The sequence below is a fragment of the Bos taurus genome, chromosome 3 (assembly GCF_002263795.3).
Source record: "Bos taurus isolate L1 Dominette 01449 registration number 42190680 breed Hereford chromosome 3, ARS-UCD2.0, whole genome shotgun sequence".
NCBI classification, from domain to species: Eukaryota; Metazoa; Chordata; class Mammalia; order Artiodactyla; family Bovidae; genus Bos; species Bos taurus.
The window spans coordinates 101,899,520-102,413,118 of NC_037330.1; the positions used below are offsets into that span (position 1 = coordinate 101,899,520).

Consider the following 513,599-nt stretch of genomic DNA (forward strand, 5'->3'; position numbering starts at 1 on the left):
AGACACAACTGAACAACTCAAAAACAACAAGGGCTCCTTCTACCAAACGCAGCAACTGCTCTGATGAGAAGTCGAAGGATCGCTCTAAAGATAAATGGGCCCCCAACGAGTCAAGCGAGAAGGAAAGACGGTGGAAGAGGTTCAGTGCTTCTGGTGGTGGTAGCACCAGGCCCGGCTCCAGCCACTCCAGAAGTCCCAGCACCTCCCGTGGCTCCAGCTCCAGAGGCTCCTCAGGCTCTCCGAGTCCTTCTTGAGGCAGACAGGACAACAGACGGCATTCTTGTTACAAATCCCAAAAGGGATGAAAAGAGAAGGAAAAGGAAGAGCCCTTCCCCTAAATCCACCAAAGTCCACAGTGGGAGGCTCACCAGGAATGTGACCAAGGGTCACGTCATGGAGATATTCTCCAACTGTGGAAAAATTAAAATGACTTACATGTCTGCCAAAAAGATGCACCCCCGTCTGTCTAAAGGCTAGGCTTATGTGAAGTTTGAGAATCCGGATGAGGCTGGGAAGGTTCTGAAAGCACATGGACAGAGGAAAAATCAATGGCCAGAAGATCACTGCTACCACTGTGCTGGCTCCCTGGCCTCAGCCATCCCCCAGGCGAGTCAGCCCTCCCAGGAGAATGCTCCCACCGACTCCCATGGGGTGCAGGTCACCCATCACCCCCTCGGATGAAGGAGGTTACATTCCCCCCGCCCTCCACCTAAGCCCCTTGCCACTCCCTCCATATGAGCCATTCCATCTCCAACACCTCTGGATAAGCAGGGCCACCAAAGTTCTGCCCCTGTGACTTATATCTCATCCAGCTCACTTTTGCCTCTTTCGCAGCTGAAGGAGGATCCATAGGAAATAACTCCCTCCCTCCCTGTGAGGCAGGCTTCCAAGGTGAAGGCAGCAATTGAGATGTTTCCCAGGTGGCAGGGTTCCAGCTGCAGAAGTGTTGCTGGTTTGGGATAATGCTTGTAAAGATGCAAGGATGAGCAGAGGGTTTTAGGTGGTGGTACCGTCTCAACCTGGAAGCATGTTTCCCCATTCCACAGATGACCTGAGTCCTATCTGGTTATCTGTGTGGCGGAATCCCACAGGAAAGGGCATGCCCAGCTGTCCTTCCTGGTAGCCTGGCCCTGCTCCCCTGCCTGAGTCCTCTTCTGACCTCTGGATCAAAATACCCTGTTATCTGCCCCAAATGGTTCTTTTCACATGTATTCACATGCATGCATACACACGCACACACACACAAACACACACACACGTCTCTCTCTCTCTGAAATTGGTAAGTTGACAATGATAACTGCCTGGTCATCTCAGAACTCCTGTTGTGTTGGTATTCATGGTATTGGTGCAGGTTACCTTAGCAACATGCACATTGCTTTTTTGGCTTTTATTGTATAGTCAGTACTATGAATTTTGTTTTGAGTTTTGTAACTTTGCAGCATTTTAGATAATATTGTATTTTTACTTTGTTGGGCAGAGTAAAAGAGTTCTGTTGAATAAACGTATGATTAGAGAAGGCAATGGCAACCCACTCAAGTACTCTTGCCTGGGAAATCCCATGGATGGAGGAGCCTGGTAGGCTGCAGTCCATGGGGTCGCTAGGAGTTGGACACAACTGAGTGACTTCACTTTCACTTCCACTTTCATACATTGGAGAAGGAAATGGCAACCCACTCCATTGTTCTTGCCTGGAGAATCCAAGGGACGGGAGAGCCTGGTGGGCTGCTGTCTATGGGGTCTCACAGAGTCAGACACGACTGAAGTGACTTAGCAGCAGCAGTAGTATGCAAAAAAGAGAGAGGGGGCACCCTAGAAGACTGTAGTGTTTCCAGGAAGCTTAAGCAGATGATTAAAGAAGGAAGGAAATAGCTCAGAATAAAGATTCTACTTAGAGAAGATCTAAGAATCAGAGAAAACAATCAGAAATAAAAGTGCATGTACTAAAGAAATGGCTCTACATTGTGCAAACAAAAGAGGACAGTCTGGAACTGAAAATTACTTTTAATATCTAAATTTCCCCACCTCATACACCAGAAATTCCTTTCAAATAAATGGTCCAGAAAAACCCAATACATTCTAAACATAAACAAGAAAAATCAAACCTTGATACAGAGATATAATAATTGTTAAAAATGAGAAGCAATTATTTTTGTCAGACAAAAAAACAATTAAAAAGTCCCTCTCATGTGCTTAGTCTCTCAGTCATTTTCGACTCTTTTTGACCCCAGGGACCGTAATCTGCCAGGCTCCCCTGTCCATGGGATTCTCCAGGTAAGAATACTGGAGTGGGTTGCCATGCCCTCCTCCAGGGGATTTTCCCCACCCAGGGATCAAACCTAGGTCTCCTGCATTGCAGGTGGATTCTTTACTATCTGAGCCACCAAAGGAAGCCCCTCGAAAGTCCCTGGCAGAGGAAAGTTGCAAAAGAAGAACCCAACCTGAATCTCAAATACTTAAATAGGCAATTGTCAATATGGGGGAAGGGGATCACAAGAAACAAAGATGCAAAAATACAAAAATGGACCAAACTAAAGGATCATATTAAATGTGGCTTACTTAATAAAGCAGGAAATAGACTGAAAAAGACAAAGTGATCTCAGAAATGAAACTTAAATTACAGTGAGAATAAATAAGATGGAAATATAATAAAGGGTATAGAGAACAAAACGAAAGGAACTCTAGTTGTGCAGAGCCAGGGCTACTTCCTACTTGTGCTGTCTGGACTTCTCATTGCAGTTGCTTCCCTTGTTGCAGAGCACTGACTCTAGAGTGCTGGCTTAGTGGTTGAAAAACACCAATACAGTATACTAACACATATGTATGGAATTTAGAAAGATGGTAACGATAACCCTATATGCAAGACAGCAAAAGAGACACAGATATATAGAACAGTCTTTTGGACTCTGTAGGAGAAGGCAAGGGTGGGATGATCTGAAAGAATAGCATCGAAACATGTATATTATCATATGTGAAACAGATCACCAGTCCAGGTTCGATGCGTGAGACAGGGTGCTCAGGGCTGGTGCACAGGGGTGACCCAGAGGGATGGGATAGGGAGGGGGGTGGGAGGGGGATTCAGGATGGGGGACACATGTAAACACATGGCTGATTCATATCAATGTATGGCAAAAACCACTACAATATTTTAATTAGCTTCCAAATAAAATAAATAAATTAAGAAAAAAAAAAGTAGTTGTTGCCCCAAGGCATGTGGAATCTTGCCAGACCAGAGATCAAACTTGTGTCCCTCACATTGGCAGGCAGATTCTTAGCCACTGGACAACGAAAGAAGTCAAGGAACTAATTTTTTAAAATTCTAATTCAAGAAAACATTTGACGTTAAATAGGATTCATCTGCATATATTTAAAAGGCACCATCTTTACCTAGAGAAATCAACTTAGTACAGTTAACTCTGAGATGTATCCTCATAGAATTCTTAAACTTTAAAAGTAAAAAATAATTCTTCCATAAGAAGAATTTTTTTCTCCTTTTCTTCAAGCAGAAAGACTCAAGTGGAAGCAATCAGTTTGAAATCGTGTTCTTGATGTAAATAATCAGTAAAACAACAACAAAAACAGCAACAAACAAACAATGGAATAGCACCTACACAAGGAAAGAAATTGTGGAACGCTTTACCTATAATATCAAGGCTGTTGGAAAGCAATTTTAAACAGGCCAGAATTTAGGGAATATTGTTCCCATTAGCTCTTCCTGAAAGGAGGTGGAGATTGAGCTGCAGAGGAGCGAAATTTTCTTATGTTTTTGAAGTTAAGCTAGTATAATTTCAAATTAGAGTATAAAACTTTATAATGTGAAACATAGTCCCGGTGGTAGGCACAAGTTAATGGCTATACAATATATACAAAAGAAAGGAATTAAACATACCAAAGGTCAATTAAATATAAAAGAAGACAGTAATAGAGGAAGTGAGGGACAAAAAACACTAGGAAGCATATAGAAGAAAACAGGCAGCAAAGTGGTAGAAGTGAATGCCCTCTTGGCAGTAATTACTTTCACTGACTAAACACTCCAAAGACACAGGTTGGTAGAATGAAGTAAAAAAACATGATCCAACTAAATGCTGTCTACGAGAGAACCCATTTAGATCCAAGTACACAAACAGATTGAAAGTGAAAGAATAGAAAAGATAGTCCCCACAAATAGTAGCCCAAAGAGAAGTAACTATGCTGATAGTAGACTTTAAATCAAAACAGTTTACAAGAGACAAAGCACTTTATTACATATTTTTTAAAAAGGTTCAATACAACAAGAAGGTAATTATAATTACAAACATTTAAGTACATAATCGGAGAAGGCACTGGCACCCCACTCCAGTACTCTTGCCTGGGAAATCCCATGGGCAGAGGAGCCTGGAAGGCTGGAGTCCATGGGGTCGCACAGAGTTGGACACGACTGAAGTGACTTAGCAGCAGCAGCAGCAAGTACGTAATAACAGACCACCAAAATATATAAAGCAAAAACTGAAGGAAATGAAGGAAGAAATCGTCCTACAATAATATAGTTGGAGATGTCAATACCACACTGTCAATAATGGATAGAACCAGACAGAAGTTAAGTAAGAGAACTTAAACAACACATAAAACCAATGAGTATTAGCTAGAGAACCAACAACAGAATAGACATTCTTCCCACCTCCACATGGGACATTCTCTAATGCACACAATTTAGTAAACCACAAATCAATTCTCAATAGATCTTTTAAAAGATGGATAAAGTTACCAAGTATTTCCTCTGACTATAATAGAATGAAGTTAAAATCAATAACAAAAGGGAAACTGGAAAATTCCCCAAACTGTTTGAATTAAACAACCAACAGGTCAAGAAAGAAATCAAAACAGAAATAAATACCTAGAGATAAATGGAAATTAAAAAAAACTTTTTATTTCCATAATAATGAAAATACACAATGAAAATTTGCAAGATGTTATAAAAACAGTACTAAGAGGGAATGCTCACTTTAAAAAGGAAGAAACATATCAAATCAACAATCTAAATGTTTACCTCAAGGAATTAGAAAAGAGCAAACTAACCCAAAGACAGTTTAGGAATAAATAAATATTAGAGCAGAGATAAATGAAACAGAAAAAGAATATAAGAAATCAATGAAACCAAAAGCTGATTCTTCTAAAAGCTTCACAAAATGGACACACATTTAGCTAGAATGCTTAAGAAGACTATTTGAATTTTGACAGGTTTTCCACTATTGTTTTGTTTGTTTAAAATTCCAGTCCAGGATCCCATATTGCATTAATCAACGTGCTTCTTTGATCCTCTCCAATCTATGGTAGTTTCTCTATTTCCTTGTTTTTCCCCATCAGGACTTTTTTTTTTCCTTTTTCAGTTTTTTAAAAATATAAATTTATTTATTTTAATTGGAGGCTAATTAATTTACAATATTCTATTGGTTTTGCCATACATCAACATGAATCCACCACGGGTGTACACGTGTTCCCCATCCTGAACCCCCCTCCCACCTCCCTCCCTGTACCATCCCTCTGGGTGATCCCAGTGCACCAGCCCCAAGCATCCTGTATTATGCATTGAACTTGGACTGGCGATTCGTTTCATATATGATATTACACATGTTTCAATGCCATTCTCCCAAATCATCCCACCCTCTCCCTCTCCCACAGAGTCCAAAGGACTGTTCTAGACATCTGTATCTCTTTTGCTGTCTTGCACACAGGGTCATCATTACCATCTTTCTAAATTCCATATATATGCGTTAGTATACTGTACTTGTGTTTTTCTTTCTGGCTTACTTCACTCTGTATAATAGGCTCCAGTTTCATCCACCTCATTAGAACTGATTCAAATGTATTCTTTTTTAATGACTGAGTAATACTCCATTGTGTATATGTACCACAGCTTTCTGATCCATTCATCCGCTGATGGACATCTAGGTTGCTTCCACGTCCTGGCTATTATAAACAGTGCTGTGATGAACACTGGGGTACACGTGTCTCTTTCAATTCTGGTTTCCTCAGTGTGTATGCTCAGCAGTGAGATTGCTGGGTCATAAGGCACTTCTATTTCCAGTTTTTTAAGGAATCTCCACACTGTTTTCCATACTGGCTGTACTAGTTTGCATTCCCACCAACAGTGTAAGAGGGTTCCCTTTTCTCCACATCCTCTCCAGCATTTATTGCTTGTAGACTTTTGGATTGCAGACATTCTGACTGGCGTGAAATGGTACCTCACTGTGGTTTTGATTTGCATTTCTTTGATAATGAGTGATGTTGAGCATCTTTTCATGTGTTTGTTAGCCATCTGTATGTCTTCTTTGGAGAAACGTCTGTTTAATTCTTTGGCCCATTTTTTGACTGGGTTGTTTATTTTTCTGGAATTGAGCTGTAGGAATTGAGCTTGTATATTTTTGAGATTAGTTCTTTGTCAGTTGCTTCATTTGCTATTATTTTCTCCCATTCTGAAGGCTGTCTTTTCACCTTGCTTATAGTTTCCTTTGTTGTGCAGAAGCTTTTAATTTTAATTAGATCCCATTTGTTTATTTTTGCTTTTATTTCCAATATTCTGGGAGGTAGGTCATAGAGGATCCTGCTGTGATTTATGTCAGAAAGTGTTTTGCCTATGTTTTCCTCTAGGAGTTTTATAGTTTATGGTCTTACATTTAGATCTTTAATCCATTTTGAGTTTATTTTTGTGTATGGTGTTAGAAAGTGTTCTAGTTTCATTCTTTTACAAGTGGTTGACCAGTTTTCCCAGCACCACTTCTTAAAGAGATTGTCTTTTCTCCATTGTATATTCTTGTCTCCTTTGTCAAAGATAAGGTATTCATAGGTGTGTGGATTTATCTCTGGGCTTTCTGTTTTGTTCCATTGATCTATATTTCTGTCTTTGTGCCAGTACCATACTGTCTTGATGACTGTGGCTTTGTAGTAAGCCTAGAGTCAGGCTGGTTGATTCCTCCAGTTCCATTCTTCTTTCTCAAGATTGCTTTGGCTATTCAAGGTTTTTTGTATTTCCATACAAATTGTGAAATTATTTGTTTTAGCTCTGTGAAAAATACCGTTGGTAGTTTGATAGGGATTGCATTGAATCTATAGATTGCTTTGAGTAGTATACTGATTTTCACTATATTGATTCTTCTGATCCATGAACATGGTATATTTCTCCATCTATTAGTGTCCTCTTTGATTTCTTTCACCAGTGTTTTATAGTTTTCTATATATAGGTCTTTAGTTTCTTTAGGTAGATATATTCCTAAGTATTTTATTCTTTTTGTTGCAATGGTGAATGGAATTGTTTCCTTAATTTCTCTATTTTCTCATTGTTAGTGTATAGGAATGCAAGGGATTTCTGTGTGTTGATTTTATATCCTGCAACTTTACTATATTCATTGATTAGCTCTAGTAATTTTCTGGTGGAGTCTTTAGGGTTTTCTATGTAGAGGATCATGTCATCTGCAAACAGTGAGAGTTTTACTTCTTCTTTTCCAATCCGGACTCCTTTTATTTCTTTTTCTGCTCTGATTGCTGTGGCCAAAACTTCCAAAACTATGTTGAATAGTAGTGGTGAAAGTGGGCACCCTTGTCTTGTTCCTGACTATAGGGGAAATACTTTCAATTTTTCACCATTGAGGATAATGTTTGCTGTGGGTTTGTCATATATAGCTTTTATTATGTTGAGGTATGTTCCTTCTATTCCTGCTTTCTGGAGAGTTTTTTTTTAAATCATAAATGGATGTTGAATTTTGTCAAAGGCTTTCTCTGCATCTATTGAGATAATCATATGGCTTTTATTTTTCAATTTGTTAACGTGGTGTATTACATTGATTGATTTGCAGATATTGAAGAATCCTTGCATCCCTGGGATAAAGCCCACTTGGTCATGGTGTATGATCTTTTTAATGTGTTGTTGGATTCTGATTGCTAGAATTCTGTTAAGGATTTTTGCATCTATGTTCATCAGTGATATTGGCCTGTAGTTTTCTTTTTTTGTAGGATCTTTGTCAGGTTTTGGTATTAGGGTGATGGTGGCCTCATAGAATGAGTTTGGAAGTTTACCTTCCTCTGCAATTTTCTAGAAGAGTTTGAGCAGGATAGGTGTTAGCTCTTCTCTAAATTTTTGGTAGAATTCAGCTATGAAGCCATCTGGACCTGGGCTTTTGTTTGCTGGAAGATTTCTGATTACAGTTTCAATTCCCATGCTTGTGATGGATCTGTTAAGATTTTCTATTTCTTCCTGGTTCAGTTTTGGAAAGATGTACTTTTCTAAGAATTTGTCCATTTCTTCCACGTTGTCCATTTTATTGGCATATAATTGCTGATAGTAGTCTCTTATGATCCTTTGTATTTCTGTGTTGTCTGTTGTGATCTCTCCATTTTCATTTCTAATTTTATTGATTTGATTTTTCTCCTTTTGTTACTTGATGAGTCTGGCTAATGGTTTGTCAACTTTATTTATCCTCTCAAAGAACCAGCTTTTGGCTTTGTTGATTTTTGCTATGGTCTCTTTTGTTTCTTTTGCATTTATTTCTGCCCTAATTTTTAAGATTTCTTTCCTTCTACTAACCCTGGAGTTCTTCATTTCTTCCTTTTCTAGTTGCTTTAGGTGTAGAATTGGGTTATTTATTCGACTTTTTTCTTGTTTCTTGAGGTGTGCCTGATTGCTATGAACCTTCCCCTTAGTACTGCTTTTACAGTGTCCCACAGGTTTTGGGTTGTTGTGTTTTCATTTTCATTCATTTCTATGCATATTTTTTTATCTCTTTTTTGATTTCTTCTGTGATTTGTTGGTTATTCAGCAGCGTGTTGTTCAGCCTCCATATGTTGGAATTTTTAATAGTTTTTCTCCTGTAATTGAGATCTAATCTTACTGCATTGTGGTCAGAAAAGATGCTTGGAATGATTTCAGTTTTTTTGAATTTACCAAGGCTAGATTTATGGCCCAGGATGTGATCTATCCTGGAGAAGTTTCCATGTGTGCTTGAGAAAAAGGTGAAATTCATTGTTTTGGGGTGAAATGTCCTATAGATATCAATTAGGTCTAACTGGTCTATTGTATCATTTAAAGTTTGTGTCTCCTTGTTAATTTTCTGTTTAGTTGATCTATCCATAAGTGTGAGTGGGGTATTAAAGTCTCCCACTATTACTGTGTTATTGTTAATTTTCCCCTTTCATACTTGTTAGCATTTGTCTTACATATTGTGGTGCTCCTATGTTGGGTGCATCCCATCTGGACATTTTTGAAGGGCACTGGCCAGATATTTTATAGAATGTTCCTCAGTTAAAGTTTTTCAGAAGGTTTCTATGACTAGGTTGGATTTGTGCCCTTCTTAACCACAGAGGTGAAGTGTCCTGTTAGGGTATATGACATGAACATGACATTACTCCTGGGTAGAGACAACCTGATGGCAGCCCTGACATTTTTCTTTTTGTCTTAACAATCTTTTTCACACTGTGGGAATAACAAATCAAAGCAGTTTTTACCATACTGTTGAGCCACTCTGGAAGAATTAGGAGCCTCATAGTTTTTTTTTCTAAAATTCCTTTTGGGATGCATTGCCTCAGGATGCCCAAGCAGATGGGCAGCAAACCTTTGGTGATATTCAGTGTCTCTCTGGGCAGTCTCACAAGCAAAAATAAAAATAAGTTCAAAATAGTTGCCACAGAAATAATCTGGATGCAAAAGAGAGCAGGATCCAGCAGAAAGCTAAGATTAAGTCAAAAGTGCCAGAAAAACTGGTTAGTTCACAATCATAAGAGCAAAGGTGACTGAGAATGAGAAATGGCTATATCCTTGCCTATGTTACTAATTAGTTAGAATATTGTATTATATCTCACCCAAGATAGATGAATCATGGTGGAGAGTTCTGACAAAATGTGGTCCACTGGAGAAGGGAATGGCAAACTACTTCAACATTCTTGCCTTGAGAACCCCATGAACAATATGAAAAGGCAAAAAGATATAACACTGAAAGATGAACTCCCTAGGCCAGTAGGTGTCCAATATGCTACAGGATAAGAGCAGAGAAATAGCTCCAGAAGGAATGAAGAGGCTGAACCAAAGTGGAAACAATGCCCAGTTGTGGATGTGTCTGGTGGTGAAAGCAAAGTACAATGCTGTAAAGAACAATATTGCGTAGGAACCTGGAATGTTAGGTCCATGAATCAAGGTAAATTGCAAGTGGTCAAACAGGAGACAGCAAGAGTGACCATCGACATTTTAGGAATCAGTGAATTAAAATGGACTGGAATGGGTGAATTTAATTTAGATGACCATTATATCTACTACTGTGGGCAAGAATCCCCTAGAAGAAATGGAGTAGCCAGCATAGTAAACAAAAGAGTCTGACATACAGTACTTGGATGCAATCTCAAAAAGGACAGAATGATCTCTGTTCATTTCCAAGGCAAACCATTCAATATCACAGTAATCGAAGTCTATGCCCCAACCACTAATGCCGAAGAAGCTAAAGTTGAACAGTTCTGTGAAGACCTACAAGATCTTCTAGAACTAATACCAAAAAAAGATGTCCTTTTAATCATAGGGGACCAGAATATAAAAGAAGGAAGTCAAGAGATAATTGGAGTAACCGGCAAATTTGGCCTTGGAGTACAAAATGAAGCAGGGCAAAGGCTAACAAGAGAATGCATTCTGCCAAGAGAATGCATTGGTCATAGCAAACACCCTCTTCCAACAACACATGAGATGACTCTACACATGGACATCACCAGATGGTTAATAATGAAATCAGATTGATTATATTCTTTGCAGCTGACAATGAAGAAGCTCCATACAGTCAGCAAAAACACGCTGGAGCTGACTATGGTTCAGATTGAAAGTGAAAAGTGAAAGTGAAGTTACTCAGTCGAGACCGAATCTTTGCAACCCCATGGACACCAGACTCCTCCGTCCGTGGGATTTTCTAGGCAAGAGTACTGGAGTGGGTTGCCATTTCCTTCTCCAGGGATTCTTCCCAATCCAGGGATCAAACCCAGGTCTCCCACATTATAGACAGACACTTTACCGTCTGAGCCACCAGGGAAGTCCATGGTTCCTCTTGCCCTCCACTCACTCAGAGGCTACAGCTCTCTTGGGATCACCACTGTATAATCCTAAGGGATTTGATTTAGGTCATACCTGAATGACCTAGTGACCCTACTTTCTTCAATTTAAGTCTGAATCTTGCAATAAAGAAAGTAGGGTCACTAGGTCATTCAGGTATGACCTAAATCAAATCCCTTAGGATTATACAGTGGTGATCCCAGGAGAGCTGTAGCCTCTGAGTGAGCGGAGGGAAAGAGGACTGGAGATGCCCAGGAGGACAGGTCTTCCAGCAGCCTGAGCAGAAGCAAGGATCTAGATGTCGGCCCAAGAACCCAGGAAGGCTCCTTCTGCCTTTCGGCTCAGGTGAAGGGACGTGTGCTGCTTGCTTTTTAAATTTTAAAGACCGGAGGCTGGAGGGGCGCCCCTTGAGCAGGTCTATGAATGGTTAAAGCCTGGGTGCTTGTTATAGGCAGTGGGGACCAGACGCGGACCTGGAGCGGAGTTGCAAGAGGGTCAGAAGTCACGCAGTGATCCAGAAGTGGATCACTGCGCCGGGATGAAACAAGTTAAAGTGACACTTGGGGATGGGGGAGGGGAGATGGAAATTATTTCTGGGTGATCTCATCAAATCCAGGATTTCACCCTGGAGGTACTTCTGATTCTGTTTACAGCCAAGAGATGAAACTCAGAACTCAGTGGCTGATTGGATCCTGGGTTGACACCTCTGATGTGTTTAAGGACCTGGATTACAAACACTAAACCTTTTGAGTTCAAATCTAGAACATGTGACTGACTCTCGGTGTGACCTCGGGCAACCTGTTTAACCTCTCTGAGCCTCACTTTCTGCATCGTATGCTGACAGTTATAAATTCCACCTCATAGGACTATGGTAAGGATTAAATACGTGAATTGTGTAACTCATTTACCCCACACTGTTTGAACACCTGGCAAAGACTAAAAATGTCCCGAAGTGCCTTGTGGGTAACCTAATCAGGTAGGTACCCTAAGAGGTCGAGAATTCCCAAGTGATTGGTTTCTGAGGGTTGGGATCCACCCAGCGGGGCGTGGCCAACCAAAGAATGTTGGTCTGGGACCCCAGTACATCCCTCCCAGGCCCTATAAAAGGCCAGGTGCTCCAGCCAGCAGCCCAGTCCTGGCAACTCTCGACCCACCACACTGAGGTCCCTGAGCACATGATGGATGCATCAATGGTAAGTTTGAACCTGCCAAACAGAGGGGCCAAAGTCTGTGCACTGGGGTGGAAGGTCAGCAACTCCTAGGTGGACAGTCATGAGCCCTAGCAGGGGACTAGGACTTGGGGAAGAGGAACCCAAATATTCGAAATGGTTCATTTCTTTGGGGCCTTGTTGACTGGGCAACCCTGCATGCACGCACTGCCCAGGGGGTGCCCTGGTCCAGACAGTCCCATTCCTGCAGAGTGGACAGTGTTGAGACTTGTCCAGTTGGCTCTGGTTCCCAAACGCCCCTTGAAGGCAAGGCTGCCACCTGGATGGTCCCCAGAGTCCCCAGATCACTGCGTGGTACAGAGTGGCTGCAACCTCTGTGGGAAGGGTAGAAGGATGTGCAAAATACATAGCCATGTGTGGAGGGGCCTGGGTGAGTTCTGGTAGAAACTGGACAATCTAGAGAGGGAGTTATAATCCACGAGGGGGCATTGATTTCTCCTCTCCTTGAAAAAAGATTATTTTTTAGCCCAGATTTATTGAGGTATAACTACCACCCTTATGGCAGAAAGTGAAAAAGAACTAAAGAGCCTCTTGATGAAAGTGAAAGAGGAGAGTGAAAAAGTTGGCTTAAAGCTCAACATTCAGAAAACCAAGATCATGATATCCGGTCCCATCACTTCATGGCAAATAGATGGGGAAGCAGTGGAAACAGTGAGAGACTTTATTTTGGGGGGACTCCAAAATCACTGCAGATGGTGACAGCAGCCATAAAATTAAGACGCTTACTCTTTGGAAGGAAAGTTATGATCAACCTAGATAGCATATTCAAAATCAGAGACATTAGTTTGCCAACAAAGGTCCATATAGTCAAGGCTATGGTTTTTCCAGTAGTCATGTATGAATGTGAGAGTTGGACTATAAAGAAAGCTGAGCATTGAAGAATTGACGCTTTTGAACTGTGGTGTTGGAGAAGACTCTTGAGAGTCCCTTGGACTGCAAGGAGATCCAACCAGTCCATCCTAAAAGAGATCAGTCCTGGGTGTTCATGGGAAGGACTGATGTTAAAGCTGAAACTCCAATACTTTGGCCACCTAATGTGAAGAGCTGACTCATTTGAAAAGACCATGATGCTGGGAAAGATTGAGGGCAGGAGGAGAAGGGGCAACAGAGCATGATATGGTTGGATGACATCACTGACTCAATATCTATGAATTTGGGTAAACTCTGGGAGTTGGTGATGGACAAGGGAGGCTTGGCATGCTGTGGTTCATGGGGTTGCAAAGAGTTGGACATGACTGAGCGACTGGATTGAACTGAACTGAACTGACAAACTCCCATAGTTTTAAAGTGTACAACATGCTGATTTGATGTATGTATATGTTGTGAAATGATGACCACACTCAAAGTGGTTAACACAATCATCACCTGGTGTGGTTACCTTTCTGATTTGGGTGATAATGTTCCAGATTCACTGTCTTAGCAAATCTCTAGTATCCAATACAGCGTGATTAACTATCATCACTGGGCTGTACCTTAGATCCTCAGAACTTAACTTGTCTTATGACTTGTGTGCTCTTTGACCAGCATCTCCAATTTCCCCAACCCTTAGCCTCTAGCAACCACCACTCTTCTCTCCAATCCTATGCGTGTAAAGTTGTTGAAGTTGCATCTGATTTTTGGGACCCTAGAGAGCCTGCCAATGGCACCCCACTCCAGTACTCTTGCCTGGAAAATCCCATGGACGGAGGAGCCTGGTGGGCTGCAGTCCATGGGGTCGCTAAGAGTCGGATACGACTGAGTGACTTCCCTTTCACTTTTCACTTTCATGCACTGGAGAAGGAAATGGCAACCCACTCCAGTGTTCTTGCCTGGAGAATCCCAGGGACAGGGGAGCCTGATGGGCTGCCGGTCTATGGGGTCGCACAGAGTCGGACACGACTGAAGCGACTTAGCAGCAGCAGCAGCAGGGAGCCTGCCAGACTCCTCTGTCCATGGGATTCTCCAGGCAAGAATACTGGAGTGGGTTGCTATGCTCACCTCCAGGGAATCTTCTCTACCCAGGGATTGAAGCCGCATCTCTTATGTCTCCTACATTGGCAGGCTGGTTCTTTACCACAAGCACCACTTGGGACACCCTTTTCTTATTTTACCTATAAGTAATACCATGAAGTTCATGTTTTTCTCTGACATTTCATAGAATTATGCCTTCTAGGTTCATCCACGTTGTCACAAATGTCAGGCTTTCCTTCTTTTTGATGGCCGAATAATGTTCTGTAGTATATATACAGGCTTTCTCTGCTCTCAGAAAGTGGCACATTCCTATGAAAACGTGTGTGAGCTGAAATGGCATACAGCAATGAGGCAGTTAGTTTTGGACACTTCTTGCACAAGGATTAGCAAAACAAATGGAAATAAAGCACAGATGGTCATAGACAGAGTTCAATGCTGTGCTGCTAAGGAGATGCCGAGTGTACTTCCCCAGGGAGGGGCTGCCACTCTACTCAAGTTCACTGCAAAACAAATGATGAGCACTATTTTCATTTTCACCCCTTTTTGTAAAAGCAAAAATTCTTTCTTGGGTTTTTCTTTCTTTTTTTTTTAGATTATTGAAAACAGGTACTAATGTAGGTTTTCCACAAAAGCAAAATGGCATAAAATAAACTTTCCAAAAACTCTGGATACCTAAAGAACACATTTTCTTTATCATTCATCCTGTGGACAGACACTTGTTTCCGCATCTTGGCTACGATGACTAGGGCTGCAATGAACCTCTGAGCATAGATCTCTTTCCTGATATAAATTTCATTTCCTTTCAACATCCAGCAGTGGAATACTGGATCATATAGTAGTTCAGGACTTCCCTGGTGGCACAGATGGTAAAGCGTCTGCCTACAATGCAGGAGACCCAAGTTCAACCCCTGAGTTGGGAAGATCTCCTGGAGAAGGAAATGGCACCCCACTCCAGTATTCTTGCATGGAAAATCCCATGGACGGAGAAGCCTGGTAGGCTACAGTCTATGGGGTTGCAAAGAGTCAGACATGACTGAGAGACTTCACTTTCATAGTAGCTCTAGTATTAAATTTTTCAGAAAATTCCATAGTGTTTTCCACAACAGCTGCAAAAATCTGCAGTGTACAAGAACCCCTTTTTCTCCACATCCTGCCCCAAATTTATATCTTCTCTTTTTGTTAATATCGCTATTCTAACAGGTATGAGGTGCTATCTCATGGTGGTTTCTGTTTGCATTACTCTGATGATTAGTGATGATCAGCATCTTTTTATGTGCCTATTGACTGTCTGTATCTCTGCAAAAATGTCTATGAAGGTCCTTTGTCCATTTATAAAAGCAAGTCAGATTGTTGTTTTGCTATGGAGTGGTATGGTTTCCGTATGTATTTAGCTATGAACCCCTTCTCAGGTAAATGGTTTGCAAAGGTTTTCTCCCAGCCACAGGCTGTTTTTTCACTTTGTTCATTGTTTCCTTTACTGTGCAGAAGCTTTCAGTTTTATGGAGTCCTGAGTGTTTATTTTGGCTTTTGTTTCCCATGCTCCTAAGACCAATGTCAAGGAGATTTTTTCCCCATGTCTATTTCTAGAAACTTCATGGTTTCAAATTTTTTATATTTAATTCTTTGGTCTATTTCAAGTTAAATTTTTCTAAGTTCTATAAGATAGGTATCCAGTTTCATTCTTAAGCCTGTGTGAATCTAGTTTTGCCAAGACCCTTTATTTCAGTGACTATCTTTTTTGCATTGTGTCTTCTTGGTACCCTGGTCAAAGATGAGTCGACCGACATGCATAGGTTTATTTCTGACTCTCTATTCTGTTTCATTCATCTATGTGTCTGTTCTTCAGCCAGCACCATATTGTTTAAATTACTATAGCTATTTAAGTTTGAAATCAGGAAGTGCTATGCCTCCAGCTTTTTTATTTTCTTTTTCAAATTGCTTTTGTAATTCGTATCTTTGATGGGTTGAGTTGAACTTCTTGTTCAACTCAATTGTTCTTTTTCTATTTTGTGAAAAAGGCCATTGGAACTTTGATAGGAATCCCTTGATTGTAGATCAACTTGGGTAATGTGGACATTTTAACAATATTAAATTTTTTCAGTCTAAGAAGAGGGGATATTTTTCCACTTCTTTGTGTCTTCTTCAATTTCATCACCATCTTATAATTTTCACTGTACAGATTTTTCACCTCTAAGGCTAAGTTCATCCCTAAGTATCTTATTGTTTTGATGCCATTGTAAGGGGGGTTTTTTCAAAAAAAATTTCTCTTTCTGAGAGTTCCTTGTGTATAGAAACACTACTAATTCTTGTATCTTGACTTTGCATCCTGCGAGTTTTAATAAGGGCATTTATCAATGTACACTTCTCTTCTAGAACTGCTATTGCTGCTCTCCTAGGTGTTGGTATGTTATATATATTTCCATTTTCATTTGTCTCAAAATGTATTCTTTTCTGTTGATCTTTTCTTTGATACATTGGCTGCTCAGGAGTGTTAATTTCCACACATTTGTGGATTTTCCAATCTTTCTGTTTAATTGCTACTTTTTCACCATTTTGGTAAGAAAAGATACTGGGTATGATCTTAGTCTTAATAAATTTTTAAGTCTGTTTTTGTTCTGTGAAATTTCATCATGATCTATCTTGGAGATTGTTCTACGTGTAGCTGAGAAGAATGTGTATCAGGTGCTGCTGGACTGAATGTAGTGAGTATGACTGTTAGGTCCATAGGCGCTAACAGGCAGTTCAAGTCCAACATTTCTGTATTGATCTTCTGTCTGGATGATCTATCTGTTGTTGAAAGTGGAGAATGAAGTCCCTGACTACTTGTGTCATTGTCTATTTCTGGCTTCAGAACTGTAGTATTGTTTAACACATTTATGTGTTCTTAATGTTGAGTCCATTAATTTATAGTTGTTATATCTCTTGATTAATTGTTTCCCTTCATTACGTACTGACCTTCTTTGTCTCATGAAACAGCTTTGATTAGCAAAATTTTCTGAGGCAGTATAGCTACCCTGGTTTTTGGTTTCCATTGCCGTGGAATATATTTCGTCTTCATTTCATTTTCAGCCTATATGGGTCCTGAAACTTTAAACATCAAAATTATGTTACAATGTATTAAACTCTGTAAGGCAATATCTCTGCAGGGGATTGTAGGGTATTCATGCATTTATCGAGTTTCCCACCTCCACTGATGATAAAGGTAGCATAGGAAGAGTTTTCGTTTCAGAAATATTACTCTGACTGTCTTTGGAGGCTACACAAGATGAAGTCAACCTCTGATTCACAGAGGACAATTAAGAGGCAATTGCAGGCTTTTACTTTGGCCATCTGAGCAAAGAGCTGACTCATTTGAAAAGACCCTGATGCTGGGAAAGATTGAGGGCAGGAGGAGAAGGGGCTGACAGAGGATGAGATGGTTGGATGGCATCACCAACTCCATGGACATGAGTTTTGGTAGGCTCCGGGAGTTGGTGATGGACGGAGGCCTTGCGAGCTGCAATTCACGGGGACGCAAAGAGTCAGACACGACTGAGCAACTGAACTGAACTGAACTGAGGCAAGCAGTGATGGTGGGCTAGACTAGAATTAGGTCATCAGAGATGGAGACACATGGTGTGTGGAATTGGGATTTCAGCTAGGTAGAGAACATGAACTTCCAACTTTTTTTTGCAGGATTTCACAACTGAAGACCAAGTTTATTGGTCAGGCAATAGTGAAGAGGCTTACCTTGAAGCAATAGAAGAGCTTGAGGAATTTTTACAGAAACTCGATGAGACACATGGGACAAGAAGTCCAGCTGCACCTGAGGCAAAACCCGATGTACCTCCAACTGCCCATGAAGAGGACCGCCGAAATGAATCTGTGCAGAATGAGGTGATGGATCTTTTGACCCACAATGATGATTTACGCATGTTTGAACATCCCCGGGACACTTTTTCTGCAGAACTAACATCAACCCATGTTAAAGCCCTTGATTTGCCCCCTGGAAACGTAAGTGAGGCCTTTTTTTTTTTTTTTAACCCCAAAGTGAAATCTTTTGATAAGAGTAAACCCAAGTAACATCCTAGATGGCAGATGTCATTGACACCTCAAACACATTATGAGACTTTAGAGGCTGGATGGGGACCTAGAACTGGGAGGCGAAATCAGAAGTTCTTCATTGGATCCCTTTTCTCTGAAGACCACCCAGCTAGCTCTGTCAGATCCTTCTAAGGAAGAAGTAGAGCTCTCTAGTCTTGAGGAGATTTCAGTCCAGTGGTGCAGGAAGGGGAGTAGACAGGCAAAACACTATTTCAAGAAAGGAAATGAGAGAAGAGAAAGTGATCCCTTGCATTGGCAGGTGGAGTCTTAACCAGTGGCCCACCAGGCAAGTCCTGAATTCTTCTTTAACAGGGTCTAAGCATGGCTCCTGTTTCTGGGGTCATTGTGTGAATCAAATGAGATAATGTGTTTGGACTTCCATTGATTTAACCAAATCTCCAGTAGGATGTCTGGGAGATGGGGCATCTTTGGAAAAGTCTCTCTGGGGATTGGAGGGGAGGAAATACAGAGAGAGGGGATTAAGTGTTACAAACTCTTATGTGTTTAATAAGCTACAAGGATATATTGTATAAAACAGACAGCCAATATTTTATAATTACTAAAACTGGGTATAACTTTTTATCTGTGGGGCAAAGTCTCTGCAGGGGATGGTGGAGCACCTACACAATCATCCAGAGGCCGACCTCCACTGATAGATAAGTGTAGCATAGGAACAGTTCTCATTTTAGAAATATTAGTGTGTGTGGAGGGCGTATGAGCTAGAGTCAACTCCAAATTCACAGAGGCCAATTAAGATGCAATTATGGACTTTGGGCAACATATGTTGGTGGGCTTGACTAGGATTGTATCAGCAGGGATGGAGAAGAAGGGAGTGTGGAACTGGGATTAGATCTGGGTACGACCCATGAACTTCTTTTTCACAGGATCCTACAACTGAAGATGTAGTTCAGGTATCAGGCAACAGCAAAGAGGTGTCGAGGTACTCCTATCTTCAGACGGTTGAGGAAATTAAGGCATTTCTACAGGAAGCCAATGAGACACATAAGGCACGGACCCCAGCTGCCCTGGAGCCAGAGCTTTGTGTGCCTCCGACTGCCCGTGAGGCGGATGACCAAAAGGAGTCCATGCAGAGACAGGTAATGAATCCTTTGATGATTTGTGCATGCTTGAACATCCCTGGGACAGTTCTCAACCAGAACTAACAGCAACCCATGTTAAAACTCTTGATTTGCCCCTGTGAGACCTTTTTTTGACCCCACTGGGAACTGCTTTGATGAGAGTAAATCCAAGTAACATGCCAGATGACAAATGTCATTGACATACCAAATACATCCTGAGACTTTAGAGGCTGGATGCGGAGCGAGAGCTGGGAGGGGAAATCAGAAGTCCTTCATTTGGTCCCTTTACTCTGATGTACGTCCAGCTGGATCTGTCAGACCCTTATAAGGAAAAAGTAGAGTCCTCTAGCCTTGAGGAACTTTAAGTTCAGTGACGGGGGAAGAGGAGCAGACAGGCATGACACTATTTCAAGAGTAAAAATGGGAGGAAAGGAAATGCCAGAGTAAGACATTATTAGAAGTTGACTTTCAATGAGGCCTTCATCTCAGAGAATCTGTAGGTTTTGATGGTCCTGGTGGAGTGTCTCCACAATGACATTGGCCTCACGAAAGTATCCATTTCCACACCTCCAAGTGACATGGCCTCTGCTACACTGTGGCTTTGAAAATTCCACTTCTTTCAGAGTGTGATTGTAGATAACAAATGTAAGCCCGTCTATTTCTTCTATGGATTTTGTGTAGAAGAAGATTTCAGAGTGTCCTCAGTCTACCATATTCAATGGCTGCAGAGTCATAAGTTTTGAATATAACCTGGAAAGAATTGTGATATCTGTCTCTCTGTTCTGAGAGTCAGGACAAGGCAGGCTGTCCAGGCTTTGGTGGCAGAATGGGAATGGAGGTCGTATTTGATAAGACAGGTTATCGTCACCGAGACAGTTTGCTGAGAGAGGTAGGCTGAACTCGAGACAGGGCAGGGATGTGGCAAAACTGAGCAGACTTCTCTGCCTAGAGTATGACAAGCGCTACAAAGAGGCACACAGGGTGGAACCTGGGAGGCTACTGACATCATGGCTCTCGGCAGTCAACTGCAAACTCTACCGGATGTATAGGAATCTAGAAGCGTAAGGATGGCTACTGAGAAGAGAAGCATAGAGTCTGGGCATGTGCACATGAAGCCTCTGCCTGTAGAGTAGCTTCTTCCCGGATTGGTTTCCAGAAGCTGATGCTTTCCAGGATAGTTCTCAGGAAGCTGCCATGCCAGAGGGAATCCCAGGAAGATTCAGGGGGTATTTTCCATAGTGGTTCAGGTCAGTGAGCACCCAGAGCAAGATAGGTCCAATTCAAGTTAAGTCATTTCACCTCTTCAAACTTCTGTGAGTTCTTCTTTAATAGGGTTTTATCATGGCTCCTCTTTCTGGGGTAATAATGGCAATAAAGTGAGATAATGTGGTTGGAAGTTCATTAATTTAACCAAATGTCCAGTAGGATATCTGGGAGATGGGGCAGCTTTGGAAAAGTCTCTGCGTGGAAACAGGCACAATATAGAGTTTAAGAGATACAAACTAGTATGTATACAGTAAGCTACAAAGATGTATTGTACAAAACAAGGAATATAGTTGATATTTTATATAAACTAAAATTTGAGCTTCACCTTTAACTACTGTGAATCACTATAGTGTGCACCTGTGACATATAATACGGTACATCAAGGGTACATCAATTTTTAAGAAGGCTATACAGCAAGATCTCTGCAGGGAATAGTGGGGTGTTTGCATTCATCTAGATTCCCACCTCCACCAATAGATAGGAGATGCAAAGGAAGTGTTTTCATTTTAGAAAAATTACTCTGTGTGTGTGTGGGGCTGGGGGCACACAGGGTGGAGTCAACTCCAGATTCACAAAGGCCAATTAAGAGGCAATTGGAGGCTTTTAGCTAAGCAGTGATGGTGGGTGTATGGAATCAGGATTTGAACTGGATAGGGTATCTGAACGTTAACTTTTTTGCAGAAACCCACAACTGAAGATCTCGTTCAGTTATCAGGCACCAGCAAAGAGGCTTCCATGACTTCTTTCTTTGTGACACTTGAGGACATTGAGGAGTTTCTTCACAAGATCGATGAGATACATGAGGCAAAAACCCCACCTGCACCAGAGTCAGAGCTCTGTGCACCTCTGACTGCCCATGATGAGGTCAGCCAAATGGAGTCCATGAAGAACCAGGTAATGAATCCTTTGAGGCCCACAATGAAGATTTATGCATGTTCTCACATCTGGACAGTTCTTGTCCAGAACTAATCACAACCCTTGTTAAAACCTTGATTTGCCCCTTGAAAACCTAAAGTGACTTTCTTTTTGACCCCAAGGTGACCTCCTTTGATGAGAGAAACCCAACAGGAGCATCCCAGTTGATGGATGTCACTGACAACCCAATGACATTTATCACTGATTGTCAAGTAACAGTTGTTAATGCAAACAAGAGGACAATCTCCAATGAGGGTAGCAAGATGAAGACCCTCAATGATGACCAGAGCCTCTGTGGAGGCCAGATGACCATCAGTGGGGATCAGACCCTCTATGGGGGTCAGATGAAGAGCCCCACTGCATGCCAAAATCTCAATGGAACCCAGATGGCCTTCGCTGCAGACAAGACCATCTATGGGAATCAGATGAAGACCATAGATGAAGACCAGATCCTCAGTGTAGGACAGATGAACTTCAGTGGGGACCAGACTCTCTATGGGGGTCAGATGAAGACAGTCAATGATGACACTCTCCATGGAGTCCATTTAATGCCACAATCCTCATCATCATTGTCATATCCTAGAATTCTGTATGTTGCCAGTTCTCATTTGATCCAAGGACAACCTGTAGAAACGCAGAAGTGGAATCCCAAGATTCAGAGGTGTCCGTTGCAGAAGAGGCCTGACATTTTGAGGCCCTACATCTGCACCTATAAGAACTGTGGGAAAGCGTATGCCAAATCTTCCCACCTGCGGATCCATGAGCGTGTGCACACAGGTGAGTACAGACTGAAGGATGGGGGTGTCAGGAAAATAACTAAAGGCCTCTGCCTTTACAAAACGTTGGGATCATTTGAGATCATTGCCACCTCCCTCTAAGTCTGGGACCCAGAAGACTCTAGAAAAGTTGGCCGATCTGAAAGGGTATAAAAAGCAGTCCTTAGAACAGACTCTAGTTCTGCTCCAGAGGCAACCTGGCTGCAGTGTTTTGTGGTGTTGACTGCCTGGGATGATGGAAGAAATGGAGGGCTTTGTTTGAGCTCTTAGGATGGTCCTGACCCTGCCTCTTCTGGGACTGTCTCTTTATGGACTCCCGTAGTCCCAACAGATGACCCCCCACTCAACCTTCTCTACCCACCACTACCTTCCTGCTTTCCCTCCTACTTTTCTTTTTCTCTTCCTCTTCCTCCTTCAGCCCTCTAGCCTATCCTGCCCTCCTCCTCTTCCTTTCCTGTACACACCGTCCAGTCTTGTCTTCTGTCTCTCTCTGTCCCACCCCAACATGCCCAATGTTTTTCTTCTCCATTCTTTTCCAACTTCCCTGTCCCATGCTACCTTGAATCATGACGAGTCTCCCTTTCTTTCTTGGTTCCAGGAGAGAAGCCCTATAAATGTAACGTGAATGGATGCACATGGGCATTCTCCCGTTCGGATGAGCTCAACAGACACAAGAAAAGGCACACGAGGGAGCGGCCCTACCTGTGTACTATATGCGACAAAGCCTTTGCCCGATCTGATCACTTAAAGCAGCATCAGAGAGTCCACAGATGAATTTCTCCCATGATGACAAACCCAGCAGCCTTTGAGGAAAGGACTTGAACTGAAAGGATCTCCCTGCTAAGACTTTGCTTGGCACCTAGCACTGTGCCAGCACATAGTAGATGCTTAATATTAGTTGTAAATTTGTAAAGTTTTCATTTATTTTTTTCTGAAACATAAAGAATATGTGTATGCATTTCAGTAGAATCAGAAGCACTCTGCATTTACATTTCTGTACATAGTGAATGTTTTCATCAGTGTGCTATGAATCCTTGTAGATCACTGTGTATTTACTTCTATTTGTACATGTAAAAATGTTTATATGTAGAGAATTGTATTCATAGTTCAAATGTATAAAGAATGTAGCATTTTATCTCTGAGCTCATATTTTTTTTGAAAGTCCATTTCTATGGAGTTAAGAGGAGGGGGACACTTGGTCACTTCAGTGTCAAGCAGTCTCAGATTAAATGAAGATTATTTGGATGAATTTAATCTATTAAAAAATGGAACCTCCTCAACAGTTGTCTCAACTGTTTTTCTCTTAGGCAAAGTGTTTTCTTTTTCCCTTCTGCCTTCCCCAAATGCTGTCAGGACACAGCGGTGGTGGTGTTGGTGTCAAGTGCTGGCTGCCAGGGAAAGGATGTTTGCTTTCTTAATGTGGTCCAGTGGTTAAGCATTTGCCTTGCAGCACTGGGACACCAGTTCAATCCATGGTCTGGAAGATCCCACGTTCCACGAAGCAACTAAACGCACACGCCACAACTAGAGAGTCCATACGAAACAGCCAAAGACCCCATGTGACGAAATGAAGATTCCATGTGCTACTACCGAGATCCCATGCAGCCAAAGAAATATTTTCTAAAAAAACAAAGTAGGTAAACAGCAAGGACTTACTGTATAGCACAGGGAAGTATATTCAATACCTTGTAATAACCTACAATGGAAAATAATCTGAAAAGAAATACATACAGATAGATATACATATAGATATCTGAATCATTTTTCTGTACACCAGAAATGAACACATTGTAAGTCAACTTCAATTTTTAAAAAAGGTCAAGAAGTGCAGTTCTCCCCCACATCCCTGTTGAACCTTGATCTTGACCTAGGGTTTCGATCCCTTGTGGTGACAGAGGGACCTTAGCATGGCCCATAATCTTGTTAATTTAATTTAATTTTTTTTTAACGTCAAGAGGTCCAGGTAAGAGTGGCAATACTCTTCATCTCCCGGATCCACAGGAGCCCCCACATCAGGTGACCCACGGCCAGCACTTGGTCTGGGTTTCCTTGGCCTAGATCAGTCTCCTTTGAGACTGTCAGCAAAGAATCAAGTTTAGGGAGCTTTCTGAGGAGGGCTTAGCCCAGGTTGCCCAGGAGAGGGCGCCAGGTCATTACTCTAACACCTGCTCTCTCCATCAATCTTCGCTATTTTGGCAGTGGCAGCTTTTTCCACATCTAGGAATGTGTCAGATAAGACTTGAACTGTGTCTTGGACCAACTGCCCACGGCCAACTCAAGCAGCATCTACAAACCTGGAAATCTGAATCTGGCTAAGTCTTACCACCTACTGTCCTCAATCCCTTATTGTTGGTTCCCTTAGGACCACAGGGATGGCGGTAAGGAGGCTCTAGCCTCTGCAGGTGTAGTCCAGGAGGAACTTGTCACGAGTGGCTCAAACCTGAGGGAGCCAAATAGCAACTGGTAGAAGACGGAGGTCTCAGATGGTTGGGCCGTCTCCTCTTCATCTTCCTCATGCTTCCCAGCCAAAGCGAACACTGTCAGGGCACTTTGAAAGAGGGGTCTGTAGTAACGCACCCCAAAACAGACTCTCCACCACACAGCTTATTTATTTGTTTTGGCTGCAAGGCATGAGGGATTTTAATTCCCCCACCAGGAATCAAACCCGTACTCTCTATGGTGGAAGCAAGGAACCCTAACCACTGGACAGTCAGGGAGATCCCTCCAGCACAGTTTAACAAGATGATATTTGCCATGGTGATGGCAGACTAACCAAGTCTCCAGGTCTCTTTGAGCTGCTGAAGAAAGTGCCCCTGGAGGAGTCTATACTCTGACAGAAACCATGAATCTCAATTTTTGTTTTTTGGCAACCCACTCCAGTATTCTTGGCTGGAAAATCCCATGGACAGAGGAGCCTGGTGGTCCATGCAGTGGCAAAAGAGTCGGACGTGACTGAGCACACGCCCGCACATACTACTACTATATGAGAATCGATAACACACTGGGTTGCAAGGCTTATCTTGGCACCAGGGACCTGCATGGGTTCCACAACAGTTACTCCACAGAGGGAGGTGTCTCTGACAGTTGTTGGTCCCAGAACCATGAGCAGTGGCCAGGGAGCTGCTTCCCTAGCTTTCCCAGAGCCCCTCTGTCGGCTTGCTCATTTGACCTACAGGGAAACTCAGCCAAGGAGTTCAAGACCAACAGTTCCTCTCAGAACTAAAAGTTGCCACACCTCATTCACTAGTGCTCCCAAGGCCCATTTGCAGAGCTATGGAAATGCCCATGGAACCCTCAGGCTTTTTATTCTTCCAGAAAGCCTTAGGAATCAATGGAGCACCCTGCCGGCTGCATCAATGTGTTGAGTTGCCAGGTGCCAAGATGGTTAATTAAGACAACAAGTCAAACTGCAGGTAAAAGTCAAATATCTACTCACTTCCTGTGACGCTGCAAGAAGAGGTGAAACAGAGAGGTGCTGGCTCCCTGATGCTCCGTTTTCCAAAATGGAAAAGGTTTTCACCCATTGGAATGTGGGGAAAGCATTCTGGCGTATGCAACATTTGGCCTGAACTTTTTGTGGCTACAGCAGCCTGGCTTTTGGCCAAACATCCATTGTACATCTGCTTTAAGTCTAGAAGAGCAGCATGCATTGTCTAGAAGTGAAAAGAATGTCTTGAGAATAGGGATCACTGACACCCTTCCCATGACACCAATGCTAGTACTTCCTGGAAGATTCCCTTCTCAGGTGCCAAGGCCACTCTGACGCCACATGCTAGTTTCTTTCGAGACCTTGAAGGAATATACTCATGTCATGTTTGATGTATGCGCTTGTTCTGAGAACATATAAAACTGTGCTGAATGCCACCCACCCATCTCCAGAGCACTTTCTTTCTTGGTGGAGACTACACCCCCAGGCTAGTCCTCAATATGGCTAGAATCACACTCTCTTCTATTCCTTATTATAGACTGTTTATTGATTATTTGGGTTGACACCCTCTCAGAACAGCACCAGGCAAGGGTCAAATAATGCAGGCCGACTGGAATGGTCTCACTGCCAAAGATCCACAAACAAACACTTCCTGTCTTTTCATGCACTTGGGGAGTCTGGGGAGGAAGGGGAGGAAGGGCTAAGACTAGAAAAGTACTGGGTCATAGTGAAGAAGAATGTCTCACCAGGGCTCCGGTAAGAAGGCCTCTGGATGGAGGTGAGCAGGCAAGAAACACAACCATGCATCAGCTTGTCTGCTCCAAGGGACCCTGGGTCCTTCATTTCCCTTCAGAAACTGCAATGCCCTGCTGTGTACCATGTCTGGTGTGGGGAGGGCAGCTTCCCCCAGGAGACCAGCCAGGCACAGCCTTAATTAAGGTCAGCTCTGAAAAAAAATCATACATGGGGTTTGGACTATAGTTAGAATCCTCCCCCAATTTAAGAACTGGAATATTATTGACACTTCCCATCCAACTGTCTATCATCTAGGATTAACCACTACTCTGAATTTTGTATATATAAATTTCCTTGCTTTTCTTTATATCAGTTTATCACAAATGTATGTATTAAAAAAATGTATAGCTTTTCGGGGCACTTCCCTGGCTGTCCAGTGGTTAAGACTCGGTGCCTCCGCTGCAGGGGCCATGAATTCCGTCCCTGATCAAGGAACTAAGATTCTGAATGCCAAGAGGAAAGGCCCCGCCTCCTCCAAAAATCTTCAGTAACAACTGCCAAGAAAATTATCAACTCACTGGGGTGGGAAGGAGATCAAAGAGATATGAGAATGCATTTGGATCTTACGTCAGTTGCAACCACCACAAAGAGAAAAGATAATACAGCTATCCCTCATTATCCAGAATTAACCTGCTGGACAATGAATTCTAGACATTAACCTAAATATGAAAAATAGTAACACACTCCCACCCCATTAAATATCTCAGATACTTTCCTCACATTTCACTAAAACACTCGTATAATAACCCACTAAGAATTTCATATTATATGAAGCATTAAAACCACTAATTCCATATTTATTTCTAATGTAATAAACTAATTAGTAAACATAGTAGTATGCAGTAGGCAATGATACTGTCCAGCATGGGATACTAACTGCATTTTCCTTTCACAGCAAAAAAACATGCTCTGTGACTGCACCATTCTGAGTCCAATCAGGAGACAGTAAACACAGTGATTTACACAAAAGAAGTTTGATATACAGAAGGAATAAACTGTAATAAAAGAGAAACTCTGAGATAAAAGGGAACACTATATGGGACTCTGAGACTGAAAGAGGAGAAGCTTTCAGTTCAGTTCAGTCGCTCAGTTGTGTCTGATTCTTTGTGACCCCATGGACTGCAGCATGCCAGGCCTCCCTGTCCATCATCAACTCCCGGAGTTTACTCAAACTCAAGTCCATTGAGTCAGTGATACCATCCAACCATCTCATCCTCTATTGTCCCCTTCTCCTCCCGCCTTCAATCTTTCCCAGCATCAGGGTATTTTCAAATGAGTCAGTTCTTTGCATCAGGTGGTCAAAGTATTGGAGTTTCAGCTTCAACATCGGTCCTTCCAATGAATATTCAGGACTGATCTCCTTTAGGATGGACTGGTTGGATCTCCTTGCTGTCCAAGGGATTCTCAAGAGTCTTCTCCAACACCACAGTTCAAAAGCATCAATTCTTCGGCGCTCAGCTTTCTTTCTAGTCCAACTCTCACATCCATACATGACTACTGGAAAAACCATAGCCTTGACTAGATGAATCTTTGTTGGCAAAGTAATGTCTCTGCTTTTGAATATGCTATCTAGGTTAGTCATAACTTTCCTTCCAAGGAGCAAGCATATTTTAATTTCATGGTTGCAGTCACCATCTGCAGCAATTTAGGAGCCCCCCAAAATAAAGTCTGTCACTGTTTCCATTGTTTTCCCATCTATTTGCCATGAAGTGATGGGACCAGATGCCATGATCTTAGGTTTCTTAATGTTGAGCTTTAAGCCTACTTTTTCACTCTCCTCTTTCACTTTCATCAAGAGGTTTTTGAGTTCCTCTTCACTTTCTGCCATAAGGGTGGTGTCATCTGCATGTCTGAGGTTATTGATATTTCTCCCGGCAATCTTGATTCCAGCTTGTGCTTCTTCCAGTCCAGCGTTTCTCATGATGTACTCTGCATAGAAGTTAAGTAAGCAGGGTGACAATATACAGCCTTGACGTACTCCTTTTCCTATTTGGAACCAGTCTGTTGTTCTGTGTCCAGTTCTAACTGTTGCTTAGGACAAGCTTAAGAGTAAGGATAAGCTTGGCAGCTGAGCCCTCTCTCTGAGGTTGAGGTTCAGATCTCACTGAAGAAGGTATAGTTGCAGAAGGTGGATGGCAGATAAGTTTGCAGGTTTGTAGTCACTGCAGAAGCAGAGCTGGTCCACAGTCACTGATCAAGCAGGAAGGAACCCTCCAGGGTGCAGGTGAGCTGTAGACAGGGGCTGGGTGCCTGAGAGGGAATGGAAGTACTAGTGTGGGCTGAGGCACAGAATACAGTGTCCATGGTGGGAGGGCTGTGGTGTTGGGGGAGCCAGAGGAGACAACCGTGGGAGTGAGCAGAGGACCTGAGGGCGGTGGTGTGGGTGGGAGGCCTGCAGTGTGCAGCGTCTGCATTGACAGGGCTGCGGGAGGGTGATCACCGGGCTCTGCTCTGGCTGCAAGGTCAACAAATAGTAATGTGGAGCCAGTGGATGAGGATATGGATCAATGGGATAAAATAGAAAGCCTAAAAATAGACACAAGGATATTGGGGAAATAAGTATGAAAGTAACAAATCACTGGAAGAAAAATGAACTAAGAAGTTCTGGGAATGGAGGGAAGGGAGGTGCTAGTGTGGGTCTGAGGCACAGAATACACAGTGTCCACGGTGGGAGGGCTGTGGTGTTGGGGGAGTCAGAGGAAACAACCCTGGGAGTTAACAGAGGGCCTGAGGGTGTTCTGGTGACCCAGTGGTTAAGAATCTGCCTGCCAGTGCAGGGGACACACGTGCGATTCTGGGCCCGGGAAGATCCCACCTGCTGTGGGGTAACCAGCCTGTGTGTCACAAGTTCTGAGCCTGTGCTCTGCAACAAGAGAAGTCACTGCAGTGAGGAGCCCACACTGCAGCTAGAAGGTAGCCCCTGCTCAACGGAACTAGAGAAAGCCTGCGAAGCAATAAAGACCCAGAGCAGCCGAAAATCAATCAATCAGAATTTTTTTTTTTAAAGAGGGACTTCCCTGGCAGTCCAGGGGTTAAGACTCTGGACTTCCAATGCAGGGGGCATGGGTTCAATTCCTGGTCGGGGAACTAAGATCCCACATGCTGAGCAGTATGGCCAAAATAAATAAGAAGAAAGAAAAGAAACTGTTCTGGGATAGCTGCTTAGCCTACTAGCAAAAGTTGATATTCAATCTATAGCTGATTCCATAAGTAAAAGTAATCTCAAATGGATTGAGAATCTAAAAGTAAAATATTCAAGATAAGATTACTAGGAAAAAAAACAGGTGAATTCCTCTATAACCAGAATTTAGACAAAGGGTTCTAACTATGACTCAAATCCAGATGCGATAAAAGTAGGTGAGGAAAATTGATTGCATGAAAATAAAAATCTTTTACACGGCCATAAGTTTATAAATTGAGGGTAGATAAAATCAAAAGACAACTCAAAGTCTAAAAATGAGGGGAAAATACACCAAAACCAAGAGGAAAAAATGGACAAAATCATGAACAGATAATTCACATCAAAGAATAATAGACCATAAATGTGTTAGTTGCTCAGTCATGTCTGACTCATTGCGACCACATGGACTATAGCCCGCTAGAAACCTCTGCCCATGGGATTCTCCAGGCAAGAATACTGGAGTGGGTTGCCATTCCCTTCTCCACGGGATCTTCCAGATGCAGGAATCGAACCTAGGTCTCCTGCATTGCAGGCAGATTCTTTACCATCTGAGCCACCAGGGAAGCCAGCGAGGGTAAAATAAAAGGGTTCAATACTAAAGTAACTGAATGCTAAAATATATGAAATACATGAAAAGAAATCTAGTTGTCATTCATTATTTGAAAGTTAGAGTGGCAGATTTTATTTTCTTGGGCTCCAAAAATCACTGCAGATGGTGACTGCAGCCACAAAATTGGAAGACGCTTGCTCCTTGGCAGAAAAGTTACGAAGATGGCTGCATTACAAAGAATTGATGCTTTCGAACTGTGGTGCTGGAGAAATATTCTTGAGAGTCCCTTGGACTGCAAGGAGATCAAACCAGTTAGTCCTAAAGGAAATCAACCCTAAATAGTCATTGGAAGGACTGATGCTGAAGCTGAAGCTCCAATACTTTGGCCCCCTGATGAGAAGAACTGACTCACTGGAAAAGACCCTGAAGCTGAGAAAGATTGACAGCAGGAGAAGAGGGTGACGGAAGATGAGATGGTTGGATGGCATCACCGACCCAGTGAACATGAGTTTGAGCCAACTCCAGGAGATAGCGAAGGGCAGGGAAGCCTGGTGTGCTGCAGTCCACAGGGTTGTCAAAAGTCGGACACAACTGAGCGACTGAACGACAACAAAGGGAGAAAAATAGTAAGCCTCAAAGAGATCCAACTAATTCCAAGTAAAACTCATGCCAGAAATAAAAGCTAACACCACACTTACAGGAATAAAACAATCCAACAATCAACAGTGTAAATTCACAATTTTCTGACATCCAGAAAATAAACTGCCAGCCATTTGAAGACTGAAAAAAAAATTGAGTATTACTGATCTTTGGGGCAATGCTTCCCAGGTGGCACTAGTGATAAAGAACCCATGTGTCAATACGGGAGACACTAGAGACGCTGGTTCAGTCCTTGAGTTGGCAAGATCCCCTGGACAATGGCAAGGCACCCCACCCCAGTATTCTTGCCTGGAGAAACCTATGGACAGAGGAGCCTGGTGGGCTACCCTCCAGAGGGTCTCAAAGAGTCGGACACGACTACAATGTCCGCCTTTGTTGGACTGTGTGTCTGTGTGTCAGAAGGAGAGGAGGGGTGACAAAAATCGACAAAACAATGGCCAAATTTTTTCCAAATTTTATTAAGACAATAAAACTTTAAAGAAGCTTCAGTTCAGTTCAGTTCAGTTCAGTCTCTCAGTCGTGTCTGGCTGTTTGTCACCCCATGAATCGCAGCACGCCAGGCCTCCCTGTCCATCATCAACTCCCGGAATTCACTCAAACTCACGTCCATCGAGTCAGTAATGCCATCCAGACATCTCATCCTCTGTCGTCCCCTTCTCCTCCTGCCCCCAATCCCTCCCAGCATCACAGTCTTTTCCAATGAGTCAACTCTTCACGTGAGGTGGCCAAAGTACTGGAGTTTCAGCTTTAGCATCATTCCTTCCAAAGAACACCCAGGACTGATCTCCTTCAGAATGGACTGTTTGGATCTCCTTGCAGTCCAAGGGACTCTCAAGAGTCTTCTCCAACACCACAGTTCAAAAGCATCAATTCTTCAGCGCTCAGCTTTCTTTACAATCCAACTCTCACATCCATACATGACTACTGGAAAAACCATAGCCTTGACTAGATGGACCTTTGTTGGCAAAGTAATATCTCTGCTTTTCAATATGCTATCTAGGTTGGTCATAACTTTACTTCCAAGGAGTAAGCATCTTTTAGTTTCATGCTGCAGTCACCATCTGCAGTGATTTTAGAGCCCCAAAAAATAAAGTCTGACACTGTTTCCCCATCTATTTCCCATGAAGTGATGGGACCAGATGCCATGATCTTCGTTTTCTGAATGTTGAGCTTTAAGCCAACTTTTTCACTCTCTACTTTAACTTTCATCAAGAGGCTTTTGAGTTCCTCTTCACTTTCTGCCATAAGGGTGGTGTCATGTGCATATCTGAGATTATTGATCTTTCTCCCAGCAATCTTGATTCCAGCTTGTGTTTGTTCCAGTCCAGCGTTTCCAATGATGTACTCTGCACAAAAGTTAAATAAGCAGGGTGATAATATACAGCCTTGACGTACTCCTTTTCCTATTTGGAACCAGTCTGTTGTTCCATGTCCAGTTCTAACTATTGCTTCCTGACCTGCATAGAGGTTTCTCAAGAGGCAGGTCAGGTGGCCTGGTATTCTCAACTCTTGAAGAATTTTCCACAGTTTATTGTGATCCACACAGTCAAAGGCTTTGGCATAGTCAAAGCAGAAATAGATGTTTTCCTGGAACTCTCTTGCTTTTTCCATGATCCAGTGGATGTTGGCAATTTGATCTCTGGTTCCTCTGCCTTTTCTAAAACCAGCTTGAACATCTGGAAGTTCACAGTTCATGTATTGCTGAAGCCTGGCTTGGAGAATTTTGAGCATTACTTTACTAGCGTGTGAGATGAGTGCAATTGTGCGGTAGTTTAAGCATTCTTTGGCATTGCCTTTTTTGGGGACTGGAATGAAAACTGACCTTTTCCAGTCCTGTGGCCACTCCTGAGTTTTCCAAATTTGCTGGCATATTGAGTGCAGCACTTTGACAGCATCATCTTTCAGGATTTGAAATAGCTCAACTGGAATTCCATCACCTCCACTAGTTTTGTTCATAGTGATGCTTTCTAATGCCCGCTTGACTTCACATTCCAGGATGTCTAGCTCTAGGTAAGTGATCACACCATCGTGATCATCTGGGTGGTGAAGATCTATTTTGTACAGTTCTTCTGTGTATTCTTGACACCTCTTCTTAATATCTTCTGCTTCTGTTAGGTCCATACCATTTCTGTCCTTTATCAAGCCCATCTTTGCATGAAATGTTCCCTATGCATGAAATGTATCTATAATTTTCTTGAAGAGATCTCTAGTCTTTCCCATTCTGTTGTTTTCCTCTATTTCTTTACCCTGATCACTGAGGAAGGCTTTCTTATCTCTTCTTGCTATTCTTTGGAACTCTGCATTCAGATGTTTATATCTTTCCTTTTCTCCTTTGCTTTTTGCTTCTCTTCTTTTCACAGCTATTTGTAAGGCCTCCCCAGACAGCCATTTTGCTTTTTTGCATTTTTTCCCTGTGGGGGTGGTCTTGATCCCTGTCTCCTGTACAGTGTCACGAACCTCCGTCCATAGTTCATCAGGCACTCTATCTATCAGATCTAGTCCCTTAAATCTATTTCTCACTTCCACTGTATAATCATAAGGGATTTGATTTAGGTCATACCTGAATGGTATAGTGGTTTTCCCTACTTTCTTCAATTTCAGTCTGAATTTGGCAATAAGGAGTTCATGATCTGAGCCACAGTCAGCTCCCAGTCTTGTTTCTGCTGTATGTATAGAGCTTCTCCATCTCTGGTTGCAAAGAATATAATCAATCTGATTTCGGTGTTGGCCATCTGGTGATGTCCATGTGTAGAGTCTTCTCTTGTGTTGTTGGAAGAGGGTGTTTGCTATGACCAGTGCATTCTCTTGGCCAAACTCTATTAGCCTTTGCCCTGCTTCATTCTGTATTCCAAGGCCAAATTTGCCTGTTACTCCAGGTGTTTCTTGACTTCCTACTTTTGCATTCCAGTCCCCTATAATGAAAAGGACATCTTTTTTGGGTGTTAGTTCTAAAAGGTCTTGTAGGTCTTCATAGAACCGTTCAACTTTAGCTTCTTCAGCATTACTAGTTGGGGCATAGGCTTGGATTAGTGTGATATTGAATGGTTTGCCTTGGAAACGAACAGAGATCATTCTGTCATTTTTGAGATTGCATCCAAGTATTGCATTTCGGACTCTTTTGTTGACCATGATGGCTACTCCATTTCTTCTGAGGGATTCCTGCCCACAGTAGTAGATACAATGGTCATCTGAGTTAAATTCACCCATTCCAGTCCATTTTAGTTCGCTGATTCCTAGCAAACTAAATCACTCTTGCCATCTCCTGTTCAACCACTTCCAATTTGCCTTGATTCATGGACCTGACATTCCAGGTTCCTATGCAATATTGCTCTTTACAGCATTGGACCTTGCTTCTGTCACCAGTCACATCCACACCTGGGTATTGTTTTTGCTTTGGCTCCATCCCTTCATTCTTTCTGGAGTTATTTCTCCATTGGTCTCCAATAGCATATTGGGCACCTACCGACCTGGGGAGTTCCTCTTTCAGTGTCCTATCATTTTGCCTTTTCATACTGTTCATGGGGTTCTCAAGGGAAGAATACTTTGGCCTAGTATAGTCATCTTCAGATACTTGTCCTCACAGCATGCTGTACATTTCCCACCTCCCTCCTCTACGAGGCTGTGACCTCCAAGGGTGGAGGCCTGTTTTTCCCACCGTTGCAGCATACGTGGCACATTCTTGCCCACTCTGGTTCCTACCTGCTTCCATTCCTCAGTGAAAGTGATGGGTCACCAACAGATCTCTCTTGCACCTCAACAAGCAACCTGTCCTGCTGACCCTACCAGCAGGGATGCCAAGAGACCAGCCCTGGCCCACTAAGTCTGGGATGTTCCACTCCATGGAAGGGACCCAGTGCTCAGGTGGAAACCAAAGGGACTTCGGATACCTAAGACTCCTGTCCTTGGGGCCAGAAATTGGTCACAAAAGATTGCCCTCTGCCCCAATTTTTAAAAATCAGATCCATTACCATGGCTCACAATTGGGGTGGAAGCCACCAGGATGCCAGGCCCAAGTATGAGTGAGTCACTTAGGAAACAGACCAAGGTGTCCTGCAGGACAGGGTCAGGGTGGAAGGGAGAGAGGCAGGCACAACCAAGGCCATGAGAATGCCCCCAGATGCCCAGAAGAAATCTGAGTCCACAGAGGTTTGACTCTTCTCCTTGGCAGCATGGAGCACTTTCAGAACTTTTGTCCATGATCTTTCCGCCCTCCAGCAAGGCACTGTCATTCTCTAAGTCCTTACTGTCCAGCACAGAGCATAATCAAAGGCAGACATCCAGGAAATGGGAGACCCAACTAGCCCCCATAAACCCTTTAGGTCTGACTCAGGCACCTCTTTTGAGAAGTCTTTCTTCCTTGACTCATCCTTTCGTTTTCTCTGTGCCCCTCACTATGAGTTGTTCCTCACAGCCGTGGTGCTGTCTGTATTGTGGGTTCTTTCATGAACATGTGTTGAATGAAAGGAAGCTTGCAGGTTGACTGTCCTCAGAGCAGATTACCAGATCCAGCTTCCCTCTGCTTGGAATTCTCTTCTTTCATCTGATGGGTTTATTTCAACACTAGGGGGTTACTAGATGTTACGTACCCTTGCTTACTGAGCTCATGGGTCACCTCCTCCAGAAAGCCTTTGACCTTCCCCCTTCAGGTATTCCACCTCTCCATGGCCACTGCACCAAGATGGACCTCTCAGCTTCTAGATCAAGATGGTCCCTGGGCCACAAGAACCAGACCTGACTCATTTCACTGTGGCCATCTCCTGGAAGTGCTGGGCCTAGGAGATACCTGTAGAATATATCACCTCTAAGGTAAGAGATCCACCTCTGAAGTGGACAGCTCCTGATTGGGATCCCAGCTCTGCTACTTGAGGATTTAGGCCAGTTCCTATTAGTTTGCTGGTCAGTAAAACAGCCAGCTGAGGTACAGAAATGAGGTTCTGAACTAACTGTGGTTGAGTTGCCAGGGGAGTCATTATGCCCTTAACGCCACGGGAGGGCCAGGGCAGAACAGGCCCTGTGATAGCTGATATTTAGGAGTCCAAGTACCTGGGCTTGGTAGGGGGCAGAGGGGAAATTATAGTGGGGTTCATCCTTCTCTGTCCCAGTCTAATGTCCTCCACCCACGAGTCACCTAGAAAACAGAGCCTGGAACATGAACTAAGTATCAATGTTTTATTTGGGTGACAAAAACCCAGGGCATTGAGGATGAGAAAAGGGACACAAGGTAAGGAAGAATGGGAGGTAATGCAAGGTGATAGCACACAGTCTGCTTCATGACAAGCCTGGAAGAGCCACAGAAGCTGTGTGCACTGGCTTCCAGGGAGGTCTCCCCACTGGGAGAAATCCTGCACCAGTTCAGGGAAGGGAGGGAAGAAGAGGGAATTTATCCGCCTGGATTTCTCCCAACTCCCAATAGTCAAACACTACGCCTGGAGCATTAACTCTTCCACACTCCTGGGTTGCTAGTGGGCTACTTGAAATGTCAGATCCCATGTCCTGTGGGGAGCATTTCATCCAGGCTGGAAATGATGGGAGGAGACAAATTGGATATGTGGCTAACGAGTGCCAGAGAGCATTTGATATTGTACATAAGACGTGTTCACAACAGTCCAATACTGTTTTTCTCATTTATCAGAAGAGGAAACCTGGCACAATGGTCAAAAACCTTTCCCAAGGTCACATGGCTAGTAAGTGGTAATTCAGGATTTGAACATAGTCTGGCTCTGGAAACTGTCAAAGACCAAGATAAGGAACTTGGATTTTGTGTAGCAGGCAAAGGAGAGTCGCTAAAGGGTTTCAAGCTGGGAGTGACATAAGATAAAGAGCTTTTGACTAAAGCTCCCATTCTTTACTTTGCTCCATCTCCCCATGTGGCTGAACTTGGCACAAGGAGGTGGCCCCAGAGATGAGAGGACATCCAACAGTTTCTGAGGAGCGCTGACTGGGTCCAGAGCTCATACGGGCTTCACCATTGCCTCATAATCTTAGTGTCTTCATCAGAGCCTACACCCACCAAAGAGACGAGCTGGTCAGAGGCACGCAGGATCTGGGTGGAGAAGCCAAAATGAGGGGATGAGCAGATTGACCTAAAGACCAGGAGTAGGAGGAGGACCAGCCATACATCCATTGTCAGCAGGTGGGTCTGGAGATCTTGGCGTCCGCATATGAGTCCTTTGGTGTTGCCTGAGATGGTCAGATCTCATGAACTGTCGGCCGCACTGGTCACATTTATGTGGTCGATGTTTGGTGTGTATCCGAGTATGCCTTCCAAGTTCATCAGAACGGAAGAAGGACCAAGTACAGGCTGCCCACGTGCATTTATAGGGCCGTTCACCTGGGGAATGACAAGGGGGAGAAGGAATTTAGAGGAACAGGCTAGCAGGTAGGAAGAAAGGGGTCTGACTTGATGAAGCAGAGCTGTCAATGTTGAGGAGTCAGAAGGAAAAATGTAGGAAAGCAGTGAGGAGATGGCATAACTAGCAGTCTCCATCATCTCAGCACAGGCATACCAGACTGTGGGAAAGCAGGTCAGTGGGGCCACCAGAGCTTGATCCCAAGCTTTAAGGATGATGGGCTAATTCCAAACCATTACAAACCACAAATCTAAAACCAGAGATTTCTCCACCCACCCTACATGTCTGATATTTCATTTACCTGTGTGTTTGCGTTGGTGACTCACGAGGTGGGAGCGCTTAGTGTAAGCTTTTTCACAGTTCTCATAGTTGCAGCGGTAAGGCCTTAAAACTGGGGATCTCCGCTTGGGAGCCTTTTCCTGGGTCCTGGAGTACTGCTGCTCTGCTCTTTGTGGAGCAGGTATGGGCTGCTTAGGTAGGAAGGGGTCTTCTTGGGAGACTGGCTGGTTCACAAAAGAGCCCTGGGATTCCAAAGCCAGCAATAATGGAGGTCCACCTGGGGGCATCCCAAAGTTGTGGGGCTGTCTAGGAGGCAACATCTGAGCCACAGAAGGGAGCATTGCTTGGGCCTCAGTGGAAGGCACGGTTGGATTTAATAATGTTTTAGGTGGTAAAGGGTCTCTGTTAGAAGCTACTGTTGGGAGGCCAGGATAAGACATTGTTCGCATTCTGATGTGGGACATCATTGGGATTCCACTGGGAGGTGAGGCTGGTGGCCCATTAAGGGGCATCCTTAGATTCCCACCAAAGGTCATGGCCATCCCTGGAATATTGGGCTCTCCTAAGGGCATCATCTGGGGTTCCTTGAAAATCATCATTCCTGGCTGTGAAGGAGACATTCCTTGAGTGAAAGTCATCTGGGAAGGGGTGAAAGTCAGTTGGGGGCAGTAGCTCACACGGTGGTCAGGCAGTGCCATACTGAACTGTGGCCCCATTTCACTGGCATTCTGCCTGGGTGCCTCAGCAGAAGCCAAGGGGATCCTCTGCAGCTCTGTGCACTGAGGGATGTGTTGAATGTCTAATGGACTATGGTTCCAAGAGGTATGCATTCCACTGCTTCCGGGAGATGAAGACATGTTCAAGATGGACATTGACTTCTCAGCATCCTTGGAGAAAGAAAGTCAGGGGAGATTCACCATAGCTTAAACCACACTTCCACATGTCCCCATTTCCAGACCCCCCCTTAATCCAAGCCTTCATCATCTCTTGTCTGAATTATCACACCTTCAGGCCATTCTCCAGTTTGGGTTTTCTAAAATGCACGTCTCGGGGACTTCCCCGGTAGTCCAGTAGTTAAGACTCCTTGCTTCCACTGCACGGAGCTTGGGTTCGATCCCTGTTCAGGAAACTAAGATCCCATATGCCACACAGTGTGGCAAGTAAATAAATAAAATGCCAGTCTGGCTGACAGAAGCATGGTGGAAGCCCAGAAGTGACTCATGCCACTCTACCTGCTTGTCATGCTTTTAGTTTTATTTCATAAAAAGTATAGAGAGCAAATAAAATATTCCACAATCTGTACTTTCAGCTGAGACTCTTGAGAAACCTCTCAAATTCCAGATTATGTTTAAGTGTGAGGGTTAAAGATCATCCCAAACTATCAGAACAGGTTCAGAAAACCATAAAGTTAAGAAGAATGGAGGGTTCAGATAGGTCTCAGCTTTGGCAAAACTTAGAAACCATTCACAAATATTTACCTACAGAAGAGGCTCTCAGGAATTCCCTGATGGTCCAGTGGTTATGAATCCACCTGCCAATGCAGGGGACACAGGTTGGATCTCTGGTCCAGGAAGATCCCATATGCTGCAGAGCAAGTAAGCCTGTGTGCCACAGCTACTGAGCCCACTCTCCTAAAGCCTGTGCTCCAGCAGGGAAGTCATTGCAATGAGGAGCCCACTCACCACAACTAGAGAAAGGCTGTGGGCTGCAACAAAGACTCACCACAACCAAAAATAAATTTAAAAACTTTAGAAGTACTAATTTAGGGGGAAAAAAAAGAGGCTCTCATCTGAGTAGGAATGCAGTGGTTAAGTCTGAGATCAAGCATTGGAGGAAGTAAAGAAAAGGGGAAGACTTTTAAGAGCCCTTTTTAAAAGGGTGGGGGATTGTCTTGGAAGGCAAGGGCACTATTCCTTGACTGACTGATATTAAGGGAAAAGAGAAGAGATTGGTGGTAGAATTTCTTGAAACAGGACACAATCCAAGAATCATATTTTTTAAAGTTGTCAACTACTGTTGCAATAGAGAGAGCTCTTGATCTGAGAAACTGGGAACACAACCCCAGTATCTCTCCAGAAAAGACCAATCCATTCAAACATGAAAACCAAAACATGAGTAAAATACAGTATCCACAGAAGATGCTAAAACACCAAAACAGAAATTGAAGATTGTAATTTCTCAAAAGAGAAAGAAAATTCACCAGAAAGTGTTGTTGAAGATCAAGGGAAAATTAACAACATTCAAACATAAGTTAAAAAAAAAAAAGGAAAACAAAACTTAAGAAAGCAATTGCAGCTTTTACCAATTACAGGAACACCACAGGGTAGACAGAGGAATTCAAAGAAATTATGTCCAGACAATAGGCCATGAGTAATAATAGAGCGGAAGGAGACAAGGAGACAATGATAAGGGAAACCATAGGGTTTCTGTGGTGCTAACAGTGTTTCAAAGGTCCTTATTCTGTAATAATCTGTTAAACTGTGCACTTACATTCATACTTTTGTTTGAGTGCCTTTTACCACAATAAAAAGGTTTTAACATAATACTGTGAGAAATCTGGATTTTCAGCATAAGTGAAACTATAAAAATAAGACACAAAAATAATGCTTATTGAAATAGGAAATATTTTATACAACCACAAATCCCTCATGCTCAGATTTTTGCCTTCAATTCCATTCCTTACTGAAAGGAAGAGTCGGGAGAATTTCCTGACTCCAAGTCTGGAGCAAGGAATGAATAAATGAACCTGGGGCTTCTTATTGTGCCAGAAAATAAGGGAACTTGCCAAGATAATTAGGACTGTGTCAAATGGACACAGCTGAAGTGACACCAGGGAAGACAGTAGAGTAGGAAGCACTAGGAATTCACGTCTCTGACTGCAGAATTTGCCTGATATGATTACTTTGGAACAATGGAGTCTATTAAATGCTTGTGACTTCAAGGGAAGGTGTGAAAGGTAGGCTGCAGTTAATTTCAGTCAGTTTCAGCTCTTTAGGTAGTTAGTGGCTATCCCCAAACATCCTAGGTCCCATACAAGGAAGCTGTGCACACATTTCTGGAGCAGCCTGCCTCAACTTGTGGGAACCAGAGTGGGCAATGAAAACTTTGTGCTCCAAATAATGGGTATTCTGTGTTCTAATCACCAACTGCTGCTTCTGATCATGAGGTGCAGAAAGAGGTGGGAAGCCACTGTTCCAACTCCCACTGCAATCGTCACAAACCTCCTCCTCCAAATGGCAGAACCTACAGGGTATTTAAAAGGACTGGCACCTATTTCTCTCTCTCTCTCTCTGGCCATGTTGCATGGCTTGCGGGATCTTAGTTCCCAGACCAGATATGGAAACTGTGCCCCCTGCAGTGGAAGCACAGAGTCTTAACCAGTGGACTGCCAGGGAAGTCCCTGGCATCTGTTTTTTTCTCCCTTCATTCTTCCCTTTTTCACATTTTGGGAACCATATATTTAAGAACTAGTATAGTTAAAGTTTCCCGGGTGGTTCAGTGGGTAAAGAATCTGCCTGCAATGCAGGAGACACAGGAAAAGAGGGTTCAGTCCCTGGATCAGGAAGATACCCTAGAGGAGGAAATGGCAACTGCTCCAATACTCTTGCTTGGAGAATCCCATGGACAGAGGAGCCTGGTCTGCTACAGTCCTTGGGGTCGAAAAAAGTCAGACACAACTGAAGCGACTGAGCACGCGTGCACACACACACACACATACTCAAAAGTAACCACATATATGGAAAATTTAGAAAGTCACCACACATACCTAAGAAAAGATCCAGACTCATCAAATATCTGGGAAACTTTAAGCTTACCTCTCAGGCTGATGCTGTCACAGAGACAACAGACCCCAATTTAAATAAACTATAAACAAAATCAGTAAACCCCGAGGAAGAGGAAGAATTTTATTTCCAGAGTTCCTACATTATAAAATTCAAATGTCCTGTTTTCAACAACAAAAAAATCATGAGTCATAAAAGGACAGCAACATTATGACCCATTCAAAGGGGGAAAAAATAAACAGAAATGTCTAAGAAGACCAGATGGTGAACTTCCTACACAAAGAATTTAAAACAACTGTCTTAAAGACGCTCAAAGAGCTAAAAGAATATGTGGACAAAGTCACAAAACTGATGTATGAACAAAATGGTAATTTTGATAAAGAAGAAAACCTAAAAATAAACTAAAAAGAAATTCTGGAGCTTAAAAATATAATAACTAAAATAAAACTGACTAGAGGGATTCAAAAGCAGATTTGAGTAGGCAGAAGAATCAGCTAATTTGAAGATAGGACAATTGAAATTGTCAAGTTGAGGAACAAGAAGAAAAAAAGATTGAAGAAAACTGAAATGAGCACTGAAAGGACCTGTGGGACAACATCAAGCAGGTCAACATATGCATTGTGGGAATCCAATGAGAGAGAGAAAGGAGCAGAGAGACTGCCTGAAAAAATAATGGGTGAGAACATCTCAAATGTGATGAAAGGCATGCATATAGCCCTCCAAAGAGCTCAGTGAACTTCAAATAGGATAAAATCAATCAAGGAAATCCTCGCTGAGACACATTATAATCAAACTGTCTAAAGACAAAGAGAATCTTGAGAGCAGTAAGAAAGTAACTCATCACATATAAGGGATCTCAGATGAGATTATTAACAGATTTCTCATTAGAAACCTTGGATGCCAAAAGGCAGTGGGTTGATATATTCAAAATGCTGAAAAAAACTGTCTAACCAAAAATCTTATAACTGGCAAAACTGTCTTTCAAATATGAAGGAGATATTAAGTTATTTCCAGATAAATGCTGGAAGAGTTTATTACCATTAGAGCATCTTTTGTTCTAATGAGGTGACTCCTGGTGACCTTCTGGATAGGGGCTGGTCACCAAGAAAGACCAAGCCATCATTAGAAGCTTGGAATTTGGGCCGTATCCCTTATTCTCCAGAGACAAGAGAGGGCCTATAAAATGAATTAATAATTGATGATGTCTACATGATCAAGTCTCCATAAAAATCCCCAAAGTACAGAGCTCAGAGAGCTTCTGGGTTGTTGAACATCTGGAGGTGCTAGGAGGGTGGTGTACCTAAGAGAGGGAATGGAAGCTCTGTGCCCCTTTCCCATACCTCACCCTCTATGTAGCTCTTTATCTGGCTGTTCAATTGTATTCTTTAAGACATCATTTTGTAATAAATCAGCAATAGTAAATAAACTTTTCCTGGGTTCTGTGAGCTGCTCTAGAAAATTATCAGATCTCAGGAGGAGGTCGTAGAAACTGGTCCCAATTCACAGACAGTTGGTCAGAAGCCAAGGTGACAACCTGGACTTGTGACTGGTGTCTGAATCAGGGGGTGAGGACTTCCCTGGCTGTCCCTTGGCTAAGATTCAATGCTCCCATGCAGAGGGCCTGGGCTCCATCCCCAGTGAGGAAACCAGATGCCACATGCCACATGCCACAAGAGTTCCCATGCCACAACTCAAGGTCCCACATGCTGCAACTAGAGAGCTTGTATGCCTCAACTAAAAATCCTGCATGCCACAACTAAGACCCAGCACAGCCAAATAAATAAAAATAACGGGGTTTCCCTGGTGGCTCAGTGGTAAAAAAAATCCGCCTGCTAATGCAGGAGACATGGGATCTGTCTGTGGCTGAGAAGATCCCACATGCCATGCAGTAACTAAGCCTGTGCACCACAACTACTGAGCCTGTGTTCTAGAGTCCAGGAGCTGCAACTGCTGAGCCCACGTGTCACAACTACTGAAGCCTGAGCCCCATAGAGCCTGTGCTCCACAGAGTCCACTGCAATGAGAAGCCTTCAAACTGCAACTAGAGAAAAACCCACACAGCAACAAAGACCCAGCACAGCCAAAAATAAATAAGTAAATAAAATTATTTTTAAATTTAAAAATAAATATTAACGAAAAGAGGAAATAAGGGTAGCGGACCGTCTGTGGGATTAAGCCCTTAACCTGTAGGACTGGGCACTAATTCCAGGCAGTTAGTTTTTTGTTGCAGAAAACCCACATAGCTGATGTCATAAGTGTTGAGAATGAGAATGAAGGAAAACAGTTATCTTAGGTACCAATGCATAAAAAATGTACTAGTTTGTATTTTTGTACTCGTAATACATAAAGATGTAACTTTGTGACATTAATAACTGAACTGAAATGGGGACAGGACAGGATGGAGCTTTTATTTTAATCACATTAAGTGGTATAAATTCAAATTAGTATGTTATAATTATGGGATGTCAAATTTAATCCATATAGTGAACACAAAGAAAATAGTTGTATGATACATACAAAAGGAAATGAGAAGGGAATTAAAGTTTCACTACAAACAAAAATCAACTAAACACAAAAGATAATAAAGGAAACAAGGGGCAAGAAAGCTAAATGCATACTGAAAACAAAGAGTGAAATGACAGAAGTCCCTCCCTATCATTAATTACTTTAAATATAAACAGTTTAAACTCTCCAATCAAGACAGAGGTTGGAAGAATGGATTCAAATAAACATGGTCTAATTGTATGTTGTTTACAAAAGACTACTTTAGATCCAGAGACAAAAATAGGCTGAAAGTGAAAATATGGGAAAAGATATTCCATGGAAATAGTAAACAAAAGAGTTGGCATGGCTATACTAGTGGCTATCAAACATAATAGACTTTAAATTAAAAAAAGTTTCAAGAGACAAAGGATATTATATATCAGTATATTAATAAAGGTTCAACATAGCAAAAAGATGCATAATTATAAAGATTTACACCTATTAATAGGTCAAAGTATCTGAAACCAAAACTGACAGAGTTGAAAGGACAAATAAACAGTTCTAAGTAACAGCTGGAGATGCCAATATCTCACTCTAGATAATAAATAGAACAAGCAGACAGAAGATGAATAGGGAAACAGAAGTTGAACAAAACATAAACCAATTAGATACAACAAACATATACAGAACACTCTACTCAACAAGATACACGTTCTTCTCAAATGCACAAGGTACATTCTCAGAATAGATCATATGTCAGGTCACAAATTAAGGCTCAAGAGATTTTAAAAGACAGAAATCACTAATAACAACAATGCTGGAAAATATCCAAATTTATGGAATTAAACAACATGCTCTTAAAAAACCAACAGGTCAAAAAAGAAATCACAAGGGAAATTAGAAAATACTTAGACAAACAAAAATGAAAACAACACTAAAAAACTTTCAAGGTACAGCAAAAGCAATGGTAAGAGGGAATTTATAACCATAAATGCTTATAATTTAAAAAGATCTCAAACCTAGCTTCAGGCCTTAAGGAACTAGAAAGAGAACAAATTAACCCAAAGTTAGCAGGAAAGAAATATTAGAGAAATATTACTGAAACCAAAAGTTGGCTTTTGGGAAAGATTAACAAAATTCCAAACCTTTAGCTAGACTGATCAAGAAAAAGGGAAGACTCAAATTACTGATGGCAGAAATGAAAGTGAAGACATTACTACGAATTGTATAGAAATGAAAGTTTTAAGAATAGAGTACTATGAACAGCTGAATGCCAACAAATTGGATAATCTAAATGAAATGGATAAAATCATAGAAAAACAATACATACCAACACCAAATTATGAAAAAATAGAAAATTTGAATACACCCACACCTAGTAAATCAGTAACCAAAAGCTTCCAGGACAAAGAAAGATCCTGAACCTGACGGCTTCATGCCTACACTAAACATTTAAAGAAAAATGTCAATGCTTCTCAAATTCTAACAAAAAATCGCAAAGGGGACTTCCCTGGTGGTCCAGTGGCTAAGAATCCACCATACAAGGCTGGGGATCCGGGTTCAGTCCCTGGTTGGGGAATTAAGATTCTATACTCTGCAGGGCAACTAAGCCTCCGTGCTGCATCTCCTGAGCCCACGCTCCACAGAGATCCTGCATGATGCAAGGAAGATCCCAAGTACCGCCAAGACCCAATGCAGCTAAATACTTTTTTTTTTTAAACTGGAAAAAAGGAGACTACTTCTTAATCCAATCTATGAGCTAAGCATTGCCCTGATACCAAAGCTAGAGAAAGATATTACAAGTAAAAAAAAAAAAAACTATAAACCAACATTTTTATGAATATAGGTACAAAAATCCAAAAAACAGCAACAAAAAAAGCAAAACCTATTTTTGGCATTAAGAACAGACCAACAGAAAGGAAGAAAGCCAAGAAATAAATCCTTACATATATGGTCAAATGATTGTCAAAAGATGACAAGACCATTCAACAGGGGAAAGGACAATCTTTTCAATAAATGGTGCTGGTATAATTGGTTATCCACATGCAAAGAAATGAAGTTGGACCCTTACCTAACACCATATACCCGGATTTCCCTGGTGGTGAATGCAGTGGATAAGAATCTACCTGCCAAGGCAGGGGACTCGGTTTTGATCCCTGGTCTGGGAGGAGTCCACATGCCTCAGAACAACTAAGCCCATGCACCGAAACTGCTGAAGCCTCAGTCTGGAGTCCATAAGCCACAACTACTAAAGCTTGAACGCTCCAGGGTCCACAAGCCACAACTAATGAGCCCCTGGGCTCCAGCTATGGAAGTCAGAAGGCCTAGAGCCTGTGCTCCACTACCACAGAAGAGATCACAGCCAGAGAGTAGCCCCTGCTCTCTGCAACTAGAGAAAGCCTACATGCGGCAATGAAGACCCCACACAGCCCAAAATAAATAAATAATATATATAAATTAATAAATACAGCAGTGTGTACATGTTGATCTCAGGCAAGGGTTTAAAAAAAAAAAAACATACAAAATTAACTCAAAATGGATAAAAATCTAAATGTAAGAGCCAAACTATAAAACTCTTGCGGAAAAATCAGAAAAGTTTCATGATATTGGATTGGCAATAATTTCTAAGAGATGATACTGAAAGCACTGGTAACAAAAGAAAATATGGACAAAATTGACTTCATCAAAGTTTAAAACTTTTGTGCATCATAAGACACTATCAAAAGAGTCTAAAGGCAACCCATTTGAAAGCAAGGACTGGAATAGATATTTATACACATATTCAGAGCCGCATTATTCACAATAGCCAAAATGTGGAAGCAAGCCAAGTGTCCATCAACAGATAAACAAAATATATATGCTGCTGCTGCTGCTAAGTTGCTTCAGTCGTGTCCGACTCTGTGCGACCCCATAGATGGCAGCCCACCAGGCTCCACCGTCCCTGGGATTCTCCAGGCAAGAACATTGGAGTGGGTTGCCATTTCCTTCTCCAATGCAGGAAGAAAGTGAAAAGTGAAAGTGAAGTCGCTCAGTCGTGTCCGACTCTTCGAGACCTCATGGACTGCAGCCTACCAGGCTCCTCTGTCCATGGGATTTTCCAGGCAAGAGCACTGGAGTGCCATTGCCCTCTCCGAGATATATATATATATAGTAGAATATCATTCAGTCTTAAAATGGAAGGAAATTCTGACACAGGCTTCAACATTAAGACATTAAGCCAAGTGAAGTAAGCCAGTCAAAAAAACAATGTATGATTCCATTCATGAGATACTTCAGGAAAGTCAAATTCAAGGAGACAGAAGTAGTAATGAAAATGTGTTTAATTCCACTAAACTATATAAACATAACTACATATAATGATATTTTTATGTTATACAGATTTTACCATAATTTTTTAAATGCTTAAGAAGGGGCACAGAAGGGGTTCCCACTGGCCACATTTGTAACAATTTGAGAATCAAAAAGAACAATTGTTGATTTTAATAGATTAAATCTATGAAAATTCATGAATCAAAAGTGACAAGGAGTCAGCTATTATCCCAGTTCTGAACATTGTGAACTGAAGTGAAAAATTAAGCATTTATTATGTTTGATAGGAAACTATTACTTCAAATTCACCTAATGATTCCAGTTGTTTAAGAAAAATCCTCCTTTACAGAAGAGTACAAACTAATACAGAAGGAATGGTGGAACTGGAAAATCAATTTATATCCTCTAAGGGGACCTTTAGGTCTTCCTTGTAGCTCAAAGGGTTAGAGTTCTCCTGCAAAGCAGGAGACCAAGGTTTGATTCCTGGGTCAGGAAGATCCTCTGGAGAAGGGATTGGCAATCCACTCCAGTATTCTTGCCTGGAAAATCCCATGGACAGAGGAGACTGGTGGGCTACAGTCCGTGGGGTCGCACAGAGTCGGACAAGACTGAGCAACTAACACTAAGGGAACTTTTGGTTAAGGAAAAATTAGTATTTGTTTAAATGAAAGTGAATGATAAGTGGGGAGGGGGACATTGGATGGATCCAAGGTAAAATTACAAATTACTTTATGACAATAAAGCTGAAATATAAATTCAAATAGGTCAATGAGGCTTTTCTCTCCCCGAATTCAAGGGCCACAGCTAATGTCACCAAAGGTGGGAGCCAGATGTATCTCTGGATAGTACCTTTGAGACATCCTTACCCCAAATCAGGAATCCAATTAGTTTTAACATCTTTAGATGGAATATAGTATATAATAATTTAGATCAAGCTAAATCATAATGATGAAAGTGGAAGAGGAGCATGAAAAAGCTGGCTTAAAACTCAACATTCAGAAAACTAAAATCATGACATCCGGTTCCATCACTTCATGGCAAATAGATGGGAAAGCAGTGGAACAATGACAGACTTTATTTTGGGGGCTCCAAAATGACTGCAGATGATGACTGCAGCCATGAAATTAAAAGACGCTTACTCCTTGGAAGGAAAGTTATGACAAACCTAGACAGCATATTAAAAAGCAGAGACATTACTTTGCCAACAAAGGTCCATCTAGTCAAGGCTATGATTTTTCCAGTAGTCATGTATGGATGTGAGAGTTGGACTAGAAAGAAAGCTGAGTGCCAAAGAATTGATGCTTTTGAACTGTGGTGTTGGAGAAGACTCTTGAGAGTCCCTTGGACTGCAAGGAGATCCAACCAGTCCATCCTGAATATTCAGGACTAATATTGGAAGGACTGATGTCAAAGCTGAAACTCCAATACTTTGGACCACCTGATGTGAAAAACTGACTCATCTGAAAAGATCCTGATGCTGGGAAAGATTGAAGGTGGGAGGAGAAGGGAATGACAGAGGATGAGATGTTTGGATGGCATCACCGACTCAATGGACATGAGTTTGAATAAACTCCGGGAGTTGGTGATGGACAGGGAGGCCTGGTGTGCTGCAGTCCATGGGGTCGCAAAGAGTCGGACATGACTGAGTAACTGAACTGAACTGAAATCATATCACAAGAAAGCAATCTGATAAGTCCACAAGGAGGAATAGTCTACAAGGCAAAAGTTAATATGATGAAAAATGAAAGGTCAGTAAGGAAAAAAGAAAACTCTTCTAATTTCAAAGAGACTTAAAGTAGATTTTGGTTTGGACACACTAACTGGAAAGGACATTTTAGGAGCAACTAGGGAATGTGAATAAGAATTACATCTAAACAAACGAGTTGCTACTATATAGCACAGTGAACTATATATAATATCCTTTAATAAACCGTAACAGAAAAGAATATGAAAAAGAATACGTAAGTGTGTATGATTGAATCACTTTGCTGTACAGCAGAAATTAACATGACATTGTAGATCAACTGTATTTCAAAACAATTTTTTAAAAATTTTGAAAGAATTACATCTAAGATGATATTTAGAAATTATCGTTCATTAACTCTGAAGATGTGATAATGTGTTTTGACTATGGAAGAAAAGAAATTGCCATCCTATCCGTTTTATCAAAACTCCATCCATTTTATTCACCACTTACACTCAGTAACTAACATAAAGTAGGCACATAATAGGCGCCAGAGATCTATCTACTGGATGGGTATTTCTGGGGTACACAGCCACTTTTCCCTCCCTTTTCCTTTACTGATTCTTCTTAGGCAAACTTCTTTGGGGATGTCTACAACACTTTACCACTATCTCAATTTACTATTCCTCCAAGTTCGGTCTGGCTCCCATTTCTCCACAGAAACAGCGTTCATAAAGGTCACTGACAATCTCCATGTTATCAAGTCCAAACACTTGTCAGAGTCCTCCCCTGCTTGACCTTTCACGAGTTTCTGAGACTACTGGCCATTGATCTCTTTCTTTTTAAAAAAATTTATTGGAGTATAGTTGATTTACAATGTTGTGTTATTTTCTGCTGTATAGCAAAGTGAATCTGTTATGCCTGTATATATACATATACCTGGAGAAGGAAATGGCAACCCACTCCAGTATTCTTGCCTGGAGAATCCCAGGGACAGAGGAGCCTGGTGGGCTGCCATCTATGTGGTCGCACAGAGTTGGACATGACTGAAGCGACTTAGCAGCAGCAGCAGCACACATATACCCACTTTTTTTTAGATTCCTTTCGCATAAAAAGAATAATGGCCATTGTTTCCTTAAATGGTTTCTTCCCCTTGGCCTCTGGAACACAGGGACACACTCGCCAGGTTTTTCTTCTTCCCTTCATTCTGGCCTTCCTCCTCAGTCCCCTTTTTGCATTAAGCTACTCTCTGGGCAACCTTTCTCATGTTAATACATCCACTTCTGTTTATAGTCAATTATTCTTAAATCAATAGCTCCAGGGCAGACCTGTTCAGAATCTTCCAGATGCTTAATGCTCAGTCTATTTGGATAGCCCAAAGGCATTTAGTTTTTGGACTAAGTCCAAAACCCAGGATCAGCTTTATCTACTCACCCACCCCCCAACCTACCCCCAGGAGAAAAAAACTATTATTCCTGTTCGGTCTCATCCTTTGCTCCCAGAAAATGTCGCCAATCCAAGTTAATTACCAATTCTTGTGATGTCTACCTCCAAAACGACTCCAAGATCTATTCCATTTTCTCCACTCTCATCTTTCTAGTTCAGCCACCACTTTGATTGGATTATCATGATAGCTTTCTAATTATTGCCTTGAATTCTGCCCATACCCACCAGGACATAAATCACGTGTCATTTATTCAGTTAATAGTCTCAGCATTGGGTGCTGGAATTAAAGAGATTTCAGGTAACTTCTGATAGAGATTTTTGAGTATTCAGGGAAGAAGACAAAGTTGTAAAGTCAGCAGGAAGCAGATAGGGAGGAAAAGGTGACTAATTGGCAGGCCTTTGACAGATACTGGAAGTACAATGGTAAGTTTACCATCGTATATTTTACCATTTATTAATCAGTATTTTTTATTAAAAAAAAAAACAAATTTAATTGTGATTGATCATACTTAAACTCTTCAATGGCTTTCCCCTGCTTTTGGAACAACCAACTCAAGCCCAGCAGGACTTAGGTGGTTCCAGAGTCCCTGCCTCCCCTCCCCTTGACCACTCTCCCATCACTCTCTTGGCCTTGGTCTCTTCCTGCATCTTCACTGCCTCCAAAGTGGAGGCATTCTGTCTCTGGGCTCAGGACTTGCCAACCCTTCACCTAACCATTTCTCTGCGGTCCCAGAATGAATACTCAGCTGTCTTCTCCACATCCTAAATCAGATCAAACACCTCTACTCTATGTTACCGTGGCCCCTATATTTCTTCTTTACAGTTATTTCTACACTTCCAATCATCCGGCTATTTATTAATAAAACAATCGATGAAATATCTAATGGTAAACTCACTATCCTATTCCCAGGGTCTGTCAAAGGCCTGCCAGTTAGTAATTTTTTCCTCTCTGCTTCCGCCAACTTTCTTTGTCTTCTTCCCAGAGTACTCAAAAAAGTCTCTATCAGAAGTTATCTGAAATCTTTACTCCCAGTATCCAACCCTAAGACTACTAACGGAACAAACGACACATGATTAATGTTCTCTTCCTCGCATCCCTTCCCTTCCCAACCTATTCCTCGGACCCCTAATCCTCCCGATTTCTGCTTCCCTCGACTACCCCAACCTCCATGCCCTCAGCCCCCACGCGGTGTCCTGGGAAGGCCTGACTCACCTCTGTGAACTGGTGCGAAGCCACATGCCACTGATTCAGGCCCTCGGCCCCCTGCTCCATTTGAACTTGGGATGGGTTGCACATTGATCCTGCGCTAGGGTCCTGACCCACACCCGAGCAGAGCTGAGACCCACGGCGCGTCGCAGGTCTGGTACTACCACGCCACAATCACCGCGCTCAGCTTCTACTTCTCACCGCGCGGGGGGGCGGAGCCAAGGGCCACACCCACCGACCCACCCAGCAGCCGCTGCCCCACCCTGCCGCGCTTCAGCCTGGCGCTGCCTGCCCTAAGGCAGCAGGGTCACTAACAGGGGACCTCAAGACTTTCATTACTTGTGTCTCACGTCTTCACCACCCTACCTACCCCACCCGCCTTTCTGAGCATTTGTATTTGGCCTAAGTGAGGGTGGGGACCCCGAGGTTTTAGACTTCGGTCAGGCCATGTGGACTTTATGGATGCTGAAGAGAACAGCAGGTCAGGGTGTAGGGCGTCTGCAGACAGGAGAGCTTCCAGCACCACCCCACCAGCTCGGGGTTCTTGCCGTGGCCTCCGCTATAGGCCAGGTACCGATGTCCTTGAGTGTACCAGCTGAAGACTGGGAGCTCTGGGAAACAAAGCCTTTTTTTCTATGGTACTTCGGGACTACCCACTGTGTGTTGGGCGCTATCTTTTGGAAACTAGGGATACAATGACAAACGAGACAGAACCAAGTCCTTGCGCTCAGGGAATTTTCATCCTAAATGGGCAGACAGGAAAAAAATATAATAAAATCAGTAGTCAACATAATTTTAGATGGGGGTGAGCACTGTGGAGAAAACAAAGCAGGACCAGTGAGCTATTCTGTTTCAGGCACTAGGTTCTCAGGTGAGCTGAGAACCAAGTGCCTGAAAGGAACCAGACATAGGAAGACTGGAGGAAGATGGAACAAGAAAGAGCTTGGGAGGCCAGTTGGGCAAGGGAGGCCCAGGTGACCTCAGTGATGTGAATAAAGGGGGAGGATGGAATGACATGAGAACAGAGATGAGCAGGGTCTTGGAGACTGTGGAAAGTAGTTTGGATTTTATTCTAGGGGTGAAAAATCCACTGAAGGATTTTTAAGCAAGAAATTGGTATGATCTAAGTTTTTAAAATAATTATTTTAAAATTAATTTTAAAATAACAGACCTACTGTATAGCACAGGGAACTATATTCAGTATCTTGCAAAAACCTATCATGGGAAAGAATCTGAGTCACTTTGCTGTACACTTGAAACTAACATTGTAAATTAATTATACCTTGATAAAAAGGAAATAATCCTTCCATTCCTTTGAGGCTTATGGACAAGAGAGAAGCAGGGACACCAATTAAAAAGCTAAAGGAGGTCTCCAAGAAAGAGAAGTCACTGTTCAGTGGTCAGCAGGGGTGGGGGGGGGTGCTGATGATGGTCATTAAAGAATATTTTAGAATTTTAAAAGGTAGGACTTGGTAGTGGATTTGAATGGTAAAGGACTGGGAGGAAAAGAAGAATTAAAGGTGACCCTTAGATTACTGGGGAAGCGACCAAGTGCTGACTGCACCATTTGGTAACACTGAAAGGAATTTGGGAAGATATAGAGGCTGCTGAGACAAGAATTCCACTTTAGACATGTTGACTTCGAGATGACTTTCCTGGTGACTCAGAGGTAAACAACCCACCTGCCAATGCAGGAGACATGGGTTTGATCCCTGGGTCGAGAAGAGTCCCTGGAGAAGAATATGGCAACCCACTCCAGTATTCTTGCCTAGGAAATCCCATGGACTGAGGAGCCAGGTGGGGCTACAGCCCATGGGGCTGCAAAAGAGTCAGACATGACTTAGCAACTAAAACAAACAATAAACAAATATGTTCAGAGAGAGATCAGGGGTGTAAATGTAAATTTAGGTGTTGTCAGCATAGAAACGGTGGTTTTAAGGTCATAAGAATGGATGATATCAACTAGGAAGATAACAGGACAGAACCCAAATTCACCCTACATTTAAGATCAGGTATAACAGTGAGGTCATCCAAAGACATTGAGAAATAACCACCAGAGAGAAGAAAAGTCAGGAAATTATATTTCAAGCAGCCAAGAGAGGGAATTCCCTGGCAGTCCATTGGTTAGGACTCTGGGCTTCCATTGTAGGGGGTCCAGATTCCACAAGCCATGTGGTAGGAGGAAAAAAAAAAAAATCCAGAGAAACATGTATGTAAAAGAGGCAATGTTAAACTACATCGAATATTGCTAAGAACCAGGTAAGAGCCTATGAGATTTGACAAGGTTGGAGATCCTTGGTGACTTTGACTATGACTTTGGCAGTTACAGAGGAGACGGTAGCCAGACTGGAGTGGGTAAGAAGGGAACAGGTGCTGATAAGGTAGACACACTGTCTGGTAAACAGCTTTTTCCAAGGAGTCTGAAACTGACATTTAAGCAGAGAGAGGGTTTAATTATAGGAATGACAATAATAAGCAGAATAGACAGGACCCAAGGTACAAATAGACAAGAGAGCTTTTGGTGAGAGCAGGGACTTCTGCTCTATTGTAACAGGTGAGATAATAAGTCTTAAGAATCAGTGTCTTCACTAAGAAGGGTGTGACTGAGAGCAGGGACTTCTGCTCTATTGTAACAGGTGAGATAAGTCTTAAGAATCAGTGTCCTTGGAGAAGGAAATGGCAACCCACTCCAGTATTCTTGCCTGGAAATCCCATGGACAGAGGAACCTGGTGGGTTACAGTCCATGGGGTCGCAGAGAGTCGGACACGACTGAGCGACTTCACTTTCACTTTCAAGAAATAAATAAATGTATTTATATTGCCCTAAAAAAAAAAAAAAAAAGAATCAGTGTCTTCACTAAGAAGGGTGTGACCTTGAGAAGTAGTGCTCCAATGCTTCCATAACTAACACCTGCTCAGGTATCAGCTCTGGTATCACCTCTTTATGGGCCTTCTCTGACTCCCATGTGAGGCCTCTGCCAGTTACCATACACCTAGTGTTTCTTCTAACATGGCACTTAGAAAATATTTGTGGAATGAAGCATATTTGACAAACAGAGTCGGTCATTTTTTAACACCTCATTCCTCTATAGGACAAAATTATTTTCATAAATCAAATGTATTAATTAATTTCATGTCAATTTCACATCACTCTGGCTTTGAGATTTGTGATCTCTGACTTAATCTTCCTGATTCTCACTATTAGCAACCAGTACTTGAGAGGATTAGCTCTGTGATTCATGAACAATCTATTCATGTCTTTATTTCATCAGCCCCTCCTCCCCCAGGGCAAGGCATAACAGGACAGAGACAACCCACCCTTCAGTCTTTTAATATAGAACATATTTTTGTTGTGGACATCTGGAACACCAGGGACTGGAGAAGAAGAGATTATTCTGGGGTCCTGCCTCCTGCCCCCACCTAAAACTACACTCATGGTCTGCTGACTATCCTAGAGTAATATGCCTCAGGCCTGGGAATGACTCAGGGGCAGGCATGCCACCCTATTTCCCCTCAGCTTGGGTCATTCTGGACTCCGGTCTTGGGTCAGCGACCTGTCGCTTCACCCATTCTACCCCACATCCAAGGTAGCTCTGATTCGTGTTAAGTATTCCAAACACACAAAAAAGCATGGTACCAAGCACTGGGCACTGTTATATTGTTACATTTTCATCCTTATCTCTCTTAGGGCTTCTATGATGGCTTAGTCCACCTGCAATTCAGGAGATCCAGGTTCGATCCCTGGAGAAGGAAGATCCCCTGGAGAAGGAAATGGCAACCCACTGCAGTATTCTTGCCTGGGAAATCCCATGGACAGAGGAGCCTGGGGGGCTAGTCCATGAGGTTGCAAGAGTCAGACACGACTGAGCAACTGGACCACCACCACCGCTTCTTTCATCATTCAGAGAGGATTGTCACATCCATTTATACATATTGAGGCTCAGAGAAAAGCAGTCCATCAAATCATAGGAAGGTAATTCCAAAAGCCATATGCTACTTAATGTCTCCAGAACATGTTTCTCTGCCGAGAATATCCTTCCTGCTCGTCATTAGAGCATCTGCAATCTGACTAATTCCTACCTGTCTTGCACCTCCTATAAGGTAGGCTTCCCTGATACTTGGGCTGGGTTATGTGCCTTCTCTGTGCTCCCATTGCCTTGGGTTACCCACGTCTTGGCACAAATAACTAATTGCTTTTTTGTTGATGATGTGGTTATTATTTATTTGCTTAAGAGTCTTTCTTTTCTGCCTTCCCCCCTCTCACTGTGAGGCCCACATATACATACTCCATTCTGCTTGCTCTCTCTCCTCTGTTCTACTCAGAGTGTGGTCCATGGATGACACCAGTTTGCAAACTTAATCAGTCTGCAGTGAGATAGGTACAGGAATCGAGAGAAACATTTATAAACTTTTATAGTGATTTGGCAAGTAATTTCTGTTGATTGAATCTAGTAATGAAAAACTGGGACTGGCATTTTTAATGTCCTTTCTTTCACTTTATTTTTCTAGTAATTGATTTTCATTGTATTCTGTAAAAGAATCCATTCTTTTTAAAAAATATTCATTTATTTATTTGGCTGTATCAGGTCTTAGTTAGGGCACCCGGGATCTTTGTCACATCGTCACGGGGATCTTTCACTGTGGCTCACGGACTCTAGTTGTGCCATGTGGGCTCAGTAGTTGGGGCCTATGGGTTAGTTGCTCCGAGGCATGTGACATCTTAGTTCTCTAGGGATCAGACCGAGTCTCCTACATTGCAAGGTGGATTCTTAAGCACAGGACCACCAGGGAAGTCCCAAAAGAATCCATTCTTGATTGGTTGGAAAAAGAAAAAAAGAAATAGTCCTTCACTAGGATAGTTTGAGAAGCACTGGCTTTTGTTTCCCAGAAGCCAGGACAGGTTCCAGTATAAAAAGACACTGAATAAATGCAAAAGTGAATAAAAAGTGAATTCAGTTGACAAATGTGTCTATCCTAAGGTAATAAAATAGACAGAACTTAGTGCTGTGTTAGGTTAATGCTGGGGAAGAGAAGTAAGTCCAAAGAAACTCCCAGGTGTTTACCTTGAGTTCTGGGAGCTTGCTCATGCCATTCCCTAAGATATAGGGAGCATTGGAAGGGGAACAGATTCAGGGCATATTACAGATGATGAGTTCATTTTTGAATAGGATGACTTTGAGGTTACCTATAAGATCGCCAGGTTTCCCTCGTAGCTCAGCTGGTAAAGAATCTGCCTGTAATGCAGGAGGCCCTGGTTTGATTCCTGGGTCAAGGAAGATCCCCTGGAGAAAGAATAGGCTATCAATTCCAGTATTCTTGCTGAGAAATCCCATGGACAGAGGAACCTGGGGAGGTTCATGGGCTTCCCTGGTGGCTCAGACAGTAAAGAATCCACCTGCAATGCAGAAGACCTGGGTTCAATCCCTGGGTTGGGAAGATCCCCTGGAGGAGGGCATAGCAACTCACTCCAGTATTCTTGCCTGGAGAATCTCCATGGGCAGAGGAGCCTGGCAGCCTATAGTCCATGGGGTTGCAAAGAGTTGGACGCAACTGAGCAACTAAGCACAGTACAGCACATGAGATAGCAAAATAGGGATATTCCAGAGGCAGATAGATATATGGGTCAGGTGCTTAGGAAGTAAAGTCTAGGCTGGAGGTGTAGATAACAGAGTTGAAACCATTAGGATATATGAGACCACCTGGAACAGACTAGGTATCATACTTTCCTGCTGCCTCAACAGCCCCGAAGTCTGTGAGCCCCCTGCCCAGGAGAAAAGGCGCACGGTATGAGGAGGCTGGTCCCTGCCACAAGTTCCCCTTCTTGTCCTATCCTGACTGTGACCTAGTGAAATCAAGCACACCAGTGAAACCCCTTCATTCCTTTTGCTGTGTACATCACCCTGATCCTCAGGGAGGAACTTGCCCACCGTCTTCAGGCTCTCCCAGCTTGGTTGAGCTGGGTCCCTTAGTGATCCTCCCACATAGCCCCCTGTATGGCATGCCTGCCTCTCTCTTCTACAGCTTGTGAGTATGGTAAATCTCTTTCACTTTCATATGCCTCAATGTGGTGTTATTCCATATCCATACTGGTCCTTAAAAAAAAATTAAGAAGATAGTTATTTCTTAAACATACTTAAGAATCTCATTCTGCTCACTTTTTTTTCAAGCTTTAAACTTTTTATTTTGTATTGGCATGTAGCTAGTACAATACAATCGGTGTTGGAGAAGACTCTTGTGAGTCCCTTGGACTGCAAGGAGATCAAACCAGTCAATCCTAAAGGAAATCAATCCTGAATATTCATTGGAAGGACTGATGCTGAAGCTGAAGCTCCAGTACTTTGGCCACCTGATGCAGAAGAGCTGACTCATTAGAAAAGACCCTGATGCTGGGAAAGATTGAAGGCAGGAGGAGAAGGGAATGACGGAGGATGAGATGGTTGGATGGCATCACGGACTCAATGGACATGAGTTTGAGCAAGCTCTGGGAGATGGTAAAGGACAGGGAAGCCTGGCGTGCTGCAGTCCATGGGGTCCCAAAGAGTCGAACGTGACTGAGCAACTGAACAACAGCCAATTAACAATGTTGTGGTGGTTTCAGGTGAAGAGCGAAGGGACTCAGCCATACATATAATCCCATTCTGCTGTTAATGTGTACAGCATTCTAACTGATACTGCTGGAGCTTGTGGTGGGGTGAGGCAGATAACCAGCAAAGGCAAGTCTGGGAAACAGGAAAGCACTGGGCACAGTAGAAAACATTAGAGAGAGCTAGAGGAGTCAGTTGAACTTGGTTGTCTGGGAACTTGAAGGTTGTCTGTTTCTAGAACAGAAAATTAAAGCCAGAGTTTGAAGGTTATAGGCTGGCACTTCATCATAAATTACAGACAGATGCTGCAGATAGATGCTCTCTCTCTCTGTTTCCTGACAATGTAAAGAAGATAAGGATAAAGGCACTAGGATTGCACCAGTTTATAATAGTAAAGGACATTTGGAAGCAACTTAAATATGTGCCAATGGGAGAATGTATACCTTGGTTACAGTCAAAGAATGGAATTCTATCTTCAGTCAGAATGAATAAAAAAGAATGCCATATATCATTATAAACCTCAAACATAATCTGATAAATGTAATGTAGCATCTTGGGTTGGATCCTAGAACAGGAAAAGGACATGGAAATGGAAAAACTGGTGAGGAAGTTCCCTGGCAGTTCAGTGAGTAGGAATCCAAGCCTCCACTGCAGCGGGCATGGGTTCAATCCCTGGTTGGGGAACTAAGATACCAAAAGCCACAGGGCAGCACCAAAAAATAAACTATATACTATTATTAGGTTTACATAATTGATACTGTATCAGTTATATCCATAAAACTAGAAAAAAACTTGGAAGATAAATATATTGGTGATCACTGTTACTCTTTATATGTTTAATTTTTTTTTCTAAGAAAGGAGAAAATACCATAAGGACTTTCTGAATTGTCACATTATATAACTGTAGAGCAGAGCTTAATTTCTCAATAATGTCACCTCAGACCTCAGTCCCAGGCTCACAGTAACTCTGTCAAAGTAGAAATTTTTAAAGCTTAACTCAGAAGATTGGGAAAGCTGATTGAGAGAGCAGTTAAAGAACAGAGATTTACATAATTACATGGGAAGGGAATGTTTAAATAAGTTTGCTAAAGTAGAGGCTTATGGACTGACTGTTTGTGTTCCCCAAAATTCAGATGTTGAAATGTGATGGTAATAGGAAGTGGAGCTTTGGGGAAATAATTAGGTAAGGAGGCTGGAACCCTCATGAATGGGACTAGTGCCCTTATGAAAGGGACCCCAAAGAGCTCCGTCCCTCTCTTTCAGGCATGTAAGGATATAATGAGAAGACGGCAGTCTGCAGCACAGAAGAGGGCCCTCAGCAGAACGTGACCATGCTGGCACCCTGATTTTGGACTTTCATCCTTCAGAACTGTGAAAAATAAATTCCTATTGTTTAAATCCACCCAGTCTATGGTACTTTGTTATAGCAAAACAATGAACTGCACTACGTTTGGAGTTATCTTCTCTACTAGCCAAATATCATTTACACCTTTACGAGGCAAAAATCTACAAGTCAACTTGTAACTTCAGTGAATCTAGGCTGTAATTAGTAGTAATAGCAAGTCAAAGGTACATCCCCTAGAGAATTAACTAATAAATCCTATTGGGCTATAGTATAACATTGAAAAGACTCAAAAGAGTTATGTTATCATTATGGCAGAATAAGAGCTTTCTACCATCGTCCTCCCAAAGAGCAACAATTTAGGCAATTTGAGATTGAACAAAGATGATAAGAGGACCAGTTCTGCTTTGCTTCCCCCAGAGAGGCACAGCTCAGTGCTCAGAGGGACCGTTTTGGCCCATGATCCCTCCCATGGAGGAAAGTGAGCTTGTGAGTGAGTGCCCAGCATCCTCAGTTTGCAGGTCACTGCCAAAGACTCCCACTTCTTTGTTGCTCCATCCCAAAACCTGAGGTGTGCTGAACAACAGAAAGATAGGGAGCAGCAGTAGAGCCCTCAGAGGGCATCCAAGGGACACACATCCTAGTAACCGTGTCACAAACTCCATCAGGAGGTCTGCGCATGGGCCACTGGAGATGCTTCACCTTCAAATCTCCCCAACTGCCCCACGTCACCCCCAGAAGTCTACATGCCTCACCCCTACCTCAAGACTGGCTCCCTATCAGTGCTCCCAGCAGCGGTAAGAATGAGCTTTTGCAGTTGGTTAGCAAGCACACCAACTTCTAATTCATTGACTATGCTAAAGCCCTTGACTGTGTGGATCACAACAAACCCTGGAAAATTCTTAAAGAGATGGGAATACCAGAACACCTTACCTACCTCCTGTGAAACCTGTATGCACGTCAAGAAGCAACAGTTAGAACCAGACATGAAACAATGAACTGGTTCCAAACTGGTAAAGGACTATGTCAAGGCTGTATATTGTCACCTTGCTTTTTCAACTTATATGTAGAGTAAGTAAGTCAGTGAAGTCACTCGGTCGTGTTTGACTCTTTTCGACCCCATGGACTGTAGCCCACCAGGCTCCTCCATCCATGGAATTTTCTAGGCAAGAGTACTGGAGTGGGTTGCCATTTCCTTCTCCAAGGGCTCTTCCTGACCAGGGGATTGCCGGGTCTTCCGCATTGTGGGCAGACGCTGTCTGAGCCACCAGGGAATCCATATATATACATATATATATATACATATATATGTGTGTATATATATATACTGCTGCTGCTACTGCTAAGTCGCTTCAGTTGTGTCCAACTCTGCACGACCCCATAGACGGCAGCCCACCAGGCTCCCCGGTCCCTGGGATTCTCCAGGCAAGAACACTGGAGTGGGTTGCCATTTCCTTCTCCAATGCATGCAAGTGAAAAGTGAAAGTGAAGGCGCTCAGTTGTGTCCGACTCTTAGTGACCCCATGGACTGCAGCCCACCAGGCTCCTCCATCCATGGGATTTTCCAGGCAAGAGTACTGGAGTGGGGTGCCATTGCCTTCTAAATATATATATATATATATATGTAGAGTACATCATGCAAAATGCAGGGCTGGATGAAGCACAAGCTGGAATCAAGATTGCTGGGAGAAATATCAATAACCTCAGATATGCAGATGACACCACCCTTAGGGCAGTGAAGAGGAACTATCCTAAAGGAAATCAGTCCTGAATATTCGTTGGAAGGACTGATGCTGAAGCTGAAACTCCAGTACTTTGGCCACCTGATGCGAAGAACAGACTCATTGGAAAAGACTCTGTTGCTGAGAAAGATTGAAGGCAGGAAGAGAAGGGGCCAACAGAGGAGAAGATGGTTGAATGGCATCACTGACTCGATGGACATGAGTTTGAGCAAGCTCTGGGAGTTGGTGATGGACAAGGAAGCCTGGCCCACTGCAGTCCATGGGGTCGCAAAAAGTTGGACACAACTGAGCGACTGAACTGAACTGAAGAGGAACTACAGAGCCTCTTGATGAGAGTGAAAGAGGAGAGTGAAAAAGTTGGCTTAAAACTGAACATTCAGAAAATTAAGATCAGGGCATCTGGTCCCATCATTTCATGGCAAATAGATGGGGAAACAATGGAAACAGTGACAGACTTTATTTTCTTGTGCTCCAAAATCACTGGAGATGGTGACTGCAGCCATGAAATTAAAAGATGCTTATTCCTTGGAAGAAAAGCTATGGCAAACCTGACAGCTTATTAAAAAATAGAGACATTACTTTGCCAACAAAGGTCCATATAGCCAAAGCTCTGGTTTTTCCAATAGTCATGTATGAATGTGAGAATTGGACCATAAAGAAGGCTGAGCACCAAAGAATTGATGCTTTTGAGCTGTGGTGCTGGAGAAGAACATTGAGAGTCCCTTGGACAGCAAGGAGATCAAACCAGTTAGTCCTAAAGGAAATCAGTTCTGAATACTGGAAAGACTGATGCCAAAGCTGAAGCTCCAACACTTTGGCCACCTGATGGGAAGAGCTGACTCTTCCCAATGGAAAGGATCCTGATGCTGGGAAAGATTAAAGGCAGGCGGAGAGGGGGACAAGAGAGGATGAGATGGTTGGATGGCATCACCGACTCAATGGACATGAGTTTGAGCAAGCTCCGGGAGATGGTGAAGGACAGGAAAGCCTGGTGTGCTGCAGTCCATGGGGTGGCAAAGAGTCACACATGACTGAGCAACTGAGCAACAACAAAGCAAGCACACTGAGAAAGCCAGTCCAACTCTGTAGGCCTGGGAGAAATCACAAACTGAAGCATTCAGTACCATTACCGAGAAAGTATGCAAGCTAAGGATTCTACCACAAGAGGGGACAAGTATGGAGCAGTGTACGCTTAGAAAAGGTCTGAGAAAGCCCCAGAATGCCTAGCAGGGGTGACAGAAAATATTTCTACCCGGAAGCCAGTCACTAAGAATGAAATCAGTGATTGCCACTTCAAGTGGGAAGATAGCAATGCAAGGCTTCAAGTTATGCAAACAATCAAGGAAACATGACACCACAAAAGAAAAAATTTTTTTTAGTAACCAACCTCAGAGAAATGAATATCTGCAATTTGTCCAATAAGGAATTCAAAATAGCTGTTTTAAGGAAATTTGGTGAGCTATAAGTAAATATCAAAAAAGACAATTCAATGAAACCAGGAAACCAAGACATGAACAAAATAATCAGTAGAATCATTGAATATTGAAATATTGAAAAATAGTTCAATAGAGAGATAGGAACTTTAAAAAAAAAAGCACCAAACAAATTCAGGAGGTAAAGAACACAATAAATAAAATGGAAAATGCAATAAACAGAGAGCATAAACAGCAGACAGGATACAGCAAAAGGAAGAACATGTAAAGGACAGGACAGGATATTTGAAATTATCCAGCTAGAGGAGAACAAAGAACAGTCTTGAACATTCTTACCAAACAAAAAAAGACTGAAGAAAGCCTACATGAATTATATGATACAATATGTCATATATGCAAACAATACAGTAAGACTCATACACATGAACCTTCAAGTTGAAAACTTTCAACGATGCATATATGCGTTCTATCAACATCAGGCTTGAGTGAAATTGCAACTTGCCCTCTTTCTCCCATTGCTGACAGTCCTTTAGCTCTACCATCTCCTACTTCTCCTCCTCCTCCAATCAGCAACTTACCTGTTGACTCAATGCCAGCCCCTGATGCCAGCTGTTGTACTTACTGTACTTTTCAAGGTACTATACTGTAAGATTTAAAATATTTTCTTTATTTTTGTGTTTATTTTTATATATTACTTGTTTACTTTTATATATTACTGTATGTTATTTTTATATATTATTTTTGTATATTATTATTATTGTATGTTATATATATAATATTCTGAAGAGTATTATACATCTATTAAAATGCAGTACTATATGTCAGTTGTGTTAGCTGGATACCCAGGCTGACTTTGTTGGACTTACAAGCAAATTGAACTTATGAACATGCTCTCAGAGAGGAACTCATTCATATATAGGGGACTTACTATATTTGCATTATAAGAGTCCCAGAAAGAGAAGAGACTGAGAAAAGGGCTGAATGCTTATTTAAAGGAGCTGAAAAATTCCCAAATCTGGAAGGAGATATGGACATCTAGATACACGAAGCTCATAGGTCCCCATATAGATTCAACTCAGAGAAGACCTCACTGAGGCACATTATAATAAAACTGTCAAAAAAGAAAAACAGAGAATTTTGAAAGCAGAAAAAAAATTATTTAACTCATCTCATGCAAGTGAACCCCCATAAGGCTATCAGTGAAGTTCTCAGCAGAAACCTTGCAAAAAAGAAGATCATAGAGTGATATGTACAAAGTGCTAAAAGAAAAAAAAAAAAAAAAACAACTTTCCACCTAAGAACAATAATAATAAAAAACTGCTCAGCTAAGAATACTTTAGCGGGCAAACTCGTCCTTTAGAAATGAAAGGGTGATAAAGACTTTCCTAGACAAACAAAAGCTGTTCACACCACTAGACCTACTTGTTCTAAGAACTGGGAGTTCTTCAACCTGGAATGAAAGGACAGTAATTAGTAACATGAAAACATTGAAAAGTATAAAGTTCACTGATAAAAGTAAGTATATAATCAAATTCAGAATACTATTGTGATATGGTAAAGTGTTATCCATTTAACTCTAGTATAAATGTTAAAGGACAAAAGTGTTAAATATAACTATAGTTATAATAGTTTTAACACATATACAATATAAAAAGATGTAAATTGTGACATTAAAATCATAAAATGGGGGAGCAATAAAAAAGTAGAGGTTTTGTATTGATCAGTTATCAGCTTAAATAAAATTGCTATATTAATAACTATATGTTGTTTTATGTAAGCCTCATGGTAATCACAAAATAAAAACCCATAATAGTTAAAAAGAAAGGAATTCAGGCATACCACTATGGAAGATCATCAAACCACAAAGGAAGACAACAAGAAAAAAAGAAAGGAAAAATGGAACTGTAAAATATCCAGAAAACAATTAACAAGATGGCAATAGTAAGTTTTTATCTATCAATAATTACCTTGAATGTAAGTGTATTCAATTCTCCAAGCAAAAGACAGAGTGGCTGGATGGATAAAAAATAAGACCCAACTATAAGCTGCCTAATAGAGACTCACTTCAGCTTTACAGACACACATAGTCTGAAAGTAAAAAGATGAAAGAATACATCCCATGCAAATGGAAACCAGAAGGAGAGCAGGTGAGCTAAACTATATCAGAAAAATAGACTAAGTAAAAAATGTTATGAGACAAAGAGGTCGCTATATAATGATAAAAGGATCAATGAAGCAAGAGGGTAAAATGATTGTAAATAAATGCACCCAATAAGAGCACCTAAATATATTGGGCAAATTAACAGATATTAATTTAATAAAGGTAATATGCAACAATACAATAATAGTAGGAGGCAGTTCCCCATTTTTAACAATGGATAAATTACCAGACTGAAAATCAACAGGGAAACATTGGACTTGAACCACACTTTTGAACAAAAAGAACTGATATATTACATTCTATGCAACAAAACAGAATACACATTCTTCTTAAGCACACACTGAACCTCCTCCAGAATAGATCATATATCAAGTCACAAACAGGTCTTAGCAAAGTTAAATAGACTGAGATCATACCAAGTATCTTTTCCAACCATAATAGTCTGAAACTAGGAGTCAGTAACAGGAGGAAGACTGAAGATTTCACAAATATATGGAAATTAAACACACTTGTGAACAATCAGTGAGTCAAGGAAGAAATCAAAAGCCATGCCACCAAAAATCTGTTAGGATAAAATAATTCAATAATGTTGCAGAATACAAACTTGACATACAAAAATCAGTTGAGTTTCCATACACTAACAGCAAATTTTCAGAAAGAGAAATTAAGAAAACAACCCCATTTACAATAGCACCAAAAACAATAAATAATAAATTTAATTAAGGGGGGACAAAAGACTTGGATAATGAAAACTATAAGACATTGATGGAATAAATTGAAGACACAAAGAAAGAGAACAATATCCCGTGTTCATAGATTGGAAAAATTAATATTGTCAAAATGTTCATACTAGCTAAAGCCATCTATAAAGTCAGTGCAATCCCTACTAAAATTCCAATGATACTTTCCCCAGAAATAAAAAAAAAAATCCTAAAATTCATATGGAACCACAAAAGACCCCCAAATAAACAAGCAATCCTGAGAAAGAAGAACAAAGTTGGAGGCAAAATACTTTCCAATTTCAAACTATATTACAAAGCTATATTATCAGGATAGTATGGCACTAGCATAAAAATAGACACATAGACAAATAGAACTGAATCAAGAGCCCAGAAATAAACCTACACGTATAGGTCAATTGATCTTTGACAAGGGCAACAAGAACACACAATAGGCAGGGGGGAGTCTCTTTAATAGAGTGTTAAGAGAACTGAATATCTACATGTAAAAGAGTGAAACTGGACCCCTCTCTTACACCACTCACAAAAATTAACTGAGTGAATTCAAGACTTACATTCCTTACATGTAAGTAAGTAAGGAATTCCCTGGTGGTCCAGTGGTTAAGAATCTGCTTGTCAATGCAGGAGACACAGGTTCGATCGCTGGTCCGGGAAGATCCCACATGCCTCAGGGCAGCTAAGCCAGTGCTCCGCTACCAGGCTTGCACTCTAGAGTCCGTGCTCTGTAAGAAGAGAAGCCACTGCAATGAGAACCCCACACAGTCAGCTAGAGAGTAGCCCCCTCTTATCATAACTAGAGAAAAGCACACACAGCAACGAAGATCCAGTGTAGCTGAAAATAAATAAAATAAAAAACTTTATTGAAAAAGAAAAAAAGACTTAAAGTAAGACCTGAAATTGTCAAACACCTAGAAGAATACATAGGGGAAAACTCCTTGCCATTGGTCTACATAACATTTTTTTAAATATGACAACAAAATCAAAAATAAGCAGTTGAGCCTTTTTTAAAACTGAAAAGCTTCTACAAAATGAAAAGGCAACCTATGAAACAGGAGAAAATACTTGTAAATCATCTATGATCGATAAAGGATTAATATCCAAACATAAAGAATTCATACAACTCAACAGCAAAAAACCAAATAACCAATTGAAAAAAATGAGTGGAGGACTCAAATAGACATTTTTCCAAAGAATACATTAAAAAAGGGCAACAGATATATGAAAAGATGCTTCACATCACTAATCATCAGGGAAATGAAAATCAAAACCCCAACGAGACATCACTTCACACCTGTCAGAATGGCTGCCACCATCAAGACAAAGGTAACAGGTGTTGATGAGAATGTGGAGACAGAGGAATCCTTGTGCACTGTTGGAGAGACTGTAAATTGGTACAGCCTACTATGGAAAACAGTATGGAAGTTCCTAAAAAAAAAAAAAGAAATAGAGCTACCATATTACCAAAAGGTCCTTTCCTGGGTATATATCTGAAGGAAATGAATTCAGTTTCTTAAAGAGATACCTGCATTCCCATGTTCATGGCAACATTATTCACAATAACCAAGACATGGAAGCCACTTTATGGAAACCATAAAAACTAAGGCAATCCTGCCACTTGCAACAACACGGAAGGACCTTAGAGTATTTCTACTAATGAAATAAATCAGACAGAGAAAGACAAATACTATAAGATCTCACTTATGTGTGAAATCTAAAAAAGCTGAATTCATAGAAACAGAATGGTAGTTGAAGGCAAAAGGAGGAGGCAGCAGAGGATAAGATGGCTAGATAGCATCACCGTCTCAATGGGCAAGAATTTGAGTAAACTCTGGGAGATAGTCAATGCCAAAGAATGCTCAAACTACCGCACAATTGTACTCATCTCACACGCTGGTAAAGTAATGCTCAAAATTCTCCAAGCCAGGCTTCAGCAATACATGAACCGTGAACTTCCTGATGTTCAAGCTGGTTTTAGAAAAGGCAGAGGAACCAGAGATCAAATTGCCAACATCCTCTGGATCATGGGAAAAGCAAGAGAGTTCCAGGAAAACATCTATTTCTGCTTTATTGACTATGCCAAAGCCTTTGACTGTGTGGATCACAATAAACTGTGGAAAATTCTGAAAGAGTTGGGAATACCAGACCACCTGATCTGCCTCTTAAGAAACCTATATGCAGGTCAGGAAGCAACAGTTAGAACTGGACATGGAACAACAGACTGGTTCCAAATAGAAAAAGGAGTACATCAAGGCTGTATATTGTCACCCTGTTTGTTTAACTTATATGCAGAGTACATCATAAGAAACGCTGGACTGGAAGAAACACAAGCTGAAATCAAGATTGCCGGGAGAAATATCAGTAACCTCAGATATGCAGATGACACCACTCTGATGGCAGAAAGTGAAGAGGAACTAAAGAGCCTCTTGATGAAAGTCAAAGAGGAGAGTGAAAAAGTTGGCTTAAAACTCAACATTCAGAAAACAAAGATCATGGCATCTGGTCCCATTACTTCATGGGAAATAGATGGGGAAACAGTGGAAACAGTGTCAGACTTTATTTTTGGGGGCTCTAAAATCACTGCAGATGGTGATTGCAGCCATGAAATTAAAAGATGCTTGCTCCTTGGAGGAAAAACTATGACAAACCTAGACAGTGTATTAAAAAGCAGAGACATCACTTTGCCAACAAAGGTCCATCTAGTCAAGGTTTTTCCAGTAGTTATGCATGGATGTGAGAGTTGGACCATAAAGAAGCTGAACTCTGAAGAACTGATGCTTTTGAATTGTGATATTGGAGAAGACTCTTGAGAGTCCTTTGGACTGCAAGGAGATCAAACCAGTCAATCCTAAAGGAAATCAGTCCTGAATATTCACTGTAAGGACTAATGCTGAAGCTGAAGCTCCAATACTTTGGCTACCTGATGCAAAGAGCTGACTCATTAGAAAAGACCCTGATGGTGGGAAAGATTGAAGGCAAATGGAGAAGAAGGTGGCAGAGGATGAGATGGTTGAATGGCATCACTGACTCAACGGGCATGAGTTTGACAAGCTCCAGGAGATGGTGAAGGACAGGGACCTGGTGTGCTATAGTCCATGGGGTCCCAAAGAGTTGAACACAACTGAATATAAACATGCTGAACTATGTTGAACATATAAATATAAACTAATAGAAATTATTTCTTTGAAGAATCAAATAATCAGCATATGAAATAAAAGTTTAAGGAAGAACTGGGCTTTTTGACATTATATCTTAAATGAATAAAGTATTAACTTTCAAAAACTAAGAAAAGTAAAGCACATGGTTACATAAGATGTGAGATTCTGAGTGACAGGTATATATGGGAACACTCTGTATTATCATTGAAACTGTTCTGAAAATTGAGTTATTTCAACATAAGTTTTTTTAAAACTTCAAAAGAAGGAACATGTAGTGATCCTTTTGCCTTATTACCAGTTTTATACAATTTTTCTTAATAGTCCCCTGTTATGATCATAAGTATTCTACCAAAGATTATTCTTGATCACAAAGTAAGCCTGGCCTCACGTTGTTTGGCCTGATTCATGTACATCAAGCAGTAAGTCTTCTCATAGCCTGGTCAGCAGAGCTCGAGCGACATGGTGATGAGCAGGTACTAAAGCCAGATGTAACCTTTGTCCAGAGATTTCATAAGGAATCTAGGATTAAACTTTTAAAAACTTTCATTATTTGCCCTTCAATCTTATGGCTAGGAAACACACCCCCCATATTATTTCCACCATGTTTTACCTATAGTACTATAAAGACAGTGAGTCCTTTCTCTTTAAGATTTCCCAAATCAGCTGAGGTTTGGCTTACCAAACCATAGGAAGGGCCTTCCTTCCTATCTGAAGGGCTGCAATGCTGTAAACAGTAGAACATATAAGATGCCATTTCAGGATCCTGGGAGGGCTTTGTGGGATTTGATTCCACATGTGAATTGAAACCCTTGCTCCTTAATCCGGTTTGTAGGATTGAATGAGATATATTCTTGAAGATGATGTTCCAGGAATGGGTGTGACTGCACAACAGATTTTTCCAATTTTGTACTGGTGTAAAGAAGGACCGACACTCATTATTGAACTCATGCTGATATCACTTTCATATAATGCTTAAGATGAAGAAAAACAAGATTTGTACACCAACGTTCACAGCAGCAATATTCACAATATCCCAAAGATGGAACAACCCAAGTGTCCATCAACAGATAAATGGATAACCAATGAGATCTATCAAACAATGGAATATTATTCAGCCATAAAAAATGAAATCCTGACACGTGCTACAACATGAATAAACCTTGAAAACATTATAAACAGAAGAACCAGGGCACAAAAGGTCAAGTATTGCATAACGCTACTGACATGAAATATCTAGAATGGTCAAATTCAAACAGACAGAAAGTAGACTAAAGGTTACCTGAGCTGGAGCATGGGTTGGATGGGAGAGTTACTGTTTAGTGATCACAAAGATTCTATTTGGGGTCATGAAAAATTTTGGAAATAATTAATGCTGATAATCAAACAACATGGTGAATGCAATTAATGCCACTGAATTGTACATTTAAAAATGGCTAAAATGGCAATTTTTATGTTACATATATTGTATAATTTTTTCAGATCAGTCAAGGACATTTTTAAAATATTATTTTTTATTGAGGTAACTGGTTTATAACATACAAGCTTCATGTGTACAATATTATACTTCTATATACACTACATTATACTCACCACCAAAAATTTAGTTTTCATCAGTCACCATAGTTGATCCCCTTTACCCATTCCTCCCTCCCTCCTGTGCCTACCCCTGCTCCCTGTTGAAATCACTCTTCTGTTCTCTGTATCAGCATGTTTGTTTTTGCTTGCTTTGGTCTATTCATTCATTTGGAGCATGTTTGCTTTTTATATTTCACAAATGAGTGCAGTCTAATGGTATTTGTCATTCTCTGTCTGGCTTATTTCATTTAGAAAAATACCTTAAGGTCTATCCGTGTTGTCACAAATGGCAAAATTTCATCTTTTTATGACTGAGTAATATTCTACTGTATATAGTTACTGCATCTTTTTATCCATTCATCTGTTGATGGACACTCAGATTGTTTTCAGGTCTTGGTTTTTGTAAAAAATGTTGCAATGAACACAGGAGTGCATATATCTGTTCAAATTAGCATTTTTGTATTCTTTTTACTGCAATTTAAAAATTAATATTGCAATATACCAAAACCATAAACCATTAAATCATACGCATTAAATGTGTTAGTTGTATGGTATCAACAAAGCTGTTTTGAAAAAAGAAAGATTAAGACAAACATAAAATTTAATGTGTTTAATTAAACCGAAGTATAATTCTGACAAATTTTTTGATAGCAACAGTAATTAGGTTCTGTAATGTTTGTTGTTGTTTAGTCACTAAGTTGTATCTGACTCTTTGTGACCCTGTGGAATGCAGCACGCCAGGCTCCTCTGTCCTCCACTGTCTCCCAGTTTGCTCAAATTCATGTCCATTGAGTTGGTGATGCTCCCTTGGAATTTCTAAGTGACTGAGAGTAATAAATATGTTTTTCGTTATGTCAATGAAGTGACTTTTGGACTGTCTTTTTTAATGACCTAAAGATGGGAGCTGGTCACCAGAGGAACCAACCGTGTGGTTGGAGGGTTGGGAACTTTCAATCCCAATCTGATTTCTGGGAGAGAGTGAGGAGTTGGAGGTTGAATTGATTGGCAATGACCAATGATGTAATCAATCACGCATGCTAATTTGCTTCAGTCATGTCCGATCCTTTGTGACCACGTGGACTGTAGCTCACCGGGCTCCTCTGTCCATGGGATTCTCCAGGCCAGAATACGAGAGTGGGTTGCCATTTCCTCCTCCAAGGGATTTTCCCGACCCAGAGATCGCACCCGAGTCTCTTATGTCTCCTGCATTGGCAAGCGGGTTCTTTACCACTAGTGCCACCTGGGAATGGTGGTCTATGTAATGCCTATGTAATAAAGTGTCCATAAAAAGCCAACAGGATTTTGGGTTCAAAGAGCTTCTAGGCCCCACAGAGTTTCTGGGAAAGCAGAGCACCTGGAGAGGAAATGGCAGCTCCAAGCCCTTACCCCATGCGTTACCTTATGCGTCTGTTCCATCTGGCTGTCCCTGAGTTATAGCCTTTTGTAATAAACCAGTCATCTAGTGAGTAAAATGTCTCTCTCAATTCTGTGAGCCTCTCTAGCAAATTAATCAAACTCAAGGAAAGAGTGGATTGTAAGAACCTCCAAAATGTAGCCAGTTAGTCAGAAGCACAGATAACAGCCTTTAGAGAAGGGCAGGGTGGGGGAGGTTGTAGGTCTGAACCTTTCATCTGTGGGATCCCATGCTGTCTCCGAGTACATAGTGTCAGAATTGAGCTGAATTATGGGACACCCAGCATTACTCGTTATTGTGGGGAAATCTACACACACACACACACACACACACAATTGGGTCCAGGAACCTATAAGTTTTGATAAAATATTTGTTCGTGATAGACAGTTCTCAATGTTCTTGCTCTCTGAAGCAGAACCTAGTCACTTCAGTAAAAGTTATAATAAAGGTGATTGAAACTATACCAGGAGCGATAGTGTTAGAGGACTATATTGTGTATTGAATGTTTGTGCATGAGAAAATAAAAGCAAACTGAAAATATCAAATAAACTAAAATATGTGTTTGTATTTGGAAAATCTGGAAAACGACATGTTTGTATTTTAGACAAAATTTTCAGATCAGTCTGACTTGTCCAAGGATTAAAGCTTACTCGATTACGTGAACTTGGATTTTGTATAAAATTGCCTCTGAGTCAGTCATTTCTATGAGGAAGTGTTTTTTTTTTTTTTCTCTTTTTTTCTTTAACCCTTTTAAAGTATTAGAAGCTCAGTTTCTTTGTGTTCTGGGAATTTGGGCAATATTGGATTTATGTAAGCTCTTGTTAGTCCCTATAAACCAATCAGAACAAATCTCCTTTAATTTGAAAGTTTTTATAATCTAATTTGTTAACACCCTTAGGAGGTAGGAAAATATTCCAAGCTGGAATAATGAGATTTCAGGCTTTTCTCAAAGAAGTAAAAAAAAATAATAAAAAGAAAAAAAACCTCTAAAAACAAAACAAAAAGTCTTTTCTCATTTATAGGCCTACAGGTGGTCTTTCATTTTACAATTTGCAGCTTCAGTTTTACAACTTTAGCAGAACAGTAGTACAACTAGTCATTCGAATAGACATTGAATCACAAAACTGCTCAGTCCAGATCTCAAAGGGCTCTTCTTTCCATTAGGCACAAAATATTTTAAAGTGACTTATCTCACAAATAAACAATCAGACAAACAAAAAGCACTAACAAACCAAACAATCTTTATCATATCTCACCCAACAGAGAGACCTCATCATCCCCTGGCAGAGATTACCAAATATCAATCATAAAACTAGATTCCTGACCTTTGCTGCTAATCTTGGGAGAAACTCATCACCCCAGCACAATTAGATTCTTTTTTTGTTGTTGTTGGTTTTTTGTTTTTATTTTGCTGCTGTACGGCTTGTAGGATCTCGGTTCCCCCACCTCGGTAGTGATAGAACAGAGTCCTAACCACTGAATAGCCAGGGAATTTCCTGATTAACTTCTAGTATTAACAGATTATCAGGAATGCAATTCAGCCTGGCATAGATGGCCCTACGGAAAGGGGCCCAGCTCAAAAGACAAGTTAGACAAATCACAGACAGACTTGACCAGAAACCAAAACAAAGAATCAAAAGGAAAAACGGAGAAGCATTGTTAGCAAAAGTAATGTTCTAGGCTTCCCTCATAGCTCAGTTGGTAAAGAATCTGCCCGCAATGCAGGAGACCCGGTTCGATTCCTGGGTTGGGAAGATCCCCTGAAGAAAGAAATGGTAACCCACTTCAGTATTCTTGCCTGGAGAATCCCATGGACAGAGGAGCCTGGCGGGCTACAGTCCAAGGGGTTGAAAAGTCGGACATGACTGAGCAACTAACACTTACTTTCACTTTTTCTACTTTGAATTCCTTGTATCACAGCGTGACCTGTGGGAGAGCAGGGAAGGGAATGGGAAAGAGGTTCAGATTAAATTGCACTTGAGATCTCTTACTCCATACACATCTTTCTCTTTTGCCTCTTTTGTTCTCTGACATGTCTCTTTGTGTCTTCACATCTCTTTGAAGATGCCTTGCCTCTCCTCTACTCCCTCCAACTTCCTGTCCTGGTCCCTACCCTGCCCTAAACACACCATGAACAGTGCAGTTCTATCTGAAATCTAACTTGAGTGATTTCTTTTGAGGTTTCTCACCTGGAAACTGAGGAGGAAATTTTATATGGAGGGATCATCAACTCTCATAGTCCCCCAACATTCCATTGGACTTTTAGAACTTCTTAATGAATCTTCCTCAATTTGCATCTTAGAGGAAGAGATGATGGAAAGGAAATGTATAAGAATAGGGACAATGGACTTGCCTGGTGATACAGTGGATAAGAATCTGCCTGCCAATGCAGGGGACACAGATTTGATCCCTGATTGGGGAATACTACTCATGCTGTGGAACTAAACCTATGTGCCACGACTACTGAGCCCGTGCACCTAGAGCCTGGGCTCCACAACACTAGAAGCCACCACATTGTACTGCAATGAGGAGTTGCCCCTGCTCGCCGCAACTAGAGGAAGCCTGTGAGCAGCAACGAAGACCCAGCACAATCGAAACTAAGTAAATGCATTTATAAATTATTTTTTAAAAAAGAGTAAGGATGGGGTGCGTTGGAGATAAGATGGAGATGGCAATGAAGACAGATTCACCATCACCAGGGATGGGTAGTGGAAAAGGGTAGAAATATACCCTGGCAGAAGCGGGAACTGATGATAAAGATGAATGAAGCTGAAGACAAAAATGAAGATGGAGATGCTGATGGAATGGAGACCAGATAGAGATGGGGATGGGATAGAATCTGAGGATTGGATACAGATCGGAATGAGAATAAAGATGGAAATAAGGATCTGTAGGGATGGGGAATGGAGCTGAGGAGAGGAGTACAGAGATGGGGATGAGAGTGGAGGTAGAATGGGAGAGGAAACAGGAATCATGAAATGTCACTTGGTATCTCCAGCACCTTCAGTTTTCTGCGCCTTGTCGGTTTTGGCAGCTCCATTTTTTGCAGGGTTATTCCCATCCTGGCTGGCATCACTCCTTTTCCCTTTGGGTGCCTTCTCTCTCTTCTTTGCAAGTGCCTTTTTAGGCTTGGGCTCTGACTTTGGAGGAGCAGGTTTAGTGATTACCTCGTAGATCTTCTCTGTGGTTTGTCCTTCACCTCGGCTTTATTTCCTCCAGCATCCCCTTCAGTCTTTCTCTTGGGCAAAATGGCAGAGGGACTTAGGTGCTAGACACACAGGGATGCTGTTGTGCACGGGTTTTGTTTAGTCCACAGATCACTCCTCCCTCTTCTTCGTTGTTCCCGTCATTGGTAATTCCTATCCAATGACATTCCCACAAATGTTTTACAATATACTTGTCATGTTGGCATTTTCTTTGGGATTGCATTGAATCTATAAATTTATTTGAAGAGACTAAATACATTCTTCCAATCCATAAACAAACATGTCTTTCTATCTCTCTAGATCTTCTGTAGTGCCCACTTCGGCAGCACATAAACTATTTTGATCTTCTGTAATGTCTATCATTACAGTTTTACCATTTTTCCTGAAGAGGTCTTGTACATATTTTGGTAGACATATTCCTAGGACTTCTTTTTTTTTTTAAATACCATTGTGAGTTTTTTATTTCAATTTTTGTTTTCTTACAGGAATATAGAAATAAAATTGATTTTGTTAATGCTGATTTTATATCTAGCAACTGTGCTGTTTTATTTATTTAATCTTTACATTATTTAAGGTTTTTAAATACCTAAAATCATAGGGTCTTCAAATAATGCCAATTTTGTTTCTTCTGTTCCAGTCCTTTATCTTTTCATTTTTCCCTTTTCATACATCACAGACTATGACCTCAAGGACAGTGCTGAATAGAAGCGATGATTGCAGGCATTCATGTCTTGTTCCAATCTCAAAAGGAAAGCTTTGTTGCTTGCTACAGGGTTTTTGTAAACAGCTTTTATCAGGCTAAGGAAATGTCATTCTATTCTTAGTTTGTTAGGAGTGTTCATGAATAGATAGTAAATGTTATCAAGTGCTTTTTCTATGTCTATTGAAACTGTCATATGATTTTTCTTATAATTTGTGAATGTGGCGAATAAACATCAATATTTTGAATGTTCAAACTAAAGATATTTATTAGTTGGATTTACATATCTGAAATTCTGTCTTGGTTACTGTTGAAACAGCTTCCACAGATTTCAAATTAAATTTTTTTTTAATGTTCATGTTAGAGGAGGGACTCTCTTACATTCAACACCAAAATCTGTTTTCTGAAAACTCCAGCCAATCTTCTCCCACAGTTACCTGAACAAAAGGGTATAGGTCAACCCTCTAGTACTTTGACAATTAAATTCACTTTAGCTGTTCCCTTTAAAAGTATGTAAAATTGCAAATCAAAAGAGAAAACTGGAACTGTTTGCAGTTTGGATGGATATAGAGCTTATTTCACCTTGATTCAATACCTTTTAATACATACTTGGCAGAATTTCTATAAATCTCAGCAACTTAATTCCACTTAACTAAAATTTCACAGGAAAATCCAGTCTTTGAGCATAAAGGGTAATTTTACCTTTTCTTTATTGGTTAGCACTTTAAATTTTTCTAAAAGAATAATTATTCATAATTTCTAGCAAGTACCATAACTTTCCCCCTCTCTCATTAAAAATAAATCTCAGTTGCACATTGTTTCTTCAGTTTAAGTAAACAGAATTTTTGAAAGCAGAGATGAAACCTTCTGGCTATTTAGGTGAGTTGGCAGAGATCCTGACCCCTCTTTCTTCTATTCAGAAACCACACCCAGCAGCTGTCACATAGCCACTGAAACAGCCTGTATCTCTTCAGCCTTGGAAAGACTTTGTATATCTCAAAAGCTTTGAGTCTGTGAAGGGATAAAGAAAATGTGGTGTATAGCTGAACTATTGTTCAGCTTTAAAAAGGAAGGAAAAGGGTGGGGGAATTCAATGAAGGTGGTCAAAAGGTACAAATCCTAGTCCTAAGATAAATGAGTACTGGGCGTGTAGGGGCCAGCATGGTGACTGTAGCTAACGCTGCTGTGTGGTGTATTTGAAGGTTGCTAAGAGACTAGAACTTCTCAAGGGAAAAACAATTGTTTTTAACTGAGGCAGTGAAAGTTAACTTACTGTGGTAATCATTTCACAGTACATGTATGTGAAGTTACTATGCTGTATACCTTTAACTGATTCAGTGCTGTATGTCCATTATAGCTCAATAAAGGGGGAAAATTAAACTAAATTTTAAAACTAAATTTTGGGCTTCCTTCATAGCTCAGTTGGTAAAGAATCCACTTGCTATGCAGAAACCCTGGTTCAATTCCTGGGTCGGGAAGATCCACCGGAGAAGGGATAGGCGAGCCACTCCAGTATTCTTGGGCTTCCCTTGTGGCTCAGCTTAATGTTAAAGAATCCACCTGCAATGAGGGACACCTGGATTCGATCCCTGGGTTGGGAAGATCCCCTGAAGAAGGGAAATGCTACCCACTCCAGTATTCTGGCCTGGAGAATTCCATGGACTATATAGTCCACGGGGTCGCGAAGAATTGGACACAGCTGAACGACTTTCACTTCACAGAGTAGTCAAAACCATAGAAACAAAAAATAGAATGGTGGTTCTATTCAGGGGCTGGTTGGGAAGAGGAAACAGGGAGTTGCTTTATGAGTATAGAGTTTCGGTTTTGCAAGTTTTGAGATTGGTTGCATAACAATATGAATATACTTAACACTACTGAGCTGTACACTTAAAAATAATGAGACGGTAAACTTTATGTTATGCTTTATCCTAATTAAAAATTTTAAAAAGTGTAGAGTCTATATCTGTATCAATGTATCTGGCTGTTAACAAAACAGATTTCTTTTTTCCTTTGAGGCATCATCAGTATTTTGTTTTTAAAAGACGCTCATTAATTTTTAAATAATGCCAGCTACACTTACAGCTTAGCGCTGTAACAGCACAGGAAATCCATTAGGGATAGGAATTTCACTACTGAAGAGGAGGATCTGAGCTCTTTGCGGTGGGTAAGCTTGAAAAGATTTTTTGGAGCAGTTGGAGCTATGTTTCTTTAAGAGCTGAATTGGGAGGTCATGATCCATATTCAAAGTCCTTTCCTGTCTGTATCCACATCTCAGCTACCTCAGCCCGGAAAGCCCCTCTAATTATATTTGGGGTGAAATCCTTATGGCCTGGAGTGTCCACAATGTAATAATTTGATTTTCTACTTTGTAAAATGTCAATGTCCATCATGACTTTCTTTTCCTTATCTTTGCTTGTGCCATCGGAGACTGTATGTATGTGAATATGGATTTGCCAGTCTTTTTAGAGTGCTATCTATACCTATGCATAGTTCTTCTGTCTATATTACCCAAATGACCCATCAATGACATCACCAAACCAATGACCGCCAGGCTGAGCTGCTGATCCTCTACATTTTCTCCCTGTTCTGCAGTAACAAACAACACCCAGATCTTAGTGGTTTGAGTATGATTGTTGTGCTGTCCTTATGACTAATTAGGGCTTCTTAGGTGGTTCAAGTGGTAAAGAATACCTCCCAATGCAGGAAACACAGGTTCGATCCCTAGGTGAGGAAGATCCCCTGGAGGAGAAAATTGGCAATCCACTCCAGTATTCTTGCCTGGAAAATCCCATGGACAGAGGAGCCCCAGGGGCTACAGTCTATGAGGTTGCAGAGTGAGGTTACAGACACTTTGCAACTGAGTACATGTGCAGGAATTAACTAATTAAGGTTATGCACTTTGGGGCAGGAAAATCAGGTAAGTGATGTCCCCGTCTCAGTGCATCATGTGTGTTAGTTGCTCAGTCGTGTTTGACTCTTTACAATCCCACAGACTGTAGCCCCTACATTCCTCTGTTCGTGGAATTTTCCAGGCAAGAATACTGGAGTGGGTTGCCATTTCCTTCTCTAGGTCAGTGCATCATATCAGAAGACATATGACATCTGTTGTCCTTTTTTTTTTACTGATGATAGTAACTTTCACCACAAACCTCTTCACTGTAAAGTTAAAAAAATAAAAATATAATTTTGTTGGTATGCTAAAAATATTTTTATTGATATACTAAGAAAGGAGAGAAAATGAAATCATATTAAACACTCAAAAAACCAGAAAAGGCAGAGAAAGAGTGGAAGTCAAAAATAGGAACTAGGAACAAGGATAACAAATAGAAAATAGTCACAAGTATGGTAGAAATTAATCTAACTATATCAATAATCACTTTAAATTTCAGTGGTCTAAATATACCAATTAAGAGACAGAGATTGTCAACACAGATAAAAGAATGCAAATATGTGTTTCTACAAGAGACTCAGTTTAATTTTTCTTGGTATATAATACTTTCATTTTTGCAAGAGAGGAGTATGAAGACACTTGAAAGAGATTAGAAGTTGTGTTCTGTTCTCCCACTTGATGCTCCCCACTGGATGGGATTAAGAAAGCTACTCTACATCTAGGTTAAAGGTGTAGAGGAAGATATACCATGCTAATACTAATCAAAAGAAAGTTGGAGTAGGGATTCCTCTGGTGGTCCAGTGGTTAAGACTGCATTCTCCCAATGCAGAGAACTCAGGTTCAATCCCTGCTCAGGGAACTAAGTTCTCCCAGGCCTCATGGCACAACCAAACAAACAAACAAAAAAAGAAGTTAAAACAAAACAAGACAAAAAAGCTGAAGTAGCTGCATTAATTTACAACATAGCAGACTTTGGAGCAAGAAAATTATCAGGCATAAAGAAAGGCATTACATAATGATCAAAGGGTCAATTCTCCATAAAGTCATAATCCTTCATGTGTATTCACCGAACAACAGAGCATCAAAATACATGAGTCAAAACTGATAGAACTACAGTGCTTGAAATAAATGAATCTACTTTTCTCATTGGAGACTTCAATACTTCTCTATTAGAAATGGACAGATTCAGCAGATCTGTGAGTAAGGACATAGGTAAACTCTACAGCACCATCAATCAACTGCATATAATTGACATCTATATTTCACCCAACAATAACACAAAACACATTTTTCTTAAGTTCACACGGAACAAGACAGACCACACTCTGGACCATAAAACATACCTTAACAAATGCAAGAGACTGGAAACCATACAATATCTGTCTCAGACAGCAATGGATTTGAATTAGAAATCAATACAGAAGGATAGCTGGGAAATTCCAGAATACTTGCAGGCTAAAGTTACTATTTTTCCTTTCACAATCCACCAGTACTTTGTGGGGAGAATATTTGAGACTATGCTCATTTCCCTTGGTAGTTTTAGTGTTCTTTGAGGATTCTTCCCTGAATCGATTATTATTATTATGGTTGCCAGATATTAATTCCTAACTACCTCATCCTTCTACATTTATTAATTGGCATTCTACTGTAAGAAATCATTTTTTCTTCTTCTTTGTTTATTTATTTATGTATAACAGTGTCAACTCTTGGATTCTTATTTTACTCAATGCATTCTAATCCATACTCTCACTTATTCTGATGCTTGAATTGTCCCATTTTTGGCCGGATGGAGCCACTTTAATCTACGTCCTGTGTCCTTTTGACATACACCAACGTTCTTTAACTACTTTCTTAATTCCTGCCACGACAAGATTGTCCAAGTTCATGTGTATTTTCCCAAGTTCAACCTACAAGCATTTTTTTGTTTTGTTTTGTTTTGTTTTTATTGTGGATTTAAAAACCAAGATCTAGGCACTAGAAGAGCTCATTGTTACAGAAGTGTTACTGTTTTTATACCCTCTTAGTGGACCAAGCTAGGAAATGTGTATATACATATACACATACACACATATGTCCAAACTAAATTTATTTCAACACTTCCAACTTTAATTCAATAGCACAGGGTTCATTCTAACCTTTCCTCTTTTCACAATTTTAACTTCCTTCTTCAACAGTAAGAAACTTGGTATATGTATTCAATCCTGGAATACACAGAAAAAGAAGTTTGAAAATCTCTAGCCCATACCATTGCAAAAAACAAACCAGGTCTTAGTATTAAACAGAACTCCATATTTCTGTTTTTATTTGACTGAAGAATGTGTACACAAAATTCTGTGTTCAAAAGCTATCTGAACTAGCTCTTTTTTTCTTCTTCTGTGTGGTTTTGTTTTTCATTTTAAACACATTTGGTTTCATTTATTTCTTTGTATTCCATTGTAGGCTTCACCTCTCTTTTTGGCTTTTTATTTGTTTTTGTTTTTAGTATGTAAAACACTAGCATGATTCCAAAACTCAGAACTGTAACAACAGGTGTACTCAGCAAAGCATCTCTCCGCTTTCCCATTCTCTGTACCTTAATTCCATCCCCACATTCTTTCCACCCCATTCCTCCCACCCAGTGTGGGTCACCAGTCTCATTCATTTCTGCTGTCGCCATTCTATGCTTCTTTGCACAAATAAACAGAAACATGCATATTTTCTTATTTTCATTCTTTCTTACACAAAAGGTAGTATTACTGTAGACACCCTTTTACATGTTTTTTTTTTTTCATTTAACAATACATTCTGGAAATTATTCTGTATCTGTTCATCTAGATTCTTGCTCACAGTTGCCTAGTATTTGTGTGTGTCAGACACTGTCCTATGCATTTAGGTTGCTTCCAATATTTTGCAGTGTCAAGCATTGCGGCATGAATAACCTTGTCCATATTTTCATATTGTTAGACACATATCTTCTATAAGTGGGACAGATGAATCAGGAGATAAATACATATGCAGTTTCCATAGATATCAGTAAATTCTCCTCCATAGGGTTGTGCCAATTTGCATTCCCATCAGCAATGTATAAGACTATCTGTTTCCCCAGAGCCTCACCGATGGAAATGTTTCATGATTTTTAGTTTTTAACCAGTTTGATGAGTGAGAAATGGTATCTCAGAGTATATTTACTTTGCATTTTCTGTTATTATGAGTAAAGTTGAACATATTTTCATATGTTTAAGGGCATTTTAATATTTCTGTAAATTGTGTTTTTGGTCTTTTGCTCATATTTCTAACAGGTTTTGGTCTTATTTCCTTCAATTCTTTTTCAGAAAACAATGTATATACTTCTTTAAAGTATATTAATAATAACTATCATTTAAAGCAATAATACTTCTGTAGTTCATTTTCATTCCATTTTAGATGAAAGTATATATAAAATTTCAAATTTAGTTAATTGTTCTTATAAAATTAAAATAGCAATTTCCAAATTAAATCTATCGAACATTTCATTCTCTTTGTACTTTTCTTTTTTTTAACTTTCGGCCACGCCCTGCAGTTTGAAGGACCTTATTTCCCCAACCAGGGATCAAACCTGCACCCTTGGCAGTGAAAGTGAAGAGTCCTAACCATTGGACCACCAGAGAATTCCCTCAAATATTTCATTATTAAAAAACAGTTTTAAGATGGTTGGGGGAAAATGGTTGGAAAGGAGTGACCACTGAAAAACTCATTCAGTGCAGTGACAGTTCTTGAACACAAACTAGTCATTCCTTCAAATAACAGCATATATATACGTGTATATATAATATGCATGTATATATATTAGAGAGAAAGAAATGCCAAAAAAAAAAAACAAAAGAAAAAAGAAAACACATACATGCACACACACTGCCTTAAGAGCAATTTTCTGTTCTTCATTTAGATTATAAAAGGCTTCAAAAGAAAACATAAATTTAATCAATTTTGTTGGTTAACATCTTTTATGTCTTCTTTAAAACTTGACTGGCTAAATTATCCCAATAGTGTGAGTGCCCTACTGTCAATCTTGGGCAGGCTATGGTTTTAAGCATTTTGATACTTCAGCAAAGAATAGTACAAATGATTTAATACAAGGACTTGCACATGGCTGCTAAAGCAACTGGAAATTTTTTTTATTTTTTAATTGAAAGATAATTGCTTTACATGATAACATGATTTTTGCTTGTTTTTTTAAAGAATTATGTTTGGCACCCACAGGTAAAACTATGACTACCTCAATAATGTACTGGACTTGCTTGGTATTAATTTTATTTATATGTGGTACTTCAATACCACTAGATGCTCTGACATTTAATTTAAAACTTTGATTTAACTATCACAACTAAAATTCAGAAATGATTTGCTCAAGATACTCATTTATGCCTATATATTTTTTTAAGACAGCAAATAATTTCATTCTTCTTCAATAAGTTTAACTTCCTTCACTTTGTGATTGTTACAGGGAAGACTATTTTGAGATTTCTGAAAACAACTGCAGATTTATTAAGGAGTGTCAGCAAACATGCCAAGTATATGCCATCTTGCTGGAGACTAAAGAGGCTAATATTTCAATTTCATTCTTACCATCTCTACATTGATTTCTTATATCTGCCTAATTGTGTATCCTGTTATCTTATTTAATTCTTTTACTAAATGAATTAGTTTTATTTATTATCTAGGGATTTTCAGGAATACTATCATATCATCTAAAAATAAAATTAGTTCTACTTTTTTTTCTCAATTTTTATACCTTTAATTGATTTCTCTTGTCTTATTGCAAAGATTTATGCCTTTGGTGTTAGCCAATGTTAACAGTAATGAGGAAAAGGATCGTCTTTGCCTGTTCCTGAACTTAGTGGAAGTGTCTTTGGTGTTTCTGCCTTAAGTAAGATGCTGATTTTAGAATTAAGATACATACAATTTATCATGTTAAGAAAGCACTAGAAGCAGATCAAGATGGTGGAGTAGGAAGACATGGAGCTCACCTTCTCCCACAAACACATCAAAAATACATCTTCACATGAAACAAGTCTCTTAGAGAACTAGCCAGAAACTGGCAGAAGAACTCCTATACAACCAAAGCTGCAAGAAAGATTTCTATGCAACCAGGTAGGACAGGAAAAAGGCATAAGGTTGGGACCTCCAACTCTGAGAGAAATCAAAAGAAGGTCCACACAGGTGGACCCTCACCCTGGAAGCAGGGCACCCCAGTCCTGGTGTCCTATACAAAGAAGGCAAGCCCCCTTGGTTGTTGGGAGAACCACTGGGACAGATGGAAGGGTGGAGAATCCTATACTCTACCCACAAAGAGTGCACAGGTGCTGGCTTGCTAACAAACAGGGCAGAGAGAGTTTTACACTGGCAGCTGCCTCGCCACACTCCCCAATCTGAGTGGGGCAAAAACTCAGGCCCTATTCACTCCATACCACAGTTAAGTGCAAGATCTGGGCAGACTTGGCCCTGGGAAAATATTTGGTCTAGCTATACAGAGACCACCCCCGAGGGCCCTGGGATGTGGCCCAGACAGGAAAGCAGTAGCCATTGTCAGTACTTACTCAAGCAGTGCTAGGAACAAGCACACTAGGTCCCTGTTCCCAACACTGTTCCCAGCTAAACAAACAGCCTGCCCACGCCATGCCACAGTTTGGCACTGGACCTGGGGCAGACAGATCCTGGAAGAAGACTGCCACAGAGGCAGCCCAGATCTCTTGTAGCAAGACAGCAATGTAAATTCCTACAGCCACAATGCCCCAACCTAGCCCCAGCCACAGCCTAGTGAGTACTCTGACCCTACCCACTCCATGCCACAGCCTTCCACTAGATCTGGGACAACACAACAGGTGAAGAGACTCAAACTTGAGCTGTGTCTGAGAGAGCTTCAGACACTTACACAAGTAACACATCAGTTCTCTGTGAGCACACGAGCCTCATGTGTTTAATACTCCTCTCTTTGGGGGCAGAGCATGCCCTCAAGGAGAATGGAACCTTTTTGAGTTCAACCCTCAGGGCTTCTACTTCAACAACTGGGGAGTAGACTACACCCTTTTTAGTATGGCAGCAGCCATGGAGCAGAGAAGAAGTCCTGCCTCACACCCTTTACAGGCTTTAGATCCTCCAACACCAACCACAGCCCCTATCAAGGTGATGGTGGCCAGCCACCCTGAGAAAAGATGTGGCTGGTGTCCATATCAAAACCAACCCTAACACCGAAGACACGGGAAGCACGCAGCCTGCACAGGGATGCTCCCAAATAAAAACAGTCTTCAAGACCACAATAGATAATCCAGCAAGATTATCATTTAGAATGGGCAAGAGAAAGAATTTCTCAGACAAGAAAAAAATAATTTAGCAATACTAAAGAGCCTCTTGATGAAAGTGACAGTGGAGAGTGAAAAAGTTGGCTTAAAGCTCAACATTCAGAAAATGAAGATCATGGCATCTGGTCCTATCACTTCATGGAAAATAGATGGGGAAACAGTGGAAACGGTGTCAGACTTTATTTTGGGGGGCTCCAAAATCACTGCAGATGGTGACTGCAGCCATGAAATTAAAAGACGCTTACTCCTTGGAAGAAAAGTTATGTCCAACCTAGATAGCATATTCAAAAGCAGAGACATTACTTTGCCAACAAAGGTCTGTCTAGTCAAGGCTATGTGAAAGTTGGACTGTGAAGAAGGCTGAGCACAAAAGAATTAATGCTTTTGAACTGTAGTGTTGGAGAAGACTCTTGAGAGTCCCTTGGACTGCAAGGAGATCCAACTAGTCCATTCTGAAAGAGATCAGCCCTGGGAGTTCTTTGGAAGGAATGATGCTAAAGCTGGAACTCCAGTACTTTGGCCACCTCACGCGAAGAATTGACTCATTGGAAAAGACTCTGATGCTGGGAGGGATTGGGGGCAGGAGGAGAAGGGGACGACAGAGGATGAGATGGCTGGATGGCATCACTGACTCAATGGATGTGCGTCTCAGTGAGCTCCGGGAGTTGGTGATGAACAGGGAGGCCTGGCATGCTGTGATTCATGGGGTTGCAAAGAGTCGAACACGACTGAGTGACTGGACTGAACTGAACTGAAACCTACCCTAAAAGAAATACTGAAGGATCTTCTCTAAATGAAAAAGATGCAAGAATCTGTATGTTGCTTTTCGGATGTTGGGTCTGTGGCACTATGTGGCGCGTCTGTGCGCGACGGGCTCAAAATACACCAAGGACAGGATTCGGGGCTCAGTAGACTGCCTTGCAGGAGGAGCCGGGAGCTCCGTGCGTGACCCCGCAGGCTGGCTCGTCACAGCAGCAAGACCACAGGGTATGGCAGGGTCTCCGCACTGTGCGGCTGGAGCCCCATCTCTTGGGCCACACCATGGAATCGCGTCTTGCTGCAGCTCTAGGGATCACCTAGCCGCCGCTGGCATAGCCTACCCACGCATCAGAAGATTCCATTGCCTTCAGTTTTCCCTCCAATGCAGGCAGGCACCATAGCCCGCTGGGAAAAGAAGGAAGGAGAAAAAAATCAATGAGGGTGAACTAATTGCAGAGGTTGAAACTGATGAAGCTACTGTTGGATTTGAGAGCGTGGAGGAGTGTTATATGGCAAAGATCCTTGTTGCTGAAGGTACCAGAGATGTTCCAGTTGGAGCAATCATCTGTATCACAGTTGAAAAGCCTGAAGATATGGAAACCTTTAAAAATTACACACTTGATTCTTTGGCAGCACCTGCCCACAAGGAGCCCCGGCATCAACCCCTGCCGCCGCTGCTCCATCACCTGCACCTTCTGCTCAGGCTCCTGGTAGCTCATCTCCTACTCACATGCAGGTGGTTCTTCCTGCCCTCTCTCCCATCGTGACCATGGGCACAGTTCAGAGATGGGGGGAAAAAAAGTGGGTGAGGAGCCAAATGAAGGAGATTTATTGGCAGAGATAGAGACTGACAAGGCCTCTATAGGTTTCAAAGTGCAGGAAGAAGGCAAAAATCATGATCCCTGAAGGCACACGAGATGTCCCTGTAGAACTCCACTCTGTATCATTGTAGAAAAAGAGGCAGGTATACCAGCGTTTGCTGACTATTGGCCAACTGAAGTAACTGATTTAACACCACCAGCACACCAGCTAGCCCATCCATCTTCAGGCCACTGGCCAGCTGCTCCAGCTGGACTAAAGGGAAGAGCGCTCCTTAGCCCGCTTGCAAAGAAGTTAGCAGCAGAGAAAGGGATTGACCTTACCCAAGTAAAAAGGACAGGACCAGATGGCAGAATCATTAAGAAGGAGATCAACTCCTTTGTGCCTATGAAAACTGCTCTCACTCTAGCAGCCGCTGTGCCTCCCCTAAGTCGAGGACTGGCTCCAGTTCCTACAGGTGTCTTCACAGATATCCCAGTCACCAACATTCACCAAGTCATTGCACAGAAGTCAATGCAATCTAAGCAAACAATACCTCATTATTACCCTTCTATTGATGCAAATATGGGAGAAATTTTGTTGGTACGACAACAAAAAAGAAGATGCTACAAGGAAAAAGCAACATTTCCGTCAATGACTATATTATAAAAGTTACAGCTTTGGCATGTTTAAAAGTTCCTGAAGGAAATTCTTCATGGTTGGACACAGTTGTAAGACAGAATCATGTTGTTGATATCAGTGTTGCAGTCAGTACTCCTGGAGGACTCATCACACCTATTGTATTTAATGCACATATAAAAGGACTGGAAACCGTTAAAAAAAGAAAAAGAAAGAAAGGGAAAATCACAATAGGAAAGGTAAATAGATAAAAGAATTGAAGATCACTTAAACAAGTCAGTACACAGTTCAAAAAATAATCAAAAAATTTTAAAAGTGATTATAACTATAATAAACAGTAAAAACATAAACTTGAAGATGTGAAATAGGACATCAAAATTACAAAATGTGGGGAGGGGAATAAAAAGGTAGATCTTTTAGAATGTGTTTGAACTTGAACAGCTATCAGTTTAAAGCAAGTGGATAGTTACGGGTCAACATACTTGAAGTCCATGGTAGCCACAAAAAAAAAAACATACAAAAGTTTTACAAGAACCAAAAAGAAAAGAACTCAAGCATATTACAGAAGAAAATCATCAAACCACAAAAGGAAAAGACAAAATGAGGAAATTAACGAAGAACTAAAAAACAATGGAAAATAAGGATTAAAATGGTAAGAAGTACATACCTATCAATAATTACTTTTAAGTGTCAATTATCTAAACGCTCTGATCAAAAGACAGTGATTGAATACAAAAAAAAAAATAGATCAAGAACCTACAATATTCTGCTTACTCGAGACTCATTTTATGGCAAAACACACACACAGACTGAAAGTTAAAGAATGGAAAAGGTATTTCATGCAAATGGAAATGATAAGAAAGTAAGGATAGCATTAGCCATATGAGACAAAATCATCTTTAAAGCAAAGGCCACAAAGAAAGGATCATGTATATAAGGATAAAGGGATCAACACGAGAGGATATCACTGGTTAACATATACACACCCAACGTATGAGCACCTAAATACATAAAACAACACTAACAGACATAAATGGAGAAACGGATACTAAATCAATAATAGTAGGAGACTTTAACAAGCCACTGACATCAATGGATAGATCATCAGAACAGAATATCGATGAGACAACAAAGGTCCTAAATGATGCAATGGACTAGCTGGACTTAACTGTTATGTACAGGACACTATAACCAAAACCAAAAACATAGGGCACATTCTTTTCAAGTGCATATTAACATTCTCTAGGATAGATCATCACATACTAAGTCACAAAATAAGTATCAATAAATTTAAGAGGATAGAAAACATTTCAAGCATATTTTCTGACCACAATGGTTTGAAACTGGAAACCAAACACAGGGGGGAAAAATGGGGAAAGAACGAACACATGGAGACTAAATAACATGCTACTAAAAAAACAATGGGTCAATGATAAAATCAAAGAAGAAATAAAAATACCTCAAAGACAAAAATGAAAACACAAACTTACAAAATATATGGGATACAGCAAAAACAGTTCTAAGAGGTAAGGTCATAGCAATACAGCCCTTTCTCAAGAAACAAGAAAAATCTCAAATAAACAACCTAACTTACCACTTAAAGAATTAGAAAAAAAAGAAGCAAAAAGTCCAAAGCCAGATAAAGAAGGAAATTAGCAAGATCAGAGAGGAAATAATTAAAATAGAGATTAAAAAAAACAATAGAAAAGATCAATAAAACCAACAGTTGATTTTTTAAAAAGATAAAATTGACAAACCTCTAATCAGACTCACCAAGAAGAAAAGAGAGGACTCATATAAACAAATTAAGAAATGAGAGACTTCCCTGGCAGTCCAGTGGTTAAGATTCCCCATTCTCAATGCAGGGGACATGAGTTTGATCCCTGGTCAGGGAACTAAGATCCCACATGCCTCATTATGCAACCAAAACAGAAATGAAAGAAGAGAAATAAAAACTGATACCAGAGAATTAAAAAAACAAACAGACAAAAGAATACAGTGAACAGCTACTTGTCAACAAATTGGACAACCTAGAAGAAATAGACAAGTTTCTAGAAACATATAACCTGCCAAAAGTGAGTTAAGAAGAAACGGATAATTTGAACAGACCAATTACTAGAAGTGAAATATGATCTGTAATAAAAAAAAAAAGAAAGAAAGAAAAGTAAACAAACAAAAACAGCAAACAGAATCCCAGGACCAGACCATTTCGCTGAGGAAATTCTACCAAACATATAAAGAAAAACTTACAGCTATCCTTCTCAAACTATTCCCAAAAATTCAAGTGCAAACACTCTCAAATTCATTTTATGGAAGTCACCATTACCCTGATACTAAAATCAGACAAAGACATTATCCTAAAAAAGAAATCACAGGTCAATATCTTTGATGAACGTAGATACAAAAATCTTCAACAAAATATTAGCAAACCCAATCCAATAGTGCAAAAAAAGGACCATTTACCATGATCCAGTTGAATTCAGTCCAAGGTCACGAAGATGGCTCAGGATACACAAATCACTGTGATATGCCATATTAACAAAAGGAAAGACAAAAACCACATGATCATTCAATAGATACAGAAAAAGCATTTGACAAAATTCCATATACGTTCATGATAAAAACTTTCACCAAAGAGGGTTTGGGGGAATATATCTCAACATAACAAAGTTCATTTACAACAAACCCACAGCCAACATAATAGTGAAAAGCTGAAAGACTTCCTGCTAAAGTCAGGAACAAGACAATAATTTCTCTCTCCCCAGTTCATTTTAACACAGAATTGGAAATCCTAGCCACAGCAATCAGACAAGAAAAGGGAATAAAATATACCCAAATTGGACAGAAAGGGGTAAAACTGTCACTATTTGCAGATAACAATATACTAAATAGAGAATCCTAAAGTCTCTACACAAAAACCAGTAGGACTAATAAATGACTTCAGCAAGGTAACAGGATAGTTGATTAATGTACAGACATCTATTTCATTTCTATTCACTAATAACAAAATACCAGAAAAAAGTTAAAAAGCAATCCCATTTAAAACTGCATCTAAAAAAATACCTAGGAATAAGCTTATCCAAGGAGATGAAAGACCTATATGTTGAAAACTATAAAACATTGATAAAACTGAAGATGATTCAAAGAAAAAGAAATATATTCCATGCTCTTGAATAGGAGGAATTAATATTGTTAAAATGGCCATACTACCCAAAGCAATCTACAGATTTAATACAATCCTTATCAAAATACCCATAACATTTTCCAAAGAACTAGAACAAATAATCTTAAATTTTATATGGAACCGCAAAAGAAAAGAATGGCCAAGGAAATCCTGAGAAAAAAGAACAAAGGTGGAGGTATAACCCTCCCAGACTTCAGACTATACTACATATATACAATAATCAAACAGCATGTGTTGGTGTAAAAACAGACACATAAATCAACGAATCAGAATAGAGAGCTCGTGAATAAACCCATATGCCCATGGTCAATCAATCTACATATAAAACAGTAAAAATAGAACATTTCTGATCACTATATAAAAAATTAAACTGAAAATGATTTAAAGACCTAAATGTAAGACATACCATAAAATTTCTTGAAGAGAACATAGACAAAAACACTCTCTGACATAAATTGTTTCTTACATCAACCATTCTTAGCAATGGTTTCTTAGATCAGTCTCCCAAGGAAAAAGAAATAAAAGCAAAAATAAAGAAATGGCACTAATCAAATTTAAAAGATTTTGCACAGCAAAAGAAACCATTGACAAAACAAAAAGACAGGGACTTCCTGGCAGTCCAGTGACTAAGGCTTCACCTTCCAGTACAGGGGGTGCAGGTTCCATCCCTGGTTGAAGAGCAAAGATCCCACATGCCTTGTGGCCAAAAAACCAAAGCATAAAACAGAAGCAATATTGTAACAAATTCAATACAGACCGTAAAAATAGTCCACGTTAAAACACACACACACACACACACACACAAATACAGAATTAAAAAAATAAGAAAAAAATGAAAAAGACAAACTACAGAATGGGAGAAAATATTTGCAAACAACGCAACCAACAAAGTGTTAATATAAAAAATATAGAAACAGCTCATACAACTCAATATTGAGAAAACAAACAACTCAATCAGAAAAACGGGCAGAAAAACAGACACTTTTCCAAAGAAGACACACAAATGGCTAACAGGCATATGAAAAGATGCTCAAAATTTCTAATAACTAGAGAAATGAAAATTAAAATCACAATAAGGTATCACCTCACACTGGTCAAAATGGCTAGTATCAAAAAGTCTACAAATAATAAATGCTTGAGAAGGGGCAGAGCAAAGGGAACTCTCCTACACCACAGAGGGAACATAAAGTGGCACAGTCACAATGCAAAACAGTATGAAGCTTCCTTAAAAAACCAAAAATGGACTTCCCTGGTGGTCCAGGTCCTCAGAATCTTTCAGGTAGCTACAAAGTCAAAACTAGTTGCATTATAGTACAAATACGTTATTTGCCTCTTTCACTCTGATTATCTTACTAGTGTGTGGAGTTTTCTAGAAGCTATACGATGTGCTATTGCAACAGATTGAATGCAGATATACGTATAAGAGAATCAGTTGTCTTCTCTTAAGCCAGACATTAAAGAGATTTTTTTTAATGTAAAAATAATGTCACTCTTCACATGAACTTTTTGTTTTGAGAAATATAGTTGTTTTTCATAAAAATACTACATTGTTGCTTTTAAATTAATTTCTAAAATATTTTTAATTCTCAGTTTTAATATCAAATATAGTAAATAGTGGTAGATATAACCCACAAGTACAAAAGGTCTTCAAGGCACTCAAATTTTAAAAGTGTAACAAAGTCCTGAGACCAAAAAATCTGAGAACAGATACTTGAATGTGGATGGGTGTGTTTGATGGTAGTTTTTATTCTGCAATTTTTTTGGTTCTGTTTTGCGTTGCATGGCTCAACATTTTTCTCTTTTGATTATTTTCCTCTTTACCATCTAAACTCCAAAGGGTGCCTTCTCCCTTCCTTTTTTGCATTCTATTCCCCTGGAAGAATTGCTTTTCTGAGATTGCCTCCCTAGTCCTGAAATGCCTTTTTATATCCCTTCCCATGGTTGGTGCTCTGATCCACAAGGATTCTTTTTCAGTATTTTTCCCCACAGTAGCAATTTTAGATCAATCTTTGACCTGCTGTTAGCTGTCCCCTCTTCTTTTCTGCAGTTTTTCCTGCCCTTGCTCTCCACAAAGATTTGCAATAGAATCATGAAAGACCTCACTGGGACTTGGTTTTGCTTTTCTACTTACAGGTAATTTGAAGTTTGGGCATTCTCTGTCATCTAGCTATGCTAAAAGTATAGGTTTTGTCTTTTTTTTTTTTTTTTTTTCTTGCTCTATATCAGGAGTCAAGAAACTTTTTCTTAAAGTTCCAGATAATAAACATTTTAAGCTTGCAAGTTATACTATCTCTATAACTGCAACCCTGCCATTGTAGCATGATGGCAGCCATAAAGACAATGCCTAAATGAAAGGGTATAACTGTGTTCCAGTAAATATGTATTTACAAAGACAGTTGCCCATCCCTTAGGACATCATGTGTTGACTCCTCTTCTATACTGCTATTTGGAATGTAAAGATATTCATACTTGCTGCTGCATTTGGAATGTAAAGAGATTCATACTTAGGCAGCAGCTAATCCTTTGCAGGGCTTCCTCAGTGGCTCAGCAGTAAAGAATCTGCCTGCAGTGTAGGAGACACAGGAGAGGAGGGTTCAATCCCTGGGTCAGATAGATCCCCTGGAAGAGGGCATGGCTACCCACTCCAGTATTCTTACCTGGAGAATCTCATGGAGAAAGGAGTCTAGTGGGCTACAGTTGATAGAGTGGCAAAGAGTTGGGCACGACTGAAGTGACTGAGCATGCGTGCATGTATGCATTGTTCTTTGCATAGGGGTTCTTCATATATGCAAAATAAAATATGAGTCTCTTTGCGGTGGACACTGAGATGCACTACCTAGATGCCCCTTCAGACAGAACTTGTTTTCCAGCTATAGGGAGTGTATTAAGCAGACAACTTCCAGCTGTCAGCTGTTTCAGGATCTGCCACATTTGCAAGTGACTGCCCGCCCAAGGTCGGTCGCATAACAGTGCAGTCCGTCTCTGGTGACTGAGGCAGGCTGTGGGGTCTAAAGACCCAACTATTTTGACATAATATTGAACACTTTGACATGCAGTATTTGCTCCAGAGCTCCCTGAGCTCTGTAGGACCTGTATCATAGTTTAAGTTCTTCCTCTGCCCAATCCTCCTTCCTCCTACTTCCTTTCACAAGTGTTGATCTCTAAAAAATTTCTTGTACCTCAAATTCTATCTCAACATCTGCTTCTGGAAAACTCAATCTGTGACATCCTTGTTGGTTATATGGATTGCAAATATCTTTCTCTGTGACTTATGATTGGTTATGCTACATTTTCCCCCAATAAAGTCCCACTTTACTTCTATCATCTATTTACCTTGAGCTGTTCTCTCTCCTTCCGTAAAGGTTTAACCCCTGGCTTGCTGTCTCTCTCTACAATGCTGCTCCTGTGATAATCCTGATAATTTCAGTATGCACAAGATGGTCCTTCTAATGCCTTAGCCCCTCAGTTCCTTTGCATCCTTTCTACCTGTGGTCTTTTTACTCATCTGCCTCTACCTCAACCATTCATTCCCACTGTCACACCCTAGATCTTGTCATTACAAATGACTGCAGCTCCTCTATAATCCCTATTTCATACTCCCCTGTCCAATCAATTCCTCCTACACTTCCAGCTCATACCTTCTAATGCTTCAATTCCAGTTATCCATCATCTCACCATTACTTATAATCCATTAATCTTACCACCTTTTCACCATCCTAGATCCTCTCAAATCATTCCTTCTGTTATGGAGTAATTGCATTTCTCCAAAATCATAAGTTAGTGATTCCCTGGTGATCCAGTGATTAAGATAGGATGCTTTCACTGATGTAAGCCAGGGTTTGATCCCCCACTGGGGAACTGAGATCCCACAAGCCACCTGGTGTGGCAAAAAAAAAAAAAAAAACACCCAAAAAACAAAATTAAAATGTTTAAACCCCAACCTCCAATGTGACTGCATTTGGTGATAGGGCCTTTAAGGATCTCATTAAGATTAAATGATATCATAAGCCAATAAGGGCTTCCTTTCCAAAATATACAAATAGCTCTTATAGCTTGACAACAACAACAAAAACAGCCCAATCAAAAAATGGGCAGAAGATCTAAATAAATATTTCTCCAAAGAAGACACACAGATGGTTAATATGCACATGAAAAGATACTCAACATCACTAATTATTAGAGAAACATAAACCAAAACTACCATGATGTACCACCTCACACTGGTCAGAATGGCCATCATTAATGAGTCTACAAATAACAAACACAGGAGAGAGTGTGGAGAAAAAGGAACCCTCCTACACTGTTGGTAGGAATGTAAGTAGGTGCTGCTACTGTACAGAATAGTATGGAGGTTCCTCAAAAAACTAGAGTTGTCATATGATCCAGCAATCCCACTCCTGGGCATATATCTGGACAAAACTATAAGTAAAAAATATTTTTGCACATCTATGTTCATAGCAGCATTATTTACAATAGCAAAGACATGGAAGGTCTTCCCTTGTGGCTCAGCTGGTAATCATCTCACATGCTAGTAAAGTAATGCTCAAAATTCTCCAAGCCAGGCTTCAACAGAACCATGAACTTCCAGATGTTCAAGCTGGATTTAGAAAAGGCAGAGGAATCAGAGATCAAATAGCCAACATCCACTGCATCATCGAAAAAGCAAGAGAGTTTCAGAAAAATATCGCTTCTGCTTTATTGACTATGCCAAAGCCTTTGACTGTGTGGATCACAATAAACTGTGGAAAATTCTGAAAGAGTTGGGAATACCAGACCACCTGATCTGCCTCTTGAGAAATTTGTATGCAGGTCAGGAAGCAACAGTTAGAACTGGACATGGAACAACAGACTGGTTCCAAATAGGAAAAGGAGTACATCAAGGCTGTATATTGTCACCCTGATTATTTAACTTATATGCAGAGTACATCATGAGAAATGCTGAGCTGGATGAAGCACAAGCTGGAATCAAGATTGCCAGGAGAAATAGAAATAACCTCAGATATGCAGATAACACCACCCTTATGGCAGAAAGTGAAGAGGAACTAAAGAGCCTCTTGATGAAAGTGACAGTGGAGAGTGAAAAAGTTGGCTTAAAGCTCAACATTCAGAAAACTAAGATCATGGCATCTGGTCCCACCACTTCATGGGAAATAGATGGGGAAACAATGGAGACAGTGAGAGACTTTATTTTTGGGGTTCCAGAATCACTGCAGATGATGACTGCAGCCACGAATTAAAAGATGCTTGCTCCTTGGAAGAAAAGTTATGACCAAGCTAGACAGCATATTCAAAAGCAGAGACATTACTTTGCCAACAAAGGTCCATCTAGTCAAGGCTATGGTTTTTCTAGTAGTTGTGTATGGATGTGAGATTTGGACTATAAAGAAAACTGAGTGCCAAAGAATTGATGCTTTTGAACTGTGGTGTTGAAGAAGACTCTTGAGAGTCCCTTAGACAGCAAGGAGATCCAACCAGTCCATCCTAAAGGAAATCAGTCCCAAATATTCATTGGAAGGACTGATGCTGAAGCTGAAACTCCAGTACTTTGGCCACCTGATGCGAAGCACCGACTCATTTGAAAAGACCCTGATGCTGGGAAAGATTGAAGGTGGAAGGAGAAAGGGATTACAGAGGCTGAGATGGTTGGATGGCATCACTGATGCAATGGACATGAGTTTGAGTAAACTCCAGGAATTGGTGATGGGAAGGGAGGCCTGGTGTGCTGCAGTCCATGGGGTCGCAAAGAGTCAGACACAACTGAGTGACTGAACTGAACTAAACTGAACTGAAGACATGGAAACAAACTGATGTCCATAAATAAATGAATGGATAAGGAAGATATCATACATATATACAATGGAATATTACTCAGCCATAAAAAAGAATGAAATAATGCCATTTGGAGCTACATCATTGGACCTAGAGATTATCATACTAAGTGAAATAAGTCAGAAAAATAAAGGCAAATACCATATGATATTGCTTACATATGGAATCTAAAATACGGCACAAATGAACTTATTTATGAAACAGAAACAGACAGACAGACAGAACAGATCTGTGGTTGCCAAGTGGGGGATGGCGGAGGCTGGATTAGGAGTTTGGGACTTGCAGATGAAAACTATTATATATAGAATGAATGGATAAACAACAAGGTCCTGCTGTAGAGCACAGGGAAGTATATTCAACATCCTGTAATAAATCATGATGTTTCGAAAGGAACATGAAAATATATAAAACTGAATCACTTTGCTGTATGCTGAAGACTAACACAATATTGTGAAGCAACTGTACTTCAATTTTTAAAAAATGAAACCATGAGGTTGGTGTCTTTATCAGAAAAGTAAGAGACACCAGAGATCTCTTTCTCTGTCCACAAGCATAAGAAAATGTGAGGACACAGAAAGACGGCAACTGCCTAAAAGCCAAGAGGAGAGGCTTCACCAGAAACCAAACTTGCCCACACCTTGATCCTGACGTTTTAGCCTCCAAAACTGTGAGAAAATAAATGTCTGTTGCGTAAGCCACTCAGTCTGTGGTATCTTGTTATGGAACGTGAGCTAAGACACTTCGTTGTGCTGCGTGTTCAGTCACTCAGTTGTGTCCATCTCTTTGTGACACCATGGACTGTAGTCCACCTGGCTCCACTGTCCAAAGGATTTCCCAGGCAAGAATTCTGTAGTAGGTTGTCATTTCCTTCTCCAGGGAATCTTCCCTACCCAGGGATTGAACCCACATTCCCTGCATTGGCAGGTGGATTCTTTACCACTGAGCCACCAGGGCCAAGACATTTCCTTACCTGGTTTAAATTCCATGACCAATCAAAATCAATCATTGCAAACACCCTTAACTCCCTTGGTCAGATCTCAATTTGTATTCTTTTCTTCTTGTTGTTCAGATGCCCAGTGGAGTCCAACTCTTTGCAACCCCATGGACTGCAGCACACAAGGCCTCCCTGTCCCTCACCATCTCCCAGAGTTTGCCCAAGTTCATGTTCATTGCATCAGTGATGCCATACAGCCATTTCATCCTCTGATGCCCTCTTCTCCTTCTGCCTTCAATCTTTCCCAGCATCAGGGACTTTTCCAATGAGTCAATGTTTGCATCAGATGACCAAAATACTGGAGCTTTAGCTTCAGCATCAGTCCTTCCAGGGAATATTCAGGATTGATAGCCCTTAAAATTGACTGATTTGATCTCCTTGCTGTTCAAGGGACTCTCAAGAGTCTTCTTCAGCATCATAATTCAAAGGCCTCAATTCTTCAGCACTCCGCCTTCTTTATGGTCCAGCTCTCACAACCACACGTGACCACTGGGAAGACCAAAGCCTTGACTATACAGACCTTTGTCAGCAGAGTAATGTCTCTGCCAACATTACTGTCTAGATTTGTCATCGCTTTCCTGGCAAGAAGCAATTGTCGTCTGATTTCATGGCTGCAGTCACCATCGTCAGTGAATTTGGAGCCTAATAAGAGGAAATATGTCACTGCTTCAATCTTTTCCCCTTTATTTACCGTGCAGTGATGGGGCTGAATGCCATGATCTTAGTTTTTTAAATATTTAGTCTTAAGACAGCTTTTTCACTCTCCTTCTTCACTCTCATCAACAGGCTCTTTAGTTCCTCTTTGCTTCCTTCCATTAGAGCAGTATCATCCACATATCTGCATTCTTTGCTTAGCAAAACCCAAATATTGATGAAATCCAATTCTCCCAGCTACTCCATGTCTGCACCAGTGCTGCCAAATATGGCTGAAGAAAAGCAATTATGTTGACTAGACTATTTTAAATTCATGACCACTTACCTCCAGTGGGCACTTAACTTCCTAGCAATTATTCTACATTTTTCTAGTCCATTAACTCTCTGTTAATTATTTCACATCCTTTCCTCCCTCTCCATACAGGTTCATTCTCACTCCCTGCTGATGACCTTGCTTCTTATTTCACTAATAGAGGCCAGCTCGAGAGAATTTTGATAGCTCCCGCTACCAAATCCACCAATCACAGCATCTCTCCACAGGCCTCTGCCTTCTCTCCTAGGCTGTCCACACCCTCATTTTGCTCCCGCAATTTCCTTAGTTCTCTAACAACATAGATAGTTTCTCTCCAGTGCATAATCACCACCAGCATAGATCCATTAATATATGATCTCCCAACCCCCCAAAACCAGAAAACAAAAAGGCAAAGACTTTCCTTTACCTGTGTCCCCTTCCAGCTATTGTTCTTAAAACAAAATCCCTCACAGTAAGAATCTGCACTTGCCTTCTCCAGTTTCTCTCCATCTGAAGTCATTTCCATCGGGTTCTCACCCCTGTTGCTCCTCGAGAGCTGGCCCACCTCTGCCCTCATCTTACCCAACTGCCAGCAGCACTTGACAGATTCAGTCACCCTCTCATCCTTGAAAGCATTTTTTTTCCAGTGGGCTTCCAGAGCAACATAAATCTCCTGTTAATCCTTCTCCCTCAGTGAAATTTTTACTGGTTCCTCCTCATTTCCCAGATCTCCAGTAGCAAGAATGCACCCGAGCATGTCTCTCTTTTCAAGTGGAACTTAGGTATATAGTACTTACTACTCATAATCTTGGCGTGTCCATCCCTCAGACAGTCACATGGCTTGCTTTTACTTCCTTCTGGCTTTATTCAAAGGTCCCCTTCCAGGAAGCCTTGCCCTGGCCACCGTATCTAAGATTGCAGTCCTCTTATCACTGACCACATAGGTATTCTCTATCCCATTTCCTTGCCTTTTTTTTCTCATTAGCACTAAGTACTGTCTAACATAATATAATTTTACTTCTGTATCTTGTTTCTGTCTTCCCATTTGAATGTGATCTCTGTGAGGGAAGGAATCTTTGCATTCTTTGATCACCACTTTATCCCCAACACATAGAACAGTATCTGGGATATAGCAGGTACCCAATACACATTCACTGACTGAACAAAGAGTAACATCACTATGGCTTCACGCAGTGGAATATTTAGTTCAATTCACTTGCTCAGTCGTGTCCGACTCTTTGCAACCCCATGAATTGTAGCACGCCAGGCCTCCCAGTCCATCTGAGTCTACCCAAACTCATGTCCATCGAGTCAGTGACGCCATCCAACCATCTCATCCTCTGTCGTCCCCTTCTCCTCCTGCCCTCAATCTTTCCCAGCATCAGGGGCTTTTCAAATGAGTCAGATTTCTCATCAGGTGGCCAAAGTATTGGAAATTCAGCTTCAGGATCAGTCCTTCCAATGAACACCCAGGACTGATCTCCTTTGGATGGACTGGTTGGATCTCCTTGCAGTCTAAGGGACTCTCAAGAGTCTTCTCCAACACCACAGTTCAAAAGCATCAATTCTTCGGCACTCAGCTTTCTTTATAGTCCAACTCTCACATCCACACACAACTACTAGAAAAACCATAGCCTTGACTAGACGGACCTTTGTTGGCAAAGTAATGTCTCTGCTTTTTAATATGCTGTCTAGGTTGGTCATAACTTTCCTTCCAAGGAGCAAGCGTCTTTTAATTTCATGGCTGCAGTCACCATCTGTAGTAATTTTGGAGCCCCCCAAAATAAAGTCTCTCACTGTTTCCACTGTTTCCCTATCTATTTGCCATGAAGTGGTGGGACCAGATGCCATGATCTTAGTTTTCTGAATATTGAGCTTTAAGCCTACTTTTTCACTCTCCTCTTTCACTTTCATCAAGAGGCTCTTTAGTTTTTCTTCACTTTCTGCCATTACTTAGCCATAAAGAAGAATGAAATAATGTCATTTGCAGCAACATGGATAGACCTAGAGATTATCGTGCTCAGTGAAGTAAGTCAGAAATAGGTAAATATCATATTGTTTATATGTGGAATCTAAAATATGACACAAATCAACTCGTCTATGAACAGAAACAGACTCACAGACATAGAGAAGAAACTTGTGGTTGCCTAGGGAGGGGTGGGGAAGGGATGGATTGGGAATTTGAGATTCGAAGATGCAAACTATTATATAGAATGGATAGATAATAAAGTCCTACTATATAGCATAGGGAACTATATTCACTACCATTATTATTCAACAGTGGAAAAGAATATGAAAAAGAATATATATATATATATATATATATATATATATATATATATATATACACACACATAAATATATATAGAAGAAATTAGCACATTGTAAATCAAAGATACTTCAATAAAATAAAAACAAATTTTAGCTGCACTGGGTCTTCACTATGGATCATGGCCTTCTCATCGCAATGCAAGGGCTTAGTTGCCCTGTGGCATGCGAGATCCTAGTTCCCTGATGAGGGATCAAACCCAGGTCCCCTGCATTGGAAGGCAGACTCTTAACCACTAGACCACCAAGGAAGCCCCTAAAATAAAATTTAAAAAAAACAAACAGTAACAACAACTTCCCATAAATATGAGTGGCTCATCCTCTACCACAAAGACATGTGTAAATATTTAGATTTTTTTCTGCCCAGGCAGAGAAATGATGTTTATTTGATTATGAGCTTGGTAATTCATGTGTTTTTAGAACAGAGAGAAATTAGCAATGAGTGAAGGCTAACACAGTCACCATTCATCAAAGGCTCCTAAAGAGCTTCACTCTCAGGTTTAGGGAACGTTATCTCTCAATAGTGATCAGGGTCCTCAGATTGCAGGTCAAACAGTAAAGGAAATGTGTAAAGCCTATCAACACCAATGCTTTCACTGTTTACATCACCTGCAATTAGTTCAAATGGTAGAAAGCCAAAAGGAGATTTTATTTTATTTTTTTTTTCAAAAGGAGATTTTAAAAAGTAAATTGGCCAAGAAGTACAGACCCAAATGATTAGCTGTCCTGCCCATAATTTCCAAGACTATGAAATCTGTAGCCAACAGAAGGACTGGGTAGACTCAGGAAATTCCTGGCCATTCTCTTGGAAAATATTCAAGTGTTAAATGGTAGTTTGCTACTTAATTACAAAACATTATTGAAGTGTTTTGAAGCTTTCTAACCATAGCAACAACAAGCCTAAACAACCACCCTGCTAAAACTGAGCTACTAACTGAAGACTGAACATACGTTAAGATTAATCAGAAGAAAGAAGCATCATTTGAGCTTCCGTGGAGGGACGCAGGCAGCTTGTACTTACTACCTGTGTTCCCTGGGTTTTTTTAGCTTTCTACCTCAAGAAAATGTGTGCCCTGAGGGCATGGTAGCGTCTTGTACTAATTTCATTGACTTTTAACCTTAATGAATGATTTGGTGTATGTTTTATATTGGCTCATTAGCTGCCCTCTGGATGCTTAGCGATACTTAATCAATCACAAGAGGCTGGAAGTGGGCCAGTCTGTGAACAACATAAGAGGGTGCAACTTTAAAGAGAAGAACTCTGTCACTAACCTCTCTTCTACAAGGAAAAAACTTAGGAAAATTATCTAGCTGCTTTTATTAAACCAAAAAAAAAAAAAAAAAAGCCTTACTCTTACTTCAAAATTTAAAGATACAGTGAGTGTGCCGATCCCCTCTCCTTTGGCAAACAGACCGACTGGTGAGGTCAGCTCCACCATGCAGTCACCAAGGCAGTGGTCTCTTTCAAAAGTGTTGGTTCAGCCTGGGGTCTTGCCTTCGAGGTACAGAAAACTTGCCATTCCAAAGTGAAAAGGATCTTCTACTCTGGAGAGAAAAGAAACATATAAACGTTTGAAAAAAAAATCCAGAATGATTGATTTATTTGTCTGATTACTGTTGTATAACTTTTGAGTAGCAGATGAATGGATAAGAAAGCTATGGTACATATACACAATGGAGTATTACTCAGCCATTAAAAAGAATACATTGGAATCAGTTCTAATGAGGTGGATGAAACTGGAGCCTATCATACAGAGTGAAGTAAGCCAGAAGGAAAAACACCAATACAGTATACTAACGCATATATATGGAATTTAGAAAGATGGTAACAATAACCCTGTGTACAAGACAGCAAAAGAGACACTGATGTATAGAACAGTCTTATGGACTCTGTGGGAGAGGGAGAGGGTGGGAGGATTTGGGAGAATGGCATTGAAACATGTAAAATATCATGTAAGAAATGAGTTGCCAGTCCAGGTTCGATGCACGATACTGGATGCTTGGGGCTAGTGCACTGGGACGACCCAGAGGGATGGTACGGGGAGGTAAGAGGGTGGAGGGTTCAGGGGAACACATGTATACCTGTGGCAGATTCATTTTGATATTTGGCAAAACTAATACAATTATGTAAAGTTTAAAAATAAAATAAAATTAAAAAAAAAAAAATCCAGGGATAAAAATACAACTCTCCTCTTAAACTATTCCTTCTGTTCATGAAGAAACTTTATATCTTGAAGTGGTTGGATCAGTTCTCCTGGGACACCCACAATGCCTGTGTTCCTCCTCTAGGAAGACTTTTGAAGTCTGAGGATGCAAAAAAAAAAAAAAACTTGCTCTGGTTGCTGCTGGAATAGGACCAATAAAACTCTCCAAATACACCCTGTGCCCAGGGTAATTTCTGATACTCCCATACTCTTTCTACAAATAGCCATTACCACTAAAAGGTTTTAATGTTTCATTCAAAATGGATTCGTTCCTGTGAACCGGAGCCAATGTAAATTATAATAAATGCTGTATTAATCCTTATGATATTTCCTTGAATTCAATACATTTCTGCATCTTAACCTTCTGCTATCCAGCTGTTCAACTGCCCAATTAGATTGCTGGTGATCATTTCTTAGGACTTGTTCCACCTGTGGTACCTGAGCTTACTGTTGGCTCAGGAATTTGTCTGGACTATGTGATTATGGGAATATTATCCTGGTTATTCCCTACTTCCCATCTTTCCCCTAAGCACAATTATAAGATCTCAGAGAAATAATTGAAACAGAAAGACTTTGGATATGAACTTCCCCAATATATGGTGTTGCCAGGTCCATTAACAAAAATAATCTAACATTTTAGAATACGTTAGTAATGATACATATCCTAAAACACTAGAAGATACTGCAACAAAAAGACTTCTCCACCAGCAGTACGGCTCACTAGAAAAAGCCCTCCTGCTTAAAAATATATTGATACTGGATAAATTTCAACAAATATATACTCATACACTTTGTTGGGACTTCAAAACACTAGGGAAAATCTCCAGGGGCCTAAAATGAATACAACTTTCTGGAATTAGTGACATGCTAACATGAACACTAAGCTGTCCTCAGGGGGAAGTGCCAATACCAGAAACCTAGAACTCTGGAGGTAAATAGACATTATGGGAAATGGAAGGTAAGTACTGGGCCTACACAAGGAAAAACAAGAAAAACCTGTCTGTTTTTGATGCAACTTGAATGCAAATAATAATAATAATAGATTCACCAGAGAAATTTAAACTATGAACTTGCCCTCTCATGAGTCTGGGGTTCAATTTTATATAATCTTAATTTTATGGCTTGTTTAACCAAAGATAGCCAAGCAATAAAAAAGGAAGTCTGCCACATGAGGAAGTAAACCACTGTGAGCTAGAATCAGTAACAACAAGATTTAGTTCAACATTTAAAAAGCAATCAATGTGATTCACCATAGATGAAAGAAGAAAATGTAAAATCTATACGATCATCTCATAAAAAGTAGCGAAAAGCATTTGATTAAAATTAGAGATATTTTTGAAGAAAATGAAAATGGTGAAGGGAGGCATGCTTTACTAGATAATAAAATGTATTATGAAATATGATAATTGAGACATGGAGGTATATGTTGTAAGAGTTTTATAGTTTAGTTTTTACATTTAAGAATATAGTCCATTTTGAGTTAATTTTGTGTATGATGTGTGAAAAAAGGGCTTCCCTGGTGGTTCAACTGGTAAAGAATCCACCTGCAATGTGGGAGACCTGGGTTTGATCCCTGGGAAAAAAAGTTCAACTTCATTCTCTTGCTTATATTCAGCTTTCCTAGTACCATTTGTTAAGAAGATCTTTCCTGCACCGAATTGTCTTGACATTTTATCAAAATTCAATTGTATGTAAATGTAAGAGATTTCTCCTGAGATCTCATCTCTTCCTATGATCTATATGTCTATCCTTACTCCTGCATCATACTATCTTGATTATTGTCATTTTCTACTAAGTTTTGAAATTGCAACATATGAATCTTGGCACTGTCCTGTTCTTTCAAGATTGTTTTTGTTAGTCTGGATTCCTTAAATTTCCATATGTAGATTAAGATCAGCTTGTCAGTTTCTGCAAAGAAGCTAGCTGAGATTTTGGCAGGAATTATATTGAATATATAGATCAGTTTGGGTAGTCTTGCTATCTTAACAGTATTAAGTTTATTGAACCACAACTATTGAGCATGTGCTCTGTAGGTCAGGAGCCATGATACTGAGCACATGCATCCTAGACTCCATGCTTCCCAATAGGAGCGGCCACCGCAATGAGCCACCTAGGCACTGCAACTACAGAGTAGCTCCTACTCACTGCAACTAGATAAAAGCCCTTTCTACAAACAAGACCCAGCACAGCCAAAAATAAATAAATAAAATTATTTTAAAAATCGATTAACTTCATTAGTAATCAGTAAGATGTAAACTAAAAGCACAATGAGGGGCCTCCCTGGTGGCTCAGAGGTGAAGAATCTGCCTACTAATGCAGGAGACACGGATTGATCCCTGGTCGGGGAAGATACCACGTGCTGTAGAGTGGCTGAGCCCATGTGCCACAACTATTGAGCCTGTGCTCTAGAGCAGGAGAAGCTGTAAGCACTGAGTCCACATGCTGCAACTATTGAAGCCCAGCTCTGCATCAAGAGAAGCCACTGCAATGAGGAGCCGCACACAGCAACTGGAGAGTAGCCTCCACTCTCTGCAACTAGAGAAAAGTCCATGCAGCAATGAAGACCCAACACAGCCACACCTCCCCGCAAAAATTGTTTTTTTAATTCATAATAAAATAGTGTAAAAGGTGTCAATTTCAAGGATGTTCGTTAATATGGACCTTGAACAAGATAGGATTCTTGGAGGTGATTGTTAAATCAATGATGCTCACCCAAATGTTGCATAGAAGACAAAGTGACTTGGGCCAAGGTCTCTACATCCCTGGTCTCAATGATAATATATCCCCACTTGAGAAATCTTTATTAGATCCTGATTTAAATAAACATTTTTACAAGTCAAATTTATATACAACATGAACAGTAGCAAATTCAACCATGTTTTTTTTTTCCACAAACTCACATGTCTCTTAGCTTTATTCTAACCAAAAAAAAAAAAAAAAAGATTGTGCCCTCATTGGTAAAGAATACTATTATACATTCAGAAAATTCCAAAGAAAAGTTGTCAAACACCAGATTGAGCACTAAGCCCTATGATCTTTGGTTGGCATCTTACTAAGATAGCTAAGAATAAAATAAAATTACATAAGAATTCATAGTTACATTGGAAATAATAGTTTCATTAATATGTATCAGTAACTAATTATATATTAAGTATATGAAGATATAATTAGTATAATATCTATAAATTGTATAATTAATCCATTGATTAGAACATATATACATTTTTGTCTAGCCTTGACTAGAAGGGAATTCTAGGTCACAGATTGGTATGGGAGGAAAAATTTATAAAGAGAAGATAAAAATCTCAAGGGCATGAGAAATGTTTTACTTATTCAGGTCCTGGGCTGATAATTTCTCTTGAAGATAAGATAAAGAAAGATACAGAGTACTTATACCTCCCAAATCCTTGTTAGTTGACTAGTCAGTCTGGAACAAAAACTAAAGTTCCAAGTGAGATTCAGTTTGACTTGCTTCATCTTTTTTTAATCATAGCTTATAGATACTTTCCCAGGGTTTCCTGACACTGGAAATTAAGAAAAAAGAGCTCTCTGGGAAGGCAGATTATTTTACCACAGAGACTGTCTTCAGCTACAGGCTTGGAACCCCCAGGCCCAAGGCCTGTGATAATGCCAACATATGCAAAATATATTTTAGAAAATCTCAGGAAGTCATTTATTATGTCTATTGTAGGGAAAAGTGCTAGTTCATAAAATAAGCTTTTTAATATTTACTTAAGTCACTGAAAAAAAGCACTTCCATCTCTTTCTTCCCATAGCTGCTTGTATTAACCATGGCTCTGGCAATTTCTAACCAATACACAGTACAAAGCTATGTTTCTTCCCCATGATGCTGAGGCAGATTAGGTATGGCAAGAGGAAATGGGAAAGCGATGGTGATGGAGATGGAGACTGCATGTAGATGGCAAGAGAACAGAATGGGAGAGGAGCAGAACAGAGACCATGATGGCAATGACAAAAGGAGACTGTGATGACGCAATCAGGATGAGCAGACAGGATGTGGGTGGGGGTAGTGCTGAGACAGGTTAGCAGGGGAATTAAGCTGGGGGATGGAGGAGACAAGACATAGATGAGGGTGGCTACTCTCAGGATAAGGGTAGTACGGAGGGGAAGGGTGGTATGGGAATGATGGGGATGGCAGTCGAGATAGGTTAGAATGTTTCCTTGGGTGAATGGGGATGGAAAATGGGAGGAGATGTGGGTTATAGGAGAATGAAATAAAAATCAGAATGGAATGAGAATTGAGCATGTTGCCATGGGCATGAGGGAAAGATTCACTTCTTCCTTCATTCTCAAATATTTACTGGGCAACTTCTATGTGAGACACTAATACTGAGTATTGGCAATATAGGGTGAAGAAGACCAAGTCTCTCCCCTCGTGGAATTTATATTTTAATGACAAAGACAGACAATAAACATATTTATTCTGTAATATTATTATGACAAATGCTACAAATAGGGTTCCCCAGGTGACTTAGTCATAAAGACTCTGCCTGCCAATGCAGGAGACACAGATTTGATCCCTGAGTCTCAAAGATCCCCTGGAGGAGGAAATAGCAACCCACTCCAGTATTCTTGCCTGGAGAATCCCGTGGACAGAGGAGCCTGGTGGGCTATAGTCCACGGGGTCGCAAAGCGTTGGACACGACTGAACGACTGAGCACGTGCTAACAAATGAAAGTAAAGCAGGGGACTTCCCTGGTGGTCCAGCGTCCAAGACACCGTGCTCCTTATGCAGTGGGTCCGGGTTCAATCCCTGATCAGGAAACTAAATCCCACATGCTGCAACTAAAACCTTCTCATGCCACAGTGGTGCGACTAAGAAAGAGCACGGCCAAATAAATAAATATTTTTTTAAAAAAGGCAGGATAAAAGGATAGACAGTGATGACTGGACAGGAAAGATTTCTCAAAGAGCAGACACTGGAGCAGAGTAAAGGGAGAGAGGAAGCCGTGAAAATAGAAGAGTTTCTGTCTAAAGCCAACCTCCCTGTTCAGGGAGTAGGTCCTTTAGTCTCTCAATCTCTTGAGAGTTTTGTTCTTCTAATATTTCTTCCCTCTTGTTTCATCAGTATTTCCTCTCTGCTGGATCAATCCCATAAATATACAGAAATAATCTATCTGCTGTTATTTATCCCATATTTAAAAACAAATAAACAAAAACACTCTCATGATCTTAATTAAGCCTCTAGCAGACATCCACTTTACTGTACCCTTTCTACAGCAAAAAAAATTTTAACAACTTGTCTAACTCCAACCCCTCTCTCTTTTTTCTCTTAGATGTAATCCCACAAGCTTTTGCCACATCATTTCCTGAACTGTTCTTGTCTGCATCATCATTGACCTTCCTGTTATTAAATCTCATGGTCAATTCTCAGCCCTCAGCTTACTTAACCTTTGACACAATTGACCACTTCCTCCTCCAGCAAATCCTTTTGCCACTAGGCTTTCGGGGTGCTACATTTTCCTGTTTTTCCTCCTGATTTTTCTCTCCTGAGGCTCATCTCCGCAAACTTTTAATGCTGAAGGCTCCTAGGCCTCTTCGACTTTTTATGAAACCTATACCCTCAGTGCTCTCATTCAGTCTTGTGGCTTTAAGTTTCGCCTTTCCACTGATGACTCATAAATTTACAGCTCCAACTCAGATCAGTCCCCTGAACCAGATTCATATACCTAACTGGATTTCTAATAGCCATTTCCAGTGATGTATCCAAAACTGAACTCCTTCTCTTCCCATCCAAACCCGTTATTCCCAGTCTCCCCCCAATCTGTTAGCGGAATTCAGTTTTTCTAGCTACTCAGGCAAAAATAAATAAACAAATAACAAAACTGGAAAGTTATCCTTGACTCCTTTATCTTCCCACATTTTCAAATCCAACAAGTCCTATTGTATTTCCCTTCAAAATATGCCCAGAATCTCATCAATTTATTTTCTTTTTTTTTTTACATATATCCACTTGTTTTAAAAAAAAAAGATTTTTTCCCATATAGGTCATTATAGAGTGTTGGGTAGAGTTCCCTGTGCAATATAGAAAGTTCTTATTAGTTATCTATTTTATGGTGCTAGTGATAAAGAACCTGCCTGCCAATGCAAGAGACATAAGAGATGCAGGTTCCATCCCTGGGCCAGAAAGATCCCTTGGAGAAGGAAATGGCAAGCCACTCCAGTATTCTTGCCCGGAAAATCCCATGAACAGAGAAGCCTGGTGGGATAGAGTCCATGGGTCACAAGAGTCTGACATGACCGAAGCAACTTAGCACAGAGTGTATATGTCAGTCCCGATCTCCCTATTTACCCTCCCCCCATTCCCTAGTAACCATAAGTTTGTTTTTTACATCTGTGACTCTACTTCTAGTTTGTAAATAAGTTCGTGTGTAACTTGAACTTATCCCCTCCTCTTTTTTCCAGAATCTCATCAATTCTTACCACATCCATGTCACCACCCTAGTTCACATCTCCAATATCTCTTGCCTGGGTATTTTTGTCCCAAAAAATAATACAGGAGAGGAGAAAAGACAGCCCAAGCAGGAGGGGGAAAGCTCCAGGTAGCTACACATTGTTGGAGCGGAGAATGAGAGCCAAGGCTCTCCTAAGCACATGCACACCTGACATTGGGAACCAGGAGATGGAAAGTCTGAAAGGCCAGCCTGAGCCAATGAGAAATCACTAAAACCCCATCAGAATGACTTCGGTATGGAAAGTGGACTGAACAAGTAGAGACTGGGGAGACCACTTCAGAGGCTATTGCAAGCCAGAGATAATGGCAACTTGGACGAGGGTGGTAGCCAGGAAACAAAGAGAAATGAATAAGTCAAGATAGTTAAGAGACAGAGTCAGTAGGATAGACCTGGTAAATTGTAGAGGAGTTTAGGTGAGGGATGTCAGAGAGAAGGTTTTGAGCTTAGGGTTTGAATGGATGATAGCACCTCTCCCAGAGACAGAAGATGCTGGAAAAGGAATGTTTCGTCAGACACCTGAGAACTCTAGTTCAGATTTAGCGAATTTAGGCGCCTAAAAGAGTACACAATGGGATGCACAGATCTACAAGTCAGAAGCTATGGCTGAGCTAAGGAAAGCTGTTTGTTTAATTTTATTTATTTTTTTAGCCACAGCATGTGGCCTGTGGGGACCAGGGATTGAACTCAGGGCCTTGGCAGTGAGCCACAGAGTCTTAACCACTGGATCATATAGGAATTCCCAGGAAAGCTGTTTAGAAGTAATCTGAGTGCAGATGGTAACTAAAGCCACACAAGTGCAAGAACTATCCCAGGAAGAGACACGTAGAGAGACAAAGAAGACCAGCTCAGGACTCTGGGGAACACAAACATTCCGAGAGGAAGAACCATGAGGATGTCCGAAAGGGACAGGTTTAGGAAGTAGAAGGGAACCCCGGAGAGCAGTTGTCACTGAAGCCACAGGAGAGCTTTTCAAGGCTAGAGGTGACGTCTGCTGAGATGGCCACAGCTGAGAGGAAAAGACATCCATCAGATTTCTCAACGTGAAGGTCACTGGCGGCCTTGGCAGGAGCACTTGATGGTGTCTGAAGACACACAGGGTTGACGAGCTAGAGATGAGAAAGAGAGAATTAACACCTTTAAAAGGTGAGGGTTAACCACTGGACCGCCAGTGGTTAAGACTCTGAGCTTCCACTGCAAAGGGCAAGCTGGGGGGCCAGGAAAAAAGATGAGGGTTCCCATCCCTCCTATATGTGACACAAACTAATTTTTGATTTTCAAAATAATGTAAAATTTGTATGTGTGATGAAATTCAAGTAAGCCTTTTCTAAATTATCTTAAACACCACAACATTGATTTATTGCCACTTTTCGTTGAAATGCCCTTTCCTATTCCCATGGCACTTGTTCCTCTTGGCTGGCTCTTGATGTAAGTCCCTGGTTTGTCTGTTAGGTAACCCCACAGGGTCTGGAGACACACAAGAGGGGAGAACCAGGGGCAGGATGCGTGAAGAAGGGAGATTTGGGCTTTTTACTTATTTATTTATTTTTAATGAGGAAGGTTTTTGCAAGTTTATAGGTTACAGGTAGACACTCAAAGACTTGGAGACTAAAAATGGCAAGTGATAAGTGATAATCAATAAAACAACAGGGTGGAAGATGGAGGCGTCCAGAGCACAGGGGGAATAGCTGAGGGTGTGGAGTGACCTCCTGTGTGCTACAGAGACAGAGGTGCCCCCTCTGAATGCAGTGGCCGCAGCTGTGTGGGACGGTGGGGCACGAGGTCTGAAGGAAGAGACAGGCATTGACTGTAGGTGGGGCAGACGCTAAGGATGAACAAGAGGGAAAAGAGAAAGGGGGAAGCCGGCACCTTTGGGTTGAAGCTGAGGCCCCTGATTCAAGCAGCCGGGGGTGAAATTAGATACAGCCTTTCTCTCAGCATCTTCAAGACAGGACTAAGTGGAGGAGGACCACCAACTTGGGGGGATCCTGCTGAGCCTCATCTGGCCAAGGCCCCTCCCAGAAAGCTCCCACCCCCTGCTCAGGCCCCCACCCCACGCTGCTAAGATGCCCCCATCTGCCAGCCACCCGGAAGGATGGGAGAACTGGAATGTTGAAACAGCTCCTACCCAGGCCTGTCTCAGCCGCTGAACTTCCGGCACCAGCCTGTGGTGGCTCTGGCTTCCTGTGCGAGTATTCGGAAAGGTATAAATCTCTGCTGAAGGTGGGGGCTGACCCCTGGGAGTAGGTGGCAGGGGAAGGTGTGCAGAAGGCACAGGGCAGACAAAAGAGCAGAGGTGGCAACCTCTGTGTTGGAAAGGGGGGCAGGCCAGGGGACACTCCTTTTATTCAGATTGTTTCCTGGATGGCCTGGGTGAGAATGAGGAAGTATATGGAGTGCCCAAAGCCCTTCACAAGGCTCCCTTTGGTGCCACCCTGGAGAGAACAATTTCCAGAATCCTGGGTTCTAGCCCTAGAGAAACATGCTGGCAGAGCAGGGGTTAATGCCTCCTGGTCTGCCCTCCTGTGAGGCCAGAATGTTCCACTCCAGACTGAGTCAGGCAGCTTGGGGGAAAACTGCGTATCACCCAATGAATCAGCCATCACATTGAATCCAGCACCTTCAAAGCCTGAGATCAAGGCCAAGTCTGGGGCTGCAGAGAGCAGCGAGGAGGGAGGGGGAAGCAGGTTGCTAAGAGAAAAGCCTAGTTCTCTCTGCCTGAGTAACAGGAAGGATGACACTGATGACTGGGGTGGATGATGATGTGCTTGGCACTCTCTGGAATGAGAAGCTAAGGGGGAGGGCTTGGCCTGTCCTTCTGTGTCCCCATGGGGATGAGAGATCACTGCTTCTCAAGGCCAAGCCCCCAGGGTCTCAGGCTGCACTTCCAGGGTGCACAGACAGCCTCCTCTTCTGTTCTCCCCACCTCGCTGCCCTCCTCCACCCCTCACCTTGTCCCAGATCTCCCCTGCCCTTCCCAGTGAGGTCAGGTTGTTGCTGAGTCACTTCCAGGGCTCTGCCCTGCTCAGCGCACCCAACTCCAATCACTGTCTGAGCTGGTGGCCCCTTCCCAGTCACGTGGAAATCAACTCCCTTGGAGGCTAGGCACCCTCCCTCAGGTACAAAGGGCTAGCCTATCCCACTTGCCTGAAACGGGAGCCAGTTCTGTGGTACCATCATGCTCTGATGCTCCCCTGAGAACCAGGCTGAGGACAGTCTCCAGATGAGAACACTCCCAAATTCTTGCTTAACTTTTTTCCTCTTGTCCTGTCTGGTTCCTCTCACTCATCTTCTCCCAAGAGCACTCCTTAAATAAATATAATAAACAAAGAGGTAATCTCTTAATCAAGATTAATTAATTAATCTTAATTAAGTTAATTAATGTCTTGATTAATTTAAATTAAGATCTAAAATAAATCTCTTAAACAAGAATCTTAAGTAAGAACCTCTAGAGCTTCCCTGGTGGAACCAGTAGTTAAGAATCCACCTTGCAAAGCAAGGAACACCTCTTCAATCCCTGGTCCCAGAAGATCCCATATGCCTCAGGGCCACAACTATTGAGCCTATGCTCTGAAACCTGCAAGCCGCGCCAACTACTGAACCCACGTGCAGCAACAACTGAAGCCCACGCACCCAGGGGCCATTCTCCACAACAAGAGAAGCCACCGAAATGATAAGCCTGCAGACCGCAACTAGGGAGTGGCCCCCACTCTCTGCGACGACAGAAAGCTCACTCATAGCAACAAAGACCCAGCAAAAAATAGTAATAAAAAATACTTTTCAAAAATCTCCATTGCAGACTCTGTTCTAGGGACCCCACCCTATGAAAGCCTCATTATTCATAATTAGCATCAGCCACAATTTATTGCCTCTAAAAATTCAGCTTTACCCAGTACCTGAGTGAGTGAGTGAGTGAGTGAAAGTCGCTCATTTGGGTCCAACTCTTTTGTTACCCCATGGACTGTATAGTCCATGGAATTCTCTAGGCCAGAATACTGGAGTGAGTAGCCTTTCCCTTCTCCAGGGGATCTTCCCCAACCCAAGGATCCAACCCAGGTCTCCCACATTGCAAGCAGATTCTTTAACAGCTGAGCCACAAGGGAAGGCCAAGAATACTGGAGTGGGTAGTCTATCCCTTCTCCAGCAGATCTTCCCAATCCAGGAATTGAACCAGGGTCTCCTGTACTGCAGATGGATTCTTTACCAACTGAGCTATCAGGGAAGCCCACCCAGTACCTAGTACCTTGTAATACATTCCTTTCTTTTTAAACTGAGTATTAGAGTCTGTGGTTTGCATAAAGTACTTTGACCAATACAATGATTCACACCAAAAACAGTTGTAGCAATAAACACTTAAAGGAGTGGGAATCTGGCATCCTGAGGGGTGAGATTGGTCATCCTATCTGGTCAAGTTCAAAGGCAATGAAGATCCTATTAGTAGTAAAGGATGATATGGTGAGGACTATTCATTTCTTTATTTTATTTTTAAAAATAATATAATGAGAACCCACGAGTTTGGTACTCATTCCCAAGAGCTAAACTATTATCAGTAACTTAGGTTACCATGTACTCCTCTCCTATCCAATACTCATGCCTCCCGCAAGAGGTCACAATTATCTGAGGGTTTTATCACATATGTTGATGTCTAAATAAGATATTGTTTTGTTTTATTTGCTTTTGATCTTAGTGAAAAGAGTAGTCTTTTGACACTTGCTTTTCTACTCAAAATTATAATTATGAAGATTAGCCATGTTGTGGCACAAAAAGGAATATCATTTTCATTTTTACTGCTGTGTAGTATTCCATGTGCGAATACACCACAAACTATCCCTGTGGTCAATGGGCTTATGAATTGTTCCTTTTCTTCTTCTCTCTTACAGACAGTGTTACTGGCAACTAGTTTGTTCTCTGTATCTGTGAGTCTGTTTCTTTTCTGTTATATTCACTAGTCTGTTGTATTTTCTTAGATCCCACCTATAAGTGCTATCATACAATATTTGCCCTTCTCTGACTTATTTCACTGAGCATAATGCCTTCCAAGTCCATCTATGTCGTTGCAAAAGGCAAAATTTCATTCTTTTTATGGCTGAGATGTGGTATATATACCACATCTATAAAGTTCTATTTTCTTTACCCATTTATGTGTTGATAGATACTTATGTTGCTTCCACATCTTTGCAATAAATAATGCTGTTATGAACATTGGGAGGTATGTATCTTTTTAAATTAGTGTTGTTTTTTTTTGGGGGGGGGGATATATACCAAGGAGAGGGATTCCTGGTTCATGTGGTAGTTCTATTTTTAGTTTTTTAAGAAACCTTCATTCTGTGTTTCACAGTGACTGTACCAATTTACATTCTCATTAACAGTGTACAAGGATTCTCTTTTCTCCACATCTTCACCAACATTTTTTATTTATGTTCTTTTTTGATGATAGACATTCTAATAGATTTGAGATGATATCTCACTGTGGTTTTGATTTTCATTTCCCTGATTGATTAGCAATATTGAGCATCTCTTCATGTGCTTGTTGGCCATCTGCATTTCTTCTTTCGAAAAATGTCTATTCAGGTTTTCTGCCCATTTTTAAATTGGGTTGTTTGATTTTTGTTTTTGATGTCAGATTGTATGAGCTGTTTACATATGTTGAATATTAATCCCTTTTGATCAAATCATTTGCAAATATTTTCTCTTATTCAGTAGGTTGTCTTCATTTTGTCAGTGGTTTCTTTTGCTATGCAAAAGCTTTTATGTTTCATTAGGTCGCATTTGTTTATTTTTGCTTTTATTTCCTTTAGGAGGTGGATCCAAAAAAATATATTACTGCAATTTACATCAAAGGGTGCTCTGCCTATGTTTTCCTCTAGGAGTTTTATAGTATGCTGTCTTACATTTAGATGTTTAATCCATTTTGAGTGTATTTTGGTATATGGTGTTAGAGCATGTTCTGATTTCATTGTTTTATATGTAGCTGTCCAGTTTTCCTAGCACGGACTTATTGAATAGACTGTCTTTTCGCCATTGTATATTATCGCCTCCTTTGTTGTAGATTAATTGACCATTAGTGTGTGGGTTTATTTCTGGGCTCTCTATCCTGTTCTGTTTATCTATTGTGTCTGTTTTTGTGCCAGTACCATAACAGTTCTTGACTTTTAAACAGTATAAAGTTCTTTCTAAAGATACCTAGTTAGCATACCTTCTCTTAAATATTGCATTAACTATCAACCTATTTTCATATTAAATTATTTGAGAGTTCTTTGTCAGTGTTTTTGTACACAATCAACAGCTTTCAAATCATCAATTACTACAGCATTTTACTCATGAAGAATTACATATATATTTATACTTCAACTGACTGATAGAATTTCAACATATAAAGCAAGAGAAGTACATTTTCACTGAATTACATCTTAAATAACACATTTGAAATCGACTATTCAGACATTAGGGCTTCCCTGGTGGCTCAGACGGTAAAGCGTCTGCCTGCAATGCGGGAGACCCGGGTTCAATTCCTGGGTCGGGAAGATCCCCTGGAGAAGGAAATGGCAATCCACTCCAGCACTCTTGCCTGGAAAATCCCATGGTTGGAGGAGCCTGATAGGCTACAGTCCATGGGGTCCCAAAGAGTTGGACACGACTTCACTTTCACTTTCACTATTCAGACATTAATAATCAATTCAAGTAATGTGGCTACTATTATTATGTTGACAAGATGTGATAGAAATATACACAGTGGGTCACACACAAGTTGAAGGATGTCAGAAATGATATTGAAGTAGGTTGAAGATGATTGTTTTGGGGTAGTGGCATTTGGGGCAATTAAAAAAAACTTTTTTAGTACTTTCTGCATTAATTTTTATGAGGAACATATGTCTTTTTGTTTTGTTTTGTTTGTTTGTTTTTGTTTTTCTGGGTACCCCTCCCCCACCCCCGCCAGGAGCCGACCCCCGCCCCGCGCCGCCCGGGTTCGCCCCGCCCCTGCCGCGCTCGCGGTGCATTCCCAGCCGCAGTGGGGACCCTCGAGAGCACAACTGGGACCGACCACCACCCACAGCGATCGGAATCTCGACCCGCGCCGCCCGGGTTCACCCCGCCCCTGGTGCGCTCCTGGCGCTTTTCCAGCAGCAGTGGCCACCCCCGAGAGCACAACTGCGACCGACCCCCACCCACAGCGATCGGAATCTCGACCCGCGCCGCCAGGGTTCACCCCGCCCCAGGCGCGCTGCCGGCGCGTTTCCAGCAGCAGTGGCCACCCCGGAGAGCACAACTGGGACCCCCCCACCCCGCTCCGACCGGAACCCCGACCCGCGCCGCCCGGGTTCGCCCTGCCCCTCGGAACATATGTCTTTTAATGATTGTTTATTTAATAATCTTTCCACAATCATGATATCACGAATTATTCACTCTTAACCACAAAGAGTATTTTCATGTTACACTGCGATGTCAACAAAATGTAGCGTAAGACTAAAACTGCACTTGGCATAAAGCTCTGACTCAGTAACATCTTTCTTAACAGCAGGCAGTCACATGACTTTTTCATCTTATTGGCATATAATTTAGACACAGTAATGAGTACAATGTCAATTTTAAATACATATATCCCATATAATCTCCACTCAGATCAAGAATAGAATAAGTCCAGCCTTGCAGAAGACCCTCTCGTGGCTTCTGAAAATCAGTACCACTTCCGTGGGTGCCCTCTACCTGGCCTCTCCCACTGTACTGGTTGGTTGAGCCAGTTTTTAACTTCCTATAATTGGGATAATACAGTACAGCCTCTTGCATCTGATTTCTTTTGGTCAGAATTATGTGAGGGTCACCTCTGTGGTTATACTGCCCCTACATTGCTCCTTCTTTGCTGCTGTGTAATACTTCATCGAATGGACACATCACAGTGTATTTCCTCCTCCTACTGCTGCTGGACTTCTGACTTGTTTCCAGAGTGGGTTATCATGAGGACAGCTGCTGTGAACACATTCACCCGCGCCTTCTGGTGGACAGAAGCACTCATTTCCATTAGGCACATATTCAGGAGGAGAATTGCTTGGTCAGGGGTATATGTATGCTTAGTTTTAGGAAATGTTGGGGGAGATTCCCAAAGTCGTTGTACCAGTTAACACCTGCACCAACAACGTAAGGTTGTCCTGGCTTTTCCTCATCCTTGACATTATGATATATGGTTTTGGGACTTCCCTGGCAGTCCAGGGAGAAGGCAATGGCACCCCACTCCAGTACTTTTGCCTAGAAAATCCCATGGACAGAGGAGCCTGGTGGGCTGCAGTCCATGAGGTCGCTAGAGTCAGACACAACTGAGCAACTTCACTTTCACTTTTCACTTTCATGCATTGGAGAAGGAAATGGCAACCCACTCCAGTGTTCTTGCCTGGAGAATCCCAGGGACGGGGAGGCCTGGTGGGCTGCCGTCTATGGGGTTGCACAGAGTCGGACACGACTGAAGCGACGCAGCAGCAGCTGGCAGTCCAGTGGTTAAGAATCTGCATTCCCAATGCAGGGGGCATGGGGTTCAACCCCTGGCTGGGGAACGAAAATCCTGAATGCTGCAGAGCAAAAAAAAAAGCCTAGCTGAGTCAATAAAAGTTAAAATTTTCATAAAAATATATACGATTTTGAAAAGACTGAAGAATAAGTTTATCATTTTTAAATTTGAGGGATATGTGTGTATAGAAAGTAAAAGATATCTGATTGCTTGTATATTTGATCTTTTAAAAAAATTTATTAGAGAATAGTTGATTTACAATATTATATTAGTTTTTATCTTGATAAAATAAAAATAATACCTCTAAATTCTGTCTTATGGTAATGATAACCATATATTCAAGACAGCAGGAGACACAGATGTATAGAACAGTCTTTTGGACTCTGTGGGAAAGGGCGAGGGTCGGATGATTTGGGAGAATGGCATTGAAACATGTATATTATCATATGTGAAACGAATCACCAGTCCAGGTTCAATGCATGATACAGGGTGCTCGGGGCTGGTGCACTGGGATGACCCTGAGGGATGGGATGGGGAGGGAGGTGGGAAGGGGGTTCAGGATGGGGAACACATGTACACCCGTGGTGGATTCATGTCAATGTATGGCAAAACCACTACAATATTATAAAGTAATTAGCCTCCAATTAAAAGGAATAAATTTATATTTTAAAAAATAAATAAATAAATTCTGTCTTATATTAGAGTTAAATACATTCAATTAAAATTTTGAACTAAAAATTTTTTTATTATTTATTTTGAGGGGAAAAAAAGACTGATAATACCAAGAATTGAAAAACACAAAGTTTTTGTGACAGTGGGTGTTGGCAATTGTATGATGCTGCTGCTGCTGCTGCTAAGTCGCTTCAGTCGTGTCCGACTCTGTGCGACCCCATAGATGGCAGCCCACCAGGCTCCCCCGTCCCTGGGATTCTCCAGGCAAGAGCACTGGAGTGGGTTGCCATTTCCTTCTCCAATGCATGAAAGTGAAAAGTAAAAGTGAAGTTGCTCAGTCGTGTCCGCCCCTCAGCGACCCCATGGACTGCAGCCTACCAGGCTCCTCCGTCCATGAGATTTTCCAGGCAAGAGTACTGGAGTGGGGTGCCATTGCCTTCTCCATGGCAGTGGTATACTGGTAACTATTTAACAACTGGCTCATTAGGAAAGAAAGTGTGATTTGTAGAAGTTGCCAATTTCTATGGGATAAATACTTTTACCATGGCTGACTCTCACACATTGTTGGTAGGAGTGTAAATTGCTACAACCACTTTATAAAACCATTTATGATATCTGTTAAAGTTGAATGTATGCAAATGCTGGGAAACAGCAATCCCAACCCTAGGTATGTGTACCAAAATATTTATATTTTCAGGTCATCAAAAACTGAAAAACTAGAATGAATAAATAGTTGTGTATTCATGCAATGGAATACCATACAGCAATAGGAACGAATAAGCTGCTATTACACATAACAACATGAATGAATCTCACACATACAAAAGCACATATACTGTATAATTCTAACTATAAAAAGTTCAAAAACAAGCAAAACTACTGTGGAGGGTCAGAAGTCCGGGTAGTGGTTGCTTTGGGAAGGACAGAGAAGGTAGTGATCAGGAGCATCTTTCCTGGATGGTTACTGTATGGACTGAATGTTTGTCTTCCCCCAATTTATGTTCAGTTCAGTTCAGTGTTTATGTGTTAAAATTTATGTGTTGAAACCCTAACCCCTAATATGATGATATTGTTACCGAGTCCAAGCTCATACTGCTCACCACATGACAGAGACCCATCTTACCCGAGTTAGAATTCAGCCTTCTTTTATACTGAAAGGGTAGGGGATGTGGCTGGTTGTTGCAAACTTCTTGGTGCTGACCAGACCCCAGAGGGAATGTGATATCCTTTGGTCTTGTAGTTGTCTACTCTAGGTCTCGTCACCATATTCCTATAAATCTCCAAAAGAGAAAAATTATCTCTATCTGAGTGAAAATTGTTATATCTTTAATAGTCAAGCCCGGGAGTCAGAGCCCTGGAAAGGAGCTATGGTGTGTGTTTCAGGTTGTAGGCGGCATTCCTTTCCAGGGTGCAGAGCCAGCAGGAGTAAGCACAGGAAACAGAGCACACAGGTTAGAGCTAAAGCAAGAGCTCCAATATGGAGTCAGGTTTGTTCTCTGTTACAGTATGAGGCGGGGCTTGGGGGAGGCACATGTGTGGGTTTAGATGAGATCATGAGGTGAGGCCCCCATAGTGGGGTTAGTGTTTTATAAGAAGAAACCAAAAACTTTCTCTATGCATCGTTCTCTCCCCCTCTCTCTCTCCCTTCGTCCCTCCCCACCATGTGTACATACAGAAAAAAGGTGACTTTCTGCAAGCCAGGAAGCCAGGAAGAAGGCTCTCACCAAGAATTGAATCTGCCAGGACCTTGATCTTAGACATCCCAGCCTTCAGAGATGTGAGAAATAAATGCCTACAGTTTGAACCTCCCCATGTATGGTATTTTGTTACGACCAGAACAGACTAAAAAAGTTATGTTTGCACAGATGTGTTCAAGTTATAATGGTGTATTAACGAGAAATTTCAATTAAATTTTATTAAACTAATGGATTATTTGCACAAACAAAACCAAAAAATCTTAACATCATTATCAGAATAAATCAGCTTTTTCAATGTCTCTTAAATTCATAGATAAATCTTACTGTGTTCATAAATGAAACAAATTATACCTTGGCCAGTTAAACACATAAAGACAATTTTGCCAAGAGCAATTTAGGCTCATAATAGAGCAATTCATTTACATACTTAAGAGAAGCCATTCAAGCAAACAGAATATTTTCTAAATCCCCAGATACTAATTTTTAAACAACTAGCTCTAAATCCAATCGGATCAAAGACAATTTCTCACTGGAAACAAAGAGTGTGCTACCCTCTCAGAAGGAGAAAAAGTTAAACACATATTTAAAGACAAAAATATTCACCATTAAGATGAAATCTTTAACTCATCTCCTCTTACATGCCCTTCCCCCTAAACCCTTCTATTTTCCCATCCTGACAAAAATGTTCTTTTATTTACTGTGGGTATACTATCTCTTGGTCCTTCTCTTGTTTTGCTTTGTTTTGTTTTATTAAATAATGGCACAGCACTTTTTATTTCTTGTTCCGCATGAATCAAGGGAATCAGTGGAATTGGAATATTTCTCAGTTTAACTGACATCTAGAATCACCCAGGCAGACATCCAGTTCTGCTTGGAAAGTTACTGGCTGTGCCTTCCTATTTAAATCACCTTACTTAGTCCATGTCAAGCGGGGGGAAAAGTTCCTATCTCTACAGCCTTTGGTTTTCTCACATTTTAAATAAAATCCTTGGGTTATTGCCATCAACTACTCCCACGTCTTTCTTCTCTAACCATTTCCTGATTTCTGCATGGTGAAGTTAGGCGAAGCCGCATAGCTCCCAACACACACACACACACACACACACAGTGTTTCTTATGGGCCGGCTTCCCAAACACTCTGGAGACCAACCCCTTGGTTTAAAAAAAAACCAAAAACCAACTTGCCACATCGTCTGATATTGTGTAAATTCACAACATGTCCACTAGAGAGCAATATAACCCCACCTCTGATGCCGAATTCCCCAAGGGAAATTTCCTCTTCCTATTCAACCCACTCACATGCTTTCATCTGATTATTCCTTATACTAAGCACCTAAGAAGGATTAGGTGATATGAATAAGGATGTAAGTAGCACACCTGTCTATCTATGCCCCTCGTCTTGCACCCTTGGCTCTAGGGCAAGACAACTCTCATAATGCAGGCATTCTTTCCCTCAAGATGAGTGCAACTGACAGCAGATGTATTATTAGTAAATTATTGATTTGACTGTGTTGTATCCCTATCAATGCTTCAGGGAAAGTTGAAAGGTTTGGTCATCATCAAAACAAAGAATTTGTCAACCATGGCAGTCCTATCTCAGGACCGGCCAGATTCTATCTAGACTTTGTTCTGCTCATCACCAAGGTCCCTTCCTCCCTCCTACCCCACCCTTCACCCCAGGACCAGCTCTTATTGTTTTCTCTCACCAAGAAAATCACAACCATTCTCTCATGAGCCCACTCAAAAAACCAGATGACTACTGACGAATGCAATTGCTTTATCTTAGAAAAAGAAAAACGAGCTACTGTTTGTAATGTAAATGCTTCTGTGATTGCATCTTATGAACAAATACAATGTTGCTTCTTATTGCACATTTTAAAATAAAACCTGATATATCTAAATATAAACATTCAAGATGGTGACTGTGAAGGAAGGGTTCATCTTTTTAAACCAGACTGCCTTGATCCAATCTTGGGTTTGCAAGTTACTGAACCTCTGAGCATCAGTTTCCTTAGCTGTTAAAAGGGGAAAGTAAGAATTCTATCCCAGAGAATTGTCATGAAAAATTTGTTGCTGTTGTTTTTAGTTGCTAAGTTGTGTCTGACTGTTTGTGACCCTATGGACTATAGCCCTCCAGGCACCTCTGTCCATGGGATTTCACAGGCAACAGTACTGGAGTGGGTTGCCATTTCCTTCTCCAGGCAATCTTCCTGACCCAAGGATCGAACCTTGGTCTCCTGAATTGCAGGCAGATACTTTACTGCTGAGCCACCAGGGAAGTCCTCCTGGTGAACAGAAGACTTAATCTATTTACATGGTGTTCTGCAAAAAGTGAGTGGTCAGGTGACCCAGACTTAGCCTATCGGAGCCATTTCTTTGGGATTTATAGGTATTTGTCTCTTTTCCTCAGAAATAACTACACCTGCATGACATGAAGAGACCGTATGAGACCTGGGACCTGGGACCCTTTGCTGCAATACTTGCATCTAGACAAACATTCCTGGAGCAACAAAAATACAAAGAAACAAGGCATGAGAAATACCCATGCACATGCAGTTAGGGTAAATTATGGACAAGATAAAAAAGGGCTAGAAACCCAACTGCCACTTCTAAAGAGCTGGGAACGAAAGCCGGGATCAGGAGCAAAAGCAGGGTACTCCACATGCCGCCTGCACTCAACAGCACCTAGGGGTGGGCAAACCACCCAAGCCACGCCTCTGGCCCAACCCCTGACACACCCCTAACTTCACCCCACGTACAGAACCACCTTGCCCTCCTCGCTCAGGGAGCCAGCAAGGGAAACTTATTTATTTTCATTTCCCTTTGCTGCGGTAGGAGCCCCAGTAAAGCCCTTGCCTGAATTTCTTGTCTGGCCTTTTATTTTTTATTGAGTAAGGAAGGCCAGTACTTTGGCCAACTGATGCGAAGGGCCGACTCATTGGATAAGACTCTGATGAGGGCAGGAGATTGAGAGCAGGATAAGGGGACACCAGAGGATGAGATGGTTGGATGGTGTCACCAACTCAATGGATGTGAGTTTGAGCAAACTGCAGGAGATAGTGAAGGACAGGGAAGCCTGGCGTGCTGCAATCCATGGGGTTGCAGAGTCGGACATGATTTAGGGACTGACCCACAAGGAAGGTCAAGAACCCTGGTCGGTAACTATAAGACAGGAGGGCTTTTGGCCATGTGGTTTCCTGATGGAAGAAGCCTGTCTGAAGTAGACACTGTAACGAGAAAGGCAGAGAACGTTTGAGTCCCTGAATTTAAACCTACTCTTATTCTCTCCAGGCCTGAGTCAAAAAATACCACCTGCTCTGTGCCAGGCCCAATTCTAAACACTTGACAAGAGTCAGCTCAGCAATCCCAGCACTCCAGAAGGGTGCCGCCTGGGTACTCCACGTTAGACATAAGAAGATTCACCCAGAGTCGCAGAGGGCAGGAGCTAGGATTTCAGCCTGGCAGGAGCTAGGATTTCAGCCTGGCAGTCGGGTTTCAGAGTGGGCCCCCACATTTAGGTCTGCGTGCAGAACCAGCCTGTGCACGTGGCCTGGGGAGCAAGATCCTGGCTCTGCACACTATGGGCTAATAGCACACCTTCCCCTCAGATGAGATGACCAAACGCGTCTCTACACACAGCCAATGTCCTTTGGAGGGGAGGGACCAATTGCCCTAGTTAAGAACCACCACTGTCGCTCGGCTGCCCAAGATCTCATTTTGAATTGCTGCCTCTGAGTCACCAGATCCTGTGTTAGCCACAACTCAGTCACCCAATCTGTGTGTACAAACAACCCAACGTGCCTCAAACCTGGGCCACCCGCCACGCGTCGCCACCGAGACCCTGTGCTGTCTAAGACCTCACGTCACCTACCGGTCTGTGTCTCCAAAGGCTTCCTGTCACCCACGCCCTGTCACTGAGGTCTCTGTAGCCCATTTCCTAGTGGTATTCGTGCCCCTCTGTCAACCCACCAGAGTTTTAGGAAGTCAGGGCCACAGAGCTCTTCACAAAGACAAAGCACAAAATACACGTGGAGTCGGGGAGACCAAAACACAGAGGCACCACACAAGGCAAGGCGGGCAGGGGAGTCCCAGAAGCAGAGAGATTCAAAGAGACAGAGATGGAGAGAGGCCTGACCCACAGGGCCACAACTGGTTACGCTAAATGGGTCACTGGAGACCTATCAAGGCCTTCCCCCCACCGACCTCTGCATTAGACTTAGGGGTGCAGAGGCTAGAGTTCTGAGGGTAAGGAGCTTAGACCCAGCGTGACAGCTAATCGCCTGCACAAGGCCTCTGTCTAGGTCACTGAGCCCTGAGCAGCCCCCACCTCGCACAGTCACTCCTCTACTCCTCCCATCAGGTACAGTTGACAAGGTCGCATCCCTAATGCATCTCAGCCCAGAGGGGCAGAGGCAAGGGGTCAGCCCCTCCCTGCCTCTCTTCCAGCTCTGCCACCAGAACGCCCGCAGGAGACGTTCACCAGCATCCAAAGTGTTGGGGTGGGGCGGGCCTGGACAGAGAGCCTGAATTTCCTCTTGGATTGTGTTGGCAAGGACCTGGCTGAGACCACAGAAACTTCCTTCCCTGAGTTGAGAGACACGGTGGGGAGCGGATGGTCCCTGCTGGTCTGGATCTCCCAGTCCTCAGGGCCCCTGAACATGACCACGATGAGAGGAACAGGCCTATGTTTTGAAGCAATAAAAGACTTTAAAGCGCCCCACCCCACTCCCATCCTGTCTGGCCTGGTTGCTATGGTGATGCCCCAGTTGCTCCAGAGGCGGCTGCTGGTCCTTGAAGTGGGGTTGGTGGGGGCTGTGGATCCTGAGCTGAAGTGGGCTGGGGTGAGAGGTCAGCACTGTCTGGGAACATTCCTGGCTGTGGGTGGGGGCCTACAGCCCAAGGTTCCTCTCCATGCCTGCTTCTCTCGGCTCACATGCCATCTCTACCCACTCCCCTCACCCTCCAGCCCCGACTTCTTCTGCTGCTCCCTAAAAGTGCCATCCTGGAGTCTGAACCCACCCAGATCTCAACTCCAGGAGTTAGGTTCTGGTGTGATGGCGGATCGCAGGGCCCAGGTATAGGATGCGGTATATAGGAGGAGTTCAAGTGTGTTGCCCCAGGTAAGGGCTCATAGAGAACATTGGTGAGAATGTGGGTGTGAAGGCTAAAAGCTTCTGGAAACAGAACATAAAGCTTCTGGAAACAGTCCAGGCAAGACATCATCAGCAGGGCTCAGACATGCTCTCAGCATGGCGGCATCTCATGGGGCCAGGACCCAAACATCCTCAGGGCTTGGGTGCGGATTTGTGCTCATGTCTCCCTTCAGTGGTAGTTTATTACTAAGAACAATTGTTCAAGTACCAAAATTCAGCTGGGCAACTTTTTGAATGTGTGAATTAAAAGGGCTTTAAAGTCATTTCCATTCCTAGAGGCTTCTCCTAACCTTTCTGAGGTTGAGTTTTCTTACCTATAAAATGACAATCATAGTTTCTAGCCTGTAAAACCATTGTGAGGATTAAATGAGAAAATAAATAAAAAGTTAACACAGTACTCAACAAATAATCGCTTTTTTAAAAGGGTGTTTAGAAACAGGAGAGATGGGATGAGAAGGAGAGCCAGTAATTAGACAGTCCAGCTAGACAACTGGCCCATGTCATCGCTCCTAGAGGCAGGAGCTACTGAGGGATCAATTTTTCTTCTCATGAAGGAAGACCAAGTTGTACAGGGAGAAGATGACAAGGTGAACATTCCACAAGGGAAAGAAAATGCCAGCAGGCACACCGTGAATGTGCTGAAAATCTGTGACTTCTTTGCATTGTGATGGAAGCAGTAAAAGAAGCTTATTCTTTAATAGTACATTAATAATGACAAAGAAAAAATAGTCTCCTTTTTTTAAAAAAATGAGATAAAATTAACATATAACCCTGTGTACATTTAAAGGGACCACATATTAATTTGACACATCTATATATTGCAGTGTGATAGCCATTGTAGCATTAGCTAACACCTCTATCATTTTATATAATCATTATTATTATAGGGACAAATGAGATCTAGTTTCTTAGCAAGTTTTAAAATACAGTTTTGTCCTTTTTTAAGTAAAACTCTAATTCAGTGGTTCTCAAAGTTTTTCATCTTAGGACCCTTTACACTTAAAAGTAATTGAGGACCTTACTGTATAGCATCTTAAAGGTCCATGGCTAAAGATGGTAAAGAATCTGCCTGCAATGGAAGAAACCCAGGTTTAGTCCCCGGGTCTGGAAGATCCACTGGAGGACGGCATGGCAACCCACTTCAGTATTCTTGCCTAGAGAATCCCATGGACAGAGAAGCCTGGAGGGCTACAGTCCACTGGGTCGCAAAGAGTCAGACACGACTGAGTGATTAACACTTTCTTTCACTGTATAGCACAGGGAAATCTGCTTAATGTTATGTGGCAGCCTGGATGGGAGGGGAGTTTGGGGGAGAATGGATACATGTATATCTATGGTTGAGTCCCTTTGCTGTCCACCTGAAACTATCACAACATTGTTAACTGGCTATACTTCAATATAAAATAAAAAGCTTTTTTTTTTTTTTAATTGAGGACACAAAAATTTTTGTTTGAGTTTTATCTGTTGATATTCATGTTGATTCATACTGATTCTCATACCTGCTTTTGTATTCAATCTATTGCAGTAAATGGTTTTGGTTGCAAGATGTGAAGGAAACTAAGCTTCACAATATATGTAGTCGGAAAAGAGAGAAGTTAATAGTCTCTCGAGCCTCCCAGGTGGCTCGGCAGTGTAGAATCCACCTGCCGATGCGCGAGACCGGTTTGATCCCTGGGTTGGGCAGATCCCCTGGAGAAGGAAATGGCAATCCACTCCAGTATTCTTGCCTGGAGAATCCCACGGACAAAGGGAGCCTGGAGGGCTACAGTGGAAAAAGTTCGAAAAAGAGTCGGACGAGACTGAGCCACTCACTACACAACAACAACAACTATAGTCTTTTAGCTTGCTGTGGCTATTCCTCTCTGATTCTACACCAAAACTCAACAGGTGTCATTTCTTAAACTTTAGTGACAGTGTGGAATCTGAAACTATATCAACGAACCGATTATATTATATTAAAATCCACTGGTCTGTCTTGCATTGTGAATGGTTCTTTTATCTGTGCACGTTTCTGTAACTCGTATGCTGGTCATTTGGAAAATAGTGGTTCACTGAGTTAGTTATCAGATCTTCCAAATGTTGACACATCTCATTATACACAATAACCAATAAACAACCAACAAACAAAACAAAAATCCAAACAAACAAAAAACCCTGTACATTCATTAATGTCATTACCAATCTCATCAAACTTGGGATGCTTTCAAACTCACGGTAGCAGATGGAAGTTTTCCAAACTCTAATTTTCACTTGAAAGCTCTAATTGTATCACTGACCAAAACACTAATAGTTTTCTTCCCTTGAAGTAACAGGCTCACTTCATTCACTTTTGAGAAAATCATGCCAAAAACTCAAGTCTGAATAACTATTTTTGTCATGTGCTCTTTTAAGTGAAAGTAGCCAGTCAGTGAGAAAAGTGACTTTCAGCTCACAACTCAATCGTTTTGAGTGCTTTTCCTGGAGATAACTATCATACTTCTATACCACACTTCCCCTTTGTCACACAAATGTTGCAAAGATGTAGTCAAGAGTCGAGATTTAATAAAATTTTGTAATTTTGTTGCTTTATCAACAGCAAAATTGGCCTTTCCCTTTTCTTTTTCTGTACTGAGCTCGCACAGTGGCTGGAAAAAAAAAGAGAGAGACTGCTGGTACAGTTGGGAGCCACGCCTTGATTCCTATTTGGGTGCCAGCAGTTCTACCCGAGGCTGCTCTGTGTCATCAGTGCAAATATCAACCAAGTGAAAATGGCAAAGAACAATTTAGTAGTATTATGAACATCATTTTTGCCTTGTAGATCCCCTGGAAGGGTCTTGGAGACCCCCAGGGATCTGTGAACAAGACCTGGAGAATGGATAAGAACTGACAAGTGAATTCAAATGAAAGAATTAGAATAGCTCTATTTACTTTTCTTTTTTAAATGATTTGTTAACGGAGTTATCACTCAAAGGGTTATAAAACGCTCTCACAAATGTCCTATGGAAAAACTGAAAGCCAATTCCATTGGCAGAACTATTTGCTTTACTTCCTCCCAAAAAAGTGGGGGAGGGGAGGACTAAGACCTGGGAGGCCCAAGGGAGCGTATCAGGCATGTGGAGCCATCCGTCAAGCGTGTCATGGTGAGCACACACAGTCCTGGGACCACAAAGGCAAGGGGTGCTGGGAACTCAGGGCCCTCGGTCAGCTTCCCCCACAATCTCGCTAGCTAGCCACACACCCCTCCACGACAGTCACACACACACACACATACACGCACAGAGCTGCACTTTGCCATGGCTGATTTCACACAACATAAATGACCAGCCTAACTGTGGCTACACTCACACAATACAATCATACAGCCACGCAAAACACCTCCGTGGTCAAACACCCAACCTCACTGTGCTCAAAACCAAGTCACACGATTTTGTATTCAAAGTTGAAGAATTTCAGTGAGCACACACCCAAGCATCACTGCAATCCAGTTATCAGTATGGCACATAAAACTCTGGGTCACCACATGACCGCGTGTGTACATTGTTCACAAGAGCATAGGTTTTGGAGACTGGCCAACCTGGGTTCAAACTCAGGTTCTACCACTTAGATTAGTTCTTTCACCTCGGGCAAATTATTTAACCTGCCTGAGCCTCAGCTCTAGAAAATGGGGATAATTCCTACCTTGGAAACATGATGTGCGGAAGGCATAAAGACAGCACTTTGTCTGGACAGATGTATCCTAGGGATAGGCTCTAACTGCCATGGATGGATTTTGTCACCAGAGGGCACCAGGACTCCAAGATGTCAGTGTGGGCACTGGAAGAAATCCTGCCAGGAAGCCCAGGATTCCTGGGGAGTCTGAAGTCAAGCCCAGACTGGGATGGGGTGGGGATGGGGCTGCACAGACTCTGGAAACCCCAGCAAGGCTCAGGCCAGCCGGGGGCTGCTCCTGGGCCAGGTGGGCCCCTTATAGGATCCTGGCCTTTTCTAGGAAGGAGGATGAGCACTTACTAGGTACCAGGCCCTCTTCCTTGCCTACTTCACCCTGTTTAATCCCCACAACAGTACTGTGATTGGTAGCCAGTACTGAGAGTCTTCTGTTGAGGAATCCTGAGGAAAGCGAGGTTCCAGTTTACCTGGCTATCAAGTGGAAGTCCTGGGATAAGAATGCAGGCAGCCATGGCTGTCTTGGGGACCCCTCTCATCCCCTTTCTGGGGCTCTGCCATGTCTCCCTGACCCTGGCTGTCTGCCCTGGAGCTCAGCCAGCCCCAGCTGACCCTTTCCCCTCTTCCAGCCTACTCCCTGCCTGCTCCCTGAGCTAGCCCATGGGTAAGAGGCTTATCAGGCATGTGGGGAAGACTGATAAGGCAGGGCCCCCCAGTAAACCTTATCCAGCCTCACCATCCTCAGCTGTTGGGAGTTGTAGGGTGCTGCCAGCAGATTGAGATCCACCCACTCGGGCCGCCAGACACCACCCACTTGGGACCCAGTGTCACTCCCCATCATGTCACAGCTCCCTGTGATGTCATCACTGGTAGGCACATCATGGCTTAGTTCCTCCTCCCAGTCTGAAAGGGTTACTCAGACAGGACCCAGGGAAGCGGAGTCAGACAGGAGCCTTACCCAGGCTCCAGGTCAGCAAGCTGGGTTGGGCTGGACTGGGAGGAGGGGGTGGTGTCTCAGGATTCTCCCCAGGGTGGATGGCTATTTTTGGTGTTGGCTGCTCCACTTATAGCCACTCCTCCCAATCCAATGAGGCTCTGGGTTCAGCGGGGGCAGGGGCAGTGGGAGGAATCTCTCATCCCTCAACAGGACGGCTCTGGGTGTCAGCCTCTAGCCCAGAACTAGCCTCCTGCTCCTCACAGGGAGGCCCGATCTGGCGGAATAGGGACCTTGCCTCCAACCCCTAAGAAAGCAGCGAGGCAGAGACGGCCTGATGGAGAGACATAGACCCACTCTGACCATCAGACATGTCAACTTGCTGACCGTCTGTGCTCACAGCCTGACATCCACACTCTCGCAGGCCAGCAGCCATTCATTCTCTCAGCCAAGCCCTTGACTACACGTGGGCCTCAGAGACATGCTGTCTCACACTGGCACGTGACATACACACGGTCACGTTCCCATATGCAGGGAGTTCCTTTCCTCTCAGGGCTGAGTTCCTAGAAATCAGCACAGTTCCCAGCACAGAGGAGATGTACATTCATACGTGGTGAGTAAATGGACATTCACTTACACAGGTCATGTGACGTGGGGTGGGGAGGGACTGGAGGAAAAATCACCACTCTCCATCCTACTTCAGGACAGGATGAGAGCATCAAGGAAGCATCGCTGCTGCTTCCAGCACCACCCCTGGCCCAGCTTCCTTGATGGCCACTCCTCAGGCAGTGCCAGTCACTGAAGGGACCTGGGTCAACAGGGCCACCACTCCCCCTACTCCAGATTCCTTCCCAGTGAATTGGCACTCAGCGCTGGATGTTAGGAGCCCTAGAGGCCTAGACATGAGGCGCTCTGGGCATTTAAGGCCTCTGGGTGCTGGGAACTCTAGGTTTCGGGCTCACTGTGGTGTTCAGAGCTCTGGGACCCTTGGCGTTGGGAATCCTGGATTTTGAGAGCTCTAAGGTATTTAGAAATCTGAACACTGAATGCTCTGGACATCAGAGCTGTACCCTAGACAGGCCAAAGTCCATGTTTCCAATCTCTCTTTCTAATTTTACCTGCAGCTGCTGAGATCCACCCTGGGCCCCTGCTCTGATTCCTGTAGTTGGCTCATGCTGCCCACCCGGGCCAGAGAAAGCACAGCAGGGTGGCCTGAAGGGCACATGGAGCCCCAGAGGCAGCTCTTGGATCTGGAACCAACCTAGATCCCTCCCTTGCATTGGGACAGGATAGGGAAGGTGCTAGGCACTGACCACTAGGCATTCAAGGGAGGAAGAATCTGAGAGCAAAGCCCAGGTGGGTTTCTGCAGCTCCTGAGGCTGGGTCTTCAAGCCTGGTCAGTCCAGGCTATAACTCAAAGCAATGTCCACCCTCCCCCAACTTCTCCGCAGGGTATCCCGGCACCCTTCCACCAAATACCCAGTGCCACCAGCTCCTACAGTTCCTTCCAGAAGTGGCCCACGTCTGGCCTGATCCCTCATCCCACCAGACACACACCTAAGCACACTCTGTGCCACCCGACAGAGACCTTGCTTCTTCGGGCTGATGATGACAAGTGAAACCAGTCAGCACCAGGGGGATCTGACGTGGACCCAGCCCTCCAGGAAATAGCACTGCAGCGGGAGGCTCCTGAGACACGCCTTAGACCACAGTGGGTGGGGCCCAGCCGCTGCCTGTCCTCTTGCTGCCCTGCCCAGGAAGAAGCCAGCCAGAGAGATGTCTGACCCATCGGTCCTCCCCTCTGTCCTCTGGCCTGATCCCCCTCCTCTCCCCATGGTGGCTCAGGCTGGCCGTGCCCTTCCCATCCTGTGGGCCAGCGGTCTAGGGTGGGGAGCTCATGGTGGGAGTGAAGCCATCTCGGCTCTGACCTGGGCTAGGCCCAAACCTGCCTCCCTTGGGGCCTTATTCTGGTTGGAAGAAAAGAGCCGCTTTAGTCTCTGACTCGTGGAGACAGACAACCAGAATCTTTCTCCTAAGCTTTTCCTCAGGACTCACCTCATTGTGCATCTGCTTGAAGCCCTTTCTAGATAAAAATGAGTAAAATGCACAGATCTATAAGTCTCTGTATGTATGCAAATGTACTTTGTGTGGTGTCATCGGTCTAGCAAAACCCATGTGGGCAACATCGCCAACTTTCCCAAGTCCCCGGGGAAAATCTATTTCCTCCACCCCGTGGGCTAAAGTGTGAGACTGTCTCCCTGCCCCAACCCAAATGCACCTTCTCCTTGACTCAGGACTGAGCCCTGAGCTCTCCTCCCCTTCACTTCTTGGAATCCCAGCCCACTCCCCCCACCCCCCCGCCCCTGCTTCACGTGGAGTCCTTATAGTCGGGTGGCCCCATTGGTCCCAGAAGCTTCACTGACATTCAGTGCTCTCTTCTCAGGGGCCCCCAGTCCCAGTCTACTCCTTCAAGGGAAATGGAAGCCACTGTCCCACCCTCCTATTCTTCCTTGTCCCCACTCCACTCCATGGAGGCTCTTCCAGCAGCCTCCATCCTGTCTTCCCTGTGTCGTGGCCCTTTGTGACAAGCCCCAGCGAGAGGGAGGGAGAGACCAGTAAGAGAATTTATGTCCCAGCAGGAGAGACAGAGGGAGGGATGCTTGGATCACAGGGGCCCAGTTCCCAGAATTGGGCACACATGCACACTGAGACCCAGAGCTGCTTCGGTGCACACAGTCACTCCTCCACAAACACAGATCCATCTATACAAATCCACAAGGGCAGGGGGCATGGGAGCCACAGACTGCTCAGGAAGAGGACACACATACATAAGATACCTGTTCATAGAATACAAATCACAAACAAGCTATAGAATACAAATCACAAAACTGCAAGGCTGGAGACAAAGTAAAAACGAAAATAATCTTGCTGATGAGAGTGAAAGTGAAGTCGCTCAGTCGTGCCTGACTCTTTGTGACCCCATGGATAGTAGCTTGCACCAAGCTTCTCCGTCCATGGGATTTTCAAGGCAAGAGTACTGGAGTGGGTTGCCGTTTCCTTCTCCAGGGAATCTTCCCAACCCAGGGATTGAACCCAGGTCTCTCACATTGTAGACAGACGCTTTACCATCTGAGAGTAGTGTCTCCAAATCGTCCCTGTTCTGACCAAGCCTCTAACGTGAATAGGTTGTAAGTTCTGAGTGGTTGGGGCTTGGAGAAGCCTGGTGGAATGGACTGGCGTTCCTTGGCAGGAAGTGTCAGTGCCTGATACCTGCTATCTTGTTCAGAGCCTCTGTAAATTAATAAAGTGGAATCTCACTTGTCAACTGATCTTATTTGAGTTTGGCATGTGTGAATCAGCTTCTTGGAGGCTGACTATCCCCAGGGAACAAAGACTGGTTTCCTGGGCAGACAACAGTGAGGAAAGACTCAGGGTGCAGAGAAGAGACTGGTCCCCTTCCTGAGAAGATACTGGGACGGCAATAGTCCCCTGACAGCCAGTACTAACTGGCCCTTCTCCTTGAAAGCTGGTGGCCTCAAGACAAGCAAATGTGGGAGCCCCTTTCCACCAACTGCCAGGCTTTGCTGCTCAGAGGCAGCCTGGAGCAAGGTGTTTTTGTAGGACAGGAAACTGAGACTCAGCAAAGCTCCCTTTGGCAAAGTCTCCTTTAGCTAGGATTGGAACCTCCGCATGTCTCCCCAGGGTGAGAACACAGGGCCCAGGTTGGTGTCTGCAGCCCTTGTAATACAACCATCCCTGTGCATGCTAAGTCCTTTCAGTAGTGTCCAAGTCTTTGCCCACCTATAGTCTATTAGCCCATATATAGACTGTAGCCCACCAGGCTCCTCTGTCCATGGGATTCTCTAGGCAAGAATACTACAGCGGATTGCCATGACCTCTTCCAGGGGATCTTCCCAACACAAGGATAGAACCTGAGCCAGTGTAGGTCTGACCAAACCAATGAGAGGGTCCGTGGAGAAAGGACCCCCAAGCCCTCCAGTTCCAAGGAGGAGGACCCAGGCCTTACCCAGCTGTGCCCACAGTCCCCAGCAGCACCGCTCTAAAGGGGATGGAATTTGCTCAGACTTCTCTCTAGGGGGAACGCAGGCGCAGAAGGCCGGGGGCCTGGCAGGCTAACTCCAGCCCCAGTCCCCCAAGTGCCCCAGGCCTTTCTGGCTTCATTCCAACCTAGCCGAAGGGGACGACATCTACTTCCTCCAAGGGCCCCAGCGGGAGGGCAGCGAGGATGGGGCGGAGCAGGGGGCTCCTTTGCGGAGCCCACTCCCATGGGTTCGTGGGGTTCAATCGTCGGAAAGCTTGGAGCAACTTGTAATTTTATTCCCTGGGAGGAGGAGCCTGAGAAGTCGGCCGGGGGGTGGGGATGAGAATGGGGTGGGGGGGTGGCGTGGGTGGGCAGGGCGGCCAGGGGAGCTGCTCGGAGAGGGGAGGGACTTGGCTAGGTCTCCCAAGCCTTCTTCACTCTCCAAACTTTCACCAAACTCTTGGCCCCCGCCTCCCCGAAACCAAAACACAACAAGCTCTGGAGGAGCGACGAGCAGCTCCGCGGGGCGGGCAGACTCGCGGCGGCACATAGCCTCAAGAGGCTGATGCAACTTTCCCTTTAAGAAAGCCACCTGGGCGCACCGCGGCTCGGACCCAGCTCGCCTGGGCCGGGGGCTGCAGCATGGTAAGGGGTCTATGGGACGGAGGCGCTGCGGCCCGAGCCTCTTTCTGTCCTGCCGTCGGTCTGGGTGTTTGGTGGCTCCACGGGGCTGAGCCCCAGGAAGAGCGACCGAGAGAGCGAGCGAGCGAGCGAGCGAGTGTGTGTGTGTGATCGCGCATGCATGCGGGCATCTGTGGATAAGAGTGGGTGCACGCGTGGGGATGTCTGTCTCGCCGGAAAGGTCGGGTAGGTGCGTGCGTCTGGGTGTCACCGCTGTCACCAAGGAGCTGCAGCGGGCGGAACGGCGGCGCGGGGCGGCGGCGGGGTTGGGGGGTTGGGTGGCTGCTCCTGGAGGAGGGGGAGCTGCGTGCCGATGCCGGTTTGGTCCCGGGCGGCGGGCGCGTGAAAGTGCCGGCAGCTCCGGAACCAGAGCGTCTGTATGAGGCGCCAGAGGGTCTGCGCGCTGGGGCCTGCCGACGCCGGGAACCGGCAGCCCGGGTCTGCGCCCCTCATGCGGGCTCCTTCTCTCCATCTTCTCGCTGGCCGCCGGCCGGCCTGCCTGCCTATCTGGCCCCTCCAGCCGGCCTGCCTCCCTATCTGCTCGCTCACTCGCCGGCCGGGTGCGGGTTCCCGCGCGCCCAAAGGTCCTGCGAAGCCGTGTCAGGGAGTCTCGGTGCCCTCGGACCCTTGTCTGCGGCTCCCGGCTTTGGGAAGGGGTTACGGCCACGGTGTTCTCGGGCAGTTGCTCTCCTGGGAAGAATCCGCGCCCTCCCCACCCCAACCTTCATTCCGGGTGCGCGTAAGGCGGGCCCAGGCGGCTGCAGGTGAGGGTAGGGGCCTAGCAGCCCGGGGCGCCCACCCCGAACCGGTGCCCCGCACCCCGCAGACAACGGCCGAAGGGAGCAGACCGTGAGGCTGGGGCCGGGAGGGAGGGGGGCTTTCCCGGAGGGCCGGGAGGGGCCCGAGCCGGCCCGGGGGCGGGGCAAGGGGGCGGGGACCTGGGCGCCCCGGTACTTTTCCACCGCAGGGGCCGGGGGGCGGGGTCACCGCCCCCACACCAGCTGAGAGGCCCACACGTGGCGGCTGATGTAACGCCCGCTCCCGACACCTCGCACCGGGATTAAGGCGAGCGCGCCGGCTTCGAGGAATCCGGGCTCTCCAGGCGGTGCTACAGCTTTGAAAGCGACCTCGCCTTTTCCTGCCGCTCAGGGGCCTCTTCTCAGCAGACCCGCGGCTTCTTAAAGGAGCCGCGCCCCCCTTCGGGCTAGATCTCCGCAGGCCACGCCCCCTCGCTGGCCACTCTTAAAGGAGCCGCGTCCCCGTCTGTCTGACAGCTCTCTCATAATGCCTAGGTCTGTTTCTTTGCTGAAACAAGTCTGATGCTGCAGCCGCTAGAAGATAAAGGCTGAGGGGCCTAAGAGTGGAGAAGGAGAGAAGGGCCTGAGAGGTTAAAGAACCCCAAAGTGAGGGAGTGTCAGAAGATTGGAGGGTAGTGGGTGAGGGAGGACTGGTTCTAGGAAGGGACTAATGGGCGACACTGAGCATGCCCAAGTGTTTCCAAGCACCGCAGAGAAAACGCCCCCTTAACTCGGCCTACACTGCGACTGCGGCTCAGTGCCCAGCTCTGAGGATGCAGAAGAATCACCCCTCTGCCCTGGGATTTCTCCAGCTGGTGGGGAAGGCAGATTTGGACACAAGTAACCATGCTGCAACGGCTGCGTGTGAGGAACATGTTGATCAGATGTACACTGCTTGCATTGGGGGTAACCCGGGGCACAGTGGGAAGACTGACTGCAAGTGGAAGAGAAAGGAAGGGTTCTTGGTGGTAATGGCTTTGGAATGGCTTTGAAGAAGGGTGGGGTATATACAGATGGAAATGGGGACAAGGGTGCTCAAGGAAGAGGGAATTGCCTAAGCAAAGGCATGAAGGCAAGAACCCTCTGGGGATGCTGGAGAGTCCCACATGGCCCGCAGGTGGCCATAAGTGGCTGTAGATAGCTGATTTGGGCTCTAGGCAGAACTAAGGGCCGTTCCCCACTCCCACAGCGCCTCCCCTCCCTCCAACACAGTGAATGGGAAATTACGCTTCCTCTTCTTTCTCCTAAACTGTGAGGTTCTTGAAGGCAGGGAAAGAACCTGTCACCTTTCCATTCCCAGCAATGACTTCAAGGCTTGGCCCAGATGGACCCTTAAAATTGATTGACCCGACAGTCCTGTTTAGAGGAGAGGAAGACTGAGCAGTGAGACAGTAAAGATGGACCAGGTCCTATGACTGTCCTTTCCCTATCCTTCCTTGGGTGGCTCACAGGCAACTTGAACCCAGTTCACCCAACCTAGCTCATCCTCTCCCCACTCCAAACCTGCAGCATCTCCAGCATTTCTGTCCCTGGAATGGGCACTGGCTTCTTCCTATTATACCAATAGAAACCAGAGACCCCTCCTTATCCCTCACCCCCAAGTCCAATGCATCACCAAGTCCTACCAAAGTGACCTTCTATATTTTTCTCAAATCTGTGCACCTCTCCCCACCCCATCATCACCTTCCTGAGCCAAGCCCCCTCATTCCTGGCCTGGCCTATTCCTCATCAATTTCCTTTCTTCCCCTCTCCCCTCCCTCCAGTCCTTTCTCCATACTAATCTAGGTTGGCGTTTTCAAAATGCACACGCCACCAGTCGCTCCTGCTCACAGTTACAATTCTGATTTAAAGACTTCAGTCCTGTCATTGCCCTCAGGATAAAGATCAAAACAAGGCCCTGTAGACCCTGACCCTCCTTATGCATCTACCTTCATCTTTGGCCACTTTCTCCCTCACTCTGAGCCCCAGGCTCCTGGTCTTTGTATTATTTCATTTGCTTGAATCGCTCTTCCTCTTCTGTTGCTCACTGTTGCCTAATCATCCCACTCTGACTCTTAAACATCACTTCCTCAGGAAAGTCCTCTGTAACTCTCAGACAAGGCCAGGCCTCACTGGTGTAGACTCTGGTAAAGAGATCTTTCACTTTTGCACCCTTTATCGTAGACTCTAATTATATGCATTTGAGTCACCAGTTCCACTTGTTTCCACCCAACCTGTAAGCTCCAGGAGGCCAGAGACTGAAGAGTTCGTGGTGCCCAGCACAGGTGCCCAGAGCAAGTGTGAAATAAATATTTGTGGGATAAATGAATTGAACTGTGGCCAGCCCTAACTGCCTGCTGAACAATTTAGGCCATATCCTGTTGGCTGTGGAAGACTATTGGAAGGAATCAGGGTTTTAGGACTTTGGGAAGATTAATGGATTGGAGGGGAGGAGAAAGTGGAGGACGTGTAGAATCGAAAATTAAGCAGAAACTTCAGAAGGTACAAAGGAAGTATAATTAGCCCATCTTCCAGATTGAGAAAACCAAGGGTCAAAGAGGTTAAGTAACTTGCTTGAAGTCACATACCTAGTGAGTTGGCAGAGTCAGCTCCTCCTCCCAGGTCCCAGAGTCCAAGCACTTCATCACAAGCTAACCTGACTCTGACCCACATGGCACAGATAGAGAGCTTGTCAATAGTTGCCCATATATGGGTGAGGGGCAGACCTGGTGCCTGGGTAATGTGGATGCCCAACCCCTATCAGAGGGCCTGACCTATCATAAGCTTTCAGGTGGTACTTTTTGAATGGATGGATGGGGCCATTTAACAGAAATAGCAGAAGCAGGAGAAGTAGCAAAGCTTTGCACCCAACTCATTGTCCTGGGAGCCGCTGCCAAGCAGTCTTTTTCCCACTGAGAAAGAGAAGCGCCTTGAACACAAGGGCCATATTCGCATTGCTCAGGGATATCACCCTGTAGCCCAAGTTCCAGGACAGAGTGTCCTCAGTTTACTCATCTGACCAGAAGGCATGATGTCCAACCCATGAGGTGGCTCCGCTTCATTACTATCATCATTGTCATTATTATTTGATAGCCAAAGAGTGACAGCTTTGAAGACAATAAGTCTAGAGTTTATAGCTTGGAGGGATGTGGAGAGTGAGAACAAGAGTGTGATCACATTCCCTCTTCTTCTGACTGACCCCAGAAGACCAAAGCCGTGAGCAGGGACTTCTCTAGAGAGGCAGGAAACCTGGCCTGGGCAACTGAGGGAAATAGTCACAAGTCACACCCTTGCCTGGCCCTGAGGAGGTTGTGCAGGACAACTGGTGACCAGGGGAAGGGCCAAAGGTAACCTAGGGTGGATTTGCATAGGCAAAGAAAAGCTGGTTCCTCCTCTTTTCTAGCTTTCCAATGACTTCCTGGGTCTGCGGGTGAACTCTTAAAGTGGCTGTGGGTGGGGCCAAGTGTCACAGAATAGCCTTTGCGCTACAGTCCACTCCCTGAGAGTACCCAGAGAAGACCCCAGTCCTTCCTGTGACCAGGTCCTATGAAGGGTGAACGTCCCTGTCCATCTCACCATGGGTTTTCCTCCTGTGAGAGCATTCCTTGAGGCTCTCGAAGTTTGATTCCATTCCTGTGGCATGTCAAAAACTACCTCGTCTTGCATCTGCATCCATCCAACATCAAACCTTCAGACACCAGCAGCCGCATGGCCGTGCCTCCTGCCTGTCTGTCTGCTCCCCACCCCCCACCACCAGCCCCACTTGACTCTGAAAGATCTCTTGAGCTGACCTGGCTCCTGATTCCAAGGCCTCAGTGTTATCCATTTCCCTTCAACTCAATTCCACCAACACTTCCTGCAAGCCGAGCTGGGCACAGAGGGGTCAATGAAACACATCCAACCCCTCAGGGAACTGGCCAACCTACAGTTGACAGACATAAGCAAATATGTCTAGAGTGGGTTTATAAGGACACTGGTAGCACAAAACACAAAAGAGGAAGCAATTTGTTCATTCTGGAGTGGAGTGGGGGCCATGTCAGGCAAAGCTACAGAGAAGTGACACTGAAGCAGGGTCCCAAAGGGTTTGTAGAATTTCACCTGGGAGCAGGAGGCAAGGTGTTCGGCAGGCGCCCGCCTGAGCAAGGGCACGGAGGCGTGCCCGCACATGCTGTGTTTGCTGTGCCCAGAGCTTCTGGTCCAAGTTAGTGATGTAACAACAAGCCCAGATGCCTGGAGCCCAGGCTGAGCGGCACCAGGATAGGGAAGGCCCATCCTGGCTGCGTGGCCAGGGCGCGGTCGGGGAGCATGTGCTGATCCAAGCTGACTCCCCTTCAGGGGAAAGGTTGAGGCCATTCACACAGACAATGAAGGAATTGGACCCTGTCCCAGTTCTGTGTTCATTTTTTATCTTTTATAGAATTGGGCATCTGGAGAGTCAAAAATAGACCTTTGCCCATTGGGACAGGAAGCCTGGAGACCAAGGGATCCAGGGGAAGGGTTGGGAGAAGAGTGAGGTAGGAACTGGATTGAGGGTCATCCAGAAAGGAACAGGATGGGAGGGAAGAGCGGCAGGTGGTCTGAGCCCTGCACTACCTGTTCTGGAGAGCCACACATGTCCTGCCCTGCCTTCCCCGGGCCAGATCCTCACCTCATTCTCTGCTCTCTCCACAGCTCTGGAGGCCTGTACTCTGAAAGGTGCTAGAAACAGAGCCTGTGAGTGTGGTCTGGGAGTCCAGAGCCCCTAACCCACCACCACCATGGTAGGAAAAGGTGCCAAAGGGATGCTGGTGAGTACAGGGACTAGACTGCAGGGAGAGGGTGGGGGTCATGAGCACCGTCCATCCCTTCTGGGGCCTGCTGTCAGCTGCTGGCCTTGACAGGAGGGCCTAGGAGGCTCCATGGGGCCCCGAGTCTGGCACTGCCAGGACTCCTGAGTGGTAGGGCTGTCTCAGGCCCAGGCAGGCAGCCCCTCACCCAGCAGGTTAGATATTGCCGCTGTTTGGAGCCCACAGCAGGCAGATTCTGCTACAGAGCCCAAAAGTCATGCTGGGAGGCAGGAAGCACACTCCCCACCCTCATCACAAGATACCCTGGAAAGCAGGCTGCTGTTGATCCTGCCGGGAGGGCTGTCCTATGGCTGACACCCCAGCACCCCCATCCTGTGCTCTGCCTGCTGTGGAGAGCATTCAGTAGGTACTGATCGAGGAGTCCTCAGAGATGGATGTTTCTCGTCTTCCACTAGAGAAATAGCATAGAGCATTTCATGTTGAATCCTCTTGTGAGGTCTTTCAGGAAACATCCCTCTCCCCTTTCCCCAAGTCACGGCTCTTCACTGCCTGCTGCCTCAGAGCACAGAAGAGGTGGTACGAAGCAGCGGGCAAGAGCAGGGCCAGCTCATGGACGGATGGCTCATGGATGGGTGGAGCAGGCCAGCTCTGGAATCAGAAGCCAGGAAAATACCCCAAGGGCAGTCCTTGTATTCCTTCTCTGGGGATATTGCCTCAAGAACCAGTGAGACTGGGCAGCTGCCCTGAAGGAAGCCAGTGGCTAAACATGGCCCTTCCCTTGGCCCCTCCCTTCCCCACATGGATTCTCCTGTTGCTGTTCTCATTCACTGAAAGACTGATTGACCTAGGGTCTCTTGCTGAGCCCTCCCCAAACAAGCCCTGTCTCTCACCAGGGATTTCTGGGACTCTTAAGTCCCGGGTCCAGAGAAATGCTGTTGGGGAGGGAGTCAAACAGTTGTGCTCCAGGCTCAGGACCCTCTCTCCTGCCTGGTCCTGCACTTCCAGCATCCAGCCCCTCAGGCCCGCTCTGGTCTGGCCCACTCCTGATTGGAACAAGTCTGAATGAACTAGGCTTCTCAAAGTATTCCTGAGCCAGCCTGAACTCTTGAGTGCTCACACGTGGGCAGAGATGGAGGGCTCAAGACCCTCATACTTGCTAGGGGGGAGTAGATGCCATGATAGGATCAAGACGGGCTTCCTTCTTGCCAAACGTGTTGGAATCTCCATGGGCCTGTAGCAGAAAGTGGAGTGCGGCTCTGCCCCTCCCTCCATGGAGATTCTGAGTCCCGTGAAACTTAAGAAACCCTCTGAGTACTCCCTGGCTGCTCTGCTTTCTTTGGAGTGACCCTGAAAGGACTGGGGCAGGCAGGCAGGGGTGATGGGGGACCCACGTGGGCAGCACAGGGAGCCTGAATCCCAAGGTCCCAGAACCCCTGCTGGGGCTGAGCTTCCCAGACCCCAGGCTCTGCCGGCCAGCCTGTCTGTAGAAGGGAATGCTGCCTTGGGACGCCCGTTCCCAGCACCAGGATGTGCCTAAAGATAGCCAGAGCTTAGTTTCCTTCGTGCCCTTTGACCTTTGACATCTGCCCGCCGCTGCTGCGTCTGAGGCTCCATAGCAGGTCCCCTGGGCACCCCTAGTGGTTGCTCGAGATTCTATTCCTGCTTCTTTCTCAGTTCTGCTTATGACCCTGGGCTACACTATTCTCAGGACTCAGTTGGAACCAGTGCTGCCTCCGTGTAGCGCTTGTCTCTGAGGAGCGCCATCCCTCTTAGCTAACCTGGGCAGCTGTACCCGGACTTCATTAGCTGCCCATGGTCCCCTAAGGGCAGATCATGAAGGATGCTCCTTCTCTAGAGGCCACGGTGGGGCAGAACAGAGGGAGCTGAGGGCCATGCGTGTAAACCAGGGGCACTTGGACCCTCCCAGGTCCGTGACTTCTGTTGCCATTTGTGCCCTGGTATGAGGGAGTAGGCAGCTGGCCCCGGCCACGAGGTCCTCACTTCCATCACCCTTTGCCCCAGGCTTGGGTGTGAAGACATGGCCCCCTGTGTCTGCTCAGGGTCTACCCTATGTCATCCTTGGAGCCTCTGCTGGACTCTCCATGCGGCAGGTGCCCCGTGGAGGGCAAGCCACTTCTCAGCACGTGCCCAGGCCCACATGCCTGCTGCACGTGTGCCTCACCCCCACTCCCAGCCCAGATGGTCTCTGCCAGGCCAGCTCAGCTGCCTCCCTCACGCCTCAGCAGCTCCTAGGACAGGGCCATGCAGGAACCCAGCTGGCCGGGGTGCCTCCAAGCCTGGGAGCAGCTGGGATGCTTGGGGGCACCAGGGGTGGGGGTGGGGGTGGTTCCTTTCATGGAGACCTAGTGCCTCTATTTATACACATGTAGGGCCGGGTTGCCTGGGGCTCAGAGGACAGGAAGCTGGTAGTGAGGAGCCCAAGACAGGAGAGCCCCAGTGGCTCAGCTTTAATCCCACGGTCTCACACAAAGTCCCACTCAGTCCCTTCCCCTGTGCCTGCTCCCCACTCATATAGCATTGGGCAGATAGGCCTTGGTGAGCCTCACTGGTCTCTCCCCACATCTCTGCTGCATTGGGTGGCTCTGCTACTGGGAAGCCTCATGATGAATAAGAGCAGAGTCACCCAGGCTAGGGCTCCAGGTGCCAGAGCATCTAAATCATCCTAGAGGGCTTTGAAAGCTCCACAGGCCGCCTGGGGCTGCCCCACCCTGACCTGTTCTGTTGTGCTTTGACAAGAGTGTTTAGATACTTCTTGTCTGCAGCAGCCATCTCAGAGCCTGGTACACAGTGGATGCTTACCCAGCCCGGGTCCTGGCATGTGGCAAGTGCTCAACCAGTGTGGGCTTGACACATCCTGGGAGCTCAGCAAGCACAGGGTTTGGCATATACCGGGCCCTCCCTTGGTAGAAGGCTTGTCACTTACCAGGCATTCTCCTAGCATGAGTCTCGGCATGTGACAAGTGCTCAACCAGTATGACGTGGCACACATTGGGCACTCACCTAGCACAGTGCCAAGTGCACAATATATGCTCACCTTGCTCAGGGCTGACTATATCCCGGGTCCTCACCTGGCCCAGAATTTGGCGTACATGGGGCACTCATCTAGTGCAGGACCCAGCAGACCACCAGGGCTCCCGGGCATGGGGCTGGCACACAGCGGGTGCTCTCCCAGCACTGGACCTGGCACACGCTGGGTGCCTTCCTAGTGCGGTTTGACACACAGTAGGTCTTCTCCTATCTCAGGCACCAACACACAGTGTGCACTCTCTTTACATGACAAGGACTAGCACAGAGGAGGTGCTGTCCTAGCCAGGGCAGCCTGCACAATGACTGGTGATCCTAGATTCACAGCTGCAGCCTCCCCAGTGAAATGGACAACATCTAGATCCAGAGGAAAAGCCTCAACCTTCTCAGGCTTCCTCTCTGGACTGGGACCTGCCCTCCATTCCGCTTGGCCTCCCTCCCAACCCTGGCCCGCCTGGAGCCCGCCGACTTAGCTCTGTGGCCTCCCCTCCCCTCACACAGCTTCCCGGAGGCCCCAACACCCCAGCACTTTGCAGTCCTGCCTGAGCAGGACCTTCCCTCGGAGTCACAGGTCGCAAACAAAGCCCCTCAACTCCTTGACCCTCTGGAGGAATGCCCACTCTTATTAAGAAAAGTCAGAGGCGGGCTTGGGGGAGCCGGCCTCCCTGAGTGGGGCTAGAGCAGCTGGATCCCACTAATGAGGCCTCATTACGGCCAGGACCCAGCTGGGCTGCTGCCGCCTGCTGTCCCCATGGCCAGAGCCAGAGAAAGCTGTCCAGCCAGGGCTGCCTGTTCTGGGCACCCGGCCCAGGCCAGGGCAGCCAAAGCCCAGAGCCCACCCTGGGTGGAAGTGAGCATTTGGGCATCATGGATGACTGGGCCTTCCTGGAACCAGTGGCCTAGCCAGGGGCTTGGCCCTCAGTCTGGACTCGCAGGAAGTCAGCAGAAGTCAGCAGAGCGTGTCTGGGGACCCGGCTGCATGAGGCTGGCCTGGAAGCAGCTCAGTCGCTAGGGTCTGAGGCCGTTCTCTTGGGAGACTTGCTTGAGCCAAGGTTACTCCCCATCTTCTCTCCCAAAATGGGCATAGTAGCATACCCACCTCAAGGGGCTGTTGGGAGGATTAAATGAGTTAATATATATTCATATGAAGTGTTTAGGACAGCGTCTAGCTCACAGTAAGCACTTAATATATATCATCTATTGCTATTATTAATAATGCTCACTAGCTTCAAAGATGGGTAGATATGATCCCCATTTTAGAGATAAAGAAACTAAGACCAGACAAGTAAAGTAACTTGCCTAAGGAGATACATAGAGGGAGGTCCACCGGAGCTGGGGTTTGAACCCAGGCCTGTCTGACTAAAGACTTTGCCTTTTAAAAAATAATGATGTTGGGACTTCCCTGGTAGTCCAGGGGCTAGGAATCCACTTTGCAGTGCAGGGGACGTGGGTTCGATGCCACTGGTCAAAGAACTAAGATCCCACATGCCACGGAGCAACTAAACCGTCACACCACAACTGCTGACCCCGCACGCCACAACTAGAGAGCCCGTGCGCTGCAGCTTAGACCCAACGCAGCCCAATAAATATTTTTAAAATAATAATAACAACAAATTTTAAAATAGTGTCATCCTGCCATGTTCCCATTGGAGTCAGCACACTTACCAAACTCACGGGGAAGATGTCCTTTACATCAGAATTCATGCCTGATCTTAGGTTACTAAGATCCTACTTTGTACCAGACCCTTTGCCCCCCATCAGTTTCCAGAAACTGGAAGCTATGTCTCCCCAGCACCAGAACACTCGTGCCCACCTTCCTGGTTGCTGTTTTGTGGTGTCTCCGCACCCACTGGAGACTGACCAGTGAGTGTGGCCTCAGAGAAGAGGGATTGGAGGGTCTGAGTGACATTCTACCCAGACCACTCAGCACTCTTTTCCAGAGGGACCGCCTCAGGTTCTAAGTGACCCAGTGCTAATTGTCAAGGATCCGTGTTCTGCAGCCACCCTCTTGGGTAATACCATCTTTCTTCAGACAGGTGACAGTGCAGTTCACCAGGCCACAACTTTTTTGCAGAGTCAGTCACATTCTTCTGTGAGGACACACTCACAGAAGTGTAAGTGTCACAGAAGCTGATCCGTGTCTGGATCAGCAAAGCCATCTTGGCTGGCTGGGGATCCCCAAGTCCTGGGGGGGTTGCTCCAGGGCCTATCACCCCTCAGCCCACAGCACCCTGTGAAGTCTGAGATGCTCTGGTAGTGCCCTGTGGCCATGTCCTCTTCTCCCTGCCCCTTCACCATCTCTAGTGCCCAGTGGTACCCAACCTCATTACCAGGAGCCCACCAAGTGCCAGGTCCGTGTGCTCAGAAGCATCTGGGCCCCAGACCCCACTCTAGAACGCGAATGAGCTGCCTTCTCTCTCTCTGCTGCACCCGCTCTGCCTCACTCTGTGGTTGTGAGTGTGTGTATGTGTTTTTTGTTCCAATAACTTGCTGGGAACAAGGGAGAAACACAACAAGCCCCACGCCTCACTCTAGCTGTGGAGCATCCGCGCTGGGCTGCATGGGGACTGGCCGGAGGGGGAGGGCCAGGGGAGGGGGTAGGCAGAGCTTCGGGAGGAGATGAGGTGAAAGTAATTGATGCTGCCCAGCCGGCAGTGGAAGAGGCAGGGGATGCGTCAGTGTCGCCCGGAGCTGGCAGAGGTGTGAATGAGCGGAGGAGACACGCGCACTCCGCTCCAAGTGCTCACCCCGGGATGGCGGCGGCTCAGGGACCTGTGGCCCCCTCCTCCCCAGAACAGGTCAGTCACCTTCGAGGAGGTCGAGCCCCCTCTCTGGTGCCAGGCAGACTGGGAGGCAGGACTGGGGGTGGGGAGAGGGGCTGAGTGGTCTGTGCCAGGGAGGGGCAGGCGCAGCCAGCCAGAGAGACAGACACCAGCAAAAGTGACCCAAAAAGTTGCAACTGTGCAAAGGAGCAGGAAGAGTTAGCTGTGTGGCAGGGGCGCGGGGGAGGAGAATGGGGGTGTGAGGGCTCCCCCAGCCCAAGGACCTGCTGAGAATCTGCTCTGTGTATCAAAGCTGCATTGTCCTAGCTCCCGGGGAGACGGGCCGGAGGTGCCCAGGAATTGTACTAATCAATACAGCCCCATTGTCTGTGCCACGGCAGTTACTCCTATGGGGAGAGTGTGTGAGGGGGCAGGGGGATTTGGTACAGGGGCTGAGTGGTGAGGATGGGGGAAGGGGGTGGGCGAGCCTCTCAGCTGGGAGGCGACAACCCTGTGGAATGTTCGCCAGTGTCCACGACAAGGCCCCGGTGGGGTGGGCACCACTGGTATGCCCTCATCCCTGGAAGCCAGGGATGGGCGGGGATGGCAGGCACAGTGTGGTTGATGGCAGTGAGGGAAAGGGGACTGGGACAGCCACCTCTTTCTCTGCAGCGGATCCTGACTTGACCTCCAGCAGGCAAGAGAAGGCATGTCCTCTGGGGAGACCTGAGTTGGGTTTGGGAGTAGCATTATGCAGGGCTGCCCTTCACCCTCAGGACTGCCAGGATCAGCAACCAAAGCCACTTCCAAAATGCCAGCACGATGCCAGCCGACTGGGGCAGAGGCTGCTCACGGCTGCCACAGTGCGGGGCAGGACTGTTGGGCTTCAGGGCAGAGGCAGAGCCCACCCAGTGGTCCCGTCACTATCCCAAGGGTCTGGAGTGGAGCCCGACATGCCCAGGCTGCATCTCCTGTCTGCTGTCCACAATATTGGCAGGTCAGAATTGGCAGAGCCCTCTGCCAGTCCGGTCTCTGGGATGAAACAGCACCGGGCATGTCCTTGCCTCTCTCACCTCCCATGTGAGGGCCTGATCTCCTGAGAGGTGCCGTGAGGTTTTCCTTGAGGCAGGAGACACTAATAGTCCCTGCATACATACGCTCAAGTCTGGGGTAGATTTTCCCATGGTCCGGCTCCTCCAGCCCGGCGCTTAACTCTTTCCCGTGTCTGGATCAGCAAAGCCAGCTGAAGGATGGAAGGCTCTGTCATTGCAGGGCAGGTGCTGCCTCAGGAAGACAAGTCAGAGAACCAAGAACCAAGGGGTGTGAGGTCCCCGGGTCTCCCGAGGCAGCCACGGTTTACTGTCATGGCTGTTCTGCCTGAATTCCCCGACTGGAGCTCAGAGAAGGCTGCCAGGGATCTGGATTTGGCTCAGGGTCAGTCTGGGATGTAGGGTCTTGCCCGTTCTCCTCTGCAAAGTTTGTCTTGGAGAGGACTTCACCCTTGAGCAAACCCTGGGGCTTCAGAGTCCTGGACAAGAAGCCTGCGGCTCCCAGTGGGCCCGCCCCGCCCGGCCTGCTCCAGGAGTCCTCAGTGTCCACCGAGAGCAGAAGAGAGAGCTCTCGATTCACAGAAATAGCCAGTGGACACTGCTTTCGGAGGGCGGGAGTTGGCAGCCTGAGCGCAGCCATCGCCCAGAGTAGAAACCTGGGCTGCCTCTGAGTCTGGACACGAAGCAGGGAGGGGTGCCTCTGCGATGGGGGCTGGGGGCGGCCTCGGGAGCGGGCTCTGCAGTGTTGTTTCTTTACACTTTGCTGGAGTTTCCAATTTTTTTTTTTTTAATGATAAGCTCATAATCGGAAAGAAAGCAAATAACAACTTTTTTTTTTTTAAGTTGTTCAGAAAGCCAGTGGGAACTAATGGAAAATACAGGAGAGAGTCAGAAATAACAAATTCCAGGCAAGGCAGAGCTACAGAATATAAGGAGATCTATTGAGGTTGTCTGTCTGTCCCCTGATTTTATAGCTAAGGTCTCTCAATGCTGAGAGTGGAAGAGGTTCGGGCTCCTAGGGGTGCAGGTTCTGGAATGCTAGGATGCTAACCCCCAGTGCGGGATCCCCACCCTGCCAAGCCCAAGGTGTGGTGGGGAGCTCTGGTTTCTGCCCTCGGAGCTGAACTGCCTGAATTCCAGGAGTTCACCCAGAACAGTGAATAAACAGAGGGCAGAGGGCTAGGGAGAGGACTTACATAAGCAACTGCTCAGTGTGGCTCACCTTCCTGGGCAGGGATGGGGTGGGAGGTTGTGAACCCAAGACAGGTCACAAATCCTTGTGCAGGCATGGACACTGCTGCCTCAGTGGCTGCTTCTAAGGACGGGGCGCTGAGGGTCTTATGTGTGTATGTCTCTGCCTGGCGGACTTCATGAAGGATGACCAGCCAGCCCACCCACACAGCCGTGGAAGGCACGCCCCATAGCCTGCATCCTGCCGGGCCTGGGGAAGCTTGGGCACAGGGCAGGGCAATCCCCAATCTGGAGATCACCCATGAGGCCCATGAGGGCGAGTCAGAGGTGAGGGTGGGGGCTATCCAGGGAGCCCAAGGAGGAGGGACCAATCCAGAAGGGCACCAGGCCACTCTGGTTTAACTCACCACCCAGGTGTGAGCGAGGGAGGGAGGTTGGGAGGGCAGCGAGGGGCCGCAGACAGTGGGAGATGGGTGATGGGCAGCAGGAGCCTGGAGCCTGGCCAGTCGGCAGGGCTGAGCTGGGTTAGGCAGACGGGCCACCAGTCTGGGTCAAACCCACGAGCACAAAGACATTCTTTTGTGGGCACCTCAGAGCCAACAACCTCTGTAGGGACTGTTACTATCAGTGACAGGCCTTCCACCCAGCAGGTAAAAAAGAATGGAAGGCTTAGAATAAGGAAAATTATGCAAGGAGAAAAAAAGTTATGCAGCATTGGAAAAGTCTCGCTGGCCTTGGCATTGCTGTCCAGGAAGGAAGTGGAGGGGAGTCCCCAGAAGAAGGCTGGAAGGGAACTAGAGCCCCCAGGAACCTCCACAGAGGGACTCCTCCAGTGTCCTTGGAGGAAGGTGGGCTTCCTCTGTCCTTTGCCGGGCACTACGCCCTCACCAGCCAGACTGCCTGCACATAGCTTGCACTGGAATGAAAAGTCAGAGGCCTAGCTGTGGAGCAGGCCCCCACGGCAGCGTTCCCTCCACAGCTTCTGAATGGGGCACTGAAGGGCTGGGATACAGGGCCAGGGAGCAGCGGCTGGTGCTGCTTCTGCTGGGAGCTCCTCCCACCACTTGCAGGGCGTCAGCACACCTCGTCCTGCATAGCGGACCCCTCGGGTTTGTTACTTCCCGCCACAGTCCCATCCCCATCTCCAGTTTCAGGCCCCAGTCCCCCAGGCTTGGGCCTCCAAGGGGCACAGCCAGCAGGGCGGAACTGTTGAGCGCAAGGCTCAGTAGTGTGCTGCTCGTGAATGCGACCACTGACTCCTGAGGGCTCAGTCAGCCTGTGACTCGCTGCTGGCCACCCTCCCAGGGCCCTCCACGCCAGGGGAGGAGCAGAGACCTCAGAGGCCCAAGTCTGGTCCTGCTGCACTTGGTCAGGCCTTGAACATCAAACCTTAGGACCTTGGTCTCTGCAAGAGGCCTTGCCCTGGCTCCACCCGTGAGGCCACTCTGGACCCTCAGTTGTCTCTCTTACAGCTGTAACTGCTGCTTCGTGACCCCACCCATGTACTCTGCAGCTGCCACAATCCTCCATTGTGCCCCTAAGTAAACAAGCCTCTGACAGAATAAAACTGTTATTGTAGGATCAACATATAGGAGGCCTATTTGGCTGGGCTTTGTTTGGGAATGGATAAACTACCCCAGGCAGGGCTCACGCCCTCTGAAAAAATGCCCCCCGAAGCCCCAAGCTATTGCTAGGCCTGTCCCCAAAAAAGGCCCTAGGAGATGGAGACAGGCTTAGCCAGGATTCTGTAGGGACCTGTAGATCTGGGAGCTGCCCCCCCGCCCTGACCCAAGGTGGCCTTCAAGCCTCTTCGTCAGGGCAGCCTTCTGTGACCTCACCCTGCTCCCACCCCCACCCTAGTCATCCTTTCACGCTCTCGTGATTTGAGAAATTCCCCTTTGTGGTCACGTTGAAGTTGCATGTAAAAATTATGTGTTTATCTCATCAATGGCTTACTTCCCCCTGGACTTCTAGCTCTGAGTGAGTCGGGGTGTGTTTTGTTCACTTCTGAATTCCCTGAGCCTGAGGTAGGGCTTGGCACATAGTAGGTGCTTGTAAACTTCCGAGGCTGCAAATGAATGCACACAGGCTGTCCTCTGGGCAGTGCTGGGTGGGAGGTGACACCTTTGTGCAGAACAAGGGTGTCTGTGCAGTAGTGCTCATGTGCTGTGCAAGCCTGGAGCAGCCCCCCAGATGCGCCCACTGAGAGCAAAGGGTGCGTGGCTACGAGGGCCACCATCAGGTGCTGGGGCCTCTGGGCCTGCCTTCCGAAAGAGGCCTTCCTGGAAGGCGCAGGCCCGGTGAGACCATTCCCCCACTCTGCGCCTGTCGGTCAGTGTCGGAGTCCAGCAGCAGCAAGGGACCAGGCCCATTTGTTTAGTTGCCTATGTGCCTTGAATCTGTCTCTTTCAAACTGAGGGTCAGTGTCACGACAGTGCTGTCCCTCAGAGTCGTGCAGCTATGTCTCTGACCCTGGGTGTCCTCCCGGGACACCTGGCCATTTCTGGGAGACTGTCACTCAGGGACTCTCTGGGCTTCTCTGTTGGTGACTCTCAGGGTCCTCCCTTGCCTCTGAGACTCCTCTGACCCCTCAGGCTCTGGCTCAGGGTGGCTGACTCAGTGGGAGGGGTGGAAGGGAGATGACATGGGGGACGGGTCTGCTCACACTTATAAAGGGACTTACTGGGTTAGTCCCAACTGTGGGGTTGGGGTCCTCAGTGGGGCTTCAGGCCACCCAGTCCAGCCCCACAGCTCCCCAGGCAAGCCTGCAACCTTCCTTTGGGGCAACCCCTTCATCAGCCCTTCCTGACCAGCCCCCTCTTCTGCAGCCCACGCTCTCTCAGCTCAGAGACCCTTTTCCGGAGTCACTCCCTCTAGTTCCCCTAGCAGAGTCTGTCCTCCAAGTCTGGCATGGTGCCTACAGCTCTGGTCTCCTCCCCCAACTCATGGCCAGCAGACCCCCGCCCCAGCCCAGGACAGCTTCCCCAGGGCTCCCCTTCCCAGTCGTGGGCAATAATTAGAGATGGCTCCCCTGGACCTCCCATCCTGAGTCCCAGAATGCCTTCCTCAGGTCTGGCCCAGCTCAGTTGCTTGCCTCTTCTTGTACCCTACAGCCCTGACCACCATGTGCCCCCTAGAAAAAGCCTTCAGCTGGGGGAGGGGTCCAGCGTCGCCTCCCCCACAGCTGCCTGCCATGGGCAGCGTGCTCAGCCTGGCGATGTGGTGGTGGCGGGTGGGGGGGCTGTCTGGACACTGGCCCCTTTGTGCCCAGCCCAGCTTGGCTGCTTGGTATGAGGCTCAGCTGCTCCTAGATCCTCACCCAGAGGGGAGAGGGGAGGCTTTGGAGGGGTTGGGGCTGGGGGGCTCTCAACTTGAGCTCTCTGTCAATGTCCCACCTCTCAGATGTTGGCAGTAGCTCCTCAGGTGGGCTGGTGCCCCCGGCACAGGGTGCTGGGGGGCTGGTGAGGGAGGCCCCACTTGGCACCCTCTGGCAGCCGCTCTTCCCTCTGTGCTCCTCTGCCAGGCCTGCCTGCAGCTCCTGCCAGCAGAGGGGAAGCCCAGGGTCGGGGTGGGGGCCTGGAGGGTCCACGGTGTCCCCACTGGGGGAGGCCTGAAGGGTCAGGTACCTCATGCCAATGCCTTGCTGATGGTAGCTTTTCTCCTGTCCCCACAGAATGGTGCTGTGCCCAGCGAGGCCACCAAGAAGGACCAGAACCTCAAACGGGGCAACTGGGGCAACCAGATCGAGTTTGTACTGACGAGCGTGGGCTATGCCGTGGGCCTGGGCAATGTCTGGCGCTTCCCATACCTCTGCTATCGCAACGGGGGAGGTACCCAGTGGGCACAGGGCAGGGACCACCCACATGGATAGAGCCCAGCCACCAGGGCCCAGCCACCCCCTTCCAGCACAGACCCCACTCCAGACAGGCTGGCCTCTGGCTCTAATCTCCTTTGCCCCCATCCCTGGCTTAGGTACACTTTACCCCCTGACCTCAGCAGCCTGATCCCTCAAGGGGAGAAAAGGTAGAGAGGAAAGCAACCCAGCCTCCCAAGTCTCAGTTTTATACCCCATGCATTTCAACAGCCCCCACCCCCCACCAAATGATTTGGGGATATTTGAGGACCGCATCAGCTAACGTGTGTGAAACTGCTTGCTTAAGTCATCAATTCCCACCCAAACATGGCGGCTCTGAGTCCTGGGTTCAGCTCAGAGCAGACTTCCTGGGAACCTCTGTCAAGTTAAAAAACAGGCCATGAGCAGTGTGCCTCAGACTGAGGCTCCAGCCCAGGGCATGGCACACCCTCCTGGAAGCCCAGCCAATTGCAAAGGTTCTGCTGTCGGGTTCTGAGCAGGAAGAGGGTGGGATCCCCCAGAGCCGGCCCTGAGCCAGCCCTCTCCCTGCCCACCAGGAGCCTTCATGTTCCCCTACTTCATCATGCTCATCTTCTGTGGGATCCCACTCTTCTTCATGGAACTCTCCTTCGGCCAGTTTGCAAGTCAGGGCTGCCTGGGGGTCTGGAGGATCAGCCCCATGTTCAAAGGTGAGGCCCGGATGTGGTACACACACACACACACACACACACACACACACACACACACGGGCCTCTGGGGGCCGTGCTGACTCACCCATCTGTATAAACACTGCCAGCCGCTATGGAACCTGGGTGTTGACCGGAGGCCCACATCACCAGGCAAGGCCGGGGACACGTGCTGGGACCCATTGTTTACTTGGCCTCCACCCTCTCCTCCTACCCCGTGCATACACAAAAGCCCTTCACTGCCCCCCACCCCCAGCCCCAGCTCGCTCCTGCCAAGGCCTTGACCTGCCCCTTCTGTGGCCCTCCACGAAAGCCTGCCCCTTAGGCCCTTCAAAATGAGCTTCACGTCCTTCAGCTAGGTGTGTGAGGCTGCTCCTGCCCCTCCCCTCCCCCAGGTGTGGGCTACGGCATGATGGTGGTGTCCACATACATCGGCATCTACTACAACGTGGTCATCTGCATCGCCTTCTACTACTTCTTCTCGTCCATGACGCCCGTGCTGCCCTGGACCTACTGCAATAACCCTTGGAACACGCCCGACTGCATGAGTGTGCTGGATAACCCCAACATCACCAACGGCTCGCAGCCTCCTGCCCTGCCTGGCAACGTCTCTCAGGCGCTCAACCAGACCCTCAAGAGGACAAGCCCCAGCGAGGAGTACTGGAGGTGAGGCCCCGGTGGGACCTGGGCTTCTAGGGGTCACCCTGGGGGCCTGTCTTCAGCCCTCCCTCTTCGCCGTCGGGCACTGGTCTGCAGTCTAGGGAGGGTGCCCGGAATGGAGCAGGCCAGGGCTGTAGGCAGCCTCTCCAGTTCAGGAGAGGCTGACGCACAGGCTTTGTGAGTTTGTGAGAGTCCTTACACAGCGGCATGGAGGGAGGGAGGACTCCGGCAGGCAGGCAGGTCAGCCGAGGAGAGTCGGGGAATAGAAGGGGTGGCTTCCTGGCGAACAGAAGAGCCGAACAGAGGGCCTTAGTCCCGGATGAGCCTGAGGGAAACCTGTTGTGACGAAGGGTAACAGGTGTGTGGGGAACTCACCAGCCATGTGGTAGCCTACAGGGAGTACGTGCCTTCTTGGAGGACTTACAAGAATGAAGTGTAGAACTAACCCTGCAGAACCAAAGAAGAGCTGTGGAAGTTTCCTGAGCCCAGAGCTGTCCTTATCAAGCTGTGTTTGGGAAGGGCAGCCTGGCACCCCTGAGCTCTGTGGTGACAGAGAATGGAGTCCCGGGGCTGGCTTGAAGGGAAGCTGTTGCTGGGGGTGTTTGGAACATCTTGTCCCAGCTGGGTGGGTGTGAGGGCACAGCAGGACATCCTGGAGGAAATTCCCCACGTCCTGTTGGGGAGCTCTTGGGAAGAGGGCTTTGTGGGCCAGTGGGCAGGCCTCGTTCATTCATTCCACAAACATTTATGGCGTCCACTCTGCCGGGCTCTGTGTGCCCATGGGGTATGAACGGCCCTGAGACCGTGCCATGAGGAGGTCACAGTCCAGAAGGGAGCTGGGTAGTTAATGCTATTAGGGGCAGGGGCCTCAGTGCAGGTATATGCAGGGATGTGGTGAGGGCAAGAGCAGGTGATCAAGGAGGCTTCCCATGGACTTCCCTCGAGGTCCCGTGTCTAAGACTCCAAGCTTCAAGTGCCTCCACTGCAGGGGGCACAGGTTCAGTCCCTCCTCAGGGAACTAAGATCCCATTTGCCTTGCATGACAAGCTCAAAAAATAAATAATAAAAAAAACAAGACTTGGCAGAGGAGGGAGAAAAGGAGCTATGGAAGGATTGGGAGACGTGGGCAGATGAGCCACAGCCAGGGGGTGGCAGACTGGAGCTGGGGTTAGGAGCAGGTAGGACAGAGTATTGGGACAGAGGAGGCCAGGACATCAAAAGGCACAGGGCTCCCCTGCCGGTCAGAGGGTTCGAGGCCTTCTCCATGCTGTGATGGAGAGTCAGGGCTGAGCGGTTGAGGTCCCAGTGACACTTGAAGTCCTAGCAGGTCCACATCCTCTGAGGGCCAGCACTCAGAGCCTCAGGGCCCAGTGTCCCTGGGCTGCTGCTGCTGCATACCTGCTCAGTCGTGTCTGGCTCTTGGCAACCCCATGGACTGTAGCCTGCCAGGTGCCTCTGTCCATGGAATTTTCCAGGCAAGAATACTGGCATGAGTTGCCATTTCCTACTCCAGGGGATCTCCCTGACCCAGGGATTAAGCCAGTGTTTCCTGCACCTCCTACATTGGCAGGCAGATTCTTTACCACTGAGCCACCTGGGAAGGCCCTGTGCTGGGCTATAGATGTTCAAAGACGGGTAAGATGTGGTCACCGTCCTCAAGAATCATGGTGGAGGCGGGCCGGCGTCGGGGGTTAAAAAAAAAAAAAAAAAGAATCATGGTGGAGACCATAGAGCCATTGCCTCCCAGTGAGGTTTGGGCAGAATCACCTCTGGGCATATTTGGTCATTCAGTCATTGGACGGGTCATTTCCTGAGCACCAAGTAGATACGGAGAACTGCACTCAGAGCAGGGACAGAGCGGGGAGTAGAAGACTCCTCCCACTTAGGTATTCTGCTACATTTGAGGCATGGTGTGGACTGGGCAACTTGATCTAGATGAGGGAGAACCTTCTGGAAGCTTCCAGAAGCACAAAGCCAAGAGATGCTCCAGAAATTCTCACCCCAGGGACTGTCTTCCAGGATGGGGCTACTGCTTGGCAAAGCTCAGGAGATTTTATCCAGTGCAATTAGAGGGGAATTTCCCTCCAAGAAAACTAGCCATGGGTCAGGAGGTGCACAGGATGGCCTGCTGAACTCCACTCCTTGGCTGGGGCTGGAGCCAGGCCTCCCTAAGGAGCCCCAGTTCCAGGCAGGACTCCTTCCCTTCAGGATGGCTCCCTGCTGCCCCCTCCCGGAGAGCCTAGGGAAGTGACCTTTGAGAGGGCTGCCCAAGCTGGCTTCAGCAAGATGAGGTGAGCAAGCACCCCCATTTCTCGGCACCTACTATTTGCTTATTGTTGCTGTTTAGTCGCTCAGTCGTGTCCGACTCTTTTGCAACCCCATGGGCTGTAGCTCTCCAGGCTCGTCTGTCCATGGGATTCTCTAGGCAAGAATACTAGGGTGGGTTGCCATTTCCTTCTCCAGGGGATCTTCCCAACCCAGAAATCAAACCCAAGTCTCCTGCATTGCAAGGTGAGTTCTTTACCCCTGAGCCACCAGGGAACTATGTGTTAGGCATATTATATGATATCACCCCCATTTTCAGATTCAGAGACTGATTCCCCGATGTTAAGGAGCTAGGCTTCAATGCTGTGTCAGGATATACATGTCCCACTGTGCCTGATGCCTAATGTGAATTAGGCTGATGATACTCTGCAGGCATTCTGGGTCCACAGTTTCCAGCAACCCTTTGGAAAGCTGCACAATCTCATTTGAGTCCCACGGCAACCCTACTAGTGTGTGCTGGTTTTATAAAATATTCCCATTCTACAAGTGAACAAAGCAAATCAAGAGAAAGATTGACTCCTCTAAAGGGAGAAGAGCTCCCAGGGCAGATTTCTGAGCCCACATCTGCCTTTTGCCCACCCTTTGGCTTCCAGTCTTCCCTGCCCTCACCACCTCTTTACAGCATTATCTTACAGTCCTGTGAGAGCTGATCTGATACCTGCTCAGGACCATGCCCTCATCTCCCCAGCAGACACCTGGCACCCAATGGGACTTGGATCCCAGCACCCCCCTCTCGGTGTCTTCATGCCAGCTCTAGAGCCACACAGACCTCACTCAAATCCTGGCTGTGCTACATACCAGCTTGGCCTTCTGAGGTCACCAAACCTCTTTTAGTCTCAACTGTTCATCCATTAAGTGGGAGTGGTTACAACATCATTCTTGTTATTATAAAGAGGTAGCAGAAATCACTAAGAACAGTGACGGGTACTCAGTAAGCACAGGGATAGCCACTGCTGGAGATGCAGTGAAATAGATGAGAGTGTCCTGTTCTCATGGTGTTTACCATCTGGTTGGGGAAATTAAAAAATAATGCAGAATAAGTCCAGAGATGTTATGTGAAAGCCAACTTGTAAATATGTGGGGTTCCAAAAGTTTTTCAGTTAATTGTTTGGTCTCAAAAGCACATGGTCCCAAACCAAAACAAAACATTAAATATGGTGCCATGAAAAGAAAGTTAGAGTTCAGAAGTCTAGCCTTCCAAACTCTTTAAGCCCTTGTATTGCATGCTGAACTCTTGCAATAAAAAAATAATACAAAGCACTACCAGTTTAACATATGTAACTAGATAAAGTTTTTAGAGAGTCTTTCGAGCATGGAATGTGTTGTTTACTTTGAATGCTGGTGCTTAAAGTAAATCACCTCTCAGCTGTAGCAGTAAGACCCGGTGGCTATTCTGGAAGGCAGAGCCTCCCAACACAATGTGCCCTAAATAGTGTGCCAGTCCGGTCGGGCTTGGGCAGCCCAGAATCTCCAGCCCTGCTGCCTTCAGCCTTCAGCTTTGAGTGACCTGTCTATTTGCCCCATGGGCCCAAAGTATTTTTTTCTGCATGTCCCAAAGGGAAAAAGATTGGAAAGCACAGCCGCAAAGGTCCAGGAGCCTCTCCTGGGAGCAGGGGGTGGATCCTATTCATCCCTTTGTGTTTGGTTCCCCCATGGACTGAGAGCCTGGAAAATTGCTCATCCTGATGCCTGTTGAGTGAACCAGCACAGAGGCAGGAGTTTGGCAGGAGTGGGATGTGTTGGACAGCGCCCTCTGCAGGTAACAATGTGAAGGGCAGCCTAGGCAAAGATTTGAGGCAGAGGAGGCCTAACAAGGTGCTTGCAAGTCTGACAGTCCAGTGGGCTGACCAAACAAATCCCAGACCTGGCAATATTGTCCCATGAGGGACCATGCTGACCACCCATCACAAAGTATTAAACATGTTGTCATGAGGTTTGAGAACTGAGTTGGAAAAAAATAAAGTAAAAATAGCTAAGATTAGAGGACAGCCTAGGAGCTGTGCTGAGAAGTCCTCACTGAAAGAGGGGCAAGAAAGGAGCCTGTATTTTTCTAAATTTATCTACAGATTATCCTAGGTTGATGTTATGATGCCCATTTTAAAGATGAGGAGACTGAGGCTCAACATTTTGTCTCTTGCTCATCAGTTCTAGCCTGGACAGCTCCAGCAGCCAAGCCAGTCCCCCTCCAGATACTCCCCTTTATACTTCCCAGTCCATTTTCTATGATGTTAATTCATTCATTCATTCATCCATTCAGCAAGTGCTTATTGGGCATGGCTCTTTGCCAGGCACTTTGCGAACCACTGGAGGGATACGAGAGTGAACAAAACAGACAAAACCCCTTGCCTTCATAGAGGGCAGATAACAAACGGAATAGTGAAATGTGCAGTACGATGGAAGGAGACATACTCTGGAGGAAAGTACAGCCAGGAATGGGGTAAGGGGTGCCAGGCTGGGGCAGGGGTCACAGTTTTAATCTGGGTATCCAGAATAGGCCCCTTTGCAAAGAGGACACCCAAGTAAAGATTTGAAGGAAGCAAGGAGGGAGGGAGCCATGTTGACAAGCCAAGCTGCATAATTTGTGGGGCCCAGAGCAAAATGAAAAGATGGGGACTCTTGTTCAAATGTGTTCAGAATTTCAAGATGGTGATGGCAGGACATTAAAGCAAGCACAAGGCCCTTCTAAGCATGGGGCCCTATGTGCCTGCAGAAATCTCACACCCATGTGGACATGTGGAGGTCTGGGGAAAAAAACACGCCAGACAGGGAAGAGTACGTGTAAAGGCTTTGAGGTGGGAGTGGGCCTGGCACATTTAAGGAACAACGAGGAACCTGATGCAGCTGGAGCAGTGAGCGGGGAGGGAGCAGGAGGAGAGGAGATTTGGGAGATGGCAGTTAGGAGATAGTGGATCATGGAGGGCTTTGTAGCCACTGTATGGACTGGTTTTTCCATGGCCAGAGATGGGAACTGCTACAAGGTTTTGAGCCAAGGAGAGGCCCTGAGAGACCTAAAAACCCCCCCAGAAGCTTCTCATTGCTCTCAGAATAAAATCCAAACTTCTCTGCCTTGACTTCACAACTTCTCTTGATCTCGTTGCTTCCTATCTTCATCCTTCTCTATTCCCCTCCCCTTCTCCTCCAGCCTTCCTGAGCTACTGACATGCCCAGGCGGTTCCTGACCCTGTCCTGCTGGGTCATGACCTGACCCTGACCCAAGCCCTCAGCCTGGCGTGTGCTTTCATTTCTCTTCACCCACTTTCTCCCCATCCTTGAAACTTTGGCTCAAGCCTCCCCTCTTCCAGTAATACTTCCAGTGTGCTCCTCCCCATGGGGTTAAGACACTCCTGGAAGTGCCCACAATACCTGATTTAGGTCAATATGCCCAGCATCTAGCAAGGGCTTGGCACATCAATGTCCAGTTGATTGAAGAAACACAGCTGACATGGCATAGGGCTCCAGAGGGAGTCATGCACACTCAGGAGAGGAATTCAGGTTCAAGTCTAGGCCTGCATGCTCCAGTGTGTATGATAAGTCGCTTTAGTCATGTCCAACTCTTTGTGACTCCAGGGACTATAGCCCTGCATGCTCCTCTGTCCATGGGATTCTCCAGACAAGAATACTGGAATGGGTTGCCATTTCCTCCTCTAGGGGATCTCCCCAACCCTGAGATCAAACCCATCTCTCTTACGTCTGCTGCATTGACAGGCGGGTTCTTTACAACTAGTGCCACCTGGGAAGCCTCCGTCTTTCCTCAGTACTCCACTGCCTCCCTCTGCTCATCAGAGTTGGAGGACTAGTGTGGGTGAAAAGGTCACAGAAGGCTCCCTGGAGGAGGTGACACCAGATAGGGTATGTCCAGTCTGAAGGAGAGGGCCTTTCTAAAGGAAAGACCTGGGACAGGTCTGAGCAGGGACAGGGAGACCTCCACACCCCAGGGGCTGAGGAAGCTAGCCCAGGCCTGGGGTGTGGCCTCGAGGATCCTGGGAGAGGCAGCAGGCAGAGCGGGCTGAGCAGGCTGCGGCTGGGGCCTTGCCAAGGCTCCCATCTCAGACAAGCCAGCTGCCGGGATTCCGTGAGAAAGGAGGGAGCTGCCAGGCTGGGCCCTGGGCCTTAGGAATGTGTTGCTGGACGGCGGGGCTGGCCCTCAGTGACAGAGTATCCCCTTCCAGGCTCTACGTGCTGAAGCTGTCGGATGACATCGGAAACTTCGGGGAGGTGCGGTTGCCCCTCCTCGGCTGCCTTGGTGTCTCCTGGGTGGTCGTCTTCCTCTGCCTCATCCGAGGGGTCAAGTCTTCAGGGAAAGTAAGTCCCCCTCCTTCCAGGATCTGTGCCCACCCAGAAATATCCTGCCTCCCCTGCCTGGGTTTTGTGAGTGGGCGGGTTGGTGGGGGAGTGATGAAAGCATGTAGGATGGAAAGAGGGACCAGAGGACCCGTGCTGGTTGAGCGGGGTGGGAAGAGCCCAAAGGAGTCCAGTGAGGCCCCTCTCACCCCCAGGTGGTGTACTTTACTGCCACATTCCCCTACGTGGTGCTGACCATCCTGTTCATCCGTGGCGTGACCCTGGAAGGAGCCTTCACGGGCATCATGTACTACCTGACCCCACAGTGGGACAAGATCCTGGAGGCCAAGGTGGGCTGTGGGTGGAAGGTAACCTGGAGGGATGGGGAGGGGCAGAGAGACGCCAGCCTCTGAGCGCAGCTCCTCCTGCAGGTCTGGGGGGACGCCGCCTCCCAGATCTTCTACTCGCTGGGCTGCGCGTGGGGCGGCCTTGTCACCATGGCTTCCTACAACAAGTTCCACAACAACTGTTACCGGTGAGAGTCTCCCTGCCGGCGCTGGGGCTGCTCCCTTGCTCCTGCCCTCTCTGCAGCCTGACCCTGCTTCCCCCAGACCCACCAGATCCAGTGCAGCCTCCTGGCCTGCCAGGACCCTCCCTTCCGCTCACAGCCTGGAGATCCTGGCAGTGCTGGGTCTGGGTCCAGTCGTTGCAGAACAGAGAACACTTAGGCAGAAGAGAGAAGGGGTGCCGACAGTGATGCCCCAGGGGTCTGTAAGGACTCAGAGCCTCAAGCCCACTTAAGGAGGCCCAGAACAGACCAGAGATGAGAATGGGGGTGCTTTTGTTCCTAGAACTTTCCCCGTCTCCAAGTCTCCGGGCCTGGCCCACATTGGGCAGGAGGAACTAAGCTGCATGTCCTGACCACGTGCTTCCCTCCCCATTAGAGACAGTGTCATCATCAGCATCACTAACTGTGCCACCAGTGTCTATGCCGGCTTCGTCATCTTCTCCATCCTGGGCTTCATGGCCAATCACCTGGGTGTGGATGTGTCCCGCGTGGCAGACCACGGCCCGGGCCTGGCCTTCGTGGCATACCCAGAGGCCCTCACACTGCTGCCCATCTCCCCACTCTGGTCCCTGCTCTTCTTCTTCATGCTCATCTTGCTGGGGCTGGGCACTCAGGTACGAGGTGCGGGACTCGGGCCTGTGGCTGGGGGCGGGAGGAGGCGGGGCCAAGGGTAGGCCCCTGCTCTGATGGCCGAATCCTGCAGTTTTGCCTCCTAGAGACGTTGGTCACAGCCATTGTGGATGAGGTAGGGAATGAGTGGATCCTGCAGAAAAAGACTTACGTGACCTTGGGCGTGGCTGTGGCTGGCTTCCTTCTGGGCATCCCTCTTACCAGCCAAGTAAGAACCAAGGGAAAGGCTGGGTGGGAGTTGCCAGGGTATGGGGGGAAGACAGGGGAGAGACGGGGACCGTAGCCTCAGGCACCCCTGACTCAGCTGCCCACTGGCCCATAGGCAGGCATCTACTGGCTGCTGCTGATGGACAACTATGCGGCCAGCTTCTCCTTGGTCATCATCTCTTGTATCATGTGTGTGTCCATCATGTACATTTACGGTAAGTGCCCAAGCTTCCACGGCCTTCCATGTCCCATCCCTTGGCCTGCTTATGCTGTCCTGTGGGCTGCTGACCTCCCTCTCTTCAGGGCACCAGAACTACTTCCAGGACATCCAGATGATGCTGGGGTTCCCACCACCCCTCTTCTTCCAGATCTGCTGGCGCTTCGTCTCACCAGCTATCATCTTTGTAAGTTCCTCGCTGGTCCCTCCCCTGCTGCCCCCGTGGCGAGCGTCTTTCTGTTGGGAACCAGCCAAGGAAGAGCACGAGCTCTTCAGGCCAGAGCTCCCCCTGGGGGCTCCACACCCACAGCTCTGGTTATTGGAAGTCTGAGCAAAGCTGTATAGAGGCAGACAGGTGTGCAGACTCAGAACCACCCAAGCCCTGGCCTTGGGTTAGGAAGGGAGCACAGGGCCCTGTATTTGACAGAAGACAGTGCGCAGCTTCAGAAGGGGAAAATAGGCTGGCAGCAGCTGAGAGCCGACCCTCTCTCCCTGGTATTTCCACCTGGCATCCCCCCAGAGGAGTCTCAGGAACCATGACTGACATTGGCATTGGGCCTCTGACAGCCTCGCTGAGCTTTTGTATCTCTAGTCCCTTATAGCTGAGGTGCTTGGAGTGCTCAGGATATGTGGTGTGAATGCATGTTCCAGAAGCAGGCTGTGCAAGTCAGGTATCAGCTCAGGATCCGGGACACCCTCCTAAGCCACCCTGGAATGGGCTGGCTTGGGAGGGGGAGTTCTGGGTTTCCACCAGTATTCAACACCTGGAAGACAGACCCCCCAGCAGGGAGGTCTGGTGGAAAAAGCCCACCATGACCAAGAACAATATACTAAGTCTCATGATACAACTCTCCATGGTTTCGTTATTATCCCCACTTTACAGATGAGGAAACTGAGGCCCTGAGATGTTAAGTAGTTGACCCAACGTTATACAGCTTCTAAGAGTCAGAGCCCTCGTGCGAAGCAGGTGGTTTGATCTGGAGCCTGTGTGCTGGGCCCATGCTGCACTAGAAACAAGTTTAGGAGGAGGAGTGGTCTATGGACTACAAACCTGATTTGGTCCTTTACGATCAGGGTGAGAAGTCAGGGGCTGGGGGGAGGAATTTGCTAGTATAATGGTCCCTCCACAGAAAAGAGGTAGGGCCATCTCTGAGTGACAGAGGGGTCAGCCCGATGGTCCGGGCAGTGTCTGGAGTCGTGCCCCCTATCGTGCCAGCTCCTCTGTGCTGCAGAGAGGTCAGCACCAGATTTCCACTTTGGCTCATGTTTCTGGGAAAAAAAAAAAGGCCCCTGAGGGCTGAGGCCTCCATCACATGGGGTGTGGGATCTTCCCGAGCCTGGCACAGGCACCAGCTCTGGCCACTGGCCCAGCTTTGAAACAGGAGGAGCGGAAATGTCCTGTAAGCGGTGGGAGGCGGGGGAGGGCAGACGCCACGGCCGAGTGCTGTGCCCTCGGGGGTTGCGGCTTTGGCCCAGGACCTGCCCTGGGGGAGCTCATCCTCCAGGGCTCCCAGGAAGCTGCTGCCCTGTGGGGAGACCCAGGGCACTGCCCAGGCAAGGCAGGAGGCAGGAGGCAGCCTGGGTCCAGTGTCTCCAGGAAACTGAGGCAAAGCCCGCAGCATCCTCTCTGTGCTCAGAAAGCCAGGCTGGAATCACCTTCGGGTGAGGATGCCAGGCTCTGTGGATGCGTGCTTCTGGGCTGTTAGTTTTCTTTGGAGGCTTTACTTCTTCATAGTGCTAAAAAGATCTTTAAAAAAAATTTTTTTTACAAACTCCATCCTTTTATCAGCTCAAATAAAGAATTTGTCCACACATTAGATCAGGCTCTAGTTCCATTCAGGAAACTTGTTATAAGCTCCTCTAAGTGCAGCATTCCCCGAGTGGATACAGGTCTTGAGTTCTAGAATTTAGTCACTAAAAAGGCTGGAGGGGCCTGAGCTCCAGGATGCAGCTGAAGGCTTGGGAGGTGTATGCTGAGGCCTCCTGGCAAGCAGCACCCACTGCCCCAGGCCCTCCGGGTGGCCCATGAGCCACCTGCCCATCTTTCCACTTCCTGTAGTATTTTTGTTGCTGCAACCCTAGGCTTTATCTCTGGTGTCCCTCGGCTCTTTCCACAGAGGTTCCTGAGAGCACCCCCAACCTGACACGGTTTCTAGGCTCCGGAGCTCCCCCCGGCTGTCCATTGCTGTTTCTGCAGCCATAGACTGGAAGGATTTCTCCCTTTCCTTTCCCCCATTGCTCCCACCTCCCTGCATAAGTCAGTTCAGATCAGCACATAAGATTGTGCCAGGCGCTGTGTTGGGCACTGAAGACCTAGAGCTGATGCAATCCCAGGAGCTCCCAGGTCTGGAGGAAACATTCAAAAAACACTTAGTAGATGGAAAATACCATTGAAGCCTTAAAGGCCGTGGATTCGGCCTTACTTCAGCAGGCAGTTGGGGGCCACTGCAAATCTTTGAGTAGAACTGACTTCCAAGGGCCATGGCAGCTGAACAGTTTCTTGCTGCTTCAGGATTATCCAGAAGCCAGACCCCTCCCCTTCCACAGTGCCCACCTGCCCATCATACCCTGGACCCCTGGTGCCATCAGCTTCCACTACCCAAACGTTGATGTCAACCCTGCCCTCCCTGAGATGCCCCTTTCTATTCTGGGAAGCTGGAGAGGGAGGGGAGCAGTGCTGATAGGAGGCCTAAGGCCGGGGTGGGGCTGGGCAGGACTCACGCCCACTCCCAACCCCCACTCTTTGCAGTTCATTCTCATCTTCTCGGTGATCCAGTACCAGCCAATCACCTACAACCAATACCAGTATCCAAGCTGGGCCGTGGCCATTGGCTTCCTCATGGCTCTGTCCTCTGTCATTTGCATTCCACTCTACGCCCTGTTCCAGTTCTGCAGAACAGATGGGGACACCCTCCTCCAGGTGAGGGGTTGGGACAGGGGCAGCCAGGTGAATCAGAAGGGGGTGGATGGATGGATGGCGCTCCAGGGCTCCCTTCTGATGCACTCTGCCCGCCTGTCCCTCCCCCATGCCTACCTCTCCTGCAGCGTTTGAAAAATGCAACAAAGCCAAGCAGAGACTGGGGTCCCGCCCTCCTGGAGCACCGAACAGGGCGCTATGCCCCCACCATTGCACCCTCCCCTGAAGACGGGCTTGAGGTCCAGCCGCTGCACCCAGACAAGGCCCAGATTCCCATGGTGGGCAGTAATGGCTCCAGCCGTCTGCAGGACTCCCGGATATGAGCACAGCTGCTGGGGGGCATGCCCCACCCCCACCCCGTGCTCCCAACACAAAGACTGGGGAGATGGTGGATAGGTGTCCCCGCCTGCCCCCACCATGCCCTGGCCAGGGGTGGCCCCTGCCACCTTGGCCACCACTGCTAGCGCGGTCATTCGTGCTCGTGTCCCTAGTGTTTACAGGTCCTTTGGATGCTAAGATGGCAGCTGGGGGGTGTGGGTGATGGCGGGGTTGCTGGGGGGCCCAATTGCACTTTGGAGGGGTCTCAGGCCAGGTCCCCAGAGGCCTGCTGGGCTTCACGTGGCCTCTGATGCCCCCATACTTTGCCCTGAGCTGAGGTTCTGGGTGGGTCTCCTACCTGTCCCTTGCCCTGAGCCTTTGGCCTCCTGACCAGTGTTCCTGCCCTTGGGGTGGACCCCAGCCTCCGCCCAGGCTAATTCAGATCTTCCTACCTGGATGCAGGGTGAGGAGCCAGGGGGCTGTGCAGTGTTACGGGTCAGGCTGTGCGGCTCGGCCCTTTTGTCTGTGTGATTATTTTTGTAAAAATTGTATTATCTGTGGTTGCCACCCCCTCACCCTTGGCCTCAGGCCCAATCTGTCTTCCAGGCCCACCTGCACCTCACTTGGCGGCTCTGAGGTCTCTGCGCCTCCTTCCAGCACTGGCTGTCAGGGCCAGCCCAGCAGAGGCCCATGACCCAACAGCCCACCCAAAGAACTCGTTTCTGGGGGGTAGGGGTGGGGTGATGCTCAGCAGGAGGTTTGAGCCCAGAGCCCCAGGGAAGGGGACCCTACATGACACCCGCTTTCCTACCACCACCAGGCTACAGCCCAGTCTTCCCAAACTGGGCTACCCTTGTTCACGTGCCAAATTGCCCCAGCCCACGTGCCCCAGCCCCTCTCTGGAGCCAGAACTCCTTCCCCCAAGCCCTGGAGTGTCCATGTGTCCGTCCTCCGTGCCCCTCTGTGCAGTGACAGCCCCGGAAGAGCCGCCTCTAATCCTCTGTAGCAATAATGGTGTGCCTCCCACCCCCGACCATCCGCGCACCACTAGGATTTTAAAGTCCATAGGTTTTAATGAAATTTCTATTCCTGTCTCTGTGCTGCTGCTGTGCTTTGTCTGGGTCCTCCAGGGGGACATGAGTCAGGGCTGGGACAAGACCTTCTGCCAGGCCTTTGCGGGGGGGGTGTACCTGGGAGGAGAAATGCCAGAGGCTGTGACAGTCAGGACTGGACACCCAGGACCTGGTGAGAAGGTAGAGTGAGGGCCAGACAGACAGACAGCAGTGGAATCCTGAGGAGGGCTCATCCCAGACTAGATCTGAAGTAGGCTGGGCCCTGGAAGCTGAAAGGGGGCAGTAGCAGACAGGACAAGTGCCAACCGAAGCTGAAGCCTCCTTCCTGAGCAGCCCTTCAGGTTGGGGCCTGGGGAGCTGCACTGGACATCGGAGTAGAAGCTGGCCTTTTCCTGGGGCTGCACTGAATCTTCCGTCCCCAGCGGCAGGTGGAGGCCAGGCTGCGAGGTTTGGGGCAGTGCTCCAGAGGAGGAGCAGGCAGGCAGCACTGGAGAGGCCTGGCCCAAACTCCAGCAGCCCCGTGGAGGCAAGACAGGGGTCCAGGGCCCTGGCTGGAGGACCCTAAGGGCTGTGGCCTGAATGGGAGGGATTAGCTGTGAGGGGGCTGTGGCCTGCCTCTCAGCCTGCCCCATCCAGCTATCTGTCTGCTCTGGGTTACCTGTGGCTGGAGGAGACACAGGAAGGCCTCAGGGGTGACTGCAGCTCCTGTTGCATGGCTGCCTTCTGTTCCTTTAGCTCTGGAGGAGAGGTTCTACCTGAGACACAGCGCCCAGTCTTCCAGGGTGTGTTACAAGAGCGGGGGGCGGGGGGGCATGGGGGAGATGGGGGGTGGGAGTGGCACAGAGTGCTGGGTGCTCTGGGGCCTGCTAGGGTCCTCACCTGCGAGGGTGGGCTCTAGGCTTGGCTTAGAGGGCCGAGCGGCCCCTATATATTCTTCTTCCAGGCAGCGCTGCAGGGAGAGCTGGCTTAGTGCCTGGCCTTACGACAGGGGCAGGGCAGGTCTGGGCAGGGTGCCCAGGCCAGGATCCCCATGGTGGGGCGCAGGAACCAGCCCGTGCAGTCTCTTCATCCCAACCACATGGGGGCACTCCTGAGAGGAACACCAGCCTCTCCCTGAAAAGCTGAGCTTGGCAAGGGGGTGGCAGGCCTGAATCCAGACTTGGGGAAGAGAAGAAGGCAAAAGACCTGGGCAGACCCAGCAGTTGATCTAAAAGTGCTGACCTCGGACTTAGGGACTCAACTGGAATATGGGTTCACGTACTTAGGGATCACACACATAAGAAGTGTGCACACGGGAAAAACGGACCCAGGGTTCACACAACCTCTGCAGGCACAGACACACACAGACCCATGTGTGTGGATCTCATGCCCTGGGTGAGAGACAGGGGTGTCTACGCTCAGCAGAAGGGCTGGGGGCAGGGCGGCCCAGGACTGCAGCTCACCTGCAGGATGGGAATCTCCCTCTCCAGTGCGCGGCACTCTTCCTCCAGGAGGGCCCTGGGACATGGACAGTGCAGCACCGGAAGCAGTGTGGCAGACCCGTATCTCAGCAGAGCCCTCCAAGCGGTCCCCACCCCCGGCCTCCCCAGGAGCCTCCTCTGGGCCCTCCTATCACAGCCCACCTCTCCCTCTGCTGCCCTCATGCTGTTCCAGCACAGCCTTGCAGCCCCGCTAGCCTCTTCCTGGGCAGGGAGTGTCCTCTCTCCTTACCCGCCTCCCAGGGCCCACCCTGAGGAGCAGCATTCTCTCTTCTACACGATAGGACTAGACTTGCGGGTCCTCCTGCCTCCATTCTTTCCCGCATCACAGCCCTGCCCCTGCTTTAAAAACTCTGCTATGTGTCATCTTCTCCCACCTCCCAGGATAAGAGTCCTCAGGCCAAGGCCCATGTAGGCATCTGTACTTGACTGATTTCCTGGCAGCAACCTCATCAGCACCCTGCCCTTTCCACCTCTCAGCCCCACTCTCCTGGGTCTCCCAGCCAGGTGTGTTCCCTCCCCTCTCCTCCCAGTAGTCCCAGTACATCAGGGTCCATCCACAGTCCCACCCTGCCTGTCTCCACCCCCACTGCACACACTTGGGGGCCTCACCGCAGGTGTCCAGCAACCTGATCAATGTGGGACATGTTCAGCTGGTCCTTGATGACACTGAGGTCCCGGTAACAGCTGCTGGCAGATGAAGTCAACCTCACTCTCCCATGCTGCTTCACCCCAGGACTTCAGGACACAAATGCCATTTCTCCTAGACAATTTTGTGCTTTTTCACAAAGGCAATACAAGATGGTACTAAAAGGAGGAGATCTGGAGCCTGGGATTGCACATGGGTTCTGCCACCCTTTACTGTGTACGAGCCTGGGAAAGTCGATCATCCTTTCTGAGCATGATGTCCCCTTATGAAGGGGACATCATCCCCTTCATAAGGATGTGTGAGAAGTAAGTTGCTACCATTCACTGATGAACATGCTGCTGCTCATTTATCTCATTCAGTCCCCAGTCCTCACAGCCTGGTTGTCCCAGCCTGAGGCACAACTGGCCACTGGATGAAGTCTTTCCTTCCACTCATATCTGCGTGTAGTGCACCCTATTCCTGCAAAGTGCTTCTCTTTGTATCTGTCTGGAAGTCTGTTCCTCATATTCTAAAACCCAGATGGAACCAAGCTCCCAGGGTTGGCACGTGTCTCCTGAGCCTCTGCAGCCCTCATGGGCTGACTCCTACCACAGGTGGCTGTAGAAGTGTCAGTCCCAGACCAGGAGCTCCTCCATGCCCGCAGGTGGGACCTACCAGCTGGCCGGGGTCCGTTGCTCAGCAAGGACAGATCCCGCCTCTCCTATTACTATACCTGGGGTCACCAGCTCTCATCTGGAACATCTCCTGTTCTGGCAAATCACGCCTGGGCTCCTCCAAGGCAAAGCGCAGGACCCTGGGGCTATACTGGACCCAAGCCTGGGTTTGGTCCCTGCAGAAGATGCATAAAGGCAATTCAGGGGCTCCTTCCAGGGAACCACAGGAAAGGTAACCCTGGCCACTTGTCAGTTGCCAGGCTAGCCCATCTGAGTTCTGGACACAGGCCCCAGCCCCAGGTCTGGAGCTCCAACCTGCCCTCACAGATGGCCTTCCGGCGGAGACCTTGGAGCAGCTGCCGCAGTTCCTGGCGCACAAGATCTCTTACGAGGGGCGGTGGTGCCAGAAGGGAGGAGAGGTCAGAGGTGGGGCGTGATCCAGGGGCTTGGCTAGATCGAGCCTCTTGGAGCAATGATCGTAACATCACCACCTGCAAGGAGAGCTGGGACACCTCGGTGACTGCGGAGGGAAGTGAAGGGAGGCAGGGGAGCTGGGGGAATGAGGCGCAGGGCAGTTAAATTGGAGAGGGTTAGGCGGACAATGAGATCCGACAAGAGCTCGAGAGTTACTGGGCAGGGATAGGGACCCATAGAAGGTGAGCAAATCATCCAAGTCGTGGGACAGATCTGCCGTGGGGCCCACCTTCTTACGCCCCACCTCTGCCCGAAGCTCCAGGCTCAGATCCACCGTCGTCTCCCCTAGAATTCTCTTCACTTCGGGCCGCTCCGGGAGCGGAACGTGCTCTTCCACCAGTTCCCACAGCGACGGGGAGTCCCCAGGCATGGCCCGCCCGCGCCGCCGCCCCCCAGACTCGGGGCCGCACGCTTGGACCTGCGGGACCCCCAGTCCGAGCGCTGGGTTACTGGGATACCGCTAGTCGCCCAGGGCCGGGCACGCCCACTCACGCCTCGCCCGCTTCCGGGTCTCACAGGCCACGCCCCCAGCCTGTCACTCGGACCGGCCTCTCCCAAGCCCCATTCTATTCTGCCTCCCGTCCCCACGACTAGAGTTGCTCGGTCCAGAGCCGCTGGCCTCTGGCGCTCTTCTGCCCTACTACTGATCGACTCTCGGAGGCCACGGTTTCAGGTCGCGGCCCCGGGAGCCAGGCGGCGGGACTGGGGCCCTAGCTCCGCCTCTTCCGCATGGCCGTCACCCGGGAAACGGGGCCAGCTAGCCCCAAGCCCCGCCCCCAGAGAGTCCCGGGCCCGCCCATTCCAGGCGGTGCCGGCTAACAAAGCCCAACCCACAGCCGTGGTAGGTGGTTTCCAAGTCTCAACCATGCACATCAATCTGACCCCAAGCACCTTTCATCCCCGGGCACCTTTAGACGCCAGGGCAGGTGAAAGAACCGAGAAATTTGAGCCCGGTGGGTTTATTACTTCCTTGCCTTTTCCGGCCAGGAGGCAGCGGCAGGGTAAAATTTGTCCTTCCAGCCCGCGTAAGTCTAGTGAACCCCTGCGCTTCTAGGGATTTGGGGAACCAGGACAGTCCGGACCAGACAGATTGGGCCAGGCGCCCTTCCCCAAACACACCAGGATCCGAGATTAGGGATCCAGATCCCCATCCCCAAACAGACAAAGGGCTTATCCATTCACGTTTTTTACTAAAGCACCCACACAAGTTTCTGTGCAATGTACAAACACGAGCCGGTCCTGGGGCTACTGCCTTCTCTCTGAGAGGCGGGGTGGGACTGGAACCCAACTGATCCAAGCCCCATCCGCCCCCATGCAAAGCCCAACCCCAAGATCCCAGGCCGTGACACAGCACCCCCTCTGGTCCCCTCCTGGGGCTGCTCCTCAGCAGGGGGTACCCCAGAGTTTGCCCCCTACAATGTTGAGTGAAAAAGGTTTCCCCTCCCCTGGGAGTGTGGGGGATCCTCAGGTCTGAGAATTTCCCCTGGAAGCGACATTGCCCCCTAGTCATACCTCCCACTCTTCTAGGCCCTAGGGGACTCAAGGGGGGGAAACTGAGGCACAGAGAGGTGGAGTGACCTGGCCCAGGCCACTCGGCGAGGCAGTGCAGGGGCTGACCCAACCCTGACAGTGAGGGGGGCTGAACTGGGGAGGGAGGAGCAGGAAGGGTTGACCCCAGAGACGGCCACCCTTGAGGGGCCTGCCCAGGATGGAAGCTCCCCCAAAGTAGGTTCTGAAACTTCCAAGTGCAGCTGGGGGGTGCCTACTGAAGACCCTCAGAAAACAGAGCCCACAGTCTCAGTCCTGGGAGATCCACCCTAGAGCAGCTGCCAGCCAGGCTGTAGGTCAGTCCTCTGACAGGCAATCCTTGGCACTGGGAGCCTTTGTCCACTGGTGTCATCCCCGAGGAGGCCACGAAGGGGGCCGCCCAATGTCCACCGTGATATTGGTGAAGAGTGGTTGCCGAGACACCTCTAAGACCTGGTACCGCACTGACCCGATGCCGTCCCGCTTCATGGTCAGCTTCGTGTTTTGAATCTTGGTAAACCTAGACAGGATAGAAGTGGGTCTAGATCAGGGCTCACCACCAAACCCAGTAGGGATCACTGGGCCCAAGGCTCATGCCCTCCTGGCATCTTCCTGGGGTAACTCAGTTCTCCTCGCTACCCCCTCCACTTGCCTGGGGCCCTTTGGCTCTTGCAACAACCCTCAAAACAGAGATCTCACCCCCTTCAGTCCAGAATCATGACACACTCACCAATTTTTCTCTCACTGCAGACCCAGACACAGGGTACCCCACAGACACCTCAAATACAACGTGTCCTGTATCGTATGCATCATCTTTACTCCCCACACCCACCATCTCTGTGCCACCTTCTCTGTTCCTCATCCTTTAATCATGCCTTCACCATCTATTTATTGAGCAGTCCCCGTGTGCCAGGCCCTCTCTAAGCACCAAGGTCACAGCCATGAACAGAACTGCAAAGTCCTTCCTCTCATGGCAAGTCTTTACCACTAGGGCAAACAAGTAATAGACAAGGAAGACACCAGAATACTGAGGGAGACAGCAGAGGGAAACGGCAGACAGGATGACTGCCGTGGAAGGGGTGGGTGTGGGCCATCAAGCTGACAGCAGAGGTAAAAGCACACAGGCTGACCCTAAACTGAAAATGAGAATTTGCACAGCAGAGTGGCTAGAGCTTAATGGGCCAAGGAGAAAACCCAGAGTAAGATTAGCTGGGAGGTTAGAGCATGTATGGGCAAGCCTCTGTAAGTCAGAGGAAACAGCTTTTTATTCTGTGAGTTAAAAAACACTGAGGGATTTTTAGCCCAGTCTGGGAAAGGGAGGGCCAGGGAACATGAGCTACAAAGAGCCTGCACTAGTGCAGAAGTAAAGGGAAAAGTGGACCGGCTCAGGTACCTTGCAGGGGCGGCACTGATAAGACCTGCTGATGGTCCAGATACGTAGGGTGAGAGCAAGAAGAATCCAGGAGAACTCCTAGATCTGAGGCAAAAGCAACCAGCTAGATGAAACCAGCATCCACAGAGTTCCTTAAGCCAGAAATAACTTGCTATCTCGGCCATGCAGATACCACTAACCAAGGATGGCACCGAGGCATGGACTCTGGCCTGTGCTTCTAAAGCCCCACTGCCACCCTCATCCCAACTGTTTTGATCCTCTCCATCCTTCTTGGCTCACTTCAGATCCCTCTCTGGAGCCAGCCTAACACTGAGTGCCCCTCCTCAGATACCCCAAAGCCCCTCTTCTCCCAGCCTGTCGTCCCTTCCCTACTCACCATAGTTATTAACTTAACTGCTTTTTCATCAGCTCCCTGGATGCCCAGTACTTCATGCTTTTGCCAGATATCAACCCTACATCATTACGGCCACCTCCCTCCCCACTCTGACACCCTGGCTTCAGAGAAAAACTTCGTACTGGTCTGACGGGTGCATGCCAGTTTCACATGCAGCATACCCCCTGGGCTCCACTGATTCCTTTGAGCCTGGTCTACTTTCCTCCTGCTCCACTCAGCAGCCCTGCCAGTCCTTCACCTTCTTCAAACTCAAAGGGTGATCCTTCCAAAGCCAAATGTGGTCTCATCCCTTCCCCACATGAAAGCCCTTCTGTGACTCCCCAGCACCCCTGGGACAAAACTGAAACTCCCAACCTGGGATCAGCAGTGACCCCCCTCCTGTCACTCCCAGCCTTCAGAATGTAATAATGAAGAGTTTCAGGCTCTCAGCGTATACAATGGATGTACACAGTCCAGACTCCTACACATCTGATTCCTTTTATCCAGACTAGCCTCCTCCATCAGCCTGGTGAATACAGTACTGTACCCAAGGTAGGTGTGTGACAAATATTTGTAGAATGAATAACTCTTTTCAAACTCCAGTTTACCATCACCTCCTCCAGGAATACTCCACGCTCCAGTACTTTGGCCACCTGATGTGAACAGCTGACTCATTGGAAAAGACCCTGATGATGGGAAAGACTGAAGGCAGAAGTAGAAGAGGGTGACAGAGGATGAGATGGTTGGATGGCATCACTGATTCAATGGAATGAATTTGGGCAAACTCCAGGAGACGGTGAAGGACGGGGGAGCCTGGCATGCTGCAGTCTATGGGGTCATGAAGAGTCGGACACACAACTTGGCAACTGAACAACAGCCTTCCAGGAAGCCTCCCACCATCACTCCCTCTTCTGCCAGGACAGCACCTTGCCCAAATCACCTTGTGCTGTATCTGCTGGTCTCCCTCCCTAGACTGAATTTCACACAAGCTGCCCAGCAGGGATTAGGTCTGAGTGCTCTGGATCCCCTAACACGCCTCCTGCTCTCCACTACCCATCTCACATACCCTCAGGCATTTCTCCCAGCCAGCATTAAGACACCCATGTGGCTTCCTCCTCAGAGACCAGCCACCTATTCAATCTCAGAGGGCTCAGCAGTGTCTTTCCACTCCCGCCACCCCACACTGCTCGGGGCAATCTCTGTTGGGTCCCTAGGCCCTGGAGCTGTGCCCTGGGCCTGCTGTCTCTTGTCCTATCTGTTCAGGCTGGAGTGAGGTTTGTGAGGGCCCAAGAGAAATGCAAGTTACTCAGTGACAATTTGAGCCCCACCTTTAAATTTCAGTCACTTGCAGAATCAGGCCAGGGGTGAGAGTAGAGCTGGGGACTAAGGGCCAAGGGTGGGGGTGCTGGGAGTCATCAGGAGTCAAGGATCAGGGCCTTGGGATCACCTCTGGGGATTAGCAGCACTGGGACGTCACCTCTATGGGTAAGGGGCCAGGACGGCTGGGGTTGAGGGCGCTGGGGGGTCACCTTTGAGGGTTGGGCTCGTTATGCTTGTCCCGGTCGTGCTTAATCATTCGGTAGCGGCCTATGCGGATGTCTGGACGCGAGATCTTCATCCCAGCCAGGGAGATCCTGGGGTCAAGGACAGCTGGGCTGGAGTGGGCACCAGGATGGGCGAAGAGCCCCGCCCAGTCTGTGCCCACCATCCACACCCCATCGACTCCCCACCCCACCCCCGCTCACCGGTTGAAGATGTCATCATCCTCACCACCCCAACCCCAGTACTCGTTGGGGAAGCCATTGATTCTCAGGAACTGGGATTTATTCAGGCCCGACACACCTCCGAAGTAGCCAGCATAGGGCAGCCTGGGGCACGGAAGACATGCATCAATGAGGAACCTGAGGGGATTCCAGATAGAGGTCTGGCAACAAGCAGGGGAAGGGGCTGGGAGTGACAGCCGGGGCGGGACAGGGAGGCCTGGGTCCAGCAGAGAAGGGAGCCCTCACCGGAAGCCAAATTTGTCCATGGCAATGGCAAAGTGGCGGGGCTGGTCACCACAGCGGTACAGGTTGCGGTCATCCATGGGGACCAGGTCCACGTCACTGAAGATGAAGCAGTTGTAGGTGGAGTCCTCCTTGAGTGCCTCTAGGAAACCCACGTTGAGCAGCTTGGCCCGGTTGAAGGTGTCCTCACCGTGCTGGGGTTGGTGGAGGAGACAGGTCGGCTCTGGGCCTGAGACTTGGAAACATCTGCCACTTGACCACTGTCCAGAGTAGTCCCTGCAGACCTAGCACTACCCGTCAACTCATCCTCCACCGGGGCCTCCAGACTCTCGGGATCAAATCCAGCTCTTTATCTTAGACCTAGCTTTGCAAAGCCTTTTAGAATTTGGTTCCATCTCCTCTCTGGCCAATGACCTCAGACCCCTCAAGCCCAGCTATACTATATTTCTCCACAACCCCAGAACATGCCAGACTTTCCTGCCTCCAGGCCTCAGTGTTAGCAGTTGCCCCTGTCTGGAATGCTCTCCTTCTCCACTTTTCAAATTCATGTCTGGAAAGGCCTCTGTTAGCAAACCTCCCCGCCCCAGTATAATTACTCATTCCCTCCCCTGTGCTTCACTTATGCCAGGTCCATTCAAACGGTTGCAATTTAGGGCTGTCATTTCATTCATTCCTTCAATCGTGCCCCTTGGCCCTGTCCTTGGTGCCAGGCATCTTCTCTGTGCCAGTGAGGATCTTAAAGATGAGTGGCCCTGAGCACACTGCTTCCCTACTGAGCATGTCATGGAGTGAAATGAACAAAGAACGTCCCCAAATGGCCAGCATCTAAGATGAGCCACCTGTCCCCTCTGGCTCTTGTAGATCCACGTCCAACTCCCTGGGCAGCCTCTGGGACCAGGCTCAATTCACTTGTCTCCCCAATAAAATGAGAGGCATAGTGAGCCTGGAGTCCCCCAAGAAATGGGGCTGTGGGATCAGGTCTCCTTGAGGTTGGCCTCCTGGCCATGCAGCCCCAAACTCTGAATTCTGGCCAGAGGAAGGAGGGTTTCATGGAAGGAGCTGGCTGGCCCCTGAAGTCCCTGTGCCAACCCATGATCTCCAGGCTGGAGCCAGAGAGGCTCCTGGTCTTCAAGTAGGCTCTCTTGGAAGGAGAGGAGTAGTAGCCCCTCCTCCCTACCAGCCAACCTGGGCCCAAGAGAGCAAGAGCGGCTCCCCTGGACCCTGAACGGCCCGGCCCCACCTGCTCTCTTTCCTCCTTGCCCTGAACCTTCTTTCCCACCAGCCCTTGGAGCAATAGTCCGTTTTCTCCATCTGCACTCCTTCCTAACCTCTCTCACCACCCCGGAGCCCTAGGTTTCTCCCACAGGGCTCATAAACCTGCCCATTTCTCTCTCACCCAAAGAAAGCCCTTCCTTTAGACCCCACCCTACCTTTTGCGTTCCCTTCTCAGCAGAATTTTTTTTTTTTTAATAAAGAGTTGTCTCCAATTGGCTACTTGCATTTTGTCAGATCTGATTCCTTCTGCAACCCACTGCAATCTGCTTCCGCCCCCACCATGCCCCTGAAATGGCTCTCGCTGGGCCCACCTTGTTGCTAAATCCACTGGACGCTTCTCGGTCTACATCCTTCCTTACTCCCCCAGCAGCGCTCACGCAGCTGCCACGCTGCCTTCTTGACGCTTATTCCTGGGTGCTGGGACACCAAGTTCTCTTGGGTCTCCTCGAACCTTTCTGGCCAACCCTTGCAGCCTCTGTGGTCTTTCTCCACCCATTCCTTACATGCTGGCTTTCTCCTCTCAGGTCCCAGGCCCCACCCCAGGCAGGCTGAACATGGCTGGTTTTAGGGACCATCTATATACTGGTGGCTCCCAGATCCCTCTCCACCTCAGACTTCACTCCTAGGTCAGTTCATTTGTCCAAATGCCTGCTGACCGTTCCTCTTATACTTCCCCCAGGCACTCAAACTCATCACATGCAAAAAAGACACATTCTCCCCCAGACCCGGCCCAGATCCTGTGTTCCCATCTCACAGGCGCAACCATACATGGGGCCAGCAGTCAAGACAGAGAGCCTCAAGGTGTCCTGGCACCTCCCTTTCCTCTCAGCTACTTGTATCACATCTCTCCTCTCATCTGCACGACTCCTGCCCAACTCACAGGCACATTCACCACCTCCACCCTGAACACAGTAGCCTCTTCCCAACCAGGCGCCCTACCTCCCACTCCCCTTCCACCCCATTGTCCACATGTAGTCAGAGCAATCTTTCTAAGAAGCACACACACACATTACCCTCTCCCTAAAACCTCACTATGGGAACTCCCCTGGTGGTCCAGGGGTTAAGAATCTGCCTTCCAGTGTAAGGGACATGGGTTTGATCCCTGGTTGGGGAACTAAGATCCCACATGCCATGGGGATCCCAACTAAGCCTGTGCACTGCAGCTACCGAGCCCACACACTCTAGAGCCCACACCATAACTAGAGAGCCTGCGTTGCCCCCAGTGAAGACCCAGCATAGCCAAAAAAAGACAAAACGGTGCCCCATCACTTTCACGCTGGAATCCAGCTGCTTGAGATGCCTCCTGGGACCCTTGTGGCTGTGGCCTCCACTAGTTCTCCCAACCTCACCTCTGCTACCCACCCTGCATGTGGCATCTCTCACCTCAGCTGCCAGTTCCCAAACACAGGAGATCAGTTCTCTCACTGGGGCCTGGGGTCTCCTCTGTCCCTTGCCTAGAATGCTTGCCTTCCCCAGTCCCTGCACTGGCTGATGCCTATTTATCCCTCAAGACCCATCTCAATGGTTACTTTCCCACCCTGGGGCTAAACTGGGCCGCTTGGTCGCTTCACAGCTCCCTGCTCCTACTCCAGTGACACACCACTGTCCTGGAGTCAAAGGGATCCAAGTTCAAGTCTGGGGATTCTCTGTGGGGAGGAGGGCCTGTATCAGACCTTCTCCAGGCCCCAGAAGCCAGCCCCAGCCAGGCCCATGGCAGTGGGCTTGGAGCCTGAGCTGAATTCCTGGATCTCAGCTGTGCTCAGCACTTGGCCCTAAGGCAGTCTTGATCTCTCTTTCAGGTCTAACTCTCTCTCTGCTCAGGACCCTCAATATCTCATAGCCAGTGTACCCTAAGCTACCACCACCATGGGGTGGGGCCTACCAAAGGTAAACAATGGCACTCACCCACAACAGAGGCTACGCACACCTGGCCGTGTGTCCACCACCACTAACACGTATGCAATCCCCTGAAGGCACATGCAAACCCACATGTGCACGAAGTGACATGCACGGACCCCCACACGTACATCGCATGTCCACACAGCTATCCAGGCATCCAGGAATGCCCCCAACCGCACAGACGCACCAACAGGCACGTGGGCCCCTCCCCACAGGTGCTCGGGGGTTCCCTGGTGGCCGGTGACCAGCCTGGAGGCTGCGGCTGCGCACCTGGTTGATGACGTAGATGCCATAGCGTAGTCGCTGTCGCCTGAGGATGGGATGCAGGTAGTGGAGCCAGTAGCGTAGGTGGTGTTCCCGGTGTCGGAAGGGGATGATGACTGCCACCGTCTGGGCTGGGGTGCAGTCGGGAGGCGTATAGCGGCCACCGAGGAGGACACCTGGGTTCTCCCTCTGCACCCGCTCCAGGGGCATGGGTGAGGTGAACTCAATCAGCAGTCGGCCCACTGCAGGCAGGACAGGGGCAGGAATTAGGTCTTCATCGGAACCCAAGGACGCCAGCCCCCTCCCTCTACCTGGGGTGGGCCAGGGAATCCCAGGAATAGCCCTCTACCAACACACAACACCTGTGGCGCCCCCGGGGATCAAGACTCCACTCCCCCAGACCTTGGCCCACCCCTAGAGGCAAGCCCCACCCCGCAGGCTCACCAAGGCCAGGCGGCGAGTCAGGACAGGGTGGCAGGACAGGAGCCGTGGGGCCGGGCCGGGCGCTGGGAGCCTCGGGGAGCCCGGAGCTAGGGGCAGTGGCGTTTGGCCGAGAGCAGTTGGTGCTGCTGCTGGCAGCTGGGTGGAGGGCACGGGAGGGGCCCCGTGCACTGAAGCGGCTGAAGAAGGCCAAGTGCTGGGCGTAGACGTCAAAGTAGAGGATGACGGCCACGAGGAAGTGCAGCAGGCAGAGAAGGAGCACGGCCTTGCACACGCGCTCCAGCGTCCCCCCCAGCAGTCTGCTCATCCCGCAGGCGGCCGCCGGCCCGCCCAATGGGCCCGGGCATCCGGCTGCCGGCCTGAGCAGGGGTGGGAGAGAGACACACCCAGCAGGTCAGGGCCAGAGGGGCAAGGCCACCCACCCACCTTCTGTGCACTGCTCACATTCTTAGACGTGCATGCTCACACTTACCTGCTCACACCCCTTGACTTAAATTCTACCTGTAAATACACACACACGGTCCCTGGCAACTCACTACTCATGCATCTTCACACACTTGAGTACTAACCCACACGTGCTTTCCTTCCTCATCCTCACTGACACATAGACACATGGAGAGCCTCACCTACCCTCACACTTGGGTCAGTGTCCTTCTTACCCAACTTCACACCCTCCCCCCAACCATGGATCATGGGCACATGACCTCTGATCACACCAGCTCATATCTGAACACAGAAACACACTTATGTACAGAACCACACGGGTTCTCTGTGCCCCAGAGAACAAACGCCCACAGGGTAGCATCCTCAACCCAGGAGTCCTGGTCTGAGGAAAGAAGAGCATTTACTGAGTATTTACCATGCCAGAGCACTTGGTACTCAAGACTTCATTTAGTCCTTCTGGAACATGGGGGTGGGCAGTGATTTCTTTGGTCAGGTCCCAGTGGGGAGTAGGCCAGGCCATCTGGGAGAAGGCTGGGAAGTGGACCTCAGCATGCAGGTGGCCCAAGTTTGAACAAGATGTTTATGGGATCACTTCCCTCTGGAGCAAGAGGTGAAAAGACAGGATGGGGCCCAGGACATCCCTCCCATAAGACCTCAAGGATTGGTTCTGATTCCCAGAAAGGGAAACGCTTGGCCCCTGGAGGCAGCATGTCAGGAGAGGGTTTTGCCTGGGCCATGGCTCTAACTGGGGGTCCCACAGCAATAACACTTCTGGGGGCACTTCTGGCAGGCCTTCAGAGAGCAGGCTGAGTCTCCCTCAGATACACAGTATCTATCACACACAAACACCCTGGGTCCCAGCTACAGTCAGATACACTGTAGCTGCACTCAGATACACAGAGAACTACATTAAGAGTCACAGACACGCCTGGGTGACGGTAACAATAATGCCCCGAGTCACCCACTCACAAACAAAGCCGCGCTCCCGGGCTTACACAGTCACACAGACAGGCTCTCTGGCAGCTCACAGCACCCCGACCCACGTGCAAACACTCCCACCACTCCCTCCGGGTCAGGGGTTTTGGGTCAGGCTGCCGGTCAGGCTGCGAGGTGAGTTTGGGCGGGGCTGGAGGGCTGAGTGGCCTGAACACGTGGCACCCCTGGACAGGGAAGCAGCGAAGACCAGGTGGGTGTGGAGCCTGGGGGGGAGGGGGCTTGGAGAAGAGGATGTGGGTTGGGGGTCGAGGCAAAGGGGCGACGTAAGTGGAGCGCCTCCCCACGCCACGAGGCCGGGGTGGAGCGAGGACAATAAGGGAGGCTGGCTGGGGGCGGGCAGAGGAGTCCGAGGGGGACTGGGGGAGCCGAGGGATGGGGGTAGGGTGGGGTGACGGCAGGCCGGGGTCTGGCCGCCAGCGCCTCTCACCGGGTCCTGGGCGGGGATCTCGGGGCCGCGCTCGGGGCGCCCCTCGTGGGGCCGGGTCTGGAATCTCGGGGCCCCGAGCTGGGGGCCGCGAGCGCCCCCCTCTCACCCAGCGCTCGGGGCTCAGCAGGGGGCGCCGCTCCGGCTCCGGCTGGATTCCGGGCTCCGGCGGCTGCGGTCGGCTCCGTTCCCCATGGCCCGGCCCCGCCGCCTTCCTCCTCCCGGTCAGCGGCCCCCGCGGCCCCCAGGCCGCCTCCCGCCGCCGCCGCCGTCGCGGGCCATGGAGCCGAGCCGCCCCGGGGGGCAGGGCGGGGCCGGGCGGCCGGGCAGACCCACGGACCCGCCGACCGACGGACTACAGCGCCGCCGCCTCCCTCCCGCGCTACGGCGCCTCGGAGGGGCAGGCCCGGCCAGCGCGCCCGCGCGCGCGTCCCCGCGGCCCCCGCCTCCAGCGCGCCCGTACCCGCCGCGCGCCTCCGACGCCCGCCCCTGCTGGCCGCCGAGCGCGGCCGCGGAGCGAGGGTACCGAGGAACAGGGAGGGGCAGGAGAAATTGATCAGACTCATCCAAGGGCTCCGAACCGGAGGTGTGGATGGGTCAAACCCGTTTTGGAAGAATGGGGTCTGGTTGGAGCGCGAACTCAGCCAAACAAGGGCACCTGGAAGTTCGTCAGGGAGGTCAGGAATTTGTTGGCTCATCGATGGGAGCAGAATCAAAAGGCCCACCGGTGGAGATGGCTGCTAGTTGGGCAGGACGCTTAAAGGTGTGAATCGGTGTGTGTGGCAGGGGCTTCTAGGGGAACAGGAGGTTGGGTAAGAGGTTGGACAGGCGGGGGAGGAGCTGGGCACAGCCCTGGGAACATGAGGTCAAACTAGTTACGGGCATGGGATGCTGCAGGGATGAACACAGATGAATGAAAGGGTTCCAAGGCCCCAGAGGAAGAGATGGTTGGATGCCCGAGGGGAGAACCAGGTAATAAATGCAGTCAACTGGGGCTGAGCTGACCAGAGCCCTGAGGGAATGGGGTTGGTCACCTCCTCCCACAATCAAGCAAGGGGCCCACATCCCCAGACTCGCTCCTTCAATAAAGAGGGTTAGAGCTACAGAGGCCCCAGCCCAGCACCACTCCCTTCCCACCCAGGAGCCAGTGCTGTCCAGAACAGAGACAGCGTGTATGAACTGGAATGCTAGAGAGGCTGGCATGAAGTCGAGGCCTACAGGTCTCTTTACCCTTCTGTGAAAGGTGGTGGCGAAGGAATGCAAAAGAAGCAGCACTGACCCAGACCGATACCACCACATTTATTTCACAAACACTGGGAAGACGAGGTGGGGGAGGGACACAGGTGCGAAGCCACACAGCCACCTGCAGCCCCCTCCCCACACTGAGAATCCAGCCAGGCAGAGCCTCCAAGTCGGCAGGCAGCACGAAGTGAGTGTAGGGAGGGCCCTGAACACCAAGCCCCCTGAAAGTCTAAGGGGTACAGCTCCAGCCGTCCCAGGGAAAACCACAAATAAATAAGAGTGGGGCACGGCCCCACCCACACAGACCATCTAATCACCCATCTTCACTCTGGAGGTCTGCAAGAGAAGAAAAGCAGAAATCAGGCAGGGACAAAAAAATTGATTAGACAATGACATGTGACAGAAGATGAGACCCATGGCAGGATGGCCAGACCACAACCACGGATGACTGGACCACGATGGACATGCTGTGACAAACACAGTGAATGGGGACAGAGACAACTACGAGACTCGATGCAGAGAAGTGGCATGTGGACATGCCAGTCTCTTGAGAGTCAACTCAGTCAGATGCCCACAGTCACGCTCAAGATCCTCAGGCTGATCCTTAGCCACACTCACACACTGTCAGACAAACAAGATACACACATCTCAGACATGCTGTCCAACTGACAATACAGTCAAACACACCAAGACAGACCACAACAGACACGATCCCAACCTGGTCTAGACTGCAAAGACACAGAGGAACAGAAAAATAACAGAATCGGAAAAGAGAGCAAATCTTTCATACACAGAAACAATGTAACAAAAAAAGATGTTATCAGTGATACCATGTTAAAGACAGAAATAAATGGAAAGCTCAAAAGGGGAAAACCAGAAGATGAGAAGGAGGCAGCGAAAGCTGTTCAGGGGTTTTATGGTTACAGATGTAGAAGGGAGCACTGTGGCTCCTCCAGAAGAAGGGTGAGACTGCACTGGGGACAAGGACAGAGGCTCCCCAGGGGGATTCAGCACCTGAAGGATTGCAACGATGACCCCAAAAAGGCCGATGGCACTGCCAAAGATCTCCACGATGAGAATCTTTACAAAGAGGCTGGGGTTCTGTGCATCAGCCAAGGCGGCTCCACTGCCCACGATGCCCACGCAGACTCCACAGAAGAGGTTAGACAGGCCCACTGTGAGGCCAGCCCCAAACATGGAGTAACCTGGAGGGATGGAAAGGGAGCGCTGATATTGAACCAGACACAGGAAAATGAAGGCAAGGGTCCAACATGGACTAATGGGACCAGCCAGCACCCCAACTCTGCAAAGCAGGCCAAAGAATATCACAATGAAGAGTCTAAGCTGGGGTGTGCACTGGAGGGGGAATCATCTGTGAAGCCCCAATTTTCTGCCTTCACACACCCACCTACCTGCATGGTAATTTCGATGGCCAATAGCCTTGGGGTCAGTAGCACTGAAGGGCTGAGGGAGGCAGAGAAATAATCAGAAACCATTCCCTACTCCACTCCCCCTCCCCCACCAAGCAATATAAAACACACTGGAATTGAGACCCATCCCACCTAGTCTTCCATACCTCAGCCATGTTGCTAATGACAATTGCCATGATGATGCCGTAGATGGCCACAGCCTCACAGAAGATGATACTGGTAGTAGTAATGGGGGATTAGGGGGCGAAGAGGAGAAAGAGATGAGAAAGAAGCCAACCTTCCTCCCTGGAGAGTCTCCAACCACCTTCCTCCACTGACATCCCACCCCATCAGGAGGCCGGTGAGGAGCAGCATGTAACGTAGGTCAAATACACAGGCAGCTCCCACTTGGTTCTGACAACCTTACAAGGGTCCTACACTTACCTGACCAGGTTCTTAGTCTTGATCCTGGGGGCCTTCACCCCTCCTCCAATGATGGAAGAGCCAGTGATATAAATGCCCCTGATGGACAAATAAGAAACCAATGAGCAGAGCCCAAACTTGTCATTGCCCCCAAGATGACTAAGAACCCAAAGACACCCCCTGCTATGATTCAGCCCCCTTCCCTGTCCCATGACCCCAACACTCACCATGCTGCCCCAACCACAGACAAGGAGATAGCTAGGCCAATGCCCAGGTTTGACCACATGAAGGGGGAAGTCTCTGTCAGGAACCTGGTGCGCAGACAGGGAGAAAGACAATTCAGTCCTTATGGAGAAGTGGGCACAAAATCCACCCCGACCCTACTCCAACCCCTCCAGTCCTGGATGCTGAAACAAAACACTTCGTATTTCCCAATGGTCCACACCCCAGACAGCTGGGGAGCAGGAGCAGGTGGGGAGGGAAGGACTTCAGATCAGAGAGGGCAGGTGTCAAAGAAGCTCCTAGGGGAAACCTCTCCCTTACCATGCCACATCGAAGCGGAAGCCCAAGTCAAAAATGGTGTAGCAGATTCCTACAGCAATGAGAAAAACGGGGTTAGGGGCCTGCTCTCTAGACAGAAGTTCCACAACTTAGGCAAGAAGTTGCTGCCCAGCAGATGGGCCAGCTTCCCAAAGGTCTGCATACACCTAAGTCAAGACAGAGTCCTTTGGCTCTCCCCAAAATGAAAGCACAGCTGCCTATACAGATTCCTCTGCTCAGGCCTCCATTTTCTGCCATTCTCTCAAGAACCTATCTCCCTCTGTGACACCATATCCCAGACGGAGACCCGTCAAGGAGAGCAACCAGGAGGCCTGAATACCCTGGAGGAGGGGAGGGAGCAACAGCTCGGGCCAGGCCCCACCAGATGCAGCCAGCCCTGTCGGAGCGGCTGTTTACTCAACACGCTGTGGGTGCGGGGGGAGGGCAAAACGACCGGGAAAAAAGGAACTGGAGCAGCCGGCTCGCGACCCCGGCAGGCCCGTCAGGAGCAAGACAGGGAGAGCGCAGGAAGCCGGGGAACGGAGCCCAGTGACAGAAGGGTACCAGGGCTGCGATCGCTCGCGGTCCCCACAGAGCCCCGCCCGCGCCGCCCCCCCCCCCCGCCGCCCCCCCCCCCGCCCCGCCCAACCCCACTCCTCAAGCAGCTGAAGATACAAGCCTCCTCTGTCCGGGTTAGGGGCCCAGACAGACGCGAGGCAAATCCAGGAGCCTGAGGTATTAGAACCCGCGTCAGGACCTAATACTCCCAACACTCCAACCTCCCCGCTGGGCTCCAGCCGGGTCAGCTCGGCCCGAAGCCGTCCCCGCCCTCCAGGGCGCGGCCTCACCCACGACGAGCAGGCAGGCCCAGAAGGCCACGAAGACCCCGGAGTAGAGCAGCACTAGCCCCGTCATGGCGGCAAAGACGGCGGGACGCGGGTCGAGGGGAGCCTGAGCTCAAACCGCGTCCCTGCGTCCCCGTCCTCCCCGTAGACCGTCGGCCCGCCCCGCGGTGTCACCTGACTGATCCACGTGACCCGCAGGCGTCACGTGACCTCACATCGGGCCCGGCGCTCGGTCGCCGGCGGTCTAGGAAATTGGCGACGCCGGAATTGCAGGCGCAGAGGATTGTGGTGATCGTAGTCTCGCGGCCCGAAACTTTCTTGCCGAATACCTCGATCGTTGCCTGGCCGGTCCATCTAGGGTCGGGCCGCACCCGCCTGTTGTACTCCCGGACACTCCGCCCAGCTCCGGCCCACCAGCCCTGCTTTCCACCCGAGCCTGCTCACCGCTGCCCTAGCTTAGTCTCCAAGCCAGTGCTGATCCCGCGGGCCTCCTCCCTGACCGTCCCACCCAGCTCGCGAGGGTGTCTGACCCGTCCCTCACTGAGCTCATGCTGTTTCCTCTGCCTGAAGCACGTTTCTTCGTGCTCACCCCAAGGTCGGCCAACACCTAATGATCTTAAGATACGTTCTTCCAGGAAGCTTTCCCTAGCCAGAGGCAGGAGAGTGCGCCCGCTCTAGGGTCTCCCGCCACCCTGGCGATTCTTACATAACTTCAATAAGATCATGTCACTCTCTTTAAATACCTCGGTGGCTCCCCTTTCCCTCGCAATAAAAACCATGGTCCTTATAATGGTCTACCAGGCCTCTTACCCTGATTGCGTTGCCGAAGTTTCTTGCTAACTCCCTCCTCTGGCTGCCCTGTTGTTGTTAAGTCACTAAGTCATAACTCTTTGTAACCCCATGGACTACAGCACACCAGGCTTCCTTGTCCTTCACTATCTCCCAGAATTTGCTCAAACTCATATCCACTGAGTCGATGATGCCATCCAACCAGCTCATCCTCTGTCCTGCCCTTCTCCTTCTGCCCTCAATCTTTCCCAGCTTCAGGGTCTTTTCCAAAGGCTGCACTGGCCTCCTGGCTATTTCTTGAACACAATCGTACCCTCAATGCATTGCACTTGTTCCCTCAGCTTCTTCTAATTATTCACATGGTTCACTCAAAACTTCTTTCAGTCTTTGCTCAAAGTCTTCTCTGATCATCCTGTTTAATACTGTAGCCCTTTCTCTTACCCTCCTTCTCAGCGTTATATTGCTCCATAGCCCTTATTACCATTCTGCATACTGTTCTGATTGTCTTCTCCACCACAAAAATGTAAGCAACCATGGAAGGATTCCTAAACTGCTGATTTCCAGTGCTTGGCACACCCCAGGTGTTCAATCCATATTTATAGAATACATGACTGATGCTCACCTTGTCCCAATTACCACGATCAGTTTACAGAACTGCCTCTACCAGTAGACTGTGCAATCCTTGAGGGCAGAAATCACAACACCCTAACAGTGTTAGTCAGTCAGCTGTTTCTGATTCTTTGCGACCCCTGGACTGTAGCCCGCAAGGCTCCCCCCATGGAATTCTCCAGCCAAGAATACTGGTATGAGTAGCCATTACCTTCTCCAGGGGAATCTTCCCGACCCAGGGATCGAACCCAGGTTTCCTGAATTGAAGGCAGATTCTTTACCATCTGAGCCACCAGAGGGACAATGCCAATATGTCGAGATTTTCAGCAAATGAAGGGAACTAACTAAGGTGAGTCATTTTCACTTCACCCCTCTAAACCCTTAGGATCTAGCAACTCCACTTTGCTTTAAGTACCCACAATGATGGTCTATGCCTGTGTGTTTGAGCATGGTGTACCCTTTGTCCAAATGTCCTTTTCACTCCATTACTTCTGATTTGTTTTTTCCTTCAAGAGATCCAGCTGAGGTAACACCCTCTCTAAGAAGCCTCTTCTGGGCTCCAGCTGCCTCTGGGGACTTCCTTCCTCATAAAGAATACTGCTTCACCCTGTGGTAATTGCCTTTTTAGCTGCCTCTCTTCCCAGCTACACTGTGAGGGCAGGACTCCTCTCAAATATAATTCAGATCTCAACCCACAGGACCTGTGCAGGACTTGCAGTATTTGATGAATAAAAAGAAAACAAGGAGAAAAATTATCTGGTTTATTCAAGTTTCTGTGACCTCCCTGAAAAACAAATTGGAGTCAGTGTAGACCAGCAGTGCCCAACAGAACTTTCTGCAGCGATAGAAATGTCTTGGAGCTGTGCCGTCCTCTCATGTGGCTATCTGAGTACTGAAATATGATTAGTGTGACTGAGAAACTGAGCTTTTAATCTTAATTCAAATTTATGTTTGACAACCACATGTATTGTGTAGCTAAGTGTAGACCAGTGATTCTTAACTGGGGATGCTTTTGCCCCCATAGGGGACATTTGTCAACATATGGAGACATTTCTGTTTATCATAATTGGAGAGGGGTATGCTACTGGCACCTATTGGGCAGAAACCAGAGATGATGCTAAACATCCTATAATACACAAGACAGCCCATCACAAACACTTATCTGGCCCAAAACATCAACAGTGCCAAGGCTGGAAAACTGTGGTCTAAACATCTAGCACCTGCCTTTGAAAAAGACAGACCCTCAACTGCACAGCAGGAACCTGGATTGGCCAGAGGTCTTGGGTTGCTCCCAGGAGAACAGATGGCCCAGAGGCTTCAGGGAAGACCTAAAGCTGTTCCCTCGTCAAACAACAGACCTTTACCAAGCAAGTATGGGCTAAGCCTTGTGCCAGTGCCAGGACAGGACAAGACAAGACAGAGCTGGAGCCTGTCCTCAGTGAGGGGCTGCCTCAGTGAGAGGCTCCTTCAAGGATCCTGGCAGAACAGTGAGGTTGGTGCAGGGAGCACTAAAGGTCTTAAGTCCACCTGTGGCTCTGGTCCCACATGGTATCAGCTATTTCCCTCATCCTCATAGGCGATGGCAATTCCTCGTCTTCCGCTTACAGCTCCCGTCACCGGCGTCTGACCCAGGCTGGGTTGCAGTCCTTTCCAGCTCCGGGAACTAAGGAATGAGGCTGCAGAGGGAGGGGGTTGAGGCTGAATGAGCTGAACAGGGGGGAAGGGTTCAGATGGGAGTGGAGATCTGCCACACTCACCTGCAGGGCTGCTCTCAGCCAGCTCCAGCTGGGGCTTCGGGGTCAGGGCTGAGCACCCAGGATCATCTGATGGCTTCCAGGCAGGTGGGGGTCGGAGGTCCCCAGTAATGAGTGACACATCTGGGGCATCCCATAGCTCTGAGTCAGGTGGAGGGAGGGGCACGTGGAAGGGAGAGCCTGGAAGGGAGGGAAAAAAAAGATTCATAGTGGCCCCCCAGCTTCATGCCCCAAGTGTTTCTAGTTTAGGCAGTGCCCCCACCACTCACCAGGCAATAAGTCCGTATAATGTGTGAGGTGGGGAGCCAGGCCTGGAGGTGGCCATGCAGGGTTGCAGGCAGCCTCCAGCTCACATGGTGCTAATACAGGCCTGAAGAAGCTGCCAGAAGGCTGGGGGGCAAGGGTACCCAGAGGACAGGCCAACAGCACAAAGACATCCACCTCAGGGAAGTTGGCAAGCTTGGCAGGCGTGGGTCGCCCAAGGGCCAACACATAGCTACGCTTGCCAGCAGCCTGTGTCAAATTCCGCAAGTGTGCCAGGGCCTCCCGGTGTCGGGCCACACCCAGTGTGCCCGCCAGCAGCCCCACCACACGGGCATCTCTGGCCCTCTCTATCAGATAGCGTCTGCGTGCTCTTAGCCGCCCAGCCCGGACACCTTCATCCTGAGTCCGGCCTGTATCCGGGCAGCAGGAGGAGAAGGGCCGCCCTGGTGCCCAGCCCAAAAGCAGCCGGCTTAGGTCTGGGTCAAGATCAGGGTCAGAGATGGCCTCAGAGCCCCCCACATAGAAGGCACCATACTCTTCCAGACACCTCCCTGGAGCCAAAGGGAAGCGGCGCCCAAAACGCTCCAGGGGCTCAGGATTTGGATTGAAGGAGCCTGCTGGCAGGGGAAGAGCTGGGCTGGAGACAAGCAGGTCCAGGTACCGTGGGCGCAGAAGGGTGGCCAAGGCCTCTGGAAGAAGAAGGTGGTGTCAAGGTTGGGGCCTGGTAAAAAGGGATCCCCCTCATCCCCAGGAGACTGATTGGGACCCAAAAGGAGAGGGTGGGGCCCAGCCCATGTTGAGAACTCCACAGGAGTGTACTGAAAGGGAGGAATAAGGCACAAACTGGTCAGCCCACCCTACCCGCATGCACAAGCAAAACCCTCACCCAGGGCGTGGGCACAGGATGGCTCACTGAGCAGCACCACAGGCGCTGTGGGGTCTGGGTTCTGGGCCTCAAAGGCCTTAGCGCAGAGCTCCAAGGCTACAGATCGTTGACCGAGGACGAAGGCCACGGGCAGTGGGCGGGCAGGAGGGCTTAAGCAGGCAGGGCCAAAATGTACAAGGGCCTGAGCTCCAGCTTGCTCAGCACCCAGTACATCCACACAGCAGCTGCAGGGGAGATACCATCATGAGAGAGCTTCTCATTGGAAAAAGTATTGCTGTCATCAATGGAAAATGTGGTCAGTGAAGAAAACCATGTTATGAAAAGACGGGGTGGGAGCTGAGTGGGACATTCAAGAGGAAGGGGACGTATGTTAAGCTACGGCTGATACGTGTTGATGTATGGCAGAAATGAACACAACACTGTTAAGCAATTCAGTCAGTTCAGCTGCTCAGTCGTGTCCTACTCTTTGTGACCCCAAGAACCACAGCACACCAAGCCTCCCTGTCCATCACCAACTCCCAGAGTTTACCCACACTCATGTCCATTGAGTCGGTGATGCCATCTAACCATCTCATCCTCCATTTAAAAATAAAACGAAAAGACAGTGTCACTAAGAGCGAGTATCAGGAAAGGAATCATCATCATGAAGGAGAAACAAAGCTACTGAGGGGCAGACACTGTCATAAAGGAGAAACACCATCAGCCCTGGATCCCTACCTCACCCTCGATACTCAAGCTGAAGTTCACACCTGCCATAGGCTGTGTCTCCCAGAATGAACATCTTCGACCCGGTAGCCTCCTCCAGTAGTGCTGCCACGGCCCCAGCATCTCCCAATAGCTGGTCAGGGAACTGCAAGGCCACCTGTAAGCATGTACCATGGAGTCAGAACAGCCTCTCCTGCACCGAAGGTGTCTTCAAGGGAAACCTTTAAGGGAGTCCCTACCTAACCTTCCAAGCCTCTCCACCCTGCGAAGCATCTACCCCATTCCCAGCCTCACAAAACTACCCCAAGATCCCAATCCTCTGGCAGACCCCTCCGCTCCCCAACGTGCCCTCACCCGCTGACACCCCAGGTCGCGGACAAATCCAACGACTCGCTCCAGCTCGTACACTCGGTCCAGGTCTCCAAGAGAAGTGCGCAGCCCGGCAGAGCCTGCCTCTCGCTGCAGCGCCGCCTCCGCAGGGCTGCTGAAGGTAGACTCCATGAGGCACAGTTTGGGTGGCGGCAGGCAATGGGAACCTCCCTCCGTCAGCTTCAGGCCCCGCGTGCTCAAAAACAGCCCTCAAAGGGTCAGAATCGATTGGTGGGGATGGTGGGCGGGGAGGCGCTGGGGAGTTAATCTACCCTAAGCCCTTTAGCCAGCTCCTCTCCCACGACAACTCCTGTTTCTCCGCTTTACCACTACACATGGGCCTCCCCCGGAGACTACTTCCGGGTGTTTGAGGCGGGACTGACGGCAATTATACCCGTCTAAAACTGAACTGAACTGAAAACCTGCATGGCCAATCCCCGCCAAGCCATCCCGAGAACCAACGGTCAGCCTCTGAGCCTGAAGCCAATCGGAAGTGCCTCAGAGGAAGAGCGGAGGCTTGTGGGTGTTGTAGTTTTCCTGGCTCTCATCTCCTGGCGCTCGTCTTCCAGTTCAGCCTCTATGCCCCCTCAGACACACCGATTGCCTGAAAGTAACTACGCTGGTTTGAGCAGTTCCTATCCGCCTACACTGTTAAGGACTTCCCGTGCACTCTATCACCTTGGGAGGTGGCATTGCGTAATTTTTAAGTGAAATACCAAACTGCCTGGGTTTGAATATTGGGCTATGCCACGTAACTACTTACTCAAGTTATTCAACGTCTTTATGACTTGTTTCCTCAGAAGGAGGTTATAACAGTAGTACTTTTAATAGGATTGCGGGGGCAAATTAATTTCGATATAAAACTTCATAAAGCGGTCCTCTGCATAGCACATGCACTGAAATCATCCACTATTATCCTCACAGCAGTCTGTCCATTAGGCAAACATGGAGCACTTTTTGTTCGCCAGGGACTCACATTCTGAGTTTAGTCTTTGGAGTAAGAGTTGTCCCATACTACAGAATGATGAAACTGTGGTTCAAAGAGGCTAACTGCCTAATAAGACACAGCAAGTCAGTGACACAATCAGTACCAAACCCAGGTCTGATTTCAGAAACTCTTCTTTACACCCTACATTCTTCCAGGTTTTATATATATATACATATATAAAACATTTGGTAATGACCGGGAGGAAGAAGACACCTGGGTGTCATGTTACAGAAGAAAAGGACAAAATGTGAAACATCTCCACATACCCCAGGAGAAATGAAAAAATCAAAAGCTGTGAATGGGGTGGAGGAGGGGTAAGGGAAAGAGCACAGGGTAACTTCAGGGAATGCCATGAAAGGGAGGCTGATGCTGGCTGGTGTGGGAAGAGACTGAATGAGGATGAAGAATGTAGGGCACAGAACTTACAGAGATTGGGAAAACAGGAGAAAGACTGAGACAAACATGGGAGTAACCAGTTCTCCTATCACCTCCAGGGAGACTCATGGCTCAAGCCTGGGAGTGAGGAAAACCCAGTCCTCCTCTTGCAATTTTACTGAGAAGGCTGGGGTGCCTGAGAGGCAGCAGGGGTGGAACTATGGCTGAGACAGAAAGGGAGAGAACCCTGTTAAGGTACCAGAACAACAGCAGGCCAGGAGCTGTCCTTGGTCCTGACCAAGCTCTGCCCATCATGTCAGGTACCACAGAAGTGGGGAGCTATGGGTTTGCAGACAACAATAGGGCTTGCCTTCCTCTTCCTCTGGGGGCCACCATGCCCCCTCCCCCACACATTCAGCCCTGCTTTCTATACCTCTCCTGAACCAAGTGTAAGTTTGGGTGCCTCCATAACCCCACACAAGAAACCCACCTTGGAATTCAAGCCGCTCTCTATTTCTTCCCTTCCAAATGAGCCCAGCCTCACCTCACCTCCAGCCGAAGGCCCCAAGTCCTTTACCTAGGAAACCTCCCACTGCCCTCAGAAATGGAACTTCCTCCACGCAGCCTTCCTCACTGGTTCCATTCTCCCAGTTTAGTGAGTAGTATGGTTGCTATGGACTAGATCAGCCTTTGTTCAGACAGAACGAGGCATGACACAATTAGTGGTCTAGTATTCAGCGCCGTTGGTTAAATAAGTGTATGCATGCATAAACACTGGGACTAACTTAATTTGGGGGGCAGGTTGCTGACACTACTGCAGTCACCACCTACCCTGAGGGCAAGGGCAATATTTGGATGGCTCCAGTCTAGGCAGCTTGGCTGCAGTAGTGCCCCTTCCACTCTAAACCTAGAGGTTGGCTCCATCATGCCCTACCAAGGCCTGGGTCCAAGCCTCCTCCCATTCTTCCCCCAGGTTGTCTGAGATCACCCAGTCAGGTGGTAGTGGCAGTGGAAAGGAAGCAGAGACAGCAGTGCCGTGAGGGTTCAAGTTTACTCTTTGGGGATAAGGAGGGGTGAGGAGGTGTGGGTGGGACGGGGTGCCCCTCAGTAGTCAGCTGTGTAATCTGTGCCATGTAGCCCCCGGCACAGCAGTGTGAATTCTTTCACCATCTCCTTCACCCGCCTCTTGTTTACTCGCTCGCTGAAGGAGAGAAGGGAGAGCAAGTTAGCACCATCCACCACTGCCTCCGCCTCCCCGCGACCCGAGCCCAGGCCCTGCCAGCTCTGCTTACCGAAGGATCTGTTGGCTGAAGGTGTCCTTCTGTTCGGGGCTGAGGCGGGCAGAGGGAAAGCCAGGTGCCTGAAGCGCCTCCTTGATCCACACGCTCAGGAGGCTGAAGCAGTGTTTGTTCAGAGCAAATAGGATGTCGGCAAAGCAGTCCATGAGGCTGCGGGAGGCCTGGCCCCCAATGGCCTGAGGGAGATGGGTTCTTAGCACACCAGGGCCTTGGCCCATCTGCAGCAAGAAAGCCTAGGCACACCACCCACTCCTGGGCAGTTCCTCAGCCACAGTGCACATGACGAGTGAGTGCTACTTGACACAAGATAGCTGATCCTCACAGCGACCCAACAACTTCCAGCTATTTACTTGATGAAGAAACAGAGCTTAGGGAACCAAGGTGCAAGCTTCCCAGGAGGGCAGCTGCCTCAGCAGTGAGGGCCACCCCATCCCCAAACTCCGCGGCCCCACCCGCTCCATCTCACCTCCAGCACTGCTATGAGCAGCATCCGGCCATCCTCCTGTACCACCTTTCCCACAGGTTCTACTTCCCCACACCGAGGCAGCAGCTCTGTCTACAGAGGATGGAGAGGCCCGTCAGCCCCCCACCCCCATCTCCCTGGAGACAAGGCCTGCACACCACACCCCTACCCAACAGAGTCCTGAGCAGGGTGGGCGGGGTATAAGGATGGTGCAGGGCTTGGGGGTCAGCACAGGACTCACAAAGAAGCCACAAGAGGCCTTGACAGTAGGTGCTTCGGGGAACTTGAGGGCCAGCACAGCTGTGAGAGAGGCAGAGGCAGATCAGATGGGGCTCAGGGATCCTCCCGAGGGGGCCCCAGGCCCACCTGTCCACCTGGCACCCCACTTACCACACTGGAACACAGCTTTGACATCCAGTCGTTCACACAGGAACAAATCTGGCTTCCGCTTCAGAGCCTGCAGGAGGTGGAGCTGGTAAGCCCAGCCCTAGTCGACTCTAAGAATCATCCTCCCACTCACCTGCCACCCAGGCCCCAACCTCACACACCACAAGTGAAGGTTGCCAAAACCAGCCACCCAGCCATCTCTGGGGAATGAGACCACTCCAGAGTTCAGTATGTCAGGAGGGGAGCAGCCAAGGGATGCCATGTACATGTATGTGTACATGAATGCACATGTGCATGAGAGAGGTTGGGAGTCATAATGCCACAGCTTGGGCCCCAGTCACTCCCGAGCAAACACATCACCACACCCCACCCCCCACCACCAGGGCCAGACCTCCTGCAGGCTCCAGGTTGCCAGCAGTGACTTCACTTTGATTCACAGAGGCAGTTGAGGCCCCCCTTGATTTGTTAACAGGGCAGAGATGGCAGCTGTACAGGGAGCCCAGTTCACAGCGCCCCTCCTATGTCCTGCCTGCATTCCTCAGACACTCTCCAGCTTAGGAAGAGGAAAGGCAGGGCGGGAGCCTGGGAGCCACGGCCCCACCTCTCACCCAGGACAGCCTGTGTCCGGGCCCTTCTCATCCATACCCAGCCCAGGAGCCAGGGCTGCCATGTCAGGAGAAGCAGATGGAGTACAGGGGCTGAGAGCTCACCCCAAGAGGTACCAAGGCGCGAATGGCACATCCTCAGGTCATAGGAGATGCTCTGCACAGCTCCCACAGTCATCAAGCACTGCTGTCCCCCAGCAGCCCCCCAGTGCATTCCACATCAACCCCCAACCCTCCAGCCTTCATATACCTTCCACTCCCTCATTTTCACTCAAGCACAAACAGCCCCACAGGCCCCTCACTTAAAATGCCCTACTTACCCTCTATCACACCTCAATCACATCCCTTGTATACACCATTCTCCCCATTTGCAACACACCCTCGCTACACATTCACATCCCACCCCAACCCTATCCCCAAACTATGTCCACACACCCACGCCCTCACCCTCCCCAGTTCTCTAGCACGTGCACTCTCCCCACACACACCCACACTCAAATGTCCTCACCCCAAAGATACACCCTCACACACATATCCACCCAGGCCCAGAGCACACTGTCCATTCCCACTCCTCCTACACCCCCTCTACTAGGCTGTAAGTTCCAAGAGGGTAAGAACCGTGTGTGCTTTTGCTCACCATTACATTCTCAGCACCTACCACATGACCAAGCACATATAACACACTCAAAAAATATCTGTGGAGTGATTAAACAAAGAAACACATCATGGACCCCAACCCATAGGAGCCCCCAACTCACAGGAACTCCCTGACACACATACTAACCCCACATTCCCACAGCCTGACACATGTATCTTCCCAAACATACAACCCCTCATACAGACACACCACTACCGTATATACTCCTTCCCTCCATAACACGCACTCCCACAGCCCAAATCACACACCTCCAACAAACATCGACACTCAAACTCCATCCATGTCTAATGCACATCAGCACACAACACACATCAGTGCACAGGCTCACTACAGCTACACATTTATTCTGACACTCAGAACAATACACATACTACTCACAGCAGCCATGTGATTTCTGTTCCCTGCCCAAACTGGACTCGAAACACACGAGTCAGTTCTGAGACACTTAAACACACACCAGACACATCTCGCAATGGAGCCAGCACCCCACCTCCCAGCAGCAGCAGGACCTGTCTGGCAGCCCAGCGACAGCCGAGCTCTGGGCTTCACTGCAGCACATTCAGCTTGGCCCCTCCCTCGGAGCTCCTCCCAGCCTCCCTCTCAAGAGCAGGCTGGGGGCACTGAGGCAGGCAGTTCCCCGCAGGAGCACGGGGACAGTGAACCCCAGGCCCTTCAACTCCGGTCCTGCCCCTGAGCTCTTTGGTCACTTTGGGCCCACAGGAGCTGCTGGGCACGGTTACCACCCCCTCCCATGCCCACCCCTCAGGCCAGCCCAGCTCCCTCCCTTTGGGATCAGCCTCTCCCTGGTCTCTGTGGAAGACTGAGCTAGTTGAGGCAAAGGGGCACTAAAGGAGGATGTTGGGTTGTCAACTTCCACGGAAACAGATGAAGAAACTCTATTTAACTGAACAGAAAAAAAAAATTTGTCAACAGAAAGCTAAAAATAGGCTTAAATTGAATTTCAACATAAGAGAAAGAGAAAGAGAGAGAACAGAACGTGAATGAATAAAACTAAAACACACCTGTGCCAGGAGTTGCATAAATGAATCAACAATATCAGGATGATCCCTGGGCCCTAAAATATAATAAAGATGGAACTTAAGAAAAAATTATACAAACAGCAACTCAACCTCATATAGTTATGTGGGACTGAGAGCCTGCAGGGAGACAGCGTGGGGCACATGAGCAGCAGGAAGCAAGATAAAGAAACAAAACATACAAAAACCATGAACTGGGAGAAGCCCAACAGAAAGAGACGGCAAAGTGAAGGACGGTCTGCCCCAGCTCCCTCCCAAGGGGCCTTCCACCTACTCTTCACTCCTCCTCAGGTCAGTCCCCAAGGACCCTGCAGTGCTTGAGTGATGCTGGCCACCATGTAGCTGGGCTAACAGTCCCCACACTCTTGTTGTGGCCTCTGGCAGACTGCAGTGGCCCTACACTGCTTCTGCTCACATACCTCCCCATCACTCATCATCAAGAGGAGGGCAGGGCTGGTGGGAGATTGGTCCTTGGTACTGCCATGGGAGGCCTGGCTGAAAGCCCTTCCTGGGCATCATGGTCTGAGCAGGTGTCCTCTCCCTTCCTTGCCCTTAAGGCTCTTGGTCTAGACAAAGAAAAGAATCTACAGGGTTCTCTTAATCCAGAAGACTCCTTCTTGGGTTTGGCAGTGCCTGATATGCTGTGGGGCTGGCCAGTCAAGGCCCAGGGGAAGGAGCTGCATGATGAGGCAAAAATGAGAGCCCCGCCCACAATGCCCCTCCGCATGGACACAGACTCAGCAGAGAGCCGGGCTCAGGGCTAACGACCCCCTCCCACCATTGGGACGCACGAAGAAAGAGGGAAACCAGCCAGTGTGTCACCCCGCGGTGCAATGGGAGGGCAGAGCCCGAGGGAGGTATGGCAAGACCGGGACAGCGAAGCAGGTGAGGGGGGCATCCTGTCCTGTACGACAACCAACAGGCCCAACAGGTAGGACGTTGGACACTATCCTGCCTCCAGTTCTGATGACACTTTCAGCAAGGACGAGGCATGGCCTGGAGCTCCTGCCTGGCTGCTCCACTCTCAGGAGGAGATGCTGTGGAAACCCCTGCCTGAGATACCACTAAGCAGCTGTGTGATCTTGTGCAAGCCATCCACGTTCAGTTTCCCCGACTGTCAAGTCGATAATCATCTCTTCCCTACTTCCTTCAGGCTGTGAGAAGCCCTTGATAAAGCCTGTCCCTTCCACATCTGCCCCCTAAGTTACTCAAGTCCTGTAATCAAGTCCTGTAAAGTGAGGCCCAACGTACCCAAGCCTGGGGTCCCTGTAGATGGCAGGTTTGAGGTTCAGCAGCCGCCCTGCTAGAGGTGGGCTGGACAGTGAGGAAGAAAGGCTCCAAGAGCAAGGAGACCTTGCCTCCTTTCTTCAACAGTGTCTGGTGTCTGCTCTCTGCTGGCCTTGTTCCGAGGGATGCAGAAGGAAGAGACCCAAGCCTGCCCTTGAGGGGCTTAGTCCAGGGAGGGAGACAGTCATGGAAGCTGCTTACTGAGTGTGATCAACGCTGTATCAGTGGTGCGTGCCCATGCAGTTCTGGAGCAAGGTCAGAAGCAGCCAGCTCTGCCTCAGAGAAGCTTCTGAGGACTGATACAGGGGTAAGGCATGGAGGAGAGAGAGCCTACCCAGTGAAGGGCACAGGGCAATCCAGGCAGAGGAGCAGGGCACTGAGGTCAAAGGGGGCATGATGGGGGAGTATCAGGGTGGCTGAACTGCTGGAGCCATCAGGAATGACTGCTGAGAAGTATGCAGGTCTGTCACGCAGTGGCGGGCAGTGGAACCATGAGGGTGATGGTGAGGGTGATGGGGAGCAACGAAGGGCTTTAAGCCAGGGAGGGAAGAGTCCTCAGATCTGTGTCTTATAAGAAATATTACAGCTGCTGGGTGCAGAACGGGTTGGAGAAAGGCAGATGCCAGGGAAACCAGTCAGAAGATTGCTGAGGCGATCCAGATGGAGCAGTGGCCATGGAGGGTGGGGAGAGGTGAGGCTGAGGAGGACATCTGGTTTCTGGCTCAGATTTCTCCCCACTCTGGAAACAACCCATGGTCCACCAGAGCAGAGGTCAGCATCAGGGGACCAAATACTGAGGACAGAAGCAGAGAGCACTCTGGCTCCAGCTAAGACTCCTGGTGAGCCTCAAGCCTGTGAGCATGACTCTAGGCAAAACTCAGGAGGCTGACGGAACAACGTTGTTTCTTCTCCAAGTGAGAAGCCTGGGTTAGGCAGCAGGGGAAGCCTGGAGCCCCCTACTCCCAACTTCTCTCAGGCAGAGGGCCGTAGTGACTGGGGGGCTGGGATCACAGCCAAAGGCTTCTGGCCTAGAAAGGAATGAGTCTCAATGCAGGGAAAGGAACCAGCACTCTGTGAGAACATCATGTGCAAAACCCCCAAGCCAGGGGCCCAAAAGATGCTACATTAATACCTACTAACAGTCCTAGCAAGTATCTGACATCCCCATTTCACAGATATGGAAACAAAGGCTCTGAAAAGGTATGTGACTTGCCCAAGGTCACACAACTAGTTGGTGGTGATGAGCTTAGACTTTAGGTCTAGCTGACTTCGAAGCCCATGTTCTTGCCACCTTTCATTCTATGCCAAAGGAAATGGAGCCAAGCTGGTGCTCCGAGTCCCTCAGAGCTTCCAGCCCCACCTTCCCCCCACACCCGGCCTGGCCCTGAGCCCAGGAGAAGACATCAGTCACTCTCTTGTCCACTTCCACCTAAGGTGTCAACTATCTGTAAGGTGACAGCTGTGCTGGGCTTGATCCCGTTACTTTCCCGTCAAAACCCATGTGCAACTCAGGGGCGAGAGGAGAACAGAGTGGGCAGCTGTGGCTCCCCAATCAGGGAGGCAGAGGCAGTGGCAGTGGCGGCAGCAGCAGAGACCCTGGTCGGGACCTACCTTGCTGGAAGAGGGTGAGTGTGACGGAGGTGACGAGCAGGAAGAGGGCCTCGATGGGGGGAAAGTGGGCAGGCTCATGAGCAAAGATGTGGACCAGCTGCAACAAAGCAGGGGATGCTGGTCAGCGGAGGCCCTGGCCCACCAGGACAGGCCAGCGTCCCTGGAATGCAAGCGAGGACTCCTGCCAGAGCAACCATCCACCCTACTCCACCCACCCGTCCAATCCCTGGGTCAGATCTCTGCCTGGGATGAAGGCCCACCTGTCGAGTGAGGTCAAGAGCAGAGGCCTGGGGGATGGTGCTGTACATCCGCCCCAGCATCTCACACAGCTGTGGCACCATGGGGGCAAAGTCATCCAGCAGCGTCTTAACGGACTTCTCAAAGATAGCGCACACCGCCTGGGAAGAAAGCAAAGGGGGCCTGGTCAGCAGGTCACCGCTGGCTGCAGCAGAACGGAGGCCCTGCACAGAGGCCTAAAAAGGGGGCCCTACCCACCAGCCTGCCTGGCTCTGTGAACCCTGGAAGGTAGGCTAGTCTGACCCTCACCCTGGAAGGCAAGAGGCTGAAAGGCCCCTCTCAGAGGGGCTGAGGATGGAACTCTGTAACTTAACTCCAGCTCCTTACATCTCCACGGCCTCTCACGGAGCAACAACAGTGAGAACCGCCTGCACTGGAGGGAACCAAGGCAGGTGTCTGGACGCTAAAATGGATCCCGACTGGCACTCAGCCCCAGCATCACAGCCTTGGGTGGAGCACTTCTTGTGACACCAGGAAGTTTCTTCCCCAGAGATTCTGAGTGTCTATGGGGTAGGATTCGTCTCCTTCACTTCCTCCAGATCATAGCAAGCTGAGGTGGTGGAAGCTCCATCTCTGAGCAGAGTCACCATGGGGGCTGATGGCAAGGGTCAGCACTCACCTCTACCACCTGGGCATCATTCAGCCATTTGCTCAGCACCTTCTGGATAAGCTGGAAGACCTGCTGCAGTACCACCACCACCTGAAGACACGGGAAAAGTGAGGTGCCCCCACCAGCACTCTCGCCCACCCGAGAAGGACTACTTGGTAGTTGGAGGTAGGCCTGGAATTTCAAACCTATAACCCCAGACTGCATGCTGAAGACTTGGTACACAGGACCCCGGGGAAGGAAGTGCTTTGCTGAATCCCCATGAATCAAAGATACCCTGAATTCTAAGGATCATCTTAGAGGAAGCCTCAAACTGCAAGCTTCAGAAGACTATTAAAACTTTGTAATCTTTTTAAAAAGTCACTCCCTATCTACTTCTGCTCAGTAAAAGCATTTTAGTGCCAAAGGCCTATGGACCAGCCCCTGAAGAAGCAGAGATACTGTCTCACCCAGATAGGCTTAGGGTAGAGAGCCCCAAGGGATGTGTAGAAATGGGCAGCTTATGGTGGAGCAGAGCAGCCTGAGGTCCTGGGAGGTGAGGGAAGGAGGGATGATGACTACCATAGAAGAAGGAGGGGTTCTTTGGGAGGACAGTGGCTTTGGTTTGGTCTGGAGCCAAAAGGGTGACCGATACTGGAGTGGGGAGTTGAGCAGAAGGACCAGGATACCATGGCTAACCTTTTCTCCAGGAGGAAACACTGGAGGGGTACTTGGAACAATGACTAAAGCAGTCCCTCGCATCTGTACAGAGTTTTACAGTATGCAAAGTACTTTTAATCAAGACTATACGGGCTGTTCAGCACAGTTCTATAAGATGAGCATCAGATATCCTGATGTTCCTAGTTTTGAATGGGCAGCTGAGGCTATAAGTAGTCACCCCAACGTCCTGTGCCAAGCTTACCACAGCAGTTATCACAGTGCTTTGTGACAATCTGTTTACATGTATTTCCTCTAGACCAAAAGCCACTCAAAGGCAAGAACTATTACATGTGGAGTATGTAAGCATCCTTAGTGCCTGTAGAGGACAGTGAATGCTAAAGTAGAAGGCCCCACTGAGTTGGGGGTTATACAGGGTACCATAATTACATCACTTAAGATGTATAATGTCAGTGTCGCCCATGGGGAGAAGGAAACACTATAACACCACCCCAGTTAGGCTAGGAACAAAGACAACATCACCCACAGGACTGAGTGAGACAATGACATCACTCCCTACAGAGCAGGGGGCAGTGGGAGGGTCATTCACAGGGTCAAAGGACCAAATGCATCATGCCCCATGGGGCCAGGGAAACAATGACAATATTACCCATAGAGTTCAGGGGTGACTATGACATTCCCACAGGGTTGGGGGTGGGGGGGCAGTGGCAATGACAACATCACCCACGGGGTTGGGTCCCTGTGGCACTGGCAGCTTCCGGAGCTCAGAGCCTTCATGATCATCCTCATGATGACTGACGTCCAGTGTGGTGAAGAGGTTGGAGAGAAGCCCCAAGATGTGGACAATGGCCAGCTTGTTGGAAGGATTAGGCTACGGGGAGAAGGGAACCAAGCTCTGGATCTCCCAACCCTGACTGCCAGCCCACCCCTCAGCAGCTAAGCCACAGCCCACACAAAGGGCAGCCCCAGAGACCCACTGCTGCTTGCAGCCATATACGACACATACACACACACACGTGCACAAGGGTTCACTCACGATCTCTTCTGCCAGCTTCTCCAGCTGCTGGATATATGGTGAGATGAGCGAGTGCAGGTTTTTAAGGATCTCCTCCACTTGCAAGGCCGACAGCAAGAAGCCCAGTGCCTGCATCAGCCACATGCACTGGCTCGTCTGTGGGGCAGAGCACAGAGGGTCAGTCCCAGAGACGCCTAGCTGTGGGTGGGGAGAATGAGCCTCTTGGGGAAGGTTCCAAGAACGAGAATAAGGCACAAAGGCAGAAGACGGGATTTCTTTGGATCCCCTCAATACCTCAAAGAGCCGAGCCCCTTAGAAACTTATGAACTCACCTTATGGATCTGTTTCATCAGCACATCCTAGGGATAAAGAGAAGGAATATGGTGTCAGTGCAGGGCAGACTGTGCCCTGAGGCCTGGCTGCACCCAGGGCCCTGGGATACCTGGGAGACAGCCACGATGTTGGCAGCGTAGGGCGGCAGGTCATACTTGCACTCTCGGCAGATCTTCTTGAGGGTGGACACAGAAGAGATAGAGAGCTCGGGATTGCCTAAGGCGTGCAGCACAAGGGGTAGAACGCTGTTGATCATGACGGGGTGGTCAGCCAGCCACTCAGACAGAGCTCCTGGGGGAAGGAGGGAAGGCATCTGAGGCAGGCCAGGCTGCCTGTGTGCCAGGTCCCTGCAAGGCAGGCAGATGTGGCAGGGTGGAGCTGGAGCCCCTGAACAGAGAGCGCGCTGCGTGTTCAGAGCATGGGATGGGCAAATATGCACGTACAGGCTCAAACATGACCTTACCGCTGATAAGCGGGAAGGTGTTACTCGGCAGAGGCCCAGCGCCACTGTTTCAGCGGCAATGAACTAGCCTCACTGAACTGCAGCTCAGCGCACTGTAGCAAGGACCCCTAGACATGCCAGGACAGTCCACTGGCTGCAGTTTCTGATTGTGTGTGTGCGCACTTCTGTCTCCCACTTTGCACAGGACCCAGCAGGTCGGCTTGGGGCTGTGCGCTGTGGCTCTGGGGGTGTGCTCACGGGTGTGGGCCAGGGCTCACCAATGGTGAACATGACGGTGTCCGCCAGCTGCACGTTGCTGATGCTGATCCGCGGGATGAGGCCGATGAGCCCGGGCACCACGTCGGAGTAGTTGACATCAATGGTCTCTGCGATGGACTGGAAGCCATAGAGCAGGGCCTCTGTGTGCTGGGGAAAGAGGATGCCACTGGCTTGGCTGAGGAGGAGGAGGTGACAGATCTGGGAGGGCTGAGGGAATCAGGCTGGGGAGGTACCTGCCAGGAGTAGGGCTCCTCTGAGCTGGTGAGCAAACGACCCAGCTTGTCATAGAGGTTGCTGAGGAGCTCGGCCCCCAGCATCTCATAGACATACATGAGCGTGTCTGAGATGTCCACCCTAAGAAGCAGATGAAGGCCTTATACACTGCCTAGATGCCTCCCCCAAGCACAGGAGCCCACCCCGATTCCCTCACAGCCCTGCCAAAGCACCTAGAGAACAGAGAAGGGTGGCCCAGGATTCAGGGAACCTGGCCTTGGACCCCTCCCCTCATTGCCTTCATTATCTCAGGACTCCCTTCAGAGCTAGGATTGGCCTGCTACTGTCACCTGTAAATTCGGAACTGCTCCTTCTCATCTGAGGACCAGAATCCATATTCTTCATCAGAAGGGAACTGGGCCTTGTGCAGAAGCACATCCACCAGCTGGAAGTAGACTGGCCGGTACACCTGCTGGTACACAGCCTGTTTCTCTGCCTCAAAGGACAGAATGTCATCCTGAGAGAACCAGGGAGGAGAGTTAGCCACAGATGCCATCATTCCCCTTCTTCCACCACGGCCCAGGTCCACCGAAGGTCACGTGACACACCTGCAGTGTGTACCAGAAGGTGAGGGTCAGGGAGCTGGTGGTCTCGTTGACAGGGAAGTGGCCAGGGATGCCCGTGCAGAACATGATCATGTTGACGAGGGCCAGGAAGCTCTGCCAGTGCTCCACTTGGTCCAGCAAGGCCCTGGGAGGGAGAAGGCATGGGGAGGTCCTTCCACCTCCCTTATGTCTGTGAGGGCCCTGCCATCCCACCTGCAGTTGCCCCTGTCCTCACCGGGAGTGGTTCTCGCCCAGAGCCACAGCAATGCGACAGATGCCGTGGGAGGTCTCCATGTCCCCATTCTGTACTGCCTGTCGCAGTTGATCCTGCAGTCCCAGCACCAGTGGGATGAGTTTCAGGAGTGTGTTCACATACCTGGAGGCAGAGGGTGAGGAGATGCATCAGAACTGTCTGGCCATCCCCCACCGGCTTTGGGAGAAAGGCACAACATCTCTGTTGTCCATCAAAGCCCCCCTTTCCACATCAAACCCAAAGCAAGAAAGGGGTCAGGGGCTAGGCCTATGTGGCAGGTTTGACATTGCCCGATTTGGGAATAACTTTAGGTCAGAGACCTCCAGGAGAACTCTGGAAAGGATATACAAAAAGGTAAGTGTGGCTGGACCTGTGTCCTCCAGTTGGACTTAGAGTTGATGCTTGAATGGCTTAAGACTTTTAGGGAGGTTAGGATGAGGTGAATGTGTTTTGCATGTGGGGAGGACAAATAAATTTGGGGGGGCCAGAGAATAAGACAGCTATTGATTGAATTATGTTTCCCCAAAAAAGATGTGTTGAAGCCCTAACCTTAGTAGCTCAGAATGTGACCTGATTTGGAAACAGGGTCACTGCAGATTAGATCAGAGAGTAGGGGGTGGCCCTAATACAATATGACTGATGTTCTTAAAAGAAGACCTTCATGTAAAGACAGAGACCCACAGGGAGGATGACATGTGACAACAAAGGGAGAGGCTGGAATTATGCAGCAAGCCGAGAGAACACCAAAGACTGCCAGCAAAGCAACAGAAGCTGGGAGGCAGCAAGGAAGGGTGCTCCTACAGGTTTCAGAGGGAGCTGAGACCTTGATTTCAGACCTCCAGGCTCCACAACTGGGAGACAATAAATCTCTGTCGTGTGTGCCAGGGTGTGGTACCTTAGCATGGCAGCTGCAGGAAACTAATACCATCAGTATCAGGGGAGATTGAATGAGAATAGGAGACAGAAGAGGTAATACACGCTGAAGAGTCTTGTTAAAGACTTCAGGAGACAGCAACAGCTCCGGAGAGCATCAACCTCCACCCTCCACTCCGTCCCCTGCAACCAAATCCTAACTCCTAAGGAGTCTGGTGGCAGTAAGGACTCAGAGGGAACTCAGAGACAAAACAGGGGTAGGAGGATGGCGAAGAGTCAAGAACAACTCTCCCTGGTGGAAATACTTCCTGAGACCTGGAGGAGAGAATGGATGGGGACAGTAATAAATTTAACGGCAGGCCACAGGGTGTTAAGTTCAACGTTAGGCATATTGAATCAGAGGTACCCAGGGAAACAGGCAGGTAGAAGTGTCCAGAGAGAACTGGATATAGAAACCTGAAGCCCAATGGAGAGGTCAGAGCAAGAGACATAGATTTTGGAATCATCAGCAAACAGCTATGGGAATAGCTGGAAAGTGCCCAAGAATTAAGTGTCGAATGGGAGGAGGGCATGGCAACCCACTCCAGTATTCTTGCCTGGAGAATCCCATGGACAGAGGAGCCTGGTGGGCTATGGTCTGTAGGGTCACAAAGAGTCAGACATGACTGAAGCGACTTAGCATGCGTGCATGCGTAAGTGCTGAATGAGAAAAGAGGGTCTGAGCCAGGGCACTGAAGCACAGTGATCCCTAAGGAAGGAGCAGAGGAAGCAGAGTATACAAAGGAGACTGAGAGAAGGCTAGCTCCATCCCCAGCTGCCTGCTATGTGGAGAGACTAAGCAGAGGAAGTGATGCTCTCAGGGGGGGATCCCTCTATTGCCAATCATAGTGTCACCATAGCAAACCATGGAGGGAGGCGGTACTGAAGATCCAGAAGGAGTTCTATCTGGACTTGCCCCAAGCAGCTTGCTAGGAGGTAGCCCTGGCAAGGTAACCTTAGGCAAAGGATGAGAAGGACAAGGGGCAACCAGTCCGGGATGCTGGCTTCCACATCCCGGTTCTGGTGGGACAAGACATTCATACCAGATTACCCCCAGCCCAGAGACAGCTCCAGAGGGTGTGGCCTGGAGACAGCGGGGATGGCTTGTCTCATGGCCCTGACACGGGCTGCACCACAAGACAATGGGCACCTTCAGGCCAGACTCTGGCACAATGAGTAGGGGCAGGGCCAAGGCCACGGCCGTGAGCTGCCCAGTAGCTGAGATGGCAGCAGGAGGTAGTGCCCTACCCCCACAGCATCCTCACTGAATTCCAGGGCTCCCTCACATCTTCAAAATTCATGTACACAGTAGGTAATCAATGTTCTTAATTTGTCTCATCTCTGCCTCATAACAGGGTAAATCAAGGACAGTATAGCCCAGTAGAACTCAGAGCATTACTCAAGGTCACAGAGCACACAGTGACAGATTCCAGGTTAAGACAGCCCCGTGCACTGCTATAGGTCTGCTTCTGTTTCAGGGCCCAACTTGAATTTCCTCAAAGGATCTATGCAGATCTCAGCATATATCTCAAATTCTAACTGATGGGCGCTCCCATGAGCCTGTCTAATTCATCTTTTTTCCCTTCTCCAGCCCACCAGCAAAAAGCTTTCCCAGGATTAAAAACAAATCTCAGGAAACATTTTTTTTCCAAAGGAGAGAGAGCCAGGCAAAAAGCAGCAGCTGTGGATAGGGTGGGAAAATGGTGACTTGAGTGCAAGCTCAGCCAAGGAGAGAGCCAACGTCAGGACACCTGGGGAATGGCTGGATGACCCAAAATTTAAAGCCACTGAAGGTGACTTTCTCAAGCCAAAGTTAGGAAATGGACTAGACAGAGCAAAGCCCAAACACTGACTCCAGGCTGGATGCAGTCCACCCATAGGGGAAGCTCTTGCATTGATTTCCTACCACCCAGACACCTATGCCTGAGACCTGTGAGCAAACAGAATGTACCTGAGGCCTCAAGGTTTCTAGGTCTGGGGGAGGGAGATAGAGAGGATGCCTTTAGAACACCACAGCTGAGCCTGGGTTCAAAAGGCCTGGCTCCTGTTGGTCAGCTTGAGCTGCCGGGGCAGAGCTGCTGGGACTCCTTGGCTGCCACTCACACTGAGCTCAGCCCAGACCTGCAATTAGAGCTCTGGGAGTAGAGCTGAGAAAATGGGGAGAGTTGCTAAGCAACCAAGGGGGCTGCAGCCAATGGGCGCTCAGGAGGCTATAGGTTCCCTCACTGGCTCCTTGCTTGCTCATTCGTTCAGAGAAGCAGAGGCATCAATTACCTGCCAAAGCCCTCGAGACTGGCTAGGCGGGTAAACCTGGGTGTATCCAAGGACACCTCACATCACCCACACACTGGCCCTGCCAATTCCCCTTAGCCACCAATTGTCTGAGCCTAGCTAGCCAAGAAAGGCCTTGACCTAGGACTTGGTACCCACCTTAAGCTGGAAAAGCTGAGATGCCATGGGAAAGAGCTCATACTAACTGCCAAAGCAATCATGATACCAAATACTAGTAACCGCCATTAATGTGATGTCAAGGAACCATGCTAAAGCTCTCAGAAACATTCTGTTATTGAATCTTCATACCAAAATATTCCCAGAATACCAGGGTCAGGCCCTGGGAACATTATTCTATTTAAACTCTGTATAATGATCCATTTTACTGATAACAGAAACTGAGGCTTAAAAGTGGTTTATCCAAGGTCTCAGATCTAGGAAGTGAATTATTTGGGATTCAAACTCAAACATGACTAATGCCAAAGCTAGAGCCATCAACCACTTCCCCAGGCCATCCCTTTCAATGGTATTGCCCCTTCTGGCTTTGTTGAGCATTCTCAAAGCCTTTTCTCTGAAATGTGAAGTATCAGGCTTCCAGGCTTGCCCCAGCCAATCCAATTTATACCAAAAATCTCATCACGCCATTTTCTCTTATTATATCCTCTTGAGCACAAAGACCAAAATCTTAAGCCTGGTCAACAAGGCCTTGATGATCTGGGTCTAGATCTCCAATCACTGGCCCTTACTCTTTGCTATTTAATCATACCCAGTCATCAGGCTCTCTCACACCCTTTCCTTGCTTGGGCTCTTCCTTCGGTCTGAAATGTCCTCCCCATATCCATTACCTCCATCTGGCTAACTCTTACACAGCCTTCAAAGCACACCTCAGTTGGCACCTCCTCAGGGAAGCCCTTCATACCCTCACACTGGGTTAAATGCCTCCTCTTGGTTCTGACAGCAACCTGCTCCCTCTATTAGAGCACTCATCACATAGGCTGTACTTGCCCATCCATGTGTTTCCTGGATTCTGAGCGCTTGACTTGCAGAAATCAACCTATCCATCTTTAGTCTCCCTGTGGTCAGCCTAGACCCCCACACATAAACAGACGCTCAAGCAACATTTCCCGAGGAAACATCTCATTACACTCACCTTGTTTTGGCTCCTTGAGTGTATGGTGGGGCTGCCCACTACATGCCTTTGCCCCTGCTGTATCTCCCGAAGCCTGGAACACTCCCTCCCCTTCCACCCTCTCCCACCCCTACCCTCCCCAAGTAGGCAACTCCTACTTTTCCTCTGTTTAAAAAATAATGAATGCTACCAAGTGCTGCCAGGCACAATGTGACAAAATAAAATGACAGAGAGCCTGTCCTCACATTGCTGAGAGACTAATGGGGAGACATACATTAATTTATAATGAAACTGCGTTACAGACTAAGAAGGAAAAACACTGGGAGCGCTGAGATAAAATAGAGAAGACCAAACAGTCTTAAAAATCATGAGGACTTTCCCAAGGAAGTGAAGTTTCAGATCAGGCAACGATGATATGACAAGTACATGTGATGGCTTGGAGGCTGGAAGGAGCCTGGGACACTCAAGAAACTGAAAAGTTTGTGTGAGAATGAAGAAAGGAAGTAGCATGGCTTGAAACGAGGCTGGGGATGCCATGCTGTGCTTCGCCCTCGTGAATCACATTGAGAATTCTGAACTTTATCCTAAGAGCAGCGTGGGGCCACTGGGGATTTCTGAGCAGAAAGGAAAGATTAGGCTCCCATTTTAAAAAGATTTCTCTGGGTGCTGAGTTGGCAATGAAAGGTACAAGTGTGAAAACCAGGGGACTGGTGAGGAATCCCCTCAGTAATCAGGGGACAGAGATGAGGACACCTTACACTAGGGTGGGGGCAGTGGAAATGGAAAAGATATGCTGCAGAGTCAGGAGCAGAGCAGCCAGGACTTGGTGACTAAGAGAACGAGAAGGGAGAGTCAAATATTTTCATTGAATAATTCGTTGGATGGTTTGTTGTCTAATGTCTTGTCTCCCTCTCTGAACCACAAGGACAAGGACCATGTCTTGTTTGGTTCCTTGCTGTATATTCAGCATAGAGCCAGGCATGTAGTAGGTACTCAATTAGTGTTTACTGAACAGATGGATGGATGGATGTGTGGCTGGCCAAGCAGGCTGTCCATCTCCGGGATGGTTGGGACTGGCTCACCTCTGGGCATCAGGCTGTGAGATGGCATTGACAATGGCCTCCACACTGCTGTCAAAGAGCTCTGAGTCCTGCAGAGCCGCGAAGGCAGCCTGAATGAGCGCCTCGCAGTCTTGCAGCGGTACCTCCAGCTGCACCCAGCTGGAAAAGCACTTGAGCACCTTCTGACGCACACAGCTGGGTGAGCTGGGCTGCTGCAGCAGCTGCTCCAGCAGTGGGAAGACAGCCCCACACTCCACTGCCAGGCTGGTCCGCACCAGGCTTTTGCGATACTGGGGCAGGCGGCTGGTCTGGAACTCCTCGGGCAGCACTGTCAGCAGCTCCAGCAGGGCCAGGCAGCGGCCCTGGCTATCCACCGGTGAGTCCTCGGCCTGGAACAGCCGTACCATATCTGCCACAGCACATGGCCAAGCGTCGGGCATCATGCTGAGAGCCAGTGAGGCCAGTGCCACGCACAGCCGAGTCAGCACAATCTTGGAGCCACTGGCAAAGCGGGTGATCTGGGTGAAGAGCTGTGCCTTTAGGCTCTCATACTGGTCAGTAGGGATGTCACTCCAGTAGCGAGAGATCTTGATGTGTAGGGCACTGGCCCCAAAGTACTGGATCTCAGGCACCTTGTCCGGCTGCAGGAGCTGCCAGCTGAAGTGCCAGGCCTGAGGGGACGCCTGGGCCTGCATCAGCCACTTTTGAGCCAGGTTCTTGTTCTCAATGTTGGGGTCATAGTAGAGCTGGTGCAGCGCCTGCAGGACAGCACAAGACTGAGCAGGTGCTGGCCACTCTGGATCCTGCCAGAGCCCACAACATAGGCCATGACTTGGTCCTGCAAAACTGTCCTCTCTTTCTGACCAGGGGGCTGAGCGGGAAGGGAGAGCTCAGGCTCAGCAGTGCTTCATGGACCTGGGGTCCGGCCGGGATCTTGAGAGCCTGAACTTGCCCACACTCCACCATAGCCTCTTCTCTTTACAGCAAAACCTTAGGGGTTGGGAGCGTGAACTGCAGGGAAGCAGCAAAAGAGGAGGCCAAGTTCCCCAAAGGAAAAGCACCTGAGGTAAAGGGCAAGGCCCAGGTGGAAGGAGTGGCTCCATAAGGAAGAAGCTAAGCCTGAGAAGAGCATGGAACAGCCTGAGCCACCCCCCGCCTCCAACCCTCCCAGGCACAGCTGCTCTCATCTACTCCAACAGCTCCATTTAGCTCCCCCAGGATCATCCCTAGGTCACTCCAGAGGCTGGCACCAAAGCCACTGTGAAATCTGAGCAGGACTAAGACTTTGCCAGGCAGCCCTAGGGCACAGATAAACTGAAAGGAGAGTGAGAACACTCCTAAGAGAGCATACAAGAGGGTCCAAAAGCTGGTTCAGAGAAGTCTTGGCCTGCAGCCCTGGCAAATGCCTAGCCTGGAGTTCTCAACTAGCTAAATCCCCAGGGTCCCAATTCCATTAGGACTTCACACAGTAGGAAAACAGTGGTTTATTTCCCTGGAGGCACATGGAACAGTGCGCCACCATGCCAACACTGCCCAGCCCCAGCCCCAAGGGGTGGATGAGTGAGGCCAGGACTGTGAGAGTCCTAAGCAGGGTACTAAGCCCTAAGAGTCCTAAGCCCTAAGCAGACTCCATCCAAGTAGGTTGAGCCCTATCTGTACCCCTGACAGCCAATTATGGCCACTGTTCCTTGTCTGGACCCTTGGGATGCAGAGGCAGGCAGAGAACAGAAGCAGAAAGATGCATCCTTACCACTGGGTATGGTAAACGGGCCTCAAGAATAACAAATGAGTATCTGCAACCATTCCCTGTTTTCCACCACGATAGCCCTGTCTCCCCCATCCACCCCAGGGTGGAAAGCATTTCTACATTCCCAGCCTCTGGGGGCAGAACCCAGCAAAGAAATAGAGAAGCAGTTTGAAAAGACAGACTGAGCAGCGGGGGAGCCTGAGAGTGCCATGGCAGGAAGCCATGAGGGCAGGTGAGTAGGGAAGGACCCTGAAGCTGCCAGCAGGACCAGGCCCCTTGGATCCAGCACAAAACCAAGGGGCCAGCCCTACTTCCGCCTGCCCGGGAGTGGTCTGGCCTCCATCCAATAACCGAAGGACCCTTCTCAAAGGAAAAGTGAAAACACAACCCAGATTGTTTTAGTTTCAGATTATTTTCTGAGCCTCTGCTCAACAAAACAGGGCCAGGATGGCTCAGCATCACTCTGGTTTCTGGGGACTGAGCTGCAAGTCTCCCTCATTCCTGGCTTCTTACTGCACTGCTCATGCATTTCCCATGGAGCTGGAGACTAGCCAGTCTGGCTGGAGGGTCTAAACCATCAGCACCCTGGAGGGACCATCCCAAGACCCTAGCGTGTCCACAGAGGACCCGTGTCTATGGAAGGCCAAAAATAGCCTAAGACACCATTGCATTGCTGTTGGCTGGCCCAGAGAGACAGCAAATGCCAGGTGCTCTGGAGGCACCATCCCAACGGGCACCCAGCCCAGGCCTGGGCCCTGGCATTAGTGTCAGTCCCCAGAACTTCTGCTCTGTCACTGGAGTGCCCCTCCCCAGAGCCCTCATACCTTCTCCACGTTCTCCACCGTGAAGTCCAAGGCTGGTGCTGCTCCAGCCCCTGCAGCCCCCGGCTGCTCCTCCCGCCGCTCCATCTTTGCTCCCTCCCCAGCAGGGAGGTGGACCGTGGCCTGTCTCTTGCCCCAGCCTCTTGGCTGCTGGCCCCCTGCTAGACTCCGGCTTGGGTGCCCAGGAAGTGGTGGCGTGACAGGAGTCCCAGGGCAAGCATGGCTGCCGAGGCCGCCCCACCTCGGTTGAGGGTGGGGGGCTAGCCAGAGGCCAAAAGGGGTGCTCTTAGGAGGAGACCCGCTGAGGGGAACTCCTAGGAGAAAGCCGTCAGTGAGGAGTTTGCAGGAGGGGGTCCTGATGGTAGATCAGGGTTCTGTCCCCAGAATCTATGAAGAGGGAGTCATAGGGAAGCGAGGCCTGGGGAAAACCAAGGGGTCACAGGGTCGATGGCCTGTACCACAACACCCTAGTGAGATCTCGGGTTCTAGCAGGAGGTCACGGGGGTGGGAGGTTACGGGGGAGAGAGCCCTTCGCGGGTTAAGGAGGCGTCCAACGAAGCGCAGGGGTACAGCTTCGCAAATCTCGGGCGAAGAGTCCGTGGAATTAAGGGGCTGTGGCAGGTCCCCTCGGCTCGGCCAGGCCCGCGCTCTTCTCACCCTCGGTCTCCGGCCCTGCTACCGCCGCTGCCTCCGCCCCAGTGACTGACAGGCGAGCCGGCCCGGCCGGGACGGGGCGGGGACCTCAGCGAGGCACGGGCTGCCCCGAGCGCCTGTCCGCGGCACCGCCGACTCAGAAGCCGTCCCACCCGGACCCGCGCCTGCCCTGGCCCGACCCGGCCGGCACAGCCCGGCACGGCCCGGCGGAACTGCGCGGAAACTCATTCCGGGTCCCCTCTCGTATCCTCGCGCCTGCCCGCGCGCCCCTGAGCAGGCCGCGGAACGGCGCGCCGCTCGAGCCCCCCCGCCCCCCCCACCACCCGAGCCAAGGCCCCGCCGCTGCGCACCCTGGGAAATGTAGTCCGCATGGCGCCCAGCGGGAAGGCGGTGCCTTGCGGCGGAGGCCGGGAGCACGTGGTCTGGGGATCAGCCGAGCCCAGGCAGCCTTAGGCCTATTGCGGCCAAGTTCGACCGGCGAGAGGCGCAGCGGGGCAGCTTCCTAAGAGGACGTGAGTCTAGGGGCCGGTGGGATAGAGCTGGGAAGCCAGGCTGGAGGTTAAGGTGTGTGTTTGGGAGGGGACTGACCGGGTGGGGGGACACAGGTTAATCTGGTGCTCAAGACCTGGCGGCAAGACCTCGGTCCCAGGAAGGGTACTGTCTTGAGAAGAACACTGAAGAGGAAAGGGGCTTGGCGCGCCTCAGGAATAAAAAAGGATGGCTCTCAGGGCCACCCAGTGAGCAACCGGGAAACTACTTACCATGGACAGTGCTTGGAGAATTTCATTAGGTTCTCGGAAGCGACTTGTCTTTATGAGTAATTAAAATAGCTTATATTTAAGTGCAAGGAACAGCACATTGCATACCTTAAGTCCAGTTCTCGCAGCAACTCTGTGGTGGGTATTTTCATTCACTATTTTCAGATGAGGAAGCCGAAGTTGGGGAAAGTTGAGCTTATCTTTTCGCTGGACACACAGCGAGGATAGCAGAGATCAGCCACAGATCTGGTTGGCCCAAGTCGCCAGCAGTCTCTACCCCAAGTGGAAAAAATAAAAATAAAAAAGGAAAGGACCTCTGTTCTTGTGTTCAGTGGAGGAAGCTGGCATTGGCTATAGCCATTGAGGCCTGAGGTGGATGAAGGCTTCCTTGAGGAGGAGAAACTTGATCTTAGCTTGAATAGCAACAGCAAGAGACTGGGGAGGAGGGGGCTTGATTAGCTGGTAAGCAGAGTCCAGTGGGAATCTAGTCATTCAACAAATCTTTATCAAGAAAATGTTTGAAGTACAGTTAGTTAGCTGTGTTCACTTTAAGGGGGTTGTCTGTGAGGGGGAGGAAGGCGGAGGGGATGAGGAAGGCGATGAGCTTGGAAAGACAAATTGAGACATTATCCTAAGTGCGATGTGAAACCATGATGAGGTTGCAAGTGGGCATTGATGATTGAATTTACATTTTAGAAAAATATGTCTATAGTATTGTTAGGGGAAACGCTGACGGAAACTGCCCACCCTGGCCAGGCACCATAGTAACTATTTGCATGAGTTACCACAATGTGTGGTAAGGAATGTGAAACTAACAAGCTGCCACCACCAACCAGAAAAATTCGGAAAAGGTCAAAAGGAGACCCCACAGGTCCTACCACCTCCCTGAATCCTTCTCGCTGCCATCCATCTTGGCTGAGTAATGTGTGCGCCACCAGGAAGGACCATGAGTCAGAGTGATTGGCCAAAGACAACCCAGAAAGTTAATCCCATCACCGTAAAACTGAGACTGCCATCCCTGAGGCAGAGCAGTTCTCCAGGGTTCCCTTACTCTACTGCTCTCCGCCCAGGTGTCCCTTCCCAATAAAGTCTGCTTTGTCAGCACATGTGTCTCCAAGGACCATTCATCTCCTAGGGTTAGACAAGATCCCTCTTTTGGACCCTGGGAGGGGCGTCCCCCTTCCTGCAACAGTATAATACATTGAAGAAGGAAAGGGGGATTTGGAAGGAGGAAACAGGAAGCCACAATAAAGTACTGATTCCAGGTCTGTGCATAGGGGTGTGAAATGTCTTGGCCCTGATACTAATATATCATTATGGAAGGTGGAGGAATGGAGGGAGGGTTAAGACCACAAATTCTGTGTTCAAAATCTGTCTACCTCTTTCTAAAAAAAATGAGGGGGCGTCCCTGGTAGTCCAGTGGCTAAGAATCCACCTCCAATGCAGGGGACACAGGTTTGATCCCTGACCTGGAAGATCCCTCATGCCATGGAGCAACTGCTAAGCGTGTGTACCACAACTGTTGAGCCCGAGCTCTAAAGTCCACACACTGCAACACTGAAAGCTGTGCACCTAGAACCTATGCTCTGCAGCAAGAGAAACCATTGCAATGAAAAGCAATGCAACAAAGAGTAGCCCCTGCTTGCTGCATCTAGAGAAGAGTCTTCCCAAAGGCAACAAAGACCCAGCACAGCCAAAAATAAATAAAATTTTTAAATAATTAAAATTGTTTTTTTAAAAAAGAAGAGAACATATAGGGGCCAGAACCTGTGACAACCCTGGCTTGTTGTTGTTGTTTAGTCACTGAGTCATGCCAGACTCTTTTGTAACCCCATGGCCTGTAGCCCGCCTGCTCCCCTGTCCATGGGATTTCTCAGGCAAGAATACTAGAGTGGGCAGCCATTTCCTTCTCCAGGGGGTCGTCCCGACTCAGGGTTTGAACTTGGGTCTCCTGCTTTGCAGGCAGATTCTTTGCCACCTGAACCATACGACTGAGTCACTGGGAAGCCCCGACAACCCTGGGAGGGGTTCCCAAATTCAGGAGAGCATTCCAGAGCCCAGGAGAGGGGGAGAAAGAGCTTCTGTTGGTCACCTGGAACCACTAGCAATCCATGTCCATGACAGATTAACCAGTTTGAAGTTTTTCAGCCTTCTAAAACAGTGTGAATTTTGGTCTGCAAAACCAAATGAGGGCCCTGCCTATGGTTAAGAATTCTCAGGGGAGGTTTCTCCCCTTCCACTTAGCACTAAGGTTAATTGCACTAAGGAAGTTTATTTTCTTTGTAGTCCCCTGGTTTGAGAGAAAGAGGTTAGGGAAAGGAGGGGAAGGTTTATTTCTAGTTCACCTCTAGATGTGGGCATAGTCCTTTGGGGTTCTGGCCTTACTGAGAATGTTCCAGGTAGACTCCCTTTGCCCCCATAAGCTCTTTGCAAGGGAGCCCTTGCTACCAATGCCCAGGTTCCCCAGGTAAAGAAAATGCCCTCAAGGTGAATACCAGCTACTGAACTTTGTTTACCTTTGTGGTTTCCTGTATTTGTTTATTTTGGCCTGAATATTTCTTCTGTGTATACCAGCTCACAGGTGCATTAATTTTTAAAAGTATGTTTTGTCTAAGTATTTTTAGTTGTTTTCAGCAAGAAGCTTAGCCTGAGTCCCTAGGCCACCTTGTGGCCAGAGAACCCAGTGGACAGTTTCAGTCCTTATGTGACTTGATGGTTTTGCTGCATCTGGCCCCTTCGACTGCGCCTTCCGTTTGTTCTGCTTTGTTTTTCCCGCCACTCTGGTCAACCCTTTTGGTCTCCTTCACAGCCTTGTCCCTTCTCCTCTCCCTGTTTCTAAACTGCTGGGTCTCCAAGCCTTAGCCTCTGCTGCTCACCACCTCCTTGTCTTTGATTTATGACTCTTAGATCTCTCTGGCCCAGACTGTCCTGACTGCCAGACCCGGCCGCTGCCAGCCTCCTTGCCTTCTGAAACTGTCACGGGCACACCTGAAACTGAACAGGTACAAAATCAAACACGGCTTCCCCCACACCTTACTCCCATTATGGGCTAAAAATACTACATCCCCTAAATTTCTTACTGGTTGTCCAAGCCACCTGAACACTCTCCCTTCCATCAGGTCCTCACAAGCAGCTCATCACCAAGTCCCGTGGATCGTACCTCCTGTTTCTCTGTCCTTCCACACTGTTCTGCCTAGGTCAAGGCGCCAGCGTTTGTTGTCTGAGCAGCCCTAACTGCAGCATCTCTAACTGGTGTCCCCTGCCTTGCCCCTTCCAGTCCAAACTAGACACAGTGGCCAGTCATCTGTCTGGAACATGTCTCTAGACAATCCCACCTAAAACCCTCAGTGGCTCCACTCAGCACAAAGTCCAGGCTCCTTGGTATAACACTCGAGGACTGTTATGATCTCTCTAGACTCGTGTCTTGAGGAGGACCCTCCCCCAATTCTACATGAAATCCCTGGCTCTTCTGGCTGTTCCATGCTTCCTGCCTTTGTTCATGCAATTGCCTCTGCTGAGAAGGCTGTGTCAGGCTGGGGCCAGTCAGAAGAAACCACGCAATAAGCATACAGAAACAGTTTAATATAAAAATTTTATATTTTATATCCCTCATTTGGAAGGAATGAGGGACTGGCCAGCCAGTAAGAAGAGAAGATAACTCTGAAAAATATAGCCCAAGGAAGAGGCCCTCACCCATCCACCCCCTCCAACTCCTGCCCAAGGCTGAGCCCCAGACCTTGCTGGAGAGGGCATGGCTGGTGAAAAGGGGGTTTTAGAACTGAGAGGCAATGAAAGCAAGTATTTTATTTTTCAAGGCCCAGTTCAAGAGCCACCTCCTTCACAAAGACTTTCCTGGCTCTTCCCTGTCCGTCTAGGTAGAAATGATTCCTCTTCCTTTGTGAGTATAGAATCCTCCCCAAGCCTGACATACATCACTGTACCCTAATCATACTTCTGTTGGGGGACTTAGTTTTCTGTTCACTTGTTTACCCCCATCTAGGGTTGCCAGGAAAAAAGGGGGCACCCACTTCAATAGCAGATAAACAACATTTAAAATATATTTCTTTGTGTATTTGGCTGTGCCGGGTCTTAGTTGCAGCACACAGGATCTTTACTCTTCCTTGCAGCATGAGGGAGCTTTAGTTGCAGCATTCAAACTCTATTACAGCATGTAAGATCTAGTGCCCTGACTAGGGATTGAACCTTGGCCCTCTGCAATGAGAGTGTGGATTCTTAGCCACTGGACCACCAGGGAAGTACCTAAACAACATTTTTTTTTTTTTTTGTATAAGTATGTCCTAATTATTGCATGAGACATACTTACTTAAAAAAAAAAAAGTATTGCTTATCTGAAATTCCAGTTTAACTGGATGTCCTATTTTTATTTGCCAAACTGGTTAGCCCTTCCCTTAACTCCACCTCCAACTGTGGTCTCCCTGATGGCAGAACACGTTTCTGGCTGATCTTGGATTCCCCATAACTGGCCCAAGGCACTACTTTTAGTGCCTAATTAATGTTAAAAGGTCAGAGAGCTGAGAATGACTGGAGGGAGTTAAGACTGAAGACAGAGACCATTTAGAAGGATGAATAATAAACCATTCCACAAATTAGGAAGTCTCCACAGAATAGCTTTGGAAAGAGGGAAAGGAGGATGGACTTGCAAGATCTAAGGATCTGAGAACTAATGGAAAAGGGAAGTGGCAAAGTTCAGGGCATCTAGGCTGTTGCCCAAGTTTCTGGCTTGTATCCCTGGATGGAGATTGGTGCCATTCACCTGGGAGGAACCCTGGAGGGGGCTTGGAGGCTGAAGAGCAAGGAAACTCACTGACGTGGGGCTTAGAGCACGAGAATGGTGGAGAGGGCATCTGAAGGAATGAACAGAAGACATCCAGAACAGATAAGTTCAGTTGGAGGTTTCTGAGGCTATGCAGACGAAAGAATTGGAAATACAGGCTGAGCTTAGGAGAAAGATTAAACTGGAGATACAATGAGAGCATAATCAGCATGGAAGGTGGTAATGGAAATCATGGAAGTTGGTCATATTGCTCAGGGAGAGTAAAATGGGGAGAGAAGGCCTGTACCAGAGCTCTGATGTTCTTAAGGGGCTGAGAGAGGAAAAGGAACCCCCAAAGAGTCTTAAGAATGAGCAGGGGTGGGAGAAAATCCAGGAGAGTATGGGATGGAGAGTCAAGAGTAGACAAGTGTTCCAAGAGAGTGACAAAGTTGGGTACCTCTGAGAATCCAAAGGACTAAAGGCTGAGAAGCAGCCTTTGGGTTTAGCAATGATGAGGCCACTAGGGACCACAGCAAGAGCTCTTTTTGTGAAGGAGGAGCGGTGTAAGCAGGTTATATATTGATATTTATATATGTCTAATCACAGTGTCTTTGTGTGTGTGTGTGTGTGCCGTGATATATTCAAGCAAGTTTAAATGCAGAGGGAAAGAGGACATTCAATAGAAAAAGGTTGATGAATAGGGAGGCTTGTAAATAATGGATACAGAGAACCCTGTGAAGGAGGGCCTGTGCACAGATAGAGGAATTACTCTAGCTACAGGAGGACATTAATAATAGTATCTGGAACAGAGCAGGATACCTCGAGGGCCATGGACTCCTATAGAATCTCTGAATGAGCTTCAGAAAGTCTATGGGCTCCCTCAAACTCTTCACCAGATTTCCATATCAGTGGTTTTTTCAGCATTGAAGTGGGAGGTGGGGTAGGGAGGATCCTTGGCTTTCATGTAAGTTTCTGTAAGGACACTCCAGCTGCAAAACAGGTGAAGCACCGCCCCTGTGAACAAGAGACGTGATCTCACATGGCACAAATTCTAGATCTTTTCTCTGATTTCTCAGATTTCTACCCTACCTTCCTTTTCAAAATAGGTAGCCAGTCCACATGCACTCAGGCACAGGGCTCTCTAGCCAGGGGAAATGTGGCAATCCCTGGACAAGAGACGAGGAACACCACTGGCTGGGGCAGGGGGAGCACACGGATTTCCCCAAACCTTGATTCCTGGTTGAAACTAATCTAAAGGGATGTTTGGGTACCCCCGGAAATGGGGAAAACTGTCAAGTCAAAGCCATCTGTAGGGCTTCCCTGGTGACTCAGTGGTAAGGAATCTGCCTGCCAATGCAGGAGACAAGGGTTTGATCCCTGATCTGGGAAGATCTCACATGCCACAGGGTAACTAAGCCTGTGCACCACAACTGTTGAGCCCACACGCCTCACCTACTGAAGCCTGAGCACTCAAGAGCCCGTGCTCCGAAAAAAGAGAAGCCACCTTGATGAGAAGCTTGCGCACAGCAACTGGAGAGTAGTTCCTGCTCTCTACAACTAGAGAAAAGCCCGCACAGCAACCGAGACCCAGCACAGTCATAAATAAATAAAATTGTATCTTTAAAATAGCCATCTGTAGTTTTCTGTCTTGCAAGAGGTGATGACTTGATACGCCTTAGGAGGAGATCATACCTTAGTTCTGGGAATTTCATTCAAATGGGCAGTGTCATTTTGCAAATATGAAAGAGATGACAGTCAAAAATGGAGATTCTAGAGCCATCTGTGTGGAGGCCACGTGCCAGGTGACCTCTGCTAAATTGTAGGCAGAGAGGTGGAGCTCTGCAACGTGTTCCCTTTGGGAAAAATGCTTCATTTATTTTATTATTTTTGAAGAGGGATTTGGTTCATAGGGGCGTCCCAGGTGGCGCTAGTGGTAAAGAACCCGCCTGCTAATGCACGAAATGTAAGAGATGCGGGTTCAATCCCTGGGTCAGGAAGATCCCCTGGAGAAGGAAATGGCAACCCACTCCAGTATTCATAGTCCCATGGACAAAGGAGCCTGGCAGGCAACTATCTGTGGGGTCACAAAGAGTCGGACACGACTGAAGTGACTTAGCACAACACAATTGGTTCATTGTGAGCTGCAAACTGAGACTAGTTCTTGTGGGAATGTGTTCCTTTTGGAGAAGTTGTGGCTTGATCCACAATTTTGTACAGTGTTGGGCAGTCTCTCCAGGGCCCAGAATTCAGCCTTGGGTTGGTGGTGGTGGGGGCGGGGGTGGGGGGGCGAGGTGGGGGAAATTGCTCTCCCAAGGACTGACAATTTTTCGAGTGTTCAGAGCCAGCGCCTTTGGCTCAGGTTCTGACCTGGCTGTCTCTCTATGGGACTTGCCAGACATGGCTTCAACCCATCTCCTGTAAGTGGCTCTGAGAGCACAGATGTCCACTGAGGGCCAGAGCCTGGCCCTCAAACCCTCTACCGGGCCTTCAAGTCTTTTCATCAGGGGCTCCTTGGTCTCAGTGACTCTGAAATTCACAGGACCTTCTTCTTCACCCCCAGAGAAGGGAATGGCAACCCACTCCAGAGTTCTTGCCTGAAGAATTCCATGGACAGAGGAGCCTGGTGGGCTACAGTCCCCGGGGTTGCAAAGAGTCAGACAGTTGAGTGACTAACACTTCCACTTCTTCCTCTTCACCCCCAGCCAGGACCAGGCACGGCCTTCGTGAGATGTCTCCAAGCTGCCATTTTCTTTGGTTGGAGGTGGGGGTTGGTGACTGAAGATCCTGAATCAGTTTGGAAGCAGGGAGAGGGGCCAAGCAGGTGTTTGAGGGCAGCATGAGACACTAGAGTTTTGGGGGCACCTAGAACTGAGGCAGTGAAAACAGAAGAATGGAAACACGACTCCTTTCGCCTCTTTGACTCGGATGCACACAGCCTTCAAAGAGCTCTTGCCAGCTCCTCACTCCAGCCTGGGAGAAGGGGGCATCTGTGCCAAAGCAGGCAGGCATTGAGGCAGTTGGGAAGGAATTTTGGTTAATGGTGTCAAATGCCTGAGGGATCCCAGCCTCAGTCTGCCTCGCTCTTACAGAGTCTCATGCACCCCTGGCGGCAGCTACTGCCTTTGTGCTAACAGCTGCCCAGTCAACCTCCAGTACAGACCTGCCTCCTCAGCTCCAGACCAGCACCCCCACTGCCTCCTGACCACCCCTCGCATGTCCCACGGCTCCACAGACGCATCATGCATCCAAATACGTGTCCTGATCTTAATTTCAAAGGAAAAAAAAATCATATAGGACAAATTCATAGGGCCCGGGAAACAAGGGTGCACAGGACATACTCAAGCTCAGAGGCATTGTGCTGACTTTTGTGTTATGACTTGGGGACAGTGTGGAGGGACAGGGTCAGCATTTAACCTCTCCTTCTTTCCTTCCAGATGAGGGTGTGTATCTCTCAGCTTCTGGTCCTTTTTCATGCTGTTGGCCAAATTGAATTTAAATAATTATTTATGGAAATTATTTTTTTATTGTCTGTCTCTCCTGGTTTAAGCTTAATAGCAGAGATCATGGGGTCACTTCTGTAGCCCTGCTGTCTGCATAGCATCTGACATAAAATAGGTACTTCATAAATATTTGTTGAATGAATGAATGAATATCCTTGTTCATTACCCAGGATGCAGGTCCCTGTAGATACCCTCAGTCTTTTCCTGCTTTCTTATCTCCATGATGATTTGTGCTTCATCCCCCCCAAACCAGCCTCCCACTGCACCCTCTTCCCCATCCTCAGGCTTTTCAGCTGCTGTCTTGACGTGGGCTGCTTCACAGAGTGTGGTAGTGAGCTCCCCATGCTGGACTATCTGCAAGCACAGGCAGTATATGCACCTGTCAGGCTGTCCTGAAGGGCAGGACTCTGATCAGTGACAGTGAGGTGGTGCAATCTTTACCATCTAACAAGCCCCCAGCATGCCTGAGGTCTCAAGGCAATGGCTTTCTCCCCAGGCTCCAAGTGCTGGGGACTGTGCAGGGGGTTGTGAATTGGCCTGCTGGGACTAGCGATCACATCTTTGCCACCTCCTCTGCCTGTGTTCCATGCCCCTCAGGTCCCAGAGCTTCTGGGTGAGAGCAAGCAGTCCCAGGCCAGGCCTGTGATTGCTGAGTGAGCCCGAAGTTGTGAGCAGGATGGTCAGGGTGGGATCTCCATCCAGTTGCTTCTACCCATCCCCCATCCAGCCACCATAGCCCAGGAAAGGATCTGACAAACCACAGAAGTAAATAAATAACTTAGACGTAATAAATAGGGGTCCAGCTCCCACCAGAGAGTCCACGGCCCGCTCCAGCACAGGCACTTCGGCAACGAATTATAACACGTCTCCAAATCTGTCCCCCCAGGCCCGGGCTTAGGTTGAGACCTCACACTGCTGGGTTCTCTAGAGGAGTCCTGGGTTCCTGGCCAGGGCAGTGACAGAGTCTGTGAGCAGTGGGTGCTCGGCTCTCCACAGCTGAGGTCTCTGGTGTCTGCGGGCTTGAGGCCGGCAGGGTGGGAGCCCTGGGGCCACCGGGCAGTCGTGCCTCCATCTCCGCAGGGCTGATGTCCATCACTCACACGGCCGAAGCCTCCATCTCCGGCCGAGCCCCCAGTGATCCCAGGCAGTTAGATCCACGGGTCAGGGTCTGTCCGCACGCCCTCGGAGCGAGCCCTCAGCCCAGACAGCCGCAGGCAGTGGCCGAGAGGCGGTCCACGGTTCTCCAGGTGCTGTTGACGTCCATGAACGAAACGGCCTCGTAGCTCGTGGGTCGGCAGCAGGGCTGGCTGACGGGCCGTGAGCCCGGGGGCGGCTTCAGGGCCCCGGCGTGCAGCAGGTTGGCCAGGCTGAGGTCGTGCGGGGAGCGCGCGCGGCGGCAGGAGCCGCTGCAGAAGCGGAAGCGCACCAGCTCGTCGGAGCGGTGGCCCAGGCCGAGCGCGCGCACCGGCACGAGCTGCGAGCGCAGGCGGCAACCCCGCGCCCCCGCGGCCCGCGCGCGGCTTCCCCGGCTCTCTCGGCCGGCCCGGCCCCCTGCCCGCGCCGCGCGGGCCCCGCGAGGGGGTGCGGGCGAGGGCGAGGGCGCTGGCGGCGGGGGCGCGGGCCGGGGCGGCGGGGGCGCCGGGCGCCGGGCTCTTCCGCCGCATAGACGGGCCGCGCGGCCCCCTAGAACGAGATGCAGTTACGCTCGGGTCCCCTGCCAGCCCGCCCCGCCACGCGCCCTCGCCCTCTTGCCCTCTCACCTACCGGGCAGGGGGCCCGCGGGGGACGCCGGGGCGGGCGTGGGGCCTTCTCGGGGGACCGGGCTGCGGGGCGCGGGGCCCAGGGAGGCCTCACCCTCGGCGACGCTGCTCAGCAGGGCCAGAGCGGCCAGGGTGGGCCATAGCGCAGGCTGCTAGAAGAGACGATGGGGAGCCTCAGGGGGGAAGAGGACAGCTTGGTAGGGTCTGGAAGGGGCTGGGGCCCGACAGGATTGGAGGATAATGGGCCAGCAGCCCCAGGGAGCAGGGAGAAAGGATCTCTGGAGGGCACTGACCTTGCTCCCTCCTTCTGGCCCCTCCCTGACTATTTCCCCACCCACTTCTGATACCTGCACCCCGGAGCCATGCTCTCCCTCCCAGGTCAAGCCACCTTTCCTCAATACCCGGTAGAAGGCTCTGGGAGAACCACTCACCTGCCGCCTAGGCCCAGCCCGGAGGGGCAGCACAGAAAGGCCTCCACGTCCAGGCTCCATCTCTGTCAACACCAGGAGCTCCCATCAGCTGTAGCCGACCTGTTCCCCCACCCTCCTCTTGAGGCAGCTTGGAACATGGAGAGATGAGTTATCCTCAGAGCAGGTCATCCCTCTACTTCAGCTTCTCCAGGTGAGGGACAAGGGGCTTGGGCAGCTGGGCTCAACCCAAGAGAAGTGGCTGCATCGAGAACCTAACTATGTGGTGGTGCTTTGCACCTGTTTCCTTTCAGATCTCATAACTCCATGAGGTAAATAGTATGTATCATCCCCGTTTTCCAGACCAGCAAACAAGGCTGAGAGAAGCTCAGCAGTTATCTAAAGTCACAAGGGTAGACCCACAAGCTGTGCGGGGAAGGGAACTTCCTGCTCTGTGCTGCAGGGCTGGAGAAGGGAGCAGCTGGACACCCTGACCTCACAGAGAGCCTGCTGTCCATACTGCAGAGGAGGAAGTTGTGGCCTGGAGAAGAATTAGGGTGCTTGCGGGTTGCCCCGAGTTATTGGATGATAGTGAGGTCCAGGCTTCAGCCTGTGCTGCCCACCCAAGTGCTGCTGCACCTTGTTCCTCTGTGATTTCTGTCTGGATGCAGAGCCGCCTGACCACAGAAGTCTCTCCTGACCACAGACATCCTTCAAGAGTCAGCAGGTGGTAGAGGCTGAGGAGCCCTCTAGGAACAAGGGAGGGGGTCTGGGCCATGGCTCTCTATGGCCACCAGGGGGCAGCATCTGTCAAGCCTGTGGACTCAACGGTGGGTGGGCTTTCCCCCTACCCTCAGCCAGACTCAGGCCCCAGCAACTCCCAGGAGTTGCTTCCTACACCAGCCTGGTCTCTGAGAGCTGAGCCACTGTGAGAGCTGGTCCAGGACTGTCCGCCTGCAAGCTCCCTCTGGATCTGGCAGCCTGGCCCTGCTCCTAGAAGTTTCCCCTATGAACCATCCTTCATGAACCCAGTCGGCCTTTCAGAGTCCCACCAATATTTATGAGCCCGCACTGCCTGGCACTCCCAAACACCTCTCTGGAGCCCTGGAGCCTTCATGGGCCCTCACTAGCTGTCCTGCTCGTGGGTCCCAGCTGTCACTTCCTACCTCACTCCCAGCGCACAGAATGCCACGTGCCTGAGGGCCAGGTCTCCCTGGAGAGGCCCTCCAGCGCCACATGTGCTCTCCTAGCAGAATTTGGGCCTGAGGAGCCAGGGTAGTGACTTGTTCTCACTGATGGAAGGAAAGCCTAGCAAGGTAGGGTTAAAGGCCCCTGCAGTAGGGGGAGCCCAGGAGCAGGTCTCTTGCGGGCAGTTTAGGCCCTCCCACTCCCTCGGTGCCATCTGGGGCCACCTGGTCCTCCAGCCCTTGTCTGGCCGCCCCATCTACCAGCCCGATACTCACCAGGGGGGTTCTGTGTCCTGTTCTTCTAGGCACCTTTCCTGGAACCAGAGCCGGGCTTTCCCCTGCAGCCCAGAAACTTCATGCCCAGGGCTGTGCACCTGGCCGTGCCTCTCTTAGCCAAAAGCGAGGTCTTGGCAGCCAGTCTGAGCCCTGTAGCGGCAGTAGGAGCCTCGCATTACCGCGGCGGGCCGGCAGGGCTAGGCAGGGCTAGCATAGTCCGACAAGCAACTAGAGGGACTGAGGGGGGCTGGGAGGGGCGGAGAGCTGCACAGCGGGCCCAGGAGAGGGAGAATGTGAGAAAGGAGTGGAAGGGGAAAACCCTGGCTGCTCCCCCCTAGCCCCCGGGCTGGAACGAGAGGTGGGCGAAACAGGTCGGCTTACCGCGAGTGCAGGGCTCTGGGTCCGGGACACAGCGAGAGCTGGGACCCGAGGGACCTGCTGCTGGCGGAGCCCGTGGGCCGTGTCTGGGGGCAGAGCCCAACTCCATCCCTCAGCAGCCTCATGCCCGCCGCCGTCCGGTGTCAAATTCCAGCCCTGGCGTCACCGGATCCTGGGGTGGGGCCCAAGCGCTCCCCCACCCCGCCCTACCTTTCAGGGCTCACCTGGCCGCTCCACCCTCTGGAATTCGGTCCCCCTCGCTCCACTAAGGTCCCCCGAGGTAGCGGGGGAGGAGACACTGGGGAGGGCCCCAGGTCGGTGCAGAGGCGCAGACACTGGGTGTTCAGAGTTTGGAGACACTTGGAGTAGGGAGTTGGGAGGCCGGGCAGAGGGCGGGAGTGGGAGGGGATGGGCCTTGGGCCACTGGCGTTTGGGCTCCTGTCGTCGTGGCTGGCCACTCTGTGCTAGCTGCTCTCTCTGATCCACCACTAGTTTCTTCTCTCAACAGACTCATCGCACTCCTTAAGTTCGCAAGGCACCGAGCTGGGGCTTTCAAGGTCCGACCCGGCTCTAGCGGCCCCAGCCCCTCCGCTAGACCCACCACTTCCCCTCCGCTGCCGCCTGGGGCTTGGAATACAGACACACCTGCAAACACCGCTGCTCAGCCCGGCACAGCGAGGGCAGCGTGGTAGGAGGGGGTGCCAGGGGCTGAAGAAGAGGAGGGTCCCGGAGGAGGAAGGTTTGCACCGAGGGTTGAGGTAGGAGCTGGAGGGTCGTATTTAAGATGCCTAATTATGGCAGTTTGGCTGGTGGGATCGAGGTTGGGTGAGTAAGTAACAGGGGTAGAAGTAAAGAAAGGCCAGATGCTGTATGTCCTTATAGGCAGTTTGGACTTTATTCTGGGGACCACCGAACTTGTTTCAGGCAGGAGAATGGTGTGATCAAACGTGCGTTTCTGTGGCTAACTCTGGCTGAAGTGAGGATGGTTTGGAGGTATGTCAGGAGGCTTCTGGGGGAAGAGAGGAATCTGAAGCTGAATTGTGGGGAGAGTGTGGGGCTTCAGGGGCTCTTTCAGGGCTGCACCTTTTTGAAAACTCAGTTGGTGCCAGATTGGATGGGGTGGGGCAGTGGGACAGTCTGCCTTTGGTCTGGGTGACCAGGTGTAGGGGATTCATTCTCGCTGGGGCTCCTGGAGCAGAGGCAGGCTGTGGACAGGAGCTTGTGAGTTCAGTGTCGATCGTGCTGAGCTGAAGGGACCCGTGGATTATCCTAGTGGAAATGTTCAGGAAGTGACTGAATTTGTAGCCTGGAGAAAGTGAAGTGAGCTGGGCTGGAGATAGCAGTTTGGGAACTGTTGACCAACCGACCATTGGAAGCCGTGGGTGGGGATGAAAGTGCTCAGGGGACGCGCGTTTGGACCAGCTGTACTCTGGCTGTGTGTCAGAACCATCTGTGGATCTTTTAAAACTACCCAGATCTGGGCCCACCCCCAGACCTGAATCAGACGGGGCATGCGCAGTTTCCACATCTGCACAGGTGATTCTGGTGTGTGCAGGTGGAGAGCCACGCCTTTGGGGAGAGCAGTTCATGTGCAGCGGTGGGGACTAGAAGCCTGACTGTCCCCAGGCAGGGAGCAGCTCTGCTCGCCCCCGGCCAGCTGCCCAGTTGGGCAGGGGCTTCTTCCCCAGGGCTTTATGGTCACGGCTGCAGCTTGCTGGCATGCAGCCTATGCCTTGTACAACCGCAGGGGGCGCCATTCATGTAGCACACAAGTTCGCATTGGAGTTTGCATCAGAGTGGCCTTGTCTCCAGCAGAATGGAGGGAAGTTTCTGGGTCTCCCAGTCCCTCAGTCAGGGCTTCGCTTTCTCCTCCGCCCAGGAGGTTTCTGTCTGAGGACAAAGTGCCACAGTATAGGGGCATGTGGGGAGTCCGGAAGGGGATGGCACTCGGATTGGGATGTCAGGTGAGAGGTGAGGGGCCAGCCTGCCCCACCTGCTGCCACGCGGCAACTCTGGCAGGAAACTCACACCCAGGCCTGTGGCCTCAGGGGCAGGCTTGTGGCCGGCCTGCCAAGCGGGGGAAGGGACAGAGCAGATTCCAGGGCTCTGGGGGTGGGATGTCCTTTCCACTTGCCAGGGGTTCCTGAGGCTAGGCCCTGCCTTCCTGTTCTGTGCAGGAAGAGGGTGCTGAGAGAAGACTGTGTGCTAGGGGGAGGGTGGGGCTGCCAGGAGTGGGTGAGGTCAGTGGGCTGCTCTGTGTTGGGTACTTGGCAGTGCCACTTTCTTGTGCCTGCAGGAATCTCTGTCCCTGCAGAGCTCGGGCTGTGATGACCCAGTGGTGCTGTCCTAAGTGCTGTGGCCTTCAGTCCCTTGCCCTCTAGCTCCTTTAGTGGGGTACCAGCATAGATTCCAGGGCATGTCCTGATGCCCCTGGTTTGCCTCTCAAGGCAAAGGGGGTGCAGGACTGCTGGGAGACAGGGGAGGCTCCAGAAGGCCCCTAGGTGACCACGCAGGTCCTGCAGCTGGGAGAGGTGGAAAGAAGGCTGGAGAGATGGCCCTTGGGTTTAGGGTGGCTGCTGAAGCCCTGGGTTCCTGTTTCTTCCGGGAAAGTCAGAGAAAGCGAGAGGAGGCAGGCTCAGGGAAGAGCTTTATTGCTTCCATGATGGCTTCCCAGCAGGCCTCCCGCAGCCTGGGTGAAGTCCTGGTGCCTCACTTCCCTCTGGTCCAGGCTAAAGGCAGAACCCGAGGGCCTGGCAGTCTCGTTGCTGAAACCCAGAAGAGTTGCCGGGTAGGCTGCTCCAGGCCTGCAGCACTGTCCTGGGGGTCGGTTGCAGCTGGGGTGGGGGTGGCGGCCGTTCCCATCAGGCTGGGCCAGGCCATGCCTCCGGAACTCTGAAGTTCTTTCCGCTCAAACCCAGGGGCGTCTTGTTGGCTTAAAGGATGGCTCCAAGTTTCCCCTGTGAGGCAGCTGGGTGGGAATATCCCCTCTGTTCCCCAAGAAAGGCCAAACACTGTCATGAACTGGAGGGGGTTGGCCTGAGATCCCGCCCACCTCCCCTCGGCCATGGAGCAGGGCACAGGCTAGTCCTGGCACCCCCACTCTATGGGGAGCCTGTTGGGACCATTGCCTGAGGGGCCCTTTAGTGGGTCTCTTTCTGCACGGCCAGTGGACCAAACGTGACATCTCCAACCTGATTAAAAAATAAATTATCCCCCCCCCAAATTCACAAAGTGATAATACACCGAACACTGATTGGAGAAATGATTCTGGCAGCAGCTTTGCTGCCTAGCGTCCGCTTCCTGCATGCTGGGCCTGCTGGGCACAACCAGTGGCCTCCTGGCCTTCTGGCTTCAAGGGCCCAGGCTGAGCTGAAGGCCGAGTGCTGGGCTCTGAGGCTGGCCTCTGAGCAGACGTAGCTCTGGCTGCCCTGCCAGGGCCTCGCCACCCCTGGGGCCACGTGGCACGGTCCTTCTCCCGGTCTGAAGGCTCCCGCGCCTCTCAAGCAGAGCCAGGCCGAGGCCAGTGAAGTGGGCAGGGGGTGGTGGCTGGACCTCTGTGGCGGTGTGCTGGGTGCACCTCAGATACCACTGGTGAGGTCAGTGATGACACGCGCTTTCACCAGTTTCCGCAGAAATTCTTTCTCTCGCTGAATGTTGTGCGTCCAGGACTGAAAGGGAAGACGGAGTGGCAGTCAGTTGGACAGCCCAAGTGGCTGCAGGGATGGAGCCCTGCTAGAATGCTGCAGGCTCCCAGGGTTCTGTGCCCTCTTCTGAGACCACCACCCTCCGCCACTCCAGAAGCGCTGTGGCTCACCCTCCTCCTTTCTCAGGACCTGGAGAAAATAACCTTCTAACTCGTTTCCCTCATTCAGGAAGACTGTGCCTCTTAATTTCTTCCAAGCCTTAGAGATGGAGGCTTTCCAACCACGTTCCCATTCCTTCAACCCCTCCTTGCCCGGCGGCTTCTCCGGGCCCTTAGGCCCTCGGCACCCCAAGGTCAAGCCATGTGAGTCATTAGGTCTGGCCCAAGCCTGGGGGGTGGGCCCTGCTGGAAAGTGAACCACGTGGGGTGGCTTAGTCATTCTCTGACCTGACGCAATCCACTTTCCAGGCCTAGGGGCAGCTGATGAAATCCTGCCTCTTAGATTAGAGGAGCCGGAGGAGGGGGGTGGGGGTAGAGGCTCATTTTATTGTTACTGTGGAAATTGGAGGGAAGATGCTACCTTCCAGGGTTTTCCTAGGGAAGACTGCACCCAGGCTCAGGTTCTTTCCTTTCCCCAGTGCCAGGAAGCTGTGATGACTAAGTCTCTCAAAGAATGAAACAGGATTGAATGAATAAAGGAATGATGAAAGCCAATGGCTTTATCACAGTCTGGACACAGCTGACTGCTCTGTTGCATCCAACGGCATGCGGCTCACCCTAGGATGTTCACAGCCACTGTTTATTGGCGTGAAGAATTTATAGCTCTTGTCTGGTCCTTGTCTGTTCCAAGCAACCTCCTCCAACCTGCCAGATCTTTTCAGTTTGAAACTTGGGCAAAAATCCCCTATATTCCTCTTCTCTGAACACCCCCTTCAACTTCCTGTGCTAACCACGAACCTGGCTAAGGACAGCGTCCCCTAGACATGCTTTTTCTCCCCTCACATCCACACTCCACGGTGCTTGGAGGTGGCAGAGTCTTCCTCGTTTGTTGCCGCATCTACACAACTGTCCCTGTGGCCTCCCTCGGACCTCTGGCTCCTCTGGCTCCTGGCATTATTCTCAGCTGTCGGCAAACCACCCTCCTTGGTGCAGACCCCTGGGAGATTCACCCTTATTCCTTGAAGATCTATTTTTTTAAATTTACTTATTTATTTATTTGACTGCACCAGGTCTTAATTTTTTTGATCTTTATTTCGGCATGCGAGATGTTTAATCGCAGCCTGTGAACGCTTAGTGGCAGCATGTGGGATCTAGTTCCCTCACCGGGGATGGAACCTGACCCCCTTCACTGGGAGCACGGAGTCTTAGCCCCTGGACCACCAGGAAGGTCCCTTTCTTGAAGATTCAAACTTCTACATATATGTGTTGAATGAAATTAGATTTTCCAGGTAAGAAAATGAAGGCATGGAGGAACGGCAGGGCCAGGATCCAAGCAAGCATAGAGACCCGCACAGCTCTTTACTTCCCCCACGCCTGCGTCACTCCCCAAGAAGTAACCAGTCTGATGGGTCCGTTTCAAGAATATCTACTGGGAGTCTCTGAGGGTTGAAAGGTCAGCAGAGGACTGGATATCTGACGATACTCAGGAATTATTGTTGAGACCTCCCTGGTGGTCTAGTGGCTAAGACTCTGTGCTCCCAACGCAGGAACTAGATCCCACGTGCCACAACTAAGAGTTCACACGCAGCATATAAAACCCAGCACAACCAAACAAGCAAACCGATACTACAAGGCAATAGGGCGTTTTTAAAAAAGGAAGTATTGTTAAAATTCCAGGTGTGATAATCGTGTAATATTAAAAAAAGTCATCCTTATCTTTTAGAGAAAGTTGCTGAAATGTTCATGGCTGGAATGGTATGACGCCTGAGATCTGTGTCCCAGGAACCAGCGGGGAGGGGAGGCTTGAGAGGAAGAGCAGATTGAACAACACTGGCGTGTGTTGATTCCTGGGGGCGGGAGGCGACACTGCATGGGAGTTCATTAGTCTCTCCTCTACTGTGAATATGTTTGACAAGTTCATAATAAAAGAGTGAACAAAACCGTCTGCCAGGGTGCCTCTCTCTTGGACCAGGCAATGCCCTTTCCCTGGGGATCTTTTCTCCACCCCTCCCCCGTGCACACAGCACAGAGGCTCACAGCACTCTCCACAGGCCGGGGCAGGACTCTGGGACCCTCACCAGGACCCCTGACTCTGGATGCAGAAGGGCCGTCCTTCTCCCAACTCCCAACTTTATCTCTGTGCTCCCAAGGTTCTGCCCTGACCTTCGCACTTCCTCCTCTGACGTCTCCCTGAGACATCTCATCCATGCCTCCCTTGTGCTCACTGCTCACAAACCTCCATTTTCAGCCCAGATTTCCCTGTTGTGGGAGACTGCTGTGCGAGCCCACTTCACCCTCTGGCCACTGCTTAGTCCCCTTCCTCTTCCCTCCTCCAGGCTTCCCCAGAGAGTGTTCAGTGGGAGCCGCACTCACTGTTCAGCCACTGCACTCTGGCTCCGAAGTCCCTGCTCCTTTGAAACTGTGCTCAGCACAGCCCTCAAGGGCCCCCTAACTGGTACCTCCAATGGCCGCGTCTCAGCACCTCTCCTAGGACTTCCGTGCCACACTGGTGCCCTGTGCTGGTGATTGTAGGCACACCCTCCTTGGGTCTCCAGGATCCCGCATCTTCTGACCCTTCTCTACTCTCTCTCCTCCTTTATGAATGCCTCTGACATCCCTCAGCATCCCCCCCGCATTCAGCCCTTGCCTCACTGTCTTCACATCTCACATGTTCCCACTGGGCCTGGAAAATGGGCTGTGAAGCAGTGGTGGGGCCAGGGTGCTGAATGGTTCCCTTGCCCACTGAAGACACCCCGAGGGACAGCAGGGATCCTACACCCAGGCACCAGCATTTCAGGGACTCCTCTAGGATGCTGAGAGGCAATAGTAATAAGTAGGTGTAAAAACATTACCATTAATAATAATGGCAAACATGTGCGGGCACTTACTATGGCCAGGCCTTCTTTACACATTATCACACTGACTCTTTCCCAAACCTCTCATTACCCCATGTATTGATAAGGAAAGGAAGGTATACAGACAGGCTGTGAACCCAGGCCATCTGATTTCTTCGCCAGCACTGCTCAGCACTCCCATGGAGGTGGTGCAGCAGATGCCACGAGTCGGAGCCAGATGGTTCTGCAGGATAATGAAGGGGGTGGGGGTAAGACAACTGAGAGACACAGCAGGTGGAAGAGGGAACAGCCTCCACCAGTGCTTCAGGGAAGGCGGGTCCTTCCACCTCATTCCGAATGGAGGCCCTCTCCAGGCCTTGCTGATTTAAAATCCTAACCAGTTCTTGCCCCTGTCTTCCTGTCATCACTGAACAGTTCCGGTGAATTTTCATCTCTTGCCTAGACTGCTGAGACAGCATCCCAACTAGCTTCTGTTCCTGCCTGGACCCCTCTGTCATGTTGGAGCCACAGTGACCCTACTATGCACTCATCCACAGCTGAAAACTGGTCCACAGCTCCCTCCTGCCTTCAGAGCAAAGTCCACTCTCCTTCCTATGGCAGAGAAAGCCCTTCCTGATCCAGCTACTGCCTCTCACCCTCTCCCGAAAGCCATTACATAAAGTTTACATAAAAGGAATGTGTAAGAGACCCAGTAAAGGAGTAAACAGAAGCAGGAGGCACATAAAAGCAGTGAGAGCAATTTGGGGCGGGTGCTGGCAGGGGACGAGGCAGCAAGAAGGTACGTGAAGAGAGGTAGAGATGGAGAGACAGGGTCTCTCCACGGGGTCCTGGTGAACAGGAGGCAGGGCTGTAGCACCGCTGAGGGGTAAGACAGGTCGGGGGCTCTCCTGGACCCAGGAGGAGCTTACTACTCCTGAACCACATTCCAGTAAATAGGAGGCCCAGCTGAAAGGTTGTTTCCCAAGAGATTCTCAAGTCTCTCTTATATCCTTGAAATAACTCGCAACCACTCAAGGCCACCTGAATAAAGCCCCAAAGCCTAAAACAATATAGATGGGAACAGAGCCCTGGATGGGGGTGTGAATCTGCTGGGCAATGTGCGGAGTGAGAAGAAGGTTGTCTAGGGTGGAGCCCTAGTTAATGCTGACTCTTAGGGGTAGACTGAAATCCAGGACAAGGAGGAAGAGAATGAGAGAGCGTGGTGAGGGAACAGGAGGGGCACTGAGATGCCAGACTCAGAGGCTGAGCAGGAGAGCATTTCAGAGGAAGCACCGGTCAACACAGAAGGCGCTGCCAAGTGACCAGGAAGGACAAGACTGACACGTGTCCTTTGGACTTGGCGGCCTTGAGTCACTGGTGACCTTGGTGGGAGTCCTCTTAGGTGAAGGGGGAAGCTGGGCTGCGAGGGGCGAAGGGCTGAGTGGGAATAAGAGGGGCAGAGCCTGCCAGGCAACAGCAGTTTTCCTCCTTCCTCTGCATGGAGGAGGAGAGGGCGGGAGCTTTGGGGAGCATAAGACCTGAACAGTTCAGTGGGTTGGAGGCGGCCTGTAAGAGACTGCTGAGCAGGAACGAGGGCTGATGAGCTGTGAGTCTGCATGGACAAGAGGTTTCCTCTAACAACCCTCGCCACCCAGAGGCAGGAGTAGAGAAGCTGCTCAAAGCACAAGCCGCAGATGCCCAGGGTCCAGTCAGGGAGCAGCAGAAGGCGAGGGGAAGAAGAAAAGGGTGTTCGGGTTTTCCACAGGGGCTCTTGCTATGAAGGGAGAGGGGCCAGGAGAGACTGGCTGACTGGGAGAATTTCACATCCTCATCACCTGCGAAGCAACTCTGGATGCTAAAGAGCTTCAGTGCCCTGCCACGGGGAAGGGTGGAGGAGGCACTGGGGCATCCTGAGACTGAGAGGCAATGTCTGCAGGTTGTTGAGGGGGCGAGGCAGTTCTCTGGGGGGATGGAGGAACTGAAGTAGGGAGGATGGCCCTTAGCTTGCACCCAGATGGGCACGTGACGACCAGGGAGCAGCAAGGAGGAGGCAGGGGCTGGACCAGGACAAGGGGCAGGCGGAGGGGGCGGCGGGCAGAGGGGAAGCTCAAAGAGGAGACTGGGAGAGGGACATGCAGGATGCTGTGGTCAGAGACATGGTGGTCCAGGACACCTGGTGGCCCAGCTTAGCTGAGGCTGGGGCAGGGCCTCCCAGGGGTCCTCCGAGCAGCCAGACCCGCCACTGGCTCATCCCTTGACCATTCATTTGTGCACACACAGAGTCTCTCCTTGGTGCTGGCACTGCCCCCTCCCTCGACCAGCCCAGGGACTACCCCACGCCCAGCCCCGCACCTCTCTGATGGCTGCCATGCGCACGGCCTCATAGTAGTGCAGGGGGGCATTGGGTGTGCTCATGTCGTAGCCGAAGCCTGCAACTGCCACCTCGTCACAGCCGTGTAGTGCCATGGTCACTGCCACACTGCCGAGGGTCGGGATGTTCTGGAAAGCGAGGGAAGGTGGGCAGAGTGAGGCTGAGACCCTCAGCGAAGCTCCCCTGAGCTGAGCTCCGCTCGTGAGAACTGAGCCCTCTGTTCCCACCCTGTCCCCCATCCTTCCTTGCCAAGGCACCTCTGGCCAAGTCCCCTCCTCCCCCTCCCAGGGTCCAGATGTCTCACCCCGCGGCCCATGAGACCGTTGTTGAAAGGCAATCCGATGAGGGTGAAGGCGGCTTCCTGGATGAAATATGGGTTGAGGATGCGAATCTCGGGGGGTTCCTTGGGCACCCGAGTGGCCACAGATTTCCAGAAGCCATCCGAGGCACTCTGTAGACACAACACAAGTGGGCATGAGCAGGCACACAGCTTATGATGGGCCCGGGGGGGTGGTGGGGACCCAAAGTGTGTACAGGCAAGTGAGAAACCAGGTGGGGGGCATGACGTGTGTACAGGGAGCCTGGGGCTTGGAGAATAAACAGGCTGGAGCGGAGGACTCGGTGTGCGCTGGGGACGCAGGATGTGGGGCAGAGACAAGGAGACCACGTGAGCTGCAGGGAGGGCCCGGGGCTGTGCTGCTCTGGCCGGGGGCCTCTCAGGCCAAAAGGAAGAGCCAGCGGCCCAGCAGTACCCCTCCCCTTTGCCGGCTACGGAGGGCCCAGGAGGAGCCTGCCCTCTCTCTCCTATCTGCTCTGCTGGGCTCGCCTCCTTTCCCTTCTGCTGAATTTCCTCGCTCTCTCAGTCAACTGTTCTAAAGTGAACCTGAAAAATAAAGACAGAACGTGAGCTGGTACGGCACAGCAGAACAACACTCCAACCCCCGTTCTGCCACTGATGCAGTTGGGTCACTTTGGGCAAGTGACAAGCTCTCTGAGCTTCAGTTTCTTTATCCGCCAAATGGGATGATTCTTCCCTCAGGGGTCGCAGTACTGGACTGGAAAGATGGCAGCTCTGGACCCTGACACCCTGGGGTCCACTCCAGGGCCACACATTGCTCTCCTTCTTCCTCCCTCCCTTCCTCTAGTTCCCAGCCCTGCCTTTCCATTCAGTATACAAGCCCTCCCTGGTCTAGTCCCTCGAGTAGATTGCTTCAGCCATTCTTTCGTGATCACCTTCAACTCCCTGCCTTTTGCCACTCTATTGTCCTAGCCCGGGGGAACCACGAACTTGGATCAACCCATTCATCCATCTTTCCCGCCCTTATAACCAGGCTCCCGAGTACTGCTAGAGAAGGTCACAAACCAACCCTGCAGCCTGGAGGCACGTCCCCTGGACTATGCAGGGACTATGTCCCTCTGTTGTTGGACACCTCAGCTGTTTCTGGTCCCCCTGGATCTGCTCCTCCCGTGTTCCCCAAGCTCTGCTGTCCATCCAATCATCCAAATCAGAAACCTGGGCATCGATTTTCTACATCCCTCTTCATCTCTCCAGCCTGTTCTGTCCTATTGGTCATCTGGCTCTTTTGACTCTATTTTCTATAGGATCCCACAGATCCATCCTTTCCTCCCATGCCCACTGCTACCACCTAAAGTCCAGGTCTCACCGTCTTTCAAATGGATTATCATAAGGAGGCCATTTAGAGTGTCTGTTTTATTGACCACTAACCCTCCAGAGCCCAGCAGAAGGACTAGGATGTAAATGGTACACAGTAATTGTTGAGTTACATTCATTTCCTCAACAAACATGTAATGAGTGCCCAGAATGGGCCATCTTTGCCTCCCAAACCGCTTTCCACTCTCTGCTAGAATGATCTTTCTATATACAAACTGGATCACATCACCACTGCCCCACTAGAGGTCTGAGTTTTTCAGCCAGTAACCCCGCCTGCTGCTCCAGTTTCCATTTCTGCCCACCTGAAGTCCCCGCCTGCTGATTCACACCTTCACGCTTCCGCTGCTGCTGCTGCTGCTTCTGTCTATAACGGCCTGCCCACCTCCATCCACCTGATCCACCTCACTTGTTTCTTGAGACTCACGTCTCCTCTCTCCTTATGCCTTTTCTGAACGCCTTCATCTCAAGGTAGAAATGGTCTCTCACCTTTGGGAGGTGAGAAAACATGGAGTTAAGATCTGCTGTGGTTTGGAAGTTTGTTCCCCTCTCCTCATTCGTTTGCCTAACACCTAAGGTGGTGGTTAGGAGGTGGGCCTCTGGGAGGTGATTAGGTCAAGGGTAGAGGCCTCAAGAATCGGTTCAGTGCCCTTACAAAAGCGGTCCAGGAGAGATCTCCTGCTCCTTATGAGGACACCACGATCTATGAACCAGGAACCATCTCTGAATCCGGAAGCCCTGACCAAACACCAAGTCTGCCAGCACCATGATCCTGGACTTCCAGCCTCCTGAACTGTGAGAAACAAATGTCTGTTGTTTATAAGCCGCCCAGTTAGTGGTATTTTGTTATAGCAACACGAACTGACTAAGACAGAAGAATCCTGGGCCTGGATCCAAACTTGGCTCTGGTCCCTCAGCTGCGTGGAGGCCTTGGGCAAGAAACTTACCATTTCTTTATGGATAAACTAGGGATTCTAAGGGTATTTATCTTATGTTGCGTGAATTCAATGAGATAATTCAGGCTGAGTGCCCAGCTCACAGTTGCTGCTCAGCTGCTATCAACACCAACATCAGCCCCAGGGCAGGGGCTCATGATCTGATTCATTTCTGTGGCCCAGCAGTGACCTCAAGTGTGACAGGGGACGAGAACTCCATCCCCGCTCCTCCACCGCTCTCTGTACCTCTTCAGGCTCGTCTCCTGTGGCCTTCAATGGACTGTGTGCTCCAGCCACCCTCTCCCGTGTCCCCTACCTCTGTGGCAACGCCACTGTCTTGGGCAAATTCTATCTGTCCTCCAAGTGTCAGCACAATGGATCAGCCCTGGGGGCAAACTTCTCTGGGTCTCAGCTCTAAACAGATGAGAGAGCAGACCCCAGGCCGTCTTCCTCCTATGTCTGCCTCTGTGTCCAGGAGAAGTATATGTGTGTAAGCGGGTAAAGGTCAGGACAAGACCCAGCAAGAAAGGGGAAGGTGGAGAAGTGGCCAAGTTATTGTGCAAAACTGGGGAGAAGCCCCTCCGTGTGCTGAAGGAATGGCGGGTACCAGCCTGTGCCGAGCCAAGCACAGCCCCCATCCCTTCCCCAGAGCCAGGCAGGCCCCAGCATCGTCCCCCACCCCCACAGCCCCAGGTTCCTGCCCACACCTGCCCACACACACCCAAAGAGGAGGAAGCCCAGGGGCTGCTCAGGAGGGGTGGGGAGGGCAGGGACGGCACAGCTGGGGGCGTGGAGGCTACAGGCCGGTGTTCGCAGATATTATTTATGTCTCTACAACTTTCACCACTTCACAGGTGTGGGACCCAAGATGAAGCGATGTGCTCAAAGTCATGTAAGTGGCTGGGGCAGGATGCAAACCCGAGTGTTGTGATGCCAGGATAAGTGTTCCTCCTGCCACACCATTCCTTAGCATCACTGCTGCGCCCACTTCAGGAGGAAGGGGGCCTAGAAACAGGATGAACAGGGCCTCTCTTGGACCCACCCTGCTGGGAGCTCTGAGGGGAGTCGGGGTCGCTGTGCTTGGTGTCACGCACTCCATCTCACCGAGGGGACTGAGGCTCAGAGAAGCGCCCGGGGGCACACAGCTGGGGAGAATCTGAGTTGGATTCAGCTCAAGAGCCTTGGTCTTTCCGAGACCCGAGATTCCCTCTTGGAGACATCTCTTGGCTGTTCCCATGTGCTAAAGGGTTCCATATGGAACCAGTGTGTGAAATGGCAGGTAATCAACTTAGGATCTCAAGCCCCCTTTGAGAATCTGCCAAGAGCTCCAGGGTGGAGAGGGAAGGGAGGCTTCTGTGTCTCTTCCCACCTTTACTGTTTTCCAGGAGGAGCAATGACTGCTGGGACCGCTTGGATTCCAGGACACGTGCGTCACATTTGTCATACACGACTCAGACTGCACAACAACTGGAGTTGCCTTTAGTGGCAGGAGATGCAAAGTCACAGGCACACCTGCAGCTCCTTGGGACGTGGCGGGTGGGGGTGGGGGTGGAGGCAGGAACAAGCCCTGTGCTTGGGTCTCAAGTCCCAGAGAGCCCGCATCAGGGCGCTGGGACCCGGCACCGCTGTTTTATTTTCCCCACCTGTCACTGTCCTGGTGCAGCACCTCCTCAGGAATGCCAGGAAAAGGAGAAACAGCCAAGACCAGGATCTGGCTGGGGCATCGCCACCGTGTCCCCCCGGCAGACACATACTAAGTAAACACAACTACAGCCCATTTCCTCAAATAAAAGCTGCGGCTTCCCTCCTCAGAAGTCATACACAGGCACACACACAACACGCCGCACACCACTGCCGAAGGGCACGGGGTCCCTGAAGGCGAGGGGGTTTGATGACGTGAGACTGAGAATCTCTGCGTGGGGTGGGAAGAGAGGAAAGCCCTGTAGACACCAAGACTGAAGGGGTCGGTGGAGCAGAGGAGCCTGCCGAGACTGAGAACCAAGGGTAAGAGAGACGAGGAGGTGGGGAGAGTGTGATGCCCTGGGGGACCTCGGGCCCTGGAGTTGGGAAAACCCACGTCCACACCCAGACTCCACATGTGTGCAACCGGGGTGTGTCCTGGGATCTCTGCAGGTCTCCAGGTCCTCGTGCATAATGGGGATGTCAAGAGCACGTCTTTGACAGTCATGAAGATGAAGTGAGGTGCTGTGCGTTTTACAGCGTCTGGCACCACGTCTGGCGCGTGACAAGCACTCAATAAATCTTGTCTGTTATGGTTCTGAATGAGTGTCACAGAAGCCGAGAGTGAGGCAGAGGGTGTGGCTGGCAATGCTAGAGGCCACAGACGGGCCAGTTCATGGACTCATATCAAGCGGGGACCAGCTTCGCCCCTGGGTTCCTTGCAGGAGGGCACTGGGTGCTGGAGGCCTTCCTCCCGCTGGGTAACCCTGCCAGGCCTGCCCCCAGCACACAGCCCTGTTCAGAAGGCCTGTCCAAACACCCCAAGGCTTCTCACATCTCATTTCCCCGACCCACAGGACACAACACAGAGGCCTATAAAGCTGGCCTATGATGCTGGCCTGGAATGGTCAAAGCTCTCTTGCAAGGCCACCTGTGAGCCGAATGCTGGGTTGAATCCCTCTTCCAGGAATGTCCCTGCCTTACTCAAAGTCTGGACCCGGCTCGTGTGTGTGGAGCCGCAGTTCTCCTGTTGATGCAACTTGCTCTGCTCTTGCCAGAGCAGCCAGGAGCACCAGAGGAGAGCATCTGGGAAGAAGTTCTGGTCCAGCCGGGCTCTGCCATGTTTGCCGGCGCCCCTGCATGCTGCCTCTTCCTTCTTCCTGCTCCTCCGTCGGGAGGCGAGCAGTCTGCCTGCCAAGATGAGAGGTCTTGGATGGAGGGCCTGACCACAGGCTGGCTTTCTGCAGCTAGGAGCAGGGCAGGTGTGCTCACTCCCGCCTCGGGCTGCCACCCCCTGAGGACAGGTCACCAGCTCACTGGGGTCACTCCCAGGAGCCACCAGGCCTCCCTGCCTCCATCTTCAGTTCCACACAAATCTGCTCTTGACCCTCTCAAGGCTAAAATCTTTAGAGGGTTTCCACTGCCCCACTGAGGCAGCTTGTCAGGATAATTCAGAGCACAGGTCTAGTCTTTTTTTTCCTTACTTAAAAGGAGTTTATAACCCAGGACTATCTACAAATATCTCAATATACAGTATGATTATTATGATACGCACACTTAGTCTCTCAGTCGTGACCAACTCTTTGAGACCCTTTGGACTGTAGCCTACCACGCTCCTCTGTCCACGGAATTCTCCAGGCAAGAATACAGGAGTGGGTTGCCACTTCCTCTTCCAAGGGCTGACCCAAGGATCAGACTCGTGTCTCCCACAGCTCCTACACTGCGGGCGGATTGTTTACCACTGAACCATTGGGGCTTCCACCCACTATGATGCGAGAACGATCCCAAAAGAGGTTGAAAACATTTGCCATACTTATTTATACACACACACACACACACACACATACATCTAGTCAAGGCTATGGTTTTTCCAGTGGTCATGTATGGATGTGACAGTTGGACTGTGAAGAAAGCTGAGCGCCGAAGAATTGATGCTTTTGAACTGTGGTGCTGGAGAAGACTCTTGAGAGTCCCTTGGACTGCAAGGAGATCCAACCAGTCCATTCTAAAGGAAATCAGTCCTGGGTGTTCATTGGAAGGAATGATGCTAAAGCTGAAACTCCAGTACTTTGGCCACCTCATGCGAAGAGCTGACTCATTTGAAAAGACCCTGATGCTGGGAGGGATTGGGGGCAGGAGGAGAAGGGGACGACAGAGGATGAGATGGCTGGATGGCATCACTGACTCGATGGACATGAGTCTGGGTGAACTCTGGGAGTTGGTGATGGACAGGGAGGCCTGGCGTGCTGCAATTCATGGGATCGCAAAGAGTTGGACACGACTGAGTGACTGAACTGAACTGAACTGATACATACAAGACATATCTCCCAGATATTCACATGTATACAACTTAAGATGGGAGGAAGAGCAGGAATACTATAGAAACTACAAGTAAAATGAAGTAGAGCTTGAAAGAGGGCTATTCACAGGCGTACAAACTCTTTCAGAACTAACAATTAACCTGGATCAACCAATCAACAAATACAGAAGTCTCTGTTATGTATAAACCATTTAATTTTTTGTACAAATATAATATTTCAGGTGACAACCCTCAAAATATTGATTACCATCCTACAAAAGAGACCTTTAAGAACATCTGGTCTGGTCCCCTCCTATAGAAACCAAGGCCCTGAGAGGTTTGTTTTCTGACCCAATCCATTTCCCCTGAGGGTTCCAGCCACCACCATTCCTCCCCAACAACTCAGATTTGAATCCTCACTCGCCCTTGACCTCTCACTCTCCCCAACCAAGCAGCACCGGGTCTGTGGCTCCTGCACAGATCCACCCACAACTGCCTCCTTCCTTCCCTTGTCAGTCCACTCTGCCTGCGAAATGCCCTAATAATTCGGTAGGTCTGTTTTTGAATCCTAACCACTAACACTGTATTCCCTCGGAAAGTTCTTTACCCCTTCAAATTCTCATTACCATCATCTCCAAAATATGGGAAATAGGACTCAGTCCTTCTTCATCATGTTTCTGTGACTTGACAATGAAAAGCCACACACATAATACGCTTGGCACAAAGGCAGCTTGTTAGTTTCTGCTATTAATAGTCCACAGGATGAAGTCCCAGCTCCTTGATGTGACTTTGGCTAACAAGACCTTTCACCGTCTGGTCCCCTCTCCACCCAGGTCACCTCCAGCCACTGCCACCACATCCATGAAGGCTTATCCCTAAGATTTGTGAGACCAGGGACAAAATTACCAATGGATGTCCACACACCACATCTAAATTTTAGATTCTAAATATGTTACTAGTCAAGGTACCAAGCTGTTAAATAAAATGTATTCTACCCTCCTTTGAAAAACGACCTAGAAGGCCAGGTCTGAGTTGAGAATTCTGACTCCTGGAGACTGGTGCTGGTCTGGCGTGCAGGGGGAGCCTGACCCCACCTGCTCTCCCCTTCCCTTCTCACCCCAGTCCCATCTCACACCATGGGAAGTACTGTGCACACATGTGGGGACTGCCCAGTCTGCACACCCAAGTTCTACTCACAGCCTCTGCAAACATCGTCCTTGGACTTAGGAGTCTGCACAGGGAGATGTGTTCTACCCTCAAAAGCACGGAAGTGGACTTGGCACTGCTATGGTAAGAAATTCTGGGGTCTCCAGTACCGGGGAGGATGGGCCTGGGATGGGCATTTCCCTCCGGCCCTCAAGAGCAGCTCTGTAAGGCAAGGCCTGACCTTCTCAGAAGGTGATGCCACCTGCAGCGAGCACAGTGTGCCAGGGGTCCCGTGGCGCCTTACAGCTGTGCAACCGGATCCACACCGGGAAGCTTTCACTATCCCCATTGTGCAGAAGAGGAAAATGAAACTCAGAGGAGTGGGCGGAGGCAGAGGAAGAGGCTGGCTTTTGTTCCTTGTGCGGAATCCAGTGCTGTTCCAGTGACCCCCACACCAAAGGAGTGGGGGCAGGAGCAGCTGTGCGGGCTGGTCTAGGTGCCCGCAGCCTCTGCAGGGTCTTGGGCTACTCCTTTATCTGCCATCTGCTACTTGAACCGTACTTTTCACAATAAACTCCTTAGGTTATATTTGGGTTTGGCCATTATCAATAACACTATAATAAAAACCTTTGTAGGCAGATTTTTCCTTCCCTTGGGTGATGGCTCCTGGTGCCAAGTGTCACTTCCTTTCCAAAAAGCTTGTCCCCATTTGCACTCTGACTAGTCGCCTTTGACAGCACCTGTCATTGCACTCTTGCCAGAATTATGTATTATAATTCAAACACATTCTCTGAAGATGTGATAGGTGATAAGTGGCATCCTGTTGCTTTTACATGAATTTTCTGCCAGGAAGGTTAAACAGATTGCTGCTGTTCACTAGTTATATCTCCTTCCGTGTGATCAGTTCAGTCTCCTGCCCCTTAACTGCTGGGGTCCTAATGGTTTCTTGTCTACTTTCATGATAATAACCATTTGTCATATTTCCTAAATAAACTTTTCAAAGTTTTGTGGTATCCAGTGCTTTTTGGCTGTTGTTTACATTTAAATGCTCGTGTATTATCAAATATGATTTTTCCTAGCACTTCTGTCCTTCGAAAATTCTCTTTCCGCTAGAGATGTGATTTCTATTTTACTTTCTTCAAAATTTCCTTTGGTTGTATTTTTATATTTTACTTTTTAGTCCATTTGGAATTTATTTTGATGCATGCTATGAGGACACGGTCAGAAACCTTTTTGAAGGCTATATTTGGAAAAAGCAATGAACAAAAAGAGGAGCCGGCTTGGGGCTGGCTGTATGATGCCGACAGACAACTGGACGGGGCAGAGGCGAAGGGCTGTTTAGTTTTCTTTCTTCCTTTTTTTTTTTTATCAAGGAGAATGATCTTGGAACTGCAGAAAGAAGATCAAACATGGCTAAGAGGAGAGAGATTCCCAGAAGAGGCGAGAGGAGAACGCAACGGTCTGAATCTAAAAGAATGTTCTCTGGGGCCATGAGGAGGGAGGCAGCCCCACCAAGTCAGAAGACCTGGGTTGGAATCCTGCCTCTGCCACACGTTCCTGCCTCCCTCTGGGTTTCAGTTTCCACGTTGATTTATTTGTTTAATGCATGCCAGCTCTGTCTCAAACATCTCTGGAGGTGATGGGCCTAGAGATAAATAGGACACTCCTTGCTCCCTAGGAGCTTAAACAAGCCGACAGGTAAGAAAGCCCTTACGTATAATAGGGTGTTGTGGGGGCTCAGAAGAGGAGCGTCTAATATCGCCTCGGGAAGATGTGGAGGTGTGAAACTGGGCATACACTTTGGTATGGCCAAAGGAATGTGCAGTCCAAGAAGAAGTGGCCGGGACAAGGAAGGGGTTGGAAGGCCCAGATCATGGAGGCTTATGCTGTGGGTTAATTTTGGGGGCCACACCGCATGGCATGCAGGATCTTAGTACCCCAGCCAGGGACTGAACCCTCATCCCCTGCAGTGGAAGCATGGAGTCTTAACCACCAGACTGCCAGGGAAGTTCCTGGGGCTTTCATTTTTGAGGTGAGAAAATGAAAAAAAAAAAAAAAAAGGCTGAACAAATTTATAAATGTGAGAGGAAGATCCATTAGAGAGGTAAGAAAAGAAAATCAACAAAAAAGGACAGTTCTTGAGAAGGTAGGGGGAGATGCATCCAGAGACGGCAGTCAGAGCTGGGTCTGTGTTCACCTCTACCTCTTAACTAGATGTGTGATCTTAGCAAGTAACTCATCCTCGCTATGCCTCAGTTTCCTAAACCCCGAGATGGGGGTCATAATAGCACCCATTTAACAGGGTCACAGTGAGAACTGAATGAAGGAATTCAAAGAAAGCTGGCAAATGGAAGAGCTTAGTGATGGCCATGATGAGGATGATGGAAGGAGGAGGAGGAGGGAGACAACAATAACAACGATTGTGAGATGAGTCACCGAGAGGCCACGGATGACAGTGACGAGGAGCAGAGTGGGTGATGACGGAGCCCCAACCCCTGAGCACCTTTCCTGGGGGTGAAGGAGCAAGGGGCAGGATGCGGGGTGGGGCAAGTGCAGGGAACCTTCCTGGTATAATAGGGGATAACAGATCTGTGAGAAAGAGCTGTGTCCACTGGAGATGGCTTCAGAGGAAATGGCTCCCAGGAGAGCTTGTCTAGAGGTCTGGAAAGGAGACCGCGGGGGTGAGGACCACCGAGCTGGCTCAGCAGAGGACTCGCTGAGCAGTAGGAGGCCACGGTGTCTACCTGCCTCACCACGCTTTTCAGGTGCCCTGCACTGAGTCTCCCCAGAGGCAAGGTGGTGTCCACACTGAGCTGCTGCTAGGCAGGGCCTGGCCAGAGGCTCTGTGCTCCTCAGGCCTGGACTAGGGCACCGGTGCAGGTGCAGGTGCAGATGGTTTGGGTTTGGGTGCCTGGTCCCACAAGGCCTCACACATGCGGGGACCTGGGGGCCGTTTGCCTTGTGGACTCCTGGGTTGCCAGCCCACCCTGCGGCCTTTCACCAGGAGCCCCATGTCTCTCCCTCTTCTAGGCCTGGCCTCTGACCCCTGCTTTTAGATCATTTCCTAGGTTAGGCCCTACAATCTAGACAAAGATTCCACTCCCTAGTGCAACTGGGCTCCTCCAGTAGTACCACCACCAGTTATGATAAATATCCATAATCGCCGCAGACAGAACATAATTGTCACACACCGTGCCAGGTGCTTCTGTATTTCATCTTATATAACTTTTAAGCCCACCCTGAAGGATGGATAGTACTACTCTTGTTTTATAGATGAGAGGAGTCTCAGGGGCTTAGGTGATTTGCCTAAGGGAACCCAGCTCACAAGTGACAGGGTCTCAATTTAAACTCAAGTCTGTATGACTTCAAGGCCTAAGCTGCTTTCTCCTCTTCAACCACATTGTCTCTCAAATTCAGGGTCCAGTCCCCCTGTGCATGAATGTGGGGCCCTGGCTGGCCTCTCCGATCCCTCCTATCTCCCCCAAGGACTAAACAATAGCTGGAAGGTCAGGCCTGTGTTAAGGCTGTCCAGGGGCTAACCCCTAGCCAGTGTCCTCTCCTTTCCCCACTGCTGGGTGGGAACCACACCCACCAACTCAGCCCAGGTCTCAGGGCCTCTTGAATGGATGACCAGTCAGAGCTGCTCAGCAGTGAGGCCAGCTTTCTGGGTTGCCCAAGAACGAACGAAGAGGAGGAGGCCGCCGAGGGGACTGGGGAGCAGCTCCCGGGGCCTTGGGAGTGCTGGGTGACCAGTATCCTGGGGTGTGGTGGGGAGGCTGGCAGAGGCAGGGGACATAGCGTGGGATGCTCACATGTCCCGTCCAGTCCAGGTCCCAGAGCTCCATCCTCAGGACAACGGACAGGGCATCTCCAGCCTTCATCAAACACCAGGAGGAGGAAGCTCAGGGCACAGCACCCGCCACAGTGCTAGGACTCTAGTTTGGGGACAGTCTGTCCCATTAGACTGAGCGACTCTGCATTTCTAGCTCAGTGACAGTACCAAGAACGCCTGACCAATGAGTGACTGCGTGGAGGGGCGGAGCCAGATGTGCCTCCAGAATTCCACGAGAGCTGCTGGCTGCCCCGCTCCGTGGACCTACATACACCTGTGCCTCTGTGTCCCCAGTTCCTCCCTCCCTCCTGACCTCAGCTTCCCCACTCAGCGGCCCACGGGGGCGCCTCTGAGCTGCACTCAGCACACACGACCTGCTGGGAGCTCCTCTACCTGCTTGATGGCTTGGTCTCCCGAGATCTGAGAGATAAAGGGCCTCAAAAGGTAACTTGTTTGGAGTTATTTGTGCTGCTGCTGCTAAGTCACTTCAGTCGTGTCCAACTCTGTGAGACCCCATAGATGGCAGCCCACCAGGCTCCCCCATCCCTGGGATTCCCCAGTTAAGAAGACTGGAGTGGGTTGCCATTTCCTTCTCCAATGCAGGAAAGTGAAAAGTGAAAGTGAAGTTGCTCAGTTGTGAGCCCATGGACTGCAGCCCACCAGGCTCCTCCATCCATGGGATTTTCCAGGCAAGAGTACTGGAGTGGGGTGCCATTGCCTTCTCCGTACCTGTGCTACCACCCAGTGAATCAGGAAATCAAGTAGCCACAAAGAGGCGTGCTCCTGTGTGGATGGAGAAAGCATGGCTAGCTCTAGCACAGGCTAGGTTTTGGGTTGTACAGTCTTCCTTTCTTACATCTTTCCCACTCTCATACCCCATCAGGACTCCTGGGAATTAGGAGGTTACAAAGGCACTGAGCCACAGCTGAAGCCTAAGACCTGTTCCAGCCTTGCCCAGCCAGGCCTTGGCTCTGGAACACAGAGCTGCCTCCTGCCAGAATTCTGCATGTGAGGTGCCAGACAGGTGTAGCGAGCACTCCAGTAGCCCAGGGGCTGCACGGTTAGAAACATCACTGCAGGAGCAGGTCAAATCTGCGGCCAGACACCAGACAGGGCGGGCCTGAGAAGCTGCCTCCCCACATTTACCAGGTCTCAGCTGTCAGAGGAGGGAAGTCCAAGTGCCGCAGGCATAAAGAATCTGACTGCCAGTTCAGGAGACTCAAGAGATGGGGGTTCAATCCCTGGGTCGGGAAGACCCTGGAGCAGGAAATGGCAACCCACTCTAGTATTCTTGCCTAGAAAATTCCATGGGCAGAGGGGCCCGGTGGGCTACAGTGCATAGAGTCGCAAAGAGTCAGACATGACTGAGCACCATCCAGACACACAACTGCCAGAAGAGTCTGAAACAGTGCATGGGAGAGGTCCTGAGAAGGCATGAGCCCTGGGCCTGGGGTGGAGGAGGCGCCAAAGAAGCTTCCAGGGTAACCAGCAGGGCCTGGGCGGGCCCACTCTGGGTGCTGGGAGAGGAGAGGCCTTGGGTATCACTGGCTTTCCTCTGACCGCTCACTCTAAAGGCCCCATCTATCTCTGACTTTGGCGCCAGGAGCCTCATGAACTTCAGAGGACTCTCTCCCAGCTCCCCTCTCCCCTTTCCACTCACATCCCCCAACTCTGGGACGGAGTCCTCAGCAAGGACCACAGGGCTGGTCCTGAAGCCCTGGGCAAGGCCAGGACAGGACACAGACATCAGCGCAGTGAGCATGTGCTTGAGCACAGCCCACAGCTCTTCACCCCAGCTGCTCCAGTTAGGTCCCCGCACAGGCCTGCCACCAAGGTCAGGCCAGGCAGGGAGCTCCTGAGTCTTTGGGGAACAGTGAGGCCTTGCTGTCTGCTTCCCGAGTGGCCTGAGTGTACTGAGCCTTCCAAGTCTAGTTGGCTTCCTTTCTTTTCTTCTCTCTTTCCTTACCCCTTCTGGTGACTTGTAAGAGTCCTGAATTAATTGAATCTGGGAGGATCATGTGACAACACCCACCTGGCTGGACCGGCCCACCTGGGCCTGGCTTCCTGATTTGGGCTGCCTGTCCTATCCCAGTCTGCCCAGCAAGAAGCAGGATTTAGTGTCTGAGCCAAGACCAGGTCATCTGTGGTGGCTGGGCCCGGAGGGGTAAGACAAGCAAAGGGGATCAGGGCCCTGCCCTCCAGAAGCAGGTGAGCAGATGGGCAGAAGGCAGGGTGAGAAAGCAGCCCCCAGGCTTTCTGGGGTTCACCAGGGCAGACCCAATTTCCTCCCATTTCTCCCTTAGAAGTGCCTACCTATGATTCTAATTCTCTTGCCTTCAAGGTAAAGAGAAGGGCTCTGAGAACTAGGGTCTTGAAAACAGCAGGCTGCTTGCTCAGCCCCGACACTCTGCCTGCTATGCGTGGGCAGTGGGCCTGCTTGCCGCTCAGACTGGCTGAAGCCAAGCCCCTTTTTCCCCTCTGGGGAGCCATACCTGCCCCAGAGGACTGGGTTGCCACATTCAGCCTGGCTCTAGATGGGCTTCCCTTCCCCTCTGTCCCACCTACCTGAATTTCTGGACCTGACTTCTGTCTTCGCTCTCCTTGCTACCTACTTGACTCTGCCTGCCCTTGGCCTTGCTTGGGAAAAGGCTGTGGAGTTAAACCAAATTGCACTGAGACCTCCATAGGCAGGAGAAACTGTTCCAGCCATCCCCCCCAGCTCTCCTCTGAACCTCCAGAAAGAACAGCTAGCTTCTTATTGTGGGCAGAGGGCTTCTGTCATCATTCTCCTATGCTAAGAGGCTTGGGTATTGGAAGATGAATGGCCTGAACTCTGCAGTGCCCTTCTCCTGGGTTGGCTGGTGACAGCTGGTTGAGGGAGAGGTGGAAATGAGCCTGGACAAGTTGGCCCAGAGCTGAGAGACAGAGGGCTCAGGAGGGGACTCAGTGGGTGGTCCACAGAGGAGCAGTCTGACCCTACTTGGCCATAGAAGCTCTCTAAAGAAAGGGGCCCAGATCCTTGTCTGCCAAGAACAGTGAGTACAGAACCTGACCATTCCCAGAGTGTAGACAGACTCAGTGGCAGGTCGGGACCCAGCCACAAGTCAGTGGTAAAAGTACAACATGGAGAGAGGCCAGGATTTAGAGTTTGGGAACTGGCACCCTCGAGGTGAGGGGTCTGCTGTCCCTGTGCAACGATCACAGGGCCACCTGGCTGGGAACAGGGGGAGCCCCACATGACCAGAGTCAGAGAGACCTCACAGAGTGGGGGAGGAACTGGGGGGGAGGGAGGTGGGACAAGTACAAAGCTAAGGCAGGGAGTTGTGGAGATCAGCAGTAAGGCTGGGGCTAGCCAGGTGAGAGCTCTCAGTGAACGCCAGGGGAGGGCCCACAGGGGCTGCTGAGGCGGCGCCTGGGGTTTGGCTTAGAGAAGGCCGAGGAAGAACCAGAGCCTGAGTCTCTGCAGGCAGGCAGCAGACGGCAGGCACATCAGCTCCAGGAGTCTGGGCCGCGACCCTGGCATCTCCTGGCCTCTCTGCCCCTTGACTGCATCTGGTCCTTACCGCTTCTCCTGAAAGGTTCCTATTGTTCTTTGCCCGGGTCAGGGGAAGGGGCTGACGTGGAAGCTGGGCAGGGCCGGAGCTAGAAGGGGAGGAGCCTGGGCGCAGGGAGCTCACCACTCTCTCCTTGTAGACGATGTATTTCAACCACTTGAAGTCCTGCCACTTGAAGCCAGCGAGGACAAAGAGGGAATCGTGTTCGTACTGCTCAGGCCGTTGCATGGCGCCCTCGGGGTAGGTGATGCGTAGTGTGGTTTTGCTGCCCACGTCCTTCTCAAAGCCTTTCACTGGTGCTGAGTTCAGTCTATAGAGAGCAGGCCCAGTCAGACAGAGCCTGTCCTGGGCTCACTGCATGCGCTCTGCAGGCCTGTGTTTGGGGAGACACCATGACCCCAGAAGACCCCAGGGGCAGAGGATGGGGAGCCCAGGCCACGTGGAGCCTCCTAGCTTTCTGTCCCAAAGCCCTCCAACCTGGGTTATCCTTGAGGCTTCTACTGACCTCCAGTCCAATGGCCCAGATAGACAGTCTTTAATAGGCTCAGGGATCAGGGGGTTGGGCCAGGACACGAAGGTAACTGAGGCACTGCTTTGAGGAGGAGCTCACCTGACCACAATGTCATAGTCATCAATTCGCGACCCCAGAGACTTGTTGGCCAGGACACCTCCGTTGCCCACGATGATGCAGCGACGGCAGCTGAGGCTGAGGGGACAGAGGTGGAGACCTCTGGAGAGCTGGCCACGAGGTCTCCTCTCCCCCTGCTGCTTTGGCCCCTGACCCCATGCCCTTGGCCAGACACAGGCTGGGATGGACGAGGAAGAACAGTGAGCCTCTAGCAGCATTTTTGAGAGGCTGGAATCACACTGCGGAGAGCCGGGCAACTTGGGCTCTCAGATCTCCCTGACTCTTCTCCAGGGAAACGTGGGCGTGAAAGGTGCTTGGGCACTGACTCTGGTGTGGTGAGGAAGGAGGCTCTGGTAAGATGGCATTCTGGGTTAAAGACTCCCCAAGGGTTAGTGAGTTTGGGGGCAGCATTCCAGGGAGAGGGAAAAGTGGGCTGAGCTTGAGGGGTATGCTAGGGAAGCAAGGACAGAGGAATGAGCCTGGGGGCGCCAGGACTTAAGGCTGTACTCCTTTCTAACTCAGAAGCCCCCTTGCACCCAGCAGCCACCTGAGAGCCCTACTCATGTTGCTTCTCCCACCTCTGACCCTGGGGCTTCATCCATCCAGGGTCTATTGGCTTCTGAGCTGTCACTACCTCTTGGATTTAAGCCCTCTCAGCCGCCCCACCACCCAGCCCCTCAGTCCCACTGCTAAGTTGATCCCACCCAGTACATTCCATTCTGACTCTCAGACCTCTGCTGCCTGAGGACTGACATGTCTTGCCAAGTGCTTATAGCTCAACGGGGTGGCTAGCTCAGTGCAGTGGCCCTGCTTACCTGCTTATCCGCCCCAGTGTGTGTGTGGATGTGTGGGTGTGCTGCAGAATCTGCCCAGGACAAGGGAAAGGCCAGCTGGGCCTCGGTACTTCTGCAAGTGCCAGGCAGCTGAGGGGCAGGAAGCTGGGGAATGGCTTACCTGTCCAAGGCGGGGGTCAGGCGGTATTCTTTGGTGACAGACAAGATGGCTTTGATCAGATTGTCTGTGGAAGGGGAGGGAGGCAACTGTTAGAGGTCACTTAAGGGCTCCCAGGAGATGTTTCCTGATGAGCTGAAGGTACGTGGTCCTGGGGCTAAGATGTGGGAGGGAGCTCCGCACACAAGGCTGGGACACTGGCCTAACTTTCCCCTTGAGAAAGGAGATGCAGGCGGGAGAACAGGCGTGTGCACACGCCTCTGTCTGAAGCCTGATGGCACCCGCATGCAGTTCCTTCCTCAGGCTTCCCTGGCCCTTCCTTGGCAGTCTCAGCTGGCTTTTGGAAACTCTGCAGTCAGGCCCCAGAGACATGCACCCTCAGGTGTGGGCCTGGCCTGGGAGCTGGGGCATCAGTCTCCCCAAGAATGGGAGTGCCGGTTAAAGACAGAGACCACACGATGACTCTGTGTCCCCACCAAGCAGACACCAGGAAGCAAAGGAGGGGACACCAATGGTGCAGAGCTCAAGTGGTCCCAGCCAGGTCCCAGCTCAGGCCACTTGGCCTCATTTTCTGAGACCACCTTCCCCTCACTTCCTCCCTCTAACACTGCCAATCCCTAATCCTGTTCTTGCCAAGCTGTCTCTACCACCTTACCTCTTCAAGCCCTGTGACCTGGCATCTGCCCACCTGCTCTCCACTCAGGCTACCCACAGCAAGGGCTCTGTGACATCTCTGCTCTCAGATCCTATGACCATATTCAGGCCTCCTTCTTCTTGGCCTCTCTCTGGCTCTGGCAATGACGACTGCTCTCCTTTCAAACTTTGGTATAACAAGAGCATTATAGTGTAACAGATGATGCTATCAGCCTTGGACTCAAATCCTGGCTCTGTTGCTTATGAGTTCTTTGACCTTAGATAAATCACTTAGCTGTCTTTGGGCTCTAGTTTCCTCATCTTTCAAATGAAGATGGTAACTCCTGCAGTGCAGAATTATTAGGAAGATAAAAAGATAACGTACATAAAGACCTAAAGTAAGCTGGTACAACCACAGTGGGAAACATCTTGCAACTCTACCCCTAGGTAGACAGCATCAGAAAAGTCACACATTTGTTTAAGGAAACACGTACAAGAACATTCATTGCAGAACTGTTTGTAATAGCAAAATGTTGGAGGCAACCTAAAAGTTCACCAAAGGAAAATAGATTAAATGTGGTATATGGAATGCTATACAGTAGTTACAAAATCAACGACCTAGAGTAACTTGTACCAATACAGATAAATCTGAAGAGTATAAGCAAAAAAATCCATTTGAAAGACACATACACATATGCAATTCTGTTGATAAAGTTCAACAACATGCAAAAACCATGCCATATTTTTAATGGATATATAAATTGGCTGTAGAAATATATAAACAGGCATGGAGCCATAACACCAAAACCAAGATACTGGTCTCCTGGGGAAGGCGGGGGATGGAGTAGGAAAGGCTACATGGAACTTGAGCTGTATCTCATGTGTTATTTCTGAACTGAGTAGAGAGTATGTGGGTGCTCATTATATCAGTCTTCATGCTTTCTTATAAGCCTGAAATACTTCATGTAAAGAAAGGATGCCTCCAAAATTAAATACAACAATCTTTTAATTTTTTTTCCTTTTTAAAAAAAATTTTATTAATTTTTAATTGGAGGATAATTGCTTCACAATATTGTGTTGGTTTCTGCCATGCGTCACCATGAATCAGCCAGAGGCGTACGTAGGTCCATTTCCTGCTGAACCCCCCTCCTCCCTCCCACTTCATCCCACCCTTCTAGGTTGTCACAGAGCATCAGACTGAGCTCCCTGCTGACACACAGCAAATTCCCACTGACTATTTTACATATGGCGATGCATACGTTTCCACGCTACTCTCTCAATTTGTCCTACCCTCTAACCTTATAATTTCTTTAAAAGATGGAGTGGAAAAGCCTGTCAGATGCAGCTAAGAGGTCAAGTTAAGGACTGAAAGTATCCTTGGGCTCTCATAGGGGGCACTGAGCATCACTGAAGTGGTGGTGGTGGGGGGGGACATTCTTCAGGAGTAAATGGTGAGGAAGAGGAGACAACTGGCATGGGCAATCTTTCCAGGAGTTGAATGAGAGAGGGTCAGGGTGACATTCCTTTAAGGGATGTTCTACACCAAGTGACTTCAGACACACTTTACAGTGGGCTTTGGGGAAGGTCACAGATGCCCTCCTTTTCCTACCTGTAAGGAAAAGCATACTGCTGCTAATTGACCAAGGCCAAGGCTATGCACGGGGTTTTTGTTTTCTAGGAGGGGAAGCTTAGCAGAATGGTCATAAACTATGGGGTGATTTTCTCGCTGGATGATGGGCTCTGTATTGGCCTTTCCTGCCCTTCATCGCTTAGTAGGATCAGAATCTCGAGTGAGGGTTTACGAGAAAAGTTAGGTTGCTTGGCTCCCTGCACCCATGAAAAAGGAGTTCATGGGGTTGAACCCAACCTTGGAGGTTTTGAAGGTCAAGGCTCCAGTTCAAGACTATCCTTTTGCTGGCCACTGTCTTCTTTTTAGGGAGGGGCGGGTTGGCTGAGTAGAAGGTTTGGGCATTCTGGAGTCTGCTAGCTAAACGATATCACCCTTTAACAGTCATCTCATTTAATTCTGACCACAACCTGATATGGCAGTCTTATTCTCTCCATGTAACTGATGAAAAAACATGTGAGCAACTTGTCCATGGTCACAGCTAGTAGAGAGGCAGAACTGGGATCTGATCCTTCTATGTACGATGTAAAGCCAAAAATCCACCATGCCCTGAAATAGGGGCAGAAAATCTGTCACGGAAACAGAACTGTTAAACTCTCAGTGACGCGAAAGTCTTTTGTCAGGAGCTGCACGGTGAGGTTCCTGAGGCAATGGAAGGGGACAGTTCTGAGAGTATCGGAGGGAAAGGTTAGCCTTGGACAGGATAAGGAAGGACTGGAGGGGAGGCTACATAAGGTGAAGAACGTCAGGAGGGGTAGACGGAGGGGTCTGGGGGCAGTCATGGGGCACGGCCTCTATTTCCCCTGGGATGTCCCCCCTCATACCTAGTCCTCTCGTGCGGATGTCTCAGGCATCCCCTGGGATGTCCCCCCCTCATACCTAGTCCTCTCGTGCGGATGTCTCAGGCCTCTATTTCCCCTGGGATGTCCCCCCTCATACCTAGTCCTCTCGTGCGGATGTCTCAGGCCTCTATTTCCCCTGGGATGTCCGCCCTCATACCTAGTCCTCTCGTGCGGATATCTCAGGCATCCCCTGGGATGTCCCCCCTCATACCTAGTCCTCTCGTGCGGATGTCTCAGGCACCCCTTTTGGGTGGTCTCACGGCACTGTGTTCTCTCATCAGAGGCCTTACTGTCCCGCCCCCCAAGTACCAGTGTCTGCGTCAGACTGGAGCTCTGTGAGGGGAAGGACACATCTGTCTACTCCACTACTGTGTACCTAGCCCCAGCAAAGCTCTGAGCAAACAGTCCACTAAAAAAGCAGGAGACAAGCAAGGACAGGAAGAAGGGAGGGGAGGTAGGGCATTGTGGGGGGGGGGGTCCCCAGCAGGGAGACTGCTGAGGGTACAGCCCTGCCCTGAGGCCCAGGGAGGTAACCTGGGAGATAAGATGTTAATATAGAGTGGGGCAGGGTCCCCAACATACCTTGACCTTTGATCCCAAAAGGCGGCACAAATTCCCGGATCCTAGCCCACTTGCGGAAGGAGTCATCCAGGAACATGGGTGCTGGCTTCGAGAACCTGGAATACAACAGGGCTGTTGAGGGTCCCAGAGTGCACTAGCTGCAGTGCTGGCTGGCATCCGTCTTGACTGTGGATCTGCCGGAAGCCAGCCTCTATGTTCCAGCACCCTCGGGCGACCCCAGCCTACTCATTGGGTAGTTATTACGTGGGGTCTGATAGGCCTTGTTCAGCAGAGCCTGGGTTTGGAGGAGTGGGACTGGCCAGGCCGTATGTGGCCAGCTGCCGGAGTGGAGAGACAGGATGCACTCAGCAGGGATCAACATCCCTGAGCTGGATGCTCTCTGGCAGGTTATCCACGGCCTGCAGCCATTCCACAAGCACGGCTGTGCTCGCTGTCCTGCAAGCTGGGAACTCAGAGATGAGATGCTGTCCAGGGAGCAGAAAAGTCCCCTCGAACACAGCCAGTGCAGAGAGACAGAATTTGGGAGAGAATTCTGGGAGGTGGACCACCCAGGGTGAGGAGGAAGGAGACTCCACGGTGAGAGAGCAAAGCAGGTGAACAGCCATCAGAGCTAGAGGTTTGATAGAAGGGAGGCATTGCAGTATCCTGCAGCTGAGAGGCAGGAGGGCTGAGGGGAGGCTTCAGAGGAGCAGATGCCTGAGCATTCTGCTGGCAGAGAGGAGGACAAAGGGAATGCTAAGCTCCCTGGGAGGTCGGGGAGGGACATGGAGCTTACAGGGAGGGCGAATTTTGGTCTGGAGGAAAGATGGGAGGGAAAAGGGGAAGAGGGGGAAGCATGAAGTGATGCTGAGCTTGGGAGAGAAACTTCGGAACATTTTGGGAAGCCAGGGAGTGGGCAGGGCAGGGGGGAGGCTGGGAGGTAGAGATGGCATCAGAGGGGTGCAGAAGGAAGTGAGGGCAGAGTGAGAGGAACAAGAGAAACCAAGCTTTTCAGAGATGCTTGGACAACACAGCCCCACTAGAACCTAGCACCCTGATTTTAAGACCTTGAAAAGGCAGCCCTGGAGATGGCCAGCACCTGGTCACTTTCTGGGTGTGGACCTCTGCTCAGGGCCTTCCTGGCTGAGAATGAAGGTGTACAGGCCTAGGCCTCCGTGGCTGTCTCTGTAACAGCCTGAGTCACTCTACTGAGAAACTGAAGACTGGAGGAAGGGGCTCTCCTGGCCCAGAAGTTAGAACTCACCCCTCCCAGCGAACTCGAACCTCAGCATCCATTTCTCGTTCCCATCATCACTAACATCGTTACAATCACCAGGCCCGGGGGGAATCACAGCAGTAATCACTTGGAGGTCTAAGGTTATTGGAGATTTTGAAGCGAACTTGAAAGAGGCAGAAAAGTTTCAGTGCTGCTCCCTCCCCATCCTTTGCTGTCAGGAAGAAGCTGTCAACACAGATCGGCACCGGAGGGCCATTCCTGCACACTGGCTTTCTTCTCAGCTCACTCCCCTTCTGAGTTCAAGAGTCAGTCATGTTTCTCATATCTGGTACACACAGTCTAAGTGAATCAATACATTTGATGTTTTACCAGAGGCCCCGAGGATCCTGGCCAGAGTCCATAAGGTCCCTGGGTAAGCCTGGGGCAAGCACTTCTGTGTCAGGCTTGAGCTTATAAAAGTTTTGCAGTTTCTCAGTCAGGCACGGACAGGATTTTATCTGCTTCCTAGGATATTGGGTGTTATATGCCAGCAAAATCTCCTAAGATCTAGCCGAATGATCTCAATACATTATTTTCTTTGTCTTCTCCTTTCCCCCCATCTTTCCAGCTGATTAGGAAGTTCATTATGTTTAGTTCAGTTCAGTTCAGTCGCTCAGTCGTGTCCAACTTTTTGCGACCCCATGAATCACAGCACTCCAGGCCTCCCTATCCATCACCAACTCCCAGAGTTCACCCAAACTCACGTCCATCGAGTCGGTGATGCCATCCACCCATCTCATCCTCTGTCGTCCCCTTCTCCTCCTGCCCCCAGTCCCTCAGGGTCTTTTCCAATGAGTCAACTCTTCGGATGAGGTGTCCAAAGTATTGGAGTTTCAGCCTCACCATCATTCCTTCCAATGAACACCCAGGACTGGTCTCCTTTAGGATAGACTGGTTGGATCTCCTTGCAGTCCAAGGGACTCTCAAGAGTCTTCTGCAGCACCATAGTTCAAAAGCATCAATTCTTCGGCACTCAGCTTTCCTCACAGTCCAACTCTCACATCCATACATGACCACTGGAAAAACCATAGCCTTGACTAGACCGACCTTTGTTGGGAAAATAACGTCTCTGCTTTTCAATATGCTATCTAGGTTGGTCGTAACTTTCCTTCCAAGGAGTAAGTGTCTTTTAATTTCATGGCTGCAATCACCATCTGCAGTGATTTTGGAGCCCCCCAAAATAAAGTCTGACACTGTTTCCACTGTTTCCCCATCTATTTCCCATGAAGTGATGGGACCGGATGCCATGATCTTCGTTTTCTGAATGTTGAGCTTTAAGCCAACTTTTTCACTTTCCTCTTTCACCTTCATCAAGAGGCTTTTCAGTTCCTCTTCACTTTCTGCCATAATGGTGGTGTCATCTGCATATCTGAGGTTATTGATATTTCTCCCAGCAATCTTGATTCCAGCTTGTGCTTCTTCCAGCCCAGCGTTTCTCATGATGTACTCTGCATAGAAGTTAAATAAGCAGGGTGACAATATACAGCCTTGACATACTCCTTTTCCTATTTGGAACCAGTCTGTTGTTCCATGTCCAGTTCTAACTGTTGCTTCCTGACCTGCATATAGGTTTCTCAAGAGGCAGGTCAGGTGGTCTGGCATTCCCATCTCTTTCAGAATTTCCCACAGTTTATTGTGATCCACACAGTCAAAGGCTTTGGCGTAGTTAATAAAGCAGAAATAGTGTTTTTCTGGAACTCTCTTGCTTTTTCCATGATCCAGCGGATGTTGGCAATTTGATCTCTGGTTCCTCTGCCTTTTCTAAAACCAGCTTGAACATTTGGAAGTTCACAGTTCATATATTGCTGAAGCCTGACTTGGAGAATTTTGAGCATTACTTTACTAGCGTGTGAGATGAGTGCAATTGTGTTCATTATGTTAATTGTTACTAAAAAAAAAAAAAGCCTGTTTTTTTGGTGTTGTTTGTAATATGTGTTAATTTTGGGGAAAAGATACAAATAGGCATGCGCGCGCGCACATACACACACACATACACACGCACACACACACACACACAAGTAAAAATACTCACAATCCTACAACACAGAGACAATTAACCTTGGGTATATTTCCATACTGATTTTCCTTTTCCCATATTATTTTTTAGATTGCTCAGTAGACTACTTTTTTTTCACCTTATAATATTATGAAAATATTGCTCTGTAAATAGAACAAAAACCATTCTGCTGGTAACCTAATAAAAAATGATGCCCCTAATAGAATGTACAGGGATACACAAATGAAAAGATATGTTGAAACCATTAGATTTTGTATATCTTTTCTCTTAAGCTGATTTCCTTGTTCATAGTAATTATTTGTGTATATATCTATATGTTAACATCTACACATATAGATACATATACAAAATGCAGAGGGCAGATTCAGGATAATACCACCAGTATTATTACTAACACTATCATTACTAAAAGTGATTTAAAGTTTCTTTACAGTTCTCTTTGCTTAGGGTATATCCCACTAGAGAAGTACAGATAAACTATTTTGCTTTTGCAAAATTATTTTGAAATAATCCTGCTGAGTTCACTTCATCAACAATACATAGTTAGGTTCATATGTTTCTTTTTGTGTCTTAGAATTTGCTTATCCCTCATTTTAATTTAATTTTGTTTTATGATGACATAAAACTATAGAATTCCAGAATTAAATTCACAAAGCAAGATATATTCAGAGAAATCAAACTTTTATTTGTGTCTGACTCCTGTTACTTTATTCCCATTTAGTATTCATTTTTACTAGTTTTTTATTTTTCCTTCATTTTTTTTTGAGATAAGCAAATACATATGTGTGTGAATTCCTATGCCCTTCTATATTCAGTAAACTGTAACATATACACTTTTACTTTTTTATTTTTTTCACTGATTTTCAATATACTCTGGTGATCAATGTACAGCAGTAGATAAGAGTTATATACTTGATGATACCTCATTGTGGTTATGTATATATATTATTCAGTCAGTTCCCTGGGTTGTTTCTCGTCTTTCTTAGAGTAGGTACCACGAACAGTCCTAACAATGAACAACCATGCATCCATCTTTTTTTTATTTGCCAGTGTATCTTTGGAATAGATTCCTGGAGTTGGGTTTGCTGGATCAAAGGGAAAATGCATATGTACAGTTTTGATCCATAGCCAAACTCCCCTTCACCAGGACATATGACAGTATCATTTCCCCCACAGCCTCCCCAACAGAGTATTCTGTTGAACATTTCAATTTTGCCAGTCTGACAAATAGTATCTCAGTGTGGTTTTAATTTGTATTCCTTTTACTATGCTTTGAATTGAACACCATCATATATGGAAGGGCCATTTGCAGTTCCTTTTCTGTGAATTTTGTTCGTACCTCTTACCCATTTTCCCAAAGCATTACTGGTCTTTTTCTTCTATTTGTCCCAGCTTTACTAAGATATAATTGACTATAAATGATACATAACACTGTGTAAGTTTAAGGTGTGCAATGCTGATTTCATACACATACATGGCAATATGATGACCACCACAGCATTAGCTAACAATCTTCTCTCTCTCTCTTTTGAAGCTCTTGATATATTTTATATATATATAAGCCATTTGAGATACAATTGCAAATAAATTTGAGTTTATTTATTTTTTCACTTGGCTTGTGGTGTTTTCTTGCTTTTCCCCTCCTGTTTATAATAGATTCTTTTAATGAAGTCAATTTATTAATCTTTTCCCTTATGACTTCTGGGTTTTGAGTTTTAGTTTAAAAGGCTTTCTTCATTCCCAGGTTATATTTCCCTCTTTATTAGAATTCCATTTATGTCTTCAGTCTCTCTTGCCAGGATGCTATACCCTCTTGTTCCATTGTCTTTTGTCTCATTTGTAAGGCAAAATCCAATCAAAGATGAATAAAATCTGACACTCTTACCCTTTATAAACTCAAAGTGCTGCTAGAACACACACACACACACACACATACACAGACTTGTTCCCCTACAAATTCATGGACTTGAGCCTTAGGTGAGCCCTCACACTCGCTCTGTGGCTACTGCAAATCTTCTTCACTCTCCATGAACTCTATCCTTTTTCAGCCTTAGCTAAGCAGACATCTCTTCTTTTCTCTCACTTCAGAGACAAAATCAAGCTTATCAGATAGGAACTCCTTGCACTTCTTACTTTCTTACCTTACCTCAGATCCATTAAAGCTGGTCTCTCCATCACACCATGCAGCCCACTCCTGTCTGTTTCCTGCTAAGCATACAGTAAACTCAGGTCTCTCCTATGTGAAAACTACCTCTAATGGCAGAAAGCGAAGGGAAACTAAAGAGCCTCTTGATGAGGGTGAAGGAGGAGAGGGAAAAAGCTGGCATCTGGTCCCATCACTTCATGGCAAATGAGGGGGTGGAGGGGAGTAGAAGCAATGACCTATCTTCTCTTGCGCTCCAAAATCACTGCACATGGTGACTGTAGCACGAGATTAGAAGATTCTTGCTTCCTCAAAGGAAGGCTATGAAAAACCTAGTGTATTAAAAAGCAAAGACATCACTTTGCTGACAAAGGTCCGTATAGTCAAAGCTATGGTCTTTCCAGTAGTCATATATGGATGTGAGAGTTGGACTATAAAGAAAGCTGAGCACTGAAGAATTGTTGCTTTCAAATTGTGGTGCTAGAGGAGACTCTTGAGAGTCCTTTGGACAGCAAGGAGATCAAACCAGTCAATCCTAAGTGAACTCAACCCTGAATATTCACTGGAAGGACTGATGCTGAAGCTGAAGCTGAAGCTCCAGTACTTTGGTCATCAGATGCGAAGAGCCAACTCATTGGAAAAGACCCTGATGCTGGGAAAGACTGAAGGCAGAAGGAGAAGAGGGCAACAGAGGATGAGATGGTTGGATGGCATCACAGATTCAATAGACATGAACTTGGGCAAACTTCAGGAGATGGTGAGGGACAGGGAGGCCTGGCGTGCTGCATCCAGGGGGTCACAAAGAGTCAGACACAACTTAGTGACTGAACAACGACAACAACAAATTAACTCCAACTCTCCTGACCACGCGCCCACGCTACCAATCTCTCTCCATCCTTTCCTGGCAAAACTTCGAGAAAGAGAGGTGGATATTCTGTCTCAGCTTCCTCATCTCCTATTCACTCCTTGATCTACTGCTATCTGGATTTTATTCCTCTAAGACTAGTTGTGTTCTATCAACCTTGTGCCATTTGTAGCTCCCTGAACATGCTGTTCTTCATGGATTTACACATGCAGTCCCTGCCTGAAATGTAGCCCCCTCACCATTCTCTGTATTACCCCATCCCCTATCCTCTCTATTTGCCTGGAAAATCTCTTCTCAATCTTAAGGTTCAGAGGCTGCTCTCCCTGGACAGCCTTCCTCATTCCCCCAGGCAGACCTGTACTCTTCCACTAGGATTTCCACTGTGCTTTGTTCAGCCCCCAGGAGGTGGCTCAGTGCCTGTGGAGGCCTGGAAACTGAGCCGGGGGCCATAAAGAACAGGAAATGGGGTGGGGTGATGGTAAAGGTGGTGTATGCACGCGCGTGCGTGCGTGCGTGTGTGTGTGTGTGTGTGTGTGTTAATTGTGCAGGCGGTTTGGGCAGAGCCCCATGCTACACCTGGAGGAGAGTTCTGGGGCTTCTGTCCAGAGACCAGTGCCAGTCTGGGGGCCCAGCCAGGGTGGAGGTGGCCCTTGAGATACAGAATAACTGGCCAGACTAGCAGGGTTGTGGGATGCCTGACCTGCTTGCCCTAGCCTAGGGGGTAGTGGGGCAGGGTGGGGCAGGCTCCAGCAGACAGGCCCCAGCCCGCCAGCTCTGCCAGCTCTGCTGAGAACCCCAGCACGCGAAGCAGCCTTGAGATCAGGTTTCAGGAGGGTGTGTGTGAGTGCGTGAGAAGGAACAGGGGAATGAGGAGGCGGAAGCTGCACTGGGATCTGTCTTTCCTTCTTGGACAGTAGAGCATAGTAGAGTGGAGACTCTGGACTCTAGGAGGGCACATGCTAAGGGTGGGTCTGACCCCCTGTGCCTCTCATAGTGAGGCTGGAACCCCAGGACACATGTGAGTGCCCTGCCCACCTACCTATAAACTGAGAGAGGACGATGAACTCAGCACATTGGTCAGTCAGGCAGCCAGGATGGGCAACCCAGGAGCCCCCTACCCGCAACACACACAAAGGACTCTCCCAGATCATTTAATGCCCAGAAGTGTGGCAAAGGTGCAGTGTAGAAAGTGAATGTCCCCAATCCTGGTTCACCCACCTAAACCATTTCCTAAGGCCTGGAACATCACGCCTGTGCCCAGAGACTAGCAGGGAAGTTAACTGGGTCTCACTAATACGGAGGGAAGTGGTTCTTTATGGGCACCAGCAGACCCAGAGCAGGGTCTTCCTCCTAGTTCCTACCAACCTAGCAGAGAAAGCTGCCTCCAGATGTGGGCTTGCTGGATTAAGGCAACACACAGCTTCGGCCCTCCACCTGTGCCTACAGGGTTGGGTGACCAGCCTTCTGGCCATTTCTCACAGTAAGGATGAAGAGCCCAAGCAGCCTGGGAGACAAAAGGAAGGCAGAGCCCAGGAGTGGGTCCTGACACTAGGTGCCACAGCACAGCAATCTGCCAGACTCAGCCATAGGCCAAAAGAGTGAGACTGTCATACAACGAGGTAAAAGCCAAACCCCAGAGATCCTCCTTTCTAGAACCTGCTCTGGGGAGTGAAGGGGTGGGCAAAGCAGAGGGACACACATTCTCTAGAATCTACCCAATCTCATTTGGGATCTTGCTGTGGCAGCCCCACCATAAATAGCCCTGCACTGTCAGACTCTGGTATATGTCCAAGCAAGCCAGATGAGCACTTTGCCAATAATTTGTCCAGCTTCCATTCAGCTGTCACTCCTCCTGCTAACCTACCTGAATGGGTCCCGGAGAAGAGGAGGAGTTAGAGGAGAAAGTGTCATGAATCTGCAAGACAGGTGGATCTATACCCTGAAAGAAGAGGCAGGGAAGACAAACAGCAGGTACCAACCAACCAAACACGAGCACGAAGCGGCAGCCTCCAACCCTACGCAGGATGAGCTGCAGCTGGAGCAGGCAGCCCCGTCCAACGGCTGCTTGCCTGCTTGGTGGCAAGTCCTGTGCTCAGCGCTGGCTGGGGACCTTCGGTAAACTAGCTTTAGTCTTTCCCCTCAGGAGCTAATGGTAGACACAGGCAAACAAATAACCATAAGAAAATCAGTCTGCACATTCTGTGTTCTGGAATAGGGAAGGGTGGGGCTTCCCTGGTGGCTCAGACGGTAAAGAATCCACCTGCAGTGCAAAGAGACTTGGCTTCCATCCCTGGTTCAGGAAAATCCCCTGGAGAAGGGAATGACTACCCACTCCATTATTCTTGCCTAAAGAATATGGACGGAGCAGCCTGGCAGGCTACAGTACATGGGGTCACAAAAAAGTCAGACATGAGTGAGTGACTAAACAACAACATAAAAGCCTCAGACCAACTTAGGGTTTAGAAAAATCTTGAAGGAGATGCTGAGCCTGGAAAGACAAGTATATGTGAGCTCGTGGAGCATGATGGGGAAAGTGTTGATTTGAGGAGAAGGGGAGTGCAGACAAAGGCTCAGGAGGGAAGAGAACCAGAAGTGACCCTCCCTTCAAGGCCAAGAGAGAGACTGCTGAGGCCGCCAGAGCGCAGCAGCACCCCCCAAGGGCAGGGGAGCTTCAGCTTGGCCCCCACCCAGTGACCTGCCCTCTAGTCCCACCCAGGCAGGCGCAGCATGAGGAAGGGATGAGTGGGCAAGTGTGTTCTGACTGGGTGCAAATTGGGTACAAGGCAGCTGAGGAGCAGGCTCTGCACAGAGGGAAAAGGCCAGGACAGGGTGTGAGTCAGCACTGCAGGGGTTGGCCTGATGCCCCGAGGTGGTGTCAGGACCAATTTCAAGCTGGATCATCACTGGTAACTTTGGGCACTCAGTTCATGCTCTTTCTTGTTGGCACCTTGCAGTGGATATCTGTGTTCCTTCCTCCTTCTTCTGTAAAGTACCCACTTCTTATTCCATATGGTCCTTGTTGAGCTGACTCCCCACTGCTGCTTAGGTGGGCACGTGGAATAGACTGACCACTCAAGATACTTCACCTCTTGGAACCACAGTAATTGAGTTGACAATGGGCACTTGACCCAAGTAGGATGAATCAAATTCTTCTCTGGGCTTTAATATTTGGACACTAAGGGATATAAGAGTCTCTCTCTTCTCTCTTTTCCTCTGAGATAGTGAGCTGTAAAGGCTGCATTAGCCTAGAACAGGGCTTGTACAAATCATGGCCCAAAGGCCAGCTGCCTGTTTGTATAAATAAAATTTTATTAAAACACAGCCACAGGGCTTCCCTGGTGGCTCAGTGGTAAAGAATCTGCTTGCTAATTCAAGAGACCGGGGTTCGATCCCTGTGTTGGGAAGATCCCCTGAGAAGGGAAGGGCAATCCACTCCAGTGTTCTTGCCTAGAGAATTCCGTGGACAGAGGAGCCTGGTGGGCTACAGTCCATGGGGTTGCAGAGTAGGACACGACTGAGTGACTAACATTTTCACTTTCACAGGGCTTCTCTGGTGGTTCAGTTGTAAAGAATCTGCCTGCCAGTGCAGGAGACCCAGGTTTCATCCGTGGTCCGGGAAGATAATACACATGCCTCAGAGCAACTAAGCCCACGCATCACAACTACTGAGTCTGTGCTCTAGAGACTATGAGCCGAAATACTAACGCCCACGTGCCTAGAGCCCGTGCTCCACAACATGAGGAGCCAAAGCCACAGCAATGAGAAGCCTGCACACCACAAATGGAGAGTAGCTCCTGTCTGATGCAACTAGAGAAAAGCCTCTGAAGCAACAAAGACCCAGCACAACCAAAAAAAAAAAAAAAAAACCAACACAGCCACACTCATTCATTTGCCTAATAATGTCTATGGTTGCTTTAATGCTGTGTCAGCAGAGTTGAGTAGCTGTGGCAGAGAGTACATAGCCTGCAAAGCTGAAAATATTTACTATCCGGACCTTTAAGAAAGAAAAAATCTGTCACCTGTGGGCCTAGAACTGCTAGAGCCATCTTTTGTGGTTACACAGAGGAACCGTCTGCAGAACAGTCAAGCCCAGGGAAAGTGGAGCCAAGATATGAGAGAAAAGCAGAGTCCTAGTCCAGGTGGGCCTGAAGATACTTCAGCTCTGAACATCACAGTTATATAAATGAATCAATTTCCTTTTTGCTTGAATTAGTTTGATATAGGCTTCTACCAACTACAACAGCTGCTGCTGCTTGAGGATAAAGTTTAAGCTTTTTAGTCTGGTTTACAAAGCCCCAGACTGTGATCTGATTTCCTTATGCTAAGCTCCCTGCTTCAGATACTCCCTCTCCTTTCCTCCTTCTCCCTAAGCTTTAGCCATGTCCAACAACTTAAAGATTCTAGAACCTGCCAGGCTCTTTAACACCTCCATGCCTTTCCACCTGCTGCGCCCTCTGCCTGGAATTCTCTTCCCCTTCAATCGGATCTCTGCTCCTTCTTCAGCCTGACTCCAGTGTCTTTGCCTCTGCACAGGTCGGGTCTTCCCTGAGCCACATGGGGCTGAAGGAGCCTCTCCAGGTCCCCACTGTTCTCTGTGCACCCTCCTGGCACTGACTGCATACTAACATGCCTGTTCCCTCCCCAGCACACGGCCAGGACGCAGCAGGTGCTCAGTAAATGACCACTGGCTGGAAGAGGGAAAAGAATTTGGGGTGACCGGCTCCACAGTGTGGGCCCCCATGGGCCAGTTAAGGCTGAGTTTGCTCACCTATGGAGCTCTGAGGGCGGCTTTGTGCAGCTCCTCATGGGCACTTTGACCCCCCCTGCTCCAAAGTGATGTCCAGGCTTCCAGTGACGTCCCTACTGTTTCCTAGAAAACCCCTCCTGCTCGGAAATGCTGCCAGCTGCTGCCCCTCCTTCTGTTTAGGGACTCTGGCCACATCTGTGTCCAGACAGGCTGGAGCCACATGCATGATGTGTGTGACAGGCAGGGAGGCCTATGCTGAAGGAGGCCCTCAACGGGGCAGTGCCTGGACTGCTGTTGACAGGGCTCCGCGACTCTGCTGACAGACTGTACCCAGCACAGACCAAGGAGGAAGGGAAGGGGCCCGGCATCCTGGTAAGGAGAGGGAAGCGTGGGGACATGAGGAAAGGACCACGAGACGGGAAGCACAAGAGGCAAGAGCACCTCCCCCAGTCAGAGCTTGGATGATGGCCAGATTGTCTACAGGGGCCACATAACCCAGAGCCCAAGGACACAGTCCCAGCCCCAGTGACAGCCCTCCAGCTCTCCAATACTTGCTAAGCCCCAGCTTATCCCAGGTACCATGCTAGTCCTTGGGAATATGACAATACAGCTCAGAGTCCTGGCTTCATGGATGATGGATGAGGCAGCAAACACACACACAGAGGCAATGGTGAAACGTGTGACAGACGACAACAGTGATGACAGCAGTTCACAGTCACTGAGCTCTTGCAATATTCTAGACACTGTCTGAAGTGCTGTATGCTTGTCATCCTATTTCCTCCTTCTTCCTTACAAGAGCCTCATGGATGGACACAATGTCATCCATACTTTATCATACGGCCTTTGGGATACACGAAAGTCACTGGACCCCTGGGGAAGTGCACTGTCAGGGATGGAGAGAGGATGGAAGCAGACCACAGAGGGTGGTGCGGGGAGAGAAGTGAGAGCGTTTCAGAGAGAGAAGGCCATTTCTACAGAAACATGGTAGTGGAGGAGAGAACAGAAACGGACTGGGAGCTGGCGAGTAAAACAGGAGGGGGAAGAAGAACTGAGCCTGCTTGTACTGGGGGAAGGAGCCAGCAAAGACGACGGGGGATGGGGTACGGGAGACAGAGGGGCAGCAGCGGAGAGGCCCTGGGAGGCGAGGGGACCAGATCAGAGTAGGAGGGAAGGGACCCAGAGCACCAACTGACTTTTCCCTGGGAAACGGGGGAGCAGGTGAGGGTGGCTTCTCTGCTAGGTGTGCTGGGAGCTGGGGGAACCTCGTTTCTCTGGGGAATCTCTGTGGTTAAGGGTTATGGATGTGAAGGTGTGAGCTGTGGTAATTGAAGAGGTTTGGAGCCCTCACTGTAAGTCAACCAGGGATGGGATTACTGAGCAGTGCTGAATACTGGGAGAGTCTGGAGACCTCTCTCTCCACCAGGATGCCACAGTGGGACTGATACATTGTATTCCCGTGTCTCTGTTAACAGTTCAGCAACCAGGAAGCAGAAGCAGAAAAAGTGGCTGCATCAGTTTCAAGTTTGGACCCTGCTGTGCGAGGTAAGCTAGAGGCACACAGGAGTGTGACAGACGTGGTGGGGATGTCAATGGTGGATAGGACCGTGGTGGAAGGGTAGAGAACTCAAAGATGTGGTGGGGATATAAGTGATGGATAGGACTGTGGTGGAAGGGTGGAATTTCTGGCTTTGATGTGGAGAAAGGAGAGGCCAGGCAGAGGCAGTTGATCAAGCAAAACTTAGGAGTCATTCTTTGCTTTTTTAGTCCCATTTGCCCAGATCATCACATTCTCCCAAGAGAAATACCTATTTTATAAACAATCCTCTATCTTGCCAATTGGACTGCATCATTCTTGACTCATTTATTTTTCCTATCTATCTCTTATCTGTTCATCAGTAAATCCTGTTCGCCCACCCACTAATCTCTGTGTCAACTGCTACCACCCAAGTCACCCAAATCATCACCCTATGACCAGCGGTCAGTGACCAGCTTCCACCCTGGACCCTCCATTCCATTCCTAGACTAGCCAGAAGGATACTTCTAAATCATCAACCACATAAAGACATTCCTCTGCCTAAAACCTTCCCACTGCCTCTGATCAAAACCAAACCACAGACAATGACTAATCTCCCTCATCTGCCTCTCATTTCATTTCAGGTCCTCCTCCTGACTGACCCCGAAACAGTACGTATTAGCCTTCCATCCAGTCCTTGAATACAACAAACGTCTTCCTGCCTCTGGACCTTTCTGGAACCCCTGTGGAACATCCCAAGGCTGGCTCTTCATTTTTATTCGGATCTCTGTTCAAATGTCACCTCTTCAGAGAGGTCTTCTCCAACCCCTCTGTTAAGGGTGGGTTTCCTCCTCCTGTCTCTATCACTCACCTTTGTTTTATTTTCTTCATAAACATTCAGCACCATTTAAAATCATCTTGTTCACTTGCTTATTTTCTCATGTGTGTGTGCGTGTGCTTGCTTAGTTACTCAGTTGTGTCAGACTCTGCGACCCCATGGACTGTAGCCTGACAGGCTCCTAGGTCCATGGGATTTTCCAGGGCAGAATACTGGAATGGGTTGCCATTTCCTTCTCCAGGGGATCTTCCCAGCCCGGGGATGAAACCCGCATTTTCTGCATTGGCAGGCGGATTCTTTACCACTGAGTGACCAAGGAAGCCCCATTTAGTAACTTAGAACAAGATGAATACTGTGGGGGGAAAAGGTATGGCAAGGTTTATAGGAGCAGTTGAGTGCTGAACAGGATGGTCAGGGTTCACTTCATGAGAAAGGTGAAATGTGAATACAGACTGGGAGGAGGTAAGGGAGTAAGACAGATGAATATCTGGAGGGGAATATTCCAAGAGGGGCAACAGCTCCAGTAAAAGCCCCAAGGCAGCAAGGAGTATGGCTGTTGTCCAGTGAGCAGAGGGGGATAGTGAGCGGTGAAAATAGAGAGGAAATGGCGGGGGGCGGGGGATCATGGATGGCCCTGGAGGGTGTAAGGACCTCACCTTTTACTCTGATTGAGACAGGAAGGCACTGCACGTGAGGAGAGGGTGATCTTCACGGCTGAGTGGACGCTGCTTCCGGGTTATCAAGGGGAAAGGAGGAAGAAGTGGAGCAGGTGCCGGTGGTTTTATAGATTTGGTGGGAGGCAGATCTCTGATCTCACTTCATAAATACTTATTCAGCATCTACCTGCTATGCTAGGCGCAGTTTTAGGTACTGGGGGATATGGCACTGAACAAAATAGGCAGATCTCTAGTCACACAGAGCTTGCATTCTCCAACTGTAATCAACTGGTACATGTAAGAGAGGTCTTCCCAGGGGGTGCAGCGGTAAGGAATCTGCCTGTCAATCCAGGAGACACGAGTTTGAGCCCTGGGTCAGGGAGATCTCCTGGAGGAGGAAATGGCAACCTACTCCAGTATTCTTGCCTGGAGAATGTCATGGACAGAGGAGCCTTGTGGGCTACAGTCCATAGGGTCACAAAGAGTTGGACACAACTGAAGCGACTAAACAACAACAAGTTACTAAATAATTTACTTAAAAGTTGTTTATTGTTGGTGTTTCCCTGTAAGACTATGAGCTTCATCAAGGTAAGCTCTCGAGATGAGGAGATTACCTTGGATCTTGCAGGAGGGCCCTTAATCCATTCACAAGTGTCCTTAGAAGAGAAAGGCACAGGGAGATTTTACCACAAACAGGAAAAAAGGCAATATGACCTCAGGGACAGAGTCTGAAGTGATGTAGCCACAAGCCAAGGAACACCAGCAGCCGCTAGAAGAGGGAAGAGGCAAGGTAGGGACTGCCTCCCAGAGCATCTGGAGGGAGTGCAGCCCTGCTCACAGCTTGGTCTCAGCCCAAGGATGCTGATGCTGGACTTCTGGCTTCCAGAGCCATGAGAGAATAATGTGTCACATCAACAACAGGAAACAAATACAGGTATGCTATTTTCTGAGCCCCAAAGGAAAATGGAACAGAAGAAGGGTTCAGCCGTTTTTTTTTTTTTCCTCCCTCTGCTCAGAAATGAGACAACATAGCATAGAATGAGCAGCAGCTGTGCTCTCAGATGAGCCCCTCTACTTTCAGAGAAGGGGGATGAGGAAGGCAGCCTGGGTGAGGGCACAAGCGCGTCACTGTCGACCACCACCTGCTCTGCCTCCCACCACTGCTGACAGTCCCTGGAAGCACTGCAAGGAAAAGTCTGGAAGATGCGACTGCTTCAGGAGGGTCCAAATTCCAAACATCTGGATGCCTATGTCCAGCTGGTGGCTGCTGAGTCTCCATCTTACTCTCAGAATCTCTACCCTGAGTTCGAGTCTTATATCCAACTGCTTCTGGAACATCTTGTCCAAGATACTCCACCGGCACCTATGTTCCATGTATTTTTTAAGAGGAGTCTATTATCTTCCCCTAACCCTAGCTCTCTCTCTTTTTCTCTTTTTTCAATGAATAGCACCTAAGTCACGGGCTGAGGGGCAACCTCTCCAGCTGTTCACTGCCTCTAGAGCCTGGGTGCGATCTAACTGCTTCTCTTCGTAGGGAAGTGTGAGGGACATGCCAATCTGAGCCAGGGAAGTCTGAAGCCCTTGAACCCATGTGGCTGGATTTCATCACACTTCTCTTCACTGCTCCAGGGTGGCCAATACATTAATGCAGACTGCTCTTGGGATTCCCCTGCCTAGCTGGGGCCCTGGTCCCATATGGAATACTCTCACTACCTCCTTTGGTCCAGGGGGTCCAGCATTATTCTTGACTTCGGAGACCTTTGGAGGCTTCAGGGGCAGAATTCTCTCTCCCCAGACACCAGATCAATTGCCAAACAGAATGGGTCAAGCTGATAGACGGGAACCCCGCCTATCATAGTCCTGTTGTCAAGATACACAGGGAGATTGTCCTACAGTAAGAATTTCGGGCCCTGTGCAAACACTCATGCTGCTACTCTTGGTACTTCTGCCATTTCTCACCTCTACATGGGTGTCCTGGCCCCTGCAAACCCAAGAGTTCCTACATCTGAACTCATGACAGGCTAAGAAGTACTCTGAGAAAGACTGTCTTATCACTGTGCATCATCTTCTCCCTCACCTGCCTAAAACTTAGAACAGTAGGTAATCAGTGGACAAATGAATAAACAGCACATGAGGCAGGGATTTGTCAGTTAAAAATCACTGAGCTGCAGTCTTCAATTTCCTCTTTCACACCCATCCATTCTGAGCTCCCCTGCTCTCTGCTGCACTCAGCACCCCATCACCCTTCAGACAACCACCAGGAAGAGAACCACTTTCTATAGGTCATTCTAGGGACCTTCCCAAGATATAACATTCCTAGTGCCTGGTAGAGTAAAGGGTCCTGGAGACAAGCAAGCCCCAACCCATCTTGTCCCCTCCTTGGAATATCTTTAGATGTTCCATATTATTGATACCACTGACTTAGGCTCAAATCCATAGACTTTCCTGCCCTCAGTCCCTTATGAGGGCCTCTATGACTTACTCTCTTACACATGACAGCCAAGAGCCTCAATTCTGATACTGGCCTGGGTCTCTGCCCCCAGGCTCTTTATGACCTTAGCTTCCTTTCTGATCTCTGGCAGCCTTGACCATTGACCATCTATGGCCATGGACCACTACAGGCCATTGGGTTTGCTAATGTCTAACACCACCTTCCCTAGCAGGTCCCTACCCCCTAATTTCAGGTTCGGTCAAAGATAAATTGAAGAAGAGAAACTCTGAAATAGTTATCATCACTCTCCATATTTATAGTGTATTCCTTCCTCAAAAAGCAGGAAATAGGAGACATGAGCTTCCTTCTAAATCTAAACTGGTAAATTTCAAGGCAGACCTACTTTGCCTTCTCCTCCCTCAGTGATCTTACTCTCTACCCTATCTCAGCTATTTATTCCTATATATACTATATCCTAGACCAAGCCATTACTAAAGCCCTTTCTAATCTCAGTCTCAAACTCTCAGTCTCCAACTATCCCTACCTATCTGTATAACTATAGCTCACCTGCTCTTCTAGCAAAACTCCAACAATCTTTCAACACACTAGGATCTACAAGCCACTAGTTCTACCATCTTTTCACTGTCCTTCACCTCCTTATGTCCTTACTGCTGTTCTCACCCAGCTTACATTCCAAATCAACCACCTCCCTGTATATATCCTCAATTTCTTTGCTCCTCCTTCATTCAGCTAAAACACAACTCCTGTTAAATCCCACATCCTACCTACTCTGGACTTGGACCTGTGCAGATGAAAGTAGCTGGTCAGAGGAAAATGCATGCTGGCTCATCTCACCTTAAATTCGAGTGATAGATATGGAAATAATCTAAGTGTCCATCAATGGATGAATGGATAAAGAAAATGTCACACACACACACACACACACACACTGGAATATTATTCAGCCATTAAAAAATTAAGTCTTGCCATTTGTAACAACATGAATCGATCTTGAGGGCACTACGCTAAGTAAGATAAGTCAGGCAGAGAAAGACAAATACCATATGATCTCACTTATGTGTGGAATATAAAACAAACAAAAAGTTCAAGTATACAGAAAAGTTGAAAGAACAGTACAATGACCACCCGGATTTAGTTATCACACATTTCTCTACCAAAACATACTTTGAGAAGGAACTATCTATACTCCTCATTTCTTTCTTTCTTTTTTTAAAAAATTTATTGAAGTATAGTTGATTTACTATTTAATGTTGTGCCAATCTCTGCTGTACAGCAAAGTGATTCAGTTATCCACCTATGTACATTTTAAAATATTCTTTTCCATTATGGTTTATCACAGGATAAGTGTTTTTGCAAAAGAGTAGGGAAAAGAGATGTGATACTATATGTAGCAGCATTTATGCTACTGCACCAGGATAAAAAGGAGTCAGAGGACTATCACCTCTTGATGTGGAGGTCTGAGAGAAAACCCAGTGGGGTACCCAGACAAAAGACATGAACGAAATTCAGGAGATAAAAATCAACTGAGGACCCATCAGAGTTTCTAGACAGGATTTATCAAGTTTATAAGTGCTGCACAGAAATAGCCTCTGAGGGCCCTGAGAATGTAAAGACGATAAATATGACCTTCATCAGGCAAAGCCGCCCCAGAGACTAAAAAATTACAGAAATTAGATGGTATATTTGAAATGAATCCTTCTCCATTAGCAGATGCTGTTTTTAAAGTATTCAACAGCAAGGAACAGCCACAGAGCAAGGAGATGAGAAATGGAATGCAGCTTTTCTGGTAACAGCATTGAAACTGAGTAACCTAAAGAAGAATTTAGACTCAGTGGTAAAAAATTCCGCCTGCCAAGGTAGGAGATGCAGGTTCGATCCCTAGGTGGGGAAGATCCCCTGGAGAAGGAAATGGCAACTCACTCCAGTATTCTTGCCTGGAAAATCCCATGGACAGAGGAGCCTAGTGGGCTACAGTCCATGGGGTCGCAAAGAATCTGACACGACTGAGCACATGCAAACTGAATTTTTCCCCGGTGCTACACAGTAGAACCTTGCTGTTTATCCATTCTAAATGTAACAGTTTGCATCTGCTAATCCCAAAGGCCCAGTCCTTCCTTCCTCCACCCACCTCCCCCTTGGCAACCACACGTCTGCTCTATCTGTCTGTGAGTCTGTTTCTGCTTTGTATATAAGTTCATTCGTGCCTTATTTTAGATTCCACATGTAAGTGATAGCATATGGTATTTGTCTCTTTCTGACTGAACTTTACACTCAACATTTCTGATCTCTCTCCTCTCACTTCTCTTGAATCCATTCTCCACACTGATCATTTAAGGTCACCAATTACTTTCATGATGCTAAACCTAATGGTCAGTTCTCATATAATGACCATACAATATTCTGATTTGCCTGGAGCCATCTTGGTTATATATGTTATCCTGCTGCTGCTGCTGCTAAGTCGCGTCAGTCGTGTCCGACTCTGTGCGACCCCATAGATGGCAGCCCACCAGGCTCCCCCGTCCCTGGGATTCTCCAGGCAAGAACACTGGAGTGGGTTGCCATTTCCTTCTCTAATGCATGAAAGTGAAAAGTGAAAGTGAAGTTGCTCAGTCGTGTCCGACTCTAGCGACCCCATGGACTGTAGCCCACCAGGCTCCTCCGTCCATGGGATTATCCTGGAGTAACTATTAATAATACCCATTTTCATTCTCTAAAGTGTCCTAGTTTAGACAACAATTTATACAATTGCCCTACCGCCCAGCAATATATTATATAGTTTATTACTCCTCTTGAAATACTTGCCTAATTTGGCTTCCAGAACACCACACTGTCCAGGTTCTCCTGCTATCATTCCACGCATGCCTTCTTTGCAGTTTCTTCCTTGTCTTCATCATCACTACAGGTTGCTGTGCCCAAGGGCTCAGTCCTTGCTTCTCCTTCTACATTCACTTATGTGACCGCCTCTTCCATTTTCATAGCCTGCCTCCTTCCCTCCCATGAACGCCAGACTTTTCGATATCTCCATCTGGATGTTTAAGAGGCATCTCATGCTTTGCATGTTTAAACTTGAGTTCCTGATACTCCCCCTGAAACCTGCTCTTCTTGCAATCATTTCCCCATCTTGCTAAGTGGCACCTTCATTCTTCCAGTTGCTCAGGCAAAATGCCTGAAGCCAGCTTAGATTCTTCTCTCTCTTTCATACCCACATCTGCACTGTCAGCAAACCTGTCAGTTCTTCCAGAACACATCCTGAACATGACAATTTCTGACCACCACCACTGTGTCCACCATGACCGAGTCACCAGTGTCTCTCTCATCAATCATTACAACAGCCTCCTAATTGGCCTCCCTGCCTCACGACAGTCTTATCTCATCCAGGCAGCCCAAGTGTTCCTCTAAAACCTAAGTTACTCCCTGCTCAGGAGCCTCCATCCTTAGAATGACCTCCAGTGTCCCCATGTTGCAGCCTTCTCTTAAAGTTCTGACTTCATCTCCTATTATTTCCCACTCCAGCAACATAGGCCTCTTTCCTGGTTTTGGATCCCACCTCAGTGCTTTTGTACTGTCTGTTTCTTCTTCCTGGAAGGCTCTTCCCTCAGATAACTAGCACAGCCCCTCCTGAACTTCTCCGAGGTTGTCACTTAAATGTCACCATTCTCAGTCACCCTGTCTACTCTCGCTCTATTTCTCACTATCTAATAATACTCAGTTCAGTTCAGTTGCTCCGTCGTGTCAGACTCTTTGCGACCCCACACAGCACGCCAGGCCTCCCTGTCCATCACCGACTCCTGGAGTTCACCCAAACTCATGTCCATTGAGTCAGTGATGCCATCCAGCCATCTCATCCTCTTACCCCCTTCTTCTGCCCTCACAGCATCAGGGTCTTTTCAAATGAGTCAGCTCTTCATAGCCAAAGTATTGGAGTTTCAGCTTCAACATCAGTCCTTCCAGTGAACACCCAGGACTGATCTCCTTTAGGATGGACTGGTTGGATCTCCTTGCAGTCCAAGGGACTCTCAAGAGTCTTCTCCAACACCACAGTTCAAAAGCATCAATTTTTCTGTGCTCAGCTTTCTTTATAGTCCAACTCTATGTGCTATGTGCTAAGTCACTTTAGTCATGTCTGACTCTTTGTGACCCCCATGGACTGTAGCCTGCTAGGCTTCTCTGTCCGTGGGATTCTCTAGGCAAGAATACTGGAGTGGGTTGCCATACCCTCCTCCAGGGGATCTTCCCCATCTTGGGATTCAACCCATGTCTCTTGTGCCTCCTGCACTGGCAGTTAGGTCCTTTACTACTAGCGCCACCTGGGAAGCCCAGTCTAACATACTATACATTTTTGTCATACATCTGGCATTGTTGGCCTGCTTCCCCATTAGAATATGGGCTCTGTGAAGGCAGGAAGGTTTGCCTGTTTTGCTCACTACTGTATCTCCTGCACTGACAGCAGCATCTAACACTTAGCAGGTCAATAAACATTTGTTGAATGAATGAATGTAAAACGGGACTGAAAAGATGCAGCATCACAGATGAAGTCACATAGGCATGCCAAGTTCCCAGCACACCAGTTGCTCAATAACTGTGTTTCCTTCACCCCCTACTTCCCTCCCAGTTTTGGTATCAGCCAAAACTGATACCCCAGGGTGTGCCAGGTCAGAGGCAGAGTTGATGGCAGTAGCAGCCCTACCAGTAGCCACCAACAGCCCCCCAGGACTCCCTCAGCCCTTCTCCTGATGCTGGTTTCTGTAGTTAGATGTGAGACACCCTGCTTTAAGTCAGGAAGCTGAAGCCTGCAGAATGACTGAGGAAAGCATTCAGAAGTCCTGTCCTCAGATCACATCTTTGTATCAAGGGCAGCTTTCACACCTCATCCTAGCCGCTCATACTTACCCCAAATATAGCCTGACAGCCCTTGCCCCTGGGCTAACAGTCCAGTCTCACAGGTTTATTCACTAGCATGCTTGGGCTGTCTCCCTAGCGTCCTTCTCCAGACTTTACTACCTGGCTCCCCCGGGCCCCTCCATGCTCCAGTGTATGACCTGCCAGGACTCTGGCAACCACATCCCAGGAGGACTAGACACTTTGTCCACCAGAAACTGCTGCTGTGTCCACACGCAGGGTGGGTCCTGGGAACTAACCATGCTCGGTCAGGTGCTCGCCTGGCACAGTCCATTCCGGCCGTGACTGCTCTCTTCAGGGATGGCCTGAGCCCTGTCCCTACCCCAGCTCCCAGCACTTTCTCCTCACTTTAGGAACAGGAGCTATTTCCTACAGATGAGTCCCTGAGGAAGCACAGTCAAATGGGGTCAAGATTTCTGGGTTGGGGTTGCTCCTTCTAGAATCCTAGCCCCGAATTTGGACGACTCAGTCTGCTGGTGCCACCACAGGGTCATGGCCGCCCGCCTGGCCTGCTCTGCTGCTGGATGGCTTCTGGCTGCCCTAGTAAGCAGTCTCTTCCATTCTCCACGGGGGCCTTCCGAATGTTCTCCACTCTTCTCAACCTTCTCTCCCAGCACCCTGCCTTCCTGTCCAGCGCATGGCCCCATCTCCTGCTTCTATTCTGATTGGGTCCATAAATTCCACTATACATGCCGAGTAGGAAGGGGAGGGGACTTGGAAGAAGCACATCTCGAGCAGACAATGATCAAGATGACAAGACCACTAAGGTAGTCTCTGGGGTGTCACTGTGAGAGGCACGGGAAATGGGGAGTGCTTATCCTGCATCCTTTCTGCCTGGCAGGTCACCCCTGAGCAAGTGTGAGCTCCATCCTGGGTGCCTTCTACAGGAGAAAATAAAAACCACTGGAAGGGGGAATTCCTTCACCTTTATACCGCAGTTACAAGCCCATCCATGTTCCTACCACTCTGCCCTGCTGTAGAATATGAGTCTCCCTCTGAGAGCAGAGGCCCACCCCTCCCCTCAGTGCCTGGTTGCGTCATCTATCCCATCCTTCTCCCCCAAGTTTCTACTTTCCTCTCTGTGTACAGGATCCTTCCACTGGTGATCCACACACCCACTTCACCCTCCCGACCACACCCGCCCCAACTTCAACTCCGTTACAGGCACGCTCTCCTGGGTGCGGCCTCCGCGCAGTGACCACATATCCTCGCCTCATGATTCAGCTTGATGTCAGCTGGCTGTCACCCCAACCCCTGCAGAGACACAGCTCTTGCCGGGGACTTCTCCAGTGCCAGTTCCAGTCTCTGAGCTCCCATTCCTGACTTGCCTCCGCAAGTTTCAAGCCTCTTCTTCTCAACATGTGTCCTGACACCAGACTGGGCTAGCAAAGGCCGACTGTGCCCAGCTTGATTTCAGACTCTCCTGGGAAGCCCAGACTGCCTCATCCCTGAGCCCTGACATCCCTTGCCCCCCCAGGTTCTAGCTCCCTTGCCCCTGGCAGGGCCTGGAATTGCCATGTGCTATGGCATATCCAAACCTCCTGCCGGGTCAAAATCAGCAGGGCTCGTGTGATCCCTATTTGTGTCACTCACAGGGCTTACGTACTAGAAAGTTTTCCTTAAATGTTTATGAAATAATTATCCTACCTACTGTTTTTCACTAGGCTATAATCCTTTCATCCTAACAAAGAAATTTGAAATAAGCAAGGACTACATTTCCCCTAATTTACAGATGAAGAAAGTGAGATTCAAAGAGTTTAATTTGTCCAAGGCGAGAAAGTGCTGAACCAGGTCTAAAATCTGAGGTTTCTGATTTCAAAGTCTGTGCTCCTTCTAAGATTCTATGTGAGTCCTGTGAGTGGAGCTCTCAGATACCACAAATGGATGGGGACAGGTCCCAGAAGGACATGTGGCAAGGGCCCTCTCCTACGGATACAGCAAACTGTGAGAAATGGATGGCAACGTGGGCTGGATGGCAGGAAAACTCAAGAGTTTGGTAGCCGGTAGATACTTCCACTCATACCTACCAGGTCGGTGGAAGAATCTGTTCTGGGATAGAATGGCTTAGTCATCAAGTCTATGGAAAACAAAGAGAAAGGAAAGAAACAGCTTATGTTGAAGGTCCAAGGAAGATCCCACAGGTTCCAGATAGCTCCATGACCAGACCTGGTTTGGGTCCATAAATTCCATCACACATGCTGAGTAGGAAGGGGAGGGGTGCTCGGCAGAAGCACGTCGAGAACAGACTTATGGTCAAGGTGAAAAGACCACTAAGGCAGCGTCTCTGCGGTGTCACTGTGAGAAGCACTGTAAATGGGGAGGTGCTTACCCTGCATCCTTTCTTCCTGGCAGGCCACTGCAGAGCAAGTGTAAGCTCCATCCTGGATGCCTCCTACGGGGAACAGTAATAAGACGGGACTGACCCTGAGAAGAAACCCACCGTGGTAGGGAGGGGCTTCATCATACCTCGAGAGAGCAGAGACGTCTGACTAGAGGGAACTTGAAGGTAAACAATCATCAGGTTCAAGTCCAACCATCTGACAGAGAAGAGGGATTAGTCTTGTTCTGTGTGGCTCTGGTGGGTAGAACCAGAATCATAAGTGGAAGCTGCAGAAAGGCATATTACCATATTACTGCTTTTTTTTTTTTTTAATTAAAACCCTCTAGTCGTTGACCTTCTTGAAGTGGATGGGTGGCTTCTGGAATATAAGAGCCTCTGGCTATTGGGGATCGGGGGTGGACTAGGACATCTTCATTATTCTAAGACAGGGGCTCTCGACCCACCAAGTTCAGAAAAGTGGCAGGAACCGCCTCTCCCGGCACGCCCTGGTCCCCTGCCCCCTCCTTGGGCTGCCCTGGGCTGAAGTTAGGCTCACAGTGGCAGCAGGTCCAGCCTTCAGTGTAACCTCAGGGCTGTAAGTTCAGTCGCTCCAAGCTAGTGTCCAGGGACTTTCTTGGTAGAGCTCTCTACAGTTTAGATAACTTATTTTCTCTCTTTAAAAGGAAAAACTTTAGAAAGGGGGGAGGTTGTGGGAGACTATTTCCATCTCAGTATCTGTCCCAAAGTTCTGGTGTTTTGCCAGGATGGAAGCATGGTATACACAACACTGTTAAAAATAACCCCTTGATTGAACAGAAGGCGTGGGAGAGGGGATAACCAGGCGATTTTGCTAGTGGGTGGGGGAGGTGGGTAAGGAGAGGAAATTTAGACCCAGAGACCCTGGGAAGGGTTGTGTTCGAGTAGGGTTTTGTAGACGCAAGAACCAGGGAAATACTGTCCTCGATGGCTCGTTTCCAGAGAATTGCCCAGTAAGTGCTCTGTTTTGGGTGTGCTCTAGTATATAAACAGGCTGCCAGTTTCAAAGGGTTCTCCCAGGATTGAGTCTGCCATTTTTCAGTCCTGATTGCCAGCCTATGGGACAAAGGTCAGGGAATGACGACAAGGAGCAGAAACCAAGAAAGGTTAACAATGTCAAAAACCACAAAGGCCAGAGAAAGGTCTATTGGATTTAGCTGTTGGGAGATTCTTGTGATTTGTGTGTGAAGGCTTCCAGACATTTCCTTCTATAACTAGACACTTAACGTAAATGGAATGCTCTAATATGGACTGTTCCATAACTTGCTTTTGAAAAATCCAATGGTAGGTTGTGGGATTGTGTCAGGAAATAAAATCTGACATCATTTTTTATGATCACATATTATTTCATCACGTGGACATACTATATTTACTTAATTATGCACAGCTAAGAGGCATTTATGTTGTCTCCGATTTTCTGCTATGATGAACATGCTGCAACAAGCATCACATTACAAAAACTTGTGTCCGCAGATATGATTATTTCCTTATGTTAAATACTGAGAAGAAAAATTGCTGGATCAAATGAAATCCGCATTTTAGACTTTATTACACTTTGTGTGTGTGTGTGAGTGTGTGTGTGTGTGTGTGCTTAGTTGTATCCGACTCTTGGCGACTTCTGGACTGTAGCCCGCCAGGCTCCTCTGTCCATGGGGATTCTCCAGGCAAGAACACTGGAGTGGGTTGCCACTTCCTCCTCCAGAGGATCTTCCCAACCCAGGGACTGAACCCACATCTCTTGCATCTCCTGCATTGGCAGGCGGATTCTTTCCCACTAGCACCACCTGGGAAGCCCTTATTACACTTTGCTTCCCATAATTTTCAAGAGAAGGAAATATTATTCTGAAGATTTCCTCCAATTTCTCTGGCCATTCTTTCCCATTCTCCTTCATTAGGTCTCCTTCCTATTCATCCCTTATAAGTTGATACTGCTCAGAGTTGTGTCCTTGGGTTCTCTTCTCCCTCCAAAATTATAAGCTCAAATGTCTTCCAGAGCCAAGAAGGTACTACAAATATGTTAATTGGGCCAGATGTAAGACAAGAAGGGCTGCTGCTGCTGCTGCTAAGTCGCTTCAGTCGTATCCGACTCTGTGCGACCCCAGAGACGGCAGCCCACCAGGCTCCCCCGTCCCTGGGATTCTCCAGGCAAGAACACTGGAGTGGGTTGCCATTTCCTTCTCCAATGCATGAAAGTGAAAAGTGAAAGTGAAGTCGCTCAGCCATGTCTGACTCTTCGCCACCGCATGGACTGCAGCCCACCAGGCTCCTCCATCCATGGGATTTTCCAGGCAAGAGTACTGGAGTGGGGTGCCATCGCCTTCTCCACAAGAAGGACTAGGTCATGGCAAGTAGAGAGGACAGATTGCCTAAAAGAATTCACACTATTTGAAAACACTGTGCTGGCCACATGGCTCCCAGATGGCGCCAGTGGTAAAGAACCCACCTGCCAATGCAGGAGGAATAAGAGATACAGGTTTGAATCTGGGTCAGGAAGATTCCCTGGAGGAGGGCATGGCAACTCACTCCAGTGTTCTTGAATGGAGAATGCCATGGACAGAGGAACCTGGCAGGCTACAGTCCATGGGGTTGCAAAGAATCAGACATGACTGAAGCAACTTAGCACGCGTGCATGTGCCGGCCACACAAAGCATGTCAACTTTATCTTGTAAGCTGCAGGTTTGGGACCCAGTCTACACACTTTCCCCGTACAACCTCATCTACAGCCCAAACTCCATCTACATGCTGAGATTCCCATTGCGTCATCTCTGGCTCTGACCGCTTTTCCTGGACTCCAGACTCATACACGTAACTGATTACATCTTTCCTTAAGTGTCCTGGAGGCATCTCATTATGTCCACAACCAGATTTGTGATCTCTGCCCTTTCCTCTTCTCTTAACAAAAGCCAGAATTGGAAAATCAGAAACAACTGCCCGTCTTCTCAGATTCCCTATCTCAATGAATAGCATTCCAACTTTTCCTGTTTTTGAAGCCAGAAACTTGGGAGTCATTCCAGATACTTCCCTCTCCCCAGCCATTCACACTCAGTTAATCATCAAATGAATTCAGTAGGCATAATAAGCACTTACTGAGCCAGTGCCAGGTGCTAGTTAGGTGCTTGGGTTGGCCACAAAGAGGAATGCTATGCTCCTGTCCTGGAGGGAGAGACTAATTACAGCGCCATGATCAGAAGTGGTGGTGTTGGGAGAAAAGTCACACAAGATGTTCCGGGAGAAGAGGAGGGATAGTTTGATTCTATTTCCTAAGTGTTCCTCAAAGAGCCGCTAATCTCCATCCCCAGCATTGCCTTCAGCAGGCACTGCAGCAGTCTCCTAACTCATCTCTACGTTCCCTCCTCCAGTCCGTCTTCCATATTAGGTTAGAGAAACCTTTCCAAGTAGCAAACTGGATCAAGGCATACTCTTTTCTCTTGTCTAAAACATGTCAATGATATCCCCACATCGTCTCACAGGACAGCATCACAATCCTTTTAGAATGACTTGTAAGGTCTCCCTGGACCCTGCCCTGGATGACATCTTGTCTTTCAGTATTCTAGGACGTAACACCGTGCCCCGAACATGCCACATCACTTGCAGTTCTCTGACTATCCCTGGGTGGCTCACGCTCTGAGTTTATGCTGCCCCTCTGTCTAGAACACTTGACCTATTGTTTTTCAATTGCCTAATTCCTAAACAATCTTTAAGACTTGGATAAAGTATCACTTCCTGCAAAAATTCTTCTTCTATCACTTCACCCAAAAAAGATGGCTTCTCCAGGCATTCTGTTACACACCCTCCCAGTGCTGCGGGCTTACGCTGGGGGAGGGAAAGGAACTTCTGAGGTATTTTGCCCAAGCTTCTGAAGGGGGGACCGTAACATGTCTTTACCTGGATGTCTCTGAGAACAGGTAGTGCTGAGAAAATAGGGAGGGGTAGCGAGAAAACAAAGAATGATTCCAGAAGAGATCAGGAGACAGGAAAAGGCACAGCTCTTTGGGTTCTGGTTGGACACAGCCTTGAGGGGTCCATGAACCTTTCAGGTCCACAGGCCACATATTTTGAGAAACTACTGACATGATCCATTTCAACTGCTGACACTTACAGTACCCACCTCTGCCAAATACAAAACAAAAACAAAAAAAGAAAGAAAATTCTTCAACAGAATGATGGTGAGTCACCACTCGCCAACGAGAGGACTTTCTATGGCTTTTAAATGCTAGAAGTAAATTATTAGAATGAAGGTCAAGGGGTACCGTGAATAATAACGGTGAAGAGGAGTGAACCCAGAAGTTAGGGGGAAAAAAGGGCCTCTGACATTTCTAATTTAATTTGGTGTCTCTTTTCTGCATGTTCACAGCATCCTATATTTTCATCTACCACAGCATCAACGCTATATTACATTTTGTGCTCATGTCTGACTCCCCCCTCGAGACTGGAGCTCTAGGGTAGGGTTTACGCATGACTCTGCATTCTTAGTACCCAGTAGGGCATCCAAGATATGAAAATGCTTGTAAGATAAATAATGAGGGAAGGAGTGGGAAGGAAGTTTAGGCAAACAATGAATCAATGCAATATATATAGATATATAAAATTCTTTCGTTGTGTCCAAAACATACTGAAATTGTCAAGGAACTGTCTAAAAACATATTTGTATAAGAATACTGTTCACAGCAATGTTGTTTATAATAGAAAGAAATGGGGGGAGGGGTGGAGAAAAACTAGAAGGACCCTGGTGTTTCACATTTGTATCTGATGATTCGTAGAAGCCTCAAGGTCAGTATTTCCCCAAATGAGTTCAACAGCTGCTCCCAAACTTGCCCTTCCCTTGTGGTCTCTACTTTAGACAGTAGGGCCACCATCTCCCCCGCTCCCCAAATCAGAATGTGGGGGTCATCTCTACTCCTTCCTGCCACCCTGACTCCAGCCACCTAAGGTCACTTCTCTTCCCAGCATCTCACCAATCCATCCTGTGCTCATCACTGCCTCCCAAGGGGCTCCCTCCTCAGTCCCACCTCCTCTAATCCTTTCCCCCATTCAATGTAATGATCTTTCTAGAGCACAGACTTGATACTGTCCCCCACTCAAAACCTTTGCTGACCTCATAAGGGCAGACTCCTTGGCGTGGCATTCAAGGCCTCTTCCCACCAGGACCTGTACCCTGGACAGCCCAGATTACTTGACAATGCATCGCCTTCCTTAGTGTGAGTGCCTTTCCCAGACTCTGCCTGGTCAGTTTCTAATTGTCCTCCAACTGTCAGCACAGGGGCATCTCCTCTAGGAAGCCCTTCCTGCTTGCTTAGTCAGTATAGCTGCCCCTCATCTGGGTGCGCACAGCTCCTTGGTTTGCTCTGTCCCTGTGGTCACCACATTGTCCTGTCTCTCTCATGCACTGTTTCTTACTGATCACTGTCTCCCAAAGCTCTGCATAAGGCTTGGCAGAGATAGGGTGCTTAGGGGCTGGGGAAGGGGCAGAATCTGCCTTGGGTCCCCAGGCAGTGAGGCGCCAGGCAAGCAGTCACCAGGGGGAAGGAAGTGTCCAGATGGGGATCTGTAGGGTCTGGTCCTGGCCCCTCAGAAGTGGAAGATGTGGGAGCCCTGCTCCCTGGCCCTGAGGGCACTCTCTGCCACACTGGAGCCTCTGCATGGGGCTGGGGGATTAAGATCACATGCTGCACAGACAAGTGCAATTCTAGGGGACAACTTCGGGCCAGTGTTCATTCTTTATCGTCTCTGGACTGCAGAAACAGAAACGGCTCACTCTCAGTCTGAAGCTTTTCGTGACTTGTGTGGAAGACACAGCATCAACAGCCTTTTGTTTGGGCTTGATTTGGGTGAACATGCCAAGAAGACTGGCTCAAAAGTCTTTTCAGATGTCGTTTCTATCTCGTTACAACTCTGCTCCATGAGAGCCATTCACAAGCCCGTTTTTCTGAGGCTACAAAGCTGTCAGTCTCTCAGCCCTGCCACAGCCCACAGAGCTAAGTGGGATGTTCACCCAAGACACCTAGTGTGTAGCCAGAGCTGGGCCAGCACAGGAGGTGGTGGAGAGGGCTCTCCACTGTCTCTTGCCTTTCAACCTGGCTTGAATGTCACCGGAGCCCTGAGATACAGCTGCATTGAAGGTCCCCCAGATGGTGATCTGGCACCATGCCTGTATTTTCAAACCCAGTTCCCCAGTGTCCAACACAGACACTGAACAAAAAATGCATTAAATAAGTGAACCAACAGACATGCAATTCCCAGTTATTTGTGCTTATTCGGGGAGCCCATCAAATTCAGTGTTTAGAGGGGAGAATTATCTAGAATTTAATATGTCCTTGAATACATTTATTAGACCTTTCTCATTGCTGATGCTGGTAGTGTGGCTGCTGCAAGGAAGCAAAGAGCACTGGGTCAGGGTGGGGGGCGTGGTGTGCGTGCACGTGGCAAAAGAAGGTCAGCAGGACCCCACTCCAAGCCAAAGCCTGCCGTGACAACCGCGCTCATAGACAAAGGCAAGGGCTTGGGAGCTGTCGCCAGCTCACTCTCAGTTATGAGCCACACAGGCTGCATTAAAGGTGAAAACTAGAGGACCTGGGGGGGAACTATGTGCTCTGTGTGAGGGTGACAGAGAGGCACAAAGGGAGCTGTGGGAGCCCCGAGCCGACCTCTGCCCGTGCATGTAGGGAAAGCCTCGCAGGGGAAGCACCATCTGTGCTGAAGTTTGACAGGTGGAGAATGTGAGGAGGGACCCCTAGACGCACACAAGAGACGCTGTGCTCTGTGACGTTCGAGCTGCCTGTTGTCATCGAGGCAGTGTCCTCAAGGCAGGGAATCAGGGCAAGGGCATGCCAGTCTGGGGGGAACAGTGTATGCACAGACAAAGGTATAAAAGACCATGGTTTGTAGGGCAGGGCTCCCCAGGGGTTAGGGCACCAGCCAGCATCAGTTCCCGGGTGCTCTGATAACTCCATCAGGGGTTCAGAAGACTTTTTCTTTTCTTTTTTCCCCTTTCTTTCTTTTCCTTTTTTTTTTTCTTCACTAAATTACAGGTTATCAGTTGCATCCTGTGTGGCTGAGATTGCCAAAAACCACACTTCCTGATATGTGGAGGCATTTCTGTATCAACAGATGCCAATCACCTGTGTTTGTACGCACAGTCTGTACAACTCCAGACAGCTCCCAGCCAAGACACGTCACCGGAAGGTCCTGATGGGAGTGGTGGCAGTCAAGCGTAAGGACAGAATGCAACAAGTATTGCCACTGCTGTGCATTCACTGACGGCCAGAACCACACGTCTCGTGGCATTCTCCTGACTGCCCACAAGGTAGGGGCTGTTATTCCCACTTGACAGGTGAGGAAGTTGAACCTGGGCAGGCCTAGAGGACCTTGTCCAAGGTCCCACGGCTAGTTAAGTGGTGAAGCTGGGACTCAAACCTGAGTTCGTTTGCCTCCAAGACCCAGGCTCTTTTCATTTGCCCCAACTGAGGAAGGTGAGCCCTGGCCCCATTTGGTCTTTGCTAAGATAGCAGGAATGAGATGCTGTGGTCCCGGCATGGGTACTACTGGCAAGGCCCCGAACTCAAGGGATCACTGACCTGGGGTGAAGTCAGGTGGCAAACATGCCCTTCCCCACTTTCGCAGCACAGTGTGGTTGGACTGCTTCTGCCACAGCTACAGATTTCTCTACTTCTTGAAATTCAGGAAAACCCTCAGAAAAGGACTGAAAGGTAGCCAATAAGTAGGCCTAATCACAGTCTGGGAAGAAAATGAGCAAGCTCCAGCTTTAGAGGGAACATGGTGGCTTTAGTCCTGTAGCCCATGTCCCTGCCCCGCCCCCTCTGCATCCAGCTCCCAAGCCCTGCCTGCAAGGGGCTAATAACTGACAAGGACAAGACCTGCTGCTCACAGCAGAGGTCGCCCTGGGGATCCAGAGGCGGGGCAGAGGATGACTGTCCTTCCTTTCTCCCTTGGGCAAACGCTTCTCCAGGTCACCCCTGCACCCCTACCCTCTATGCAGCTGTGCCTGTGTGGACAGACACCTCACCAGCCTGTAGCCCCTGAACCCTTTGTTTCCTCCCTATAATCTCCTTGAGGGTCAGTGGCTTTGTTGAGCCTGCTGGAGACCGGGCTGGGTCAAGGGCCCCAGTCTTCTAGCCGAACTGTCTTTCCCCACAGCCTGGGGCGTGGCCTGCTGAGCCTGCTGCCTCTGGCACTGCTCTCCATCATGCCTCAGGAAGAGCGGGCTACACCAGAGGCAGCTGCTGACCACATTTTTATAAAAGGTCACTGCCCCCGAGGCCTTCCTTCCCCACATGGGCTCAGCAAGCCTAATCGAACCAGCGATCACTCTCGCTGCATCCTCCCTGGGGGTGGTGGGGGGAATGGAGACAAGCCCACTGCGGGGAGGGGACCTGTGCGGGCAGCGGCCTCTGAGCAAGAAAAGAAAGACATGGTCGTCCTGGCGGCCGCTTAACAGAAGGTTCAAAAGGTCCTAGGGGCAAGCTGAATCAAGTCCTGCCTGAATCCCTGTTGCTGGTCCTGGGGGCTTGCAGGAGGGTGGTGGGGGAGATGGGGAATGAAGCAGAGACAGCCGTTTCCCTGGCCAGAACCCCACAGATGACACTGCCCCTGGACACAGGGGACCACGGATAGTGGGGATGATAGGCACAGAACCATCCCTCATCCAGCCCCAGAGAGCCGGTTTCTGAGCCCAGGCCTCCTGTACCTGCCTTGCCCCATTTGGGGGTCTCACTCCATTTGGCGGTGTGCTTCCTGGGGCAAGCTCTGCAGCTGGCCCCTGGCCCAGACACTCTCGAGGGGCTGAGCAACAGAGTTCAAGGTGTTCTTCCGTGTTTTGCAACCATCTGTTTTCAAGTTGTGTTGCTGCAGGAAACTTCCCTGTACCAAGCTCTGGGAACGTGGGGAGGGAGGATGGGACTGTCCCAACATGAGAGGCACAGAGATGTCATGAGGTCAGCTGTCAACAGGCCTGCTGGTTGTGATGCTGTCAACAAACAGGCTTGTGTTTCCCCCACGAGGGTCTCCCATGAGTAGAGACCAGGTTACCCAGCCCTCTCCATGTAGCCCCGGACAGTCTTGTCCACCTTCCCTCTGAGCTGTGTATATGGGTCATTTCCTTTCTCTCCCTAGCCCAGCCCTGAGCCTGGGTTCCATGCATGGCATAGGGGCAGAAAGCTCACACGACAGGAGGCAGGCATCAGCTGGAGTCTTCCTTCTACCTGGGAGCGGTGAGGCTTCAGCCCTGCTTCTCCTCTCCAGCACTAGCTATGCGTGGAGGCCAGTCACCGTGGGGGAGCAGATGGAGCCCGAAGAGCCACAAGATGCTGAAACCGCCACCGCCGGCCTGCTCCCCAACGCTGCAGGGCAGAGCGTCTCCCTCCGCCCCTCCCGGGACTTGTGTGGGTGGAGCTCAGAGTCGGGCCCGCCTCCCGCTGAGTAGCCAGGGTCTGTCTGGGCTGCTCCAGTCCTGGAACCTTGAACAGTGAGTGGCCAGGATCACGTTCTGTGCTTTCGCCCGCTTTTGCTCCTCACAGGCAGCAGAGCTCCCCACGTGAGGATCTTGTACCTGAACTAAGAAAAGCAAAGCTGCTAATCTTGACAAGATCAATCTCCAAATACCACAAGAATGCAGCCTGCCGGTCTGCTCTCACCAGGCGCTGGGCTACTAAGCACTTCTAAGGCTTCCTGCTCTCAGGCACAGCCTGGAGCTGGGACTGCAAGGGGAAAAGCTGCTCCCACCAGGGTGTCTGACTTGCTTCTGAAGCCCCATCTTCCCGGGGATAGCCCACGCATCCCCTGCCCCACGAATCCTCCGGGTCAAACTGTCATCGCCCAGCCCTGCTTAGGGGCCTCCTCTGCGCCTCCACTCAGGACCCGCTGTCCTCGCCTCTCCCAGAGCACATACACCTGGCTGTGTGTGTCCAGGTGCTGCTTCCCTTAATCCTGGGGTCAGTGGGTACAGGGGAAGAAAGGGAGGTCTGGAGAGATTATGCCAACCAGTCCTATTCACTTTCAAAGCCTGTACTCTTATCACTATAGTCCATGCTTCTCAAACTACCTGGGAAGAAGGACCAGTTTTTGTTTGTTTTTAAAATTTTTATTGGAGTATAGTTGTGGTATTTGCATATGTATATGGAGAAGGAAATGGCAACCCACTCCAGTGTTCTTGCCTGGAGAATCCCAGGGACGGGGGAGCCTGGTGGGCTGTCGTCTCTGGGGTCGCACAGAGTCGGACACGACTGACGCGACTTAGCAGCAGCAGCAGCAGCAGCATATGTATAACTGATTCACTTTGTTGTGCTGCATTTCAAATTTCAATTCTGTCACAGAGTGATCCTTTTATAAAATATAATAAAAATGAATCACTATAAAAATTAAAACACATATAAAATATAAGAAGCCCCATTTTAAAATTGTTAGATGACAAATGACAAAAACTTAACTCTAATTGCTACAGACCTTTCTAACACTGTATTTTCAGTTTCTCAAAAGTCTTTGTTGTAGACCAGTTCACACACTTCTGATTCCAAGACACTTAATAGGCTCCCTACTGACAGATACCTGCTGGGGCATTCTGCCAAGGACTCTCGGTAGGAGAGTTTGAGAGGGGATGAGACCTAGCTCCTCAGGTCCTGAATTGGGGCAGGAGAAAAGACACGTTCTGATAACATCAGGAGTGGTGAGCAGATGGAGGCCTAGCACTTTGTCTATGATGTATGAGTTTATAACCAGAAAAAAATCTCACCGGGTGGGTCTGCAGCATTTACCTGTGCAAGAAGTATACAGGTCCTTAGTCATCTAGAGCAAGAGATTTCTCCAAAGAAAACAACTCTAGCCATGTACTACAGATCCACCTATAAAGATTGGAAGATAGAGCAAAGAGGAAGGAGATGAGGGTGTAGCTACAGGGCATGAGTTCCTGGAAAGGTCAGGAAGCAGGGGTAGGTTGAGACCAGAAGTGGAGCTACTTTATTTTTTAATAAAAAAAATTTTTTTCCCCTTTTTAGCCATGTGGTTTATGGGATGTTGGCTCCCCAACTAGGGATTGAACCCCTGGCCTCAGCAGTGGAAGCATGGAGTCCTCACCACTGGACCCCCAGGCAATTCCCAGAAGTGGAGTTACTTTAAAAGCAGATCATGGATTGGTTCCCAGAAGAGATCAGAACAAATGTCACTTAGGAACACCTGGAAAAAAAAAATTGACGGCAGAGAAACCAACAGGACACAGATGGTAGTTCCTTCAGCTACAAGCTGGTGTCCAGGTCAAGGACAGGCATGTAGTCTGTCCAGCTCAGGCAGGACTGTCAGCCCTTGAACACTCCACAGAGAAGCTTTAGTTACTGAGCACTCTGCTCTTTCCAGAAAGGCCCAGCATCCAAGGATTTCACTGCAGAAGTACCTACTGAAGATACTTACATTCTCCAATCAAAAGGCATCTGTAATCCCCTATAGGTTCACGGTTCAGAGCCATAACTCAGGACACAAGGTGGAATTGATGGGTTTGGTTCCTGGCTCTGTGTTGTTGTGACCTTGGGGAGGTTATAGTTTTTTCATCTGTAAAGTGGGCATAGCAACATTTTCTCCACAGGGCTACTGTAAAGATTAAATAGGCAATGAACATACAATATTTAGTACAGTGGCTGGATAAAGCTGTGGATGCCATAAAACTGTGATATTTTACACACACAGGCTGTCTGTGGCTGCCAATGGAGTGTAAGCCATAAAGAGGAGAGATTTTAAGTGTCTTACATAATGCTGAAGCTTCTGGCACCTAGGAGAGTATCTGGTGCTTAGGAGCTGCTCAATAAAGATTTGTTGAATGAATGATGTGGTAGTTATTATCATTACGTTTACTATAGGATGGGCTTCCCTGGTGGCTCAGCCATAACGAATCTGCCTGACAATGCAGGAGACATGTGTTCAATCCCTGGGTTGGGAAGATCCCCTGGAGAAGAAAATGGCAACCCACTTCAGTATTCTTGCCTGGGAAATCCCATGGACAGAGGAGTCTGGCGGAGTACAGTCCATGGGGTCACAAAAGAGTCAGATCCTACTCAGGAATTAAACAACAACTACTTAGGACAGTGGAGTCCACATGGCAGCTTCTTAAGGGACGAGAAAAACCTAAGTACGATTAAATAGTGATATGAAGGAGTCAGTAAGCAGAATGAAGATTCAGGTTTCTAAAGAGAGGTTGGGGAATCAGTGCTCAGGGGAACGGCCGGACTTCTCTATAGAGAGTAGACCTGTCAGGACTCGATGACTAACCGGATATCTGATTTAGAATGGAAGGAGAAAGAATCACACCCAGATTTCGGTGACAGAGTGAATAGTGGTATCATTCACCGAAATAGGCAACATGGGCTGATTAGAATGATTGAAAATTTGGTGAGTTGGATACATTGACTTTGAGATGCTCAAGAGTCATCCAAGTGGAGCTGTTCAGTAGGAAGTTGGATATTTGGGTCTAGAGATAGAAGAGATCTGGGGTCCTAACCGATTTGAGAGTCACCAGCACATATTTGTAGCTGAAGCTAACATATAGTGAGAAGAGAAGAAAAAGGACCATGGTTGAAGCCTAGCAGACATCAATATTCTTCTTTTTTTTTAACATCAACATTTAAGGGTGGGTACAGGAAAAAGAGACTGCTTGTAAAAGAGACTGAAAAGAAAAAATAGAGAAATAGGAGAATGAGAAGGGAGTTTGGACAAGCATTAATGAAAAGAGGGTTACAAAATGTTCAACATGGAGAAAGAGATCAATACTGCCAAATGTTTCAGAGAGGTCAAAAAAAGAGGTCCGCCCATTGGATGTGTCAGTTAGTCCTTCTGGGCGATCTGGACAAGAGCATTTCAGGGAGGGGTGGTGGGAATGGAAGTGAGAGTACAGAAATTAAGAATAAGGGGGAATGAGGAAGCAGAGAGAGCAAGAGTAACAAGTCTCTTGCACACTCCTGGGCAGGGGAGTGGGGGAACACTCAGCTTGCTCTCAGGCTAGGACAATGAATCTATGGAAGTGGATGGTGCTCTATTCTCCTCTGTAATTTATGGTACGGGACAGAGCTTTACAAGGATGCCTTTCCCATCTTTCCACTCCTCCCTGGTGTTGAAGTGATAAAAGTCCCAGAATCCATGAAGGACAGAGGGGGAGGGGCTTTGGAATGTGGGGATACAAGATACCCAGTCACCCTGGCCAGAAGACTATAAATTTTCAAATCCTCCAGGGCAGTGCAATGGGCCTCTGGCACCTTCTCATGCACGGTTCCCCAAACAGGCAGCTGGGACTGTCATTCCTCCCGATTTCCTGCCTCAGAGATCTCAGCAAGGTTTCACAGGCCATCCTTTGCACTCTGGGGAACTTGGTCAGCTTGGATGACAGCTATGATTCCTTAGTAGTATGAGAATCACAGACACACACAGTTACAGACACACACTACACACCCTGGCCTTCCCAAGGCAACAAACATCTCAAGGGAGTGAGGTTTTCCTCTGTAGAGCTGGGCAAGAGGGCAGTTCCACACCAATGCCGCTAGAGCCCCCACAGGGCATCTGGTAGACCTCTGTGATCTGGCCCCCAGCCACCCTGTCCATAAGACAGCAGCAGCAAGAGGCAGTAGAAGGTGGCAGTTGAGCATGTAAGCTCTGAGGTCAGAGTACTCAGGTTCAAAACATCCTATCCATGTGACCTCAGGCCAATTGCTTAACTTCCTTATGCCTCCATTTCCTCAGAGCTAAAAGTGTATCAATAACTGTTCTATTTCAGAGGATTGTTGGGAAGACTGTGCTTGTGCATGCGTGCTCAGTCAGGTCTGACTCTTTGCAACCCTATGGACTGTAGCCCAGGAGGCTCCTCTGTCCATGGGATCTTCCAGGCAAGAATACTGGAGTGGGTTGCCATTTCCTGCTCTAGGGGATCTTCCCAACCCAGGGATCGAATCCACATCTATTGCATCTCCTGCGTTGGCAGGCAGATTCTTAAACAGAACAAACAGGAAAAGTTCTTAGCAGAGGATCTGGGAAGTCAATATTGATACATCAGTAGGTGTTGGCTGTCAGTGTCGCTGCTGTGCTTGGGCACAGTCTGGGTCTGGATTCTGCTTTCTGCTGCAACTGTTTGCCGCAGGCCTCGCCTATGGCTGTGCGCTTGTACCTGATGCTGAATGGCTCTGCTGGTGACCATCAGAAAGACATGATACTCAATCTTTCACGAAAGCACTTCTAAAAAGCCACTTGTACGTTTATAGCAAAACACTGCTAGGAAAATGGGGAGCGTCCATTCAGATTTTATGAATTAGGGACTTCCTTGGTGGTCCAGTGGCTAAGACTCGTGCTCCCAATGCAAGGGGCCTGGGTTCGATCCTGGTCAGGGAACTAGAGCCCACACGCCACAACTAAGAGTTTGCATGCCACAGCTAAAGATCCCGCACGCTGCAACAAAGATCTCCCCACCCAAAGAAATAAGGAAGTAAAAATATTTTTAAAAAGCTTTTATGAGTTATACATATTTTTTAAACCTACATTTTAAATGTATACCATGACCTATTCTGGGATCTTTATTTCTTACTGAAAAAAAAACTAACCTGATTTAATGAAAGTCATTGAAAAAACAGAATTCAATTAATGTCTAATATTAAATTTTGTTGGAAGGATCTAACATTCATAGCCCCAAGATACATCATCTCATTTCATCCTCTTGACTAATGAGTTATGTGATGCTCTGACTTTTCCAAGATCATGCACAGCCTATTAAGGGAGAGCGCTCTGAGCACGTTGGGTCCCCACATCTCATCTCTTTCTAATCTAGCACACATTGGTGTGTGTGTTAGTCACTCAGTTGTGTCAGACTCTTTGTGACAGACTCGTGGACTGCAGCCCGCCAGGTTCCTCTGTCCATGGAATTCTTTAGCCAAGAATACTGGAGTGGGTAGCCATTCCCTTCTTCAGGGGATCTTCCTGACCCAGGGATCGAACTTGGATCTCCTGCATTGCATGCAAATTTGTTACCATCTGAGCCACCAAGGAATCATCAATGGTAAAGCTACTATTTAAAAGCCAATGAGCCATTCTAAATAAAATAACTTGAATAAAGCAAGTGTGTTTTCTGGGTATGTTTTGAGTCGGAACATCAGAAGACTTGGACTATTTTTAAGATTATTATATTAATAAGATTAGGATTATAAGGTGCTCTCCAATAGGAACTCCTCTTATAAGTGTTCTCAGATACCTAGTATGGCGCTAGGCACATGGGCTTTCAGTAAGTACATAACAACTGATATCCAAAGACATGTCAAAATAGTTATTTTTCGTTGGTAACTCTCTCCACTGAAACAGTGTTTTATCAACATTTCTCACACCCTCAGACTCTTAGTCTCCCAAGGGCAGAGATCCATATCCATTCATGTAACAAGCATTAAGCACCTACTAAGTGCTAAAGGGTCTGCTAAGTACTAGCAGCCATGAACAAGACCATACTTCTGTGCTAAGGGGTGCACAGCCTATGATGGAAGAAGAAATATCAATACACAGTTATAAGTACAATAACAGAGCAATGTGTGCAGCACTCAGCAGGATGGGTTGAGGAAAGAATAACAGTGTGTTCATGGGAGGAGGTCAGGGAAGATTTTCCCTTCCATGAGACCAATGGATGAAAAGCCCTAATCCACTGTACAGAGTTGAGCAGATGCTCAATAAATCTGAGTTCCTTTGGATCTCATGCCCCCTCCTCCCCATCTCTCTCACTAGAGGACAATGGATCCAGGTAGGCAAGTTTTGAAGAGGAAAGGAGGCAGGTGCGAGAGTGAGCCGGCTGGCTTCCCAGAGAAGCAGGATTCTGCATCCTGGACAGGCCAGAGTATCAGCATCCCTTCCTTTACCACTGCCTGCTCCCCAGTCTTTGCTCAGGTGTGGGAGGCAGTGACTGGGCGGGCTCAAAGAGGCCTGAGGCTTAGGAACAGAGTGAGAATGTGCTTCATACAGCACTTGGTAACAAAACAGAGAGAGAGAGATTTAAGTTGGTTTTTATTAGGTGGGGTCAAAACTAACATGTTAAAAGAACTGTATCAAAACCTCTTGTGTCAAAATAGTGTTGCTACAAATTTCAAATTCCTAAATTTACTTACAACTTTTTGGTCAAAATATCAAAAAAACACTAGTTACCCATAAGGAAAATAATTAAATCCAGATCCTGACACCAAGAATCATGCCTAACACCAAAACAAAACAATAAAAATCTCAAATGGATTATTAATTCAAATATAAATAATAAAGCTATACAAGTATTGGATGAAAATAGACAAAGACAACTCTATAAAATACTATGTGTAGATATAAATTCAAGAACTGCTACAGAGGACAATTTGCCAATAACTTTCAAAATTATAAATTCATTGTTTGTATTGACAAAAGCACTGTGGAAATAAATCAGGCAGGGTGGAAACGCCTTGCAACCAACAAGGCACTGAGTCAAGTCTTCAGACAGGTACTGCATTAGTAATGGGGATAAATTAGCTCTAGACAAAGGGTTACTCAACACCTGCACCAACAGCGTTAAAAGCAAGTCTCAAAGGAATACAACTGATTCCAAGTAATTTAACTACACACCCAAGCAAAACTAGAACTATTTAAGAGAATACAAAAAAAAATCTTGCACATAAAAACATAAATTTCACATTGTTTTGAATCTAATAAAAAAAATTACCAGTCAGGCATATGAAGAATTAGAAATATAGGTCATTACCAGGAGAAAAATCAATCAAGAGAAACCACCCCAGAAAAGATAGAGATGATGAAATTACCAATAGAAGAACACATGGACATAATAAAGAATGAAGTGCAAGATATAAAAAGACCTTAATAGAACCACAGGGATTACAAACACAGTATCTGACATGAAAACACACCAGATGGGATTAACAGCTGATTAGACACCACAAAAGAAATACCAGTGGACGTGAAAACACAGAAATATCAGCTGTCCAAAATGAAACACAAAGAGAAATAAGAAATTGGGAGGAAAAAACCCCACCAACACAATAGCATCAAACAAACCAATTGGACCAAAGGCTTAACATACATGTAACTGGAATCCTGGGAAGGGTGATGAACAGAAAATATATTTGAAAAAATAAGGACAAAAAGCATCCAAATTTGATTAAAAGTAAATACAAACCCACAGATTCACTGAGCTAGATAAATGCAAGTCAAGAATAATATAAGGAAAACTACAACAAAGTGCATCATATCAAATTGCTGAAAACAAGTGATAAGGAATAAAATCTCAAAAAAGTAGCCAGAGGAAAAGAGAAATGTTACATACAAAGCAAAAAAAGGTAACAATGACAGAAGACATAGAAACTATACAAATCAAAAGAAAATGAAGTTATATCTTTAAAGTACTGTGTGTGTGTGTGTTTATGAAATTGTCAACCTAGAATTGTATACGCAGTCAAAAACAACTTTTTGAAGCTGAAGGTAAAATAAAGACTTGATCAGAGAAACCAAAGCTGATAGATTTCATTGCCATTAAATTTTCTTCATAAGTAATGTTAAAAGACATTCTTCAAGCAAAAGAAAAAGAACAAATAGAAACATGCATCTACACAAAGGAAAAAGTCAGTTCAATTCAGTTGTTCAGTTGTGTCGGACTCTGCAACCCCATGGACGGCAGCATGCCAGGCTTCCCTGTCCATTACCAACTCCTGGGGCTTGCTCAAACTCATGTCCATGGAGTCGGTGATACCATCCAACCATCTCATCCTCTGTCATCCCCTTCTCCTCCTGCCTTCAACCTTACCCATCAGGGTCTTTTCCCAATGAGTCAGTTTTTTGCATCAGATGGCCAAAGTACTGGAGCTTAAGCTTCAGCATCAGTCCTTCCAGTGACTATTCAGGACTGATTTCCTTTAGAATTGACTGGTTTGATCTCCTTACTATCCAAGGGACTCTCAACAGTCTTCTCCAACACCACAGTTCAAAAGCATCAATTCTTTGGCACTCAGCTTTCTTCATGGTCCAACTCTCACATCCATACATGACTACTGGAAATACCATAGCTTTGACTAGATGGACCTTTGTTGGCAAAGTGATGTCTCTACCTTTTAATATGCTCTCTAGGTTTGTCATAGCTTTTCTTCCAAAGAGCAAGCATCTTCTAATTTTATGGCTGCAGTCACCCTTTGCAGTAATTTTGGAGCCCAAGAAAATTAACTATCTCACTGTTTCCATTGTTTCCCCATCTATTTGCCATGAAGTGATAGTACCAGATGTCATGATCTTCATTTTTTGAATGCTGCATTTTAAGCCAGCGTTTTCACTCTCCTCTTTCACTTTCATCAAGAGGCTCTTTAGTTCTTCACTTTCTGCCATAAAGGGTGGTGTCGTCTGCATATCTGAGGTTATTGACATTTCTCCTGGAAATCTTGATTCCAGCTTGTGCTTTATCAGCCCAGCATTTCACATGATGTACTCTGCATATAAGTTAAATAAGCAGGGTGACAATATACAGCCTTGATATACTCCTCTCCCAATGTGAAGCCAGTCCGTTGTTCCATGTGGGTTCTAACTGTTGCTTCTTGACCTGCATACAGATTTCTCAAGAGGCAGGAAAGGTGGTCTGGTATTCCCATCTCTTTCAGAATTTTCCACAGTTTATTGTGATCCACACAGCGCAAAGGCTTTGGCATAGTCAATAAAGCAGAAGTAGATGTTTTTCTGGAACTCTCTTGCTTTTTTGATGATCCAGTAGATCTTGGCAACTTGATCTCTAGTTCCTCTGCCTTTTCTAAATCCAGCTTGAGCATCTGGAAATTCATGGTTCACATACTACTGAAGCCTCACTTGGAGAACTTTGAGCACTACTTTACTAGTGTGTGAGATGAGTGCAATTGTGCGGTAGTTTGAGCATTCTTTGGCATTGCCTTTCTTTGGGATTGGAATGAAAACTGACCTTTTCCAGTCCTGTGGCCACTGCTGAGTTTTCCAAATTTGCTGGCATATTGAGTGCAGCACTTTCACAGCATCATCTTTCAGGATTTGAAATAGCTCAACTGGAATTCCATCACCTCCACTAACTTTGTTTGTAGTGATGCTTTCTAAGGCCCATTTGTCTTTGCATTCCAGGAGGTCTGGCTCTAGGTGAGTGATCACACCATCATGATTTTTCTGGGTCATGAAGATCTTTTTTGTACAGTTCTTCTGTGTATTCTTGCCACTTCTTCTTAATATCTTCTGCTTCTGTTAGGTCATTCCGTTTCTTTCCTTTTTGGTGCCCATCTTTGCATGAAATGTTCCCTTGGTATCTCTAATTTTCTTGAAGAGATCTCTAGTCTTTCTCACTCTATTTTTTCCTCTAGTTCTTTATATTGATCACTTAGGAAGGTTGTCTTATCTGTCCTTGCTATTCTTTGGAACTCTGCATTCAAATGGGTATATCTTTCTTTTACCTTTCACTTTTCTTTTCTCAGCTACTTGTAAGGCCTCCTCAGACAACCATTTTGCCTTTTGCATTTCTTTTTCTTGGGCATGGTTTTGATTACAGCCTCCTGTACAATATTACAAACCTCCATCCATAGTTTCTCAGGCAGTCTGTCTATCAGATCTAATCTTTTAAATCTATTTCTCACTTCCACTGTATAATCATAAGGGATTTGATTTAGGTCATACCTGAATGGTCTAGTGGTTTCCCCTACTTTCTTCAACTCAAGTCTGAATTTGCAATAAGGAGTTCATGATCTGAGCCACAGTCAGCTCCTGGTCTTGGTTTTTGCTGACTGTATAGAACGTTTCCATCTTTGGCTGCAAAGAATATAATCAATCTGATTTCAGTATTGACCATCTGGTGATGTCCATGTGTAGAATCTTCTCTTGTGTTGTTGGAAGAGGGTATTTGCTATGACCAGTGTGTTCTCTTGGCAAAGGTCTGTTAGCCTTTGCCCCGCTTCATTTTGTACTCCAAGGCCAAACTTGCCTGTTAATCCATGTACCTCTTGACTTTCTACTTTTGCATTCCAATCCCCTATGATGAAAAGGACATCTTTTTTGGGTGTTAGTTTTAGAAGGTCTTGTAGGTCTTCATAGAACAGTTCAACTTCAGGTTCTTCAGCATTACTGGTTGGGTCATAGACTTTGTTTACTGTGATATTGAATGGTTTGCCTTGGAACTGAACAGAGATCATTCTGTCATTTTTGAGATTGCATCCGAGTACTGCATTCTGGACTGTTTTGTTGACTATGAGGGCTACTCCATTTCTTCTAAGGGATTCTTGCCCACAGTAGTAGATACAATGATCATCTGAATTAAATTCACCCATTCCAGTCCATTTTAGTTCACTGCTTCCTAAAATGTTGATGTTCACTCTTGCCATCTCTTGCTTGACTATGTTCAATTTACCTTGACTCATGGACCTGACATTTTACATTTCTATGCAATATTTTCTTTACAGCATCAGACTTTACTTCCATCACCAGTCACATCCACAGCTGGGTGCCGTTTTCACTTTGGCTCAGCCTCTTCATTCCTTTTGGAGATATTTCTCCACTCTTCTCAAGTAGCATATTGGGCACCTACCAACCTGGGGAGTTCATCTTTCAGTGTCATATCTTTTTGCCTTTTCATACTATTTATGGAGTTCGCAGGTAAGAACACTGAAGTGGTTTGCCATTCACTTCTCCAATGGACTACATTTTGTCAGGACTCTCCATCATTACCCATCCATCTTGAGTGGCCCTACATGGCATGGCTCATAGTTTCATTGAATAGGACAAGGCTGTGATCCACGTGATCGGTTTGGTTAGTTTCCTGTGATTGTGGTTTTTGTTCTGTCTGCCCTCTGAAATGGGTAAGGATAAGAGGCTTGTGGAAGCTTCCTGATGCGAGGGACTGGCTGCGGGGGAATTTGGGTCTTGCTCTGATGTGCTAAGTCACTTCAGGCATGTCCGACTCTTTGTGATCCTATGGACTGTAGCCCGCCAGACTCCTCTGTCCATGGGATTCTCCAGGCAAGAATAATGGAGTGGGTTGCCGTGCCCTCTTCCAGGGGATCTTCCCAACCCAGGGATTGAACCCTTGTCTCTTATATCTCCTGCATTGACAGGCGGGTTCTTTACCACTAGTGCCACCTGGGAAGCCCCGCTCTGGTAGGCAGGGCCATACTCAGTAAATCTTTAATCCAATTTTCTGTTGATGGGCGGGGCTGTGTTTCCTCCCTGTAGTTCCTTCCCTGAGGCCAAACTATGGTAGGGGTAATGGCTACCTCCTTCGAAAGGATTTATGGCAGCACACCCCGAGGCTCTCAGGCCTGTTGTATTCAGTGCCCCTAACCCCATGCAATGGCACCCCACTCCAGCACTCTTGCCTGGAAAATCCCATGGACGGAGAAGCCTGGTGGGCTGTGGTCCATGGGGTCACTAAGAGTCAGACACGACTGAGCAACTTCACTTTCACTTTTCACTTTCATGCATTGGAGAAGGAAATGGCAACCCACTCCAGTGTTCTTGCCTGGAGAATCCCAGGGACGGGGGAGCCTGGTGGGCTGCCGTCTCTGGGGTCGCACAGAGTCGGACATGACTGAAGCGACTTAGCAGCAGTAGTAGCAACCCCATGGAGGTCACTGTCAACCCATGGCCTTCGCCAGAGACTCCTGGATGCTCACAGGCAAGTCTGACTCAACATCATTAGTCATTAGTAAAATACAAATTAAAATCATAGTGAGAGACCGCTCTCAACCTACTAGGACAGCTAAAATAAAAAAGATGGATATCAGGGATGTAAAGCAATTAAAATCTTCATACGCTGCTGGCAGGAAGGCAAAAGAATATAGTCACTTCTGAAAACAGATTGACAAATTCTTACAAAGTGAAGCATACATCCTCTACACAAATGTTTATATTAGCTTTATTTATAATAGCTAGAAACTGGAATTAACCCAGATACCTTTTGACTGCTGAATAGATAAACAACATAAAATGTCATGCCTGTATAATGAAATACTATTCAGCAATAAAAAGGAACAAACAACTGCTACAGATATGCTTGAATCTCAAATGCATTATACCAAACAAAAGAGGCAGACTCAAAAAAACAATTATATATTATGCAATATATCTTAGAGATTATCCTATTATCAGCATATATGGATTCAGAGGAGCCCTTGGGGTGGCTAAAAGCAAGACACAGGACAATAATTACAGTCTGTTCCTTTTTATGGTATATTGGCTGTCTCTGGGGTCTGGAGTGGAAGTAAATACCCTTTTGTACTATTGAGTTCTTTTCCCCATGTGCTTGTATTACTTTCAGTTATAAAATCCACATGCAGGTCAAGGAAAACTCACACGTGTCTGGCCCAGGGGCCTGAGCCCTGTAGGTCTGAGAAAACCTATGTAAGAATATGGAACATACTGCCAGACCCTGAAAAAGTGCTCAGTAAATAGCTGGGAGAAGCAAAATACTGGAATCAAGTCAGAATGCAGAGCCTGGACAAAGATCTCTATCTGAACACCAGATATCCAGCCAGCAGAGCCCCCATTTTATACAAGGAGCTAAGCTTGAATGGTTTATGTTAGGAAAGAAAGAGACCATAATAGCATTCCTGTGCAAGGACACTGTGTGCCCTAACCTCATCCTCTAAGGGATGGGGTGCATACCCTTCCCCCAGTGAGCAGAGCCCACTCCAAGAGGCCACCCCAAGGGCTCCTCTGGTGGTCTGAGTGCTACATCTTGACTCCCAGAGGTCCTGAGCAGCCCCTCCTACAACCCCTTGAGTCAGATACTCCTATAGCTCTCTGATGGAGTGAAACAACCCCAAGGGTCTCACTGCACTCAGACTGCAGACAAGATGATCACAGCACATTAGGCTCTTTTCCACACCGAGGCTTCAGGAAAGAAAACCCGAAAGGAAAAGGCAGATAAGCAAGCAAGGCCTCTTAGGGGAATTTGGTGAAAGGATCTCCCAGGGTTTGGCAGGTCTTCTTTCAGCAGCCTGCAATCAAAGAAATCAGGAACTCCAGGACGCCAAAGGGACAGAGAGGGAAGGTGCCAAAACAGCCAGCCTCAGAAACTCCTCTGCTCTATTTCCTGCTTTATTTGGACATGCCTCCCTGAAGCCAGGTCCGAGCTTCTAAAAAGGACTATGAGCTTCTGTGCTGCGGAGCACTGTCTGGCTGCCTCTGGATACCTGGCTTCCGAGGGGGAGCACATAGGTCCTACCTCCTCTTTCTCCTCTGCAGAAACGAGCTGTGCTGGCAGGTACAAGCTCAGAGAGGATGAGGTAAGGTGTAACCAGGGCCAAGAGTAGGACTAGGGTAGGAGCCAACCAAAAGCAAAGTTATTTCAGGCAGTCAGGCACCCACAGACTCAAGGATGCAGGAGAGAAGACATCACAGAATCTCACTTTCTCAGGAGCACACCACTTGCCACCAGGGGTAGGTGTGTCTGAGCCCTGGGCCATGGACCGGGCTAACCAGGTGATGGGAAGAAACCCGAGCACTTACCGGGGGAAGATGGCAGTCATCAAGGCCGAAGCATAGCCAGGCTTGCAGGTTCCCTCTGAAAAGTTTTCGTACTTGGTGGCTAACTCTGCAGGCCTGTGGGGAGAGAGGGAGAGTCATAGCTTGCCAGGCAGTGGTTACTGTTTCATGAAGAGCTATTGGTGTTTAAACCTTGAATCAAGCTTCATTTCCTACAATCAGCACTTCAGTCCCTTTTCCACACCAAGTTTCCAGAGGCGGGTGGAGGGGAGGAGCCAGGACATTCTAAAGGAATAAGTAGATAAACAACAAGGCCCTTCTGTGGAATTTGGTAAAAGGAACTCACTGGATTTCAAATAGATTCTTTGCAGTAAGCCTGGTTGCAAGGAAATCAGGAATTCCATCCAGGCTCCCAGACTAGGAGATTGGCGCCCTGGAGATCTAAGGAGAGAGCTCCCAGGCTTTGATAAAATCACAGGCACAGCCTTTTCAACCTTCTTGAATGTTTCTACATGTCCAGCCTCATCTGCCTTTATTCTCTCACACATACTATGGTCCAGCCAGTGGGAAGTACTCAGTGCCCTGAATATATATCAAATATATGTTGGGGGGTCTCACTGAGTATGCTCTCCTGCTATCCTATTCCCTCTGCCTGGAATGTTCTTCCTTGTTCTCCTCCTTCTGCTTCCTGGTCCTTCACAACTCAGCTCAGATGTCAGTTTCACTGGGAGTAACTCCTAGATCCCCAGATTGGGCCAAGTGCCTCCTCTGTGCTCATTGTCCATCTACCACCACCCACATTACATGCTTGCCCACATGGGCACTTGCCATACTGAACTACAACTGTTGGTACTATGTGTCCCTCATGGCGCTGTGAATTCCCAAAGTCAGGGTCTGATTTAACCCTGTAAGCCCAGTTCCTTGCACAGAGAATGGGCACACAGAAGACCCCATCGATTTTCTGAAGGAACTCTCACTGACAATCTCAGTGCACTTGCACTGGAAATAAGGCAATCTCAGGAGTCCACAAGTCAGACAGCGCTGACTATCTTTCAGAAGGCTTGTGAGTTCTAGCCCTGGATCTGTTGCTGCGTGACTGTAGTCAAGTCATCTCACTTCTCTGGTCTTCAACATCTGTATGGGTTCCACATGGGGCTGGAGTCACTGCCCTGCCTCCCCAAACCCTGCTCAGTGCAGTCTAGAGAAAACCAAAGCGGAAGAACAGGACCCATTCCGTGACTGCTGGGGCACCTGAGGGAGGTCTGGCTGCTGGCCAGTTCCCAGCCCCAACCTCCCCCGCCTCCATCCTTGGGCCAGCTGCCAGCACACTGATGCCCAGCTGCTCTGCTGTGCCAGGGCCCTGCAGCAAGTCTTCCCTTGGGGCTGCCTTCTACAGGGACAGGGGTGCAGTGGGTATGGGGTGGGGGAGGTTGGTGCCTGTACAGGACAGCCAGAAACCATGATGCCACTGCCTAGCGTGTGTCATGTATGATTTCCTCAGCCCTGTGATCCTGGCCCAGGGCCTTATACGGAGCCACTGCTCATTGAATTTAGACAAACTCTCATCTGTATCTACATGCATTTTCTTCTAGAAATCTACATTTTCTTAGTCTTCCCTAACAATGAAATTTAAAGCCTGAAATGCAAATACAAATGCTGAGGGACAAGTCATAGTTGGGCCTTTATTTTGCAGGCAAAAAAAGGTCAAGGGTTTAACAAGAGAATTTACATAACAGTATTTTCTTATGGAAACAACTGTATTTCAGAAATGAAACATAAACTTCAGTGCAACTACTGAACCTACTGGAAACTTCTGGACTAGGCACAGTGACAGGAACATTACAGGTTTCTTCAATTATTCTTCTCAATAGCCATGTGAGTAGGGTGCTGTTAATTATTAATTTACATAGAAGCTCAGAAAGATGAAGAGACTTATTCAAGGTCATACAACTAGTAAGTTCTGGATACTATTTGAACCTATCTTTCTCTGACATGAGTGCAGGAGCTCTTAACAGGACACCGCCCTGGCGTGGATCCCAGTCAGTGCCATCACAGAGAGTCGCACAGAGTCCAGGGACAGCACGAGCGGTCAGTGCAGCTGAAGATGGGGTAGAGAAGCTCTCTGGCAGTGTGTAACATTCAGTGAGGCACCAAGAGTCCCTCATGGCCCCCCATCCCCTTGCCTGCCTCTTACTGTTGGTTCCTATGGTCTTTGTGAATTCCAGAAAGTTCCACAAAGCAAAGGAAAGATGGATGGCCATTGCCTCTTTAACACAGTGCATTGCAGAAATGCACGTAGAAATGCATGTACAACAGCGAACCTTCAGCCAAATCTTTCCTCTCTAATAACCACCATCAACTTCTGGCGAAGTTCCTCAAGGATCAGGGCTGTGGATGTACAGAAACACAGATGGACCTGGAGGGCATGATGCTAAGTCAAATAAGTCAGACAGGGGAACACAAATTCCGCATGGTATCATGATTATGTGGAATCTAAAAAATACAACAAACTAGGGAATATAACGAAAAACAAGCAGACTCACAGATATAGAGAACAAACTAGTGGTTACCAGAGGGAAGGGTGCGGATGGGCAAAACAGGGGTGGGAGAGTGGGAGATACAAACTATAGGGTGTAAGACTGGTTCAAGGATGTATTGTACAACACAGGGAACATAGCCAATATTTTGTAACAAGCATTAGTGGGAAGTAGTCTCTAAAAATTGTATAATAATGTTTAAAAATTAAAAAAAAAAAGAATTGGGCTATGGAATAGTCCAAGGTCTGTGCACTCAGGTAATCCATAATGGAGAAGAAAAAGCCCAGACAAGCAGGAGCATGGGAGGCCAGACGCCAACAGGAAAGGCTCTTCCCATGGCTACGCAGGGCAGTCAGATGTCCCGGATGGAGCAGCTCAAAACCAACTCCCCCACTGAGAAAGCAACAGTAACTTCTAAAACACACAGCCCTGGGCATAGCGGGCCATGTCAAGCTATTACCAAATTAAAATGCCTTAGAAATGGCCTCCCAACTATCCCAGTGAGAGAAGAATAGGGGGAGTGTTGGGGACTCTGAGTCATGCAGCAGGCTGGGACCTCTGGGGCAGTGAGCGGTCAGAACCACCAAGATTAACTGTCTCCAACTCCCTCGGGCCAGAATGGTTAGTTTCTCTAAGGCGCTCACACTCCAAATGCCAGGAGGCCCCCACAGATGTCTGATCAAATCATTCAACCCTTGTTCTTCTCGTGCTCTGCAGCTGGCCTTTCATTTGGGGAGATTTAGCATGTGGACCAGTAAGAGCACCCATTGTCCTGCAAACGTGCCTACCAAGCGCCTGGGGTGAAGAGTGTAAACCACTGCGCTCTTCAGAGGAGATCCAGATGGAGAAGCTGGCACCTAAAAGAAGGAACCAGACTTCCATGCCTCTGCTTCACTGAGAAGCACCCAGTTTAAGGAATCAGGTCAAACAACAAACGGGTTGTAAGTGGGAAGAACACAGGACCTGGAATTAGAAACTTTCACAAAGGACATTGCAAGCTGTGTGACCTTGGGCAAAGGAAGGACAATCTGATTCTCAGCTTCTTCATCTGCCAATGGGAACCACTCGATTCCCAGGGATCTTGGAGGATGTGGTGAGAAAGGACATCTGGAGGGGCTGGCTGGTCTCCAGAGCGCCACACAAATACTTCATGAAAGGTGAGGTGGCAGAGGCAGGAGGCTTCGAATACTGGGCTCAAGTGTGGATTCTGTCCTGGAGAGAGTCCTAAATGATTTCCAGTGGGAGAGTGCCCTTGATCACCATGTGTATTTTCACGATCAACATTTGGGAGGTGAGGAGGAGCATGGCAAAAGGCTGAAAGAAGCAGCGCCTGAGATGGAAAAATACCCAGGAGAGAGTGTGATGTCTCAGTTGCCAAAGGAAGGAAGGGTCTTAAGGAGGATGCAGGGACCAACTGCATCGAACGTTGTGTGGGGCCTGGGAGGAGGTGGCCATAGGATTGATGGCTGGATCTGCCAACACGGGGGTTACTCTCGACCTTGAGCAGAGCTGTTTCACCGGAGTGGGAGTGAAATGGTGATTTCATTGGGTTTAAGAGAAAACAGAATTGGAGCCAGGGAATAATAGACTTCTATTTTTATAAGTTTTGTTACAAAGGGAGACAATGAAACGGGGCAATAGCTGGAGGGAAAGCACAGGGAAAGATTTTTTTTTTGAGGTTAGGAAAATCTTTAGCATGCATATAAGCTGGTTAGAATAAGAGGAAAACTCATGCATGGGGCAGTAGAGGTGGGACCGCTGGAGAAGTCTTGGAGAAGGTGAGAGGGGGAAAGTAGAAGGGCTGGCTTAGCTCTGTCTACCCTGCCCTCCCCTAGCCAGTGACCACCTGTTTATCTTGAACATTCAGTTAAGCACCACTTCCTTCAGGAAATCTATCGTGATGGCTTCCGCTGCCAAGCAGAACCAGCCTCCCATGCCTGTGGACCTCATTTTACCTAGCACTGACCTTCACCTGACCTTGCTCACTGGTTCCCATGTTCTCTGTCTTTCCCACCTCCTGGCCTTCTGTCCTCTCATTCACTCAGTCACTCAGCAGATATTCAGAGGCAACAGAGTCCCTCTGCTTGGGCCTATAGCCTGGCTCCACCACTTACTAACTGGGCATGTTATTTAATTGCTCTATGACTTAATTTCCACATCTTTAAAACTGGAATGACACTAACTCTTCATAAAATTGTGGGGAGGATTACACTGAGAATAAAGTGCTTAGTGCAATGCCTGGCACATAGGTCTCCCTCTCCCTCGGTACATGCTAACTCTAACAGTCTTGCTGTTGTTATGCCCTAGATGCTGGCCTGGGGTTAGAGATACAGTGATGTCTAGGATGGGAATACGGCCTAGCACTTGTCACCCTGACGAGTAACTATCCATTTAGACATCTTTCTCTCCCAGACCATGAAACCTGAGCATAGTGCCCATCACAAAGGACCATGCATGGCACTGAGAGTATGAGTGCCTGGCAAAATGTTTGTTGGACTGAACTCAGTTGGTTACCTTGACTTGGAAGGTGAACTGACAGGAAGGGTGGGGGTGAGGTGGGGTGGGGATGGGGAAAATAAAGAGTGGACTTTGAGGGTTAGGACTCTGTAGATCAGTGATGGGCATCTCATGACCAATGGCCTAATTTCTAGAACATCTCAGAGAAGACTGAACTTAGAGCAGCCCCCTATTGTGCCCCCTTACTCCTTCCCTGAGCTAGTTTACTAGAAGCAGTTCAAAGAACTGGTTGTGAGAATGAAACAAGACCATAAATGTAACACACCCAGCACACAGCCTGACAAACTGTAGTTAACAAGTATTAGCTTCTTATCAAGCAAACATAGCAACTTAATTAAGGTAGCCAGTCAACATACGACTGTGCTGAGAGGGCTGGCATGATGAACACACAGCAAAGAGTCCTCAGCACAGAGCTCATCCTGCCACTGCATCTTCAGTTCTGTCCTCCTGAGCCTCCTGGGCGAAGATGCACTTTTCCAACAACTAGAGAGACGTCTATGGAATAGTGACATGATTTGGGAAATGGCAGAAGCAGCTTAGGTTAGCTATAGTAATCCTAGCCTGTCACTAAACATTTTCATTTTCTTTTCCCCGAAACAACTTTTATGTAAGAAAGGTTATTGAATACTGCCAAAGATCCTTTCAAGCTCCAAGATATAGAGCTTTCTCCCTCAGGATAATTTCTATCTCCTCTGACTGCCTCTCCCTCCGTGACTACAGGTCTGCTGGCTCTTCTTAAATTATCTCCAGTCTTTCCATTCACCCACATTTGGGGTGTGCCGATCTGTCCTGCCCTGGGCATCACTGACCCTTTGCTCTTTGTGAACTCCACTGCAGACTTGGGCTTCTATACAGTGTTGCCCACTTAGAGTGATCTATGGTCAACTTGGTGGCACTGTCTTATGCCTCTTTAAGAGAACAGGGACTGCTTGATCTGTGTCATCTGGAATTTAGGGTATTTCTCAGCTCTGGAGGCCCTGCCTCTCAGCTCCTGTTATTGGGCACTGCAATACCTTCTCAGCAAATCAGCCATTCTGCTCTCTGATCAGTGATTCTGAAGCTGACATTACTGCAGTTTCTCTTTGTCTCCAAGGCCCTGTTACTTTACTTCATTTTGGCTGGGAGGATGCTTTCCAGGAAGCTCTTGCAAATGCTTTTAGCCTGAGCTATACAGGTAGTTCTCACCAAGACTCTCCACCAGGAATCTCTTTTGATTACTCCAATTTTGTTTCTACATGTGTGTGTGTTGTGTGTGTGTGTGTGTGTGTTTAGTCACTCAGTCATGTCTGACTCTTTGCAACCCCATGGACTGTAGCCCGCCAGGCTCCTCTGTCCATGGGATTTTCCAAGCAAGAATACTGGAGTAGGTTGCCATTTCCTGCTCCACGGGATCTTCCCGACCCAGGGATCCAATCTGCATCTCATGTGTCTCCTGAATTCACAGCTGATTCTTTACTGCTGTGCCACCTGGGAAGCCTCTTTTTTCTCCATTCCAGTTAAAAATGCACACTCTTCTGGGTGGTAGTGAAAAGAACAGAGGAATTAGCATTTATTGAACATAAACTATGCGCCTGACAGTTGACCTAATTACCTAATATAGCTTTACAGGAATCCTCTGAGGCAGAAGAGCCCTTAGATCCAGGCACGTGGGGCTGAGAGAAGCATGGTTGGAAGATGTGCTGTTCTACAAATTTTCAAAGGATAAACTTCGGTAGGGATTACATTGAATCTGTAGGTTGTTTTGGATACAATGGGCATTTTAACAGTATTAATTCTTCCAATCCATCAGTATGAAATATTGTTCCATTTATTTGCATCTTCAATTTCTTTCATCAGTGTCTTATAGTTTTCAGTGTAAAATCTTTCATCTCCTCAACTAAATTTATTCTGAGGTATTTTATTCTTTTTGATGCAATTGTATATGGGATTGTTTTCTTAATTTCTCTTTCTGATAGTTCATTATTAGTGTATAGAAACACAGTTGATTTTAATATACTGATTTTGTATCCTGCAACTTTACTGAATTTTTAAAAATACTTCTGACAGGTTTGTTTTTATTTTTGGTGGAATCTTTAGGAATGTTAAGTCATCTGCAAGTATAGACAGTTTTACTTTTTCCTTTTCAATTTGGATGCCTTTTCTTTTTCTTGCCTAACTGTTTTGGCTAGGACTTCTGGTACTACGATGGAAAAAAAGTGCCAAGAGTGGACATCTTTTTTTCGTTCCTGATCTTAGAGGAAAGACTCAGCTTTTTTACCATGGAGTATGATGTTATCTGTGGGCTTATCATAAAGAAAGAAAGAAAGTGAAGTCGCTCAGTCGTGTCTGACTCTTTGCAACCCCATGGACGGTAGCCTACCAGACTTCTCCGTCCATGGGGTTTTCCAGGCAAGAATACTGGAGTGGGTTATCATTTCCTTCTCCAGGGATCTTCCTGACCCAGGGATCGAACCCGGTCTCCTGCATTGGAGGCAGATGCTTTAACCTCTGAGCCACCAGGGAAGCGGCCTTTATTATGTTGAGTTACATTACTTTTTATACTCACTTTGTTGAGAGCTTTTATTATGAATGGATGTTAAATTTTGTCAAATGCTTCTTTTGCATCTACTGAGATGATCATACGATGTTTCCCTTCATTTTATTAATGTGGTGTATCACATCAATCGATTTATGGATGTTGCACCATCCCTGGATCCCTGGAATAATCACAGTGTATGATTCTTCTAATGTACTGTTGAATTCAGTTTGCTAAAATTTTGTTGAGGATTTTTATATCTATGTTCATCAAAGATATTGGCCTGTAATTTTCTTTTCTTGTAGTGTCTTTGTCTGATTTTGGTATCAGGATTAGTGCTGACCTCATAAAATGAGTTTGAAAGTGTTCCCTCCTCTTCCATTTTTTGGAAAAGTTAGATCTTTTAAATGTTTGGTAGAATTCACCAGTGAAGCCATCTGGTTCTGGACTTCTGTTTGTCGAGAGGCTTCTGAACACTGATTCAATCTCCTTACTCCTAATTGGTCTGTTAGGATTTTCTACTTCTTCGTGATTCAGTCTGGGTAGTTTCATATGGTAAGTTTAACATGGCCACAAAACTAATTACAATTCATGTTTCCCCTGCATACTCTGCTTAAGACTTACATTTATGGTCATTGTCAACAAAGTGCAGTCACAGCTTTCAGAGTTGCTGGAATCCAGTATTTGTGGGCAGCATGCAGGATAACGTCGTGTGGTATCAAGATTAATGATGTAACCAGCATGAAATAAAGGGAACTAGAGAACTGAAGAGACAAGAAGATCTACATTGTTTCTATAAAACAGGTTCCAGAAAGTCCTGGCACTGTAAATAATAAGAGTACTGCTACCTTTTTTAGTGGTAGAAGATGTGAAATTAGTCAGGAATGATATACCTGACAATTAAAAAAAAAAAAAAAGATGAGATGGTCCCTGAACCAGAAAGAGAGAGTATCTGGATACTCTAAAGATACTTCAGGTGCACTGATTCAATAATAAACACAAATCTAAGTATCTCTTCTTTCCTGTGTTGTTCTAAATCCTCATCAATAAACCATTACATCTCAAGTGGATGGACTTGTTTATACAGCAGAGACCTTACAAAAATATTTAGCTGGGGCTCCACACATCCTAGGGCTTCCCTGGTATCTCAGCTGGTAAAGAATCCACCTGCAATGCCAGAGACCCTTGTTCGATTCCTGGGTTGGGAAGATCTTCTGGAGAAGGAATAGGCTACTTAGTCCAGTATTCTTGGGCTTCCCTGGTGGCTCAGCTGGTAAAGAATCAGCCTGCAATGCAGGAGACCTGGATATGATCCCTGGGTTGGGAAGATCCCATGAGAAGGAAATGTCTACCCACTCCAGTCTTCTGGCCTGGAGAATTCCATGGACTGTATAGTCCATGGGGTCACAAAGAGTCAGACACGACTAAGCAACTTTCACTTGCACTTTCTGCATATCCTTGGAGCAGCTCTACTATTTATTATCATTCTTGACAAGGGAAACTGATTCTAAAATCCATCCTTTTTTCCCACTAAAGCCTTTGCTTGCTTTGGTAGAAAGAACAGTGGGCTTAAAGGTAAAAAGACTGGAGTTTAAGAAAGTAACTCTTACACTTACTAGTTGTGTAACCTCAGGCATGAGATAATCAGTTCCCTTAACTCTTAAAATAGCTAAAATAAATAGGACTGATGGGAAGATCAAATGGTTTCTTGCAACAATGGAGGTCAGAACATTGTTTAAAGGTTATACAAATGTCAGTAACTGTTTCTACTCTTTTAATGTTTGACTTCTACTTTTACTGCTTCTAGATCACCTGAATTATCATCATAATTTCACTAATTTAATGAGGAAAAAAACTGTTCCAACTCACTTGGCTGTCTCCAAATTTCTGCTCTATAGGTAGGGAGATCAGGAGGCTCCTGGGAACAGAGAAGGAGGGCCACTGAAATGAGGCAAACATCTCTAACACAAGGTCTTGTCTTCAACTGGCCAGTCCATATCTGAGCTCAATGGGAAGGCTAAATCTCATAAGAACTGTAGCATAGTATTTACTGATCTCTTTAATTTTTCCTTTTCCAGAATGTCATACAGTTGAAACCATGCAGTATGTAGACTTCTCAGACTGGCTTCCTTCATTTAGCAATATACATTTAAGGCTCCTCCATACCTGCTCATGGCTTGATAGTGCATTTCTTTTTAGTGTCAAATAATAGTCCATTGCCTGGATGTACTACAGTTTGTTTATTCACTTATGTAATGAAGGCCATCTCAGTTCCTCCCAGTTGTTGGCAATTAAAAATGTTTTAAAGGTAATTAAACAAAAAGGCCTTTATTACTGTACAGACTAGAATAATGTGCAACATTTGTGCCATACTGCAATATTTCTGTGCAGTTTTTGTATAGACGTAAGTTTTCACCTCAACTGGGTAAATACCTACAAGAGTAATTGCTCTTCAGACTATGTTTAGCTTTTATAACACCTTGCCAAAATGGCTGAACCGTTCTGCATTCCTGCCAGCAATGAACGAGACTTCCTGTTGTTCCTCATCCCTGCCCGCATTTGGTGTGTCAGTGTCTTGGATTTTAGCCATTCTAATAGGTGTGTGGGGATATTTTACTCTTGTTTTAATTTGCATTTCCCTAATGACACACGCAGTTTCCCTGGTGGCTCAGTGGTAAAGAATCTGCCTGCCAATGTAAGAGAAATGGGTTCAATCCCTGGGTTGGGAAGATCCCCTGGAGGAGGGCATGGCAATCCATTCCAGTATTCTTGCCTGGGAAATCCCATGGACAGAGGAGACTGGTGGGCTACAGTCCCTGGGGTCACAAAAGAGTCAGACACAACTTACTACTAAACAACAGCAACACTGACACATGACATGAGCATCTTTTTGTGTGTTTATTTGCTTTCTGTATATCTTGTCAGATGAGGCATCTATTAAGGTCTCTGGCCCATTTCTACCTGGGTTTGTTATCTTCTTATTGTTGAGTTTTAAGAGTTCTTTGTATATTCTGAATAAGTCTTTCATTAAACAAGTGTTTTGCAAGTATTTTTTCTAATTCGTGGCTTGCGTTTTTATTCTTTTATCAGTTTCTTTCACAGAAGAAAAGTTTTTAATTTTGGTAAGCCAGGTTACTGATTTTTTTTCTTTCATGAATTGCACTTTTGGTTTTGTATCTAAAAACTCATTGTCAAATCCAAGGTCACATAGATTTTCTCTTGTTACCTTCTAGATGTTCTGTGATTTACATTAAGATTCCATTGCCTTGCCTATGCTCCTCTGTCACAGATCAATTGACTGTATTTGTGAATTTCTATTCCTGTACTCTACTCTATTCCATTGGTCTGTTTGTCTATTCTTTTGCCAATACCATGCTTTCCTAATTATTGTAGCTTTCTTGTAACTCTAATGTAGGATCAGTCTTTCAACTTTACTCTTCTTTATCAGTTATTATGTGGACTATTCTCAGTTGCTTGCCTTTCTATATAAACTTTAACACATTATTGACTGGAGACGGTATTAACACTTCAGGCATTAGTTTCTGCAAAAATCCTCTGGTCAATAATATTTTTAAATAAGTTTGTTGCTATCCATAAAATAACTCACCAGGATTTTAACTGAGATTATGTTGAACCTATAGATCAAGTTAGGAGGAATCGCCATCTAAACAGTGTTGGATCTTTCTATATGTATTTTTGTGTGTGTGTGACAATATAAATGATATTGTGTTTTAATTTCAAATTCCAATTGTTCATTTCTGGTATATAGGAAAGCAACCGACTTTTGTATATTAACCTTGTATCCTGCTTCTTTGCAACTAACTGCTAGTTAGTTCCAGGAGTTTTTTGCCAATTCTCTGGAATTTTCTACATAGTCAATCACATCATTTGTGAACAAAGACAATTTTATTTCTTCCTTCCTAATGTCTATGCCTTTTATTTCCTTTACTGTTAGCTAGACCTTTCAGCGGGAGAAGGAAATGGCAACCTACTCCAATATTCTTGCCTGGAAAATCCTGTGGACAGTGGAGCCTGAAGGGCTGCTGTCCATAGCGTCACACAGAGTTGGACACAACTGAAGCGCCTTAGCATGCATGAATGCACTGGAGAAGGAAATGGCAACCCACCCCAATATTCTTGCCTGGAGAATCCCAGGGACAGAGCAGCCTGGTGGGCTGCCATCTGTGGGGTTGCACAGAGTCGGACACGACTGAAGCAACGCAGCAGCAGACCTTTCAGCATAATGCTGAATAGGAATAGTAAAGAGGGACACTGTCTTTTTCCCAAACTTGGATTTCTCAGGGCTCCCCTGGTGGCTCAGCAATAAAGAATCCACCTGCAATGCAGGAGACGCATGTTCAATCCCAGGGTCATGAAGATCCCCTGGAGAAGGAAATGGCAACCTACTCCAGTATTCTTGCCTGGAAAACTCCATGGACAGAGTAGCCTGGCAGGCTACAAGCCCATGGGGTTGCAAAGAAGTCAAACACAACTTAGCGACTAAACCACCACCACCACATCTAGTTTCTCATTATCAAGCAAGATGTTAGGTATTGATTTTTTTGTAGATGTTCTTTGTCTAATTGAGCAAGCTTCTTTCTATTCCTATTTTGCTGAGAGTTTTTCCTAAAATCATGATTGGATGTTGAATTGTATCAAGTGCTTTTTTGCATCTTACAGATATAATCATATGGCTTTTCTTCGGTAGCCTGATGTGATGCAACACAGTAAGTGATATTCTAATGTTGAACTAACCTTGTATATCTGGAATAAATCCCACTTCATTAAGATGTATGGTTCTTCTTATACACTGTTAGATTCAACATGCTAATATATGTTGAGAATTTTTGCATTATGTTCATGAAAGATATTGGTCTGTAGTTTTCTTATAATGTCTTTATCTGGTTTTGGTTTCAGAGTAATACTGGCTTCACAAAACAAATCAGGAAGTGTTCCTTCTGCTTCTATTTTTCTGGAAGAGATTGTAGAGAACTGGTATCATCTTTTCCTTAAATGTTGGCTAGAAGTCACCAGTGAAACCATCTGAACCTCTTTTTTCTGTGTTTTTGTTTTGGAAGGTTGATTATTGATTCAATTTCCTTGGTAGATACAGGCCTTTTCAGATGATCTATTTCTTTTGCATGAGTTTTGGTAGTTTGTGTCTTCCAAGGAATTGGTCTATTGCAGGCAGAGTTGTTCACAATAGTCCTTTATGACCCTTTTAAAATCCCTGGGATCAGTAGTGGTGATCCCTCTTTCATTTCTGACATTAGTTAATTTGTGTCTTCTCTCTTTTTTTCTTGGTTAACCTGGTTAGAGGTTTATTGATTTTATTAATATTGTCAAAGAATCAGCTTTTGATTTTGTTGATTTTTCTCTACTGATTTCTACTCTTTGTTCCTATGATGGCCTCCTAAGTCTTATTTTCCTTTCCATTTCTGTTCCTCTCCAACCCATATACTTTCCTGCAGCCCAAATCATCTTCCTACAAGTCAAAACTAATTACGTTTTTCAACTCCTTAAAATACTTCAATGGCATCTTTTGTCTTCAAGAAGCCCAAACTTCTTACTGTCTCCTCCAAAGCCCTGTATGATTTGGTCTGCCCATTCCTCCAGACTTATCATGTCTCATCCTTAGACATCATGGAGTTTTGACAGCACAGAAAAGACAGATATAAAGTTTTTACACAAATATTTATTTCAGTTATACATAATGAAGAACTATTTAAGTAGGCCAACAGAATGTACAAGAACTCTGAAATTGATTCAGATTTTAAAAGACTCTGAAGAAAAAACTAGAGAAAGGGTTGATAGCCAAAAATTAATATAAAATGGATTTTTGAAAATAGTATTTAGAGACCTAGAGAGCATAATGGAAGCTTTTTTTTTAATTACAGAAAAGAAGGCACATCCCAATGTACTTTTTCATTAAAAAGGTATATAAGGACAATACAGAGAATGTAAGCTCAAAAGAAATAACGTACTCACAATCTGACTGCCCTAGTGCAACTGATACTACATTCTGCAGTAGTTATTACACTGTATTCAGATGTGGTTATAGTGATAGGCTTGAAGGTGATACCCTGGGTCTCAACCCTGACATGTTAGAATCACCTGGTGAAACTTTTAAACATAAAGGTAATTGAGTCTGATTCCTAATCAACTAAACCAGGACTCTGGGTGGCAAGATCCTGGGTTGAGAAATACTGTATATAGACATGTCCTATGTACAAGCAGGGGCCTCCCCTTAAAGGTGAGTTTATTTTTGGTATCACTCACCTGGGAAAGTGAGTTCCTCAGACAGGAAATGCACTGTTTTAGAGCAGTATTAGACTCACATGGGGAACTTTAAGAATCCCAGTGCCTAGGCCACACCTCAAGTCAATGACTTCAGAATCTTTAAGGGGTGGGAGGCAGGCATCAGTAATTTTTTAAGCTCCCCTGGTGATTCCAAGGTCAAGGTTAAGAACCACTGTGCTGAGAGCTCTGGATGAGCTACCAAGTGGGAATTTGACTTTTAAGATCTTGACCACATAGGTATCAAGAAATCTAGGAAGAAATGTGAACAGTGAGTTGTGAAACAGGCTAGAAGTCACCAAGCTAAGAACCCAGTCAAATCCTGCAACGCTGTGCTCTCCTCTTGTGAACTAAGTATGGCCCTGGCTTCAGCTGTCTACAGGAGAGACAGAACTCTGAATTTTGCAAACCAGACTATTTTGAGTTTCTTTTACTCTCAAGGTTTATTTACCTGTTGTCCTCGTTGAATCTGTAGTGAAATATTTTTAGCTTTGCTAAGAGAAACCAAGAGAAAAGTTTTGTTGTTTCTGTTATTATTTCTCTTTTTAAAGTATTAAAGAGAACCTGTGCTCTCTGGAGTCAACACAATGGTGAAAGCAGGCTCTTAAGTGAGAGACCCTCCAGGAGATGGCGAAACTCAGGATTAAAGGCAAGGGGAGTCCACATTCATGCACTCCCATATCCCCAAATCTTCCAATACTGGGGGGAATCTGGGCTTTGTTATTAAAGATGGCACTATTCTTTCTCAGAGCTTCTTCCTCTGTCTTTAACTGATTTAACAAACATTTATTGAATATTTACTATTCACCACAAACGTTATACCAGCGTTGGGGATGGATCTGTGAGCAGGACATTCACAGTTCCTGCCTTGATAAAGTTTACTATATAGTGGTTCAAATTTAGGATCAAATTGACAGTGCAAATTTGGGGGTAAAAAATAGAAAGCGATGTTGAACATCGAGACAAGTAGGATGTTTGGTGCCAGGCTGAGAACATTTTGAATGCTGGCTTCATCACCTGTACTTCTGTGAACACAAGGAAATTACTTCTATGATTAGTTTCTCATTTAATACCGCCTACTTCAGAGAGTGATCTGCCAACTCACGCATTCAACCAACAAATATTTATTAAGCAATCAGTAAGCACTAGGCAATGTTTTAGGTGGTAGGAAACAGTAGTGAACAAATTAACTCCCCCCGCCCCAAAACACACACCTTAAGTGGGAGGAGACAGACAATCAACAAGTAAGTGGATTTCCAATAGTGATAAACACTGGAGTAAAATGACAAAGTAAAGGGAAGAGGAATGCCAATGGGGGATGGGTTATAATTTTAAATGGCACAGTCAGGGGAGACTTCACTAAGAAAGGGAAATTTGAGCTAAGGTCTGAAGAGGTGAGAGAGAATGCAATCTCTGTAGGTATCTGGAAAAGAGTGTCCCAAATAAAAGAAGGAGTAAATGCCAAGATTGACCTGGGAGTATTTTAGGAACAGCAAGGACTCCAGAATGGGCTTCTGAGGTAGCACAGTAGTAAAGAATCCACCTGCCATCACAGGAGACATAGGTTTGATCCCTGGGTTGGAGGAGCAGGATCCCTGGGGGAGGAAATGGCAACCCACTCCAGTATTCTTGCTGGTAAAATCCCATGGACAGAGAAGCCTGGTGGGCTATTGTTCATGGGGTTGCAAAGAGTCAGACATGACTGAGCACAAGACATGACTGAGCACTGGCCAAGGAGGCCAGTAGGGAATAATAAACAAGGAGAGTAGTAAGAAAACAGGGGTCAAGACTGTGTAGGGTCTTGGTGGAGCATGGTAGAAACTCTGACTTTGAGATTTCCCTTGTGGTCCAGTGGCTAAGACTCCACGCTCCCAATGCAGGGGGCCCAGGTTCTAACCCTGGTCAGGGAACTGGATCCTACATGCCACAACTAATCAAATTTGAAAGCTGCAACTAAAGAGTCCTCATGCCTCAATGAAAACTGAAGACCCTGTGTGCTGCAGCTAAGACCCAGCACAGTCAAACAAACTCTGACTTTTATTCAAAGAGAAATGAAGAGCCATGAGAGAGTTCCGATCACTGAAGTAACCAGATCTATCTTGCACTGTAACAGGATCACTGGGCTTCAGTATGCAAGTAGACCTTAGGGTGGCAAGTGGGAAAGCAAGGAGAGCAGCTAGAATGCAACAATGAGGTATGAGGATGTTACGGCTGCTGCACAGAGTTAACAGTGCTGGATGTAGTGAGAAGCGGTTGGATCTAGAGGTACGTACGGTAAAGCCAATAGAGTTTGTTGATGACTAGTTTGGTGTTACGGAGAAGGCAATGGCAACCCACTCCAGTACTCTTGCCTGGAAAATCCTATGGATGGAGGAGCCTGGTAGGCTGCAGTCCATGGGGTCGCCAGGAGTTGGACACGACTGAACGACTTCACTTTCACGCATTGCAGAAGGAAATGGCAACCCACTCCAGTGTTCTTGCCTGGAGAATCCCAGGGATGGGGAGGCCTGGTGGGCTGCTGTCTATGGGGTCGCACAGAGTTGGATACAACTGATGCAACTTAGCAGCAGCAGCAGCAGCAGTTTGGTGTTAAACATATGATGCTATGATCTTTGACCTGAACAAGTGGAAGGATGAGGTTGCCATTTACTTGGGTAGGCAAGATCTGGGAGGCAGGGGGTATGAATCAGGAGGTTTTTTTCTGGACATGTTAAATGTAAGATGCCTAATATACATTCAAGTAAAGGAGGCCACTGGATAAATGAGTATGGAGTGTGGGGAAAGAGAAGAGATTGAACTATAAATTTGGGAGTCCTCAGCATATAGATGACATGTAAGCCATGAGCTCTTCAGGCACTCTGTCTACCAGATCTAATCCCTTGAATCTATTCATCACCTCCATGGTGTAATCATAAGGGATTTGATTTCAGTCATACCTGAATGGCCTAGCAGTACTCCCTACTGTCTTCAATTTAAGCCTGAATTTTGCAATAAGGACCTCACAATTTGAGTCACAGTCAGTTCCAGGTCTTGTTTTTGCTGACTGAATACAGCTTCTCCATCTTTGGCTGCAAAGAATATAATCAATCTGATTTTGGTGTCGATCATCTGGGGATGTCCATGTGTAGAGTCATTTCTTGCGTTGTTGGATACTGCTTTAATGGCAAAGTGAAGAGGAACTAAAGAACCTCTTGGTGAGGGTGAAAGAGGAGAGTGAAAAAGCTGACTTAAAACTCAACATTCAAAAAACTAAGATCATGGCATCTGGTCCTATCACGTCATGACAAATAGAAGCAGAAAAAGTGGAAGCAGTGACAGATTTTATTTTCTTGGACTCCAAAATCACTGCAGACGGTGAATGCAGCATGAAATTAAACGATACTTGCTCCTCGGAAGGAAAGTGATGACAAATCTAGACAGTGTATTAAAAAGCAGAGACATCACTTTGCCAACAAAGGTCTGTCTAGTCAAGGCTATGGTTTTTCCAGTAGTCATGTATGGACGTGAGAGTTGGACTATAAAAAAGGCTGAGCATAGAAGAACTGATGTTTTCAAACTGTGGTGCTGGAGAAGACTCTTGAGAGTCCTTTGCACTGCAATATCAAACCAGGCAATCCTAAAGAAAATCAACCCTAAATATTCATTGGAAGGACTGTTGCTGAAGCTGAAGCTCCAATACTTTGGCTACCTGATGCAAAGCTGACTCACTGAAAAAGACCCCGATGCTAGGGAAGGCTGAAGGCAAAAAGAGAAGGAGTGGCAGATGGTAGGATGGTTAGATAGCATCACCGCCTCCATGGATATGAATTTGAGCAAACTTCAGGAGATAGTGGAGGACAGATGAGCCTGGCAGGCTGCAGCCCATGGGGGATCACAAAGAGTCAGACACGACTTAGGACTGAATAACAACAAGACATGAGACTGGATGAGGTCATCTGAGTGGCTGTTTTGAGGAACAGGTAACACAGAAAGTACCTAGTATGGCCCTGGGTATATAGTAGCTGCTCAATAAACACTTTATCCTGGCAGCCATAGGGGATTTGGCAGTCTGTTCTGGAAATAGTAAGCTATGCCTCAACATGTGTTTTAGACTACCCCATGTTTATAGGTCTTTCTTGATTGGTTTGGTTTTCACAAGCCTTTGGGAGTTAAAAGTTGTTGGTTTTGGCTTCCATATCCTTGTATCTTCACACAGAATTCCTTATGAAATGAGGCTGAACATTAAAGCCTCCATGCTCTTGCCCACATGGCAACCATAAAACCCCACACTGTGGCAGCAGACAGGAGCTTTCCCAGAGCACACACCCACACCCAGCTGAAACAGATGACACTTCCATTTAATTAAATCAGCTTCCAGAAGGCTGACATCAGCTTAGGAAAAACACACCTGGACACCGGGCTCTGGTGCCTTCACGGCTCCAGATGGCTCTTGTGTCCGCTGGACTGATGGGCACATTCCCGGCTCCTGGTGTCATCTTCCTCATAATTGAGACTGAGATTTCCTCAGGGTTCTGTCCGAGGGCTCTGCTTCCAGATACTGGCAGGCCTCACTCCCTCTCTTTTGTTGAGTCTTTGCTAAAATCTACCTTTTAAGGAGGATTGCCCTGACTATCCCATTTAAACGTGCAGTCTCTTCTCCAGCATTCCCTTGTCCTGCTCTATCTTCTTCCACAGCACTCATCACCTTCCAAGATACTGCAAAGCTTGTTGATCACACTTTCCATTTACTGACCACCTGTTCACTGGTATATCCACAGAGCACAGAAGACTGCTGACACATGGTAGCTACCCAAGAAGCTGTGAATGAATGAGAAAGCGCTTCTCTCTTCTCTCAATGTCTGGTCACAGCCTGCAAGCCTGAGCCCTGTTCTAGGACCCTCCACTTGGCACAGTAGATTCCTTTTGGAGAACCCAGAGTCTCTCCAGGGGCCAGACTTGAAACTTCTGGAGGTATCATCCAATTGGGCTGCAGCTGAGTGCATGGAGCAGCCTGAGTGCCCAACCTCCAGGGAACACATGTTCTCGGACAATTCTTGGACAACTATGAGGCCAACAAAACCCAACTTGCCACCCTCACATCCTGTTATTTACTCCCTCGATGCCACCCTCATCAGTTCTTTTGTGCCCAAGTCACTGCTCTCTGCTTCTCCTTGGTCCAGTCTCTCACTTCTCTCCCCCATCACCACACTATAACTCACCATTGTCTCCCATAAAGCCTCATTTCCTTACAGCCTCAACTTCTTCAGTGAATGTTCCTTCCATCTTCTAATTTCCTAGAAACCTGGGTCTCCCCTGAAAACACCATTTCCTCTACAGCCTTGTGATGGAGGCAGCTCTTTCTTCTATACCCTATGCATCTGAAGATCCCTCATACCCTCTTTGTACTCCATTTATGCTTCTGAGTCACTAGTATGTCATCTTTCTTTACAAAAACAAACAACAAAAAAGGGACTTCCCTGGTGGTCCAGTGGCTAAGACTCCATGCTCCCAAGGCAAGGGGCCCAGGTTTGATCCCTGGTCAGGAACTAGATCCCACATGCCTCAACAGAGACCCGGCACAGCCAAATAAATGAATAAATATGAACCAAAATGAAAGCCTGTTCATTGCTCATACTATCCAGAAGTACTACTTTCTTCCCTCCCCTGCTGTTCTCATTCACTCCCTCCCACTTCACTTACACTTCAGCTCACAACACATCCTTTCCAACCAAGCCTGTAAGGCTGTTCATGTGGCTTAGAATTTTCAGTTTTATCCCAATAACAAACCATACAGTCAGTACTCAAGAAATATTTTCCTTTTTTTTTTCAAGAAATATTTTCTAAGTGAATAAATGAAGTCTGGGGCAGGAGGCAAGCTGAGGTTCAGGTCTCATTTTGGGGTATATGCTTCCCAGGTTACCAGACACTGATAAGGGTACAGCACAGGTTGTATCTCAACCTTGGGTGATTACTTTTATCCCCACTTTATACTAGGAAACAGGCTAGCGGTTAAATAACTCACTCAAGATTACAGCTAGTAAGATGTGGAACGGGGCTTTAAAAATCCACATCTGATTCCACAGTCTACATTTTTAACCTCCAAAAAAATACTGCCTTCCTGAAGAATACAGCCTGCTGTTAAAGGAAAAGATCTTGTACAGCTCCATAAGTATTCTGAACAATTTTCATAGTCCTGACAAGTGATTTTGTCATAAAGACACAAGCAGCAGGGAATTCTCAAAGGGAACAGAAACCACTTATTACACAAAAACATAATTAGAAGAATATAATGAAGAACAAAAAAAAACCCCAAGATACTTCTTTCCAGGTTTTTGAAGTGTCATTTGATATAGAGGTATTTTAAATGTATTTGTATAAACAGCTTACCCTTGAAAAACAAGTGGTTAGGGGTGCTGACCCTCCACACAGTCAAAATCTGCACATATAAATCTGCATATAACCACATATGTGGTTCCTCCATATCCATGATTCTGCGTGCTCCAATTCATTCAGTCACAGATTGTATAGTACTGAACTGTGTACTGTTGAAAAAAATCCACATATAAGTGGATGCACTTCAGTTCAAGGGTCAACTGCAATAGAATTTCAAGAATAAAAAACACCTGGGGTGGAGAGGCAATTCCCATGCAGATATATCTGTGCTGCATTCTCAGTGAAGGGCCAGCATGTATGATTTGTAAGCCAAATCTGACCCACTATCTGTTTCTGTGAGATAAGAATGTCTTTTACATTTTCAATGGTGGGTTTAAAAATTAGAAGAATAATACTTAATGACATAAAAATAACATTAAATTAAAATTTCAGTGTCCATAAATAAAAAGTTTTGTTGGAATACAGCTAAGCCATACTCATCTGTATGTGTTATCTATGGTTGCTTCCACAACACATCAGCGGAGACAGGTGTGACAGAGATAGCAAAACTCCCAAAACTCAGAGATATTGACCATCTGACTCTACAAAAAGAGCTGGACAATCTTGTTATAGGTCACTTCCTCTGACTTAGCTTCCAGGTCACTAATCCTGTCTTTAGTTGTATCTAATCTGCTGCTAGTTGTATCTAATCCAATGCATTACTTGGATGCAATCTCAAAAACAACAGAATGATTTCTGTTCGTTTCCAAGGGAAACCATTCAATATCACGGTAATCCAAGCCTATGCCCCAACCAATAGTACTAAGAAGCTGAAGCTGAACAGTTCCATGAAGACCTACAAGACCTTTTAGAACTAACACCCCCAAAAAGATGTCCTTTTCATTATAGGGGACTGGAATGCAAACGTAGGAAGTCAAGAAATACCTGGGGTAACAGGTAAATTTGGCCTTGGAATACGGAATGAAGCAGGGCAAGGGCTAATAGAGTTTTGCCAAAAGAATGCACTGGTCATAGCAAACACCCTTTTACAACAACACAAGAGAAGACTCTACACATGGACATCACCAGATGGTCAACACCGAAATCAGATTGATTATATTCTTTGCAGCTGAAGATGGAGAAGCTCTATACAGTCAGCAAAAACAAGACCAGGAGCTGACTGTGGCTCAGATCATGAACTCCTTATTGCCAAATTCAGACTTAAATTGAAGAAAGTAGGGAAAACCACTAGACCGTTCAGGTATGACCTAAGTCAAATCCCTTATGATTATACAGTGGAAGTGAGAAATAGATTTAAGGGCCTAGATCTGATAGATAGAGTGCCTGATGAACTATGGAATGAGGTTCGTGACATTGTACAGGAGACAGGGATCAAGACCATCCCCATGGAAAAGAAATGCAAAAAAGCAAAATGGCTGTCTGGGGAGGCCTTACAAATAGCTGTGAAAAGAAGTGAAAAGCAAAGGAGAAAAAGAAAGATATAAGCATCTGAATACAGAGTTTCAAAGAATAGCAAGGAGAGATAAGAAAGCCTTCCTCAGCGATCAATGCAAAGAAATAGAGGAAAACAACAGAATGGGAAAGACTAGAGATTTCTTCAAGAAAATTAGAGATACCAAGGGAACATTTCATGCAAAGATGGGCTCGATAAAGGACAGAAATGGTATGGACCTAACAGAAGCAGAAGATGTTAAGAAGAGGTGGCAAGAATACACAGAAGAACTATACAAAAAAGATCTTCATGACCAAGATAATCACAATGGTGTGATCACTCACCTAGAGCCAGATATCCTGGAATGTGAAGTCAAGTGGGCCTTAGGAAGCATCACTACGAACAAAGTTAGTGAAGATGATGGAATTCCAGTTGAGCTATTTCAAATTCTGAAAGAGATGATGCTGTGAAAGTGCTGCACTCAATATGCCAGCAAATTTGGAAAACTCAGCAGTGGCCACAGGACTGGAAAAGGTCAGTTTTCATTCCAATCCCAAAGAAAGGCAATGCCAAAGAATGCTCAGACTACTGCACAGTTGCACTCATCTCACACGCTAGTAAAGTAATGCTCAAAATTCTCCAAGCCAGGCTTTAGCAATACATGAATCATGAACTTCCTGGTGTTCAAGCTGGTTTTAGAAAAGGCAGAGGAACCAGAGATCAAATTGCCAAAATCCACTGGATCATGGAAAAAGCAAGAGAGTTCCAGAAAAACATCTATTTCTGCTTTATTGACTATGCCAAAGCCTTTGACTGTGTGGATCACAACAAACTGTGGAAAATTCTTCAAGAGATGGGAATACCAGACCACCTGACCTGCCTCTTGAGAAACCTATATGCAGGTCAGGAAGCAAGAGTTAGAACTAGACATGCAACAACAGACTGGTTCCAAATAGGAAAAGGAGTACGTCAAGGCTGTATATTGTCACTCTGCTTATTTAAATTTATATGCAGAGTACATCATGAGAAACGCTGGGCTGGAAGAAGCACAAGCTGGAATCAAGATTGCCAGGAGAAATATCAATAACCTCAGATATGCAGATGACACCACCCTTATGGCAGAAAGTGAAGAGGAACTAAAAAGCCTCTTGATGAAAGTGAAAAAGGAGAGTGAAAAAGTTGGCTTAAAGCTCAACATTCAGAAAACGAAGATCATGGCATCTGGTCTCATCACTTCATGGCAAATAGATGGGGAAACAGTGGAAACAGTGTCAGACTTTATTTTGGGGGGCTCCAAAATCACTGCAGCCATGGTGACTGCAGCCATGAAATTAAAAGACGCTTACTCCTGGGAAGGAAAGTTATGACCAACCTAGATAGCATATTCAAAAGCAGAGACATTACTTTGCCAACAAAGGTCCATCTAGTCAAGGCTATGGTTTTTCCAGTGGTCATGTATGGATGTGAGAGTTGGACTGTGAAGAAAGCTGAGCGCCGAAGAATTGATGCTTTTGAACTGTGGTGTTGGAGAAGACTCTTGAGAGTCCCTTGGACTGCAAGGAGATCCAACCAGTCCATTCTAAAGGAAATCAGTCCTGGGTGTTCATTGGAAGGACTGATGCTGAGGCTGAAATTCCAATACTTTGGCCACCTCATGTGAAGAGTTGACTCATTGGAAAAGACCCTGATGCTGGGAGGGATTGGGGGCAGGAGGAGAAGGGGACAACAGAGGATAAGATGGCTGGATGGCATCACCGACTCGATGGACATGAGTTTGAAAGAACTCCTGGAGTTGGTGATGGACAGGGAGGCCTGGCGTGCTGCGATTCATGGGGTCGCAAAGAGTCGGACACGACTGAGTGACCGCACTGAACTGAACCTGCTGCTAAATACGTCTACTGAGGTTTTAATTTTGGTCACTGTATTTTTCAATTCTGTCTTTCTAATCTAATACTTTGCTTTTTATAGTTCCGTATTACATGTATGAATGCTTGTGCTCAATTGCTCAGTCATGTCCAAATCTTTCCAACCCCATGGACTGTAGCCTGCCAGGCTCCTCCATGTATGGAATTTTTCCAGGTAAGAATATTGGAGCAGGTTGCCATTTCCTTCTCCAAGGGACTGTCCCAACCCAGGGATCGAACCTGTTGTCCTGTGTCTCTGGCATTGGCAGGCAGATTCTTTACCACTGACCACCTGGGAAGGCCCTATTACATGTATCGTTCAATCTTATCTTTATTTCCTTAAATACAGAGTATCTAATTACTTTATAAACTGTGTCTGATAACTCCAATTTCGGAAGTCTTTGTGGGTCCCCCTCTGTCATCTGTTGTTGTTCATGGTTCTCTCTAAAGAAGTGTTATTTCCTTGTGTGCTTAGTTATTTTTTCCTGTGAGCCGTTCATTTCCTTGAAAAGTTATTCATGAGAAATTCATGTCTTCCTCCAGAGAGGAATTGCATTTGCTTTTATCATGCTTGGAGGCATGGCCAGTTTGGAGTACCTTAGACAGAGTTCACAGCTTGAGGTTCTGTGGACCAACTGAGTATGAGAGCCCAGGCTGTGAATATCAACTGTTTCCTCTTTATTGACTTATTGCCCTAATCCACTTAGAGCTCTGGCAGCTGCCGGGAGCCGGCATATTGCATATTGCATATTGAGTGCAGCACTTTCCACAGCATCATCTTTCAGGATCTGGAATAGCTCAACTGGAATTCTATCACTGCCGGGAGCCAGCGTGAGGAATCCCGCCCATGACAAAGGTCATGAGGAAGGAGGCTCGGCATACGCAAAGGCGGGATCGAGCTTCAGGAGTCCCCCTGGAAATTCTCGAGCATTTACACCCAAAACCAGAGTCTGCCTACTTTCTGCTTTGTGCTCTCACCTACACCTCTGACTTTACGGGGGGCTGTCCCCCACTACCTCTCTCTGAAAAAAGAGTTAGCTTACAGTTCCAGTTAATAATTCCTGGGTGTGACAGTGTTTAACCTACAAACTCCTTTGGAAATCCTCTAGCCTGCCTGAATAGGTTTTTCCGGCCACATGTGATTGTTCAGAGCCTCCCAACTGTGAGAGGCAGGAGATGTTCTAAACTGTCTAAATACACATTCTTTTGAGTAGTTAAAAGATTGATTAGAAATTGTATTGGTGAAGGGATTTTCACTTGTTGGGCCAATGTTTGCTGCTAAGTTTCCATATCCCTTACCTGCTGTGTCCCTGGCAGTGTATTGATTAATATAATTGGTGTAAGTAGTAGCTTTAATGTTTGTAACCTGGGAGTTATTAACCTGAGTTAATTCTTTTTCTTGTTATAGCCCACCACACCTTTGCTCTGTAGGAATGCAACTTTATCTAATGCTTTTGGAGGGTGGCTCCTGACCAATCACCTTTAGAGAAAAATAAGTTTTCTGAAGAAAAGGTCTTAAAATGTTAACAGGCCTCCGGGCCAGAAGATGATGCAAATCACCTAAGCTTTTGCATATGATAAGTCTGCAGGAAGAAAGCCTGGCTTGCTGCATGACTCTACCCCTTCCCCCATTATCCTCTATGCATAACTTAAGGTATAAAAACTACTTTGGAAAATAAAGTGCGGGCCTTGTTCACCGAAACTTGGTCTCACCATGTCGTTCTTTCTCTTACCTTCTGGCTGAATTATTCAGCCTCTTTTCTACACTGAATTTCCTCACTGAGCTATCCTTATTTCAGCCTCTTTTCTCCACTGAATTTCCTCACTGAGCTCTCCTCATTCTATTACTCTTTATATCCCTAATTAACATTTAATTAAGCAATTGTTTCCTGATCTTCGCCTACGCCGCCTCTCCTTCGAATACCCTGGATCAGCCGGGGCTGGTCCCCGGCAGGCAGCCTCTCCTGCAGTCCTGGCTTAGGGGTACAGTTTTAGTTCTAGTTTATCCTTATGTTGAATCCTTTGGCATTCCAGTTCAATGCAGAAAGGATCAAAAGATGGAAAGTTAGTAGACCTAGAGGTGAGAATGAGAAAGTCTACCACTTAATCAGAGTTTAAGAGGAGGAGTAGAGAGAGAGACAATTGGGCAGAGGCAATATTTAAAGAAGATAATGGCTGAAAAATTTCCAGAACACATGAATTCTTATGGGATAGAAGCTAAATGAATCCAATCAAGATAAATAAGAAATTTCTACATTTGCATATTTACTCATAGAACTCTTTTTTATTCTTCATAAAAACCTGAGGAAATGGGTATTATTATTCATGTTTTTGATAAGGGAAAATTGTGATTCATAGTGCAAAAATGAATTATCTAAGGTTATATAATCCTAAGCAGAAGGGGTGGAATTCAAATCCAGTTCTGATCCAAGCGTAGGTCCTTTCCTACGCATCAGAAATAGAACACAACACAGCGGAGAAAGACTTCGTAAGGGGAGGTCTGGATATTTCCAAGGAATTACCTCTGAAAACCAGAATCCTTACCTGGAAACTTCTCCCTGGAACAGATAAAAACCTTTCCCATGTGTCTGTATTTTGTTCTGAAGATAACCTTGGATTAGAAAGGCCTTTTCAGTACGAGGCAGGAAAGCTGGAGCTTGTACCTTGACCTCTGAGGTAAATCTAATGAAGCCAAGCCAATTCCCCAGGCTAAAGACCAAGTTGACTCAAATGGTTTATAGAACCGGCCTGGTACACAAAAGGAAGCTGTACAAGAGCCTACCACGTACCACCCAACTGTCAGAACAGCAGGCCAAGTGTCCTCCGATTCCCCCTTCTCACACTGCTGAAGACAGCTTAAGCACTATAGTTAACATGTCCTGGATACCACGTCTTTTGTTCATCAGTGTGATGTGACTTGGTAAATTACTACATCTCTTCCGTTCTGAGGGCATTTCACTTGCTTATAGCTTATGCTTGATTTGTTTTTTGCCCAGAGCACTAAATTAAGGATTTTCTAAGGGTGAAGCCTGTAGATTCCTAGCATTATCAAGCCCCATTCCCTGGATGGTAACATGTGGCTGACAACTGTACACTAGCTTGGTAGACAGAACAGACCACTCTTCCCTTGTGGCGGCCTCCATGATGTATAAAAGCTGGCAGAACTGCAGCACCTGAACTCATGGTGTGGGGCACCAGAGCCAAGAGGCCAGATGCCAGGAAAAGGGGCTACATGCCAGACCATTCAGTGGGAAAGCCAAATAACCCCGGGCTGGTGTCTTGCATGTGGGTGCAGCCATCACCATCAGAAGCAGCTGTGGTCAAGGCCTCAAGCAGGAGAGGAAAGAAAGGAGACTCAATTCTGATCTTTCTCATCTGTCTGGTACAGGACAGGGGCAAGGGTATATGAAGATGACTAACCACAGCAAGGAGCCACAGACAGTTCTGCAACACTTTACTGCACACCGGCCATGTGAGGGGGTCCTGGACAGGGCATGAACAGAGGGGTACAGCCCAGTCTCCAGGCAGCCAGTCTAATGAGGGAGGCACACAGGCACCTGTCATCATGCAGCCATGCAGCCAGCCATGCAGCCATGTGTTCAGTGTTGACTTAGCACCTAACAACCATATGCTGGTGCTGCCCTGGTGCTCAGGAGGCCAAGAGGGCCAGAATAGGGAAGGATTCTGAAAGAATGAGATACTTATTTGAAAATCCCTGTAAATTCACCATTTCTGTACAGTTCTTACAACCCTGTGAGGTCCTTGTGTTACAGGTGAAACTGAGGCTCGGAGTGGTTAAGTGGTCAGCCCTAAATCACAAAGAAAGTAAATGGCAGTCTGGGATTTGAATCAAGCATGGCCTGGCTCTGAGCCTGCACTCTTGATAAATGAATAACTATTACACTTAATTATAGTATAATGAAATGATGGGTGTCAGAGGTAGAAAATTCACAGGAAGCGGAGGAAGAGATAACTAATTCTGTATAGGAAGGAGGTGGTTCTTAAGTTTTCCTAGTGGACAAACAAGGAAAGGGGATTTGAGACATGGATAATAAACGTATACAAGGATAGAGGGAAAGCCAGGATCTACCTGTTGGAGAGAGACAGGAGTTAAAGCCGGGAGGAAACCTGAGCACAGAAGGCTTTGCATGCCTGGCTGTGAAGCGTCTTGAAAGCTTTGCACTGTCTCCTGCCGTGGTTTAGTCAGCCTCCACTCTGCAGCTGAAGCCTTTCCTCCTTGTCCTTCAAACTCCAGTGGGGTGTGGTGGGGGGAGGTGCACGCTCCTTCTGTAATCAGCTCCCTGTGCCAGCCAAATCTAAGGCCTTATATTTGCACCCACAGACTGTAACATGCTCTAAGCTTCAGCGGACAGACGGAGGACAGAGGCCCCAGGAGTGATGAGAGCTGGCCCCTTGAGGCGGGCCTCCAGCTCTCACAGATCTCTATAACAAAGTCAAGAAACTGGGTCATTCTACTCACAATTTAGAATCCAACTTCAGGAGGAAGCCCAATCGATCATATTCTGAAAGAGAAAAGTAAAGCAGAAAGTGTCACTGACGTCAAGTCATTGCAGACAGTAGCAGATTGCATTCCCCAACCGAGTCCCAGACCACCGGGGCAGACAAATGCTTCTAGATCCAAACACAAAAACCGCAAGTAAATTTAAGTCACCAAATTCTTGCTGAACGCCTGTCTTGTGAAGGACCAGGTTCAGTGCTAGGCATTTCCCAGGCCTTATGGGCCAACCACTGTTATGCTGACATATAACTGCCTACCTGTTTAAATGTGGTACTTGAAATTTAAATTTAGTAAGCCGAAAAAATGGGCCCCTTGAAGAATTAAGAGGGTCAGTAAGCAACCTCTGCTTCCTCTAGGCTCTTAGATTTATGCTGCATATACAATAGAATATTAAACAGCCATAAAAAGGAACAAAATAGTGCCATATGCAGAGAGGTGGATGGACCTAGAGACGGTCATACAGAGTGAAGGAAGTCAGAAAGAGAAAAATATCATATATTAACACACAGATGTAGAATCTAGAAAAATGGTACCGATGATCTTCTTTGCAAAGCAGAAATAGAGACACAGACGTAGAGAACAAAAGTATGGATACCCAAGTGGGAGGTGGTGGGGTGGTGGGATGGACTGGGAGATTGGGATTCACATACATATACTCCTGTGTATAAATAGATAACTAATGAGAACCTGCTGTATAGCACAGGGAACTCTACCCAGTGCTTAGGGAAGGAAATCCAAAAAAGAGGGCATATATGTATACATCTGGCTGAAATTCACTTTGCTGTATAGCAAAAACGGACATATTTTTAAAGCAACTATACTCCAATTTTTAAAAAAAGATTTACACTGAATCAGTCATGTTAACTCTGGGGTGAAAATATGGCAGCCAAGGGATCTTCAAATTCGCAGCAGTGATTCACTCCATGACAATCACAAAGCAGTAAAAGATCTGACTTCATACAGGATAGGAAATTTAAAATGAAATCTAAAAGCAAATTGACAATATGTTTGTAACAAATGGTAAATCATGAATATTGTACTTAATTTCTCTACATTTGCCTCATTCTAAAACAAAGTTGAAGCAGTTTTACAAAGTACAAGATTTTAAAAAGGAAAAAATCTTTTTAAAAATCTTGTAGGCCAAAGGAGAAATAAGCAAAGGAAAAAACAATAAAAAGCAGCCAGGATAGAAATACTAAAAAGTGCATGTCCTAAGGTTTTATGTGCTTGCTGGGAGAGGATTACAGACATATCCCCAAGATTTCTCACAGATAAAACTAAACACAAAGCACTGTTATAATGGTTTATAGTGTCCATAAAATGAACCAGGAGAATCCCAGATCTTCTTAATACTAAGATTTTAGGGATGTTTCCTCTGGGTCCTCAAAGATATTTGTATAAAATGATGATAAGGAGTGCCATATAATTGCTTATTTTATATAGCTTTGTCAATGAGTGCTAAGTATGTGTGTGTGTCTGTGTAGAGTGGCTAAATTAAAATAAGGTGGTCTAGGAATGTATTGGGTTGACCAAAAAGTTCATTTGGGAATTCCCATAACATCTTACAGAAAACCCAAATGACCTTTTTGGCCAACTCAATAGCTCGAAGTTGGCCTAGTTTAATCTGAGGATAAAACAGAATACCAAGCCTAAACAACTGGAAGAGGCCAAGCAGCACACAGCTTTCAAAGAACTTCATCTTTAATAAGCAGTTCAGTTCAGTTGCTCAGTCGTGTTCAACTCTTTGTGACCCCAGGGACTGCAGCATGCCAGGCTTCCCTGTCCATCACCAACTCCTGGAGCTTGTTCAAATTCATGCCCATCAAGTTGGTGATGCCATCCAATCATCTCATCCTTTATCATCCCCTTCTCCTCCTGCCTTCAGTCTTTCTCAGCATTAGGGTCTTTTCCAATGAGTTAGTTCTTCGCATCAGGTGGCCAAAGTATTGGAGCTTCAGCTTCAGCATCAGTCCTTCCAATGAATATTCAGGATTGATTTCCTTTACGATTGATTGATCTCCTTGCAGTCCAAGGGACTCTCAAGAGTCTTCTCTAACACCACAGTTCAAAAGTATCAATTCTTCGGTGCTCAGCTTTCTTTATGGTCCAACTCTCACATCCATACATGAGCAAGGAATGGCCAAGAGAGGAAAATTACCCACACTGATAACCTGCAAGGCCAATTAAGGCCAGACTGTACACTTTCATAAACAGCTGAGCTCCAGGGAGAGTCATTCGTCTTCTTAAAACTGAAGATGTACCAAATAGAACACACGACTCAACAGGAGACTTGCCTCCCAAGAGAATTTTGCTGTTCTTGTTCAGTGGCTAAGTCATGTCCAACTCTTTCTGATCCCATGGAATGCAAAACGCTAGGCTTTCCTGTCCTCGTTCTCTTGCAGAGTTTGCTCAAATTCGTGTCCATTGAATTGGTGATGCTGTCTAACTATCTCATCCTCTGTCGCCCCCTTCTGCTTTGCCTTCAGTCTTTCCCAGCATTAGGGTCTTTTCCAATGAGTCAGCTCTTTGCATCAGGTGGCCAAAGTACTGGAGCTTCAGCTTCAGCAACAGTCCTTCCAATGAATATTTAGGGTTGATTTTTTTTTAGGATTGACTGGTTTGATCTTGCAGTCCAAGGGACTCTCAAGAGTCTTCATCAGTACCACAGTTTGAAAGCATCAATTCTTCTGTGTTCAGCCTTCTTTATGGTCCAACTCTCACATTTGTACACGACTACTGGAAAAACCACAGCATTGATTATATGGACCTTTGTCAGCAAAGTAATGTCTCTGCTTTTTAATACGCTGTCTAGGTTTGTCATAGCGTTCCTTTTTTTTTTTTATGGTCCTCTCTGTTATTTTATTTTAAATTTAAATTTATTTATTTTAATTGGAGGCTAAGTACTTTACAATATTGTATTGGTTTTGCCATACATCAACATGAATCCGCCACGGGTGTACACGTGTTCCCCATCCTGAACCCCCCTCCCACCTCCCTCCCCGTACCATCCCTCTGAGTCATCCCAGTGCACCAGCCCCAAGCATCCTGTATCCTGCATTGAACCTGGACTGGCAATTAGTTTCTTATATGATATTACACATGTTTCAATGCCATTCTCCCAAATCCTTTCAAAGAGAAAGCAGATTGTTTAATTTCACGCTGGTCATCATCTGCAGTGATTTTGGAGTTCAAGAAAATAAAATCTGTCACAGCTTCCACTTTTTCCCCTCCTATTTGCCATGAAGTGATGGGACCAGATACCATGATCTTAGCTTTTTGAATGTTAAGTTTCAAGCCAGCCTTTTCACTCTCCTCTTTCACCTTCATCAAGAGGCTCTTTAGTTCCTCTTTGCTTTCTGCCATTAGAGTGGTATCATCCGCATATCTGAGGTTGCTGATATTTCTCCCTGTAATCTTTCTTTTTCTTTTTTTAATTCTAAAAACACCCAGTGTGGTCATGGTACTCTGTACTGTGCTTAGGCTGAAGTTCATATTCCTTAACTTATATTCCTTAACTCATATTCCCTGGCAGGTAAGGCTTTTCACACCTTGGTCTTTTTTTTTTTAATTTTTAAAATTAATTTATTTTTAATTGAAGGATAATTGCTTTACAGAATTTTGTTGTTTTCTGTTAAACATCAACATGAATCAGTCATAGGTATATATATGTCCCGTCCCTCCCTGCAATCTTGATTCTAGCTTGTGATTCATCCAGCCTAGCATTTCGCATATAAGTTAAATAAGGGTGACAATATACACTCTTGTTGTATTCCTTTCCCAATTTTGAACCAGTTATTCCATTTCCTGTTCTGTTGCTTCTTGACCTGCATACAGGTCTCTCAAGAGACAAGTAAGGTGGTCTGGTAATCCCTACTCTTTAAGAATTTTCCAGTTTGCTGTGATCCACACAGTCAAAGACTTTCATGTAGTCAATGAAGCAGAAATAGATGTTTTTCTGGAATCCCCTTGCTTTCTCTATGATCCAGTGAATGTTGGCAATTTGATCTCTAGTTCCTCTGCCTTTTCTCTTTTTTTAAAATTAATTAATTAATTTTAATTGGAGGCTAATTACTTTACAATATTGTAGTGGTTTTTGACATACATTGATATGAATCAGCCGCGGGTATACATGTGTTCCCCATCCTGAACCCCTCTCCCACCTCCCTCCCCATCCCATCCCTCAGGGTCATCCCAGTGTACCAGCCCTGAGCACCCTGTCTCATGCATCAAACCTGGACTGGCAATCTGTGTCACATATGATAATATACGTTTCAATGCTATTCTCTCAAATCATCCCACCATCCCTCTGCTTTTTCTAAACTCAGCTTGTACATCTGAAGTTCTTAGTTCACGTACTGCTAGTTTGAAGGAGTCTGAAGTTAGAAGTTAGAAGCCTAGTTTGAAGGAGTTTGAGCATAACCTTAACTAGCATGGGGGCTTCCCTGGTGGTTCAGTTGGTAAAGAATCTGCCTTCAATGCAGGAGACCTGGGTTTGATTCCTGGGTCAGAAAGAACTGCTGGAGAAAGGATAGGCTACCCACTCCAGTGTTCTGGCCTGGAGAATTCCTGGGTTTTTTCCTAGGTTGAAGAGTCAGACACGACTGAGCAACTTTCACTTTTTCACTTTAAATAGCATGTGAAATGAATGCATTGTATGGTAATTTGAACATTCTTTGTCACTGCCTTTCTTTGGGATTGGAATGAAAACAGACCTTTTCTACACCTGTGGCCACTGCTGAGTTTTCCAAATTTGCTGACATATTGAGTGCAGCACTTTAACAGCATCATTTAAAGGATTTGTAAATAGCTCAGCTAGAATTCCATCACCTCCTCTTTTTCGTTTGTCATAATGCTTCCTAAGGCCCACTTGACTTCACATTCTAGGATGTCTGGCTCTAGGTGAGTGACCACACCATCATGGTTATCTGGGTCATTAAGACTGTTTTGTATAGTTCTTCTGTATATTCTTTTTTTTTTTTTTCATCTTTTTTTAAAAATTTTATTTTTAAACTTTACAATATTGTAGTAGTTCTGCCAAATATCGAAATGAATCCGCCACAGGTATACATGTGTTCCCCATCCTGAACCCTCCTCCCTCCTCCCTCCCCATACCATCCCTCTGGGTCGTCCCAGTGCACCAGCCCCAAGCATCCAGTATCGTGCATCAAACCTGGACTGGCGACTCGTTTCATACATGATATTATACATATTTCAATGCCATTCTCCCAAATCTTCCCACCCTCTCCCTCTCCCACAGAGTCCATAAGACTGTTCTATACATCAGTGTCTCTTTTGCTGTCTTGTACACAGGGTTATTGTTACCATCTTTCTAAATTCCATATATATGCGTTAGTATACTGTATTGGTGTTTTTCTTTCTGGCTTCTGTGTATTCTTACCATTTCTTCTTAATCTCTTCTTGTCAGGTCCTTACTGTTTCTGTTCTTCATCGTGCCCATCCTTGCATGAACTGTTCCATTGGAATATCCAATTTTCTTGAAGAGATCTCTAGTCTTTCCCATTCTATTGTTTTCCTCTATTTCTTTGCATTGTTCATTGAAGAAGGCCTTCTTATCTCTCCCTGCAATTCTCTGGAACTCTGCATTCAGTTGGGTATATCTTTCCCCTTCTACCTTGCTTTTCACTTCTCTTTTTTCCTCAGCTATTTGTAAGGCCTCCTCCAACAATCACTTTGCCTTCCTGCTGTTTTCTTTTTCTTTTTTCACACTTCTTTTTCTTTGGGATGATTTTGGTCACTGTCTCCTGTACAATGTTATGAATCCCTGTCCATAGTTCTTCAGGCACTCTGTCTACCAGATCTAATTCTTTGAATCTATTCATCACCTCTGCTATATAATCATAGGGATTTGATTTAGGTCCTACCTGAATGGCCTAGTGGTCATTTTCTCTAATTTCTTCAACTTAAGCCTGAATGTTGAAATAAGGAGTTGATGATCTGAGGTCTTGTCTTGTTGACTGTACAGAGCTTCTCCATCTTTGGCTGCAAAGAATATAATCAATTTGATTTCAGTATTCACCATTTGGTGATATCCACGTGTAGAGTCGTCTCTTGTGTTGTTGGAAGAGGGTGTTTGCTATGACCAATGCATTCTCTTGACAATACTCTGTTAGCCTTTGCCCAGCTTCATTCTGTACTCCAAGGCCAAATTTGCCTGTTACTCCAGGTATATCTTGACTTCATTCTTTTGCATTCAAATCCCCTATGATGAAAAGGACATCTGGTTTTTTTGGTGTTAGTTCTACAAGGTCTTGTAGGTCTTCATAGAACTGGTCAACTTCAGCTTCTTCAGCATCAGTGTTTGGGGCAAAAACTTGGACTACTCTTCACTTTCTGCCATTAGATGTTGATGTTGAATGGTTTGCCTTGGAAATGACCCAAGATCATTCTGTCATTTTTGAGATTGCACCCAAGTACTGCATTTTAAACTCTCTGGTTGACTGTGAGAGCTGCTCCATTTCTTCTAAAGGATTCTTACCTACAGTAGTAGATACAATGATCACCTGAATTAAATTCACCCGTTTCTGTCCATTTTTGTTCACTGATTCCTAAGTTGTCTATCTTCACTCTTACCATCTCCTGCTTGATCATGTCCAATTTACCTTGATTCATGGCCCTAACATTCCAGGTTCCTATGCAATATTGTTCTCTACAGCAACAGACTTTACTTTCACCACCAGACACATCCACAACTGAGCATCGTTTCAGCTGCTTCATTCTTTCTGTATCTATTAGTAATTGCCCTCTGTTCTTCCCAGTAGAACGTTGGACATCTTACAACCTGAGGGGCTCATCTTCCAGTGTCATATATTTTGCCTTTTCATACTGTTCATGGGGTTCTCACAAGAATACAGGAGTTGTTTGCCATTCCCTCCTCCAGTAGACCACGTTTTGTCAGAACTTTTCACTATGACCCATCTATCTTGGGTGGCCTTGCACAGCACAGCTCATGGTTTCATTGAGTTATGCAAGCCCCTTCACCACAACAAGGCTATGATCCATGAAGGGGATCCCAAGAGAAGACACCTGGGCCAGTGACAGCCTCTCCTCAAGATAATTTTGGTTTTGCTCTAATTCAGATAAATGGAAAAAAGACTCTGCTTAATATATCAGGTACTTATAAAAATCAATAAGGTTTCAATTTTAAAAATAAACTGAAAACAAAATTTCCCAAAAGAGTTAGTTTCAAAGTTGAATACTGTTTCAAAAATCTGGTTTTACCCTGCCATCAAAAAGAAAACCTCATTAATTTGCCAACACCTGTTGCTTTTTCTCCATGTGGCCAAAACCTTGGGAACTATCCTGTTACTCCTTACCAGATATGCGCTAAGACACCTTCGGACATACAGTGAATCCATGTTTTGGCTGATTCTTCCTCCAGAGAGGCCAGAGGATGTTTTCCCCTTGTCACAAACTGAAAAGTCAGGGCCAAGTAGGAACAAAACATAAACCAGGGAAGAGGATGAGTGTAATGCCCTTCTGCAGCAAGTCACATAACCTCCTTGTTGAAAGCTGAAATGTCTTCTTCACCACATATTTTTGTATAGTAACCATGATTCTATTTATGGGTTATTTTCAAATGGCGTCTTAAGTTGTGTTTTATACACTCATACAGACTAATTGCACATTAAACAGGTAAGAAGACACTGTGCTTCTAAATAAATTATACCCTTCCTTTCCATGGCTTTTTTGGACTATCTGTTGTTTTCTCTCTTTGTTAAGAAACATAAGCACTAGAAATATTTCACATTTCGTCTATAGTTTAAGAAAATGTAACTGCATGAGTCCAGTGATGATAAATGGCAACTGACATTGGGGTTCAGGTCACAGAGCCAAGAGGGAATGGAGTCCCTCTGGTGATTCCATGCCCTGTCAAATGGGACAGCCTCTCCCATCTCCAGCTATCTATGTCAGGCAGTAAGGCAGACCTGGTGTTGTCACATCTTCCGGGGTTTTTTAAGTCAAGAATTTGGATCTTTTATGGTAAAATTCCTCAGTTTGTAAATAATGGCAATAGATTCAAGAAAAAAATTAAAGATTATGAGGATCAACTGAAGTATGTCCGTGGCCTGGATGCAGGCAGCAGTGTGAACTCTGTCTTACTCTGGCAGATAAGTTGACTACAGAGGACATGGCCTGTATTCCCAGAATTTGTTGCGGAAAAGGATCTATGAATATGCTGGTGTGGGGTGGCTTTAGGTCCTTTTCTAAAGATCTGCTCAGCAGGCTGTTGGGCAGACAGAAATAAGAGCAGATTCCAAGAGTCCCAGGAGCTACACCAGGAGTGAATGACAAGGCTCTGGCGAATGCATTGCCCACATCAGGGGACCCTCAGGGAGAGGTCCCCAGCTGGAGGGGTCTGCAAAACGTCTACAAGAGACCCCACGAGAGTCAGCTTTACACACTGGCCAGTCCAGGGAGCGCCCACACTATCCTATGTCTTCTCTGCTCATCCTCTCTCTCCCTTCCTTTCCAATTCCACAGAGGTTCAAAATCACAGCTGGCAACTGGCGTACAAGTGGAAAGAGGAGGACAAACAGGGGGCACACCCTTCCTGGGTCAGCACCACTGCTTCTAAACCCTGTGCTGCGAGGGGAGTCATTGCAGCTCTGAATGAACTGAAAGCTATGCTATTACACAGGGCGGGACACTAATTTTGGAACTGGTGACTCAATACGACCATGGGATTTCTATTACCTCAGAGGTACCGAAAAATTCTCTGGACCGCCCACGCTGAAAACATCTCAAGGGGACACAGAGAGACCAATGAAAGTGGCTGTGATTAACCCCTGATGTCTCCTGCATGTTCAACATACTGGTTGCACTAACTTAGGTAAATACAGCTATTCGGAGGATCACATAACCAAAGTGTGGGAAGGGCCCGGGTGCAGGGTTTTAGAGATGACCAAAAGTGGCTGGAGTGCCAGCATACCTCCCTCAGTCAGCTTCACTCTCCCTGCTAGCTTAGTCGGGATACCAATTCTCAACTCTCTTTCCTCTTAGGAAGACTCTTGGGTTCTGTTTGGGTTCTCCTTTCCTGTGCTATGGTCTGGAAATCCTGTCTAGGCCATTAGCTCGGGCAGTTATAGGGTTTATCTCATTTATTGCCCTTCTTTCAAAGACCAGGGTCCTGTGCCATCTATAGTTCAGTGTCTGAAAGAACTCTTCTTTCCCATATAGTTTGTCTATTTTTCAGTTGTTTCTCCTCCTTTTTTCACTTTTCCTTATCTGGTCTAGACTTTACCATGCTTAACTGTTCAGTTTAGCCTGCCCCAATGATCTTCCCATTGTACCCATACCAAATCTCTCTGCCCAACCCTTCTCCTGAGCTCCAGACTTGGGCATCCAGGTGGCATCTCCACTTTGATACCTATAGTGACCTGAAACTCAGGCTGCCTCACAGAGTTCATTTTCACCACCTGCACACATGCATAGCCTCTTCCTGTACTACTACTACTACTAAGTCACTCCAGTCGTGTCCGACTCTGTGCGACCCCAGAGACGGCAGCCCACCAGGCTCCCCGGTCCCTGGGATTCTCCAGGCAAGAACACTGGAGTGGGTTGCCATTTCCTTCTCCAATGCATGAAAGTGAAAAGTGAAAGTGAAGTCGCTTAGTCGTGTTCGACTCTTCGAGACCCCATGGACTGCAGCCTCCCAGGCTCCTCCATCCATGGGATTTTCCAGGCAAGAGTACTGGAGTGGGGTGCCATTGCCTTCTCTGAGCCTCCTCCTGTATCCCTGCCTTAATAAGTGGTACCACTTTTCACCCAGAATATCTCACTGTATACAAATGTGTTCCTGAAGTAGCATGTGAATTCAGCTTATACAATAGAAATGCTATTTTGAGTGCACCAACTCTTCAGGGAAAATTCACCTCTGGGGAAGCTGGCAGTAAAGCCCAGTTCTCACTGGCAGTCAACTGATGCCAAATCTGTAATAAGAATGGAAGATCCTGGGACTCTCAAGTCACCAGACACAACACATGCTGATGTACATACACAGCTGAAGGTCCTCTCTCGCAGGTGTCAGAGCAGCAATACCACAGCTGCACAGTGAAGGAGAAATGTTTAGTCTGGTGGTTTAGGCTGCCTGCCTCAGCCAGGCTGGAGAGCCCAGCATTATAAAAACCCCTAACCAAGGAGTGCACGTGTGTCCCTTGCCTGGCTCCAGGTGTGTAGTGGCATGAACGATGCAAGTCTCTGTTCTTCTCTTCCTGCCCCTGTACCAAGTCAGACTTGTGAATGCATAAAGTGCCTGTTCAAATGCTTCAAGTCTTGAAATTAACCATTAACTCTTCCATTGCCATTTCAAAGCAGTAAGTTGGTGTTCTGAACTCATATAAACTCCTAGAAGGTTCAGAAATTGGACATAGACAAAAGGAGGCCATGCACTAAAGTGTGTATGTACCTAATAATGTCTCTATCAGCAAAATTAAAAGAATTACAAGGAGAACGACACAATGGGTCTCCTGTCATCATAATGGGAAACTCACAGACCACTGAAAAACCAGGCTCACAGTCAGTGAGAAAGCAGATGACCTGAACAGAACAATGAATAAATAAATTTGAACTAGCTGAAAAACAGAGCACCTTACGTCTGACAAGTGGAGAACGCAATTCTCTTCCAGTGTATTTGGAAACTATGAAAACTGACGACCTGAGAGGCATAAATGCCAAGATAAAAATTAATAAACGTTAAAACAAGCTCAAGTTTTTAACTTTAAAACTTAAAAATATTTTTGTTTTACAGCAATTTGAAATTTTAATACATTCCATACCACTTTGTATTTTATTTTATCATAATTGTATAATGTAAAGGAAATTAAAAATGTTTTCATAATTCCCTGTCTAAGTAACCCTGAGTCCCTCCTGCTTATCTGAGCAGGGGGTCCGGATATTATCACCTCCTACTTATGCTCTCATGTGCAAGTGGCTGGGGTACTGACTACACAGTAACATCTTCTAGGATGAAGGGGGAGCTCCCTGAAAGAAAGCGTCCCATTCCAGCCCCACTCTCAAGCCACTGAGCCCCAGAATGGACTTTCAGGGAACACAGCTGCACACTGTGAGCCGATTGTGCGACTGGCCCTTCTGGTTCCCAGTGACCCACCTCCTCTGATCATTGTAAAGAGCCACCACAAATTCCCGTGCGTGGTCACTGTGCTTAGAAAGCAAAGCAGATGCTTAGGCTGATGACAACAGTGAATATTCCCCAGGAAGGCCAGCTTGAGGAATATTACTGAAGTAGATGAAGTTTAGTGAAGGGATAAAACCATGGCCTTGATTCTATCAGAAAACTACAGCACTTCATATTAGAATGCATGAAAGTCAGAAAAGCAGGATAGGCCATCGGGCAAGAAAAGTCCAAGTACATAAGAGAAGAACTCTGCTGCCAGATCTTTTTTCAAGGGGGTCTTTGGCTCCAGTCTCTGAGCTATGATGAATTGCTAAGTGCAAAGGGCATAGGGGTAAATGGAATGAGGACCTATCCTAACCAAAATAGATCCCTCTTTTCTAAAGAAAAGGCACTGTACAGCCTCCAATAAAAGTCACAGGCTATATTAAACATAAGTAATGTATGTCCTGGCTTGGGTGGAGGAGGAAGTTGGCAACAGTTGCAAATGGCCTGTGGGACATGCCAGACAAAGGGAAGAAGTGAGGGAATGAGTATTTACTGAGCATCTACTGTGAATTCACACTGTTTTCAGAACTTTCACCTACACTCTCAGTGTAACTCTTACAACTCCTACGAGGTGGGTATTTCCTGCATTTTACAGAGGAGGGAACAGAGTCTTGGAGATAAGAATTAACATGTTCAGGATCCCCAGCCAGTACATGGACCAGCTGGGGTATTGTTGAACCAACCCAGGTTTGACTTTGCAGCTTCTTGTCTTTACATTATGCTACACTGACTCTCTGAGGATAAGAAAAGCAGACCCTCATATTAGGAGAGCTGCCATGAGAGCAATTATCTACTCCTACCTCCCACTCCTGGCTCCAGGGTGGTGTCAGAAGGCCTGGCCACGCCCACACATGAACCATGGGAGTCCCACAGAGGCCCAAGAGGGGCTGGCCAAAGTGCAAACAGCTCCCACATCAAGTCAGGAAAATAAATCATAATGTAGGATCAATTAATCAAAGACAAACTAAAATAGGAAAAGCAGTTATATAATATAAACACAGAAAGAATTCACTGACCTGGACTAAATTAACTGACCCAGTAAAGTAAGGAGTTCACCAACTGAAGCCCAATCTCAAACGGGTGTACACTGGCGTGGGGGAGGGCAGAGGCCTAGTGAGCAGGTCCTGATAAGACAAGGCCCTCAGTGCCTGTGCGCCCTCCACCCAAGCAGCCTGGGGTGCTGCACTGGCAGGTAGAAGCCCCATCCCAACACAGGCTGAGAGGCCATGCACCAACTCTCCTCTGTCCTGGGAAGGAAAGCAGATGTCTAGAGCTGAGGAGCCTGGTGGGCTGCAGTCCATGGGGTCGCAAAGAGTCGAACACGACTGAGCGACTTCACTTTTACTTTTCACTTTCATGCATTGGAGGAGGAAATGGCAACCCACTCTAGTGTTCTTGCCTGGAGAATCCCAGGGACGGGGGAGCCTTGGTGGGCTGCCGTCTATGGGATCGCAGAGTCGGACACAACTGAAGAGACTTAGCAGCAGAGCTGAGCAGACAGTAAATTCAGTTTTATTCATGATATCAAGTATGCCCAGACCATGCCAGGGCATGTTGTGCTAAGCGGCAAGATTATGAGTGACAGCATGTCAAAAGGGCAGCTGGGACAGGAAATAGAAAAAATGGCTCACTCTGCGGTTTGTATCTCAAACTATGGAGCTTACTGGCTAGTGTATGTGTGGGTGTGTATGTGTTAGTTGCTCAGTTATATCTAACTCTTTACCACCCCATGGACTGTAGCCCTCCAGGCTCCTCTGTCCATGGAATTCTCCAGGCAAGAATACTGGAGTGGGTTGCCATTCCCTAGTCCAAAGGATCTTCCCAACCCAAGAATCAAACCAGGGGCCTCCTTCATTGGAGGCAGATTCTTTACCATCTGAGCCACCAGGGAAGCCCCACCCACTAAGCACAGATACAGTCCTTCTCTCCAAACAAAAATAATTTTATTTTCCCCAGTTTTAGGAATAACACAAGCTAACTATAAAAATCCATATGAAAAAAAACTTAAAAAGAATGAAGTAAGAATCACTCAAAACTCTCATTATCTAAAGCTATTTGTTGCAAACATTTTGGTATCTTCCCAGAAATCTCTTCTCACAAATATATGTGTAAATATGCATATATAATTTTACTTTCATGTACCTTCAATATACATGCTGTTTGTTCCTATTTTGTTTACTCAACAATACCCTCAACATCTTCTACGTCAATAAAAATAAAATTGCACCATCATTTCTAATGGCTACACAGTATTCCACTGTACGGACACGCCATTGGACATTGGACAATGTCCTATTATGTCCTAAATAATGTTTCTATGTTTCTACTCTTCCTTCCTTCAATAAATATTTCCTGAGCACCTATTATGTGGTGGGTACTGTTCCAAGTTCCAGGGATACAGTCGTGAACAAGAAAGGCAAGGTCCCTGGCCACATGAAGCCTACATGTTAGTTGGGGTGCGGGGAGGGGTGGATAACTAAATAAGGTAAATAAATAAATAATTTGAAGGAAGGTAAATAAGCAGGTAATTTGAAGGAAGGATGACAGCTAAGAAGAAATAAAGGCATATCTGCTTAGAGAAAGGTTGGAGATCAAGAGAGTAGACTAGATAAAGTGTTCTGGGATAGCCTTCTTGCAGAGGTGATATTTGAACAGAGATTTGAGACAATTATGCAAAGTAAAAGATAAAAGCATTCTAAGCAGAAGAAAGGGCTTCTCTTGTAGCTCAGTCGGTAAAGAATCTGCCTGTAGTGCAGGAGACCCAGGTTCGATCCCTGGGTTGGAAAGATCCCCTGGGAGAAGGAAATGGCAATCCATTCCAGTATCCTTACCTGGAAAATCTCATGGACAGTCCATGGGGTCGCAGAGAGTCGGGCACGACTGAGCGACTAACACTTACTAACTTAAGCAGAAGAAAAGTGAGTACAAAGACCCTGGGGCAGGAAGGAACCTGGCATATTCATGGAATGGCAGGAATGCCAATGTGGCTTGAGGACAGCGAGGGGACAAATGAACACAAATCAAAGTGTTGAGATAATTAGAAATTGGAATAGGACACTGTAGTTAATGGCGTTTGGACCTGGAGAGATTGCAGGTGGAACAAGATGTGATCTGACCCACATTTATAAAAGATGACTCTGACTACAACATAGAGAATGGACCACTGGGAGGCAACCAGTGAGCACAGAGAGACCAGTTAAGAGATGTTTACTTGTCTAAGGGAGAAGAAGATGGTACCTTGGACAGTGATGCTTGAAAGAAGGACACACCATGAAGACAGAAAAGGTAGGAAAGGGTGAGGAAGAGGAACAATCAAGGTGATCACGAGGTTTGTGCCTTGGAAGTTTGGTAGGTGAGGGAGAAAATATGGGGGACAAACAGGTTTTGGCATACAGACCCTGCACATTTCACCATATGTATACATAAGCATTTTATTTTTTGGGGGGGTACCATGATTTGTTTTCAGTTTTTAAAAAATGTTTGACTTTCAATTATTCATTGCTAGTATACAGAAATATAATTAATTTTTTGCATTCTGATTTTGCATCCTGTTATCTTGCTAAACTTAGTTGTTAGTTCTGGCAGTTTTTAAAAACAGATTCCTTGGGATTTTCTATGTAGGAAACCATGTCACCTATGAAGAGGGTTGGTTTTATTTCTTCTTTTCCCATCTGCATTCTTTTTCATTCTTTTTCTTCTCAGTGTACTGGCTAGGACTTTCAGGAGTGGTTCTTGATCTTAGGGGGACAGCAGTTTTACCATAAAGTATGATGTTTGCTGTAGGCTTTTTGTAGATGCCCTATGTCAGATTGAAAAAATTCCCTTCTAAGTTTTCTGAGAATTTTTATCGTGAGTAGGTGTGGAATTTTATCAGATGCTTTTTCTTTATCAATTGACGTGACCATGTAGTTTTTCTTCTTTAGACAGTTAATATGGTAGATTACACTGATTGACTTTTGAATGTTGAGTCAGCCTTCCATTCCCAGGATAAACCCTACTTGGGCACCAAATTTGGGAAGTTTAAGCCATTACTTCTTCAAACATTTCTTCTGTACTGCACTCTTTCTCTCCTTCTGGGACTCCAGTGACACAGACTGTAAACCTTCCAGCATTGTCCCATAAGTTACTGAGACACCGTTCAACTTCTTTGACATTTTTTTCTTCTATTGTTCAGATTGGAGAGTTTATTTTCAAGTTTACTGATTCTTTGCTCATCATCTCGATTTTGTGATTGAGCCTATTTAGCAAAGTTTTTAAATTTTCAATTATTGTATTTTTTCTCTTATCTCCATTTCATTATATATACAAGTTTTTTTCTTTTTGTGCTAACACTTTCTATCTAAATTCATGTCAACAGTGTTTATCCTTACTTTTGAGAGCATTTTTTTTTAACAGTTTACTTACAAGATTACCAGTTTATTATGAAAGGATTCAACTCAGGAACAGCCAGATGGAAGAGATGGAGAAAGGCGTCCAGAAGCATTTGTATAAATGCCACTTTAAAGTCTGTCAGATTATCCCAACATCTGTGTCACCCTAGCATCAGCATCTATTGATTGTCTCTCCCAGGCAAGTTGAGATTTTCCTGGTTCTTCATATGATAATTAATTTTAGATTGTGTCTTATATATTTTGAATATTATGTTGTGAAACGTGTTTAAATCTTCTTTAAATCCAGGTCTGATTTAAATCCAGTGGAGAATGCTGATATTTTTGTTTCACCAGACAATCAACCAAGCTGGGTTTAGGTGACAAGTTCTGACCAGCCCTCTGCGAGCTGTGGTTTCAGTGCCAGTTCTGCTTCCAAAGCCTGTTCAGGTGTGACCTCTGTGTGCACTACCTAGTGTCCAGTCTGGTCCATCCCTTAGTTCAGTTCTTAAGTCTTTGGTGTGTTGGTTGGAATCAGACGTGCACATGCACAGCTCAGGGTGAGCCCAGAAGTTCACATACAACATTACGGAGTTGCTTTTCTGAACTCCTTCCTCTCTGCCGTCTCCTTGTACTTTCCAGTTTATCGGGCCTCCCCTTCTTGGTCCTCTGGCCCCAAAGCTGGGGTTTTATTTACCACTTTCTGCCACACATTTCCTAAACTGTACCCAAATCTGGAACCAAGCAGCAAGAAGGTGGGGAGAGAAAAGACAACTGGATTTTCTCCCACCCTCTTGGGATTACAAAAAGGAAGTTTTGATCAAAGAAGAATATTTCCTTTCTTCGGTTTTAGGTGCTTGAAGGCCTCACTGCTATTACTGGGCACTGCCATCCCCACCACTCAGGGGACTGCCTGGGGATTAAGGCATGAGAAAACAGAAAAAACGACCTTAGGGATATCCCCCTCTGTCTGAGCCTTAGAGCCCCTTTCCCAACCAGAGCCATAACTAGAGGTCTTCTGGAATTCTCTCCAGTTGTGCCCTGATGTCTACTCTGTGCTCAGGTTTTCGGACGCCTCAAGTCCATGACATGGGATACCAGAGGAAAAATGAGAAATCCATTGCCAGTGTGGTAGTACTTCTAATTCTAGCTTTTTCCTCCAATCTGTCTACTGCTGTTTCTATTCCAGAGTCTTTCAAATAGCTGCTAAATGTCCAGGCCTTTAGCTGCTTTCAGTGACAGAGACAGATTCTTACACATGTATCTTATACATATATTCTGGTATATATATGTAACTACCTATTTATGCAGGGAATATATTTCCTAGGGCCTCCCCAGGGCCTGGTCACGGGTATGTATCTATTCAGATTTAGCTAGACACTACCACAGTTTTTTCCAAAGTGGTTGTGATCAACTTACCCACTGACAGCAGAATTTCCACTGCATCAAATCTTTACCAACCTTTTATCAGGCTTTTCAAGTGTCCCTATTTTGGTAGATGTGCAGTGGTATCTCAGTTCAGTTCAGTCGCTCAGTCGTGTTCTGGACTGCAGCATGCCAGGCCTCCCTGTCCAACACCAACTCCCAGAGTTTACTCAAACTCATGTCCATTGAGTTGGTGATGCCATCCAACCATCTCATCCTCTTTCATCCCCTTCTCCTGCTGGCTTCAATCTTTCCCAGCATCAGGGTCTTTTCAAATGAGTCAGTTCTTCATATCAGGTGGCCAAAGTATTAGAGTTTCAGCTTCAACATCAGTCCTTCCAATGAATATTCAGGACTGATTTCCTTTAGGATGGACTGGTTGGATCTCCTAGCAGTCCAAGGGACTCTCAAGAGTCTTCTCCAACACCACAGTTCAAAAGCATCAATTCTTTAGTGCTCGGCTTTCTTTATAGTCCAACTCTCACATCCATACATGACTACTGGAAAAACCATAGCCTTGACTAGATGGACCTTTGTTGGCAAAGTAATGTCTCTGCTTTTGAATATGCTGTCTAGGTTGGTCATAATTTTCCTTCCAAGGAGTAAGTGTCTTTTAATTTCATGGCTGCAGTCACCATCTGCAGTGATTTAGGAGCCCCCAAAAATATAGTCTGCCACTGTTTCCACTGTTTCCCCATCTATTTGCCATGTAGTGATGGGACTGGATGCCATGATCTTAGTTTTCTGAATGTTGAGCTTTAAGCCAGCGTTTTCACTCTCCTCTTTCACTTTCATCAAGAGGCTCTTTAGTTCTTCACTTTCTGCCATAAGGGTGGTGTCATCTGCATATCTGAGGTTACTGATATTTTTCCTGGCAATCTTGATTCCAGCTTGTGCTTGAAATGCTAATTTGCATTTCCCTAGGTACTAATACAATTGAAGACCTTTTCATTGGGTTATTGACCATCTGGATTCCTCTTTTGTGAAGGGCCTATTTGGGTCTTTTGCTTGTTTCTACACAGGGTTGCTTCTTTATTCACATTGATCTTTGTAGCTCTTTATTCTGGAAACAAGCCCTTTGTTGGCTATTTATGTTATACATCTTTTTTCACTCTGCCTTTTCACTCTCTTAATGGTATCTTTTGATTAACAGAAGTTTTACTTTGTAATAAAGTTGTAATGTAATAAATTATAATAAATGTAATAAAATTGATTCATGTTTTCCTATGTGAACTGACACAACTTTATGCCTATTTCAAAACTCTTTCTATCTGTCCATTCTGTCTTAAAGCATTTCAGTGGAGTATCAAGTATCAAGGTATGAGACAGCAAGATGGCAAGGCAGAGAGTATAGGCTCTAGGGTTAGACAGATATGAGTAGCCCTGGACAGGGTACTTTGACTCTTGAGTATTAGGTTTCTTTATCTATAATTAAAGATGTACTTACTATCCACCTTGCAAGAAGTGTGAAAAAGCACTTGGCTTTGGTGTTTTTAGTGCTGGCACACAGTAGGCCCTCAGTAAACAGTGGTAGCTGAGATTATATTCTCTGATCGTCCTTCCTCTCATCCACATTGCTACAGTGGCCTGAACCTCATGGCTGCATTGTGAAGCATCAGTCTATCGCAGTCAACCACAGCAAAATGGGTTAATTGCCTTTAACAGGCCAGCAAAGTCTCCCTGTTACTCACAGGCAGCACCCATGGTACAAGAACCACCATCTTCAAGTAAAAATTAAGACTTGACGCATGGAGATGCTCTCCTCATGAGGTAAAGTCATTCTAGGGCTCCCATATGGATGCAATGGCAGCAAGTTGAAGAATCAGTATCTTCCCTTTCTGTTCACTGCCAGCAGCAGAGGGCTGTGGGGCAGGCAAACAGCCTGAGATAGGGGAGAGCGGGGCTCCACTAAGCCTGGGTGATCCAAGTCAAAGTGGTGGGTGTGCCGATTTCTGCGTCCTGCGCTGTTGACACAGGGAAGCATGGGAGTGCTTCAGCACGTGTGCACAGTACGTACCCCTACACACAGGAGGTGTGTATTTGAGTTATATGGGGTGTGCCTGTGAACCTGCAACAGGGTGTGTGTTCTCAGGAAGCTGTGATGCTCTCACCATCCCAGCATGTTCCTGGAGAGCCTGATGGTCCACTGCTCCTGTGTGCCCAGAGGTTGGCATCTTTCAGTGGCCTCTGCCCATCTCTCTCTGAGACAGGATGTATGCACAGGAAACAGACATCTTTTCTATGACCCTGGACCACCCTGAATGAGGACGGAGCATCTACTGCAAACTCTTGGCTGCACACATTTAAAACAACTGGCGAAGTCCTCTGGACGCTGCATCCCACTGCTGTTTCCCAGACTACAGGTCCCTAGAAAAGCTTCCTGAGATCTTCCCACAATATTGAAATATTCCAGTGCCCTCCCCAGACGCCCCCTCCCCGACCTCATTAGGCTCCACTTCAGCTGTGGCCAGTGCTGAGAGCAGAAAGGATGACAGAGGGGAGGGATTGGTACCTGAGCCTAGCGTTTGTCCCGCGGAGTCAAAGGAAAGAACCACTGAATCTGCAACACAAGAGGACAAGTTCATTTCTTTCTCCTTCTTACAGTAGAAACAAAACAAAAACAAACAAAAAGAGCAAGCTCTCACTGGCACTGCCCAAACCCTCTCCCAAGGAAAGGTCAACAGGACAGGAATCAGCTGCACAGACAGCCTCCACAGGTCCGTCCCACCCATCCACTGGGCCAGGAGGCCCTGCCAAGCCCAGCCCCAGCCTCCTGCCCCTGGGAGGAACATCTCAGGGCAGAGACATGCCCCAAATTCTTCAGAAGTATTTCCTGCCAAATTAGGGGACAAATTTACTTCTTTTTCCTTCACACAGTGAAAATAAAATTAAAACAAAGCAAAAGAAAATGTCCATCCTGAATCTGGTTAAAGGCACCAACATTTTCCTTTGATTTACTTTCTTTTCCTATTATTATATCCAATTGTTTATTATTTCCTCCCCCAAAAGGTATCAAGTGACTTACAGGAATTTACAGTATACACTGGAATTTCAAAAATGAAGAAATCAAAGGAAGGAAAAATATTATATAGTCAGGGGAATGTTAGTGCACAAAATGCATGCCATGAGGACTTAACCAAACACTACAGGTTGAATCAAAGAAGTCTGAGCTCCCAAACAGCTAAATAAAGGAGAACATGAACAAGATTGAGGGCTCACAGTATATTCATTCTTTCATTTATTCAACTATTCAGTAAATATTTATTGAGCATCTACTATGTGCAAGATACTATACTATGCCCTTGCAATCCAGACACACACAAAAATGCACGATCTCCACCCTCATGGATCTGTCATCAGTCTAAGAGAAAAAAAGTCACCCAACAACAACTTATTCAACTGAAAACTGATGAAGTAAAAACAACAACAAAGAATGTGGGAAAAGCACTAAATGTTTGGAAGGGGAGTGTATATTGGTTAGGCAAGGCTTCCCTAAAGAAGTGAAACCTGAACTACAAGCTGATGGCTATGTAGGATACGTAGAGGTTAAACCCGACAAGAAGGGAAGGGGCATTCCAGGCAGAGGGTGTCCTGTGTGGAGACCTGAAGCAGGATTGGACAGGGTGCCTCAGAGCAACCAGAAGTAGAAAAGCAAATACTGTATAGTGATCAGAAAGCAATTCCTCTTGTAGGTCTTAATAAATGGAGATGCTGCACCATGTTGAAGACTGTTAACTTCTACATTTCTATTATATGATAAATAACTGTGAATCTTTTATGGCTGTTTCCTACAACAGGAGCCAATACAAATGATGGCATAAAGCCAACACACAGCTCAATAAATGCAAATTATTAATACAAGGGACACCAAGACAATTTCAGGCCCAACATAACCCCAGAGACTCCAGACTCAAAAAGGGTCATATTCAAAAGGCTCACTCACTACAAAGGAATACTAGCTGGCTGCCTATAGGAACAGCATCTGCACCCCAGGGAGCATCCCACCCCAGCAGGACCCTTCAGATCTCAGGTATACATCATTTTCTTTGTACTGTACATGGATATCTGACACAAGAGTTATCAAAACTGGAAGTTACATCTGTCCCACTGCTAGACTATAAGCTCCATACAGACAGATACTATGGATGCTTTGTTCACTGACATGTTACCAGAATAACAGCTGGTGCATGCTCAGTCACTTAGTCATGTCCAACTCTTTGCCACCCTATGGACTGTAGCCTACTAGGCTCCTCTGTCCATGGGAATTCTCCAGGCAAGAATACTGCAGTTTCCGTGCTCTCCTCCAGGGGATCTTCCCTGACCCAGGCACTGAACCTGTGTCTCTTACGTCTCCTACATTGGAAGGCAGGTTCTTTGCCTTTTGTGGATATCTGCCTATCCTTCTTTTTCTGGGAGTGTTCTGATAGCCTCCTTATCCACACTTAAACTCCAACTTAGCCTACTTCCATCATCTTTTATACTGCTGCATGACTTTTCTGAAAAGTATACCTGACCACCTCTTTGCTCTTGATTAAAATGCTTCAGTGGCTTCCTCTAGCCTGAAAGATAAAGTTCAAGCTCTGACCTTCACGGTCTTTACCATTCTGGCTCATTTATGACCTGTAATATATCCCATGTTCCAGATATGCTAAACTGTTTCTATTTTCCCAAAAAGATCTTCACCTTCATGTTTTCAGACATCTGACATACTGTTTTCTCTACCTGCTTGCATAGAAAATCCCCCACTTTTCTATTAAGACCCAAAGAGATCATCTCCTCTTCTTAAAGCCTTCTCTGGTCAATTTGCCCCTTCTCTTTAGGCCTGCACGGCTATTATGGCATTTGTCATAGTGCATTATAATCCTGTTTTTACTCTTGCTCTTCTCTCATTAAACTGCATGTCCCCTGAGGACAAGGACTGTCTATTTATTTTGAGGCTTTGATGTCAAGTGCACTGACTGACGCACAGAAAGTGGTCAACATGCTCATTAAACAAAGGAATAAACTAGTAAATGGCTTCGCTTCCTTTCAAAGGTGATGTTATCTGAGTGATATTTCACAAACTGGTGTGGGGAGAGATCTATTCTGCACAGAGATTCTCATTCAATTCAAGTCAACCTTGAAATGTCCTTGTAGCAGAAAGATTCAGAGGTTGAAGCCCAGCCTCATCCTTGGAAGATGAAAGCATTCCCACGAAGCAGTGCAGGGGGAATAAGGAAAGGGCCCCAGGCGCCTTCTAGGTGAGGGATCACAGTCACCTGGAGGAGATTAGCAAAGCCTTTCTGAGAAGCTGACTGCCCAGATGAGCAACAGCAACACCATCTCAAATTTTTATTGCAGTTGACAGGTACTTTTCCAATTGCAATTTACCATCTTTGTACACACAAGCAGTTCTGAAATAATCTCTTTCAAAGTTTTCAATCTTTTTCTAAAAGAAAAAAGGCTACACGTTAACTAAAAGACTAAAACTTTAAGAGTAAAAGGAAAAAAAAAGAAACCTAAATGTGAACAATGGTTGTCTCTGGGTGAAAGAATTATAGATGATATTTATTCCTGCAGTTTTGAAAATTTTCTATAGTGAACATGTAACTTGTATTATCAGAGGGAAAAAAAAGTTAGGAAAAAACTTTCTAATCCAGCTCTAGGATTTTAACCTCTAACTCATTGGTACCAATGCAAAAGGATGGCAGGTTCTTGATCGCCTTCCTGATTCACTATATGTGCTGACAAGCTATTTGGCTTTTCCCTTTCCTTATACCTCAGTAACCTCAATTCCTAAATAGACCAGCTTTGAAAAAATTCTTTCCTTCTTCATTCCTTCTCAAAACTATTATCAGTGGCCTATTATGTGCCAGGGCTGGTGATACTAGAGATATGAGCTGGTCTATCTAATCTATCCTATCTGATCTATCCTATCCAGCAGATAGGAGCTGGTCTTTCCCTTCTAGCCAAGGAAGCAGAGATGTTAATTGGCACTTAGAAGTAAAGCATGATAAAGATGTGCAAGAAGCAAGCACCAAACAGATAACAGTCTTACTGGAAAGAAAGAGTTTTTGTAAATATTATTTCCAGTGGTGGTGGAATGCTCCCAAGACCGTGTGTCTTTAAACTGCAGAAGATGCAAGTGAGCGGGCAGAAACTTCAGGAGGAAGTCAGGGACATATATCATGTTTTGTGTAATTTGGATGGATATTGCTTTGAGCATTTAAGGCAGAGATTTGAGAATCAGTTTGGCCATTCATTTTTTTGTGTTTATTCTGAAGGATGTAAGATCATTTGAGCTATAAACCACTTTGACAGCTAAAGGGAAAATTCAGTATTCAACAAATTGAAAAGTTTGTTTTGCAAGAAGCAGAGCAAGAACATCCAGACTTCCCCCTCTCAGGCTAACAAATACGTCATTTTTATTTCAAGCAGCCCGGGCTCCAGCTGTTCCTGGCTCTGAGGCCAGAGGCAGCCATGTGGTGCGCTACACAAGTGACCAAACAGAATTCCAGACCAAAGCACAACAGAGCATCGCTACACATGACTTTGTTCAGTGAGGAATTGACTAGAAACCTTTTATTATGGTCAGATGTTTCCTGTGTCTGGTTTCTGAAGTGAATAAAAAGAATATAAAGAGAGGATAGAGAACAGGGCCCAGTCTTTCCAGTCACTGGAGAGGCTTCCAAAAGTCATATTATGTGGTTAATAAGCTATGTTTTGGGTACTACCTGTCATGGCACACACTCAGCACATATATTCTGCTAGCCACCATAGGTAAGCCCTAGAGATGGAAGAATGAATGGGGAAAAAAAAAAACAAACTGTTCTGTCAAGTAGCTTACAACCTAACAGGAAAAATAAAAACATATATAAAGCTAAGCATTATATAGTTAACAATACCATACTGTATACTTGAAGTTTGTTGAGACAGTGGATGTTAAATGTTATCATCACACACATACATGCAAAAAGGTAACTACGTGAGGTGATGGATGTGCTAACTAGCCTTTTTGTAGTCATTATTTCACATTATATATGTCTTTCAAACAATTACATTGTACACCTTAAACTTACACAACAACTATTTGTCAATAATAACTCAATAAAGCTGAGACATTATTTTGCTGACAAAGGCCCATCTAGTCATGGCTATGGATGTAGTCATGTATGGATGTAAGAGTTGGACCATAAAGAAGGCTGAGTGCCAAAGAATTGATGCTTTTGAACTGTGGTATTGGAGAAGACTCTTGAGAGTCCCTTGGACTGCAAGGAGATCAAACCTGTCTATCCTAAAGGAAATCAGTCCTGAATATTCATTGGAAGGACAGATACTGAAGCTGAAGCTCCAATACATTGGGCATCTGATGCAAAGAACTGACTCATTTGAAAAGACCCTGATGCTGGGAAAGATTGAAGGCAGGAGGAGAAGGGGATGACAGAGGATGAGATGGTTGGATGGCATCACTGACTCGATGGACATGAGTCTGAGCAAGCTCCAGGAGATGGTCTGGGAGGAGGCCTGGTGTGCTGCAGTCCATGGGGTCGCAAAGAGTCAGACATGACTGAGTGACTGAACTGAACTGAAAGCTGAAGGGGGGAAGCTAAGTATAATGAATAGGTATGGAAATAAGGGGGATATTTCATTGTTCATTAATTCAACATATTAATTAAGCAACTACGATACACCAGACTTAGGGATACAATAATAAAGAAGAACAAAAATGCTCCTATTCTCAAGGAATTTATATTTTAATCAGGGAGATTGAAAAAAAACAGTAAATAAATGAACACAATAATTTCTGACAGTGATAAGTGGCATGAAGAATATCCAATGATGTAATAGTGATCACAGGTGGAAGTACAGGCAATGCTAGATTGGGTGTTTTGGGAAGACTTCTCTGAGGAGGCGACATATGACTGAGACTGGAAGGCAGGAATCCACCAAGAAAAGACCAAAGGAAAAAGAGTTCCAGGTGGAATGAAAGAAAGTACAGCAATCTTGGTGCATTTAAGAAACAGAGAGAAGGCCAGTGTTGCTGGAACACAGAGCATGAAGAACAGAAGGGGGGTGTGACATGGGGTCAGAGAGGAAGACAGGAGCCAAATCTGTAGGAGCCCTTATGTAAGAGGCCACAGCGAGACATCTGTACTATATTTCAATAGCAGGGAGAAGCCCCGCTTAAAACTAGGGGAGAAACTGATCTGATTTATATTCTTTTTTTATTTTATTTTTTTTAATTGAAAATTATTTATTTTAATTGGAGGCTAATAACTTTACAATATTGTATTGGTTTTGCTATACATCAACATGAATCTGCCACGGGTGTACATGCGTGCTGATTTATATTCTTAAACATAAATGTTCACTGCTATGCAGCAACTAAACTGACTGTTCTGGCAACACAGTAAAAGGTAGATTGGAGAGAGAGAAAGAGAGACTGAAGGCCAGAGGACTGGTAGAAAAGAACGCAATATTCCAGATGAGAAATGATGGTGGCCTGAACCAAGGCAGTGGCAACAAAATTAAAAAACAAAAGCCAATGGATGCTAATAATGTTTAAAAGGGAACATTTATAAGGCTAGTGACTTGTGGGACATGAGTAAGAGATTAGGAAGAAGGAGGATTATATGTATCTATATTCTGGGCTTGGGCATATAGATGCTGCTCTTTGCTTAAATGGGAGTAGCCTGCATCTAAGCTACATGACCCTGCCTCCCCTCTGGTCAGACAACCGGACCACAGGTGAGCACCTGATCCACGAGAAGGCAATCCATAGACTGATCATCCATCTAAAATGCAGACAGGTTCTACCTTTTACAGACTTGAGTTGGGATGCACAGAGCTGGGGCTGTTGGCAGGAAATACAAGCAAACAAGCAAATAAGAACAGAGGCTGGGAGGCTATGGACTGCACTTGATGCTGAGCCTTAGGGGCCCATGTTAGTGGCAGAGCATCAACTCTTCAACAGTGAAGAGCCACAACCCTGTTGTTGAGGACAAGACACCAGAGCTGCCTTGGAGGCAGAATATTCTTTTGGTGCAGTCAGCTATCCCATGCATCATCTTTCCATGAGACCTTGAGATTTAGCTTTTAGTTCCTAGGGACTTGGCCTATAATTAAGATTCTCATTTTCAAGTCTCTTGCTATCTTGGAGCTGTCTATAGTTTGAGTGGACTCACTTCCTTTACCTTCCAGCCTGCATGCTTTAATATCCTGGAGCACTTCCTTCCCAATAACCTGCCTTCCCAATAACCTGCTCCAAGCACAACTCATCCTGACAGTCTAAATCTCAGAAGAAGTAGAAGGCCCCTCTTGGACATTGGGTCTAATCTGTGTTTTCCAATCTAACTTCATGAAAGAGCTCTCAATTTTGGGTATTTACTGTTCCATCAGCAAAACTGATACTTCAATAGCCATATGCCTACCTGTATCTTGTTCTACTCTCTCCACTGCTTAGATTCTGAGGAACTCTAACTCCTAGTCTGAGCCCCTCGATTTACTCCCTTTCAACCCTAACCCCAAACAAACATAACATGAGTTCTGAAGATTCCTGAGATACATAGAGAAATGAGATTCCTGAAGACACATAGAGGGAAAAAAAGCCCAAGGACAGAAAACAAAACACAAGCATTGATTTAGAAGAGTGTGGTACATGGAAGAGACATGAGTAAAATAATTAGAGATAGGAGTAGCAGGACACAGGAAGCCAGAGGAGGTAAGAATTGTCGGTAAAAAGGAGTATCTAAAGGAGGTCCAGCCAGTCCATTCTGAAGGAGATCAGCCCTGGGGTTTCTTTGGAAGGAATGATGCTAAAGCTGAAACTCCAGTACTTTGGCCACCTCATGTGAAGAGTTGACTCATTGGAAAAGACTCTGATGCTGGGAGGGATTGGGGGCAGGAGGAGAAGGGGACGACAGAGGATGAGATGGCTGGATGGCATCACTGACTCGATGGACGTGAGTCTGGGTGAACTCCGGGAGTTGGTGATGGACAGGGAGGCCTGGCGTGCTATGATTCATGGGGTCACGAAGAGTCAGACACGACTGAGCGACTGAACTGAACTGAAATGTGGCAAAGAGGAGGAAGAAGCTGATGAATGAAAAGATACTGAAGAATCACTCACTGGGAAGGCATTTGTAACTTTAGTGGGACTGAACTACGAGTGGGTTAAGTGGAGGCTGTTGACTTAGTAGACTTATTTCAAGAAGTCTCTCCCTAGGTTTATGTCATTAATTTATCAAACATATACAGAGTTCTTCCAAACTCAAGAGACTGTATGGAAAAATTAGACAAGGTTCCTGACATGAAAGAATTTATGAACCATCAGAAGGAGAATACAAAGATATAATTAACTATATTACAAGCCTCTAGAGAGTTAAGAGGTAAGAGGGAGAATTTTTTCTGGGAGAAGCTGGGAAGACTTGAAGGAGGGGGTATTTGAGCTGGTGTGAGATAAACTCACGGGACAGGCTGTGCTGGTCATGTGAGAACACGGAAGGAGAGGCATTGAAGCATGGAAAGTAAGGGGTGTGTGGTTTCAGGAAGGTAAAATTGTACCTAAATAATATATTAGGGTTTCTTTTAGAAGGTAAAAATGCATGTGACTAAAAGAGAACTAGTCAATACAACCTGTTCAAACTTTCAAAAAAGGCTTTGACACATCAAAGACTATTTTTAAAAAGTGAGTCACCATGAAATTGCAGAAGAAATTGCTATGTCATCCAGGAGACAAAAGGCACTTGGCTGAGGATCAGGGGCAGGACACCCCCAGGGGGCATCAGCACCCACAGGGAGACCAGGAAGTCTGAGAGTAGCTAGATTTATACTACCAACTGCCCTCTAAGAGGTGGGGTAAGGGGGAAAGGGTGGCACCACTTACAAACAGCTGTTGGTGCAATAGAAGGTGGGTTGAAAATGGTATTAGGTGTGTGTTAAGACTGAGAGTGAGAAGCTAGGATGAAGTTTGGAACTTCAGGGACCTGGGAAAGTGTTGGTCGTGGTGCCCTAGAAATAGGGAAGAGCTGGTTTTAGTGCATAAACCATAGTTTGCTGAACCTTGATGTAGATTACACATACACCTCGCTCCCTTCCAAACCCCTCCAAATGACAGAAAAGGTCATTTGTTTGTTATAAATCAGAAGTACATAGGAACAGAGAATGGAGAAGAGACATCAGCAACAGAAGTTTTGGAAAGCAGATAAATAAGTGGAACTTACTCAGCAAAACCAGGAAAGGCGAATCCTACAGTAGTAGTGGGAAAAGCTGAAATATATCCTAAAATATACCACAGAATTCCCCAAAGGCCCAATCACTGGCAGCACCAGGTACCACTAGAAGTATGAGAGAAGATGATATTAAAAAGAAGAAACCTCCCTCTTAAGTGTAGGCTGACAGCCAAGACCACAAGGCATTAGAAGAAAGTATCTATTATGATAGAGACCAAAACAAATGCAAAATAAATGCAATGTGGAAAAAGAGAAAACACAGATGACAGTGAAAATTTTTTTAAAATTAAAATCTGCAAAGAGAAAATATTCTATTCAGGAAATAGATGCCATTTCTAAAAGAAAGGTACATTCAGTGAATTAAAACAAAAAATAACTCTTGGAAATTAAAAACATAATAGCAGAAATAGAAAGGATTATAAAATAAGTCAAGGAAATGTAGTACAAAAGACAAAGATAGAATGTGGGAGACAAAAGTTTTTTGTTTTTTGTTTTTGTTTTGTTTATTTAATTAAAGCAACAGTTTAGGTAACACAACAATTGAATTATGAAGTTCTAACAGAAGGAAATATTTAATAGAAGGGAGAAAATACTCAAAGAAATAATTAAATAATATTTCCCCATAACCAAAGAACTTGAGTTTTTTTTAACCTAAAGGGGCCCTCTGAGTGTACAGCACAAAATAAAAATAGCCCTCCAACAAGTCTATGATCATGAAATTTCAGAACACTCAAATTTCCAGAGAGAATAACAGCAAAGAGATTTTATAAAAGTAATTTAAAAATCAAAGTGGCTTCAGATCTCTCAAGAAAAGCACTGAAAGCCTAAATATAGTGCTGCAACATCTTCAAAATTCTGAGGAAAATAATTTCCAACCAAGAATTCTATACCCAGCCAGACTATCAATTAAATATGAAGTTAGAATAAAGACACTTTCATATGGGCAAAGTCTCAAAAATTTATTTCTCATGCATCCTTTCTCAGGATATTATTAGAGAATGTGTTCTAGTAAGTGAAGAATAAAAAAAATTTTTAAATGGACTCCAGGAAATGAAATATACCAAAAAAGAAGGATGGTGAGGGAGACTCCAAGGTCATGCAGGGCAGCAGGGATAGATAGAAAATAGTCCAGAGCAGTGCAAGTCAGAAGGCCCCTAGAGAGATTTCTTCAAGACAATGAAACTAATAGACTATCTAATGTGTTTGGACATATGGAGAGCAGATTTATACAACTGAGGAAGGGTGCAGAGTTGAATTATTGATCAATACATAGAAAACTAAGCAAAATATAAAGCATGAATGTTTCTGACTTCAGGAAAAATAAAGTGTTCTCTGAAAAGACAGTAATCATGGTACCTATGAATAGCATTTTCATGGCTATACTATTTAGACTGAATGCTTTTCTAACTATCTTAGGAGAATGGAAGTATGGACTTGGTATCTGTAGTAGAGGAGCAGTCAGTGTGCCCGTGTGTGCGTTCAGTTGCTCAGTCATGTCTGACACTTTGTGCCCCCATGGACTGTAGTCCACCAGGCTCCTCTGTCCATGGAATTGCCCAGGAAAGAATACTGGAGTGGATTGCCATTTCCTCTTCCAGCAGATCTTCCCAATCAAGGGATCAAACCCATGTCTCCTGTGTCTCTTGCATTGGCAGGCACATTCTTTACCACTGTGCCACTTTGGGAGACTGCAGTGAGTGTGATAGAGAACTAAACCTTCATCTTCCATTAGAGAAATGGATGTGTGCCAAGTTGCTTCAGTAATGTCCAATCCTTTGCAGCCCTATGGACTGCAGCCCACCAGGCTCCTCTGTCCATGGGATTTTCTAAGCAAGAATACTGGAGTGGGTTGCCATGTTCTCCTCCAGAGGATCTTCCCAACCCAGGAATTGAACATTCATCTCTTTACATCTCCTGCATTAGCAGGTGGATTCTTTACTGCTAGCTCCACCTGGGAGCCCACAGAAATAGTTAATACTCAAAACAGAAATATCAAAAATGAATCAACTATACTTCAATAAAATAAATTTTTAATTAAATTAAAATTTTAAAAGGAAATATCAAGAATGGCAATATAACTAGGTTGCCTTGAGATCTGGAGGCAAACAAACAAATTAGGTTAAAAGAGTTGAAAACAACTGCTTCTTGGAGGTAGGAAATCAAGTACTGGTGGTAATGAGGAAGTGATTTTCTTGTTCATTTTTGTTGGTAACAAGTCTTGTAGAATTGTCTTTTTGAACTATGCACATGTATAACTTTAATAAAAACAAATATTAAATTCACTTGCAAAAGATTACAAAACCTGTGGTGGTAGGGCGGGAGCTTCAAATTTAGTCAATCTGGTTCTCTAACCCATATATCATATATCTACCAACAGGGTCAATGAAGAGTATATTAGAAACCTCTGTCTGTCTTTAGTCGCTAAGTCATGTCCGACTCTCGCGACCCCATGGATTGCAGTCTCTCAGGCTCCTCTGTCCATGGGATTCTCCAGGCAATAATACTGGAGTGGGTTGCCATTTCCTTCTCTGAGGATCTTCCCAACCCAGGGATTGAACACAGGTCTCCTGCACTGCAGGCAGATTCTTTACCAACTGAGCTATGAGGGAAGCCCTTACTAAAAACCTAGATGCCTCATATTTGATCATATCCTACTAAATACTAAATCCTTTACTAAATACTGTTTTATATTATTTTGTGATTATCTTACTTATCTAAATATGATCTATAAAAAATAATTAGTCTAGAATAAAAAATAATTAAAAGATAAAACAACCAAATCTGTGAACCTTGTTTGGACTCAGATTTAAAAAAAACAAAACAACCCGTGGAAATGCAAATTTAAAATAATTAGGGATATATAAATATAAATGGGTATTGGAAAAAATTAAGGAGTTATAGTTAATGTGCTGACAAAGGTCCATATAGTCAAAGCTATAGTTTTTCCAGTAGTCATGTATGGATGTGAGAGTTGGACCATAAAGAAGGCTGAGCATTGAAGAATTGATGCTTTTGAACTGTGGTGTTGGAGAAAACTCTTGAGAGTCCCTTGAACTACAAGGAGATCAAACCAGTCAATCCTAAACAAAATCAACTCTGAATATTCATTGCAAGGACTGATGCTGAAGCTGAAGCTCCAATACTTTGACCACCTAATGAGAAGAGTTGACTCATTAGAAAAGACCCTGATGCTGGGAAAGATTGAAGGTAGGAGGAGAAGGGGATGACAGAGGATGAAATGGTTGGACGGCATCACTGACTCAATGGACATGAGCTTGAGCAAAGTTCCAGGAGGTGGTGAAGGACAGGGAAGCCTGGCTTGCTGCAGTCCATGGGGTCACAGAGTCAGACATGACTGAGCAACTGGACAACAAATAGCTAATGTGAGATAATAACATACTGGCTATCTTTTGTTAAAGTCCTTTACTGTTCGAGATGATACCGAAATACTTATGGGTAAAATGACCTGATGTCTGGGATTTGCTTTACAATCCAATACAATTTTTGAAGTCCAAATAATAAAAAAAACACGATTCTCTATGAAAGCGGGCCTACAATATTCCTACATGCCACAGACCTTTGGACAGGATAAGACTATTAAGTCATTTGCTGTATGACATTCTTTCCTTCATATGGAAAAAAGATATTTGATAGGCTGTCATTAAGAGCATGGTGCCATTCCATTCCCAAGAGATCACTTAGTTAAGACAAAGGAAAGAAATAAAGTGAAAGGTTGCTTGGTAAAGTTTTTATATTTTGTCATGAAAAAAACTGTATACCTAATATTTTACATTATTTCTATTTTGTATTATTTCTCAATACCATAATTGAGAAATGAAAAGCAAGTGGTTGACATCACTGTCATTCATCTTAAATACTAAGAGTGGAAGGCATGGGGAGAAATGGAGTACATTACTAATGGGAATGTAAAATGGTAAAGCAAGTTTGGAAAACAGCCTGGGAGTATCTCAAATATAGGAACAAATATAGGGCAAATATAGAGTTACCATATGGCTCAACAATTCTACTGCTAGGTATACATAAACCAAAGAGAAATTAAAGTTTTATGTCCACACAAGAACTTGAATATGAATGTTTAAAGCAGTGTTATTCACAATAGCCAACAAAGAGAAAGGAATCTAAATGTCTTTTCAACTGATGAATGAATTGTGGAATTAAAAGAATCCTGCTCAAATTGAAGGGCTTTCCTGGTAGCTTAGTGGTAAAGAACCCACCTGCGAATGCAGGAGACGAGAGACCGTGGGTTCCATCCCTGGGCCAGGAAGATCTCCTGAAGGAGAAAATGGCAACCCACTCCGATATTCTTGCCTTGGAGAATCCCATGGATAGAGGAGCCTGGCAGGCTATAGTCCATGGGGTCACAAATCTGCCATGCAGCCTCAATTATTTCAAATGGGAAGAGATTACACCAGATCTCCAACAGAAAGGTGCCTCTACTACCCAGAAGGAAGAAGAAAACTCTCCACCCCATGATAGCCCAGCCGATCAGAGACTGTAGCAGTAAAACCAATGAAAAGCCGCTATCCTCTGGACTCCCAGCTTCCTCCAATGGACTCTCTGGTTATCACAGCAACAACTCCCAAATTTCCACCCAGCTTCCCCAATAAAAGCAAGTTCCCCTTCCTCTAAAAAAGCAGGTTACTCTTTCTTGTTCTCTGGATTTGCCTATGGTTTGCCATAGATTGCGTTTCCCGAACAGCAATTCCTCTGGTTCTTGTTGTTCAGCCACTAAGTTATGTCCAACTCTTCGCAATACCACGAACTGCAGCACGCCAGACCTTCCTGTCCTTCACTATCTCCCAGAGTTTCCTCAAATTCATGTCCATTGAGTTGGTGATGCTATCCAATCATCATCCTCTGTCGCCTCCTTTTCCTCCTGCCCTCAATCTATCCCAGCTTCAATGTCTTTTCCAGTGAGTCAGCTCTTTGCATTAGTTGGCCAAAATATTGAAGCTGCAGTTTCAGTAATAGTCCTTCCAATGAGTATTTCCCTTAGATTGACTGGTTTGATCTTCTTGTTTTCCAAGGGACTCTCAAGAATCTTGTCCAGCATCACAATTCGAAAACATCAATTCTTCAATACTCAGCCTTCTTTATGGTCCAACTCTCACATCTATACATGACTACTGGAAAAACCATAGCTTTGACTATATGGACCTTTGCTGGCAAAGAGATGTCTTTCCTTTTTAACACACTGTCTAGGTTTGTCATAGCAAGGAGCAAGCATCTTTTAGTTCCATGTCTGCTGTCACCATCTGCAGTGATTTTGGAGCCCAAGAAAACAAAATGTATCACTGCTTCTACTTTTCCCCTTCTATTTGCCATGAAATGATGGGAGCAGATGTCATGATCTTAGTTTTTTGAGTGCTGAGTTTTAAGTCAGCTTTTTCACTCTCCTCTTCCACATTCATCAAGAGGCTCTTTAGTTCCTCTTTGCTTTCACCTATTAGAGTGATATCATCTGCAGATCTGAGGTTGTTGATATTTCTCCTGGCAATCTTGATTCCAGATTGTGATTCAACCAGCCCAGCATTTCACATGATGTACTCTGCATATAAGTTAAACAAACAGGGTGACAATATACAGCCTTGTCATACTCCTTTCCCAATTTAGAACCAGTTGTTCCACGTCTGGTTCTGATTGTTGCTTCTTGATCCACATACAGGTTTCTCAGGAGACAATAAAGTGGTCTGGTATTCCCATCTCTTTAAGAATTTTCCAGTTTGTTGTGTGATACACATAGTCAAAGGCTTTCACATATTCAATGTGAAACAGAAGTAGACGTTTTTCTGGAATTCCATTGTTTTCTATATGATCCAATGAATGTAGGCCATTTGATCTCTGGTTCCTCTGCTTTTCTAAATCCAGCTTGTACATCTGGAAGTTCTCAGTTCACATTCTGCTTAAGCCTAGCTTAAAGGATTTTGAGCATAACCTTAAGCATGCAAATGAGTGCAACTGTACGGTAGTTTGAACATTCTTTGGCACTGCCCTTCTTTGGGGTTGGAATGAAAATTGACATTTTCCAGGCCTGTGGCCACTGCTGAATTTCCCAAATTTGCTGGCATATTGAGTACAGCACTTTAACAGCATCATCTTTTAGGATTTTAAATAGCTCAGCTAGAATTCCATTACCTCCACTAGCTTTTTTTTGTAGTAAAACTTCCTAAGGCCCACATGACTTCACACTCCAGGATGTCAGGCTCTACGGGAGTGACGACACCATTGTGGCTATCTGGGTCATTAAGACCTTTTTTGTATAGTTCTTCTGTGTATTCTTGCCACCTTTTTAAAATTGCTTCTGCTTCTGTTAGGTCCTTACCATTTCTGTCCTTTATTGTGTCCATCCTTGCATGAAATGTTCCCTTGATGTCTCCAATTATCTTGAAGAGATCTCTAGTTTTTCCCTTTCTATAGTTTTCCTCTACTTCTTTGCATTGTTCATTGAAGAAGACCTTCTTACCTCTCCTTGCTATTCTCTGGAACTCTGCATTCAGTTCAGCATATCTTTCCCTTTCTCCCTTGCTTTTCACTTCTCTTCTTTCTTTAGACAACCACTTTGCCTTCTTGCATTTCTTTTTCTTGGGGATGGTTTTGGTCACTGCCTCCTGTACAATGTTATGAATCTCTCTCCATAATTCTTCAGGCACTCTGTCTATGAGATCTAATTCCTTAAATCTATTCATCACCTCCACTGTATAATCATAATGGATTTGACTTAGGTCTTACCTGAACGACCTAGTGTTTTTCCTTACTTTCTTCAGTTTAAGCCTGAATTTTGCAATAAGGAGTTGCAAAAGCCACAGTTAGCTCCAGATCTTGTTTTTGTTGACTGTATATAGATTCTTCCTCTTCAGCTGCAAAAAACATAATCAATCTGATTTCAGTATTGATGATTTGGTGATGTCCATGTGTAGAGTCGTCCCTTGTATTGTTGGAAAAGGGTATTTGCTCTGACCAGTGTGTTCCCTTGACAGAACTCCATTAGCCTTTGCCTCGCTTCATTTTGTACTCCAAGGCCAAACTTGCCTGTTACTCCATGTATCTCTTGACTTCTTACTTTTGCATTCCAATCCCGTGATGAAAAGGACATGCTTTTTCGGTGTTATTTCTAGAAGGTCTTGTAGGGCTTCATAGAACTGGTTAACTTCAGCTTCTTTGACATAAGTGGTTGGGCCATAGTCTTGGGTTACTGTGTTGTTGAATGGTTTTTGCCTTGGAAACTAATCAAGATCATTCTGTCATTTTTGAGACTGCACCCAAGTAGTACATTTCAGACTCTTCTATTGACTATGAGAGCTTTCCTCTAAGGGATTTTTGTCCTTAGAGGACATCCTCTAAGGACATTTCCTCTAAGGGATTCTTGCCCACAGTAGTAGATATAATGATCATCTGAATTAAAAATTCACCCATTCCTGTCCATTTTAGTTCACTGATTCCTAAGATGCTGATATCCACTCTTGCCATATCCTGCTTGACTATGTTCACTTTACCTTGATTCATGGACCTAATAATCCAGGTTGCTATGCAATACTGTTCTTTACAGCATCAGACTTTACTTTCACCACCAGACACATCCACAACTGGGCATCATTACCACTTTGGCACAGCTGCTTCATTCTTTCTGGAGCTATTAGTATTTGCCCTTTGCTCTTCCCGAGTAGCATACAGGACATCTTCCAACCTGGGGGGCTCATCTTCCAGTGTCATATCCTTTTGCCTTTTCATACCATTCACGGGGTTCTCATGGCAAGAACACCAGAATGGTTTACCATCCCCTCTTTCAGTGGACTGCGTTTTGTCAGAACGCTCCACTATGACACGTCCATCCTGGGTGGCCCTTCAAGGTGCAGCTCACAGCTTCACTGGGTTACACAAGCCCCTTTGCCGCGACAAGGATGTGATCCATAAAGGGGAATTCCTCTGGTACTGGAGAATAAATTCACTTTTGCTGGTAAAATAACTGGCTATTATATGATTAAAGTTGACATATTTGGTGGCACAAGTGGGGTCCAAAGGGGCAAACTCTGAGAGACTTGGCTCCTAGAATCAAGTGAGGTGACCTGCACTAAGTCGCCTGTGCTTATCCCTCTGCTGAGTCGCTGACCGCTTTCAATTTGGAGAGTGTTCTCTCGGATGCCAAGCTCCACTCTTGTGTGTTTTGAGCTCTCTAACTTTACTCAGGCTCTGGAAAGGCTTTGTCCTTTAAGGGGAAAGATTTCATTTGTCTGGTACAAGGCTTTATCCTTAGTACTCAAGTTGTTTTCTGGAGCATGTGGTAGCTAGGTTCTCTTTTGGAGACTGAGCTAACTGGGAACTATTCCTTTTGGAATCTGTGCAAAGACTCTACCAACTTTCTTGGGTTTCTGGGAGAACTTAGGGAAATGGGACCCCACTCATCTAATTGCTCTGAAGGCAGTCCTCCTTTGGAGACTCGGGCCAGTTCATGTTTAAAAACTGTGGACACCCTTTACTGCATTTTAAATTAAGTGGGCTAGACAAACTAAAAGTAATTAGGAATTACAGCTGCTCTTAAGGGGAACTTTCAAGCTCCCCAAATTCAAATAAGATTAAATTGGAGGACTACATCCTAAAATTAAAACAAACATTTCACTGGTAACTGGAAACATGCACAAAACTCTAAAATTGCCTCTTTGCAAGATTCTATTTCTAAAATTGCCAAAATAACCAAAAAAGAAAAAATGTACCAGAGCCTCAAACTCTTGTATTCCCCTCCCCAACTTCTGGTTTTGGACGATCTGTGTGTCTTCTCCACCCACTTTGTCTCAGCCTCGGCCCTGGCGGCCATCTTGTGCTCTTGCTCTGACCCCAATGTCTTCTTCCTCTCTCCTCTGCAAAAACCTGCCCCTTTAAAAAATCAGACCCTCTGAGAATCCAAATGCTAACCCCCTAATTACTGTTTCTAAGACAATTGGAGCAAATAAACAACTAAAAGGAAAGATTTAAACAGCAATTGTCCTATATTTTTGAAAATAGACAAATAGATTCCAAAACTCTTAGGGGAAATTTTGTTTTCTATTTCCGTCTGCTTGGTGAAGTTTTTTGGTAGGTCAACTATCCTGTTCAAAGTTTGACTTTTGTTTTAAATAAAGCTATCTTAAGGGGAAATCTTAACAGAGAGAACTCCAAACCACTCAGGAGACAACAGACTGCCTTCTTTGATTGATATGCAGAAGTTTCTAAAAGACAATTTGACTCCAAAAAGAGTTCTAAAAGGATCCTTATAGTATGCCAGAAAAACAATTTGGATCACACTATTCTTCTGAGTTTTGTATTTTTGTACCTGAGACATGGCTAACATTTTAAATAAAACTACAAGTTCCCTGTTTGCATCTGTCTGTGTGCTCATGTGTATCTATATGTGTGTTACTTGCTCAGTCATGTCTGACTCTTTGCAACCCCTTGTAACCTACCAGACTCCTGTGTCCGTGGAATTCTCCAGGCAAGAATACTGGAGTGAGTAGCCATTCTCTTCTCCAGGGGATTTTCCTGACCCAAGGGTTGAACATGGGTCTCCTGCATTGCAGGCAGATTCTTTACCCTCTGAGCCACCAGTGTATCTATATATGTATGTATATATGTGTGGTATTTTTTTTTTTTCTTTTCTACCTCTGGATAGTATTGCTAAAATTAATTCAAAAAGAGCTTTATTTAATTGGCTTAAAAACAAAAAAAGCAAAACAAACAAACAAATGAGCACTTAAATGAAATAAAATATAACAGAGACTTTCTGGGTTTACATGATACAGTTTGAAAGCTAGTTTAGGGGTAGTGGTCTAATTAAAACAGGCATGTCCTTGGAGTTAGCAGTGTTTGAAAGTAATGCAGGCATACAATTTTTATTCTGCCTAGGTTAATTGGTGAGATAAATTCATGTTATCTTCATTACAAAATTTGTGAGCAATACATGGTATGATAAAGTTTTTCATGAATGTTGAAAACAAGTGAATTGAAAGTATGTGAATGAGATATACATTTCTGGGTAAATCTTTTAAACAGTTTCCCCAAATCTTTTTGGCATCCTGAAACTTTACAGTTTTGCTAAGTTAAATTAAATAATAGGTGGTCATTAAATATCTAGATCATTCCCAAATAAGATCAAAATACTAGAACATTACTTAAAATAGGTTCATCTACTTTTGGCTTCCTTTACAAAGGAACTAAAGATATTCGGGTCTACTGGTAAACATACCACATTGGAAAATTTCCTTGAGGAAAATATGTTTTTAGGATTTATGAAATATATTCATTAGTTCGTATAGACTACTCACAATTGTTTAAAGCTACCAGAAATAATTAGGGGAAACAAGCATATATGCAACACAAGTAAGACAGGTGCTTTTGGTAAACCCCAGTTCGATTCCTGGGTCAGGAAGATTCGCTGGAGAAGGGACAGGCTACCCACGCCAGCACCCTTGGGCTTCCCTTGTGGCTCAGCTGGTAAAGAATCTGACTACAGTGTGGGAGACCTGGGTCTGATCCCTGGGTTGGAAAGATTCTCTGGAAAAGGGAAAGGCTACCCACTCCAGGATTCTGGCTCGGAGAATTCCAAGGACTACATATCATCCACGGGGTTGCAAAGAGTCAGACGTGACTGTCACTTTCACTTTTGGTAAGAAAAGGTAGAAGAATGGAAATGCATTTTATTGAGGGAAAGAGTGTAATTTTGTCCTAAAGTGAAGCTAATTCAGAATAGGAAAGATGAAAAATAGGACAAAAGCTAAATGAAATAGTAAGCTGTGGAAGATTTATTGGGAAATTTTTTTGAAAAATAATTAATCTCTTAAAAGGGCAAAGTTTTCTTGGACTAAGTAGCCTGTTCCTTTTTTTTTTTTAACCTCTAAGTAATTTGCTTAGAAAACAAAGATTCATGTTTTACCAAAATTCTTTCCTAGGCTTCATATTGTCTTAATCTGGTCTCTGGTTACTTAAGAAAATGGAATCTTCTCAACATTAAAAGAACCAAGTTTTGCCTACAACTATGTAACTTTTCGTATTTGCCTTTGAAATTTGTTACTTATTGTTATTTTGATACAACAGATAATTATCATTTCATGATAATCTATGATCCTGTTTGATCAAATGTCTAAAACCTTTTGATATTTTTAATAAACTTCCCCAAAAGCAAGTTCTAAATGAAGTCTTTCTGACCTTGAGCTAACTCTGAGCTCTTTCTCACGGTCCCTGGAAAATCTCAAGTCTTTTTGTCAGTTATAGGCAGTTACTGCTTTACTTTAATGCTTTTGCAAATATGTTTTTTCTTTAAAGAGATTCATGTATAAAGTTCTGACAGGTACTCTGGAATATGGATTTTTGACAACTTTAAGATCGTATGACTGAACTGGGTAAGGATTTCTAAAACTAATGGAAAACAAACTGCTTTAATGTTTTGTTTTCCAGGTATAAAGGGATCATTTTTCTCCTCTGCTTTAAGTTTTCTATAATTCACAGCAATTTGGTAAAGTGTATGCTGGCCACAAAGATTGAAGCACTTATCCTTTTATCCCTGTCTGATTCCCCCAAATTCTGAAATTCTTATTAAATATTCTTTTTTTCATGACAAAGTATATATTTGTATAGCTTCAATGGGAGTCTGTTCCAGTTACAGGATGTCAGCAGCAACTGGTCCCTGCTCCTTTCAATCCACAAGTGATACAGACAAACATACTTCTGTATTATAAAGGTCTAATTACATCTATTAAAAATAACCATGCCCTAGTAGAGCCCCCTTTCTGCAGCACATTACCAGGCGTCAAAGACCCCACCTATCACACTCTATAACCCTGACATTTTGTATACTGGAAGAGGCACCTTTAAAAGAACTCTCTCCAGCCTCACTGGAAGGGCCCCTATCAGGTACTGTTAACTAACCTTTGTACCGCAAAACTCCAAGAAGTAGACCCCTGCATCTACACATCACATTTAAAGCAGGTATTGAATCCCAAAGGGACCATCTGGCAACGTGAAGATAAAGCACACTAGGATCCGAAACAGACAGTATCTGAGGCTGATAGCTTTCCCAGGATGTCTGGACCAAGCCTGTGTCCCTTTCTTTCAGTACTGTCTCTCACCTTGTTTTCTCCCTCCCTTCCATGGAAGGACAATGCCCTTATTTTTATTTCCCAATCCCTTGTGAAAGGGGGAACCTCTCTGATTGCTGGATTTGCCCTTGAAAATATCAGTCCATCCAAGGGAGCAAAGACCCTTTGGTTCACTCTATAAGAAATTTTACTGGGTTTCCAAATGCTGTTGTTTGTCCAAATTGTTTCCAGAGCCCATTTCATAAAGTCAGTGTGCTAAACCTGCCTAAACTTACTTCCTGCTTCAATTTGACTCGACCCTGGGATGGAAAAACAAGATCTTCTAAACATTTATATGAAAGGTTCTGCAGAGTTGCCAGTGTAAGTCACATCATTTGTAAACTTGCTGACACATCTCTATGTCTAAATATCCTCTTGGTGTGTAACAACCTTATGTGTGAGCCTTGGTTAAGTAATGCAAATGCCCCTATTCCAATGAATAACCCCATAGATGCTATTGTTTATGTGGGAGTCTTACCATATCTCCTGGTTATACCTTCATATATGGAAGTCTGTGGAATACCTTTAAGCTTAAGCAAGTCATTGTCTTGACAGGTGGAGAATATGACGACAGTGGAGTGTAGCCTTGCTATGTTCACTATCTTGTTCTCCCTACATAACCAAACAGAAGCCTCTCATTGGTCCATCTCATTAAGTCTTTACAACAACCTTAAGGAAGAACTTCCTGGAAGCATGCAAGATTCTGGTTTTGTCTCCGCAGGGAGAGTTTTCTTCCTATGATTGGAGTGCCAATGCACAAGTAATCAGGAATCTCTCCCTGATATTAGGAGTTAGCTGACTCCATAACCAACACAGTTTCAACTCAGCAATGCTCACCTAACTCATTGGCCAAGGTGATTTTGGATCACCACATAGCCTTTGATTACTTACTTGCTGAACAAGACGGTGTCTATGCAATAGCAAACACCTCTTGTTAAATGTGGGGACATGCCTCTGGGGAAGCAGAGGCCCAATTACACAAAATCAAAGAGCAAGCATATTAGTTACAGCACATTTTACCCAACAACCTACTGTCTTCTGATTAATTCAACTGGCTACCTTTGGGTCTGAGCTCCTGGTTGAGAACCATCTTAAAACTGGATTTATAATGCTGTTTTTAATTCTGTTCTGCATATTTGCTAAGTTTTACATCTATTACTTATCAAACCTTTATAAAAAATGACATGCCTAATATGATGATGCTAGCCCAGTGTCTCAAGATAATTTATAACACAAGCTTGACTAAATATGGACTTATAATGAGAAATTCCTGAGAGTTACTCAAATGTGTCCTCCTGAGGTTTCCAATTTGTGTACCTTCTCTCTGACATGAAATGTGACAACCAGGGAAGGTCTGAGGAATAAATTACTGCATGTGGAAACCCTGACTCTTGATCAGCAATGCTTTTAAGGAAAGAGCTTAAGCAAAAGGTGGAAATGTGGAATTAAAGAAATCTCAGCTAAAACTGGAGTCAGGACAGGCCCGTAGGAGGCGCTCTCACACCCCACCATGTACCCTCAATTACTTCAAGCAGTAAGAGATGTGCCAGAGCTCCAACAGAAAGCTGGCTTTACTTTATTATCCAGAAACAGTAGAAAACTTCGCTCCAGGACAGCCCAGCCAATCAGTGATTGTAGCAGTCCAACCAATCAGAAGCCTCTATACTCTGGATTCCCAGCTTCCTCCAATGGACTCTCTGTTTATCACAGCCCCTCCCAAATCCCCGTCTTTTCCCCGTAAAATCAAGCCCCCCTTCTTCATTCTCTGGATTTGCCTATGGCTTACCATAGCTTACATTTCCCGAGTTGCAAAGTCCTCCACTATTTCCATGTAAACTCACTTTTGCTAGCAAAATAACTGGCTATTATATTGTTAAAGTTGACAGGATAAATAAAAAGTAGTATATCCACAATGGAACATTACTTCATCATATAAAAGAATGAAGTATTGATACATGCTTCAACACAGATGAATCTTGAACATAAAGTGCAAGAAGCCAGTTATAAAAGGTAACACTATGTGTGATTCCATTTATATAAAATGTCCAGGACAGGCAAATCTACATTGATAAGATTAGTGGCTGCCTAGGCCTAGAAGTGGAGAGGGCAATGGCAACCCACTCCCGTACTCTTGCCTGGAAAATCCCATGGACGGAGGAGCCTGGTGGGCTGCAGTCCATGGGGTCGCTAAGAGTCGGACACGACTGAGCGACTTCACTTTCACTTTTCACTTTCATGCATTGGAGAAGGAAATGGCAACCCACTCCAGTGTTCTTGCCTGGAGAATCCCAGGGACGGGGAAGCCTGGTGGGCTGCTGTCTATGGGATCGCACAGAGTCGGACACGACTGAAGCGACTTAGCAGCAGGCCTAGAAGTGGTTAGGGGGAAATGGAGCCTAATTGCAAATGGGTGCAGGCTTTCTGGTGTAATGAAAATGTTCTAAAATTAACTGTGATGTTTTCACATTCTGTGAATATACTTAAAACCACTGAATTTTATACTTTCAGTGGGAGAATTATATGGTATGTAAATTATATTTTAAGAAAGCTGTTACCTTAAAAAATAAAAGTGGAAGGCAGAACACCTCCTCTCTAGTGAAACACAGACCCCTGTGATCATGGAGGCGACTGGACAAATATCCTTTGCTGGCCACTTATAAAACAGAGGGAACTTGACTGTTTAGATTTTTTTTTAATGAAAGCAAGGGGGGAAAAAACCTTCACCATTAGAGGGCTAAAAAATCAGTAAAAGTAATAATTATTTAAAGGAGAAAATGAAAAGGAATTGGTTTAAAGAAAAGCTTGTGGGACTTCTCTGGTGGTCCAGTAGTTGAGGTGGTCCAGAAGTTACAGCTTCCATCCCTGGTCAGGGAACTAAGATCCCACATGCCATGGGGCAACTAAGCCCCCATGATGCAACTACTGAACCCGTGAGCTCTACAGCCTGGGAGCTGCAACTAGAGAAGCCTATGCACCACAAGTGGAGAAATTCCATGCATTGCAACGAAGAGCCCGCATGCCACAATGAACACCCAGTGCAGCCAAATATATACACATCCACATATCATATATACCTCGTCTGGTTTCTGTCCTTAGTATTCTGAGTCTTTTACTGGGTAACTTTTATTTTTTAACTTTAGGGCTGCACAAGAAGGGAGTTTTGCCTCATTATTGACTTAGAATTCTCCTCTACCTATACTTCCGGGTTCCCTCAAGCAGATGTTGCAAACTGGAGGTTCGTATTTGTGTTACATTTAGTCCACAAAGTGCATGAAAAGTTTTAAATTTGTTAACATTCATAAGACAGGAGATTTCACACAAAAATTATTTGCAGCTTCTCTTGAATAACAGGCAAATTCTGGCAATATAGAAGGGTGCTTCTTCATTCAGCAAGGGAAACAAATTATCTTTAAAGTGGTATCCAAAGTACTCAAGGAATAAGTTAGCTGGTTCTGGAGGGAAGAAAATGTTACAGAATCAGGCAGACAGGGACTGAACATAATCAAAAGCAGAGGATGGAGATACAGGAGAAAACATCTTTAGAGCTACACTGTGAGGTAACATCTCAAAGTGGGATAGTCTTCCTACCATTCCCTCTCACAGTATTTCTAGCTACAGATTCTTAGAAGTCTGTATTTTTTAATATCCATAGGATGCTAGGTTCCTCCTCTCTCAAAGAGATGAGTTATTTATTGCTTCTCACAGAGCTTATCCCATACTTATCCTTCATTGCCCTCGTCCTTTCTCTGCTCCTATCCTATGAAATCCAGTTTTTGATCAGTAATGCAAAGGTCCTAAATCTGCCAGAGAGAGAAGCCCATGTATGAGTGTTTACTTATATCTGGCTCTTCATGACCCCATGGACTGTAGCTCACCAGGCTCCTCTGTCTATGGGATTTTCCAGGCAAGAATACTGGAGTGGGCTGCCATTTCCTATTCCAGGGGATCCTCCCAACCCAGGGACCAAACCTGCATGTCTTGCATCTCCTGCATTAGCACATTGGCAGTCAGATTCTTTACCACTGTGCCACCTGGGAAGCCAGCTGATACAACACCTACACACACACACACACACACACACACAGCAGGTGAAGCCCTCTGGAAATGTTCACTGCAAAACTCTCCACAAGGGAATGGGATAGAAAACAGCTTTGGTTTTTATTAAAATACATTATAGGTTATACAGTCCTATTTGATCAGAGAAATAAGAATAAAAATAACAACAAAATCAACTTTGAATCACCACCACTATTAACCTTGTTTTATATTATAAGAATTATAAGAATAACAAGAATTCAATATTGTCATATATAGAGATATTAAAATTGAGCTAGTTGTCCCCCAAATGTGCTTTACGACTTTTCTCCCTTCTACCTGGGTTCCAGTCAAAGTCTGCCCCTGGCATTGGCTATTTTATCTCTTTAGCTTCTAAACCCATCTCCTCCATCTTTGTTTGCTTTTTTTGGTAAATGTAATTGACTTTTTTTTAAGAGTCCAGTACAGCTGGCCTACGCATGTCCTACGTGTTGTTTTTGTCTGATTATTTCCTCACAGGTTGATTAAACATTTTTGGCACAAACACTCTAAATGGGATGTGTGCTTCTTATTGCATCACATTAGAAGGCATATAATGTCAGACTATCACATTGGTGGTTTAGTCACTAAGTCGGGTCCAGCTCTTGAGACCCCATGGACTGTAGCCTGCCAGGCTCCTCTGCCCATGGGATTCTCCAGGCAAGAATACTGGAGCAGGTTGCCATTTCCTTCTCCAGGGATCTCCCCAACCCAGGAATTGAACCCAGGTCTCCTGCACTGCAGGCAGATTCTTTACCAGCTGAACTCTGAGGGAAGTCCGACTATCACATTGGTGTGTTAAAGTTGATCATTCGGTTAAAGTGTTGACCCTCAGAATGTTTCCTTCCCTTGTGGTTACTAAGTTAATTATTAAATCATTAATATGAGAATTAATAAGTCAATTTTCTTACGTGTGTAATGATACTATGATTATGTAATAGAATATCCTTATTTTTAGCAGGTGGAAGCTGAGGTATTTAAGAGAAAGTATCAAAAATGCTGCAACTTACTTTTGAATAAAGGAGTACTATGAATAACTCTATGCCTATAAATTTGATAATCTAGATGAGATGGACTAATTCCTTGAAGACACAAACTACCAAAACTCAGACAGAAAGAAATTGACAATTGGAATAGGCCTGTATCTACTAAATAAAATGAATCACTAATCAATACCTTTCAAAACAGAAATCACCAGGCCCAGATGGGTTCAGGGGTAAATTTTATCAAATTTTAATAAAGAAATTAAATCAACCCCCCTCATCTCTTTCAGAAGCAGAAGAAATACTTCTTAACTCGTTCTTTGAGGCCAGCATTACCATAGTACCAAAACCAAATGAAAACATTACAAGAAAAGGAAACTACAGGCCAATCTCGCTCAAGAACGTAAATGCAGAAATCCTCAGTAAAATATTAGCAAATCAAATCCAGTAATCTATAGAAAGAATTATACACCACGATTGTGCGGTTAATCTCAAGTATGGAAGGCTGATTCAACATTCAAAATCAATTAATGTAATATACCAATCAACAGGCTAAAGAAGAAAAATCACATGATCGTATCAGTAGATGCAGAAAAGGTATTTGACAAAATCTAACACCAAGTGATGATAAAAGCTTTCAGTAAACTAGGATTAGAAGGAAATTAGCTCAACTTGATAAAGTGTATCTATAAAAACTCACAGCTAACAGCATACTTAATGGTGAGAAAATAGAAGCTTTTCCACTAAGATCAGGCATGATGCCAGGATGACCCATCTGACCACTCCTTTTCAACATTGTACTGGAAGTCTTAGCTAGTACAATAAAACAAGAAAAGGAAGTAAAAGCTATACAGAAAAAAAAAAAAAGTTATAAATATTTAACATTAAAAAAAAAGCTATACAGATAGGAAAGGAAGAAATAAAACTGTCTTTGTTCACACATGACACAATTGTCTATGTTGAAAACCCAAAAAAAATTATTAAAAAACTAACTGGAAGAGTAAAGATCTGATTAAGACAAATAAGGATATAAGCAATTATAGGAAGGTTGTAGGATACAAGGTGAATGTACAAAAGTCAATCACTTTCCTATAAGCCAGCAATGAACAACTGGGAATTGAAATTAAAAACACAATACCATTTACAGCAGCATCCCCAAAATAAAACACTTCGGTATGAGTCTAACAAAATATATAAGATCTATAAGAGGAAACAAACAAAACCTTCCATGTTCCCAGACCTTTAAAATTGGGATTATGTGATGGATAAATAATTTTTTACTCTACTTGCTTATTGAAGGTGTTTAAATGAGCATGTATTCATATTTAACATGTATGAATAACTGAATTCCATAATGCCTTGTGATCTTATGAGCATGCTTGTGTGCTAAGTTGCTTCAGTCATGTCCAACTCTGTGACCCTATGGACTGTAGCCCTCCAGCCTAATTTCAGACTATTAATGCTATAACATTTAAATTACACAATTAGAAACTTTAAAAAATATATGGTATCTATACACCAATGTGATTAGGTGTGTACAACAAAGAAAAAAAGCTAGGGAAAAGTTCAGGGGAAGATAAAACAAAAATTACCTCAGATTGCCTCTGAATGACAGAATTGTACATATTTATTCTATAATGAGCCTTATAATGATGCAAACACATAAAATTTTATTAAAAACTATAATTTCTGAGTTCTGGTTTAATTTTTAGATCACCGAATCAAAAGTGTTTTCCCCAAAAGATATCACCCAACAGTCTCATTTATTTAAATATAAATGCTTTCGAACTGTAGTGCTAGAGAAGACTCTTGAGAGTCCCTTGGACAGCAAGGAGATCAAACCAGTCAATCCTAAAGGAAATCAACCCTGAATATTAATTGGAAGGACTGATGCTGAAGCTGAAGCTCCAGTACTTTGGTCACCTGATGTGAAGAGCCAACTCATTGGAAAAGATCCTGATGCTGGGAAAAACAGAGGGCGGGAAGAGAAGGGGGCGACAGAGGATGAGATGGTTGGATAGCATCACTAATTTAATGGACATGATTTTGAGCAAACTTTGGGAGATAGTGAAGGACAGGGAAGTTCGGCATGCTGCAATTCATGGGGTCGCAAAGAATCGGACACATCTTAGCAACTGAAAAACAACAATAATCTCTAAGAATCAATTTTATAGTAGATGGAAAAGAGATCCCTAATTCATGTTAATTCTAAGCCAATCTGCTTACTGCAGACAGATTCAAACACTTATTATATGCACTGAAATACATTCACAATTTTTATGTATATGTAAATAAGTGAACACATTATTGTCCAAAGGAAAAAAGACAGGAAAAAGTGGAAAGTGGAAATGTCAGAGAGAGGAATATAACTGAAGGTGAGAAACAGCTGATAAGGGACAAAAGAATTCCACTTGGACTTGGCAACTGGAAATAACTGTAAGAGTGAAGACCTGATTAAGGTAGATAAGAATATAGAGCACTGAAACACTATAGATGAAAATGTTTTCACTCTGGCAGATGAGGCTGCAAAGATGGTTGGAGATCAAAACAGAAGGCCTTTGGATACCATGCAAGGAAGCTTTGGACACTTTCTGCTAGAGTTCTGGGCTCAGAGATTCCTTCCAGCTTAGAGATCGAACTTGTTTAAGTATCCCAGGGACTTGGCAAATTGTCTGGAATGCAGCAGGAATTCAGAAGTGTTTGCTAAATTGAAATAATTTCTTCTTCTTCAGCAAGTCATAATAGGGTTATACCTCCCTCCTTGTGTCAATACTTTTTAAAATCTGCTCTGTTTGTATTGGTTACTCTTTACATACAGCTGTACACTTGAGGCAGAGATCTCTCTCTTCCCCTCCAGCTCTCCTCCATCTACCCCACCCTGCCCCCTCTCTCTCATATCTTACATAGACTCTGACTAGAGATATTCTGTGTGATTACCCAAACCACGCTTCTAGGACTCCAACATATTCCCATGTCAAAAATCTTTTTATTATGTGCTTTCAAGTCATAGTATGTGCCCCCTGGAGTGAAAGACTAAAATCTTGGTCCCATATTGACACTGAGCTAATCAGTATAATTTTACATTCACTTTTCACTAGTTCATTTAGCTTGAACTAGTATTTAACAATGGGGATAAATTTATGCAAATGTATGTCCTTCTTCTCATGTAACTTTCCGAAGCATCAATTGCATGAGTTTTCAAGACAGTGAAGAGAATGCATGAATTAAATAATTAAATATGTGAAAGCATCTAGTCCAGAACTTTCAGAGAATAAGAACTAAATAAATATTAGGCCCCTTTCCTTTGCTTCAGCTTCTTCCTATTTCCCCATTACTGTAACAGAGAAGAACAAACTGACTCCATACTGGATCTGTTCCTTTAGCACTAACCCTGTGCTTAGTCATGCTGGCTCTGCACCTTCTCCAAAATAATGCTGCCTACAGCCTGAAATCCATAGGATAGATGGCCCATTCTCAGGGCTCTGGCTTTAAAAGTATAACACTTTCCCATTCATATAGAGATAAAAAGTTGCAGAACAGAGAATAACATTTGTCATGTTGGAGGTTTATAGGAACATTGTGACCAGACCTACCTGTACAGCTGCAGAAAAAAAGGATTCCTACACCAAGAAATCTGCAATAACTAGCCATACCCCCTTCCCTTTTAGTATAAAAGAAACCCAAATTCTAACTCAGGTAAGACGGTTCCTTGAGACACCAGTCTGCCATCTTCTCTGTCTACTGGCTTTTCAAGTAAAGTCACTATTCCTTGCCCCACAACTCGTCTCTTGACTTACTGGCCTATCCTGTGGTAAGCAGCATGAGCTTGGACTTGGGAGCATTAACAGGTAATATATATATGTATGTATGTATGTATGTATACATACACATATATATATGTATCTTTTAAAAGATGTTTAAAAATTAGTTTTATTGTGGTATGATTACATAACATAAACTTTCAGTTTGAAGAGTTTTGACCAATGAATTGTTCAGTTGCTAAGTCATGTCTGACTTTGCGACCCCATGAACTGCAGCACACCAGGCTCCTCTATCCAACACTATCTACCAGGTAATATATTTAATCAACAAAATAAATAAATACATGCATCTAAGTCAGACAAGGCTTCCTAAATTTCTTTCAAACCCATGCCCTCACCTCCATCATATTACTTCTTCCGATTAAATTTTCGTAATTTTTTTTCCTTGCCTCACTGCATTGGCATTCAGCTCAATATTGATAGAGTCATGTTTGGTCCTTGTCTTGCTTCTGATCTTGAAAAGAAAACCTTCAAAATTTCACTATTAAATAATGCATTTTATGTGGAGCTTTTATGGCTAGATACCCTTTTTCAGGTTAAAGTCCTCTACTAGACCTAATCTGCCAAGCAGTCAGCATTGGTGAATGTTGGATTTTATTGATTGTTTTCTATATCTACTGAAATAATACAATTTTTCTTTTTAACCTATTTAAATCTATTTAAGTTATTAATGTGGTTAATCACATTGATGAATTTCTGTAATGTTAAATCAGCCATGTATATTCTTAAGATAAGCCCAACTCAATCATGATGTATTTTCTTTTTTATATATTGTGGGATTTGCTAACCACAATATTGTAAAGTAATTATCCTTCATTTAAAATAAATTAATTAAAATTTTTTTCTTCAGGATTTTTACATCCTTATTTTTAAGTAGCTTGACCTGTAATTTTCCTGTCTTGTCTTTGTTGGGTTTTGGTATTAAGGGTGTGCTAGTCTCAAAAAATGAGAAGGGGTATCCCTCTTCTTCTGTTCTCTGGAAGAGTTTGTGTAAGGCTAGAATTTTTTTTTATTCATTTCAGTCTTTTAAATAAATCTCCAGGAAAGTCCTCTGAGCTTGGAGTTTTATTCATGGAAAGATTCTTGATTATTATTAAATAATTAACAATAAACCAATTATTTTTTATTTCATTGGTTTATGTTTATAGGATTTTAAGGTTTTCATTACTTCTTGAGTTAGTTTTGGTCAGCGATGTTACTTTAGAAATTGATTTTCATAAAATTCTCAAAACTTTTGATATAAAATTGCTCACAATATCCTCTTTTTTGTCTTTTGAACGTCTATAGCTTCTCCATTGTTGTCCCAGCCATTCCTATTCCTGATGTTGCTCATTTGGCACTGGTGTTTACACACACACACACACACACACACGCACGCACACACACACACACACACACAGTCCCCCGCTCCTCCATGATCAGTCTTGCCAGAGGTTTGCCAATTGTATTAATCTTTTGAAAGAACAAAGTTTGGGCTTTGTTAATTCTTTATGCTGTAAAATTTTTCTACATCAAACTCTTATTATTTTGTTTTCCTACTTTGGGTCTAATTTGCTATATGATATGTTCTCTAACTTCTTAAAATAAATGTTGAGATTTTTCAGCCTTTGGTGCTTTTTTTCTAATATATGCCTTTAGGTCTACAGATTTCTCTCAAAGCTTGATTTTAATAGCATTATACGAGTTATGACATGTAGTGTTCTGCATACCATTCAGTTCAAACTATTTTCCAATTTTCATTATGACTGTTTTTCTTTGATCCAATGATTGTAAGTGCTTTTTTAATTTCCAAACATAAAAGGATCTCCTAGTTATATTTCTGTTATTGATTTCTAAGTTAATTTCCTATTTCCAGAGAATTTGTTCTGTATGTTATCAACCCTTGACTTGTTGGAACTTGTTTCATGTTTGGTCTGTGGCTTCTTCATTTACCTGATAGTCTAACTGCTTTAATGTGACCTGAATCACTATCTACCCACTGAGTATAATCCCAATTATATCCTACAAACTAGTCACATGGGACTTCCTAGCATTTTCCAAACATGCCATGCTCTTTCATACTTTGCGCCTTTGCCCGTAATCTTCCCATTGCTGTTAAGTCTCTACTGCTATACTCTGTGCTTCCTATTCTATTCAGCTCAGGCTTCCTCTTCACGGTGCAGCCTCTCCCGGCCTTCCCCTCAACCCTGAACCTCTCCACTTGGTGAAGGGCTGTGGTAGCTGGTATTCCTACCTCCCATCTTTCTGTCTCCATCTATCCTCCATACTGCTGCCAAGTTATCTTCCTAAAATGCAAATCCCACCACATTTCTCTCCTGCTTAAAATCCTTGCATCAGCAGCTTCCCTGAAACAGAATCCAAATTCAGTATGCCTTATAAGACTCTCCCTTAGCCCTTCTTCAGGTTCTTTCCCTTTACTCAGGCTAGTCTTGCTGCCTAAAATGCACTTCTCACCTTATTCATCTTTCAAGTCCAGGCTTGAGAGTCACTTCCCCTATGAAGGCTTTCCTGCACCCATCGCCCTAACACTGTACTTCTGTGTCCAATTAACCACTCCCTGTCTAACGGTAATAATCAAGGGGACCAGTAGGGGCAGGAGAATTTCCCTGAACTTTTAATTATGGTATTGATTTTATTTTTAAATATCAATTAAAAGAGACTGAGATCTGAGGGACTCCCCTGGTGGTCCAGCGGTGAAGAATTTGCCTTGCAGCGCAGGGGATGTGTATTCAATCCCTGGTTGGGGAACTAAGATCCCACAGACTGTGTTGTGTTGCAACTAAAGCCTGATGCAGCCAAATAAATCAATAAACAGTTTTTTTAAAACAGAGAGAGAGAGACTGAGATTTCAATGTTTCACAGGAGGATGAGGGCTTTTTAAAAGGTTGGCAAGCACCGTAAGGACAGCTGTACACCCCTCTATCTTCACATATGTAAGACCTCATGAACTAAGTATATCTCACCAAACCAGACAATAATTTCCTCAAAAGTAGGGACCAGAGCTTAATTTTGATCTTTGGAGACTGGTACAGTAACTAGCTTGATAAGTATGATTAAACGGCTGTGGGATGCATTTTCTAAAGGAATAAAGGAAGACAAAAATTCTAGGTACTCAAATAGAAATTCCAGAATAAACTTTTGGGTTCTGTTAATCCTCCTTCACATGGAAGTCCAGAACACCACATTTCCAGGCATTCCTATTAAGTCCAAGAACCTTTGATGGCCTTGCTGCATCAAATCTGAACTCACACACCTGACATGCAGGCCCTCTGTGATACAACTCTGCCCTCCCTCTCCAGCCTTCTGTCCCATGACTCCTCACCACCTGCCCACCCCGCCATTCTTCACAGCACTCTCAGCAGTCTCTCCTGCTTCAGAAATACTGAGTGTTCTACTAATTTGGAGCCTTTTCCCAGGCCCCCAGATGCCCTACTTCACATGTCAAGAGTCCCTGCTTCAGAGCCCACTTCTCTCTCAAGCCTTCCACGATTTCACGTGTTCCTTCTCATCTTTGAAACACCTAACCTTGCCCTGTCTTATCCCTGGTTCCTTTCTACGACCTCAGCTTTTAGTCTGCAAACCTCTTGGGCCCTGGTGCCTCTCATCCTATGTGTCACACACTGCCTCAGACAGAGCTGAGGGATCAACTGTCTCTCAGCGGTAACCCTTCTTGTTGACTGACAGAAAAAGTCACTGATATCTCTACCTTGGCTTCGCTCTCTCCAACTCAAGGGCTGCTTGGGTGGTATTTACATGAAACCCACAAAGAGCTATCAGTGGCATTTGCATGATTATTTCCTTGTAATCCTATCTCTCCCAGCTACCTCCATGTTACCCCGAGGAAGACATGCCTGCTTTAGCTGAGGGAGACAGAAGAGTCTGTTTTCATAGCTATATGACAGGATTAAAGACTTCTCAGCTTTCTTCTGTGTCACTAAACATACACACACACACCCCTGAAGTTATTTTGCCTCTTTCTGCCTTTTCAGAGCAAGGAATCCTTAAGTTCACAGCTCTGCTGTATCCTTTCTCTGGTAAAATTTTGTTTTCTTGAGTTTTTTTTTAAATACTCCCAGGTAAACAAAGCCACAAAATAATGATGATGGCGATTTAATTATGTAACTCTGGGGAACTGAAACATGACAGTTTTGAAGTGTCTTTGATTCACCAAGAGTAAGTAAATCCAGCCACCACAAGGATGTGAGCAAGAGATTACTGTACAGTGAGGGTTCTACATCCATCCTATTCCTCTTGGGCACTCCACTACTTTAGTTTCCCACCTCCCCTGGTAGGTGGGACCACGTGCCTGGGAACTGGTCAGTGGAATGTGGGTTGCAGGAACACATCACCTCCAGGCCTGGTCCACTGAGACCTTTTGTACATTTTCCATGTTCCTGTTTCTTCCCTGTGAGCTGGACCAGAGGACCCAGTGGGTGACCCCACAGCTCTAGGAGCCGGCAATCACTAGACTGAAGCAGTCTGTGTCCCTGAATGAATGAGATAGGACAGAACCTCTGCCTCTGTCCTCACAGATCCGCACTAGACTGTGCCAAGAGAGAAATGAAGATTCCTTATGCTAAGCCACTGAAACTCTGGAGAAGGAAATGGCAACCCACTCCAGTATTCTTGCCTGTAGAATTCCATGGACAGAATTACATAGAGGAGCCTGGCAGGTTATGGTTCATGGGGTCGCAAAAGAGTTGGACATGACCGAGCAACTAAAACACACTGAAACTTGGGAATCGTCTATAGTATTAAAGGGTCTAACTTAACTAAAATGATATTACTTTGAACTCAGAATTAAAAGCAACAATTATTCCTGGGCTCCCCTGGTGGCTCAGTGGTAAAGAATCTGCCTGCCAGTGCATGGGAAATGGATTCGATCCCTGATGTGGGGAAGATCCCACATGCCATAGAGCAACTAAGCCCGTGCACCACAACTACTGAGCCTGAGCTCTAGACCCCAGAAGCTGCAACTACGGAGCCCGTGTGCCACAGCTACCCAGCCTGAGCTCTAGACCCCAGGAGCGGCAACTACGGAGCCCGTGTGCCACAGCTACCCAGCCTGAGCTCTAGACCCAGGAGCCACAACTACAGAGCCCATGTGCCACAGCTACTGAAGCCTGAATGTCCTAGAGCCTGTGCTCTGCAAGGGAGGCCACTGCAATGAGAAGCCCAAGCACTGCAACAGAGTAGCCCTCACTCACTGCAACTAGAGAAAAGCCTGTGCAGCAAGCCCAAATAGTCAAAAATAAAATAAACTTTTTAAAAAGTAACAGTTATTCCTAAGTACTCCTTACAAGCAATTCTGTCTGAAGCTATCTTTTGTTAGATTTCACTAGCCATGTAGCTATTTTTCCTTTTGCGTGACTTGGGCACTGGTGCCCCTCAGATCGCCCCTGAGTAAGGATAGACTAGTCCAGCTGCTGGGATCGTGGTGGGCAGAAAGCCCCTAGCTCCCAGCCCTCTTCAGGGAAGGCCTTGGCAGAAGAGAGCTATCTTGCGCAGGGTCATGCTCCTCCTGGGGTGGCCTCATCCAAGGCTAGTGGCATCCAATCACTAGTCAAGGAGAAACTATAAAGGCACAGCCCCCTCCCCCAACTCACAAGGACCATCTCAACTTCACTGCCCTCATGGTATAGCCTGAGGCCTTTCTTGGGACTCATCATGGCCCAGCTTCTCCCTCTGGATAATCCTGCTTCTTCTTCCTCCTTTTCACATTCTTTTCTTTCAGGAGTGTCAATCCCCAAAGCACTCCACAATAAGCTTTTCATACACTAATCTTTATCTCAGAGCCACTTCCCTGTGATCCCAACCTGAGACAGGCACTATATCCCTGACGCAATACCATGTCACCAGGGAAGCCCTTAACCAGTTATGCAGGTGATAAAACTCAGGTTCACAGAGCAGATAAATCACCCAAGGTTGCAGAGCTGGGGCTCAAAGTCAGGCTGCACTTACTGTGAAGCCTCAGCTTTTGGATGTCTTGCATATACTTGCATACTACATATATATCCTGCATATTCGGCTCTGAGAGGCTAAGAACTGCAACTAGTTCACTAAGCAATTTGCAGGGGGGACAGCAGGAAAGCAAAAGGCAGGTATCTATGATTCCAAAACCTATGGTGTCTCCTCTCATCCCTCCACTTCCTCCACTGATGACAGGCAGAAGTCCTGCCTTCGAGGTGCACGTGGCCTAGCGAATGAGTTAGTGAAACAACTAGTTCAGGCACAATTTTGCCAAAGGAGATCAGCGCAAGCCTGTCCTGAGGCAATCAAATGGTTCTTCTGCCCTCTTGTGGCTCAAGGAGACTGCAACATTTCAAAGTGTCATGAAAAAGTTAAACTACCATATAAAGGCACTTGGCAGCCAACAAACAAAACAGTAGGCAGCAACTGTGATTGGCTCAAAATGGAGCGGATTTAATAACTCAAAACTTTGAGTATGCCAACAACTGCTTGTAATAAGAAAGTTCATAATAAGAATAACAATACACTAGAGTTCAGGGAACAACAATAAAAAAGTGTTTGGGGGAATTCCCAGGCAGTCCAGTGGTTAGGATTCTGCGCTTTCACTGCTGAGGACTTGGGTTCAATCCCGAGTCAGGGAACTAGTAAGATCCTGTAAGCCACACATGGGTGCAGCCAAAAAAAAGAAAGTATTCTGTCACGAGGATAAAGAATACAATAATCAGCTACATCCTTTCAGAGCAATGACAAAAGCTTAAAGCATTCTGAGGATCCCAATCCTTGCTTTTCATACTTAATATATTTGAGAACTCTGTTTGTACCAGCACATTCAGAGCCTCCTTATTCAGGGTCAGAGCACCCCCACTGGATGGGAGAACTTAGCTCCTACTGGTGAATGCTCCAGTTCCTTCCACTCACCTGCTAGTAGAAACATGAGGCAAAAAGCAAACGTTGCTGTGGATAATCTTGTACACACACCATTTGGCAAATGTGCGCGTATACCTACAGATGGATTCCTGGAAGGCGAAATGCTGGGTCAAAGTGCAGACGGAAGTCTTAAGACTACTTCCTTTTTGAAACTCCTTCCTCTGACTTTCCCTCCTATCTTTCTGGCTGCTCCTTCTTGGTTTCTTCCCATACTTTCTTAGACGTGTAAGAAACACTGGTTATTCAGGGCGACTTTGTAAGAGGTCACCACCTGCCGCTCACCCCTTAGATTCTGGTACCCCAGGATTCCATCCTGTCTCTTTTATCCCACATCCTCTCCTACCTATCAGCTTTCTTCCCTGAAGGGAAGCCTGTTATCATTACTGGGTCTCATGCTTCCAGAATTATTTTTACATATTTACACAAATCTCTATGTAATATATATGCCTCAGTTCAATTCAGTTCAGTAGCTTAGTCGTGTCCGACTCTTTGCGACCCCATGGATCGCAGCACGCCAGGCTTCCCTGTCCATCACCAACTCCTGGAGTTCACGCAAACTCACGTCCATCGAGTCGGTGATGCCATCCAGCCATCTCATCCTCTGTCGTCCCCTTCTCCTCTTGCTATCAGAGTCCCCAATCCCTCCCAGCATCACAGTCTTTTCCAATGAGTCAACTCTTTGCATGAGGTGGCTAAAGTACTGGAGTTTCAGCTTTAGCATCATTCCTTCCAAAGAAATCCCAGGGCTTATCTCCTTCAGAATGGACTGGTTGGATCTCCTTGCAGTCCAAGGGACTCTCAAAAGTCTTCTCCAACACCACAGTTCAGAAGCATCAATTCTTTGGCGCTCAGCTTTCTTCACAGTCCAACTCTCACATCCGTACATGACTACTGGAAAAACCATAGCCTTGACTAGACAGACCTTTGTTGGCAAAGTGATGTCTCTGCTTTTGAATATGCTATCTTGGTTGGTCATAACTTTCCTTCTAAGGAGTAAGCGTCTTTTAATTTCATGGCTGTAATCACCATCTGCAGTGATTTTGGAGCCCCCAAAAATAAAGTCTGACACTGTTTCCACTCTTTCCCCATCTATCTGACATGAAGTGATGGGACCAGATGCCATGATCTTCGTTTTCTGAATGTTGAGCTTTAAGCCAACTTTTTCACTCTCCTCTTTCACTTTAATCCAGAGGCTTTTTAGTTCCTCTTCACTTTTTGCCATAAGGGTGGTGTCATCTGAGGTTATTGATATTTCTCCCGGCAATCTATTTTTTTTTTCTTTTCTCCCGGCAATCTTGATTCCAGCTTGTGCTTCTTCCAGCCCAGCGTTTCTCATGATGTACTCTGCATAGAAGTTAAATAAACAGGGTGACAATATACAGCCTTGACGTACTCCTTTTCCTATTTGGAACCAGTCTGTTGTTCTATGTCCAGTTCTAACTGTTGCTTCCTGACCTGCATATAGGTGAACTTCCATATACGTGAACTTCCAGATGTTCAAGCTGGTTTTAGAAAACGCAGAGGAACCAGAGATCAAATTGCCAACATCCGCTGGATCATCGAAAAAGCAAAAGAGTTCCAGAAAAACATCTATTTCTGCTTTATTGACTATGCCAAAGCCTTTGACTGTGTGGATCACAATTAACTGTGGAAAATATATATGCCTGTGTATGTATAAATATGAATATACACGCACAAGTCTTCCCCCCTTGATATATATATTCTGTATACTCTATACTTGCATATAAATGGTAGGATTTGTAACCCAAATTGAAGCAATTTAAGGGGTGCTGCCAAGCAGCAACTTTCACAGGAGAAAACTATGGCCCCAAACATTTTTCAACCTATAGTTACCTGCCAGACACCTGGAGTGAATCCACAGGAGAAGATACAATTAGAAGTAGACAGTAAAGAATCTGTCTGCAATGCAAGAAACCCAGGTTCAATCCCTGGGTCAGCAAAATCCCCTGGAGAAGGGAATGGCTACCTATTCCAGTACTCTTGCCTGGAGAATCCCATGGACAGAGGAGCCTGGTGGCTACAGGCCCTGGGGTTGCAAAGAGTTGGACATGACTGAGCGTCTAAGTACATCTCCCATTCTAGCCTACTGTTTCAAAAGGTCTTACAAAGTAGCCACAAATTAATTCAAGGGCTAGAAAATAGACAGAGCACAGAGGCCAGTAAACAAAAGATCAGAGTCTTTGGCAGCTGTGGATACTAACCTATGAAAGGTTTTTTTTTTTTTTTAATGAAAATTTTCTAACCACATAAAAGTGGAGAGAATATAATAAGCCCCATCCTACAGATCAAACAATTAAACATTTTGCTACTGGTTTCCTGGTTTCATTCTCTTCTTTGTCGGCCCTCCCTCGCCCCTCTTTATTTTTCCTTCTCTCTTTTTTGCCTGCATTATTTTAAGACAAGTCCCTGACATCATGCTTTCATCCCTAAATACTTTGTCTAGACGTAATTATAAAACCCAAAGACATTTCTTTACATGATCACAGTGTCATCACATCTAACAAAGTTAATTTGTCAGTATCATCAAATGCTCAGTCCACATTCATATTCCCACAATTATCTCAAAAAACCCTTTTTACACTCAACTACTTAGGTTCTGAGGAAACTGTAGAGCTAAAGAAATTCCAAGCCCAGCCTGCTTAAAAGCCTGTGGTTATTAAATCTTAAAAGAATTCCCAAGCTCCCAAACCCCCACCAACAGAAAATGAACTGCTAAAGCTGTACAGCTCCCAGGAAGGGCATTTCTCCCTTGTCCACCCAGCCTTGACAGAAGATGATGAAAGAAGACTCACTCTTTTCCCTTCAGCTATCATCCTCCTATCCCTGGGGTCCTAAGCAACAATTAATCTATTTTCTGTCTCTACAGATTTATGTATTTTGGACATTTCACACAATATGTGACCCTTTGTGACTGGTTTCTTTCACTTAGCATGTTTCAAGGTTCATTCATGCTGTAGGATGTATCAGTAACTCATTCCTTTTATTGGTGAATGAAAAGGAGTACGTCAAGGCTGTATATTTTCACCCTGCTTATATAACTTATATGCGGAGTACATAATGAGAAACACTGGGCTGGAGGAAGCACAAGCTGGAATCAAGATCCCTGGTAGAAATAGCAATAACCTCAGATATGCAGATGACACCACCCTTAGGGCAGAAAGTGAAGAGGAACTAAAAAGCCTCTTGATGAAAGTGAAAGAGGAGAGTGAAAAAGTTGGCTTAAAGCTCAACATTCAGAAAATGAAGATCATGGCATCTGGTCCCATCACTACGTGGCAAACAGATGGGGAAACAGTGTAAAGAGTGACAGACTTTATTTTTGGGGCTCCAAAATCACTGCAGATGGTGATTGTAGCCCTGAAAATTAAAATTACTCCTTGGAAGAAAAGTTACGACCAACCTAGACAGCATATTAAAAAGCAGAGACCTTACTTTGCCGATAAAGGTCCGTCTAGTCAAGGCTATGGTTTTCCAGTAGTCATGTGAGAGTTGGACCATAAAGAAAGCTGAGCGCCAAAGAATTGATGCTTTTCAACTGTGGTGTTGGAGAAGACTCTTGAGAATCCCTTGGACTGTAAGAAGATCCAACTAGTCCATCCTAAAGGAGATCAGTCCTGGGTGTTCATTGGAAGGTCTGATGTTGAAGCTGAAACTCCAATACTTTGGCCACCTGATGCGAAGAGCTGACTCATTTGAAAAGACCCTGATGCTGGGAAAGATTGAAGGCGGGAGGAGAAGGGGACGACAGAGGCTGAGATGGTTGGATGGCATCACCGACTCAATGGACATGAGTTTGGGTGGGCTCCGGGAGTTGGTGTTGGACAGGGAGGCCTGGTGTGCTGCAGTTCATGGGGTTGCAAAGAGTCGGACATGATTAAGCAACTAAACTGAACTGAATAGTCTATTGTACAGATAAAACACATTTTATTTATCTATTCACTAGTTGATAGATATTTGGGTTTTTCTACTTTTTGGCTGTTATGAATAATGCTGCTATGGATATTTGTATACAAGTTTTAATGTGGACATATGTTTTCATTTCTCTTGAGTTTATGTCACTCAAAAGAGTGGATCAAATGGTAACTGTATGTTTAACTTATTAAGAAAACTGCCAGACTGTTTTCCAAAGTGACTACAATATTTTATATTCCCAACAACAGTGCATGAGGGTTCCAATTTCTCCACATTATCACTAACACTTATGAGCTGTCATTTTGACTATAGCCCTGATGTGAAGAGCAGACTCATTAGAAAAGACCCTGATGCTGAGAAAGATTGAAGGCAAGAGAAGGGGATGACAGAGGACAAGATGGTTGGATGGCATCACTGACACAATGGACATGAGTTTGAGCAAGCTCTAGGAGATTGTGATGGATGGACAGGGAAGCCTGGCATGCTGCAGTCCATGGGATCACAAAGAGTTGGACACAACTGAGTGACTGAACAACCATCTAATGGGTATTAAATAGTATATTGTGATTTTGACTTACATTTCCCTATTGATGATGTTGTACATCTTTCCATGTGCTTACTGACCATTTATATATCATCTCTGGAGAATTGCCTAATCACATCTTTTGCTCGTTTTAAAAACTGGATTATCTGTCTTTTTATTATTGAGTTATAAGAGTTGTGTTTTCAATTTTCCGCCATCTCTTCCACTGAAAATAAAAGGTTCCTAAGCACCTAGGAAAGTACTGATTACTCTTTTATAGCAAGAAGTAACCACCAGAACTAGTTTCAAACCCATCCAAATCAGTCAATAATAGTTTCACACCATAATACAAGCTTTTGAAAGCCAGACAACAACAGCAGCTTCACTTCTATGACTATGCTTCTGAAAATCATCCAATCAGTGAGTCTTACTCAGATAACTGTGAACCCGCAGACAGCGGGCAACCAATCCCTAAATACTCTTCCTTCTGAAAGTCCACCAATCTCCGAGCTCCTCTCTTCCGAAGGAGCCAGAACAGTAGTTCTTAAACTTTTGGTATCAGGCCCTTTTTAACACTCCTAAAACTCAATGAGGGCTCCAAAGAGTATTTGTGTGTATAGGTTAATAATTACATTAGTATTTAATATATTGGAAACTAAGAAATTTCAAAATAGTAATTTATTTTAAATTAATAAACCCACTATATATTATCATACATATCATAATTCTATGAAGAAATAACTTTTCAAAACAAATGTAGGAACAGAGTGGCATCATTTTAGATTTTTTGCAAATCTCTTTAATTTACAACTTAATATGAGAAATTCAGATTCTCATCAGTTTCTGAAACAACTTTTTGCTTGTTTTTACTCTGCGTGGCAATGAAAAATACAACTGATAGTACAGTTGGTGCCTCTGCTTTGATCTGTGCAAAGGTGTGAACAGTTTTACCTACCATCACTTTACAGTATTAGTGCAAATGTCAACACACTGCAATGGGCAATCAGTATCGTATTAATAAGAAGATATTAATACTCTTGACCAAACTCTTAAAACCACACTGCTACAAAACATAGCTCTCTGCTTTAGAGAGATGACATCTTACAAGCACACTCTTCTTGCTTAAATTACCAACTAGTCAACCTTTCGTTTCAGATATTGCGGGCTGGCCTCTTTCTTAAAAATTATTTTTTTGTTTGACTTTCCTTTTTTCTTCTCAATACATTTTTCTTTTTGTTAGTTTTTAAGTTATACACTCTATTTGTGTAGTAGTTATACCAGAAACCTTACCTGCATATTTACTTAAACTCATCAAATATACTTAATCCTCTTACCAAACAATACAAGAAAACTCTTAACTCTTAACATCTTCTCTCAACTTATATGCTATTATTGACTAGTAATATGGTTCCATCTTTTTGCTTTTATAATGCCAAATATTTGGACAATACTGCTGTTCAATATTTACTTAAATTGACGCACGTATTTACTATTTTCTTTGCTTACTATTCCTTCCTGCATCTTCTTCTGGAATCACTTTCTTTGTTCTGAAGTTTATATTTTGTAAGTGCTTTTAACTATTGGTAGTGAACTTTCTTCAGTGTTTGCTCATTCTTGAAAAATGGTTTCACTGCATGTGCAGGTTCTAGGTTGACACATTTATTCAAACACAGTAAAATGCTTCACTGTCTTCCAGTTTGTATTGCTACTCTTGAGAAATCAACTGTTAGTTTGTTATTCCTTTCAAGGTAATCAACCGTTTCTTCTCTATTTTTTAAAAGTTATTACTGAGGTCTAATTAACATACAAGGACTGGCCATATATTAATATAAAGTATACAACTTGATGAATTTTGACATATATTTACAAAATCATCACAATTAAGATAATGAACATATCTATCAAGCCCCAAAGTACCTCTTGCCCCTTTAAATCCACCTGATAACCTACCCCATTTCATACTACCCTTGATCTGCTTTTCATCACTATAATTAAGTTTGTCTTTTATAAATAGAATCACATTTTATGTACTCATTTGTGTCTGGCTTCTTTCACTCAGCACACTTATTTTGAGATTCATCCATGTTATTTGTGTATCAATAGTTAATTCCATTTTTATAACTATGGGAGGTGATGAATATTAACTAAACTTATTATAATCATTTTGAAATATATACATATATCAAATAGTCATGCTGTACACTTGAAACCAATATAATGTTTATGTCAATTATGTCTCAATAAAACTAGAAAAAATAGTTCACTCTGTTTTAATATTGAGTAGCCTTCCATTGTATAGGTATACCACAATTTATCCATTTACCTATCTTTGAGTTATTTCTAGTTTTTTGGTTATTATAAGTAAAGCTGCCATGAACATTCATGTACAAGTCTTTGTATGAACATATGGTTGCACCTCGCTTGGACTGGAACGGCTAGAGGTATGGTGAAGTGGATGTTTAATTTTTTTTAAAACAGCCGAACTGTTTTTCAAAGTGGTTGTATATCATTTTACATTCCTACCAGTAGTGTTTAAGCGTTACAGTTGTTCCACATCCAGGACAACAGCTGATACAGTCCATCTTTTTAATTTTAGCCATTCTAAAGGCTTTAGAGTAATATCTTCTTGTGGTTTTATTTCCCATTTTCTCACAGTGACTAATGATTTTGAGTATCTTTTCATGTGCTTACTTGACATCTACATATCTGTTCTGGTAAAGTATCGATTCATATAGTTTTCTCCCAGTCTATGGCTTGCCTTTACATTTTTGTGATTTTCTTCAAAGAGCAAAATTTTTAGCTTTGATGGAAGTCCAATCTATTAACTTTCTGGTGCTTTTTTCTTGTCCTAGTTCAGAAATCATTACCAAACTCAAGATTTTCTCCTATATTTTGTTCTATGAGTTTGATAGTCTTAGCACTCCTATTTAGGTGTGTGGCACATTTCAATTGAGATTTGTTTGTTTGCTACCATTTACAGGAAAAAAATTATTCTTTTTTCAGTGAATTGCCTTAGCACCTTTATCAAACATCAGTTTGCCATATATGTGTGGGTCCATTTCTGGGCTGTTTTTTGTTTCACTGATCTACTGTCCATCTTAATACTAGTACCACTCTTATCTTGATTATCGTAACTTTAAGTTTTGAAATCAAGTAGCATAAACTCTACAACTTTGTTATTTTTAAAAATTGTTTTTGATTATTCTAAATTCTCTGATCAGCACGGGAGTTTTGACCTGCTCCGTTTTTGATCTGGGCCGGTTCACTACGCCTTAGGCAACCTGGTGGGCCCCGCTCCCGGGAGGTCATCATATTGATGCCGAACTCAGTGCGGACACCGGATCTGCATAGCGCAGCTGCAGCCCAGAACTCCTGAGCTCAAGCGATCTTCCAGCCTCAGCCTTCCGAGTAGCTGGGATTACAGGCGCACGCCATTTTAATTTTAGAGTCAGCTGTCAATTTCTTCCCGCCCCCAACCCCCTTCGCCTTGCCAAAAAACAATCTACCAAGCCTTCTGAGAGTCTGGGAATCCACTGACTCTTTTGTTTTTTGCCATGCTGTGCAGCCTGTGGGAGCTTAGTTCCCAGACCAGGGACTGAACCCACACAGTGAGAGCGCCTACCCACTGGACCACCGGGGAACTCCCAGGAATACACTGACTCTTAAACTGAAAATAATCTTGTCTTCTGATCCATGAACACAGTGTATCTCTATTTCAATATTCCTTCATTTCTTACAGCAATATTTTGTGGTTTTCAAGGTACATAATGGCCATTCTGCTCCCTAGAGGGCCTTCTTCTTTATGCTCAAATAGACCATCCTCCTATCATGAAATGTACAGGCATACAGAAAGTTAATCCACCCAGACCAAACCAACTGCAAGGAACCCTATGGAAAATAACATAAATCAAATCATAATTTTTATTCTCCCTTTTCCCCATTTCCTTTCACTTGCAAAGACAACTATTCTATTGTGTTTTATGCATATATATATGCTTATCTGCTTTTAACATATGTTTTATGTATTTACTTTTTTCATACCAACTTGATCTAGGAATAAGTTACATAAATTGCTTCCATTTAAAGTTTTAAATTGCTTCAAATACAATTTGAAGAGTTCTGACAGTTATATACATTCATGAAATCACCACCACAATCAAGACACAGAATATTTCTATCAACGTCAAGAAACCCTGTTCTTCTGCAATCCATCACTCCCTTCCTCTTTTATCCAGTTAAGTACTGATCTGCTTTTAGTTACTAATGATTAGTTTGCATTTTATATAAATGGAAATATACAATACATACTCTTTTGTATCTAGTTTCTTTTGCTCATATATGAGTTTGGCATTCATCCATGATGTTGGGCAAATCAACTTTGTTCTTTTTCATTGCTGAACAGTACATCATGGTGTGGATATACCACATTGTGTCTGCCAATAGACATTTGATTTATTTCCAGTTTGGGAATCCCAGGAATAAAGCTGCTATGAACATTTACGTACAAGTCTTTAAGTGGTCACACATTTTTATTTTTCTTAGGTAAATACTCAAGAGTGAAAAGACTGTCATTTGGCAGGTGTATGTAAACTTTTTAAGAGACTGCCAAAGTGGTTGTACTATTTTACATTCACAACAGCAACATGTGAGAATTCTAACTGTTTCATTATTATTACCAACGCTTTGTTATCATTTCTTTAAAAACCTGAGTGATTCTCACAGGTATATAGTGTTATCTCATTGTAGCTATAATTTGCATTTCCATGATGAATAACAATGTTGAGACTCTTTTCATGTGTTTATTGGCCATTCATATCTCTTCTTTTGTAAAGTGTCTCTTCAAATCTTTTGCCCATTTTTGTTAACTTATCCTTAATTTATAAGAACTGTTTATACATTTCAGATATAAATACATACAACTACTGAATATTTTATAATTGAATACTGTATTAATTACTACATATTCTTTTCCATTCTGTGATTTACTTTTTATTGTATCAGTGTTTTTTAAAGAACAAACATTTTTAATTTTGGTAAAGTTTATCACATTTTAATTTTTTATAGCTCATGCTTTTTGTTTTTTATGCTTTTTGTATCCTAAGAAATCTTTGTATACCTGTCTTTTTAATTTATATAAGTGGCACTGTGTTACTCTGTTTCATTTTTGATTCAAACTATATTTTAAAATTCTACCCATGTTGTTTTATGTATATGTGAACTGTTACTTCTAACAGCTGCATTACCATTTCATGTATAAATACCCTATGTTTTACCTATTCACCCCACCCCTAGAATAGAAACGTATTTGTCCTTGAACCCGCTGGGTCTACAAATAGTGAATATCTCTGATAAGTTTCATGGAATATATATAAAGGAGCAGATTTGCTGAGCTAAAGGATGTACATATAGTTCAGTGGGTTAATTACTGCTAAACTGAGCTCCAGAATGGCTTTATCAGTCTACATTCCCGCCAGCAAAGGATACTATATTCTCACATTTCTGTCAATATTCGACATTATCCAACTTCTAAGAGGTATAAAGTGATATCTTGTTTTAATTTTAATGTTTCTCAAAGCCCATGAGCTTGAATATCTATTCATATGCTTAGCGTTATGAGTTTCTTATTCTGTAAATTCCTTGTTCCAATTCTTTGACCACTTTCTACTGCGGTTGCTGCCTTTTTCTTCTTGATTTTCAGGAGTTCTTTGTGTATTTTAGATATCAAGTCTTGCAAATTTTAAATAGTGAGAATTCCTTCTTCCAGTATAATATCTATATATTAACTTTGTCTGAAGTGTGTTTAATGGCACAAAAATCTTTAAATTTTATTTAGACAAATTCACCAATTTTTTTGTTTTATGAGTTGTGCTTTTAAAGGTTTTGTTAGTCCTTCCCCTTGCCATCTAAGTCACAAAAATAATCTTTCATTTTCTCCTATTAACATTCTAATTTTCCTATTCTCATGTAAATTTTCAGTTCATCTAAAGTCTATATTTGTACATGGAGTTAGGTATGGATGCAGCTTTCTTTAACTCAGTATGTCCTTTCTCCTTTGATTCATGTTGTCACTTTTATGCTCTAATAAATTCCTACATGCATAGGTTTGAGCTATTTTTTTAACTGGCCAGTTTTTCTGTTCTAGCATCAACAGTATTGTTTCTAATAGTGTGGCTTTAAGAAGGTCTTAATATCTGGGAGGGCAAGTCCCTCCTCCTCTTTACAGAGATAAACAGAGGTGTAAGTAGGTACAGATTTCTGTAATGAACTGGGGTTCTCTGAAGGCAAGTGGACTAGACACACACACATACATTAAGAATCTGGTGTGAGGCTGTGCCTGAGCATCTTCCAATCTGCTGCAGTCCTCCTAACCCAGTGAAAGTGAAAGTGAAGTCGCTCAGTTGTGTCCAACTCTTTGCGACCCCATGGACTGTAGCCTACCAGGCTTCTCTGTCCCTGGGATTCTCTAGGCAAGAGTACTGGAGTGGGTTGCCATTTCCTTCCTTAGGAGATCTTCCCGACCCAGGTATTGAACCCGGGTCTCCAGCATTGCAGGCAGATGCTTTACCCTCTGAGCCACCAGGGAAGCCCCCAAATTCTGAGACAACTGTGTAGAGGAAAGAACTGGGTTACGAGGACCCAGCTTGGAGTATCCCCTCAGAAACTGCCTCTCATTAGAAGCAGGAAGAGCCTTCATCAAACCAAAGAGGCAGAAAGACCCTGCCAACAGTCTGCAATCTAGAAGAGAGTGGCTGTAATGTGTTTAGAACATGAGATCAGCAAGGGTGGCAGAAGAGCAGCAAGACGGCAGCAGAGAGCTACTTGCATCCTTCCCATCATCACATACACTTTCACAGCAAGTAGTGATTCTCTGTATGATCTGTGGTCTACCGATAGGTTCTTTTGATGGCCTACAAATCAATCCAAATATGTAGTCCTTTCACGGAATTTCACAGACTTTCATTTTTTTATTTATAATTAGGCATTCCTAGTTATTAGAAACTCACTCAGAAAGTAAATAACTGAGTAGTTACAAAAACGCAGTGTAAGTAAAATCAAAATTAACATTTTACTGGAGTTTGCTGTGGAACTCTAAATCGGTATTCCGTTAGGGAACATGTACACCATGCAATATTCAATTGTACCACACAGCTATCACCACTCACGCCCACATGCAGACAAAATTCCTATAATTACCTGAAATACAACCTATTATAGGCATACCTCATTTCACTGCTGTATTTTGCAGCACTGCGCTTTTTTACAAATTGAAGACTAGTGGCAACCTGCATCATCAAGCAAGTCTATGGACACCATTTTTCCAACAGTATTTGCTTACTTCTTGGGGTTGTGTCATATTTTGGCAATGCCTGCAATATTTCAACTTTTTTTCTCCCATTTTTATTACATTTGTTATGGTGACCTGTGATGAGTGATCTTTGATGTTATCATTGTAACTGTTTGGGGTGTCACAGTGCCCATATAAGATGGTGAACGTAATGGACAAATGTTGCGTGTATTCTGACTGCTCCACCGACTGGCCGGTTCTCCTCTCTCCCTCACCTCGGGCTTCCCAGAAACACAACAGCATTGAGATTAAGCCAAGTATTATAATAATAATAATACACAATGGCCTCTAAGGGTTCAAGTAAAAAGAAGAATTGCACATCTCTCAGTTTAATCAAAAGCCAGAAATGATTAAGCTTAGTAAGGAAGGCATATCAAAAGCCAAGACAGGCCAAAAGCTTGGCCTCTTTCACTAAACAGCCAAGTTATGGATGCAAAAAAAAAGTTCTTGAAGGAAATTAAAAATGCTAATCCAGTGAACACACAGAATAATAAGAACACAAAACAGCCTTACTACTGATATGGAAAAAGTTTTTTAGTGGTCCGGACAGAAAATCAAACCAGTCATGTTATCTTTAGCAAAAACCTAATCCAGAGCAAAGCACTAAACCTCTTCAAAAGTTCTATCTGCAGAACTTTTTCATCTTTCCCATTGAAACTATGTACCCATTAAACACTGAATCTCCATCCCCCTCCTTTCTCCAGGTCCTGGCAACTGCCATTCTATCTCCTGTCTCTATGAATTTGACTACCCTAGGAACCTCAAGTAATAGAATCATACAACACTGGTCCTTTAGTGACTGCGATATTAAATTTAGCACCATGAATATAAAGTTCATCCATATAGTGTGTGTCAAAATTCCTTTCCTTTTTAAGGTGAAATAATATTCTGTTGTATGTATATACCATATTTTGTTCATCTATTCATCCACTGATGAACACTTGGCTTGCTTCTATCTTTTGAAAATTGTGAATAATTTTGCTATGAACACATATGTACAAATATCTGTTCAAGTCTCTGCTTTCACTTCTTTTTGGTATATGCTAAGCTGCTACTGCTAAGTAGCTTCAGTCGTGTCCGACTCTGTGCGACCCCATAGACAGCAGCCCACTAGGCTCCTCTGTCCCTGGGATTCTCCAGGCAAGAATACTGGACTGGGTTGCCATTTCCTCCTCCAATGCATTTAAGTGAAAAGTGAAAGTGAAGTCGCTCAGTCGCGACCCCATGGACTGCAGCCTACTAGGCTCCTCCGTCCATGGCATTTTCCAGGCGAGAGTACGGGACTGGGTTGCCATTGCCTTTTGGTATATACCCAGAAGTAAAATTGCAGGACCATACAGTAATTTAAAATTTTTTCATAAATCATACCATTTTCCATAACAGGTGCACTTAGGAATGCACATAAGAATGCAATTTACATTCCCACCAGCAATGCAATGAGGGTTCCAATTTCTCCACATCACTGCCAATATTTGTTATTTTGTTTTTGGATAATAACCATCCTAATGAGTGTGAAACGATATTTCACTGTAGTTTAGGTCTGCATTTCCCTAATGATTAATGATACTGAGTATGTTTTCATATGTTAATTGGTCATTTAGGTGTATTTCCTTTGCAGAAGTGTCTATGCAGGTCCTTTGACAATTTCTGAATTGGGTTTTTTTATTTTTTAATTCATTTATTTATTTGTCTCTGCTGGGTCTTAGTTGTGGCAATGTGAACTCTATAATAGAGTCATGAAGGATCTAGTTCCCTGACCAGGGATCAAACCCAGGCCCCTGCATTGGAAGCAGAGAGTCTTAACCACTGGACCACCAGGGAAGTCCCCAAATCACGAGTTGCAGGAGTTTTCTACATATTCTGGATATCAATCTGTTATCAGATATATGATTTGCAAATATTCTCCCCCTTTCCACTGGCTGCCTTTTCATGCTGCTGACACTGTCATTTAAAGCAAAAAAGCTTCAATCGGAAATGCAATTTGTTTTTCTTTTGTTGTCTGTGCCTTTGGTGTCATCCATGACTATTCTTGTTAGGAATTTATCAATTTTCTTAATTTTATCAAATAACCAAATATTGGTTTTCTTAATTTTCCCAATTATTTGTTCTGCTTCACTGATTTCTGTTCATATCTGTATCATTTATTTTCTTCTGCTTGCTCTGGATTAAATTTACCCTTCTTCTTTTAGTCTTTTAAGGTAGAAATGCAGAAGACTGTTTTTAAGACTTTATTTTCTAATGTAGTCATTTAAAGTTAAAAGTTTTCCTCTAAACACTGTTCTTGCTGCACCCAACAAATTTTAATATATAGAATTTCATAATCATTCAGTTTAAAATATTTTGTTTTCTCTTATGGTTTCATTTTTAATCTATGAATTACCTAAGAGCTTGTTTAATATGCAAATATTTGAGGAGTCAACAACCTTTTTCTGTAAAGGCCAGAAAATAAATATTCTGACTTTGCAAGCCAGATAGTCTCTGTCACAGCTATTCAATGTATGCAGAAAAGGGAACCCATCTAGACTGTTGGTAGGACTGTAAACTGGTACATCCACTGTGGAATACAGTATGAAGTTTCCTTAGAAGACCAAAAATAGAGTTATCATATGATTTTCCGATCCCACTCTTAGGCATATATCCAGATACAACCATAATTTGAAAACACACATGCACCCCAATGTTCATAGCAACACTATTTACAATGGCTAAGACATGGAAGCAACCTAAATGTCCATCAACATATGAATGGATAAAGATGATGTGGTATATTTATACAATAGAATATTACTTAGCCATGAAGAAGAATGAAACGGTGCCATTTGCAGCAACATGGATGGACCTAGAGATGACTGTACTAAATGAAGCCAAAGACAAATATCATATTTTGCTTATATGTGGAAACTGTAAAAAGAATGACAACATGAACTTATACACAAAATAGAAACAGACTCACAGACATAGAAAACAAACTTATAGTTACCAAAGGGGAAAGGGTAAGGGATAAACTAGGAGTTTGGGATTAACATATGTACACTACAGTATATAACACAGATAAACAACAAGGCCTACTGTATAGCATAGGGAACTATATTCAATATTTAGTAATAACCTATAAGGGAAAAAAACCTGAAACTATGCATGTAGGTATGTATGCATAACTGAATTACTTCGCTGTACACCTGAAACAAACACAACATTGTAAATCCACTATACTTCAATAAAAATAAAAATTTTAAATGTTGCCATTATAGCACAAAAGTAGCAACTGACAATATGTAAATGAATTTATACACAGTTGTGTTCTGATAAAATTTTACAGAAACAGGCAGCCAGCTGGGTTTGGCCTGCAAGTTTTAATTTGCCTGTACCTGTAATTACTGTCTTATTGATTTCTAATTCCATCATAACCACAGAATATACTAAGATTTCAATCTTTTAAAATTTATTGAGACTTATTTTATGGCCTAGCATCAGCCTCAATGAACATGCTGCTCACACTTGAAAAGAATGCATATTCTGCCATTATTGGGTAAAGTGTTCTATAAATTTCAATTAGGTAGAAGTAGTTGATAGTGTTGCTGAGATCTTCTATAGCCTTACAGATTTTCTGACTTGTTTTATTAATTACTGAATGGGTATTAATATATTTGAACATGATTGTGGATTTGTCCTTTTCTCCCTTTAATCTTATTGGTTGTTGTTCAGTCACTCAGTTGTGTTCTACTCTTTGCAACCCTGTAGACCGCAGCATGTCAGGCTTCCCTGTCCTTCACCATCTACCAGAGTTTTACTCAAACTCATGTCCATTGAGTCAGTGATGCCATCCAACCATCTCATCCTCTGTCATCCACTTCTCCTCCTGCCTTCAATCTTTCCCAGGATCAGAGTCTTCCAATGAGTCTGTTCTTCACATCAGGTGGCCAAAGTATTGGAGCTTCAACTTCAGCATCAGTCCTTCCAATGAATATTCAGAGTTGATTTCCTTTAGGATTGACTGGTTTGATCTCCTTGCTGCCCAAGGGACTCTCAAGAGTCTTCTCCAACACCACAGTTTGAAGGCATCATTCTTCTGTGCTCAGTCTTTTTTATAGTCCAACTCTCACGTCCATACATGACTACTGGAAAAACCATAGCCTGACTGTACGGACCTTTGTCAGCAAAGTAATGTCTCTGCTTTTTAATACGCTGTCTAGGTTTGTTACTGCTTTTATTAGTTTATTTTACACATACACATTTATATATGCCTTCCTGGTGAATTTCTCCTTTTATCATTAAGTAATGACCCTCTCTCATCTCTCTGTCTTAAAGTATAATTTGCTGAAATTAATATAGCTGTACCAAATGCTTATTGTTTATATATTTTCCATCCTTTTACTTTGAACCCATCTGTGTCTTTAAATTTAATACATATGTCTCATATTAGGACATAGTTAGATTCTACTTCATTAACCATTCTGATGGTTTCTGCCTTTAGCTGGAGTTTTAATCTGTTCACATTTAAATGTAATGATTTATACAGTAAGGACGAAGTCAACTGTCTTACAATTTGTTTTCCATTTCTCCCTTCTGTTTTTTTCTTCTTATATTTCTCTTTTCTGGGATTAACTGAAATTTTATAGTGCTCTATTTTATTTCTTCTATTGATTTCTTTTTTTTTTTTCTATTGATTTCTTATATAAAAACTTCTTTTTGTTATTTTTTTTTTACTAGTTATTCTACTAGGCAATAAGTAGAACATTGATAGGAACCATACCCTTCACTTATCAAAGTCAATATAATGCCTTTCTACATATGACATTTTATATTTACTCTACCCTTTACTTACTTTATACACAACATTCCTATTTCCCATTTCTTGTTTTTCACAAATGTAATAATCTTACAACAGCAAATTCCATTTACTCACCCCCCACTCTTTATGCAAGTGTTGTCCTATCTTTTTATTTCTACACATGTTCACAGCCTCACTTTACAGGGTCTTTATTTTTGCTTTAAGTAATTAGTTGTCTTTTAAGCAAGTTATGAGAAGAAAGGAAAAAAAGTCTCTCATATTTCCCATTATTTATCATTTCCAGTGATCTTCATTTTTTCCTGTGGATCCAACTTTCCATCTGGTATCACTTCCCACTTGCCTGAAGGATATCCTTTAGGATTCTTTTATTATACAGTTCTGCTAGCAACAAATTCTCTTAACTCTTCTCTATTTGAAAATGTCTTTATTTCATCCTCATTTTTGCAGGATATTTTCCTTAGATAAAGAATTCTGGGATGACAAGTTCTTGGTATTTTCTTTCAACATTTAAGAGCTTTCATTGTGTTCTTTTTGTTTATGGTGAAAAGTCAGTGGAATTTCTTACCCTCATACACAATGTTTCCTTTTCTCTGTCTTTCAAGGTTTTCATTTTTAAATTTCACAAGTTTCTGATGTACCTAGGTTTCCTCTCTCCCCCAATATTTATCCTTATTACAGTTTGCTGAGCTTCCTAGATCAGTTAATTTGTTTCCACCAAATTCAGGAAGTTTTCAGCCATTATTTCTTCAAACTATTTTTTCTGCCCAATTCTTATATTAAAAAATTTTTATATTGTCCCACAGGTCCCTGAGGTTCTGTTCATTTTTCTTCAATATTTTTTTTTCTTTCTGTGGCTCAGATTGGATAATTTCTATTACACTCTCTTCAAGTTCATTGACTTCCTCTGTTTTATCCAGTCTAGTATTAAATGAAAAATTCATTTCTGTTCCTATACTGTTCAGATATCGACTGTGCACTTGGTTCTTTTTCATAGCTTCTATTTATCTGCTAAGACTACTTATTGTTCACTATACTTCTTTTCATTCTTCAGATTATCAATAATAGCTACTTTATCGCCAAGTCCAAAATCTGGGCCAACTTACCCATAGACTTGGAGTTTTTCCTTGAATATGGATTTCATTTTCCTGTTTATATGTCTAGTAACTTACTGAACACTGGACACTGTAGATATTACATGTAGAAACTGAGTATTATTATCTTTCTCTGAAGAGCACTGATTTTTGCTTTAAGAGGCAGTGCAGGGGGCTTCCCTGGTGGTCCAGTGGTTAGGAATCTGCCTGCCAATGCAGGGGACACGGGTTCAATCCCTGGTCCGGGAAGATCCCATATGCTGCGGGGCAACTAAGCCCGTGTGCCACAACTACTGAGCCCATCCATGCTCTAGAGTCTCTGAGCCACAACTACCGAAGCCAACTACCTAGAGTCTGTGCTCCACGACAAGAGAGGCCCCCACAGTGAGAAGCCCACACAACACATGAAGAGCCCTCACACAGCAACAAAGACCAAGCACAGCCAAAAATGAATGAATGAACAAATCTTAAAGAAAAACAAGAATGGAGGCATTTCAGGGACTTCCCTGATGGTCCAGAGGTTAAGACTCTGCACTGCCATTGCAGGGGGCACAAGTTCAATCCCTAGTTGGGGAAATATGATCCCACATGCCATGCAGTACAGCCCAAAAAAGAAAAAAAAAGTAGTAGTTCAATTACTGCCTGATCACCTTGAACTTATGTAGCCATGATTTAATGCTGCGTTTAGCATGGATCTGAGGAAAGCCCATGGTGTTTCATGCTTCTCTAACTTAATGGGACTCACCCACTCAAGACTTAGCAATATGCATTTAAGGTTCCTCCGCATCATCTCATGCCTTTGGTAGTTCATTTGTTGTTAGCACTTAATCATATTCCATTGTCTGGATGTACTACAGTTTAGTTATCCATTCAACTACTGAAGGACATCTAGGTTGCTTCCAAGTTTGCTTATGAATAAAACATCATAAACACACAACTTTAGGTTCTGGACACAATATTCATTTGGATAAATACCAAGGAATGTGATTGCTGGAGCATGGAGTATGTTTTGTTTCATAAGAAACTGTTATTTTCCAAAGTAGCTGTACCATTTTAAATTTCCACCTGCAATGAATGAGTTCTCACTGTTCCACAACCTTGCCAGCATTTGGTATTATTAGTGTTCCAGATTTTGGCCATTCTAATAGGTATGCAGTGGTATCTCATTGTTATTTTAATTTGCATTTCCCTGATAATACATGATGTAGAGCATTTTTTCATGTTTATTTTCCATCTGTATATATTCTTTGTTGAGGTCTTTGGCTAATTTTTAAACAGGGTTACCTGTGTTCTCACTGTTGAGTTTTAAGAGTTCATATATTTTTAATAAAATCCTTTATCAGATGTGTCCTTTACAAATATTTTATTCCAAACTGTAAATTGTTTTTTCATTCTCTTTACAGAGCAGAAGCTTTTAATTTTAATGAAGTCCAGTTTTTTACTGCTTTCTTTCACAAATTGTGCCTTTCGTGTTGTATCTAAAAGTGAAGTGAAAGTGAAGTCGCTCAGTCATGTCCGACTCTTTGTGACCCCATGGACTGTAGCCTACCAGGCTCCTCCCTCCATGGGATTGTCCAGGCAAGAGTACTGGAGTGGGTTGCCATTTTCCTTCTCCAGGGGATCTTCCTGATCCAGGGATCGAACCTGGGTCTCCTGCATTGTAGGCAGACGCTTTAACCTCTAAGCCACCAGGGTATCTAAAAAGTCATCACCAAATCCAAGGTCATGTAGGTTTTCTCCTCTATCTTCCAAAAATTTTAAAGTTTTATGTTTTACATTTAGATCTGTGGGGTGATCCATTTTGAGTTAATTTTTGTAAAAGATATAATGTCTATCTAGATTTTTTTTTGGGGGGGGGGGGATATATGGATGTCCAGTTGTTCCAGCACCAATTTGTTAAAACAACTATCTTTTCTCCATTATATTGCTTTTGCTCCTTTATCAACTGACTACATGTGGGTATATTTCTGGCCTCTCTATCAATGTTCCACTGCTCTATTTGTCTAATCTTCTGCCAGTACTACACTATCTTGATCACTGTAGCTTTATAATAAGTCTTAAAGTCAGGTCACACACTAGTAAAGTAATGCTTAAAATTCTCCAAGCCAGGCTTCAGCAATACATGAACTGTGAACTTCCAGATGTTCAAGCTGGTTTTAGAAAAGGCAGAGGAACCAGAGATCAAATTGCCACCATCTGCTGGATCATCAAAAAAGCAAGAGTTCCAGAAAAACATCTACTTCTGCTTTATTGACTATGCCAAAGCCTTTGACTGTGTGGATCACAATAAACTCTGGAAAATTATGAAAGAGATGGGAATACCAGACCACCTGACCTGCCTCCTGAGAAATCTGTATGCAGGTCAAGAAGCAACAGTTAGAACTGGATGTGAAACAACAAACTGGTTCCAAATAGGAAAAGGAATATGTCAAGGCTGTATATTGTCACCCTACTTATTTAACTTATATGCAGAGTATATCATGAGAAATCCTGGGCTGGAGGAAGCACAAGCTGGAATCAAGATTGCTGGTAGAAATATCAATAACCTCAGATATGCAGATGACACCACCCTTATGGCAAGAAGTAAAGAAGAACTAAGGAGCCTCTTGATGAAAGTGAAAGAGGAGAGTGAAAAAGTTGGCTTAAAGCTCAACATTCAGAAAACGAAGATCATGGCATCTGGTCCCATCACTTCATGGCAGATAGATGGGGAAACAATGGAAACAGTGTCAGACTTTATTTTTTGGGCTCCAAAATTAGTGCAGATGGTGACTGCAGCCATGAAATTAAAAGACGTTTGCTTACTCCTTGGAAGGAAAGTTATGACCAACCTAGATAGCATATTCAAAAGCAGAGACATTACTTTGCCAACAAAGGTCCTTCTAGTCAAGGCTACGGTTTTTCCAGTGGTCATGTATGGATGTGAGAGTTGGACTATAAAGAAAGCTGAGCACTGAAGAATTGATGCTTTTGAACTGTGGTGTTGGAAAAGACTCTTGAGAGTCCCTTAGACTGCAAGGAGATCCAACTAGTCCATCTAAAGGAGATCAGTCCTGGGTGTTCATTGGAAAGACTGATGTTGAAGATGAAACTTCAATACTTTGGCCACCTGATGCGAAGAGCTGACTCATTTGAAAAGACCATTTGAAAAGATGCTGGGAAAGATTGAGGGCAGGAGAAGAAGGGGATGACAGAGGATAAGATGGTTGGATGGCATCACCGACTCAATGGACATGAGTTTGAGTAAATTCTGGGAGTTGGTGATGGACAGGGAGGCCTGGCATGCTGCAGTTCATGGGGTCACAAAGAGTCAGACACAACTGAGCAACTGAACTGAACTGAAGGTGGAAACTTAGATAATTGATTTTAGATCTTTCTTCTTTTCTAATATATGTTTCAACACTATAAATTTCCCTCTGATCTTGCTATATCCCACTTTTTTAATCAGTTTGGCTATCATTTCATTCAGTTAAAAATATTTTTTAAAATCTCATATATTTATTTTTTGACCCATGTTGTACTTAGAAGTATACAGTTTAATTTTCATGTATTTGGGGATTTTCTAGTTATCTTTGTTTCATTGATTTCTAGTTTAGTTCTTTTGTGGTCTGAAAGAACACATTGTATGATTTCTATTCTTATAAATTTGTTAAGATGTTTATGGAAAAAGAATGAGATACTGCCATCTGTAGTAAAATGATGGACCTAGAGATTGTCACACTAAGTGAAGTAAGTCAGAGAAAGACAAATAGCCTATGATATCACTTATTTGTGGGATCTAAAATATCATACAAATGAACTTATTGACAAAACAGAAACAGGCTCATAGACGTAGAAAATAAACTTTTGGTTATCAAAGGTAAAAGATGAGGGGATAAATTAAGAGATTGGGATTAACATATATACACTACCATACATAAAACAGATAACCAGTAAGGCTCTGCTGTGAGCACAGGGAACTCTATTCAATGATCTGCAATAACCTATATGGAAAAAGAATCTAAAAAAGAATGGATATATGTATAACTGATTCATTTTGCTGGATACCTGAAACTAACATAACATTGTTAATCCACTATATCCAAGAATAAACAAAAAAAATACAATACAAATGAACTTACCAACAAAACAGAAATAGACTCACAGACATGGAAAACAAATTTACAGTTACCAAAAGGGAAAAGGGGGAGAGGGGTTAAATTAGGAGTTTGATATTAGCAGATACAAAGTATTATACATAAAATAAACAAGGTCCTCCCTATATAGCATAGAGAACTATATTCAATATTATGGAATAAAATATAATGGAATATATATGTATATGTGTATTTGTGTATATATATGTATTAAATTGAATCGCTTTGCTATATGCTAGAAATGAACATAACATTGCCAAATTAGCTATACTTGAAGGGGAAAAAAAAAGATGTGTTTTACGGCCCAGAACATGGTCTATCTTGAATGTTGCATGTGAACTTGAGAAGAAATGCATATCCTGTTGTTGCCAGGTGAAGTAGTCTATAGGCATCAATTATAGCCAATTGATTGATGGTGTGATTGAATTCAATTAGGTTCTTACATATTTCCTGCCTGCTGGATCTGTTCATTTTTGACAAAGTGGTGTTGAAGTCTCCAACTATGATAGTATTCGTCTACTACTCTTTGCAATTTTACTGATTTTTGCCTCACAGTTTGAGGCTCTATTAGGTGCATACACATTGAGAATTTTTATGCCTTGTCAGAGAACCAACCCCTTTATCATCATGTCGTGCCTTCTTTATCAGCGATAACTTTCCTTGTTTTGAACCCTGCTTTGTCTGAAATTAACACATCTACTCCTACCTGTTTTGACTAGTGTTAGCACCGTATATTTTTCTCCATTTACTTTTAATTTATATGTGTCTTTATAATTAAAATGGGTTTCTTGCAGACAACAGGCAGTTGGGTCTTGTTTGTTTGGGCCAATCTCTGTCTTATAATTGGTGCATTTAGACCACTGATATTCAAAGTGACTACCAATATATTTGGAGTAATACCATATTCATTACAGTTTTCTATTTGCTGCCCTCATTTGTTGTTCTTATTTTTATCCTCTACTCTTTTTATGCTTTTTATGGTTTTAATCGAGCAATTTATGATTCTATTTTCTTTCCTTTTTTAGCATACAGGTTCTACTTTTTAAACTTTTTTTTAGTGGTTCTCTCCAGATGCGGTGGCAAGGGTCTGCCCTGCGGGCTCTTCTCTCTTACAGAGCCAAGAGGAGTTGACTTTTCAGTCTGTTCCGTGTTCCATTTGTTGTTAGTCAGAGTGGCAACCTCCAAGCCCCTTAACATGCAGAACGGGAAACCTCAAGCTACAGAACTTCTAAAAACACATTGATAACTAGGACCAATCTCACACAGCAAACCTTTAGATTAAGCACCTGACCCAAGCCCTGGCAATCTGACTAAGCACTGGCCACATGCAGCTCTAAACTGCTCAAGAGAGAACAGTTTGCATCTTTCTATTAATACCACATGCCTTGGGATTAATTCTTAAAATCTCCTAGCAGGAAGGAATTCCATGCTCTAACATGGCATTTCACACAGACCTCTCTTTTAGAATATGACACATTATAGTAGTTGATTTATTTCTTTCTCATGTTATAGGCTGAGAGCATAAAGTCTACCTTCATCTTATATGCAGTTTACATAGAACAGTTTGGACCATAATAAGAACATATTGCTTACTGAATAAATCAGTTGATAATAAAAAACTCTTGACTCCCCTTCTTTCCCCCAACGTGATGGAATCCTAATATGTAACCTAGGTTAAGTCATAAATGAATAAAAATTAAGGAAAATAATGCCAAAGACATTTATTTTTCAAGCTTGGTAGTGCCCTCTAAGCTCCACAGATGAGAGACAAACTCTTGATCACTGAGCCTCTTTGAAGCCTCAGTTTCTACATCTGTAAAAGAGGATAATAATAATCAATGTAAACTATGAGGTTATGAATATAAAGCTCTCATTACGATACATACAGTAGACACTCAACAAATTATTATTTTCATTTCATTATTATTAGCAGCAGCATCAATACTGTCAAACCATCACTTACAATTCAGTACACAGTAGCCATTTGCTTTAGAAATTCCTTCAGCTTGACCTTGTTGACTGAGTAAAGGTTACAAGGTAAAAGATAACCCCTGAGTTGGTAAGACATTAGGGTTGATCACATTACTCCATCCTCTGATATTACAGCACAGAAACAACATGCTATAGTAAGGAGGTCTAAAAAACCCATTCGAGGTCAAATATCTGAAAGGCGTGAGAGAATAACAGAAAAGATGTGGATAGTGGGTAGTCAGCTAATAACTAACTCAAAGCAGATGATAACTGTTAACAAACTATGGAACCTACAGCACAAGAACAGCAACTGTCACCTCCAACCTAATAAACCCCTTGTCGCCTGGAGGACTTTCTTTCTCTTCTTATTTTCCTCCCCTTTTCTTTCTTCACCTCTATCCTGACACTATGATTTCTTCTCTGAGTCTCTCTGTTCTTTCTTTTTACCAATTGAAATATAGAATTAATTTATATTCTTAATATTTATTATACTTTTCAGTAAAATAATGAAAATATGTTTAAAGAAAGAAAATCAGGACTCAATTCCAGTTCTAATAATTAGCTATGTAACTTGGGTAAATTAAACTAAACACTTTAGTTTGCTCAAATGGAAAATAGAGATAATAGCCTCTTCACATGGTTATAGTAAGAAGTAAATTAAATTTGTAAATTATCTAGCCTAAAACCTGACACACAATAGGTCTTCCATAAAGTTAATGTCCTTCTCAATTTCTCTAGAAAAAAATCATCTAATCCTTGGCTATGTCTTCCACAGTACCTCTTAACAGAGAAGGAAAGCCTCCCATTCCTTGTACCTATTCCCATCATTTTTATGAATATAAATGAACCCAACCATTACAGATATGGACAATGCTGCTAACTACAGAATTTTACACTGCAGTGATATAAACTCCAGAGAAGGCAATGGCACCCCACTCCAGTACTCTTGCCTGGAAAATCCCATGGACGGAGGAGCCTGGGAGGCTGCAGTCCATGGGGTCGCTAGGAGTCAGACACAACTGAGTGACTTCACTTTCACTTTTCACTTTCATGCATTGGAGAAGGAAATGGCAACCCTCTCCAGTGTTCTTGCCTGGAGAATCCCAGGGACGGGGGAGCCTGGTGGGCTGCCATCTATGGGGTCGCAGAGAGTCGGACACGACTGAAGCGACTTAGCAGAAGCAGATATAAACTCTCCTTACTCTGGGTCCTCTCCTTGATCTTAAGATAAGTTGGAACAGAAAAATTTAAATAGAAACACAAAGTAAGTAATGATAATTATAAGCTATGCATTTAAGAGGCACTTAAACATTACTCATAAAACAATAATATGAAAAGTATAACACTATGCTTTTAAAACTGGCTTAAAGCTGCTTCAGTACTTTGGACCATGTGAGAAAATTATGAACAACCTCACAGGAATAGTTCCCACATTAAGGAGTCAATACAGTAGCAGGCCAATTGCCAGCTGCCTCTTCCAACTTATTCTAACTCAGTTAACCTCCGAGCTAGAGACTGACTCTACTCTCAAGTGAATTCCACACTGGTATCCAATAAGTGTTTGTAAAAACAGAACTATTCTAGAGAAAAGACATTAGGAATCAGCACAGACTACCCAAACTTTACTGCAGCCAGTTCAGACAGCCATGAGACAAAACAACCAAAAGGAGAACCACGTGTGGCCACCATGTGGCACTTGAAAGACAGCCAAGAAGGCACTGTTCAGAGGCTGGTGCGGCTCAGTGCAATTCTTCAACTGCAAACCCCAAACCACAATGCAGGCGACACTGAGTGAACCAGAAGCAAGCTGGTGTTGGGGAGGCGGGTCAGAAAGCCATACAGAAAAAAGTATAACCCATGAAATGACTGCCACGGGAGAAAAGGCTAGGAGCTACTGGGTAGGGGGAAAAGCCATTATTCTATTCAGGTACAAGTTCAGTACCAACAAGGGCTAAAAAGATGAAGTAGACAAAAGTTCTTTAGGGAAAATAAAACAAAGAGAGTGTTAAATTAAAAGCTGAAAATCCAAGGAAAGGGTAAAGATGCATGCTTTAAGGGCATTAGAAAACCAACTTCAACAGCAAGCCCCAAGATGATAACTGGCAAATGGGAGTGGTAGTAAAGTATAATAATTTGAAAGAACAACATTGGAGTACCAGAAGTACTGGTATGGTTTGGAATTTTATTGAAGATAAAATAGCACATTTTCCTTAAGTTCATAAAAAGATTTGCCATGGCATGCAGTTTTTATAAAACATCAAAGTTCTCACCCTAGAGCAACAAAAGTGGTGGATGGTTTCTGAGCCTAAGTTCCAGGAAGCTCAGTTTACTCTCAGTGCTCATCTCTGAAGAATCTGAGAGCACTGCAGCCACGGGAAAGCCCCATAACTGATCCACAGCAGGCTTTTTCTGAGGGTAGGCTAGAGTGCGACCATACTTACTGGAGTCCTCCCACTGGAGTAAATGTAGCTTCCATGCAGAATAATACAAAAATCCCAGTACCAGAAAAAGGCAGAGGGCTAGCAGCAGATTGCGAACAAATATCAACAGTCCCATCTTCACATGATCTACAATTTCCTACATGACCTAAAAAAAAAAACACAACAACAAAGAAAAACAATTTAGGTCTTAACTGATAAAGCAATCATCTTACTGATATACTCTACCTTAGAATAAGTATTTATAGGACAATTTCCAAATGAAGAACAACCTGGAATTATCACTGATTGATGACGTGGCATCCTCCGACCTGCTCAAGCCTGGCTCAAAGGACAGCTTCACCATCACTCAGCATCCAAGCCAGCTGTCACCCTCGTGTCTCTCCTCTCGCTCACTCCTAACACCAAATCAGTGACCAAACTGGCAATTCCAACCTCGCAAGTAAATCTCAAATCATACCTGCTTCCCACCGTTGCCCACCTAAGCCCTGACACCACCATATTCCCACAACACAAGTTGCCCTGCCTCCAAATCTGCGTCTCCCTAATCCATTTTCCACACAACACAAAGGGCAGTCTATTAATAACACAAAATTTAACCCTACTTCCTGGCGTAAACCCCTTTGCGCTAGTGTTCTACTGCTGCTCTAGCAAATTACCACAAACTCAGCAGCCTGAAGCCACTCAAATTTATTATCTCAGAGCTCTAAAAGCGGCAAGTCCAGGTGCAGCATGGCTCAGCAGGGCCCTCTGCATAGGCTATCCCAAGACCAAAACCAGAGGCCCGGGAGGGCTGCATTCCTTTCTGCAGACTCTGGGGATGAGCACGCTTCCAAGCTGCTCCAGGCTAAATTCGGTTCCTTACAGCTGTAGGGCCCCACTACCTTGCTGGTTATCAGACAGTCTGCTTTAGTGTTCCTCTTCAGATTTTCCATGTGGTACCCTTCAGTCACGGTGGGTTAGGTTCCTCTTGCACTGATCTCTCCAACTTCCCCTTTAACCACATCTTGCTTCTGTTTCCAGGCAGAGGAACCTCCTTGCTTTTCAGGTTCATGTGATTAGACAGGGCCCACGTGAATAATCTAGGGCAACCTCCCTATTTAAAGTCTGAAGCTTTAATTTCATGCGCAAAGACCCGTCTGCCATGTAAAGTAACATATTTACAGATTTCAGGGATTAGTGTGTGGACAGCTTTGGTTGTTTTTCCTCATTGTTGTTGTTTTGGGTTTTGATTGTTTTTTTCTTACAGTGCTATGTGGCTTGTGGTATCTTAGTTCCCCAACCAGGGATCAAACCTGGGCCCCTTGCAGTGGAAGTGAGGAGTCATAAACACTGGACTGCCAGTAAATTCCCACGTGTGGACATCTTGGAGGGACCATTCTCCTTAACACACCCTTCATTAAATTCTCAGTTCCGGTAAGACAAAGTAATTGCTCCTCAGGAGTCTAGCAGCTTCTGACTGCACCCCTATTTACTCTCCAACCACCCCTTGCTCCTCCCAACCTCACTTGCACCCTATGCTCTAGCCCCTCTTCTTTCTATTCATTGAACAGTTCTTGTTGTTACTCTCCTCAAGGTCTGTCTGGAATTTATTCTCTACCACCCTGCTATTTCACCTGCTGCACATTTTTTGATACTTACCTTAAATGTAACCTCAGTCAAGATGACTTCCTAGGATCACTCTTCCCTACCCCTACTAAGATATCTAAGACATGAAATAATCTATGAGAAATATTATAAATATTATATCCTATATATAAACATTATACATGAAGTGGTAAAAAGTTAGCATCTTCAGACTATATAATCATCCACCTAAAAAAGCCAAGAGACTCAACTGAAAAACCGTTAGAACTAATAGAAAATTGAATAAAGTAGGTGATTATATGATTTACTTACAAAATCCAACAGCTTCTTAAAAACTATACCAGCAATAATCAATTTAAAAAATGTAAGGGGAGAAAATTCCACTCATGATATGGCAACAAAATCTACAAAATACCTAAAAATAAACTTCAGAAGAAATGAACAAGATTTTCACCAAAGGACATAAAAGATCCAAATAAATAAACAGGTTTCCAAGTGACAAAATTCAAAAATGGAAACATGTCAGTTCTCCTGAAATGTCAGTTCTCTATAAATTTAGTCTAAAGCCAGTCAAAATCCATGTTTTTGTTTGTGTTTTTTTTAACTTAGATCTAACAATCTGAGGGCTTCCCAGGTGGCACATTGGTAAAAGAATCCACTTGCCAATAGAGGAGATGCAAGAGACTCGGGTCCAATCCCAGGGTTGAAAAGATCCCCTGGAGGAGGAAACCCTCCAGTACTCTTGCCTGGAGAATCCCATGGATGGAGGAGCCTGGCGGGCTACAGTCCATGGGGTTGCCAAGAGTTGGACACGACTGAGCAACTGAGCACACACTCACACCAAGTTAATCTGAAGAGTTCATACCCAAGAAGAGTGAAGAAACTTTTTGATGAAATGAAGATTTGCCTTACCATATTAAAACCAACTCAAAGCTATAATTATTAAGCTGGATGGGTACTGGCACAAGAAAAGACAAATAGATCAATGGAACAGAACAGAGTCTAGAAATGAGCTGTCTCAATAAAGAGACACATACACAGACATGGATACATACACACATATATAACTGAATTTATCCATATATTTGAATTTACAATAGGCATGTAAGGTTTTTAAAAAGATACGAAGGATACATAGCTAACTGTTGATGTAGTTACCTCTAAGAAATAGTATAGGACAATGAAAAGTACTTTTCCCTTCATACACTTTGAAATAAATTTGTTATAGGTCACAAGTATTGCCTCTATAATTTTGAAAATTTAAAAAATCAGACATATGGGACTTCCCTGGTGATCCAGTGGTTAAGACGTCGCCTTCCAATGCAGGCGGAGCAGGTTCAATCCCTGGTAGGTGAGCTAAGATCCCACATGCCTTTCAGCCAAAAAAGAAAACTTAAAAAAACAGAAGGAATACTGCAACAAATTCTATAAAGACTTTAAGAAAATTAAAAAATAAAAGTCAAACATAAACAAATGGGACCTAATCAAACTTATAAGCTTTGGCATAGCAAAGGAAACCATAAACAAAACAAAACGACAACCTACAGACTGGGAGAAAATACTTGCAAACAATGTGACTGACAAAGGCTTAATTTCCAAAACACACAAACAGCTCATATAACTCAGTAACGAAAAAAAAAAGTGAATAAACAAACCAATTAAAAATGGGCAGAAGACTTAAATAGACAGTTCTCCAAAGAATACATCAGATCAGATCAGATCAGTCGCTCAGTCGTGTCCGACTCTTTGCGACCCCATGAATTGCAGCACGCCAGGCCTCCCTGTCCATCACCAACTCCCAGAGTTCACTCAGACTCATGTCCATCGAGTCAGTGATGCCATCCAACCATCTCATCCTCTGTCGTCCCCTTCTCCTCTTGCCTCCAATCCCTCCCAGCATCAGAGTCTTTTCCAATGAGTCAACTCTTCGCATGAGGTGGCCAAAGTACTGGAGTTTCAGCTTCAGCATCATTCCTTCCACAGAAATCCCACATACCTATAGTCAATAGGCACATGAAAAGATGATCAACACTGCTGACTATCAGAGGCATACAAATCAAAATGTCATTGAGGTAACAACTCACATTGGTCAGGATGGCCATCATGAAAAAAATCTACAAATAACAAATGCTGGAGAGGGTGTGGAGAAAAGGGAACCCTCCAACACTGGTAGTAGGAAATGTAAGTTCGTATAGCCACTACAGAAAACAGTCGGAAGGTTCCTCAAAAAAATAAAAATCGAGTTGTCATATTTTCTAGTGATAGCACTCGTGGGTATATAACTGGAGAAAACTCTTAATTCAAAGATACATGCACCCTGATGTTCATAACAGCACTTTTCACAATGTCCGCTGACAGATGAATGGACAAAGAAGAGGTGGTGTCTATATACACAATGGAGGACTACTGAGCCATAAAAAGAATGAAGTAATGTCATCCGCAACCAGATGGACGGACCTAGAGATGATTAAACTAAGAAAGAGAAAGACAAACACCATGACATCATTACATGTGGAGTCTAAAGTGCATGACACAAATGAACTTATGTGCAAAACAGAAACAGGTTCTCAGACAGAATACAAAGTCATGGTTACGCAAGGGGAAGGGGCGGGGAAGGACAAACCCGGGCTTTGGGATGAACAAGTACAGGCTACTATATATAAAATAGATAAATGTCCTACTATATATAGCCCAGGGAACTCTATTCAGTACCCTAATAAACCATAATGGAAATGAATATGTAAAATAGTATATGTATACATACACATATATTACTTTACTGTACATCAGAAACTAATATTATAAATCAACTACACTTCAACTAAAAAAAAAAAAAAAAAACAAATTCAGTTCAGTTCAGTTGCTCAGTCATGTCTGACTCTTTGCAACCCCATGGACTGCAGCACACCAGGCCTCCCTGTCTATCACCAACTCCCAGAGTTTACTCAAACTCATGTCCATTGAGTCAGTGATGCCATCCAACCATCTCATCCTCTGTCGTCCCCTTCTCCTCCTGCCTTCAATCTTTCCCAGCATCAGGGTCTTTTCAAATGAGTCAGTTCTTCGCATCAGGTGGCCAAAGTATTGGAGTTTCAGCTTCAACATCAGTCCTTCCAATGAATATTCAGGACTGACTTCCTTTAGGACGGACTGGTTGGATCTCCTTGCTGTCCAAGGGACTCTCAAGAGTCTTCTTCAACACCACAGTTCAAAAACATCAATTCTTCAGTGCTCAGCTTTCTTTATAGTCCAACTCTCACATCCATACATGACTACTGGAAAAACCAAAGCTTTGACGAGAGGGACCTTTGTTGGCAAAGCAACGTCTCTGCTTTTTAATATGCTGTCTAGGTTGGTCATGTCTTCCTTGGTGGCTTACATAGTAAAGCACCTGCCTGCAATGCAGGAGACCTGGGTTCAATCCCTGGGTTGGGAAGATCCCCTGGAGAAGGAAATGGCAACCCACTCTAGTACTCTTGCCTGGAAAACCCCATGGATGAAGGAGCCTGGTAGGCTACAGTCCATGGGGTTGCAAAGAGTCAGACATGACTGAGCAACTTCACACAAGGTTGGTCACAACCTTTCTTCCAAGAAGCAAGCGTCTTTTAATTTCATGGCTGCAGTCACCATCTGCACTAATTTTGGAGCCCCAAAAATAAAGTCTGTCACTGTTTCCATTGTTTCCCCATCTATCTGCCATGAAGTGATGGGACCAGATGCCATGATCTTAGTTTTCTGAATGTTGAGCTTTAAGCCAACTTTTTCACTCTCCTCTTTCACTTTCATCAAAAGGCTCTTTATTTCCTCTTCACTTTCTGCCATAAGGGTGGTGTCATCTGTATATCTGAGGTTATTGGTATTTCTCCCAGCAATCTTGATTCCAGCTTGTGCTTCCTCCAGCCCAGCATTTCTCATGATGTACTCTGCATAGAAGTTAAACAAGCAGGGTGACAATATACAGCCTTGACGTACTCCTTTCCCTATTTGGAACCAGTCTATTGTTCCATGTCCAGTTCTAACTGTTGCTTCCTGACCTGCGTACAGATTTCTCAGGAGGCAGGTCAGGTGGTCTGGTGTTCCCATCTCTTTCAGAATTTTCCAGTTTGTTGTGATCCACATAGTCAAAGGCTTTGGCATAGTCAATAAAGCAGAAGTAGATGTTTTTCTGGAACTCTCTTGCCTTTTTGATGATCTAATGGATGGTGGCAATTTGACCTCTGGATCCTCTGCCTTTTCTAAATCCAGCTTGAACATCTGGAAATTCATAGTTCATGTACTGTTGAAGCCTGGTTTGGAGAATTTTGAGCATCACTTTGCCAGCATATGAGATGAGTGCAATTGTGCGGTAGTTTGAACATTCTTTGGCATTGCCTTTGGGACTGGAATGAAAACTGACCTTTTCCAGTCCTGTGGCCACTGCTGAGTTTTCCAAATTTGCTGGCATATTGAGTGCAGCACTTTCACAGCATCATCTTTTAGGATTTGAAATCGCTCAACTGGAATTCCATCACCTCCACTAGCTTTGTTTGTAGTGATGCTTGCGAAGGCCCACTTGACTTCGCATTCCAGGATATCTGGCTCTAGGTGAGTAATCACACCATCGTGATTACAATACATTATAAAAATATAAATTGGTATACTCTTTGAGGAGCAATGTGGAAGTACAGGTATCCCCTGTTTTTTGACAGTTCAATTTACACCACTTTGCTTCCATGAAACCTATGTCATTATCTGTTTTTACTAAATGAAAGAAATTCAGAGATCTTCACTTTTATGAAGAGATGCAAAGAGCTTTCAGTATCTTTTGCACCTAGCAGTTGTAGAGGCAGCAAGCACCCAGAGCAGTGAGCGTGGCACCGCCAACTTCCTTTCCCAGTAACTATACTCAGCGTCTCCACAACAAGCCAACATGGCTTTGAAATCTTTTTATGAGCATCTGAACTTCATCTTGATTTATTTTGTGCAACTCTTAGCAAGATGTGTCCTAAGGTTTCAGAAAGGCCTAAGAGAACTTGTAAGAGTGTCATGCTCGGCATAAAAATGAACATAATTAAGCATTTAAACTGTAGTGAACCAAATAAAGATGCATTTGCACTGAACTTGCCTGTGTCCACCATTCAAACTGTTTACACTCTGAAAGAATACTGAATGCTGAAAAAGTTACGATTGGTTCTGCTAGTAGACAAAGTGTTCTCTTTCAATTGGCATCCAGTAACGTTACGACAAATTGGAAAGTCTACTGCTTGAGTGGATTGATGCATGTACAAAGCATGTTCCTTCATTAACTTATCTTATATTTAAGGAGATATCAGTCTTTTCAAAAAGATGAAACAGAAAGCTCTGGATGGGGAATTCCCTGGTCGTCCAGACGTTAAAACTCTCATGACCAACAGCCTGGGTTCAATCCCTGGTCAGAGAACTTTTAGTTTGAACGCCACAAGCCATACAGTGCAGCCAAAAAAAAAAAAAGAATTAGAAAGAAAGAAAGGAAGCACTAGACAATGGTGATGGTAGTGTTACAAGAGTAAAATTTAAAGGCACCTATGGATGGTTGCATTGGTTTCTGAGGTGAGGGCAGCTTCATAGCTTAAAGGTTACTTGTAAGAGTGCTTTGGCTGATACTGGAGCTGCTGAAAAGCTCCCAGAAGAACAGAAAAAAGTAATTACAGAAAGTGGCTATTCACATAAGCATTTGATTACAGCAAAATTGTAATTTACTGGGAAAAAAAATACTGAGCAAGACGTTTATTTCAAGAGAAGAAAAGCAAGCTGAGGGACACAAGGCGTCAAAGGAGAGGTTTACCCTAGTGCCTACTATTGACACCACTGGTGACGGCTGTCCTAAGGCCTCAACTAATGTACCACTCAGGAAATCTGAGGGCGTTCAAGGCATTGGTAAGAATACACTTCCCATTATGTTTCATTCACATCCAAGTAGTTGGAATATCCAAGTGATTTTTTTTCTGAGTACATGACTGGGTATGTTAGTCCTTCTGATGAAAAATACTGCTGAGAAAATAACCTCGATAACAGGTGTCTCGTGATTATGGATAATTCTGCTGCTCTCCACCTGGTATTACCAGGTATAGCAGTAGCATTCATGGTGTATTCCTACCACCAAATATGACACTGTTGCTGCAACTGTGTGACTAAGGCCTTGGAGCCACAATTGAGGCTTACTATATGCAAAAAGCGTGATGCATCTTATTATGTGCCACTGAAAGAGACGAAAACTCCAAAGCATCTTTATGAGAGATTGGAAAGACTAAAATATAAAGTGGGCAATTGCTAGATTCAGATATAGAGACTAAACAAGTGGTTCCCAGTGGGGAAAGGGAAGCAGGGAGGGGCCGTACAGGGATAGGGGAAACAAAAGGTTATTATGGGATTATATGAAACCTTGTGTGTGAAACTTTTGAAAACCAAAAAGCGCTACAGAATTTAAAGAATATTTCATTCAATAAAAAATACAAATAAGCAAAACACAAATTTATTAATTAAATTGGCAACTGCTAACCGTGGAGATACTTTCAACAGGCTAAAAGTCTTACTGAGAAATGGCATTTGGAAGAAACTGTGTCCTGAAGTAATAAGCAATTTTAGGGTTTCAAATCAACAATAAGTGTGGCAACAATGACTACAGCTAAGGAGGCTGGGTTTGCAGAAGCTGATGAAGACGTTGAAGTGTTTTGGCATTCTACGACCAAGAACTGACAAACAGCTGCTGCAACTGCAAGGGTAAAGGATATTGACGGAAACCGCCCCAAAGTGAAGTCATCCACAAACTGAAATGTAAAGCACTCACAGAGATTTTTCACTATGATTGAGTGCTACAATGACTGCAGAAAAGTATGACTTTAGTTTTGAAAGGACATGCAAATTTAGGGCAGGTGTGCAGGATGCTTTGAGTGCCTATAAAGAACAGTGTGATAGAAAAGTGTGTTAGGCTAAGCAATCAAGTACACTGTCCTATTCAAGCCTGTCACAGCAGCCAGAGCAGACAACAGAACTCAGCCTTGGACATCAAGGCAGACAGCCATAGAAGATGTAGATATAAGTGACCTGCTTGATCTGTTGGATTCAGATTATAATGAGAAGTTGATAAATGACCGGCTTCCCCTTTCTCCTACACCATAGTCTGTACCTCTGAACCTCGCACCACCCCAACCTCTGACAATTCAGCCTAACACACCATCACCACCGCCTCTTAACCTTGCTCTCTTCCTGATTCTGGTGAGTGAAACAATACCATAAATACATTATTTCTATCTTATACAGGCTGTGTATTTATCAAGTCATTTCTGCTTTCACTATATATTAGTGTTAGGAGGAGAAGGGGACGACAGAGGATGAGGTGGCTGGATGGCATCACTGACTCGATGGATGTGAGTCTGAGTGAACTCCGGGAGTTGGTGAGGGACAGGGAGGCCTGGCATGCTGCGATTCATAGGATCGCAAAGAGTCGGACACGACTGAGTGACTGATCTGATCTGATCTGATGTAGTGTTATTTTAGGTTTTAAGTGTTATTTGGTATGCTTTGGTAAGTTATTTTTTTGGGTCTGGGAACACTCAAAAAGTTCTCCATATAAATTAACGTAATTGTTTCTTTGCTTTCTAGCACTTCAGCTTATGAAAAGTTTCATAGGAATGCTGTACTTTCAGGTGACAAGGGAAACCTATAGCTATTGAAATTTACAATATTCATACACCTTGACTCACCATTTCTATGACTTTTTTCTAAAGCAACACTTCAACAAATATTTTAAAAGACACGTGCATGGATATTTATCAGCAACAATGATTATAAGAGCAAAATACCTGAAACAACTCAAATGTCGATCAATAGGGAACCAGACAAATACATTACGATACAACTACACAAGGCTATCAATATCACTGCTCCCACTGAGGTCACCACAGGAGGTAGACAGCAAAGGAGTTAACCAAAGGAAGTTAGTGACAAGATTTCCTGCAGCTGTCAACATCTTCTATGGCTGTCTGCCTTGATGTCCAAGGTGGAGGTTCAGTGTCTGCTCTGGCTGATGTGACAGGCTCGAACAGGACAGTGTATTTGATTGCTTAGCCTCACACATTTTTCTGAGGCATGTCCTGACATAGAAAAATAGCTAGAGTATATTGCTTAAGTGAAAAACAAGTCTTGTAGAATAGTATGTATGTCAATGTATATACGGCCCCATACTGGTGGTAATAAGGACAACAGTAATATTTAAAATTAAGGTTAACAACAAAAAAAATAAAGTTAAGAAGGAAGCACACAGATGTAAGAATACACACCAAGCTGCTGACAATACTTATCTCCCAGAAGTGGGTATGGAGAGGGTATTTTTCATAATATATTCATATATTTAATTTCTGTACTCATGCAAGTAATAAATGCACAAAGTTTCCAAAGTGAAATAGAAATTGGAGACTCGTATTTTCAGTAGCACAAAGGATATGTACTGTGTCCAATCCTCCCACAAAAACAATGAAAACTTTAAGATATAAGAAGCCTGCCTACAAAAAGCAGGTGGTTCTTGGAAAGATTCTTCTTTCCTATTAAAAGGGGACTGAAGTGGCTGATCCCAGCCCTTCCCCATTCCTTCTGTCCTGAATGCAGATGTGACAACTGAACTGCCACAGCCAGTGACTTCAACCAAAGGCTCTGGCAGACACACGACCAATAGATTTACTATCTGTTCAACAGATATGACAGTGAGAATGGTGAACTAATCACCTATTTAATTTCTGACTTTTCCATTAAGGAAAAAGATCTACAAATAAAGAGGCAGAACAGTCTAAGGAGGAAACAGATTTCCAGAAGTAGATGACATTCAAAGCAGCAAGTAAGAGTGTAAAATAAGCCAAAACAAGGAGGAGCACAATATCCTGATATTCTGAAAGAGATGACATTTCAAACTCACTGCCAGGACAAAAGTTTGACAAGATATTCTAGTGGTGAGGCTGTGGGGAGAATCCTCATACGTTACTGGTGGTGGGAGGGATTTGGCAATATCTAACAAAATCACACAGGCTTCAACACTTTAACCAAATATTCTCACTTCTAAGAAACTATCCCAAAGATACACTGACAAAAACACAAAAAGACTTATGCACTGGCTGATTGCAGCACTCTGTAATATAAGAGAAAAAGTTCTCCAGTACACTTTCAAAAACTATCGTGTATTGACAAAACGTAGGATTATGCAGCCATAAACAGGAATGTGCTCTCTCTGTCTCTTTCTTTCTGAACAGTTTAATCTAAATGCCATTAGGCTTTAGGGGCCAGGCAAGGTAGGCACATATATCTGAAGTGAAGACAGAAGGGGCATCAGGCCATCGTGAGAAGTCTGGGAGTGACAGAAGGTGACAGAAGTCTGAGAGAAGACAGGCAGTGACATGGGACTGACCAAACAAATTAAATACACTGAGACTAAGAGGAGCCAAATTCTCAATGATGGAGACGTCAGTCGCAAATGTGCAAAAAGACTGTTGTTCAGTCGCTCAGTTGCATCCGACTCTTTGCGACCCCATGGACTGCAGCACGCCAGGCTTCCCTGTCCTTTACCATCTCCCAGAGCTTGCTCAAACTCATGTCAATCGAGTTGGTGATGCCATCCAACCATCTCATCCTCTGTTGTCCCCTTCTCCTCCTGCCTTCAATTTTTCCCAGCATCAGGTTTTTTTCTAATGAGTCAGCTCTTCACGTCAGATGGCCAAAGTATTGGAGTTTCAGCTTCAGCATCAATTCTTCTAATGAATATTCGGGATTGATTTCCTTTAGGATTGACTGCTTTGATCTCCTTACAGTCCAATGGACTCTCAAGAGTCTTCTCCAATAGCAGAGTTCAAAAGCATCAATTCTTAGGTGCTCAGCCTTTTTTATGGTCCAACTCTCACATCCACACATGACTAGTGGAAAAACTATAGCTTTGACTATACGGACCTTTGTCAGCAAAGCAATGTCTCCGCTTTTTAATACGCTGTGTAGGTTTGTCAAGACTTCTCTTCCAAGGAGCAAGTAGGAAAAGATAAACTAGAATGCATCTTTTGGGATGTACTGGAATTGAAGGTATCAGTGTGAAGTGAAGGTTTTCAATATATACACATACAAAAACATAAAAATAACTACAGATGTGGACTGTGTGTGTGCTTTTGTGTGTGTACATGCATGGAAGTCCTAGCTCTGATCACTGAAAGGGCCCAGCAGCAGTCATATCCCAATAGCAATGAGCACATCTAGCACCAAGATCTTGGTTTTTAAATACCATTCTCCACTATGTGATAGGAACTAGGGATCCTTAGAAGAATGGCTGAACTCAGGGCTGAGGCAGAGAGGGCACAAGATAAGCCTGACGGTAGGAAAGTACTCAAAGAGAGACATGTCAAAAGGATAAAGCAGTCGGTTTGAGGGGCTCCTAATGGCCAGATCTGTGGCAATTTAGACTGATAATAACAGATTATGACCCATTAAATAAGAATTTAGTAAGTGAGGAGAGGAGAAAGCTCTTCCTTAGAGTGGAAAGAATGTAGAATAATGTAATTAGAAAATTATTTAGCAATCATTTCAGGAATAACTCAGCTAAGAAACATCAAAGGATGCTAAAATTAATAAGTAATACTTTGAGAAATGGGACATCTTAAAGTATCTCCCCAAAAGAAACTTATTAATTACAGAGAGGAAAAGAGTAATTTTAAAATGCAGAAATCTGATAGGCACCACAATAAACTAGTTGAAAGATATATGGGGGTTCCTTGTTATATGCTTGCAACTTATTTGTAAGTCTGAGATGATTTCAAAATTAAAAGTCAAAAAAGAAAAAAAAATTAAACCAATGTGCATATAAATGTTCAAGTAAATATCAAGAGATTATGCAGCCAATTAAAATGCTGTTCATGAAAAAAATTTTAATGACAGAGAAATGCTTCTGAAATCATATTGAAGGAAAAAAGATACAAATATCATATCCTCAACTATTAAAAAGAAAAAAATTGGAATAAAAAGAAAACTAACAGATCCATGCAGAGAATCTGGTTTTTTCTGACTGTGGGAGCACACCTGGCCTCCCTGCATAGCCACAGAAAGCTGCAGGTTAAGAGCCGCAGATGCTCACAGCCAGCTCTCTTCAGCAGGCAGAGGGCGTGCAGCAGTTGGGCTCATCCCCTCCTCAGGCCTTCGTCTTAGCTCCAAGAAGGAAATGTCTCTCTTCTGTTCAAAGCTCAATGCAACAAGCACCAAGTGCCAGGGATTACTACAAGCCATGGAGGATACTAGACAGTCAAATTTAGACCCTGCCCTGGAGGAGTTTGACTTCTCACTCCCCATTTGCTCTTTCACCCACCACATCTGATCTGGCTTCTGCTCCCGCCTGTTGCTCAATAAGTTTACCACTGACCACTTAACTGCCAAAGCCACTGGACACCACAGGTCTCCCATCACTTGGCCTTTCTAAAGCATCTGAGACTGAGAGAGAGTACAGGGTGGTGTAAGAGCTCTTTCTCACCGTCTTGTCTTTAGCAACACCAACTCCTCTTTTAAGACTCTGTTCAAGTCTCATTTCCTTCAAAAAGTTTTCCTTAAACACTGCCCAACACTATGGCAATCTATGCTCTGGTAACACCCCATGCTTACCTCTGTCCGAGCACTTGTAAAATATCTTGTCTAAGGAATTAGCATATAATTTGAAAGCGGAATCTGTAACTTAGGTCTATGAATCACCCACAGTTAACAACACAGCACCTAGTACACAGCCCATTCAAGAAGTGTTTGTCTAAAGATCAAATAAATGAATATATTCTAACTATATTCCAACTCCAGATACAATATAATTTGCTCACATTACAAAAATATATACTAAAGACACAATCTGTGTGTGTGTGTGTGTGTGTGTGTAGAGAGAGAGAGATGGAGGTAGGGAGAGGGAGGAAGAGAGAGAGCATGAGCAATTTTAACCATAGAGAGAAGCTTGAGGTGTTGTATGTCTGAGTTTTTCTTATATTTTCATTCCACAGAGAAGGAAATGGCAGCCCACTCCAGTATTCTTGCCTGGAGAATCCCAAGGACAGAGGAGCCTGCCAGGCTACAGTCCATGGCGTCACAAGAGTCGGATACGACTGAGCAACTAACACACAGATACACCCAAGACAATCTCATTCCACTTCATTTACCATCCTTATGCTGACTGTCCCAAACTTGATATATTCCATCCAGATAGAAGACAGTTCCATCTCCATTTATTGAACTTTCGTTTTGGAGGGGGGGGGGGGGGTTCAGCCACACTGTCCAGCTTGTGGGATCTTAGTTTCCCAACCAGGGACTGAACCTTGGCCCCGGAAGTGAAAGCCCAGAATCCTAACCACTAAGCCACAGGGAATTTCCTCTATTTAACTTTTGTATCATCATCTAGATGTTTCGCAGATGTCTCAGTCTTCCCCAGTAAACCCCCTTTCTCCAGTGTGTTCACTATTTCAATAAAAGGCAACACCTTCACAGAGCCGTCTGTCAAAAACCTGGAAATCAACCTTGACACTATCCTCCTTCTCACTCTTACCCTCCACATATAATCAATCATCAAGCCCTATGAATTTTACCTCTTAAATACTTCTTGAATCCATCCATCCCTCTATCTTCACTGCCACCACTATCTTTCAAGTCACTATAATCTTTTGCTTGGACGATTACCACAGTCTCCTAATAAACCTCCCATCTCCATTATTTCATATGTGATAAATGTGATACATTACACTTTATAAATTTAAGGTATATAGCATGTTACTTTGATACATTTATATATTGTAATATGATTGCCATTTAAACAATACATGCCATATTACATTATAGCACAATATTATTGTCTGTATTCATTAGCTCTCTATGGGTTTACTACTTGCTAAGTCTGTACCCTAAACCAGCATCAGTCTTATCCCGCAATCCTTCATCCTCCGGTAACCTCCACTTATGCTCTTAACTTCTCACAGGTTTGCTTTTCAGACTCCACATTTAAGTGATGCTGTGTAGTACTTGTCCTTCCGACTTATCTCATTTAGCATAACGTGCTCAAGATCCATCCATGTTGTCACAAATGGCAGGATAGCCCCCTTTCTCGTGGCCAAAGAATATTCCATTGAATGTATGTATCACATCTTTTTTTAATCCATTTATCTATAGATGGGCATTTGTGTTATTTCAATATCATGGCTATTGAGAATAATGCTGTGATAAACAGGTGTGTACATATAATGCATCAAGATTCTGTTTTCATTTCCTTTGGGTACTCCCATATCCATTCTTGATCCTCTTCATTTTCCACATAGCAGCCAACGTGAATATTATTTCATTCCCAGGTTTAAACTTCTTAGCTTTCCCACTGTCTTTAGGGTAAAGTTCCAAAGTCCTTAACAGGGCCTGTAAGACTGGTGAATCTGGCCCCTGCCCACCTCTCCTCCCATCTCTCTTGTCATCTCTTACGACCTCACCTCTAAGAATCTGCAACAGGGAACATCTCTCAGTGTTTTGAACTTGCCATGCTGTCTCCTAATGGCAGGCTAAAGCCTCCTTGACCCTACCACTTCATCTAGCCAACTCCCACTCAGTCTTTGGAAGCCTTACCACACTGTAAGTTGGGTCTCCCTGTTAGAAATTCCCACAGCACATATATATCCCTATCCATTACATAGTGAGCTTATAATCACAAGTATTTACTTATCATGAGTAATGTGCTTAAAGTATATATTCTGGCTAATCCAGAAAGTGAACATGTCTATTTTATTCACCATTGCATTCCTGGTAGGTATTCAAAACCTACGTGCTCACTGACCAAATGTTCAATCACATATAGTCTGCTCAAAAAAAGGTACAAAAGGTATATAAATCTAGGTTATTTTAATTAACCATAAAAATTATATAAAAATTTGAACTCACTGAAACAAAATACACCAAAGTCTTGTCATTTGTAAAACATCCTACAATGTGGTTATTTCCTAATCTATACCTGGAACAATTTTTACTCTGAAATGTTAGAATTTTGCTGACCTTCAAGTATCAGGCATGATGAATATGAACTCAATTATTACAAAATTACATGGAGCAAAAACTACAAAGTATTTCCTGAACATATCTCCTGTGAATAATTTTGAGGCAAGCTAATTAGAAGTTATTACATACTATTTATTATCTGGGCTTCCCTGGTGACTCAGACGGTAAAGAATCCACTTGTACTGCAGGAGACCTAGGTTCAATCCCTGGGTTGGGAAGATCCTCTGGAGAAGGGGATGGCAACCCACTCCAGTATTCTTGGAGAATACCTGAAGAATCCCCGTAAACAGAGGAGCCTGGTGGGCTACAATCCATGGGGTCAAAGAGTCAGACACGACTGAGTGATTATGCACATTTATTACCTAGCTTCCTGAACAAGTTACTAAAAAAGTCATCAGTTTTTTAAATGGTTTTGCTGAATGCATACCTCCTTTTCAGACTATGCATGGCTAAGCAGATTTAAGTAGTTAATTAATGTGCAATACATTATAGAAGAATATTGCAGAATTGTAGATTTTCTAATTGCAAGTCAATGCAAGGGATAAACTAATATTGCTAATATTCATATAGTACCTACTGTGGACTAGCCAGAGTTCTAAAAGTTTTATATGATTTAACTCACTGCATCTTCTTAACAATCCTACAAGATTATCATTCTCATTATATAGAGAACAAACAGGCACAGAGAGAGAAAATTCTCTAAGATCACAGAGCCAGTAAGTGGCGGAGTGAGGATTCAAATTCAAATGATCTGCCTTTAATCATGTAACTCTTCACTTGAAGAGGCTATATGGGGGCAACAGAACAAAAATGAAATAGAACCAGTACAGAATCTAAATGAGAGTGGAAGAAAGGAAGGGGGAGAGTCAAGGGGAAGTGTAGTAAATGAAGACCACACAACAGAATAAAACTATGTCACAGGACGGTTACAGATTACAGATAATTAACAAAAGTTCTCCAAGCACTGCCCACTCCCAAAAGGTTCTATAAAACAAGACCAAAGAGCCAAGATTAAAGGGAGAGCCTTACGGAAAGTACAGTAAAACACCATTTTTAAAATAAAATTAGCACTCAAGTGCCAAAAGTGAAGAAAGAAAAATACCACCACAAAAGCCTCAATGAAAGGGAACAATTAAGAACTGCTAAAAACACAGTAAGAGTCATGAAGGCCCTGGTGGATAAAAAATGAGTAAAAGAAAATGAAAAATAAAAAACTTAAAAATATTACCAAAATGAACCCAAACCCAAATCCAAAAACACAACAGCTGCCACAGGAGATCCAGTATAGGTATACCTGGTGTCCGAAAAGGGAACCAAGCATATAGAACAACAACAAAGGAAGATACACAAAAATGATATTAGAGAGAGCTGGGCTGACACAAAGATAGAGTCCTAGCTTCTCCAAGCCACAATAGCCAAGGTGGCAAGGAAAACCTGAAGATCTCCAAAGGGAATTAAAATGCTAAGAGTATGCTGAGGTTCTGATCACCCACTGTGTGAATTACAGACTTATTGCCTCTTAGCTCCAAATTCAATCTTTCTGCTTGCTCTGTGAAAATGGACCTGGGCCCTTAAAGTATTTTCCTCTTGCCAGCTGACATGATGTCAAGCTTTGTGGAGGCTGCAGGAAAGCCATGGTTCTGGGTTCCAGTATTCCTCTTGGTAGGCTCCTGCAACATACAGAACTTTTCCAGTGGACAGCAGTCAACAGGGAGCAACAGCAGCCAACAGCTTCTCTCAGCACTTCTCTTGAGCAGTGTAAGAGAACTAACAGAGTGCCTGGTGAGACACCTCTCTGTAAACAGCATTCCCCAGTCCCTGAGAGGCAGATTTCTGGGAAACCCCACCCTGCAGCATCATAGACACCCATCTGTAATCCAGTGATTCATGGGGGTGTCCACTACACCAAAGTCTGAATCTCAGCCTGCAGTGGGTGTGCAGCAGGTTGGAGAGCTCTCTGTTGGGCATGCTAGCTCAGCCCGGTGGTGGTGGCTGCTCCTTAGACCTGTTTATTATATTCTTTAGCGTTCTCTTTACTTCATATGACAGTTATTTAGACATCACTCACATACTATAAAATTCAACCATTCAAAGTATACCTTCTAATGCTTTTTAGTATTTTCAGAGTTGTGCAAACATATCCACAATCAATTTTAGAACATTTCTATTACCCCCAATTGATACCCTGTACCCACTAGCTATCATTCCCTACAAACCTCCAGCCCCAGGCAACCACTAAACTATTTTCTATTCTATGGAATTGGCAAATGTTTATAGATATTTCATACAAATGGAATCAAACAATATGTGGTCCTCTGTGACAGGCTTCTTTCATTTAGCATAGTGTTTTCAAAGTTTTTGCATGTCAGTACTTCGCTTCTGTTTACTGCCAAGTAACATTCTATCATATGGACATACCAACATTTATTTAACCATTTGTCAGATGACAAACATTTGGGTTGTTTCCACATTTCGGCTGAACAATGCTGCAATGCATATTTATGCAGAAACTCTTATATGGACATAGGTTCTCATTCCTCTTGGGTACATTACATGTAGGAGCAAAATATACCCAGGCTATATGATAACTCTATGTTTAACCATTTAAGGAAATGACAGACTATTTTTCAAAGCCACTGTACCATTTTGGAATCAAGATTGCGGGAGAAATATCAATAACCTCAGATAGGCAGATGACACCACCCTTATGGCAGAAAGAGAAGAGGAACTAAAAAGCCTCTTGAGGAAAGTGAAAGTGGAGAGTGAAAAAGTTGGCTTAAAGCTCAACATTCAGAAAACGAAGATCATGGCATCTAGTCCCATACTTCATGGGAAATAGATGGAGAAACAGTGGAAACAGTGTCAGACTTTATTTTTTGGGGCTCCAAAATCATTGCAGATGGTGACTGCAGCCATGAAATTAAAAGACGCTTACTCCTTGGAAGCAAAGTTATGACCAACCTAGATAGCATATTCAAAAGCAGAGACATTACTTTGCCAACAAAGGTTCATCTAGTCAAGGCTATGGTTTTTCCTGTGGTCATGTATGGATGTGAGAGTTGGACTGTGAAGAAGGCTGAGCGCCGAAGAATTGATGCTTTTGAACTGTGGTGTTGGAGAAGACTCTTGAGAGTCCCTTGGACTGCAAGGAGATCCAACCAGTCCATTCTGAAGGAGATCAGCCCTGGGATTTCTTTGGAAGGGATGATGCTAAAGCTGAAACTCCAGTACTTTGGCCACCTCATGCGAAGAGTTTACTCATTGGAAAAGACTCTGATGCTGGGAGGGATTGGGGGCAGGAGGAGAAGGGGACGACAGAGGATGAGATAGCTGGATGGCATCACTGACTCGATGGACGTGAGTCTGGGTGAGCTCTGGGAGTTGGTGATGGACAGGGAGGCCTGGCGTGCTGCGATTCATGGGGTCGCAAAGAGTCGGACACGACTTAGCGACTGAACTGAACTGAACTGTACCATTTTACATTCCCACCAGTGTATGAGAGCTCTGATTTCTCCACACCTGTGCCAACACTCCTTATCATCTGTCTTTTTGATGAAGCCATCCTAGTGGGTTTCAAGTGGCATCTCAGTGTGGTTTTGATTTGAATTTCCCTAATGACTGATGATGTTGAGCATCTTTCCATGTGTTTATTTCTTTACTCTTACTAGCTAATCTCATGTTACTCTAATTCACTGTTAAAGTTAATAATTCTTACAGTAAACTTGACCTACTCGAAGTACATGGATTCTCTCTCTTGATTGGACCCAGACTCATATAACATGTGCAGTAAGTGCCTTTCTGAATAGAAATTAGATGTCAACACCAAGGTGTCAGGGCTTCCTGGGTGGCTCTGATGGGAAAGAATCCACCTGCAGTGCAGGAAACCCAGGTTTGATCCCTGGGTCAGGAATATCCCCTGGAGAAGGGAATGGCTACCCACTCCAATATTCTTGGCGGAAAATTCCATAGACTGAGGAGCCTGGTGGGCTACAGTCCATGGGGTTGCAAAGAGTTGGACATGATTGATCAACTAACACTTATCACTTTCACCAAAGTTTTAAAACAGTGAAAGTGATAAGTAAAGCTGAAAAATACTCTGTCCCTGGTCAGCTGTTCCCTTGAGAAGTAGCTGAGAAAATGGGTAAATATCCAAGGAAACAAAACTCTCAGTTTTGAATGTTTTATTTTTTGTTACAAAAAAATAGTCTTTCTGAATAGGAGCTGTTTGGTTTAATTGGGTTTTTGCTTATTTGTTTTAATGGTGTTCAGAGGACAAGTTTCTAGACATAATTTTTTATTTGGAAAAGCTGACTTGAATAAGTCTTGAGGAAATGCAACTGGAATATTTGAAAAGATGACCGTGCTTTGAGCCAGTTGAGATAAAATGGTGGGGACTGGTGCTGAAGGTGGTTAGAAGATGGCATTATGTCCAGAAAACGGGAAACAGAAGGGTGCAGTGTGAGAGCAGTTGAGAACAGTACTGAAACATGGGCACGGCTGTGCTGCAATAAAACCTGCAGGCCTGTTTGCCAACCCGTGCTGCATATGGTATACAGACACACAGGATGTAGCAAAACCACAAAGGCATAAAAATGTATGTGAATTTTAAAACTTTAAATTTAAGATAGTGCTTTCTCTGGTTAAGGAGAGAGGATACCAGGGAAAAATATATAAAGGGTTTTTATTGGAACTGCCAAGTTTTGTTTAAAAAAACAAAAACAAACTGAAGCAATATGGTATATTAAGATTTAGTATAATGGTATTATTTGGTAAATAATAGATATCTTTATATTGTTCTGTTCCTGTAAGTGTAAAATACATCATTAGAAAATATGAGATAAATGTCCCCTTTCATTGCTATTATGTCTCTGAGACTTTAGGTGTCTTAGGCCTATGTAGTGGTTCCATATTGTTCATCAGCTCATATTTTTTTTTAAAAGGGTAAGAAAAGAAATATAATACTACAGAATAACTATGCTAGAACCATGCTGGAAGCTATGCCATCTTATCAGCCCACGCAGAAGCCATTATCCCACAGCTGAGTACAGCAGAAGGCACGCAGTGTGACGCCTGCCCTTGAGAACAGTGTGATGCACGCAGTTAAACTGGCACAGACATTATGAGGTGGCGGAAACTGATAACTGTCCGTGAGGTTTCAGAAAGGCTGCAGTGAAGAAGCTGAGAGACAGGCCTTAGATGCCATGCTAAAGGGGTAGAAATGGATCCACTGGCAACGGAGAGCCAGTGAAGGCGTTAAGAAGAGAAATGACAAGATCATATCTGCATTTTAGAAAGACTGTTTGAGTAGGACAGTCTGAGGAAGGCCAAGCAAGGGCGAGAGGCATGTGCAACAGCCCAGACCATCTGCTGTCTAGAGAAGGAGCATCTCAAAGGCACTCAAAATAATTCATGGCCACCGAAGAAAATACCAGAACTCCTGTTAGTAAACTTATCTGATACTTAACTTCACTGGACACTGACCTCCTCAAACAATCCCTCTGTCAGACATTTTGGGGCACATGAGGTTCAGGAAGAATCCTCAAGAAGTGTGAAAGTTCCACAACACGGGAGGCAGTGGTACCATCACTCACCACCTGCTCCGTGGCATGGTGCAGCTTATGCAATTCAAAATGCCATCAATGCGATTAATTCATAAAAGCTGGATCCTATTTTAAACAAACAGGACCATAACTAAACTTGGCAATGAGATGGTTCGTAACCATGAAACTTCTGTGCCTCAAAGAAGTTCTCTGCTTACCATCTGGCCAAGCAAGTATGCACAAGATTTCCAGGACTTAAAGAGCAGTTGCTTATTTTTCTTTTACAAATATTGGTGTTCCAAATCTTTTCAACTTTTCTGGGATGGCAGGCAAATGTCTGTTAATTGTATGGCACCTAGAAGATTTTCCTAAAATAAAAAGTCCTTTCAAGGTGAAGAACTGCTGCTGTCACTTCAGTCGTGTCTGACTCTGTGCGACCCCACAGACGGCAGCCCACCAGGCTCCCCCATCCCTGGGACTCATGTCTTAACAAAACCTGGAAACTAGTTTGGTGGTTTTTTTTTTTTTTTGGGGGGGGGTGGTTTGTTTTGTTCTTTAAGAAACTGTTGAGTGCATTTTGAAAACAGACATCTGGCAATGCTTCCATCCTTACGTTATTGTGTTGCCAAAAAGATGTAGAGACGTCCAGTATAAAAACTCTCATGTTTCCATGTCAGCAGTTCTCAAATTGTGGTCTAAGGACCCTAGAGAGTTTCTAAGGCCTTTTCAGTGAATCCATGAGTTTAAAACTATTTTCACAGTAATTCTCAGACATTATTTGCCTTGTTCCCTCTCATTCTCTCACAAGGGTCCAGCGCAGTTTTCCAGAGGCTGTAAATACGACATGTAACCACACCACTGTCCTCACAGCTAATGGGATGTGAGCTAGCGCATTCTCATGACTTACAATCTCAGTAATTTTTAATACATTAAATATCAAAAGACAAACCCATGAAATAAAAGTTCAAACTTATAAAGTGGTCCTGAAAAAAAAAAAGAGAGAGAAAAAAGAAAAAATAAAGTGGTCCTGATATCAAAGACTCTGAAAAACCACTGCTATATACTTAAAATTTAGGAATAGAATATTGAAATCCTATTTATTAACATATTTCAAACACAAGGTTCCCATGGATTTTTAAGTCATGTCAGAAACATATAAACATGTCTTCTTTCTATCACTTTGTAAAGAAAACCACAAAAGAGAAATTTACTGACATAGACAAATTCTGTAAGACAAGGCGATAGATAATACAAAATTAGAATAACATAAATTGTGTAGAAGTTCATAGGGGAGGAACTCCTGTCAGCCTGGATAACAAGGGCGAAACCGAAAGGAGAACAAATTGGAATTAAACCTCTATTATCATCTTTACAAATATATTCAGAAGAAGACTGAGGAGGAGCAAAATTTCAGGGGGACAGAGTCACAATGATGATGACAGGCTGAAAGAGAGGCACATGTATTTTAACACCCCAGGCAGTGAGCACACTATAACATTAGTGACAAGAGTATATGCAGATGTATGAACCACTTCTGGGTGAGGGCTGGGAACAGTGAATAAACATATACAATTTGTTGGTATTTGAAGAATGTTTAAATTGCCATGGTATTAATATCGACTAACTCTTCTCTTCCTGATCTTAGGATAATTCCCTCATGCCCAACCCACAAAATTCAGCATTTCAATCATTTAAGATGTATTAAAAACAAAAACAAAAACATAATGTTGGCAGTGGTTATGTCAGGTGGTGGGAATTTAGGCTAACAATCACTTACCATGAACCAGGGAATATACTAAGCATTAAGAAAACTATTATTTTTATTATAAGAAGTCCCTTAAGTGTCTAACAGTACAGGAGCAGGCTTTTTACATCTATTTTCTCAAATACTCAGAACAACCTTGCAAGGTAGGGACTTTTTAATCCCATTTTACCAGTTTGAAAAACCAAGATGACACAAGATGTTCTGAAGACTGTCCAAGGTCACATCGTAGACACTGGTGAAGCCGTGATGGAAACCCTGGTCAGCTGACTCTACCCCAGGCAGGACATGTACACACCCCTCCTACTACTGCAACAGCCTAACTGGGAACCTTCCCTCCAGCCTCACTTTATTCTAAGCTCTCCTCATTCAGAGGTATTTTATGATTCTGTGTAGCAGACATGGTACTATGGTTGCAAATCTCACAATTTTCCATGGCAGGGAAACAGGACATTCATTCCTCTGGTGTCTCCACACACACTGACCTTCCTAAAAGGAAAAGCTGATCAAGTCATCTCCCACCTTCAAGTACTTCAGTGGCTCCTCCTCAGTCAGGATAAACTCCTGAACTCACAAGCCTTCACAGTCTGACTTCTGCAGCCTCCACACACTCCCCAGACAGACTGTTCTCCTGCCATTCAAGCATCTTCGGGATGCAGCCACACTCTCTTGTATTTCTAGGTCATTACACACATTGTTTCCTACCTGAAAAGTCTTTTAAACCTACATCTACTCAGCTAATAATTAGTTATCTGAGACTTAGGTAGGTGTGAGCTTCTCTGGGAAAATCATTAATTATATTCCCTGTGTGACATCAGGTTCCCTTTTAGGAGATCCCACAGGACCCCCAAACACAGCACAGTACAATGTATTCTAACTGCGAGTTCACTGGCTTCTGGTCCTACCAGACTACAGGCTCTTTCAGGCCTGGGATATGCCTTTTGTATCTGCAATGCCGTGACTGAGCACCGAGCCTAGTACAGAGCTCACGTTCAACAACTACTTGTGGGATGACTAGAGGACCTAGTACAGAGAACAAACAGACGCGTATACAACCAAGTAAAAAACGAAATAGGATACGTGTGAAAATAAGAAAGGTGAGAAAGAAAGAGTGTGGCAGGATGCCAAGAAGTAGAAAAGGGTAGGGAATCCTGGGATTTCCTTACCTGATTTCTCAGTTTCTTCAAATCCTGAGGCTGCTGCCAATGAATATCATGACCATGGGTGCCTATTCTGAACGAGGTACTGGGCAAAGCACTTTATAGAAAATGAACTCATAACCACCCTATGCATTTCACTGATGAGGAAACTTGGACTCCAGAATCAAGACACTGGCCCAACGTTAGACAATCAATGGCAGAAGCAACATTTGAACCCTGTTTTCACTTTTGGAATTCTCCAGGCAAGAACACTGGATTTGGTTGCCATTCCCTTCTTTGGCAGATTCTTTACCATCTGAGCCACCAGGGAAGCCCAAAAGTGAAATCTCCTCCCCAAATACCAAAGTTTGATAGTCTTAGGTAAACCAAATTAAACCAGTAAGGTTGAACTAGGATCTTTTTAACCATTCAAGTAAAAATATACCTTATTATACACTTTCTGGATTCTTAAATTGTGTATCTTGAATAAAACTTAATTCTTTATGGATGCCTCAGGACCATTCCTGAATTCATCTCTGAGGGTGCCATAAAATAATAATGCCCTAAGGAATAACTGGAAAATCAGACTACTGTCTCGGACGGTAAAGAATCCACCTGCAATGTGGGAGACCTGGGTTCGATCGCTGGGTTGGAAAGATCCCCTGGAGAAGGGAATGGCTACCCACTCTAGTATTCTGGCCTGGAGAATTCCATGGACAGAGGAGCCTAGCAGGCTACAGTCCATGGGGTCGCAAAGAGTCAGACACGACTGAATGACTTTCACTTACCCTCATACCAACAGCCTCAGCCTGTTACATTACAAGTGTTACAGTGCTTGTAGTGGAGCTCTGACTTCCCTGTCCACTCTCATTCCGTGCCTCGTTAGAGCTTCATTTCTTGCTATTGTCAGTATGTTTCTCTCTAGTAGTGCATCTGATTTTGCTACCTCTAATCTTCCACAGGCTGGGCCGTGATGCTCATAGAAGATGTAGCAGTCATTAGTGCTGTCCAGCAGTCACTTCGGGCTCTTTGCTTTCCAGGCACATGCTTAGGCCTGCAATTCCCTGCCATTCCTTAAAATTAGGCATGGCCATGTGATTTGCTTTAGCCAATGATATGGAAATGAAAGTGACATGTGCCACTTCAGGTCAGATATTTTAAAATCCAGTGTCCCTTGGTCACCATCTTCCACTCGATCAAAATGGTCATGGAAAACCATATTAAGATGAGTTTCCATCAGCATGGATCCCTGAGTAACTGAGAGGAGCAGAGTCACCCATGTAGTCCTGCTGGACATGTGGCATGAATGAGAAGTCAACTTTCGTTCTGTTAAGCCACTAAAGTCTTAAGGGTTTTTGTTAATGAAGCCTAATCCAAGCTATCCAGACCAATACATCCGCTTTCTCACATAAGTAGCTTTATTAAAGATTTTATGATAAACATTTTGCTTGCACAAAGAATTTTCTTTGCATCTATCTTGGTTCAAAGCTATGTTCAATTTAAAATATATTTACCAAGTACCTACTATGTACAAAACACTGTGCTAGAAAATGAAGATAATTCATGTCTTGAAAAAGTTTCAGTTTTATGTTGGCAATTGGGGCAAAAAGGCAGATTCTAGTGTTATAACTGTTTAAAGGGGGAATTAGTCCCATGCCTTTTCATACTGTTCATGGGGTTCTCAAGGCAAGAATACTGAAGTGGTTTGCCAGCCATGAAATCAAAAGATGCTTACTTCTTGGAAAAGAAGTTATGACCAACCTGGACAGCATATTAAAAAGCAGAGACAGTACTTTGCCAACAAAGGTTCATCTAGTCGAGGCTATGGTTTTTCTAGTAGTCATATATGGATGTGAGAGTTGGACTATAAAGAAAGCTGAGGACCGAAGAATTGATGCTCTTGAACTATGGTGTTGGAGAAGACTCTTGAGAGTCCCTTGGACTGCAAGGAGATCCAACCAGTCCATCCTAAAGGAAATCAGTCCTGAATATTCATAGGAAGGAATGATGTTGAAGCTGAAACTCCAATACTTTGGCCACCTGATGCGAAGAAGTGACTCATTTGAAAAGACCCTGATGCTGGGAAAGATTGAAGGTGGGACGAAAAGGGGATGACAGAGGACGAGATGGTTGGATGGCATCACTGACTCAATGGATATGAGTCTGAGTAAATTCCGGGAGTTGGTGAGGGACAGAGAGACCTGGCGTGCTGCAGTCCATGGGGTCGCAAAGAGTCGGATATGACTGAGAGACCGAACTGAACTGCGTTCCATGCCGATGGGGAGATAAGTACAGAGGAGTTTCACAAAGAGAGTTCCCATCAAATGGCCCTGACAAATGGGTAAGAACCAACACTTAGAGATTCCAAGGAGTCATTTAGGACAGAAAAAGCAACAAGAGCAAAGACAGTGAGCATAGACAACAAAGAACAAACAGTTCCAGACTTGGAAAATATTGTAAAATCAAAGGGAATAGCAAGAAATGAGTTTACCCATACTGCCCAGACCAGGCTGGGCTATGCTTAATTCAACAGAAGGTAGGAAGCCATTAAAAGCCTAGGCTGGGGGTGGGTAGGAGGAAGGTTCAAGGAGGAGGGGATATATGTATACATATAGCTGATTCACTTTGCTTTATAGCAAAAACTAACACAACATTGTAAGGCAATTATACTCTAAAAAAGAAAGAAAATGTATAAGAAGGTATAATTCCACTGATCTTACCACAAAAAAAGGTAATTATATGATGTTAACTAATTTTATTGTAATAATTTTACAATACATATCTGTATCAAATCAAAATGCTGTGTGTTTTAAAGTTACAGGGTTATATGTGTCAATTAAATCTGATAAAGATGGGGGAAAATAAATAAAAAGTAAAAGTCTAGGTTGGGGAAATGAATTACCTAGAAATGATGATAGTACACAGGATAGATGAAAGGAGGCAGGGGGGATGTTAGAGGGTTTCTGCAGTAATAAGAGGGAAAGGTATCAAAGGCCCCAGATCAGTATAATGATGGTAGGAACCAAAAGAAGCAAATACTAGAAACAGTGTGGAGGTTGTAGCAATTAAAACTGGCAATCAACTTAACACCTGGGGGAGATGAAAGGAAGGCAAGAATCAATCCTGAGGTGCAGATGCTAGGTAGCCAGAGGACCATGATTCTAAATAGCTGAGGTTACTCAGAAAAGTGACAAGGGCAAATAAAGTGCTGCCATCTGTTTTTCTAATAGCAAGCTCCAGTTTCATCTGAAGAACTACTTCTTGTTTACCCTGTGCTTCACGCAGGACAAAAGTACTCCTTGATTTGATACCACCAACCTTATCTCCCACTTTTGCCAATAAGAACCTCCTGGAACCACCCCCGAGTGTTTTCAGTTCTCCTCTGCCACCTTCCCCATCCTCACTTTCTCATTTCCTCAGTTCTCCCTTCTCATCATCACTCATGCATACCTAGTTGAGTTCACAGCTCAACTCAAGCCTCAGTTCTCATGTAAAACCTTCCTCAAACATACAGATTTCTCCTTTTCCAGAATTTTCATAGTACCTACTGTCCTGGAATTCTAGAGACCATATTATTAACGATCATTTTCCTGTGTGCCCTTTATCCACAAACCATCTCATCAGAACAAGTCTCATACAATACAGGTTGTGAGGTCCCCACAGTTACACTGCCTTACACACAACATGTACACAACAGATACTTTATTGATAATCCAAAGTAACTTAGTCTCTAAGAATACGCACATCTTTTTCATTAATAATTTACTTTTATTAAATCATGATTAGACATGTGAAACAGGGAGATTTCATCACTTAATGTTTCAAAATATCCTTAAGAATCTTTACTCTTAGGAACTGCTATTGCCTTAAGAGATTGTCTGAACACACCATTTCGATCATAAATTTTTGTGCCAGCTTCCTTTGAATCTTTTTGACTTGAAGATATACCTAACACTTCAATGATCAGCACTCCAAGGTGATTCTGACTTGGAAATAACCCTAATCTTCCATGAGGTTTATTTACTTTGAGGAACCCAGTAAGTGCTTTTTTACCTACCTTCCTGTTCAACTACCTATAGTATAGACCATTCAAAGTGTATCGACAGAAAAGTTTGTAAGTTGCTTGTTTGTTACAAAATAGCAGGTGCCTTCATTGGTTCCTCTCTCAATTAATTACAATGATTCAGTTCAGTTTCTCTCCTTCCTCCTCTGTGCCGGAAACACAAACATAAGCGAAGTCCTTATTAAGGAATTATAAAACGAGCACGCTTACAAAAAGGAATTAAAAAATATTCGTGGGACACTATCCTAATCAAATCTCCTCTCATCACTAAGATATTTCCTCCTGCAAACAAAATCAGAGAGTAAACAATGGGGAGAAGTGCCAGGTGAAACGAAGCAAGAGGCGTACTTTGTCAGTCAAGTTGACCCGGGTTCCCGGAACATTTGGCAGCTGGTAGAGCAATAAGCAATGACAACCGCTACCCGTACGCTGCTGATCCCACTCAGGCTTTCCACTTTTCCTTGCTCTTCCCACAGCGAAGGCCCGCCTGACCATGTCCCTCCTCTGCACCCAGGTGCGCAGCGCTGCGGAGTCTCGCGCGCAGGTGACCTAGACCGCTCAGCCCGAGTCCAGCCGTCCTCTTCCCCGAGGCCTGGTAGCCCTTATCGAGGCAAGGTCTCCGTGGGACCGAACTCCCTCCCCGAGCCCCCAGTTTGAGCCGGACTTCATCATTTGGAGACCGCTGGGCCGCGCGCGATCCTTCCTTCCCCAGCACCAGCGCGCTCAGGCGCTGCGCCCCGGCGACCCGGAACCACGGGTAGCGGGGGAGGGGAGGAAAGGGTGGCGGCGACCGTTACTCCGGAGACTACCCGCCCCGACGCGCGCAGGACCGGTCCTTACCGCAGCGGGAAAGGAGGCAGGGGGGAGGCGGCGCCAGGGACGACGCGGGCGGGAAGGTGGGGGCGACGGCTTAGGCGGGGGCGGCAGCCGCGGGGGACCCCGGCGGGCGCCCACGACGCGGTGGGTCGCCTGGGCGCCGCCATAGTGGGGACGCAGCCGCGGGCGGAGCGCGCGGCCGCGACCCTGGCACGGCGGGACCACCAATCCGGCTCTCCGCCTCAGCGCCCTCGCCGGGGGTCGGGCATTCATGGCCAATCGGCGCGCGGGAGCCGGGCGGGGCACCGGGATGACCAATGCGGGGCTGCGCTGCGAGCAGTGGGCGGGCGCACCCCAGAGGGGCCCGCTATCACCGGAGCCCCGAGTTCTGCAGCCCGCCCATCCCGCGACCCTCTCTCCCCTCCGCCCCGCCCCGCGCGGACCAGGGCTGCTGGCAGGGCGGGGAGTCGGTCCTGCCGGCCAGGCCTGCTGGACACTCCTGCCGGCCAGGCCTGCTGGACCGACGCCCGGCCCTGTTGCCTCCGCGCCGACGCGCCCTCCCGGTTCCCCGGAGCCCGACTGCCGACTGGAGGAATCCTCCACTCGCAGCTTCACACTCTGGGGGGTGCGCGTTCGGGATGTGGGTTTCTGACGGCCGCAGGGCTCACGGTCCGCCGAGATAATCCCTCCAGAGCCTGTTCTCGGTCGTGAGGGGGACAGGGGTCCACGGTCACTCCACGCCAAGGGACGCAGGCATCCGCCCCAGACCCAGGCTGAGACCCGAGGCTGTGGACCTCCACAGGTTGGGCAACCCTGCCCAATCCTGTGCAGTGAGGGCGTACAGGGGTCGCTGGCTGCCCTTCTTACTACTTTACAGCCTCACACGTTAATAGCCTTTACAGTTTCTATTCCAGGACCTATCCGCCCCGTTTCGTCTACCCGTCGCAGCTCCGGAGATCCCAGCTTTCTCCCACCCTACTGGGGCACAATTTAAAACACAATTACCCCTCGCGCGAATTTACGGGATAGGAAGAACTGTCTGGTTGCGATCTTTGGTTGCCAACCCTAAGACTTTACCTCACCAAAGATGGGCAGTTTGTCCTGACAAAAAGGCTTCTGAGGGGAGCCCGGTGAGTTGGTTGAGGCCTGGGCCTGACTGTAGGCACAAGGGCCTGTTCTGTGGGACTTGAATTTCATCACCTCTTTAAACTTTAAGTTTCCCAGGGGATTATTACATTCGACCAAAACAAAAATTTCTAGAAAAATAATCAGCTGTTGAGAAGGAACAGCTGGGGTTACACCAGGGACTTTCCTGCCTGTCCTGAAGCACGGATGGGGATGGTAGGTCAGCGAGAGGGAGGGAGGTCCCAGACCCTGCCAAGTCTCGGGAAAGTTTCCTTCCCTCCAAAGATGTGTGTTCCCAGGGCTTGCCAATCCATTAAGGCCTGGTTCTGTCCACTCTCCCCCGAGAATCCTTGGGTGCTGGACAAAAGAGTCAACCTCCCTTTTCTTGGCCCCAGGAGACTGGCAGAACAGAAAAGAATCTTTGAAACCTGCTGCTCCTCCTTTCCCCACAGACACCAGAGGTGGCAGCCATCTCCCAAGCCCCAGGACACAAAGCAGCGTTGAGTTGCTAAGCTGACCCAAGACTCTCCCACACCTGGCCAGAGCCAAGAACTAGACCAGCTGGAACAGCTCTGCTGTGCCCAGTTCACCAGCCCCTCCCTGCTCTGCTGCTGCTCTATCCTTGTCCACCCGGACCTTAGGAACCCACCGCTGGTCAAAGGAACTGGGTCGTCCTCCAGGAAGTGTCTCACCAACTACAGACAGATCAGAAAGGTTTCAGGACCCAAGGGAAGGGGGACAGGGGGCAACCTCTTGCTCTTCAAGTACCTAAAATGTCCTGCCTTCTTTCAAGCTGATTCTACAGTTTTTATGGAACAGACACTGGTATAAACTTACACCTGCTCAATGAAGTTAGTAAGTGGGGTTGAGATGAGAAGAGATCAAACTCAGTTCTTTCTACAGGTTGTGGAAGTGGTCTGGTTCTCCCTCTATTAGCTTTTCCATCCCATCTCTAAGGTAAAAGAAGCAAAAGGACGTGCTCTCGGCCAAAGGGCCTCTTCTCCCCAGGTCCCCTTCACAGAGCCAAAGGACCAGAACTTGACAGAGTCCATCTCTTTAGGAGGGCCTTCAAGAGCCTTCTTAAAAGGCATGGCCCTGCTCCAGAGCCTGTGGACTCTAGGTACACTCCCGGCCTGACCCTGAGCCATCAGGCTCCTTGGGGCAGACACAGCCAATCCTCTGCTCAACACATTTTATTGCTAAGGACAAGGTGATGCACCAGTTTTCAAAATAATTTGGTTTATAGCGTTCATACGTAACAAAAAAACGGGGAGTATTATAAATCTGATTCTTGTATACACAGGGTATAAGTGTGAAGCCCTCCAATCCTGGGCCCAGGCAAACAAATTCATGAGGAGCAAAAACCTGTTTAACCCCTTCAGTGTTGCCCTCCAGTCCCACCCCCACCCCCAAAATCAGCTCCCTCCCACTCCTAGACCAAGGGGCGTATCTAAACCTGCCCCTGGCCTCCAGTGGCCCCAGTTCATCTTAACCCTCCCAACCCCTGCATGATTGCAATTTTCTGTTGACAGAATCACTCGCCAGGCTCTGCCTGCTTCCATCATTAGATCTCCCTTCAGATTATTCCCCACCCACACCCTCTAATACTGTGTCCACAGGTGCTCTGTGCCTCAAGTGATAATGGGCACACACCCCCAGATTATCCTATCTTCTTCTTCAAGAGAGGGCAAACAGCTGGCTTATTTCCTCAGCATCTCCATCTCATCACTGCAGCTTTGCCACCACTCCCTTGAGGCAGTTCTAGGGACAGACAGATGCCACAGCCATCTCCAGCCAACCCCCAGGGGCCCTTACTCAGCTCAGCTGAGGGCAGAATTTCACATTTTTGTTGCCCTGAATAGGCAAGGAAGAAAGTAAAGGCCAGGGGCTGGCAGAAGCTGGTCCAGACCAAACATACATACCGACACACACACACACACACCCACACCCCACACACACACCCACACCCACACACATAAATACAAAAGGGGTTAGGGGGGCAAGCACCAGCACCTCTGCCTAGTTGGTGCAGGTGATCGTTAGGAAGCTAAGTCCGAGGCCAGGAACAGGGTAACCAGCCCAGCCAGCACAGTCGACCCATTGCAGACTGGGGCCAGTGCAGCCATAGCATTCCAGTGCTTAGCCCATCAGCTGGGAGCTCAGCATCTTGCCACATGTCCAAGAAGGGCTCATCCTTGCACCACAGCGGAATGCAGTGAGGGCAGGGTGAGAAGATGATGGGGTCGGTTAGTTCATTCCTTTTCATTTTACAATTCACTTTAGAGACTTCAGAGTTCCAAGTGTCTGCTGTGCTGTGGAACCCCAGAGTGCTTTCGCCTTGATGACTGGGACTCTCTCAGCTGCCGGAAGCACCCCTACTCCATGATGGCCCGGTATAGTGCAGGCTCGATGTAATCTTCCCGGTACCTTGAGTTGATAACTCGTTGCCGTTTCTTCTCCTGCTTAACCTCTTTCTCCGTGAAAATCTCATTGAAGCGCATGTCTGAGGCTACTGACTATAGAAGAATAGGCAAGCCAAATAAACGAGCACTTTGTGGCCAATGCCCCCACCTCCCGAAGCAAAAACAAAGGATCATGTCCTTGCTTTGTTCCCTTCCTCCCAGAGGGGAACCAAGGGCACACAGAAAACATACTCACCAGTCTAGACTTGACTCTCTTGGGAAGCTCTTCATCCAGCGTGTACACGTCATCTCTTTTAACCACAAGCTGTGAGCCATCCTCAAACTCCACCTACCAAGGAAACAAAGGCCTTAAGCTATCCTGTCGCTCCCTGGTCCACCATGCACATTGGCCATTTCCTGCCATTTCCTGCAGACACAGGAAGGGTTTAGAACACTGAAGCCATACCCAGCAGATTGGACACAGGGTAGCCCCAGCTCTGAAAAGGGTTGTGACCAATACCTTAAGCTCTCCTCTCCCAAGAGCAAAGACTTGCCCCGCCTCTGGCTCAAGAGGAAACACTTAACTAACCAAACAGCAGCCTCCCCCCATCCCCAGCAAAGCCTCTGGTTACCTGGTACATCTGGATGGGGTGGGAGGCCACAAACTTGGCTCCATAGACTTGGCCGTCTGTCCATCTCACCTGGACTACTTCCCCTTCAGCAGGAGGACCCAGCTGGAGACAGTCCTGACTCTGAGGAAACAGTAAGAAGAAGGGTGAAAGGGAGGTCCATTTGAGAGACCTGCTTAAGTCCTAGTCTACCTGCTATCTCTGCTGGCTGCTGCTGTTCCAGGTGACAAAAAAAGCAGCTATAATAACCTTAATAAATGTAGAAGACAACTACCATCATCAAGAACCTTTCTCATGTCCGTTCAACTGTCTAAGGGACAGTTCTAAGGGTTCTGCCAGGAAGAAACACTCAAACTGCACTCCACTATTTTAAGAGAGGGGTTCTTAACAGGAAAGTAATAAAAGACCACCTACCATGGGACTTGGCAAAAAACTTTAGCACTTTGACTCCCTGCAGAAGGGGCACCCTAAGGCTGGGTGGAACCCTCGCTGCATTCCCAGTAGAGGGCTTGTTACATAATTTGGTCAGTGTGTGAGCATGCTCATGGCAGCTGAATCAAAGGTCTGATGGGCAGAAATGGGAGAAGGTGCTTGGGGACGTGGCCCAAAAAATACACCTTGGAGCAGGAATGGGACAGAGTCTAAAATGCCAAACATCTAAAATTCTAATTGCTCTTTCCAATTTCCACTCATGACAAGAGGAAGGTTCTACTGCCAATTCATTTATTGAATAGAAATGGCTTTATATGGTATTGCCAACGCATTATTGACTAGTTACACAGTAACTATATTGTGTTATGAATTCAACAATTAAATAGAAAGCACTGCCCCACAAAAGAATCTGAGGTGGCAGTTTTAACTAGTCAAATATCTGATCTTTGACAAATATTGATCTTGGATAAATCACTTAAGTTCTCGGATACTCAGTTTTTCCTCCGATAACGGCAGTTCTCAAAGTATGGTCTGCACACTTTAGGGAGATTCCTGAGCCACCAGCAGGGAGCAAGCAAGGGCATGATAATTTTCACAATAACATTAAAACATGAGTCTCTTTCACTGTGCTGACATTTGCAGTGACGGCATAACACCTAAAAGTGTGCGATTGCTGGCACCACAGCACATATTGAAGCAACAACCCTGAGGTCTACTACTTGTTACTACATTCTTAGCCACTGTGTACTCATGATGTAGGAACAAAAGAGGAAAATCTGTAACCACGTAACAATGTCCCTTTGATAAAGCAGAAAAAATTATTTTGTTAAACCACAATCTTTAAGTACATGTGTAAGTACTCAGAAGACATTTTCTTTTGCACACTGAAGCATGATGGCTGTCCTGAGAAAAAGCACAGGGTAACTGAGTTGTGAGAAGTAACTGCTTTTTTTGTGAAACACTAGTTTTATTTGGAAAAAAAAAAAAAGACAAACAGGTTATTCAGACTTGGGTACTGGCAGAGATATTGAAAATGAATGAAGTGAGCCTTTCATTTCGAGGAAAACGGGTTGACGGTACTGCCAGTAATAAAACCTAAGTTTTCAAGCACAAGTTATAATTTCAGAAAAGTCGTATCACCACCATGAGCTTGATGCTCCCTAAAATTTAAAGACTTTTCTGAGATTCGTGCTACAAATTAAAGTGGTTTTTTGGTACTGTATAATAAAATTTAACAATACCTGAAAGATCTGCATAGCCCATTACACCAACATGGATGAGGGTTCACAATCACCATGGGTGAAAGATCCATTCTCAGTGTAAGACAGACCAACAGAATTTAAGAGAGCATGTTCACCAAGCTGCCTTCAGAGTCCACACTGCAGCTAACTACTGCACTGAGGTTTGGTGCAGTATCAAAGGAGAATGAACACAATCATCTGGAAGGCTATTTAAATACTCACTTTTTCAACTGCTTATCTATGTGAGACAGAGTTTTCTTCATACACTTTAACCAAAACAATATATTCCAACAAAATGAAGCTGTGACATTAAAGGAGTTTGCAAAATTATAGAAAACTGGCACTCCTCTAATACTTTTCGTTTTACTTCAAATTGTTAAAAACAATGGACTATTTCAAATCAATCTCAGTTTTAATTTCTACTAATAATGAGCCAATAGAAAATCACAAGCAAATAATGAACCTTGTTGATAACACAGGCAGGCAAGGGTTAATAGACATAATCCACATAAAGCTCTTTAGGGTCCTCAGTAATAATGTCTAAGAGTCCTGAGAGTTCTCTAAGTTGCAGATACCTCCTGCTTCTGAGTTGGCATTACCCGAGTCTGACAGAGCCCCGAGTCAAGAACCTAGCCCAGTGCCTGCCAAACTGGAAGAGCATCACAAAGCATAGCTAGCCTACTGCCACAGACACACCTGATACCATCTCTGCTGCTAATACATAGAATTCTGCCTTACAACTAATGAGTGGATCTTTAGCTAAGTTGCTAATGTGTGTGGACGTGTTAAAGGAAGAAGTGGCTTCGTCCCACTATGCTAGTGCTCAGTCTAACATGAAAAGGCTGGGGGTTGGGTCGGGGAATGCGGACAGAGAGACGAGCAACAGGGGAAACCTGAACTGAGTGCTGAGTCCTGAGCCAGAAAACCCAGGACCAAGTCCAGGCCGGGCCTCCAGTGTCTCAGGTGTTGGTAACACAGTCAGGCCAGGGTTATCTCCAAGCAGCTTCTATTCAGCCTCCAAAGCCTTCAACTGTAAGGAACCAAAAGCACACTCCACACATCTACCAAGAGGGCATGGTAGAAAAGAGGTAACTGGATAATTCTCCAGAAATTACACAGCTGCTGAGCAGGTACTGGCACACTGATCTGATTCCAAAGCTTGGGCTCTTCATCCAGTGCATCAGAACACCTTCACAGGTTGTTGCTGTTGCTGTTCAGTCACTAACCTGTGTCTGACTCTTTGCGACACCATGGACTGTGGCCCACCAGGCTCCTCTGACCTCCACTATCTCCCAGAGTTTGTTCAAATTCATGTCCATTGAGTTGGTGATGCTATCCAACCATCTCATCCTCTGCCGTCCCCTTCGTTTGCCTTCAATCTTTTCCAGCATCAGGTCTTTTCCAATGAGTTAAGGGTAAGCAAAGCAAAGTTGCTCAGTCGTGTCCGACTCTTTGCAACCCTGTGGACTGTAGCCTACCAGGATCCTCCATCCATGGGATTTTCCAGGCAATAGTACTGGAGTGGGTTGCCATTTCCTTCTCCAGGGGATCTTCCCAACTCAGGGATTGAACCCGGGTCTCCCGCATTGTAGGCAGATACTTTACCAACTGAGCAATACAAGCATGTTTCAAATTACTGCAGAAAACACTGCTTCCTACAAGCTTCTAGAGAAACCAGGGTACCCTAGTGGCATACAATGTTCTCTGTATAGAAAGACCAGTACAAACACTTCTTTCTGTTTGGGGGCCAAATGATGGATCCATGGGCCTGGCTAGAAAAGGCAGGTGGGCACACGGTCAGTCAAACCTAGAAATACCCCCATCCCAAAATGCCCAAGAAGCTCCACGCAGACATTACCACTATGTCCTCAGGATAGAGATTGTCGCTGAAGGAGCCATCATCAAAGTTGACTTCGTAGAAGGTCTCAGTGGTGAGCCTTACCACCTCACACTGGTAGAAGCGCCCGTTCTTATGCTTGCTAATGACCTTCTGGCCTGCGGTGATGCTCTGCAAGGCCCCCTTGGCACGCTGGAAAAAAACAGAGGCTTGGGTTATGCCCATGTTGAGCTGACAGGCCTAGCAAATGGGGACCAAGATAAGCTGGTTCCTCTTCACCAGGGAAAGAGAGGCATGAGAATGGGAAGGTAAACGGCACAGGTCTTTCCAGATACCCACACCCCGGCCAGGACATGGGAAAACCTAGTGTCACGTTTCCCCCATAATGTAGCTCCTCCCTCATTCACAGTACGCAACTGGTCCTTATGCCAACCAACCATCCTGTCTCACCCCAAACTCCCCAGACTCTTGTGACTTCCCTATTGTGAGGAATTGGCCAGACAGCACCTACTAATCCACATAGTCCAGACACACATCAAAGTGGACATGCAGCAGGCCCGGAGCCCCCACACAATACTCCACACAAACCTTCCCACCAGCTCTACCCTTAGGGTCAGAGCACAAAGACTGAGGTTCCCTGGATGTCCTCAGCTGTCTATGACACAGCTCCTCATTACAAGGACTCTGCTGTCTCTGGGGCCCTCATATCACCCTTCTTCCCATTCTGAACTTGCCCCTGATGCAAATGAGATCACAGAGTACCTGGCAGCCTCGGGTCCAACCACCCCTCCCTAAGCGGCCCGAGCTCTGCGCTCCAGCCACGCTGGCCTCCCTGCTGTCCTAAGCACTCGTGCCAAGCGCGTTCCCACCTCAAGGTCTCTGCACCTCTGTTCCCTCTACCTGAAAGGTTCTTCCCCAGTTCTCTGCACACTGGCTCCCTCACATCCAAGAGTCAACTCAGGGACAACACTGCTTACTACCTCCTCTTCCATTCCTGTATCCAGCTTTACTCTTATTTCGCATCTGTTAACACTGTATGTTTACTTGTTTCAACACATCTTTCAACCACAGGAAATGCAGCAGGAAGGCAGGCACTGTTACCTCATTCACTAGTATGTTCCCAGCACCTAAAACTGTGCCTGGAGAATTCCCCGCTCTCCAGCGGTTGAGGTTCCCTAAGTTCAATCCCTGGTCAGGGAACTAACATCCCACAAGCTGCCCGACCAAAATAAATAAAGTTAAAACAAAACAAAACACAAATAACTGTCAGACATGCCCAGTACGTGGGTGAAGAATGAATTAGTAAAAGAAATACTCAACAGTACCCACCTTTCCTTATAGTACCAGCCATCTACAGCTGCCAATGTGAGGGTGTGTGGATGGGCGGGGGGATAATAATCACCACCACATCACAATCCTGTTCCAAAACAAAACTCCTACCCCCTCACCAAAAGTACCTCAGGCTTTTATTCCTCATTGACTATTTTCCCTTCTTCCTAAGCTCCCAACCCACCCCCAACCACCTCTTGCACTCAGTAGAATATATTTACGAAAGCGGAGGATCCAGGGACTTCCCTGGTGGTCCAGTGGTTAAGAATCCGCCTTGCAGTGCAGGGGATGTGGGTTCGATCCCTGGTCAGGGAACTAAGCATGCCATATGCCACAGAGCAACTAAGCTTGCGAGCCACAACTACCAAGTCTGGGCTGCAACGAACAATGAAAATCATGTCCTGCAACTAAGACTCAAGGCAGCCAAATAAGTAAGTAACTAAAGGAGAAGAAGAAAGAGCCAGTCAGCCAAGGCCTTTTCCAAGAGCCAAACGGTAAGGGGACAGTTTGTCCTCTGCGCTGGTGCTCTATTGTGTCCTTCCTTTTATGACTGTTCTTTACCACACTGCTGACAAGTCTTCATGGGCGTCCCCTCTACTAGACTGCACCTCACGGAAGGCACAATGGCTCCTGTCCTGACTGCCCCTGGAGCCCCAAGGTGGGGTGCACACAGCGCTGCCACCCCGACAGCATGAGGCCCTCCTGAGCCCCCTGCTGCTCTGCTTCTCTCCATGTCTCTCTCTGCTTCTCAGCTGCTTTCCCTGCTTCCTGCTCTACCATCTGTTCCTTCTATTAGGAATCTCCAGAGCCCAGTTTCTAATAGGAATTAGCTTTAACTATCCTGTTAAATGCTGATAATATCCAAATTTTCATCCAGTGAATCCAACTGCCTCCTGGTACCTCAGCCAGAATGTTCCAGCAATATCAAAGTCTACAGGTCCTTCCCTTGTTTTCTATCTCCCCCACTTTCCCCTACAAAACAGCCCTGGCCCATCTCAGCTCCTGAACGTAGTTAATATCGTATTAGCATCCCTTCCATCTTTAAGGATGGAATCCACACTCGCTCACCTCCCTCTTCCTCTCCCCATGGCAGTCAACAGACCCATCAGTTCCACCCACTGTGGGATCCAGCGCTGGTTGTGATCCTAAAGCTCTGCCTCTGTGTTCCCACTTCAGACCTCAACTTCTCACCTAGGCTAACTGGTCTCCTGGCCTCAAATTCGTATTCCTTCAATCTTTTCTTCAAACCAGAATGGTTTTAAAAAATATAGCTCGAAGTCATAATACTGATCAAGTTCCCTGCTCCTAATGGAAGAAAGGTCAGACTCCTAACTGAACGTGGCAGCCCAGGGCCTTCCTCCTCTGGCACTGCCTGCCTTTCCAGTACCAACCCCCACCAGGTTCCCAGAACCCAGTCTTACACGTTCCTCCTCCTGAGGCTCGCTCATTCTGTTTCTGAAGACTTGAACTGCATCCTGCTCATAATTCCCCTTTATTATTTAAGACCCACATCAATGCCACCTTTAATCCAAACCTTTTCATGCAGCTTTCACTAAGCTTCACTACTTAGAGAAAATCAGTGCCATGTAGGGCTCATGGTATACTACTCTTCCCGTAAGTTCACGATATTTACAGAGCTTCTGCAATGTCCCTGACACCCAGATTAACAAGACACGGACCCTCAAGGAGTTTATCCAGGAGGAGAGGCAAACAAGGAATCAACCACAAGGCAGTTGATACCCCAGGATTAGGAAATACAGGGCAGGAAGCAGAGATGGACAGGGGTCACCTCCTAATTCCACACTCATTAGCATTTCTGAGAAGCATAGTGCTTAAGGAAGTAACTTGCTGACACAACAAATGAACAGCCTGCAGAGAAAATGACTCAGGAAAAACGGTCAAGCGGATTCCAGAATGGCAGCCCCCTCACCTCCAAATTAGGGATCTTGTGCCGGAAGCAGGTGATGAAGACAACGAAAGGCCAGTCGTCTGGCTGCATCATCACGCCTGCAGCCTGAGCGCAGCTCACGTGGAAGGCAGTTGGGCAACGGCCGTGAGAACACTGCACACAGCAGCCGGCAGTTCTTTTCCTCCGTTTCTTACAGAAGACACATTTCTACAACACAGGGGAAGTAGGCCAAATATTGCAGAAACTGGGACGGTCTCCTCTACTGCTCCCCCAAATGCACAGAGCCATACACGCAAGAGCCCACCTGCTTCCCAAAACACGAGGGTGCATACACCCTCTGTTAATCTCATATCTGATAACAGACATCCTCATTAAGTAGTTTTAACCACAGGGTGAGAACTGTTAAATCACGCCCAAAACCAAGGGGCACAAGACCAGCCAGGGGATGCCCTCATAAGTGCTATGTTCCCCTCTACCCAGAGCCTTGGAAACAGAGAAAGGATGCACAGTCACATGCTCATCTCTCTCTCCTTACCAGTTTGAAGCGGGGCAGGGGAATTTTGCTCACATCCACTGGACTTCTTTCTGCAATGTTGACAAATCTTGCTTCCAGAATCGCCACCGCACATGAGACATGGACCCATCTGCCAAAAGGCAAAGGCCACTTCAGTCCCCTCAGACCCTATGGCTTTCTCTTCTTTGTTTTTGGTTTTTTCCCCCAGGCAAGGCTTATAGAGGCCCTGCTGTAGCAAGGGGGAGCAAGAACAAAGAACAAGTTGCCTTGCTTGCCTGCTCCCTGCAGGGTGGGGAGGCAAGCTTGTGACTTATATAGGATGAGAGTAACATGTGTCTAGGGGTCGGGCCAGAAGGGTAGATGGTGTGCCCACCCCTCTGGTGGTGCTGAGTCCAGGGTGCATGTTCAGTACCTGCTTTTGTTCCCAACACCCTGTTTTTGCTCCGGGCTCTTCAAATGGCTAAATGGCTATCACGGTTCTCCTTTTTAGCCCTGTTTGTTTAACCTTTTGGTTAAGTTTGTGTCTTCTAGGTTCCAACAGTTCGAAGTAAGGCTTCAGGATGGCTCAAAGAGTTCAACCCATTCTGGGAGAGAGTGGCCCAGGTCCCTACAGGTCCTTGGAACAGTCAGCGAAGTGTAGGCAATGGTCTGCAGCCCCTGTCCAGCATAAGAAGCTTCAGAAGAAGAGACCTTTGACCTCTTAGAATTAGAGTATAGAGGTGGGGGTGGAGGGCAAGGGGGATGAGACAGACTGGGACCTGGGACCCTCTGCAACAATGCTGCAATGCTTCTACCTGGACAAATTTCTCCTCAAGCAACAAAATACAAAGGAACTGTACAGGACTAAAAATAAATGTGCACGTGCACAGCTGGGGCAAACTCTGGACAAAAAGATACAGAGAACAAAAATTCAACTGCCACTTTTGAAGAGCATGGCCTCTTCTGATGTGGGCCTGACTGTGGTGCTTCCTCCCTCTGCCACTGTGACCCCTGAAGTTCCCAGCAAGGTCCTCAGACCCAGAGAGTTAAGACCAGAAGTGTCTCCCATACTAAGTGGGAAAAGGTCCCCACCACACAGTCCCAGGTCAGCACAGCATCACACTGTTTACACCACTCACAGCCTGCTGCTAAATACACAGAGCCACAGCTAACTGGGGGTGTGGTTTAGAAAGTGAAAATAAATTAGAGAACTCCCTACAGATGTCTTTAATTGGAGAACCTGGGCGCTTCCTCAAAATATCTCCAAATGGGCCCCAATCTGCCAGTAAGCCCAGCCCTCCCCTCCACGCCTTTGCCCAAACCTTTCCCAGGGCCAAAATGACCTCTCCCTTCTGCTCCCTTCGTCCACCTCAGAATCACTCTTTCGTTTCTGTCCAGCCCCATTTACTCTGAGAGGTGTGTTCAATGGACACCCTCAGAGAATTAAAGTTTGGGACAGCTGGAGAAACTAACACGCACCTAGACAGGCTCCACTAAGATGGTGAGTGCTCTCAGGATCAGGCCAGGTGAAAACCTACATACGAGAAGACGGTGTAGGGGCCACGTGGGGCCACCTGCAGTGTGTGAGTGGGGACAGGTCTGTTTCTGCACAGCTCCGCAGGGCAGACCAAGGATTATATGGCGAAGGTGGGAGGTGCAAGCAGAGCCATTTCCACGCAAAGAAAAGGAGGACTTAAACAGCACTCTGGCGACTGTAAGGAACACAGTGCCCTCCAGTCAGGGCAGCAAGTGCTCCAGAGCAGTGGAAGGAGTGAGCAGAGCAGCACGAAGGGGATGCCTGCGAGGCAAGAGGCTTGGTGGTGTGTGCGCTAAGGATTTCAGCTGGAAGCAGGGTCCTCCCTGCTGTTTCCCCATCGACCTGTGAGTACTCTCCCCTAGGCAGCCAGGCCTCAGAGCAAAAACCTCATTCACCTGACATTTCTACCCCAGAACCACTAAGCCGGGACCAAGCACAAAAACTTGGCTCACAGAACTTCCCCGGTGGTCCTGTGGTTAAGACTTCGCCTTCCAACGCAAGGGGGTGTGGGTCTGATCCCTGGATGGGGAGCTAAGACCCCACTAAGATCCCACATGACCAGCACTCAAAAGAACCAAAACAAAAAGACAGAAGCAACACTGCAACAGATTCAATAAAGACTTAAAATATTCAGCTGACTGAAAGTGACCTGCTGGCAGCAGAGAAGCCCAGCTCTGGACTGAGGAACAGAACCCTCTATGGGTTTGGCTGACGAGTGGGTAGGCGTAGCTGGGCTTCCTCAATGTCCCAACACCCTCCTGAAGGACATGCACCCTCATTCCCGACAGCCAGAGAGTCTGCTTTGGGAAGGGCTCACAGCCCACAGCCACGGCCACCTCTGCACCAGCCCCACATCTAACCCGTCAGGTCCCCTGTCCACCATGAAGCCCCGGCATCATCTTCACGGGGTCTTCACACCCTCATGAGTCCATCTTAGCTTCTCCAGAAGGGTGTAACTTACAATGCTGCCTCCAAGGGGAAGCTCTGGACTGCCTGGCTTCCCATCTTTAAAATTGGTCTTGGAGATGCTATTTCAGCCCCAAACAGTGTGCTTCCCAAGTCATCATCAGTCATGTGGATGACAGCCCCTACCCTGGCGGCACGCCTGCACACGGCTTCAGAGCTCAGAAAACTCACCTGTCATCGTTGGCTCTCTGCAGGGCTCCTCCTCGCAATGAGCACAAACAGCAGTCCTGCCAAGAAGCAGGGGAGGAGGAGTGGTCACCACCGAATTATTAACATCCAATCTGTTCTCCTAGTGACTTCCTTCAGGCAACTGTAGCCTTCACATGAGAAAGCATGGGAGGCCTCGCCTGCACAGCCCCCGGAACCAGGACTCCCCTGCAGGAAGACAGGGAGGCCACTCGGGGCTAAAGTGCACCAATTATTCGCCTGACTTAACCTAATTGTCTTCCCTGTTAATAATAACAACTGAAAGTCATGAATGATACCCTGCTTAGGCTGCAGGCATTACAGGGCTCTGCCTGCCTCCTATGCGGGTACTGCCAGGTTCCAGAGAGGAGTGAAGAATAAAGAGAAAGGCACAAAATGAACATCTGAGCCCTGTTCTGATGCTCTGCCCTGATGGCTCAATTCTTTACAGGGGGCAGTGGTCTGTTCACCAGAGGACCTCTACTCGGTCCTGACACAATGGGGCAAACAGCTTCCAGACGCCATCAGGCCCCGCTGCAGATGGGCAGCAAGCGCGCTCACGGCGGGGGGGGGGTTTATTCTGACAACACTCTCACATCACTGTGTACCAGGTCTTGCTCAGACCGCTGGGGCAGGGTCCACATGAAACACAGTGGCCCTGAGCAAGAGCGTCTCACGGGGAGACAGCGACAGCATGGATGCGCTCACCTCTTCCAGGGCATTGGCTGAACACCGAGAACACATCCAGTCTTCAGAAGCCTTTGCAGGGGGTACCCCGTAGCAACCTAACAGGGACACCAAGGTGAGCAAATTAAACCCAGAGTCAGAAAGCAGACCTGCAGCTCCTCTCCAAATACCCTTTCCCAAAGCGACAAGCAAATCTTACAGAGACCCCTGAATTCTAGTGCCATGGCCCCCACAAATCAGCCATACGGTATGGACCAAAGTCTCAAAAAGTCAGAAACCAGATTCATTGGTACCAACACCCAGTGACCAGCAGGGACTAGTCCCCTCCACATATCTGCAACCAGGGGGACAGCCCAGGGTGGACAGTACGAGCACAGACCCAAGTCACAGACCCGATCTGACCACTCCAACAACATATAAGCAATCTTTGCACTGGGGGGGCAGTGGGGTGGGGAGCTGGGAGGCTGTCGGGAGACTGAGAGGTGGAAGGACTTGATCAGATGCCCTTGCCCTGAGACTGCATGCAGAGAAGAGGTGAGGCACTCACTGGCGTGGACCCGGACGCTGCACTTCTTGCAGGACACCAGGAGGCTGGTGCCGTCCTCCTCCAGGTAAGGGGTGGACAGGTTGATGTCCGTGCTGCAGCCAGTCGAGGTGAAGCACATTTCTGGAATCAATGGCTTGGTCCTCTGCGTCTGGGGGGCCAAATCTGGAGCGCTGCCACAGCTCTGACCAAAACCTCCAAACTCCACCTAAGGAGGGGGCAAGCGCACACCTCAGGGACCCGACCTGGGTCCTGCACTCCCCACCTGCTCTGTCAGCAGAAAGCTGCTCTCTTCCTGACGGGGCCGGCTACGGCTCCCAGGTGCACAGCCATTATCCCAGAGCTGCTAACTGAAGTTACCTCTAATGACTCAAATTCAATTTCTCACAGCAGCATCAAACAAAGGCCCCCGGGGACAACCGGGAAGAGGAAGAGAGGTAATAGGCAACTGGGACTTCAATCTTTCCCAACCAGACGGTAATAAAATGCACTGAGAGGCTGGCGAGGCTGTTCTTAGGGGCCTCCCTCTGTGCTGCATGGCACGGCACCCCACCCAGAGAGAGGCCCCAGGGCAGGTGCTCCCCCGGGCCAGCACAGATTCTTCTTGAGGCCATGTCAGCAGTCACCTGAGCTGCAGCTCTGTCACATGGTTGGAGCCCCACATGCTGTTCCTGGCTTGGAGCCCCTTCGGGAAGAACACTGTGTCCATGTCCTTCCCTTGGCAAAGAGCCTGACTGCGAGGATCTGCGGGCTCTGCCGCTGGATGGCACATACACCCCCTGTTCCAAAGATGGGGCCCAGAAACATGTCAACCCCAAGCCTGTGCCATTCATGGAACGCTGAGCCCCGCTCGACAGATAAATAGCCAGGACATCTGCCTGCTTCCCGCCCAGTCAAGGACACGTAGTGAACTTTTGGGCTCGCTTTTTGGTCACTGGAAAGAAAGAATGAGTTACTAACTCAAAGTACATGGGTCTGAAGTTTCATTCTTTGGCAAACATGAACCTGGGGCCCCTGCCCGGCTCAGGGACAGCCACGCCACTCCAACTAGCACACGGGACTGGCTCCCTACGTGCTGTCCTGTGTGGGTCCCAGCTGAGACTGAGCTGGTCCTCTGGCACAGGCTGCTGTGGGTGCCCTTTTGGCCTCCAAGAGCTAGACTCAAAGAGACCCATGATGGTGGAGGCATCAAATGCCCCACGAGTGGGAGGGGCACGGCTGGGCTCAGCCAGGGTGCTTTCCCATCCCTCTTCCTCCTGCAAAGCCCCTACTCTTGCCCCTCCCAAGTGCCTTTCCACTGCTGCCAACATCCACAGTGGCTATGGGCAAGGAAGAACAGAGACAACGCTGGAGGATCTGATTTAAAGAATCCCCAGTTCTTCAGACTGGCCAGGACGACAAACTACCTAGAAGGAATTACCACTTACTAGAAAGAGCAGATTCCTCAGCAAACAGTGTTGAGTGCCAAAGGGAGCCGGGAATCCCCCAGAGCCCAAGCCACACCCTCTGCTCTTCCCCAGAGCATTCTCAAGTGAAACCCACATGCTCACCTGCCTGGTGAAGCCTTTCCATCCAGCAGGCGGATGGGGCAAAAACACACCCTTCCCAAACTATGTCCCCACCATTAAAGCTAGCTGTCCTGAGTGCTGGCACTGGGTAAACAGAGGGGATACGAGGGCTTACCTGATGGTAAGTCTGAAAGATCATGCAGACAGCGCAATGAGGGGCCTGCTGGGCCATGGCCTCGTTGAACTCTTTCTCAGCCTCAAAATTTGGAGGTCGGTTCTGCCAGAGCTGGCTCAGGGGCTTGGCCCAGGCCTCTGTCTCCTCAGCCTCCTCCTCGGGGGTCAGCTGTTCTGGTAGCTCTACAGGAGGAAGCAGAGGTGTGAGTCAGGCAGGCAGCACCAGCCTTGCTCTGTGGCTCCGCCTGGAGAGCCGAAGAGCTCAGCTCAAGCTGGGACCTTCCGGTTCCAGGTCGGGACTAACCCGAGAACCTGTGGGTGACAAAGGCCAAGGGCAGGGGTGATTTTCAAAGGACTCCGCCAGAATTTGGATGGTGTTATAGGGAGCCCTGCGATCTGTGGCTACAACTCCTCCAATGACCTCCTCACTTTTTTCCAGACAGGACTGCCTTCCAAGAGACCCTGGAGACCTATGTTGAGCAGCCCAAGGAAAGCTCTGGAACATAGACACAAGCTACCCATTTATCTGTTTATTCCTTGCAACTCAAGCTCAGTGCAGACAAACAGTTATCTCCTCCACCTTCAATCAAGTTTAATCCAAAGGGATCTGGCAGCTGCCATGCATGTGATCTCAGTGAAGGCGACCGTAATGGACTGCAGTTAAAATCAACCCCTACAAGCTCCATCAATCAGGCCTAAACAGGAGACATAGTGCCAAAATCCAAGCACACGTTTTCCATATCCTAGTCAGAACAAGAGTGATCGAGACAGGAACAGAGAAACAGAAAGAGACCACTCACAATCACCAGAGAAAAATGACCACACACACACTTGCTGTGCTTACACAACCAAAAGCGGCCAAGAGCCACTCTACTTGTGAATACTGAATAAACGATGAAAAAGTTCAATAGTTTAGTGAAAACTGTAGGAACCAAAATTTCACAGCTTTCCTAGATAAAACCTCATTAGGCTGTACAGTTTAGGCACTCACTATGCGCTTCACTAAATGCCTCAACTAAAAAAAAAAAGTTTTAAGTGGAGAGAAGGGTGTGCGAGACTAAGAGACTGAAGAAACTCCTAAATGCAATGTATGACCCTAGTTTGGTTCATACTGGTTTAGAGGAAAGAACACATTTTTAGGATGAGCAGGGAAAGATGACTATGGACTGAGAATCAGAGGGTATTATGAAGTTACTCCTGACTTTCGGAGGTCAAGTGTTTACACAGGAGATGATCCTACGTAGAAGATGCCTGTTGGTTCACTTTAAATGAAAAGACTTGATAATTACATCTTACTTTCAAATGACACAGCAGATATGTATGCCCATAGGTAAACAACGCAGGCGTGCATGGGGAGTCGCTTCAGTTGTGTCCAACTCTTTGTGAGTCTATATAGACTATATGGACTATAGCCCAGCAGGCTCCTCTGTTCAAGGAATTCTCTCCAGGCAAGAATACTGGAATGGGTTCCCATGCCCTCCTCCAGGGGATCTCGCTGACCCAGGGGTCTCTTGCGTCTCCTGCACTGGCAGGCAGGTTCTTCACCACCAGTATCCCCCGGGGAGCCCAAACAACATACAGGGAGAGACAAAGCAATTATGGCAACACAGTGTTCTTACTCTTTCAATTTCTCTACATTTAGTTTTTTAAACATAAAAAGTTAGAGAGGTGTATATCATGATCTCATTCACATTATCAGAAAAAGACACACGTGGACGTAATTTAACACCTGACTAGGACAGTCGGAACAGTGACACACTGAAGTGTTCAGAGCGGTCCTCTCTGTAGAGTTATCTTTCCAGCTTTTCCAGCTTTCCCAGTTTTCTTTAGTCTGCACTGCTTTAGCGCACTGGGGAAAAATCAGAAGTGAGGCTGTTGCCAACCTAGAGGTCCTGAAGCCCCCACCAGGGCTGCAGAAAGACCACAGAGGACTTCTGAGACTCTAAATCATGCTCTCGAGAGGCTTTCCCCACCCAGCTCACCGTGATCCTCTATCAAAGGAGAAGAGCAAAGGTGGGCGTCAACATCACAGCAGAGAGGGAACATGGGGCTTGTGGAGCAGGGGGAAGGGCTGACTGAGGAGCCTCTGGGCCTTCGCACCCAGCCCCGGGCGTGGGCAAGGACAGGACAGGGAAGGACGGGGCACCAGGCAACAGTAACAAGGGGCCTAGTCACTGCGGACCTCGGAGGCTCCGCCAGCTCCGGGCAGCACAGGAGGCCACGCTGTACTGATGGCTATCACGCTCTGGGCTGCAAGTCTCCTCCAGTGCATCCCTGCCTACTCCCGTCTCCTTCACTGCCTCTTCTTCCTCAGTCCTCCCAACCCCAGCGTCTACGCCCCCTCCCTGAGTGGCCCCCCTTAATAAAGATATAAATACCCCCTCCACCCTCCACGGTCTACATCTTCCCTAAACACTGAACATAGGTCTCCAAACCCAACCAACTCTAGAACCTAGGGAGGCACTCAGCTCAGGCTTCCCCGTCCCACCAACCGCACAGCGCCACGTCCAACCCGCAGGCTCTATCCTCCCCATGGGGTCACCAGGTCCTCTCCATATTCCTAGTTCAGACCCCTGGACCTCACAGAGGCTGCGACAAAAGCCCTCTGCTCCTTCTAAACACAATCATTAGGAACAATCTTTCTAATGCATATCAGGCCAAGCCCCTCCTCTGGCGAAACACTTCCAGGGCTCAGAGCACCCAAGGCAAATTCTTCACTCCTGAGAAGTAGCTCACAACTACCTCATTCCTCCTCCTCCTCCTCCACGCCCTGGCTTGGCTCTGAAAACCCAGCCACAGTGGGCTGGCTCCTCTGAATATACCTCCCTGCCTGTCTTCACACCAGGGTTAGTTACTCGCACTGTCCCCTCCGCCTGGATCACCACCTCCTCCCTTTAGATCAGTCAACTACCCCGTGGGCTTCCTGAGGGCATGGACATATCTTAGCTTAATCTATGTCTCCACACATCCAGCACAGGGCCCTTGGCATCAGTGACAGAACCTGCTCCCCTGAACAATCAGCCACTCCTTCCTAAGAGAAGCAAAGGAAGAATCTGCGTGTTACGATCCCGCAATAGGCAAATTCCAAGACACCCGAACCTATAGTGAAATCTGAGAATAAGTCTGATACCCTGAAATCCAGCCCTCTGCACGGAATACCTGGGGGGAACAGCTAAGCCACAGGTCCACCCCGGCCCTCCGCGTGGCTTCCCGAGGTCCTGGAGGAGGTCCTGATGTGCTGAGAGCCTTTCCTCTGGAGATGAGTGAAACTACCACTTACCATCATCGCTGACGCAGTCCTGCAACACGAGCGGGTGGTGGCGGGGGAGCTTGCTTAAGGGCTGACGGCGGCCCTTGGACTTCTTACTCTCTTCCAGGGAAAACATATATTCATCTGCAACCTGGGCAAACCACAAGAAGAAATCAAGTTGGCCTTCCCGCCACTTGGGGACACAGCAGAAGTCAGTCTTACAGTGGAAACCAAAGGAAAGAGCAGGGCAGAGAGACTCAAAGGAACAAATATAAAACCAAACATGGAAAACACCTGTCTTAGAAAAAGCTAAAGTGACAAGTGTCATGCAAATCAGCCAAACCAGGATTGTGTAAACCATTTTTGGATTTAGTAAGTGTGGATCTCAGAAACAGGGTGAAACAAACGTACCTAAAACAAACCTGCTCCAGCTCTAAAGAGCCGCGCCCCTCCCTGAAGCTCACTGACACGAGGCTGTGTCTGAGAGCCCAGACAGGCACTGGAGGCCCCGTTCCTTGGACAAGAAGGCCAGCAGCAGCTGTTGTAAAGTGCTGGGCACCTGGGCCATCTAGGTTTGAAAGGCCCGAGCACAAGCAAAGCAGAGAGGAGTAGCCGACCCATTAAAAAGAAAACAGCCCACTTCCCCTGCACCTTCAAGACCTCAGCTCTAGCTGACACTTTTTGTCCCTCTTCTCCAGAGAACACCAGCCAGGACAGAGCACGCCTCTGAAACCCTGGCCTGCTGCAGAAAGAAAGGCTGATTTAATGTTGCATTTACATAATGTCAGAGCAAATGTGAGTAGGTTTAAGGTATAAGGACTCAATCAGTAATAATACCACATCAGAGTTTCCTTCTAATCGACATGTTTAAAACTTGGTTGTACTGACTTTAGGAGACACGGGTTATGGCAAAACCTATTGAACGAGGACTTGAGGCCTGGAAGAGGCCCTCTCTGCAACTGTGACAGAAACCAGAGCTTTAGAGTGCTGCAGAGAAAGGGCAGCATCACAGCGCCCCCTCGGAGAAGGGACACTGGACCTGCAGACTCCATGTGCCACTACACAGAGCCCCAGGACGTAGGGGTCACACTTGAAAACATCAGGAAAAAACCAAATGCTGAGCACAGGGCCCTAAATTGAGTGTCTGTTTGCCCACTCATTTAACAAACATTTACCAAAACATACTGAGTCCAAAGGCCTGCGGGGGAAGGTAGGTGCGATAAAACACGCCCCTAGGGCGTGCTCCCTAGCTTGACCCAAGCAATGATGCTCAGGGCGGCATGCGGTGATGTGGAGAAGTGAGATGAAGACTATCACAGACTTCATCAGACCAGAACTACACCAGCAGTCTAAAGCGGCACCTTCCAAAATGTACACCAGGAAGGGGCCATGAAAGCTGCCACTGGAGTGAACAGGTTGGGGCTCCAGGCCCGCCTCCATTCTGACCACAAGACCCCTGCTTCTGATTTACATTTTTTAAGTGAGTAAGAGGTCACGTAAGGAGGGTGTTCTTCGGCTCAACAGACTGGAAATACCCACCAAATTTATTTGATAGTGTAATCACGAAAATAAAAAATGTAGGGATATGCACCCAATGCGTGTATACTTACTGATGAGTTATATATAGTAATGTACTTATACACACCTTAAAACAGACTGAAAGGATTAAAAATAAAGTTCCATTATTTGATTCCTGCTCCTCCATTATCTTCTTGCACCCCCTACTATGAAGATTACTTAGATAACAACCCTAAAAGTGAGTTATGGCAAAGACCAGGAAGTACAGGTGTGAGAATAAACGGAGCAGAGGTGGTGAGGATTTCTGGCCTGGGTCTCCTGGGTGTCCAAGGTGAGAGACTAAGAAGGCTCCTGTGGATGAGAGGGGAGTGGTTAACAAGCCAAGTTAAACGCATTCCGTATGGTACACACAACCCGTCTGTGGGTCCTTCATTTGGAAATACCCAGGGGGCAAGAAGGAGAAGGCAATGGCAACCCCCTCCAGCACTCTTGCCTGGAAAATCCCATGGACGGAGGAGCCTGGTGGGCTGCAGTCCATGGGGTCGCTAAGAGTCGGACACGACTGAGCGACTTCACTTTCACTTTTCACTTTCATGCATTGGAGAAGGAAATGGCAACCCACTCCAGTGTTCTTGCCTGGAGAATCCCAGGGATGGGGGAGCCTGGTGGGCTGCCGTCTATGGGATTGCACAGAGTCGGACACGACTGAAGTGACTTAGCAGCAGCAGGAGGGGGCAAGAAGAAATTCAGCCTGGGAGTTCAGAAAGGAAGTCAGAGCAAGACCTGTGGATCTAGGAATCCTGGACATCAGGCTCAGAATTTAAATGATGAAGTGAATGAGATGATCAGTGGAAGATAAACTGACTGGAGGCCATGCCTTCCAGGACAGGAGAAAGAAGAAGAAAGGAGATCCTGGGGAAAGGGGGGTTTCCTCAAGGGGGAAATCCACAGTCCAGACTACAGAAGAGCAGTGGCCAAGGGACTCAGCAACTGGGAGGTGCCAGGACTATTTTAGAGATAAACTCCAGTAGATACACAATAAGGAACCAGGGAGCGAATGCCATCACACAATTTTTGAGAAGATAAAGGGAAGGAATGAGATGACAGCTGAGAAGGAAATTTCCTTCAATTGTATTTTAAGAAAGGGGATTTGAGTATGGTTTTACTAGTGAAGAAGCTTGTCCCCCAAAGATGCACAGTCCGAATCCCTGTGAATACATTAGATTAACAGGACAAAGAACTGTTAGATTGCTAATCAGATGACCATCATCCTGGATTGTCTGGGTGGGCCCCATGTATTCAAATGCTGCTTAACAATCGAAGAAGGTAGCAGAGGTCATGGTCAAAGTGCTGTGACTTGGCCAGATGTTGCTGCCTTCAAAGGTGGAAGGAAAGGGTCAGGGACAAGCAATAAGGACGCCCTGTGGAAGCTGGAAAGGGCAAGGAAAAGGACGCCCCCAGAAAGGAAGGCAGACACCTTGCCTTTAGCACCATGAGGCCCATTTCAGACTTCTGAACTGAAGAACCAGAAGAAGGCAAATTAGAGTTAAGATGCTAAATTTGTGTCCCTTGTTAAAGCAGCAACAGAAAATGCACATGGCGGTAGGAGGTGGAGATTAATCATTTTACAGGCAAGCAAAATGCCTCTCATTCACTCCTGGAGGAGGCAGAGGGGTCAGGACCAAGAACACCAGAATGTGGCTCCGGGAAAGGAGGCTGCCTCTGTCCACACCTCTTTAACCAAAGTGCCTACTGCACACTCGAGATGCGCCCAGAGGACCATGCCTGCTGCTGGGCGATGCAGAGACAGTGAGACGTGACCCAGCCAGAGTCTAAAGCTGCCCTTCCTGCTACCATCGCTCTGCCTCTAACCAAAGCAGTCGCATCTATCCATATTGAACATCCTTCCACATTTTCACCGCCTCTGGCTAAATACTCTTCCCGGTTCTGCCTTTCCCTGCAATGTACTCCAATTTCTAAATGTCCGTAGGAACAGAACTGGGCTCAAACCCTGTTTCAACCAATTAACCACATGAGCCAGGGCCAGTGGCAACCCAGTGACAAGAGCAGGTGAAGAGCACTGTGCCCGGAGCCCTTGGTGAGGAGAGGGTCGGAGAGCATGCCGGGTCTCCCAGGCCCTGCCAGCAAGGGGGCTGGAGCTCCAGGCTCCCGGAGTTCCTTTATCCCTTCATGTGAGCAACCAGGTCAAGGTCAATGTTCCTGATGGGGCTGGTTCTGTACAGAGAAGAACCAAGCGTTCTCTCTCCTTCTTCGGGGAACTCACTTTTTCAAAGCAGCCTGAACTGACAAGAACTTCTGCAGCAGGCTTATCACTGTGCACCACTCACCACTCAGGTGGTGGGGGTTCAGCAGCCAGTCACTGGGGCCCTTTCACCAAGGCCCCGATACAAGAGGCGGCACACAAACTGAACGACAAGCGGGCCAGATAACACTTTGAGGGATACTTAAAGCATGGGGACGGAGCCCACCAGGGTGTTCTCCAAAGCCCAGCTGTTTCCAAATATAGACACAATGCTCTTGGACCTCTCCAGGGATGGGCAGAGTGTCTCAGCTTCTGCCCAAGCCTTGACTGTCAGTCCGCCATTCTGCCCAGTGAATCAGCCCTCATGTCAGTTCCTAACTGGAGCTACACTTCCCTTCATTCCACCCCTGTTTACAGAGGCTCCTGGGCTAAGCCCTGGGGACCACATTGATGCCTCAAGAAGCAAGGCTGAAGGTGGCCCAGGGCCTGGTTCCTAGCAGTGCACCTTCACTAGCCTGGGACAACCGCACTGAGACCAAGACAGCAACACAGACAAGGAGCAAAGTGCTAGAGAGACTAGAGGAGGCAGGGAAGCAGCTGGGAAGTGACTAGTGGCCTGTGAAAAGGGCCGTGTCCCCGTAAGCAGGGGCCTGTTACTGGACAAATGGCCTCTTCCCCCCTCCAAAGCCTGGTGCCGGCAGGACAGCGGTGTGAGGCACCAAGAAGCAGTAGAATGGCATTTTATGTCATGCATATATTACAATTAAAAACCCTCTTGCAGCCATCCCCTCGTCTCCTGCCTCTGCTGGAAACCACAGCACTCGCTCCTGTCAGAGCACCCCCATTATCTTCCATCACTCCCTCTTCAACACAGGCCCACTCGGTAGGCTGCCACTGTCTTCCATGCTCTCCTCCCTGGCTCTGCACACACCACCCTCTCCTAGTTCTCCAAACCTCTGGCGCTCTCTTCTCATTGTCCTTCTCCTTCCCGAGCCTTCCACCTCTACCCACACTGCGAAAACTGCTCTCCACGCCCCACCGGGGAGCTCTTCCACACCCACCGACACCCTCCAGGTGGAGAGGATTCCCCCATCTACCCATCTCGGGCGTGTGTGTGCACATCTCCACAGCCTGCCGCACACGCAGGTGGCATTTAGCATGCCCCAGACTGCACTCACGTCCCGAGCCACAAACTCCCCTTCACTTTTTCTGTGACTTTCACCCGACACAGACACACCCCTGTCCATCCGGTAACACAAGCCAGAATCCCAGGTTACCGCATGGTGCCCTCCCACTCCTACCTTCCAAGTGGTGGCCCCAGACCCCCACCCCCCATCACACAGCTCAGGTCCTTACCATCTCTCAGATTAAGAAGCAGGTTCCAAACTGATTTCCCTATTGCAAACCTTTTTTTTCCCCTCCTGTCCTCAAGTATTTAATTATAAAAACAACATGGTATTCATAAAAGTATTCAAACAATTTATAAACGCAGGAAGTGAAAATCATCCATAATCCCACCTTGAAGAGAATCTCTACTGTTTCTAATTTTGCCTCCTTCTTCCCCAAAAAACCTTTACATTGCTTCCAAGATGATCTTCCGAAACATCAACACAAAGCTAAAAGAACACTTCACAGACAGTCCAGAAACTGACGGAGTTTCTTGAGTCAGTGATAGGGGGTCAGAAGGGCACAGCCCTAGATCAAGGCAGAATTAAGACATATAATAAACAAATGTCAGGTGTAAGACTAATTAAATGTCGATTCAAACAAACCTACTGTCAAATACATTTTGTTTAGACTACTGGGGAAACTGATTGCGAACTGAGTATTAGATGATGCTAGAAAATTTCTGTAATTTTGTTAGGTATAATAACAGCATGGTGATTAAAACACACCCACATTTTTCAGAGATACACATTGAAGCAGGAAGAAAATTGCATGGCATCCATGTCATGATTTGCTTGCTATATAATACTTCAGGAAATTAAAAGGACAGATGAAGCATATGGGGCTTCCAAAATATTAACTGTTAGATCTCAGTGATGGTGATGAGTATTTGTGGTTTGCTGTATTACTCCATATGTATCTTTGTGCATCAAAAAAAAAAAAGAAAAAGACATGTTACAGAAATTTTCACTCTCCAAAAACACATGTCAGGTAAACTTCCACTGCCCCCTCGCCCTGTCACTGAAGTCGAGTCTCAGAGAACAGGCAGAGGTCTAGGACGGGCCTCCTGACACCCTCCACCCACACCTCCCAAGACCCTCTCGTCCTACTGAGACCAACAAAACCACTGTGGACCCCAACCTGCCCTGATGCTGGCGTGAGCCCCAGCTCCAAAGAGAACCCTCTCCCCCACCAGACTCACACTCCTGCTAACCTCCTTCTCCTGCCGTCCCTGACCCCTTACCCCAACCCCGGGCCGAGCTGCACACTTCCACCACGTGTGCTGCGACGCAGATCACCAGGGACTAGCACTCCCTGCTCGCAGCTGTCTGCTGGCCTCGACGACGAGCTCCTTTGAAGGTACCATCCTAGCCCAGAGCAGGCACACAAACCACTACAGGGTAAAGAGAAGAGGTCAAGCAGCCGAGACGTATCAGTGACTCTGAAGTACTTCAAAGACGCCAGCACGTCAAGGGGGAAGGTGGTAGAGACGGCAGGTGACGAGAGGAGAAAAGGTGTTCAGGCTGCAGCCGAGAAGCCCACACACGAGCGAAAAGGAACCAGGAAGACACACAGTGGTTTGGGAGCAGGGGTCACACAGAGAGGCGTGTTAAGAGAGAAGCCTCCTCTCCCAGCACGTTTCCATGGGAGGAGTCCTGGCTTTGGCTTCAGTGGGATCTGCCTCTCACAGAGGGACTGCACTGCTGCCTGTGTGCACAACACGCCGAAGGACACAGACTGGGGCTTGTCTGTCCCTGGGGGGGGCCTGAGCGGCCCAGGGCTGCCTGTGACCACACGGGTCATCTCTCTGAGGGTAAACAAGCAGCAGGGCTACTTGGCCACGGGTCAAAAACCACTCTCCTCAACCATTTTAACTGGTGACAAAGTGACATTCTGAGCTCCATATGCCCACGTCCTGTATCCAATTTTACAGGTTCCTAATTTGGGAGAGAAAAAAAAAAGGCTGTTATTTATTTACTGCCCTGCTACCACCTAAAAAAAAAAACCCAACCCTAGAAAAAACTTGACTCCATGGTAAGATTAATAATATATAATTAATAACTATATACATATTAATATATGGCCTCAATGCTGTAAAGTATTTACTCTCTAGTACGTCCTTGCTATTGTTAGCAGCTTCTGTGGTTGCACATCAGGAGGACGGTCCACAAGGACAGTGTGGCTTGCGCAGACAGCAAGATGCACAAGAGCGCACAGAGCTTGGTGAAGCGACTGGGATGCTGCCACGAGGAACAGAAGGGGCTCTGCTTTCCAAGGGGAAGAGCCCTCGCTTGTAGAAGTGACCACAGGAGAGCAGGGAATGGGGGTCAGAGGCAATGGGAAAGCAGGGAAGGAGACACGGGGGTCACTGGCTCACCAGACTGCACCACGCATGAGAGGGAAGGGGGACTCCACATGGAGAAACAGCATCTACAGAAACTGAGCCTGAGATGCAGAAAAAACAGAAAGAAAAATCATACGGGTGTTAAAGACAAGAGGCAAACTAACCACAGAAACGCACTGCTGAAAAATTAGGAGAATTTGAATATGGATAAAGCATTAGTACTTCAGGCAAAGAAAAGATAAAGCCAGCACGTCAAATGTTAATACACAGAGATAATGCACGCACACCGGGATAATGTGTGCACACAGGGGGCTCGTGACAGTTTTCTGTTTGTGTATAGTTTAACAATGCTTTGGAATAAAAACTTCGGAGGAGAATGGATACACACGGATGGCTGAGTCGCTCTGCTGTCCAGCTGAAACTATCACAAGACTGTTATTCGGCTATACTCCAAAACAAAATGAAAAGTTTTTTTAAAAAGCAAATAAAAACTTCAAAACGACAAAATTTCCAAAGGTGAAGGGAACAGGGAATCGAGGAGAGCTTCTCTGTGCTCACTCCTACAATCTGCCAGTGGCCCCACCTCAACCCTCAGCCCAGATGCAACTTCACCACAGGCTATGAGGCTGGACAGAGAGGTCACCTGGGCAGGCCTGAGTTGGGCTGTACCCCACGTGGCCCTGCTGTACCCCACGCAGACTCACCAAGCGCCTTTCTACACAGAACAAACAGAAAACACAGCTTCTGGCAACAGCATGTTCTGGGAGGAAGCCTGAGCAAACATGTCCCTGTTGACGGCTCTGGGATTCATCCTGGTCTCCAAAGGGATGCTGGCAGCAGTGTCATACTAGGAGGGGGAGGATGAACACGGGGAGTGGCCGGAAAACTCCCAGGGCAGCCCAGGGTAAGAAAGGCCACGTCATTCCAACCCTCAAACGCCAGGCTGCAAACACTGCTGCTCTAACCCTGCGCCACGAAGGCCAGGAGGGTCAGAGCATGTGCCCCGCTCAACTGAAGATCCACTGAGGGTGGCCAGGGAAGCCGCAAAGCCATTCTGTGGAGCAATAGTCACATAGAGATAACAGGGAAGAAAAAAAAAAGCCGTCCCAGCAAAAAACAAACTAAAGAGACCCAATGCCACCTGGCTTTTGCTTGACACAACTGCAGGCTGGAGGTCCATCCTGAGGGTCTCCTCTTGCCACTGGGGACCCTGCAGGAGCCCACCCCCAGTGGCCCACCCCAGCACCCATACCTCGGCCAATTCCCTCTCACTGATGCTCCGGGTGGCGCCCCCTTTCTTCCTGGCGCACGGCTCTCCTGGAAGGACCCTGCCATCCCCTCTGGCATAGCTGTGCACAGTGAGGACTCCGGTCTGCCCTTGGGCTCGGCAGGACAGAGGCTCGCTGGTTTCAGAATCGGAAGAAACAGAATCCTGTGAAGAACCGGAGCCCAGGCTGGAAGACGATTTCTCTTTGGAGCCTGAGAAGACGAGGCGTCCAAGAGAAGCTGGGTTCACAGAAAGGTCCAAGACAGCTGCTTCATGCTCCTCTTCCTCGTCCTCGTCGTCCTCTTCCAGCTTGACGTTTTTAAGTTCTTCAAATTTAACTTCAGTGGAGTCAGAATAATCTGAAACACAAGACACGTTGGATGGAATCCACTCCCTCCTGCACATCTCAACCCCGAGAGAGGGGCACAGACCAAAGAACATGGGTGCTGAGGAAGGCCTGGTTTCCAACTCTGGCTCCACCGTTAACGGGGGTCCCCTGCACGATCTGGGGCGAGCTGCCTCAGCCTCTCTGGGCCTCTGGTTTCCTCCTCTGTGATGTGAGGATGCTACTGCTTCCCAAGCCCAGCACACAGCACACGGCAGCTGTCCCTTCCCCCGAAGTCCCCTCAGCTCAGCAGAGACCCAGCGAGCCAGGCCAGGAAGTCTGCTCCATGGAAGAAGCTGTGCCCACAGTGCTGATGGCTCCCAGCACACACCCGGAGCAATTCTGTCCACGCAGAGGTCCCCCAAGCTGGGCCTGACCCGAGGCTGACACCTGCTCCTTCCAGATAAATCTACCCTTGATAACCGTCCGTGGGAAGGCTTTCAAACACGGTGCTGGACCACGCCGTCCCTTCCTGAAATACCAATGGCCCCTCGGGCCCCCAGTGAGCAAGCTCTCAGATGGCAGGTAGGCAGTCCCCATGCTGTCTCATCCCACGTCTCAGGGAGAAGCTCCTGTGGCACACCTGTCTCCTCCCCTTCCCGCCCCCTGCTCAAATCACAGGATACCATGGCCAGCTCCCTCAACAGCTGTGGGCCTTCCCCCACGTCCCTCCGTGACCCTAGGTGTCCCCACCCAGAGCGCTTTCCACACCCTGGTCACCATCTGCTCACAGACCCACCTCTCTCATGTCATGCCTGTGACCTTGCAGTGATGTGGCATCCAACATAGAACAGAACAGTTAGGGCTGTGGGGGAAAAAATACCACAACCAACTCACCTGGGAAGGTGAGGCTGTCCTCGACTTGGCGCACGGAGCTGTGGGTGGGCCTCACGGGAGAGAGGGCGGCCTGGCACTCCGCCATGTCGTACTGTCCGGAGCCCAGCTCCTCCTTGGGGAAGAGCTCGCTCTGACTCACCTCCTGCGGGATTTCAAGACAAACGCGGTGCCTCTTTGTCCCGATCCGGTGCTTGGCCAGGCTGCAAAGAGGAGGACACGCTTTTTAAGAGCCAGTGTGTATATCCGCTTACACAAACACATCCCCACGCAACCTGACAGGAGCCGCCAGAGCCTGCTTCACACTCTGGAGCCACCCAAGACTGGGGACCTCACGGCCCCGAACCTGTTCCATCAAGTGCAGTCAGGGATGTCGTCGCCCCGCCTCACAGAGCCGACATGAGGCTCGGGAAAAGCTGTGCTGAGCATGCGCAGAACACCTGCGTACAGCAGGTCCCCCCGTGAACGTTCCTCCTCTCTTCCCCACACAGCCCCAGGTGGGGGGAACTGCTGAGGACAGGTCCTCTGGCTGAGACACTGACGACACTGCCCCTTGCCCTCACCAGTCCCATTCCCTGCATCACTCTCTCCTTTATAAAAAACCCTCAAGCGGCAGCGAGAAGGTGGGCTTCTCTGGCTCTGAGGGAGCCACACCCCCACAGACATGTGAGCCTCCCTCTGGGTGACTATGGCCCAAGGAGAGGTGCCATCACCTCTGCGTGCAGCATGAGGAAGGGTCTGAATACCTGAGGATTCTGGAGCCTGCACCAAGAACCTTCCCTCAGCTGTGCTCAAACACCCCGCTCAGAAGCAGCCCCTCAGCAGGTGAGGGGACCTACCAGACACTCCCCTACTCCACCCCACCTGACCCCACCCCACCCAGGCAGCTGGGCCCAGGGGCTGCGGGGTTACCTCCTCTTCAGGTCGCCCTCCTCTCCATCCTCCACCCCCTCCGTCTCCTCCTCCTCTGGGCAGTCCTCCTCCTTCCGGGCTCTCAGGGCCAGTTCACTCTCCTTAAGAAACTCGGCTGCTTCTGGTGTGGGCAGAGTGTGGTCGATGACGGTGCTGTCCTTCCCAGCTTTCCAGAGCTTGTATCTTTCTGGCTGGAACTTCCTCACAAACACGTCCATGGAGATCTTCACCATGTCCTTCCTGCAGGAGCACTGTCGCAAGGCGCCAGAGCGGTTCCAGGTGAGACCCTTCCCCAGCTCCCCCCACCCCCCTCTCCCACCTTCTCCCACCAAATGGAAAAAGAGAACAGTTTCAGGCTGAACTGTTTGGGTTCACAGGCTGAGGGCATCGCGTCCATGCAGAGCCTTCACACATGAAAGGAAGCAGGAGAAAAGGCTGGAGGACGCATGCCACTGGGGCGAGTCAACTGGGACGCTAGCCAGGGTGCGTGGAGAACAGTTAAGAGACAAGGCTCAGCATTAAACCCGGGACGGTCAACGTCCACCTTCCCTCTGCCACCTATTCAGGCCAGGACCTCGGCAGCAAGTCTACTCCCGGCCAAACATCCAGCCTTGCTGCTTTCTTAAAGTAAAAGGGAAGCCCATCAGATTTCTCCTCGACGGCGAACACCCAGAGCGGCTAGAGCAAGAAACAGCACTGCGTGTGTGGGTGCAGTGTTAATGCCCAACGAACTCAAGCACGGAAACCTCATTTTATACAACTCAAATCTAAACCAGTTTTTAAACATTCTCTGTGAACACAAGATGCTGGTACTTTTGCACATTCCCTGCCACTCCGTTTCTCAATTCCAGCAGCTCAAAGAAACACCAGCCAGTGTACCTAAGAAGGCTGGCTGGCTGGCTCAGCTGTTTTTAGACACAGTTATTATGAAGGAAACAGTGGACTTACCAGCACAGCTTGTTTGCCATACTCGATCCACCGCCGGGTAGCAAAGTTGGTGGATTCGGCACAGTTGAAGCCATGGTTAAAGCCAGCATGGTAGCCGTAAGGGAAAGTGATCATAAATTCTCCGGCTTCCTGAGTCACCTGAACAAGAGCAAACAGGAAGCAGTTGAAGGGCAGGAATGCTGGGCTCCAGCTCAGCCAGCACTCAGTGACCAGGGACAGGTCACAAAGCCTGTAGGGGTCTTAGTGTCTTCTGCAACATGCCAAGTCCCCGCACATCAGACACCATGACTGTAATTAATGACTCCTCTGGATTAACGCTGTTCAAGGGGGCTGGACCCTCCTCTGGCAGCAGGAAGGCGGGAACCCACCTTTAATGCACTGAAATCAAAAGGTGACACAGATTAGTCCTGGCCCACACCTGGTACAGAGGAGCAAGTAGAATAAAGCTCCCTGTGAAACACGCCAGAAAGAGTGGTTTCCATGTAAGCCAAGGACCGCTGTGTGCGCAATCCGCTCACCTTGTCAAAGGGAATTCCGTATTTCTTCAGCATTAAAGGAGAAATCAAGGTCATCTTATGGCGGAGAAAAGCCTCACAGCTTTGAGCACTGCCTGGGAAAAAGCCTGTTTAATTGAAAACGGGTACAGTTAATACACGGCTCCACACTGGCTATGTAACCCTGGAGTCACTTCACACAGCGCATCTCGTCTAAATGTAAGGAGGATGAATCACCAAGGTGATCGCCACAGATTATTCTAGCTCCAGGCCAGTCCTAGCGCTCTATGATGAGGCTCTGGACTGTCCCCGGTGTAGTGGTCATCAAATCCTGCTTGGGGGATTACCCTGGCAGCCTCTGTTCTCATAGAGTTTTAAAACTACTTAGAGCCTTTCTCCATTCACCAGGACCCTCAATCTTTTGTAAGTAACACATCTAAGTACAAATGACAAGCGCTTGTGAAATAGTCTCTCCAGAAGTACAAATCTACTAGAGTCCACTTACAAGAACCAAAGCATGAGATGCAACTTTGACTTGACCAACTGGGGTTCTGGCAAAAGAACCAGATCCAAGGTGACCAGTACACTATCCCTGGTCAAACAAACCCATGCATGATGAAAGTGAGGCAAAGACAGTCTAACGCTTACTAAGCCCCTTCCCAGGACAAAGTGGGGAAAGGCTGTGATTTCAGCTGCTCTGAGACGTACCCAAACTGGCAGTCTGGCTCACCCCCCACGTGTGGGCCTAAGAAAGGACCACTGACAGTGGACATCCGAGAGCCATGAGCGCAGCTCCCTGGCAGGTCTGACCCGGCCCACGGAGCGAACACCATACCTTTGGCCAGGCGCTCCAGCCGCTTTCCGTGCTCGGGCGGGACGGAGTACCTGTAAGTACACAGAAGCAGCGGCCACTGAGCAGAGGGCTGGCCCGGGAAGGGGCCCAAGGGCTCGTGCCCACTCTCAGAACAGCTCGAAATATCAGACTTTTCAACTTCCCGACCACAAGAACTAGAAAGGGATCTGGAGAAATGACGTATTAGACTGTCTGGGCACTGGAGTGGGAACCCACACTGAAGGGCAAGCGATTTTTATCTTTTATATTCATTAATAAGACGTTTATTTGATAGTTACCATGAACCAGGATTTATGGCACACACTCAACGTTGCTCTCCTTTATAATGTTATTCATGCAATAAAACTTAAACAAAGGAAAAAAAAAGAGAGAGAGAAGGAGGATGGCATTAAAGTGCTCCTGGCAGAGCCTGAAAGGCTTAACTGGGATGGGATAGAGAGAAAAATGGGCAACAAGGTGACGATGGATTAGGTACCAGAGACCTGGCCCCCATCTGCTGAAGAGCCCATTTCCCTTCGTCTCCTCAACAGTGCACTGATTATCCAGTAGCCACTCACGCCTCCAACACTGTGGGTATCCAGACACCATAGGATTGCCCTTCATTAAGAAACAAAAGGAAAAACTAAAAAACACATAGAAGACTATTTAAAACTTTTGCAAAACTGTTAAAAACTTCATATTCAGGAACTCACAGTAAGTCTAGTTTACCTTTATAGTGCGTTCTAAAGATGACTCCACAACAACAAAACCTTCCCATCCCAAATAGTTTTGTTATGAAACAAAACAGATGAGGAAACTATCACCTAAAGGGCTCTGGGATCCATCAGGCAACCCTGCACAGACGTCTCTGGAGGAACCACTTCAGGTGACCTAAAGAGTGTATGCAGTAACAAAGTCTAGTTTCAGGAACTTCAGAGTAAACATGGGGAAGACACAAAAGTTACTGACTCTAGATAGAAGTCTAGCTTCTAAGGAACTGGGTCAGTAGTCAGGGGGTAATCACTGGCTCAAAAGGGTTCCCCACCCCAAGACTGGAAACTGGAAAGGCATCTGACAGAACAGAAGAAAACCCCTGGGACAGGATGTGGCTGAAGAGGCTGGAAAAGGAATGGAGACAGACACAGCTTCCATGACTCCCCAAGACCTGGTCGGTGTCCCCTCCGGCCTCCTCGCGCCTCCATCCTCATAATCGGCACCCAGAGCACAAAGGACTTGCTTCCTCTAGGTACTCAACACACTGCGTTCACTCCTAAGTCTTTGCACATGTTGCTACAAACACCCAGACACGCTTTCCTATCCCTCCTAACCCACCACCCCACCCAGCCACATCCTCACATGCGAGGCCTCAGCTCGGCCATCACCTCTTCCAGGGGAGGCTTCTCTAGGCCTAGCGCTCATGTGCCTTCCTGTGTGGACCTATTGCACCCACTGTTCCCCATCACAGCTTTTCTCCCACTTTCTCTCTCTTGATCAGTCTCCTATCTGTGTGAGGGTGAGCGCCTCATCGGTCCTATGCTCTGTTGAAGGCACCACCTTCGCTGACGTGCTGAGATGGATGGGTGGGAGCAGGCAGACGAGAGGGCGAGTCTGCCTCCCCAGCCACACTGCGGCTGCAATGAACAGCAGGGAGTGGATGCCGAGTGACCACGCGCCCCCTCGTGGGTTAGGCACACACTGCTGCTCACCAAATATTTTTTCCATGAGGAAAAGAAAGCTTTCTATCATCTGAAGGAGCGACTCCAGTCTTGGAAATCTGCCTCTAAGAAATGCCTCAGGCCTGTTCAGAAAAAGAAATCAGACAGCAGTGGGAGAGCTTGGGAGAGCCCCCGCGGCTCTCAGTCACTCAGCCACCTTCCGTATCCACACGATGGGACTAGGTGCCCTGCCCTCTAAAACCTGCTGCTCCAAGGGCAGGGAGAGCCAAGGGCAGGGAGAGCCAAGGGCAGGGAGAGCCCCAGCGCTCTAACAGCACCTCGCTGCTTCAAAGTCGGAAGAAAACGTAACACGCCAGTCCCACCCCAAGCCTGCCAAACCAGTATTTGTATTTTATCTCCATCCCAAGGTGGTCCATGTGCACACAGAGCTGACCAGCCCCGGTGCCAACTGCAGGCCGACTTTACCAGGACTTGGGCTCTCCGAAGTGCAGGTAATTGATGCTGTACAAGTCCATGTCTTCGGTGTGCCAGGCAAAGGATGTCTTCCACATGCCGAAGTACAGGTACGGGGTGTTCACACCCTCGATGGTGATCCCACTCTCCTTTTCCACCAAGTCCAGGATGGTTCTCAGCCGGCCAATATTCCACTCATCTACATGCTGCAGAGGATGTTAGATTGAATAAAAACTGAGGCTCTGAACCCACCAATTGCAGAGCAGGTCACAGGTGAGCTGTCACTTTTAACAAAGATTTGGCACACTGTTGAGACTGTGTGGACATAAAGACCACAGCACCTCTCACTCGCTGTTCAGAGCTGCCACTGGAATTGATGCCATTATGCCCCCAAAGAGCAAAGCAACACTGAACACTAGTAAGTGAAAGAGGAGAAAGCGAGGTGATAGCCACCTGTTCTAAACCCAAGATGAACAGTTGGCACAGAACCCAAATAAACTTAGGTCAAAAGAGGAAAGACCTCTCAAATCACAACAAATACAAAGCATGGGAATTTACTACTTTGTGACTTGCCTAGCCCTTATTTCCACTGGGCAGTGTCTTCAGTAAAAAGTCTACAGTGTTACCCTGAATTAAAAAGGTCATCGAGAAGCCCACCTCCTGTAAAGACGTTCTGGATTTATGCCTACAAGCTTCACTTCCCACCACCCAAAAAAGTGATCATCAACAGCAAAATTGGAATGCACTTTTTAAACGCCTTCCTTCAAATAATTTACAAAAACAATAATCTGAGTGATAATCCCTGAAACACTCTACAGATTTTTCAAATCATCCTAAAACGGTCCCAAATAGCCCTTTTTTGCACCACATGTAAGGCTGTCCAAAACCACTATATCCTAAGCCAATGCAATTCGTTAAAAAACAGCTTTTTCTATAGACTCTTGTTGGAAGATTCTCAAAATCTAAATGTTTCTTTTCTTAAATATATACCCCTTTCATTATATTAGTCAGTGATCTTTTTTTCACAGAAACCACATCGCCCTCCCCAACATTTCATTTACTGTGATCCCACCCTCTCTAGAACTCATCAGAGCTACCACCCACAGACTATTCTAATGGCCCTTGCAAAGAACACCATATCATCCAATTCACATGTAGACTGGGAGAAATAAAATTCAGTCACATGCAAAACTACCCCCGATTAAGCGAGCACAGCCCGTCAGCTGGCGGTGGACCACTCTTTTGTGCAAACACCCATTCAGCAAAACAGCTTTTAGGGGAACGTCTCTGGCAATCCAGTGGTTAAGAATCATTTCTCCCAATGCCGGGACCCAGGTTCAATCCCCAGTCAGGGAACTAGACCCCACACACTGCAACTAAAGATCTGCGTGCCACCACCAAGAATGAAGACCTTGTGAGACGCGACTAAGACCTATGCAGCCAAATAAAGAAAATGGTTAAAAAAAAAAGGAAAAAAAACAAAACAGACAAACAGCTTTTAGGTGTCTATTGCATGCTGGGCAGATGAAAATGGTATCAAATCACAAAACTGCAAAAACGCTGCATAGAGATTCCAGTGACTTTCACCTTTTCATAGAGAGTGCCATTCACATCTGCACCATAGATTGGGGGATTGAACGTGAGATTTTTCCAGTATTTCCGTTCAAGCTCTTCAAATTCACTATAGCGTGGGGTACAGTACCTTTCAAAAGTGGGAAAAAAAAAAAGGGTTAGCCACTCATAAGAGACTAAATTCATCAGGCATTATGGATAGCACTAGACACAATCCCCTGTTCCAGGGATAGCAAGACATTTCAAATGAACAAGACATAACCTTGGCCTTCAAGGTTCCACTAACTCCCTCAACCTCCCTTCTGTGGGTACCAGGCCCAAGGAAGGTAACATACACCGAGATGTAAACCCATCTTCCTTCAGAATGCTATCCTCCACTCTTTTAAAAGACCCTACTAAAACTACTCCCTGCTCCACTCACAAGTGGCCTGGCCACCCAGGGGGAAAACAGGCTTACAAACTTGTGAGAACCAACAACTGCAAATCCCTGTGTATCCACAGACAACCAAAAACCCGCCCACACATGGAGAGGTGAGGCCCTGGAACAGCAGTCACTTCCCTGCACTCTAAGGAAGTGTCTCCAAGAGGGCTCACTTGAATTGTCTCTGCTGCATTCCCACCATCCTATGCAGTGTGGCTAACATCCAACAAATAAGCATGCCTGAAAACAAAATAGTTTAATAAAAATATAAAATAGTCCTAAAAACATAAAAACAGGTTTTTGCATTATCAAATGTTCCATTGAGCGAAATACAAGTACATACATATGCTCAAACACACACACACACCCTATCCATATGTATCTCCACATAATACTGTTAAAAATATCTATATTCTTTAGCTCAATAAAATCACATACTGAGAACTTATTCCAAGATAAACTTTTTAAAAATTCAAACCACTTAAAAAGTATTACACAATTTAAAGAGTAACGTGTAAACCTAGTATTTGAAAATACACAGTATAACTTGGCAAAAAAATATATATGATAAGGAATGGAAGACCAAACTGAAATTGTGTGGAGATAATGAGGTTAACTGGGGGGGGTAAAAAAACAATCTTACTTTAAATGCTGCCTTACATTTTGATGTCAACCTAATGAATAATGAAGTTTAGAACTCTGAAGTTCCCTTTAAATACAAATAGCTACTTCCAACTGATCTGCTTTATAAATTTAGGTTGTCACCTACTGGATTTTCTTAAAACTGGCTGATCATGCAGACAGAAATCAAGGGTAAGAACTGGTTGTATTTCAGATGAAGAGAAAAGACACAAGACTGACTGATTTAAGAACAGATATCCTGAAAGGCAAGGCCTACTATATGTTAATGAGAGGAGACTAGAAGACCAAGGGGGCAGGCGGGGACTGAATGAGACCAACCCCAGAAGAAACAAAGCAAGTGTGCCTGGCCCAGTGCAGAGCTAGGAAGCAGACATGAACGACGACACAGGCTCATATCTGTGGAGCACAGCACACTGCTTCAACAGGCTTTTACACAGATTCTCTAATTAGACAGCAGGTTGGCCAGCAAAGGAGATGCTTTTAAGAGTTAGGCTGCCAAGAAAACTGGGAGCCCACATTCAGAACTGTGATAAGTCCAAGGAAAAGAGGCAGAGCACAGATGGAGCAAGAGTGAGACCTGATGTGAGATTACAAAGCGCTCTAAGTGTGAAGCCTGGCGAGCTGAGGCTCTCCCCGGGGCTTCTCCACGGCCAAGCCGGAGCCGGAGGCACAAAACATCTGACCGGCTGAAGCCAATTCAGCCGTGTGTGGACCAAAAAGGACTCAGGAGAAAAAGTGAGGAGAGGGGGAGGGACGAATCCCTTATGGAGCCTCAAAATGAAGAGACACAAGGGAAAGGAGAAGATTCAAGCAAGAGGATAAGAATGACTAGTCAGTCCAACAAGGGGAATGCACAATTCATTCTCTGTATATCTGAGGTCAAATGAGAGCGAAATTATTAAAAACAGCACAGAAAAACAATGGAAAACAGCGGACCTAAACAAGGACGCTTCCAACAGAGACAAGAATGTACCAATGACCATGGAGTGACAGAAAACAGCAAACAGCTTGTTAGTTTACTCACCTTTGGTTAATGTCATAGAAAAAATGAGATAGGTAGTGAGGAGTTTGACATGATTAAAGACAGAAGGACCCAGAAGGAAGAGATTAACTTACTCTACCGAGGCCACTTTTTGATAAGTGGGTGTTATCGATACATCTGGCCAAAGCGCCTCTGAACCAACTAGAAGTTTCCCCTTTGCAACCTTGCAAATGATTAAGTCCTACTTTTGAAGGAAAAGCAATGGGATTACTCTATGTAAAAACATAGACGAGTTTAGACTGTGACTGTGTACTGAGAAGAGAAATGTTTCCATGCAAAGAACAGCAAAGGAGACAGAGAAAAGCAGCTGAGCAAAGGGGACTTCAGTAGGATGGCAGCAGTCTTGAAGACCACTCTGCCCACGAAATATAAGGTCCCGATGCTAAAAGGAACGTGCTTCACTCACTTATCACTGTTGGCTATCTTGCGGAACTCTCGCACAGTCATGGCCTTCTTCTGTATGTTGTACTGAGTAAAGAGGCCAGACTGCCCCGTCACCAGCTGCTGGATGGGGGCAGGAATAACCAGGTCATCGATATCATCATAGGAGGCTCGTGGCTTCCACTCCTTTGGAGGAACAACCTGTAGGGAACACAAGGAACAAAGAGATCAGAAACCTCGCAAGCATGATCAGAGTCCACGAAGTGTGCAGGCCAACAGCTGATTTTACTAGAAAGTCACGTGGATTTAACCATGCTCACTCAAACACGGCAAAAGTCACACTGTCAAGCTAGCCCTGATCCAGTTCTGCTACCAACTAGCTGCCTAGACACAATGACCTAAAGTAAGGAATATTCATTCATTTTCAGCCTCAGAATATTATCTGGGCACCAAGAGAGGAGATTGAAGAGTTGATTTTCTCTCAATCTAACAGAAAGTTCATATGGGAAGCCAAATTACTATGAGAGTGCGGAATGAGAGGGAAACCGAGAAAGAGAGAAGTTGATTTGATAAAAACACCCTCTCCACCAAGAGATGGAAGCACCGCAGCAGCTGGCCCTGGGACGCTGGCTCTTTCCCTCCCTTTTAAAGATTCTCAACAGCTCTCCTCTAACCTAAAAAAAGAGATGTTTCAGATGTTAACGAAAGGAATTAACTTGTAAATAGGACAGCATATATTCAACTACCACCCCACCTGCCTTTCAGTAAAACTGTTCTTCAAGGCTTCATTTAGGAAAAATCTTACTGCCGCCCTCAGTCCCAAAGGCCTCCACCCCTCACCTTAGCCAGCCCAGCCCGATGAGCTCCTTGGGATTCAATATAAGCAATGTAACGACTGAAGTTTCGGAACTCCTCCATAGTCGGGTAGAAGGTCATGATCCGAGCACTGGGATTCAAGGTTTCAGATTCAGAAGCCATCTTCCCTCCTTTTTGAGGTCACTTTGGTCAGGCAGAAATCTGAAGACATACATTAAGAGCATAAAATTATACAAGATGTAATTAAGACTGAATGCTGGGAATGTCAGTGCTGAAAACAGCGAAAGAGGAAGAAAGTCTGCAGCACCAAGAAGACCTCACACCTGGAATCTGCCTGGGGCAGGTTATTTAAATGAGTAAGATAAATGGATAGAAAAGGTTCTGCCTAAATGATTCTGATGTATCAAAATTGCAGGTATTCAAACCTCATTTAATGGAGACATTGTCTCAACTAAAAAAGGGAAACTAATTATTTGGTTGTTGGTCCCATCTGACAAAGCAGCTGCCCCGCCCATCTTTACAGCTGCTCCCTTGTTCATACTTGGCTAATTAATTCTAAGTATTCAACTTAATATACTACAACCTGATTTTTTTTTTAAATAAAAATCTATCTACGGGCTTCCTTCTAAGGCACAGATTTCAAACAGGATTCTAGATTCTTAAGAAAAGTTACTTAGCTACAAGATTACAAAGTTAAAGGGCTAAAAAGCATCCTGATATTAGTAGTCAGAGCTACGATTTTTAAAACCCTTAAATGAAATTGTTCTCATAGCTACACCGAAATGCAGTTTCAGCACAGTTACATGAAATCAAGGTAGAGACTAGTCCAATTGCACTGTACCCAGAACTCAAAGAACAAAATTAAAACAGGCAATAAATTGGCAGTACAGGGCAAACTTCATAACTGACTGGAGGTGAAATAAATACTACTTTGTTTTTAGATGAGGCCTTTGGCTAAGTGGGTGCATCCCCACTGCCTGGTAACACAATAGACTATTTCAACTGAATAAGAACCGAGCATACCAGCTAAAAACAGTTTAGAAGCAAAAAACTTATGTCCTTTTCTTCACTCAATTCCCCCAAATCTCAGACCCAAAATCATGGCAGTTCAGCTCCAAGAGTTCCCCTTGAGAGCTGGAGAGATCAGAAGGGGGAAAACTCCTCCAACATACCAACAATCTAGTGAAAGACTAGGAAGACAGCATGGAGCAGAACTGTCTAAGGTAGTAGAGAAGACAAGTCCCAGTACCTGCATCTCTCCAGCTTCCATTTCCTGGTGCTTTTATGCACCTTGACAAACTGTGCACGGTAGGTATACTGTAATCCCTGTTTTACATACCAGGAAATTTACCCAAAGTCCTGCAATGCATTCCCAGTGCTCCATTTCTCTGTGCTGCCTACATCATAATCTCCACTTAATCTAAGCCCTTTGCAAGGGCAGATCCAAGTGTAAAGGAACCTCAAGTTTTATGCAATCTTGAAGACCCCTTTCCTAAGAAAAGAATACAAAGTATCTTACTTTTGCAAATATAAATCATGTGAACACAGTGTTAGGCCCCATCCCAAAGCCTCCAAAGCCCCACAAGAGGCTTCATTTGCCTCTGGCCTTATTCATCTTTGTATACCCAAAACCTAGAACAATGCACGACACAAGAGTACACACTCAGTAACTGTTGAACAACCGATTTCCTTGCTCTTACATCATCTGCTCATTCCCTTTCTTCTACTCTAGGATCCCCTTCCCTCAATCTATTCCCTCGAGAAAGCTCCTGTTCCTTGACACCTTCCTTCCCCCACTCAGCAACAAAGCCTTGTGGTTTAAAAGAGCACTGCCCCAGAATTAAAACAACTCTGAATACAGATCTAGTGTCTGCCATTTATCAGCTGTGTGACCTTGGCTGTGTAAATTGCCCAAGTCTCAGTTACTCCTCCTGTAAAATGGGGATCCCAACCTCCTTACCCCGCAGGGTTGCTGTGATTAACTCAGATGATGCAAGCGAAACGCTAAGCACTAGGCCTGGTACTTACCAACTCAGTAAAGGCAGCTATTACTAACTATCTCAAACTCCCGCTCCCTCCCCTCGCATCGGATCCCGCAGGGATCGCTCCCAAGGTAGCCCCCGCGCTCCCAAGGTCTCCGAAGCTCACCGCGTAAACGTCCAGGCCCTCCCGGCCCCGCCGCCTAGGCGAGTGAGGCCGGGCCGCAGGAAGAGAAAATAAGGCCCAGTAGACCCGCCCACCCTTCCCGACGCCCATTTGCCAAAAGAGATTGGAAAGGGCCAATCTCAGGGCTCATTTTAGAAGCGCCTGCTTCCATTGGTCGAAAGCTATGCCTATCACTCACCGCAGAAGGCCGCTTTTCGCCCCTCCCCCACCGGCGATCACGGTCAAGGCTACAGAAGCAACAAATCTAAAGGATTCAAAAACCTGGTAGTTCTTACTTAAAGCCCACTGCCCCAAAAAGGGCTAAGGCTCGACATCTGCTGTCGCCACTAGCCGATCACCCTGCTTTTCCAGCCGGCGAAGGACGAGACTCCGCCTCCTCTAAAGTCGGCCTCTGCGCAGCCGCACAGCGCTCCACAAAGTCAACCAATCCGGGGGCCGCCATGAGCTTCAACCCGCCAATGAAAGCGCTGTGAAGCATCCCCAAAGTCTAGGCGTATCAGTTTGCTCAGCCTATGAGCGCCGACTCGGGCTGTTGCCAGGAGGAAAAGTAGTACCACCCGGGACTGCGGCCACTGAGCACGTCGGCTGAGTCGCAGAGCCGGCCAATCGAAGGCGGGCTGTCCGTAGCTAGTCTGGACTTAAGACAGTTGAGTGCCTAGAAGTGGGATCGTTGGCCAGAGTAAAGGCGGTAATGAGGCCGTTGTAGGATGTTTCTAAAGGGTGGGTACAGTCTTTTGCGGGGTGAGTAGAACCCTTACCTAAAGTAAAAGTGCGCTCCGGACCCTTAGGGGTAGCTTCTGAGGTCAAAGAATTCCCGACTCGGTGACCAACCTGTCCCAGTTTGGGCAGCGCTGTCTCGGTTTTTAAAACGCTAATCAAGGGTCTTGGGAACCCCCTCACTTGCCGGCAAACCGGGACATTTCTTGAAAGGAGCAGTTCCTAAGGGGAAAGGAGCTCTGAGGGTCATTAGGACAAGTTTTGAGGGCAAATGTCCTTAGGGTCATTAAAAAGCTGTTCTTCAGTAAGCAGAGATTTGGGGGTCATTAGGAGTAGCTCTTGGGGAGGAGGGAGAAGATGCTGGAAGTCATTAGACACACTTGTGGAGGGCGAGGAGGATTCCTGTAAGTCATTAGGAACTGTCCCTGAGGGGTCGTGAGTCGCCCTAAGGAGCCCCACATTGTCAGGGGTGATGGGGAAGGAAACAGCTAGGACAGTCTGATAGGTCAAATAGAAAAGTAGAATACTCTCAACCTGAGTTATTAAGATGTACAAAAGTGCCCCCAGATGAGTAGGTCTGTGGTGCACTGAAAAGAGCTGTGCAGTCAGATCTGTGTTCAAACTACTCGCTCCTCTGAGGTTGGGTTTTCGCATCACTAAAAAGGAAAAGGTAATATCTGCCTTGCAGAATTGTTGTAAAGATGAGAGTTAATATATGCTGGCAAAGTATTAGGTAGAATGGAATGGACGTAGAGCAATTGTAATTTATACCCTGAGGCTGTGGAGAAGGAGATGGCAACCCACTCCAGTACTCTTGCCTGGAAAATTCCATGGATGGGGGAGCCTGGTGGGCTGTGGTCCACCGGGTCACAAAGAGTCAGACGTGACTGAGCAACTTCACTTTCTTTCTTTCTATAGTTCCTTTTGGAGAAGGAAATGGCAACCCACTCCAGTGTTCTTGCCTGGAGGATCCTATGGACGGAGGAGGTCTATGAGGTTGCAAAGAGTTGGACACGACTAAGCAACTAACACACACACACACACACACACACACACACACACACACCCTGGGACTGGTTATGTCCTCCCCCCAACCCCACCCTCTCCCTAAAAAAGCAGAGTTATTTCTCAAAAAAAGACAAGGGAATGACTTTTGAGTAGGCAACCAATAGCCTTTCACAACAGTTATAAAGGTTTTCTCTCTTGACCTACTGTGTTAGGTAACAGATTACATTGGTTAGCTCAGAAAATTGCTAAAAGTCTGAAGAATCCAACTTGGAGTATACATAACAAGGAAAATCACCCACCACTCTCCTCAGTGTTGCCCCCAAACATGAGGTGCTTGCTTCACTGACTGGCTGCCCTGGGCATGGATACAGTTACTAGCACCACTTTACTACCAACTACTCCAGGAATTTAATCTTGTAACATTTCCCACTGAGGCCAAAAAGGATTTTCCAGGATTGCTGTTACTTTGTATCACTAGCTTTCCAGTTGGTCTGTGTGCATGAGAGGTGGAACTGCAATCCCTTTCTCTTTCATCTTCCTGTATCTCTGACCAGTTTATCTTAGTCACCCTTTTATACTCATCTTTCCTTTCTCACCCCTTAAATGTTCACATCTGAAGCAAACTAATCTATAGTGAAAGAAGACCAAGTTGGGTTTAACTTTGGGTGGGAACAGGGAATGATGGCGGTTAGCATAAGGAATGCTTCTGTGGTGTTAGTAATATTCTGTTTTCTCCATCTGCAAGGTGGTTATTACAGTGGTGTGTTCACATTGCTTTGAGCTATATACACTTATAAGTTATGCATAACATTCCATGTATACGATACGTTAATTTTTAAATTTAAATTACAAAATTAATTTTAAAAAGCAAATTATTTTTAAAAGAAAAAAAATGTTGAAGTCTTCATGGCTCTCTGACCTTTGTCCTCTTCTCTCATTCTACACCAGAGGACTTACCTGGTGGCTCCGACGGTAAAGCGTCTACCTACAATGCGGGAGACCCAGGTTTAATTCCTGGGTTGGGAAGATCCTCTGGAGAAGGAAATGGCAACCCACTCCAGTACTCTTGCCTGGAAAATCCCATGAACAGAGGAGTGTGGTAGGCTACAGTCCATGGAGTCACAAAGAGTCGGACACGACTAAGCGACTTCACTTTCTTTTCTTTCTTTCTTTTCTCATTCTACAAACCCACATAGGTGTTTTACAGCTCTAGCATTATGACCTAGAGCAAGTTACTTAATTTCTCTAATCCTTAGTTATAGCTAAAATTGGAATAGCACTTCCCTTTCTAAGTTGTGAGAACTGGATGAGATATTGCAGGCAGAGCACTTAGAAGTCAAGCTGGAAGGTATTAAGTGCTCAGTAAATGTTAGCTGTGATGGTGGAAGATGATGGTGGTGGTGATGATACAAAGCACTCAGCATAAAGCCTGAAACAAGAGCTCGATGCACTTTCACTCTCAGGCTTCACTCATATGTGCACACTGAGTGCACATTGATACACCCATTCTGTATTCCAATAAAGTCTCCCCTGAGTTCAGATCCATATATCCTCCTATTTCCGGACACCACCCCCTCCACCACCTGGGTATCTGCTGCTAAGTCACTTCAGTAGTGTCCAACTCTTTGCGACCCCAGAGACAGCAGCCCACCAGGCTCCCCCGTCCCTGGGATTCTCCAGGCAAGAACACTGGAGTGGGTTTCCATTTCCTTCTCCAATGCATGAAAGTGAAAAGTGAAAGTGAAGTCTCTCAGTTGTGACCCCATGGACTGCAGCCCACCAGGCTCCTCCGTCCATGGGATTTTCCAGGCAAGAGTACTGGAGTGGGGTGCCATGGTATATAAAACCCATATGCCCAATAAAGAACTAATCTATTCACTCCAGAAATGAGCTCCACCTCCTAGGACTCCTATCTCAGTGAGGCAGCCATCCATCCAATCACTTCCCCGCCCCCCTCAAAAAAAGGCCAGAAACCAGTTTGCAACTAGGGATTCCTTGATATGGTCCATCACTTCACCCACACAGAGTTCACAAAGCAAGTGCTTTACAAGTGCCTAGATTTGTTTACATGCCCATCGTCTTCCATGAGACAAAAATCTTGAGAGGATCACTTGGGTCTTATTGGTGGTATCATTTAGGAATGTGTTCTGTTGCCAGAAACACAAAACCCTAGCAACAGTAACTTAAACAAAATTATTTTTCCCAAATGTAATAAAAAGTTTGAAGGGAAGAGGGGCATTTATTGGCATTGGCTCAATGTTCCACAGAGTCACCAAAAACACAGTCTCCTTTCATCTTTCTCCATCATACTTCACAACTTGGCTTTGACCTTCATGTGTGCACTTCATAGCCATAAAGAGATTGCTGAAGCTCCAGACAACCTGCCCCTATTCATAGGGATATGGAGGAAAGAGATAGTATCAGCAGTACCTGTTACTCCTATCAGATCCAGCAAAAAGTCTCTCAGAATCTTTCCACCTACCAGTAATGAGGGGGACAAACCTTTAGCTGCTTTTGTGGTGTTTACAATCTAGCAAAGGGGAGAAAAGAAAGCCTTCTTAAGTGATCAATGCAAAGAAATAGAGGGAAACAATAGAATCAAAAGACTAGAGATCTCTTCAAGAAAATGGAGATACTAAGGGAATATTTCACCCCAAAATGGGCACAATAAAAGACAGAAATTGTAAGGACCTAACAGAAGCAGGAGAGATTAAGAAGAGGTGGCAAGAATACAGAGATGAACTATACAAAAAGGGTCTTAATGACCCAGATAACCATGATGGTGTGATCACTCACCTAGAGCCAGACATCCTGGAGTGCAAAGTCAAGTGGGCCTTAGGAAGCATTACTATGAACAAAGCAAGTGGAGGTGATAGAATTCCAGCTGGGCTGTTTCAGATTCTAAAAGATGATGCTGTGAAAGTGTTGCACTCAATATGCCAGCAAATTTGGAAAACTCAGCAGTGGCCACAGGACTGGAAAAGGTCAGTTTTCATTCCAATCCCAAAGAAAGGCAATGCCAAAGAATGCTCAAACTACCATACAATTGTACTCATTTGACATACTAGCAAGGTAATGCTCAAAATTGGATCATAGAAAAAACAAAGGAATTCCAGAAAAACATCTGCTTTCTTGACTGCACTAACTCATAGTTGTAGTGGCTGATGGTAACTGCGTAACAATCAACCAATCCAGTTGCAGAATATTTCCATCACCTCAGTAAAATCTGCCACCTCAATAAGATCCCTCATGTCCAGTTATAATCACTCTCAATCCCCACTCCCAACCCCAGGCAACTCTACTTCCTATCTATATAGGACTGCTTTTTCTGGACATTTCAAGCAAATAGAACCATACAGTGAATGGTCTTTTGTGTCTGACTTTTAGCATTAATTTTTTGAGAGTCATCCATGCCGTAGCATATATCAGTATTTCATTTCTTTTTAGTATTGAATAGTATCCTTTGGTAGTATTGATCAACATTTGGGTTGTTTCCCACTTTTTGGCAACTATGAATAGGGATTCTGTCGACATTTATGTACGAGTTTTCATGCGAATGGATGTTTTCACTTGGATAGATAATTCAGTTCAGTTTAGTCGCTCAGTCGTGTCCAACTCTTTGCCACCCCATAGACTGCAGCACGCCAGGCCTCCCTATCCATCACCAACTCCCGGAATTTACTCAAACTCATGTCCATTGAGTCAGTGATGCCATCCAACCATCTCATCCTCTGTCATCCCCTTCTCCTCCTGCCTTCAATCTTTCCCAGCATCAGGGTCTTTTCAAATGAGTCAGTTATTCACATCAGATGGCCAAAGTATTGGAGTTTCAGCTTCAACATCAGTCTTTCCAATGAATATTCAGGATTGATTTCCTTTAGGATTGACTGGTTGGATCTCCTTGCTGTCTAAGAGACTCTGAAGAGTCTTCTCCAACATCACAGTTCAAAAGCATTGATTCTTCGGTGCTCAGCTTTCTTTATAGTCCAACTCTCACATCCATGCATGACTACTGGGAAAACCATAGCTTTGACTACATGGACATTTGATGGCAAAGTAATGTCTCTGCTTTTTTAATATGCTATCTAGGTTGGTCATAGCTTTTCTTCCAAGGAGCAAGTGTCTTTTAATTTCATAACTGCAGTCACCATCTACAGTGATTTTGGAGCCCCCCAAAATAAAGTCTCTCACTGTTTCCATTGTTTCCTCATATATTTGCCATGAAGTGATGGGACCGGATGCCATGATCTTAGTTTTCTGTATGTTGGTTGTTTTTTTTTTTTTTTTTGTATGTTGAGTTTTAAGCCAACTTTTTCACTCTCCCTCTTTCATTAAGAGGCTCTTTAGTTCCTCTTCACTTTCTGCCATGAGGGTGGTGTCATCTGCATATCTGAGGTTATTGATATTTGTCCTGGCAATCTTGGTTCCAGCTTGTGCTTCATTCAGCCCAGAATTTCTCATGATGCACTCTGCATATAAGTTAAATAAGCAGGGTGACAATATATAGGCTTGACATACTTATTTCCCGATTTGGAGCCAGAGATAGATGATTAGGAGTGGGATTTCTATGTCTTATGGTAAATTTATTCCAGCTTGTACTTCATCCAGTCCAGCATTTCTCATGATGTACTCTGCATATAAGTTAAATAAGCAGGGTGATGATATACAGCCTTGATGTACTCCTTTTCCGATTTGGAACTAGAGATAGATAACTAGGAGTGGGATTTCTGTGTCTTATGGAACAGCCATGAAGAGATACCCAACACCCAAGTAAGATGGTAGGTGTTGCAAGAGGGCATCAGAGGGCAGACACACTGAAACCATACTCACAGAAAACTAGTCAATCTAATCACATTAGGACCACAACCTTGTCTAACTCAAAGAAACTAAGCCATGCCTGTGGGGCAACCCAAGATGGGCGGGTCATGGTGGAGAGATCTGACAGAATGTGGTCCACTGGAGAAGGGAATGGCAAACCACTTCAGTATTCTTGCCTTGAGAACCCCATGAACAGTATGAAAAGGCAAAATGATAGGATACTGAAAGAGGAACTCCCCAGGTCAGTAGGTGCCCAATATGCTACTGGAGATCAGTGGAGAAATAACTCCAGAAAGAATGAAGGGATGGAGCCAAAGCAAAAACAATACCCAGCTGTGGATGTGACTGGTGATAGAAGCAAGGTCTGATGCTGTAAAGAGCAATATTGCATAGGAACCTGGAATGTCAGGTCCATGAATCAAGGCAAATTGGAAGTGGTCAAACAAGAGATGGCAAGAGTGAATGTAGACATTCTAGGAATCAGCAAACTAAAATGGACTGGAATGGGTGACTTTAATTCAGATGACCATTATATCTACTACTGCAGGCAGGAATCCCTCAGAAGAAATGGAGTAGCCATCATGGTCAACAAAAGAGTCCAAAATGCAGTATTTGGATGCAATCTCAAAAACGACAGAATGATCTCTGTTCGTTTCCAAGGCAAACCATTCAATATCACAGTAATCCAAGTCTATGCCCCAACCAGTAATGCTGAAAAAGCTGAAGTTGAATGGTTCTATGAAGACCTACAAGACCTTTTAGAACTAACACCCAAAAAAGATGTCCTTTTCATTATAGGGGACTAGAATACAAAAGTAGGAAGTCAAGAAACACCTGGAGTAACAGGCAAATTTGGCCTTGGAATACGGAATGAAGCAGGGCAAAGACTAATAGTTTTGCCAAGAAAATGCACTGGTCATAGCAAACACCCTCTTCCAAAACAAGAGAAGACTCTACACATGGACATCACCAGATGGTCAACACCGAAATCAGATTGATTATATTCTTTGCAGCTGAAGATGGAGAAGCTCTATACAGTCAACAAAAACAAGACCAGGAGCTGACTGTGGCTCAGATCATGAATTCCTTACTGCCAAATTCAGACTTAAATTGAAGAAAGTAGGGAAAACCACTAGACCATTCAGGTATGACCTAAATCAAATCCCTTATGATTATACAGTGGAAGTGAGAAATAGACTTAGGGGCCTAGATCTGATAGATAGAGTGCCTGATGAACTATGGAATGAGGTTCGTGACATTGTACAGGAGACAGGGATCAAGACCATCCCCATGGAAAAGAAATGCAAAAAAGCAAAATGGCTGTCTGGGGAGGCCTTACAAATAGCTGTGAAAAGAAGAGAAGTGAAAAGCAAAGGAGAAAAGGAAAGATATAAACATCTGAATGCAGAGTTCCAAAGAATAGCAAGAAGAGATAAGAAAGCCTTCCTCAACAGTCAGTGCAAAGAAATAGAGGAAAACAACAGAATGGGAAAGACTAGAGATCTCTTCAAGAAAATTAGAGATACCAAGGGAACATTTCATGCAAAGATGGGCTCGATAAAGGACAGAAATGGTATGGACCTAACAGAAGCAGAAGATATTAAGAAGAGATGGCAAGAATACACAGAAGAACTGTACAAAAAAGATCTTCACGACCCAGATAATCACGATGGTGTGATCACTGACCTGGAGCCAGACATCCTGGAATGTGAGGTCAAGTGGGCCTTAGAAAGCATCACTACGAACAAAGCTAGTGGAGGTGATGGAATTCCAGTTGAGCTCTTTCAAATCCTGAAAGATGATGCTGTGAAAGTGCTGCACTCAATATGCCAGCAAATTTGGGAAACTCAGCAGTGGCCACAGGACTGGAAAAGGTCAGTTTTCATTCCAATCCCAAAGAAAGGCAATGCCAAAGAATGCTCAAACTACCGCACAATTGCACTCATCTCACATGCTAGTAAAGTAATGCTCAAAATTCTCCAAGCTAGGCTTCAGCAATACGTGAACTGTGAACTTCCAGATGTTTAAGCTGGTTTTAGAAAAGGCAGAGGAACCAGAGATCAAATTGCCAACATCTACTGGATCATAGAAAAAGCAAGAGAGTTCCAGAAAAACATCTATTTCTGCTTTATTGACTATGCCAAAGCCTTTGACTGTGTGGATCACAATAAACTGTGGAAAATTCTGAAAGATATAAGAATACCAGACCACCTGACCTGCCTCTTGAGAATTCTGTATGCAGGTCAGGAAGCAACAGTTAGAACTGGACATGCAACCACAGACTGGTTCCAAATAGGAACAGGAGTATGTCAAGGCTGTATATTGTCACCCTGCTTATTTAACTTCTATGCAGAGTACATCATGAGAAATGCTGGATTGGAAGAAGCACAAGCTGGAATCAAGATTGCCGGGAGAAATATCAGTAACCTCAGATATGCAGATGACACCACCCTTATGGCAGAAAGTGAAGAGGAACTAAAAAGCCTCTTGAGGAAAGTGAAAGTGGAGAGTGAAAAAAGTTGGCTTAAAGCTCAACATTCAGAAAACGAAGATCATGGCATCCAGTCCCATTACTTCATGGCAAATAGATGGGGAAACAGTGTCAGACTTTATTTTTGGGGGCTCCAAAATCACTGCAATGGTGACTGCAGCCATGAGATTAAAAGACACTTACTCCTTGGAAGGAAAGTTATGACCAACCTACATAGCATATTGAAAAGCAGAGACATTACTTTGCCAACAAAGGTCCATCTAGTCAAGGCTATGGTTTTTCCTGTGGTCATGTATGGATGTGAGAGTTGGACTGTGAAGAAGGCTGAGCACTGAAGAATTGATGCTTTTGAACTGTGGTGTTGGAGAAGACTCTTGAGAGTCCCTTGGACTGCAAGGAGATCCAACCAGTCCATTCTGAAGGAGATTAGCCCTGGGATTTCTTTGGAGGGAATGATGCTGAAGCTGAAACTCCAATACTTTGGCCACCTCATGTGAAGAGTTGACTCACTGGAAAAGACTCTGATGCTAGGAGGGAGTGGGGGCAGGAGGAGAAGGGGACGACAGAGGATGAGATGGCTGGATGGCATCATTGATTCGATGGACATGAGTCTGAGTGAACTCCGGGAGTTGGTGTTGGACAGGGAGGCCTGGCGTGCTGCGATTCATGGGGTGGCAAAGAGTCAGACACGACTGAGCTACTGAACTGAACTGATGGTAAATTTATGGTTATCTTTTTAAGAAATTCCCAAACTGTTTTCCAAAGCAACTGTACCATTTCACATTCTCATTACTCTTCACATTTCTCCACATCCTTGCCAGTGTTTGTTACTGTTTTTTTTTTATTATAGCCACTCTAGTGGATATAACGGAGAAGGCAAGGGCACCCCACTCCAGTACTTTTGCCTGGAAAATCCCATGGATGGAGGAGCCTGGTGGGCTGCAGTCCATGGGGTCACTAAGAGTCAGACACGATTAAGTGACTTCACTTTCACTTTTCACTTTCATGCATTGGAGAAGGAAATGGCAATCCACTCCAGTGTTCTTGCCTGGAGAATCCCAGGGATGGGGGAGCCTGGTGGGCTGCCGTCTGTGGGGTTGCACAAAGTTGGACATGACTGAAGCGACTTAGCACCAGCAGCAGCAGCAGTGGATATAAAGTGGTATCTCACTGGGGTTTTATTTTATTATTAAAATTTACTTCTAGGGCATGCAGCCCTGCTTGCGAGATCTTAGTTCCCTGACTAGGGATTGAATCTGGACCCCCGGCAGTGGAAGTGCTGAGTCCTGACCACTGGACCACCAGGGAATTCCCTCATTGAGATTGTAATTTGTATTTCCTTGATGACAAATAATGTTGAGTATATTTTTATTTGCTTATTGACCATTAACATATCTTCTTTGGTGAAATGTCTCTTCCAATATTTTGCTCATTTTTAAACTGGGTTTTTTGTCTTAATACTGAGTTGTAAGAGTTCTTTATATATTTTAGATACAAGTCCTTTATCAGATATAGGCTTTAAACGTATTTTGTTTCACTCTGCGACTTTTTTTCTCCCTTCCATATTTTGGCTGTGCTGCACAGCATGTGGGATCTTAGTTCCCCAAACAGGGATTGGAACCTGTGCCCTCAGTAGTGAGAGTGTGGAGTCCTCACCACTGGACTGCCAGGGAGTTTTCCCTGTCTTCATTTTAATAGTGTCTTTTGAAGCACAAGAGTTATTAATTTTGATGAAGTCTCATTTATCAATTTTTTCTTGTATGAATTGTGCTTGTGGTGCATTGACACTAACATTTATTTAGTTCTGTTCTGCCTCCAAAATTTATCCATAACCCAGCACTTTCCTCCACCTCCATTGTGACCACCTGATCCAAGCCACCATCATCTGTAGCCTGATCAGCATAATTCTTGCTTCTCCCAGGCCCCTTGCAGTCTGCTCAACACAGCAGGCAGAGTGATTCTTTAATACTAGATGCCAGATCAAGTTACTCCTCTTAAAACCATCAAATGACTTCTCATCTAATTCTGGAGGGAAGCCAAGTCCTCATAATGGCCTGCAGGCTCCCCCCACCCTCAATCCTGTGTCGTCCCCTCCCTCCTTCACTGTTCCACTTCCCTATCCCATCAAATCCGAATGGCTTGTTCCCTCACCCCCTTTAGGGCCTTGCTGACATATCACCTCCTCACTGAAGCCTTCTGGGACCACCACTACATGCTTTATTTATTTTTCTGTTGCTCAACTCTCCCCATTAGAATATCTGCCACTGTGGGGGCAGGTATCTGTTTTGTTCACCAAGATCCTCAGCACTTAGGACAGCCCTGGCTCTTTGCGTGTGCTCACTAAATATTATATTGAGTCAAATGATATTTCTGAAGTTTTCGTTTTCTAAAAAAATTTTTTGGTTGCACTGGGTCTTCGTTGCTGCACACAGGCCTTCTCTAGTTGTGGCAAGCAGTGGTTACTCTTCGTCGCGGTGCACGGGATTTTCATGGTGGTGGCTTCTCTTGTTGCAGGGCACAGGCTGCAGGATGCAGGGGCTTCAGTAGTTGTGGCTCTCAGGCGCTACAGTATGAGCTCAGTAGCTGTGGCCTACAGGCTTCCCAGGTGGTACAGTGGTAAAGAACCCACCTGCCAAAGCAGGGGATCAGAGAGACTCACATTGGATCCCTGAGTCAGGAAGATTCCCTGGAGTAGGAAATGGCAACCCACTCCAGTATTCTTGCCTGGAAAATCCCATGGAGAGAGGAGCCTGGCACTCCATGGGGTCACTCAGACTCAGACAGGACTGAGCACACAGCATGCAGACACAGCACACAGGTTTAGCTGCTCTGCCGCATGTGCAATCTTCTGACACCTGCATTGGCAGGTGGATTCTTTGTCACTGGATCACTAAGGAAGCGTGGGATTTTATCCTCAGAATGAATTTTTGAAGAAGTCATTATTACCATCCCCATTTTATTTATTTTTATTTTTCTAGACTTCTTTGTGCAGACCATTTAAAAAATGTTAATTTATTTTTAATTGGAGGATAATTGCTTTACAATAATATTGTGTTGGTTTCTGCCATATACTAACATGAATCAGCCATAGGTATACATATGTCCCCTCCCTCTTGAGCCTCCCTCCCACGCCAACCCACCCCTCTAGGTTGTCAGAGATCACAAGGTTTGAGCTCCCTGTGAAAGTGTTAGTCACTCAGTCACATCTGACTCTTTGTGACCCCATGGACTGTGCCTGCCAGGCTCCTCTGTCTGTGGAATTCTCCAGGCAAGAATGCTGACTGGGTAACTGTTCCCTTCTCCAAGGTCTTCCTGACTCAGGGATTGAACCTGGGCCTCCTGCATTGCAGGCAGATTCTTAAGCCGGTGTCATACAGCAAATTCCCACTTCCATCTATTTTACATAAGATAATGTGTATGTTTCAGTGCTACTCTCCCAGTTCATCCCACCCCGTCCTTCCCCCACTGCCTTTTATGTGGACTCTTTTTAAAGTCTATTGGATTTGTTACAATATTGTTTCTGTTGTTTACCTTCTAGTTTTTTGGTCCTGAGGCACTTGAGATCTTAGCACCCTGACCACAGGTGGAACCTACACACCTTGCATTGGAAGGTGAAGCTTTAAGGATTGGGGAAGTCTCACCATCCCCATGTTATAGCTGAGGAAACTGGAAGGCAGGGAAGTTGCTGTTCAGTCAGTCATGTCTGACTCTTTGTAACCGAATATACTGCAGCACGCCAGGCTTCCCTGTCCTCCACTATCTCCCAGAGCTTTCTCAAACTCATGTCCATCGAGTCGGTGATGCCATCCAACCATCTCCTCCTGCCTTCAGTGTTTCTCAGGATCAGGCTCGTTACCAGTGAATCGGCTCTTCACATCAAGTGGCCAAAGTATTGGGGCTTCAGCTTCAGCATCAGTCCTTCCAGTGAATATTCAGGATTGATTTCCTTTAGGATTGACTGGTTTGATCTCCTTGCAGTCCACGGGACTCTCAAGAGTCTTCTCCAGCACTACAGTTCAAAAACATCAATTTTTTGGTGCTCAGCTTTCTTTATAGTTCAACTCTCATATCTGTACATGACTACTGGAAAAACCATAGCTTTGACTAGATGGACCTTTGTTGGGAAAGTGATGTCTCTGCTTTTTAATACACTGTCTAGGTTTGTCATAGTTTTTCTTCCAAGGAGCATCTTTTCATTTCATGGCTTCAGTCACTGTCAGCAGTCATTTTGGAGCCCACGAAAATAAAGTCTCTCACTGTTTCCATTGTTTCCCCATTTATTTGCCATGAAGTGATGGGATGAGATGCCATGATCTTCATTTTTTTGATACTGAATTTTAAGCTAGATTTTTCACTCTCCCCTTTCACTTTCATCAAGAGGCTGTTTAGTTCCTCTTGCTTCCTGTCATGAGGGTGGTGTCATCTGCTTATCTGAGGCTATTGATATTTCTTCTGGCAATCTTGATTCCAGCTTGTGCTTCATCCAGCCCTGCATTACACATGATGTAAATAAGCAGGGTGACAATATACAGCCTTGACGTACTCCTTTCCCCGTTTGGAACCAGTCCATTGTTTCATGTCTGGTTCTAACTGTTGCTTCTTGACCTGTATACAGATTTCTCAGGAGGCAGGTAAAGTGGTCCGGTATTCCTATCTCTTTAAGAATTTTCTACAGTTTGTTGTGATCCACACAGTCAAAGGCTTTAGCATAGTCAATGAAGCAGAAGTAGATGCTTTTCTGGAATTCCCATGCTTTTTCTATGATCCAGCAGATGTTGGCAGCTTGATCTGCTTCCTCTGTCTTTTCTAAACCCAGCTTGTACATCTGGAAGTTCTCGGTTCATGTACAGTTGAAGCCTAGCTTGAGGAATTTTGAGCATTACCTTGCTAGCATGTGAGATGAGGACACTGTGTGGTAGTCTGAACATTCTTTGTCACTGCCCTTCTTTGGGATTGGAATGAAAATTGACCTTTTCCAGTCCTGTGGCCACTGCTGAGTTTTTCAAATTTGCTGGCATATTCAGTGTAGCACTTTAACAGCATCACCTTTTATGATTTGAACTAGCTCAGCTTGAAGTTAAGTAGCCTGCAACAGACACTGAGCCTGAGGATATTTGTAAAAAAGAAGAGTGAATGATGAACTGAATGAGTAAAGGACCAGGAAGGACTTTGTTTGTATGTTAATGATGCCTTTGACTTTCACCTCTGAGTCAGTAGCATTCCAGTCTCTGCCTATGGACTAAGCTGCTGAATGTAAACATCTTTCTCAGGAGCTTTGGTCAAAGGGCCTGATAACTAGTTGCCCAGGAAAGAAGCCACGATCTATAAGCAACAGAAACACATTGACACAGCCTGACCTATTCAGCTTGGATCACTGTGGGGAGCTTCTGCAGCCAGGTCAGTCTAGGTATAGAGAAAGAGAATTCAGGCTCAATTCAGTCTTGCAGACAAAGTCAGTTGGAAAGACCAGTGCCTCCTAGCCTACAAAATATAAAAGTGCCCTGAGGCAGACACACACATACCCATAAATACACCTTGGATCTCTACATTTAACAGAAACAGAAAGTTTCTTTCTGGCTCTGATTCACCTTCCCGCCCAGCAGAGGATGGCTCAGCATCCAGCAAAGGCACAGAAGCCATGGAGAGGCACAACAGGAGGCGCCCTGTGGGCCCCTCTACATCACATTCACACCTTTCTCCCTTGCTTCCACCAGCTCTTCTACTTGGCTTGTTTTTTGTTTGTTTGTTTTGTACCATCTTTATCTCAGGCACCAAAATATCTTCATCTCAAAGCCAAATCCCCTCCATTCCTCAAGACTTGACTCAAATTCAACCCACGTACATTCCTTGCTGTTGTTTTTTGGCCGAGCAGCTTGCGGGGTCTCAGTTCCCCAGCCGGGGATTCAACCCCTGGCCCTTAGCAAGTGGAAGCTTGGAGTCCTAACCACTGGACTACCAGGGAATTCCAGTGCATTCTTTTATTTAAAGATATTTTAAATAGGACCTATTTTGTGCTTGGAGAAGGAAATGGCAACCCACTCCAGTATTCTTGCCTAGAAAACCTGAGGGATGGAAGAGCCTGACGGGCTAGAGTCCATGGGGTCACAAAGAATCAGACATAACTGAGCAACTAACACTTATTTGTGCTGACTCTGGGGATACAAAGATAAACTGACTCTATCCCACTACTTGGACATTTGCAGGCACCTCAAACTCAGCAAAACCAAACTCTTGATTCTCCTCTAAACCTGCTCCTCCCTCATTCTTGAGCATTTCGGTAAAAGCACCAGTCTCTATCCAGGTGTGCAGAGTCTGTGTTGATTCTTCACCCTTGCAGCCCACATCCAATCCTATTGACTTTACTTTCAAAACTCTGTCCTGAACCCTATTCCTCTTACCTCCCTGGCTCTACCATCCCATTTCAAGCCCTCTCACATCTCTCCTGGACCCCAGCAACCACTGCCCCTTTCAATCTGTTCTCCACACAGCAGCCGGGGTGATCTTTCTAAAAAGCAAATCTGAATTCACAACTCTATTGAGAACCCTTTAAAAGCTCCCTGTGCCTTCACCATGAACTCCAAGCCCCCTGCCATGACCTACCAGGCCCTGAGTGATTTGGCAACTGGCCACTCTCCACCCCATCCTGCCCCACTGTCCCTCGCTCTCTGGGCTCCAGCCATACAGGCCTTTGTTCTGTTTTTCTAAAACACTCTTTAAAGGCACTGTACTCCCTGCTGCCTCAGGACATCTGTTGTTCAGTCACTAAGTCTTGTCTGACTCTTTGCAACTTCATGGACTACAGCATTCCAGGCCTCCTTGTCCTTCACTATCTCCCAGAGTTTGCCCAAGTTCATGTCCATTGAAGAGGTGATGCTATCCAACCATCTCATCCTCCGCCATGCTCTTCTCCTTTTGCCTTCAGTCTTTCCGAGCATCAGGGTCTTTTCCACCGAGTCAGCTCTTCCTATCAGATGACCAAAGTACTGGACCTTCAGCTTCAGCATCAGTACTTGCGTTGAATTTTCAATGTTGATTTCCTTTATGACTGACTGATTTGACCTCCTTGCTGTCCAAGGGACTCTCAAGAGTCTTCAACACCACAGTTCAAAAGCATCAATTCTTCAGTGCTCAGCCTTCTTCATGGCCCAACACTTGCATCTGTACATGACCACTGTAAAGACCATAACTTTGACTATATGGACTTTAGTCAGCAAAGTGAGATCTTTGCTCTTTAATAAACTGTTTAGGTTTTAGTTCAGTTCAGTTCAGTCGCTCAGTTGTGTCTGACTCTTTGTGACCCCATAAATCGCAGCATGCCAGGCTTCCCTGTCCATCACCAACTCCCAGAGTTCACCCAAACCCATGTCCATCGAGTCGGTGATGCCATCCAGCCATCTCATCCTCTGTCATCCCCTTCTCCTTCTGCACCCAATCCCTCCCAGCATCAGAGTCTTTTCCAATGAGTCAACTCTTTGCATGAGGTGGCCAAAGCACTGGAGTTTCAGCTTTAGCATCAGTCCTTCCAATGAACACCCAGGACTGATCTCCTTTAGAATGGACTGGTTGGATCTCCTTGCAGTCCAAGGGACTCTAAAGAGTCTTCTCCAACACCACAGTTCAAAAGCATCAATTCTTCGGTGCTCAGCTTTCTTCACAGTCCAACTCTCACATCCATACATGACCACAGGAAAAACCATAGCCTTGACTAGACGGACTTTTGTTGACAACGTAATGTCTCTGCTTTTCAATATGCTATCTAGGTTGGTCATAACTTTCCTTCCAAGGAGTAAGCGTCTTTTGATTTCATGGCTACAATCACCATCTGCAGTGATTTTGGAGCCCCCAAAAATAAAGTCTGACACTGTTTCCACTGTTTCCCCATCTGTTTGCCATGAAGTGATGAGACCAGATGCCATGATCTTAGTTTTCTGCATGTTGAGCTTTAAGCCAACATTTTCACTCTCCTCTTTCACTTTCATCAAGAGGCTTTTTAGTTCCTCTTCACTTTCTGCCATAAGGGTGGTGTCATCTGCATATCCGAGGTTATTGATATTTCTCCCAGCAATCTTGATTCCAGCTTGTGCTTCTTCCAGCCAGCGTTTCTTATAATGTACTCTGCGTATAAGTTAAATAAGCAGGGTGACAATATACAGCCTTGACATACTCCTGTTCCTATTTGGAACCAGTCTGTTGTTCCATGTCCAGTTCTAACTGTTGCTTCTTGACCTGCATATAGGTTTCTCAAGAGGCAGGTAAGGTGATCTGGTATTCCCATCTCTTTCAGAATTTTCCACAGTTTATTGTGATCCACACGGTCAAAGGCTTTGGCATAGTCAATAAAGCAGAAATAGATGTTTTTCTGGAACTCTCTTGCTTTTTCCATGATCCAGTAGATGTTGGCAATTTGATCTCTGGTTCCTCTGCCTTTTCTAAAACCAGCTCGAACATCTGGAATTTCACAGTTCCCGTATCGCTGAAGCCTGGCTTGTAGAATTTTGAGCATTACTTTACTAGCATGTGAGATGAGTGCAATTGTGCGGTAGTTTGAGCATTCTTTGGCATTGCCTTTCTTTGGGATTGGAATGAAAACTGACCTTTTCCAGTCCTGTGGCCACTGCTGAGTTTCCCAAATTTGCTGGCATATTGAGTGCAGCACTTTCACAGCATCATCTTTCAGGATTTGAAAGAGCTCAACTGGAATTCCATCACCTCCACTAGCTTTGTTCGTAGTGATGCTTTCTAAGGCCCCCTTGACTTCACATTCCAGGATGTCTGGCTCTAGGTGAGTGAACACACCATCGTGATTATCTTGGTTGAGAAGATCTTTTTTGTACAGTTCTTCTGTGTATTCTTGCCACCTCTTCTTAATATCTTCTGCTTCTGTTAGGTCCATACCATTTCTGTGTTTAGGTTTACTAAAGACTATCTCCTCACAGAAGCCTCTCTGACTCCCAGTCTGGTTCTGTGTTGTTCTCCTTGCTTTAGGCATTCTTCCTGGAGAGTATCTAGGAGAGTCTGTAATTACATCAGTGCGTTAAGATCTCTGTGACTAATGTCTGTTTCCCAACATACAGCGAAGCCTCTAAGGGAAGGGACTTTTGTACACTCCAGGAATATGAAACCACACAGGTTGCGTTTTGTATAACGCTTAAGCATTCAGGCTCAGGAGTCACACAGATCCGGGTTCAAATTTAGATTCAACTTCTCTTGTAGCTGTGTGGCTTAGGGTGAGTTGCTTGACCTCTCTGAATCTTAGTCTCCAGCTGCAAAAGGAGATACTGATATGAGCTACTCTACAAGACTGTTGGAGGTATTCAGTCTCAACAATGTAGGTAAAGTGGTTGGCACATAAGTGGTGAGTGGTGCTAGCAGGCATTATTATAGCACAGCGTAGATGTATGCCATGTGTTTCTTGGATTTAAATCTTTGGGACCATGTAGGAGCTCAGATGGGAGGAACGGCAGAGGCTGCCCTGAAAATGTGCCCGAGGGGAGGCTAGAGGGGGCCATCCCTGGAAAGAGGCCTGGGACACAAGGTCTTTGTAGGGGCTGATTGAGGAGTCTGCTTCTGGGGCCAAAAACCTCATCACAGGTCAAAGTCCAGTCCAGGTCCTGGTTGATCCTTCTTTATTTCTTTGTTTTAAAAACTTTATTTTTGGCTGCACTGGGTCTCTGTTGCTCTGTACAGGCTTTCTTCCATTGCGGCGAGCGGGGGCTACTCTTCACTGTGGTGCTCAGGCTTCTCACTGTGGTGGCGTCTCTCGTTGCAGAGCACAGGCTCTAGGGTGCGTGGGCTCTGGTGCTCCATGGCATGTGGAATCTTCCAAGGCCAGGGATCAAGCCTGTGTGCCCTGCACTGGCAGGTGGGTTCTTAACCACTGACCATGAGGAAAGTCCTGTTTCTTCTTTCCTTAAGAGCTATTGCTCCTTGGTATATCTCCATATGAGCCATTCCTTTCATTGGGTGGGGCATGGGGTGACAAGCAGTTCATCAGGGAGAGGGTAAAGTTTGGGGTGGTGGATGCTGACCCCACCTAGATGAGGAGGTTGAAGGTGGGAAGACCCTCTAGGGTCTGACTAGGGTCTGTGCCTAGGGTGAGAGGAGAAAGGAAGGGAAGGGCCTCAGAAGAGCTGGGAGAAGAAATTCTAAAAGTTGGTATTCTGGCAGCCCAGCCATGTTGTCGTTCAGTCGCCCAGTCATGTCCGACTCTTTGCAACCCCATGGACTGCAGCATGCCAGGCCTCCCTGTCCCTCACCATCTCCCGAAGTTTGCCCAAGTTCATGTTCATTGCATGGGTGATGCCATCCAGCCATCTCATCCTCTGACACCCTCTTCTCCTTCTGCCCTCAATCTTTCCCAGCATCAGGGACTTTTCCAATGAGTCATCTGTTCGCATCAGATGACCAAAATACTGGAGCTTCAGCTTCAGCATCAGTCCTTCCAGTGAATGTTTAGGGTTGATCTCCCTTAAGATTGACTGGTTTGATCTCCTTGCTGTCCAAGGGACTTTCAGGAGTCTTGTCCAGCACCACAGTTCAAAGGCATCAATTCTTTGGTGCTCTACCTTCTTTACGGTCTAGGTTTCACTACCGTACATTACCACTCGGAAGACCATAACCTTGACTATAGGACCTTTGTCAGCAAAGTAATGTCTCTGCTTTTCAACACACTGTCTCTGTTTGTCATTGCTTTCCTGCCAAGAAGCGACTGTCTTCTGATTTCATGGCTGCAGTCACTGTCCAGTGATTTTGGAGCCCAAGATAAAAAAATCTGTCACTATTTCCACCTTTTCCCCTTCTATTTGTCATGCAGTAATGGGGACAGATGCCATGATCTAAGTTTTTTTAAATATTTAGTCTTGAGTCAGCTCTTTCATTCTCCTTCACCCTCATCAAGAGGCTCTTTAGTTCTTCCTCACTTTCTGCCATTAGAGTGGTATCATCTGCATATCTGAGGTTGTTGATGTTTCTCCCGCCTATCTTGATTCCAGCTTGTAACTCATCCAGCCCAGCATTTCTCATGATGTGCTCAGCATATAGGTTAAACAAACACGGTGACAGCAGACAGCCCTGTCGTACTTCTTTCTTGATCTTGAACCAATCAGTTGTTCCATACAGGGTTCTAACTATTGCTTTTTGACCCACATAAAGGTTTCTCAGGAGACAGGTAAGATGGTCTGGTATTCCCATCTCTTTAAGAGCTTTCTACAGTTTATTGTGATCCACACAATCAAAGGCTTTAGCGTAGGCGATGAAACAGAGATAGATGTTTTTTCTGAAATTCCCTTGCTTTCTCTGTAATCCAGCGAATGTTGGCAATTTGATCTCTAGTTTCTCTTCCTTTTCTAAAGCCAGCTTGGACATCTGGAATTTCTTGGTTCACATAATGCTGACGCCTAGCATGTAAGATTTTAAGCATGACCTTACTAGCAAGGGAGATGATTGCAATCATCCAATGGTTAGCACATTCTTTGGTACTACCCTTCTTGGGGATTGGGATGAGGATTGACCTTTTCCAGTCCTGTGGCCACTGCTGGGTCTTCCAGGTTTGCATAATGAATGCCAAATCTTGATGGCATCATCCTTCAGGGATTTGAATAGATCTGCTCATCCAGTGGCTTTATTAACATAATCCACCCAACAATCAGATTTTCATCCTGCCTCAGGGCCAGATCAAACTCCTCCCACTTTATCCTTTTTGTTTTTCAGTCTGTCAGTCATGTCTAACTCTTTGCAGCCCATGGACTGCAGCACACCAGGCTTGCCTGTCCTTTACTATCTCTTAGAGTTTGCTCAAACTCATATTCATTTAGTCGATGATGCCGTCCAAGCATCTCATCCTCTGTCACCTCCTTCTCCTCCTGCCTTCAGTCTTTCCTAGCATCAGGGTCTTTTCCAATAAGTTGGCTCTTCACATCAAGTGGCCAAAATACTGGAGCTTCAGCCTCAGCATCAGATCTTTCAGTGAATATTCAGGGTTGACTTCCTTTAGGATTGATTGATCTCCTTGCTGTCCAAGGAACTCTCAACAGTCTTCTCCAGCACCACAGTTCAAAAGCATCAGCTCTTCAGTGCTCAGCCTTCTTTGTGGTTCAACTCTCACATCTGTACATGACTACTGGGAAGACCATAGCTTTGACTGGATGTACCTTTGTTGGCAAAGTTATGTCTCTGTTTTTTAATATACTGTCTAGATTTTTCATAGCTTTCCTTCCAAGGAATAAGCGTCTTTTAATTTCATGGTTGTAGTCACCATCCACAGTGATTTTGGAGCCCCCAAAATAAAGTCTGCCACTGTTTCTTTTCCTCCTATCAATTTGCCATGAAGTTATGAGACTGGATGCTATGATCTTTTTTTTTGAATGCTGAATTTCAAGCCAGCTTTTTCACTCTCCTCTTTCACCTTCATCAAGAGACTCTTTAGTTTCTCTTCACTTTCTACCATTATGGTGGTATCTTCTGCATATCTGACGTTGTTGATATTTCTCCGGGCAAACTTGATTCCAGCTTGTGATTCATCCAGCTTGGTATTTTGTGTGATGCACTCTGCATATAAGTTAAATAAGCAGAGTGACAATATCCACCCTTGACATACTCCTTTCCCAATCTTGAACCAGTCTGTTGTTATCCTTTTTTGTGCTAAATCACTTCAGTGGTATCTGACTCTTTGCAACCCTATAGACTGTAACCTTCCAGGCTCCTCTGTACATGGGATTCTCCAGGGGATACTGGAGAATACAAGATACAAGAATACTGGAGTGGGTAGCCATTTCCTTCTCCAGGGGATCTTCTCGACCCAGGGATTGAACCCACACCTCTTATGCCTCCTGCATTGGGTGGTCAGTTTCTTTACCACTAATGCAAACTAGTAAGCCCTGTTATCCTTTTAACATTTATTGAGTCCCTCCTTTAGGCTGGAAGGCAAGGGTCCTTATCTTCAAAAAGTTCACAGTCCAGTGGAGGAGATAGATGAATCACACAATAATTATAATGCCAATTTGCATTTAATTTCTCCACCACTGCCTACATAATTTCTTTTTTTCCCCCCTATTTTAGTATGGGAATAGCTGAAGAAGCAAGAATAATATCAACACAGTGATATGGTTACTGGACCCATAGCACAGCTGGATATGAGGCTGTCTGGTCGAGGGTGGGGAAGATAGGGGCCAAAAGAGGATTCTGTGAGGATTTGTCCTGGCTCAGGTGTGCCAGGAAGGGCATCTAGGCACCTCCCACCACACCTCTGCATTTGTCTACCATGGACACATTCTCATAAAGAAAGTGCCCATCAGAGGGAGAGGAACAAGAAAATGCATTTGCAACAGGGACCATCGAGGGGCAGGCCCTGGGGCAGGCCGAAGGGCTTCACCAATGTTTGTGAGGGGCATCCTCCTTAGAGTAGGGGTGTCTTCTGCTTTAAAGAAATATGTACTCCTTTCATCATCCTCCCAAGGGCTGGGCCGCACCCCCAAAAATAGCCAGTCCCAGGCAGCTGCCATGTTCTGAGCCAGAACTGCCCCTGAAAGGACTGAATGACAGAGCCAGCAGACACCTTAGGGATGTCACTGAATCTGGGCCTCAAAATGTCCCCACTCAATGCAGAGACCAAAGGCCACGGGGATGCGGCCTCAGCCCTCATGAATCTGACAACCCGACTGTAGCACCATAGACCAGGTGCCTATGCTACTGGGACCCCTAACCATTCCTGTTGGAGAAGGAAATGGCAACCCACTCCAGTGTTCTTGCCTGGAGAATCCCAGGGACGGGGGAGCCTGGTGGGCTGTCATCTCTAGGGTCGCACAGAGTTGGACACGACTGAAGCGACTTAGCAGCAGCAGCAGCAGCAACCATTCCTGGGAAGGCTTCCTGGAAGAGATGATGTCCTGGCCTCAGGAGGCCTGGGGCTAGGAGGCAGTCAGCAAGGTGGTGGGCTGAGTTTCCAGGCAAAGGTAGGGAACGATGTGTGAAAGGATGGGAGAGAACTAGGCACCCGAGGGAAATACACTTCATTGCCCTGGAATGACAGGGCAGATCCAACAGGACCTTGTAGCCTTTAAGGAACTGGGTTACATTTCGGACTTTCCTGGTGGTCCAGTGGTTAAGACTGCACTGCCCCACTCCAGTATTCTTGCCTGGAAAATCCCATGGATGGAGGAGCCTGGTGGGCTACAAGTCCAAGGGGTGGCAAAGAGTCGGACACGACTTCACTTTCACTTTCTTTTCACAAGAATTTCTAAACAAGCAAAATTATTCTGGAAAAAAAAAAATCAGTGATTGTACTTTGGATTGGGCAATGACTGTGATGAAGCATGCTGTCAGTGTTACACAGTCTGTTTGCATTTGTCAAAACTTTGTTAAAAGACATCTAAGATTTGTGCATCTGTGTCTGTGCTTTGTATCAACAGGAAAAAAAAAGCTATGAGGAAAATATTGAATTCTGGTTATATATGCATATTAAAGCATCTGAAGTATCAGAAATGTACTGATACCTGAAATTTACTTTGAATTACATCAAAAACTAAGATAGATTTATGGATAGAGGGATAAATAGATGGATAAATATGGAGTAAAGTAAGTATACAAATGTTAATGACTGAATTTAATGGTAGATTTAGGAGTGCTTGCTGTAAAGTTCTTTCAACTTTATTGATGTTTGAAATTTTTTATAAAATTTATCAAAAAAGTTGGGAAAAAAAAAAAAAAGACTGCACTGCCAATGCAGGGGCATTGGGAAATTGGATTACAGGGCTTTCCTGATGGCACAAACAGTAAAGAATCTGCCTGCAGTGTGGGAGACCCAGGTTTGATCCCTGGGTCAGGAAGATCATCTGGAGAGGGGGATGGTTATCCACCCCAGTATTCTTGCCTGGAAAATCCCATGGACAGAGGAGCCTGGTAGGCTGCAGTCCATGGGGTCGCTAAAAGTCAGACACGACTGAGCGACTTCACTTTCACTTTTCACTTTCATGCATCGGAGAAGGAAATGGCAGCCCACTCCAGTGTTTTTGCCTGGAGAATCTCAGGCACGCCTGAGTCTGGTGGGCTGCCATCTACGAGGTCGCACAGAGTCAGACACGACTGAAGCGACTTAGCAGCAGTAGCATTCTTGCCTGGAGAATTCCATGGACAGAGGAGCCTGGCGGGGCTACAGTTCATAGATTTGCAAAGAGTTAGACAAGACTGAGTGAGTAACATTTTCACTTTCAGAATAGTTCTAAGGAGGGTTGACAAGATCAGATTTGCTCTTTGGGAGATGTGCTGTTTGGAGAATGAATGGGAGAAGCATCCAGGGAGGGGGCAGATCTAATCTGTCCTGCCAGGGGGTGGAGGACCCTCATTTGTCCTGAAGTTTCCAGAACCTTTTCTATGTTTTTGGCCCCAACTACTAGCATGGGAAAAATAGTATGGAGATTCCTTTTTTACAGTTGAAGTCCATAAAGGTGTGTGTGTGTGCACGCACGCGTGCGTGTGCGCGCACTGGGGTGGGGATGGGGAGTTGATGCAAACAACAACAATAATAAAAACAAACAGAAAACCAAACAGAGAGCATCACCACCTGGAAAAATCACTGCTAACATTTTAGTGTATATCTTTGCCTGTGCTTTTTTCTTTTACACATGCCCTAAGAAACTGTCAAAATACAAATTCTGATTCAGTAGGTCTAGGGTGGGGCCTGAGCTTCATTTTCTACAATGCTCCCAAGTGATGTATATACTGATGGCCTCCAAATTCACTTGAGCCAGGCTGTAGGCTATGTTTGTGTTTGTCTATTTTGGGTTGTTTTTAACTTTTCAGTATTATAAGCAATGCTGCCATGAATCTTTGCCTATAGATTTTTTAAAATGTTTGTATGATCGTTTCCTTTATATACATTCCTAAAATTGTATCACTGAATCAAAGGCAAAGCATATTTTACAGCCTTTGATAGACAAGGCAAATATTCCCCCTAAAAAGATAGAAGCTGATTATATCCCTACTAGCAATATGCACGTGTGTGCTAAGTTGCTTCCGTCATGTCTGACTCTTTGCAACCCTATGGACCGTAGCCCACCAGGCTCCTTTGTCCATGGGAGTCTCAGGGAAGAATACTGGGGTGGGTTGCCGTGCCCTCTTCCAGATCTTCCGGGCCCCATGGAGTCTCAAACCAGAGTCTCTTAGGTGTCCTGCATTGGCAGGTGGGTTCTTTACCAGCAGCGCCACCTGGGTGTTCAAATCCCCACAGCATATTAGCATTTGTTTGTCCATTGATTGTCGAAGACTAGTACCTTCCTGTTCCTTCGATTGTACTTCTTTGATTAATAGTGAGGCTGAGTATTTTCCCCTATTTTATTGGAATTTGTGTATCTTCTTTTGTAAATTGCCTATTTGTGTCCATGCCTGTTTTTCTATTAGGGTGTTTACTTTTGTTCTTATTGATTTGAAAGATTTAGATTTAACCCCTTGATTGTTACCAAGGTTTTGCAAGGTGTGCCTGAGAAACTCTGGTATTTAGATAAGGCTGGAGTGAAAGGTTCAAGGAGAGATGAACCAAGAGCTGAAGAAGAGCATAACATCTAAAGCACTGGGCTGTGGACCCTGGGGATGCTAACAGCCTGCACTGCCTGCCTTACAGCCCCCGTTCTAGAAGCTGGGATGGCTGCACACATCTGATAGTGTTTCCTCCCTCTCAGCAGGGCTGGATGGGCAAGGTTACTTTTGACTTTAAATTTTAGGCTTCATTTAGAGTCCAATCAGGTTTTCTTTCTTTTACATTAACATATATTCTTCAGATACATTGTTGTCAATTTTATCAATAAAATCTGCAATCAGAATTGAGGATGGAGTTTTCAAAAAATAATTTAATATCTAGTAAAGGAAAAACAGGGACTGGCACTAATTATTATTATTTTTTTGCACTAACTAGTTTTAAGAAAAAATATAATGATGGGGGACTAGCTAGCTGTGTCAGATAATGAAACAAAGCCATGCAAGTTAAATGAGTAGTTCTGGCTTAGACTAGATGAACGGACAAGTGAAACAAACTTCAGGCCCAGAGTACAGAGTGGACTCTGTACTTATAATAACTTCAAATGTGATAAAAAGGAGGCATTACCAATCAGGACAGGGAGAAAGGTGACCTAAACAAATAAGTATTTTGGGGGAAAACCCCAATTTAGATACTCATATTAGCTATACTCCAAAGGATTCTCAAACAGAAAAATTCTGAAAGATAGTAAGTAGATGAACTCAGATTGATGGATAAATCAGGGCTGAGAAAAGAACAAGCCCAAGATCCCTGAGTCAAGGGTCATTCTTCCCAAGTGAAGCCTGAACTGGGTTTAAGTTCAGAATTTACAATTAAAAAAATCAAATTGGTGATCAAGCAAATATCAAGGTAACTTGATAAAGAAACCTGTTAGCAAAGCATCAACAGTGATACATAACCCTCCTCCTTCAACAACTGGTTCATACAGTACTAGAAACAATAGCTTTAAAAGTTTCTGGAAACTTTTTTTTTTTTTTGGCCTCATTGCAAAGCATGCCGGATCTTAGGTCCCAGACTAGGGACTGAACTCACAACTCACGCTCCCCTGCTCTGGAAGTGCAGAGTCTTACTTAGCCAGGGATATCCCCAATTTTTTTTTTTTTCCAATAAAGAAGCCCATGCCAGACAAAGTTAAAACTGAGAGTGAATGTAAGAAAAAGATATTTTTAGGAATACAATAATCAGAAAGTTTATAATCCTATGAGAAAAAATTTGTGAGAGGTATTCTACCAAAGTAAAGAAAAAGGCTCAAAATGCTGTATAAGAAACTGTGGGAGTGGAGTGTGCTCCAGAAGGGAAGGAAATAAAAAAGTAGAGACTTATTTGAAATTGATGCTTGAAAGATTTTTCATAAACATCCAGTTAAAATGCTGTTTATAGGTTTTTGATATTTAGGATCAGACAATTATACCAACAGATCTACTACTACTACTACCAAGTCGCTTCAGTCGTGTCCAACTCTGTGCGACCCCACAGATGGCAGCCCACCAGGCTCCGCCTTCCCTGGGATTCTCCAGGCAAGAACACTGGAGTGGGTTGCCATTTCCTTCTCCAATGCATGAAAGTGAAAAGTGAAGGTGAAGTCACTCAGTTGTGTCCGACTCTTAGCAACCCCACAGGCTGCGGCCTACCAGGCTCCTCCATTCATGGGATTTTCCAGGCAAGAGTACTGGAGTGGGGTGCCACTGCCTTCTCCACCAACAGATCAGAAAATATTATAAACCTTGACAATGAGAAATAAAAAAATGGTAGTTGGAGGAGGGAGAATCAAGGAGAGTAAGCTAATTTTCTCATTCTTCATAGAGGGTAGTCAAAAGGATGATAAATCAGGAAATAAATATTTAAATATATTGTTTAGTCATGAGAGAGCTTGTAAAGAATGAAAAGAGATATATAACAAAATCAAGAGGAACAGGTGGAAGTTCACCTAAATTGACCGAATTCCACAGGTTTTATTGTGAGGACTCATCAGGTGTCAGAGAAGGCGATGGCACCCCACTCCAGTACTCTTGCCTGGCAAATCCCGTGGACAGAGGAGCCTGGTAGGCCGAAGTCCATGGGGTTGCGAAGAGTCGGACACAACTGAGCGACTTCACTTTCACTTTTCATTTTCATGCACTGGAGAAGGAAATGGCAACCCACTCCAGTGTTCTTGCCTGGAGAATCCCAGGGACGGGGGAGCCTGTTGGGCTGCCGTCTATGGGGTCACGCAGAGTCAGACACGACTGAAGCGACTTAGCAGCAGCAGCAGCAGCACCAGGTGTGCTACTCTGCAGCTTACTGTGGAAGATGTACTGCTTACACCCAAAAGACTAAAATCAGAAGCTCTAGGGAGTGCAACTGTTGTGGGGAGGAGGGAGGAAACCTTACCTTTGGTTTTGTGTCTTTTAAGACTGTTGGCATGATTTAAATTATTTTTATTAAAGAAAAGGTACGCATCTACTTTTCAACTTTGGCTGTGTTGGGTCTTCACTGCTGTGCGCAAGCTTCCTCTAGCCGTGGTGAGCAGGGGCTACTCCTTGGTTCCTTGTGCGGGCTTTGCGTGGAGGTGGCTTCTCTTGTTGTGGAGCACAGGCTCTAAGCCTCCTGGGCTCCGTAGTTGCGGCTCACAGGCTTAGCTGCTCCATGGCATGTGGAATCCTCCCGGACTGGGGATCAAACCTGTGACCCCTGCATTGGCAGGCAGATTCTTATCCACTATAGCACCCAGAAAAGTCTGTATCTACTTTTTCCTTTAATAAAAAAGCGACAATAATAACCATTAAAAAATTTTATGGCATATTCATAATAGAAGAGTATGTAGCAGTTTCAGTTCAGTCACTCAGGTAAAAACATGGAAGGAAGCTCCCACTAATATGAAAAGAGCAATTTGCAGAAAGCTATGAACAACAGGACGATAGTTGTATAAAAATAAAGTTTATACATGTTTCAAGATTCATATAAAATGCCCAGAAGAATAAAGAATAAATTGGAATTCCCCCCAGGGAGTTGGGGGGCAAGGAAACGGTGGAAACTTTAATGTTTTACACTTCTATATGGAAGATTTTTGTTGTTCCAAAAAATGAAGTGTCAGGAGTTTCCTGGCAGGCCAGTGGTTAGGACTTCGCGCTTTCATTTCAGGGGCATGGGTTTGATTCCCTGGATCAGGGAACTAAGATTCCCCCAAGAGGCATAGCATGGTGAAATAAAATGAAGTATTGGGTATACTATTTTAAAAGTTTGTCCTTTTTAAAATAGTCTTTCAGAAAATTTAGAAAATTATGAAAGAAAAAGCCACCCACACTCACAGCTTTTGGTGTATTTCCTTCTAAATATATATATTCCTCTATGCATCTGATTCTGTCTCTAGCTATGGGCAGGGAGCAGTGGGGAAAGAGCTCTGGAGAGTCAGGCAGACCCTCCTGAAATTTCCAAACTCCTCAGCTCCTATGTACAGCTTCCCCATCTCAGTAAATGGCAACTTCATCCAGTTGCTCAGACCAAAACTGTGGGGTCAACCTTGACTCGTTTCTCTCATCCAGTCTGTAAACAAATCCTCTTAGTTCTGCTTCCAAGACAGAACTGGTATCTAGCCACTGCTCACCACACCGGGATTTCTGCCAAAGTCCTCCCAATGGCCTAGAAGCTGCCCCATTTCCTCTCCAACCTCATCTTCCACTGCTCTCCCATCCCCTACTCACGATGTCACGGTCACACGTGCCTCAACCCAGGAGGCACATTCCCGCCCAGGGCCTCTGCTGCAGCTGCTCCTTTAGCCTGGATGCTCATTTCAAAGACATTCAGGCCAATCTATCACCAGCTTTGTCTTTCCTCAAATCCCATCTTTTCAATGCTGCTTCCTCCGACCACCCTGATTATTAACCAAACCTTCCCTGTGTATCTAATCTCCTCCCTGCTTTGAGGAACCTATTGTTTTCTAACAAACTATATCCATGTATTATTTTCTGCGTGCATGTTATCCTCCTGCTAAGAGGATAAACACCACCTGGGCAGAAGTCTGTGCCCCGATGAGTAGCCCACGGCAAGCGCTCAAGTTATCTGTTGAATGAGTGAATGAGGCCTGATTTTCTCATCTACAAAATGGCCTAATAGGACCCACCCCACACACTGCTGTGAGAATCACATTAAGAATACCTATTTCAAATTACTTGCACAGCAGGGTCCTGCAGCCTCAGAAACCCATGGAGTTTGGGCTGACTGTGAAGGCCTGGCCGGGGCTTGTCAGGACAGAGTCGTGGTCACGTCTGCTGACAGAATCACTCTGGTGGCAATGCCGAGGATGGGTTGGCTGGGGCAGGGCTGGGGGCAGGCAGACCAGGGAGCAGGCATGGCAGCAGTCCAGGCAGGAGAGGGCGGGTCCCGGAAATGTAGAGAATCAAACAGGTGCAGAAGAGGCCAAAAGGGCAGGGTTTGGTGACTAGTTGTGAGGGTGAGGGAGGAAGAGAAGAGATGCCTGATCGGGGAACCTGTAGATGGGGTGCCTCACACTGTGATGGGGAGCCCTGGAGCCTCGAGGAGTGGGTTGGGAGGGGGTGACAGCCAAGAGGGAGCCTGGCACCAGGCAATGGAAAGAGCAGGGGCTCTGGAACAGCCGTAACCAGCTCTGGCACCGACTTGCCCTGTGTGGTCTGCCTGCTGAGTTGTTCTGAGGCTAAGTGATCATGTCCATAAAGCAGTGTATGCAGAGCCTGCCTCATACAGTTCATATACTGTTGCTCTTCAAGTGACAATCTGATACCTACCCTCACTTGAAAGTGTTTAATGGCTCATTATTAGGAAATTTAAATTTAATATCAAGAATAATGCAATGCTGGCACTGTTTTTCTGAATGAAAAGAAATACGCCAGGCACTGAGCTAGGGGCTAGAGAAACCACGGCCACCAAAGAGACCTCTGGCAACACTGGGGGGCAGTGAAGGCCTCAAAGGCATGGTAGAGAGCCTCTGTTCAGCAT

General features: G+C 45.9%; 11 protein-coding genes, 5 long non-coding RNA genes, 1 other non-coding gene and 2 pseudogenes across 65 annotated transcripts; 9 read left to right on the plus strand and 10 right to left on the minus strand.

The window, feature by feature from the left end:
* Positions 1-36,111: 36,111 nt before the first annotated feature.
* KLF17 (KLF transcription factor 17) lies at positions 36,112-139,686 on the minus strand. 7 transcript variants are annotated; one of them, XM_015466777.3, is made up of 6 exons: positions 101,597-101,680; positions 66,059-66,226; positions 64,026-64,053; positions 39,069-39,121; positions 37,613-38,477; positions 36,112-37,292 (listed from the first exon to the last, which is right to left on the minus strand). In XM_015466777.3, the coding sequence occupies exons 5-6, from the start codon at positions 38,460-38,462 to the stop codon at positions 37,045-37,047; spliced, it is 1,098 nt and encodes a 365-aa protein (XP_015322263.1). In that variant the 5' UTR covers positions 38,463-38,477; positions 39,069-39,121; positions 64,026-64,053; positions 66,059-66,226; positions 101,597-101,680; the 3' UTR covers positions 36,112-37,044. The 7 variants fall into 7 exon arrangements, with proteins under 7 accessions (XP_015322263.1, XP_059741149.1, XP_059741148.1 ...); XM_059885166.1 differs by lacking the exons at positions 39,069-39,121; positions 64,026-64,053; positions 66,059-66,226 and adding exons at positions 109,849-110,024; positions 110,785-111,954 and having other exon boundaries at positions 101,597-101,783; XM_059885165.1 differs by lacking the exons at positions 39,069-39,121; positions 64,026-64,053; positions 66,059-66,226 and adding exons at positions 105,155-110,024; positions 110,785-111,890 and having other exon boundaries at positions 101,597-101,783.
* On the minus strand, positions 73,762-81,100 carry LOC100295504 (non-histone chromosomal protein HMG-17-like; annotated as a pseudogene).
* LOC101906039 (dihydrolipoyllysine-residue acetyltransferase component of pyruvate dehydrogenase complex, mitochondrial-like) lies at positions 84,079-87,208 on the plus strand (annotated as a pseudogene).
* Positions 129,439-131,633, plus strand: LOC112446027 (uncharacterized). Of its 3 annotated transcripts, none has more exons than XR_009494006.1 (3): positions 129,439-129,545; positions 130,045-130,123; positions 130,962-131,633. It is a non-coding gene; the product is annotated as an uncharacterized lncRNA (long non-coding RNA). The 3 variants fall into 3 exon arrangements; XR_003034082.2 differs by having other exon boundaries at positions 129,469-129,545; positions 129,777-130,123; XR_003034081.2 differs by lacking the exon at positions 129,439-129,545 and having other exon boundaries at positions 129,554-130,123; positions 130,635-131,633.
* On the plus strand, positions 133,907-165,604 carry SLC6A9 (solute carrier family 6 member 9). 5 transcript variants are annotated; one of them, NM_001242342.1, is given in 14 exon segments: positions 133,907-134,197; positions 139,681-139,796; positions 151,517-151,673; positions 152,254-152,385; positions 152,778-153,048; positions 159,537-159,669; positions 159,864-159,998; positions 160,080-160,183; positions 160,593-160,830; positions 160,920-161,054; positions 161,169-161,268; positions 161,357-161,457; positions 164,020-164,190; positions 164,316-165,604. In NM_001242342.1, coding segments are annotated over 13 exon segments (1,902 nt in total). In that variant the 5' UTR covers positions 133,907-134,197; positions 139,681-139,766; the 3' UTR covers positions 164,511-165,604.
* CCDC24 (coiled-coil domain containing 24) lies at positions 165,559-169,776 on the minus strand. Of its 6 annotated transcripts, XM_005204901.4 has the most exons (9): positions 169,062-169,776; positions 168,674-168,849; positions 168,418-168,534; positions 167,669-167,746; positions 167,021-167,075; positions 166,458-166,527; positions 166,237-166,315; positions 165,885-166,153; positions 165,559-165,695 (listed from the first exon to the last, which is right to left on the minus strand). In XM_005204901.4, the coding sequence occupies exons 1-8, from the start codon at positions 169,200-169,202 to the stop codon at positions 165,916-165,918; spliced, it is 954 nt and encodes a 317-aa protein (XP_005204958.2). In that variant the 5' UTR covers positions 169,203-169,776; the 3' UTR covers positions 165,559-165,695; positions 165,885-165,915. The 6 variants fall into 6 exon arrangements, with proteins under 6 accessions (XP_005204958.2, XP_002686561.2, XP_059741152.1 ...); XM_002686515.5 differs by having other exon boundaries at positions 165,559-166,153; positions 169,077-169,776; XM_059885169.1 differs by having other exon boundaries at positions 165,559-166,153; positions 167,669-167,743; positions 168,418-168,565; positions 168,654-168,849; positions 169,077-169,776.
* Positions 169,777-170,002: 226 nt separating this feature from the next.
* B4GALT2 (beta-1,4-galactosyltransferase 2) lies at positions 170,003-180,268 on the minus strand. Of its 8 annotated transcripts, none has more exons than XM_024984166.2 (9): positions 179,984-180,056; positions 178,870-179,052; positions 178,014-178,369; positions 177,576-177,811; positions 174,135-174,325; positions 173,871-173,993; positions 173,655-173,759; positions 171,753-171,836; positions 170,003-170,879 (listed from the first exon to the last, which is right to left on the minus strand). In XM_024984166.2, the coding sequence occupies exons 3-9, from the start codon at positions 178,315-178,317 to the stop codon at positions 170,729-170,731; spliced, it is 1,194 nt and encodes a 397-aa protein (XP_024839934.1). In that variant the 5' UTR covers positions 178,318-178,369; positions 178,870-179,052; positions 179,984-180,056; the 3' UTR covers positions 170,003-170,728.
* An 881-nt stretch (positions 180,269-181,149) lies between these two features.
* On the minus strand, positions 181,150-184,487 carry ATP6V0B (ATPase H+ transporting V0 subunit b). The gene is made up of 8 exons (NM_001038038.2): positions 184,337-184,487; positions 183,492-183,540; positions 183,176-183,259; positions 182,970-183,047; positions 182,693-182,762; positions 182,529-182,580; positions 182,131-182,321; positions 181,150-181,452 (listed from the first exon to the last, which is right to left on the minus strand). The coding sequence occupies exons 1-8, from the start codon at positions 184,401-184,403 to the stop codon at positions 181,426-181,428; spliced, it is 618 nt and encodes a 205-aa protein (NP_001033127.1). The 5' UTR covers positions 184,404-184,487; the 3' UTR covers positions 181,150-181,425.
* A 67-nt stretch (positions 184,488-184,554) lies between these two features.
* LOC104971821 (uncharacterized) lies at positions 184,555-186,408 on the plus strand. Its single transcript, XR_001498234.3, has 3 exons — positions 184,555-184,928; positions 185,952-186,080; positions 186,245-186,408. It is a non-coding gene; the product is annotated as an uncharacterized lncRNA (long non-coding RNA).
* Positions 186,409-186,477: 69 nt separating this feature from the next.
* Positions 186,478-190,030, minus strand: DPH2 (diphthamide biosynthesis 2). Of its 2 annotated transcripts, NM_001078099.2 has the most exon segments (6): positions 186,479-187,407; positions 187,489-187,665; positions 187,755-188,438; positions 188,636-188,859; positions 189,385-189,497; positions 189,695-190,030. In NM_001078099.2, coding segments are annotated over 6 exon segments (1,470 nt in total). In that variant the 5' UTR covers positions 189,842-190,030; the 3' UTR covers positions 186,479-187,282.
* Positions 190,031-192,104: 2,074 nt separating this feature from the next.
* On the minus strand, positions 192,105-211,760 carry IPO13 (importin 13). 4 transcript variants are annotated; one of them, XM_010803636.4, is made up of 20 exons: positions 211,064-211,760; positions 208,514-209,250; positions 203,102-203,242; positions 202,870-203,011; positions 202,612-202,778; positions 202,282-202,402; positions 202,048-202,195; positions 201,437-201,543; positions 201,327-201,353; positions 201,016-201,150; positions 200,707-200,850; positions 199,335-199,415; positions 198,679-198,816; positions 198,419-198,515; positions 195,506-195,558; positions 193,224-193,290; positions 193,075-193,133; positions 192,837-192,926; positions 192,365-192,546; positions 192,105-192,273 (listed from the first exon to the last, which is right to left on the minus strand). In XM_010803636.4, exons 1-20 carry the CDS (start codon positions 211,145-211,147, stop codon positions 192,177-192,179), a joined length of 2,817 nt encoding a protein of 938 aa, XP_010801938.1. In that variant the 5' UTR covers positions 211,148-211,760; the 3' UTR covers positions 192,105-192,176.
* Positions 211,761-211,861: 101 nt separating this feature from the next.
* Positions 211,862-218,872, plus strand: LOC132344925 (uncharacterized). Its single transcript, XR_009494007.1, has 2 exons — positions 211,862-212,226; positions 215,380-218,872. It is a non-coding gene; the product is annotated as an uncharacterized lncRNA (long non-coding RNA).
* Positions 218,873-221,511: 2,639 nt separating this feature from the next.
* ARTN (artemin) lies at positions 221,512-224,845 on the minus strand. Its single transcript, XM_024990180.2, has 4 exons — positions 224,758-224,845; positions 222,938-224,526; positions 222,511-222,655; positions 221,512-222,429 (listed from the first exon to the last, which is right to left on the minus strand). Exons 2-4 carry the CDS (start codon positions 222,995-222,997, stop codon positions 221,942-221,944), a joined length of 693 nt encoding a protein of 230 aa, XP_024845948.1. The 5' UTR covers positions 222,998-224,526; positions 224,758-224,845; the 3' UTR covers positions 221,512-221,941.
* LOC132344971 (uncharacterized) lies at positions 223,690-225,910 on the plus strand. The gene is made up of 5 exons (XM_059885319.1): positions 223,690-223,743; positions 224,406-224,559; positions 224,619-225,068; positions 225,263-225,512; positions 225,637-225,910. Exons 1-5 carry the CDS (start codon positions 223,690-223,692, stop codon positions 225,908-225,910), a joined length of 1,182 nt encoding a protein of 393 aa, XP_059741302.1.
* A 1,479-nt stretch (positions 225,911-227,389) lies between these two features.
* Positions 227,390-440,889, minus strand: ST3GAL3 (ST3 beta-galactoside alpha-2,3-sialyltransferase 3). Of its 11 annotated transcripts, none has more exons than XM_024985385.2 (14): positions 440,730-440,889; positions 411,765-411,909; positions 348,938-348,985; positions 329,395-329,437; positions 301,365-301,457; positions 277,854-277,916; positions 254,140-254,234; positions 250,459-250,522; positions 249,487-249,582; positions 249,000-249,186; positions 234,066-234,212; positions 233,743-233,889; positions 231,538-231,634; positions 227,390-228,422 (listed from the first exon to the last, which is right to left on the minus strand). In XM_024985385.2, exons 2-14 carry the CDS (start codon positions 411,877-411,879, stop codon positions 228,352-228,354), a joined length of 1,266 nt encoding a protein of 421 aa, XP_024841153.1. In that variant the 5' UTR covers positions 411,880-411,909; positions 440,730-440,889; the 3' UTR covers positions 227,390-228,351.
* Positions 228,422-231,512, plus strand: LOC112446029 (uncharacterized). Its single transcript, XR_003034084.2, has 2 exons — positions 228,422-228,760; positions 230,280-231,512. It is a non-coding gene; the product is annotated as an uncharacterized lncRNA (long non-coding RNA).
* A 98-nt stretch (positions 440,890-440,987) lies between the features above and the next one.
* LOC132344926 (uncharacterized) lies at positions 440,988-443,194 on the plus strand. The gene is made up of 2 exons (XR_009494008.1): positions 440,988-441,835; positions 442,283-443,194. It is a non-coding gene; the product is annotated as an uncharacterized lncRNA (long non-coding RNA).
* MIR2415 (microRNA mir-2415) lies at positions 441,168-441,234 on the plus strand. Its single transcript, NR_031311.1, has one exon. It is a non-coding gene; the product is annotated as a microRNA mir-2415 (primary transcript).
* KDM4A (lysine demethylase 4A) lies at positions 443,053-483,467 on the minus strand. Of its 11 annotated transcripts, none has more exons than XM_010803608.4 (23): positions 483,363-483,467; positions 480,946-481,122; positions 480,131-480,306; positions 477,635-477,749; positions 476,060-476,253; positions 473,922-473,971; positions 473,111-473,214; positions 472,593-472,730; positions 471,645-471,895; positions 470,736-470,935; positions 469,499-469,872; positions 460,985-461,105; positions 457,706-457,887; positions 456,649-456,801; positions 456,026-456,230; positions 455,500-455,576; positions 454,777-454,832; positions 452,145-452,253; positions 451,631-451,816; positions 448,393-448,563; positions 444,865-444,984; positions 444,489-444,581; positions 443,053-444,346 (listed from the first exon to the last, which is right to left on the minus strand). In XM_010803608.4, the coding sequence occupies exons 2-23, from the start codon at positions 481,081-481,083 to the stop codon at positions 444,206-444,208; spliced, it is 3,354 nt and encodes a 1,117-aa protein (XP_010801910.1). In that variant the 5' UTR covers positions 481,084-481,122; positions 483,363-483,467; the 3' UTR covers positions 443,053-444,205. The 11 variants fall into 11 exon arrangements, 10 of the variants coding, with proteins under 10 accessions (XP_010801910.1, XP_010801908.1, XP_010801909.1 ...); XM_010803606.4 differs by having other exon boundaries at positions 483,266-483,467; XM_010803607.4 differs by lacking the exon at positions 483,363-483,467 and adding an exon at positions 483,070-483,113.
* Between the last annotated feature and the right edge of the window lie 30,132 nt (positions 483,468-513,599).

Coding starts and splice junctions, on each gene's coding strand:
- KLF17 (XM_002686512.7), bottom strand. CDS start 51,592: ATGTGCAACCCATCCCAAGTTCAAATGGAGCAGGGGGCCGAGGGCCTG. Junction 38,478..51,508: donor CTTCGCACCAGTTCACAGAG/GTGAGTCAGGCC, acceptor TCTTTCTCCAAG/GATGCTGAGAAGTCAATGTC. Junction 37,293..37,612: donor TCACCAACGCAAACACACAG/GTAAATGAAATA, acceptor GTCATTCCCCAG/GTGAACGGCCCTATAAATGC.
- SLC6A9 (XM_005204640.5), top strand. CDS start 139,767: ATGGTAGGAAAAGGTGCCAAAGGGATGCTG. Junction 159,999..160,079: donor ACAAGATCCTGGAGGCCAAG/GTGGGCTGTGGG, acceptor CTCCTCCTGCAG/GTCTGGGGGGACGCCGCCTC. Junction 160,184..160,592: donor TTCCACAACAACTGTTACCG/GTGAGAGTCTCC, acceptor CCTCCCCATTAG/AGACAGTGTCATCATCAGCA.
- CCDC24 (XM_059885169.1), bottom strand. CDS start 169,202: ATGCCTGGGGACTCCCCGTCGCTGTGGGAACTGGTGGAAGAGCACGTT. Junction 167,744..168,417: donor ATGAGAGCTGGTGACCCCAG/GTATAGTAATAG, acceptor ATCTGCCAGCAG/CTGTTACCGGGACCTCAGTG. Junction 166,528..167,020: donor GGGAGATTCCCATCCTGCAG/GTGAGCTGCAGT, acceptor CTCTCCCTGCAG/CGCTGCCTGGAAGAAGAATA.
- B4GALT2 (XM_005204633.5), bottom strand. CDS start 178,317: ATGAGCAGACTGCTGGGGGGGACGCTGGAGCGCGTGTGCAAGGCCGTG. Junction 174,326..177,575: donor GCATCTACGTCATCAACCAG/GTGCGCAGCCGC, acceptor CACCAACCCCAG/CACGGTGAGGACACCTTCAA. Junction 170,880..171,752: donor ATCAGTGCCGCCCCTGCAAG/GTACCTGAGCCG, acceptor TATCCTGTCTAG/GTTTACCAAGATTCAAAACA.
- ATP6V0B (NM_001038038.2), bottom strand. CDS start 184,403: ATGACGGGGCTAGTGCTGCTCTACTCCGGGGTCTTCGTGGCCTTCTGG. Junction 183,541..184,336: donor GGCCTGCCTGCTCGTCGTGG/GTGAGGCCGCGC, acceptor TCATTGCTGTAG/GAATCTGCTACACCATTTTT. Junction 182,763..182,969: donor AAGACTAAGAACCTGGTCAG/GTAAGTGTAGGA, acceptor TACTACTACCAG/TATCATCTTCTGTGAGGCTG.
- DPH2 (XM_024989775.2), bottom strand. CDS start 189,463: ATGCTGGGGCCGTGGCAGCACTACTGGAGGAGGCTACCGGGTCGAAGA. Junction 188,439..189,384: donor GGAGACACAGCCTATGGCAG/GTGTGAACTTCA, acceptor TTCTTCTTCCAG/AGGCCTTGGCCACCCTTCTG. Junction 187,666..187,754: donor TTATACGGACTTATTGCCTG/GTGAGTGGTGGG, acceptor CCTCCCTTCCAG/GCTCTCCCTTCCACGTGCCC.
- IPO13 (XM_010803636.4), bottom strand. CDS start 211,147: ATGGAGCGGCGGGAGGAGCAGCCGGGGGCTGCAGGGGCTGGAGCAGCA. Junction 198,516..198,678: donor CTCTTGACCTCACTCGACAG/GTGGGCCTTCAT, acceptor GCTTTGTTGCAG/CTGGTCCACATCTTTGCTCA. Junction 195,559..198,418: donor ACTCACCCTCTTCCAGCAAG/GTAGGTCCCGAC, acceptor ATTATATTTTAG/GGCCCAGGGATCATCCTGAT.
- ARTN (XM_024990180.2), bottom strand. CDS start 222,997: ATGGAGCCTGGACGTGGAGGCCTTTCTGTGCTGCCCCTCCGGGCTGGG. Junction 222,656..222,937: donor GGGCTGGGCCTAGGCGGCAG/GTGAGTGGTTCT, acceptor CTCTTCTAGCAG/CCTGCGCTATGGCCCACCCT. Junction 222,430..222,510: donor CCCCGCGGGCCCCCTGCCCG/GTAGGTGAGAGG, acceptor ATCTCGTTCTAG/GGGGCCGCGCGGCCCGTCTA.
- LOC132344971 (XM_059885319.1), top strand. CDS start 223,690: ATGGCTCTCTATGGCCACCAGGGGGCAGCATCTGTCAAGCCTGTGGAC. Junction 224,560..224,618: donor AGGAGCCTCGCATTACCGCG/GCGGGCCGGCAG, acceptor AGAGGGACTGAG/GGGGGCTGGGAGGGGCGGAG. Junction 225,069..225,262: donor GACACTGGGGAGGGCCCCAG/GTCGGTGCAGAG, acceptor TTCTCTCAACAG/ACTCATCGCACTCCTTAAGT.
- ST3GAL3 (XM_059882067.1), bottom strand. CDS start 411,879: ATGGGACTGTTGATATTTGTTCGCAATCTGCTGCTAGCCCTCTGCCTT. Junction 301,458..329,394: donor CTGAAGTTGGATTCTAAATT/GTGAGTAGAATG, acceptor CTCTCCCCACAG/GCCTGCAGAGTTAGCCACCA. Junction 249,187..249,486: donor GACTATGACATTGTGGTCAG/GTGAGCTCCTCC, acceptor TGCTCTCTATAG/ACTGAACTCAGCACCAGTGA.
- KDM4A (XM_010803608.4), bottom strand. CDS start 481,083: ATGGCTTCTGAATCTGAAACCTTGAATCCCAGTGCTCGGATCATGACC. Junction 477,750..480,130: donor AAGATAGCCAACAGTGATAA/GTGAGTGAAGCA, acceptor CACTTTTGAAAG/GTACTGTACCCCACGCTATA. Junction 456,802..457,705: donor TCTTTCAGACTTACCATCAG/GTAAGCCCTCGT, acceptor TCTTTGGAACAG/GGGGTGTATGTGCCATCCAG.